The sequence below is a fragment of the Chelon labrosus genome, assembly GCF_963514085.1.
Source record: "Chelon labrosus genome assembly, chromosome: 5".
Lineage (NCBI taxonomy): Eukaryota > Metazoa > Chordata > Actinopteri > Mugiliformes > Mugilidae > Chelon > Chelon labrosus.
The window spans coordinates 747,264-1,311,098 of NC_140341.1; the positions used below are offsets into that span (position 1 = coordinate 747,264).

The following is a 563,835-nucleotide window of genomic DNA, read 5'->3' on the forward strand; positions in this document are numbered from 1 at the left end:
TGAAGATGTTCTGAGTCGTAAAAATCAAATCCTTCCACTGGAACATTTTTCTTGCTCCTAACGTCAGCTCTGAGGATGAGATGATGAATCTGTCCACTGACAGGAGACAATCAGTGGTCATAATGTTATGGCTGAATGGCCTGGAGGTTATCTTGTTTAAAGATCCAGCTTCAGTCTATCGTTTGACAAACTTGATAAAACTTTTAGAAGCAGCAACAACAACAGCTGACAGTGATGATGTAATCTGGTCATAATGAGCGTCATTAGCTTAGCATTAGACCTCCCCGCTGAGACCAGGCCTGAGGGACCAGAGCTCTGCAGCCAAACCTCAGATCATTACTGACCGGCCCCAGAGCCTCGACCTCCTGGGACGAACCTCAAAACAAATCACCTCAGGACGTTTATCCTGAAGATCCAACATGAGTTCATTAGAGGCGAAACGGTCCACACCGTCATTGTCTCTTGAGACCAATTAAACCGTCCCTCTAAGGACAATGTGTCAGAGAGACACAGTTACCTTCTTTGTGCTTTCTTAAGGTTTCCTGATTTGGCACCAAGAGGGTTAAGGTCAGGAGGTCACAGTAAGTTTCTGTTGAGATCTGAAAATCCATCGACGTCGACTTCATGTCACAAAACAACGACAACAACTAGAGTGAAAAGCTGAGCCAACATGGACGCTCCTAAAGCTGCAGGTCCTCTAACGTCCACTAGAGGCTCCACCAGTGCTGATATACACTCACTGGCCAAAACATTAGGTACACTAGAGAATGCATTCTAACAGAACAGGAGTGATGACTCATCTGGATGATCATGGTGGAGGACAGCCCACTGACTACAGTGTCAAAATATTAGGAACACGAGTCACTGCAATAGAACATAAATGAAAACACAGTTGAATCAACATTTAGTGCAGGACTGTTCTATTAGAAAGTATTCTCTAGTGTACCTAATGAAGTGGCCATGTAGTGTACATCATAATGTTTATGGGCCAGGGCTCAGTGGAGAGGTGGTCATCACTGCAGCCAGAAGGTTCTGGGTTCTAATCCAGGCCGACTAGTTCCTTTCTGTGTGTAGTCTGCATGTTCTCCCTGTGTCTGCGTGGGTTCTCTCCAGGTTCTCCAGCTTCCTCCCACCGTCCAAAGACATGCTGGTTAGGTTCATTGGTGATTCTAAATTGGCCGTAGGTGTGAGTGTCTCTCTGTGTTAGCCCTGTGATAGACTGGAGACCTGTCCAGGGTGGACCCCCCCTCTAGACCAATGACAGCTGGGATAGACTGGAGACCTGTCCAGGGTGGACCCCCCCTCTAGACCAATGACATGGGATAGACTGGAGACCTGTCCAGGGTGGACCCCCCCTCTAGACCAATGACATGGGATAGACTGGAGACCTGTCCAGGGTGGACCCCTCCTCTAGACCAATGACAGCTGGGATAGACTGGAGACCTGTCCAGGGTGGACCCCCCCTCTAGACCAATGACAGCTGTGATAGACTGGAGACCTGTCCAGGGTGGACCCCCCCTCTAGACCAATGACAGCTGGGATAGGCTGGAGACCTGTCCAGGGTGGACCCCCCCTCTAGACCAATGACAGCTGGGATAGGCTCCAGCCCCCCATGACCCTTCCCAGGACAAGAGGTTACAGAAGATGAATGAATGAATGAATGAATGTTGCTAGATAACAGAGGAGAACGTTTCTGGTTCCTTTCTTTTGTTCCTGCAGCCACGGCAACAGAAACACAGCACAGCTTAGCAACGAGGCCTGAGTCCACACAGAGCAGAGGTACGTCCAGGTTCTGTCTTTTAATTCATAGTTTTACTATAAAACTAACAAATGGAGCAGATGTAACCAGGAGCTGAACATACAGACACAAGGTTTAGTTTTCATTTCAGGTCAGTGTGAAGGTGAACGTCTCTGTTTACAGCCAGAGCTTCAGCAACGACGACTGAAATAAACAAAGGAACTTAGGAACACGAGAGGGAAGAATATTTCAGAGCTGGAGGAAAATTAATCTCACTCAAGAAGAAATGATCAATTAATGGTTAAATGAATTGAAAGCTGTCATGTTTGAACAGAAATAAACATCATCTAAATAAAACAATAAATTAAAAACTGTTCAAACTACAGTGAAACTAAAAACTGTAAAGTTATTAAATGTTTACGGAGCAGATGTCCAGTACTTCATCGTCCTGATGCTCCTGGACCTTTTAATAAAGCTCTGCTAGCCTCCTAGCCTCGATGCTAACAGTAACTATTCCTAGCCTCCTAGCCTCGATGCTAATAGTAGCTCTGCCTAGCTTAGGGTGGCCATTTCCACAACACCAACAAGGAGGATACTTTGCGGCATTTAGTGAGGAAAGAAAAATCGCAACATACAACTCTCGGGTACTCCCCACGACAATACAATTTTGTATGATGACGATGGTATCATGATACAGTGATTCTGAGATACTCTGTTCATCACAAGACAATTTATCTATGATATGTGTAACAGAAGAGGAAAAAATATTCCTGAGAAGGCGGAAAGTACTTGTTCACGGTAGCCTATTTGTATTTATTCAATACATCTGTCTTGCTAAGTGCAGTGTCACAAAGCAGAACATTTATGGCCTTAAATGTGCAAATAAAATTTACATAAAAATAAATAAATAAATGCAAAAAGTATACATTCCAGTTCTTAACAAGCATATAGAACTTTATTTTATGTAAACAAGAAAAGACAGTAAGAAGAAAAAACACCATGTAACGGGAATATTGAACTGAAAAGTCCACAGTGTATTCCACAGTGATTCAGTCCTTTGGGGACATGTCTGCAGTGTATTAGTGTGTATGTGTGTGTGTGTGCAGCTGCAGTCCACCTGTATTTTAACTGATTTGAGATGGTTTGACCACTCGGCATTAAATGAGGTTTGTGTTTTCGGCATGTTAACATTCAGTAAACGAGATGAGTGACACAGCTAGCACATGGGAACAGGGGGCGGCTTGTTTACATTTTCAACCAATGAGAAATCAGACAATTGAGTGACACCGCTTTTTTTTTTTAACCACAAGTCTTAATCCATTGTACGATATGCAGCGTTGCGATCAGGTGCAACTCCAAAAAGGAGGACAAATAAGCGTCCGGCTTGAGGCTGCGCCGGACGCCGGACAAGGCATTTAAATTCAGGACTGTCCGGCCTAAATCCGGACGTATGGCCACCCTAGCCTAGCCCCCATGCTTTAGTATCGCTGCATAGCCTCCCAGCTAATAGTATCTGCCTGTTCCTAGCTTCCTAGCCTCCCAGATAATAGTAGCTGTTCTTAGCCTCCATGCTAACAGTAGTGCTTCCTAGCCGCCTAGCCTCCTAGCTAATAGTAGCTCTGCCTAGTTTTCTTGCCTCCCAGCTAATAATAGCTGTTCTTAGCCTCAATGCTAATAGTAGCTCTTCCTAGCTTCCTAGCCTCTCAGCTAATAGTAGCTCTTCCTAGCTTCCTAGCCTCTAAGCTAATAGTAGCTCTGTCTGGCCCACATGCTATAGTATCGTTGCATAGCCTCCTAGCTAATAGTAGCCCCTCCTAGCCTCCCTGCTAATAGTAGTTCTTCCTAGCCTCCCAGCTAATAGTAGCTCTCACTAGCTTCTTAGCTAACAGTAGCTAGGCCTAGCCTCCTAGCTAATAGTAGTCTTTGTGGTGCATTCAAGTGCAGCTTTTTGGTTGTCACAGGTCTTTGCCAGTAGTTCTCTGGTGTGTCCGGGCTTTTTAACTCTACATGAAGCTAAAGCTAGTCAAGACAGATTTGTGGTGACACCATGAAGGAATTCTCTCTGTCCCTGCTGAGTCGGGGATGCTGTCGATTGGTGACATCCGACGGCAACACTGGACAAAATGGACGACTGGATGTCTGCTACACGCCACAGGTAGGCCGACACTGTTTACTCCTCATCTTACCATCAACCATCCTGACATTTATTGATCAATCATTTCCTCCATCCACAGGATTACTACATGTGGAAGTCCAGGGAGTCTCTGTTGCGTCTGTCCAGCAACGGTCAACTGGTGGTGGAAGCAGTGTCAACGCTTCCAAAGACATACAGCACTCGTAGAGGACCGTTGCTGCTCTACTCCCAGGTATCTCTGGGTCCAGTTAGCGTTCCAGCTAACAGTAGCTCCTCCTAGCTTCCTAGCCTCCCAGCTAACACTATGTCTACAGCCTACCAGCTAACAGTAGCTCCTCCTAGCTTCTTGGCCTGTTGGTGGAAGCAGTGTCAACCCTTCCACTCTTAATTTTTGACATCCAGCGTTGTCGTCTTCTCTCTCCAGGACTTGGTTACGTTGGACAGCACCTGTCAGTCAAAGGTCAGACACAGGAAGCAGCAGGTGTTTCGACGGTATGCCCAACAGGTAGAACAGCAGCTGAGGACCATGAAGGAACTGACGGCGGCCATTTTGAACTACAGTAACAGTCAGGTAGTATAAACCTGTACAAAGCTTCTAGCCTCAGTTATTGCAGCTTTATTTCTACCTTTAAATCTGGTTTTCTTTCCCTCCAGTTTATCTCCTCCAGGTTTCCACCTCTCCTCCCTCCTCTTCACTTCCCTCCACCTCAGCCCCCCCTTCACACCTCACAACAGCTGCCTCGTCCAGAGTTTCTGAGGCTTCGTGCAAAGAGAAACACCCAGCAGGTGGAGGGTCGACCACAAGTCCAAAATAGAGACTCTGGCGAAACCAACAAAACCAAAGGTGATGCCAGCAGGGCTCGACAGTGCGAGCACCTCGTCGCAAATGCTAGTAAAAATAGTTCAGTGCGAATTGTGAAATGCAATTACTAGCACGTGTGCGACTACCGAATTTTACCGTTCAATAAATGTTTTATGATGTGTTGCTGACGTTTGGAGGTTGTGGCCGGTTGTGCACTTGAATGCAGCCTCAGCTGAAAAAAATAAAAAAACGTGATTTACACGTGTGAGCGTGCTTGCCGACGTGCTGCGGAAGGCGGTTAAAGGCAGAGGGAGTAACATTCTCTGGAGTATCTATGGCAGGGTGCTCATTACGTCGATCGCGATCGACCGGTAGATCTCGAAGGTAGTGCGGGTAGATCACGGCCATTGAAATTTTAGTCTAAAACATTCATCCGTTGCACCTTCAAAACAAACAGCAAGACAAACGTTCATCTTTATATATTTTTACTTTATATTTGCTACATACCCTCAATTCAGCAGCATAAATCCACAGCCACAAACAACTTCAACAATCAACAATCAAGACTACCGTCTTTCTTAAAGAGACAGCGCTCTTTTTCTAAAGGTGCAGTGCACCAATTTTTCTTGATAAAAATAAAAGCAAAGATGGATAGAGCTTTTAACACTGTAGCAACAATTAATATGACAATCAATGTGAAAGTACAGGTTTAATGCTGACTGGCAGAAAACATTCCTGTGGCTCCTTTACGAAAACGAATGAATGTACTGTAAGTACTGCAAAGCGCAGAAGCAAGCAGCTGGAAAGTCCGTTTATGTCACAGGCAACGCAAACTTCAAACGAGATAATTTAGTGAAACACAGTAAATCTCATAGGCATTGTGAACCCTGCCTGTTGTATGAATGTTCTATGTGATAACACAGGCCAGATAAGCTTAAGTTTGTTGTCAGTACTTGTTACAGTATTATTCTCTGCACTTTTTGGAGAATTTTACTTGCTGTTTTGATACTGTCTCAGTTGCACTGTGCACATTTGCACCTATAAATAACTGACAATACATGAGTTGTTACAGTATTCTCTCTGCACTCTTTAGAGAATATAACTAAAACTTAAAAAGCTATGAATTTAATTGTTTTGCTTATAAATGCCTCCTTGTTGACCTCATGTCACTTTATTAAAGAAAAACACATTATTTGGTAACTTTTCATCGTGCCCCTAAAATTATTTGTGTGCTACTAGATTTTTCAACTTAGTAGCACACGTGCTACTTGGGACAATGCTAAGCTCAAGCCCTGGATGCCAGTGGTTTTCACATTCCAGATCTCCCAGGATCCATCTTTGAAGTGTAGATGTGAACAATTGTTCTTTGTGAACCTAAAATGAATCTTTTCTGCAGATAAAGAGGAGCCGAGCAGCACTAGGAGAGTCCGACTGGATCTGTTCTTCCAGATACCCAGGACCTCCAGGAGTCCAACCCCGCAGATGGAGCCTCGGCCCTGGGTGCACTGTGCAGCAGTGACCTCTGAAGATGCAGAGCGACCAGAGGTAACACGACTGAAGAGCTTTGTAGTCTTTGGAAACCCATGTAAATTTAATGATCGATCTTTCCTGTCCACTGCAGACGTACTCCGACATGAACCTGAAGCATACCGATATAAAACAGCAGAGTAAGGAGGACGATCATCAACAGTCGCGTGTCCTACGAGACCTAGCAGTCAATCAATCGAGTGAAACGACTGGGAATAAAAACAGCAATGAAAGATCTACAAGTGAGAACAGACAGAGGAGCATTCAGATAAATAAAACAAGCTCAGGTACCGCCCACTGTGGAAGATCTAGAGATAAAAACCAAACCTCTACATCACATGATGGATATGATCTCCTCCACAGGTTGGTTCCTTCCTCCTCTGAAGGTGGGAAATCCAGTCTGTCATGAGAAAAGGGTAGGACGTGAAGAAGAGTCGGGTCAAATGATAAGATCCTGCAGATCCTGAATTAGGAACATACGCTGACCGAGCACTTTATTAGGAACGGCAGATGTCAAAAGCTTCCTTCATTTAGATTCAGATCAGCTGACTGGGCAGGAACTGGTCTCTTGGTTGGTAGGAAGGAAGGAACTGTCCTAGTCTGGTAACCTTCCATCCAACACCAAGCTACTGGACAGTCCTCCGACCAATCAGAGTGTGTGACGGCAGCGATTGCTGCTGCAAACAAATCAAACTCTTCTGTCCATCAGTTCCAGAATAACTGAATCAAATCGGTCGAGTCTAATGTTTTTGTGCTTGATGATGAGAGATGCCACAACTTTCCACCACAAAATAATTGGTGGATGAGGAGGTTTGTTTGGTTTCCAGGTTGATCCTGTTCTGTCTGAATCTTCAACACAAACGTTTCCAACACGTTGATGACCAACGGTCATGGTAGCTCCAAGAAACCAAGCTGAGAACCACTGGACGAGCTGGGTTTCACCTGTGCCCTGTAATTACCAGGTCCAGGTGTCAGGTCATTGTCATGTTCCTGGTAAAAACCTAAACTCTCTACCAGACATTTAGAGCTGAACACTTGGAGAAAACATCTTCTAGTCCAGATGAGTTTGTTTTGTTGGGTGTGGGATGAATTCAAGGATTATAATCCGTCTGCTGATGCTTGAGCTTTAACTGAGGCAGCAGGTGTTCCTAATAAAGTGCTCAGAGAGTATGTCCTTGTCTTAGACTCTGTCATTGATTTCTGTTGATGCTGAACATCATGTGACTTTAAAGCTGACACGTCTCTGCTGAACGTTGCAGTTGAGACCGGCGGCTTCTCAACATCAGATTCTACCTCCGATAGCAGAGACCAGGACCAGGACGTCGTCCCAGACCCATCAGGTCCACCAGCTCCAGGCGGAAAGAGCTCAGCTTCAGTCCCAAGAAAACCAGACCAGACCACACCATCAGCCTCTGCTACTTCCTGGAGACCACGGTAACAGAGACACAATTAACCCTGTCCCATCCTCTAGAGGGGACTGGGAGGTCCCACACAGAAAAGCAGCTCTTTCTATAAAGACCAGTCTGATCTGGGACAGTCTTCCTCTCTCCATAAAGGAGTGTCCCACATTACAAACCTTCAAAACTCACTTAAAGCAGTGGTTGAAGACAAACCAGTCTTGTAACCACTGACTGTTATCTTCTTAGTAATGTACTATCTAGTGATGTCCTCTTATTGTGATCTATTGTCCTGTCCTATGTCTTATCATGTCTTTGTGTTACCTGCCTAGAGACTGTGGATGCAAATTAGCATTGTTGCTATAATCTGGCATATTTACGTCTATTGCTGTCTGAATAGATGTTCATTAATGTGAACTGTCCCTATCAAATAAATAAATAAAAATCCTGTCCCATCTTGTCTCGTCTCATCTTGTCTTGGGATGTTTGACTTTGAGACTTTATCTTTAACGCTCTAAACAGAAAGAAGGTGAATCACTGGGATGTTCCTGAATTCAAAATTATATCTTTTGTCTTTCAGAGGAGATGAGAAGCAGCAAACAAAGAGAAGGACGAGAGAAAGCAGAAAGAAAGAACTTTAAAAACGGAGGAGGAGGAGGAGGAGGAGGAGGAGGAAGGTCACCCTCTGATAAAGTGTCTCTGATTCAGCTGCAGCCAGTAGAAGGTAAAGTGATGTGTTCAGTCCTGTCTGATGGACCAGTGTGAGCTGCGTTTGGTTGATCCTCTGGTTGGTCTCCTGCAGAACCTCGGCCTCCTCCCTCAGGTTGTGTTGCAGGACGAAGAGGTCCGGGGAAGCAGAGCTCTCTGGCCTTCTTCCAGAACCGGTTCCTGGACCTCCAGGACCCCAGCGACACTGACAGAGAAGTGATCAGAGGAGTTCTACCGCTGCAGCTCAGAGGTATCAGCTGAACATGACTTTAAATCTAATGTGTCAACGACCACAGAGACAGAGACAGAGGTAGATCCATCCAGTTTAAAGGAAGTAGAGTCATCCCCAGACTGATCTGATCATTTAATGACTTCCACTGGTCAACTGCAATTTAAATATATATTTGGACCTTCCCAAAGCTGCATTTCCTCCTTGTTTGTTCTTTTCAAAGATCACCTGGGACTCATGTACGAAGGCTGCGTGCCACAAAAACGTTCCGTACGTACTCGTTCACAGAAAAGTTCAGATGTATCAGAGGTAAATGTCCGTGAACTTGTCCGTTCCTTCACCAACGTCATGTCTGGCGTACGCTGGCTTCTACAGCTGTTGATCCTCTGGAGACACTTAGAGGTGATGCTGGGAAACTGTCATCAATGTGAAAACTATTAGTCCGTCCGGTCTGGACTGTGCACTCAATTAGGATGTACAAAGGAAATATGCTTCTAGATCTGAACGTACACCAGGTTTTAGAAGGAAATCAAGTCTTTGTACATGAGGCCTGATCTCTTTGTTCCATCGTCAGATTTGCAGAACGGCAGATCCGTAGGCAGCCTGATTCTGGGTCCTGACGGAGAAATCATCCATCTGTCTCTGTTCGACTTGAACCGTGATGAGCCGGAGGCCGACGGAGACTCAGAGGAACGAGGTTCATCCTCACGAGACCACGACACGTTCAGCAGACTCAACCTGAGGCCGTGTTCTAACCTCTGTCTGCTCCAGCTCTGCAGGTTCTGTCTGAGGAAGGAGACCAGTTACCCTGGGTCATCGTTCTGCAGCCGCAAGGCACAGGTGACCTCTGACCTCTGACGTCTGACCCTGAAACCAAGTCTGAACACGACCAGAAACTTTGAATTATCACTGAGATGGTGTTTAGATGGTTCTGGTTCTGGTTCTGGTTGTAGATGGAGGAGTGGACCCAGATGTTCTGGAGCATCCGTCCAGACACACGGTGAGTTTCCTTTAAACTACATCTACGTCTCCTGGTGGCTGCTTTAAATAACAATCATTAATAATTATTAAGATTATCTGCATGACTTTTAAACATCTTTAGACATTTTAAAGATGAATAATTTCAGACTGAGAAAATTAAATTGGGGAGGAGGTCCTGCCTCAAGTGGAGGAGTTCAAGTATCTCAGGTTCTTGTTCACGAGTGATGGTAGGATAGAGCGGGAGATCTGTCAGAGTAGAACCACTGCTCCTCCACGTTGAGAGGACTAGGGCATGTGGTAAGGAAGCCTCCTGGACGCCTTCATGGGAGAAGTGTTTTGGGCACGTCCCACCAGAAGGAGGCCCCGGGGCCGACCCAGGACACGATGGAGGGATTATATCTCTTGTCTGGCCTGGGAGCATCTGGGGGGTTGCTCTGGAGGAGCTGGTGGAAGTGGCTGGGGAGAGGGTGTCTGGACGTCCTGCTGAGGCTGCTGCTCCCACGACCCAGATCTGGATGAGCAGGAGATGAAGACGAGGCGATGAAATGAAAAGAAGAAACTAGGATGTTTTCTTCAGTCTCTACATTTAGAGATAAAACACTAGTCACTGATCTGTCACTGTTTCCTGTCAGCTGTCAGATGTTCACCGATCAGCTGAGACCAACGCTGCCTCAGGTAAAACTCTACTGATTGGATTAAAACTTCAGTTTGATTCATTTCATCTAAGCTTTTATTTTGTCGTTCCAGCAGCTGAGAGCCAGAAAGAGACGAAGAGAACAGAGAAGAAACCAGCAACAGATGCTGAGAGGAAGATCTGGACGTCTACAGTGATGGAACAACCAGGAGGAAACGCTGAGGAGGACGAGGAGGAGGAGGAGGAGGAGGAGGAGGAGCCGGCTGGTACTGGATCACCGGGACCAGGGTTGGTTTTCTAACATCATTAACATCTATGTTTTGGGTCTGTGTTGGATTTATTTAAAGATGAATCTCTCAGACAACAGAACAACAACTCTAATGAAACACAGACGGATGAGTCTGAGGACGGACAGAAGGAGAAGAGGAGGAGGAGGAGGAGGAGGAGGAGGGAGGAAGAGGAAGATGCAGCGACCTCAGGGTGAAGTCACAACATTTAAACTTTTATAATCTGAAGAGAATCGAGCTGAACTGACTGGAGTCCTTCATCTGTTCAGGAAACAGAGTCTGAAGACGGAGCAGAGGTCAGAACCAGACGGACAGGAGGAGGTGAGGAGGGGAGGAGGAGGAGGAGGAGGAGGAGGACTAGGACTAGGAGGAAGAGGAAGGCAGAGACAGGAGACAGGAAGTCAAAAAGAAGAGAGGAGCAACCGAGGAGGAAAGACAGAGGAGAGGGAGGAGGTAAAACTGATTGACAGTGAGGAAGCTACAAGCACCGACTCTCAGGAAAAGAAGATGAGGGACAAAGAAAGACGGAGAGGAGAGGAGAAGATGAATGAAGAGAGAGGAGGAGAAGAGAGGAAGGAGAAGGAGGAAGAGGAGGAGGAGGAGGAGGAGGAAGAGGAAGAGGTGAAGGAGGAGGAGGAGGAGGAGGAGGAAGAGGTGAAGGAGGAGTCTGCTGGGAGGAAGAGGAGGAGAGGAAGACCTACTGATAAGGAGTCAGCTGTTGGTAAGACGTCACAAAAACATGAAACAGTTTATTCTTCAGTCTTATAATAAACAAAAATAAGAATTTAAAGTTTCAGCTTCAGTAAATAGATCAAACTACAGAGACCTGACACAAGTTGAACCCTGGACATGAATACATGGTCCTCTACCTCCATCTAGTGGTCTAATGGTGGTACTACAGATAATAAACAGTCATCCAGTAGTCACAGTTAGCTTAGCATTGATATGTAGCATGCCTTGGTGACTGGTTTCCCTGGGGAGTTCCATGTGTGAACAACATGGAGGAAATCTCCATCTTCTTCTGGATTGTATAATGATCACAATGGTAGAATGTGATGATGTCCAGGAGAAATAAAATGTCCAGAGGTTGAATTGTGTGTACGTTGCCTCCTGTAGTGGAATCAGTAGGGTCATGGAGACCAGGGTCCACAGAGACCAGGGTCCACAGAGACCAGGGTCCATAGAGACCAGGATCAGGATCATGGACCTCATGGTTCTGGAGATAGTCCTGATTTATTTATTTTCAACTATCTGATCTATTTCTCCTTCTCTCAGGAAAACCTGAGGACCTCCTGCAGAAGGAGGACCAGTCTCTCCTAAAGTCCAGCAGGAGTTCCTCTGAAGCAGAAAAACACAACAAGACAAATTCAAACGAAGACGCTGAACGTCTGATCAACCAATCACTGAGCTCGCTCAAATCTTCGTCTCAGCTCCATGTGAGGAGCTCCAGGAGGTCCGGGAGGTCCAGGAGGTCCAGGAGGTCCGGGAGCTCCAGGAGGTCCAGGAGGTCGGCGGTCAGCTCCACGGCTCTGCCCTCGTCTCACAGCCGACTGTCGTCATGTTCAACTGTTGTGGTGACGGAGGAGGAGCTGATGTTGAACCCAGCTCCCAGAAGACCTGGGAGGAATCAGCAGGAGGAAGAGGAGACAAGGAGAAGGAATCAGCAGGAGGAAGAGGAGACAAGGAGGAGGAGGCAACAGGAGAACGAGGAAAGGAGGAGGAGGAGACAGCAGGAGGATGAGGAGAGGAGGAGGAGGAGGCAGCAGGAGGAAGAGGAGAGGGAGCAGACGGAGGACAGGATGAAGAAGGAGCTGGAGGAGGAGAGGAGGAAGAGAGTGGAGGAGACGAGGTAAAGACAGGATGAGGAGCAGATTTAGAGCTGAGACCTTCTCTCGTTCATCCAGATCTCCATCTGTCCACAGGAGGAAGAGGCTGGAGGAGGAGGAGGAGAGGAGGAGGTGGAAAAAAGAGGAGGAAGAGCGAGTGGGGAGGGAACAGGACCAGAGAGAGAGGGAGAGAAGGATGCAGGAGGAGAGGAGGAGGCAGATGGAGCGACTTCAGAAGATGAGAGAGGAGGAGAAGAAGAGGAGGGAAGGTAAGAGGAGGAGGAGGAAGAGGGGAGGAGAGGGAGGAGGAGAACCTTCTTTAATGTTGGGTTTCTCCTCCAGCTGAATGGGAGCGTTTGAAGCTGGAGGAGGAGCAGAGGAAGGAGGAGGAGAACCAGAAGCTGCAGGAGATGGATGAGAGCGAGAGAATCGAGTTCCTCCAGAGGAAGGAGCAAATGGAGGAGGAGAAGAGGAGGCAGGAGGAGGAGGCCCGGCTGCAGGAGGAGCGTCTGTTCAGGTATCAGGAGTCTCCTCTTAACTTCTGTTCTCCTCCATGACTGCGTTTACATGGTCTTTAGTATCCTGGTTTTGAGGCTTATCCCGGCTTTGAGCATATCCAGGATATGGTGTTTACATGGAACACAGAGAAACCCGGTTATTCATATCCCCGTATACATGATAAATACCAGTAACCCGTTTTCCGATCGCTGCATCCTATCTGCGCATGCGTGTTTTACGTCTTTTCAATGTTTTCCAACGCAACCTAACTTGTTCAACGGAGTGAGGTGGAAAACCAGCGTCACGTAGCTTTTCCGCAACAGATTTGAATACACAAGCATTTCTGTGTTATGTTGAGTTCTTTCATTACTTTAAGGGAAAATTCTGTCTCTTCGTCGCTCCAAAAGTGAGAAGTTCTCGTTGCCGCCATGTTGTTTGTATATCTAGTGCGTCACTTGGCGTCACTCACGCCTGCGCAGACAGTGGGCAGCCGTCAGAAATCGGGATAAGGTGTATACATGCTCCAGTATCCCGGCTTCTATCGGAGTACTCCAGGTAGCAAAACCGGGTTTCTTGAAATCGTGAAATGAGCATATCCCGATTTCTGAATTCGGGATATGGTGTTTACATGGACAACCACAAAAACGGGATACTAAAGACCATGTAAACATGGTCCATGCTCTCCTCCATGTTCTCCTTCCTGTTGTCCTCCCTGTTGTTGTTCCTGTTCTCCTCCATGTTCTCTTCCATGTTCTCCTCCATGTTCTCCGTTCTGTTGTCCTCCCTGTTGTCCTCCACGTTCTCCCCCACGTTCTCCTCCGTGTTCTCCTCCCTGTTGTCCTCCCTGTTCTCCTCCATGTTCACCTCCATGTTCTCCTCCACGTTCTCCTCCATGTTCTCCTCCCTGTGTCCTCCACATTCTCCTCCATGTTCTCCTCCACGTTCTCCTCCATGTTCTCCTCCATGTTCTCCTCCATGTTCACCTCCATGTTCTCCTCCATGTTCTCCTTCCTGTTGTCCTCCCTGTTGTTGTCCCTGTTCTCCTCCATGTTCTCCTCCACGTTCTCCTCAATGTTGTCCTCCATGTTCTCCTCCATGTTCACCTCCATGTTCTCCTCCACGTTCTCCTCCATGTTCTCCTCCCTGCAGACAGGAGGTGCTGTTGCAGCAGCAGGAGTCTTTCAGACGAGGCCTGGTGGTGGAGGCCGGAGGTCTGGAGAAGACTCAGGGAGTCTCTCGTCCCTGGATCTACTCCTACTTCCCTCTGTTACAGCTGCTGGGTCAGAACCAAGCAGAGGACCCGACCCATGACCTTTGACCTCCATAAATCACCTGGACTCAGGTTGACCAACACGTCGGCATCTTCTTCTGCTTTCTGACGTTTATATAAAGAAATCACTTAAGAAATGATGAAACTGAATGAACTCATTCCACTGCTGTAGTTAGTAGTTTGTTTCCAGGTGGGGGCCCCTCGGAGGGGCTGGGGGGGTGGAGGGGTCCCTGCTGGTTCTTCTACTAGTTCTATTTTCTGCAGAAAGAAAGACTATCTGAGCGTGTCCACAACACGCTAAGTGTCTGTCATTAGACGCTATATTAATCTATCTTTCAGGGAGGAACAATTAGCTCCTTGGTTACTGCCTCCAGTTCTATGCTTGGTTCACTTTTAGTTCTGACTGGTTAAACTATGTTTGACACCAAATACAGTTGTAGCAGATGTTCATCTTTGAAGCTAGCTACAGATATGAATTAATTACAGGACCCAACGCAAAGCACAATCTTATGGTGAAATTAGATCTGGTGTTTGTTAAGATGAATTACTGTTGTTTAAGCATTGCAAGCATCATAGCAAAAAGTCTAACAAATGTATAGCACCAGTTAACATTAGCCCTTCATTCATGACATGATACTGTAATCATACAGAGAGAACATAGCAGACCTTAATCTTTTCTTTTGTTCCTAAACTGGTCACCTGATGCTTTGACCTTTTTCTGTCCATCTCTGTTTATTTGACACTCGACAATCAACAGATTTCCATCCTCCAACGCTGTCACTCACGACCAGAAGTCAAGACTAAACCAGTTCATCTTGGTGACCACATCATCGTTTTGTATTACCTATTTTCATTTGGTCATTTCACACAATTCATAAAAACAGAAACGTGCAGGAATTATAGGCCTGTATTTATAATATTAGGAATGAAATGTGAGTTATATGGAAGAAAGTCAAGGTGGGACTGATTTAGCCCTTTATACAGTGTCAGTTCATGATCATAGTCTGTTTTATTAGACTATTGTGGTTTGATTGGTTGTTTAGGACAGTGGTGTCAAACTCAATCAGAGGAGCTAACCACGTTAGCATGCTAATGCTAATACCTGTTAAAGACGTAGTAACACTGCTAACTGGTACAGAGCTACTACGTCTTTGTGTCAGAGTCTCCGTTAACATATTTTAGTATTTAGTGCTCTAATACTTGTGTCCTGAGCTTTTATTGGTCAAACATATGAACTGTGTGTGTGTGTGTGTGTGTGTGTGTGGGGGGGGGGGGGGGTTTAGATTCATATTTTCTGACACACAAAATATTATTCAACAAATTATTTTTAATACAAATTAAGAAAATTAACAGAATAAACTAAATCTCTTTCTTAAACAGAAACATGTCCTGTTTAACTTCAAACTGTATAAATGAATATTAAACAACAGAAAGCAGAACATTCCTCTTGTAATAGTGCAATAAGAAACGTGACAACAGAAAGTGTGAGGAGAAGTTGTAGCTTTGTTGTCTTTTATCTTCTCCTCAAGCAACAGTACCTCGACCAATGAGATGAGAGGGACTCCTGCTGTCAGCTGATTGGTCACAGAGCAGGAGACGGGAATAGGTTTACTGTAAATGTTCATATAAAGCGTCCTGTTAGTCATTAAATCCATTTACATTTACACTATTTCTGATTCTCACATTAATACGGGACAAAGTGCGTCCTGTTTCAGCTCAATACGGGACGATTCTGTTTTTCAAGGGAACCCTAGTCGTAAGCCTTCTCCAAATCCACAAAGCACACGTGGACTGGTTGGGTAAACTCCCATTTCCCCTGTAGCACCCTAGTGAGGGTAAAGAGCTGGTCCATGGTTCCACATCTGGGACGAAAACCGCTTTGTTCCTCCTCAATCTGAGGTTCAACCATCGACCATCAGTGGCCACGAGAACAAAGCACGTAGCCTATGCTATTAAACGTCCCACAACGCTGTACAGACAAAGTCCATTCAGAGACAAACAGGAAACTAAAAACCTCCACAACATTCATGGAACCAAGGTAAATACCAGCTAAAGGCTCTGCATGTTCAGACTGTCATAAACCAAACCAGTAAACCTGACATTAGACCATGTTCCAGTAGCAGTTGTAGCAGATGACCAGTGGATTGTAGACGTCAGTGCAGTTTAGGATAGACACAGGTGTAAAGTGTAAAACACTGACTCTGAACTGTCATCAGTTATTGATGCTCAGGTGAACTGAAGCGCTCCAACAAGGTGCTGTGCTCCTGTTCAGACCTGGAGGAAGTGACGTGCTGTAACTTCTCCTTCCTGCTTAGATATTAGAGCTCTGTTGTTATTTAGTTCTATCAAGGAGAAGAGAAATGAAAACCAATGAGAGTTTTTTTTGATCCAGTTGTAAAATAAAAGTCAAATGTTTCAACATTATTCATGTATTGTTTATTAGTCAGAATAAAACGAGAGTTACGTATGTAACTGCGGTTCTATGAATCCTGGTTGACCGCCAGAGGCGGTGCTTCAGCACTGAATGTCTCCATCTCGCGCATGCGCAGGTCGAGTGTTTATACCAACAGAGTCACCTGTGACCCCCGATGACACCGGCTAACCTATATCTTCCGGTGACATCAGAGGATCTGTTCCTGCAGAATCTTCTCGCGAAACCACAATGATTCTGAGTGACAGAAAGCTCTGGCGGTCATCCAGGATTCATAGAACCGAAGTTACATACGTAACTCTCGTTCTATTTCATCCTTACTGACCGCCAGAGGCGGTGCTTCAGCACTGGATGACCCATAACGACAAAGTCACGAGGAATGCCAATACATACCTCAATGAGAGGAAGCAGTAGAGGTGGGCAACAGGGCCACACCCAGCAGATGGGGAGTGGCCACATTCACCCGATAGAATCTGGAGAAGGTAGTTGGTGATGCCCACGATGCTGCATCACAGATGTCCTGCAGGGGCACGCCTCGCAGAGCCGCCCATGATGTAGAGACAGCCCTAGTAGAGTGGCACCTCACCCCAGATGGCGGGGGGCGACCACTGTGTCTATATGCCTGGGTAATGACATCCACAACCCAGTGCGACAGTCACTGTTTGGAGAGAGCGCAGCCTTTCTTAGGACCACCATGACAAAGGAACAGTTGTTCTGACCATCTCATGCTTGCGGTCAAAGTTATATAGACTCTCAGAGCCCGCACAGGGCACAACAGTCCTAACCTTTCCTCCTCTGCAGGGGGAATAAACTGTGCAAGGTGGATAGGTCGGTTAAGGTTCGACGATGACAGAACCTTGGGAAGAAAAGCCGTATTCGGCCACAGAGTGACCCCTGAGCCATCTGAGTTCCATCTCAGACATGAGTCACTCACAGAGAGAGCATGTAGCTCCCCAACACGCTTCGCTGAAGTGATGGCGAGGAGAAAAGCAGTCTTAGCAGACACCCACTTCAGCTCCGCCTGCGCCAGGGGCTCAAAAGGAGGCAGACACAAAGCGTCCAGCACCAGGGGCAGATCCCATGCTGGAGCTCTCTGTGCCTGTGGGGGTCGTAACCTCAAGGCTCCCTTTAGAAAAAGGGACACGAGTCTGTGGCCCCCCACGGTGTTGCCATCAACCCGGGCATGTCGAGAGGAAATGGCCGCCACGTATACCCTCAGAGTAGCCGGGGACCGTCCGCCATCCAAAAGTGACTGTAAGAACTCCAGAATTTTCGGAATTGTACAGTGCACGGGGTCCTCACCCCTGCTCGAACACCATACAGAAAACAGCCGCCACCTGTTCTCATACTGCAACCGGGTAGAAGGCGCCCTAGCATTCAGTATGGTATGTTGGACAGTGTCCGAACACCCTGTCAGCAGCGGGTCGGGCCCTGCAGTGGCCAAACCCAAAGCTGCAGGCGCTGAGGGTCGGGATGCCAAATCCGGCCCCCTAACTGAGACAGGAGATCCATCCTGTCGGGGAGACGCCAGGGTGAGCTGCGGCAGAGCCTGTGCAGCAGAGGAAACCATGTCCTCCCCGGCCAGAAGGGGGCTACCAACAGCAGCTTGTGGCCCTGCTGGAGGACCCTCTGCAGTACTTGAGGAATCAGAGGGATTGGTGGAAAGGCATAGAGAAGACTCTCCGGCCAATCGTGGGCGAGAGCATCCTGGCCCAGAGGGCTGGTCTCCTCTGTCAAGGAGAACCAGAGGGGGCAATGGGTCGACTCCTCTGTGGCAAAGAGGTCCACCTCTGCCCTGCTAAAGACGTCCCAGATGTTGAGCACCACCTCTGGATGAAGCCGCCACTCCCCCGGTGGAGGCTTGCCACGGGATAGGAAGTCTGCGGCCCGGTTCCGTTCTCCCGGCAAGTACATCGCCCTCATGCTGGCTAGGCGGGGAGCCGCCCACAACAGGAGGTCCCGGGTCACCTGCAACAGCCGCGCTGACCTGGTTCCCCCCTGATGGTTTATGTGAGAGACGGCTGAGACATTTTCCGTCCGTACTAGCACATGCCTCGCTCTCAGGAACGGAAGAAAAGACTGCAGTGCCATGTGCACTGCCCGAAGCTCCAGCACGTTGATGTGCTCCGAGCGGTCCTGTGCAGGCCACAGCCCGCAAGCTGTCCGGTTCTGCCACACAGCACCCCACCCTGAGAGGGAGGCGTCCGTTGTGACAGTCCCCTGAGGGGATGCAATAGAGCCCATGGGCATGCCCCGAAGGAGAAATGAGAAATTTCCTGTGCCGGTGCCACTTGGCGTCCAAGTGGAAGCTGTTCAGCCACCTCTGAAGGGGACGCAGCGACAGCAACCCTAAGGGGACCACAGTGGCAGCAGCCGTCAGCTTGCCTGAGGTGCAAATACAGGACATAGCGCAAACAGCGGCCCTCCCGAAAGAGGAGAAGGAGGCGGAGGATGTCGTCCATGCGCCGGGGAGATGGACAGGCCTTCATGGCAACGGCATCCAGAGTCATCCCCAGAAAGAGTGTACTCTGTGAGGGGACCAGGCAGCTCTTTAGAAAATTCACTCTGAGACCGAGCTGGGTCACATGTGAGAGGAGAATCGCCGTGTCCCGGGTCACTTGAGACCGGGATGGCGGGCAAATCAGCCAGTCGTCCAGATACGGCAGAATCTTCATGCCCCGCGACTGCAGGGGTGAGAGGGCTGCCGCCACACACCTGGTGAACACCCGTGGAGAAAGGGAGAGGCCGAACGGGAGCACCCTGAACTGGAAATGGCGGCCCTGGAAGGCAAACCGCAGAAAATGTCTGTGGTGTGGTGCTATGGGGACATGAAAGTACGCATCCTTCAGGTCTACCGAAGTAAACCACTCCCCTCTGGCAACGGTACGCAGGACCTCTGCAGTGCTGAGCATGTGAAATCGCAAGACCTTGAGGAACCTGTTGAGTCCCCTCAAGTCGAGGACAGGGCGGAGTCCGCCGTCTTTCTTTTCGACAAGAAAGTAAGTCGAATAGAACCCTCCGGGTGATGACAGGGGGTCTACCGGCTCGATGGCACCCTTGTCCAGGAGGGCGGACAACTCCTGGTTGAGGGCATGGGCTTTTGCCGGGTCGTGTATGATGGTCATCTTGACCCGGCCGAAGGCTGGGGGCCGGCGTCGCAACTGAAGTTTGTACCCGTGGGTTAAGGTGGAAATCACCCACGGGTCCGTGGTGGAAGCAGCCCAGTAGCTGAGCTGCTGCTGGGAAAAACAGCCGAGGACCGGCCCCAGGCTCTCAGCGCCTGGTCCCCCGGCCTCTAGAGGCCCTGGGGGGACGACGGGCTGCATTGAAAGCCTGAGGTCGTCTAGAGGGCAGTCGTTCAGGGGCTCGAAAGCCCTGAGCCCCTCGTTGAACAGGCTGTTGAGCCGGTCGCTGAGACTTAAGGTGGCCACTGGGGAAAGTCTGTGGCTGAGAGCGTCGCTGGGGGGCAGCTGAAGAACCCCCCGGCCTGCCGGGAGGAGGCATACTCCTGTGAAGCCCAGAGAGCTGCTGTCGAGTCTGTCTGGCCTGGACTGTGCGCTCAAGCGCCTCTACAGCAGCCGACCCGAAAATCTCACCAGGTTCCACTGGGACACTGCGGAGGGTTCTCCGGCACGTCTCAGTGAGAGGCGACTGCGCCAGCCACACCTGGCGGCGAGCCTGGACGAGAGTGGACATCAAGCGCCCCAGTTCTCTGGACATCAGAGCAAAAGCCTGCAGAGACGCGTCACTGAAACTGTGGACAGACGCGTCCAGCGTAGCATCCTGCAGGGATGCAGAAAGAGCCAGCATCAGATGCGACAGGGAATTGCCGATGCGTCCCATGCGTGCCGCTGCGTCATAAGCTTTAGAGAGCAGATCATCTGTAACCCGACACTGGGGGCGAGGACACCTGGCATATATCCAGACGTGCGCCTTGATCGGGAATCGTGTGCTATGACTTTTCTAAGCGATTCTTCCAACGGGGCGAGAATAATCGGGCAAAAAGCGGGCGTTTTTTCCCATTGAAATGAATGGAGAAGCCCGAAAAAATCGCCAACATTCCAAAATGTCCTCCTTCGCTTTGTCGAGCGATTACTCGGCCGTGCTTCGGAGTAGAAAATTGCTTGAAAGTTTGTACGAGGCACGGGAAGTGTAGCTTTTTAGTCCTGAAAACGGCGTTTCGATATCTTTTACGGTTTGGTCAGGGTCGCAGTTTACGTTTTGGTGAAATTTTGGAAAAAAATTAAAAAATCATCGTTTATAATGGATCCCTATGGACACACTCTGGCGCTCACTCTAACTTCAGAGTTTCGTCGAAATTCTGAAAAAAAAAAGGTTCAATCTTACGGGGTGGCCACAGTTTTTGAGGTAGAGAGATAAAAAATATATAAAAACGTAGGGATTTTTGTTGGCTTTCAGATGGTGTTGGTTTGATTTGTGTGGGACGTACGGTTTGGGCTGCAGGCTCCTCCGAGCGAGGAGTGCGCCGATCAGTTTTCGAATTTTTCCCCATGTGTGTGTATGTGGAAAGCGAGAGGGATTTTTCGACGATTTTTCGTGTCGCATGCTTTTTTTCTAAAACAACTACGGCCACAATTTTGGCAGTACGCGCGTGGCAACAACACTAAATTGTAGAAAACCCTCGGCTGACGCTCACAATGTGTTCGTTTTCTCGATAGGACTTGTAGTTTTTGATTTATGAGCATTTGTTCGGAGGACAAATCCTAGGGTCCAGTTTTTTTGGACCTCCTTCTCACTCAGGCAGAGGTGAGAGGCAGAAGGAGACTTCAGCAGCAGGTGGCCCTGGTAGCCATGACAACTGGACCCTAACGAGCTGACACACGCAGCAGAAGAGGAGCACATTCACACAGACACAGAGTGCCAAAACATTATGACCAATCCTGACGAGCAGACTCAGCACAGGTGCACACAGAAAGTGGAGGGAAAAGAGTTCTGAGTGGATAACAGGATCTGCCAAAACATTAAAACCCCTCAAACCATTACTGCAGTGCTGTAGGGGGCCAGAACCTGACACTATGACCCCCCCACTCCAACCCCCCCACCCCCCTCCCACTATAGCATTACAGACACAGACTGCCAAAACATTATGACCCCTCAACCCATTACTGGACTATAGTAGGGAGCCAGAACCTGACACTATGACCCCCCCCCCCCCACTCCAACCCCCCCCACCTCCCCTCCCACTATAGCATTACAGACACAGACTGACAAAACATTAGGGACTCTCAGACTGTTACAATGGGGAGACAGAACACTCCATGACCCCCCCCCCCCTTCCCTCCCTCTCTTCCTCCTTCCCTCTCTCCCTCCTTCCCTCTCTTCCTCCTTTCCTCTCTCTTCCCTCCCTCTCTTCCTCCTTCCCTCTCTCCCTCCTTCCCTCTCTCCCTCCTTCCCTCTCTCCCTCCTTTCCTCTCTTCCTCCTTTCCTCTCTCTTCCCTTCCCTCTCTTCCTCCTTCCCTCTCTCCCTCCTTCCCTCTCTCCCTCCTTTCCTCTCTCCCTCCTTCCCTCTCTCCCTCCTTCCCTCTCTTCCTCCTTTCCTCCCTCTTCCCTTCCCTCTCTTCCTCCTTTCATCTCTCCCTCCTTCCCTCTCTTCCCCTCCCTCTCTTCCTCCTTCCCTCTCTCCCTCCTTCCCTCTCTTCCTCCTTTCCTCTCTCCCTCCTTCCCTCTCTCTCTCCCTCCCTCTCTCTCTCCCTCTCTCCCTCCTTCCCTCTCTCTCTCTCCCTCCCTCTCTCTCTCTCCCTCTCTCCCTCCTTCCCTCTCTCTATCACTCCCTCCTTCACTCTCTCCCTTCCTCTCTCCCTGCTTCCCTCCCTCTCTCCTTTCCTCTCTCCCTCCTTCCCTCTCTTCCCCTCCCTCTCTCCCTCCTTTCCTCTCTCCCTCCTTCCCTCTCTTCCTCCTTTCCTCTCTCCCTCCTTCCCTCTCTCTCTCTCTCCCTCCCTCTCTCCCTCCCTCCTTCCCTCTCTCTCTCCCTCTCTCCTTCCCTCTCTCCATCCTTCACTCTCTCCCTCCCTCTCTCCCTCCCTCCTTCCCTCTCTCTCTCTCCCTCTCTCTCCCTCCCTCTCTCCTTCCCTCTCTCCATCCTTCACTCTCTCCCTTCCTCTCTCCCTGCTTCCCTCCCTCTCTCCCTCCTTCCCTCTACCTCTCCCTCTCTCCCTCTCCCTCCCTCCCTCTGTTGGTGCTAACACACAGCTGCTAGGCCTGCTAGCCATAGCTCCTCTCATTGAGTGAATGACAACTTGTCAGCCATTTTTCAGATTTCCTCCATTTTAAATACAAATTATATCTTTGCTGTAACTCCTGACAGAACATCTCTGACATATTTCCTTCACTTTATTAGGTCATTGAATTTCTAGAATTATTTATATGTTAAGTGTTTATGCCCAACATAGCTGAACAGGTAATAGAAGTTAACTATTAGCCGACCAATGAATTAGCCTTAGGCTAGCCTTCCAGCATAGCTCATAGCTATATGTTAGCGAGCTAGCGGGCCTAGCCGCGGCGGCTAACCGTGAGCTAACCCGCAGCTATTTCGACGGACTAAACCACGAAGCTAACCCACGGATCTAGCTGCAGAGCCAGGGTTTTTAGAAGGGCATAAAGGACGGCCCTTCTCAGTGTCTCTCTCTCTCAGCCAGGCCTACTGCATCCTCATCATCCTGTTTGGTTTGTTGTACCTAGGGTTGCCAACCGTCCCTTGAAAAACGGAATCGTCCCGTATTTAGAAATAAAAGCACCCGTCCCGTATTGAGCTGAAAAGGGACGCACTTTGTCCCGTATTACTGTGAGAGTCAAAAAATAGTCGGTAAAATGCCAATGGAAAATGAATAACAGGACACTTTATATGAAAATTTACGGTAAACTTGTTCCCAGGCCCTGTCCTTCTCTGTGACCAATGAGCTGACAGCACATTCACACACGAGTATGACGATACAGAATACGCTCCTCCCATTGGTTGAGGTACTGTCGCTCGCGGAGAAGATAGCGGAAGACAACAAAGCAGCATGGGTGACAGTGACACAGACGCCGACACTGATTTAAGGGGCAGTACACCAAGTTCAAGCAACAATGCGATTTGTACTCCAAGAAAAAAGCAGAAAAGAATGCAGAAATACAGAGAGGATTGGGAAAAAGATAACACCAGGGTGGAAAAAGTTCGCGATAACCTCTATAAAGCGCACTGCACAGTGTGCCGGCGCACTTTTTCCATAGCCCACGTGGACTGACTGATCTAAAGCAACATGCTTCCAGTGGTGGGCACATGCGAAGCATAAGGGACAACAAGACTAGGGGAACCCTAGACCAATTTGTTGCATACAGTTATAGCCTTTGAGGCACAAATATGTTTACGATGTTTATAAGTTTTCTACAGACTCTGTTTGCACTTTCGTTATTGCACTAAAAATTAGCACTATTACTGGATGAATGTTCTGCTTTATATCTATTGTTTTATTATTAACTTATTTTAAGTTAAGCAGGACAGGTTTCTGTTTAAAAGAGATACTTATTTTATTCAGTGAATTTTGTTATTTTGTATTAAAGGGAATTGCTGGATAATAATTAGTTTTCCATGTGTTCATGTCACTCAAAAATATGCATCTAATTCAATTCAGGTTTGAGTCAAATAGTTAAAAAATGCCCTGATGAAGGCCAATATGGCCGCAACGCATAGGCTCATGTGCTTTTAATCAGTCCTTGCCATGTTAAATTAAAGGCTTTTTTTGATACTTTTTCAACTTCAGAGTGCCTCTGTATTTTCTTTTTTTGAGTTAAAAAAAATTGTTTGACTCACAGGGGCTAAAAAGATTCACCACGCCAGGAAGGGTGAAGGCAATCGGGTCGGCCGGACCTGAGGTGTCCCTTATTTTTTTTCAGGAAGTTGGCAACCCTAGTTGTACCCTGCATGACATCAAACTCACACCCATCCAGTCACTTTGAGCCTAGCAGCCAGGCCTTTAGACCACGCACACTTGAAACTGGACGTCAGCATCATCGGCACAGTCAAAATTTCCGCAGGAATTTTCTAGTTATCTGTGCCAATGCACTAGCTCCCATTGCAGGCAATGGGAGCTAGTGCATGCACAGGCAGGCGCAGCCTGAGAGTTCTGAAAAAAAATAAACAATTTGTATATCCAGACGTGCGCCTTAATCGGGACAAGTGTGCTATGACTTTTCTAAGCGATTCGTCCAACGGGGCGAGAATAATCGGGCAAAAAGCGGGCGTTTTTTCCCATTGAAATGAATGGAGAAGCCCGAAAAAAGCGGCAACATTCCGAAATCTCCTGCTTCGCTTTGCCGAGTGATTACTCAGCCGTGCTTCGGAGTAGGAAAATGCTTGGAAGTTTGTACGAGGCACGGGAAGTGTAGCTTTTTAGTCCTGAAAACGGCGTTTCGATACCTTTTACGGTTTGGTCAGGGTCGCAGTTTACGTTTTGGAGAAATTTTGGAAAAAACGTCAGAAATCGTCGTTTATAATGGATCTCTATGGCCACACTCTAACCGTCACTCTAACTTCAGATTTTCTTCGAAATTCTAAAAAAAAAAGTTTCTCTCTGATCCTGTGGCCACAGTTTTTGAGGTACAGAGATAAAAAATATATAAAAACGTAGGGATTTTTGTTGGCTTTCAGATGGTGTGGGTTTTATTTGTGTGGGACGTACGGTTTGGGCTGCAGGCTCCTCCGAGCGAGGAGTGCGCCGTTCAGTTTTCTAATTTTTCTCCATGTGTGTGTATGTGGAAATCGAGAGCGATTTTTCGATGATTTTTCTCGTCGCATCCTTTTTTTCTAAAACGACTACGGCCACAATTTTGGCAGTACGCGCGTGGGAACAACACTAAATTGTAGAAAACCCTCGGCTGACGCTCACAATGTGTTCGTTTTCTCGATAGGACTTGTAGTTTTTGATTTATGAGCATTTGTTCGGAGGGCAAATCCTAGGGTACAGGAGGAGTATATGTGCGGCGTGTAGTCGTGGCAACGGCCCCTGACGAGCAGGCTCAGCACAGGTGCACACAGAAAGTGGAGGGAAAAGGGTTCTCAGTGGATAACAGGATCTGCCACAACATTAAAACCCCTCAAACCATTACTGCAGTACTGTAGGGGGCCAGAACCTGACACTATGACCCCCCCACTCCGACCCCCCCATCCCCCCCTCCCACTATAGCATTACAGACACAGACTGACAAAACATTATGACCCCTTAACCCATTACAGGACTATAGTTGGGCTACAGAATCTGACACTATAACCCCCCCCCCCACACACACACACACACACACTCCACTTAAGCATTACAGATACAGACTGCCAAAACATTATGACCACTTAACCCATTACAGGACTATAGTAGGGAGCCAGAACCTGACACTATGACCCCCCCACTCCAACCCCCCCACCTCCCCTCCCACTATAGCATTACAGACACAGACTGACAAAACATTAGGGACTCTCAGACTGTTACAATGGGGAGGCAGAACACTCCATGCCCCCCCCCCCCCTCTCCCTCCCTCTCTCCCTCCTTCCCTCTCTCTCTCTCTCCCTCCTCTGTTGGTGCTATCACTTTATTAGGTAAGTGAATTTCTAGAATTATTTATATGTTAAGTGTTTGTGCCCAACATAGCTGAACTGTTAATAGAAGTTAACTACTAGCCGCCCAATGTTTTAGCCTTAGGCTAGCCTTCCAACATAGCTCATGTATGTTAGCGAGCTAGCGGAGCTAGCCGCTAGCTAACCGCGGCGGACTCAACCGCGGAGTTAGCCTCCAGCTAACCGCGAGCTAACCGGGACTTAACCGCGAGCTAACCGGGATTTAACCGCGGACCCGCGGGACTTAACCGCGAGTTAGCCGCGGGAGTTAGCCGCGAGCTAACGCGGAGGCTAGTGGGGTTAGCCACTAAAACTGTGTCAAACTGAAATATATATTATTCCACCACATAAAGTAGGAAACGTTTATGGCTTGTAACAACATTAATGACAGTATATATAAATAATTGGAGTAATTTAATATAATATGATGTTTTTAATTAAATAAATAATGAGCTGTTGAACACTCATAAGAGTTATATTCAGTATGTTACATAACATTATTTGACAGGTCTATTTGTCCGCGTATAGTTTTCCTCCAGCTGATCCAGACAGACTGCAGTGACGTCCAACATGAGACAAAGAGCTGGACTCGCAGGACAATTTGAAGGTCTTCACTTCATCGCTGATTCCTTGTTACAGCCTGGATGTGTTAAGTTTAATATTATTGTTTTTCTAACTGTAAGACTGTGCCGTAAACTGTTAAACTATTGCTCAGGTAGGAGTAATGAGTTTTATTGTTAAAATTATTATGATTAACGATCAATTATTAAGGTTTTCTTGTTCTTTGTCTGGGGATCCTAGTGAGGACAGCCCTCTTAAAGGTGGGGGTGTGACGATCCCTCCCACTCTCTTCCTTATTTGATGCTGGCTTTCAGGTGGAGCTGGGAGGGCTCTGCTGCCTGTACCTGCCCTTCAGTTTGTAGAAGGGCATAAAGGACGACCCTTCTCAGTGTCTCTCTCTCTCAGCCAGGCCTACTGCATCCTCCTCATCCTGTTTGGTTTGTTGTACCCTGCATGACATCAAACTCACACCCATCCAGTCACTTTGTTGCCGGGTTGCCGAATTTAATAATGTTATATAGTATGATGTTTTTCCTTATAAAATGATTTACCACGCACACTTGAAACTGGACGTCAGCATCATCGGCACAGTCAAAATTTCCGCAGGAATTTTCTAGTTATTCTTCCGACTTCTTCTGGTACTTTTTTCGGTTCGCTTCTCCTCCCAGAGTTCTGAAAAAAAATAAACAAATTGCATATCCAGACGTGCGCCTTAATCGGGACAGGTGTGCTATGACTTTTCGAAGCGATTCTTCCAACGGGGCGAGAATAATCGGGCAAAAAGCGGGCGTTTCGTCCCATTGAAATGAATGGAGAAGCCCGAAAAAATCGCCAACATTCCGAAATGGACACCTTCACTTTGTCCAGCGATTACTCGGCCGTGCTTCGGAGTAGAAAATTGCTTGGAAGTTTGTACGAGGCACGGGAAGTGTAGCTTTTTAGTCCTGAAAACGGCGTTTCGATACCTTTTACGGTTTGGTCAGGGTCGCAGTTTACGTTTTGGGGAAATTTTGGAAAAAAATTAAAAAATCATCGTTTATAATGGATCTCTATGAGCGCACTCTAAATCTCACTCTAGCTTCAGCGTTTCGTAGAAATTCTGAAAAAAAGAAGTTTAAATCTCACGTGGTGGCCACAGGTTTTGAGGTAGAGAGATAAAAATTACATAAAAACGTAGGGATTTTTGTTGGCTTTCAGATGGTGTGGGTTTTATTTGTGTGGGACGTACGGTTTGGGCTGCAGCCTCCTCTGAGCGAGGAGTGGCCGATCAGTTTTCGAATTTTTCTCCATGTGTGTGTATGTGAAAAGCGAGAGCGATTTTTCGACGATTTTTTCTCGTCGCATGCTTTTTTTCTAAAACGACTACGGACACAGTTTTCGCAGTACGCGTGTGGGAACAACACTAAATTGTAGAAAACCCTCGGCTGACGCTCACAATGTGTTCGTTTTCCCGATAGGACTTGTAGTTTTTGATTTATGAGCATTTGTTCGGAGGGCAAATCCTAGGGTGCAGGAGAGAAGGGAGTATAACATATAGAATATCATGTGCGGCGTGTAGTCGTGGCAACGGCCCTGACGAGCAGACCCAGCACAGGTGCACACAGAAAGTGGAGGGAAAAGAGTTCTCAGTGGATAACAGGATCTGCCACAACATTAAAACCACCCCTTCCACTACTGTAGGGGCCAGAACCTGACACTATGACCCCCCCACACTCCAACCCCCCCACCTCCCCTCCCACTATAGCATTACAGACACAGACTGACAAAACATTAGGGACTCTCAGACCATTACAATGGGGAGGCAGAACACTCCATGACCCCCCCCCCCCCCCCTCTCTCTCTCCCTCCCTCTCTCCCTCTCCCTCCTTCCCTCTCTCCCTCCCCCCCCCCCCCCCCCTCCTTCCCTCTCTCCCTTCCTCCCTCCTCTGTTGGTGCTATCACTTTATTAGGTAAGTGAGTTTCTAGAATTATTTATATGTTAAGTGTTTGTGCCCAACATAGCTGAACTGTTAATAGAAGTTAACTACTAGCCGCCCAATGTTTTAGCCTTAGGCTAGCCTTCCAGCATAGCTCATGTATGTTAGCGAGCTAGCGGAGCTAGCCGCTAGCTAACCGCCGCGGACTCAACCGCGGAGTTAGCCTCGAGCTAACCGCGAGCTAGCCTCGAGTTAACCGCGAGCTAGGCTCGAGTTAACCGCGAGCTAACCGGGATTTAACCGCGGACCCGCGGGACTTAACCGCGAGTTAGCCGCGGGAGTTAGCCGTGAGCTAACGCGGAGGCTAGTGGGGCTAGCCTCCGGCTAATTCGCCGCGTTGCTCGCGGGAGCTTATCACAGTCATCAAACCGGCACTGAAGTTAAAACATGATGTTGAAGTTTTACAATTTAAAGGGAAGATATTTTTAAATAAAACTGAAAAATATTATTCCACCACATGAAGTACGAAACGTTTATGGCTTGTAACAACATTAATGACATTTTATATATAATTGAAGTAATTTAATATTATATGATGTTTTTAATTAAATAAATAATGAGCTGTTGAACACTCATAAGAGTTATATTAAGTATGTTATATAACATTTTGTGGGTATTGTGAAGCTATCTAGTAGTTGTACTGTGTTGTTTGAAGTCTGGGGATCCTAGTGAGGACACCCCTCTTAAAGGTGGGGGTGTGACGATCCCTCCCACTCTCTTCCTTATTTGATGCTGGCTTTCAGGTGGAGCTGGGAGGGGTCTGCTGCCTGTACCTGCCCTTGTGGACTCGGTTTGTAGAAGGGCATAAAGGACGACCCTTCTCAGTGTCTCTCTCTCTCAGCCAGGCCTACTGCATCCTCATCATCCTGTTTGATTTGTTGTACCCTGCATGACATCAAACTCACACCCATCCAGTCACTTTGAGCCTAGCAGCCAGGCCTTTAGACCACGCACACTTGAAACTGGACGTCAGCATCATCGGCACAGTCAAAATTTCCGCAGGAATTTTCTAGTTATCTGTGCCAATGCACTAGCTCCCATTGCAGGCAATGGGAGCTAGTGCATGCACAGGCAGGCGCAGCCTGAGAGTTCTGAAAAAAAATAGACAAATTGTATATCCAGACGTGCGCCTTAATCGGGACAAGTGTGCTATGACTTTTCTAAGCGATTCTTCCAACGGGGCGAGAATAATCGGGCAAAAAACGGGCGTTTTTTCCCATTGAAATGAATGGAGAAGCCCGAAAAAAGCGGCAACATTCCAAAATGTCCTGCTTCGCTTTGCTGAGCGATTACTCAGCCGTGCTTCACAGTAGAAAAATGCTTGAAAGTTTGTACGAGGCACGGGAAGTGTAGCTGTTTAGTCCTGAAAACGGCGTTTCGATAGCTTTTACGGTTTGGTCAGGGTCGCAGTTTACGTTTTGGAGAAATTTTGGAAAAAACGTCAGAAATCATCGTTTATAATGGATCTCTATGGCCACACTCTGGCGCTCACTCTAGCTTCAGAGTTTCGTCGAAATTCATAAAAAAAAAAGGTTCAATCTTACGGGGTGGCCACAGTTTTTGAGGTAGAGAGATAAAAACTACGTAAAAACGTAGGGATTTTTGTTGGCTTTCAGATGGTGTGGCTTTTATTTGTGTGGGACGTACGGTTTGGGCTGCAGGCTCCTCCGAGCGAGGAGTGCGCCGACCAGTTTTCAAATTTTTCCCCATGTGTGTGTATGTGGAAAGCGAGAGCGAGTTTTCGACAATTTTCCGAGTCGCATATTTTATTTCTAAAACGACTACGGACACAATTTTCGCAGTAGGTGCGTGGGAACAACACTAAATTGTAGAAAACCCTCGGCTGACGCTCACAATGTGTTCGTTTTCCCGATAGGACTTGTAGTTTTTGATTTATGAGCATTTGTTCGGAGGGCAAATCCTAGGGTCCAGTTTTTTTGGACCTCCTTCTCACTCAGTCAGAGGTGAGAGGCAGAAGGAGACTCCAGCAGCAGGTGGCCCTGGTAGCCATGACAACCGGACCCTAACGAGCTTACACACGCAGCAGAAGAGGAGCACATTCACACAGACACAGAGTGCCAAAACATTATGACCAATCCTGACGAGCAGACTCAGCACAGGTGCACACAGAAAGTGGAGGGAAAAGAGTTCTGAGTGGATAACAGGATCTGCCAAAACATTAAAACCCCTCAAACCATTACTGCAGTGCTGTAGGGGGCCAGAACCTGACACTATGACCCCCCCACTCCAACCCCCCCCCCCCCCCTCCCACTATAGCATTACAGACACAGACTGCCAAAACATTATGACCCCTCAAGCCATTACAGGACTATAGTTGGGTGGCAGAATCTGACACTATGACCCCCCCCCCTCCCCCCCGACTCCATTTTAGCATTACAGTAATAGACTGCCAAAACATTATGACCCCCTAAACCCATTACAGGACTATAGTAGGGAGCCAGAACCTGACACTATGACCCCCCCACTCCAACCCCCCCACCTCCCCTCCCACTATAGCATTACAGACACAGACTGACAAAACATTAGGGACTCTCACACTGTTACAATGGGGAGACAGAACACTCCATGACCCCCCCCCCCCTCTCTCTCCCTCCCTCTCTCCCTCTTTCCCTCTCTCTCTCCCTCTCCCTCCTTCCCTCTCTCTCTCCCTCCTCTGTTGGTGCTATCACTTTATTAGGTAAGTGAGTTTCTAGAATTTTTTATATGTTAAGTGTTTGTGCCCAACATAGCTGAACTGTTAATAGAAGTTAACTACTAGCCGCCCAATGTTTTAGCCTTAGGCTAGCCTTCCAGCATAGCTCATGTATGTTAGCGAGCTAGCGGAGCTAGCCGCTAGCTAACCGCCGCGGACGAAACCGCGGAGTTAGCCTCGAGCTAACCGCGAGCTAGCCTCGAGCTAACCGCAAGCTAACCGGGATTTAACCGCGAGCTAACCGGGATTTAACCGCGGACCCGCGGGACTTAACCGCGAGTTAGCCGCGGGAGTTAGCCGCGAGCTAACCGCGAGCTAGCCTCCAGCTAACCGCGAGCTAACCGGGACTTAACCGCGAGCTAACCGGGATTTAACCGCGGACCCGCGGGACTTAACCGCGAGTTAGCCGCGGGAGTTAGCCGCGAGCTAACGCGGAGGCTAGTGGGGTTAGCCACTAAAACTGTGTCAAACTGAAATATATATTATTCCACCACATAAAGTAGGAAACGTTTATGGCTTGTAACAACATTAATGACAGTATATATATATAATTGGAGTAATTTAATATAATATGATATTTTTAATTAAATAAATAAGCTGTTGAACACTCATAAGAGTTATATTAAGTATGTTACATAACATTATTTGACATGTCTATTTGTCTGCCTATAGTTTTCCTCCAGCTGATCCAGACAGACTGCAGTGACGTCCAACATGAGACAAAATGCTGGACTAACAGGACAGTTTGAAGGTCATCACTTCATCGCTGATTCCTTGTTACAGCCTGGATGTGTTAAGTAGAATACTGATGTTTTTCTAACTGTAAGACTGTGCCGTAAACTGTTAAACTATTGCTCAGGTAGGAGTAATGAGTTTTATTATTAAAATGATTATGATTAATGATCAGTTATTACGATTTGCTCATTCTTTGTCTGGGGATCCTAGTGAGGACAGCCCTCTTAAAGGTGGGGGTGTGACGATCCCTCCCACTCTCTTCCTTATTTGATGCTGGCTTTCAGGTGGAGCTGGGAGGGGTCTGCTGCCTGTACCTGCCCTTCAGTTTGTAGAAGGGCGTAAAGGACGACCCTTCTCAGTGTCTCTCTCAGCCAGGCCTACTGCATCCTCCTCATCCTGTTTGGTTTGTTGTACCCTGCATGACATCAAACTCACACCCATCCAGTCACTTTGAGCCTAGCAGCCAGGCCTTTAGACCACGCACACTTGAAACTGGACGTCAGCATCATCGGCACAGTCAAAATTTCCGCAGGAATTTTCTAGTTATTCTTATTTATCTTCCGTAATTTTTCGGTTCGCTTCTCCTCCCAGAGTTCTTAAGAAAAATGGACAATTTGTATATCCAGACGTGCGCCTTGATCGGGACAAGTGTGCTATGACTTTTCTAAGCGATTCTTCCAACGGGGCGAGAATAATCGGGCAAAAAGCGGGCGTTTTTTCCCATTGAAATGAATGGAGAAACCCGAAAAAAGCGCCAACATTCCGAAATGTCAAGCTTTGCTTTGCCGAGCGATTACTCGGCCGTGCTTCGGAGTAGAAAAATACTTGGAAGTTTGTACGAGGCACGGGAAGTGGGGCTTTCTTTCCCCGAAAACGGCGTTTCGATACCTTTTACGGTTTGGTCAGGGTCGCAGTTTACGTTTTGGAGAAATTTTGGAAAAAACGTCAGAAATCATCGTTTATAATGGATCTCTATGGACACACTCTGGCGCTCACTCTAGCTTCAGAGTTTCGTCGAAATTCTGAAAAAAAAAGGTTCAGTCCTACGGGGTGGCCACAGTTTTTGAGGTAGAGAGATAAAAAATACATAAAAACGTAGGGATTTTTGTTGGCTTTCAGATGGTGTGGGTGTCATTGGTGTGGGACTTACGGTTTGGACTCGAGGCTCCTCCGAGCGAGGAGTGCGCCGACCAGTTTTCGAATTTTTCCCCATGTGTGTGTATGTGGAAAGCGAGAGGGATTTTTCGACGATTTTTCGTGTCGCATGCTTTTTTTCTAAAACAACTACGGCCACAATTTTGGCAGTACGCGCGTGGCAACAACACTAAATTGTAGAAAACCCTCGGCTGACGCTCACAATGTGTTCGTTTTCTCGATAGGACTTGTAGTTTTTGATTTATGAGCATTTGTTCGGAGGACAAATCCTAGGGTCCAGTTTTTTTGGACCTCCCTCTCACTCAGTCAGAGGTGAGAGGCAGAAGGAGACTCCAGCAGCAGGTGGCCCTGGTAGCCATGACAACCAGACCCTAACGAGCTGACACACGCAGCAGAAGAGGAGCACATTCACACAGACACAGAGTGCCAAAACATTATGACCAATCCTGACGAGCAGACTCAGCACAGGTGCACACAGAAAGTGGAGGGAAAAGAGTTCTGAGTGGATAACAGGATCTGCCAAAACATTAAAACCCCTCAAACCATTACTGCAGTGCTGTAGGGGGCCAGAACCTGACACTATGACCCCCCCACTCCAACCCCCCCCCCCCCCTCCCACTATAGCATTACAGACACAGACTGCCAAAACATTATGACCCCTCAACCCATTACAGGACTATAGTAGGGAGCCAGAACCTGACACTATGACCCCCCCACTCCAACCCCCCCACCTCCCCTCCCACTATAGCATTACAGACACAGACTGACAAAACATTAGGGACTCTCAGACTGTTACAGTAGGGAGACAGAGCACCCCATGACCCCTCTCTCCCTTTCCCTCTCCCTCCATCTCTCTCTCCCTCCTTCCCTCTCTCCTTCCTTCCCCCTCTCTCCCTCTCCCTCCATCTCTCTCTCCGTCCCTCTCTCTCTCCTTCCCTCTCTCCCTCTCCCTCCATCTCTCTCTCCCTCCCTCTCTCTCTCCTTCCTCCTCTCCCTCAACCACTCTCCCCCTCTCTCCCTCACCCCCTCTCCCTCTGTCCCTCACCCCCTCTCCCTCTCGCTCCCTCACCCCCTCTCCCTCCCTCTCTCTCTCCGTCCCTCTCTCCCTCCTTCCCCCTCACCCCCTCTCCCTCTCTCCCTCTCTCTCCCTCCCCCTCTCTCTCCCTCACCTCCTCTCCCTCCCTCTCTCTCCCTTTCTCTCTGTCTCCCTCCCTCCTCTGTTGGTGCTATCACACAGCTGCTAGGCCTGGTAGCCATTACATTACATTCACTACAGCAGGGAGGCAGAACACCCCTTGACCCCCCCCCTCTCCCCCCTCCCCTCCCCTCTCTCCCTTCCTCCCTCCTCTGTTGGTGCTATCACTTTATTAGGTAAGTCAATTTCTAGAATTATTTATATGTTAAGTGTTTGTGCCCAACATAGCTGAACAGGTAATAGAAGTTAACTACTAGCCGCCCAATGTTTTAGCCTTAGGCTAGCCTTCCAGCATAGCTCATGTATATTAGCGAGCTAGCCGCTAGCTAACCGTGGCGGACTCAACCGCGGAGTTAGCCTCGAGCTAACCGCGAGCTAGCCTCGAGCTAACCGCGAGCTAGCCTCGAGTTAACCGCGAGCTAACCGGGTATTAACCGCGAGCTAACCGGGATTTAACCGCGAGCTAACCGGGATTTAACTGCGGACCCGCGGCAGTTAGCCATGAGCTAACGCGGAGGCTAGTGGGGTTAGCCGGCGGCTAATTCGCAGCGTTGCTAGCGGGAGCTTATCACAGTCATCAAACCGGCACTGACTTTAAAACATAATGTTGAAGTTTTACAATTTAAAGGGAAGATATTTTTAAATATAACTGTGAAACTGAAAAATATTATTCCACCACATAAAGTAGGAAACGTTTATGGCTTGTAACAACATTAATTACAGTTTATATATAATTAGAGTAATTTAATATATGGGGGTGTGACGATCCCTCCCACTCTCTTCCTTATTTGATTTTAATTAATTAAATAAATAATGAGCTGTTGAACACTCATAAGAGTTATATTAAGTATGTTACCTAACATTTTGTGGGTATTGTGAAGCTATCTAGTAGTTGTACTGTGTTGTTTGAAGTCTGGGGATCCTAGTGAGGACAGCCCTCTTAAAGGTGGGGGTGTGACGATCCCTCCCACTCTCTTCCTTATTTGATGCTGGCTTTCAGGTGGAGCTGGGAGGGGTCTGCTGCCTGTACCTGCCCTTGTGGACTCGGTTTGTAGAAGGGCATAAAGGACGACCCTTCTCAGTGTCTCTGTCTCTCAGCCAGGCCTACTGCATCCTCATCATCCTGTTTGGTTTGTTGTACCCTGCATGACATCAAACTCACACCCATCCAGTCATTTTGAGCCTAGCAGCCAGGCCTTTACACCACGCACACTTGAAACTGGACGTCAGCATCATCGGCACAGTCAAAATTTCCGCAGGAATTTTCTAGTTTCTTTTGCTCTTGGTATCATGGTTTAGTAGTGTTAGAGAATATCTGTACTGAATGCAACAGTGTCAAACCAAATCTCTCTTGACTCATTATTTGCTTCGAAGACTCATCTCATCTCTCCCGAAGAGCCGAGACAACCAAACCAGTGACAGGGTTTCTGAATGAAGCAGTGAAATGGTTCATACGTCACAAAACACGTGATTTGTCCCAACCAAAACTATACACGCACTTCTGACTATATATCTATATCTTATCTGTATCTCTCGCTCTCTATCTTATCTATAATGATATTTTGAACTATCTAACTATGTCTATCTATAAATCTAGTGTTGTCTAACTGTAACTATTTTATCTATTTCTCTCTGAATCTTACGATCTATCTCTACAAAATACGCAACTAACTCCAACTACAGCAACAAACCAACCTACTATGCAAAGAAACATTCAAATGAGTACCACTAAATAGGGATAGGATATCCGAGATATCCCTGAACACACTCGATCCCACCAGGTGATTCACATGACAAACCGAAGCCCTCAGGTGATTCGTTTGCCGCTGAAGCGTTCGAAGCACTTGAACTGCTTCGAACGTCACTGAAGTGCTTCAAACGTCACTAGTCACGTGACCGAACCACGCCTCGGCACAGTGGTTCGATACAATTGCTTCATGAGCTACGGCGCATGTGTCGGAGCCTCGGGTGTCAGAGGGCCATCACTACTGACATATCCAAAGATATATATTTTGCCTACAAAAGTATTCTTGTGTGTGACTTAATAGAAGTCACAGGAACAAAGAAGAACCTAACAGCCGCGAGTGCATAATAGAGCCAAGTTGCGTCAAAAACACTTCTCTGTGAGTTATGCACTAGAAGGTATCCTAACGCCACGGCTCTGCAAAGCAAAGGAACGGAAAGGAACGCGATGGATCCGAAGACGCCGCAGCAGTGGAACACGGAAACGTCGCAGCAGGTGGGCAGCGGAGACGCAGCAAGTGGTCGGGAAGGAAGGAAGCCGCAGCGGAGACGGCGGGACGGCAGCTGGTGCACCGCGGGCGCAGTGGGCACAGCCAACGGGAGCTGCGGACAGACGGACGGCGGAGGTCGGATCGGGGCCGGAGCAGTGGACAGAGAGCGTGGAGAGGGATTGGGCTGCTGGACGTGGAGCAAACGGAGAGTGGAGACTCTGGTGGAGCGACGCGGTCAAGAAAAGTTTCATTCCATCAAGCCACAAAGGAACAGAGGTAAATTGTATCGACACCATAAACAATACATGTGCACACAGAAAATAAACCTAGCTGAAATAATCCCAAAGCTTTGGTGTTCTACATCAAAATAGACTATTTGTTGAAAAACTGCTGGTGATTTTTTTAGTTTTTATGGAAAATGTTTTGAGGTTTTGTGTGTGATTTAAAACGATGGTAAAATGGATGAGAAAAAGGGTGATGAGGTTGAGTTGGGTAAAACAGCTGCACATGATGGTACAAAGGAGGGTGAGCCTACTGATGGAACTGATGGAGGTAAAAAACCAACAGTACAGCTGACAGCAAAGGTGCTGCTCGCTAAAATAAGAGACTTAGAAATACTAAGAACATTTAAACTAAAAAAGGCTGCTAACTTAAAGACTACAATACAACAGCTGATGGTGAATCTGGTTATGAAAATGAAATGGACAAAACTTTCAATGTGTATCAGGTGTTTAATGATGCAAAGGATGTTGCTTGATTTGTTGTCTGTGGGAGAAAAAGAAAATCACAAGGTTTGGTTCAAAGCTAAACGCTTTTGAGTGTGAATGAATGAGAGTGTTGCAAAATATCAAACATGTGTTACTGACAAAATGGTTGACAATCCAGATGACGCAGAAATAAAACCCACGGATAGTGTGTCAGATGTTGGATCACATTCCTCAACTAACAGCCGCAGCAGTTCACGATCAAGCAAATCATCCAAATCATCTATTATGACTCTGAAAGCTGAAGCCAAGAGAGCCGCCCTTCTGGAGCATCAGCAATGGAAATGAAACATGCAATGGAAATGGAGATTATAGCTTCTGATGCTGAACTAGCAGTGTTGAGAGCATTTTCAGAACAAGATGGAATGGAATCTTATTTTGAAAGGGCAGAGGAAAAAACAACTTGCTGGTGTAAGGCAAGCGTCTATCATACCTGTGGAACCTGAACACTTACCTGCTGTAAGGAGGAACATTTCAGATGCACAACCTAATGGCACCAACACACCAGCACAACGTGAAACTGTTGTACATGCAATTAATGATAATTCCACTTTTCAGATTCTGCAAAAACAAAATGAAATATCTGAACTGTTAATACAACAACAAAGAGCATGTCAACTTCCACCGAGAGAAATACCAGTGTTTGATGGTGACCCTTTGAAATTCAGTCTTTTCATGCATGCATTCAAACACTGTGTGGAGGATAAAAGTGCATCTAAAGGAGATTGCATATATTATCTGGAAAGATACACCAGGGGTCGTCCAAGAGAGCTTGTGCAAAGTTGCTTACATACAACTGCAGAAAGAGGATTTGAAACGGCTAAAGCTCGTCTAAAGGAACACTTTGGAGATGAAACAAAGATCACTGGAGCCTATATGGACAAGGTACATAACTGGCCTGTTGTCAAAGCAGAAAATGTTTCTTGACTTCAGGACTATGCCTTGATCCTCTGTGGATGCAACAACGCCATGGCTGATCTGCAGGGGGGTCATTGCATATGACATCAGTGAGATTCAAAATCACAGACCATATTTCGATGTTGTTGTTCGTTTTGTGGAATATCAGGTCAAACTCTTGTCTGATCCAGTTTTTGGAGATATTCAAACATCAGAAAGAGGGATTTATGTCAAAAGGGATGTGTCTGCAGTGAAACCTACGGTGAGGAGAGAGACCTTTGCCACAAACGTCTCTGCTGTTAACAAACAACAACAACGTAAAGAAACAAAGGAAATCAATAAAAGCAACATCAGTTGTTTATTCTGTTCACTATGTCACTCTGAATGACTGTCCAAAGTTAACAAAAATCAAACACTGTGGGGAAAAAAATCAGCTTCTTAAAGGAACAGAGAGCTTGTTTTAGCTGCTGTCTTAACACTGGGCATTGGAGCAAACATTGTGATAGGCACATAACCTGTGAATAATGCAACCAAAGTCATCCAACAGGCTTACACATTCATGTTAAGAAGGTGGACAAGTCAGTGAGCACCAGGGACACCTGTGGCAATGAACCTGAGTCGGCTGTAAATAACACACTTGTATCAGCTGAAACCTTTGGAAGCCAAACAGGTCGGGAGCAATGGAATGCTGTTGATCCTACCTGTTCAGGTAAAAACAAAAAGAGGCAATAAAGTCATTCAAACCTGTGTTTTTGGTCAATGGATCAACATCTACATTTTGCTCTGAAGGTCTAATGCAAAAGCTGAACCTAAATGGAGAAAGATCAAACATATGCTTTGCTAACAATGAGTCCTAGAACAGCTGTGTCAGCATACATTGTAAGTGGCCTGGAAGTATCCAACCTGAATGGATAAAGGTATTACAGTCTTCCTGATGCTTATACCCAAAAAGCAATGCCAGTGAGTGCTTCAAATATAATCAACACTGGATTCATCAGAAAATGGTCGTACCTTGATGACATTCACATCCCAGAAATCTCTGCTGAAGTGGAGTTGTTAATTGGAACCAATGCTTCTCAGTTGCTGGAACCATGGGAGGTTGCTAATAGTCAAGGAGATGGACCCTTTGCCATTAAAACCCTGTTGGGGTGGGTTGTCTGTGTCTCATGTTAAGACTGGAAAAATAATGATGTTTCTGTGAACCGAGTGTCTGTGGAGTCATAAGAGCTGCTACTGGAGAAGCAGTAGAAGCATGACTTTAGTGCACACATACTTGGCCAATAAAGCTGATTCTGATTCTGATTTAAGGTTCCCGCTAACAGCCGCGAGTGCATAACAGAGCACTTTCACTTCTTGACACCACATGGTGTCAAGAAGTGAAACTTGAGAAAAGAGGAAGAAAATGAAGCAGATGAAACCCCGACCTCACTAAGTCTGGAAGGAAGTCTAGCGGTAAATTGGAGGGTCTGGATCCAGAGATTTGAACTTTTCCTTGTTGCCAGCGGAACTGACGAAAAGTTCGACACAGTGAAGAGAGCCATGTTCCTGCCTTTGGCCAGGGACAAAGCAGTTAAGGTATTTCACATGTGTGACTTGGATGAAGACGTTGATGACTACGATGTGATGAAAGAGATGTTATGCCGCCATTGTGAGCCAAGGAAAAATGTGACATACTTGAGACACCTATTCTTCACACGAGTGCAAGGAAAATCTGAAACTGTTGATTCGTATGTGACTGATCTAAAGAATAAAGCAAGAGACTGGGAGTTTGAGCATCTTACCGACTCACTGATCTGGGATAGAATCATGTGTGGAATCATGGATGATCAAGTCAGAGGACGACTACTGAGAGAACCTGACCTCACGCTAAACAAAGCAATAGACATTTGTAGAGCCAGTGAGTTAAGTCAGAGTCAGCTCAACAGTTTACATGAGGTTGAAATTCCTGTTCATAAAGTCACCAAGCAAAAACAACATGACAAAAAGAAAGATAATGGTGCCACATCACAAAGTATAAAGATGAGAAATCAAGGAAACTGCCCCAGATGTGGCTACATGCATTAGCCAAGGAAGTGCCCTGACTACAGACAAGTGTGTAAAGCCTCCCACAGAAAAAATCATTATGCTAAAATGTGCAATTCACAAAGACACAGATAGCCATGAAGTGCAACAGATAAACAAGGCAGAGGTGGATGAACAAGAACTCTTTATTGGCCCAATTCAAGCAGAAAAACATGACCACCCAGTCTCACAGATTAATACTGTGGATGCAAAGAAAGAAAAGTGGCATGAAAACCTGACTGTCAACAAGAAAGTTTTGAAAGTCAGGCTCGATACGGGAGCTGATTGTAACGTCATTTCCATGGCGGACCTCTGAAAGCTGAGACTGGACAAAAAGGTGAACTAATCTCACTCCAAGCTTGTTGCTTATGCAGGCCACCAAATCCAAGCTAAAGGAAAAATCACGTTGACATGTTAGTACAAAGATAAAAAGTATGATGTGGAATGTGAAGTCATAAAGAACAAGGTCATACCGGGAGTGTACCACATTAAGACAGATCCAGATGTCACTCCAGTTGTTCATGCACCCAGGAAAGTGCCTGTCGCCCTAAAAGACAAAATTGAAACAGAGCTGAAAAGAATGGAAAGCTTAGGTGTGATAACAAAACAGACAGAACCTAAGGATTGAGTTAATGGTATGGAGACTGTAACAAAGCCTAACAAAGTTCAGATCTGCATTGACCCACAGGACCTGAATAACGCCATTAAGAGAGAACATCATCCACTGTAGAAGAAGTCGTAGCTGAAATGCCAAATGCTAAATTCTTTTCAGTTTTTAGATGCACACCATAGATTTTGACCAATCCAACTCGACGAAGAAAGCTCTCACCTGTGTACATTCAATACACCTTTTGGTAGATATCAATTTAAAAGACTTCCTTCTGGTATATCGTCAGCGCCGAAATGTTCCAGAGGTGCATAGCCAGACTCCTAGAAGGGCTAGAGGGTGTAGTCAATGTAATCGATGAAGTCCTAGTTCGGGGAGAGCATATAGAGCAGCATGACCATCATTTGAGACAACTTCTGGACCGCCTTAGAAGCATTAATCTGAAACTGAACAAAAGTAAGTGTATGATAAGAATGACTGAAATCAGTTATTGGTCATGTGCTCAGTGAGACGGGACTCAAGCCTGATCCTGAAAAGATCAGAGCCATACAGGACATGCCTGCACCAGAGGACAAAGCTGCTCTCAGTTACTTTTTGGGAGAAGTAACTAGTAACTAAACTAATTACTTTTTTTAAAGTAACGTGTACAACACTGGTCATAACCTAATGACATATCCAGTTAACCAAAGAACTAACATACACCTGTAATGGTAAATTACATTTTTATTTTTACTTCTCTCATAGATGCTGTCTGGATTTGTTTATGTGACCTTTTAGCCCTCATGAGTTCAGAACCAAAATAAGTTCATAACATGTTCACTATAAGTACATGATAAGTTTAACTTTAACGATATATTTTTTGTATATTTGAGAGCCAAGTTTCTATATTTTATTTTATTTTATGCGTAATGAGTGCGACAACACCAAAGCAAATTCCTTGTATGTACAAACATGCTTGGCAATAAAGTCTTTTCTGATTCTGATTTTGATTATGACATTTGCTTTATTTTAAGCGTGACACCACACTGATGCTTTTTCTAACCATCTCACCTTTTTGTGTGAAACTAAGATGTAAGTAGATGAAAGTACTTTTCCACCTGCTCCATGTGTACCAGCATGGACTATAAAACATGTCACAACACGGTCAGGGTGACATGCTCTCAGGTTTTACTCTGTGTCTCCTTCCACCGCTTAACATTTATAGGCAACAACAGTGATCACTGAGTCTAAATCATTTCTAACTTCTCAACAACCCTCACTTGTTGAATTTTTCCACGACAAACTTGTCGTCACAAACAGGATCCTCCTGAGTCTTAGAGTCTATAGTTCAAGCTGAGAGTGGTGCTCATAAACACATCATGTAGTGAGTCTGATCCTCACAGATAAACTGGAGAGGGGAGGAGCTCACCTGAGCAGGTGATCAAGTTTGATGAGAACAGGAAGAGAACTCTGAAATCAGCTCAGAGTTTATTTTGAGTGGACAGAAGAAGGTTGAACGACGAGACAGGGTGAGTGTTAACACAACATTATTATCATTTGAGTCAGTTTTCTCTTTATGGACTGTGGAGGGAAGAAGATTCACAATGAACTTCTGACGGTTCAAAGACTGAATGAAAAGTGTGTGTGGTGTTTTCTTGGTGTTTTCTGGGTGTGACTCTTGAAAAACTTGTTGGTCTTGATTCTTTTGCTCTGAGCTCAAAGTCAGTGTCACTGGTTTATCTCTCAGACTGACTTCATTAGAGGAGGACAAGAAGGACAGAGGAAAGTCTCCAGGATCCAGATGTCTGTTCATGAAGAGTCCAGACTTCATGATCCAGACTTCAGGGATGAATCTGGACCTTCAGACACAAAGTAAGAGAACTGCTACAAACGGCTGGAACAGTGTTTAGTGTTGAGGACCTGCAGCTTCCTGTTTCTTCTGTCACATCAGGTTAATAATACTGAGCTCATCCAGTTAATGTAAAATGATCTAAAACAACATTTGGACTTTTTATTTCTGACAGAGATGTGAAGATAACTGAGTGTTTGCAGGTGATGAGAAGTCAAGGACAGAGAAAAGTCTGTGTTCAAGTGCTGTACAGTAGTTCTATCACATGACCTCTCCTCTCTCTCTTTGTAAGACATGAACCAAGATCATAAACTGTTCTTAGTCGTCTTCTCTTTCTGTTTCTGACACACTACATCTATATATGCAGTTTGATTGTTTCTACACAACAGGTCAGGAGAGAGTGAGTTTGATGTTGTAGTGTTTGTCATTGTAATGAAGACGGTTTTATATTTAGAGTCCAACCAGGTCTCATCCAGTGGTGCAAGATTCTGACTTCTTTAAAGTTGTAAAAAGAAAAGAACAAAAGTAGAGACTGGTATCAAATGAATCATTGATCAGTTGTGATGATTACAGAGTGTTTATCTGCAGAGACTCTGACTCTATTTCCTTATTGTTTCTGAACTTCAACCTTTGGTCGGTGTGTGTGTCTCTGTCAATCAGTAACAGCTCAGAGAGAGAGATTTTCATTCACTCTTTAGGTCTCTCAACCACCACTGCTCTCTCTCTCTCTCAGTCGCTCCCTTCATAAAACCATAAAATCTAGTTTGTGTGGATGGAAGTAATTTCACTGAGGATATAATAAAGTGAATGAATCAAGATGAGTGACACTAAACATGAACATTGGTCCAAAGCTTTCTTGTCCTTCAGTGAACTGTAGATTCAGGGTGAGTGATGAGTGTGGTTGTGGTCAGACTGTCAAACAGCAACAAGAAGCCTCACAGCAGAGAACATGGAGGATGTCTGGTGAGGGATTTTAAAACTGATGCTACTTTGTTGCTTGGAGAGAAACTCTGTCCTTTACAGTCAGTCACTTTCATTGTTTCTTGGAGAATGTAGCTCACTATAATGTTAGCTCTTAGCTGTGGTAGCTGACATTACAACACATGTAGCCAGCTCATTAAATATTATGGATCAGACTGAGCTGCATTGACAGTGTTAGTGTTAAACTAAAATAAATCCAGAGACAGCAGCCAGGACTCCTGAACTGTCTGAATCATTGTTGTGTTTCAGTAAAATGTCTCCAATGAAAATATGTTTGAGCAGAAATCAGCTGACTGGAGAAGACTGACTGTAACTGAAGTTGATGTAAACTCACTGAGTGTTACTGGTTTACCTCTCAGACTGACTGAAGTCCAGAAGATGGAGGAAGAGGAGGACAGAGCAGAGTCTACAGTATCCAGCTGTCTGTCTATGAAGAGTGACTGGTCCAGAGATAATCCTCCAGCCTTCAGTGAAGAACCTGGACCCTCAGACACAAAGTAAGAGACTGTTTCTACTGTAAACTGACCTGATGGAAGATGATGATTTTAGGATGAAGCAGAAATGTTCTGCTGAAAGATTTCTAGTCATGATGCAGATGTTTTAGTGCAGGTAGGTAAGATCCTAGTCTGGGTTTTAGAACCAGGAAGTACTGATGGTATTTCTGTAGTAAAACACCTGAGAACCTCCATTTCAGAATGTCCACTCATCAATATTCAGATATATTTGTCCTCATGTTGAAGTCTGGGAAGATTTTCAATCTGCAAATGATTTTAATGATGAAGAAATGTGTTGACAGAGAGAGGAAGAGGAGTCCTGTTTCTGTGGAGGAGCAGCTGTCCTGCTGTGCTTTGTGTCAGGACGTCCTGAAGGATCCAGTCTCTAGCAGCTGTGGACACTGGTTCTGCAGACAGTGCATCACCTCATACTGGGACCAGTCTGCTTCATCAGGAGACTCCTCCTGTCCCCAGTGTGGACCAAGATCCAGAAGAAGACCTGGACTGCAGACAGCCAGTCAGAGCAGCACTGTACAAAGTAAGACTGTACATCTGTCTGCTGATGGACTCTTTTCTGGAAACCTGTTGATTTAATCCAGACACATTGTTGTGTTCTACAGCATGTGGATTTAAGATCATTCTAAATATCATTGTAAATGAACTCCCAGTGAAATGTCACTGCATTGTTTCTGCTCCAGAGTAATAACAGCAGGACAGAGAGGAGTGAATGCTGTGTATTACAGACAGTCACACTGACTAACAGCCAGACAGCAGCCTGAGACACAACAAGAGAGAGACTCTGAACAACAGCCCACATTAGCTTTCCTGCTAACGTCTCCTTCTTCTCTAACCTACACACATCTTGTCCTGCAGATCCACTTGTTGAACAAGAACCAAACAAACATCCACTGAGGAAAACTGCTCTGCTAACATCAGTTTGTAGCAGTAGATAGTGAAGCAGCTGATGAGTAGCAGCACTTTGAACAGCTTCAAAACTTCACATATATTGATAGAATATTTAATTAGTTTAGATTCCTCTAGTTTCATTAATTCTCTTTTGTTTTCCTGCACGTCACATATCAGCTTTATTTTACTCTTCACTGATTTCTTTCCTCATAACTGAGCTTTGTTAATTACTGCTGAAGCAAATGAAACTCCTGCTGAGACCAGCCAGTGGGAGGCTTTTATTGTGAAAGAGCCAGAGGAAATGCAGTGTATTTGTCATCTGATTATCAGTGTTTGGTTGGTGGTGCTATTAAAACCAAGAGATGAACATATTGTGCATCATTTTATTGGTAGCTCAGTCTTAAATATTACAACAAGGAAGGAACAACAACAGTGAGCTGTTAGATGAAGAGCTGCAGACAAGCTGCTGAAGCTCAACCTGCTGCCTCTGCTGTCAATCAAACACTAGCACAAGAAAAAAGAGCATTTCTAATGTTTCCTCCAAAAATATTTCATTGTGAGAAGAAAAAACTCTTTACAACACATTTAAAAGTCAGTTTTCTGTTCTTTGTGACTTCAAACAGGGATGAGTGTTTTCTTTCTGTCTCACATTTGTTCTTCTTTCCAGCAGATGTTGATCTGCAGGATGTTTTAGATGAACATAAGATCAGTCTGAGGAGGAGATATGAACATGTGACTGAAGGAAGTGATGTAACAGGAAGTGGAACCCTCCTCAACAGGATCTACACTGAGCTCTACATCACAGAGGGACAGAGTGAAGAGGTTAATACCCAACATGAGGTGAAGCAGCTTGAGACAGCTTCCAAGATGAAGGCCCTCCATGACACTCCAATCAAGTGCCACCACATCTTTAAAGCCTTACCTGACCAACAGAGACACATCAGAGTGGTTCTGACCTACGGCGTCGCTGGTGTTGGAAAAACCTTCTCAGTGCAGAAGTTCACTCTGGACTGGGCAGAGGGTTTGGAAAACCAAGATGTCAGTGTGGTGATTGTGCTTTCGTTCAGGGAGCTGAACTTGATCAAAGATGAGCAGTACAGTCTTCTCAGGCTGCTCCATGTTTTCCATCCAACATTACAGAAGGTCACAGCAGAGGAGCTGGCTGTCTGTAAACTTTTGTTCATCTTTGACGGCCTGGATGAAAGCAGACTTTCATTGGACTTCAACAACAGTGAGGTTGTGTCTGATGTCACACAGAAGGCATCAGTCAACGTGCTGCTGACAAACCTCATCAAGGGGAAACTGCTTCCCTCGGCTCTGGTCTGGATCACTTCCCGACTTGCAGCAGCCAATCAGATCCCTCCTACATGTGTTGACAGGGTAACAGAACTACGAGGCTTCACTGACGCCCAGAAGGAGGAGTACTTCAGGAGGAGGTTCAGTGATGAAGAGCTGTCCAGCAGAATCATCTCCCACATCAAGACATCCAGGAGCCTCCACATCCTGTGTGGAGTCCCAGTCTTCTGCTGGATCACTGCTACAGTTCTGGAGCACATGTTGACTACAGAGCAGAGAGGAGAGCTGCCCAAGACCCTGACTGACATGTACTCACACTTTGTGATGGTTCAGACAAAGAGGAAGACGAACAAGTACCATGAGGGACGTGAGATGAGTCCACAGAAGCTGATGAAGCCTGACAGGGAAGTTCTTCTGAAGCTGGGGAGGCTGGCGTTTGAACACCTGGAGAAAGGAAACATCATGTTCTACCAAGAAGACCTGGAGCGCTGTGGTCTTGATGTGACAGAGGCCTCAGTGTACTCAGGAGTTTGTACAGAGATCTTCAGAAGAGAGAGTGTGATCTTCCAGAAATCAGTCTACTGCTTTGTTCATCTGAGCGTTCAGGAGTTTCTGGCTGCAGTCTACATGTTCCACTGTTACACCAACAAGAAGACAGAGGTGCTGGAGGACTTCCTGGGGAAAGAGCACCGGGTGTCCACTAAGTTTCTGGATGACTTCCTGTATGGAGCCATGGAGAAATCCCTGCACAGTAAAAATGGTCACCTGGACCTGTTTGTTCGCTTCCTTCATGGCGTCTCTCTGGAGTCCAACCAGAGACTCTTAGGAGGTCTGCTGGGTCAGACAGAGAACAGTCCAGAAATCATCCAAAGAGCCATCAACAACCTGAAGGAGATGAACACTGATAAAATCTCTCCTGACAGAAGCATCAACATCTTCCACTGTCTGATGGAGATGAACGACCTCTCAGTTCATCAGGAGATCCAAGAGTTCCTGAGGTCAGAGAACAGATCAAAGGAGAAACTCTCTGAGATCCACTGCTCAGCTCTGGCCTACATGCTGCAGATGTCAGAGGAGGTTCTGGATGAGTTGGACCTGAATCAGTACAGAACAACAAAGGAGGGACGACGGAGACTGATTCCAGCTGTGAGGAACTGCAGAAAGGCTCGGTGAGTCCTGATGTGATCATTAACAGAATCAATCAGTGGAGATTAGTAGTTTAGTTCTTCACATATACACAGGATTACATTATTCTCATTATTCTTAGTTTTACCTCAAACATTATACATCAGTTGAGTTGATTTGTGAAGCTGTTTAAAATGCTGTGAGTATAAAAATGTAGATTCTTTTAGTTGGTTTTGATGTTTGTTATTATCTATTATGTATTTGTAATAATTGTTAGATTCTATATTCTTTTTAACCATTTCTTTATCTTCCTTTGTGTGATGGAGGCTTCATGTAACCCTGATAAAACTAATGAAGGAGGTTGTGCTGGAGGTTTTTGAGACACACAACATTTTATAGTTTGTTTTATTCAGTAAGTTTAGCGGTTTAAAACCAGATCAGTATCATTTTGTAAAGATTACTGAAGTCATTGTGACCATGGAGGATGCTGGGGGATGCCTCAGTGCTTTTATTGAAATGACATGGAACAAAATTTCCACACTCAAATTACAAGTGTCACTTTATTAGAGGTATATTTTTACATTATTTGTCCCAAGATGTTTTCTACATGATATTCTATGTAGGATGAACCAGTTTAGTTCTGTTTGTAATCTGTCTTCATTTTCTTTTAGATCTCCTTCAGGCTGTAAGCTCATAATACAAAAACACAAATATTAGCATTCAGTTGTAATGCATCACCTCTTAAAGAGAAACTTCATATTCACTCGAGCATCAATCAGATATCCTGGGTTCAGTTAACACACTGTGTTTGTATAAAAAGTGGATTCCTTCTTGTCAAGTGTTTAGTTTCATTTCTGAAGCATTTGGCAGCAGTCATCAGATTTTTCCTGTGTATGGACGTGAACAGTCGTAGCTGACAGTAGTAGGTAGCAAAGAGAGATCATCTCTCCAACTGGAACTGTTCACTGAGTTCAACTCATTCTAAATGTTCTGGAGTCAAAGTGAAGAAATGTTTTCATCAACCAGGGGCCTCATGTACCAAGAGTTGCGTAGATTTCCTTCTTAATCGTGACGTAAGCTCAGATTTAGAAGCATTTCGAAGCACATTTCCTTTGTACATCCCAATCGAGCGTACCCCACTCCTCCCTGTCCACGCCCTTTTTAAATATGCAAATTATATTTAAATTGACTGTGCACGTTCAAAGTTCCCGGACATTTCACTCTTGATACATCTGAACTTTTACGTGAGTGAGTACGTACATAACGTTTTTGTACGCACGCAACGTTCATACATGAGGCCCCAGATGTCTTCATTCTGACTGTGTGGATCAAATCACACTGACAGACTGTGGACAGTATGGAAGCCTAAATGTAACTCCATTTTCCCTCCTTCATCTACAAGATGAAAGCAGAACAGAGATTCATTAAAAGTCTGCAGCTAAGAGAGTCATTGTGTCATGTCAAACACAGTAAGATGAGATGAGCTGAACCACAGATGTTCATCAGATGATCATCTCACTCTGTTTCATACTCACTCAGTCTGGATCTAGAATGTAAATGATCTGATTTTATAACAGATTTGATATGTTTTCTAATCACAGACTTACTGGATGTAGACTCTCAGAGACTCACTGTGAAGTTGTGGCCTCAGCTCTGAAATCCAACCCTTCCTATCTGACAGAGCTGGACATGAATAATAATAACCTGGAGGATTCAGGAGTGAAGCATCTGTCTGCTGGACTGGAGAGTCCAAACTGTAGACTGGAGACTCTGAGGTCAGTTCACTGACTGGAGCTGTTGTAGGTTTTCTTTTTTTATTCAATTCAAATCATTGACTGATGTCTCAAATGTTCTTTAGTTGATAAATGTTCAGTATTTTCATGAGCACAAATCTGAAGAAGTTTCTTCTTTTTCTCAAATGTGTTTTTCCAAATGACTGAACAACAGTTTTTCTTTGTGGCTCCAGATAGAAGTGAAAGACTTGAGCAGGGTTCATTTAAAGGTGACAGAAGTGGAGTCATGACGGGCAGATGATGTGAGCCTCCACAGGTTCATGTTGTGCTCCATCAGTCAGTGAAGATGAAGTCAGTATTGATGAGGCTGTAGAGTGTGTGAGGATGTGAATATGGCTGTTGAAGATCTGATGATAGCAGATAAAAACAGGCTGCAGAGAGTCTGAGAGAGAGACAGGTCATAGAAAGAAGAGAAAGACCTGGATGGAAAACTTGATGAAGGTGAAGTTAGGAACTTAAAGCAGAGTCCTAAACAGCAGCCTAACACAAGCCCAAATATCCCAACAAAGCAGGATTCAGGCTCAGTGTGAGGATTTCAAACAGAAGCTGGAGAAGAGACAGGACTCTGTTGGAATGACTGCAGAAAGAAGGCAGGTGAGACCAGTCATAGTGTTTGTGATTTAGAGCCAGAACAGAGTTTGTGTTCCTGAACAAATCACACTCTGTTTCAGAATCATCAACTATTTTATCTCTCAGAGGTTAAACATGGAGTGTATGAAGAGATCTCTGATCAGTAAAGTTTGAACTGCAGCACAAACTCCCAGATCTTCTGCTTCTGCTGCTCATTTGAACCTGACAAAAGGTTGAGCTCATTTCCAGAGTCGAGGGTCTCTGACTACAAAGGCTCAGTCTCCTCTGGTTTTTAGCCTCCACCCAGGAATTAGTACCAGAGCTCTACTGGAGGAGGGTTAACATGTCAGAGATACAATCAGGGACCAACATCATACCAGACTGAAAGTCATCATTGAAACTTTAACATCTGTTCTAAAATACACAGACAAGCAGTGAAGGGATGCTACAACTGGTGTTACATGTTAGTGGATTTAGTCAGTAAGTGATGATGTCTGTAGAAGACATGATGAAGATCCACAATAACAGAAGGACAAAGTCACTCAGACATGTCTGAGTAGATTTAATCTACATATTTTATTCTTTATTCAGTTTGATTGACTGCAGTTTGTCAGAGATCAGCTGTGATTCTCTGGTCTCAGCTCTGAAGTCCAACCCCTCCCATCTGAAACATCTGAACCTGAGTAGAAACATCCTGAAGGATTCAGGAGTGAAGCAGCTGTGTGGTTTTCTGGAGAGTCCAGACTGTAGACTGGAGACTCTGAAGTGAGTTCACTGTCTGTTACTGTTGTAGATCTGATATGTTTAATCACCAACTGAATCTAATTCATGTTCATCCAGAACTTTCCTCCATTAATCTGTAAATGTCCTTTCGTTCAAGACGAGTGTTTGTATCAGAAACTGTAGAAAATGTCCACTGTTAGTTGTTAAAATCAATGACGCCTAAAGGCTGTTAGGACACAGTAATGTTGAGCTGCACATTTAAAACCTGAACACATCTGTATGACTTATTCATGATTTAATCTACATCTTTTATTCTTTATTCAGATTGGAGAGCTGCAGTTTGTCAGAGATCAGCTGTGATTCTCTGGTCTCAGCTCTGAAGTCCAACCCCTCCCATCTGGAACATCTGGACCTGAGTGACAACAATCTGAAGGATTCAGATGTGAAGCAGCTTCTTGATCTTGTGAAGAGTCCAGACTTCAAACTGGAGACTCTGGAGTGAGTACAGGGTTCCAGTCAGTCCATGCTGCTTTCATCAGTATTGTCCTAAACACAGTTAGTATCAAAGATCCAGTGTTTCCTGTAAACCTGCAGCTTCTCAGTGAAGCTGTGAGAGGAGAATGGAGACAGGCTTCAGGATTGGCCAGAAAGACAGAGAGAGAGACAACAGTCAGCCAATCAGATGAGCCAGAAGCTTGTTGTGATCATGTGTTTGAGTTGATGTGAAGACGACTGTTGTTGTTGTGTTGATGTGTCCAGGAAATAAAGCTGGATTCCAGCTGACAGCCTTCCAAGATGTATAGAGACAGTGGCGGTCATCTATCTATAAATCAAGAAGCGTCTGTGTGTCTGTCTGTCTGTCTGTCTGTGGCACGCATATCTCGCGAACCGTTGGCCCGATTGATTTGAAACTGGCCAGGTGTCTCGCTACGGGCACGAAGATGTGCATTGCTAAGTTTGACGTTGTTTGGATAAGAAATGTAAAATATATCGGTAAAATAGGTTTTCTCCGCTCTAATATTTCCACTACTCCGGTTGCCATGGCATCAAAAACAGCCACTTTCAGAAATTCACCAAAAACAGAGAGGAAGAGGCGGAGCATGCGCACAAATCTTGAGCACTGTTTACAAATCGGCTTTAGAAGAAACCAAACTCAAGGAGAAATTATATTTTGCCCTGTTAACCCTAATAGGCTCAATATCTTCTCCGGCAGGAAAACTAGCATGTAGTCCGCCATCTATCTATAAATCAAGAAGCGTCTGTGTGTGTGTGTGTGTGTGTGTGTGTGTGTGTGTGTGTGTGTGTGTGTGTGTGTGTGTGTCTGTCTGTCTGTGGCACGCATATCTCGCGAACCGTTGGCCTGATTGATTTGAAACTGGGCAGGTGTTTCGCTACGGGCACGAAGATGTGCATTGCTAAGTTTGACGTTGTTTGGATAAGAAATGTAAAATAGGTTTTCTCCGCTCTAATATTTCCACTAATCCTCATACACAGCACCTGTAGGCTCCCACTATAGGAACACATACTTCCGACGGGCACTGCACTAGTTCATCAAATCTGATGAACAACTGATCACAGCTCTGAGATCAGTCTGACTGAAGCCTGCACATCACAGAACCAGCATTACATTTAGTAACCATGTGCGCTTTCTACAGAGCAGAACCTCTGCTGAGGTCCAGTCATCACATTTGTATATATTTGCTCCAGTGCTGCTCTGAACAGGACTGAAGTCCCTGCTGCTCTTTATACTGGATGAGCTGCATCACTGACTGACAGCTGATGAAGGGAGACTCTGGGAACACTCATTTATCTGCTCTCTTCTTTCTTCTTCTCTCGACAGGTGGTGGTCATGATCTTTGTGAAGAGGACAGTGTGTGAGCTGAGAGAGGATGAGCTGTGTCCTGATGATCCAGAGAGGTTGAAGCAGCAGCAGCAGCAGCAGCTTGTGTGTAGAGAGACTCTGACTGCAGATAAATGCTGCAGAATAAACCACATGTTCAGCAGAAACATGAGCTAAAACACACACATTCTACTCACAGTGATGCAGCCAGTGTTCAGTTTCACTCACTCAGCATATAGATGTGTTTCTGTTTTCTGCTCTTTGCTTTATGGACTCCACTGAGTCAACATTGGAATCTAAAACTTTTCTGACTTTTCTCTGATATTTCCTGACACTGTTGGAGCTTCTGTTCAGTTCCAGTGGATGTGTGTATATGCTGGATGCTGGAATAGAATCATGAGAACATCTGAGCTAACTCTGGATCTCATCCTGTTTTAAAAAGTGAAGGCTGATAGTTTTTGTGTGGGTGTTCTTGAACATTTATATCAATAACAATTAACAATTGTCTCAAGACTCTGTAGAGAACCCTGAGCATGAAACCTCCAGAGCAGCACGAAGGCAACGGTGGAAAGATGAACTAATTTTTAACAGGAATTCTGCTTTTATTACTTACAGTGAACTAACTATTGATGGATCTTTGTTCTTTTTAAATTCTCTGTCATCAACACTGAATGAGCTGGACTGATTGTCATGGTTCTGGATTGAGTTTCCTCTTTTATTTTGTTAACTTCTTCCTTGGTTTCCTGGTTAGTGTTCCTCCCTGTGTTTTCCCCTTTTTTGGTTCTTTCATTGGTTTCTCCTTGTGGCTCCGCCCTGATTAGTCTCACCTGTGTCTGGTCACCCCTCTGCCCACTTGTGTGTATGTATAGCCCTGCCTTTCCCTTTGTTCTCCGTCCACCCTCCTGTCTTCATGTCTCCTAGTGGTTTTGTCTGGTCACGTTTGGATTACCTGCCATCTCTGCAGCGCCTTCTGTTTTCTCTTGTTTTCATTAAATCCATTTTGTGCCAACTCCTGACTCAGCCTGCTCTGTCCTGCACTTGGGTCCTACCCCACTACCTGCAAACCTTTGACACTGATAAATGCTCAACAATCATCAGAGCACTCTGCTCAGCAAGAGGCACGTTTACTTCAGATATCTCCACCGTGTTTGTTCTTCTGTATTTTAGATCATTTCTAGGAATCAATCTGACATCTTAGAGGAGAACATGCAAATATCAGCTTTATTTCTGCCTTAGATGTTGATGCTTTATGGAGCGCTGTTTCCACATTTGTGTGTAGATGACACTAAAAGGTCAAAGGTGTGTTAACAGGTCCAGTTTGGTGCTGGTTTTACTTTTTCTTCATGTGTCCAATGTGGCGCGACACTATATTAGGCAGTAGCGTCGGAAAAAAGATTCGGGATCCGGCTCATTGAACCAGCCACCAAAGAAGACTCAAGAATCACGAATCGAGACGTCTATTGAACCGGCTCAGTTGAGTTCTACCACATTTGATTGATATATAATCAATAAACGGCTCCATTCAAACATCTTACATCTCACTCGGCAGAGAAACAAAATGGACTACCTGACTTGGCCACTAGCAAACTACGGCACTCAGCCACTGGAGTGGAGTGGCGCTACTGAGTCCCTTCCCCACTCATGAATCCCGGCGGATTCGCTACTCACTCGGCAGAGAAACGAAACTTAACCGACTCATGGATCCACGTACATTTTAGACCATAAGAAAATAACATATTCTTTTGTAATGGTGACCCTGTACTCATTCATTTATTTATTTATTTATTTATTTTTTGAACAGTGTAATTTTAAGCTTTAATTCAATTCAATTCAATTTTATTTATATAGCGTCAATAACAATACAAATTGTCTCAAGACGCTTTACAAAAACCCGGCCTGAAACCCCCAGAGCAAGCCTGAAGGCAACGGTGGCAGGAAAAACTCCCTTTTAACAGGAAGAAACCTCGAGCAGAACCCAGCTCATATGGAGGAACCATCTGCCTAAGGCCAGCCGGGTACAGACAGAAGAAAGAGAGAAGAGAACAGCAAAGAGAGAAGAGAAGAGAACAGCAAGATAAACATACATCTGTCATAGATACACATATCTGACTAAAGCGTACAGGTGGAATCTTATGATACAAACTGATGATGTTACATGACAGTTTGAAAATGTAAGAGGAATCATAGGCAGGTTGGAGAATTGTTCATTCAGGTAGGAGTGGAGAACTGCAGGATTCCATGAAGACTGGGCAGGCTGATGAGACCACGACAACAGATGTAGTATAGAGCTCCACAGGAAACACACCACTCCAGGCCAGAGATACTCACAAGAAGAGGGGGGAAGGGGGGGGAAGGGGGGGAAGGGGGGTGGGACACACACAGCAGTAAACATTCTACATAGTAATAGCACAGAATTGCATGACTAGTAGTAGATAGGAAATTAGAGGGCAAGAGCTCTGTGCCAGAGAAAAGAAAGTGGAGGATGAGAGAGAGGAGAGAGAAGAAAGAAGGAGGACATGTGTTTGGTGCATCGTCCCCCAGCAGCCTAGGCCTATAGCAGCATAACTAAGGGATGGTTTAGTCCAGCCCTAACTATAAGCCTGATCAAAAAGGAAAGTCTTAAGCCTGACCTTAAAAATAGAGAGAGTGTCTGCCTCCCGAACCCAAACTGGGAGCTGGTTCCATAGGAGAGGAGCCTGATAGCTGAAAGCTCTACCTCCCATTCTACTTTTTGAAATTCTAGGAACCACAAGTAGGCCTGCACTTTCAGACCGAAGTGATCTGTTGGGATGATATGGTACAATGAGGTCTTTAAGATACGATGGAGCTAGGCCTTTAAGGGCCTTGTATGTAAGGAGGAGGATTTTAAATTCTATTCTAGACTTTAAAGGGAGCCAGTGAAGAGAAGCTAAAACTGGAGTAATATGATCTCTCTTGCTAATTCCTGTCAATGCTCTTGCTGTGGCATTTTGAATCAACTGGAGGCTTTTTAAAGAGCTATTTGGAGCCAGACAGTAATGAATTACAGTAATCCAGTCTGGACGACACAAATGCATGAACTAGTTTTTCAGCATCACTCTGAGACAGGATGTTCCTAATTTTGACGATATTACGCAGGTGAAAGAAGGCAGTCCTGGTCACTTGCTTTATGTGACATTTAAAGGACATATCCTCATCAAATATAACACCAAGGTTTATAACAGTAGTACTGGAGGCCAAGGTAATGCCATCCAAAGACACCACGTGATTAGATAATGAATCTCTGAGATGCTTAGGACCGAATACAATAACTTCTGTTTTGTCTGAGTTTAAGAGTAGGAAATTACAGGTCATCCAAGCCTTTATGTCTTTAAGGCATGCTTGGAGTTTAACCAACTGATTAGTTTCATCTGGTTTCATAGATAAATATAGCTGGGTGTCGTCTGCATAGCAATGAAAGTTTATGCCATGTTTTCTAATAATCTTGCCTAATGGCAACATGTATAACGTGAAGAGTATTGGTCCTAGCACAGAACCCTGAGGAACTCCGTAACTTACTTTTGTATAAGTAGAGGAATCATTATTGACATGAACAAACTGGAATCTGTCAGATAGATAGGATTCAAACCAGTCTAATGCAGTTCCTTTAATCTTGACCTCGCTTTCAAGTCTCTGTAGTAAAATATTATGATCAATAGTGTCAAATGCAGCACTAAGATCTAGCAGAACAAGTATAGAGACAAGTCCACTGTCTGAAGCCATGAGGAGATCATTGGTAACTTTAACCAAAGCTTTTTCTGTACTATGATGAACTCTAAAACCTGACTGAAACTCTTCAAACAGACCATTCTTGTTTAAGTGGTCACACAACTGATTAGCAACAACTTTTTCTAGAATTTTGGAAATAAAAGGAAGGTTGGAGATTGGTCTATAGTTGGCTAAAACATCTGGATCTAGAGTGGCTTTCTTGAGTAAGGGCTTAATTACAGCAATCTTAAAAGACTGAGGCACATATCCTGTTAATAAAGATAAATTTATCTGGTTCAATATGGAGGTGTTAATTAATGGAAAAACTTCTTTGAGCAATTTAGTTGGGATTGGATCTAGAAGACAGGTTGATGGTTTAGATGCTGTAATTGTTGAAGAGAGCTCAAGAAGATCTACTGGGGAGAAGGATTCCAGATATTGATAAGGTCTTACAAAAGTTTCTAATGTCGCTGTACTTACATCTTTAACAGCTGTTGGAAGGATGCCTTGAATATTTTCTCTAATGCCAACAATTTTATTAGTAAAAAAGCTCATGAAGTCATTACTACTGAGGGATAAAGGAATAGATGGCTCAACAGAGCTGTGGCTCTTTGTCAGCCTGGCTACAGTGCTGAAAAGAAATCTGGGGTTGTTCTTGTTTTCTTCTATTAATGATGAATAATATGCTGTTCTAATACTACTGAGAGCTTCTTTATAAGTTGTTAAACTATCTTTCCAGGCTATGCGAGCTTCTTCAGAATTAGTGGAATGCCAAATTCTTTCTCGCTTTCGGACTGCCTGTTTTGAACAGCGCAACTGTGAATTATACCATGGAGCTAGCCTCCTCCTATTCATGACCTTCTTTTTCAGAGGAGCAACTAAGTTTAAAGTTGAACTTAGCGATGCTGCAGTGCCATCGACAAAATAATCTATTAGTGCAGGGGTTAAATTGTGGTTGCTGTCGTCCACATCATTGGCACATGGCACTGGGGTAAATAAAGAAGGAATTAATTCTTTATATCTAGTTACAGCATTGTCAGATAAACATCTACTGGAATGAAATGTCTTTTCAGTTCCTGTGTAATCCATTATTGTAAATTCAAAAGTTATGAGGAAATTATCAGACAAAAGAGGGTTATGAGTAAATACTGTTAAACCTTCACTTTCTATGCCATATGTTAGGACAAGATCTAAGGTGTGATTAAAACTGTGAGTTGATCCATTTACATTCTGAGAAAAGCCAATTGAATCTAATAATGATGTAAATGAGGAGCTAAGGCTGTCACTGACAACATCAACATGGATGTTAAAGTCACCTACTATAATGACTTTATCTGTTCTAAGAACTAAATCACATAAAAACTCAGAGAATTCAGCTAAAAACTCAGAATAAGGAGCAGGTGGGCGATACACCACAACACAAAGAATTGGTTTTTGTATTTTCTGGTCTGGATGGGGAAGACTAAGAGTAAGACTTTCAAATGAATTAAAGCTCTCCTTAGGTCTAGGATTAATAGATAAATCAGAGTGGAAGATTGCTGCCACTCCTCCTCCTCTACCTGTGCTTCTAGGAATATGATAATTACTATGACTGGGTGGAGTAGACTCATTTAAACTAACATATTCATCATCCTGTAGCCATGTTTCAGTCAAACTAAAAAGATCAATCTGATGATCAGTTATCAGATCATTCACTAAAAGAGATTTAGATGAGAGAGATCTGACATTTAAAAGACCACATTTAATTTTCCTATTCTTCTGTTCTACCAATGAACTTGTTCTGATTTGAATAAGGTTCCTATGAGAAACTCCTCTTCTATTATTTTTTGGTTTAAATAATCTGGGAGCAGACAGAACATGAATCCTTTAGGCTTATGTAAGCTACTTGATATGATTTAGTTGAGATGATTTTCAGTGGCCGCCTTGACATGATTGATAAATGGCAATAACATGAATGTAGCTTGAGTTATGTACTATAAATAATATAATATAATATAATATAATATAATTATGTAATAGTAATAATAATAACAATAACTAGAAAATTCCCGCGGAAATTTTTGAAGTGCCGAGTGGGCTGTTGCCGGGGTTCTGTATTGAAAAAGCACACCTCAAATAGCCACAAATGTTAGCAATTAGCATGTCTTTACATGCAGTCAAGCATTAGCCGCTAATGTTAGCAATTAGCATGTCTTTACTACCATGAGCAGCTGGCACGCTGGATGCTCTTGGTAGTAAAGCATTAGCCACTAATGTTAGCAATTAGCATGTCTTTACTAAGTAGCATGTCTTTACTACCATGAGCAGCAGCTATAACAAAAAGCACAACTCAAATAGTCATTTAAGGCCTGGTTCCTACTGACAGGAGGGGTGTGAGTTTGATGTCATGCAGGGTACAACAAACCAAACAGGATGAGGAGGATGCAGTAGGCCTGGCTGAGAGAGAGAGACACTGAGAAGGGTCGTCCTTTATGCTTCGCCTTCTACAAACTGAAGGGCAGGTACAGGCAGCAGACCCCTCCCAGCTCCACCTGAAAGCCAGCATCAAATAAGGAAGAGAGCGAGACGGATCGTCACACCCCCACCTTTAAGAGGGGTGTCCTCACTAGGATCCCCAGACAAAGAACAGCAAATCGTGATAATTGATCGTTAATCATAATAATTTTAACAATAAAACTCATTACTCCTGCCTGAGCAATAGTTTAACAGTTCACGGCACAGTCTTACAGTTAGAAAAACATCAATATTAAACTTAACACATCCAGGCTGTAACAAGGAATCAGCGATGAAGTGAAGACCTTCAAATTGTCCTGTGAGTCCAGCTCTTCGTCTCACGTTGGACGTCACTGCAGTCTGTCTGGATCAGCTGGAGGAAAACTATACGCAGACAAATAGACATGTCAAATAATGTTATGTAACATACTTAATATAACTCTTATGAGTGTTCAACAGCTCATTATTTATTTAATTAAAAACATCATATATTAAATTACTCCAATTATATATATATACTGTCATTAATGTTGTTGCAAGCCATAAATGTTTCCTACTTTATGTGGTGGAATAATATATTTTTCAGTTTGACACAGTTTAATTTAAAAATATCTTCCCTTTAAATTGTAAAACGTCAACATTATTACTGTGATAAGCTCCCGCGAGCAACGCGGCGAATTAGCCGGCGGCTAACCCCACTAGCCTCCGCATTAGCTCACGGCTAACCACCGCGGCTAATTCGTGTTTAACTCCCGCGGGTCTGCGGTTAAATCCCGGTTAGCTAGCGGTTAGCTAGCGGTTAGCTCGAGGCTAACTCCGCGGTTGAGTCCGCGGCGTTAAGGTAGCGGCTAGCTAGCTCCGTTAGCTCCGCTAGCTCGCTAACATACATGAGCTATGGTGGACGGCTAGTCGTTAGCGTCTGTTAGCAGTTTAGCTATTCACTGACCTAATAAGATGAAGGAAACGGGTCAGGGATGTTGTGTCAGGAGTTTCAGCAAAGCAGCCAGATATAATTTGTGTTTAAAATAAAGAAAAAAGGTCAAACATGACTGAGAAGTTGTCATTCAGTCAATGAGAAGAGCTATAGCTAAGAGGCCCAGCAGCTGTGTGAAAGCACCAAGGGAGACAGGGATGGTTTGGGGGGTTTTAATGTTTTGGCAGATCCTGTTTTCCACTGGGAGCTTAAATAGTGGCTAGCGCTGACGCGCTAGCTGCTCTGCTTTCTCTGTCTGTCATTTTACACACACAGATTCAAATTAAGTGCTAAGAACTACTAAAATGGCTGCCTAATGTTAGCATTAGGTTAATGCATGTCTTTAATTTTTAGTGGCAAGAAATTAGTGGCTAGCTATTCGCTAACATGCTAATGGTGCCACTAATGCTACCACCAATTTCTACCACTAAAAATTAGCATTAGCCGCTAATGGTAACAATTAACATGACGCGCTAGCCACTAATTTTAACATTGGTTTAGTGTTAGCATGTCTTTTAAGCCACTAAAAATTAAATACATGCTAATTGCTAACATGCTAATTGCTAATATGCTATTCGCTAACATGCTAATGCTGCCACTAATGCTACCACCAATTTCTTGCCACTAAAAAGTAGCATTAGCCGCTAATGGTAACAATTAACATGACGCGCTAGCCACTAATTTTAACATTGGTTTAGTGTTAGCATGTCTTTTAAGCCACTAAAAATTAAATACATGCTAATTGCTAACATGCTAATTGCTAATATGCTATTCGCTAACATGCTAATGCTGCCACTAATGCTACCACCAATTTCTTGCCACTAAAAAGTAGCATTAGCCGCTAATGTTAGCAATTAACATGACGCGCTAGCCAATGACAGACAGACACCTGTCATTGTTCAACTTAGGTGCCAAAAGCCAAAATGGCTGCCCCACATACCAGTTACTTATGTCAGTTGGAAGTTTCCCGCCTCTTTCTGTGGAGACCCTCCTCTTCTGCTGCGTGTGAGCGTGTGTATGCCCGTTGGGGCCTTGTTGTCACGGTTACCAGTTTGAATTTCAGTTAGAAGATGGCTAGAGGGAGAGAAAATGCTGAAACAAACCTCCTCGAACAGGAAGGCCTTGTGGCCAAACCGTGTTTCCAATCATTGAACCGACTTCACTTTGGGCATCTTGAGTCTTTCCTGAACGTCTAGATATGCAGTTTGTGGGTAAAATGAAGAAATGTGAGCTATAAAGAGCGATTCAAAGAAAGGATTGCTTCTGCTTTGCTCCAGAAATTTAACATGGCAGTCTATGAAGCTGTGGATGGGTGTTGCTGGCGCATCTTTGCGTCTCACGCCAAAACTATAAGACTTTACAGCTTTAGCAGACGAATTTGAGCGAGAAGACAAATTTTCCTACGTTTCTATGTATAAATTATGTCTGAGGTGTGAAATTTGTGGCCACGGGAGCAGTTTCTGTTTTATTTTTTGCCTATTTTCTTCTCTCCTCCTCACTCTACCTGCCACTCTAGCACCAACATTCCGCGCAATACACACCCATTATAAACCCTGAAATTTGAGTAAAAACCTACACAACTCTGAGGCTTCATAGTTTAAAAACGGTAAAAGTTGTCGATAAGTGAAGTGAATCGCTGAAGAGAAGGCAAGAGTACCTACGTTTTAAAATTTAAATGGAGTCTCTCGGTGAAAGTATGCCAGAGCAGTTCATTGTTGAAAATGTCTGTTGATTTTTTATTTTTTTTTCGGGCTTCTCCATTCATTTCAATGGGAAATTTGTCGCGGTTTTTCGCGAATAAATTCGCGAAAAACTCGTCAATCCCTTATAAAAGTAATAGCACGGGATTCGGGATCAAAACACACGTTTTGATATATCATGTGTTGGGGTCCTCTCGCCGGTTCGGGCCGCATTAATCGGCGAAAAAGGGCGGAAAATGAATAATAAGTAAAAAAAAAAATAAAACTGCAAAGAAACACGCAGAAGATTATTAGTGGCCTCGTGCCTATGGCACGAGGCCACTAATAATACATACATAATGTCCAATATTAAGGGGCCTACTGTAGAAATAGTAGCAAAACACTGTCAGAACAACTCATTCCTCGCACAGCTGACAGGTCACAGCACAGGTCTATAAAAACATGTGCACTGTGATGAAGACCAGACTTTGCATCATCGCCACCTCAGTGCCCTCAGAGCGGGTTTTCTCTAAAACAGGACAAATTGTGTCAGACAGGAGGGGCCACCTCACCACTGACAAGGTGTGTCAATTTACATTTTTAAATGCCAACCTCAAAAAGTCCAGTAAGTAGTCTCACTGTCCATTTCCCCACTAGCTTTTTATTTCCATTGTCTTTATTCTTGTATTATTTTCTTCATATTTTTCTTGGCATTTTGGATATTGTAGTTTATTCTTAGTTAACTCCCAGACATTGCCATGGCCATTTTAGGTCAAGTGACTCAAGTGACTCAAGTGACTCGCAAAACCCGGATCATATCAGTGAGTGATTCAGACTGATCCGAATCCCTCAAAAGATCTGGGTTTTACACTACTATTAGGCAGGTGGTCATAATTTTATGGCTGATCAATGGGTGCATATACATTTCTATGCAATGAAAAGATGAGGTAAGGTAAAATGTGTAAAGATGATGTAGAGTATCTAAGTCTAGATGTAGACTAGTATCAAAGCTAGAATGGTGATGAGATATATTGTGTGTATGTGTAGATCTATGGTTTGGATGTTGTCTTATTATCAGGTCATTATGATAACTGGCTAAACAGTTTGTGGACTGGTTGATTGAAGCAGCTTCTTCTGTTGACCTACTGTAATATGAATGAGCAGAGAGGAGGGAATCTTCTGGTCAGTCTCTGGCCTGAACGTAGAACATGAAGCTACATGCACGTGTGCCTGCACATCAGCGAGCGCTGCAGTGTCCAGACCTGTCCATCAGGAGGAGCTCTGGCTCCAGCGCTCCACACCGGACCTCTCTGAGCCCTGACACAGTAAGGGCTGCTTCTGGTGCTTAGTGGGAGGATTTCATCCAGCTCACATTCCTTCTTTTGGGAGACACACATGGGCAGAATGTCCCTGAATATGAGACATTTGTCCTCCTGACTGATTCCATTCATGCACATTAAAACTCCTCCTCCTCCTCCTCTCTCATGCATCCCTTCAGCCTCCTCCTGCCTCCTTCTCTGCCACCTCCTTTTTGTGCAGGATTGTACTGTGTGTCCCATCAGCTGGTCTCCCTGGTCCCCTCCCCTCAGAGTCTCCTCCTCTTTCCTCTCTCCTGCTGCAGCTCAGTTAAAGTGACTGAGGGAGCAGAGGGGCTGTTGGTGGCGCTGGTAGAATTGTAGCAGTAGTCTGAGGTTAATGTCACACAGTGCAGGGAGCTTGATGACAGCGGCTGGACTAATGAACAGCAGGACATGTTCCCAGAGTGGATGAGGAAACAACCTTTAGAGGAACTGCAGCAACCTCATCAACATCTCTATCAGAGTCCATTCAGAGAATCAGTGGGAAGCTTCCAGGAAATAGACGGATCCACTGAGTAGCAGGACACTCCAGTCTCTGTGGTTAGTTCACTGTCTCTAAAAAAGGTGGGACGTTCCATTGTTAACTGTTAGTTCACTGTTTATTTAAGGTGCCCACTAATTGATTCAGGTGTGACGCACAGGAAGTCTTTTGTTTTTGACCGTAGGCTGGCGGGAGTTTCTGAGTTCTTTGTTAGACCTTTGTATGCTTTTGTTTTGCTGCAAATTATTAAATGGATTGACATATCCAAAGATATATATTTTTGCCTACAAGAGTATTCTTGCGTGTGACTTAATGGAAGTCACAGGAACAAAGAAGAACCTAACAGCCGCGAGTGCATAACAGAGCAAAGTTGCGTCAAAAACCCTTCTCTGTGAGTTATGCACTAGAAGGTATCCTAACGCCACGGCTCTGCAAAGCAAAGGAACGGAAAGGAACGCGATGGATCCCAAGACGCCGCAGCAGTGGAACACGGAAACGTCGCAGCAGGTGGGCAGCGGAGACGCAGCAAGTGGTCGGGAAGGAAGGAAGCCGCAGCGGAGACGGCGGGACGGCAGCTGGTGCACCGCGGGCGCAGTGGGCACAGCCAACGGGAGCTGCGGACGGACGGACGGCGGAGGTCGGATCGGGGCCGGAGCAGTGGACAGAGAGCGTGGAGAGGGATTGGGCTGCTGGACGTGGAGCAAACGGAGAGTGGAGACTCTGGTGGAGCGACGCGGTCAAGAAAAGTTTCATTCCATCAAGCCACAAAGGAACAGAGGTAAATTGTATCGACACCATAAAAAAAATACATGTGCACACAGAAAATAAACCTAGCTGAAATAATCCCAAAGCTTTGGTGTTCCACATCAAAATAGACTATTTGTTGAAAAACTGCTGGTGATTTTTTTTAGTTTTTTTGTAAAATGTTTTGAGGTTTTGTGTGTGATTTAAAACGATGGTAAAATGGATGAGAAAAAGGGTGATGAGGTTGAGTTGGGTAAAACAGCTGCACATGATGGTACAAAGGAGGGTGAGCCTACTGATGGAACTGATGGAGGTAAAAAACCAACAGTACAGCTGACAGCAAAGGTGCTGCTCGCTAAAATAAGAGACTTAGAAATACTAAGAACATTTAAACTAAAAAAGGCTGCTAACTTAAAGACTACAATACAACAGCTGATGGTGAATCTGGTTATGAAAATGAAATGGACAAAACTTTCAATGTGTATCAGGTGTTTAATGATGCAAAGGATGTTCATAACCAACTGCTTGAGTTGTTATATGTGGGAGAAAAAGAAAATCATGAGGTTTGTTTCAAAGCTAAACTTTTGAGTGTGAATGAGTTTTCAGAGTGTTGCAAAATATGTGTTACTGACAAAATGGTTGACAATCCAGATGACGCAGAAATAAAACCCACGGATAGTGTGTCAACTTGTCTGATCCAGTTGGAGATATTTAAAGATCAGAAAGAGGTACTTATGTCAAAATGGATGTGTCTGCAGTGAAACCTAAGGTGAGGAGAGAGAACTTTGCCACAAATGTCTCTGCTGTTAACAAACAACAACAACAACGTAAAGAAACAAAGGAAATCAATAAAAGCAACATCAGTTGTTTATTCTGTTCACTATGTCACTCTGTGAATGACTGTCCAAAGTTCACAAAAATCAAACACTGTGGGAAAAAAATCAACTTATTAAAAACGAGAGCTTGTTTTAGCAGCTGTCTTAACACTGGTGTGACGGCCCCAGGGCCTTTGCTGGTTTGGTGTGGTGTTTGTGTCTCTTTTTTGTCTTTCAGTGTCCTGGTAGCTGGTTGGACATTATGGTATTGGAGGCAGCTGGCCACTCTCTCTAGACCCATAAAACCCTGCCCTCTTGTGAACTCGATCTCTCTCTCTCTGTCCGGGGCACCAAGCTGTGTTGATTTGAGTTCTTCCAATTTCTTGTATGGTTTAGTCTGCATTTTCCTAGGTTGATCTAGGTTGGTTGTTTCCTTTTGGAATTCACTTTTGTTAAAATAAATATGTTCTTTTGATGTAACTCCCCGTGTGTTTCCCTTATTTGCTATGGTCTCAGAGCCAGGCCACAATAAATTGGGGGCTCGTCTAAAGTGAGAATTAGTTTAAGTATTAAATCATGTGTTTGGTTGCGGTGTTGATATGACATGTTGTTTAGCTCTTTGTTAAGGTTCGTGCCTTTCGTATGTGCCGGCAAGGAAAGTGACGTAGTGATAGTGGGTTCCCCAGGAGGTGACGTCATTCCCTTTTTGTGCTCGGTTTGGGAAATTCACACAGGGATTGCAGATATTTTCATTGGATTTTTCATGTGTAAGTGGTGCTGTGGGAATTAAGTAAATGTTTCTGCAAATTGTGTCTTTTTGTAACAGTCGTGGGACAAGTGAAGGTAATTGCGGTGATTCCCCTGTAGGCTTATCGCGTTTCCCCTTTGGGATTCGTGGGCTGTAATTGTAGTGTGGAGTGAAAGTGGTCAGAGCGGTTTTCTCGGGAGCACATCCGTAGTGCTGGCGGGGTTGCCAGCTGTCTGGTCGCCTTGACCGCATATGGTTTTTAGTGCGCAAGCAGCCGCTGAAGACAAGGGTTGTGTTATGTAGATCGGGATAGGCAGTTGAAGGGGACACTCAACTTCACAAGGTCAGTAGGCCTTGGTTGCGCACTAGAGGTCAGTGCATTACAGTTCGTTTGTTAGCAAAAGACTGATCTGATGTGATTAAAATTTGGCATCAGTGGAAGATTTCTTTAACGCTCCGTCGGAGATGTTGTTAGATCAATGTAACAGAGACCAACTGTTAAAGATAGCCGAACATTATAAAATATGTATAGTTGACAAAAGATTAAAAGAAAATGTTAGGGCTATTAAGGCAAATTTGTATGAGTTGAATGTTTTTTTTTATTTTATTTATTTATTAGTTTATTTGTCAGGGACAATGCAGCGCACATTATTACATACATAGCTATCACAGTCAATGCCATAACAATGTCTGTAGATGTGTTACATAAAAGGTTTCTAGCCAGTTGGCTAATTTGCAACCCCAGTCCCTGGTCAGACCTTTCTGTAAACATGTTGTATTCTAAAAGTGTAGTATATGTGTACAAACACCTCTCTATGCACATAGAAACCAACAAAACATCAAGGGTAATTTTAGTGTTCATACCCTAACCATACACAACAGAATAACCACAACATACATAAGAACATCCCAACCAGTAAGTCACGTAACCCCAGACACCCAGCTGCCCGCAAACTCTCACTTATACGGACAGCCAGTCACAACATACGCCAATACAATAACATAGAAAGCAAATCACATACGATACAACCCCCAGATACCTAGCTACCCGCAAACTCTCACCTATGGGAGCAGCCAGTCACACACACAACAACACAGACAGCAAAACATCACATCACGTAAGACCCAGTCCCCAGATACCCAACCGCTCGCAAACTCTCACCTATGCGAACAGCCAGGCATCAGCACAGACAATACAGTAAAACACAGACAATAGAGTGCGTGTGTGCGTGTGTGTGTGTGTTCGCACGTGTCTTAATGGTCACAGCCCTGATTTACTTTCAGCCAGTGTTTTACCTTACTGTTAAATGTTTTCAGTTCTGTTTGTGTTTTTACTTCTATCGGTAAGTCGTTCCAAAAACGGATTCCTATTACTGAAAAACATGACTGGCCGAAAGAAGTTTTGCGCCCCTCTACTGTGCAATTGCCACCCACTGTTCCCCTTGTGGCCACGCTCCTTGCCTTTGTTTTCATGACAAATGGACAGAGTACAGAGGGCGCCAGATTATTTGCGCATTTAAAAATTATTTTAAGAAAAGAAAACTTAATAAAATTGTCAAAACTTAATAACTTATATTTTTGCAAAATTAAACAGTGGTGTGATGTTACTGGTTTGTGGTCCATTATTTTCAGTGCCTGTTTGTATAATGATTTGACTGGATTGACGGTTGTCTGGGAGGCTTGTCCCCATACAGTAATACAGTATGATAAGTTTGGGTTCGGGAGGCAGACACTCTCTCTATTTTTAAGGTCAGGCTTAAGACTTTCCTTTTTGATCAGGCTTATAGTTAGGGCTGGACTAAACCATCCCTTAGTTATGCTGCTATAGGCCTAGGCTGCTGGGGGACGATGCACCAAACACATGTCCTCCTTCTTTCTTCTCTCTCCCCTCTCGCATCCTCCACTTTCTTTTCTCTGGCACAGAGCTCTTGCCCTCTAATTTCCTATCTACTACTAGTCATACAATTCTGTGCTATTACTATGTAGAATGTTTACTGCTGTGTGTGTCCCCCCCCCCCCCCCCCCCCTCTTCTTGTGAGTATCTCTGGCCTGGAGTGGTGTGTTTCCTGTGGAGCTCTATACTACATCTGTTGTCGTAGTCTCATCAGCCTGCCCAGTCTTCATGGAATCCTGCAGTTATCCACTCCTACCTGAATGAACAATTCTCCAACCTGCCTATGATTCCTCTTACATTTTCAAACTGTCATGTAACATCATCAGTTTGTATCATAAGATTCCACATGTACACTTTAGTCAGATATGCGTATCTATGACAGATGTATGTTTATCTTGCTGTTCTCTTCTCTTCTCTCTTTGCTGTTCTCTTCTCTCTTTCTTCTGTCTGTACCCGGGTGGCCTTAGGCAGATGGGTCCCTCCATATGAGCTGGGTTCTGCTCGAGGTTTCTTCCTGTTAAAAGGGAGTTTTTCCTTGCCACCGTTGCCTTCAGGCTTGCTCTGGGGGTTTCAGGCCGGGTTTTTGTAAAGCGTCTTGAGACGATTTGTATTGTTATTGACGCTATATAAATAAAATTGAATTGAATTGAATAAGTGAGAGAGTAACATCGCATGAAAGAACAATAAAGCTGCCTTGACCGGGATGTGATGTCTTATCAGTCTGAAGAAGTTCAGGTTTGTCCGAACTGTCTTGCAGAGTTTCTTAACGTGTTTTTTGAAATTAAGTTGTGAGTCTAAAATAATACCTAGAAATTAAATTCATCCACTTCCTCTATAGCCTCTTGGCCTAATTTAATGGTGCATTTGGCTTTACCTCTTATAGAGAAGCACATTGAGACAATCTTTTTGATGTTAAGCGTCAAGTGGTTATCTTTGAGCCATTGGGATACTCCCTCCATTTCCTTGGTCAGGACCTCTGCTGCTGCACCTGGTGTTCTAGCTGATGCGTATATGACTGTATCGTCAGCATACATTTGACAGTTTGCTGACTGACAGCATGTTGGTAAGTCGTTGATATACAGACTAAACAGCAGAGGCCCCAGGATGGATCCCTGTGGGACACCCATTGTTGATTGAAGTGGCATTGAGAGTTCTGTGTTTATTTTAACACGTTGCTCTCGATTGGCCAGGTATGAGGCAAACCAACCGATAGCATGTTCAGAGAAGTTGAAGTTGGTAAGTTTGTTCAAGAGTATGCTGTGGTTCACTGTGTCGAAGGCCTTTTTGAGGTCTATAAACACAGCTCCCACAACATTACCCTTGTCCAACTTACTCTTAATGTTCTCGGTTAGGTAGCAATTAGCCATTTCTGTTGAATACCCTTGTCTGAAACCAACTTGTTTGGGGTTAATGAGACAGTTGTTTTCAAGATGACTAACTAGTTGTTCTGTTATGATTTTTTTTCTAAAATTTTTGAGAGGGCGGGTAATATTGAGATTGGCCTATAGTTGCCTGCTTGGTCCTTTGCACCAGCCTTAAAAATTGGAATAATAATGGCTTGCTTCCAGCTTTGTGGGAATTTGCCCACTCTGATGGAAAGGTTTACCAGGTGAGTTATAGGTTTAACCAGGGCCAAGCAGTGAGTTCTAATAAAAGCAGTGTCCAACCCAGACACGTCCTTTGCTTTAGACTTATTTAACATGTTAATAATTTTATGTACTTTTTCCTCACTGACCTCCTCAATTTGGAACAACTTTGATGGCATAGACTTTGAGCTCTGCAGAGTTGCTGGTTCAAAAGTCTCAGCAAGCTCCTCCACTGACTGAATAAAGAAGTTGTTAAATTCATCTGCAATAGCTAGATTGTTAGTGCTAATAACTCCATTCACTTTCAATTCGGTTATTGTTTTTTGTTGGCTTGGCTTAATTTTAGTAAGACTGTTGAGGTGCTTCCAGAGGGATGCACTGTTTCCCTCAGATTCCCCAATCAGTTGCATATAATAAGCTGTTTTTGCTTTACGCAATTCTCTGACTACTGCATTTCTCAATCCTTTGAAAATAAGAAGATCCGTATTGATTTTAGTGAGTAATGATTTTTTCAATGCGTAGTCTCTTTTTTTTCATTAGCTGGCGAGTGTCATTACTCAACCATGGTAAGGATGCTTTTCGCTGTGTGCCCTTGAACGTTTTCATGTATTTCCCAATTAGGTTCGTGAGATTCTGTGTTAAGGAGATACAACAACTTTCTTTTTTTTTTTTTTGTAATATCTTTTTATTTCTCAAAAGAAAGTCATTCAAATAACATACAGAAATACTGCTCCTCGGTCATACAGTTTACAATTTTCCTTTGAGCATTATTCCCACCCCCCACCCTTAGAGGGATAACCCAACAAAACACACAAACGTAAAAGTACAAATATTACTGGAAATAAGAACGGAAGAAGGATAAAAAGAAAAAAAATAATCATAATAATAATAATAATAATAAAAATAAAAAAAATAAATATATATATATATAAATAAAAGAAAAAGAAAAAGCAAACGAAAAATAAAAAATTAAAAATATTTGGGGCAGCAGTAATGTCAGCATATCGATATGGTAGCCAAAGTAACAATAAAAGAGCAGCATGTACACAGCCCTTCATATACCAGTTCATGCTTTTGCCATACCCAATAGTATAGGGCACCAAAATTCTTGAAAAAGATGTCCACGATTGTATTTCTCCAGAGTCAGTTTTTCCAAAGGCAAAAATGAAGACAGTTGTTCAAGGAAGATCTTGAAAGAAGGAGGGGTATCATTCTTCCAGAATAAAAGTATGCATTTCTTTGCAAAATAAGTGATCAAAAAGAGTATCCTGCATTTTTTTTGATCTAACTGTAAGTTATTTGTGTCGTTTAATAAAAATAAACTGCTGCTCAGATCAAGTTGTATTTCCATGACAGACCGAGTAAAAGAGTGGATTGAGCTCCAATAACTTATTAAAAGACTGCAATCCCAAAACATATGCATGAATGTCCCCTCCGCCTTATTACATCTCTGACAAGCTGCTGATATATCATTTGATATTTTATGCATTTTTAATGGAGTTAGGTAAGTTTTGTGGATGAACTTGAAATTAGCTTCCTTAATTTTATTGCTTGTAAATGGGAAATGAATTCTATTACAGATATTCAACCATACACTATCTTCAAAAGTTCTCCCCAGGTCCTTCTCCCATATTTTCTTTAACAATTGGAAAGAGGATTGACCTTCTCTTATCAGAATATTGTAAAATACACTAATCTTTCCTTTTATTGTGTCTGAGGATAACAAAGTGTCTTCCATTTCAGATAGCTCAAGCCGAATTTTTTTTTCCTTAATAAGAGTGGTTGTAACACTTCGGATCTGTAAATATTTAAAAAAATGTTTATTGGAAATGTCATATTGTGAACATAAATCCATGAATGGTTTTAACTGCAAATTCTGATTTAACAAATCTTTAAAATGTATTATGCCAGAATTTATCCATTGACCTGTATTGACCAAAGTAATTTGGGTATTAAGGTCTGGATTTTGAAATATCGGAGAATGTATGGAGGTACACAAGATAATGCCCATTTTCTTTCTACAGTCTTTCCAGGTTTGTAGAGTATTGGTTACGGAGAAACATTTATTCATATTTTTTATCTTTTCAAAGTGGTTTATAAATAGGAGGGAGATGAGAGGCAGCGGTTCGAATGGTTTTGATTCCATCTGAACCCACATGGATTCATGTCTCTCCATTGACCATGAGATCAGGTTCCTTATTTGGGCTGCCCAAAAATAATATTGGAGGTTGGGTAAGCTCAGACCTCCCAAAATTTCAGGTTTCATTAAAGTCAATAGACTAATCCGAGGTTTTTTATTCCTCCAGATAAATCTCGAGAGGCAGCTATTAATTGAATTAAAGAACTCTGTAGATAAAAAGCATGGAAGCATCTGGAAAAGAAAAATAAATCTTGGGAGAACATTCATTTTAATTACATTTATTCTGCCCAAGAGTGATAATGGCAGAGAGGCCCACTTTGATAACTCTAGCTTAACCTTAAGTGAAAGGGGAGTGTAATTTTCTTTAATTAAGTTATCCAAATCTGGAGTAATGAATATACCCAAGTACTTAAAGCCTTTTGGTGTAGCATTAAACCCACTAGAATATAGCAATTCTTCAGTTGGTATCGTGTGTAGGAAAAGGGCATTGGACTTGTTAAAATTTATCTTATATCCTGAATAGTTACCAAATTCTTTAATTGTATTTAGGAGGTGAGAAATAGAATTGTCCAGATCAGTGATATATAAGAGAATGTCGTCAGCATATAAGGACATTTTATGTTCATTAGCGTCAAACTTGAAACCTTGGATATTGGTGTTGTCTCTAACAAATACAGCCAGTGGTTCAATCACCATGGCAAAAAGTAAAGGTGACAAAGGGCACCCCTGCCTGGTCCCTCTAGTTAAAGCAAAGAAGTTTGAGCAATAGCCGTTTGTTATGATTGCAGCTTTAGGGCTGTTATAAATACTCCTAATCCAATCAATAAAGTTACCACCCATTTTAAATTTCTCCAGAATAGAAAAGAGAAAGCTCCACTCAACCCTGTCAAAAGCTTTCTCTGCATCTAAAGATAACAGAAGAGAGGGCTTCTGCTGATTGTTAATACAGTTTATTATATTCAGGGTTCTCCTAATGTTGTCAGTTGCATATCTCCCCTTTATAAAGCCTGACTGGTCTGGGTTAATTAGTTTAGGTAGGATTGACTCCAGCCTTCTAGCTAAAAGTTTGGTGATAATTTTGTAGTCGTGGTCCAGGAGGCTTATAGGCCTGTATGATGAGCATTGCAGGGGATCTTTGCCACCTTTAAGTAAAACACTAATATAAGCCAAGTTCATTGTCTGCGGGAGTATTTTTTCCTTACAGAAGTTGTTCACCATTGCCATAAATATAGGATGGATCTCAGGCCAAAACTCTTTATAAAAATCTACTGAGAAACCATCTGGTCCTGGACTTTTATTTAACGACATTGAATTAATTGTAGCCAGTATTTCAGCTTCTGTAAATGGTAAATTTAAGGAGTGTTGGTCTGAAGCTGAGACTTCAGGTAGCTTGATTTTGCTGAGGTAATCCTCCAATTTTTGTTGAGAGTAACCCCTTTGTGATTTGTAAAGATTATTATAGAAATTAAAAAAGGTTTGGTTGATCTCTCCAGGGTGATAGGTTGTTTTATTATCACTAAAGTGTATAGCTTTTATAGTCTTTTCAGCTTGCTCCTTCTTTATTTGATGGGCTAATAATTTACCTGGTTTATTTCCCATTTCATAATCTTTTTGTTTAATAAAATTCATTTTTTGTATGATCTCCTCTGATATCATAGTGTTTAATTTTGCTTTAGCAATAACTAATTGTTTCCAGTTGTTCTCAGTAGGTGCTTTTTTATGAAGGTTTTCCATTTGTATTACTTCTCTTTCCATTTCTTTTCTTTTACCAAGTTTTTCATGATTTTTAAATGAGACATATGAGATAAGAAGTCCTCTTAATGTAGCTTTTGCTGCCTCCCAAATAATATTAGGCTCTAAGGAGGGATCGTTGTTTTCTTTAATATAATTTGATATCCACACACGTATGATTGATTTAAGTTCATTATCTTTAAAAAGAGAAGGGTTAAATCTCCATCGCCTAGAGATAAACCTTTTCTTAATGCATTGGATCTGTAGGTGGATTCTAGAATGGTCTGAGAGGACTATTGGATTTATACTACACTTGGATATCATGTACATATAGTTAGAGGGGACAAAAAAGTAATCTAATCGCGAATAAGAATTATGAACATTTGAAAAAAAAGTATAATCTCTGACACCGAGGTTTAATTCCCGCCAAACATCAGTTAGACCACAATCAGCACTCAGTTCGAGAAGGACCTTAGCAGATTTAGGGTTGGAGGCCTTGGCTTGATTGGATTTATCTCTTGAACACAAAGTTACATTAAAGTCTCCTCCCATGACACCCAACCCTTTACAATTCTCATTAAACAATAGGACCTGGTCAGAAATAAAGGACGGCTCATCTGAGTTCGGGGCATAAATGTTTAAGAAGGTCATTGGAGTGCCGTTAAGGGTGCCTGAAATCAAAACAAACCTGCCATTTGGATCTGTTACTAATTTACCCAAAATAAAATGTACATCTCGATTCATTAAGATGCATGTTCCTCTACTGTGAGATTTGTATGATGAAAAATAAACTTGACCTACCCAGTCTGTTTTAAGTTTGGTGTGTTCAAAGTCAGATAAATAAGTTTCTTGTAAAAAGACAACATCTGCTTTATCGTCCTTCAGAACTGATAGTATTTTCATCCTTTTAGAAAGGTTACCAAAACCTTTAACATTCCAAGAGATGATATTCAAGTCATTCATATTAGCTGCCGTTCGACATGGATATCACTGTTAATACATACTGCTGAGAACAAATAACTGTATTACTGTTTTTATTACTATTAGTTGTTGCCCCAAAAAGATAAACAAATATGATGTGAAAAACAAAGACAACAGGAAAATCCCTAACCCCCACCCCAAAAGAATAAACCAAAAGTACAATATAAGGAACAAAAACATTTATGGGAAAATCCCTAACCCACCCCAGAAATTTTCTATTAGGCCAAAGGAAGTAAAGAACACATAACATAACTGAAAAAAGTTGATTGAAAAAGAAAAGAGACATTATAGGCATCATAGGCATCTCTTCCTAAATCTCTGGCAACTTGGAGCACCCTTCCTCAGTGCTATTCAATGAACAGGGGATCTGTCCATCAATAATTAAGGAATATCACAGGTAGACAATAACCTGAAAGAGGGGAATATATTAAATATGTAATTAAGTAAAAAAGAAAATAAATAACCCCTCATACACTTAAGCCCTTGTATACCTGGTAAATTCCATTTATTTTGATTTTCACCCATTTAGGCATTTGTATGAATACAATAGCCTAGAGCAGAGGGCAGATCGAGAGACAATAATGATCCCCAGAAGACTGAGGCTTTTTTCTGTTTGACGTGACAGTTCGTGATCGGTCTCGTGAGTGGGTAACAAAAAAAGGAATTGTAGGGAGAATCAGATTCTCCCTTAATCAGTCTCTCATGGAACCTTCTCCCACCCCACCAATGGACTAGTCCGCTGTGACATCATGCTTTGTTTCCGGAAGTAACCCGGTGCAGGCGTGAATATCAGTATTTTAACGCATCGGGGTTCGCTACTGTTTATAGTCCAAAAATAGTCCAAAAATAGACTGTCCATCATTTGTTAGCCTACGCCAGTCTTTAATTGGGGAAAATAGCTTGTCTTACCTCCGCTCGATTGATGATCTTTTAATTATCAGACGGGGAGTCTGTTTCAACATGTCGCTTATTCAACTTGTCGATATGTGCCTTGGCATCTAAAGGGGTATCAAAGAGTTCAATAGTGCCTTTATGTAGAATTCGAAGCCGGTGTGGATAGGCAAAACCTCTAAACATGTCCTTCTCACGGAGATATTCAATCACTCCAGCGAATTCATTACGTTTGCGGCGAACTTCTGCTGACAAATCCTGGCGAAAGATGAGCTCAGCCTTGCCCTCGCGTATCGGAGTTGTCTTCTTTTTCGCTGCCTGGAATACCATATGACTACCTCTAAACCGCAAGAATCGGATCATAATTGGTCTCGATGGATTCTCTGGTTTGCCCGGTTCTGGACGAGGTTGTAGTTGGCCTAAGCGATGTGTGCGTTCGATCTCAAATAGGCCCGCTTGATCCATAGGTAAATGCAGCCATTCCGGTATCTTCTGTTGGATGAATTCGAGTAGGTGTTTGTTTTCAGATTGTTCGGGGAGTCCCAACAACACTAAATTCTTCCTCCTTCCTCTGTTTTCTAAATCATCCGTCTTGGCTTCAAGAGTTGTAACCAACTTTTGGGCTCGATGTAAGTCTCTATTGGTTGTTTGCAAAATGTCCTCAAGATCTGAGATCCTTTGTTCAGCTGCGTCTAAGCGCTGATGTTGTTTATTGAGTGCCTCGTTTGTCTGAGATAACGCGCCCTTCATTGTTGTCACCTCCATAATAACATTTTCCAGACGACTTTCGATACCTTCCAGGCGGCTAACAATATCCCGACGCTGGGTTTTTAATTCCGCCATAATGTCAGCCAAGTCATACTCGCCCTCGGCGTCTTGGTCTTCATCTTGTTTGTTCTTTGCTTTGGTTTTCTTTGCTTCTCTTTTATTTCTCCCTTCGTCTGGCATGATCCTTACAGTTTAAAGTAGCAAGATTGCGAGAATTAGCTGTAATAAACTGCTGGGTGAAAGTAATACAACAACTTTCTAACTCGTTTGATTGTAGAATATTATCCCAGTCTAAATTGTTTAGGTAATTTTCAATTTGTGCCCGCTTGTTTTTGGGAATACCCTGGTTACCGGATTTACTTTCATTCGCAAATTTTGATAACCGCTGTTTAGTGAGTTTTCGGACAACCATGGTCATGTTATGATCTGATAGCCCTGTGAGTAGGTTATAAGTTCTCATGATTCGCTGGGGTCTGTTTGTAATAATTGGATCTATCAAAGTTTTAGTTGTTCTTGTGATCCTCGTTGGGCCTTTCACCATCTGCTGAAGACTGTGTTTTGACAGCAGTGCCTTTAATTTCGTTCTGCGATTTTTCTCTAGCCAATTAATATTAAAATCACCCAGTAGAATCGATTCTGTGCGAGTATTTATATGTTTGAGAAGTTTATCTAGGTCATCATAAAATGAAACATTGTGCGATGGTGGGTTATACAGTGCTACAATATTAAAATTCATCTTCGGCGATAAAGCAACATTCAACGCCAGACATTCTAATGGTGTATTCAGTTCGATTTCGTTACATTTCAGGGTGTCTCTAACATAGAATAATACTCCCCCCCAGCCCTTGTCTGAGGTTCTATCTTGTCTGTAGCATGTATAGCCAGGGACGTCAATCATGCTGGTCGGGATGTTACTATGCAGCCAAGTTTCACTCAGTGCTAAAAAGTCTAAGTTAGAGTCCGTTAGAAGATGTTCAATCTGGTCACGTTTTGGCAATATACTCCGAATGTTCAAGTGTCCGCCCAATATACCCTTTGGTTTAGACGTAGGCTCCCATATTACTCTTGCATGATTTACAGTCTGAAAGAATCCAAATTCACGTTGTTTTCTTGCTGAATGAATCATACCGTTGACCCCGTGTGGACTAACTGTTGCCTCGACGAAATGTCCCTCCCTCCGGGGCTCAGTTGCCACTCATGCAGTCCGTTTGTCGTTGCATTTGCCGGGGGAAGGTGACTGCCGGAGTCACTTACTACTTCTGATCTGGCTGGGGCTGTTTCCTCTCAGGACTCGCACTTGGAGCCGGGCCCCGAGTTGGCTTTGAATTTTGAGCAACAGAAACAATTGTTGAGATTGCAGATGCAATTGGAGAAAGAGAAGGAACTTGAATTGGAAAAATTGCGACACCAAGCGGAGTTTGACAAAGTGGTAACAATAGAGCAAATGCGGCAGCAAACGAGAAAGGCTAAAAACATGAGTTAGAAACTGTAAAACTGAATTTATTTAAAGAAGGAAGGTTATCGGATACTTCAATGATTGAATCAGCGCGGACTAGTGAGCACTCACGGGACATTCTAAATAGTTTACGGTTGGTGCCGAAGTTTAATGAAAAAGATGTTGACACTTTTCGAAGATGCGAGGGGCTGGGATGATGCATATTAACGGGACGCGCGCAGGAGGCTTTTTTTTCTCTGTCCACAAAGGATAGTGGTGAATATGTGAAGGTTAAAGCAGCGGTACTGAAATCATATGAGCTGGTCTCCGAGGCCTATCGTCATCGATTTAGGAGCTGGAAAAAGGGAACAAGTCATATTTGGAGTTTGTCCGTGATTTGGTAATCCATTTTAATCGTTGGTGTTCAGCATCGGATGTAAAAAAACTTCGACAGTTTGTGTAATTTTATGGTGCTTGAACAATTCAAAAAGAGCGTATTGCAATGTATGTAAGTGAACAGAAAGTGAAGACGGCGGCAGAGGCTGCTGCGTTGGCGGATGACTATTTGTTGACCCACAGAGGCGGTGGTGGAGATCCTCGCACGTTTGGTGCTGACCGAGAAAATTATCCTGCAGGTGAGTTGTACTCCCTTGGGCGTCCCGGTGGAAAATTTAGTGTCTGTGAGTCGGAAGATGTCTGTCATTTCTGTAATAAAAAAGGTCATTGGAAAAAAGGCTACGCGTAAGTTGTGGAACAAGCATTATGAGGCGCAGGCTAAGCCGGCTGCGTTAGCTGCACCTTCTCGTGTACTGGTTGCTGACCAACAGGGTGAGGGGTTGACATCTGTCATTATGTCTAAACCGGATTCGAGTTCATATTTGCCTTTCATCTCATATGGACATGTTTCTCTCATTGGGAGTGATGAGAGAGTGCCAGTGGTCATACTGCGTGATACAGGAGCATTTGATTTGTTTGTTCTGCAATCAACTCTGCCCTTTTCTGGAGAAATGGATATGGGAGCCTTCATACCTTTGTTAGTCCAAACGAGTTGGTTTTTGGTCATACGGTGCGGGGGCCTTTAGCTGCTCTGCAAAATGACTGGAGGGAGGCTGAGCCACCTAAAAATGTGCTTGAGTATATAAATGGTTTTAGACATCGGCTGTACGCTGCTACAGAGCTGGCAAAAATAAAGCTGACTTCAGCACAAGCTAAGATGAAATGTCTGTACGATCGTCGAGCTGAGCAGCATGTTTTCAATCCAGGTGACCAAGTTTTGGTGTTATTGGTTATTGTTAGTTCATCGGTCCAAGCTAAATTAATGGGTCCATATACTGTAGTGAAACAGCTATCTGATCAGAACTACCTCATAGCCACTCCCGAGCATCGTAAACATCTTTGTCACAACTTTGTAACATAAATCTGTTAAAAGCATATCATTCCCGTGTGTCTCAGAAGCAGGGAGTGTGCTGGCTGATGTTGTTCATCCAATGTGTGTTGGTAACACAATTCTGAAATTTAGTGAAGTATCTTGTGAGGATGGTTTGCCAAATCATGACTTGGCATTGCTGAAAGGTAGGCTTAAGAACCCGGAGGTACTGGCAGACTTGAATAACATTCTAGGTCACTTACCAGAGCTGCAGAGCGCTGAGTTGATGGAGTTGATTGGCAAGTATCCGAGTTTGTTTGGGGATGTTCCTTCTCGCACTCACTTGTTGGTGCACGACATTGATGTCGGTGATGCGAAGCCAATAAAGCAACGATTTTCCAGAGTCAGTCCAGAGAAACGCAAATTTTTGGATTCTGAGATTGAGTATATGTTGAAAAATGGTATAGCTGAACAATCGTCATCAAGCTGGGCGTGGCCTTGTTTGCTTGCTCCAAAATCAGACAATACTCCTCGGTCATACCCACTACCACGCATGGATGATTGTATCAACCAGGTTGTTGCTGCTAAATTCATCAGCAAGTCTGATCCCCTGAAAGGTTATTGGCAGGTCCCTTTGTCGCAGAGGGCTCGGGAAATTGTCACGTTTATCACTCCAACTGTGCTGTACAGTAGTCCCTTGCTATAACGCGGTTCACTTTTCGCGGCCTCGCTGTTTCGCAGATTTTTTTTAGTGCAATTTTGCATGTTTTTTTGTGTTTTTTTTGTACAGCGCATTGTTTTCTGCGTCCTGATTGGCTAAGGGAGAGCCCGCATGTCATATTCTGCATCCTGATTGACAATGGTCTACAGTCCCTTAGCCAATCAATGGTACGGTGTTTCTTGTACAGTACAGAATGCGTTCAGCTTGCCAAATTTACATGCTATACTGTACAGTATATTTGATCGCTGGCAGTGTGACTTTAGCTTTGTGGATCAGTGACTCCAGGAAAAAGAACATTACACTGGATACCAACATCATCCGCACAAAAGCAAAACAGCTTTATGAAACTTTTGCTGACAGCGATGACATCCATGACAGCGAGGAGCGGAGCCCAGGCCGTCGACAAGTACTTTTCACGCAGAACCAAGCCCATTTAATGCCAGCAAGGGCTGGTTTGAGAAATTTCAGAAACGCTTTGGACTTAAAAGTGTTTCTCTGCACGGAGAGGCTGTGTCTGTGGATACCGCTGGAGCAGAGGCATACGTGAACAACAAATTCAAAGTGATCATCGAGGAAGGGGGATATAAGCCTGAACAAGTTTTTAATATGGATGAGACTGGCTTATTTTGGAAACGAATGCCCTCTTGCACCTTTATAATGCAGGACGAAGCCAAAGCCCCAGGATTTAAGGCCCAAAAAGATCACGTGACTCTGGTTATGTGTGGAAATGCTGCGGGCTTTATGATAAAACCAGGTCTTATTTATAGGTCCAAAAATCCTAGAGCCCTAAAAAACAAAAATAAGAATGCGTTGCCCGTTTACTGGATACACAACGCAAAGGCTTGGATGACAAAAGCGCTCAATCTGGATTGGTTCAAACAGTGTTTCATCCCAGAGGTCAAGCGTTATTTGAGAGGAAAAGGACTGGACTTTAAAGTGCTTCTTCTCATAGACAACGCCGGAGGCCACGCTGATGATTTGTCATATGATGGTGTGCAAATCGAATTTCTGCCGCCAAACACTACATCGCTGATTCAGCCCATGGATCAAGGCATTATCCGCGCTTTCAAGGCTCTCTATACGCACAACACCCTGCAACATCTTGTTGCGGCTATGGACTCGGATCAAGATTTCTCACTACAGGCCTATTGGCGTGAATACAACATTGCATCATGTCTCCAAAATATTCAGAGGGCCATTCAGGAGATGAAAACTGAAACTTCAAATGCCTGCTGGAAACAACTGTGGCCAGAGGCGGTGCACAACCCTACCGGATGCTCTCTTGATGAGATCCATCACTCTGCGGTAGATGCAGCTGTGGTTGATGCCCACTCACAACCGCTGACTGATGACGACCTGGCAGAGATGACAAAGCCACCAAGCGAGTATGAGGGAGAAGAGGAAGAAGAGAACGCAAGTGTTGGTAAAGACGAGGAGGATGGACTAACACTTGATCGCTTGGCAACCATGGTGAGAATGGCCAATGAACTTCAGCGAGCTGCACAAGAATGGGACCCTTTGATGTTTTGTTCATTACAGTTCTCAAATATAATCGAAGGTGGTATGTCTGTTTATAAGAATCTTCTCGCCCAGAAGAAAAAGGGCGCCAACAACTACCCATAACTATGTTCTTCACTTGAAAAAAGACACCTGCACCGACGCCTTCGGTGGAAAAAGACGCTACAGTGGAGCGGCGCCAGGATGAAGAGTAACGGTCAGAGGAACTGTGAAATACGTGTGACTACTGTATTGATAATTTCTAATATGTTCAACCTCGTACGTTGCTTGTTAACATTAAATTTGTTATTTCTAAAAGCCATCAATATTATTTATAGGAAAACGTTTATATTTTTATTTCTCAAACAAATATTTGGGCCTGAAAACAGGTTCTGGTCTTTGGTTCTGTAATACTGTACTTATTTTTCTAAGAAGGTTTGAACTTTGAGAGTGTTTAAACAAGAGAGAAATGTGAGAAAATGTTAATGCCTGTCTGAGAAAACGTGTATAAAGTGTGTAGTGAGGGGTTTTGCAACCTTAAATCATTTATAATCATTGTAAAAAATAAAGCTGACTACTTCGCGGATTTCGACTATTGCGGGTTATTTTTAGAACGTAACTCCCGCGATAAACGAGGGACCACTGTATTCGTGCTCTGTCATGCCTTTTGGATTGTGCAATGCGCTGGCAACCTTCCAACGTTTAATGAACAAAGTAGTTGGTAATTTGGAAGGCTGTTCAGTATACTTGGATGACGTCGCTGTCTTCTCTGATACTTGGTCTTGCCACATGGAGCATGTAAAAGCTTTGTTTGACCGCTTGGCTGAGGCGTGTCTTACTGTTAACTTGGCGAAGTGTGAGTTCGCTCTGGCAACAGTGAAGTACCTCGGTCACCAGGTTGGGCAGGGTAAAGTCTGTCCCCTGTGGGCAAAAGTGCAGGCAATTGAGCAGTATCTTCCGCCCGCAACTAAGAAAGAGTTAATGAGATTCTTGGGTTCTTAGTTGGGTACTATAGGGGTTTCTGCAGAAACTTTTCAGCTGTTGTTGCGCCACTGACAGACTTGTTAAAAGCAAAGGTAAAGTTTATCTGGTCTCCTGTTTGTCAGAAGGCTTTTGAGAATGTGAAGGCGATCCTCTGTGAGGCTCCGGTCCTGGCTGCCCCATGCATGGATAAAGCTTTTAAGCTCCAGGTTGATGCTAGTCACATGGGTGCAGAGGGGGTACTGTTCCAAAAGGATGAGTTTGGAATTAACAGACCTGTGAGTTTTTTCTCTTGAACATTTAAAAGGCATCAGTTGAGCTATTCTGTTTTAGAAAAGGAGGCTTTAGCTTTGATTTTGTCTTTGCAACAGTTTGAAGTGTATGTGGGTTCAGGGTCTGTGGTAATTTATACAGACCACAACCCTTTGAGATTTCTGAACTCCCTACGCTGTCCGAATCGGAGGCTTATTAGGTGGTCCTTGTTTCTTCAATCTTACTCTTTAGATATACGTCATATTAGAGGAAAAGACAACATAATTGCAGATGCTTTGTCCAGATCCCCATGCCAGTGATTGTTGTTCCATACTTAATTTTGGATGTTGCTTGTGTGTCTCTTAATTTGCCTCAAGGTATCAGTGGCTGAGGTGGGATGTGGAACTACAACTTGAAGGACATGAACAATTGTCAGGGTGATCTTGTATTTTCAGAGGATTGCAAATTTTCAGATTGTACTATTAATTAATGTAATTGGTGTGATGCGGCCATATTAAAACAATTAATTAGATCTTTGGTTAACTTGTAGTTCGTAGTGGTCCAGGGTTGGGACCCTGTCTTTATTGGGGTGCGGGTGTGACGGCCCCAGGGCCTTTGCTGGTTTAGTGTTGGTGTTTGTGTCCCTTTTTTGTCTTTCAGGGTCCTGGTAGCTGGTTGGCCATTATGGGATTGGAGGCAGCTGGCCACTGTCTCCAGACCCATAACTCCCGCCCTCCTGCAAACTCATTCTCTCTCTCTCTCTCTCTGTCCCGGGCACCATGCTGTGTTGATTTGAGTTCTTCTAATTTCTTGTATGATTTAGTTTGCATTTTCCTAGGTTGATTTGGTTTGTTTCCACTGGTTCCACGTGTACAAGCACAGAACCAACATGAGCGTGGACTATAAAACTTGCTGTCAAATTCAGGGCGACATAATCTCATGGTTTTACTCTGTGTATTTGTCTCCTTCTGTCGCTGAATATTTGTAAACAATCCAACCAGAGGCGGTCCTGGCTAGATTTACGCCCTGGGCGAACCATGCCTTGGCGCCCTAAATAGCCTATAGCCAACTGTCACTCACGTCACTCATAGAAATCTGCATACCTTTATCTTTTGCCCGTTTCTCCTTTTCTTCTTTTTCTGAACTGGGCACCTGATGCTTCTTTGGTCTTTTACTATGATCCATGCTAAGATGAAGACTCGACATAATTAACTTTTGCATTACTTTTTGCCAACACCGTCCTTTCGCCCGTCAATCAACCGGAGTTACGTGAGTCACGTAGATGACTGCACATATTATTATTATTATTATTATTATTATTATTATTTTGTCATTTTTCACATAACCCAATTAATTACATGTAGGTATGGGTCTATGTTAATTTTAGGAATGAAATACAATTTATTTGGAAGCAGTTTGTGTTGTGTGGCCTGGGATCAGTCTATCCTTCGCCCCCCTCCTCCTTGCCAACCTCGGCAGTCGCAAGTTGATCCCCCGCCCCCCTCCCCCTGCCTCTTCTGACACACACACACAACCCGTATGACTCTCAGCAGCAAGTTGACGTGACAATGAGGGCTCCACTAACTTGACATGGAAATGAGCGGTAGTCTAGAAAACTGACGAGTTTTGTTTCCAGTTTTTTTTTTTTTTTTTTTTTAGGGCGCTCGTGCGCCCTCACATGGATTGCGCCCTGGGCGGTCGCCCACATTGCCCATAGCAAAAAACGGCCCTGAATCCAACAAAAGTGATCTGAGTCTGAATCATTACCAACTTCTCAACAACCCTCACTTGATTCATTGTTTGACGGAAATGCTGGACCTCAGCACCGTGACACTGTGATGTGTTCACTGACATCACATGATGTCAGTGAACACATCACAGTGGTCTGCAGGATGGAGGCTTCCTGCTGTCTCTTAAAATACTACATTTATAAAACATTTCTACTTGTATATGAAGTCAGACTTGTTACTAAAGGTTTGATCGGTTTTTCTGTCTCATTGGTCCAAACAGTGCAGTGTGAGCGCCCCCTGCAGCAGGGATCACAATCAGCTCTAACTCAAACACAACCTATAAATACATAAATTCAACAATAAAATAAATCTCGGGACAGATTCTTTGAAAGTTTGACCCTAAAATAAAGAACAGATATTTTATGTGTCGATCAAACACCAAACATTCTGTCTTTTAAACATTTTATTGAATGTGAAGATAAAGTGACAACATCTTTATTAAAAGCCATTTAGTTCAAGCTGAGAGTGGTGCTCATAAACACATCATGTAGTGAGTCCGATCCTCACAGAGAAACTCACCTGATTTCCTGTAAATGGAGAGGGGAGGAGCTCACCTGAGCAGGTGATCAAGTTTCATGAAAACAGGAAGAGAACTTTGAAATGAGCTCAGAGTTTATTTTGAGGGAACAGAAGAAGGTTGAACAATGAGACAGGGTGAGTGTTAACACAACATTATTATCATTGGAGTCAGTTTTCTCTTTATGGACTGTGGAGGGAAGAAGATTCACAACGAACGTCTGACCATAAAGAAGTTGGGAGAGCAGAGCAGAGTCTCCAGGATCCAGATGTCTGTCCATGAAGAGTCCAGACTTCATGGTCCAGACTTCAGTGATGAATCTGGACTTTCAGACACAAAATAAGAGAGCTGCTACAAACGGCTGGAACAGTGTTTAGTGTTGAGGACCTGCAGCTTCCTGTTTCTTCTGTCACATCAGGTTAATAATACTGAGCTCATCTGTTTAATGTGAAATGATCTAAAACAACATTTGGACTTTTTATTTCTGACAGAGATGTGAAGATAACTGAGTGTTTGCAGGTGATGAGAAGTCAAGGACAGAGAAAAGTCTGTGTTCAAGTGCTGTACAGTAGTTCTATCACATGACCTCTCCTCTCTCTCTTTGTAAGACATGAACCAAGATCATAAACTGTTCTTAGTCGTCTTCTCTTTCTGTTACTGACACACTACATCTGTATATGCAGTTTGATTGTTTCTACACAACAGGTCAGGAGAGAGTGAGTTTGATGTTGCAGTGTTTGTCATTGTAATGAAGACGGTTTCATATTTAGTGTCCAACCAGGTCTCATTCAGTGGTGCAAGATTCTGACTTCTTTAAAGTTGTAAAAAGAAAAGAACAAAAGTAGAGACTGGTATCAAATGAATCATTGATCAGTTGTGATGATTACAGAGTGTTTATCTGCAGAGACTCTGACTCTATTTCCTTATTGTCTCTGAACTTCAACCTTTGGTCGGTGTGTGTGTCTCTGTCAATCAGTAACAGCTCAGAGAGAGAGATTTTCATTCACTCTTTAGGTCTCTCAACCACCACTGCTCTCTCTCTCTCTCAGTCGCTCCCTTCATAAAACCATAAAATCTAGTTTGTGTGGATGGAAGTCATTTCACTGAGGATATAATAAAGTGAATGAATCAAGATGAGTGACACTAAACATGAACATTGGTCCAAAGCTTTCTTGTCCTTCAGTGAACTGTAGATTCAGGCTGAGTGATGAGTGTGGTTGTGGTCAGACTGTCAAACAGCAACAAGAAGCAACACAGCAGAGAACATGGAGGATGTCTGGTGAGGGATTTTAAAGCTGATGCTACTTTGTTGCTTGGAGAGAAACTCTGTCCTTTACTGTCAGTCACTTTCATTGTTTCTTGGAGAATGTAGCTCAGTTAGCTCTTAGCTGTGGTAGCTGACATTACAACACATGTAGCCAGCTCATTAAATATTATGGATCAGACTGAGCTGCATTGACAGTGTTAGTGTTGAACTAAAATAAATCCAGAGACAGCAGCCAGGACTCCTGAACTGTCTGAATCATTGTTGTGTTTCAGCAAAATGTCTCCAATGAAAATATGTTTGAGCAGAAATCAGCTGACTGGAGAAGACTGACTGTAACTGAAGTTGATGTAAACTCACTGAGTGTTACTGGTTTACCTCTCAGACTGACTGAAGTCCAGAAGATGGAGGAAAAGGAGGACAGAGCAGAGTCTACAGTATCCAGCTGTCTGTCTATGAAGAGTGATGGGTCCAAACCTAAACCTCCAAACTTCAGTGAAGAACCTGGACCCTCAGACACAAAGTAAGAGACTGTTTCTACTGTAAACTGACCTGATGGAAGATGATGATTTTAGGATGAAGCAGAAATGTTCTGCTGAAAGATTTCTAGTCATGATGCAGATGTTTTAGTGCAGGTAGGTAAGATCCTAGTCTGGGTTTTAGAACCAGGAAGTACTGATGGTATTTCTGTAGTAAAACACCTGAGAACCTCCATTTCAGAATGTCCACTCATCAATATTCAGATATATTTGTCCTCATGTTGAAGTCTGTGAAGATTTTCAATCTGCAAATGATTTTAGTGATGAAGAAATGTGTTGACAGAAAGAGGAAGAGGAGTCCTGTTTCTGTGGAGGAGCAGCTGTCCTGCTGTGCTTTGTGTCAGGACGTCCTGAAGGATCCAGTCTCTAGCAGCTGTGGACACTGGTTCTGCAGACAGTGCATCACCTCATACTGGGACCAGTCTGCTTCATCAGGAGACTCCTCCTGTCCCCAGTGTGGACCAAGATCCAGAAGAAGACCTGGACTGCAGACAGCCAGTCAGAGCAGCACTGTACAAAGTAAGACTGTACATCTGTCTGCTGATGGACTCTTTTCTGGAAACCTGTTGATTTAATCCAGACACATTGTTGTGTTCTACAGCATGGGGATTTAAGATCATTCTAAATATCATTGTAAATGAACTCCCAGTGAAATGTCACTGCATTGTTTCTGCTCCAGAGTAATAACAGCAGGACAGAGAGGAGTGAATGCTGTGTATTACAGACAGTCACACTGACTAACAGCCAGACAGCAGCCTGAGACACAACAAGAGACACAGACTCTGAACAACAGCCCACATTAGCTTTCCTGCTAACGTCTCCTTCTTCTCTAACCTACACACATCTTGTCCTGCAGATCCACTTGTTGAACAAGAACCAAACAAACATCCACTGAGGAAAACTGCTCTGCTAACATCAGTTTGTAGCAGTAGATAGTGAAGCAGCTGATGAGTAGCAGCACTTTGAACAGCTTCAAAACTTCACATATATTGATAGAATATTTAATTAGTTTAGATTTATCTAGTTTCATTTATTCTCTTTTGTTTTCCTGCACTTCACATATCAGCTTTATTTTATTCTTCACTGATTTCTTTCCTCATAACTGAGCTTTGTTAATTACTGCTGAAGCAAATGAAACTCCTGCTGAGACCAGCCAGTAGGAGGCTTTTATTGTGAAACAGCCAGAGGAAATGCAGTGAATTTGTCATCTGATTATCAGTGTTTGGTTGGTGGTGCTATTAAAACCAAGAGATGAACATATTGTGCATCATTTTATTGGTAGCTCAGTCTTAAATATTACAACAAGGAAGGAACAACAACAGTGAGCTGTTAGATGAAGAGCTGCAGACAAGCTGCTGAAGCTCAACCTGCTGCCTCTGCTGTCAATCAAACACTAGCACAAGAAAAAAGAGCATTTCTAATGTTTCCTCCAAAAATGTTTCATTGTGAGAAGAAAAAACTCTTTACAACACATTTAAAAGTCAGTTTTCTGTTCTTTGTGACTTCAAACAGGGATCAGTGTTTTCTTTCTGTCTCATGTTTGTTCTTCTTTCCAGCAGATGTTGGTCTGCAGGAGGTTTTAGATGAACATAAGATCAGTCTGAGGAGGAGATGTGAACGTGTGACTGAAGGAAGTGATGTAACAGGAAGTGGAACCCTCCTCAACAGGATCTACACTGAGCTCTACATCACAGAGGGACAGAGTGAAGAGGTTAATACCCAACATGAGGTGAAGCAGCTTGAGACAGCTTCCAAGATGAAGGCCCTCCATGACACTCCAATCAAGTGCCACCACATCTTTAAAACCTTACCTGACCAACAGAGACATATCAGAGTGGTTCTGACCTACGGCGTCGCTGGTGTTGGAAAAACCTTCTCAGTGCAGAAGTTCACTCTGGACTGGGCAGAGGGTTTGGAAAACCAAGATGTCAGTGTGGTGATTGTGCTTTCATTCAGGGAACTGAACTTGATCAAAGATGAGCAGTACAGTCTTCTCAGGCTGCTCCATGTTTTCCATCCAACATTACAGAAGGTCACAGCAGAGGAGCTGGCTGTCTGTAAACTTTTGTTCATCTTTGACGGCCTGGATGAAAGCAGACTTTCATTGGACTTCAACAACAGTGAGGTTGTGTCTGATGTCACACAGAAGGCATCAGTCAACGTGCTGCTGACAAACCTCATCAAGGGGAAACTGCTTCCCTCGGCTCTGGTCTGGATCACTTCCCGACCTGCAGCAGCCAATCAGATCCCTCCTCTATGTGTTGACAGGCTAACAGAAGTACGAGGCTTCACTGACGCCCAGAAGGAGGAGTACTTCAGGAGGAGGTTCAGTGATGAAGAGTTGTCCAGCAGAATCATCTCCCACATCAAGACAACCAGGAGCCTCCACATCCTGTGTGGAGTCCCAGTCTTCTGCTGGATCACTGCTACAGTTCTGGATCAAATGTTGACTACAGAGCAGAGAGGAGAGCTGCCCAAGACCCTGACTGACATGTACTCACACTTTGTGATGGTTCAGACAAAGAGGAAGACGAACAAGTACCATGAGGGACATGAGATGAGTCCACAGAAGCTAATGAAGCCTGACAGGGAAGTTCTTCTGAAGCTGGGGAGCCTGGCGTTTGAACATCTGGAGAAAGGAAACATCGTGTTCTACCAAGAAGACCTGGAGCTCTGTGGTCTTGATGTGACAGAGGCCTCAGTGTACTCAGGAGTTTGTACAGAGATCTTCAAAAGAGAGAGTGTGATCTTCCAGAAATCAGTCTACTGCTTTGTTCATCTGAGCGTTCAGGAGTTTCTGGCTGCAGTCTACATGATCCACTGTTACACCAACAAGAAGACAGAGGTGCTGGAGGACTTCCTGGGGAAAGAGCACCGGGTGTCCACTAAGTTTCTGGATGACTTCCTGTATGGAGCCATGAAGAAATCCCTGCACAGTAAAAATGGTCACCTGGACCTGTTTGTTCGCTTCCTTCATGGCCTGTCTCTGGAGTCCAACCAGAGACTCTTAGGAGGTCTGCTGGGTCAGACAGAGAACAGTCCAGAAATCATCCAGAGAACCATCAACAAACTGAAGGAGATGAACATTGATAAAATCTCTCCTGACAGAAGCATCAACATCTTCCACTGCCTGATGGAGATGAACGACCTCTCAGTTCATCAGAAGATCCAAGAGTTCATGAAGTCAGAGAACAGATCAAAGGAGAAACTCTCTGAGATCCACTGCTCAGCTCTGGCCGACATGCTGCAGATGTCAGAGGAGGTTCTGGATAAGTTCGACCTGAATCAGTACAGAACAACAAAGGAGGGACGACGGAGACTGATCCCAGCTGTGAGGAACTGCAGAAAGGCTCGGTGAGTCCTGATGTGATCATTAACAGAATCAATCAGTGGAGATTAGTAGTTTAGTTATTCAGATATACACAGGATTACGTTATTGTCATTATTCTCTACCTCAAACATTATATATCAGTTGAGTTGATTTGTGAAGCTGTTTAAAATGCTGTGAGTATAAAAATGTAGATTCTTTTAGTTCGTTGTGATGTTTGTTATCTATTATATATTTGTAATAATTGTTAGATTCTATATTCTTTTTAACCATTTCTTTATCTTCCTTTGTGTGATGGAGGCTTCACGTAACCCTGATAAAACTAATGAAGGAGGTTGTGCTGGAGGTTTTTGAGACACACAACATTTTATAGTTTGTTTTATTCAGTAAGTTTAGTGGTTTAAAACCAGATCTGTATCACTTTCTAAAGATTACTGAAGCTATTGTGACCATGGAGGATGCTGGGGGATGCCTCAGTGCTTTTATTGAAATGACATGGAACAAAATGACCACACTCAAATTACAAGTGTCAGTTTATTAGAGGTATATTTTTACATTATTTGTCCCAAGATGTTTTCTACATGACATTCTATGTAGGATGAACCAGTTTAGTTCTGTTTGTAATCTGTCTTCATTTTCTTTTAGATCTCCTTCAGGCTGTAAGCTCATCATACAAAAACACAAATATTAGCATTCAGTTGTAATGCATCACCTCTTAAAGAGAAACTTCATATTCACTCAAGCATCAATCAGATATCCTGGGTTCAGTTAACACATTGTGTTTGTATAAAAAGTGGATTCCTTCTTGTCAAGTGTTTAGTTTAATTTCTGCAGCGTTTGGCAGCAGGCATCAGATTTTTCCTGCGTATGGACGTGAACAGTCGTAGCTGACAGTAGTAGGTAGCAAAGAGAGATCATCTCTCCAACTGGAACTGTTCACTGAGTTCAACTCATTCTAAATGTTCTGGAGTCAAAGTGAATAAATGTTTTCATCAACCAGATGTCTTCATTCTGACTGTGTGGATCAAATCACACTGACAGACTGTGGACAGTATGGAAGCCTAAATGTAACTCCATTTTCCCTCCTTCATCTGCAAGATGAAAGCAGAACAGAGATTGTCATTAAAAGTCTGCAGCTATGAGAGAGACTGAAGAGAGTCATTGTGTCATGTCAAACACAGTAAGATGAGATGAGCTGAACCACAGATGTTCATCAGATGATCACCTCACTCTGTTTCATACTCATTCAGTCTGGATCTAGAATGGAAATTATCTGATTTTACAACAGATTTTATTTGTTTTCTAATCACAGACTTACTGGATGTGGACTCTCAGAGACTCACTGTGAAGTTGTGGCCTCAGCTCTGAAGTCCAACCCTTCCTATCTGACAGAGCTGGACCTGAATGATAATAACCTGGAGGATTCAGGAGTGAAGCATCTGTCTGCTGGACTGGAGAGTCCAAACTGTAGACTGGAGACTCTGAGGTCAGTTCACTGACTGGAGCTGTTGTAGGTTTTCTTTATTTATTCAATTCAAATCATTGACTGATATGTCAAATGTTCTTTAGTTTATACATGTTCAGTATTTCCATGAGCACAAATCTGAAGAAGTTTCTTCTTTTTCTCAAATGTTGTGTTTTTCCAAATGGCTGAACAGTAGTTTTTCCTTGTGGCTCCAAATAGAAGTGAAAGACTTGAGCAGGGTTCATTTAAAGGTGACAGAAGTGAAGTCATGACGGGGAGATGATGTGAGCCTCCACAGATTCATGTTGTGCTCCATCAGTCAGTGAAGATGAAGTCAGTACTGATGAGGCTGTAGAGTGTGTGAGGATGTGAATGAGGCTGTTGAAGATCTGATGATAGCAGATAAAAACAGGCTGCAGAGAGTCTGAGGGAGAGACAGGTCAGAGAAAGAAGAGAAAGACATGAATGGAAAACTTGATGAAGGTGAAGTTAGGAACTGTGACGATGTTGATGGGATCAGAAGCTGACATGGCTTCTACAGAGACAAGCCACACAGCTGCTGTGGTGAGGTGTGTGTTAAAGCAGAGTCCTAAACAGCAGCCTAACACAGGCCCAAACATCCCAACAAAGCAGGATTCAGGCTCAGTGTGAGGATCTCAAACAGAAGCTGGAGAAGAGACAGGACTCTGTTGGAATGACTGCAGAAAGAAGGCAGGTGAGACCAGGCATAGTGTTTGTGATTTAGAGCCAGAACAGAATTTGTGTTCCTGAACAAATCACACTCTGTTTCAGAATCATCAACTATTTTATCTCTCAGAGGTTAAACATGGGGTGTATGAAGAGATCTCTGATCAGTAAAGTTTGAACTGCAGCACAAACTCCCAGATCTTCTGCTTCTGCTGCTCATTTGAACCTGACAAAGGGTTGAGCTCATTTCCAGAGTCGAGGGTCTCTGACTACAAAGGCTCAGTCTCCTCTGGTTTTTAGCCTCCACCCTGGAATTAGTAACAGAGCTCTACTGGAGGAGGGTTAACATGTCAGAGATACAATCAGGGACCAACATCATACCAGACTGAAAGTCATCATTGAAACTTTAACATCTGTTCTAAATACACAGAGAAGCAGTGAAGGGATGCTACAACTGGTGTTACATGTTAGTGGATTTCGTCAGTAAGTGATGATGTCTGCAGAAGACATGATGAAGATCCACAGTAACAGAAGGACAAAGTCAGTCAAACATGTCTGAGTAGATTTAATCTACATCTTTTATTCTTTATTCAGATTGATTGGCTGCAGTTTGTCAGAGATCAGCTGTGATTCTCTGGTCTCAGCTCTGAAGTCCAACCCCTCCCATCTGAAACATCTGAACCTGAGTAAAAACATCCTGAAGGATTCAGGAGTGAAGCAGCTGTGTGGTTTTCTGGAGAGCCCAGACTGTAGACTGGAGACTCTGAAGTGAGTTCACTGTCTGTTACTGTTGTAGATCTGATATGTTTAATCACCAACTGAATCTAATTCATGTTCATCCAGAACTTTCCTCCATAAATCTGTAAATGTCCTTTAGTTAAAGACGAGTGTTTGTAGCAGAAACTGTAGAAAATGTCCACTGTTAGTTGTTAAAGTCAATGAATCTTAAAGGCTGTTAGGACACAGTAAGGTTGAGCTGCACATTTAAAACCTGAACACATCTGATTTTATTCTTCATTTAGATTGGAGAGATGCAGTTTGTCAGAGATCAGCTGTGATTATCTGGTCTCAGCTCTGAAGTCCAACCCCTCCCATCTGGAACATCTGGACCTGAGTGACAACAATCTGAAGGATTCAGATGTGAAGCAGCTTCTTGATCTTACGAAGAGTCCAGACTATAAACTGGAGACTCTGGAGTGAGTAGAGGGTTCCAGTCAGTCCATGCTGCTTTCATCAGTATTAAAGTCCTAAACACAGTTAGTATCAAAGATCCAGTGTTTCCTGTAAACCTGCAGCTTCTCAGTGAAGCTGTGAGAGGAGAATGGAGACAGGCTTCAGGATTGGACAGAAAGACAGAGAGAGACAACAGTCAGCCAATCAGATGAGCCAGAAGCTTGTTGTGATCATGTGTTTGAGTTGATGTGAAGACGACTGTTGTTGTTGTGTTGATGTGTCCAGGAAATAAAGCTGGATTCCAGCTGACAGCCTTCCAAGATGTATAGAGACAGTGGTGGTCATTCCTCAAATCTGATGAACAACTGATCACAGCTCTGAGATCAGTCTGACTGAAGCCTGCACATCACAGAACCAGCATTACATTTAGTAACCATGTGCTCTTTCTACAGAGCAGAACCTCTGCTGAGGTCCAGTCATCACATTTGTATATATTTGCTCCAGTGCTGCTCTGAACAGGACTGAAGTCCCTGCTGCTCTTTATACTGGATGAGCTGCATCACTGACTGACAGCTGATGAAGGGAGACTCTGGAAACACTCATTTATCTCCTCTCTTCTTTCTTCTTCTCTCTACAGATGGAGGTGATGATCTTTGTGAAGAGGACGGTGTGTGAGCTGAGAGAGGATGAGCTGTGTCCTGATGATCCAGAGAGGTTGAAGCAGCAGCAGCAGCAGCAGCTTGTGTGTAGAGAGACTCTGACTGCAGATAAATGCTGCAGAATAAACCACATGTTCAGCAGAAACATGAGCTAAAACACACACATTCTACTCACAGTGATGCAGCCAGTGTTCAGTTTCACTCACTCAGCATATAGATGTGTTTCTGTTTCTGCTCTTTGCTTTATGGACTCCACTGAGTCAACATTGGAATCTAAAACTTTTTGGACTTTTCTCTGATATTTCCTGACACTGTTGGAGCTTCTGTGCAGTTCCAGTGGATGTGTGTATATGCTGGATGCTGGAATAGAATCATGAGAACATCTGAGCTAACTCTGGATCTCATCCTGTTTTAAAAAGTGAAGGCTGATAGTTTTTATGTGTGTTCTTGTACATTTATATCAATAACAATTAACAATTGTCTCGAGACTCTGTGGAGAACCCTGAGCATGAAACCTCCAGAGCAGCACGAAGGCAACGGTGGAAAGATGAACTCTTTTTTATCATGAATTCTGCTTTTATTACGTACAGTGAACTAACTATTGATGGTGGAACTTCTGCACATATTATAGATACTGAACTGACCTCTGACACTGGACTCTCCTACTCTTATCACTGACAGTGAACTAACCACAGACTGGTAACATCAAACAGCTGCTGATATTTCAAGCTCTCCAAGCAGACAGTTGGCCAGGATGTGTGTATTTGCTGGAAATATTTAGAGGTCCCTGAAGCAGCCATTAAATAATAACTCCTGAACTTGTGGATCTATGATAGAGAGATGTTGATGAGGTCAGCTGCAGTTCCTCTAGAGGCCACCAGACGGTGCTGTTTATCATCCACTCTGGGAATCTCTTCATCTCCTCTTTCCACAAATAAAGTCAGTTCAGTTTGAACAAGATGATCAGTTCCATTCTCCTAATATCAGCCTATCTGACATCTGCATGACTTTAATAGGACGTTAACATGAGAAGCTGTTAACTGAATACTTTAAAGAGACAACAATGAAAATGTATCTCAGTAAAAACTAAAGTGAAACTAGGATGACAGGAATGTGAAGAGAAACTGGGTCATGCAGCAAGACAACGAGCCCAAGAACACAAGTGGTTCTACAAAAGAACGGTTAAAGAAGAACAAGATGAATGTTTAGGAACGGCCAAGTCAAAGTCCTGACCTTAATCCAATAGAAATGTTGTGGAAGGACCTGAAGCAAGCAGTTGATGTGAGGAAACCCACCAACATCTCAGAACTGAAGTGGTTCTGTTCTGAGGAATGGGCTAAAATTCCTCCAAGCTGCTGTAGACCACTGATCAGCTGTTACCAGAAACATTTAGTTACAAGGAGGTCACAGCAGATACTGGAGACAAGGAGGACATGCTATGTAATATTGGCTCATTTTAAGTGTGACTGGGTTCTCTTTGTCTACTTTCAGGACTTGTGTGAAGTTTTAAATCATTTTTATGCAGAATTGTAGAAAGTTCTGAGGGGTGCACATTAATCCTGTGACTTCAGTGAGGAACTCTTTTATGAAGTCACCATCTGAGAAAGATTTCCATGTGGGCCAATGAGTTAAGGACCTCAGAACTGGCTGTTCCTGTTCATTTCCCTGTGTTTTGTTAGCATGGATAAAAGCAGTTGTGGAGCTTCAGACCAGCTGCCGTTTGCTGAACTTCCTCCTCTGGTTGGGCTCCAGTGTAGCTCTGACGTTTGGTTTCATGGTGTCGTCGTATATTCTACTCTTTCATCACATCAATCAGACACACTTCCCCTCGTTCTCTGGGAACAAACGTGTCTGAAATCTAGTTGTACTATTTTTAAAAGTCTTCTTTGATCAATCTTGTTTTTTGCGGAGAAGAAGCTGCAGCGTTCAAGACTCTAGCGCCACCTACTGTTAAACTAATTAGTACAATACAGTCAAGTGCAGGTTCCATGTGTGGACCATGTTCCATTCTATGTTTAGAATTAGCTGGGGGCTGATTAAAAATGTTTGGACCCCCCTGGTTTAAATAATCCTCTTCTTCAGATGGCCAGAGAAAGGCTCCACATTAAAAAGCTGATATCAAACATGTTTTAGATCCTCAGTTTTTTGTTCTGCTCAAAGATTAAATCCTCATCAATATTCTGCACGGTGACTGTACAGTAAATGAATTCTTCTTGTAAAAATCAGGTTAGATCAAGTTGACCTTCATCAACCTCTGCTCCAGTTGTTTGTGGCCACGTGGGAAAGTCCACAGAGCAAAATGTGAGAAGATCCGACTTTGGGACAAACTTGTGAATAAACCTGAACAGTGGCTCAGATCTTTAACCGTGTGTGGACGGTCGTGGATCAGTCAAGTAAAATCCTTATTCTGCACAAAGAGAGATGGGCTGTTCATGTCTGCTGTAAACCTAAATGAAAAGAATAAAGTGTGATGAAAGCAGCTGCAGAGTGAGGTCTGTTTGAACAGGAAGATTCAGGTACATCAGGCTGTTTCCATGAAAGCAAAGTTTATTAGGATTCATGGAAGACATGAGGTGAAAAAGGAGGGAAGCTGGTAGATGAACTCAGAAAGAGAACGACTGCATATCCAGATATATACACAGAGAATGAACTGGGAAACACAGGTGGAACTAATGAGGGTGGAGAAAAGAGTCACAAGGCAGGAAAAGAAAGGTAGCAAAACTTTGAAAGGTTAACAGGAAGTAGAGCCAAAGAAAAGCCAAAGTGGAGACTTAAAGCCAGCGTCATGCCTGGCCTTTCTGGATCTTTGTTCTTTTTAAATTCTCTGTCATCAACACTGAATGAGCTGGACTGATTGTCATGGTTCTGGATTGAGTTTCCTCTTTTATTTTGTTAACTTCTTCCTTGGTTTCCTGGTTAGTGGTCCTCACTGTGTTTTTGGTTCTTTCATTGGTTTCTCCTTGTGGCTCCGCCCTGATTAGTCTCACCTGTGTCTGGTCACCCCTCTGCCCACTTGTGTGTATATATAGCCCTGCCTTTCCTTTCGTTCTCTGTCCACCCTCCTGTCTTCATGTCTCCTAGTGGTTTTGTCTGGTCACGTTTGGATTACCTGCCATCTCTGCAGCGCCTTCTGTTTTCTCTTGTTTTCATTAAATCCATTTTGTGCCAACTCCTGCCTCAGCCCGCTCTGTCCTTCACTTGGGTCCTACCCCACTACCTGCAAACCTTTGACACTGATAAATGCTCAACAATCATCAGAGCACTCTGCTCAGTAAGAGGCACGTTTACTTCAGATATCTCCACCGTGTTTGTTCTTCTGTATTTTAGATCATTTCTAGGAATCAATCTGACATCTTAGAGGAGAACATGCAAATATCAGCTTTATTTCTGCCTTAGATGTTGATGCTTTATGGAGCGCTGTTTCCACATTTGTGTGTAGATGACACTAAAAGGTCAAAGGTGTGTTAACAGGTCCAGTTTGGTGCTGGTTTTACTTTTTCTTCATGTGGCCAATGAGGCGCTACACTACACTATATTACCAAAAGTATTCGCTCACCTGCCTTTACTCATTCTATGAACTGAAGTGCCATCCCATTCCTAACTCATAGAATTCAATATGATGTCGGTCCACCTTTTGCAGCTATTACAGCTTCAACTCTTCTGGGAAGACTGTCCACAAGGTTGAGGAGAGTGTTTATAGGAATTTTTGACCATTCTTCCAAAAGCGCATTGGTGAGGTCACACACTGATGTTGGTCGAGAAGGCCTGGCTCTCAGTCTCCGCTCTAATTCATCCCAAAGGTGTTCTATCGGGTTCAGGTCAGGACTCTGTGCAGGCCAGTCAAGTTCATCCACACCAGACTCTGTCATCCACGTCTTTATGGACCTTGCTTTGTGCACTGGTGCACAGTCATGTTGGAAGAGGAAGGGGCCCGCTCCAAACTGTTCCCACAAGGTTGGGAGCATGGAATTGTCCAAAATGTTTTGGTATCCTGAAGCATTCAATGTTCCTTTCACTGGAACTAAGGGGCCAAGCCCAGCTCCTGAAAAACAACCCCATACCATAATTCCTCCTCCACCAAATTTCACAGTTGGCACAATGCAATCTGAAATGTACCGTTCTCCTGGCAACCTCCAAACCCAGACTCGTCCATCAGATTGCCAGATGGAAAAGCGTGATTCATCACTCCAGAGAACGCGTCTCCACTGCTCTAGAGGCCAGTGGCGGCGTGCTTTACACCATTGCATCCGACGCCTTGCATTGCACTTGGTGATGTGTGGCTTGGCTGCAGCTGCTCGGCCATGGAAACCCATTCCATGAAGCTCTCTGCGTACTGTACTTGGGCTAATCTGAAGGTCACATGAAGTTTGTAGCTCTGTAGCAATTGACTGTGCAGAAAGTCGGCGACCTCTTTGCACTATGCGCTTCAGCATCCGCTGACCCCTCTCCGTCACTTTACGTGGCCTACCACTTCGTGGCTGAGTTGCTGTTTTTCCCAAACGCTTCCATTTTGTTATAATAGAGCTGACAGTTGACTGTGGAATATTTAGGAGCGAGGAAATTTCACGACTGGATTTGTTGCACAAGTGGCATCCTATGACAGTTCCACGCTGGAATTCACTGAGCTCCTGAGAGCGGCCCATTCTTTCACAAATGTCTTGTTTCACAGTCTGCATGCCTGAGTGCTTGAATTTATACACCTGGGGCCAGGCCAAGTGATTAGAACACCTGATTCTGATCATTTGAATGGGTGAGCGAATACTTTTGGTAATATAGTGTATATTAGGCAGTTGGTCATAATGTTATGGCTGATGGATGGGTGTATATACATTTCTATGCAATGAAAAGATGAGGTAAGGTAAAATGTGTAAAGATGATGTAGAGTATCTCTAGATGTAGACTAGTATCAAAGCTAGAATGGTGATGAGATATATTGTGTGTATGTGTAGATCTATGGTTTGGATGTTGTCTTATTATCAGGTCATTATGATAACTGGCTAAACAGTTTGTGGACTGGTTGATTGAAGCAGCTTCTTCTGTTGACCTACTGTAATATGAATGAGCAGAGAGGAGGGAATCTTCTGGTCAGTCTCTGGCCTGAACGTAGAACATGAAGCTACATGCACGTGTGCCTGCACATCAGCGAGCGCTGCAGTGTCCAGACCTGTCCATCAGGAGGAGCTCTGGCTCCAGCGCTCCACACCGGACCTCTCTGAGCCCTGACACAGTAAGGGCTGCTTCTGGTGCTTAGTGGGAGGATTTCATCCAGCTCACATTCCTTCTTTTGGGAGACACACATGGGCAGAATGTCCTTGAATATGAGACATTTGTCCTCCTGACTGATTCCATTCATGCACATTAAAACTCCTCCTCCTCCTCCTCTCTCATGCATCCCTTCAGCCTCCTCCTGCCTCCTTCTCTGCCACCTCCTTTTTGTGCAGGATTGTACTGTGTGTCCCATCAGCTGGTCTCCCTCGTCCCGTCCCCTCAGAGTCTCCTCCTCTTTCCTCTCTCCTGCTGCAGCTCAGTTAAAGTGACTGAGGGAGCAGAGGGGCTGTTGGTGGTGCTGGTAGAATTGTAGCAGTAGTCTGAGGTTAATGTCACACAGTGCAGGGAGCTTGATGACAGCGGCTGGACTAGTTAACAGCAGGACATGTTCCCAGAGTGGATGAGGAAACAGCAGCATCTGGTGGCTTTTAGAAGAACTGCAGCTGACCTCATCAACATCTCTATCAGAGTCCATTCAGAGAATCAGTGGGAAGCTTCCAGGAAATAGACGGATCCACTGAGTAGCAGGACACTCCAGTCTCTGTGGTTAGTTCACTTTCTCTAAAAAAGGTGGGACGTTCCATTGTTAACTGTTAGTTCACTGTTTATTTAAGGTGCCCACTAATTGATTCAGGTGTGACGCACAGGAAGTCTTTTGTTTTTGACCGTTGGCTGGCGGGAGTTCTGAGTTCTTTGTTAGACCTTTGTATGATTTTGTTTTGCTGCAGATTATTTAATAGACTGACATATCCAAAGATATATTTTTTGCCTACAAGAGTACCCTGCAAACATTTTGACGTCTAATAAACGTTGAAACGACGTCCAAACGTACACGTCGCCAGGAGGTCTAAAAGTAATGCTGAAATGCAGTAATAACGCACGGTCGGTCAATGCCACTTTTTAAAACACAGAAAGTTGCAATATGAACCTACAGTCTATGATATGAACACATATAAACCGTCTCTAATGTTTTATGTCAACGAACTTACCGAAAAAACTGTTCGGTACGTGCCGTTCTTGCTTCTCTGCAGTCGTGTTCCGCTGCCAGGTTTGAAGTAGAAGGTCCCGCCCTTTTCAACTCTGATTGGCTAGAAGGGCTCTCACCCGATTGGTTGTATAATTTAATGTTTTCTTCTAGTTGGTTTGTGGTCGAGGCGCAACCTAGACCTATTTTAAACTCGTTTCACGCTAGAGGTCGCCCCTTAGACCTACCGTCGACCCCCAGGTTGATGAAATGTTTGCAGGGCCCTGCAAACATTTCGACGTCTAATAAACGTTGAAACGACGTCTAAACGTACACGTCGCCAGGAGGTCTAAAAGTAATGCTGAAATGCAAATTGAAACGACGTCGCGTCGCAACCTCGACGTCTTTTTAACGGCCGTAAACAACGTCTCCACAACGTCACGTTGTAACACAGATGTCTTCTAAACGCGCATTATTCACCTTCTAAAAACGATCCAGTGTAAATATTCTGATATATATATTTTTACAGCTGTATGTGTCGAGTTTTAGATGTTGTTTCTGCAGTGAAGTGGCGTTAAAAAGAGGTTGACAAATGCAGATAGAGAAGATTGACGTTGCGATCTGACGTCTTTTCAACCTGCATTTCAGCATTACTTTTAAAGCCCCTGGCTGCGTCTAGGTCTCGACGTCGTTTTAACGTTTGTTCAACGTCGAAATGTTATCTGTTCAAATTGACTGATTAACTGTAAAAACAATTAGTGTTTACATATAGATAATACATTTAATGAATAATAAATGATATTATAAATATTTTTTGCTATAAATTAACACATTTATATAAATACAATGTATTAACAGAACCTACCTTTGGGGGGAAATTATAAGTTTGACAACACAAAAGTGCAATTTCTTTAAAGTTTTATTACACAAACAATCAGAACACTTTTGAAAAAGTAAAAAACTGATGAGACCAACATGATTCTTACACATACAGCTCTGGAAAAAGTTAAGAGACCACTTCAAAATGATCAGTTCCTCTGGTTTTACTATTCATAGCTATGTGTTTGAGTAAAATGAACACTTTTGTTTCATTCTATAACCTACTGACAAAATTTCTCCCAAATTGGAAATAAAAATATTGTCATTTAGAACATGTATTTGCAGAAAATGCAGGTTTGCAACAGGTCAAAATGACAAAACAATTCTGGTGTTTTCAGACGTTGTATAATGCAAAGAAAACAGGTTCATATTCATTTTAGAACACAACACTACTTTTCAAACTTAGGAGGAGTTTAGAAATCAACATTGGTGGAATAATCCCAATTTAATCGCAGCAGTGGTCTCTTTATTTTTAGCTGTATGTGCAATAAACATAAAAACACCAACACAGTTGAAAAACACTTTGCAGGCGATCACGATCTCCTCTGGCCCCCTCTCCCTCCTATCAATGGCTTCTTCACCTGGAGTGGAGATCCTCACTCTGTCATGTGAAGCTGGAAAAACATTTGAAGTATATTACTTAACAATTCTTAAACACATCTTGGGAAATTGTACACCGTTTTACCGTCTAATTCACCTACGTACATACTACATACATCACATGAATGTTAAGTCATGAAACAGGCATATATTGCTTTTTGGTTATATTTACATAGGCCAAAAAGTCCTAGATAATGATAAAATAAAAACATTACCTGATTTTAAATAGAACAAACATTGTTGATTAACAAAGCAGACAATTAGGCATTGCATTGGGAGTCAAATTTTTATGTTCACAATCCACTGAATATTAACATTTTAACAGCTAATCAATAGATTAGGCTACTATTGTTTTTTTTTGTTTGTTTGTTTTTTTAATGAAGATAAATTAACATTTTCAAATTATCTTGGGGAAAAAAATGCATTTTCTGGACACCTCCATGTCAGCTCGTCTGTATAAGTGCTTTAAGTGCTTCACTGATTTATGTCTGGATTTCTAAACTCCAATAGTTCAAAAATATCAGAATATTAGCCAGAAAGCACACTGCAGAGCCCTGTTCATGTGAGCCGAGTGAGCAGCTAGCTTGAAATCCACTCGACAGTTAAACACATAACGCACGGTCGGTTAATGCCACTTTTTAAAACACAGAAAGTTGCATATGAACCTACAGTCTATGATATGAACAAATATAAACCGTCTCTAATGTTTTATGTCAATGAACTTACCGAAAAAACTGTTCGGTACGTGCCGTGCTTGCTTCTCTGCAGTCGTGTTCCGCTGCCAGGTTTGAAGTAGAAGGTCCCGCCCTTTTCGCCTCTGATTGGCTAGAAGGGCTCTCACCCGATTGGTTGTATAATTTAATGTTTTCTTCGAGTTGGTTTGTGGTCGAGGTGCAACCTAGACCTACATTTATTTTTTTCATCAAGTTGGTTTGTGGTCGAAGCGCGACCTAGACCTATTTTAAACTCGTTTCACGCTAGAGGTCGCCCCTTAGACCTACCGGCAACCCCCAGGTTGATGAAATGTTTGCAGGGATCTCGCTAATGGTTCTAATTAGCATATGAATGCAGCGAAACCGTGCCTGGCCAGGTCTGGCTTGAGTATCCTTAGTCAGTATTGGATTAAACCACTACTTTCAAACAAGTAAAATCACTGATTGGCAGCGAATCCTCGCCTGGTCAGGCCGGCTTGAATGTCCTTACACAGTATTGGATGAAACCACAACTTTCAAACGAGTAAAGTCACTCGTGATTGGTTGGCACACCGGCTCATAATAAATGTAAACCTCAATAATAATTTATATATTATATATATTTATTTATTAATTAATTTATTTATTTATATGATATGTTATTATGCTGTATATTCATGTCATTGTTATCCTAGGCTACTACACTATTATTACCATCAAGGACATGAATAAATTTATTGAGGAAAAGAACATTTGCCAAGAACATGTTTAAGCAAAGAAAGAGCTTTATTAAAAGAAGAGCTTTATCAAAACAAACACACAACTATGTACAAAGTGAGGTGCCCACACAACATATGGGTAGCTCAGAGCAGCCCAAAAGTTACAGCTATGTTAACTGGCTGTTTGCTGGCGACGTTCTCTCTGGGGGACGCCCGTTTTGCAGACGCCTATGGTGCGTGACTCTGTACTTCGGAGTCGCCTCTAAACGGGACTGCAGCGTGGCACAGAGTTCAGAGAGCTCCGGGCTGCGAAAGGACGGAGCTCTTACAATCCATCCAGACACCCAGCCAACAACGCCGTCTTCCTCATCAGACATCAGGTCTACGGTGGCGGACTTCCAGAGTTCAACCTCGTCCTCTGCTAGCACACTCTGTCTCGCTTCCAACAGCTGTAAAAAACAACCAATGAAAACAATCAGTACTGTGCGATGTACTGCATATGAACACAACACATCTATCAATGCACCTGAAAAATAGTCACCAAAAAAAGTCTTACCCTCTTTCTTCTCGACCGACCCCGAGCTGAACTCTTCGCAGCCTCCGCCTGCGATGCAAATTCATGCTGGTTATATCTGAAGTTCCTGCGTAGGCCCTACTGTCTCGTAGTAGGTCTTACAGGCGGCTGGAAAACAATTAAATGAGAGTGGTATGAATAAAAATCAAACGTAAGCCACAGTAACATTAAACAAGGAAGGGGAAACAGTAAATAAGTTAATAAGCATATTATTTAAGCTTAAATCTTACCCTTGCTCCGGTTCGTAGCGCATGCGATTGGTCTCTGAGTTGTGAAGACGGCGTAGCCTACTGCTTCCTGTAAATTACAAGACAGAAAAATACACTTTAATAAAGCAACTTTCACTGGTTTTGCTCACTTGTTCTTTTGCAAGGCTACTAGGCTACTCTTAGCTTTGGTTTTAGGCTAGGATACTTTTAGCTTAGCTAGCAGTCATCGAACATATTCTTACCGCAGTCTTGGGATTGTGCACCCGTCTTCTCTTCCTAGAGTTAGTCTCTCCCGCACAGTTTTTCGACTCCAGAGCAGCCAACTTATCCTCTATGGACAGCAACCTGGAGTTTACCGTATCGCTGAGTTGAGTTAACTGCTCATTCATCTCGGCAGCAACTCGATTAAGTTGACGAGATAATCCACTGATAGCTAGAGGTGGGCGGATCGATCCAAATATCGATAATATCGATACCAACGTTGGTATCGAGATTGATCGATACCAATGTAATGAGATCGATACTTAAGTTTCAGTTTCTCTCGTTTCATTAAAGAAGCGACCTGACTCTGTTTGTCTAGATGCCGCTGCGGCAGGTGACCGAACACCGCCCACCGCTACCAGCCAGGCTCGGCCAGCAGCAACGAGAGAAAGAATAGGGCTGTTTGGTTATATTTTCGGGCCGAAAATGAAACGATAGCAAGTTGTGCTATTTGTAAAAAGTGGTAAGATACAGTGGTAACACAACAAACTTGTAAAAGCATATAGAAATTTTTAAAATCCCCGCCCACTTGGCCCCTACAGATGCTGATAAGAAGAAAAAAAGTGCACTAAAGGGGAGAAATGTTCTTATTTTTGTATTGTATTGTACTTCCTAAATACGTCCTTACATTATTTATAATATTTGTTGTGGAGTGATAATTTTCTACACTTTGTTTATTTAAGAAAAAAAAATCCAGAAAGAAGTTCAATGAAGGGAGAGATTAGGTTTTTATTGTAGTTTCTGAACATGCCTGAAAAAAAATTTGTTTTTATTTGTCCTCAAGTGATCATTTTGTGTTGTTTCTGAACAAAAACTTTTATTGTGATAAAGTATTTTCTATTTACTTATAAACCAAATTCTGTACTGAACTTTAATTGATTAATAATCCAAAAGGCAAATCACGGAAACACTTAAAATGTCATGAGAATTAATTCAGATTTAGACTGATTCAGATTGATGGTGCATCCACCTTAAAGGGGAACTCCGGCGCAAAATGAACCTGGGGTTAATAACACATGTGTACCGAGTTCTAACGTTCTCTGGTATTTGTTTTCATGTATTTGTTTTGTTAGTCAAATGTGACCAGTTTTCTTGCAAACCGCTATTTAGCGTATAACGCTAGCCTTCGGGGCACACCGACACATAAAAAGAATCGCTATTTCTATACCACTAACAAGGCTCACAATATCACCACACTTACACGGTAGCATAACTAGGGTCTCTACATGTAAACCGAAGCATTGAGAACTTTGCAAGTATACAGGCAGTTTATTAAAAAAGGAATACAGTACCGTTCGCATCCAGCTCGCTTATCCAGGCGGGCGCCATCTTGGGGAAACTGAACTGTCTGTTGCCGGAAGAAAGCACTGAGAGCACTGAACGAAGAGAATTCAGTTTCCCCAAGATGGCGCCTGCCTGGATAAGCGAGCCGGACGCGAACGGTACTGTATTCCTTTTTTAATAAACTGCCTGTATACTTGCAAAGTTCTCAATGCTTCGGTTTACATGTAGAGACCCTAGTTATGCTACCGTGTAAGTGTGGTGATATTGTGAGCCTTGTTAGTGGTATAGAAATAGCGATTTCTTTTTATGTGTCGGTGTGCCCCGAAGGCTAGCGTTATACGCTAAATAGCGGTTTGCAAGAAAACTGGTCACATTTGACTAACAAAACAAATACATGAAAACAAATACCAGAGAACGTTAGAACTCGGTACACATGTGTTATTAACCCCAGGTTCATTTTGCGCCGGAGTTCCCCTTTAATTTTTAAAAAGTATCGATATCGGTATCGGTATCGGCGATACTGGCCCAGTATTTACTTGGTATCGGATCGATACCAAATATAGCGGTATCGCACACCTCTACTGATAGCAACCAGCAGTTTCTTCTCGTCAGTCTGCGGACTGCCTGGAAGTTGTTGATCGCGTCCAAGAGGAGTTGAAGGCGAGTTGAACGCGAGACGCCGTCCAGCCACTGGTCAGGAAGCGACAGCCTTTATTCACCAACAACTATGACATAAACTGTACATTTATTGCTAAATTCCCTAATAGCTGTGCTAACCAGTCTCGCTGTTACTTCCATTCACCGGCGCACTCGCTCTACTCTCGCTCTACCACCCACACACACGTTACGGTCGCACATGCGCACTGTACTACCCCCTTAAAGGACCCACGTTACTCTTATAACAATATAATGAAACAAAGTTACGCACAAGCTTCCACTTTTAAGAGCAAAGAGAATGAGGACAGGCTCAGAGGCAGAAAGCAGATCAGTTGGGGGAAATATGGATAATATTTTCAGCCGAATTGAACAAAAATTGCAGCAACTGTAAATGACCGTGGAGCTAACACAACGACGTCATCATAACACAGCGGTTTTGGAAATAAAATTAGAACGCCAGTAATTTTAACTAAATTGTAATAAAGTTACACAAGACCCACAACATAAATAACAAAGAGCATAGGCTCAGGAACAGGTATAAAAAATGAGGATCCATCTGACGATTTTCAAGTGCAGCGCAGCTGGCTCTGTTAGTTGCGCATATACGGTGCGTAGAAGAAGATAACTTCTTCTCCGCCATTGCATTTTTCATCTCGCGCACCCCCTAAGTAAGACCAAAGAAAAGGTCACTGTAGTCATGCCACTATGCACAGTGGTTGGGATCTACAGTAGGAGACTGATCTCTGCAGACCTCATTCTGATTCTAATGTTGTTTGCATGAAATGCACATTTTACCTTTGTGGCAAAGGCTGATTGAAACTAATTGTTCAAATAAATTCTGTTGTGTATCATTTTCTTTTTTCTGTTGTGTAACATTTGCCATTGCTAATGACATATACAGTAATCTAGCATACTTTCATTAAATAAATCAATTTAAGCTAAAATTTAAGAGACTATAATTAGGCTATACTGAGCCTGATCTATTTGTACCAGAGATTTTCTTACCTTTTAGAAAAATGTCACCTGGGGTAAAACTCCCCCTGCAACCCTGATTTGCATTTGAATTGGCCTCCCCTAGAATTAGGAGGAGGGGGGTCATGGGGGATGACTGCCAAGCAAGGCCCACGTCAATTTCCGACCATTCATGGCAGTTTTTGGCATTGCCTGCAAATTGCCGTGAACTGCCATTAACCTGAACTTTCACGACAATCTACAGTGCAACATACTGACGAAAATCACATTTTTCATGCAGTGTGGAGTAAACGGAGAGTGGAGACTCTGGTGGAGCGACGCGGTCAAGACAAGTTTCATTCCATCAAGCCACAAAGGAACAGAGGTAAATTGTATCGACACCATAAACAATACATGTGCACAAAGAAAATAAACTGAGCTGAAATAATCCCAAAGCTTTGGTGTTCTACATCAAAATAGACTATTTGTTGAAAAACTGCTGGAGATTTTTTTTTGTGTTTTGGAAAATGTTTTGAGATTTTGTGTGTGATTTAAAACGATGGTAAAATGGATGAGAAAAAGGGTGATGAGGTTGAGTTGGGTAAAACAGCTGCACATGATGGTACAAAGGAGGGTGAGCCTACTGATGGAACTGATGGAGTTAAAAAACCAACAGTACAGCTGACAGCAAAGGTGCTGCTCGCTAAAATAAGAGACTTAAAAATACTAAGAACATTTAAACTAAAAAAGGCTGCCAACTTAAAGACTACAATACAACAGCTGATGGTGAATCTGGTTATGAAAATGAAATGGACAAAACTTTCAATGTGTATCAGGTGTTTAATGATGCAAAGGATGTTCATAACCAACTGCTTGAGTTGTTGCCTGTGGGAGAAAAGGAAAATCACGAGGTTTGGTTCAAAGCTAAATTGCTGAGTATGAATGAAATGTATCCATCCAAGCTTAGGAAGTGGGCCAGTAAAATCTCCACAGACCCCTCACACCCTGGTCACAACCTGTTTAGACTCCTCCCCTCAGGCCGGCGTTACAGAGCACTGTACGCCAAAACCACCCGTCGCAAGGACAGTTTCTTCCCCCGGGCTGTCGCTCTGATGAACTCTGAGCAGTCACAGAGTGTGAGACCATCCACATGAACAATAAACTATAACTCTGCACTGTTGTATATAGTCACTGTACAAAACCCTGGATCATTGTATATATCTGCCCGTATCCTTTATTTTATGTGTACAGATTGAGATTTATTTTCTTTCACTTATTTAAGTTCCGTGTGTTTCTGTACAAGAGAGCAAAGTTACAGGAGTCAGATTCCCTGTATGTGCACACATAAGTGACCAATAAAGCTGATTCTGATTTAAGGTTCCCACTAATTGATTCAGGTGTGGCGACTTAATGGAAGTCACAGGAACAAACAATAACCTAACAGCCACTAGTGCATAACGGAGCAAAGTTGCGTCACCACATGGTGTCAGAAGTGAAACTTGAGAAAAGAGGAAGAAAATGGAGCAGATGAAACCCCGACCTCACTAAGCCTGGAAGGAAATCTAGCAGAAAATTGGAGGGTTTGGATCCAGAGATTTGAACTTTTCCTTGTTGCCAGTGGAACTGACGAAAAGTCTGATGCAGTGAAGAGAGCCATGTTCCTGCATGTGGCCTGGGACGAAGCAGTTAAGGTATTTAACACGTTTGACTTGGACGAAGATGTTGATGACTACGATGTGATAAAAGAGATGTTCCGCCACCATTGTGAGCCAAGGAGAAATGTGACATACTTGAGACACCTGTTCTTCACAGGAGTGCAAGAAAAATCAGAAACTGTTGATTCGTATGTGACTGAACTAAAGAATAAAGCAAGAGACTGTGAGTTTGAGCATCTTACCGACACTGATCTGGGATAGAATCGTGTGGAATCATGGATGATCAAGTCAGAGGACGACTACTGAGAGAACCTGACCTCACGCTAAACAAAGCAGTAGACATTTGTAGAGCCAGTGAGTTAAGTCAGAGTCAGCTCAACAGTTTACATGAGGAGGTTGAAATTCCTGTTCATAAAATCACCAAGTAAAAACAACATGACAAAAAGAAAGATAATGGTGCCACGTCACAAAGTATAAAGATGAGAAATCAAGGAAACTGCCCCAGATGTGGCTACAGGCATGAGCCAAGGAAGTGCCCTGACTACAGACAAGTGTGTAAAGCCTCCCACAGAAAAAATCATTATGCTAAAATGTGCAATTCACAAAGAGACACAGATAACCATGAAGTGAACAGATAAACAAGGCAGAGGTGGATGAACAAGAACTCTTTATTGGCTCAGTTCAAGCAGGAAAACATGACCACCCAGTCTCACAGATTAATACTGTGGATGCAAAGAAAGAAAAGTGGCATGAAAACCTGACTGTCAAGAAAGTTTTGAAAGACTGGATACGGGAGCGGATTGTAACGTCATTTCCATGGCTGACCTCTGAAAGCTGAGATTGGACAAAAAGGTGAGCTAATCTCACTCCAAGCTTGTTGCTTATGCAGGCCACCAAATCCAAGCTAAAGGAAAAATCACATTGACATGTCAGTACAAAGATAAAAAGTATGATGTGGAATTTGAAGTCATAAAGAACAAGGCACCTACAATTCTGGGAGGAGAGTCATGTGAAGAAATGGGTCTTGTCAAAAGACTGCATGTGCTTAAAACAGAGAGTGACATTTTTAGTGAATATGAGGATTTATTCACTGGATTAGGCTGCATACCGGGAGTGTACCACATTAAGACAGATCCAGATGTCACTCCAGTTGTTCATGCACCCAGGAAAGTGTCTGTTGCCCTAAAAGACAAAACTGAAACGGAGCTGAAAAGAATGGAAAGCTTAGGTGTGATAACAAAACAGACAGAACCTAAGGATTGGGTTAATGGTATGGAGACTGTAACAAAGCCTAACAAAGTTCGGATCTGCATTGACCCACAGGACCTGAATAAGGCCGTTAAGAGAGAACATCATCCACTGCACACAATAGAAGAAGTAGCTGAAATGCTAAATGCTAAATTCTTTTCAGTTTTAGATGCACACCATGGATTTTGGCAAATCCAACTCAACGAAGAAAGCTCTCACCTGTGTACATTCAATACACCATTAGGTAGATGTCGATTTAAAAGACTTCCATCAGGTCATGTGCTCAGTGAGAAGGGACTCGAGCCTGATCCTGAAAAGATCAGAGCCATACAGGACATGCCTGCACCAGAGGACAAAGCTGCTCTCCAGAGGTTCACTGGGTTACAGCATCTCTCTAAATTCATCCCTAACCTCTCAGACCTTAGTGCCCCTCTGAGGAAGTTGGAAGGAAACATGGAATGGCATTGGGGGTCAGAGCAACAACAGAGTTTTGATAAGCTAAAAGCTCTCGTCAGCCAAGCACCAGTACTCAAGTACTATGATGTCGGCAAGCCAGTTACTTTATCTGTTGATGCAAGCTCTGAGGGCTTAGGAGCGGTGCTACTTCAAGAGGGACAGCCAGTAGCATATGGCTCCAGGGCATTAACTGACTGTCAAAAACATTATGCCCAAATCAAAAAAGAATTCCTTGCTATAGTATTTGGCTGTGAGAAGTTCCACCAATATCTATATGGAAGACATGTCCATGTAGAAAGTGATCATAAACCACTGGAAGTGATATTCAAAAAATCACTCCTCAGTGCCCCAGCCAGACTACAAAGAATGCTCATGAGGCTACAAAAATACAGTCTTGAGGTCAAGTACAAACCAGGCAAGGAGATGCATATCACTGATGCTCTAAACAGAGTATTTCTGAAAGAGAACCTCTTTGATGAAGAACTGGAAGTCAACTTTGTCAACCACCAACTCTCAGTATCGGAGGAAAGTTTGCAGGAGTTTAGAGCAACGGAAGAGAATGCGGAGTTGGGACTGGTCGCAAATGTAATTCAGAAAGGTTGGCCAGATAAACAAAGACAGCTTCCAGACAAAATCAAACAGTACTGGACATTTAGAGAAGAACTGGCACATGTGGATGGACGCATATTCAAGAACTCAAGGTTAGTAGTACCACACTCACTGAGAAGTGACATGTTCAGAAACATCCACCAGTCACACATGGGTATAGTTAAGTGTAAGGAGAGAGCCTGTGATGTACTGTACTGGCCAGGCATGGCCAAACAGATAGAAGAAGTTGTGGCTCAGTGTGCTGTATGTAACACACACAAGAACAATAATCCCAAAGAGCCACTTATGTCACATCCAGTGCCTGAGAGAGCATGGCTGAAGATAGGTGTGGATTTGTTTGACTTCAATGATGCAGAGTTTTTACTGTGTGTGGATTATTTTTCAAAGTTTCCAGAACTTATCAAACTGAGTGGGACCTCAAGCAAACATATCATTGGCCTCAAGTCTATATTTGAAGGCATGGTGTGCCAGATGAGTTATTCTCAGACAATGGAAGACAGCTGGTGAGCCAGGAGATGGTGGACTTCAGCACTGAGTGGGGTTTCAAACACACCACCTCCAGTCCCACTTTTCCACAGTCAAATGGGCAAGTTGAGAGGGCCGTCCAGACTGTAAAAAACCTGCTGAGAAAAGCACATACCAGAATACTCCACTGAGCGGGGTTGGCCTCTCACCTGCTCAAATGCTCATGGGGAGAAGGTTCAAATCAAAATTACCAGTGACAAAGACGTTGTTGCAGCCAGCTCTCTATAAAAATGCCAGTAGCAACCTTGTGAATAGACAACAAAGACAGAAACAATACTTTGACCGAGGAACCAGGACACTGTCTGATCTCCAAGATGGTGAAAATGTGAGGATTAGATAAGGCAGCAAGTGGGAACCAGCCACTGTGATAAAGAAACACAACCTGCCGAGATCCTACAGAGGTAAAAGCCAGAGTGGACAAGTGTCCAGGAGGAATCACAGACACCTGCTCAAAACTAGAGAGACTTCTTTCCCAGGGTCACATCTACAAGAGTAGATCTGGTGTTTGTTAAGATGAATTACTGTTGTATAAGCATTGCAAGCATCATAGCAAAAAGGCTAACAAACGTACAGCACCAGTTAACATTAGCCCTTCATTCATGACATGATACTGTAATCATACAGAGAGAACATAGCAGACCTTTATCTTTTCTTTTGTTCCTAAACTGGTCACCTGATGCTTTGACCTTTTTCTGTCCATCTCTGCGTTTATTTGACACTCGACAATCAACAGATTTCCATCCTCCAACGCTGTCACTCACGACCAGAAGTCAAGACTAAACCAATTCACCTTGGTGACCACATCATCGTTTTGTATTACCTAGTTTTATTTGGCCATTTCACACAATTCATAAAAACAAAACGTGCAGAACTTATAGGCCTGTATTTATAATATTAGGAATGAAATGTGCGTTACATGGAAGAAAGTCAAGGTGTGACTGACTTTAGCCCTTTTATACAGTGGACCCCCCCGTCCGTTTAATTTGGGAGAGACCCAGAGGTGAGCCGCCCCCCGCACCCCCCCTCCCCTTTCTCTTTCTCACACACACCTTCTCAGCAGCAGGGGCGCCTGCAGCTGCAGGGGGCAACAATTTACCAATTCCCCACACAGATATGACAGATAATAGAAAACCATGTTGCGGCGCATAGATTTATTGTTTTATTTTTTTCCAAGTGCTTGTGCCGCCCCCCTTGTGTCATGAAAAAATGCCGCCTCCAGGCGGCTGCCCGGTTCGCCCGTGCCTAAAACCACTACTGTCTGTTTGTCTAGCATTTGCACCTCTGGATCCACTGAATTGGAATTATTTTAGAAAACATACACAGAATTACAAGGCTTTAGAGAACAGTGCGCTATTGTAGGCTTAACATGTAAAGTTATAATTACATTATTTTAATATAATAGGTCGTGATCTAAAGTGGGCCAGTCTGAGGCATGAAACTCCAGGGCTGAAAATGAGTCCCACTCCGGCCCTGGTTTGCATGTTCTCCCTGTGTCTGCGTGGGTTCTCTCCAGGTTCTCCAGCTTCCTCCCACCGTCCAAAGACATGCTGGTTAGGTTCATTGGTGATTCTAAATTGGCCGTAGGTGCACTTGTCAACCAGCGTAACAGTGGACTTCGGCGTCGTTACACATTCACAAACAGGGGACTTACAGTTGAACAGTGGACATTTTTTAAGTCCCCTGTTAGTCATGCCTTAAATCAAGCTAAAATCATGTCTAAGACGCTCTCGTGAAATTTTTTAATATTAAGCAAAGTGGGGACTTGCAGGTATGTGAGTGTTAAACCCCATACTCAGCGGTGCCCCTGCTGATTGGAGCAGGGATTTTCACACGTCATTCACACACGTCGTTTCTTAACACTCCTCCATTGTCTGAATGGCTTGCAGCCCCAGCCAGTCTTTCAGATAGTAGTAGGGCTATTCATCAAACTACTTAGTGAAGAAACCACTCTATTGAAACACAATTCATCATGCATTCGAAACAAAATATAAAGGTTCAGCTTTAGTAGATATCAAGTAGATAAGTTTCGAGCTTGACACTATTAAAATAAAGGACTGCCCAGAAAGCAGGAGAGTAAGTAAATTGGAAATAAAATGGTCAGACGAATTAACCTCTTTTCGGTTTTAAGTAAGCACTAATACCTTATTTAGATGTGTGTGTCTCTGTGTTTTTACGGGGGTGGGAGGGTTGGGTTTTGCCATTGCTGTTTTTAGTATTACTTTGTATTGCTTTTAAAAGGTATGAAAAGTGCCATGTAAATAAAATTTGATTTGATTTGATTTGAATTAAACATGACAATTCATTCATTCATTCATCTTCTATACCCGTTTAGTCCTGTTAAGGGTCGCGGGGGTCTACTGGAGCCTATCCCAGCTGTCATCGGGCGAGAGGCAGGGGTACACCCTGGACAGGTCTCCAGTCTATCACAGGGCTAACACAGAGAGACAGACAACCATTCACACTCACATGCACACACACACACACACACACACACACAGGCTCACAGTCACTGTAAAAGCTGGAGAGAGACATGGCCAGGCACCTTTGCTATGTTTCAGTTGTCTACGTGTAGTGATGGTTATGATGGTGTGGATGTTCTGAGGTTCTGGTGGCAGAGAGAGGCCTAACGATGGAGAGGTGTACAGTAGTCCCTCGCTATAACGCGGTTCACCTTTCACGGCCTCGCAGTTTCGCAGATTTTTTTAGTACAATTTTGCATGCTTTTTTTTTTTTTCTTTTTAACAGCGCATTGTTTTCTGCATCATGATTGGCTAAGGGAGAGCCCGCGTGTCGTCTTTTGCGTCCTGATTGGCTAAGGGACTGTAGACCATTGTCAATCTCCTCGTACAGTGTCTCTTGTACAGCTTGCCAAATTTACATATACAGTATCTTTGATCGCTGGCAGTGTGACTGAAGTGCCGTATGTTTGCAAGTTATTGAGAAAAGTGTATAAAGTGTGTAGTGAGGGGTTTTGCAACCTTAAAACATTTATAATGTTTTAAGGTTGCAAAAAAGGGGGCGGCTGTGGCTCAGTAGGTAGAGCGGGTTGTCCACGAACCAGAGGGTTAATGGTTCGATCCCCGGAATGTGCCACATGCCGAAGTGTCCTTGAGCAAGACACTGAACCCCCAGTTGCTCCCAGTGCGTGGCACTGGTGTGTGAATGTGTGTGTGCTTGTGTGAACGAATGGGTAGATGTGTCTATGACTGTAAAGCGCTTTGAGTACCAATAGGTAGAAAAGCTCTATATAAAAGCAAGTCCATTTACCATTTACCATAATCATTGTAAAAAATAAAGCTGACTACTTCGCGGAGTTCGCCTATCGCGGGTTATTTTTAGAACGTAACTCCCGCGATTAACGAGGGACCACTGTACATGGTGGGGGTGTAACGCGTAGTGGGGGAGGGTGGGGGTGAGTGAGGGGGAGAGGGTCTGTGTGCACATGATCTAACGGTAAGTCAGGAGGTGGCTGAGGTGCAGGACCAGACAGTCAGGTTGATGTTTACCGATAAAAGCCGTGAACCCTCCTGATTTGGGTGGAGGCCATCTTGTTTAAAAAGGTGAGGCCTGTTTAAAAAAGCTGCAAAACTGTCAACAAACAGGATCCCTTTGGTCAGGCAGTACCCTTCAGCCACAGGTGAAGCTGACGAAGGCGGCTGGTGGTGACGTCACCATACCGAGGTGAGGGAAGCGGGCCGGCGACAATGAGCCGCTTCCCCGTGTCCAGCAGGCGATCCACCAGGGAGACGAGATCCTGTTTGAGGATCTCTGACTGGCGGTTTTTGAGGTCGTTGATGCCGGCCTCCAGGACCAGCGTGGAGGCCAAGTTGTGCTGTGTACTCAGCTGGAGGGCAGAGGACCTAGCTGACGCTGGCTCCAGGGAGGCAGAAGGTCTGGCCACCGTGCACCGCCACGTGCCTGACCATGGAGGTCCCGATAACCAGCACAGAGGGGGTGTGCTGCTGGCTGCCTGGAGTTGCGGCGGAGGCGGGACGGAGCCTGACGATCAGGTTGGTGGCGTTGGGCCGCGGTTGCTCGCGGCCGCGATTGGGGGGAGGTGTCCGGCTGGACGAGTGGGCCCCGGATCCTGGCCGCGGTTGTTCCTGACCGAGATGGAGGGGAGGGGTCCAGCTGGACGAGTGGGCCCCCGATCCTGGACTGGTGAGAGCCACGACCAACTGGATGGACAGGTTCCGGGGGTAAGCTGGACAAAACCCCCACGGGGGGGAAATCCTGCAGGCTTAGGATGTCAAACCTGTTGTCCAGTGTCAGATCCGGAGGCGGAGGAGGAGTGGATGGACGAGCCCCGGCGCCCCTGTGCACCACTGACCAGGGTTCCCTCACCTTGAGTGGAGTCGAGCTCACCATTCCAGTCTCCCGGATGAAGCCCTGCCACTCCACGGGGCGTAGGCAGGAGGTGGAGGGTGCCGATGTCTTGGGCTTGGCTCCCTGGCGGTGCCAGCGGGACTCGGCTAGTGCTGGTGACGGAGTTCCGGCGGTGATAGAGCCGGTCCACGGCAGGGTGGTGTTGTCCGTGACCGTCATGCTCCGGTCACCAGCACCGGATGTTCTCAGGTAGCTGATCAGCTTCACCTGGGTCGTGGCAACGATGGAGAAATCCATAAGGACTTTGTCCCTGTCCTTGAGGTCAGCCCTCAGACCAGAGACACTCTCCCTCAGTTTTGAGAGGGTGGGGAGGCAGGACTCGCACACCGCCAGCATACCTGCAGCCAGCGAGGATACTAGGTGTCCAGTGAGCAGGGCAGGTGAGGTTAGCTTCAAGTGTTAAAAACGCTCCCAGCTAGCCAAACAGCCGGGGAGCAGGCCGGTCAAATCCGGAGGAAAATTAAAACGATCGGTCTGTCCAATAGTTAAAAAATAAATAAATAAAAGTTTTAAACAGACTCTGTCTTATTTCTGAGTTCAGTCTGAACTGATTGGTCCGTAAAAAACAAGATAATTCCCACCATCAAATGTTTAAGCACAGCGTGCCGTGCGATCCATCTGCTCGCGCGGAAGGATCTCCAAAAATCTGATATGGAAGAAATGTGCAGTCTTAGTGAATCTGCTCAGTAATATCAGCTGGCATGTTGGTTGGTGAATTAAGTCTAGTCAGGACTGTAGTATGTTTTACAGTGCTTTTGTTAGACCTGGTTTAATGCAGTTTATCACTTGTTTTCATAACTGTCGTGTCAATATTCTACATAGAAAGTGCTGAAGGAAAAACTAAATCTTGAGAAAGGAAGATGTAGTGTGTTGGAATGTCAGAAGTGCATTACTCAGAAGGTTCCCTAGGTGGCACTCTAGTGGTATTGTGGTGTTACTGAGTTGGTGTTGGAACCACAGAATAAAATAAAAGACAGCGGTAGACTGACAAGACATGGCTTCGTCTACTTTATATATTACAAACATTATTCATGTATTGTTTATTAGTCTGAAAAAATAAAATGACTGACATGATTTTAATGTGAAGATAAAGTGACAACACATGAACCAAAGAGAAACTGGTCCTGTTCAAGTCAACAGAGATAAAGACATCAGGCTGTGAGCAACACACACACATGATTTACCGTAAATAGAGAGGGGAGGAGCAGTGAAAGTCAAAGTGTTCAGTCAGTTTGTTCAGACTCCATTTGAGACGACAGAGCAGAGGGAGGAAAACTGAAGGCTGAAGCAGAGTGAGTGTTAATATTCTTCTTCTTCTTCTTCTTCTTCTTCTTCTTCATGTGGACTGTAGAGGGAAGAAGAGTCAGAACTCAACACTTTGATTCAACTATTCACACATTTATTTTAATTATTAATTAAAAGTCAGGTGGTGATTCTGACCTTGTTAGATCTAATAAAGAAGTTTGGTGATATATCAGGATATAAAATAAACAAAACCAAATCTTCAATATTAATGCTAAATGTGACTGAGAGAAAATATCCAGCTATGTTGTAGAACAGTTTAAATATTTAGGAATTCAAATTTTGTCTAGGCTAGAATTTGTCACTAATGCCAATTATGAATCTTTAATGACAGATGTCTGACATATTAATTTTCAACAACTGATGAAGTGAACACATCTTGACCAAATACCTGATAAATCATTGTGTTCAAGTCACGAGTTAAACATATGATGCTGTGAAGATTTTCTGTGACCACCGCAGACAGACACATGATTTCCCTCATATGGAGAGGGAAGTTAAATAGGGAAGAAGAGTCAGAACTCAACACTTTGGTTCAACCATTCACACAAACTTGTGATTGATCACTTGGAGTTCTGCTGCTTTTATTAAACTGTGTAGTGTGTGTTTCACTTCCTGTTCTCAGTCAGAGTCTCTCTGAATAATATTAATATATTAGGTCAGAGGTCACAGGTAAATACCTTCCATCAAAGAAATACATTAGACTTTTAGATTCATTTTAATTATTAATTAAAAGTCAGGTGGTGATTCAGACCTTGTTAGATCTAATAAAGAAGTTTGGTGATATATCAGAATATAAAATAAACAAAACCAAATCTTCAATATTAATGCTAAATGTGACTGAGAGAAAATATCCAGCTATGTTGTAGAACAGTTTAAATATTTAGGAATTCAAATTCTGTCTAGGCTAGAATTTGTCACTAATGCCAATTATGAATCTTTAATAACAGATGTTAGTGAGTCACTTCAAAGATGGAAGTCACTACCAATGCCGATGATTGGGAGAATTAATATACTTAAGTGTAATGTCTTACCAAAATGACTTTACTTATTCCAAAATATCCCTCTACAATCAACTTCAGATTTATTCTCAAGAATTAAAAAAATGTTTGTGGAATTTATTTGGAACAACATGAGGGCTAGACTACGTTTGTCTTTACTGTACTTACCATCTGATAGTGGCGGTCTGAAATGTCCAAACTTAATGTTGTATTATTGGTCTGAACAAATGATTACTCTGACATATTCATTTTCAACAACTGACCCTCCTCATTGGACAGAAATAGAATTGCACAATTTCCCGTTACCTCTTCCCCTATTTATATATTCAGACTCGGCTAAAAAAAATTACAGATACAAATAAAAATCCAACTGTAAAACATATGATCAAGATAAATGATAATGAAATTCTAAAAAGTATTTAAAACAATCACAAGCACTGTCACAGTTTAGCCAGGTATGGGGCAATTACAACTTTACACCAGGCAGAGCAGATGTAGCATTTAAATTATGGAATCTAAAAGGAATTCAAAATATCCAAGATTTGTTTCTGTCGCATTTAAATAACATAATGTCTTTTGAGGAGTTGAGGATTAAATTTAATCTTAACAGAACACAATTTATTAAATATATTGAGCTTAGAAATTTTATGAGATCAAACCAAAATAATGCTCTCACGACACCTGCTTATTTATCTTTGGAAAACAGAAGGCTGGTGCAAGAGTTAAAACCAAATCAGCAAATGTACGTTTTAAACTGATACATAATAAATGGTTAATGAGGATGTATGTTACCCCATTGGAACTAATACAAGTAAAACAAAAACATACCAGATATTTGCACAATATGTATGGAAAGTGAAGGAACCCTGTTTCATTGTTTATGGAAATGTAGAAAATTTTTGAGAACAGGTGGGAGTAATAATTGAAGAAATAATCTTAAAATGAACCACATTGAACCGTAAACTATTTTTGCTGGGTCTGTATCCAGAAAAAAACTAACTTTCAACAAAAGTGAAAGAATACTCATAGATCTCAGTTTGCTCAATGCCAATAAATGCATCGCACTAGTATGGAAAACGACTCATAGACCAGAAGTGACACAGTGGTTGAGACAGATGTTAACAAACCTTCCTCTTGAATGAAGAAATCAGCTGACTGGAGAAGACTGACTGTAACTGAAGTTGATGTAAACTCACTGAGTGTTACTGGTTTACCTCTCAGACTGACTGAAGTCCAGAAGATGGAGGAAGAGGAGGACGGAGCAGAGTCTACAGTATCCAGCTGTCTGTCTATGAAGAGTGACTGGTCCAAAGAAATTCCTCCAAACTTCAGAGGAGAACCTGGACCCTCAGACACAAAGTAAGAGACTGTTTCTACTGTAAACTGACCTGATGGAAGATGATGATTTTAGGATGAAGCAGAAATGTTCTGCTGAAAGATTTCTAGTCATGATGCAGATGTTTTAGTGCAGGTAGGTAAGATCCTAGTCTGGGTTTTAGAACCAGGAAGTACTGATGGTATTTCTGTAGTAAAACACCTGAGAACCTCCATTTCAGAATGTCCACTCATCAATATTCAGATATATTTGTCCTAATGTTGAAGTCTGTGAAGATTTTCAATCTGCAAATGATTTTAGTGATGAAGAAATGTGTTGACAGAAAGAGGAAGAGGAGTCCTGTTTCTGTGGAGGAGCAGCTGTCCTGCTGTGCTTTGTGTCAGGACGTCCTGAAGGATCCAGTCTCTAGCAGCTGTGGACACTGGTTTTGCAGACAGTGCATCACCTCATACTGGGACCAGTCTGCTTCATCAGGAGACTCCTCCTGTCCCCAGTGTGGACCAAGATCCAGAAGAAGACCTGGACTGCAGACAGCCAGTCAGAGCGGCACTGTACAAAGTAAGACTGTACATCTGTCTGCTGATGGACTCTTTTCTGGAAACCTGTTGATTTAATCCAGACACATTGTTGTGTTCTACAGCATGGGGATTTAAGATCATTCTAAATATCATTGTAAATGAACTCCCAGTGAAATGTCACTGCATTGTTTCTGCTCCAGAGTAATAACAGCAGGACAGAGAGGAGTGAATGCTGTGTATTACAGACAGTCACACTGACTAACAGCCAGACAGCAGCCTGAGACACAACAAGAGACACAGACTCTGAACAACAGCCCACATTAGCTTTCCTGCTAACGTCTCCTTCTTCTCTAACCTACTCACATCTTGTCCTGCAGATCCACTTGTTGAACAAGAACCAAACAAACATCCACTGAGGAAAACTGCTCTGCTCACATCAGTTTGTAGCAGTAGATAGTGAAGCAGCTGATGAGTAGCAGCACTTTGAACAGCTTCAAAACTTCACATATATTGATAGAATATTAAATTAGTTTAGATTCCTCTAGTTTCATTTATTCTCTTTTGTTTTCCTGCACTTCACATATCAGCTTTATTTTACTCTTCACTGATTTCTTTCCTCATAACTGAGCTTTGTTAATTACTGCTGAAGCAAATGAAACTCCTGCTGAGACCAGCCAGTGGGAGGCTTTTATTGTGAAAGAGCCAGAGGAAATGCAGTGTATTTGTCATCTGCTTATCAGTGTTTGGTTGGTGGTGCTATTAAAACCAAGAGATGAACATATTGTGCATCATTTTATTGGTAGCTCAGTCTTAAATATTACAACAAGGAAGGAACAACAACAGTGAGCTGTTAGATGAAGAGCTGCAGACAAGCTGCTGAAGCTCAACCTGCTGCCTCTGCTGTCAATCAAACACTACCACAAGAAAAAAGAGCATTTCTAATGTTTCCTCCAAAAATGTTTCATTGTGAGAAGAAAAAACTCTTTACACCACATTTAAAAGTCAGTTTTCTGTTCTTTGTGACTTCAAACAGGGATGAGTGTTTTCTTTCTGTCTCACGTTTGTTCTTCTTTCCAGCAGATGATGGTCTGCAGGAGGTTTTAGATGAACATAAGATCAGTCTGAGGTGGAGATGTGAACGTGTGACTGAAGGAAGTGATGTAACAGGAAGTGGAACCCTCCTCAACAGGATCTACACTGAGCTCTACATCACAGAGGGACAGAGTGAAGAGGTTAATACCCAACATGAGGTGAAGCAGCTTGAGACAGCTTCCAAGATGAAGGTCCTCCATGACACTCCAATCAAGTGCCACCACATCTTTAAAGCCTTACCTGACCAACAGAGACACATCAGAGTGGTTCTGACCAACGGCGTCGCTGGTGTTGGAAAAACCTTCTCAGTGCAGAAGTTCACTCTGGACTGGGCCGAGGGTTTGGAAAACCAAGATGTCAGTGTGGTGATTGTGCTTTCGTTCAGGGAGCTGAACTTGATCAAAGATGAGCAGTACAGTCTTCTCAGGCTGCTCCATGTTTTCCATCCATCATTACAGAAGGTCACAGCAGAGGAGCTGGCTGTCTGTAAACTTTTGTTCATCTTTGACGGCCTGGATGAAAGCAGACTTTCACTGGACTTCAACAACAGTGAGGTTGTGTCTGATGTCACACAGAAGGCATCAGTCAACGTGCTGCTGACAAACCTCATCAAGGGGAAACTGCTTCCCTCGGCTCTGGTCTGGATCACTTCCCGACCTGCAGCAGCCAATCAGATCCCTCCTACATGTGTTGACAGGGTAACAGAAGTACGAGGCTTCACTGACGCCCAGAAGGAGGAGTACTTCAGGAGGAGGTTCAGTGATGAAGAGCTGTCCAGCAGAATCATCTCCCACATCAAGACATCCAGGAGCCTCCACATCCTGTGTGGAGTCCCAGTCTTCTGCTGGATCACTGCTACAGTTCTGGAGCACATGTTGACTACAGAGCAGAGAGGAGAGCTGCCCAAGACCCTGACTGACATGTACTCACACTTTGTGATGGTTCAGACAAAGAGGAAGAACAACAAGTACCATGAGGGACATGAGACGAGTCCACAGGAGCTGATGGAGGCTGACAGGGAAGTTCTTCTGAAGCTGGGGAGGCTGGCGTTTGAACATCTGGAGAAAGGAAACATCATGTTCTATCAAGAAGACCTGGAGCTCTGCGGTCTTGATGTGACAGAGGCCTCAGTGTACTCAGGAGTTTGTACAGAGATCTTCAAAAGAGAGAGTGTGATCTTCCAGAAATCAGTCTACTGCTTTGTTCATCTGAGTGTTCAGGAGTTTCTGGCTGCAGTCTACATGTTCCACTGTTACACCAACAAGAAGACAGAGGTGCTGGAGGACTTCCTGGGGAAAGACCACCAGGTCTCCACTAAGTCTCTGGATGTTTTCCTGTATGGAGCCATGGAGAAATCCCTGCTCAGTAAAAATGGTCACCTGGACCTGTTTGTTCGCTTCCTTCATGGCCTCTCTCTGGAGTCCAACCAGAGACTCTTAGGAGGTCTGCTGGGTCAGACAGAGAACAGTCCAGAAATCATCCAGAGAATCATCAACAACCTGAAGAAGATGAACACTGATGAAATCTCTCCTGACAGAAGCATCAACATGTTCCACTGTCTGATGGAGATGAACGATCTCTCAGTTCATCAGGAGATCCAAGAGTTCCTGAAGTCAAAGAACAGATCGAAGGAGAAACTCTCTGAGATCCACTGCTCAGCTCTGGCCTACATGCTGCAGATGTCAGAGGAGGTTCTGGATGAGTTGAACCTGGATCAGTACAGAACATCAAAGGAGGGACGACGGAGACTGATTCCAGCTGTGAGGAACTGCAGAAAGGCTCGGTGAGTCCTGATGTGATCATTAACAGAATCAGTCAGTGGAGATTAGTAGTTTAGTTCTTCACATATACACAGGATTACATTATTGTCATTATTCTTAGTTTTACCTCAAACATTATACATCAGTTGAGTTGATTTCCGAAGCTGTTTAAAATGCTGTGAGTATAAAAGTGTAGATTCTTTTAGTTGGTTGTGATGTTTGTTATTATTTATTATGTATTTGTAATAATTGTTAGATTCTATATTCTTTTTAACCATTTCTTTATCTTCCTTTGTGTGATGGATGCTTCATGTAACCCTGATAAAACTAATGAAGGGGGTTGTGCTGGAGGTTTTTGAGACACACAACATTTTATAGTTTGTTTTATTCAGTAAGTTTAGTGGTTTAAAACCAGATCTGTATCATTTTCTAAAGATTACTGAAGTCATTGTGACCATGGAGGATGCTGGGGGATGCCTCAGTGCTTTTATTGAAATGACATGGAACAAAATGACCACACTCAAATTACAAGTGTCACTTTATTAGAGGTATATTTTTACATTATTTGTCCCAAGATGTTTTCTACATGATATTCTATGTAGGATGAACCAGTTTAGTTCTGTTTGTAATCTGTCTTCATTTTCCTTTAGATCTCCTTCAGGCTGTAAGCTCATCATACAAAAACACAAATATTAGCATTCAGTTGTAATGCATCACCTCTTAAAGAGAAACTTCATATTCACTCAAGCATCAGTCAGATATCCTGGGTTCAGTTAACACACTGTGTTTGTATAAAAAGTGGATTCCTTCTTGTCAAGTGTTTAGTTTCATTTCTGCAGCGTTTGGCAGCAGTCATCAGATTTTTCCTGCATATGGACGTGAACAGTCGTAGCTGACAGTAGTAGGTAACAAAGAGAGATCATCTCTCCAACTGGAACTGTTCACTGAGTTCAACTCGTTCTAAATGTTCTGGAGTCAAAGTGAAGAAATGTTTTCATCAACCAGATGTCTTCATTCTGACTGTTTCGATCAAATCACACTGATAGACTGTGGACAGTATGGAAGCCTAAATGTAACTCCATTTTCCCTCCGTCATCTACAAGATGAAAGCAGAACAGAGATTGTCATTAAAAGTCTGCAGCTATGAGAGAGACTGAAGAGAGTCATTGTGTCATGTCAAACACAGTAAGATGAGATGAGCTGAACCACAGATGTTCATCAGATGATCACCTCACTGTTTCATACTCATTCAGTCTGGATCTAGAATGTGAATGATCTGATTTTATAACAGATTTTATATGTTTTCTAATCACAGATTTACTGGATGTGGACTCTCAGAGACTCATTGTGAAGTTGTGGCCTCAGCTCTGAAGTTCAACCCTTCCTATCTGACAGAGCTGGACATGAATCATAATAACCTGAAGGATTCAGGAGTGAAGCATCTGTCTGCTGGACTGGAGAGTCCAAACTGTAGACTGGAGACTCTGAGGTCAGTTCACTGACTGGAGCTGTTGTAGGTTTTCTTTATTTATTCAATTAAAATCATTGATGTGTGAAATGTTCTTTAGTTGATAAATGTTCAGTATTTCCATGAGCACAAATCTGAAGAAGTTTCTTGTTTTTCTCAAATGTTGTGTTTTTACAAATGGCTGAACAATAGTTTTTCCTTGCGGCTCCAAATAGAAGTGAAAGACTTGAGCAGGCTTCATTTAAAGGTGACAGAAGTGGACTCATGACGGGGAGATGATGTGAGCCTCCACAGGTTCATGTTGTGCTCCATCAGTCAGTGAAGATGAAGTCAGTACTGATGAGGCTGTAGAGTGTGTGAGGATGTGAATGAGGCTGTTGAAGATCTGATGATAGCAGATAAAAACAGGCTGCAGAGAGTCTGAGAGAGAGACAGGTCAGAGAAAGAAGAGAAAGACATGAATGGAAAACTTGATGAAGGTGAAGTTAGGAACTGTGATGATGTTGATGGGTTCAGAAGCTGACATGGCTGCTACAGAGACAAGCCACACAGCTGCTGTGGTGAGGTGTGTGTTAAAGCAGAGTCCTAAACAGCAGCCTAACACTGGCCCAAACATCCCAACAAAGCAGGATTCAGGCTCAGTGTGAGGATTTCAAACAGAACCTGGAGGAGAGACAGGACTCTGTTGGAATGACTGCAGAAAGAAGGCAGGTGAGACCAGTCATAGTGTTTGTGATTTAGAGCCAGAACAGAGTTTGTGTTCCTGAACAAGTCACACTCTGTTTCAGAATCAACAACTATTTTATCTCTCAGAGGTTAAACATGGAGTGTATGAAGAGATCTCTGATCAGTAAAGTTTGAACTGAAGCACAAACTCCCAGATCTTCTGCTTCTGCTGCTCATTTGAACCTGACAAAAGGTTGAGCTCATTTCCAGAGTCGAGGGTCTCTGACTACAAAGGCTCAGTCTCCTCTGGTTTTTAGCCTCCACCCAGGAATTAGTAACAGAGCTCTACTGGAGGAGGGTTAACATGTCAGAGATACAATCAGGGACCAACATCATACCAGACTGAAAGTCATCATTGAAACTTCAACATCTGTTCTAAAATACACAGAGAAGCAGTGAAGGGATGCTACAACTGGTGTTACATGTTAGTGGATTTAGTCAGTAAGTGATGATGTCTGTAGAAGGCATGATGAAGATCCACAATAAAATAAGGACAAAGTCAGTCAAACATGTCTGAGTAGATTTAATCTACATCTTTTATTCTTTATTCAGATTGATTAACTGCAGGTTGTCAGAGATCAGCTGTGATTCTCTGGTCTCAGCTCTGAAGTCCAACCCCTCCCATCTGAAACATCTGGACCTGAATATCAACGACCTGAAAGATTCAGGAGTGAAGCAGCTGTGTGGTTTTCTGGAGAGTCCAGACTGTAGACTGGAGACTCTGGGGTCTGTTCACTGTCTGTTACTGTTGTAGATCTGATATGTTTAATCACCAACTGAATCTAATTCATGTTCATCCAGAACTTTCCTCCATAAATCTGTAAATGTCCTTTAGTTCAAGACGAGTGTTTGTATCAGAAACTGTAGAAAATGTCCACTGTTAGTTGTTAAAGTCAATGAAGCTTAAAGGATGTTAGGACACAGTAATGTTGAGCTGCATATTTAAAACCTGAACACATCTGATTGAATTATTCATCATTTAATCTACATCTTTTATTCTTTATTCAGACTTAGTGACTGCAGTTTGTCAGAGATCAGCTGTGATTCTCTGGTCTCAGCTCTGAAGTCCAACCCCTCCCATCTGGAACATCTGGACCTGAGTGACAACAGTCTGAAGGATTCAGATGTGAAGCAGCTTCTTGATCTTGTGAAGAGTCCAGACTATAAACTGGAGATGTTGGAGTGAGTAGAGGGTTCCAGTCAGTCCATGCTGCTTTCATCAGTATTGTCCTAAACACAGTTAGTATCAAAGATCCAGTGTTTCCTGTAAACCTGCAGCTTCTCAGTGAAGCTGTGAGAGGAGAATGGAGACAGGCTTCAGGATTGGACAGAAAGACAGAGAGAGAGACAACAGTCAGCCAATCAGATGAGCCAGAAGCTTGTTGTGATCATGTGTTTGAGTTGATGTGAAGACGACTGTTGTTGTTGTGTTGATGTGTCCAGGAAATAAAGCTGGATTCCAGCTGACAGCCTTCCAAGATGTATAGAGACAGTGGTGGTCATTCATCAGATCTGATCAACAACTGATCACAGCTCTGAGATCAGTCTGACTGGAGAAGACTGACTGTAACTGAAGTTGATGTAAACTCACTGAGTGTTACTGGTTTACCTCTCAGACTGACTGAATTCCAGAAGATGGAGGAAGAGGAGGACAGAGCAGAGTCTACAGTATCCAGCTGTCTGTCTATGAAGAGTGACAGGTCCAGAGAACATCCTCCATTCTTCAGAGAAGAACCTGGACCCTCAGACACAAAGTAAGAGACTGTTTCTACTGTAAACTGACCTGATGGAAGATGATGATTTTAGGATGAAGCAGAAATGTTCTGCTGAAAGATTTCTAGTCATGATGCAGATGTTTTAGTGCAGGTAGGTAAGATCCTAGTCTGGGTTTTAGAACCAGGAAGTACTGATGGTATTTCTGTAGTAAAACACCTGAGAACCTCCATTTCAGAATGTCCACTCATCAATATTCAGATATATTTGTCCTAATGTTGAAGTCTGTGAAGATTTTCAATCTGCAAATGATTTTAGTGATGAAGAAATGTGTTGACAGAGAGAGGAAGAGGAGTCCTGTTTCTGTGGAGGAGCAGCTGTCCTGCTGTGCTTTGTGTCAGGACGTCCTGAAGGATCCAGTCTCTAGCAGCTGTGGACACTGGTTCTGCAGACAGTGCATCACCTCATACTGGGACCAGTCTGCTTCATCAGGAGACTCCTCCTGTCCCCAGTGTGGACCAAGATCCAGAAGAAGACCTGGACTGCAGACAGCCAGTCAGAGCAGCACTGTACAAAGTAAGACTGTACATCTGTCTGCTGATGGACTCTTTTCTGGAAACCTGTTGATTTAATCCAGACACATTGTTGTGTTCTACAGCATGGGGATTTAAGATCATTCTAAATATCATTGTAAATGAACTCCCAGTGAAATGTCACTGCATTGTTTCTGCTCCAGAGTAATAGCAGCAGGACAGAGAGGAGTGAATGCTGTGTATTACAGACAGTCACACTGACTAACAGCCAGACAGCAGCCTGAGACACAACAAGAGACACAGACTCTGAACAACAGCCCACATTAGCTTTCCTGCTAACGTCTCCTTCTTCTCTAACCTACACACATCTTGTCCTGCAGATCCACTTGTTGAACAAGAACCAAACAAATATCCACTGAGGAAAACTGCTCTGCTAACATCAGTTTGTAGCAGTAAATAGTGAAGCAGCTGATGAGTAGCAGCACTTTGAACAGCTTCAAAACTTCACATATATTGATAGAATATTTTATTAGTTTAGATTCCTCTAGTTTCATTTATTCTCTTTTATTTTCCTGCACTTCACATATCAGCTTTATTTTACTCTTCACTGATTTCTTTCCTCATAACTGAGCTTTGTTAATTACTGCTGAAGCAAATGAAATTCCTGCTGAGACCAGCCAGTGGGAGGCTTTTATTGTGAAAGAGCCAGAGGAAATGCAGTGTATTTGTCATCTGATTATCAGTGTTTGGTTGGTGGTGCTATTAAAACCAAGAGATGAACATATTGTGCATCATTTTAGTGGTAGCTCAGTCTTAAATATTCCAACAAGGAAGGAACAACAACAGTGAGCTGTTAGATGAAGAGCTGCAGACAAGCTGCTGAAGCTCAACCTGCTGCCTCTGCTGTCAATCAAACACTACCACAAGAAAAAAGAGCATTTCTAATGTTTCCTCCAAAAATGTTTCATTGTGAGAAGAAAAAACTCTTTACAACACATTTAAAAGTCAGTTTTCTGTTCTTTGTGACTTCAAACAGGGATGAGTGTTTTCTTTCTGTCTCACGTTTGTTCTTCTTTCCAGCAGATGTTGGTCTGCAGGAGGTTTTATATGAACATAAGATCAGTCTGAGGAGGAGATGTGAACGTGTGATTGAAGGAAGTGATGTAACAGGAAGTGGAACCCTCCTCAACAGGATCTACACTGAGCTCTACATCACAGAGGGACAGAGTGAAGAGGTTAATACCCAACATGAGGTGAAGCAGCTTGAGACAGCTTCCAAGATGAAGGTCCTCCATGACACTCCAATCAAGTGCCACGACATCTTTAAAGCCTTACCTGACCAACAGAGACACATCAGAGTGGTTCTGACCAACGGCGTCGCTGGTGTTGGAAAAACCTTCTCAGTGCAGAAGTTCACTCTGGACTGGGCAGAGGGTTTGGAAAACCAAGATGTCAGTGTGGTGATTGTGCTTTCGTTCAGGGAGCTGAACTTGATCAAAGATGAGCAGTACAGTCTTCTCAGGCTGCTCCATGTTTTCCATCCAACATTACAGAAGGTCACAGCAGAGGAGCTGGCTGTCTGTAAACTTTTGTTCATCTTTGACGGCCTGGATGAAAGCAGACTTTCATTGGACTTCAACAACAGTGAGGTTGTGTCTGATGTCACACAGGAGGCATCAGTCAACGTGCTGCTGACAAACCTCATCAAGGGGAAACTGCTTCCCTCGGCTCTGGTCTGGATCACTTCCCGACCTGCAGCAGCCAATCAGATCCCTCCTACATGTGTTGACAGGCTAACAGAAGTACGAGGCTTCACTGACGCCCAGAAGGAGGAGTACTTCAGGAGGAGGTTCAGTGATGAAGAGCTGTCCAGCAGAATCATCTCCCACATCAAGACATCCAGGAGCCTCCACATCCTGTGTGGAGTCCCAGTCTTCTGCTGGATCACTGCTACAGTTCTGGAGCACATGTTGACTACAGAGCAGAGAGGAGAGCTGCCCAAGACCCTGACTGACATGTACTCACACTTTGTGATGGTTCAGACAAAGAGGAAGAAGAACAAGTACCATGAGGGACATGAGACCAGTCCACAGGAGCTGATGGAGGCTGACAGGGAAGTTCTTCTGAAGCTGGGGAGGCTGGCGTTTGAACATCTGGAGAAAGGAAACATCATGTTCTACCAAGAAGACCTGGAGCTCTGTGGTCTTGATGTGACAGAGGCCTCAGTGTACTCAGGCGTTTGTACGGAGATCTTCAAAAAAGAGAGTGTGATCTTCCAGAAATCAGTCTACTGCTTTGTTCATCTGAGCGTTCAGGAGTTTCTGGCTGCAGTCTATATGTTCCACTGTTACACCAACAAGAAGACAGAGGTGCTGAAGAACTTCCTGGGGAAAGACTGGTGGTATACCGTCTATGTGGATGTCTTGCTGTATGGAGCCATGGAGAAATCCCTGCTCAGTAAAAATGGTCACCTGGACCTGTTTGTTCGCTTCCTTCATGGCCTCTCTCTGAAGTCCAACCAGAGACTCTTAGGAGGTCTGCTGGGTCAGACAGAGAACAGTCCAGAAATCATCCAGAGAATCATCAACAACCTGAAGAAGATGAACACTGATGAAATCTCTCCTGACAGAAGCATCAACATCTTCCACTGTCTGATGGAGATGAACGACCTCTCAGTTCATCAGGAGATCCAAGAGTTCCTGAAGTCAGAGAACAGATCAGTGAGGAGACTCTCTGAGATCCACTGCTCAGCTCTGGCCTACATGCTGCAGATGTCAGAGGAGGTTCTGGATCAGTTGAACCTGGATCAGTACAACACATCAAAGGAGGGACGACGGAGACTGATCCCAGCTGTGAGGAACTGCAGAAAGGCTCGGTGAGTCCTGATGTGATCATTAACAGAATCAATCAGTGGAGATTAGTAGTTTAGTTCTTCACATATACACAGGATTACATTATGGTCATTATTCTTAGTTTTACCTCAAACATTATACATCAGTTGAGTTGATTTCTGAAGCTGTTTAAAATGCTGTGAGTATAAAAATGTAGATTATTTTAGTTGGTTGTGATGTTTGTTATTATCTATTATGTATTTGTAATAATTGTTAGATTCTATATTCTTTTTAACCATTTCTTTATCTTCCTTTGTGTGATGGAGGCTTCATGTAACCCTGATAAAACTAATGAAGGAGGTTGTGCTGGAGGTTTTTGAGACACACAACATTTTATAGTTTGTTTTATTCAGTAAGTTTAGTGGTTTAAAACCAGATCTGTATCATTTTCTAAAGAGTACTGAAGTCATTGTGACCATGGAGGATGCTGGGGGATGCCTCAGTGCTTTTATTGAAATGACATGGAACAAAATGACCACACTCAAATTACAAGTGTCACTTTATTAGAGGTATATTTTTACATTATTTGTCCCAAGATGTTTTCTACATGACATTCTATGTAGGGTGAACCAGTTTAGTTCTGTTTGTAATCTGTCTTCATTTTCTTTTAGATCTCCTTCAGGCTGTAAGCTCATCATACAAAAACACAATATTAGCATTCAGTTGTAATGCATCACCTGTTAAAGAGAAACTTCATATTCACTCAAGCATCAGTCAGATATCCCGGGTTCAGTTAACACACTGTGTTTGTATAAAAAGTGGATTCCTTCTTGTCAAGTGTTTAGTTTCATTTCTGCAGCGTTTGGCAGCAGTCATCAGATTTTTCCTGCGTATGGACGCGAATAGTCGTAGCTGACAGTAGTAGGTAGCACAGAGAGAACATCTCTCCAACTGGAACTGTTGTTCAGGATTGGACAATGAGTTCAACTCATTCTAAATGTTCTGGAGTCAAAGTGAAGAAATGTTTTCATTAACCAGATGTCTTCATTCTGACTGTGTGGATCAAATCACAGTGACAGACTGTGGACAGTATGGAAGCCTAAATGTAACTCCATTTTCCCTCCTTCATCTACAAGATGAAAGCAGAACAGAGATTGTCATTAAAAGTCTGCAGCTATGAGAGAGACTGAAGAGAGTCATTGTGTCATGTCAAACACAGTAAGATGAGATGAGCTGACCCACAGATGTTCATCAGATGATCACCTCACTCTGTTTCATACTCATTCAGTCTGGATCTAGAATGTAAATGATCTGATTTTATAACTGATTTATATGTTTTCTAATCACAGACTTACTGGATGTGGACTCTCAGAGACTCACTGTGAAGTTGTGGTCTCAGCTCTGAAGTCCAACCCTTCCTATCTGACAGAGCTGGACCTGAATGATAATGACCTGAAGGATTCAGGAGTGAAGCATCTGTCTGCTGGACTGGAGAGTCCAAACTGTAGACTGGAGACTCTGAGGTCAGTTCACTGACTGGAGCTGTTGTAGGTTTTCTTTATTTATTCAATTCAAATCATTGACTGATGTGTCAGATGTTCTTTAGTTGATAAATGTTCAGTATTTCCATGAGCACAAATCTGAAGAAGTTTCTTGTTTTTCTCAAATGTTGTGGCTGTTGAAGATCTGATGATAGCAGATAAAAACAGGCTGCAGAGAGTCTGAGAGAGAGAGACAGGTCAGAGAAAGAAGAGAAAGACATGAATGGAAAACTTGATGAAGGTGAAGTTAGGAACTGTGATGATGTTGATGGGATCAATTCAATTCAATTCAATTCAATTTTATTTATATAGCATCAATAACAATACAAATCGTCTCAAGACGCTTTACAAAAACCCGGCCTGAAACCCCCAGAGCAGCCTGAAGGCAACGGTGGCAAGGAAAAACTCCCTTTTAACAGGAAGAAACCTCGAGCAGAACCCAGCTCATATGGAGGGACCCATCTGCCTAAGGCCAGCCGGGTACAGACAGAAGAAAGAGAGAAGAGAACAGCAAAGAGAGAAGAGAAGAGAACAGCAAGATAAACATACATCTGTCATAGATACACATATCTGACTAAAGTGTACATGTGGAATCTTATGATACAAACTGATGATGTTACATGACAGTTTGAAAATGTAAGAGGAATCATAGGCAGGTTGGAGAATTGTTCATTCAGGTAGGAGTGGATAACTGCAGGATTCCATGAAGACTGGGCAGGCTGATGAGACCACGACAACAAATCAGAAGCTGACATGGCTGCTACAGAGACAAGCCACACAGCTGCTGTAGTGAGGTGTGTGTTAAAGCAGAGTCCTAAACAGCAGCCTAACACAGGCCCAAACATTCCAACAAAGCAGGATTCAGGCTCAGTGTGAGGATTTCAAACAGAACCTGGAGGAGAGACATGACTCTGTTGGAATGACTGCAGAAAGAAGGCAGGTGAGACCAGTCATAGTGTTTGATTTAGAGCCAGAACAGAGTTTGTGTTCCTGAACAAATCACACTCTGTTTCAGAATCATCAACTATTTTATCTCTCAGAGGTTAAACATGGAGTGTATGAAGAGATCTCTGATCAGTAAAGTTTGAACTGCAGCACAAACTCCCAGATCTTCTGCTTCTGCTGCTCATTTGAACCTGACAAAAGGTTGAGCTCATTTCCAGAGTCGAGGGTCTCTGACTACAAAGGCTCAGTCTCCTCTGGTTTTTAGCCTCCACCCAGGAATTAGTAACAGAGCTCTACTGGAGGAGGGTTAACATGTCAGAGATACAATCAGGGACCAACATCATACCAGACTGAAAGTCATCATTGAAACTTCAACATCTGTTCTAAAATACACAGAGAAGCAGTGAAGGGATGCTACAACTGGTGTTACATGTTAGTGGATTTAGTCAGTAAGTGATGATGTCTGTAGAAGGCATGATGAAGATCCACAATAAAATAAGGACAAAGTCAGTCAAACATGTCTGAGTAGATTTAATCTACATCTTTTATTCTTTATTCAGATTGATTAACTGCAGGTTGTCAGAGATCAGCTGTGATTCTCTGGTCTCAGCTCTGAAGTCCAACCCCTCCCATCTGAAACATCTGAACCTGAGTTATAACAATCTGAAGGATTCAGGAGTGAAGCAGCTGTGTGGTTTTCTGAGTCCAGGCTGGAGACTGGAGACTCTGAAGTGAGTTCACTGTCTGTTACTGTTGTAGATCTGATATGTTTCATCACCAACTGAATCTAATTCATGTTCATCCAGAACTTTCCTCCATAAATCTGTAAATGTCCTTTAGTTCAAGACGAGTGTTTGTATCAGAAACTGTAGAAAATGTCCACTGTTAGTTGTTAAAGTCAATGAAGCTTAAAGGCTGTTAGGACACAGTAATGTTGAGCTGCAGATTTAAAACCTGAACACATCTGATTGAATTATTCATGATTTAATCTACATCTTTTATTCTTTATTCAGACTTAGTGACTGCAGTTTGTCAGAGATCAGCTGTGATTCTCTGGTCTCAGCTCTGAAGTCCAACACCTCCCATCTGGAACATCTGGACCTGAGTTACAACAACCTGAAGGATTCAGATGTGAAGCAGCTTCTTGATCTTGTGGAGAGTCCAGACTATAAACTGGAGATGTTGGAGTGAGTAGAGGATTCCAGTCAGTCCATGCTGCTTTCATCAGTATTGTCCTAAACACAGTTAGTATCAAAGATCCAGTGTTTCCTGTAAACCTGCAGCTTCTCAGTGAAGCTGTGAGAGGAGAATGGAGACAGGCTTCAGGATTGGACACAAAGACAGAGAGAGAGACAACAGTCAGCCAATCAGATGAGCCAGAAGCTTGTTATGATCATGTGTTTGAGTTGATGTGAAGACGACTGTTGTTGTTGTGTTGATGTGTCCAGGAAATAAAGCTGGATTCCAGCTGACAGCCTTCCAAGATGTATAGAGACAGTGGTGGTCATTCATCAAATCTGATCAACAACTGATCACAGCTCTGAGATCAGTCTGACTGAAGCCTGCACATCACAGAACCAGCATTACATTTAGTAACCATGTGCTCTTTCTACAGAGCAGAACCTCTGCTGAGGTCCAGTCATCACATTTGTATATATTTGCTCCAGTGCTGCTCTGAACAGGACTGAAGTCCCTGCTGCTCTTTATACTGGATGAGCTGCATCACTGACTGACAGCTGATGAAGGGAGACTCTGGAAACACTCATTTATCTCTTTCTTCTTCTCTACAGATGGAGAGGACGATCTTTGAGAATATAATAGTGTGTGAGCTGAGAGAGGATGAGCTGTGTCCTGATGATCCAGAGAGGTTGAAGCAGCAACAGCAGCAGCTTGTGTGTAGAGAGACTCTGACTGCAGATAAATGCTGCAGAATAAACAACATGTTCAGCAGAAACATGAGCTAAAACACACACATTCTACTCACAGTGATGCAGCCAGTGTTCAGTTTCACTCACTCAGCATATAGATGTGTTTCTGTTTCTGCTCTTTGCTTTATGGACTCCACTGAGTCAACATTGGAATCTAAAACTTTTTGGACTTTTCTCTGATATTTCCTGACACTGTTGGAGCTTCTGTTCAGTTCCAGTGGATGTGTGTATATGCTGGATGCTGGAATAGAATCATGAGAACATCTGAGCTAACTCTGGATCTCATCCTGTTTTAAAAAGTGAAGGCTGATAGTTTTTATGTGTGTGTTCTTGTACATTTATATCAATAACAATTAACAATTGTCTCAAGACTCTGTAGAGAACCCTGAGCATGAAACCTCCAGAGCAGCACGAAGGCAACGGTGGAAAGATGAACTCTTTTTCAACAGGAATTCTGCTTTTATTACGTACAGTGAACTAACTATTGATGGTGGAACTTCTACTCATATTATAGATATTGAACTGACCTCTGACACTGGACTCTCCTACTCTTATCACTGACAGTGAACTAACCACAGACTGGTAACACCTTTCCCTTTGTTCTCTGTCCACCCTCCTGTCTTCATGTCTCCTAGTGGTTTTGTCTGGTCACGTTTGGATTACCTGCCATCTCTGCAGCGCCTTCTGTTTTCTCTTGTTTTCATTAAATCCATTTTGTGCCAACTCCTGCCTCAGCCCGCTCTGTCCTGCACTTGGGTCCTACCCCACTACCTGCAAACCTTTGACACTGATAAATGCTCATCAATCATCAGAGCACTCTGCTCAGTAAGAGGCACGTTTACTTCAGATATCTCCACCGTGTTTGTTCTTCTGTATTTTAGATCATTTCTAGGAATCAATCTGACATCTTAGAGGAGAACATGCAAATATCAGCTTTATTTCTGCCTTAGATGTTGATGCTTTATGGAGCGCTGTTTCCACATTTGTGTGTAGATGATAAATATTGTGGACAGTGGCGGTTCTACTTTGAATTAGACCATTGATTCTCAACCGGGGGTCCGCGGACCCCTAGTGGTCCGTGGTGTAATTGCAAGGGGTCCGTGAAAATAAAATATCTTTTAAAAAAGATCCTATGGACTTCCGGTTGGCACGCAAGTAAGATGGCAGGCTGACTGAACGCTCTCCCCTGTACGCAGATTATTTCCCCAGATTCAAGTGCCTTAAATTGGTTATATAGCTGTTACATGATGGAAGGGGACAAAACCAGCAAAGCTAAAAGCAAAATGAACACAAGGTCTGGAAAATACGACAAAGTAACCGCGGAGAGTGAGGACGACGCTTATAGCGATGCGCTCCGACGTAAAGAGTGAGTTGCACTCGTTCCGGTCAATGTTGAGAGAGGACGTGAGGAAGGAGCTGGCTACCCCCAGCGAGCTCGATCTGAAAATACAGCGCTGCCACAGAGCTTTAGCACCGCGACCGCCACGGGAAGTTCCACCGAGATCCATAATAATTAACTTTCAGGAGTATAAAACTAAAGAGTTGATCCTGTCGTCTGCTTGGAAGAAGAAGGAGGTCTTTTATAAAGATACGAGAGTTTATTTTGACCATGACTACCCGACGGAGATAGTAAAGAAAAGAAGAGAGTATGCAGGAATAAGGAGAGTGCTTAAGGAGAAAGGCGTGAGGTTCCAGACCCCCCCGCCCGCCAAGCTTAAAGTGTTTTTGGACGGTGGTCCCAGGATTTACAATAACGCAAGAGAAGCTGCGGAAGACCTGCGGAAAAGGGGATTCCCCATCGACCAAAATGATCCCGACCCAGCTCCAGGACCTCGCATCACAGCGTGGGAGAGGGTCGGAGACAAGCGCCGTCAACGAGCATCACTTCCGGAGCAGGTACGAGAGAAGCTGCGCGCTTTTCGCCGCAATCCAGGAGCCCCGATCCCAACGCCAGGGTCTGAATGTATCTGACCCTCCCAGCTCCGTCAGGTGAACTGCTAACTAGCAGAACACACGTAACAACTGTTATCCCCTCCCTTCTCTCATTTTACTCTGATTTAAACGCTGACTTTTAGCTTGACAAAAACAGGTTTGTTAATACTGGGAGAGTGGACCGGTGGAAAGACTGCCATGGTAGAGTACAATGTCAATTGAAGTAACTTTTGCAACTTCAAAGAGGGGCCCTCTTGCTAAACCAGGCTTTCCCCTCAGTTTTAAAGAGCATGTAAGTTCTTTAGTTGTGGAAGTCAGTTTGTTGTATGCTTATTGTGTTTTGTATTGTTCATTTGTACATAGTTTTTTACACCCAAGTTCAGGGGTAAGGTGTTACAGGTTGCAGCAGGCCATCATTGACACAAAGAAACAGAGCAAATGGACTACCAGGAATATAAGATAATAACACTTAACGTGAATGGGTTACACAATCCAGTGAAAAGGAGCAAAGTTATTGCTAAAATTAAAAGGGAAAATATTCAAGTGGCTTTTTGGCAAGAGACGCATCTCTCCAACTCAGAACATGAAAAATTAAAAAAAATGGGGTTTAAGAACACATTTTATTCCTCACACAAATCTGGACGTAAGAGGGGAGTGGCAATTCTACTCTCAAACAAGTTACAGTTCCAATTAACTGATCAAATTAAAGATAAGGAGGGTCGCTATATCTTAGTCAAAGGCAAGATCGACCATAAAGAGGTTACCTTGTTAAATGTATATATGCCACCAGAGCATGACCGATTATTTATTAAAAAAATATTTGATTTATTAGCCCTTGAGTCATCAGGAACTTTAATCTGTGGGGGTGACTGGAATATCCAATTACAACCTAGACTTGACTCAACAAATCCACACAAGAGGAGAAATCAAAATTCAATATTAATGCGAAAAATGCTAAAAGAATTTGGTATGATAGATCTATGGAGGGAGCTACACCCTACAAACAAGCAATTTACTTACTATTCCCCTTGCCACAGAGAATATTCCAGACTGGATTATTTCTTTATCTCGGCTGCTGATATACACAGAGTAAGTGAATGCAAGATAGGTGTTAGAGATGTCTCAGACCACTCAGGAGTATACTTCTCACTGCATCTAGATAATAAAAGAAAGAATACTCTATGGAGGCTCAATACTAGCTTACTGAACGGTAGAGCTTGTAAGGAATATATAAAAGAAGTGCTAAAAGAATATTTGCTAAATAATGATAATGGAACAGTATCACCAAATGTCCTGTGGGACGCCTGGAAAGCGGTACTTAGGGGCAAACTCATAGCCTTTGCAGCTCATAGGAAAAAGGAGAAACATAAACACCTAGCAGAACTACAGTTAAAACTGAAGAACCTGGAAACCCAACATTCGACTCAAAGAGACCCACAAATATGGGCCCAACTAAAATGTATAAAACAAAAATTAGATCAGATCTATGATGAAGACAATGAGAAAAAAATGAGGTTTACTAAACAAAAATATTATGAAACTGGCCCAAAGGCTATGAAGCTTCTGTCTTGGAGACTACGTAAGCAACAAGCAGACAGAACTGTTCACAAAATAAGAAACCCCAAAAACAACAAAGTCTGCCATAAGCTAGAAGACATTCAGCAAGCATTTGAAGTCTACTATAAGGATTTATATACCCAACCCGACAAAGCTGATGACTCTGTGATTGCTGAGTTCTTAAAACGGCTGGATCTTCCCTCAATAGGAGAACAACAGAATAACGTACTGACTGCTGAAATAACAGCCGCTGAACTGGGTAGCGCTGTTTCTCGACTAAAGACCAACAAGACACCCGGATCAGATGGATTTGTTAGTGAATGGTATAAAACATTTAAGCCAGAGTTGATGCCACTTCTTCTCAGATGTTTTAATCACACCCTTGGGGCAGGCCAGATGCCCCAATCTTGGAGCGAGGCAGTTATATGAATAATTCCTAAGGAAGGTAAGGACAAGGGAGAATGTAGTTCATATAGGCCAATATCTATTTTGAATACAGACTATAAATTATTTGCCTCAATTATGGCCAAAAGGATAGAACACGTTGTCTCGGAAATGACAGACCTAGACCAAACAGGATTTGTCCGAGAAAGACACAGGACAACATAAGACGTACACTCCATGTAGTAGACTATGTGATCAAGGAAAATGTTAGTGCAACGCTGATCAGTTTAGATGCGGAGAAAGCGTTTGATTCGGTCGGATGGAGCTATCTTTACCAAGTACTGCAACGTTTTGGTTTTAACGAAAAATCAGTTCAATTTATTAGATCACTTTATTCAAACCCTACTGCTAGAATAAGAATCAATGGTCACCTAACACAGTCCATCAGGCTAGAGAGAGGATGCCGCCAGGGCTGCCCGCTGAGCCCCGCCCTCTTTGCGCTCTTTATAGAACCCTTAGCTCAGGCAATAAGGGAGGACCCAGAGATTAAGGGAATTTTAATTGGAGATAATGAATACAAGATTAGTCTGTTTGCCGATGACATATTGCTCACTTTGACGTACAGAGAAGTGCACCTAAACTGATGTCTCTTCTGAGACAGTTTGGTTCATATTCTGGGTATAAATTGAATACACATAAGACCCAGATACTCTCTTATAACTTTACGCCTAATGCTGACTTGAAAGGCAGATTTTACTTTAATTGGGACACCCCTGCCATCAAATATTTGGGAATTTGGATCCCTAAAGACATCTCCAAAATATATAAGACGAATTATGATCCAGTTATGAAGACGATCAAAGCAGATCTAGATAGATGGACAGCACTGCCCCTAGACATGTCTAATAGAATTGAAACTATAAAAATGAACGTCCTTACCCGGCTTCTGTACTTATTCCAGTCACTTCCTGTAGAGGTTCCACCAAAGGATTTTAGGGAATGGAACAGATTGATATCGAGATTTGTCTGGAACAGTAAGAGGCCCCGAATTAAATATAAGACCCTGCAACTACACAGGGATGAAGGCGGACTCTCTCTACCATGTGTGGAGGACTATTATATTGCTGCCCAACTAAGACCCCTAGTCTGCTGGTGTAACCCAAGTTACCTCGCCAAATGGAAAGATTTGGAGTTAATGCAATCTGAAGCACCATTACAGTCTTTATTAGGTAAATGCCAACAACATGATCCTCATATGGATAAAATAAACCGCTGGACCAGGGTTTCACTTGTGGTGTGGTCTAGCACCTGTAAAAAATTTAAACTCGAGAAACATGCAAAAATATTGAAATGGATGGCATATGACTCTGAGTTTGTCCCATCAGTTTTAGATAAGCGATTCAGGCAATGGACACACAATGGTATAACAGCCTACTGCACCATATCGGACAATGACGGCCTACAACCTTTTACCCAAATCTCTAAATCATACAGACTGGGAAGAGAGGATATGTTCAGGTACTTTCAGGTGAGAGACTACTTCAACAAGGAAATCAAACAAACAGACAATAGGGATTCCAACCTGATTAGTATATTTACCGATGCATATAAGGCTAAAGATAGTAAGCATTTAATATCACAAATTTATAAAAGACTACAAAATTCCAAGAACCATTTGACTTTACAGGTTAAACAAAAATGGGAGCAGGAGTCCGGCCTGGAGATATCTGAGGATGACTGGAGAACTATTTGGGCAGGTCAGGTTAAGACCACTAATTCCAGAGCCTGGCGTGAATTCTGCTGGAAGAATATAATAAGATTTTTTGTGACTCCTAAATTGAAATTCAAACAGCAGGGTTTCCAGGGACAAGATAAATGCTGGAGACACTGTGGTCAGGCAATGGCAGACCACTTTCATATATTCTGGGCCTGCCCTCTAATTCAGCCATATTGGCAGGAACTTGCTGGAGAAATCCAGACGATCTTTGGCCTAAACATTGATTTTTCCTTTGTTACACTGTATTTGGGTAAAATCCCAGTTGGACTTATGGACCAGGACAATTATCTTTATAAAATACTTTTGGCAGCGAGCAAGAAAGCCATCACACGGAAATGGCTGCAGACAAACCTGCCTTCAAAGATGGACTGGATCACCATTGTAAATGAAATACAATGCATGGAAAAACTGACCTACTCTCTAAGATTACGGGCGGAACAGTATACAAAATACTGGGAAAAGTGGACTTCATATTTGTTGATGTGTAACTCGCTGCCTATGTGATTGATCACACCAATTTATGCAAACAAATGGCCTTTGTCAACTTTGTCAACCTGTCTGTTCCCTTATATTCTGTTTATTTTTTGTCCTTTGTATGTTCTTTACTGTTGGAAAAAGAACTGATAACTCAATAAAAAGAAAGTTAAAAAAAAAAAAAAAGATCCTATGACATTTCTACAAAAAGTATTATTTTATTCAAATGTGACTGAGACCTTTATCTACCTAAACTACAGAGGGTAACATGACTTTTTTCTCTAATTCCATCTATTTCACAAGTGTAATTCATTGTATTTTAATAAGAGATCTCGCACCTGTTTACATTGTTAAAGTTACTGCATGACACTGTTAATACAAACTTAACAGGATCTGCCTTCTTTTCAAATTATGAGCCCCCTAGTGTTTCAGTGGGGATACGCCATTAATTTCTCAATAATGCTTTTATTGTGAAATAGTTGCAGGAAGCTGATGTGGTAAAACTCATCAGGTGCAAGGTTCAGGTTAGCGCTTGAAATTATGCTAATGTTACAAACAAACGAAGAAGATGATAAGCACAGTTGAAAGAAATGAAGGATTGTTGTATGCAGATGATGCAGTCATATGGAAAAGGGGACGCACCATAGCATACATAACCACAGCTATTCAAAAGGACATACAAATGTTAGAACAATGGGGTATTGATTGGGGATTTAAATTCTCCATTCCTAAAAGAAAGGTTATGTTTTTTACCAGAAAGAAGATCCCAGTTCTATTATACAATCAACCAATTGAAAGAGAAAAGAAATTTAAATATTTGGGGATGTGGTTAGATGAAAGGCTTACATGGAAGCATCATATAGAGCATGTTGAAACAAAATGTAAAAAGGTTCTAAATCTAATGAGGATGATCACTGGACAATGTTGGGGAGCAGATAAAAAGTCGTTGATGTACATTTATACAGCTTTAATAATAATAATAATAATAATAATACATTTTATTTATAGGCGCCTTTCACGACACTCAAGGTCACCGTACAAATTGTTTAAAATAAAACACAATTCAATACACGAAATAGTTAAAATAAAACACAATTAAAGTACACACAAGCATAATATAGAACACAGAATGACAGATAGAATGGGAGATAGAAGTGAGACTATGCAATGGAGCAGGCCTGTCTGAATAAATAAGTTTTGAGCTGTGATTTGAAGGTGGTGACTGAGTCTGAATTTTGTAAGTGTTCCGGGAGGGTGTTCCACAGGCAGGGGGCTGAATGGGAGAAAGCTCTGGACCCCATGGTGGTCAAGCGAGCAGGTGGGATGGTGAGTTGTTGTGATGAGGATGACCTAAGAGTGCGGGCAGGAATGTTTATTTGGAGCAGGTTAGTGAGGTAGTGAGGGGCGAGGTTGTTTAATGCCTTGAAGGTGAGAAGTAGGACTTTGTAGATGATACGGAATTTGACAGGAAGCCAGTGGAGTTGCTGCAGGACCGGTGTTATGTGACTTATGGAGGGGGTTCTAGTGATGATACGTGCGGCGTAGTTTTGAACCAGTTGAAGCTTATGGATGGATTTGTCAGGTAAACCAAATAAAAGGGAGTTGCAATAGTCCAGACGGGACGTGACCAGGCTATGGACAAGAGTGGCAGTATTTTCAGGTGAGAGGGATGGGCGGAGACGGGAGATATTGTGTAGGTGAAAATAGGCTGAACGGGTAATGTTGTTAATATGAGAATGGAAAGAAAGAGTGGTGTCAAGGATGACACCCAGACTCTTAACCTGGGGAGAGGGGGAGACTGGGGAATTGTCAATTTGAATAGAGAAGTTGTTTATATTAGATAGGGTGGTTTTGGTGCCAATGAGAAGAATTTCAGTTTTACTACTGTTGAGTTTGAGGAAGTTGGTGGAGAACCAGGTTCTAATTTCCTGAATACAGTCCGAGAGGTAAGTGGGTGGAAAGGTGGAGCTGGGTTTGGTGGACAAGTAGAGCTGGGTGTCATCCGCATAACAGTGGAAATTAATATTATACCTATGAAATATCTGGCCAAGGGGAATGAGGTAGATGATGAATAAAAGAGGACCAAGAACAGAGCCTTGGGGAACACCAGAGAAAAGGGGGGTTGGGCGGGATGTAAATGTTTTTAACTGAATGAACTGAGTGCGGCCAGAGAGATATGAGATGAACCAATTGAGAGGTGTTTCAGAGATACCAATGGAGGCTAGTCTATGGATGAGAATGGAGTGGGAGATTGTGTCAAATGCTGCGGTTAGATCAAGGAGAATGAGGATTGAAAGGAGTCCTGAATCAGCAGCCATAAGGAGGTCATTGGTGATTTTTAACAGAGCTGTTTCTGTGCTGTGTAAAGGGCGAAATAAAATGATATTTAATAAGATCTTCCATAGACTATGGATGTGTAGTTTATAGTTCAGCATGTAAAACGTCTTTAAGAAAACTTGAGAGGGTTCAATTCAAAGCTATAAGAATTGCTTTAGGAGCTATTAAAACAACCCCCACAAGTGCGTTATTAATAGAATCTGAAGAATCTCCACTTAGTCTAAGATATATTAAGTTGTCTCTAACATACTGGGCTAGGCTGATGGGAAGTATTAATAATCCAGCAATTTCAGTTCTGAAAGATTGCTGGGAATATCAAACTGAATCAAATTTGCAGCATATTGCCAGGAGTATTTAAAAACAACATTTTATGGATATGTTCAAAAATATACTGATGGATCAAAAGATCCACAAAATGGGCATGGTGGTGTTGGAATATATATTCCCGAGTTTAACAAAAGAGAGGGGTATAGACTAAATAATATGTTATCTATATATTCTATTGAACTGACTGGGATAACAACAGCCCTTAGGTGGATCGAAGAGGTTAAGACATTGCGAAATGTAATCTGTACAGATTCCATGGCAGCTTTACATAGTCTAGATACAGGTCACTCTTCAAGGGAAGATTTGATTATTGAAATTAAATATCTATTACTGCAGCTCAGGAACCTTGGAATCATTATTCAGTTGTGTTGGGTTCCAGCTCACATAGGCATTAAAGGTAATGAAGAGGCAGATACAATTGCAAAAAATATGTTGGAAAACAAATATATAGGAATTAATGTTCCAATGGGAAAGGGAGAAGTCAAATCCATTATTAAATTAAATAAAATTATACAAAAATGGCAAAGGGAATGGGATGCAAAGTTTAATGCAAGACACTACCATACATATCAGAGGAATGTGACAGGGAAAAGGGTTAATTCACTGAGTCTAAGCAGAAGAGAAGAAGTGGTCTATACTAGACTTAGAGTAGGGCATACAGGACTAAACTCTACCTTACATATAGTAGGAAAGGGTAAAGGTTTATGCATAGTGTGCCAAGTTAGAGAAGATGTTGATCATGTACTTTTTAAGTGTGAGAAGTATAATGATAATAGATTAATCTGGCAAGAAATGGAAGGGGAGAATTCAGTTAATGAAATTCTGGAAGAAAAGGGCATGACAAGTGAGAGACTGAAAGCTTTATTTATTTATCTTCATAATACTGGTTTAATGAAAAGAATATAATTTATTTACTTTTTTTTTTTTTTTTTTGGTTTGTTTTGATTTAATATAAGCCTAGACTCCATTACGTTCATGGTATTAAACACTCCTGTACAGTTGGTGGCGGTATACTACAAAATAGTCATCTGCCAAGAAACAGAAGAAGAAGAAGAAGAAGAAGAAGAAGATAAGTATGGGGCCATTTTTGTAGCAAAAGTATTTGCAAATGTGTAAAAAAAATCTTTGTGTGTGTAACTAGATTTGCAAATGTATATAAAAAATCTGCAAATGCGTACATTGATCTGTATGCATAGACAGATCTGTAAATATGTGATCTGGCCTCTCCATTGGATTGGTGTTCTTACACGTGACTTTTGCTACACTTCTGCCGTGGCAGATCCGCAAATGCTCTGGAGGTTTGTCTGTGTGCCTCCGTAGCTATACAGCTACATACCACCAGAGGGCGCTACGCTAGCACCCAATGATATTAGCTACCAGCTACCTGGGCTGGCTGGTACCACAGACTGGATGGCTGGGATGAACACTGGTCCCGATCCAGATGCAATGGAGGCTGGATGGCGTGCTGTAACTACATAACAGGGCTCTCGAATGAGACACACACATTTCAATAAGTTCACGCGCCACACTTCTCACGCTGAGAAGTGATAAAATTCGCCGCACATTATTAACATAGACTATTTAAAATTAGTAATCTACGAATGGATGAGGCGAAAGCAGACTCCTCTGCTTGAATCAGCGACCTGTCAGCAAATCTATACCCGTTAGTCCTGTTAAGGGTCACGGGGGTCTGCTGGAGCCTATCCCAGCTGTCATCGGGTGAGAGGCAGGGGTACACCTGGACAGGTCACCAGTCAATCGCAGGACTCTATCAGCAAATCGACGGGACAAAATAGTATTTCTAGTCACCAGGTGAAATAGTAGCGATGTAAATGCGTGCACACGTCAAAGAAGAGCTGGAAGTGGAAGCCCAGGAGGATGAACTTATTTTAATGCTGTATTTATAATATTATGAATGAAATGTGTGTTATATGGAAGAAAGTCAAGGTGTGACTGACTTTAGCCTTTCATACAGTGGACCCCCCCCCCCCCCGCCGTACGTTCAATTTGGGAGAGACCCAGAGGTGAACTGTCCCCCGCGTCCCCCTCCTCTTTCTCTTTCTCACACACAGCTTCTGTTCACGGCACCTTCTCAGCAGCAGGCGGCGACAATATCCCCACACAGAAATGACAGATAATAGAAAACCATGGAGCGGCGCAGATTAGTTTATTTATTTATTTCCAAGTGCTCGTGCCGCCCCCCTTGTGTCATGAAAAAATGCCGCCCCGGGCGACTGCCGTGCCTAAAACCGCTACTGATTGTGCAGCCAATTAAACGTTTACTCCTCATACTCCTCCTGCTGCGTTGGTCGGTGATGCGCCCTCACGAGGAATCCTCGCGTTTGTTCTCATAGACGATCTTTGTCTCCTGTGTTACCTTTGACCCCGGAAGTACTTGAACAAACTGCTTGTTTCGAAAAGTTCGAAATGTTTTGAGGAAATTATAATTTTTCTGGAGCTGACTCTTCCAGTTTAACACATTTTTAATGATTTTTTTTTTTAACAGGTAAAGAAGTTAATTACCGTTCGGTTTATTTTATTATCTAACTACGACGTCCCTGTTCCTGGACTATGTCGGAGGATACGAGCAGCTAAGCTAACAGTTAGCTCACCAGCTAATAACAACAAACGGTAAATTGAACTAATAAAGAACCCGTAGCTAGCTCTAGCTCCTGCACAGTTTACACTCATGAGCCACTTTATTAGGTACACTAGAGAATACATTCTATCAGTCCTGCACTAAATGTTTATTCAACTATGACTCATGTAGTATTTCTATTAAAATGCTGCTGTTCCTAATATGTTGACATTGTAGTCAGTGGGCTAGCTAGGCTACATGACAGCACAAACTCCATCCTCCAGTTTATATTAAACCTGTCAGACTCTTTGTCAGCTCTTATATTATAACACATTCACTATTGGACCTAATGTTTTGACCAGTTAGAAACTTTACATCAGTGAAGTTACACAAACATTTATTATGTTGGTTTATTTTCCTCCAAACGTAGAAGTTCACACAGTAAATGTTGATAAATGATCAGACTTAGTCCTTTATATTTCTGGGTCACTGTGTCTCTTCTGTTTGGACAAAGACTCTGAATCTGGCTCCAAAATAAATCCTCCTGATTCCACTACAGGAGGCAACGTACACACAATTTATTTAGCCTGGACATCATCACATTCTACCATTGTGATCATTATACAATCCAGAAGAAGATGGAGATTTCCTCCATGTTGTTCACACATGGAACTCCCCAGGGAAACCAGTCACCAAGGCATGCTACATAGCAATGCTAAGCTAACTGTCACTACTAGATGGCTGTATTGTGTTTATTATCTGTAGTACCACCATTAGACCACTAGAGAGAGGTATAGGACCATGTATGGTTCAGATTCTATCAGTCCAGTCACCATGTGGTTGATAGTTGATGTAGAATAATGTGATAGACTCTAAAGGACAGAAGATAATAAAACTATCAGTTATATTAGTTGATGAAATATTGAGACAGAAGAAGAAACTCTGACATGATGACTCTCTGTTAGCTGAGGCTAGCTGGTTAGCTGAGGCTAGCTGGTTAGCTGAGGCTAGCTGGTTAGCTGAGGCTAGCTGGTTAGCTGAGGCTAGCTTCTGTAGTAGTGGTGGACTATGAACGTATTGATTTAGGGTGGAGAGTTGTTTTCTAGGTTTAAAGTCTGATCTTTTAGAGACATGATCTAAAGCAGGGGTGTCAAACTGATCCGTGAAAGGGCCGCTGTGGCTGCAGGTTTTCATTCCAACCATGCAGCACCCATGCAGTGGGTGTGGCTGGCAAGTTTTTGTTCCAATCAAGCAAGAGGACACCTGAAGCGACTGTGTGAAGGCAGTTCAGTTGATTGATTGAGCCAAGTCAGGTGTGCTGCTGCATGGTTGGAATGAAAACCTGCAGCCACAGCGGCCCTTTCACGGATCAGTTTGACACCTGTGATCTAAAGTCACCACACCCCCTACTGGCCGTTAATAACAGAACCTTCTGCTGAATGTTCGTTGTCCAGTCAGGACGTTCTCCAGCAGAACCCAGTGTGTGTTCTCATGGATGTGAGCATTGCCGTGTCGCTGATTCGTGGCCAGATGGGCGCCGTGGTGGAGCGGGCGGTGAACGGCGCCGTGGAGACGGTCCTGGCCGAGATGCTGAAAGTGGTCGGAGTGAAGTTCGAGGAGCTGAAAGCTCAAGTGCTGCTGATGAAGAGGGAGGTGGCGGCGCTGCAGAGGGAGAAGGCGCTGAAGGAGAAGGAGAACGACAACATCCGAGCCAAGCTGCGCTACACCGAGCTGAAGCTGAAGTACTACCGTCAGGGGGTGGAGGAGGAGCTGCAGCAGAGGGCCTCCACTCTGGTCTACATCCACCCACACAACTACCCCCGCACGCAGAGAGGGGGCGCCGGCGCCGCCTCGTCCACGGAGACGACGTCTTCCTGCTCAACTCAGAACAGAACCACAGGAGAAACTCTGACGAGGACCAGTCCAGGTAAAGACCAGCTGGACCACACATAGACATATATACATAGACGCCTCATTGAGCGCTGCCGTCTACTAGAGGGGCGTGCCTACAGGGCGGCCATCTTGGAACAGGGCCACTCGCTCCTACAGTGCATTACATCTATGGAGGAATGGGGTTTCTACACAATAAATGTGATCATAAATCACTCAGTTGAAGTCCGGCATCTTTTCTTTACAATCCTGTCAGAAGCTAGTCTGCTGATAACATTAAGTAAAAATTGTATTTGGGTAGTAAAACCATATTTTTATCATAGCTACATGTGTGACGTTTTTAACAGATCAATATGTTTTGAAATCGGTCCAAAATTCAGCGAATAATTCTACTTTGAGATTGAGGAGTACCTCTTTCCTTTGTAGGTTCATGCACCGCTGCCTCTGTGAGCCCTGCACCAAGATGGCGGCGCTTTAGGGACGTCCCTCCACAGTCAATGACGCGTCTATCTATATATGTCTATGGACCACAGACCTCTACCTCCCCCTCCCTGACTCTGACTACTTCCTGTGTTTACACTCCCAGAATGCACCTCTTCTCAGCTGACCAGCAGGCGAGCAGGCGGAGCTCTCTGTCCTTCAGGTGTTGGCCACGCCTACTCGTCTGTGAACACACCTGGAGACTCTGTGGACAGCAGCTCAGGTAGAGACGAGTCATGAGTGGATGGTTGAAGGTTTGAGTTGGTCAACGCAGCAACTGGTACAGAAATATTCATCTTTCCTTCCTCCCTTCCTTCCTTCCTTCCATCCTTCCTTCCTTCCTTCCTTCCATCCTTCCATCCTTCCATCTTTCCTTCCTTCCTTCCTCCCTTCCTTCCTTCCTTCCTTCCTTCCTTCCATCCTTCCATCTTTCCTTCCTTCCTTCCTCCCTTCCTCCCTTCCTTCCTTCCTCCCTTCCTCCCTTCCTTCCTTTCTTCCTTCCTTCCTTCCTTCCTTTGTTCCTTCCTTCCTTCATGTGAGACACATTTAATATCAGGTTATGATCAGTTTAGCTCAGATGAGTCTATCACATGAAACAGACGTCATTATTTTCATATTAGTATTCTATTAATATTTCATTAATATTTTATTTACACTCTAATAATAAACTCGTCCATCTTCCCGTTGACTGACTGATGTTTTTCTGAGCAGCGCTGCAGGACGACTGGAGCTTCAGTGTTCAGCCTCATACAGAAGGAGTTGAGACGTTGGATGATCAGGCTGATAGCTCCATGCTGCCCCCGTCTGGCCCGGAGGTGACATTACACTCATATAATAATAATAATAATAATAATACATTTTATTTAAAAGCGCTTTTCAAGATACTCAAAGACACTTTACATAAAGAGGACATCAAATTAGCAAAACAATGTGAAATAGAACACTAAAAACACAATAGACTGAGCTAAACATTAAAATCAATTTTAAAAAGGTGTGTTTTTGTCAGAGAGTTGAAGGTAGGAAGGTCGGTACAGTCGCGGATGTGTTTGGGGAGAGAGTTCCAGAGGGAGGGGGCAGCTGCAGAGAAGGCTCTGTCGCCCCAGGTTCGATGCTTGGTCTTGAGTGGTGGAGTAAGGAGGTTTGCGTCACATGAACAGAGGCTGTGGGATGGATTGTGGCGACGGAGCAGGTCAGTGAGATAGGAAGGGGCCTGGTTATGGAGGGCTTTGTGTGTGAGGAGGAGGATTTTGAACTGAATACGCTGTGGAACTGGGAGCCAGTGGAGTTTCTGGAGGACAGGAGTGATGTGATCACGGGAGCGGGTGTGGGTGAGCAGACGTGCAGCAGAATTTTGGATGTACTGAAGTTTATTTAAAGTTTTGGATGGTGTGCCATAGAGGATGCTGTAGTAGTCAATTCTGGAAGTGATGAAGGCGTGAATGAGGGTTTCAGCAGCAGAGAAGGAGAGTGATGGACGGAGTCGGGCAATGTTCTTGAGGTGGAAGAAGGCAGTTCTGGTGATTTGATTGATGTGATGATCAAAGGAGAGGTTACTGTCAAAGATGACTCCGAGGTTGCGGCTGTTGGGGGATGGAGACAGGGTGGAGTTGTCGATGGTGAGGCGGAAACTGTCTGTGGTGTTGTTGAGGGATTTGGGGCCGATAATGATTAGGTCTGATTTGTCACAATTTAGTTTGAGGAAGTTGATCTGCATCCAGGATTTGATGTCAGCGAGGTAATTGGAGAGAGTGGAAAGAGTGGCGGGAGTGATGGAGTTGGTGGAGATATAAAGCTGGACGTCATCAGCATAACAGTGGAAATGGAGACCGTGGTGGCGAATGATGTTGCTAAGGGGGAGCAGGTAAAGTATGAAGAGGAGAGGACCAAGCACCGAACCCTGGGGGACACCTTGGGACAGAGGAACAGTGGAGGAGGTGCAGCTGTTGATGTGAAACTCTAAACATGTACTGGAGAGTTAATGGAGTGTGTTGTTCAGTCTTATCTTAACACCTGATCATCTCCTGTTGACCTGCAGGTGAAGCAGGAGGAGGTGGAGGAGGAGGTGATCTGTATCAAGGAGGAGGAAGAGGAGGAGGAGGAGGAGGAGGCAGCTACACTGCAGCCGGCTCATCGTCCAGAGACAGAGGTAAAGTCAGGTCGTCCTCCAACCAATCAGAGACATTTAATCAGATGATGTGTACGACGACTGTTACTCTTCTGTCCATCACCACGTTAAGCCCCGCCCACATGATGTGATTGGTCCAGTGGATCAACTTTAATACACAAAATAAATAAAAACATGTAGGTGGAAAAAGTTTCTGCTGGTCAAAGACAGAAGTCTTTACCAACTAATGTTGAGACTTCAGCAAAGATCTGAGTATAAGTGTCTCTGATTGGTCGGTTTGTTTCTGTCTCAGAGACATTTGACCTCAAACTAAAGACTAAATACATTAGAAGACTGAAAGCTTTAACCCGTCCCTCCAGGCTCAGAGGTCGGTGACCGACTGGTCCAGACTCCCAGTGAACCAGACTAATCCTGACACCTCCGTCTCAGCCGGGCTGACGTCCTGTGAGTAGATCCACAGTTGACCACATCTACCAGATAACCACGTGAGTCAGACGTGAACTTCTTCTTCTCTTGCTCTCAGATCCTCTCTCAGCCGCCTCTCTTCCCTCCGTGGCATCGTCTCCAGCCGGTGTCCCTCCTCGGCCGGCGGTGCGTCCCTGGACTAAAGACCTCAGCCTTTATGAGGAGTACAAACTGCGCAGGAACGAACTGAGACGGAGGAACCTGAACCGCCGCCGAGAGCTGGAGAAGACGCTGCCTCAGCCGCTGCTGGCCGACCTGGTCAGTGAGCTCCTGTTGTCTCAGCCCGACACGGTCACGTCATTAAATGAGTTTAATCAACGTTAAATGTCGTGTTGAAGCTGCAGGAGCGCAGAGAGAAGACCAGACTGAGGGTGGCCAGGTGGAGGGCCAAGAGGAAGCTCCAGGCCTGTCTGAACCAGGCTCAGGTAACACCTCTGAGTTCACCTGGGCCAAGTTTGGTTTTACAGTCAAAGAGTCAGTTACATTTAGTTTAACTTCTAGTTTCACATCTTACTTTTGTTCAGTAAAACATGTGACCTGATTAATCTGACCTCACCTGTCCATCTTTAAGTTCCTGTCTTCACACCTGGTATTAAAATGTGTCTCAGACCTGCAGCTCCAAGACCAGAATCTTTTAAAAGGCTCATTACTAATGAACAGACATCACTGATTCAGATCACCTGGACCTGTTTAACCTGGACTCTAGAGACCGGATCAGTGTTCACACCTGGACCTGTTTAACCTGGACTCTAGAGACCGGATCAGTGTTCACACCTGGACCTGTTTAACCTGGACTCTAGAGACCAGATCAGTGTTCACACCTGGACCTGTTTAACCTGGACTCTAGAGACCGGATCAGTGTTCACACCTGGACCTGTTTAACCTGGACTCTGGAGACCGGATCAGTGTTCACACCTGGACCTGTTTAACCTGGACTCTAGAGACCAGATCAGTGTTCACACCTGGACCTGTTTAACCTGGACTCTAGAGACCAGATCAGCGTTCACACCTGGACCTGTTTAACCTGGACTCTAGAGACCAGATCAGCGTTCACACCTGGACCTGTTTAACCTGGACTCTAGAGACCAGATCAGCGTTCACACCTGGACCTGTTTAACCTATAATCTCTGTCTTTCTGTCTCAGCCTCATGGTGGCGCTGCAGGTCTCTCTCAGCTCGTCTTTCAGCATCAGCAGCTCAGAGGTGAGATCAACTTTCTCTGGTTACAGACAAACTAAAGATTATAAATATGCAAATAGTCAGAGGTTTGTTTTCATTATAGTCAGTTGATAAATCTGGTTCATTAAACTCCGTCTCAACGTCATTAATTAACTATAATTAGCCTTCGTTTCACCCACTGACAACTAATTCAAGACGTGTTATTAATTAATCATCTGATTCTATCATGTGTTTAAGACACGTCATCAAACTGACCTTTACTTATAAATCCAGTCACATGGTTCAGACCTCGTGTTTAAATTAGACTCAGATTCATTTTAAACTCTTTGGATGAAAACAATCAAAATGAATCAGACGTTAACTTTGAGTCTGGGACGTTGAGACGGCGTCTTATGAACCAGATTCATTTAAACAGGACGTCTGAACCATGTGACAGGACGTCCTGGATGTAAGAGGCCTGTCAGCCATGATGGTGTTAGATTATTAACTGCTAACACGTCTTCTGTGTGACTAAACGTAGGTCAGTGTATAATAAGACCTCACTGGTGTACCTAATGAACTGGCCACTATTCTTTGTCCTGTTGTTTCAGCGTCCAATCAGAGCTCAGCGTTGTCTCCGTCCAGCAGCTTCCTCAGAAACATGTCCACCAACAGCATCTCTGCCGTTCTCCCCATCCTACCCTCCTCCTCCTCCTCCTCTTCGTCCCACCAGGTCAGCCTATCACAGCAGAGTATGTCCCTGACAGACACTGACCTTTAGAGACAGAGATGACTCCAGTCCGTTTCATGTGTTCATGTTTATTGTTGTTAAAGTTTAACTCTGTATTTATGATAGTAAACAATAATCAGCTGACATGATAAATGTGGAACCGTCCTGTTCTAATAAACACTGATTAAAGTACGCAGCGTCTGGGTCTATCCATCGATTATCTTCTGAGAGATGGCTCCAGGCAGAGTGTAGAAGAGCAGGGCGAGGAAGAGCATGGTGATGAGGAGGAGGAGGGCGATGATGATGTACTTCTTGTAGCTTTTCCAGATCAGGTGGAAGAAACACTTGAAAGGGTTCACGAACCACGAGAAGGAGGTGTCGGGACGACTGGGGAGGAGACGGATGGACACATTAACCCTCAGGATGTGGTAGTGTACACATAACAGAGTCTGTTTATAGTCTGGAGAGTTTAAATGTCTATAAACTGAACTGGTTATTATTCTGGATAAATCTCTTTAACAACTTCACTTTACACAACTACCAAACATTCAGTCACTTTGAGGATTTTAACTCTTTAAATGTCAGTTTGAGAACTTAAAGGAGAACTAGTGTTGTTACAACCTGGACCTTATTTCTGCCATAAATACCATCATTAACTCACCAATATAACTGGTGTGATATTTAGTTATTGGGGAGATAATTAGATCAGCGTATATCCATATAGTGGGAGTGAATGGGGCACCGAGACACAGACTCTAAATGACACATTATCTGCCATGAAACCAGCGACGGTCGCCTTGTTTACCTGTAATGTGCTACTGCTATGATTCGTCCACAATCTCAGGATGTTGCAAAAATCTAGCAGCAGCACATTACAGGTAAACAAGGCAACCGTCGCTGGTTTCACAGCAGATAATGTGTCATTTAGAGTCTGTGTCTCGGTGCCCCATTCACTCCCACTATATGGATATACACTGATCTAAATATCTCCCCAATAACTAAATATCACACCAGTTATATTGGTGAGTAAATGATGGTATTTATGGCAGAAACAAGGTCCAGGTTGTAACAACACTAGTTCTCCTTTAAAGTCTCTGTTGTTGGTTTTTCTTCCATAAACTAATGTTGGGAGGATGGAGCATTGTTATTTATTTATTTATTTTCAAATCAGTCTTGGGTATGACAATGATTATCTAAAGTGTTAATGGATGGATGATTAGTTTTTGTGTAGCATCAGATTTAAAATGTCCCATTGACTCCCATTATAACCACATGACCATTAATCTCTCCATGATCATTCATTCATTCATTCTGCTGTACCAGCAGTACTTTTGGGAAAAACAGTCAGATTTGTTGTTTTCAGTGTTCATCACTAAATCAGTCGTTGCCCCATTATAGGTCCCAATGTTCATTGTTTCATTAGTTTCTGTTCTTCTTCAAGAAGCGTAGCAGCCTGTTGTAAGGTGTGAACACAGCTGTAACTGAACTATTTCAGGAAGATAAAAACACGACCACTTCTCTTACTGCACTTAAGAAATAAAATGTGAATATACAGCCAATAAAACACAGACACTCAATAACACAAGCACATGACAGAGATTAAAACCTGGTTAGAATGAGTCAATGGGACATTTTAATTCTGATGCTACTACAAAAGATAACTTATTATTTGATCTAATCTCGGTCACATCCAAGACTGATCTGGAAAAAAAAAAAAAGTCCAGCCTCATTTTTGTGTTTTCATAAAAACAACAGTGACTTTAAATAATGAAACTTTTTGGTAGTTTTGTAAAGTGCTGAAGTTGTTTCAGAGATTTATGCAGAAAAATAGAAAAATTTGTCCTTAACGTCTGAAGGGCAGTAAATTAAACTGATGCCTGAGGGTTCATTGATCACACCGTCACACCGTCACACTGTGACACTCAGAGCTGTCGTTCTCTCTCTTACTTTGGTTTGGGTAGCGGCTCCGGCTCCTTTCGTGCTCGGCCAACAGGATTTTTCTCTGACTCCTCATTTGTCACCAGGTGGAACTCTGCCTCCACTTTCCCCTGGAGGACGACCAGTTATCTGATCAGGATCAGTTCTCATATCGGTCTGTACTCTCTGAGGCTGTCAACGTACCGTCAGCTCTCCAGACTTGATGAACGGCCACCAGCCTCGGGCTCTCTTCTGCTGGAAGATGGAGATCCTCTCCAACGTGTCCGTCATCATGTCCATCTTACAAACCTTCGATGTCTTTGCTCCCCGAGGGAATCCGTGGAGGTCTAACTCGAGCGTACCTGCAAACACTCGGCCGGTCAGACCAACAGAAACCAACAGTGACACATGTGGAGAATCAGTCAAAGACACAAACCCAGGAAGTCGTCAGAGGACAACGTCTCAAAGTCCCAGACCTGCAGGATGAGGACCGCTGGAAGCTTCTGTTCGGTTTTATCCAGAGAGAAAATACTCTCTCTCTTCTTTACCACCACCACCTGAGACCAGAGTTTAGTTTAGATCCAGCAGCTCGACATCAGCCTGACATCAGCTGATTGGTTAACAAGGTTCTCACCTTCTCTGCAGGAAGGTAACTGAAGGGGAACACGAAGCGCCAGTTGAAGTTTCCTTCTCCAGTCAGAGAGTTGTAGTGAACGTCGGTCTCCTGTCGGTCGTCCTCGAAGCCTTTCAACCAGCTGCAGAGAAAAACATTCTCCACATGAAACTAATTAACACGTCTGTAATCACACCGGACTGTGACCAAGAAATGAAACAAACCAATAAAATGTGGACAGTCTTTAAAACACGAGTTTATTCAGTTTATAACGACACAGAACTAAAAGTAGGATCATAGTAAATACTGTCTTTACCCCTTGACGTAGATGTCACTGGACTGTTGCCCGGTCAGGAAGTTGCTGTCCTCTAGAATCACGTCTTCTGTGTTCCAGATGATGATTCGCAGCTCGTACCTGAAAACACAACAGAGTGTTATCAGAATGTTGACTGTTGCTCTTCAGGAAGTCAAAGACCGATGAAACTCACCCCTTTGGTTTGCGAGGAGAAATGTCCACCGAAGGTCCTGGATGTGGTAAGTCCATGGGGAACATGTCTACCCACATCTGGACCGCACCCTGCACACAAACAGGACAAGAATCAGTAAAGACAAGAAGTCTGTAGGGTTCTACAAGGTTAAACTGGTCTAAGAAGAACTATCTAAACCAGAACTATCTCCAGAACCATCAGGTCCATGTTCCTGACCCTGGTCTCTGGTCAGACTTCAGAGAATGGTAACCCAGAACTGGACCAAGAGTTTAGAGAAATACCACAAAGGTTCTAGTAACAATAGAACCAGGCCCACTCTCCATCTGGACATGTGGAGAACCAAAGAACCCAAAGTGTTCCACGTTGGGTTCTTACCTCTTGAAAGTGAATCTGGCTCCGAAATCCTCCTGATTCCACTGCAGGAGGCAACGTACACACAATTCAACCTTTGGACATTTTATTTCTCCTGGACATCATCACATTCTACCATTGTGATCATTATACAATCCAGAAGAAGATTGATGTAACTCCCCAGGGGAACCAGTGACCAAGACATGCTACATATCAATGCTAAGCTAACTGTCACTACTAGATGACTGAGATGATGTTAAATACCTGGTCCATTCCAGGCCGGGCCTTGCTGAACAGTGTTCTGGTCTCGATGTGTTCTGGGACCAGTTTGCAGCCCACAGCTGGGATCTCAGCCCAGCGGTGCAGGATCTTCAGGGACAAGTGTTCGTAGGACTCCACCGGTTCATCTGAGACACAAACACATGTGACCAAAAAGGACCAGGATGAACCTCCTGCATGTGTCTGATGATCTGAATGAAGGCTTTAATGTCCTCCACCTTCGTGCATGAAGAGCGTCTTTCCGGTGAAGACTCTGTCGGCTACAGTGATGCGTCCCGGGCTGAAGTGAGGACCGTCCAATCCGTTCTCTCTGCACATCTTTGACAACAGCTCTGACGGCTTCAGACAGTCTCTCCAGGCGTTGTAACCGTCGCTGACAGACAGAAGGAGAACACTCTGATTGTTGAGGTGACAGTGACGACAGAAGGATTCAGTTTGAGGTGAAGGGGGTCAGAGCCCTGGACCTACATGCTGTACTCAGTGGGCAGCCCACAGGTGGCTCTGTGTCGGCTGTAGAATCGGTTCTCCAGGTCAATGCGGGTCTCTCCGATCAGGTCGTCCCCTCCCACCAGGTCGTAGTCGTAGATCAGCACCGACAGCAGAGACTCATGAGGAAACTTGGCGTGCATCTCAAAGGACCTGAGAGAAGGACAAGAGGAAGCAGCTTGGGTTCAGTCAGGTTCAGCTTCCTGTAGACACGTAGTTGAGCAGCAGCTTACCTCCCAAAAACAGGGTTCAGCTGTTTAGGAATATAGTTGTCTCTGTCTTTGATTTCATTTTTGCCCAGTCGAAGAACAATGTAAGGGTCCGCCTTCCCATCGGGGTCAGCTGGGTGCAGGTTAGACGCCTGCAGAGAGAACACATGTTTGTGGACAAAGGAGCTTTCTGAGGAGCTCAGAGAAAGAGTTGTTGTTGCTCATCAGGCTGGAAAAGGTTCCAGAACCATCTCTAAAGAGTTTGGAACCCACAAATAATCCACAGTCAGACAGATTGAAGACGACTGTTCCCCTCCACAGGAGTGGTCCACCAACAAAGATCACTCCATAATAGTCTGAGAGGTCCCAGAGGAACCCAGGGGAACTTCTAAGCAGCTAAAGGCCTCTCTCTCATTGGCTGATGTTAATGAACTTATGTTCACCAGCAGGACTCACAGAGACGATGTAGACCCGTATGAGGACCTGGACCGGGACGTTGGGAGGGATACCTCTGTTGACTCTTAAGTGTCCCGTGTCGACGGGGTTGTCTTCTTCGTCCTCGTCTTCATTCATCTTATAGAGGCAGAACTTCCCCTGAGGAGCAGCACATGGAGACAGAAGTAAAGTTCTGTCTAAGACGCACAGACGACATTCAGCCTTTCAGTTTGGTTTTCTCACCTTGAATTTTCCAACGAACCTCTCCTCGGTCGCTCCCTCCTCCTCGTTGGCTTTCCCTCTGAACAGTTCGTATGTTTTCACCCAGTCGTCAAACGGCCCGAACTCAGCCTCCAGCTCCTTGTCGTACAGCTGCAGACACATGATCACAATCAGATGGTTTCCTTATACAGTGAATCACATCTGGCTGATTTCATGACAGAAACTGTTTAACTTTTACATCTTAACTTGTGATTCTGGCCTTTTCTCATCATTTAAAACATTTATTCTCAACATTCATTCAGTTGGATTTTCTGAGTCATTTTACATTTATTTTTTTTCCCTAAAGCTCAGTTTCATTCTTTATTGTAAATGTCCTTCATGTTGAAGCGGCTGTAGCACGTACCCCATCCCGTCCTATCCCGTCCCGTCCCTGTGCAGGTGTTTTACTACCTGTGGGACGTGTCCTGTCTCATTGTGAACTTGTAAACTGTTGGGACCGTTTGTGGGTGAAATACCTTGAGTGTGGCTAACTTAGTCAGACAAATGCTGGTCTCCAGGGTTCCTCTTCCTTTCTGTTTCTTCTTCTTGCCTCCGTCGGGGGGGCTGCTGACTGATGGAACAAACACAACAGGTTTTCAGTGAAAGTAAAAATGAACTCGTCATGAATCTTTCTAACACCATGTAGATCATGAAATGACAGGACCAGGAGCAGGACCAGGGTAACATCATAAACCAGTCTGAGGACGTCTGTCTGCAGGGTTGTATCACCGAAACCAGTGAGAAGCCTTCAGTTCCCAGAATGAGTCACCAAGCAGACGGTTTCCTCCCAGGAAGTAAAAATGAAAACCTGCTCCAGGTCTTAGTTCTTACCCAGAGAGTCTATTCCATCGCTGAGCAAGCTGTGGTACGGCAATGCTGCAACGCACAAAGCTTCCAGTTTACTCAGAGCTACGTTCTTCATCTGACACAGGATCAACTAAAGATTCTATTGACTGCTGAGATCATAGCTGTCAGCAACAGCAGGGAATATTACGTCTAATGAAGGTTCTGATCATCAAGGTCATGGTATAAATTCTACGTTCTCGACTTGATGAAACGTCTTCATCTATCGTGAGCAATGTGATCCCAAGTGTCCATCCTGAAGTCCAAGTGTGGACATTAAAACAGTCTAACGATAAAACTGCAGCCTACAGCGAAGAGAAGACTAAGGCAGACCTGTATTCATCCGTCCTGATGACGGAAATCTGAAAAACAAGTGTTCTACTGACCACATGATGGCGCTGCTGATTGACAGACACACAAACTGAGATCAGATCTCAAGTGCTGGCTGGGGACGCATGTGGAGACACATTTATATTAAGACCAGGTGAGACACAGGGACTTAGAGATGGACAGGTGAGACCAGACTGACCAGGATGTTGATGTTTTGTTGAACCGACACTGACGACAACAAACGTGTCTTAAAGTTCACAGTAAGAGTGGAGCTGTGTAACTGACCCACTGGTGTCATGGAGCATTTAGAGGACACATGTTCTCAGTGGTCTCTTGTCTCTGAGGTGTAATCTTTACCTTTCTCAAAGACCTGGGGGAACGGAGCGCCATCCTTCTGTTTGGTCTGAAACAAACCAACATATGTTCACATTGTGTCTCAACACCTGTTCAACTCTGAATCAAAGCTCAGCCATGGAGTTTACCTGCTTCTCTACTGATGCGTAGTATTTGGACCACCAGTCGATGACGCTCTCGGCCGATTCATCAGCGATGGTCCTCCTCCTCCGCTTGGTGGACCGGCTGCGGGTGCTCTTTGTCTGACTCTCCTGGATTTATAAAACACACATAAATGTAAAGGAGGCGTAGAAGCTGGTGCCTGGGCTCCAGAACATGTTGGGTTCACACAAACTTTCACCAGTTTCTTCCTGGGTTTTAGCGTCGGCGTGGGAGGAGCTGGAGGCGGCAGCTCGTGCTCTACAGTGATCAGGACGTCCTGGCTGATCACTGCTGCAGTCGAGCTGGTCTCTGCATCGTCCTGGGACAGTCCTGCTGGACCAGAAACACCACGGTCCATCATACGAGTCAACCAGATCAGAAAACCAATCAAATCCCACTGAGATAGGAACATTACCCTCAGCACCGTGAAGCTCTGGCATCGCTGCAGCTTCAGGAGTGGATTCAACCAGTGGAGGTTTGTGTAGAGGAGGCGGCAGGGCCGGAGGGGGGCAGTATTTAAAGGTCTTGAGGTTGTTGATGATGTGGTTTCCAACCAGCGTGCTGCGACCGAACGCCCGCCAGTCAACGACGGTGATACTGAGAGGAGGATGGAGGTGCTCGTTCTCTGGTAGCTCCTGCAGGACAACACACCCCAACCAGCTTCAGTCCAACTTACATGGTATGAGGACATGTCCTCTGCAGGGACACTGTGTCTGCTTCATGTTAAGTTGTCTCACCAGCTCTATGACGTCGACCAGCGTGGTGAAGTTTGGGTTGGATTTGTATTTCTGGATGACGGAGGAGCGCAGAGTTTTACCTGCACACTCTATGAAGACCTGAAGACAAAGAGAGACAGAGACTCATATACTTAGATTATTCAAAATGTCCAAACAGCAAAGCTGAGACAAAGACGTTTCCTCCAGGTCTTCAGCCGTCTGGTGTCTGGTTGTCTTTGTTCCAGCTTTGGTTTTGGTTTTTTAACTCAGAATGTGTTTGCACCTGAGGCCGGTCAACAGACAGCAGCTGGACTTTCTTCAGCTCCCTCAGACCCCAGAATAAAACCTGGTGGAAAGAACACACAGGTGTCTATGTGCAGGTAAATAAAGAGCACTGACAGCTTGGCTGGTCTCTAGTCACACACCTCCAGTCTGTAGGTGCTGAGGATCGGCCGGATGTTGGCAGGAACTCGGTACAAGCCTCCTTCTTCTTCCTCTAGCTCAGGGAGCTGGGGGTGTCCAGACTCTGGGATCTACGGTGGTAACGTCAGCGCTGTGAGCTCTTCATTAATCTGAAATCTGCCGTCTGGTTCTGAAACGACTGACTGACCTGCAGCAGCTCGAACGCAGCCAGCAGGTCTCCTCCTGATTGGCTGCCACAGTGCAGGGGGCTGTACTGCAGGGTCGGAGGCGTGTAGGGGTCCGACATCAAGCGCACCTCGGGCACCGCCACCGTGGCCCCCAGGTACTCAGCCTTGCCCTGCACACAGAGGGAGGAGGGTGAGGTCTCAGACCAATGATCAAACCGTTAACGATGGATCGATGATGAGTTTATCACCAGAGCGTCGTCGTCGTAGACCTCAACCAGGACACGAGGCGGCTCCTCCTGGATCAGCTGCAGATCTCCATCCAGACGAACACGACTCATCAACAAACACTGATTCCACGTTGGACTGAGAGTCTGACTGATGATCTGGACAGGAGAACAGACAGCAGCTACAAACCTGCACCCAATGATCTGAGAGCTCAGCATCAGCAAAGATAATTATTAACAGACGTTAAGCTTTTTGCTTCTGCATTTCTGAATAAAAATGACTCAAAACATCAACAGATTATATTTCAAGGTCCAATCAGAGTCCATCAATGTGATGAGACTCAGGTGTGGTTCAGTTCCTGGTTTAGTTTAAATCAATCAGGGATTTGTCTCAGTCTGATCTTCACAACACAAGGACCTGAAGCAGCAGCTGATGTGAGGAAACCCACCAACATCTCAGAACTGAAGTGGTTCTGTTCTGAGGAATGGGCTAAAATTCCTCCAAGCTGCTGTAGACCACTGATCAGCAGTTACCAGAAACATTTAGTTATAAGGAGGTCACAGCAGATACTGGAGACAGAGTGTTTTATTGTGCAGACGTAGGTCAGAGTGACGTTAACTCACGGCGGTGGTCTGGCTGTGCGTCAGGAAGGTGACTCGGGCGAACGGATCCGACAGACCAGAGTTATCAGCAGCGATCAGACCTCGAGCCTGATACATGTGACACCGGAGCTGGAAGTGATGCTGCTCTGCAGACACAAACACAGGAGGAGAGGGCTGAGGTTTCTAACAACCGCCTATCAGCCATAACATTATGACCCCTGACTCCTCTAGACTCTGAAGGTGCTCTGTGACGTCAGCATCAGATCCTTAAGTTGAGAGGTGGAGCCTCCATGGATCAGACTAGTTGGTTCAGGACGTCCCACAGATGCTGGACTGGACTTGAACTTTTTTTTTGCTGCTGAGGATGAAACGATGACTCCATCCTCTGACAGGAGACGATCAGTGGTCATAATGTTATGGCTGATTGTCTCATATATGGTGCTATAGTTAGAAGACGGTCTGCTTCGTCCTCACCTGCGCTGTGCAGGTATGTGGGAGGGCAGTAGGCGTCGGCGCCCCTGGTGGCCGGGCGGAATCCTGCAGGCAGGTCGTCCAACATGTGACCTGAGTCTGAACACGTCCCAAACCACAGGAACACGTCCAGCTTCGCTTGGACCGAGAGGCCGGAGACACGCTTCCCTGGAGGCTGCAGCAACACGTCAGACGTTCATCAGCTCCTACGCTTACAGACCTGACCTCAAACACCTGGTCTGACCTGGTCCTGGTCCAGACTGCATGAAGTCTGAAGGTTCTCAGTCATCCAGGTCAGGGTTTATCAAAAAGTGTTTAAAGAAGCAAAGAGCAGCTTCTTCAGTTCTGAGGGACTGGTGGCAAGTTGGAGGTTTAAGTAGGAAACTCTGTGGGTGACCCCAGAAACCAGACTCAGGAGTCCCACCAGTCCCTAGAACTGAAGAAGATACTTGATGAACGTCTTCTTAAAAGCTTCTAGTCTACACTGGAAAAACTTCTTCAAAACATCTAAACAAGAATAAACTGGTTTAAAGTATTATTTCTAATAATCTCAAAGATCTGCCAGTAGAACAGGAAGTAAATCTACTGGATCCTCCAAGAAGTAGAGTTCTATTGACTGAGTAGAACCAGTTGAGTCAGTATCAGTAGCTGAGTCTGTCCAGTCAGAGCTGACACTGATCTCATGTAGAACCTTTAGAGCTGTTCTAGTTCTCATCTCAATCATTAAGGTCCTACAGTAACAGAGTCTAGACCCTGACCAGAGACCACATGAAGACAGAGTCCAGACCCTGACCAGAGACCACATAAAGACAGAGTCTAGACCCTGACCGGAGACCACATAAAGACAGAGTCTAGACCCTGACCAGAGAGCACATAAAGACAGAGTCTAGACCCTGACCGGAGACCACATAAAGACAGAGTCCTGGTTTCAGGTGTTGTCATTTAGTTTTTACAGTGAGGGTGCGTTTGGTTTGTTCACCTTGAGGAACAGAGTCAGTACCCGGCCACAGTGGACCCCTCGGGCCTCCCTGTTCTCGGAGAACAGCAGGTCACGGGTTCGAACCCGGGCGTAGGCGATGCGCTTGTTGTTGCTCAGCAACCAAATGAACATGTCAGGCACCGTGTGCTGAGGCTGGAGAGAGAGAGAGAGGACAGGTCAGAGCGAGCGAGGAGAAGGTGAATAAAACAAACGCCTCCTCCTACCTCCTCCACCAGGAAACGCAGCCTGTGGGTGAGCTTGGTTGCGTCCTGCAGCGACTCTTTAACTCCTCCAGCTGTAGGCCTCCTGCTCCTCAGGGCCTGGGCCTCACTGATCATACTCTCCTGAAACACATCATCACCACCATCATCATCATCCTCCTCCTCCTCCTCCTCCTCCTCCTCCTCCTCCTGTCAACATTAAACTAGAGCAGTGAGCTCACAGGTGATACGTCTGTAATGACCAGTGTTAATACTCCTCCTCACCAGCTCCTGTTTACACAGCGTCAGACGCTTCTTGTCCAGCTGAGTCAGGTAGGTGGACTTAAGCTCCGCCTTCAGCTTGGCCTCAGCAGCCGTGATGAAGCTCCTGCAGGACAACAGACGTCCAGGTGGTTACGTCCTCACAACTTAACCCTCATGATCACTGTGGCTGTGTCTCTACACGACGTCTGAAACTCATTCATATTTTTTTTCTGCATAAATCTCTTAAACCACATTTTGTCCTTAACGAGTGAAGAGGTTATTAAATTAAACTGATGTCTGAGGGTTCATAGAAACTTAAAACCAGTCGTCTTAAATCAAGATGGCAGCCAACATACTCATGATATTTTGACTTCAGTTTGCGTAGCTGCATCTTTACAGAGGTTTATTATTTAACTGTATATTAATACTTGTTGTTCATGGAGTAGCTTTTGTCTTTAGGAAATGAAACCTCATCAGCTTGTTTCATGTCAGGCTGCTGTTAGAGACGTTACATGTTTGTTGAGGTCACCTGGCGTCCAGACAGAACTCTCTGAGCACGCTCCTCAGCGTGGGCTCGGCCAATGGGTCGGACTTCCTGTGGAGCTCGGCAACGCTGGCCACGCCCTCCTCCTGTAAGACAGGAAGAGATTGGTCGGGACATTAGCAAACGTCACAGAGTCAGATTATAAAACCAGCCCATCCATTTATTTGTTCTTTCCATGTGGTGATCTGAAGAGAACCCAACCAAACACTAGACAGAGATATTACACTGGTGTTTACTCAGGAAAGTGAGGCAATATTATATAGCAGTGAACTTTTTGAGGGTTTAAAGCATAGTCTGTATATAAATATGGACACTACGTCTCCTCTTCCTCTCATTGGTCAAACTGACTCTATGTTCCCGGGGATACGGGCGGCGCCATCTTGTGAGTTTGGATCCAGAGTCTGATCAGTACGGTCTGAGGGCGGAGCCACGTGGAGCCGTGATATTGATGCCCCGCCCACACTCACAGCCCCACTGGACTGCTTTAGGGAGCGGTTGGCATGGCGACTTGTTGTGATCATTACATCACATCCTGTTTCTATAGCGTCAAATAACTAAAACTAAACTTATCCAAAAAACTGACTCTTAAAATGACAGAAACTATTCGTGACAAAAAATAATTTGACGTGTATTTTAGTGTTTTAGTTTGGCCCAAGCCCCGCCCACTAACATGGAGGGGGTGGAGCTTATGACCTATACTGCAGCCAGACACCAGGGGGAGCTCTACTTCACTTTAGAGGAGCCTCCATCTTTACACAGTCTCTGGTTAGACCCTGTTCAGACCTGGTTCTGGTGGTTTAAGGGATGCGTGGTACTCACAAAGAGAACAGCGATGTTCTCCAGCATGTTAGAGTTGTACAGTCGGTACAGTCTGTCCTCCCAGTGACTCAGAACATTAACACACGGCTTCTGCTTCTCCAGCGGCAAATACATGTAGAACCTGAAGAGAAAACAGAGTCGGACTTCAGCTGGTAAACTGGTCTATACGTCATCACAGGGACCACAATGCTTCTACTGGTGATGAATAGTAATGAATCCAACCAGTAGAGGACATGTCCTCAGGTGGACATGTCCTCCTGCAGCTCATGTCCTGATTATTATTTCTAACAGAGACCCTCATAGTGTCGTGTTTATTAATGAGCTCATTCGTTTGGACACAGTTCATTAAGAGAATGACAGACATGACAGAGCGCTGACAAAGTGACCCGACCTGTTCCCTTCAACGATGAGGGGTTTCTCTGGAGGCGTGGTCGACTTGGAGCCTGGGGGCGTGTCCTGAGCTTCTCTGGGCAGGAGGGGGGAGGACGGGGAGGTGGGGGAGGTGCTGAACAATTCACTACCGTCTGGGATGTCCAGTGCACGCCGCCTCCGGCTGAGGCCGGGACTGGTGACGCTGATGAGGGGCTGGGCCACTACAGACTCCAGGACGTTGCCATAGTTACCTGGAAGAGGAGAGTGATGTGATTTCTGCACTGGTTGAAATGTGAGGTGGAGGGGGAGACAACGAGTGACGCAGAGACTCACCCAGAGAGAACTCAAAGCTGATGGGCTTGTCTCCGATCCTCCTGTCAATCATTGTGGCTTCAAGCAAGGAACCGAACAGCAGGAAGTTCTCCATACGGTCAGAGTCCAGCTGCAGAGACACAACACTCAGAGGCATCTCTACAACAGAACCACCCCCAGAACCAGCAGGGCCACATTACTGACCCTGGTCTCTATGGACCCTGGTCTCTGTGGACCCTGGTCTAGTAGAAAACACCCTGATAGCAATGATCTCATTCTGAACTCATTCAGCAACCCCTTGACTAGAACTGGACCAAGAGTTTAGAGAAATACCACAAAGGTTCTAGTAACAATAGAACCAGGCCCACTCTCCATCTGGACATGTGGAGAACCAAAGAACCCAAAGTGTTCCACCTTGGGTTTTTACCTCTTGAAAGTGAATCTGGCTACAAAATCCTCCTGATTCCACTACAGGAGGCAACGTACACACAATTCAACCTTTGGACATTTTATTTCTCCTGGACATCATCACATTCTACCATTGTGATCATTATACAATCCAGAAGAAGATGGAGATTTCCTCCATGTTGTTCACACATGGAACTCCCCAGGGAAACCAGTCACCAAGGCATGCTACATATCAATGCTAAGCTAACTGTTACTACTAGATGACTGTTTATTACCTGTAGTAGCACCATTAGCTCAGATTCTATCAGTCAAGTCACCATGTGGTTCATAGTTGATGTAGAATCATGCAGATAGACTCATAAAAACATTAGCATTAGCATTTAGCATTAGCACAAAGCGCCACTCTCTACTCCTTTATGAACCAGTTCCATGTTAGTGGTTTTATTTCCAACTCATGTTTCAGTTACTACACCACCTCTCAGTGTTGGGACCACATGAAGGTCTTTCTTCTTACCACAGGAGGAGACTCCACAGGGAGGACCTCTGCTGCTGCAGCTTTTCCTTTGTCGTCATCAGCAGCTCCTCCTGCTCCTGCTCCTCCTCCTCCAGCTCCTCCTGCAGGAGTCTTCCCATCCTTCCCTCCAGCCTTTCCTGCTTTAGCTTCTTTAACAGGTTTCACTGCTCTGCTGAGTTTGAACTCTGAGCCCGTCCCTCCTGACAGGACCTCCACCGCCAGCTCCATGAAGACCCGCCCTCTGACCACACAGCTCATCAGTTAATTATCAGTCAGTGCATTTATCTCTTCAGTGATCTTTATCTGTTATCACAGACCTGTAGGACACGCCTTCTCCAATGCCCTCATTCAGTTCCACGGTGTCGTCCCCCAGAGAGAAGTTTCGGGCAGAGCCGTAGAGGTTGATCCAAGCGGGACCAAAGGTCGGTAGGAACCCTGAGACAAGTTAAACAAACCACAGTCACCACAAAGACAGGTTCCCTTGCTTCCTCCAGGTGCTTCCTCTGCAGGTCCACCTTACCTTTGTCACCGTCCTGTTCATTAGAGATACGCCTCAAGTCAAAGTAATGGGTTCCTATGGCAACATCACTCATGCTCCCTTCATCCCAGACCTACGAGGAGACGAGAAGTTTGATCCTTTTATTTCTGCTCAAGTGTAAACTACGATCAGATACCTGCACAGAGAGTCGCCATGGAAACGTTCAGACCTGGATCTTCAGTCTCTGACAGAGAGGAGGAAACATCTCAGTGAAGACGATCTGTTCGTTCCACACCGGGTCGGCCGTGGACTTCTGAGTGGACGTACGACCCTGAGAGGGACGGAGGCGTGAGACGGTGATAAGTTAACGTGAAGAATGAAACCACAAATAAAATGAAACCTGGTCAATAAATGGCAGACGTGACATTTTTCTTAATCCAATCAACACTTGAATATAACATCAGGCCTCATCATCTGCTCATAACTGGTCTTCCACCCACCACTTGTTTGAAGAAGCTGACCACGACGTACGGGTCTATGAGGGCCGTGTTGTCCCCTATGAAGGCCTTGGTCACGTTGGCCATGATGCTGGAGTTGTTCCGGGGAAGACCTTCGGCTTGATACACCTTCACACAGAAACGAGCCCACGGTCGCTCAGATGGAAAACCCTCTGGAATCAACAGGTTCCTGAAGGCAACGCAGAAATATGAACTCACAGAGCAGACGAAGTTTAAAGGTCAAGACGTTTGTGTGTCTGTCAATCAGCAGCGCCATCATGTGGTCAGTAGAATAGTGTAGCAGCGGGGGAAGGAAGGAAGGAAGGAAGGAAGGAAGGGAAGAGAAAGAAGGAAGGAAGGAGGGGAGCAAGCAAAGAGAAGGAAGGAAGGAAGGGAGCAAGCAAAGAGAAGGAAGGGAAGGAAGGAAGTAAGGAAGGAAGGAATCGAAGGAAGGAAGGAATCGAAGGAAGGAAGGAAGCAAGGAAGGAAGCAATCGAAGGAAGGAAGGAAGCAAGCAAAGAGAAGGAAGGAAGGAAGCAAAGAAGGAAGGAAGGAAGCAAAGAAGGAAGGAAGGAAGGAAGGAAGGAAGGAAGGGAAGGGAAGAGAAGGAAGGAAGGAAGGAAGGGAGCAAGCAAAGAGTAGGAAGGAAGGAAGTAAGGAAGGAATCGAAGGAAGGAAGGAAGGAAGCAAGCAAAGAGAAGGAAGGAAGGAAGGAAGGAAGGTTCCATCCTGAGAGGAACCAGGTGCTGAGAATCATCACATGATGAACGTCATCCAGAGGTCTGAGCTGATTGTAGTTCTTCATCATCATCATCATCATCATCATACTTGTCTATCTGCTCATCAGCATCACTGGCTTTGGGTCCCGGCTGCATGGCGTCTCCTTTCGCTGACACACTGATGTCACACTTGATGTAACCTTTGACCCCAGTGCTAATGTCACCTGGATTGGTTAGCATCGCCCACTTATTGACGAACTGGTGACCTGGGGGGAGGAGGAGGGAGGGGGGAGGAGATCAGAGGACGGTCTGGTGAATTACCAGAGGTATAGTTCTAATTTGTGTTTGTTTGCTCCTCTCTGCTATGTAATATTGGCTCATTTTAGTCTAATGTTTGTGTCTCTTGTGTCTCTACGTTCGTCAGTTGATGAAGATGATGAGACTTGTGGGATACCTGGCTGCTTGTGGACCGTCCACACGTCCAACTTAAAGGATCCAACACAGAAACTCCTCAGCATCTTGGAGTGAATCACCTGGACAGAGAAGATCAAACCAACTTTAGAAACACGACCATGACTGAAGAACAAACTGTAACACAGACGTGATGAGCAGCTGATACCCACCGACAGCTTGATGACTTTGTCAAAGAAGATCTCTTTGTGGGCGAAGAAGTCAAACACAAAATACTGATGGAAAGACAAGAAATGAAGGGACAATGAAGCTCAGGGTCAGAGGAGAACCTGGTGGACGGGTGTCTCTGACGTCTCTGACGGTCGTTGTAACGTATTCTTACCTCGTTGTAAAAGGGAGCATTGGTTCCTTCTTTGACTGACGTCTGTTTCTTCTCGTCACCGATCTCTATCACCACACTGGGGTCAATGTTTTCACCCACCAGCTGTCTGGCCTCTGTGATGTTGATGGCGATCTACGAGACGATGGGACACGTGACGTCTGACAAGTTGGTCCCAGATACAGAAGAAGTTTATAGAAAATGTTAAATGTTGTTACCTGGAAGCTCTGTGGTTTCCCTTCAATGTCCTGGATACGAGTTTGGAGTTTGGACCTGGGACACATCAAAGAAGACAAACACAACACAGTCATCTAGTAGTAACAGTTAGCTTAGCATTGATATGTAGCATGCCTTGGTGACTGGTTTATCTGGGGAGTTCCATGTGTGAACAGCATGGAGGAAATCTCCATCTTCTTCTGGATTGTATAATGATCACAATGGTAGAATGTGATGATGTCCAGGATAAATAAAATGTCCAAAGGTTGAATTGTGTGTCGAGACAGTTTAATGTTAAATAGTAGAACTTCAGAAGGTACAAGATTACAAGATTTAAACATTAAAACATCCGTCCATCCATTTTCATCAGCTTCTAATCAGGATCATCATGGTATAATCTTCCTATCAACACATTCCAGTTTTTCCTGACGGATGCTGAGGTGTTCTCAGATCAGATGAGAACAGAATAAAGAATTTTCTACATTTATGCATAAAAATGACTCAAAACGTCAGATTTAAAGAAGATGAATGTTTAGGAACGGCCAAGTCAAAGTCCTGACCTTAATCCAATAGAAATGTTGTGGAAGGACCTGAAGCAAGCAGTTGATGTGAGGAAACCCACCAACATCTCAGAACTGAAGTGGTTCTGTTCTGAGGAATGGGCTAAAATTCCTCCAAGCTGCTGTAGACCACTGATCAGCAGTTACCAGAAACATTTAGTTACAAGGAGGTCACAGCAGATACTGGACACAAGGAGGAACTGACTTTAATAACTCACTGACATGTAATGAAGCTGATTAGATTTAAAGTCGTCCTCAGCAGATTACTGGGCAGGAGGAGCTGTCTATGTAAAACTAAAGGGACCGAGGACAGAGCCCTGAGGAACCCCATTACTGATGAGGCTTCTCTGTAAAGTATGAACTCTGATTCAGGCTGATTGCTACAGAACAACCACAGGAACACACTCCAGTGACACTTTATGACACAAAGGTTTTGTTTAAGAGCTAAATTATAAAACATTTCCGACCTCTTGTTGTTGGGGATTATCCTGGTTCTAACGTCAGACGTTCCCGGCTGATCCTCCATGTTCTCCTCCTCCAGCAGAGGAGAGGCTTCAGAAGGAACCTCCGGCTCATTGTCTGCAAGTAAAAACACAAAGATCGTCTGATTCTGCACGACTTCACTCAGCCGAGAGAAATAAAGTCAATGAGCTTCACATCAGAGGTAAATGTTGTTGAGTTTGTGTCACATGACTGAATCATGGTTCAGTTAAACAGGAACCTCCCCCGCTCTGAGGCCAGGAGACTGTTTGATTTCAGGGTTCGTCTCATCCTCAGTGACACCAATCATTCGTCTACCACGCACTGTCAACACAGCCGGGACTCTGAGGGCGTGTTTGTTTTCCTTACCCACGGCTCCCTTGTTTGCCAGGACCAGGTCGGTGTTGACTTTCTTCTTCTTCTTCACTTTCAGGCCGAACAGGATCTTGGCCTTTCTGCTCACAGAGGAGGAAACGTTTCACTCACTCACGACTTCTTCAGAAACAATTAAGTTTAACGAGGTTAACGGTCGGGTTTAAATTTTAACCTGCTCTCAAATGAAGCAGGATCATTAGGTGCAGATGTGCACTCCCTGGCCACTTCATTAGGTACACTAGAGAAAACGGTCCTGCTCTAAATCTAGTCTCCATGAAGGTTCTGGTTCAGCTTTAGTTTCTAATAAATGAGAGAGAAGCTGATTCTACTGTGTTTTCATTTTGTAGAACGACTGAACTTACACCTGTTCCTAATATTTTGACATTGTTAGTCAGTGGACTAGACTAAATAACAGAAACACTTTATTCAGTTTAACTCCATCCTCAACTCAACTTTATTTATTCACTAGTGTACCTAATGAATTGGCCAGAGAGGGTCTATTTATACCGATTTATTCACTTTTTTTCTGTAAACAGCCCTCTGACTACATAGGGTTGCCAAAATAATAGGAACATGTATCAGTAAAGTACAACAGTACCACCACAGCTTTATTAAATAAAATGAAAACACAGCTGAATCAACATCTGTCAGTTATTAAACTAAAGCTGATCACCACAACCTTGTTTTCACTAGTGTACCTAATGAAGTGGCCAGTAATAATAAACGAGCCTTAGTTTTAAACATACTTCACTTCCCTTGGAAAGGATTCATTTCTGAACTCATTTAATTTGAGATTAAGTTTTATCCTTACTACTACATTTAACACTTATTAAAAATCAAATACTATCATGTTTGACATGTGTCTTAATCAAACAGTCCTCCTCAACAAAAGTCTTGACTGAACAACCAACTGTTATTTCTCTGACTTCAATTCTAAATCCAAAATGTACAACGTCGTGTCAACATCCTCGTCACATGGTTTAGACCTTGTGTTTTAGTCTGGTTCAAGTTTTTCCTGCAAAATTTTCTCAATATTCCTACGTTAACAGAGGATCAGACTAAGACTAGTCTAGGATCTGGTCTAGAGGACCCACGGCTCCACGGAGGACACCGTTCAGAGGCTGAAGTCCTTCAGAGTGGATCTGCTCACCGGTTTCTAGATGCAGGACTCTCTGATGGATCCATCGTGCTCCAGTCGACTAACAACCTCCACCACAGCAACACATCTGGGAGCTGAACTAAAGCGTCCTGGTCCAAAGTGAACGCTGCAGCATCTCATCAGTCCTGACGCATCCTGACTCCACAGCAAATAAAGACGAAACCAAACAACCAGTGACCGTGAACTGTTGAACTGTCCTCTGATGGTTCAGTCCTCGGCTCTAAAGAAAATATTTCTCTTTCTGTTTAAGCAGCTGTGGTTGTTCTGTAAAGAGACCTGCCCTTCACCTACACGTCTTAACGCCGCCTTCACTGTCAGCGAGCCAACAACACCAAGCACGCCAGACGAGCACAAGGCATTATGGGTAGAAGATGATGACTGAAGATGAACATGTCTGGTGTTATTAGGACAAACCATCTGATGTCTGTGAAGGTTATCAGTCATCAAGGTGAAGAGTTTACTCAAAGAAACAACAACGTTAAAACATCTGGACTTTTCTAGAAGACGTTTCCAAGACTTTGACTGAGTGGAAGGTTTTTATCAGGAAACTGGACTCAGAGGAATCTGGTCTGATCCATGTTCTAGATTTTTAGTTTGTTGTTTCTGTCAGTCACAGCTTCTTTATGAAGACTGACACCTTGTTACAGATTAATAGTTTATACTTTTACTGTGTCTGAGTCATTTAGTCAAAAATGACGAGGCTGCAGATTGAAAAAAGAAAGAAGCTGTACAAACATTTATTTTAGAATATATATAAAGTTCTGTAAAATTCTGGAGTCTCTCCGTTGGGAACTGATTCTGTCAGCTGATTAGTTTAAATGTCTCTGATTGGTTGGAGGACTGTCCATGTGATGCAACACCTACATTTCCTCATGAGACATCAATGGATTCATATCTTAGCGTATTTAATTTAACTGTATCTGATCTCATCAGATCTTATTTAACTGTATTTTACATTCATTCATCTTCTGTAACCTCTTGTCCTGTGAAGGGTCATGGGGGGTCTGCTGGAGCCTATCCCAGCTGTCATTGGTCTAGAGGGGGGGGTCCACCCTGGACAGGTCTCCAGTCTATCCCAGCTGTCATTGGTCTAGAGGGGGGGTCCACCCTGGACAGGTCTCCAGTCTATCCCAGCTGTCATTGGTCTAGAGGGGGGTCCACCCTGGACAGGTCTCCAGTCTATCCCAGCTGTCATTGGTCTAGAGGGGGGTCCACCCTGGACAGGTCTCCAGTCCATCCCAGCTGTCATTGGTCTAGAGGGGGGTCCACCCTGGACAGGTCTCCAGTCCATCCCAGCTGTCATTGGTCTAGAGGGGGGGTCCACCCTGGACAGGTCTCCAGTCTATCCCAGCTGTCATTGGTCTAGAGGGGGGGTCCACCCTGGACAGGTCTCCAGTCTATCCCAGCTGTCATTGGTCTAGAGGGGGGGTCCACCCTGGACAGGTCTCCAGTCTATCCCAGCTGTCATTGGTCTAGAGGGGGGGTCCACCCTGGACAGGTCTCCAGTCTATCCCAGCTGTCATTGGTCTAGAGGGGGGTCCACCCTGGACAGGTCTCCAGTCTATCCCAGCTGTCATTGGTCTAGAGGGGGGTCCACCCTGGACAGGTCTCCAGTCCATCCCAGCTGTCATTGGTCTAGAGGGGGGTCCACCCTGGACAGGTCTCCAGTCCATCCCAGCTGTCATTGGTCTAGAGGGGGGGTCCACCCTGGACAGGTCTCCAGTCTATCCCAGCTGTCATTGGTCTAGAGGGGGGGTCCACCCTGGACAGGTCTCCAGTCTATCCCAGCTGTCATTGGTCTAGAGGGGGGGTCCACCCTGGACAGGTCTCCAGTCTATCACAGCTGTCATTGGTCTAGAGGGGGGGTCCACCCTGGACAGGTCTCCAGTCTATCCCAGCTGTCATTGGTCTAGAGGGGGGGTCCACCCTGGACAGGTCTCCAGTCTATCACAGCTGTCATTGGTCTAGAGGGGGGGTCCACCCTGGACAGGTCTCCAGTCTATCACAGGGCTAACACAGAGAGACACTCACACCTACGGCCAGTTTAGAATCACCAATGAACCTAACCAGCATGTCTTTGGATGGTGGGAGGAAGCTGGAGAACCTGGAGAGAACCCACGCAGACACAGGGAGAACATGCAGACTGCACACAGAAAGGAACCAGAACCCAGAACCTTCTGGCTGTGAGGCATCAGTGCTGACCACCCTGAACACGTTCGTCTCAACGTTGACGTTAAAGAGGACGAGCAGAAAGAACTAAAGGTCCTACCTGTCTTTAGGCTCCATGGATGTCAGCGTCTCTCAGCCTCATCCCATCTGTTTGTTTCCTCAGAGCTGCAGAGACGTTCAGGTACAGTACAGGTACAGGTAGAGCTGCCGTCTGATTGGTCGAGGGTGAGGCTGTAAAACTGAGGAGCATGTGGCTGATGGATGGGTTGACCCACCTCTAGTTACTGAGCTTTGTGTCTTTTTAATAAAACATCTGGACGTTTTATCTTCTCTGTTTATTAGCAGAGCTGGAGGGAGGCCTCTGATTGGCTGAGACGTGACCTCAGGAATCTCCTCTCTGTAACAACACGAGTGATTCATTAAAGGATGAGGGAGGATCAGGTGAGCGTGCAGGCAGGTGGTCATGTGACCAGGATGTAAGAAACTGGCAGCGTTAACAGACCCTCCTCTGGTAAACACAGTCTGACAGACGCTCAGCTGACTTCCTGTTAGATGATCGACAACATGAAGCCCAGCAGAGAGGACGGTGGAGGTTTAAACTGAAGCAGCTCAGCTGGACGTTTAGAGAAACGTTAATGAACCTGTGGTTAATCAGATATCTGCACATAGACACAGGATTTAAAGCTGCTGTGTTACAGGTAGAGGCTCCGTACTGTCACAGCTTTAACTACTAACATCATAAACCTTTACATTTCGACATGACGGATCAATAAAGAACAAATAAAACATCATATGGCAAATAAAATGTAGTTAACATGAGCAACAAAACAATTTCCTTGAAGGATTAATAAAGTATTCTGATTCTGATTCTGATTAATTGTTGGTTGAAACTAGTTTATAAGACTCTTCTTCTCTGGTGTAGGTGTTTATGTCGTATTATTTAGAACACGTTTAACTGGTGACTCTAACCGGTCAGCATACGAGTCCTGTGATTGGCTGGCCCCCGTCTGGTTAGTTAGTTCATTAGTTTGTTAGTTTTCAGCTGAAATAAAGACAGAGATCTGTTTTAATGTCTTTAACCTGGAATCAACTTTTATTCTTCAGTGACTAAAGGAGCAGTTCATAAACATCCAGGATTTAATATTTAATAAATCTGGAATCACCCTGAGATCATCATGGACGACGGCGACGTTTCTCAGAATGCATCTGTTATTTAATTTGTTTTAAATCAAAGTCTCTGAATGTGACACCTGTGGTAGAAGAAGCTTCACCCGCCCTGACGTGTCTCCGTCTTCTCTACGGCTTCAGTCTTCAAACGACGGCCGCCGGTAAATATCTGGAGGAAACAGTGAGACACATTCTAGATCAGAGAGGATTCAGACCCTTCACTGAGATGGACATTTAACTTTCATCTTAATGATGAAAGTTAAAGGAGGCTTTATAAAGTGGACATGAATTCATATCAGATTAGTCCTTCAAGGAAACTGAAGGTCTTTATCACAGAGACACTTCCTGTTTTAGTGTTTGTCCTGTTAAATGTTGAGATAGTTAACATCCAATCAGACTCTACTTTACAAACAGGAAGACTGAGAACTGCTGCAGTTCCTCTGACGTCCACCAGAGTGAGTCAGTTAAATTATATTAAAGTGATTTAATGATGTGGGTTAATCTCAGGGACAGATAACTGATCACATTTAGTTAGTTTTCTGGAGATCAACAGCTGACTCCAGGTTAAACTGATCATTAATGTTTCCAGCCTCTCTGAGAGGATCCGTATCTGAACTCATCTGGTTTGATCTCAGCTCCTCTCGTCAACGTCGTCATGTTTCACAGTGAAGCTTCAGCTCATTCAACGTTGTACGTATGAATCTAGAATACATTTAATGTTTATTACGGTGTCATGTCAGAGCATCACAGTTCCTCTAACGTCCACTAGAGGCTCCAACATGCTACCCACAATCCTCTCTGTTCCTCTCTGCCATGCTGGGTGTCATGTCAAACTGGAGGAGCTTCTCTTTCTGCTGATACCAAGCATCACATAGCAGGAGCTAACCAGCTAGCCTCAGCTACCAGCTAGCCTCAGCTAACAGAGAATCATCAGGTCAGAGTTTCTTCTTCTGTCTCAATATTTCATCAACTAATGTAACTGATCTAGTTTTATTATCTTCTGTCCTTTAGAGTCTATCACATGATTCTACATCAACTATGAACCACATGGTGACTAGACTGATAGAATCTGAACCATACATGGTTCTTTACCTCCCTCTAGAGGTCTAATGGTGGTACTACAGATAATAAACACAATACAGTCATCTAGTAGTCACAGTTAGCTTAGCATTGCTATGTAGCATGTCTTGGTGACTGGTTTCCCTGGGGAGTTCCATGTGTGAACAACATGGAGGAAATCTCCATCTTCTTCTGGATTGTATAATGTTTTAACCTCCCAGCATCCTGGAGGCTTTTAGAGGTTGATCTACTGACATGCTCACTGCAAAGCCTGACACATTAATGGAGACACGCTCCGTTAACGGAGAGCGACTCGTTGTTATCATCAGATTCTTCATCCAGACGTGGGAATAAAGAAATGATTTTAGATTCACTGACTCAACCTGGAGGAACGAGACCCAACGAGGAGGAAGCAGTGAAAGGTTTGGACACATTTAAGGTGCAGAACCAGAATCTCAAAGCTTTTATTTTGAAGGAAGCCTTTGTTGCATCATTTCCTTCCTCCTGCTGATTTGAATCTGTTTCTCATTTTGTTTGCCAGAGCAGATAAATGTGTCCAAACGTTTGACTGAAGACTGAGCGAAGATGCAAAGCTGAGGCAGGCGGCCGCTCACTGGTCGCTTCCGCCGGGCTTCCTACCTGAGAGGTGAGGCTAACAGGTGGAGACGACGGCTGAACGAAGGACAGACGAAGGAGGACGAGGACGTTTGTTGGCTGTTTGCAGGACGTCAGGACGTCAGGAGAAGAAGAGTAACTGAGAGCACTGAGGCTACGGGCGATGGGTTTTAGTGGAGAAGGAGAAGATTTGATGCTAAAGGACGACTCTGATCTCTGGTGAGACATGGTCAGAGGAGGTGGATCTTGGAGGAGGAGGAGGAGGAGGAAGATGGACGGAGAGCGAGCTAGGGGTGGATGGAGGGGTTGGTGTTAGGAGAGAGCATCAATACCTGCAGGACTGAGAACCAGAGCTTGAAGGAGGTCAGACAGAGAGACGATCCCTCTGACCACGTCATCCCTGTCGACCAACACCAGACGATGAACCTGAAACAACAGCTGATACTTAGAGTCTGATCACTACACCTTCATCATCATCAACACACCTGAATCACTAGAGTCATTTATACTGATGAAGAGGTTCACATCTGTTGGAGATGGAAGAAGAAAGAGGAAGAGGAGGAGGAGAAGAAGAAGAAGAAGAAGAATAGGAAGAAGAAGGACAAAGAGGAGGAAAGAAGAAAAATATGGAGGACAATGAGAGGAAGTAGAACAAGGACAAGAAGGAGAGAAGAAAAAGTGAAGAAGGGGAGAAAGAAGAGAAGAAGAAAAAGGAGGAGGTGAAAAGAGAAGAAAATGAAGAAGAGAAGAAGAAGAAAAGGCGAAGAAGAAGGAGAAGAAGAAAAGAAGAAGAAGATGATGGAGGAGGTCCCTAGTCCAGACTTGGAGTAGAAGAAGAAGATGTTTCCTGTTACCTCAGCCTCTGCGATGCGGTCGATGATGGTCTCCAGGGTTTCGTGGGGGTAACATTTGAGGACCCCCTCCATGCAGCAGGCTCTGGACGCCAGCGCCTCCCTCATCGTCATGTTCAGGTTGTTGTAGTTCTTCTGGGCTGCCAGGTTCTTCACCACAGAAACCAGGAATCAGAAACAGAGTCTGACTCTAGTAGGCTTTAGTTTAAGTAACGAGGAAGACTTACTATGACATCAAACCTGGAGTACAGCGCCACCACCTTATCTGGAGAGGAACCACACAGATGATCATCTGGAGCAACTAGAGGAGGCAACATACACCATTCAACCTCTGGTAAATGTCTGACTACCTTCCTTGTTGACCACCGGCAGAGCAGACACTCTCCTCTCCACAAAAATGGACAGAGCGTCGTAGACGGAGGCCGATTCCTGCACCGTAGCAATCTGTTTGAAGGTACCGATGGGAACCTCACTGATCCTCTTCTGAAGAAACCTGGGTTTAGGAATCGTAGAACCCTGGAGGAGGAGGAGGAGGAGGAGGAGGAGGCAGAACACAGGAAGAGGTCATTAAACCCAAAATGAATCAGGACTACCTCAAGAAACATCAGGTCCATGTCCCTGACCCTGGTCTCCATGGACCCTGGTCTCTATGACCCTGGTCTCTATGACTCTGGTCTCTATGACCCTGGTCTCTATGGACCCTGGTCTCTATGGACCCTGGTCGCTATGGAGCCTGGTCGCTATGGAGCCTGGTCTCTGTGGACCCTGGTCTCTATGACCCTGGTCTCTGTGACCCTGGTCGCTATGGAGCCTGGTCGCTATGGAGCCTGGTCTCTGTGGACCCTGGTCTCTATGACCCTGGTCTAGTAGAAAACACCCTGACAGCAATGATATCATTCTGAACTCATTCAGCAACCCCTTGACTAGAACTGGACCAAGAGTTTAGAGAAATACCACAAAGGTTCTAGTAACAATAGAACCAGGCCCACTCTCCATCTGGACATGTGGAGAACCAAAGAACCCAAAGTGTTCCACGTTGGGTTCTTACCTCTTGAAAGTGAATCTGGCTCCGAAATCCTCCTGATTCCACTACAGGAGGCAACGTACACACAATTCAACCTTTGGACATTTTATTTCTCCTGGACATCATCACATTCTACCATTGAGATCATTATACAATCCAGAAGAAGATGGAGATTTCCTCCATGTTGTTCACACATGGAACTCCCCAGGGAAACCAGTCACCAAGGCATGCTACATATCAATGCTAAGCTAACTTTCTCTACTAGATGACTGTATTGTGTTTATTATCTGTAGTACCACTATTAGACCACTAGATGGAGCCACATCCTGATGTATGACCACAGTAATAACAGTTTTCTTCATAATCCAGGTTCATCAAGTGGGAGGGATTAAACGCTGACGTCACACAACTTACAAAAATGTGGAGGAACTTGAGGATGCGTTTGTGAGTGAGGATGTGGAGGACGTTTCCTGACGCTGGGTCGATGACCGGCAGCCGGTGGATCTTATTCTTTAACAGGGAGTAGATGGCATCAAACAGACTGAAGAGATGAACACAGTTTGTGATTATGAGGGTAAGAATGAAACCTGAGGACTGCAGCATGGAAACACAAGACAACACACGTCTACTTTCAAACAGCCATTCTTCTTTATTATATCTTTCAGAAAATGTGAAATGTGAAAAATGTTCTCACTAAACATCATAAAGTCTGAATGAAATGATCTGAAGTCTGACCTGGAGTCAGGGGTGATGCTGATCAGTCTGTTGATGGAGTACTGCAGGTAGATTTCTGTAAACAGACAGACACAAGTTAAAGTCCTCTAACAGAGACTATGGTCTGAAGACATTAACAAACAGACCACAGACCTCTCCACGTCTCTATCTTATGTTCCTCCAGCTCGTAGATCTGAACCTGCAGAGACAACAAACCTGAGTTTAGATCAGCTGTGACCACTGTTGTACAAGTTCACACTAAACAAGAACTAGTTCAAAGTTTAGTTGGCACAGATTAACGTGAACTAGTTTAAGTTCACATTTTTTAAATTTGAACTAAGTTCATAGACTCCAAAATGAACAGTTCAAGTCCATTAGTGAACCATAAATATTGATATTAGTTAGCCGTCAGTCCATTAGCTTTGACTTTAGTTAGTTCATCAGTTCATTTAGTTGAATCTAATCGTCTGCATGTTTAATTCCAGTCAGACTCTCACCAGAGGAGACTTGTAGTAGCGGTGGAGGATGTTGATGAAGTCAGTGATGGTCAGCATACCTGCACACACACACAGGAAGTATCAGTAACAACCATCCATTATAAATGACTGCTGACATGTGTTTAAAGCTACGGTCGTTTTAATCACAGGTGTCAGGATGAGAAACACGAGAGCTGAAACCACAACTGATGTAGGTCACTGACTCCGCTGAGGTAAAGGTCTCATGTGTAGTCCTGAACCAGAACCAGACTGATGGATGAGGTGTAGAGGTGTGATGGTTAAATAATTATCTACCAACAAATCTTCCTATTCCCTCTTCTTCCTCCTTTCTCTTCTTTTGTTCTGTTTCTAGTAGATGTGAAGCTCTTCATCACTGATCCTCTCTAGTGACTGATGTTTAGATGTAAACTCATCAGAGCAGTGATCAGGATAAACATGTAAGTTGTAGTCTGATCAGACTGATTGATCAGGGTGGATATCTCAGTGTAGCTCACCTACAAAGCACTGAAGCTTGTTGTCCCACAGAGGTGCTGCCCTCACCCCGTTAGCTACCAGAGCAAAGAAAGCCTTCTTCACCTGAAACAGACAGACATTCATCAGACAAACCTTTATTTATTATTACAGCTCTGTCCATTAGCTTTGACTCTAGTTAGCCATTAGTCCAATAGCTTAGACTCTAGTTAGCCGTTAGTCCATTAGCTTAGACTCTAGTTAGCCGTTAGTCCATTAGCTTTGACTCTAGTTAGCCGTTAGTCCATTAGCTTTGACTCTAGTTAGCCGTTAGTCCATTAGCTTAGACTCTAGTTAGCCGTTAGTCCATTAGCTTTGACTTTCAATAGCTGTTAGTCCATTAGCTTAGACTTTCATTAGCCGTTAGTCCATTAGCTTTGACTTTCATTAGCCGTTAGTCCATTAGCTTTGACTTTCAATAGCTGTTAGTCCATTAGCTTTGACTTTCATTAGCTGTTAGTCCATTTGCTTTGACTTTCATTAGCTGTTAGTCCATTAGCTTTGACTCTAGTTAGCCGTTAGTCCATTAGCTTTGACTTTCATTAGCTGTTAGTCCATTAGCATTGACTCTAGTTAGCCGTTAGTCCATTAGCTTTGACTTTCATTAGCTGTTAGTCCATTAGCATTGACTCTAGTTAGCCGTTAGTCCATTAGCTTTGACTCTTGACCCCATCAGAGTCTTTTTAATGTCAGAAACCTGCAGTGTGGTGTCAAAGATGACCAGTTTAGAGCTGGTAGGAATGGCGTCGTAGCAGCAGTGTCTCTTCATGAAGTTCATGTAAATGAAGGTGTCTGGGTCTGAGCCTGGAGGGGGCGCTACAGCATGGGACGCATATGGACAGCCACCTGGAAGAAAATTAAAAAATATACATGTCACAACCACATTTTCACCAATAATCAGGAAAAAGTTTGTTTGGTGACTGTGATCCGTATGCGTTGAGCTTAGTTGGCTATTAGTCTGTTACTTAAACTTAGACAGACTTGTCATTTTGATTTTCATCAAAAAGAAATTTCGGTACAATGGCTCTTTCGTTTCACCACTCATCTGACGAGTGGTGAAACGTCTTCTCAAAAAACTCTACAAGTCCAGTTGCCTTTTTTGAACTTTTGTTGGATATACCATGACCTGGATGACTGAGAACCTTCACAGACTTGACTTTAGCTAGTTATTAGTCTGCTAGCTTTGTTTTTAGCTGTTAGTCCATTCTATTTGTTATTAGCTATACTACAGACCAATAGCTAACTAAGGCATCTCTTTGGGATGTTAGCATAGCTGCTGTTGGTAGAATCAGTTGCTAGCTTGTTAGCTGCGTCTTAACCCTGAACAACCAGACCATAATAATACAGGTGTCTACCTGCTGAGGAGCCACCACATGAACCAAGTCTGACTGCTCCACCTGAGGATTTATGGGTAAACATGCAGACAGATCTACCTGTGCTCTTCATCGAGAGGACATCTTCATCTTCATCCTCGTCCATCTCAAACAAGGGGATCTGTGAGAGGAAGAATACACCGTACATGTTATACCTCTACACCTGTCTGACGGCTTCAGGTTGATTATATTAAAATAAAACGTGATGAATAAAACCCAACAAATCACACGTCATCCATCTCATCATCCTTCATGGTCAACGGATCAGAGACATCCTAACATCTGTCCACATTTATAACACATTCATTCATCATTCATCATTCTGGATGAAACGACACAGAAATAAATAAATAATAAAAACACGTCCTCATATCCCAGAGATGCTGATTCTCTCTGGATCAGTTTTATCTCAGGAGAAACGTGGTTGATTATTTATACTTTATAAATTACAGACACGGACCGTTCACACGACCTCTGACCTTATTACATGTCACCAGAGCTAAGACACAGGAGACGTCAACTAAAGCCCTCAGAGTTATTCACCAAAGACTCTGAACACTTCATCATCCCTGACTGGATCTAAACTCATCTTCTGAGCTTTAACTGAACTGATTTCTCCAGTCGGTTGGTTAGAATGAGAAACTCGCACATTAAGAATTTCATTGCATGCAGTAAACTTGTTACCGTGTTGCAGCAGCTCCTACGTTTCCCCTCTGGGTTAAAACAAGTCTTAATCATTATTGAGTAACTTTATTATTTATGTCTGTATCAAGTTCACGGCTGCAGTGAACGGTGTTGGTGTCTCTATTTATAATAACCAGATTTATAAAGCACCTCAGAGTCTCTAACTGGTCCTGTCCTGAGTTTATTCAGGTTCAGGTTCAGTTTCAGACGGAGGGAAGACTCTGAACCGGGCCACATTAGAGCAGTCCTACAGCGTCTCAGTTACAAAGTCACGTCCAAACACATACCAGCTCTCTGACAACAGGTCCGCAGAGTCTTACCTCTGCCAGGGGCTCCATGGCTGGGCAACGTGAGCCGGAGGTCTGCCTCGGTGGAACCCCAGCGACCGGCGAGGCCCTGGGCTTCAAAACACTCTCTGTCCACCCGAAGGAACCGAGGCGCTCGGCCACCATGTCAGGGGAAGGAGGGATGAGGAAGGAGGGCAGGCATAGCGAGGGAGGGAGGGGAAGGGACAAAGGAAGGAGGCGAGAGGCCGGCTTCAGACAGCTGGGTGTAAATGTGTGGGAAAGACTGAGGTCTAAATCTGGACTGAGAGGCCGGAGGTATTCACAGACAGAGAGGGAGTGGGTGGAGATAGCATGGGGGGGCCGAGGGGGCGGCCGGGGGGGTGGACACGCTAGACATAAAAACTGGTAGATTAATACTGAACCAGGACGTTTTAGACTTTAGATTCTTTGGAGACCGGTTTGGGTTTCTGTTAATCAGCTTCATGGTTCCCCTCAGTCCAGGAGTTCCTGGAGGTCCAGCTGATCCAGAACCATCTCAGTGGTGTCGACCAACGTGAAATTTAAACGTTGATGAACGACGTTCAAACTCTGTTGGTTCAAACTAAAACGTCCCGTTAGTTCTCTCTTAGCTTGTTGAAAAAAAACCTGCTGCAGCAACATGGCTGCCTCTTAACGGACCATTTATCAGACGTTCGATTGGTCTGCTGACGGCCAATCAGAGCCCTCCATTAAGCTCTGACTTCCTGTGTTAGTGTTGCTAGTTTTGACCTTTAGCCATAAAAACAAATGAAAAAAAACATTTGATCTGGAATAATTAAAGTCTAAAAGGTAACGTACAGGTGAGACGGCTAGCATTAGCAACCAAGCTAACACTTGTAGTCTTTTCACCAGTTCTCACTTCCTGTGTTTATGTCCTTGTACCCTCATTTGTCGACTGTTGTCACAGTTTAATGCTAAGTCGTTTTTCTGCAGTAGAGGCCATTTGTTCGTCTAAGCTAGCAACAGTAACACAGGAAGTTAGGACGAAGGGGAGGAGCTATCTGATTGGTGGTCAGACGACCAACCAGAGCGGAGGGCCAACAAAGGGTCATCTGATTAAACAGTTTTACTTTGTGACCACTGGGGGCAGCATAAGGAGTCACTGTGGTCGAGGAGCTACGTTAGCATTCGTTAGCATCTCTGAAATTAATTTGTGGCAGCGAGACCAAAACAAAGCTGCAGAGAGAAGAGATTAAAGTCACTAATATAAAGATTTAAAAGTTCAGATTAAACATCAGAGAAACCAGAGACGGCCAATCAGACGAAGCTCCACTCGTCATGTGACACCGTTTCTGTTTAGCAGGAACCTGCCTCGTCTTCATGTAAAGTTTCTAACCAGGTGTCGTTAGTTAATATTCTGCTTTAGTGGATTAACCGACATGTAAATGAATAATAAATGGAGCGGTGCAGCTTTAAGCTCCGTGGACGTCCTCAGTGAGACGTTCAGGTTTCACTGGTCCTTTAACTATTTATAGACACTGAACACTTTACAGCTTCTGCTTCACTCAGCAACCTTTAAAGTTTAGCAGCTTCATTCAGTCGTCCACAGAGAACGTGTCCCTGGTAGAATCAGTAGACGTTCACCAGTGATGGACGTGTGACGGTGAATCATTAACTGATCCAGAACCAGTTCCTCATCGCACCAGTTATAAAAGCAGGGTCGTTAACGGACCGATGGAGACCAGATATTAATAGTTTACAACTATTTACAGTCTGGAGACTTTCAGAAGATCACGGACGAGTCTCCAGAAGAAAGATCTAGTCACAGGGAGGAAGGAAGGAAGGAAGGAAGGAAGGAAGGAAGGAAGGGAGGAAGGAAGGAAGGAAGGAAGGAAGGAAGGAAGGGAAGGAAGGGAAGGAAGGAAGGAGGAGGTGGTGGAGAAGAAGTTTAGGAAATAAAGTCCAGATAAACACCCGACATGTGTCAAAAAACTTTTATTTTGAAAGTGTCATCCTCAGCCCTTGAACACAGGAAGCTGTTGATCTCTGTACCTTTAGCAGACCAGTCTGTCCCTGAGGTGGTTCTAAGCTTCCCTTCCAGAGACCAGGATCCTCCTAAAGTCTCGGCCTCTCTCCCGGCGCCGCTGATCTCGGTTCTGGATCAGCTTCAGGAGGCGGTCCTGGCGCTTGCTGAAGCTTTCTTCACTTGCAATAAATCGTAGTTCATCTGATAACTCTTCATAACATTCTAGAGTACAGTAAAGTACACGCAGGTTACCATCATAGAGACTGAGGCAGCAGAATAATGAATACACCACGTCTGTAAATACACAGAGCTGCTATAGAGTCCTACAGAGGTTTCTAGATTCCTTCATGAAAGTAGACAAAGAACCCAACCACACATGAAAAAGGAATATTAGAGACTGGTGGACTTGTTTATTCAATATAATTAGACAATATTACATATCAGAGCGGGACAGTAAGTGCACCTCTAGGATTACCAGTGAACTCTAACAGAAAATGTCAGGACATCTGTCCATGAGCTGAATGTGAAGAGAAACTGGGTCATGCAGCAAGACAACGAGAACCAAGAACACAAGTGGTTCTATAAAAGAACGGTTAAAGAAGAACAAGATGAATGTTTAGGAACGGCCAAGTCAAAGTCCTGACCTTAATCCAATAGAAATGTTGTGGAAGGACCTGAAGCAAGCAGTTGATGTGAGGAAACCCACCAACATCTCAGAACTGAAGTGGTTCTGTTCTGAGGAATGGGCTAAAATTCCTCCAAGCTGCTGTAGACCACTGATCAGCAGTTACCAGAAACATTTAGTGACAAGGAGGTCACAGCAGAGACTGGACACAAGGAGGACATGATATGTAATATTGGCTCATTTTAACTGTGGTGGGTTCTCTTTGTCTGTGGTTGGGTTCTCTTTGTCTGTGGTTGGGTTCTCTTTGTCTACTTTTGTGTGAAAATGTAAAACCTTTAAGCAGCTCTGTAGACGTTCATGTATAAGATGATTTATTTATTACTAATGTCGTTGCAGCAGCAGTTTGTCATCTGTTCATAAACTACATAATAAAACTAGTCCACCTCAGATATTAGTTAAAACGGCTTGAAGAGAAAGTGCCCAAACATTTCAAGTTTTTTAACAAAGTACAGCAGATTTATTTTAGAAACAAGTTTCCTGAGGACACAATAAATTACTCTTTAACTTCTGCTTTATTTCAGCTGCTGTCGTTCGTCCACCCAGGACACCAGCGCCTCCTCGTTCTCCTCTGGACGGAGACGCGCTAATTAAAACGCAGCAGCTGAAAACGAGCAGAACGACTCTTTAAATTCTTTTCTCGCAGAGTTTTCAAGAAATTCTTGCATCGTCACAGAAAAGTGAAAGCCCTTTTTAAAAAAATGTTTGAGTTAAAACTAACGGACCTGTAAGTCATGAACTAAACACAGCAGAAACAGCAACGCCTCAAACCACCAACACTCCTCCTCCTTGTTTACATGATGCACACGCTAGCTCCTAACAGCTCAACTAAAGTGACTACAAGTGTTCATGTCCGACAGTTCTTAAGGCTGAGAATGTGACTACAACAGTCCTACTGACACCAAACCCACCTGACTTCACAGTCTGAGTTGCGATCAAAGCCCCTGGAGGAACTGGATTCAGATCAAAAATGGCACACGGTTCAAAAACTAAACTAAAATAATCAGAAAGTACCTCCAGTTTGAATAAATCCATAAGAACGACGGTCGTAGTGTAAACCAGCTCGTACTCTCAGCTGTGTTGGCGCCCTCGCGTTAGCTTATTTAGCTCTACAAATGTCCTCATGCAATTCTGAAATCGGTTAAATATGGCTAGGCTAACATGCTAATGTGCTAATGTTACAACGCTGGCAAACCGACGTCTGCTCCGTCCACGAACGACCGAAGGCTGAACGTAGCGCTTAAACGCACCGCGATGACGACAGCCCTCAGAAATAACTCTTCCTATCAGCAGATGGCAGGAAACAAGGAGGGCTACTGTTAGCAGGGAGGCTAGGAAGAGCTACTGTTAGCAGGGAGGCTAGGAAGATGTACTGTTAGCAGGGAGGCTAGGAAGATCTACTGTTAGCAGGGAGGCTAGGAAGAGCTACTGTTAGCAGGGAGGCTAGGAAGATGTACTGTTAGCAGGGAGGCTAGGGAGAGCTACTGTTAGCAGGGAGGCTAGGGAGAGCTACTGTTAGCAGGGAGGCTAGGAAGATGTACTGTTAGCAGGGAGGCTAGGAAGCAAGGAAGAGCTAGTATTAGCTAGGATGCTAGGAAGCTTGGAATCAGCTGGTCTTCATTCCTTCTAGAACATGTTGCTGAGGAGATAAATCATTAAATCAGACGCTGGTCTAGCCGACTAGCGTCAACGGAGCAGAAACTACTCACTGATGTTCCAACACCACCTAACGGCCTAACGGACTAACTAACCGTCGTCTTGTTGCATCGCGGCGGTCAAGTAAAGAAAAACCTGCATCACCAGGAAATGATGTGAACTCATAGTAAGAGATGAAGCTCAACGTCGTAACTTCTTCAAGATGTTAATAATGAACGGAAGCTCAGAACAAATTCAGCTCTCTCAGAGTGATTGGCAGATTTTAGTGGAACATAAAAACACTGGTCTGGTTCTGTCGCTACCACCATCTGGCGGCCATTTTGATTTCAGGACTACGTTCAGAGATGTTAGCATATACTATAGCAGCTTCTCATTTGTGGTCCAGAGAGATTCAGAGCTTTCAGACGTTAAGAGTCAGTAGGAAGGTGTTTGTGAGGAGGATCCTGAGCTTTGTGTCTGTTCAGGTACCGGACGATCAGAGCGAGGCCGGGTCCTGGGGGGCGCTGGGCTGGGGGCTGGTACAGGAACTGCTGCTGACACTCGACCCGGGACTCGGTGAAACAGACGGACTGTCTGAACTGTCCTCATCATTGCCCTGGTGAAGGCTGACCATCACCCTGAGGAGCAACACAGGAGACTCTCAGTGACATTAACTTAATTAACAGAGGCTTGATCCAACATGTTCTGTGGTGAATGAGTCATTATGTGAAGAAACAAAGCGCTCTAGATGTTTTCATGCCGTGTTTGTACCTGGATCTGGATCCGGATCTGGATGGGCTAACCAGGTCTTGTCTTTGGACTTCAAACCTGGAGACGTAGCTACACTTGGACCACTAGACAGAAACACAGATCAAACCACATGTACTTCACTCTCCTCCATGTGTCTTAAAATGTTCTTTACTACGTGGAGACGGCTCCTCACCATGTGAGCTGGATCACTGGTTCCCAGATGGACCCCTTTCTGGCAGAGCGTCGTCAGCAGACTGATCCCTGGACATAAAACAAGACGTTGGACATTTACCTCATTCTCTAACAACAGAGGACAACGAAGAAATGTTACGGGACACTTTGTTGACAGCCAGTCGCTTGTTGTAAATAACTGAGGGCAGGAATACGACCAGTAACTCACACCTGAGTTTAGTCTGATTGTTGGTTGGTGCTCAGTCTGGGAGGAGTCGTCACTGAGAACTCAACAAACAATTCAGAGCAGATGCTAATGGTGATGCTAATGGTAATAGCAATGAAGAAGGTAATGGTGATGCTGATGGTAAAGCTAACGTTGACGCTAACAATTAGCATGTCAGCCCTGCTTTCCCTCGTTGTGTTTCAGCTCATATAGAGTCTAAAACTAAACATGGCAGATTTCCATCAACGTTTCCAGAACTTTGTGATTAGCCTGGAAGCTAACCCAAACCCAACGTTGTCCTGGAGTCTCTCTGTTAGGAGCTGATCCAGCAAAGATCTGCCAATGGGCCAATCAGATCATGTGATCATGTTTAATAACAGAAGTTGTCCTGAAATAAAGACCTTTGGTCCGGTTGTTCCAGTACTTCTGCTCCCACTGATCCATCAGGATGTTCAGGTATCTCGGACACTCGAAGAGGCGAAGGTAGCGAGACGACGACGGCGACGGGAAAATGCGTTCGAACTCTCCTCGACGATTCATCTCGTCTTCGCTCTCTGCCAGAACCCGGACGTCGTCAGGAGTCAGGACGTCCAACACCGAGGACAGGAAGTCCTGACGGAGACCAAGGACAAAGACAGACGTCAGATTACTGCAAATATTAAATCCACAGCTGTGTCTTGATGACAGACAGCAGCGTTATAGTGACCTACATGTACCACCTGTCTGGTTGGTTACCTGGTCAGTGCAGCGCTGTGTGAGGTAAAACGCCCGTTTGACCTTCTCGTCGGCGGACAGATCCGACCTCGACCTCTCCCTGTTCCCGCCACACAAACTACGAAACAAACACAAAGCTGTAGTTTCATCTCAGCTGCAGGATCTGAACGTCACCAGGCTGCAGTTCCTCCTCCCTACCTGCTGGTGGAGCTGGAGGCGCTGCTGCAGGAGCCGAACACGTCGTCTCTGGTAGGAATACGGAAGCCGGCGAGGTTGAGCAGATCTCTGATCATCTGACCTTTAATGGAGACGTCCAGCGCCGTGTTGGAATGGAGACTGGACCAGAACCACAAACAGGTCCAGGTTAAAATCCTATTCACATTCAGACTTTCCTTCCTGAACCAGTACCACAGTTTACCGTCTGCGTTACCTGGGTGATATGTTGACTTCCAGGATCCAGGGTTTCAGGTTCTCGTCCAACATGATGTCGAAGCCGAAGAGCTCGTGGCAGCTGTACGGCGTCCGGACGTTCATCTTCAGCAGACTGTTAACGTACGGCTCCGACCTGACGACCGACACATGACGACGGACAAGTTCAAAAAGATTTATCATCAAGTCATAACGGAGCCTGTAGTCATCTGACTCCAGACTTTAAAAGAATCCTCGAGTTGGTTAGAAACCTGAAACACTACAGGATATTATTAGAGGATCATATCAGATCACAGAGCAGTGCACCACCTCTTTTAAATGTAGCATGCTAGCTAACGTTAGCCTAGCATGTCCTTGTAGAATTGTTTCTCTTATTGTTTATTGTGAGACAAGTGGACATGTTGGATATTAATCTGGTTTAAGACCGATCTGTAAACACCTCACATTACCAGATAATCTGTGATGAACATCGGTACAGATTTGGTCCTGCAGTCCAGGATTAAATTATGATTCATAAATAATAAAGTAGAATAAAAACACTCACGCGATGACAGTTTTGATGACGATGTCTTTGATCTTGTCCCATATCAGGGTGGTGTTGACTCCCTTTGAACCCAGATACTGCCACAAGGCTTTCAGAGCCCTGCAGACACAAACATGGACGTCTGAAGTCATTTGAACAAGTCAAACAGGAGTTTAATTTTAGTAAATATCTACATTTGAGACTTTATTTTTGAGCACATAAAGAACAGAGGAACATATGTAGAGAACCGACAAACATACACCGACGCACAAAGACTGAAAAAATGTGGATTTGCATTCAGCAGCAACAATGGCGACGCTAATGACGCTAATGGCGACGCTAATGGCGACGCTAATGACGACGCTAATGGCGACGCTAATGGTGACGCTAATGGCTAGCAAGGCAAACAAACATGGAGCCAAACAAAAAGAGAGGACTGGGCTCTGATTGGCCCACAGCCTTTCCTTGTCTCCGTTACCATTTGTGTCCCTGGCAGGCCTTGTCGTCGCTGTTGGTCTGGTACTCAGAGTTCTTCTTGTTGACGCTGTAGTTGGTCAGGTGCATGAACTTGTTGCCCAGAGTCTTCATGGAAGACGAATACCTGTTAAGAGACATGTGATATAGTCACCTGTGTGGACGGATCGGTTATCGCTCTGGTGGACCAGGTTAAAACTCACTTGCAGCTGGCGAATCGAACCAGACCGTCAGAGAAGATGTAGACTCTGAGCGGCTCGTAGGACGTCACGTAGACGTAGATCCTCAGGTCGAACTTGTTCCCGCCGATGAGGTAGGGCTTGTGGAGGTACCTGCAGTAAAAACATCCCCAAACAGAAGAGTCAGCTCGGTAGAAAACATAGAAATCAACCTCTGAGCTGCTTCCATCCAAACCAGCAGAGATGAGCGTCTTACTTCTGGACGAGCAGCGGCCTCTTACGGGGCATCTGGCTCCACTTGTGGATGACCTGGATCCCGGTTCCTCTGGCGGACGCAGGCTATGAAAGAAGAATATTAAAACAGAAGACACAAATTCAAACCAAGAATATCTACAAAACTATCAGGTCCATATTCATGAGATTAGGATTGCCTCCTGATTCCACTACAGGAGGGAATGTACACACAAATCAACCTCCTTTATTTAGTCTTCTACCTTTGTGCACATTATACAATCCAGAAGAAGATTGTTCTGGAGCTGAGGCTAGCTGGTTAGCTGAGGCTAGCTGGTTAGCTGAGGCTAGCTGGTTAGCTCCAGCTACGTGATGCTTGGTGTGCTCTGGTTCTGGGTCTGTCAGGTGGAAGGGACTAAACCGATATCAAGGCTACAGGTACGTACAGGTTTGATGATCCATTTCTGCCGGGAGCCGCTGTCCTCCCAGGCCTTACGCAGCGGCTTGATGTCCTGAGGAAGGATGAAGGTCCGGGGGAAGAAGCTGAACTCCTGTTTGCCAAAGCGAGCTCGCATCTTAGAGAGATTCCTCCAGAGCCGGTCCTTCCTGCCGATCTGAAACGTTCCTGGGAAGTGGTTCAGCTGGAACAAGAGAAGACGGCGCTGAGTGGTCGATCTGGACTTTCAGAGAGAAGTCTTTATCTGCAGCGTCTCACCTTCTGGTGTTCGCCCAGCGCCTTGAAGCCTGGAGACTTCATGTGGTGTCCCCAGCAGCCCAACCAGTCGTGGCTTTCTGTGTGAACAACAAACAGAAGTTATGATCCAGACACAACATGATTAAAATCAGCTGCAGACCTTAAATCATCAGACGACTCACTCTTGGTGGCTTTGAAGTGGGACCTGGCGACGGTGTGCTTCACCACGTTAGGAGTGACGGCGCTCATCTTCCATTTTAAATGTCGTCTCTGTTCTGCAGGAAGCAGCTCCACTGAACACACACAAAGATTTATTTACATGTATGACATTTAGAATTAATGTTGAACGTATTAAAATATAGAACTCAGAGGAGAAGAAGAAAAATATAGACGGAGGAGGCAGCGTTGAAGGAGAAGGGGAATGAGGAGAAACGGGAAGATAAGATGGAGGAAGAAGAAGAAGACGAAGAAGAAGAAGAAGGAGGTAGAGGAGGAGACGTCCTCTCATTGAGGAGCTGAACCAGGTCGATGAGTCCTGACCTTTCTCGTGGGCTGTGCTGAAGTAGAGCGTCGGAGGAATGAGAGGAAACAAACTGGGAACCAGCGCTGGACGTTCTTCTCCAGGATCTTCAGGCTCCAGAGACATCGGCTCCTCCACACTGAGAACCAAACACAGATTATCAATAATCCATCAACACCTCATCCACACTGAGAACCAAACACAGATTATCAATAATCCATCAACACCTCATCCACACTGAGAACTGAAGTCAAGACCATTGATGGAAACAACAACTTCTTCTTCTTCTACAAAAACTGTTTCTATATAAATCTAATAACCTCTGGTTTCTCCTTCAGTTTTTTTTCTGGTTTCATACATTAAAGGACCAAAGGTGACCATTGTTGCGTTTTAAAATAAAAATCAGACCAGATGGACCAGAGAGACCTGGACCAGAGAGACCTGGACCAGAGGTCACCATGGAGACTACTTCCTGGACCAGAGAGACCTGGACCAGTGGTCACCATGGAGACTACTTCCTGGAACAGAGAGAGACCTGGACCAGTGGTCACCATGGAGAAACAACATCAAGACGCAGATTAACTTCACACACAATGACATAAAACGTTCTAGTTTTGAATTTAAAAATAAAAATAAAAATCAAACAGTTGTTTTTTTCACTTTTCTGGTTTTTAAATCAAAGTTGAAAACCCAAACTATAATGATATTATTTTAGTGACCGTACTAAAAACAGGATTTGACAGATGACTGACTAGTAGCAGCTCTGACAACTGAGTCACATCAGATCAGCTGACTGGTAACTAACAGAGGGAGGTCAGGTTATTTTAATCCACCATCATCATCATCATCATCACTCACATGACCGTCATAAATGAAGCAGAGATGAACCAACAGCAGGGACTTCCTGACTCCCACCTCCTCCTCTGACAGGTGAACACTGACTAACCTCACTAACCTGGGGGCTGCAGCTGTCAGGGAGGGGGGGGGGGTGTGTGTGTGTGTGTGTGTGTGGGGGGGGGGTCCAGTGTTTAAATCCCTATCCAGGCTGTTTTAGTCTCTGGAGGGAGTTCTACGCTGCTGAACAATGTGAGGCTGAAAGCTGCAGAGCTTTCCACCACGATCTGAAGCTTTCAGCCTCTTTGACAAAGACACAGAATGAACCAATGAGCCAATGAGAGAATGAACCAATGAACCAATGAACCAATGAGAGAATGAACCAATGAGAGAATGAACCAATGAACCAATGAACCAATGAACCAATGAGAGAATGAGAGAATGAACCAATGAGAGAATGAACCAATGAGAGAATGAACCAATGAGAGAATGAACCAATGAGAGAATGAACCAATGAACCAATGAGAGAATGAGAGAATGAGAGAATGAACCAATGAGAGAATGAGAGAATGAGAGAATGAACCAATGAGAGAATGAGAGAATGAACCAATGAACCAATGAGAGAATGAACCAATGAACCAATGAGAGAATGAACCAATGAACCAATGAACCAATGAGAGAATGAACCAATGAACCAATGAGAGAATGAACCAATGAACCAATGAGAGAATGAACCAATGAGAGAATGAACCAATGAGAGAATGAGAGAATGAACCGATGAGAGAATGAGAGAATGAACCGATGAGAGAATGAGAGAATGAACCGATGAGAGAATGAGAGAATGAACCAATGAACCAATGAGAGAATGAACCAATGAGAGAATGAACCAATGAACCAATGAGAGAATGAACCAATGAGAGAATGAACCAATGAACCAATGAGAGAATGAACCAATGAGAGAATGAACCAATGAACCAATGAGAGAATGAACCAATGAACCAATGAGAGAATGAACCAATGAACCAATGAGAGAATGAACCAATGAACCAATGAGAGAATGAACCAATGAACCAATGAGAGAATGAACCAATGAACCAATGAGAGAATGAACCAATGAACCAATGAACCAATGAGAGAATGAACCAATGAACCAATGAACCAATGAGAGAATGAACCAATGAGAGAATGAGAGAATGAACCAATGAACCAATGAACCAATGAGAGAATGAGAGAATGAGAGAATGAACCGATGAGAGAATGAGAGAATGAACCAATGAACCAATGAGAGAATGAACCAATGAACCAATGAGAGAATGAACCAATGAACCAATGAACCAATGAGAGAATGAACCAATGAACCAATGAACCAATGAGAGAATGAACCAATGAACCAATGAGAGAATGAACCAATGAACCAATGAGAGAATGAACCAATGAGAGAATGAACCAATGAGAGAATGAACCAATGAGAGAATGAACCAATGAGAGAATGAGAGAATGAGAGAATGAACCAATGAGAGAATGAGAGAATGAGAGAATGAACCAATGAGAGAATGAACCAATGAACCAATGAGAGAATGAACCAATGAACCAATGAACCAATGAACCAATGAGAATGAACCAATGAGAGAATGAACCAATGAACCAATGAGAGAATGAACCAATGAACCAATGAACCAATGAGAGAATGAACCAATGAGAGAATGAACCAATGAACCAATGAGAGAATGAACCAATGAACCAATGAGAGAATGAACCAATGAGAGAATGAACCAATGAACCAATGAGAGAATGAGAGAATGAGAGAATGAACCAATGAACCAATGAACCAATGAGAGAATGAACCAATGAGAGAATGAACCAATGAACCAATGAGAGAATGAACCAATGAGAGAATGAACCAATGAGAGAATGAACCAATGAACCAATGAGAGAATGAACCAATGAACCAATGAGAGAATGAACCAATGAACCAATGAGAGAATGAACCAATGAACCAATGAGAGAATGAACCAATGAACCAATGAGAGAATGAGAGAATGAACCAATGAACCAATGAGAGAATGAGAGAATGAACCAATGAACCAATGAGAGAATGAGAGAATGAACCAATGAACCAATGAGAGAATGAGAGAATGAGAGAATGAACCAATGAGAGAATGAGAGAATGAACCAATGAACCAATGAGAGAATGAACCAATGAACCAATGAACCAATGAGAGAATGAACCAATGAACCAATGAACCGATGAGAGAATGAGAGAATGAACCAATGAACCAATGAGAGAATGAACCGATGAGAGAATGAGAGAATGAACCAATGAGAGAATGAGAGAATGAACCAATGAGAGAATGAGAGAATGAACCAATGAACCAATGAGAGAATGAACCAATGGACCAATGAGAGAATGAACCAATGAGAGAATGAACCAATGAGAGAATGAACCAATGAACCAATGAACCAATGAGAGAATGAGAGAATGAGAGAATGAACCAATGAGAGAATGAACCAATGAACCAATGAGAGAATGAACCAATGAACCAATGAGAGAATGAACCAATGAACCAATGAACCAATGAACCAATGAGAGAATGAACCAATGAACCAATGAACCAATGAGAGAATGAGAGAATGAACCGATGAGAGAATGAGAGAATGAGAGAATGAACCAATGAACCAATGAGAGAATGAACCAATGAACCAATGAGAGAATGAACCAATGAGAGAATGAACCAATGAACCAATGAGAGAATGAACCAATGAACCAATGAGAGAATGAACCAATGAACCAATGAGAGAATGAGAGAATGAACCGATGAGAGAATGAGAGAATGAGAGAATGAACCAATGAACCAATGAGAGAATGAACCAATGAACCAATGAGAGAATGAACCAATGAACCAATGAGAGAATGAACCAATGAGAGAATGAACCAATGAGAGAATGAACCAATGAGAGAATGAGAGAATGAACCAATGAGAGAATGAGAGAATGAACCAATGAACCAATGAGAGAATGAACCAATGAGAGAATGAACCAATGAACCAATGAGAATGAACCAATGAGAGAATGAACCAATGAACCAATGAGAGAATGAACCAATGAGAGAATGAGAGAATGACCAATGAGAGAATGAACCAATGAACCAATGAGAGAATGAACCAATGAACCAATGAGAGAATGAGAGAATGAACCAATGAGAGAATGAACCAATGAGAGAATGAACCAATGAACCAATGAGAGAATGAGAGAATGAACCAATGAACCAATGAGAGAATGAACCAATGAACCAATGAGAGAATGAACCAATGAGAGAATGAACCAATGAACCAATGAGAGAATGAACCAATGAACCAATGAGAGAATGAACCAATGAGAGAATGAACCAATGAGAGAATGAACCAATGAACCAATTAACCAATGAGAGAATGAGAGAATGAGAGAATGAACCAATGAACCAATGAGAGAATGAACCAATGAGAGAATGAACCAATGAACCAATGAGAGAATGAACCAATGAACCAATGAGAGAATGAGAGAATGAACCAATGAACCAATGAGAGAATGAACCAATGAACCAATGAGAGAATGAACCAATGAGAGAATGAACCAATGAGAGAATGAGTGAATGAACCAATGAGAGAATGAGTGAATGAACCAATGAACCAATGAGAGAATGAACCAATGAGAGAATGAACCAATGAGAGAATGAACCAATGAGAGAATGAACCAATGAACCAATGAGAGAATGAGCCAATGAGAGAATGAGAGAATGAACCGATGAGACAATGAGAGAATGAACCGATGAACCAATGAGAGAATGAACCAATGAACCAATGAACCAATGAGAGAATGAACCAATGAACCAATGAGAGAATGAACCGATGAACCAATGAGAGAATGAACCGATGAACCAATGAACCAATGAGAGAATGAACCAATGAACCAATGAGAGAATGAACCAATGAACCAATGAGAGAATGAGAGAATGAGAGAATGAACCAATGAACCAATGAGAGAATGAACCAATGAACCAATGAGAGAATGAACCAATGAACCAATGAGAGAATGAACCAATGAACCAATGAACCAATGAGAGAATGAACCAATGAACCAATGAACCAATGAGAGAATGAACCAATGAACCAATGAGAGAATGAACCAATGAACCAATGAGAGAATGAACCAATGAACCAATGAGAGAATGAACCAATGAACCAATGAACCAATGAGAGAATGAACCAATGAACCAATGAGAGAATGAACCAATGAACCAATGAGAGAATGAGAGAATGAGAGAATGAGAGAATGAACCAATGAGAGAATGAACCAATGAGAGAATGAACCAATGAACCAATGAGAGAATGAACCGATGAACCAATGAGAGAATGAACCGATGAACCAATGAACCAATGAGAGAATGAACCAATGAACCAATGAGAGAATGAACCAATGAGAGAATGAACCAATGAGAGAATGAACCAATGAACCAATGAGAGAATGAGAGAATGAGAGAATGAGAGAATGAGAGAATGAACCAATGAACCAATGAGAGAATGAACCAATGAGAGAATGAACCAATGAACCAATGAACCAATGAGAGAATGAACCAATGAACCAATGAACCAATGAGAGAATGAACCAATGAACCAATGAACCAATGAGAGAATGAACCAATGAACCAATGAGAGAATGAACCAATGAACCAATGAGAGAATGAACCAATGAACCAATGAGAGAATGAACCAATGAACCAATGAGAGAATGAACCAATGAGAGAATGAACCAATGAACCAATTAACCAATGAGAGAATGAGAGAATGAGAGAATGAACCAATGAACCAATGAGAGAATGAACCAATGAACCAATGAGAGAATGAACCAATGAGAGAATGAACCAATGAACCAATGAGAGAATGAGAGAATGAACCAATGAACCAATGAGAGAATGAGAGAATGAACCAATGAACCAATGAGAGAATGAACCAATGAACCAATGAGAGAATGAACCAATGAGAGAATGAACCAATGAGAGAATGAACCAATGAACCAATGAGAGAATGAACCAATGAACCAATGAGAGAATGAGTGAATGAACCAATGAACCAATGAGAGAATGAACCAATGAGAGAATGAACCAATGAGAGAATGAACCAATGAACCAATGAGAGAATGAGCCAATGAGAGAATGAGAGAATGAACCGATGAGACAATGAGAGAATGAACCGATGAGACAATGAGAGAATGAACCAATGAACCGATGAACCAATGAGAGAATGAACCAATGAACCAATGAACCAATGAGAGAATGAACCGATGAACCAATGAACCAATGAGAGAATGAACCAATGAACCAATGAGAGAATGAACCAATGAACCAATGAGAGAATGAGAGAATGAACCAATGAGAGAATGAGAGAATGAACCAATGAACCAATGAGAGAATGAACCAATGAACCAATGAGAGAATGAACCAATGAACCAATGAGAGAATGAACCAATGAACCAATGAACCAATGAGAGAATGAACCAATGAACCAATGAACCAATGAGAGAATGAACCAATGAACCAATGAGAGAATGAACCAATGAACCAATGAGAGAATGAACCAATGAACCAATGAGAGAATGAACCAATGAACCAATGAACCAATGAGAGAATGAACCAATGAGAGAATGAACCAATGAGAGAATGAACCAATGAACCAATGAGAGAATGAACCAATGAACCAATGAACCAATGAGAGAATGAACCAATGAACCAATGAGAGAATGAACCAATGAACCAATGAGAGAATGAGAGAATGAGAGAATGAGAGAATGAGAGAATGAACCAATGAGAGAATGAACCAATGAGAGAATGAACCAATGAACCAATGAGAGAATGAGTGAATGAACCAATGAACCAATGAGAGAATGAACCAATGAGAGAATGAACCAATGAGAGAATGAACCAATGAACCAATGAGAGAATGAGCCAATGAGAGAATGAGAGAATGAACCGATGAGACAATGAGAGAATGAACCGATGAACCAATGAGAGAATGAACCAATGAACCAATGAACCAATGAACCAATGAGAGAATGAACCGATGAACCAATGAGAGAATGAACCGATGAACCAATGAACCAATGAGAGAATGAACCAATGAACCAATGAGAGAATGAACCAATGAACCAATGAGAGAATGAGAGAATGAACCAATGAGAGAATGAGAGAATGAACCAATGAGAGAATGAGAGAATGAACCAATGAACCAATGAGAGAATGAACCAATGAACCAATGAGAGAATGAACCAATGAACCAATGAGAGAATGAACCAATGAACCAATGAACCAATGAGAGAATGAACCAATGAACCAATGAGAGAATGAACCAATGAGAGAATGAACCAATGAACCAATGAGAGAATGAACCAATGAACCAATGAGAGAATGAACCAATGAACCAATGAGAGAATGAACCAATGAACCAATGAACCAATGAGAGAATGAACCAATGAGAGAATGAACCAATGAACCAATGAGAGAATGAACCAATGAACCAATGAGAGAATGAACCAATGAACCAATGAACCAATGAGAGAATGAACCAATGAACCAATGAGAGAATGAGAGAATGAGAGAATGAACCAATGAGAGAATGAACCAATGAGAGAATGAACCAATGAGAGAATGAACCAATGAACCAATGAGAGAATGAACCGATGAACCAATGAGAGAATGAACCGATGAACCAATGAACCAATGAGAGAATGAACCAATGAACCAATGAGAGAATGAACCAATGAGAGAATGAGAGAATGAACCAATGAACCAATGAGAGAATGAACCAATGAACCAATGAGAGAATGAACCAATGAACCAATGAACCAATGAGAGAATGAACCAATGAACCAATGAGAGAATGAACCAATGAACCAATGAGAGAATGAACCAATGAGAGAATGAACCAATGAACCAATGAGAATGAACCAATGAGAGAATGAACCAATGAACCAATGAACCAATGAGAGAATGAACCAATGAACCAATGAGAGAATGAACCAATGAACCAATGAACCAATGAGAGAATGAACCAATGAACCAATGAACCAATGAGAGAATGAGAGAATGAGAATATGGGCTGGGTAGAAAGATTTAATCAACACGACGACTAGAAAAAGTTTTTTTCTCATTTCATTCAGAAAAGAGAAAAAACTCAACATGAACAAAACTTTAGTGGAAAATGAATGAAACTGAAACTTTAAAGAGGAGAAAGGAGGAGGAGGAGGAGGAGGAGGAGGAGGTCCCAGAGCAGATATCTGAGGCTGGAGGTTTTCTAAAGGTCACAGGTCAAATATCAGCTGATGATCAGAGTCTCACCTGGACAGGAGAGCGATGGAGACAGAGGACGAGGTCCCAACGATGGAGGAGCAGTCTGAAGCATCTGAGGAGGAGAACAGAGATGAGGAGGCCACAAGGAGCAGGAGGTCGATCTGAAGGTTTGATGATTTACCGTCGTCGCTGCAGGACGCCTCCAGCTCATCAGGAAGCTCCTCCTCCACCACATCCACCCGAATGACGCCCTCCAGGACGGACGCCTGGACGCCGGACACCTCCTCCATCAGCAAGGAGGAGGAGGAGGAAGGGGAGGAGGAGGAGGAAGGGGAGGAGGAGGAGGTGGTGGTCGGCTGCTCCTGTCTGGTGAGGTGGAAGGAGGAGATCTGGGACGTGACGGAGCCCAAGGAGCCCACGGAGCCCACGGAGCCCACGTCTGAGGGACGACATTAAACACTTCCTGTTGGCTCTTCAAAATAAAAGCATCATTCAAACACATCAGGAAATTATTTATAAAGGTCCAGACCTGTTAGAGGAGGAGGAGAGGAGTAGAGGAGGAAGAGGGACTAGGAGGAAGAGGAGGAGGAGAGGATTAAAATAATAGAGATTAGAAGAAAAAGGAAGGAAGAGGGTTAGAGAAAAAAAGAAGAGGAGTAGAAAGAGGAGCAGAAGAAGAAGAAGAACGTTCTCCTCCATGTTAGTGTCCAGTCCTGAAGACCAAGACGTGTCCATGTCTCTTTTACCTGTGGAGGCCTCCGTCTCCTGACTGGCACTGAGCTCCGTTGGCACGAGGCTGCTGGGAAATGTAGTCCTTCCTGTGGACGTCCCCAGAGCATCCTGGTCGGTTTGAGTCTGGGTCGATGGAGGAACACCTCTGACCACCAGCTGACCGTCGACAGGTGGAGAGGCTGGGCGGCCATTTTGGATCCTCTGGGGGGAGGCGTCTTTCCCCAACGCTGCCTCCTGGTGGTGGTGGAGACTAAGGCACAGGTGAGGAGCAGAGGAGGAGGAGGAGGAGGAGGAGGAGGAGGAGGAGGAGTCTGCTGCTTCAGGCTACGAACAAAACACAGGAAGAGAATTAACCTCCGTGATCACATGACCTGGTCACATGACCTGGTCACGTCATGTGACCAGGTCACGTGACCAGGTCATGTGACCAGGTCATGTGACGAGGTTCAACTGGATAAAACAGAGGAAGAGAAGAAGAATCTGACTACAGATTACACCACAGGTAGTAATCTGTAGTCAGATTACTACCTGTGGTGTAATCTGATTACCTGTGGTGTAATCTGACTACCTGCTGGTGTAATCTGACTACCTGGTGGTGTAATCTGATTACCACCTGGTGTAATCTGATTACCTGCTGGTGTAATCTGATTACCTGTGGTGTAATCTGATTACCAGGTGGTGTAATCTGATTACCATCTGGTGTAATCTGATTACCATCTGGTGTAATCTGATTACCATCTGGTGTAATCTGATTACCAGGTGTAATCTGACTACCAGGTGGTGTAATCTGATTACCATCTGGTGTAATCTGATTACCTGCTGGTGTAATCTGACTACCTGCTGGTGTAATCTGATTACCAGGTGTAATCTGACTACCTGGTGTAATCTGACTACCAGGTGGTGTAATCTGACTACCAGGTGGTGTAATCTGATTACCTGCTGGTGTAATCTGATTACCTGCTGGTGTAATCTGACTACCTGGTGTAATCTGACTACCAGGTGTAATCTCACCGTGGTCTTGTTGAGCTGCAGACTCGTTCTTCCTCTGATGAACAGATCTTGACACGTTGATGACACATCGTAGCCCCGCCCTCTCCTCGCCGTCAGGCTTTGTCCAGGCCCCGCCCCCTTCCCATTAGGCTGCTGTGGGGGGGTCTCTGGCACGGGGGGGAGTTGGCTCCAGGTTTTCTTGGCGTCTCCTCTCTCCCACCCCGAGGAGGAGGAGGAGGAGGAGGAGGAGGAGGAGGATGAAGGTTTGGCTTGGTCCCGTCTGGACCGGTCCAGGCTAAAAGGCACTTTAGTCACCACGGCGCTCTTGGCTTGGGGGGCGGCGGTGGCGGTGGTGGGGGGGCTATCTGCATCTGAGCACCCCCGGGGCTTCGGCCCCCCCCAGGGGGAGGACTGGTTGGTGGGCATGACTCAGGGTGAGGAAGAGGAGGTCTGAGATTCAGGGTCTCATCACAGAGACAGATCAATCTGTCAATGAGAGGAGAGATTCAGAGGAAGAGGAGGAAGAGGAGGGAGGAAGAGGAGGGAGGAGGAAGAGGAGGAAGAGGAGGGAGGAGGTGTCATGTCTTCATCTGTCTCTTCTGAGGAGAAATGAATCTTCAGACCTGAAACTAGAGAAAGAGACAAACATGAGAAAATGATTTATTTATTCTGAACAATTAACAACGATGAAGATGATGAGAGGAGGAGGAGGAGGAGGAGGAGGATGAGAAAGGGAACAGAGAAAGAGGAGAGGAGGAAAATAAAGAGGAAGAAGAAGTAGAGGGAGAGAAGAAGAAAAAGGAAGAGAGAGATGAAACAGAGAAGATGATGATGAATGAGAGGAAGAGGAGGAGGAGAGGAAGAGGAGGAAGAGAGGAGAATAAATAACTAAATAAATCTCTGATGTGTTTTTTCTTCATCAGTTCATCATGAAAACTGAACCTGGAGAGTTGACAGCTACACGTTTATAAACCAGAGAAGAACAACTACTACAGCCCTGTCCTCTGGAATGGAAATATAAATATGAATTAAATATAATGAAACATAAATATAATATGAATATAAACATATTATAACATAAATGATGTAAATGGAGCTAAATGTTCACGTAATAAATCAGTTTATTTATGGTTCTAGGATCATCTCCTCAAGACACAACAACCAGTTAATATGAAGCTAATGCTAACAGAGGAAGCTAACTACACACCTCTACCAGGTAAAGCTAAGCTAAGCTAAGCTAAGCTAGCTAGCTGAATGAGGACATTTAGTTTTTAGATCTTTCCCAGAGAGCCGCGGACCTTCACGTGTTCATAGATAAACACATGGTTAGCTGATGTGTAGCTAACGTTAGCTTAGCTACAGGTGTGTTTAAGCAGAGCTAAATGCTAATGTAGTCTCAGACCAGACTGACACCTCCTCTCAGCTCCTCCTCTGGCTTCATTAAACCACCTGACACCTTAACTACAGCTGCTGCTGCTGCTGCTTACCTGCCTCATGCTAGCTAGCTAGCACGCTAGCTGAACTACTTCTGTTCACCGCAGCAGCGTTAGCTTAGCAACCAGGACCAAACTAACTGTTGTTGGGGCTTTGAGCGGAACAAAGCAGAGGTGTCAACTATAACAACTTTTAGTTTTAGTTTATAAAACGCGTCAACACTCACTTCTCCTCCTGTAACGTCCATAACGATCTGATCCGAGCCGCTACCGAGTCTGTACGTTAGAGAAACACGATGCAGAGTCCGAGTGACACATCACGACCAAAGATCGTCTGTTCAAACGGGCGGGATGGGATGGGCGGGGCTTCTGCTTCTTCTTCTTCTTCTTCTTCTTCTTCTTCTTCTTCTTCTTCTTCTTCTTCTGTGTATTTCTATGCTTCCTCTGGAGGTTTCTTAGCTGCGCATCGCTGCCCCCTGGCGCTACGGAGTGGAGACAGGGATTATAATTATAATATAAATTTAATTTATTTAATTTACATTTAATATAAAATTATTAAAATAAAATATTACGTAATTTTTCTAAGAGAATGAAGCAGAAACAGGAAACAGAATTGTTTTGATAAATATTTCTTACACTCTTTAAATTTAAGTTTATTTGTCACAGAGTATATCAGACGATACTATAAAGTATAATGAATATTTAAATATTAGAGTAAACGTGTTTTGCACCAAACTATTCTAACTTATTTATGGGTTTTTGGGAAGAGACTTTTGTCTACTCTAGCTTGAATGTATATGCTGAAAAAATTGTATGGTGGGGCAGGTATATAGACGACATAATTTGCATATGGTCTGGTTCAGAACCTGAACTTTTGTTGTTCCATTCTTATCTTAATAATATAAATTCCAACTTGAAGCTAAGTCTTGAATTTTCCTTAACCCATATTAATTTTCTTGACCTTAACATCTCTAAAGATGAAAATGGAGATTTACATACATCTATTTTCAGGAAACCTACAGACCGTAACACAATACTTAAGGCAGATAGCTTTCATCCACCATGGTTAATTGATAATATTCCATTTGGACAATTTCAAAGGCTTAGGCGAATCTGCGACTCCAGTGAAGATTTTGAAATGAAAGCAGAAGATATGGCCTGTAGGTTCAAAAAAAGAGGTTATACGTGTAAAACAATAGATTTGGCTTACAATAGAGCTAAACATCTCACAAGAGAACAACTACTAGTTAAGAATCAGAACAGAACAAGAGACTCTAATCAGGTGTACTTTGTGACCCAATATAGCAGCGAGGGACACAAAATCAAACAAATAATTAAAAAGAACTGGGATATACTGACTAGTGATGTCTCTCTCAGGGAAGCATTTCCTGACGCTCCTACGATCAGCTTTAGACGAGCTTCTACTCTGAGTGACAAATTGGTTAAGAGCCATCTCCCTCCGATACAGACAAAAACATGGCTAGATACTAGAAGAGGTAACCACCAATGTGGAAATTGTAACCATTGTGGCAATATGATAAAGACAAACTCTTTTCTAGACATTACAACAGGTCAAGAGTATAAGATACATTCATTTATTAACTGTAATACTACTTATGTTGTTTATAGGCTTGAATGCCCATGTGGCTGCTTCTATATAGGAAGAACAAAACGAAAACTCAAGACAAGGTTGGCTGAACATAAATACGCCATAAGAACATCTAATCCCAGGTACCCTATGGCTTTGCACTACAAACAGGCAGGCCATGGCAGTAGTGACACACTAAAAATATTAGGAATAGAACATATTGCAAAATCAATTAGAGAGGGGGATATTCTAAAAAAAAAAAAACTTTTACAAAGAGAATCGTTTTGGATCTATACTTTAAAAGCAACAACATACCCAGGACTGAATCTTGAACTTGATTTCTCTCCTTTTCTCTAGGTTATTTCAACATCCCAGGTTATGCCCACATTAAATGTGATGGAGATTAGTCTTTCTGTTGTCTAGCTCTAAATTATATGATAAAAAATGACAAAGTGCTTCTGTATTTTGATAAATACTGTAGTGTTGCTTTATGAAATGTTTTGTATTGATACCAATTGTACTTCTTGTTTTCTATTTTCTTCTTTTTTAACATGGATTGTCATGTGATTTATCAAGCAGGTGATCTCTGTTAGTCATGTGACCTGCTTGATTGATCAGCTTAGAAAGAGTGGCAAACACACAGCCATTTTAGAACTGCTCTGATGAAGGCCAGCTAGGCTGAAACGCGTAAGCATGTTTAAGTAGTCTAATAAAAGTTTTTATATGCATCTTTTTTGAGTGCCTCGGATCTCTCTTCTTTTTCTATTAGAGTAAACGAGTCAGACTGAATGAATCTTCACCTCTGGTGCTTTTTCCTGCTGCTATAAATAAAATGTATTAATATTATAATCATCCTGTGCTTCTCGTTGTCTCTGTTAATAACCAGATTCTCCTTTATATATAATATAATATTTTACTAATTAAACTATATTCTAATGTTTTTACCTCTCCTGTTTATTCTTGTACCTCCTGGATGTCGCCACTAGAGGTCACACTAGTCCTCTTTTTATTACTCCTTCACTTTTCCTGTTCTCCTCCATGTTTCTCCCTCCATCCCTTCTTCCTCTCTTTTGTTCCTCTCCTCTTCATTGCTCCCCCTCCTCCTAGTCTTCCTCTTCTCCTCTTTTACTCCACTCTTTCTGTCCTTCACTCTTTTCTTCCCATTCTTTTATACTTTTCTTTCCATTCTAATTATCCATCTTCCTTCCCTCGTTCCTTTGCTTCCTCTCTTCTTTTCTTTTTCTCTCATTTCTTCTTTCCATGCCCCTGTCTTCTCTTTCATCTTTCATCCAGCTTCCTGTCATCTCTCTATTCTATCTATCCTCTGTTTTTCTTTTTTTCCACATCACTATTCATCCTCTCTGTCTTTGCCTGCCTCATTTTTTTTCTGGCATGTCAGAGCTTGTAGAGCGAGAGAGACAGAGAGAGAGAGAGAGAGAGAGAGAGAGAGAGAGAGAGAGAGACAGAGAGAGAGAGAGAGAGAGAGAGAGAGAGAGAGAGAGAGAGAGAGAGAGAGAGTCTTAGATAAAGAGAGGAGTGGAGAACAGCAGCAGCCGTTTCTCTGGACGTCCAAAGAGGAGCAGAAGAAGAAGAGACTGGACCAGGACCTGAAGCTTCTGAAAATCAAGAATACAGCAGAAGAAGAAGAGGAGGAAGAGGAGGAGGAAGAGGAGGAGAAGTCAGGAAACAAAACAAGAAAGTTTCATTTGCTGCCTTTGAGGATATTTTTCTGAAACCTAAAAGAAACAGAGAGGAAGAACGGAGGAAGGTTTCCTGAGAGGAGAGAAGACGATGCTGCTGGAGGAGAGAGAGAGAGAGAGAGAGAGGAGTTGATCTGGAGGTTTGAATAAATGATCCTGAAGAATCTGCAGACAGAAGAGCAGGAGGCGTTCAAGGACCAGCTGACGAATAAGTAAAGACAGAAATGAAGGAATAAAAAGAAAGACAGAAAGGATGAACCAGGAGAAACAGGAAGAGTAGAAGAGAGAGAACGAGACACGCTGAGAGAAGAGAGGAGGAAATAAACCTGAAGTAGTCTGAGTAAGAGGAGACACCAGTCAGACCATGGAGCTCCCTGCAGCTCTCCTCTCCATCCTCCTCCTCCTCGTGGCCCCGGGGGGCGGCGTGGCCCCGGGGCGGCTGGAGCGCTGGGTCCGCTCTGGCCTCCAGTCTCTGCAGTGGGACCAGCTGGACCGCTGCCTCCGGACGTCCTCGCTGTCCGAGGCCGAGTGCAGACGCCTGGCTCAGCTGCCGCTGTCGGCCGTGGCCGTTTACCTGGGAGAACCTCCACCTGCTGCAGGTGAGACGAGAGACAAGAGACAAGAGACGAGAGACGAGAGACAAGAGACGAGAGACGAGAGACAAGAGACGAGAGACAACCAGATACTATCAGTAAAGATTCAGGATCAGACTCATCAGGAAATATTTAAAGTTCAATGTCGATTAGTAATAAAAGGAAATGTGCATGGAGTCATTTAAACCACTATAGGCCTGATAGATAAACTACTACTACTACTAGTACTACTACTAGTAGTAGTAGTACTACTACTAGTACTACTACTAACAGTAATACTAATGCAGTGTATTTCTTGGGTTGTGGAGCATTGATGTGATGATCTCTCCAGGTGCCTCAGATAAAGTCGTGGCCATCCTACCAGACTCCTCAGGTGCGATGGTGAGTTCGAAGCCGCGTGGAGGTTTCAGCGTCAGCCAGGTGCTGAACGGAGGAGGCGGGGGTCCCGGTTCGGGGGCCCACGATGCCGTGCTGGTTCTGGATCCCAGTCCTGGGGAGAACTTTGGACACCCGGTGGTCCTCTTCTATGTGGACGTGAATGTGACCAAGAGGAGGTGCTCCCACCTGGACGGCATCTACCTGGGTGAGTCAACGGTCAGGGTTTACCTGGGCAAAGACAGGAGGCTGGAAGAGAGAGAGAAAGAAAGAAAGAAAGAAAGGAAGAAGTCCAACTAGTCCTGTAGTCTAATAATAAATACCTGTAGCGTTATGCAGACGACAGCGTTTTCTAATCAAACTAGGACGAGCTACTGTTGAGAGGTGTCTACTCAGGTATGTGTTCTTGTGAAATGATGCCGACCCACCAGAGGTCAGGTGTGGATGCTAAGGGCGCTGGCGTTTAGCTTTAAGCTGCAGTGAAGCTCTGATTGGTTGCCTCTGTGTCTCCAGGTGAGGAGTGTTTGACTCTGGCTCTGAAGGGTCGATGTCAGAACCAGCTGAAGCGCCGTCAAACCGGGCCAGAGAGGCTCATGGGTAACGGTCGTATGCGCGGCGGCACCATGACCCCGAGCGGTGGAAGCGCCATCGGAGGCCTCTGCGAGGTCCACTTCCTCCCTCTAGTCGTCGGAGTCGGAGACGGAAACCGCACTCAGAGACTCCGATGTGTTGGTACGTCCAAAACGCTTGTCATCGTTGGAGGCTAGCAGTTTCCACCTACTTCCAGTCTTTGTGCTAAGCTAGGCTAATGGTTTGAAATATCTCACCAGCTTGTGTGGTTGACATGAAATTCAAGGTCTCCAGAAGATGAATCCTGGTGACTTCCCAGTTGAGACTGAGCAGTTTAGACCAGGGGTCTTCAACGTTTTCCAGGCCAAGGACCCCCAATCTGATGGAGAGATGGAGCGGGGACCCCCTACTTATATATATATATTGTATAAAATTGTGTTTTATATTAAACCGGTCCTATAGTGCCTTGTAGAAATGTACCTTGTTGTTCTGCATTCAATACTAAGATATTAAAATAACAAACAGGTTAATATATTCATGTTTTTATTTTGAACATGCAAGGTACAGTGGTATGGGTGGCCGTGCCACTGCCATTTATAAACATACCTCAAACTGAGGTGAATATAAAAAAATGTCTAATCAATCAAAACATTTTCGCGACCCCCCTGCAGTACCTCCGCGGACCCCCTAGGGGTCGCGGACCCCCTGTTGAAGACCTCTGGTTTAGACCATACAATGAAATTCTTACTGACAACACAAAATATTTAAAATCACCTCAAGTAAACGTGCTGATTATGTTACGTCCTGGACCTCGTGAGTTAACCTGCAGGGAGAACGTTATCCATAGAAACTGAAGCTGGAATCTCAGACCATGCTGTGATCATTTAGAGATGATGCCTTTCTTCTTTCTCCCAGACCACGCAGAGTTCGCCAGGTGTCCTCAGCCGCTGCCCGTCACGTCTCCGAGTCTTCCCGTCTCCAGCTGTGAGCTGAATAAAAACACCAGACGCTGCCACCAGCAGCCGCTCGCCACTCACCTGTCCTGCCGTCTCTACCAGACCTGCGACCACGCCGTGCTCATCTCAGGTTCGACAGGTTACTCATTCCATTGGTACCAAGCATCACATAGCTGGAGCTAACCAGCTAGCCTCAGCTAACCAGTTAGCCTCAGCTAACCAGCTAGCCTCAGCTAACAGAGAATCATCATGACAGAATTTCTTCTTCTGTCTCAATATTTCATCAAATCTAAAAACAACTGACAACAAATGTAACTGATCTAGTTTTATTATCTTCTTTAGAGTCTATCACATGATTCTACATCAACTATCAACCACATGGTGACTTGACTGATACAAGCTGAATCATACATGGTCCTTTACCTCCATCTAGTGGTCTAATGGTGGTACTACAGATAATAAATACAACACAGTCATCTAGTAGTGACAGTTAGCTTAGCATTGCTATGTAGCATGCCTTGGTGACTGGTTTCCCTGGGGAGTTCCATGTGTGAACAACATGGAGGAAATCTCCATCTTCTTCTGGATTGTATAATGATCACAATGGTAGAATGTGATGATGTCCAGGAGAAATAAAATGTCCAGAGGTTGAATTGTGTGTACGTTGCCTCCTGTAGTGGAATCAGTAGGATTTTGTAGCCAGATTCACTTTCAAGAGGTAAGAACCCAACGTGGGTTCTTTGGTTCTCCACATGTCCAAATGGAGAGTGGGCCTGGTTCTATTGTTACTAGAACCTTTGTGGTATTTCTCTAAACTCTTGGTCCAGTTCTAGTCAAGGGGTTGCTGAATGAGTTCAGAATGATATCATTGCTATCAGGGTGTTTTTCTCGACGACATTTTAGTTTCTCCTGGGAAGCCGTTGTAGTAGAATGCGTTCACCAGTGTACCTAATGAAGTGGCCAATGTGGGCATTAATATGTTTTTTTATTGTGTGCAGGCGGTTGGCGGCAGCAGATTACGTTTCAGCGTCACGTCCAGAATCTCCAGAGGTTTTATAAAATGCTTCGAACCAACGGCTTCCACAAAGATCACATCAAGACCTTCTTCGCCAGCAGCGGACAACTTCCTGGTAGGAAAGCGTCGACGTTAGCGCCACATTTAGTGGCTGCAAAACTAAACTACTGGTTTGGCAGCTGTTCCACATGTTGACCACCTCTCTAACATGACCCCCCCCCCCGCCCCGCCCCGCCCCAAACAGATGACATGGAGGGTGTTTACTCGGCGACGGAGAAGGCGGTGATCCGTAACCACGTGTCGTACGTCTGCAGGAAGCAGCACTGCGCCGACTCATTGGTTCTGTTCCTGAACTCGCCGACTCGCAGTGACGGCACCATGCTGCTGTGGGACGCCAACCTGAACGGAATCGTAAGAGACGCACACACGATGGTCTCTCATGACAGTCGCCCTCAATAAATGTTTGTTACCTTAAATGTGTTAGCACGGCACCGCAGAGAAACCATCTTTTACATTTAGGATCGTTGATCGTAGGCTAGGACCGCCCACCTAATTAACTCTACGACTACTGTTCCAGCCATCACATCATTAAGCCCCGCCCACATGATCTGATTGGTGGAGTAGAATCAGTTCTCAAGTTTACGTCCTCTCATTGACCTCCAGGCCGACCTGAAGGAGCGATACTCTGTCAACGAGCTGCTGGCCGACCTGGCCGGCTGCAGGGCGACTCGTGTCCTGCTGTTCGTGGACCAGAGCTACAGCGGCGTCCTGTCCAAGAGGCTGCGAGGGTCCCAGAAACACCTCAACGTGGTTCTGATCCAGAGCCCGGCCTGGCAGAGCTACGCCCACCAGACCCAGAGGCTGAGCCCCGGCTGGGAGGAGGGAGGCTGGTCGGTCATCGGGCCTGCGACCTGCCTCCTGGACCACCTGGGGAAGGTAACGGTTTTATCATCCAGGTGTTTTAAGTCCTGCGTCTCCTGAGTCTGCATCTAACCTCCTCTTCTTCTTCAGGCCGCCGGGACGGCTCGCTTCCTTTTAAACGTGACGCTGGCGGGTGCTCCCTGCAACGCCACGCCGCCGCTGACGGATGGCGAGATGCGGCGGGAGTACCAGGGATGCCAGAACCTGCCGACGGCGCTGTGGCACCTGAAACACCGCAGGACGGACTGAGAGACGGGATGAATTATGGACATGCATTACAAACCTGCTGGTGTGTGTTTGTTTGTGTTTGTGTGGTTTATGTCCTAACTATGAACTTGTAACCATGGCGATGACAGCTCATCCCAGCGGGGTGTTTGTGGGTTCAGGAAGAGGACAGAGCTAGTTGACGCTGAGGTCAGTGTGTGTTTGTCTCTATTCTCGTCTTTACCTCTCCTTCTCTCGTCTCGTTTATCTGGCTCCTCCCATCGTTCACTCCATCAGCTCCATCTCTGATCTCGTTCAGACCATCAACATCCAATCACATCTGTCCAGATTCAAGTCCAGGTGTGAACACAGACCTGATCCCAGACCACATGTGGAGGGCGACCGGCCGACCTTCTCTAAAATAACTACCATCATAAATAAATCAGATCTTAACATGTGAGAGTCTTTCCATCTTGTTCCAACATCTGGATCATGTCTCCAAGTCAACCAGCAGCTGTTGATGGTTCTGATCCAGCGGTAGGTAGAGATCCATTAGAGACAGCAGCTGCTACAATATTCTACTGACCACATGATGGCGCTGCTGATTTACAGACACACAAACTGAGATCAGATCTCAAGTGCTGGCTGGGGACGCATGTGGAGACACATTTAGATTAAGACCAGGTGGATGGACAGGTGAGACCAGGTGAGACCAGGTTGACCAGGACGGACGTTAATGGTCTGAACGAGGCTCTGAAAAGTTTAAATGATTTTGCTAAAAGACGTCAGGATCCTAATAGTTTTCAGTTTTATGAACTGTGTATTAGTTGGAGAGCGAAAACTAAACATGAAAACATTAAACGACATGAGTTCACTGTAAAACGATTTATATAATCAAGCACTGGTCTTAGATTATCGTGTCGTGTTGTGTTGCATTTAGTCTTTTACTGTATGGAATCAAGTTGGGTCTCATCACTAGTGTACCTAATGAACTGGCAAATGGCCAAGACTAATGTTAGTTAAGACCAATATTAGCTGGCTCAAGCTAACGTTGGCTAGTTTAGGTTAACATTAGCCACTTTAAGCTAAAGTTGTTGAGACTACGTCAGCCAGTGTTTGGCTAATGTTTGTCGGTTCAGGCTAAGGTTAGCCAGTTTAGTAACTAATATTAGGTGGTTTAGGCTAACCATTTAGGTTGACATCAGCTGGTTTAGGTTCATACACACAACACTGGAAGTCTGACTTGTGTCCTGTGGAGACAAACCAAGTTTATTTTTGTTTAATTTTAAACATTTTATAACAGCATTGATTTAACGACTGAATTACATCCAGGTGTTGGACGTGGGTTCAGAGAGATGTGTGAAGAGCTTTTAGAGGTGGACGTTCCATGTGAAGGACGACAGAGATCGGTTCATGATTTAGATATGAAGCACTGAGACGTCCCTGCTACACTCACAAGGACACATTAAACATGCGATGTACAGCACTAACCCCTGTCCTCACCTCTTCATCCTACTCTGTGACTTCTGTCAGTGTTTGTACAGGTTTGTGTTGTTGACCTGAACTCATTTAGACAACAGAGTTGACATGTTCACCGTTTGTGTTAGGATCTGTACAGAGATGTAAACTAGCTGCATGCTACAGATCACAACATGTAGTCAATAAAGCGCTTTTAGAAACCAGTGATGTGATGTTTGTCTGACCTGAAGAACTTTCTGCATCTGTAAGATCAACCAGCACATGTTCCTGTATGAAGACGAGACTTTTAGTTTCTAGAAGACGTCTCACCAGAGTCTTCACTTCTAAAATACAACTGTCAGCTACAAACACACAGACGACCACAGAATTGGTTTATACGAGGAAAGGAGTTTATGCAACATTAGCTAGTCTAACATTATTTAGGCCAATGATTGCTAGTTAGCTGGTTTAGAAACCAGGTGGAGTGGGTTCATCCAATGTTGAAAGTATTTTCTTATAGAAGAAGAGCTAGCTCAGATACACCTCAAAGGAGAACTACTTCAAGACCAAAGAAGACCAAGGACCTCATCACTGATTTTTATGATTTGGTTCAAAACAAAAGTCCAGGACATCAGTATAACAACTGTAGAAGACTCTAAATTAAATCATAAATCACAAAAACTAAATATCCGTTCCACTTCCATAATGAGGTTCATGGTCTGAAAGACACATTCAGGTTCTGCACCATGAACAGTTGTTGTTTTAGAGGATTTCCTTTCTAACAAGACGCCTGAAACATCATCTCCATCTGTCTCTCTGGCCTCAGGCTGCTCGTATAGTTTTACTCCAAACAACAGCCCTTGACACCGGCACCTTCAGCCCATCCAGGATGTTTTTACCAAAACAACCTGAGTAACACAATCGTCTCAGCTTTTAAGGACTGCTCAGGAAGCCTCTTCTGGAGGAGAGAGGAGCTTTAGCTTTAGCTTTAGCTTAATCCGTTCTCACACCTGAACTCCAAATAATGTCCAGAGAATCAGGTCCAGAATAAGTTCAATACCAAATCCAGATGTTTTCCAGAACACAGAAACCTCCTAAGATGATGGTGGCAAAATAGCTCCCTTTAACAAGAAGGCAACCATCAACAATGTTGATGTTCAAGATGTACTTATCCATCAATATGCCTTTACATTTCCTACATTAAGTTACACAGTCATTAGCGTGCTAACTGCTAGCCTCAGTGACTTCTAGTATGCTAAATATTAGCAACGGCTTATGGTTGATGTTACCACTTGAATGCCAAGCACAGTGACTAATATTAGCTTGCTCAGGCTAACATAGTGACTAACAACACCTTGGTTAGCTTAGTTAACAAACATCTGTGACTGTGACTGAGATTAGCTTGCTTAAACTAACGCTAACTTTTATTAAGAACATTGACATCATTGATAAATAATAATGTATTTATTCAGAATGTGTCTGTGACCTTGTATTCAACTTAAATTAGTTGGTGAACCTGGTGAATCTTGACGCAGCGTTGAGCTTCAAAACATTTAGCTTCCAGCTGATTCAGTAAAACCTCCTGCAGAACAAAATGCTTCAGAAAGTGTCCAGACTGAGTCCAGCATCAGGCGTCTGGACTGACGGCGTCCGTCTGTGTTTCTGTTGGTGAGTCGAGACTCTTCTGCTGTTTGGTCCACATGGCTGCGTAGAGGCCTCCACGAGCCAGAAGCTCCTCATGACTGAACACAAGAAGAAGAAGAGATTAATTCATTCATTGATCCCTTAAATACGTAAATATAAAATGAACTGATAATTAAATAACAAACATCTAAAGTTAGAGAAAATGAACTGTTAGGATGTTGGAGGGTCACTGGTGACGAACTGCTTTAAGAACAAAGTTGAGCTGTCTGAAATCCTCCTGCAGACTTGAACCAACTTTACTATGAATTAATAAAACCACTAGTCTGTTAGTGTCTGAGCCGCCAGACAGAGAGAGAGGTGGGGGGGGGGGGGGGGAGGAAGAACACCAAAACGATCACAGTGATGCTGAGACGTCTCTAAATAAAGAGCAAACACACGACGTCTGTCTGTACTTCACATGGATGCTGGTAGATAATTCATCCCATGGTGATACCAAATAGAAACTATTTTACTGACTAAATATATAAAAATGGATTCATGTGAAACCTCCTGTAGAACAATAGCAAGCTCATGTTTAACAATATGTTAGCTTTAGCATGCTAATGTTAGTCACCATGTTAGACTAATCACGATAATGTTTGACTCTGTGTTAGCCTTAGCACTGAGCCTTCTCATCACCATCCCCATAGACCAGAAGAACACCTGTAGCCATGGCAACCGTGCACAAAGACGACGGCGGCTGCAAAATGATTCAAAATACAAGCGTCGACGAAAACTAGCAAAAGTGTGTCAGAAGATAAAGCCACAGTTAAAGCTAAGTCTGGGCCGGTGGAAGGAATCGGCCTGAGGACGGGATGAGGCCTCTTCCTGTCTCGGTCTCACGATACACTCCAACACTTTGTGGCACATCTGACACCGGAGGTTAAAGTGGCGTGGCCCGTGTTTACATCACAGTGTCAATCAAGAGACGAATGGTTTCCTCTGCACACGCCTGCAGGGCAGAGAGACGGCCGGCATGTGTTGACTCTGTCAGCCATGGACTCGTCCGTCAGGGTCTTCTTATCGAAGCCCTGGTGTCGTCCTCTGTGTGAGAAAGGAAGTCTTCGTGGGCAGCTCCAATATCAAAGGACGGGACGCATCAGTAGCTCAGTGTGTGTGTGCTTGTCTTTGTGTAGTTGTGTGGACCGATCCTTGACACAACACCAGCGTTTGTGGGTTAAGACTTGGTTTTAGGGTAAAGGTCAGGGTGGTACCAGGAGGTTTAAGGGTCAAACACACTGAGGTTTTGATCTACAGATAACAAATTTGCAAGCACTTAGGACGCAATCAATCAGTCAGTCAATCAATCAGGTGTAACACACACACACACACAGAGATGTCTTCAGAGATGGACATGTCCTCACCGTCCTCTCTCTGCGATCTGTCCCCTGTCAACCACCAGGATCTGGTCTGCTCCAACGATGGTGGACAACCTGCAGCATCAACATTATTCTGCTTTAATTATCATATTCTGCTTTATGTAGGAGACACAAAATAAAAGACAACGGCTGATAATCATATTATATCACGACATGGAAGACACACAAATGCTTTAGAGACGTGAAGATGGTTGAGTTATGAGTCCTGGATCAATCTGGGATCAATCTAGACAACCAGAGAATGGGTTTATGCTAACAGTAGCTGGTTTATAGTTAAATTAGCTGGTTTAGGCTAACATTAACTGATTTTAGGCTAACAATGGCTAACTTGGGTTAACAATAGCTGGTTTATGTTAAAGTTAGCTGGTTTAAGCTAATGTTAGCTGGTTTAGCACCAAATCCACCATGCTGATAGCGGCTTGGAGTGGGTGTGTCTTTCAAATTGAAGGAGAGCTAGCTCTGTTCACATTAGCAATATTTTTATGTTCTGTTTAACCACAAACCCATGAATCATTGTTGTCTTTTGTCCCCACTTTCACCAGCTGTCCTCAGTTAACTGGTCTCGAGCCTGATAGTGGTCTAAGTCAAACCCACCCCCACATAGCTGAGTGTTTCGCTGCAGGGTCGGAGAACTCTGCATGAACCTGTCTGTAAATTATTAAAGTTAATATTTATGACTGCTCTGATAGCGTTGTTTAGGCCAATGTTAGCTTGTGTCAGCTCAATATTATAGCTGGTTTAGGCTAACATTGGGTAGTTGAGGCTAATGATAGCTGGTTTAGGCTAACATTGGGTAGTTGAGGCTAATGATAGCTGGTTTAGGCTAACATTGGGTAGCTGAGGCTAATGATAGCTGGTTTAGGCTAACATTGTCTACTTTAGGTTAACATTAGCTGGTTTATGTGTAGGTAATCTGGTTTGGGCTAATGCTACAAATCAACATTTTCTTTTGTCCCAGTTTCCTCCAGCCATCCCCACTTAACTGGTCTTGCGTCCCTGACAGTAGTCTAAGTCAAACCCACCCCCACAGCCGAGTGTTTTGCTCCAGGGTCGGAGAACTCTGCATGAACCTGTCTGTAAATTATTAAAGTTAATATTTATGACCACAGTCTGATTAAAGCCATGCTAAGTGATCTAAATGGCTCTCAGCTCAGGACCTGAGATGAGACTATAAGAGGAATGAAACATTTCAAGGTGCACAGATTTGACATTTTTCTTTCACTTTCACAGTTTTTCTTCCAGACGTGAGGAGGACGCGTCGCCAGCGCTCGTAAAACTGAATGCAGAAGAGAAAGAGAGGACAGAGCTCTGCTCACGTCTCTCCAGACTGCTGAGTTTCTCTTTAAGCTGGAAGCAGATCCTCCACTCTGGCTATCTTTGGACGGCCACCTTCAATATTTGATAGAAACCCTCGGTCACAGGTAGAAATATCTTTCCCCAGAGACTGCAGACGTCATTGAGGCTTCTCAGCGACAAGAACACATCCAGAGTGTTTACATGCAGACGGGACACTCATGATTCACGTCCTGGTTTTAAACTGGAAACACAGCAAAGTATAAAGCTAAATATTCATGACACATCTGGATAAAAGCATCTGAAAGTCTGACTGGACCCAGTGTAACCAGATTCTTTTCAGTTTTATTTATGGGTAAAAACAGAGCTGTGAACAAAGTTTGTGCTGGCGTAGGATCATCAAACATCTAATATTTTTGCTGTTTTCCTTTTTTCTACATCTTTTTTTTTCTGTATCTGGCAACACAAGGTGGACCCATAGTCTGTAGAACCAGAGGACGCCATGGCAGCTCCTCTAAAGTAAAGTCAAAGCATGTAGCATCCCTGGTGTCTGGCTGCAGTATAGGTCATAAGCCCCGCCCTCCCCCATGTTAGTGGGCGGGACTAAAGTACACCTTACATACATTTTAGGTATTAAGAAGGTAGGAACTTGATATAATGCTGATGTATGTTCTAGTTACTTGACGTTATAAAAACAGGAAGTGACAGTCATGGACAGTTGCCATGACAACAACAAAATAAAACTACTAAATAAGTAGTTGTCCTAACCGACCTTCAGTTGAACTTTAGTCAGTGAATGAATTTCATTAGCTAGCTAGCTACATTAGCTCTGTGTTAGCATTTACACATTATTTTTTTCAAGCTATCTAGCTAACCCAGTGATTTCCTAGCTCACCCTGTAACTTTAGTTAGCATAGCAAAATTGCTAATCTCCCAAAATCTTAAGTTATCGTAAAATTGTTTTTAAAACTTGGAGTCAAGTGATTGATTAATGATTTTAATCTATAAACTTATTCTGAACATGTTTTTTACGGCAATGTAACGTAAATAGAAAAATAAAATGACCGACAGAAAAATGATATTTAATGCTCCTCTTATATTTCCATCTCTCTCCTGGTGAATACAAATTTAATTTCCAGGATTAAGTCTTTGTTGAAATCTGAGATTAATTAAACTTAATCAATACATAAATGACAAGGTGACCATGGTTTGGTTTCACCACCAGGATCAAACACTCTCCATCCAATCAGTAAATGTGATGAAAGGTGGATCTGAGCTCGACCCTTAAAGTCTGAACGGTGACCTGTTGTCTGTTTTAATTTGACTTAAGGAAAGAATGACTGAGTCAATGAACAGACCTGATCCCAGACTCCATCTGCTGTTGTTCAAAGATTAGTGGAAGAGGCTGAAAAATGAGCAGCATTAATACATTCAACCGTCACCAGATGACTTGTCTGGAGAAATTCAGACTCAGAGTAAATATAGATGGAGCTTGGTTACAGCTTGATAGACCTGCTGCTAGCTGCTTTGACGTCCAGGGTAAATCATTTATAGTATATAGATTATTCTGATCTCAAGAGTCTCAGGTGAGTTCTAGAAACTATGGTCATGAACAGAGGAACTATCTCCAGAGACCAGAAACACGTTGGTGTAACATGGAGACTGACAGGTGGAACCTCTAGTGGACGATAGAGGAACTGCAGCTTTAGGAGCTTTGTGGTTCATTCAGAGGTTTTATGAACTTGTTTATTTCTTTTTAACGTGGAGGTCCATGGAGCCTCTACAGGACGTTGGCGCTTGATGGAAATGTTTAATTTCATTCACCATCTCAGTTTAATATTTACTACTAAAGACAGAGTGCACCTGAAGCTGATGAGAATAGAATTAACTTTACTGGTATTTACTGTTGACTGATGATCTCTGATGAAATGATCACGAGAGAAAAGAAAAGGAGAGAGACGGTGAAAGGAAAACAGGATTAGAGCAGAGAGACGTAGAGATTAGATGAAAAGCTGAGTGGAGGACGACAGGTCCACAGATGTTATTGATGATATTAAGAAGATTAATGAATCGTCTTTACATCAGCTGATCAGATGTGGTTTCTTCTTCATGGAGGAAAGAAGATTATGTTCAATGACGTGACTCTGTCTGCTCTGATAAAAGTTGTTTAGTCACGGAAGAAATGAAGACGAGAAAGAAAGAGACAAAGAAGGAAAGAATGACTGACCTGTGGGCGACCACCACCGTGGTCCTGGTGCTGCAGACCTGGTCCAGAGACGCCTGGATGCTCCTCTCGGTCTGAGTGTCCAGAGAAGAAGTGGCCTGAAGAAGAGTTAGAAAGAAACAACATGGAGGATGTTCTAGAGAGAAACCACCACCACCTGGAGATCCTGGTACCAGGATGGAGGATGTCCTGATTCTTGCCCTTCCTTTCTTATTTGTTGTCATACTCTTTTCTTTCTGTCTGCTTCAGTTAGATCTTTAAACACAGACAGGAAGTGTCCCCTCGTCCCCCTCGTCCTCCTCGTCCTCGTGTCCTCACCTCGTCCATCAGGAGGATCCTAGGATCTTTCAGGATGCTTCGAGCTATCGCCACCCTCTGCTTCTCCCCACCGCTCAGCTTCAGACCTCGCTCCCCCACCTCTGTGTCGTAACCTGACCAGACACCTTCATCATCATCATCATCATCCGTTACCCTCATCATCATCACCATCTTCATCATCCTGACCCTGTGGCAGCTCCAGGATCCTCTGGTGGATCTCTGCAGCGATGGCGGCTCTCTCCACCTGGCGGCGGTCGGCCGTGACTCGTCCGTAGCGGATGTTGTTGGCGACGGTGTCGTTGAAGAGGACGGCGTCCTGCGGCACCACGCCGATGAACGACCTCAGAGACGACTGACTCACCTGAAGAACCAGAACATCACTTTACTCAACACATGACAAACATGGCCGACTGATGATGAACCAGGTTAACTCTCTCCTCACGGAGCACATGTCCACATGAATGACACATGGTTTAATTCACCCTATACTTTATAAAATTACATTTAATACTTTGGAACAAGCTGGAAACTCTCTCACACGTTAAGGTTTAACAGTCTCAGTATGAGGCTGTTCAGGACAACTACCAGGTGATGGGAGGCAGACTTGGGCACCTTTGGACAGAACCTGGCTCTATAATCAGCTGTTACTGAGGCTGATGTCTGACAACTCCTTCCTGACAAACAGGAAGATGCATCAGAGCGACTAAGTGAACTGTTGTTTCTGTGCTGATGAATCATAAAACAGCTTCAACACATGTGGCTGCCACATGGAAGGACAAACATCACCACAGATCAGAAAGTGGACAAACCTTTACAGCTTATTTGGAACGGTTTTACGTTCTCACAAAAAAATGAAGAAGAAGAAGAAGTTACACACTTCTTAAAACTAAAACTGAGCTGCTGAGTATCTGGACTATTCCTGGTTTGTGGTTGGTGGTCAGAGCCTGGGAGTCACTGTGTCGCTAACGGGGAAGCTAATGGCAATGTCAATGATAATGCTAACGGTAACATTAATTATGATGCAAAGTGTGATGTTCATGGTGATACTATTTGTGATGGTAATTGTGATGCTAATGGTGATGCTATTTGTGATGCTAATGGTGATGCTAATGACGACAACAGTGCAGATGCTAATGGTGATGCTAATAGTGATGCTAATGGTGACGCTAATGACGACAACAGTGCAGATGCTAATGGTGATGCTAATGCTGATGCTAATTACGTTGCCAATAGTGATGCTAATGGTGATGCTAATGGTAACTCCTCAGACATAGTGGATTAATCGGTTGTAAAACCAGAGCCGGTAACGTCAGCTAAAAGAGAATCAGTTTAAATGTGAACGAGACTAAAGTCTTGATCCTCTGAGATCCTCTGGGACGTCGGCCATCTTGAACCAAAGCTCCGTCATTCAGCCATTTGTTAACACGTTAGACGTTAGTGACACATTAAAAAAGTATTTACAGAGTCCAACATTTAACGAAGCGACGGCAGCAACATGTGGAACAGATGAGGAGACCAGCTGGTCCACACGGGACCACGTCCTGTCATTAAAGAGACGAGCACATGTGTGAGGTGATTAAAGCCAATGAGGAACCAGCGTCATGTAATCATCTTCATCTGGACACGGGACAGGTCTTCTCTCAGAGCAGGTGAGAGTGAAGAAGGAGGAGGAGGAGGAGGAGGAACAAGTTTTAACCGTCAGAAAGTTTTGGAAAAAGAAATGTCCCCAGAACTGAATAAAAACAGGAGCCCACAGACACATGTGGTGTCTGGACTCTGAATTATTCAGGAAACTTTTACTATGATTAATTCACAGAGAGAGAGAGAGAGAATAAAAAGAGAAGAAGAAGAAGAAGAGGAGTGAGAGTGAGAGCAGCTCTGAATCTTTTAGATCATGTCTTGGTTCAGACATTAGAATAAATGACATAGACATAATCCAGCTATGCTAAGCTAACTGTAGCTAACTCTGACTGCACTCATAGACGGATCATAAACTGTTAATAACTGGTTAATAATTAAAATGTTATAACGTGTTAATGACCGTAAGTTTGTAACTGAACGATAAACACACGGAAACTAGGAGGAGATGAACAGAACAGAGAATAATATAGACTGTAGGGGGCATTGATAGGACCTGTAGGGCAGAAAATGAAGAAGAAGATGGTGAAGAAGATGAGGATGAGTAGACGCGGTAATTAATTAATTAATGGTGATAATTTGAATCTTTTACCAACTAAGAGGTGGACGTCTACGGAGGCTGAGAGAAGACAAAACACTGAACAGACAGAAATGTTTCCAGGAAGTGACGAATAAATGTTTAAACATTCTGAACAGATTAAGACTGAGGAGATGATGAACAGATGAAGGCTTCATCCTCTGGAAACATCTGCAGCTCAAACTGATCAAGACGTTTTGTTGACGTCTTCTTAAACACGTCCAGTCTGGAGGACGAGGACGTGATGGACGTGATGGACGTGATGGACATTCACCTTGGACACGTCCTGGCCGTCGATGCGGATGCAGCCGCTCTGAGGGTCGTAGAATCTGAACAGCAGACGGAGGATGGAGGTCTTTCCTGATCCAGACGGTCCCACCTGCACCAGAAAACGTCCACTGAGTCTTGACATGGAAGAAGACAGACCGGTCTGAAAGTGGAGCTAAATATCTGGGACATTAAACGTTACACTGATTTAACCAGCCTGAAACCTCTGAACCAGAGACTGGAGAACCAAGATGGCCGCCATGTCTCCTCCTCCTCCTCCTCCCGTTGTTCTAGAACTGGATCCAGGTTCTAGATGATCCGTCCATCCATGCTCTCTGCTCTACCTCCACTAGTTACTAACAACATTTAGATCCAAGGATTTAATTTGTAAATGTTAACTCTACACAGAGCTGATGTCACTTCTAGAGTTTTTTTTAAATGATGCTGACTAATCGATGACATCACAGTAGAAAGTAATGAAATCTATGTTCTATGTTCTTGACCTGAACACGTATCGTAGCGTCTCACACTACAGAAGCTACGGAGGCTTTTCTGGAAGTTTGCTGAAGCTTGAACACGAGCCTATACTGCAGCCAGCCACCAGGGGGAGCTCCTCATGCTTTGAGGAGATGTCATGGTGTCCACTGGTTCTACAGACTATGTCTCTGGGTCAGATGTCTTAAAGCCAACACCACCAGGAAGTCTTTTAGAAAGAAGGAGGACCAACCAGAGCCACTGTCTGTCCTGGCTCCACTCTGAACGTCACGTCTCTGAGAACCTCGGTGCTGCAGAAAAACACAAAGACAACAATGTCCTCAGTTCTGTCCATATTCTGTTTTCAGAACCACAGTGGAGCGGCAGGTGAAGAGAACGTCTTCATCAGTTTAACAACACATGAGCTGCAAAAATGTTTCCAGGAGACCGGAATAAGTCATGAACATCACATGATGATTCCTCTGGTTCTTATTATCTTCTCAGTTTAAATAATCGTATTGGTTTCCATGTCTCTGAGGTTGTGTTTGCAGATCATGTGTTGGTTTCTTGACCTCTCTGGGCCACCGTACCCGAGGCCTCTTCAGTGGAATCAGATCAAATGACAGAACATCTACAAACCCTGAGACGTAGCTGAAAGAAACTCTGTCAAAGTCCACCTGACCTGAAGTCAGCTCCAAGTCCTGACAGCCGTCAACATCCTGGACCTGGAGGAGGAGGAGGAGGAGGAGGAGGAGGAGGAGGAGACCAGGAAATCAGAGACAAGGAAAACAGGAGGATTTTATTTTTGTCTTTTCATCAAAACCAGCTGAACATTTTATCACCGTCTTCGTCTAGACTTGTAGACCCTCTCTCCCACTTCCTCTCTCCTCTCTCCTCTCTCCTCCTCCTCCTCCTTCCAGCCAGAGAAGGAGGTGCTGTGTTGTTCTTTGTGTTTATTCATGTGTTTAACATATCAATGAATGTAGGAGCTTTAGAGAGAGAGGAGACCACTGATCCCACAAACACACAGACTAAAACAACACACATTTACTACATACAGACTTTAAACTACAACAACCTACATAAGACAAATCATCCATCCATCATCCATCATCCATCCATCATTCAGTATAACTCCTGAACTCTGATCTGTTTATTCTGATCTGTTGGTGATGAGAGGATGAGTCCAGGAGAAAGAGGAGACTCTGGGTTGGTTCGTTAGGCCTGTCCTCATTAATTAACAGTAATGAATCAGTGAATCAGTGAATCAGTCACCTCTCTCTGCTCTGACAGCAGCTCCAGCATCTTCTCCATGTCCACAAAGGAACTCTGGATCAGTCTGAACACAAAGTGAACTGGGAACCATCAGAACCATCAACGTGATACAGACAGACAGTTTTAACTCATTCATTCATCCGGACTCTGACCTGTAGTAGGTTCCAAACCAGTTGAGAGGAGTGTACAGCTGGAGGACATATGTCCCAAACAGGACGTAGTCTCCAACCTGAGGGACAGAGGAGACATTCATCTGCTGGTGGACATGATGGTGGACATTAAATGTCCTCTAAACCTGGAACTGTCCCTCAGTTAGATGTCCTCCATACCTGGAAGTGTCCCTCAGAGACGAGATGAGCGCAGAGCAGCGATCCAGCCAGTAGTCCTAATCCAATAATGATGTTCTGGGTCTGGTTCAGCAGAGCCAGAGACGCTGAGCTCTTCCACTCACACTGCTGCAGGACGGGATTAAATGATGTGGATGTGTTGGATTAAATTATCTGGATTTATTAAATAATCTTACCTGATATTTCAGAATGTTCTCCTGGAAGCAGCCGACCTCATAATCCTCAGCGTTGAAACATTTGACCTGAGTGGGGAGAAAACTAGAAACTAGAGACAACATGGACGCCTCCACCAGGATCCATCTAAACATGTGGACACATGATGGACAGGGTACAGACTGAATCAGCTGATAAACAGATTGTTGTCAAACCGTCTCAAAGTTGAGCAGAGAGTCCACAGCTCTGGATTTGGTCTTGTTGTCCTGCTCATTCATGTCTCGTCTGTATTTGGTCCTCCACTCTGTGATGAGGACGGTGCAGGCTGCAGACAGGAAGTAGGAGCTTCATCAGTCCATCCACCCAGAGGGACGAGTATTTAGTAAAGGCCTTCTGAGCTACGGTTAGCTGGGAGGCTAGAATGCTCACTGAGGTAGAGGACCATGCAGGTGAAGACAATGAGTCCAAACCAGACGTTGAAGTAGGAGACAAAGTAGACGATGGCGATGATGATGTCACAGATGGTGGGGAGGATGCTGAACAGGAAGTAGCTGCAGACAAACACAACCACAGGTCTGATTTAGAACCAGGTCCCTGGATGGTTGGAGGCTCCGTGTCTCCTCCCGTCTCCTCCCGTCTCCTCCTGTCTCACCTCAGCAGGTTGTTGATGGAGGACGTCCCGCGGTCCATGCTCCTCAGGACGTCTCCAGTGCGTCTGTCCAGGTGCCAACGAAGAGACAAACTGTGCAGGTGAGAAAACAAACGCACCTGGAGAGAGAGGAGGGAGAGAGATCAATCATCCTGATCAGAGATGAACTGTTAGCAGAGACAGACGTCACATGACCTGATCAGATACAAGTTTATACTGATGAAGACGTTCACATCTACTGGAAATAGAACAGAAGAAGAAGAAGAAGAGGAGGAGGAGGAGGAGGAGGAGGAGGAGGAGGAGGAGGAGGAAACCGCGGACAGGAAGAATGGATTTAGGATTCTGGATTCCTCATCTCCTCATAGATGGAGTTCTTCTCCTCCTCATGGTTGGAGTTCTCCTCCTCCTCGTGGGTGGTGTTCTTCTTCTAATTATAGATGGAGTTCTTCTTCTTCTCCTCATAGATGGAGTTCTTCTTCTCCTCATAGGTGGAGTTCTTCTTCTTCTTCTCCTCATAGGTGGAGTCCTTCTCCTCCTCGTGGGTGGTGTAGTGACGAGATGAGCTGAATCATTTAAAGTGACGTTACCTGAACTCCTCTGATGGTGAACTGCTGAACCTTGATCCACAGAAACTGACGGAGGTTGCTGATGAAACCAGACGTACCTGCAAAGAGGAAGAGGAGGTGACGAGAGGAAGAGGAGAGAGAAGAGAAAGGAAGCTGAGGACATGATTCCAACCTGCGCCTCCTCCTTGTAGGAACTTGAGCAGAGAGTAGATGGAGACGACGGAAGCCAGAGACGTCCACGAGTCTCCTGAGGACAACTGGTTCACTGAGGACACAGAAAGACACTGATGTCTCTGGACTGATTCAATGCATCACTAAATATGAACTGACTATGACCATAATGGTAACCAGACCAGACCAGACCAGACCAGTCCAGACTAGACTAGACTAGACTAGACTAGACTAGACTAGACGAGACGAGACGAGACGAGACGAGACTAGACTAGACTAGACTAGACTAGACCAGACCAGACCAGACCAGTCCAGACTAGACTAGACTAGTCTCTAAATCCAGTTTTATAGTGAACTCATGTCTTTAAATCATGATGATAAAGTAACTGTAACTTTCTGTTGTGGCAGATTCTCTCTGCTTTAACCTAAAACCAGGTCTGAACAGGTTGTAACCTTTATAATGTTGGGGGCCCAGGAGAAGAGTCCCCCCCCAGAAGGACAACATGGCCCCAGACCCTCTGATGTTTGGATTCATGAGCAGAATTATGATGAAAGTTGACTCCAGGACGTTTTGTGACCCCCCCCCCCCCCCTCTCTGTCCCCAGACACAATCTCATTCACATTCATTACCATCCAATAGCAGCACTGGGAATCAGGAAGGAGACACTAAAGAGGGAGGGATGGAGGGATGGAGGGATGAAGGAGGAGGAGGAGGAGGAGGAGGAGGAGGAGGAGATCCCAACACCCAACAGAGAGAGAGATAGGAAATAACTAGATAAAAAGAAGAGGAGAAACGATGTGTGTAGTTAAACTTTCTTGTGGGTGTTTTCAGTGTGTGTGTGTGTGGGTGTGTGGGTGTGTGGGTGTGTGTGGGGGGGGTTCAGTTCTTTGGCATGGGGTCCTGCAGCCTGGGGGGGGGGGGTTCGGCCCCAGAAACAAAAGCAGTGAGTTAACTCCACGGAGGAGGCCTCTAATGCCGGCTAAGCATGACTGGCAGGGGGGGTGACCTCCAACAACAGCCCCCCCACCCCCCCCAGCTGACAAAGCAGCGCTCGGCCTCGTTCTCACTGCCTCCGCTTTAATGTCGCTCCAGAAGCCAAACGGCCGCTTTGGTGAAAAGGAAAAGAAGCTGAAGACAAACTGGACGCTGACTTCCTCTGAAGTGGAGACTTCTGGGTCTGCCTACAAAACAGGAGGGAGACCTCGGGGGGGGGGGGGGGGGGGGGGTTCTCATCTACATTATGTCCAATTCATTAGGTACACCAGTGAGTTGACATAATGTTAAGTTGATGTTGAAACAGCGTCAGAAAGGAGGTCACAATAATTAAAATCATTTCTGTTTTTTAGCCTAGCTCACTGACTACAACGTCAAAATAATAGGAACACGTATCAGTTCAATAGTTCTACAGAATGAAAACAGAAAAAGAAACGTGTGTGAGGAGATTCTAAGAATAAATATAGAATGAACTAGAGCAGGACATTTATAAATAAGATAAAACAGAAAACTGTCTCTTTCTCTAAGATACTGATGTAAATTAATCAGACGTTAACTTGAACCAAATGATTAAAGTAAAAGGTCACTGGTAAGTCCATTAGGTACACTAGGTATAAGAAACTAATGCAGGACTGTTTTCACCAGCGTTCCTAATAAAGTGGCCAGTGTTTATTTATTCATTATTCATTCTCTGGTTCATTCAGGCTGTTTCTTTTTATTATTATTGTTTTGCTGTGACTGGACCTCAGGACCTGCTTTTCATTAAACCTCATGTTTTAATTAAATATATGTATGGAAATAAAAAGCAGATGAGAACTAAGATGGGAGCACACTGCCACCTAGAGGTTAGAGTCAGTAGAACCTCCAGACCTGTTTAATGCTGGTTGATAAAGACAAGTTAATGTTTCATTAAAAGGACTGATTATTATTATTTATCATTATTTATCATTATTTATCATTATTTATTATTTCAGTGTCTGATTTAGTTTCTAAGGATCTCACCGATGTTCTTGGAGTAAACTGGAACCAGCACGTTGACCACCCGCTCTGCAGCCAGGAGGCCGACACACAGCAGCACCAGTCCCTGCAGCGCCACGCTGCCTTTGGGCCAGACGTACGGCAACAAGAGCCTCAGCTTCCTCCTAAAGCCTCGCCAGGATGAAGAGGAGGAGGAGGAGGAGGAGGAGGAGGAGTGCTGGATCTGAGGAAGAGTTAACACACAAACACACAACGTTACGATTCTGTTGGACTTCACACTTCACTTCAAACTGATCATTTAATCTGAGTAAACTCTGATCTGATGAGCTGGATATCTTGTCTCCTTTATTTTCTACTGAACATGAAACGATTCACAGCCTCACACATGAAAACTAATGTTTAAATTTTCTCGTGTAAAATGTTTTATTGGAAAGTGACTGTGCAGGAAACACAGACAGGAAGTAAAACGAGACACGGACACACAGACAGGAAGTAAACGAGACACGGACACACAGACAGGAAGTAAACGAGAGATGAAAACACCAGGGGAGAAACTTTCACAGTAAAATCAGGAAACCAACCAGGATTACAGAAACAGACGTGGTGGGACAGGAACTCATCCAGATATTTTAGTTGTTCAAACAACAACACACTTTAATAAACGCCCTGACTCTCATTATGTGTCAAAACCTGGCGCCTGCATTACCCATAATGCAACACCAGGGCTGACAGTTCAGTTGGTGATTGAGGTGTGTTGTGCTAGCAGATGCTAACGTAGCCTCGGGCAGAGATGGAGGGTTTAACTCTGACAGTGTTGGTGTTACAGCAGAATGAATGAGTGACTCACCTCAACGTTGACTCCTCCTCCTCCTCCTCCTCGTCCTCCTCCCTGGTTTCCTCTGGTTTTCTTCTTCATCTTCTCCTCGTCCATGTGATCAGCCTCCAGTTGACTCCTGGTTGTGGTTGATCAGCTGGAGCTCAGTGATGGTTTACTGCTGAACACAGAGCTCTGAGGATAAAGTAGCTGTGGACAGCGTTTCTCTTTGTCCTGAGAGCAGGAGCTTTGTTTGTCAGTGACTGACTCACCAGTTTGTTAAGGTCAGTTATACTAATGTCTTTATAAGTGGAAAAACTGGAAAGCATCAACCAATCAGAGCTAGTTATGTGACGTATGCTTCTCTTCTGTTAACTCTTCCTTCTATTAAAGTTATTTTCTGTCGTATCCTTAACAACAGACACTAAACATCTCACATCTCAGACGACAGCCAGTTTGTTGTAAACTCATTAAACTCCACGGCGCTCAGCTCTTAGTAACTTCTTTAATATTTTCTAGAAAGTGGTCGAAATATCTGAAGTCTTTAAAACATTTGCTGATATTAGCATGTAGCAGCAGTTATATGGACAACAGCTTTGTTTGAAAGGAGGCTAGTTACAGCTACTGTTAGCTGGGAGGCTAGGAAGAGCTACTGTTAGCTGGGAGGCTAGGAAGCTAGGAATAGCTATGATTAGCTGGGGGACTAGAAAATTAGGAAGAGCTACTGTTAGCTAGGAGGCTGGGAAGAGCTACGGTTAGCTAGGAGGCTAGGAAGAGCTACTGTTAGCTGGGAGGCTAGGAAGAGCTACTGTTAGCTGGGAGGCTAGGAAGCTAGAAAGAGCTACTGTTAGCTGGGAGGCTAGGAAGAGCTACTGTTAGCTGGGAGGCTAGGAAGAGCTACTGTTAGCTGGGAGGCTAGGAAGAGTTAGCTGGGAGGCTAGGAAGCTAGAAAGAGCTACTGTTAGCTGGGAGGCTAACTGTTGTCGTCTTGGACCTCGATGGTAGAACTTTGTCTCAGGTTTAAACAAAGCTCAGAGATGAAGATGAAGATGAAGATGAGGATGAAGAGGTGGATCAGTGTGTTTCAGAGAGGAAGTCGTCATCAGACCAATAGAAACAAGCTTCGTTTATTAGTAAAGAGTAACAAACCAGCAGGACCAGCATTCAACTAGATGGAGCCACCATGGTGCTACGTGGCTCCACAAGCCATCACAGATGCATTGTGGGATACCTGACTCTCTTTGACTCTCTGGGTGAAGACCGAAATGACGCCTGAATGAGTCCTCGTCTGGAGGAGGAGGAGGAGGAGAAGAAGTAGTAGTTTCTCCTCCTCCATGTCCTCCTCCATGTCCTGAATGTGTAGAGTCTTAGAAGACGACCAAGATGTCTCCATGTCTCCATCGTCTCTGTCCACATTGATTCCATCTTGGTTCATCTTGTTGTTCTACCTCCATGTTTCTGTCCCTCCTGGAAACTCCTCCCCTGATGTTGATTAGTAAAGGTTACCATGGTTACCACCACCACAACCTCTACTCCTGATTGGTTCTGGTTCTGGTTCTGGTTCTTCAGAGAGTTCAGGTCAAAGCCGAAGCAGAATGAACTAACATTGAACATGTCTACTGCATCGTCACATGGTTTCATTAACAGTTCACGTCCAGATACAAACAAGAAACATCTGCAGAAATAAAATTATTATTATTATTATTATTATTATTATTATTATTATTATTATTTTTATTATTATTATTATTATTTTTAAGGCTGTGTAATAAATTAAAGACCCTGAGTCCTAAAACTCTACATGTTGACGGGTCGAGTGCTTGAGAAGGAGACGAGTGATTCAGGACTGAATCTGTGTCGGAGACAAACACAGTGAACTAGAAGCAGTTCAGGGCTCATAGAGTTCCTGTGGCGGCCATCTTGGCTCCAGAGCGGCTGGAGGCAAGGGAGGAAACACAACATGAATAAATCTAATCACTTCTTAGTTTTATTTCATTCCAGTTTTTCTTTTGTTTTTTACCTGATTGTACCTGAACACAACACAGACTCATCTGAGTTTAAAGACTAGAGACGGAGAAGAAGAAGAAGAAGGAGAAGGAGAAGAAGGAGAGGAAGAAGAAGAAGGAGAGGAAGAAGAAGAGGAAGGCGGAGGAGAAGAGGAAGAAGGAGGAGGAGGAGAAGAAGAAGGTGTTGATCTAATCACGTTCCTCCATGTTCCTCTGCCGCCCGTTAACATTTAATCTCGTCAGGATCTTTTCATAGAACTCGTGTTTCTGAACATCTCAGTCACAAAGATTATCTCCACATCTAAGGTGGAAGCTGCTCCTCCATCTCCTCCATCTCCTCCATCTCCCTCCTCCTCCATGCTAAATGCTAAATGCTAACAGAGAGGAGCACATTCTACAGAAGTACATTCATGAGTAGAAAGAAGAGGAGCTGGATGAATGAAGGTTCTACTGGTCTGTAAACGGTCCTCCTCAGCTCGGAGGGTTTGGGAGGCGAAGCGTCCAGCTGAGAAATAAATAAACATTCAACAAGTTAAAGAATGATTCCAGTTTATCAGGATGTTCTTTCTTCTTCAGATTCAGTCTGATTCCCGTCAGACGAGGCGACCAGACTCCTCTGATCTGGTCCTCCAGTCAAACCCTGCAGGGTTCCTCTGAGCAGAACCAGACGTGTCCTGATGGTTCCATGTGTCCTCCTGGCTGGGCCTCTTCTTTGGGTTATTCTGTGTTCATGTGACTTGTCGTGGTCACAGCGTGTTTCCCACGCCGCCAGCGCCGCCGCCGCTGACCAGACCCTTGATGTTGGTGACGGGCCGGACGTCGTGCAGCTGCCTCCTCCTGTCGATGAAGGTGGCGAGCCTCGTCGTGTCCAGGGGCATCTTGGAGTACTCCCCGCCATGCACGCCGCCACGGCCCACCCACGGGTGCTGCAGGCAGGACGTGGCGCTCGGCCTCTTCCTGGGATCCTGCTGCAGCGTCGACGTCACAAAGTCCCTCGCCGCCTGGCTCACGCCCTGGAAGTACTCGTCCGGGAAGCAGAAGTCCAGACGGCAGATGTTGACACAGGTTTCCTCCGGTGACTCGTCCAGGAACGGAGAGACGCCGCTGAGCGCCACGTACGCCAGCACGCCCACGCTCCACACGTCCGTCGCCACCGACACCGGCGTCCCTCGGATCAGCTCGGGGGCGGCGAACTCCGGGTTTCCCAGCAGCAGGTGGACGTAGCGGCGGTGGGCCGACAGCTGGACGGCGTCTCCCAGGTCGATCAGCTTGATGCTCGGGGTCGGAGAGCGGAGGTCGACCAGGATGTTCTCAGGCTGCAGCAAGAACGAGAAGAAACAAACAAACCAGACTGACTTTAATCAGAGAGGAGGAGGAGGAGGAGGAGGAGGAGGAGATGGAAGAGGAAGGAGAAGAAGAAGGAGGAGGAAGAGGAGAAGGAGGAAGATGAAGGAGAAGAAGGAAGAAGAAGATGGAAAAAGTGGAGGAGGAGGAAGATGAAGGAGAAGGAGGAAGAGAAGGAAGAAGAAGATGGATAACGAGGAGGAGGACGAAGAAGAGGTAGGAAGAGGAGGATGAGGAAGATGGAGAAAAAGGAGGAGTGTACAAGGAGGAGGAGAAGGCTGAGAAGTAGACCAGGTATCAATGTGCTCCACCTTCAGGTCCAGGTGAGCTACTCTACAGGTGTGAAGGTGCTGCAGAGCCTCCAGAGTCTCTCTGATGAAGAACGACACCTTCTCCTCCATCAGGTTGTCGTGGGCGACCAGGTAGTCGAGCAGCCGGCCGTCCTCCAGCCTGACAAACACATCACAAGTTAACATGGCGCGGTCCAGACCAGACCCTCTGGGGGCCGGTTTTAGTCCCTGGGCCGTGTGTTTGACAGCCCTGCTTCAGTCTCATGTTACTCACAGCTCCAGGACGAGCATCAGAGACGTGGCCGACTCGTACGTGTCCAGCAGCGCCACCAGCTGGTGGTTCTGGACGTGCTGCAGGATGTCGGCCTCGTGAGCCACCTGCTCCTTCTTCTGCATCTTCTTACTCACAAACTTGACGGCGACCTGGAGGAGAGAGGACGAGGCGTCAGTGAACCCGTCACGTCTGAGACGACTTTAACTCATGGACAGTGATTTGACTCCTACCTCTTTCTTTGTGGACTTGTTGAGACATTTCCTCACCACTGAGAATCTTCCTCTGGAGGAAGAAAGACAGACGCTGAGTTAAAAAGCAGAGACGAGTTTCTACCAGAAATGAAACGAGTCATTCATTTATTAGTTTACCTTCCAATCTCACAGATCTCAGTGAAGGTCGAGTCAAAGTTTTCTTTCCACTGGATTCCTGTCCCGTCACATCCAGAGTCTGGCAGAGACAAGATCAGAAACACTGTAGGAGGCCAACCATAAACCAGGACTAGATACAGAACCACCAGGGCCATGTTCCCCTGGTCCCCTGTTCCCAATAAAACTGTTTTAACCCTGGTCTCTATGACCCTGGTCTCTATGGACCCTGTTCTCTATGACCCCGACCTCTACGGACACTGGTCTCTATGACCCTGGTCTCTTTGGCTCCTGGTCACTATTGATCCTGGTTTCTATGGCATGCTACATATCAATGCTAAGCTAACTTTCACTACTAGATGACTGTGTTGTGTTTATTATCTGTAGTACCCCCATTAGACCACTAGATGGAGGTATAGTACCATGATTAAAGCACACGACTCAGATTCTGTCAGTCCAGTCACCGTGTGGTAAAAGAACGACAGAAGATAATAAAAACTACATCAGTTATATTTGTTGTCAGTTCTTCTTGGAATCTGATGAAATATTGAGACAGAAGAAGAAATTCTGACATGATGACTGAGAAATTCTAAGTCTGTCTGCATGTTCTCTCCGTTAGCTGAGGCTAGCTGGTTAGCTGAGGCTAGCTAGTTAGCACCATGTATGTGAAAGGGGAGCTGCTGCCTCCAAAGCTTTGAGGCGTCTCTTTTATGTCTGGAGGTCTGGACTCTTACTGCTGCTGGCCAGCGTGACCATGTTGGAGGGCTCGGATGGGGGGCCGATCCCCCAGCGGTTGGAGGCTCGGACTCTGAACTGATAGTGACCTCCGGGGATGAGGGCGTCAACCTGGACACACTCCTCTCTGCTGCTGGCCAGCTGCTGCCATAGCAACGAGTCTGAGGGCGAGAGAAGAGGAAACGCTGAGTCTGCAGCTTCAGCTCTGGTCATCGGTCTGAATCAGATCTGAACCCTCTCACCTTCCTGTCTGTACTCCACCGTGTAGCTGCTCACGGCGCAGTGAGCCGATGAAGCTGGAGGCGGCCAGTGGATCACCACCGCCGTGCCACCGGCCTCCTGGGCCACCGGCCTCCCTGGGGCCGCCGGGATACCTGCCAACACAACCGGCCAATGAAGCGGCTATCGCAGGATGGTGACATGTTAACCTTCAAGTGCACAAATGTTACCTTGAACTTTGATAGAGGCCGAGGAGGAGGCGGAGCCATGGTCGTTGACGGCAACGCAGGTGTAGATGCCTGTGTCCTGAGGCAGCAGGTTACAGATCTTCAACAGGATGTCGCCGGTATCCCTGCAGAGAAGAAGAAGGAGAAGGATTAGAGCTGGAGGGAGGAGGAGGAGGAGGAGGAAGAGGAGGAGGAGGAGGAGGAGGAGAGTCTCTGTTGAGGTGTTGTACCTGATGTCGATGGTGAAGCGGCTGTTGCTGGTCACCGGGTTCTGGTCGGGGCCCTTCAGGGTCACCGAGGGTTTGGGTCGACCACAGACTTTACAGCAGAGGACCACGGTCTCCCCGAAGGCACACACCACGTCAGACAGAGGGACCAGGAACTCAGGGGCCACTGGAGACACAACACAGAGACCAGCAGCTTTAACTTTACATGTTGGTTTAGGTTCAGAGCCCCCTCCCCTCCTATGGTTTTGTTTTAGTCATTATCAACATGTAAAGATTAAAAGTCACCGTGTGTTAAACTGATCTTTTATTCTTCCACATACTCTACCACATGTTGTTTTTATTATCTGTCTTACCACCATTAGACCACTAGATGGAGGCAAAGGACCATGTTTGACATGTTGAGGAACATTGCTCAGATTCTGTCAGTCAAGTCACCATGTGGCGCATAGTTACACATACGGCCCGGGGGCCAAAACCAGCCCACCAGAGGGTCCAATCTGGCCCCGTGGGATTAATTTGTAATATGTGAAAAATTAAGAGATCAGCTGTGACATTTCAATAAAACTGTTTTAATAAAAGTTGTTGACATGACGCGACACTGACCCAGAACTAAACGGCAGACGCAGCAATTCCCTGAAATTACACTTTTTTTTCAGGTTGTTCAAAATGTTTTGTAAAAGGATAGTTCTTATATTTCTATAATCTACTTGTTCTTCTTTGCATAAGAAATTTGGAGTTGTAGTTATTTGTAGGATATTATGTTTTCATGTCACTGGTCCGGCCCCCTGATGTGACCTCCGAATGACAAAAAGATGTCAACGCTATATGATGGACGACAGAAGAATCAGAAGAATATGTTGTAGAGTCACTTAAATGACTCTAAACTTTTGTTTATTCAGGATAATGAGCCAATATTACATATCAGTGAGGTGCACCTCTAGAAATTAGTCCATCTGTTCAGAGGTGTGTTTGATCGAGTTCTTTGTCGTCTTTCAGGACGTAAAAAGAGGCCATTTTATTTTACTTTTGGATGTATAGGAAAGATTAAATATCAATACTCAAATGATGTCAATTAGCCGTTAGCCGTTAGCTCTAGTGTGGTCTGCAGGTGGAAAGCATCATTCTGCAGCCTCTGTGCAAACATCAAAGCCTGGTTTAAAGCACATCTCACCTTCCTGGATGAAGTTTGGGTTCAGAAGCTGGAAAACAGGTGGAAGAGAAAGATGCTCAGTTTATTCTAAACAGGAAGTAGCTTTTAATCCTGGAGTCTTAAAGAGGTCGTACCTCCATCCCCGTCTTTGGGTCGAGGTCATCGTCACAGTCTGACTCGTCTGACGTGTGGACGTCCTGGAGGAGGAGGAGGAGGAGGAGGAGGAAGAGGAGGAGGAGGAGGAAGAAGAAGAGGAGGAGGAGACAGGAGGTGTGAAGACAGAACAGGTGGAGGTAATGAAGGAGAAGACCAAGAAGAAGAGCAAACACTAAAACACTTCCTGGTTGTTTCCACTCACCTGAGACGGTAGAAACTCACCTGAAACTGAAACCTAACGAGAAGCTTCTAAAGTTTCAACCCATCAGTGAAGTCCAGCTCAGCTTCACACCAGACAATCGTTCATAAAAACTAAAGAGCTGACGGTTCCTTCATCCTCTGAACCGTCAACCAGAGAATATTAAATATTATCCTCTCATAGACACGACTCACAGCTGGTGTCTGATTAAACTCCTCTACGTGGTATCTAACTTCTCTTCTCTCGTCTTTTCTCTTTGTTCACTTTAATAAACTCAGGTTTTTATCCTGGAGCTGAACATGAACATTAAATAAGAGTCAGAGATAATAAATAATGAAGCTGCTGTGGCTGGTTCTGACCAGTGGAGGGCGACATGAAGACATCTGACCAACAGCTCATCTTATTCAGTCTCAGTGAAAAATGAATTTAGCTTTAAAACATTACTCTCAAAGTTTAAATCCAGGAACAGATTCATGCTGAAGCTTCTGTTTATAATCGATTCATGTGCATTAATGTTATTAATGATGATTTAAAGACGTCGGTGCTGAGTCCTGGTTAGAAACAGCAGACACATAAATGTCGTCATGCACCAGGAGGGAGAAAGAAATCACCACAAAAACACACAAAACAAACTTTATTTCCCGGTCGCAGCATTTCAGGGTTAGAGGGGATAAAATTAAATTAAATTAAATTAAATAAATGAATTCAAACGTAAAGTCAGGCTCTTCTTTAGTGGCTCAGGCATCACACTGTAAAACGTCTGTCACTGTCGGCTTCAGTTCTCACCCAGATCAGCTGCTGCCACCGTCTCAGGAAAGATTGATTTAGAATAAGAACAAGTTCATGATTCAGTTTTATTAGAAATTTAAACGTTAAGATGAATAACAACTAATCAGAGGAGGAGCTGTTAGAACTGGATGTTCAATAAAATAAAAACACATCTGCAGAAATAAAAATAACTTCAATAACTTGGTTCTTTTTATTTTTTTATGAGTATCCCACAATGCATTGCTGCAGGGGTCAGGGTGATGTTAGTCTGGAGCCGACAGTGAAGGGGGGTGTTTGTGGGTCGGAGCAAACACATTCAGGTTAGGAAGTAAATTAAAACAGAGTGGTGGGGGGGGGGGGGGGGGTCTGGCACACACATATGACATCATCAGTGTGCGCCGTCAGCCTGCTTTACTCACTTTGCCCTTCGCCCCTGGGGCGGGCGAGGCGAGGGGGGGAGGGGGTGTGGTTTCTTTGGGCTTACGGAGGAGGAGGCCGTTCTCTTGACCTCTGACCCCCACAGAGGACGCGTCCTTGGCTTCGGCGCGCTTCCTGGCACGCAGCGTGTTCCACGACAGCGACTTCCTGTACAGTACAGGAACAACAAACATCAAGCAGCCAATCAGAGAGAAGCCCCGCGGAGTCCAGGTCGGTCTGGCTGCAGAGGAGGAGACGCTCTGAGAAGGAACGTCCTGCTTCACAGACCAGAACGTCCTGTAGCTGACTGGTTAACTCAAGGACACTCTACTGTGGTCCATCAGAGTCTATCACATGGTTCTACATCAACTATCAACCACATGGTGACTGGACTGATAGAATCTGATCCATACATGGTCCTATACCTCCATCTAGTGGTCTAATGGTGGTACTACAGATAATAAACACAATACATCCATCTAGTAGTAACAGTTAGCTTAGCATTGATATGTAGCATGCCTTGGTGACTGGTTTCCCTGGGGAGTTCCATGTGTGAACAACATGGAGGAAATCTCCATCTTCTTCTGGATTGTATAATGATCACAATGGTAGAATGTGATGATGTCCAGGATAAATAAAATGTCCAAAGGTTGAATTGTGTGTACGTTGCCTCCTGTAGTGGAATCAGGAGGATTTATTTTGGAGCCAGATTCACTTTCAAGAGGTAAGAACCCAACGTGGAACACTTTGGGTTCTTTGGTTCTCCACATGTCCAAATGGAGAGTGGGCCTGGTTCTATTGTTACTAGAACCTTTGTGGTATTTCTCTAAACTCTTGGTCCAGTTCTAGTCAAGGGGTTGCTGAATTATTGGAAATGTGAACCAGATTCTAGGTTTTTATCAGCAACACGTTCCAGTCCCGGTGGAACAGACGTCTAGAGAATAAACATCCTGGAGCAGCTCTGATAAAAACCTGACGCATGTTCAGAGTTAACGCTGCAGCCAGAGTCTCCACTTACAGACAGGAAGAGGTTTATGGAAGGAACATAACAACAGGTCCAGGTGTGAACACTGATCTGGTGTCAGTCCACATGTGGAGGTGGTCTGGGACACATGTGACCTCCTGGGTCACATGTGTCCCAGACCAGCTACTCACCAGGGCTGATCTGAGGATCAGATAATGAGCAACGCTTCTATTTACTCTTCATCATCACATGTTTGTTCCTCAGCAGAGACCTGCTTCCTCTGAGGATGGAAGCTTCCTTCCTTCCTTCCTTCCTTCCTTCCTTCCTCCTTCCTTCTTTCCTTTCCTCCCTTCCTTCCTTCCTTCCTTCCCTCCTTCCCTCCTTTCCTCCTTCCTTCCTTTCCTCCTTCCTTCCTTCCTTCCTTTCCTCCTTCCTTCCTTCCTTCCTTTCCTCCTTCCTTCCCTCCTTTCCTTCCTTTCCTCCTTTCCTCCTTCCTTCCTTCCTTCCTTTCCTCCCTTCCTTCCTTCCTTCCTTCCCTCCTTCCTTTCCTCCTTCCTTCCTTCCTCCCTTTCCTCCATTTCCTCCCTCCCTCCCTCCCTTCCCTCCTTCCTCCATTTCCTCCCTCCCTCCCTCCCTCCCTTCCTTCCTCCCTCCCTCCCTTCCTTCCTCCTCCCTTCCTCCTCCTCCTCCCTCTGAATCGTTCTGATGGTCTGTGGCGTGTTGAACCGTTGATGTTAGTAAAAACTGAAACAAATCAAACGTCACTAAAACAAACAGATGAAGGTAGAACTGAACCAATCAGGTGGAGGCTCCTGTGATAAACTACTGATGGAGTCCCAGGTCAACACAAGGAGACCAGCTGTTCACTGCCGTTGTAGTTTATTTACAAATATTAAAAACTACAAACTGTCAATCATCTCCAGCTCTATCTCATGCTCCAGTCCCAAAGGTTTTATTTTACATATTTAAAATACATTTAAGATCATTAGACTAGCGACAGCCAGTAAAGGAGACATATTGCACAGCCTGACTTCATCTCTTCTCATAAATAGTGCAAAAAGGAGTTTCTCTTGTTTTTCTTTCTTTTTACAGGAATGTTCTAAAGAGCCTCAGTCAAAAGAAAAATAATAAAAATAACAAAAAGATTTACAGTGAAGTGCTGACAAAAAAAATACAAAACAAAAACAGGAAAAATAAATCTCCAGCTTCATCCACGAATAAAATAATAATTAACAAACGACAACAAGAGGAAGGAAAGTTAGAGAGAGGTCACAGACGGGAAGAAGAAAGAGTTTAACGTCTGTCACAACCAGGAGAGAGAAAAGAAAAGAAAGGAGGAGGAGGAGGAGGAGGAGAAGAAGGACAAGAAGAAGAAGAAGGAGAAGAAGGAGAATCAGGTGTTAGAACTGAAATAAGAGTCCGGTTTTAGCTCCACATTTTCTCTCCATTAATCCTCAGAACTTCTTCCTCTCGGGGAATAAAAGTCTCTGGAGAGTCCTGCACCTTTGAGGTCCGGGGGGGTGGGGGGTTTTAAATGGAGGGAGGAGGGAGGAGTTAGGGGGTGAGGGAGGAGGGTGGGGGGGTCTGCTGTCCGGTCCAAGCAGAGGAAACGAGTGCTCTGGGAGGGGGATGGGGGTGGAGGACTTACTTGATGTTGTTGGCGTCCGCCACCGCCGCCGCCGCTGCTGCCGGGAAGCAGGAAGTAGAAGAAGAGTCTTTAATGAGCCGGGCGGGGGGGCTTAAGACGTGTCCCGGCACCCAGCCCTCGGCGGCGGGCGACTGGCTGTCGGCCGGCCGGTAAACCAGGTACATGTTCTGCTGATTGGTCGCCAGGATCTGGACCGACTCCCCCCGGCCCACGCTGATCTCGTTCTCCTTGAGCGCCGTGTAGTCCTGAGACACCAACATGGTGGAGGAGACGCCGTTACAGCCGTCAGAGTCCTGAGGAGGAGGAGGAGGGGGAGGGGGAGGAGGAGGAGGAGGAGGAGGAGGAGGAGGAGGAGGAGGATGGGGAGGAGGAGGAGGAGAGGGAATGTGGACAGGTGAGGAGCAGGTTTAGGACACGTCCTGGTCTGAGATGATGAACTTCTTCTTTACTGTGAAGGTTAAATGTCAAAATCATTATAATAACATCATCATATAATAATAATAATAATAATAATAATAATAATAATAATGATGATGAAGGAGTCAGAATGAAAAACAAAAACCGTCCACGATCCGACTCAGAGGAAAAGAGGAACGTTCTAATGTGCTGAAGGTCTGAGGACATGGAGTTCCTCTTTTAACAGATGAACGTATTCGTCTTTCTTTCCTTCACTGCAGCGCTGACCTTTAAAAACCAGCTCGAGGCCGAGGACGTAGAGACAGCGAGAAGGAGGTCAGCTCTGCTGGTTGTCAACATGTAGGACAACTCAGAGTGTCCTAGAACGTTCTAGAGAACCTGCAGAGAACCGCTGATCGTCCTCTACATCAACACCAAGACACAGGAGAAGTGATAAATGACTTCTCTAACAAGCTAAGAGGACACAGAGTTTGTCCTGCGGCGTCCTCCTGCAGTCGTGTCCCGTGGAAGTAGGTCAGAGACAGAGCAGCTGAGCAGGTAAATATATTCCTCCACCTGCAGTGGCCCACATTTTAACCTCCACGTCCTACGTCTCTGCTGCAGCCTCAGGAACTCACCCTGGAGTCGAAGCACGACGAGCCGCCGTTGGACGTGGACACCTTCATCTGGCTCCTCCCCCTCTCCGGCTCCTTGTCGCCCAGGCCGACGGTCGAGGACGGCCGGCTGTGAGAGGACGGGGCGGCGGTGGCGGGGGTGGAGGCGGAGGCGGAGGCGGAGGCGGAGGCGGAGGTGGGGCGGGACCCGGAGGACGAGCGGTTCCTGGTCAGAGAGGAGGTCTTCTCTTTCTGGTACTCGATGGGAGACTGCAGAGCTACAAACACAGAGGAGGAGGAGGAGGAGGAAGAGGAGGAGGAGGTTGAGGAGGAGGAGGAAGAAGAGGAGGAGGAGGAGGAGGAGGAGGAGGAGGAGGAGGAAGAAGGATTGTTGGTTTTCAGGACTTTGTTCTGTATCTTGAATCTTTCCAGCTACCAGATGAAGCTTCAGTGTTTTCTGAAGACCACATGAAGCTAATGCTAATGCTAAAGCTAAAGCTAAAGCTAACGTCTGAGCGCTGCAGCGTCGGTTCTCACCAGACAGGAAGTTGCTCTGCGCGTCCAGGACGTCCCTGATGTGTCGGACCCAGACCTGCTTGATGTCAACGTTGGCGGCCTGCAGCGTGAAGCGCTCCGACGAGCCGCGACACGACAGGACGAACTTACAGGGGTCGTTGTCGGCGCTGTCCTCCAGACCCAGGTACGAGACCTGTGGAGGACAAAGTAAAGACACATCGGACACAAAGACACGTCTCAACGTCTCATCGGCGCCTCACAGTCACAGACGTCCTCTCGTCACAGACGTCCTCTCCTCACCTTGATGCTCTTCTTGAACTGGTAGCCCGGCGTGGACGAGCCTTTCCTCAGCAGCTCGCTGAAGATGACGATCTGCTCGAAGAGGAAGACTCGCCGCTCTTTGGAGCGCGACAGGACGCCGGTGTCCTGCTCCGTCACGAAGAAGGTCTCCTGCTGCAGCAGCTTGCCCTGACTGGTCAGCTTCCCCTGGACAAAGACACACAGATCAGCCTCCAGACCAGAGAGGACCACTACCTGTCAGGACCGGTCCCGTTCAGACGGCTGACCCACCTCGTACCCCTGCAGACGGCCCAGGTTCATCATGTCGTTACACAGCTTAGGGACCTGAGACATCAGGTCTACAGCTTTCTGTCAGAGACACGTTCACACACAGAGGTCACTGCACAAGTCTTTAAAACCTGGATCACCACCAGGTGACAACCAAGATGGTCACCATGACGACCAGAAAGAACTTCTATGAAAGGAGACCCGTGCAGGTCTTTACCTCGATTTGTTCACAGTCTATTCCTGCCTTCAGGCTGTACTTCAGGAAGTCCTGAGGAGAAACACAACACAGAGTCAGAACCTCATCTATCAGAACCTACCAGGACCTACTAGAACCTACCAGGACCTAGCAGAACCTACCAGAACCTCATCTAGCAGAACCTTTATAACGTATGTATCGTTACCTTGAGGAGCAGCTGGTACTTGGTGATCCTCTGGATGGGTTTGATGAGGAAGTCACTGATGGTCAGTCTGGACTGGATGTCCTGCTGAATGCCCTGGAAGACAAACCACAAATATGAAATAAACAAGATAAATATAAAGATAAATATAAAGATAAATAAATAAATTAATAAATCTAAACGTAAATGTCCAGAGATGAAAACACGTCTTACATCAAAGAACGTGTCGTACTCGGCCACGATGAACTCTGACTTGGGTTTATTCTGACAGTAAACTACGTACATGTGGAGCCTCCTCTCCTGGAACAGACATCATCATCATCATCATCATCATCATAATTATCATTATCATTATCATCATAATAATAATCCTCCTCCTCCTCCTCTTCCTCCTCCTCGTCCTCAGTGACTCACGTGCTTGATGAAGAGTTCAGGGAGGTGCTCGTTGTCTTCCAGACATTTCTCCAGCTCTAAGACAAAGAAACTGAGACAGAGGATGAAGATCATTAGTCAGCCTCTACCCGGCCCCTCTGAGGGTCCAGGACCGACCTTTGGACCTCACCAGCGCTGGACTTACTCTCTGTGCCAGTCGTAGATCTGGTGGATGTTCCCGAACACGATCTTGTCTTTTCCTTTCATGTCCTCTGGGATGCCTTTCTCCTCGATGCGCTTCATGAAGCCCTGAGGAGAAATATATACGTCACATGACCCATCAACCAGTCTGCTGATGAAGAGGAACAGAACAGAAGAAGAAGAAGAAGGTGAAGGAGAAGGAGAGGATGGAGGTGTTGGAGAAACATGAAGAAGAGGAGGAGGAGGATGCTGGAGATGGAGAAGAAGAAACAGAAGAATATAACCAAGAAGAAAAAGGAGGAGGAAGAGAAGGAGTAGAAGAAGGTGAAGATGTCTCCACGTCTCCATCGTCTCTGTCCACATTGATTCCATCTTGGTTCATCTTTGTTTTTCTACCTCCATGTCTCTGAAACTCCTCCCCTGATGCTGATTAGTAAAGGTTACCATGGTTACCACCACCACCACCTCCACTCCTCATCCGTCACTCACCTCCACCACGATGCCCAGGTCTTTGACGTAGTCCTTCTCCGTCTGGATCAGCTCGTTGAGAACAAACCTGAGCAGAGAACGTGATTCAGAGAGGTCAGCTCTGCTGCTGGTGGAGAAGACGCTGATGAAGATGATGATGAAGATGATGGAGATGTTCATACTCACATCCGTCCTCTCATAGCTTTGGCTCTCTGCTCCAGTTCAGGGTTTCGTGGCTGGACAGGAGTGGTTTGTTCTGGGGGAGACAGGGAGGAGAAGCCCGGGTACGCTCCTGGTTCCAGCGTCTGCAGAAGGAGAAACCAGAATCACAGATCATTTAAAAACAGGAGAGACATGAGCAGTCTTAGCGCCGCTAACGCTGACGAGCTTAAACTAACATCTGACGATATAAAGAGACGAGACTGATAGAAAGTTCTTAGATGAGACTTCTTCTGAAGCCCCCTCCATCACAGTCACCAAGATATGAAGTTAAATTAGTCTCATCTAAGAACTTCACTAGTTACATGAAAGTATTGACCTCTGACCTTTTACTGACACATATTTAAACAGTGGACAGTAGAGTGGATGATGGATTAGCATTTAGCATTGAGCTACAACTGTCCATAGATATAGTTCCTGGAATGAATCCTTCCTGTTCTCTCTGTAACGTCTGATCCAACCTTCTAAATGATCATCAGCTGATTCAGACAGAAGCTTCTTTAAATTCAAAGACGACGTGTGAAACTAACGTTGTCAGTGTTGTAATAAATAAAAGTTGACAAAGATGCAAAGACTACATCAAAGATGGCCGCCTACATTAACAGTGGTCAGCAGGGGGCAGCAGCAGCAGCCTGAATGACCAGCTGACGTCTGCTCACCTGGACCAGAGCTAAAAATAATCTGACAGAAAGCCATCAGTCCAGTCGGCTTCAAACAAATGAGACATGAAAACAGCTTTTGTTCGGTCTGATCTGACGCCCTGAATCTGTCGGTCACTGATCTACGGTGGACGTGTTCATGTTCATGTTCATGTTCTGTCTTTAGAGACGTCCTCCTGGAGCTTTAACGTGACCAGAGGTGAGGAAGGATCTGAACTCTAAATGAGGACACGGTCAGTACCTCCAGCCTCCACGTCCACACTCACCATCTTGGTCTTAACCAGTTTTTCGATGGCACTAACGATCTCTGCAGCGCTGGGCACCTCAGAGGACGACTGCAGAGACGTTAGCAAGGACGAAGACTGAGGGAGGGAGGAAGAGGAGGGTGGGAAAAGACGAGAGCGTTAGGAAGAAAGAAAGGGAAGAAGAAAGACAGTTAAACAGCAGAAACAGACTGCAGGGAGGAAGGGGTTAATGAGCAGAGGACAGATTTAAAGAGAAGACTTCAGACCCACAGATCAAAAACTACAACTGGTCTCAGGATCAGTTCAGACTGAGAGCAGCTCAGCCTGACGGACGTCTAGTGTGAGGGTCAGCTGACTCCCTGCTCAGTTTGACTGTGGTCCAACAGGTAGGAGATTCAGACTGGGTGAAAGTCAACAGGAATTCCTACGTACTGATACAGCTTTTGTGTGTTTACGTGAAAGATTGTGTCCATGAGCAAACATTAAAGCAACTATTCCAGACATCTGAAGCCAGTCAACAGTTAGAGAGCTCCACTATAAACCAGAGATTTCTCAAAACTTCATCCAGACGTAAACTGTGATTGTGACCGAAGCGTAAAAGATATGGAAAAGTCGAACGGAGGGTTATGTTTCAGGAAGCGGTCTCTGAGGTGGAGCTGGTGTTATGTCCTGATATAAACTTTGACTAAATGATGTCACCTTGTCGTCCTGGGCCGAGGGGTCTTTGATGATCTCCATGGGCGGAGGTAGAGGAGTGTGCGCCTCCTCATCCTGCTCCTCCTCGCCGCCGCTCTGCATCCCAGAGGACGTCTTGGACAGAATGTTACCGTCTTTTCTTCGGGCTCTCTGAGACACAAAGGACACGTCAGCTGGTCAGGGACGGCTCCAGGAGTCAGGAGGTAAATGAGGTTTAGTCTCATTAGTCTCACGTCTTCACGTCTTACCTCATCGATAACCTCGTCCTGCAGCGCCAGCTCCGGTTGACCCAGGTCAATACTCTTCCTGTTGTCATCTCTTACTGCTCCTAGTCCTGTCAATCAATCAATCAATCAATCAATCCTCTAACGATGTACATTAACGTTCCTTTAGCTTCACGTTGTGTGAAGGGTGAATAAAAAACATTGTCACAGTCTTAGGGTTCAGGATTGAACCAGCAACCCAGAGTATCCAGATGTTAACAGATAAATAAATGTGAGAATATTTGTTGCAGACAGAACTCAGTTAATGTTATCTTGTTAACGCTAACATAGCAGCTAACATAGCATCTAACATAGCAGCTAACATAGCAGCTAACATAGCAGCTAACGTGAACTAGTTTAAGCTAATTAAAGGGTAACATTATCGTGTTAATGCTAACATAGCAGCTAAAGTCAGACTAGTTGGACTCTGTTCTGTTCTACTTCCTGTCATGTGGTTCCTTTTCATTCCCGGTAGAGGAACTCTTTCTGTTCTCTGGTCTTATGGTCTGATCCAGAGACTGAAGAGACGTTTGGACACTGAGTGGCCTTTAACAGGAGACACCGTCTTACCCGTCTTCTTCTGTTTGTTGTTGGGCAGCTTCTTGACCGAGCTGCCGTGGCTCAGGCGACGGACCGGACTGGTCAGCCATTTTCTCAGAGTGTTCCCGGAGCGTTTGGGACCCGGGGAGCTGGAGGACTGCAGGGAGTTGAGCGACGGTTGGGGCTGGAGGTTTGCCACCGACTCAGTCTTCCCATCTGAGCTGCCAACGGGGTAGTTTTCTGGAAGGAGTCAGGAAACAACCAGGTTACTGGACTGGGACTGTGCAGGTAAATCAGGAACTCTCTCCTCCGAGGAGACAAAGGTCAGTCTGATTTAAGACATATTAAAGTCAGATAAGATATGAACAAGAACACAATTATCAATCAGCAGCTCCAATAAAACAATTCAGACACACAAGAGGAAAATAAATCACCTTCAACTGAAACGTTTGCATGATTCAGAACTGCTTCAGACCAGATATAATCAGGACTAGATGTCTCTGATTAATTAGTCATAAACTAAAATGTCCATGTATGATAACGAGGCTCAGGGCTCAGATTCTATCAGTCAAGTCACCATGTGGTGGATAGCTGATGTAGAATCACGTGGATAGACTCTAAAGGACAGAAGATGATAAAACTATATCAGTTACATTTGTTTTCAGTTGTTTTAGGATTTAGTTTTTTAGCTGTATGTTTATCTCTGTTAGCTGAGGCTAGCTGGTTAGCTCCAGCTGTGTGATGCTTGGTATCAATGGAAAGAGCAGCTTCTCTAGTTTAGACTTAAAAGGAGACTCTGTCCAACACTGTCCAACGTGAACTCAAACTGATCGCACCAGAAGAGAGAAAGAGAGAAAGCCCAGAGAACAACGACTCATCTTCCAGAGACAATGACCTGAAGCAAACTGCAGCTTCTACACAGAGACAACGTTCTGGAGAGGACCAGAGTCAAAACCCAGACTTCAACCTTTAACTGATCCTCAGATATGCAGCATGACTCCACAGACTTATTATCATCACACTCAACACAGCACTGAGTAATATGTGCAATAAAATCTTTTTATTTGTTTCGTTTGCACCTTGAACCAAATAAAAATGCATTTCTGATACATAGGTTGGTACAGAGGGCTTGGTTCAGATGCATCTGTGGAAGAGGATTTTACTTTATTTTATAATAACCCATTCTATTTATGTACAGAGGCTTTAACCAGCTCTAAATCATCTCTTCATGCTCTGGGTTCAGTCTCATGATCTTCAGCATCACGTTTCCAACAACGACAGAAATGTGTCACAGGTTCCCTACGTTAGCGGTTAGCTGTTAGCTGTTGACATTTAGAGAAGCAACCGTCACACAGAGAGACGTTTTCATGTTTGTTTGTTTTTTTGTTGCCTGCAGAGCCTGAAACATCCGAACACATCCGACTGTGTGAGAGGCAGCAGTCATGCGTCGGCAGTGTGGTGGATCAGCTGATCACACTCAGCTGGCAGCGATGGGCCGTGGCTTTGTGGTCTGTGTTTACTTAGGAAATGAATGGAGAGGTCAGAGGTCAGCTCCTGGGGTGTTCTGAGGAGTGGTTAAAGTTTAGCGTTTACTGCGTTAGTTAGCACGTAATAAAAGTAAAAGTTGTCTTGTGTTGACCTTCTCCCCTCCAGACCTGTTTTAGTTTTACGGTGGGACTTCCTGATCTGTGTTACTAGATTGATTTAACTCAAATAATACAAACATTCCATAAAGGTCAGAGTCTCCTTTAGCTTTAACAACACTTGAGACTTTACTTCTGCACCAGCGTCTATAAATATGTAGTTTTTGTGCCATAGAGTGAAATTGTTCTGGAGTCTTTCTGTTGGGAACTGATTCTACTCCAGCTAAGATCTGAAGGACCAATCAGATCGCTGTTATAGTCACGGTACCAGAATCCAGCACTTCTCAGGTCGTGGGTTTCATCATATCCCAGAGTCTCTCAGAACGGTACAGAAACAGTTCAGAGCCACAGAGTCTCCAGCATGTCTGATTTCATTTACTGTTGTAAACTCCACATGTGCAGCCACTGGTTTCATATTTCATATTTCATGTTTCATATTTCCACTGGGCTCCACGTCTCTTCTTGTCTGATCGTCTTTTTTCTGACTGCGTCCTTGTGTTCACTGCTGAAGCAGGAACATGTGATTTCGTATTCCCAGTAATAAAACCAACCACTAGTACAGCCGGTCACATGTGCAGAAAACACCAGTGTATTTTTATTCCACACACACTCTGGTATTAAAATGTAACAGCGTGCACGTAGAGATATGTTTGTGTGAGCTGGTGTGTGTGGCGGTGTGGGTTAATGAGTGTGTATCAGCGGCGGTTGTTGTTTGAGTCGTTATCAGTCGGTGGCAGATAAAACAGGTTTATCTCTGCAGCCAAGGTCGCCTCCGCTTCAGTCCGCTTCGCTCACGAGACACAAACTCATGACACAAAGAAACCCAGAAACACAACAACCAGTTTAAACTCTCATCCTACATGAAGCAGACCAGTGGTCCGGCCTCCTGACGGTCTCGGTCTGTGAACTCAAGAGATCTAAATGTTAAAACAAACGTCCTGACGCAGGTGAAGCAGGTGAAGCAGGTGAAGCAAGTCGTGTCCTCACGGTGCTGATACCTTACATAACCCAAGGTCGGCCAAGAGTGTAAATTCTTGAGATTTGAATGTTTTCTCTTTATCTTCTATCGACTGAACAAGAGGAACAACATTTTCAATAAAAGTCAAACTAGAGGCAAACTTAGGGATAGGAGAGAAACTCGACTCAATAAGGAACAGCAGAAGAAGAAGAAGAAGATGAAGCAGACGACTGGCTAGCAGAGTCTCCAGACACTCCATCCTCCTCTAGAAGAAGAAGACTTTCCTCCACGGCCGACATCAACAAACATTCCTGACTCAGTCGTGTGTTTTTAAGAGAAGGAGTCGTGTCATAGGTCACCTCTCCACCTGCGTGTTCGTCACTGAGAGGCCTTCACAGCCGGCTGAGCTCAGCAACTCATGAAGGAGTCGACTGATAAGACGTCATGGCTTTAACGTCTCCTCCCTACGAGGAGAACCGCAGCGCTGCAACCGTCAGCTGCTTCAACAAGCTTTCATTCAGAAATAAAAGTCCCAGATGCTGCGTCGGTCGGTTTCAAATATGATAACGAACGTTGTGTCTGGGAAATGCTGATGTGGATTCAACCTGCTTCAGCATTGTGGGAAAACATGAAACTACAAGATGATTTGAGAAGTCATCAATAAACTCGTCTGTCTGCTGAGAGTTTCACTCATGAACCTGATAAAGAGCAGAGTGTAAGTCAATCAGATATCCAGTCCTCACGGAGGAATGTGTGGCAGCGTCAGATAAAACAAACTTCCTGAAACAGGTGAAACAGGTCACGTCCTCACGGCGCCCATACCAAACTAAAGCAGGCGTAGCAGTCAGTGTGGAGACTTCAGATCTGGTTTCTCTTCATCTTCTATCGACTGAAGAGCCTTTCTGGAGATCAAGGTTTCCAGGATCCTTGTAAAAGTTTCTTGCAATGTCGTAAAACTGTCTCAGGATGTCGTGAGAGTGGCAACGTTTCTAGGGATCAGGTTCTGTAAAGGTCAGTTAGGATCTTGCAGAACTTTCTCAGTCACTCTAAAGTCTTCTGGGCTCAGTTTTTGTAAAAGTTTCTTTGATCTTGTGTTTTCTTTTCCAGTAAATTACTTCAACCTTTACATCTTCAGCTCTCATTCACACTCACAACGAGCCACCGTGGTTAGAGGATGATACTCTATCAAATCTCTACAACACTATTATAGCGTCTTGTACGTTCGCTGCCTTTATTTTGTCCGTTTCTTTCGGAAGACTTTAACGTGTGATCAGATGTCTACATCAGGAAGTATGACGTTGCCATAGTTACACCATGAGCTGAACATTAAGAGGAGCCTGGTGATGCAGAGGGAGGTTCTCCAGGAGAACGGCGGTAACCTGCTGCTGCTCCTCTTCAACCAGAGCCCCAGTAACTGAACCGTGGTGTCACACTGACGACCAGAGTCAGGTGAGACCCGACAAAGAGGCCGTTGTTCTGCGGCCGACGGGAAGACAGAACGTCTACTGTTAAAACTCCCATCAGTCACTATCTTTAATCACACATGCAGCGATGTGGCGTCCAGTCTGTCGACGTTAAAGCAGCAGAACGAGAACACACTTGGTTTCATCACAGGCATTACAAACAAACCTGGTCTATGAATGCCTCCATTGTACCGACGCTCTCCTCACACCTGACTTCCTGTTTTCTCTTGTTCAGGCAGAAACAAAACTCAGTGTCTGCCGCGATCCTCTGAGCCAGGCAGGGGATCAGACCCCTGACCCGGTACCAGCGTCGGCCCCAAGGTCACAGTTCTGTTCTTTAAACGTCGGTTTCTGAATTTGTTCTCGTACAGACATAAACGTTTATCGTTCATTTACTACAAAGTTCTCATTCTGGTCCCTCGTCATCTGAACGGGAACTTTAGGGATTAAGAAACAGTCAACCCTGAAGCTAGTGGAGCGTACTTTACCCAACTATCATTCTACCTGGAACACTGAAGGTTGTAGTAGTTTCAGGTTTGGAGGGATCTCACAAAGCTGTCTTGAAATCCTGGAAAAGTTTCTAGAAGAGTTGTAAAAATCTCTCAGGATCTTACAAAGGCTTCCTGACATTCTTGGTTTCTTGGAAGGAGCTACTGTGAGTCAGGGATCTAGAGATCTCAAAGAAACTTCTGGGACCAAGTTTTAAAAACGTTTCTGAAGATCTCACAGAAATGTCTCCGACATTTCTAGAGGTCTTCTAAAGATTTCATTTTCTCTAAAACTCTCTTTGGTTTCTTAGAGATTTTGTCAAAGTTTCTAGCGACCTGGCAAGAGTTTCTAGAGATCTTGTTGGAGTTTATCGGGATATTAAAAGACGTTTTTCAGGATCTCATAATGTGTCTGAGGATCTGAGATGTCCCTGAATCTTGTAAAGGTGTTTTGGAAGAACTTTCCTGGGTTCAGATTTTGCAAAAGTTCCTCAAAATCTTGTAAATGTTTTAGGGGTCTCGTAAAAGTTTTGTCCGATCATCTAAAGTTTTTATTGAGTCTGGTAACGGTGTATTCAGATCTAAACGTTTCTAGAGATCTTGCAAAGGTTTCTCAGGAACTTGTCTGGAGGTCTTCTTTAAGTTTCTCAAGACATTTCTGTCATTTATCGTCTCTGTTCCAGATATTAACTGGACAAACACAGTCCTGTTCACACGGGACTAGTTTTACCTGAGACCTCTAGTAATGACCTCATATTACCTCTCCTATTTCTGCTAACACAGGGGTCCTGTGATTAAACTAATCCAGTGTGAACCAGCTTCTCTGCATGTGTTCATCAGTAAAGGTGGGGTCGTTTCTGAATCACATGAGGTCCCAGGTAAAACTAGTCCCAGTGAGAATAGGACTAAAACAGTATTCCTGTCATATGTCCTGGGACAGTTCTTCACATCGACTGAACACAGATTAGTTTCTCTTTGGCTTCTTTACATCACAGCCACTTAGAGGAAACATGAGCTGAGGAATTCAAACTATGCTGAGACGTGAAACACTTCACAGCCACCCCCAGTGACGAGAGTAAAACAGGTAACCCAGAGCTCAGCATCTCCTCCCGTCACGCTTCATCAGTGACAGGAGGAGACAGTAATCTGGACCGATGACATTCCTTCTCTCTCTCTCAACACGCAACGCCGCCACAGCGATTAATCAGAGGATCAGCCTGAAACCTCAGCGTCTGCAGGAGGTTGGACCTCGTAGCACAACCGAGACGTTAAGACGGTCCGGTCCCTGCGACGGCCTCCCATTAAAGCAAAGAGTTCAGATAAAAGCAGCTTTAACAGAGTCTTCAAAGCAGCAGCAGCAGCAGACTGTACCAGAACACACACAGGTTGATGTCTGATTCAGCGGTAGTAGAACCCGTCCTCCTCGTTAACGTCTAGATCCTAGTTTCCCGTTAAACAGTCGGCGCAAAACAGTCGATGCTTCTTGGGATCTCAGAGAAGTGTCTAAATATCTGGTAGAGCGCTGAAGAGATCTAAAGGTTTCTAGAGGTCTTGAATGTAGAGGTTCCTTAGAGGGGGCCATCCTGATGGTTTTTGAGAGTTTCTTGGGATCAGGTTTTGTGGGAACTTGCAGAAGCGTCTTTCCAGAGATCTCACAAAGGTTTCCTGGAATCAGGTTTTTGCAAAAGTTTCTTGGGATCTTGTAAAAGTAAAAGTGCCAGCTCTTTTCTGACTGAAGGCCTGAAAACAAACACACTAAGAACGTCTTCTAGGGAACTCGGAGATATTGATGGGAACTCGTCCAGAGCCACAAACTAAATGGAAATGAAAGTAAGTGAGTAAGTGAGAAAACACTGGAACGTCTCCAGTCTCACTTCCACATCAGAGACTGTTAAAGAGTTCTTCTAATGTCGTCCATTATGAGTCACTTCCTGTTCATCTCCAGGGTTAATGGACGACAGACGGGATGAAGGATCACTTTACTCAGACCAACAACAACAACAACAGCTTCCTACTTCCTCATGTAAGAGCCCAGTGAAGGAGCACATGCTTCATCACGGTCAATGCTTCTCATTTTCTCTTTTCTCTGTGCCGCTGTGAAACCGGTTCAGCGACGTGCCAACATGACCTCCAGACTGAAAAACATGACGACCAAAGTCCAACATCTGTCCACACACAGGTTAACCTTCAGACCTTTAGCTAACCGCGACCGATGCTAACCTGCACATGCATGCATTTCTTAAAGGTGCATTAAGACATTTCTGCACCCTTCCTGAGCACATCCGTCCGTCTGTCCAAGCACAATATATATTACAACCAGACTTTACTGCATCAAACACAGATTAATTCCTCGTATGTGTGAGCTCTGGTTCTAAAGTTACTTTAGTAGTTAAATAAAGGCTGCACACCTGTCTCAGCCTAGACACCGTAGCTCCCACTGTTCCTCCAGGAGATTAATATATTTATACATCAGCGTGTCTCACTGAGAGCATTTATTCAGCGCCCACCACTTTCCATGTCGGAGGGGACAAGGAAACAAACGCACCCTGACACAACTTCAGGTCCCTCCTCATGGCCTAGACTTTACTTCTGCTTCACATTATCATACTCAAACAATCCATCGTGGTTAAATTACACTGAGACCATGTTACTGACCTCTTTCATATTATATATTAATATTAGCGTCCTCGCTATCATTTATTTATTTATTTATTTCTTTTCTTTTCCTTCTTTGCATACGCCCACACAACACAGCTCATATAAACACCTCAGTCTTTGTCTGCTTTAAGTCAGACCAAAGGAAAGTTGATCTGGAGTCTCTCTGCTGGGAACTCACTCTGCTCCAGCAAAGATCTGCTGGACCAATCAGATCGTTTAGGGGTGGGGCTGGAGATGAATTAGTTATCTTTATAAGGTTACCGTTAGCGCCTTTAGGCTAACATAACTGCTAACATTGTCTTGTTTAGGCTAACAGTTATTTACGCTGTCTTTCACAGGCTATCGTTAACTTGTTTAGGCTAACATAGCTGCTAACATTATCTTGTTTAAGCTAACAGTTATTTATGTTATCTTTCTCAGGCTATCGTTAGCTTGTTTAGGCTAACTAAGTAACTAACATGAGCTTGTTTAGGCTAACATTGTTACTTAAGCTTGATTAACTAACGTTTGAGTGTCTGTGCTAACATAGCAGCTAACATTATCTAGTATTTTAGGCTAATACATGTTCTCCTGTTTTAGCATCAGTAGCTGCTAGTGGATGTCACACTGAGCTCTGTGGAGCTGAAAGAGTTTAAAGGTCTCTGATTGGTGGATGCAGAGTTTCTGTGTATCTTAGTTAAATCTAGATGGAGTGATACCAGACTCAGTGTGTTCTGATAAAACGTGTTTTTCTGGTGTCGCTCAGACTAAATGAGCGTCTGATCACGTGACTGCCTGAAGGAATGCGTCTGTTAATGAACTACAGCGTTTGTTCACCTTTCCAGTCATGAAGCCGTCCGTCATAAACTCCTACACAAGCCGACACAGTCACGCCCTCAACGCTGGAACGCCGAGACGCACCAAGACACATTGCTCAATGCACAACATCTGATCCTCAGTCAATGACTTCCTGTTTCACATTTCAGCTTCCATTCAAGCACAATCTCAGAAAAACATCTAAAGAGCGTGTACTTATACTCCTTAATACTTAGACTACTCATATATAAACAGGTCATGCTCTAGTGTCGACTCCACAGCTTCTTGTTACGTTTCACTTCATGGTGAATAATCCTGTATTCTGCACTACTACTAATACTACAAAGTACTTTATTTGCAGTATTACTAAAACTACAGAGTACTACTGCATTGCTGCTTTTCATTAGTTTTATATTAGTATATCATACTAGTACTCTACATGGTAAAATACCCGAGGCAGTACCATACACAGTTTAACACACAGCCAGTCTACTGTTGTATATTAACAGACTGTCCCCATGTCTCTATGTCTCTGTCTCTGTGTCCCTGTCTGTGTCTCTTCCAGGCCTCAGGTCTGTCAGAGACCCGCCCCCCCCCCGTTCCTCAGCTCAAACACAAACAGTCGGGTCTTTGTAAAGCGACCTGAGTTGACGTGAGCCCACCTGAGCCGTGGTAGCAGCAGCAGCAGCAGCGAGCGAGGATCCATCCACAGCAGCGCCGGCCTCGCTTCATCCTGATTCACAGACGCATCCTACAGTCACCTCTGTCCTCTATATATATATATATATATATATATATATAAATATATCTATACCTGTCTGTCTGTACCTGCCTGTCTGTGAGAGACACACCTGGTCTGACTGGATCTCTAACCTGTTCACCCGGCTGACGGAGAGTGAGAGTGAACGCCAGGAGCTTCAAGTCCAAACTGCTGAGATTCAACAGAGAGAGAGAGAGAATGAGGGAGGAGAGGGAGGGAGGAGAGGGAGGAGAGGGAGGAGCCTGCACACAAACATGCTCCTTTCTTTATCGGACAAAGTTGTTGAGTCTCTCTCTCTCTCAGAAAAGAAGGACAGAAGGAATAAAGGAAGGACAGAAGGAATAAAGGAAGGAAGGAAAGAAGGAGAGTTTGTCTGTGTGTAGATCAGCAGCTGTGTCAGGGAGGTTATCAGCTGCTTCTGATGAATGATTTAGTTGCAGGTCCCTGATGAGAATCCATTCACTCGTGTCCCTAATGAACTGTCCAGGGGGAGAAGGTGTGGAGCTCTGAGTCTGGGTGTGAGACGTGGAGGCGTAGTCGGGAGGAGCTGGTGAATCACTGCCGCTGTCAAGCCTCAGAGCGTCTCTTTAATCTGGTTATCAACGTGTCTTACTGAGGAATCAGTCGTCATGACGGAAACTGGAACAATGAGCTCATCGTCATGTTCCCGTCACATGGATCAGAGCCCACGACTCTGCAGCAGGTGGGACGGGGCGGGACGGGGCGGGACGGGACAGGATGGGACAGGAGGCTCGTAGCCTACATAAACTCCTCCAGCAGCGTCTCCTGCAGTGTCCCATTTTACTCTCCACGTCCTCCTGCTGCAGGAAACCAGGCAGCAAACCAGGCTGCAGCCTCTCTGACGTGTAGACTGGTTTTTATTTTGTCCTGCGTCATCTCTCCAGTCATTCCTGCTTTTTAGTTTTCAGACTTTCAGTTAACTTTAGCGCTGCAGCGTCTTTCAGAGAGAGGACGAGGAGACCTAGTTTACAGAGCAGTCACAAGACCCATCACACAGCAGAGAGGGAGGGAGGGAGGGAGAGGGGGAGGGAGGGTTTACGTCTCCTCTCTGTTTAATTACCAGTGACTGTGCAGCGTTAATTAACAGCTTTGACTCATCCAGATAATTAAACACCGTTAACTCTGCAGTTACACAACGTGTTACTGGACGAATCAGAGGAGGCTCAAGGGCTGCAGTCAGTCTGATTCAGATAAGATAGAATATATATGTTTTATATATTACATATATATTATAAAACCTGATGGTGTGATAGTAAAATGAGTTTTATTTTGGTCTGTGACCTGGAAGCAGGAAGCTTGACTGTGTCTCTGGTAAACGATGACGCTGTGTTTCTTTGATCATTTGTCCGTGTGTGTGTGTGTGTGTGTGTGTGTGTGTGTGTGTGTTGGAAACTTCCTAAATATCTTTAAGTGTGTTCATTTCCATGAGTAGCGGCTGCAGTTGTCTGATTTGCATCGCGCTACTGAAACACAAAGCTTCCTTGTCATCGACGAAAGCAGGAAACTCTGCGGCTGCAGCAGGCAAATCAGCTGATCTCACACTGTCTCTGTGTTAGAGTGAAACCTGCGACACACTAACTCCTCCATGAAACCTCTCAGACGTCAACCTGGAAAAAACTCCCACGATGCACTGAGACGAGAGCAAATGTGCAGAGACGTGTTTGTTTCCATCTACTGTCAAAGAGTTTTAAAAAACTCCTTAAAGAGCAGCTGATCTATGTTCAGTTAAACAACAGCGCCCTCTGCAGGACGGACACGGGACATGCTCCAAAGATTTAACATCCTTCAGAACGTTCTACATTTATTAATGAAATGACTTAGAACATCCTGAAAGTAGACAAAGAGAACCCAATCAGTTAAAATGAGCCAATATTACATATCATGTCCTCCTTGTGTCCAGTATCTGCTGTGACCTCCTCGTGACTAAATGTTTCTGGTAACAGCTGATCAGTGGTCTACAGCAGCTTGGAGGAATTTTAGCCCATTCCTCAGAACAGAACCACTTCAGTTCTGAGATGTTGGTGGGTTTCCTCACATCAACTGCTTGCTTCAGGTCCTTCCACAACATTTCTATTGGATTAAGGTCAGGACTTTGACTTGGCCGTTCCTAAACATTCATCTTGTTCTTCTTTAACCGTTCTTTTGTAGAACCACTTGTGTTCTTGGTTCTCGTTGTCTTGCTGCATGACCCAGTTTCTCTTCACATTCAGCTCATGGACAGATGTCCTGACATTTTCTTTTAGAGTTCACTGGTAGAATTCACAATTCATTGGTCCATCAATGAGGACAAGCCGTCCTGGTCCAGATGCAGCAGAACAGGCCCAAACCAGGACATTAGCACCCCCATGTTTGATGGAAGGATGAGGTTCTGATGCTGGAATGATGCAGTGTTGTTTCATCTCATTTAAACCAAACTATTCTACTTTGGTCTCATCTGTCCACTAAACATTGTCCCAATAGTCTTCTGTCTTGTCCACATGATGTTTAGAAATGTTCTTCTTGGAGAGCAGTGTCTTTGTCCATCACACCATGGTTGTTCAGTGGATTCATCAACATTAACATCAGCCAATGAGAGAGAGGCCTTTAGCTGCTTAGAAGTTCCCCTGGGTTCCTCTGGGACCTCTCAGACTATTATGGAGTGATCTTTGTTGGTGGACCACTCCTGTGGAGGGGAACAGTCGTCTTCAGTCTGTCTGACTGTGGATTATTTGTGGGTTCCAAACTCTTTAGAGATGGTTCTGGAACCTTTTCCAGCCTGATGAGCAACAACAACTCTTTCTCTGAGCTCCTCAGAAAGCTCCTTTGTCCACAAACATGTGTTGTGAAGATCAGACTGAGACAAATCCCTGATTTATTGAAACTAAACCAGGAACTGAACCACACCTGAGTCTCATTACATTGATGGAAACACTTCTGAACACATGGACTCTGATTGGATCCTAGAGGAGCTCCTCTCTGATATGTAATATTGGCTCATTTAGTCTCATATTTGAGGATGTTTTGAGTCGTTTTTATGAAGAAATGTAAAACAAACGTGGTTAAGGATCCACAGCGTGATCGTACCCTCATGTTGTGGTGCAGTGCATTGTGGGAGTTAATGGATTGACTCATCCTCAGTATATATTCATGTGTCTGATCTTCAGTGTAACGTCCACATCTCACCACTAGAGGTCAGTATCCATCAGTTCTCTGCAGAACCATTTCGGCTCTAACTAAAGTTCTCCAGGCGTCTTTCTCTCTACGTTTTTCTGTTTTTAAAGTCAGTAGAAACCTCCTCCTACCTTTCCCTGAGCTGAAGAAGCAGTCCATCTCCACGCTGGAGCGAGAGTGGGACACACAGAGCGTCGAGCTGGGGACCAGACCCTCCTGGGGCGGGCTGCGGTCGGTGGTCCGGACCAAACACCAGCCGGGCCGCTCGCTGGGCCGCTCCAGCAGCTCCACGGTCTGACCTGGAGGGAACATGGTCACACATGAGGGGACACGCTGGAGGTGAAGAGGAGGTGGATGTGAGGGTCTGGGTGGAGGGACTGACCTGTGCTGACCGACATCTCCGTGCTGCATCCCGCTGTGAAGTCCTGAAGGACGACGGTCAGCTCACATCCTCCAGAGAGCTGCAAACGGCAGAGAGACGTTCAGCCTCAAACTAAATCACATCCTGATCTGATCTGATCTGATCTGATCTGATCTGATCTGTCGGCAAAACAAACGGTTTGTGACGGAGGAGGAACAGACGTGTTTCCACCACAAACACTGGATCAGCTAGACCTGGACCTGGACCTGGTTCACAGGGGTGGGGGAGGGAGGACTTTACCTTTCAGATCTGAAACAGGACACGTCTTATTTTCAGTTTTATTATTTACTGGACTAGAATCATGTTTTATTTTCCTCCACTTCCTGTTGCCACAGACGTTTCAGAATAAAGCGTCACAGGGACACGTCGTCATCGTCAGGTTATCAGAGTTAAACATCGACAGGCTGATTAGGAGAGGGAGCGACGGCTTCATGGACCCGAGGTCGAGGTTTGGCCTCGTCAGACCCAGAGCTGCAACACGCCTGAACGCAACTGAGCATGTGCACGGCAGAAAGACGGCCGTCAGCTGTTTACACCTGGACAGGTAGCACCTGGACGTGACTCACAGCGTTTAGAGGCGTCTGTCACAAGAAACAAAAGAGGTCGGAGCCTCGTCCTGAAAATGTCAGAGTGTGTGTTGATGTGTGTGTTGATGTGTGTGTTGATGTGAGCAGGTCACTGCTGCTGGGCTACAGGTCTCCTAGCAACAAGGATCCTCCAGGTGATTTTCTAGCTGACAGATGGCCGACACACACACACACACACACACACACACACACACACACACACACACACAGACAGACACACACACACACACACAGACAGACACACACACAGACACACACACGGCCTCTCAGGTGTTTTGAGTCTGCGTGGATGGCTGGAGCTGCTCTGGGCTGAAGGAGGAACTACGCTCGACCTCCAGGAACCGGTCTGTTTGTCACCAGGAGCAACGGTGGTGCAGGTGATGGAGGACGAAGGTGGAGCTCTGGGGTTGGACGAACGTAAAACAGCTGATCCAGCATCAGCGTCAGCGTGAGGGGAGGAAACCACAGCAAACACACTGAGAGGATCAACTCTACTACCTTATTAAGAACCAGAGAAGAAGAGCGACTTTCAGAAGCTCCTCTGTGGCTACTCTGGTCATGTGACCCTGGACCAGTCTAAACCTGGTCCACACCAAAGAACTGAACCAGTCTAAACCTGGTCCACACCAAAGACCTGAACCAGTCTAATCAGATTTCTAAGCCCAGTTAAAACCAGTCCAGGGGACCAAACTGAAACCTGATGAACCAGTATGGACTCGTGGTCCTGATGAGTTCAGGAGCTTCTGGAAAGATGTGAACTGTGAAGATGAGTCCGGTGACGGTGGAAAGAGTTGTGACTGTTGAGACCACGACTCTGAGGAACGAGCCTCATGTGAAACTAATTCATGTCATCACGTTATCACATTAACGCTTCAGAGACGTCTAAGAAAATATTAACAACATGAACGTACAGTTCTTATTTATTTATTTATCAGGTCTTTAAACAACATGAAAACTATAACATTTAGTTTGTTTTTTCTCCTCTGACTGTTACCTACAGTGAGTTTAGTAATTAATTGATGTATTATTACTATTATTATTATTTCTCATGTGAAAACGTTTTTATCTTTCCTAGTTTACTGAGGCAGACTGAACTAATGAATGACTGTGATCATTATTATTTATGCTCTAGACGTTGTGATGTTTTAAAGCCCGTCCTGTAAATCTTTCTGTTTGTCTTCAATAAAACAATTAACCCGTCTCCAGTCGTGGATTATTTTCCAGAAGCAACGGAAAGTGTTTCAGACACCAGACTGAGCAGAGCTGAGTGTTTTCCATTTCTTTTCTCTTCAGCTTTCAGGGCCTCGTTCAGACGTTGGAGGCCGACTCCTTCCTGGAGAGGAAACCATGGAAAACTCAAATCCACCTCTATTTCAGGGAAACTCCTCCCAGAGTGGGTCGCTGCCCACGGCTCAAGAACCAAACCAGAAAACCAGAGTGAGCTGTTCTGGTTTCAGCTGCTGCCTCAGAGATAATCTGGACTACAAGGAAGCTCCGGTCTGAGCAGGTCCAACACCTTAAACCTGGTCCACAACGAAGACCTGGACGAGTCTAAACCTGGTCCACAACAATGACCTGAACCAGTCTAAACCTGGCTCACAACAAAGGCCTGGACCAGTCTAAACCTGGTCCACAGCAAAGACCTAAGCCACTCTAAACCCAGTCCACAACAAAGGCCTGGGGCAGTCTAAAACCTGGTCCACAACAAAGATCCGAACCAGTCCACAACAAAGGCCTGAACCAGTCTAAACCTGGTCCACAACAAAGACCTGAACCAGTCCACAACAAAGGCCTGAACCAGTCTAAACCTGGTCCACAACAAAGACCTGAACTAGTCCAAACCCAGTTAAAACCACTCTGTAAACCGGTCTAAACCCATTCAGTATTAGTCCAGTGTGTGTTCTGGAGGTCTCCATGCGTCTCTACAACCTTAGTTCCTGAAGCAGAGACAGTAGCTCCTGGTCGTCAGTTTCTAACAGATCTCATCTGATTTCATGTTTCAGCCTCAGACGCAGAAAGAACGGTGAGACTTTGATTTCTTTCCTCCCTGAGTCTGAACCGAGTCCAGCTTCATTGATGCCGTCTCTCTGCTCACTAATGGCCTGTTTCCTGTCCGTCTGTCTGTCCGTCCCCCTCCCTCCCAGTTTAACCATTCATCTCCCCCATCCCTCCACATCGCTGCAGTCCAGCTCCAACAGCTGAGTCCTCTGAGTCAGAACCCAAACCAACAACTACACCTCAAAGAAAGAAGCTTGTTGAACTTTGACCTCTGGACTCCTGCTGCATATTACTTTCGTTTTTTTTTTAAGCTGCGTTATCCACCAACATCACTAGACCACAACAAGAATGAACTGGTTTAAAATATTATTTCTAATAATCTCAAAGATCTGCCAGTAGAACAGGAAGTAAATCTACTGGATCCTCCAAGAAGTAGAGTTCTATTGACTGAGTAGAACCAGTTGAGTCAGTATCAGTAGCTGAGTCTGTCCAGTCAGAGCTGACACTGATCTGATGTAGAACCTTTAGAGCTGTTCTAGTTCTCATCTCAATCATTAAGGTCCTACAGTAACAGAGTCTAGACCCTGACTACAGGGTCCAGGTCTTTCCTCAGACCAGCTGGTCCTGGTCCAGATGTCTCTACTCACTCTGCTGCTCTCCTTGAACAGTTTGAAGCTCATCCACTTTGGCATCGTCCGATCTCTTCGTCCGTCTCCCTCTCTCTCTCTCTCCGTCTATGACAACTCCCTCGGCTGTGTCTTTGCCACAAACACGCCCTCACCCTTTCACCCTCCCTCCCTCCCTCCCTCCCTCCTTCCCTCCCTCCCTCCCTCACCCGTTCACTCTCACTCTCTCTCCCTCCCTGAACAAACAGCCACAGCTTTGTGTGTGAAGGCGGCTCAGCTCAGTGTGTAGGTCAGTGTGTTCACATTTCTCCCTGGAAGCAGCCGACGCTCCACAACACCTCCTACCACCACTGTGTGTTCTTGGCTGTGTGTGTGTGTGTGTGTGTGTGTGGGTGTGGGTGGGTGTGTTGTGTATGTGTGTGTGTGTATGGGTGTGTGTGTCATGTGACCAGCAGATGGCTACTGTACAGCTTCAGTCTGAATGATTTGATTCATGAGGAAACACACATGTTCACAATCGGCTGCAGTGACGGAGTTAAGAGACCTGGACCAGTCTAAACCCGGTCCACAACAAAGACCTGGACCAGTCTAAACCTGGTCCACAACAAAGACCTGGACCAGTCTAAACCTGGTCCACAACAAACGCCTAATAAACCTGATCCACAACAAAGACCTAAACCAGTCTAAACCTGGTCCACAACAAAGACCTGAACCAGTCTAAACCTGTTCCACAACAAAGGCCTAATCCAGTCTAAACCTGGTCCACAACAAAGACCTGAACCAGTCTAAACCTGTTCCACAACAAAGGCCTAAACCAGTCTAAACCTGGTCCACAACAAAGACCTGAACCAGTCTAAACCTGTTCCACAACAAAGGCCTAATCCAGTCTAAACCTGGTCCACAACAAAGACCTGAACCAGTCTAAACCTGTTCCACAACAAAGGCCTAAACCAGTCTAAACCTGGTCCACAACAAAGACCTGAACTAGTCTAAACCCGGTCCACAACAAACGCCTAAAACTGGTCCATAGCAAAGACCTGGACCAGTCTAAACCCAATTAAAACGCTGTAAACCGGTCTAAACCCGGTCCATATGAGGATCAGGTTTCTCTTTACTTTTTATTTTCAGTATTTGTCCAGTGTTTGTCTGAAGCTTCTGGTTCTGGAGGTTTCCTTGGTTTACCTCTGTCTCCACCTCCTCTATTTATTCCTCCACCTCCTCTGTTACTCATGTTTACCCTCCGTTAATCTAGTAAATGTCACAACGAGGGAGGACATGAAAGGAAGAATGAAAGGGGGACGAAGGAGGAGAAAGGACGAGAAGAAGAGGGAAAGAAGAAAGAAAAAAGGAAGAGGAATAAAAGAAGGTGATGGAAAGAAAAAGAATGAGGAAGAATAAATGATGTGTTGTACAGAGGTTTAGACAAAGACTTCATTTAGGTGACGTAGACAAAATCTGAGCTTCTGGTCTGATAAAGTCCTCCCTGTGTCCCTGTCTCTGTGTCATCGTCTGTCTCTGTGTCTCTCTCTCTCTCTGTCTCTATGTCTATGTCTCTGTCTCTGTGTCTCTCTCTCTCTCTGTCTCTATGTCTCTCTGTGTCTCTCTCTGTCTCATAGTCTCTGTGTCTCTCTCTGTCTCATAGTCTCTGTGTCTCTGTCTCTGTCTCTGTGTCATTAAATTTAGATTTATAGCTTGGTTCCAGTGGCTGGTGTTTTGAAGCCTCCACCCTCCTCGGTTCCTCGGTCGGAGTCAACCAGTAACTTTCTTGTCCTTTTTTATCACTCAGAGTCAGACCGGTCCTCACAGCTCAGTAAAACCCAGACGTACCAGTGGAGACACAAACACTCATGTCGATGCTAACCATTAGCATAAATGATTAGCATCCGTAGGACAGAGTACAGAGTTCTGAGTTGGACTTGTGCTACAGCGCCACCATCAGGTTGTCTTTGGTGTTTTTGGCTCACATGTTCTGGTAAAGCTAAATGCTAATTAACATGTTGTCAGTCTAAGTGCTAGCATTAGCATTTGGCTCACAGCCACTAGCTTAACTCACATACGTACAGTCTGGTTTAATCATTGATCTGCTAAAGGCTGTTTAGGACGTTCTGTCTTTAGTTTTAAAGGTCTGTACGTGCTGGAAAACATTGCTGACATGCTAGCTGTTAGCATCACTGTTAGCATCTGTTCTAGAGAGTCTCTGTTGTCCTGTTGAGATGCTTGGGCACAGCAGTTGCGCTGCGGTTGCAATTTAACAAAACAACTGTTTTATTAGATGATTTATCTCATGTCTCACCTCTGATGATCAGCTCAGGTTGATTCTTTTAAATAAAGTCAGTAAGTACAGCTGCAGATGTTTGGAAAGACAAACAAGTTTAAAACCAAGTTTAAAACCAGCCTTAGACCAGCCCTGGATCTGGACGTAAAGACTAATTAAAACCAGAACTAACGGAGCAGCTCTCAGTTAAAGCTGCTGCGTCAGCGTCTGAAACATGACGCTCAGCTGACATGGTTCTTCTCCTCAATGTTTTTAGGAAACCAGCGGAGGAGGATCCAGAAATAGAGAGGCGGACTTTTCTAAATCCTAGAAACAATAAACTAAAGCAACAACAACAACACGGCCAGCAGAGTCAGAGCTGGAAACACTCAGCCAGGATATATTTACGTGTAGAACATACGTATGAGGATATGTTAGTGACGTTTAGAGGCAGAGCAGAGGCGTCACGGTCAACCATGACAATAAAACAATGTGGAACACTACAGACCGCCAGGAGGAGGAGGAGGAGGAGGAGGAGAGGAAGAAGAAGAAAAGGAGGAAAAAGAAGAAAGAGGAGGAGGAAGAAGAAGAGGAAGAAAAGGAGGACTGGAAGAATGAGGAGAAAAATAAAGAAGTGACGAAGGAAGAGGAAGAGGAGGAAGAGGTGTAAAGAATAAAAGTCTGGACCATCAGAATAAAAATCCACAAATAAAAGCCTGGACTATTAGAATAAAAGTCTAAAGAAAAAAGTCTGGACCATCAGAATAAAAGTCTGGACCATCAGAATAAAAGTCCACAGATAAAAGTCTGGACTATTAGAATAAAAGCCTGGACTATCAGAATAAAAGTCTAAAGAAAAAAGTCTGGACCATCAGAATAAAAGTATAAAGATAAAGGTCTGGACTATCAGAATAAAAGTCTGGACCATCAGAATAAAAGTCTAAAGATAAAGGTCTGGATTATCAGAATAAAAGTCTAAAGATAACAGTCTGGGCTATCATAATAAAAGCCTGTACTATCAGAATAAAAGTCTGGACCATCAGAATAAAAGTCTAAAGATAAAGGTCTGGACTATCAGAATAAAAGTCTGGACCATCAGAATAAAAGTCTAAAGATAAAAGCCTGTACTATCATAATAAAAGCCTGGACCATCAGAATAAAAGCCTGGCCCATCAGAATAAAAGCCTGTAGGGTCTTACTTGGACGTGAGAGGCTGGTTGGTAGGAGGCCTCAGCACAGACGCCTGAACACAACCTGAACAGCGTCTTCATGTCCGACTGCTCCTCACAAACTCCTCCACACCTCCACCTGCTCACACACCTGGCTCACACTCAGCCCCTGCTCCTGTCCACTGTAGCTGCCCGGGAGACCCTGTAGCGCTGGGCCAGCTGAGGCTGATCAGCTCATCACTGACACAGAGGAGGCTCCTACCTTATCACTGTCCATCGTGTTCTGGGACGTCCTGGAGGCGATGGACACGGTGTCTGGCTGGCTGCTGCCGTCACCCTGGCTGTCTCCGTCCTCACCTCCGTCCCTGGAGACACACAAGGAACATTTATAAAGACATGAGTCAATATGTCTCTGATCAGTGACTGAAGAGGTTCACATCTACAGGAAATACAACAGAAGAAGAAGAAGAAGGAGGAGGAGAGAGGAGGAGAGAGGAGGAGGACATGGACCCTGGTCCAGTATGTGGTCTAGATGCCCCCCCCCCCCCCATTAACCTCCTAGTGTTGTTCCTGGGTTTGCTCAGTGCTGGAGTTTTAGGAAGATGAAGAGGCTCCTTCAGCGCCCCCTTCAGGTGAGTCATCCTCTCCTGGATCACCTCCCTGATGTTCTTGATCCACTCCTGCTTGGCCTCCACGCTGGACGCCTGCACCAGACACATTAACGCCATCATCATCATCATCATCATCACCATCATCATCATCATAATAATAATAATAATAATAATCATTTAAATCCTCTGACCTTCAGCACAGTCTTATTATCAGACGACGGCGTTCTTCCTGCCCACAGAGCAAACTTACAGGGGTCGCCCTCGATGTGCTCCGTCACCCCCAGCTCTGACGTCTGCAGGAGGAAGGAGAGGAGGAGGAGGAGGAGGAGGAGCTGAAGTCACATGACCCCCACTCACAATAGGCGTGTTCAACTTCATGCAGATCTGTGCAGATCTGACTTGACGTGATGCATGCTGGGTTGTTCATGCTCATAGACCTCGAATATGATTGGTTAAAATGAACTTGTTCAACCCAGCATGCATCACGTCAAGTCAGATCTGCACAGATCTGCACGAAGTCGAACGCGCCTATTAATCCATTAATGAGGCCACACCCACTCACCAGGAGCCGGTTCTTGAACTGGTACTTGGTCCTGCCGGCCGAGTCCTTCATCTCTTTGCTGAAGACCAGAGAGAACTCGAACAGGAAGAGGTGTCGGTCGCGTCCCTTCCTGATCAGCGAGCGTGGATCCCACACCTGGAAGCTGTCCTGCAGGATGAGCTCGCCCTGCACCTCCAGGTTCTCCTCAAAGCCTGAGGAGGAGGAGGAGGAGGAGGAGGAGGAGGAGGAGGAGTCAGATACACAACCCTGCTTCAGCTGAGCCCTGTGTGCATGAGTGTTAGCTCCATCAGCTAACTATGAAGTTATAGAAGTGTCATCTAAGAACTTTAAATGAAGTTATTGACCTCTGACCTTTGACTGACACATATTTAAACAGTGGACAGTAGAGTGGATGATGGATTAGCATTTAGCATTTAGCTAACTCTCCATGGATGTAGTTCTGGAATGAATCCAGAGTACTACAGTAAACCATGACATGTATTGTTTAGGATATGAAAATGTTATTTTGCTCCTAATCACAACGATCCAGTAGTTTTAAAATCGTGACTAGATCAAAAATGGCTGCCGACGTGAAGTCAGGTGTGCGTGGGCGGAGTCCTACCCTCCAGCATGGCCAGGTGCATGGCGTCGTTGGCTCTTTTAGGAACACTCAGCATCACCTCCAGACCGTCCTTGATCTCCCCTTTACCCTCCTCACAGCAGGACAGCAGCTCCTGGAGGACGACAGGTTAACGTTAATCTACCTCAGAGAGAACATTTAGAGGCCGCGTAGTGTTGTTGTTGTTGTTGTTGGACCTTGAGCAGCAGCTGGTACTTGGTGATCCTCTGGACCGGTTTGATGAGGTAGGAGGAGATGGAGTTGGCCAGTCCTCGTCTCTGCTGAATGTCCTGGTCACAGTCACAGGAAACGTTTAAACTCACACCCAGGAAATCTGAGCCAACACCACCACCTGCTGACGAGACAGGTGAAGTGCACCTGCTCCAGGTGAACAGTTATACTCACGTCAAAGAAGCTGCCGGCGTGTTCCAGGATGAGCTGACTGGAGTCTGGTTTGTTCTTACAGTAATCCACGTATATGTGGAACTTATCAGCCTGGACAAACACAGAGAGGACACTTTAGAGTTTACATTTCAGATCAGGCTCGACCAGACGGACCTAGACATGGACCCAGACACGGAGACACAGACCCTGACATGGACCCAGACATGGACCCTGACATGGAGGACTCACCCAGGTGACGAAGCAGTGACCCACGTCCTCTGGAAGCTGCTCGTAGTTCACCAGCTCCTTCAGGAAAATACTGTCCAGACAAACACAGACGTTTCAAGTTTGCTTTTAAAATCAGAAACAAAAACTCTAAACAAACTTTTCTTTTATTCTTTAGTCTAAAACAAAAAGTTAATGTATGAAAAAAGAAGTAAGTGTAGTTCTCTCTCTGGTTCCTTTCTCCAAAGATTAAACGATAAAATGTAAACTTATTTGTTTTTGCTTTTTTAAATTGAAAATCACATCTTTTATTGATTTATTTTTTATTTTAGAGATTTTAAAACAGAGCCATAAACACCAGGACGTAGACGGAGCCTGGATGAACCAGATGTGTGAGCAGAAGTAAACATCTCGTCGCTCACTTGCTGTGGAAGTCGTAGATCTCCTGCATGTTTCCAAAGATGACGTTCTCCTTGTTGGCGATTCCTGGAGGAACCTCCTCCACGCCGCTGCTCATCTCCCACAGGTACGTCTGACAGACACACAGAAACATTTACCTTCATTATCTGCTCACTCGCTTCCTGTTTCCATTCTCTCTGCTCTGACTTTACACAGAAGTTGACCTCTCCTCACCTCCAGACACTCCTGCAGATCTCTGACGTACGTCTTCTCCGTCTGCAGCAGCTCGGCCATGATGAACCTGACAGCCAATCAGAAACAAGGAACATGAGGACGACAGAAAGACAGACAGACATGAAGAAGTTTTTGTGTCTCTTGTTCAGACTCACTCTTTCTTCCTGGCAGACTTCCTCTTCTCCTCGTTGATCTCGTGGTTGGGGTCACGTAGTTTGACCTCGGGGTCGTCGGTGAGGCTGGCGGGGATGATGTCCAGCTCCAGGTCTTTGTTGTCCTGCACAGGAACCAGAGGAACTGTTAGAACCATCAGAACCCGTGAGAACCCACTGACCTGCGTGCTGACTGTGCCTTCACCTCCGAGCTGACCCCCAGCCTCTTCTCCAGACTCTCCTGGTACTTGGACATGCGCAGGGAGAAGTCCCGGTACCTTCGGTCCACCGTGCTCACCCATCTCTTCAGCTCAGACACGTGGGCGTGGCCTTTCTCCACCAGGTTGTCGGCCAGCTGGATCAGCAGCTTCACCTTCTCCTTTGTTTGCTGTCAGAGAAAGAAACGACTGAACCAGGGACGGATCAGAGCTGCTAAACTCATCAGACTGACTCACTGATTAGACATGTTCTTCATTTATTAGACACACAGCAGACAAACCTGGTTCTAAATGAGGGACATATAGTGACGCCTCCAGAGTTCTATACATTTATTCATAAAAATGTCTCAAAACATCAGCGGACAAAGAGAACCCAACCAAACACATGGAACAGAAATATTATACTGGTGGACGTATCAGTGAGGGGTTGAAGGAAGTGACTGGTCAACTCAACGTCCTAATAGAAGAAAACCTGAAGCATTCACATGAGATGAAACAACACTGCATCATTCCAGCATCAGAACCTCATCCCTCCATCAAACATGGGGGTGCTAATGTCCTGGTTTGGGCCTGTTCTGCTGCATCTGGACCAGGACGGCTTGTCCTCATTGATGGACCAATGAATTCTGAATTCTACCAGTGAACTCTAAAAGAAAATGTCAGGACATCTGTCCATGAGCTGAATGTGAAGAGAAACTGGGTCATGCAGCAAGACAACGAGAACCAAGAACACAAGTGGTTCTACAAAAGAACGGTTAAAGAAGAACAAGATGAATGTTTAGGAACGGCCAAGTCAAAGTCCTGACCTTAATCCAATAGAAATGTTGTGGAAGGACCTGAAGCAAGCAGTTGATGTGAGGAAACCCACCAACATCTCAGAACTGAAGTGGTTCTGTTCTGAGGAATGGGCTAAAATTCCTCCAAGCTGCTGTAGACCACTGATCAGCTGTTACAAGAAACATTTAGTTACAAGGAGGTCACAGCAGATACTGGAGACAAGGAGGACATGATATGTAATATTGGCTCACTTTAGTCTAATAGTTCTGTTCCATGTGTTTATTGGGTTCTATCTTTGTCTACTTTCAGGATGTTTAGAGCAAAGTGTATAAAGAAATGTAGAAAACTCTACAAGATGTAAAAACCTTTCTTCATAACCTTCACCTGTACTTCTTAAAATAAAAAGGATCCACAGATAGAACGGGAACATCTGAAACCAATGACTGAATCTGTCCTAAAAGAACCTCTGGAGAGCCTGACAGAGAGAGACGGTCAGTGGGTTAGAGCCCACAACCTTCTCCTAACTTTAGGTGATGGTACCTTGGCGGAGAGTCTGAAGTGATGGTAGTCGTTGAGGAGCTGCTGTGTCTCCTCGCTGCTCTCTCCAGGTGACGTGTGCGTGGCCAGGTAGACCTCACCTGTCTCCTGGATCCAGTCCAACGCCTGCACACACAAACAGAGCTGATCTTTAGCCTCTGGGGTGTCTGAACCAAACTGGACGTCCCGTTACACTCTGACGACCTCTGACCTGCTTGGCGCTGCGTTCAAACACCAGGTACTGCTGACACTGGTCCAGCCGTCGTTTCTTCAGCGTCCAGAAGTGAAGCACCCGGTTCTCTCTCTGCAGCAGCTCGTTCAGGATGGCTGCACACGGAAACATTAAACATGGCTATCTGAAGCTAACCGGCCCACCTGGGGGTCCAGTCTGGCCCCTGCTGCTACTCCTAATTTGTCCACTAGGGGTCACAATGTTTTAGCAAGATGTGCTAAGAAAAAGCATCGTTCATTTGCACTCTAACAAAAGGAAACATCTGGAGTTGATGTTATTTATAGGTTATTATTCTGTTACTGGCCCCTGAGATCAAACTGGGCTGAATGTGGCCCCTGAACTAAAATGACTTCAACACCTTTGACCTAAACAGCTGAGCTCTGTGATGAAGTATGAATGTGATGATGGACTGAACGTCTCTGACCTTTGACCTGCTGCTCAGGTCCTCGGGTGTGACCGGCGGCTCCGGGCATGCTCACATTGTTCCTGTGGATGTACTTCAGAAACACCTCAGCGTTCCTCCGAGCCAGAGTACACGCCTGCAACATGGAGGGGAGATACCGAGGTGGTGACAGACTCTCCAGACTTTGGTTTGTTTGTTAGCGTGAAGCTAAAGGTCATCGCTGGGGTTAAACTACCAGACTGAACTTCACCATAAGTTTATCTCTCTGCTGGGAAATGAATCTGCTCCAGCAAAGATCTGCAGGGCCACATTTAGGCTAATATTATCTTTCTCAGGCTACTGCTAACATAGCAGCTAACATTATCTTATTATGGCTAACATAAGATAAGATCCTTTAATTTATCCCACAGTGGGATAACATTATGTTGTTTAAGTTAACATAGCTGCTAACATTATCTAGTTTAGGCTAATATAGCAGCTAATGTTACCGTGTTTAAGCTAATATAGTTATTTAAGTTGTCTTTTTCAGATTACCATTAGCTTGTTTAGCGTAGCACAGCAGTGAACGTGGCTAATATTATCTTGTTAATGCCGACATTTCTTGTTTCTAGCTAGTTGCATTGTCTGTACCCGGCTGGCCTTAGGCAGATGGGTCCCTCCATATGAGCTGGGTTCTGCTCGAGGTTTCTTCCTGTTAAAAGGGAGTTTTTCCTTGCCACCGTTGCCTTCAGGCTTGCTCTGGGGGTTTCAGGCTGGGTTTTTGTAAAGCGTCTTGAGACGATTTGTATTGTTATTGACGCTATATAAATAAAATTGAATTGAATTGAATTGTTTAAATTATTTTGTTTATGCTAGTTAAGTAGCTAACATTATCTTGTTTAGGCTAACTAAGTAGCTAACATCGTTTCCACTCCCTGAGCTCATCAGGTCAAGATGGCGGCGCCCGTTGCAGAGACGTTGAGGCTCCTCCTCCTCCTCCTCTGAGGAGCTGCAGCAGTAGGAGGTGAATCACCTTGAGGAAGGCCTCTTTCTGCTCCAGGTGTTTGCTGATCAGAGGTAGAAGGTGGTCGCTGTCGGCCGAAGTGCCCAGTTTATCGTGACTGCCGCACCAGTCCTCGTCCCGCCGGTACTCCTGCTCCAGACTCTCCAACACGCTGCACACCTGGGCGCTCACAGAGAACATGTCCCAGGTTTAGATAAGAAGAAACCCTGAGCGGTGGGAGGACGTGAGGGGGGAGTGTCTGAGGAGCACCTGCTCAGACGTCTTGTAGAAGGCCACAGAGGCGTTGACCAGCTTCAGACGGTCCTCCATCTTCAGCATCAGCTGCTGCCAGTGACCGGCCACTTTCTCAGCACAGCCTCGGATCGCCTCTGGATCATAGTGACCCGCCTGCAGCATCATCTGGAGACAGAGGACGGACACTCAGCATCAGCTGGACACGGAGACATATAAGAGAGGAGGACAGGACGTGATGGGGGGGGGTTACCTCGGCCTTTTGCTGGACCTGTAGAGCGCTCTGATGGGTCTTCTGGAGAGAGTTGGCGTGGAAGAGAGACTGCAGGAGGAGAGGACACCTGGTTACTGTCAGGTAGACCAACATCAGTTATCAAGGACCCAGCTCCAGGTGTGGAGGTGGTCTGGGACACATGTGACCTCCTTCCTTTGGTAGTGTGAACACACAATGAGTCCTGGGTCACATTAAAGACCACCTACTCAACAGGGTCCCTATTTCCTTCTCTGTCTCACCAGTGACATCACTCTGAGGATGGAAGCTTCCTCCCTTCCTTCCTTCCTTCCTTCCTTCCTTCCTTCCTCTTTCCTTCCTTCCTTCCCTCTCTCCAGGTGAGATCAGACTGACCAGGTCAGTTCCTCTTTTAAAGAACTTTAACAACAGAATCAAACTTATCATAAAAGAAGGTACAGTTTTCTGTAAGAATCAGTTGTGGGGCCATGTTAATAATAATAATAATAATAATAATTTGTATTTATGTAGTGACGTGTTGGCGCCGCCAGGGGGCGGTGCTCCCCTCACCTGTCTACCAGAGCTTGAAGCGGCTCTTCAGAATGGCTCTTAAACTACATTACCCAGGAGGCACTATGTCAACTATTAGTCAAAGCAAGTAAAACAAATATAGAAATCATAGAAACACAGACAAAAACAAAGATGATGAAGAGGTTAAAATATAAATAACTTAAAAATATCAGATTAAAACTAAATAACAAGAGCAGCTCTCACACTGAACCAAACGCCAAAGAATAAAAATTAGTTTTTAGAAGTGATTTATAAACAGGCAGAGTGTGGGACGACCTAAAATGCTGCTCCTGTACAGTATCACCCACATGTACTCATATACTTACTTCTATAAATACTGTATAAAAAGACAAAGCTTCATCTTTTAGTCTATTTCTAAAACATTCGTCTGCAGCCTCCCGTCTGTGTAACAGCATCATCATCTGGTGTTCTCTATTCATCCATCAGATCTACACTTTTATTTTAGTGAGTTCTCCTCAAGAATGTAATGACTGCATGAACAGAATAAAACAAACTGTGTCGTAAAATAAAGGCTAATTTAAAAAGTGAGAGCAGGTGTGAAAGGAGAAAGCAGCTCTAAGGTAAAGGTTCTACCCAGTAGAGATGAATGCATCATGTCCTCACACACATAGGAACCTGAGTTTATGTGTGTTTGAGTTCTTCAAAATAAGAGCACAATGAAATAATTAGTGAGCCGGGTTCACACAAAGATTACAAAGAGAGAGAGAGAGAGTGTGCACCCATCTGCTCCTCTTCAAGCCGATCCACGCTGGAATAATTAGTGCTCAACTACAGTAAACCTGGTTCTAGCTGCAGTAATTAGGACGTGTACCTCTATGGCCATCTGGAACTGTTCATGCTCCCTCTGCAGCTGCTCGGCCTCAGACAGAGAGCTGGCGTTCACCATGCTGGCGTTCAACATGGACTCACCGTTACGGATCCAACCCAGAACCTGGACACAGAGAGACAGGGACAGGTTAGAGGGGGGAGGAGTCATTGGTCCATCAATGATGACAAGCCGTCCTGGTCCAGATGCAGCAGAACAGGCCCAAACCAGGACATTAGCACCCCCATGTTTGATGGAGGGATGAGGTTCTGATGCTGGAATGATGCAGTGTTGTTTCATCTCATTTAAACCAAACTATTCTACTTTGGTCTCATCTGTCCACTAAACATTGTCCCAGTAGTCTTCTGTCTTGTCCACGTGATGTTTAGAAATGTTCTTCTTGGAGAGCAGTGTCTTTGTCCATCACACCATGGTTGTTCAGTGGATTCATCAACATTAACATCAGCCAATGAGAGAGAGGCCTTTAGCTGCTTAGAAGTTCCCCTGGGTTCCTCTGGGACCTCTCAGACTATTATGGAGTGATCTTTGTTGGTGGACCACTCCTGTGGAGGGGAACAGTCGTCTTCAATCTGTCTGGCTGTGGATTATTTGTGGGTTCCAAACTCTTTAGAGATGGTTCTGGAACCTTTTCCAGCCTGAAGAGCAACAACAACTCTTTCTCTGAGCTCCTCAGAAAGCTCCTTTGTCCACAAACATGTGTTGTGAAGATCAGACTGAGACAAATCCCTGATTTATTGAAACTAAACCAGGAACTGAACCACACCTGAGTCTCCTTACATTGATGGAAACACTTCTGAACACATGGACTCTGATTGGATCCTAGAGGAGCTCCTCTCTGATATGTAATATTGACTCATTTAGTCTAAAAACTCATTTAATATCTCTGGTTCCTGTGTGTGGTTGGGTTCTTTGTCGACTTTCAGGATGTTTTGAGTCGTTTTCATGAAGAAAATTCTGAAGAACATTTAAGCAGCTCTGTAGGTCAGTGTCTTTGGTTTAGAAAGAGTCAGGTCACAGTAATTAGTTTGGAGTTTGGATCTGTGATTCCTGACTGGAACTAGCTGTGCAGACAGACAGACAGGCGGAGGGGGGGTAGCTGTGTTTGTGTCATTAGCACGTTGCCATGAAGCTGATAAATTATTCAGCAGCCTCCATCTGCAGCAGCGTCCTGTGGAAACACTCAGCATGTTCACATCTGCAGGAGGAGCAGCGTGATCTCCTCCTCTCTAATAATAAAGAGGAGCTGCATTGTTTCCTTGTGTGGACTCAGGGTTCTCCTCCTCTCTGGCTGAGGAGCTTTAGGAGTCAGTGGCAGTGAACGCTGTGTTTACCTGTTTGACCTCGGCCTGTAGGTGGCGTAGCTGCAGACTCTGCTCCAGGCGGGTGTGAGTGTGCTGAGCGTTCAGCTCCACCTCCTGTTGCTTCTCGTGGAGGAACTCCAGCAGCTCCTGGACCTGAGAGGCCAGGTCCATGTCCTTCTCCCCCGTCAGCTCAATCCCTGAGACAGAACCACAGACAGACCACATTAGATTTAATAAACCCTCCATTTATTAACCTGCTGCTTTAACAGAAACAACTGAACCAAAGGAGACTTGATTAGAGCTCAAATTTATTAATAAAATCATAATCACTCGTGTGATCTGACTCTTGGCGTGAGCCGTAGTTTGGCAGCAGAGGAAGCGATACGGCAGAAACAAATCTTTTAAACGATGAGTCCAGCTTCAAAGCCCCGACCGACCGAGGCTTCACTGGACAAGAAGGAATTTATCTGCCTCTAGCTACCGCTGGAGGACGTCCAGTCTCACCAAAGACAAACCAGCAGGTGATTCATGGAGCTTCCAGAACCTTTGAGATTATCCTGCAGTAAAACCTCCAACCTCCACTGACAAGATTAAAAACCAGAGAAATATCCCTTTAAAGATCATTTAGAACATAAAAGTAACTGGAAATCAACCTGTTAATCACTGAATCACAAAACATCAATGATTGTTCACTGATGAGTTATTCAGGATTAAAAAAGAGGACTGTAAGAAATAAGATCAGATCAGATCAGATCACATAAGATTAAATAAGATCAGATAAGATCAGATAAGATCAGATAAGATCACATAAGATCAGATCACATCACATAAGATCAGATCAGGTCAGATCAGATCTCTCTCTCTGCTCCATCTTCCAGTTACTGTTGAAGCCTCAGAGGAGAAACCAAAGCTAAAACAAGCTCATGTTGATGACGTGCCGCTGCTCCCACATGTTGTTGATTGATAAAGTAAAGATCTACTCCTCATATCTGTTACCTGAAGCCTGGACCTCCATGATATACTGGTGCAGGTCTTGGCCCTGCTGCATCACTTCATAGGTCATGTTGTTCATGGCTGCCTTCCTCTCTGCATGGCGCTTCAGACGCTGCTCCGCCAGACCGATGTCCTCCGAGCTGCCGGAGGAGGAGCCACCTCCTCCTGTTCCTCCTCCGCTGCCGCTACCGCCGCCGTCGCTCAGCTGACGAGACAGGTCCTCGTTCCAGGCGTCCAACTCCGCCGTCACCTGTGTTAAGATGGAGCTGTGACTGGCTGGACTGAATTCTCAGTTTAAGTTCTGCAAGACTTGAAAATAAAGGTGTTTTTAATTTCTAAGACTGGAGGCGTGTTCCGTCCTCTGACCTCGATCGTGTACTGCTCAAAGATGCGCAGCTGGAGAAAAATGTCCAGCTTGATTTTGCGTTCATGGAACAGCTCCTCCATCTGGCCCTGAGCCTCGTCCAGCTGCTGCAGCACCCCCTGGATGTGGGCGATGGAACTGCAGTGAGGCGTCTTGTTGGTGGACATGGCCGCATCTCTGCAGAGACGGGAGACGATAAGAGGAGGAGGAGGAAGAGGAGGGGTAGGAGGAAGAGTGGGAGAAGTAGATGGGGAAGGAAGGAAGGTAGGCGGGACGCTAGGAAGAGCTCCTGTTAGCTGGGAGGAGCTCCTGTTAGCCTGGACGCTAGGAGGAGCTCCTGTTAGCCTGGAGGAGCTCCTGTTAGCTTGGACGCTAGGAGGAGCTCCTGTTAGCTTGGAGGAGCTCCTGTTAGCTGGGACGCTAGGAGGAGCTCCTGTTAGCTTGGAGGAGCTCCTATTAGCTTGGATGCTAGGAGGAGCTCCTGTTAGCTTGGAGGAGCTCCTGTTAGCTGCGACGCTAGGTGGAGCTCCTGTTAGCCTGGACGCTAGGAGGAGCTCCTGTTAGCTGGGAGGAGCTCCTGTTAGCTTGGAGGAGCTCCTGTTGGCTGGGAGGTTACGAAACCGATGACCCTTTCATGTTCTAGTAAATGTTTGTCCAGGGGACAGGTTTGGGACGGGGTGTGATAGTTACCTGAGCTGCTGCATTAGTTCCTCCCCCTCTTTGATCACGTTGAGCGTGGCCTCCAGCGTGGCCGTCTGCTGCTGCTGGAACTGCTGGATCAGAGTCTGGACCGAGTCCACCGAGTCGCAGGACACGTCGTCCAGCAGCTGCTTCTGCAGCTCCTCCATCCACGACCACAGCTGCACGCAAACAGACTCCATCATCAGACTGTCATGACCTGTCATGTGATGAATGAATTAATCAGATCAGAGTCTCCCACCTCCTTGGTGTGGGTGTGGAAGGAGACGGACATGTCCAGCAGCAGCTTCCTGTGTTCCACGCGACGCACAAAGTCCTGGATCCGGACTTCCAGGTGTCGGGCGGCCTTGTAGATTTCCTCTGGGTCGCATTCTCCCGTCTGAGCCAGCTGCTCGGCCGCCTCCAGCAGCTTGTCTGCATTCGTATATGTGTTCTGAGGAAGAGGAGGAAGAAACCTTCATCATCATCAGTATTAAAATACAGGTGACGCTGACATTATTTAGTCAGGTAGAACCCTAGGAAGAGATACTGTTAGCTGGGAGGCTAGGAAGCTAGGAAGAGCTACTATTAGCTGGGAGGCTAGGAAGAGATACTATTAGCTGGGAGGCTAGTAAGAGAGGAAAAGCTACTATTAGCTGGGAGGCTAGGAAGCTAGGAAGAGATACTGTTAGCTGGGAGGCTAGGAAGAGATACTATTAGCTGGGAGGCTAGTAAGAGAGGAAAAGCTACTATTAGCTGGGAGGCTAGGAAGCTAGGAAGAGATACTGTTAGCTTGGAGGCTAGGAAGAGCTACTATTAGCTGGGAGGCTAGGAAGCTAGGAAGAGATACTGTTAGCTGGGAGGCTAGGAAGAGATACTATTAGCTGGGAGGCTAGTAAGAGAGGAAGAGCTACTATTAGCTGGGAGGCTAGGAAGCTAGGAAGAGATACTTTTAGCTAGAAGACTAGGAAGAGATACTGTTAGCTGGGAGGCTAGGAAGCTAGGAAGAGATACTGTTAGCTGGGAGGCTAGGAAGAGATACTATTAGCTGGGAGGCTAGTAAGAGAGGAAAAGCTACTATTAGCTGGGAGGCTAGGAAGCTAGGAAGAGATACTGTTAGCTTGGAGGCTAGGAAGAGCTACTATTAGCTGGGAGGCTAGGAAGCTAGGAAGAGATACTGTTAGCTGGGAGGCTAGGAAGAGATACTATTAGCTGGGAGGCTAGTAAGAGAGGAAGAGCTACTATTAGCTGGGAGGCTAGGAAGCTAGGAAGAGATACTTTTAGCTAGAAGACTAGGAAGAGATACTGTTAGCTGGGAGGCTAGGAAGCTAGGAAGAGATACTGTTAGCTGGGAGGCTAGGAAGAGATACTATTAGCTGGGAGGCTAGTAAGAGAGGAAGAGCTACTATTAGCTGGGAGGCTAGGAAGCTAGGAAGAGATACTGTTAGCTAGAAGGCTAGGAAGAGATACTGTTAGCTAGAAGGCTAGGAAGAGATACTGTTAGCTAGAAGGCTAGGAAGAGATACTGTTAGCTAGGAGGCTAGGAAGCTAGGAAGAGATACTGTTAGCTAGGAGGCTAGGGAGCTAGGAAGAGCTACTGTTAGCTGGGAGGCTAGGAAGAGATACTGTTAGCCTGGAGGCTAGGAAGAGATACTGTTAGCTAGGAAGCTAGGAAGAGATACTGTTAGCTAGGAGGCTAGGAAGCTAGGGAGAGATACTGTTAGCTAGGAGGCTAGGTAGCTAGGAAGAGTTACTGTTAGCTGGGAGGCTAGGAAGAGCTACTATTAGCTGGGAGGCTAGGAAGCTAGGAAGAGATACTGTTAGCTAGGAGGCTAGGAAGAGATACTGTTAGCTAGGAGGCTAGGAAGCTAGGAAGAGCTAATGTTAGCTGGAAGGCTAGGAAGCACTACTATTAGCTAGGAAGCTAGGACGAGCTACAAAGTGTCATACAGAGCTGTCCTTCCCTGAATCAGCTGATCAACTGGTCTACACTTTGACCATGTTGTTGTTGAGTCTGTGTTTACTTTCATTATTTCCCGTTTCTTATCGGGACAAACAGCCAATCAGAGATGCAGGTGGGTCTGTCAGTGGACGTTTAAACTTCCAGACGTGGCTGCGTTTGAGTCGACACACACTAAAAGCAGCAGCGTAACATTTGCTGTCTCTTCCAGGACTGAATCCTGTCTGAGCATTAAAGCGTTGATCAGGACAGAATGGATTAACGTCGCTCTGGTCTGGTCTGGTCTGGTCTGGTCTGCTGAGCAGCACAGATTATCTGGACTGTTTCATTTCAGGAAATATTTTGGCTGGGGGTTGGTGTGTGATATAAGAAGAGTGAAAGCTTCCAGTGAGGATGTTTCACATGTTGGAGGGATAAAGAAATAATTTACAAGAGACTGTGTCTGAGGATCAGGAGGATTAGAGCAGAGATCAACACTGTCACCTGAGCTCAGACCTGATGGATGGATGAAATTAACGGGAAATAAAAAAACATGGATTAATAAAGAATTTACTTCTGACTTACTGCATCACATTTACAACTGAGCACGACAGCTATTAACTTGATTAATGCACCTGGACCCAGAGAATGGAGGAATGGATCAGACACTTAAAAACAAGGAAAGAAAATCAATCTGCAACAACCTTTGATTTTTTAATAAACTACGTTAGAAACGTTTGCTTCAGTGAACGAGGTGAAGTCACACAACGACAGCACAGACCACAGACATTCCTCCTTAACAAACATGCAGCTGTCAACCTTTGAGGATGTCGTTAATCTCTCCTTTCTGTTCTGGCTCCTGATCATCAGTCAGTCACGTCACAGCTGTACAACATCTGCACCGCTCTCCAAGAACAGAGGAAAACACAATGGACCACACTCTTCCTTGGCTTTGACCTGCACATGTCAAGTGACCACCTAGTAGCCAGCAACTGTCTGTTCTACCAGCCCGCAAATCATGCTCGTTTCACCGGGATATGTACAAGAGGGTTACCGTGGCAACCAGAGCCTAGGACGTCCACTAGAGACCAGAGAATGTGGACGGGAGTTTATGCAACATTAGCTATGGTTAGCTGATGTAGGCTAATGTTGATTTGTCTAATGTTAGCTGGTTTAGGCTAACACTAGCTGGTACAGACTCATGTTTGCTGGTTTATTCTAAAGTTAGCTGGTTATGGTTAACGCTATCACCAGATCCTCCATGCTGATAGCGGAGTGTCATGGAAACCCAGATGGAGCGCCGTTGACGGGGATGTATAGAAGAGGATTACCTAGGCAACCAGAGTCTGGGACGTCCAATAGAGACAGCCACAAAGACATGGACAACCAGAGAATTTGGACAGGAGTTAGCTGCTTGTGAAGACCAACGTTAGCTGATGTAGGCTAATGTTGATTTGTCTAGTGTTAGCTGGTTTAGGCTAATTTTAATTGGTTTAGGCTAATATTAGCTGGTACAGGCTCATGTTAGGTGGCTTAGGCTAACAGTTATTAGGCTAATGTTAGCAGGTTTAAGCTAGTATTAGCTGGTTGAGGTTAACGCTATCACCAGATCCACCATGCTGATAGCGGAGTGTCATGGACACCCAGATAGAGCAGCGTTGACGGTGTTGACAGTACTTTTTAAGAAGAGCTAGCTCCATACACAATACATATGTTTATGTTGTGTTTGTGTCACTGGGACGTATAGAAGAGGGTTACCTAGGCAACCAGAATTTAGGATGTCCAGTGGAGACCAACTGTCAGCTACAAAGAGATGGACGACGAGCAAAATCCCTTAATAACATGACGTTGGTTTAAGTTTTATGGCCCAACATGTTTTCTGTGTCTTGAAACACAAAACTCCACAAAAACATAAACACAAAGACAGAGAGAGCGTCTGATTCCAATGAGAGTAATCCACGGAAGGTTCTGCAGGTTAATCCTAATCCAGAGAGTAAACACCAGATTACACAACTACTCTTTACGGGATTAACTCACCCTGTTACAGGATTAAACGCCGCCGGCCGGCGTGGTGAATGATTAGAGGCTCGAGCAGTGGACGTGTTTACAAGAAGAAGAGACTAATGGAATAAATCCTCCATGAGAATGTAGAGCGTGACGTTGGCGTGTGTGGTTGAGGCTAGTATTAGCTGGTTGAGGCTAGAATTAGCTGGTTGAGGCTAATATTAGCTGGTTCAGGCTAGTGTTAGCTGGTTGAGGCTAATATTAGCTGGTTGAGGCTAATGTTAGCTGGTTGAGGCTAGTGTTAGCTGGTTGAGGCTAATATTAGCTGGTTGAGGCTAGTGTTAGCTGGTTGAGGCTAGTATTAGCTGGTTGAGGCTAGTATTAGCTGGTTGAGGCTAATGTTAGCTGGTTGAGGCTAATATTAGCTGGTTTAGGCTAGTATTAGCTGGTTGAGGCTAGTATTAGCTGGTTGAGGCTAATGTTAGCTGGTTGAGGCTAGTATTAGCTGGTTGAGGCTAATGTTAGCTGGTTGAGGCTAATATTAGCTGGTTTAGGCTAGTATTAGCTGGTTGAGGCTAGTATTAGCTGGTTGAGGCTAATGTTAGCTGGTTGAGGCTAATGTTAGCTGGTTGAGGCTAATATTAGCTGGTTGAGGCTAATGTTAGCTGGTTGAGGCTAATATTAGCTGGTTTAGGCTAGTATTAGCTGGTTGAGGCTAGTATTAGCTGGTTGAGGCTAATGTTAGCTGGTTGAGGCTAATGTTAGCTGGTTGAGGCTAGTATTAGCTGGTTGAGGCTAATGTTAGCTGGTTGAGGCTAATGTTAGTTGGTCGAGGCTAATATTAGCTGGTTTAGGCTAGTATTAGCTGGTTGAGGCTAGTATTAGCTGGTTGAGGCTAATGTTAGCTGGTTGAGGCTAATGTTAGCTGGTTGAGGCTAATATTAGCTGGTTGAGGCTAATGTTAGCTGGTTGAGGCTAATATTAGCTGGTTTAGGCTAGTATTAGCTGGTTGAGGCTAGTATTAGCTGGTTGAGGCTAATGTTAGCTGGTTGAGGCTAATGTTAGCTGGTTGAGGCTAGTATTAGCTGGTTGAGGCTAATGTTAGCTGGTTGAGGCTAATGTTAGCTGGTTGAGGCTAATATTAGCTGGTTTAGGCTAGTATTAGCTGGTTGAGGCTAGTATTAGCTGGTTGAGGCTAATGTTAGCTGGTTGAGGCTAATATTAGCTGGTTGAGGCTAGTATTAGCTGGTTGAGGCTAATGTTAGCTGGTTGAGGCTAATGTTAGCTGGTTTAGGCTAGTATTAGCTGGTTGAGGCTAGTATTAGCTGGTTGAGGCTAATGTTAGCTGGTTGAGGCTAATATTAGCTGGTTGAGGCTAGTATTAGCTGGTTGAGGCTAGTATTAGCTGGTTGAGGCTAATATTAGCTGGTTGAGGCTACCTCTCCGAGGACTTTATCCGCCTATAGCACCAGTTAAACCAGACGACTGACTCCTTTCATACAGAAGACAGAGACATATTTCCATCGACCCACTGATGCTTCCTGAAGGTTTGAAGCTCTGCTGAACACCAGGTTTCTGTGTCTTGTTTTTCCAACACTATGAGCAGTGAAATCCAGGAATGGATTAAATCTCAGAGGAAAACCTCGTGACCATACATGGTGAGGCAGAGGCTTCGCCGTCATGCTTCCTGCTGCCAGGCACGGTGGTTTAGAAAATTTGGGATTAATCAGGTCCAGATTACTAACAGATGTCTGCAGAGGAGGAGAATAAACTTCTGATAGAACGTGGAGATTTTCATGTTAGCGGCGCCCTGACTCTCAGCGGCACACATCAACTCCTGGACAGAGGTTTAGACACAGACGGAGGGAAACAGACTCACCTGAGCTACGTCTTCAAAGTCGTCGTGTCTCTTCTGCAGGGCTCGGGCTCTGTGGAGGGATTTCCCGACTCCGGTGTGTTTGCTGAGGAAAGCCTCGCCGTGGTTTTCTATCCAGTCCATCACCTGGAGGACACAGAGGACAGACAGCGTCACTACACCGTCTCCTAACAGACACCCAGGAGTAACAGTCACCTGCCTCAGCCTCACGTCCAGATCATACTCATGAAACGATGGTCTCTGTCTGACTGATCCAGTCCAGCAGGCAGCATGATGTGATCAGTATCATCTTAAACTTAAAACAGCAGAGAGGATAGTTTGTTGAACCTTCTGTCAGCTTACAAGTCTGTCGTTTTTACAGAAAAAGTCCTGCATGAAAAATATTACCAGAGTGTAACTGGGATAGATGTTTTAGTGTAACAGTAAAGTTCTCCTGTAGAGGGTCAACTCAGTAGAGGAGAGCAGCTTAGAACCCACAGCCTTCATGCTCTGATGCTAACCACAGCTAAAGGATGCTAACACCCTCTTAGACCAGGACGTTGACACTGGTTTAGCTTTAGAGGTTGATATGAGCCGATACAACCTGATGGGAAGCAGCGCTTACATGCTAGCTGTTAGCATCATCATTAGCATCGCCATTAATGTTGCCTTCAGCGTCACTATTAGCGTTCCCTTTAGCATCACCATTTACATTAACTTTAGTGTTGCCATTAGCATCGTGCTTGGCAACGTGATTTAAGTTACCATTGGTATAGCTATTGGTTTACTACCATTAGCATCTCCACTAGTGCAACCACTGGCATCACCATTAGCATCGCCATTGACATCAGTATTAGTGTTGCCATTAGCATCACCCTTACCATTCCTGTTAGCATCAACACTAATGTATCCAGTGTCATCACTATCGTTGTTAGCGTTAGCATCTTCTCTGGAGTCTTTGTTGAGTTGATTTGTCAAAAACAACTGATGAGGACGCGACCAGGACGACACCAACCAACAATCAGACTGGTCGTAGGATAAAACTACCAACAACACGTGTCTGAAGGGTCTGTTTAATCAATTTCTCATCTTTGATGTTGGGGTTTGGTCTTTTATGTATTTGCAAAGCGTCAACATATTCTGTGCAAACTGATTTCTTTCCGTAGCTGTTGCAGTCCTGCTACAGACTCACTGCTGCTTCGTTAGGAAACAAAGTCTCCTGGTTGAAATCCTCGTCGTCCTGACTTCCCTGGCTGATCTGCACTGAAGCACGAGTGTCTCCAGGTTATTTCCACATGTCACCAGAGTGTCCTCATAGCGTCAGAGTAACGTCACCAGCTGGACGACACACTTCCCATGTTCTCCTTCCCTCCTTCATCCCGTCTTCCTCTCTGGGGTCACATATCTCCTGCAGTTACAGCTCAGACTGGATCGGGTCCGTTTCCAGTGATTTACACACTGAGGGTTCCAGGTTCCTCTCTCACCGGCGTCTCCTCTCACTCTCTCTGGATGTCTCTCGTCCTCGGCGTGCCTCCCTCCTCTCTCTGGGGTCTCGTAGCCGGCCGTGCATGACTAGTACGACGGGCAGAGCTCTGTTTGCAGTGAATTTATACCGAGCTGATGTGATCTCTTCTTCAGTCTCCGCTCTCTCTTTGTCTTCTTGCTTCTCTTAAACACTCTCTCACTGTCTCTCCTGGGTCTCATTTAAATCTTTGCCAGGTCTTTAAATTTGTCTCCGCGAGGCCTTTACATACAAACATTTAATGCACCATGACGGCAGGAACAATGCTCCTATTCTGAATCAAGTCAACGTGCTGACGTGTCTCCAGAAAAATCCTGGACAGAAACAAGAGATGGAGACAGACGAGCTGCTTCAGGCGTCCCGGCTCCAAGACCTAACATGTCCCATTCAGGTTCTTCTCCCATTCAGACCAGCAGGGACCTGTCTTTGATAGATCTGGGTTCAGGCTGGATTACAAGATGAGACAGTTAGCTGGAGACAGACGATGGGAGGTGTATGGTCAGGAACCCTGGACGGAGATCTCTGACGTTTCCTTTCAGTCAGAGACAACAAACATTTAACATGATCCACAACACGAGCACATGCAGAACAAGTCTCTGCACCAAAGTCCTCAGCGTCATCTAAGAAACCGTTAAAGATGCAGGAGTTCAGTTTGTGTACTTCCTGTTTGGAGTCTGCTGCTGTTTCTGTGTTTGCCTCCAGCTGCAGGACGTACCCCTGGTCTTAATGCTGTATTAACACCTGTTACACCACCTAAAGCCTGTCAGTGGACACAAGCAGCAGGTAGAAAGCTGAAAGTCTTGACCAGATGCAGACTGAAGCTACCTGACATGGTGCACCATCATGTTTAATCTGTTTCAGCTCTGCTATCAGCCGTGGCCTCTTCAGCGTCTAGTCGTAGCTTTAGTTGGTGCAACTGTTGTAAATATTTACCACGAGGCGGGACGTAGCTGAGCCAGGCGCTGGGCCCGACGGCCGACGACCTTCAGCTCTGCATTTTGACTCTGCTTCCTGCTGCTTTGCATCGTTTTAACGTCACAACTATGTTCAAATAAAAAGCTCTTTAGAGAGATGCCAGACGCTTCATGACAAATATGTGTGTGATATTAGAGTCTCTGGAAAACCTCTCCAAACTCACACCAGTGTGTTATCTCAGGAATGTTCACGTCCCACACACACACACACACACACACACACACACACACACACACCGCGGAGATGAATGAACACTCTCATGTGTTCTGCTTACACACACACATCTAAACATCTGTTCACATGATTACATACTTCTAAACACTGCATGCTCCACGGTTTAACACAAACCCTGCAGTGACAAGTTAGCATGTTTAGCTAGCTAGCTGGCTAACGCGCCTCCTACCTGCTGGACGTCCTGCTGGAACACACACAGCTGCAGCCTCTGGTGCAGTCGGACCTTTCGGTGCTGCCAGATGTTCTCCAGGCGCCGCTGATGGTGAAGAACCTCGTGAACCACGTCCAGGATGCAGTGAACCTGTAAGAGCAGCAACGGGATGTTCGTCTTTACATCCCTCAGAGTTTTCTACATGTCTGCATAAAATGACTTAAAACATCCAAACATATTATACTTGTGTTTGTTTATTCAGAAAAACGAGCCAATATTACATATCAGAGAGGTGGAATCAATCTAATCCAGAACAGTAGAAATACTTCTAAACGTTTCTGTATAAATACTGAAAGCTTGACGCAGCGACTGACCGCTTTGGAGTAGTTGGCGGTGGCCGTCAAAGACTCTGAGTTGCCGGGACTCAGAGGCCTCTGGAGGACGTCCAGCAGGGCTTTACCGTCCTGACTCACCTGGAAACAGGAAGAGAGGTGAGTCAAAGGTTACACAGGTCAAAGGTTACACAGGAAGTTTGTCCTTCTGAGACAGTGATGAAACAAAAGTAACGAGACCATGAGCAGCGTCTTCATTTCATTTATCATCAGAGATGTTTGTTCCTCAGCAGGGACATCACTCTGAGGATGGAAGCTTCCTTCCTTCCTTCCTTCCTTCCTTCCCTTTGTCTTTTATGTCTTAATGAACGAGGCTGTGGACACACTGGAGCATGCTGGGAAGTAGAGTATTTTATGACCTGATGTACCTCAGTGTAGGCCTGGGTGACCTGCTCGTACAGGCTCTGGTGGCGGTGGATGGCGATCTCCAGCTCCTGCATCTCGGTGGGTAACCCCCCCTCACTGCAGACTTTACACCAGGCCTCCACCTCCGACAGGAACTGAGCAGAACCAACAGGAGAACATGAACCTTCAGAATAGTTTACAACCAAACAATCACCACTATCCAGTATGTGCTTCCTTCCTTCCTTCCTTCCTTCCTTCCTTCCTTCCTCCCTCCTTTCCTCCCTACACATTTTAGTTGTTTCTGTCTCTCCTCAGGTGTCCTCTCAGTCTCCCTCCATCCCTCCCCTCTCACTCTTTCATCTCCAGCTTCTTCTCAAATGAACACTTGTCGCTAATGTCAAGAGCCCAGCAGGACTCAAACACATCCCATCTGTTGCCATGTCAACGCTGCAGGACTCAGCAGGAGAGTAGTTTGATCTATTAAACATTCTGGACACGTGTCCTCTGCAGAGACTCTGATTACAGTCTGGATCCTCACCTGTTCAGCCTTCTGGTGAAAGACGGACGACATGGCGAGGATGGTGGAGCGTTCGTCCAGAGCGGCGGCGAAACTTTTCCAGTCCTGATCCAGCTGACCTGAGATCTGTTTGATCTGCGTGGAGGCGTAGTGGCCGGCCTCCGCCAGGCGGCTCGCCACCGACATGATCCGGTTGATGTTCACATAGGCGTTCTGGGACGAAAGAAAGAACAACACAATAAGAATCATTTAAAATAAAAAAGAAACGAAGAACGAGGCCTTGGAGACTTTCTGTACCATGGAGTTCATGGCGAAGTGGTTGTGTTGAGTCTGCAGCTCCACGGCATGCTGGTACCCTCGGCCGATCTCAGTGTGGCTCTGCAGGAACACCTCCTTGTTGTGGCTGATCCAGTCAAACATCTGCACACAGGACACAACATGGAGACTATCTGATTGAAGAATCAGGATGGAAACCTCAACATACATACCCCTGGCGGAGGCTAGGAAGCTAGGAGGAGTTACTATTAGCTGGGAGACTATTAAGAGCTACTATTAGCTAGGAAGCTAGGGAGATGGGAAAAGCTACTGTTAGCTGGGAGGCTAGCAAGTGCTACCACTAGCTTGGAAGCTAGGAAGTCAGGAGGCTAGGAAGAGCTACCATTAGCTGGGAGGTTAGTGTGGTACAGAGCTGTCCTCTCCTGAATCAGCTGATCATCTTTCTAGATCATCATGTTGTTGTAGAAATATTTTAGGATTTGAACGTTCAGATGAAGATAAAGATAAGAAGAGTCTTCTGTGTTTACTTCATCACTTCCTGGTTGTCTGAGCTGATCAGCCAATCAGAGGCCTCTCAGATGCTGGCCATGCTGCAGAGCCTCAGACCGTACAGGCTGCATGTCTGAATCAGTGTCTTTGCCATCTGAAGTTGTTTTCAGGCAGATGGGCCCAGTTTACGTAGCTGTGTGGTTGTCATGGTTACCACGAGACAGCTCTGACGGGACGGACCGGTCCAGGCGCCCCCCCAGCGCCTCGCCGTGACGACACTGATGTGGACGGGACTGTTTGGTTCCCAGTAAATATTTACTGCTGCTGCATGTGGATGTGTAGAGGCAGCTACAGTCAGCTGACGCCCGTCTGTCTCCAACCAAACAACACAGAGACAGGTTGACGACATGTACTCTGGCCTCACAGCTAAACGCTAGGTCACCAGTTTACAGTAAACACTGATCATATTCTCATTTTTCTTTACGCTTCAGCATTTATGAAATACACTATATTACCAAAAGTATTCGCTCACCCATTCAAATGATCAGAATCAGGTGTTCTAATCACTTGGCCTGGCCCCAGGTGTATAAATTCAAGCACTCAGGCATGCAGACTGTGAAACAAGACATTTGTGAAAGAATGGGCCGCTCTCAGGAGCTCAGTGAATTCCAGCGTGGAACTGTCATAGGATGCCACTTGTGCAACAAATCCAGTCGTGAAATTTCCTCGCTCCTAAATATTCCACAGTCAACTGTCAGCTCTATTATAACAAAATGGAAGCGTTTGGGAAAAACAGCAACTCAGCCACGAAGTGGTAGGCCACGTAAAGTGACGGAGAGGGGTCAGCGGATGCTGAAGCGCATAGTGCAAAGAGGTCGCCGACTTTCTGCACAGTCAATTGCTACAGAGCTACAAACTTCATGTGACCTTCAGATTAGCCCAAGTACAGTACGCAGAGAGCTTCATGGAATGGGTTTCCATGGCCGAGCAGCTGCAGCCAAGCCACACATCACCAAGTGCAATGCAAGGCGTCGGATGCAATGGTGTAAAGCACGCCGCCACTGGCCTCTAGAGCAGTGGAGACGCGTTCTCTGGAGTGATGAATCACGCTTTTCCATCTGGCAATCTGATGGACGAGTCTGGGTTTGGAGGTTGCCAGGAGAACGGTACATTTCAGATTGCATTGTGCCAACTGTGAAATTTGGTGGAGGAGGAATTATGGTATGGGGTTGTTTTTCAGGAGCTGGGCTTGGCCCCTTAGTTCCAGTGAAAGGAACATTGAATGCTTCAGGATACCAAAACATTTTGGACAATTCCATGCTCCCAACCTTGTGGGAACAGTTTGGAGCGGGCCCCTTCCTCTTCCAACATGACTGTGCACCAGTGCACAAAGCAAGGTCCATAAAGACGTGGATGACAGAGTCTGGTGTGGATGAACTTGACTGGCCTGCACAGAGTCCTGACCTGAACCCGATAGAACACCTTTGGGATGAATTAGAGCGGAGACTGAGAGCCAGGCCTTCTCGACCAACATCAGTGTGTGACCTCACCAATGCGCTTTTGGAAGAATGGTCAAAAATTCCTATAAACACTCTCCTCAACCTTGTGGACAGTCTTCCCAGAAGAGTTGAAGCTGTAATAGCTGCAAAAGGTGGACCGACATCATATTGAATTCTATGAGTTAGGAATGGGATGGCACTTCAGTTCATAGAATGAGTAAAGGCAGGTGAGCGAATACTTTTGGTAATATAGTGTATCTAACTGAAAGTCCAAGACCATGACTGGGGTTTCAGACTCAAAAACTATTAGCTGAGAGGCTAGGAAGTGCTACTGTTAGCTGAGAAGCTAGGAGGGTGAACGAGCTACTATTAGCTGAGAGGGTAGGAAGAGCTACTATTAGCTGAGATGCTAGGAAGAGCTGCTATTAGCTGAGATGCTAGGAAGAGCTACTGTTAGCCTGGAAGCTAGGAAGAGCTACTATTAGCTGAGAGGCTAGGAAGAGCTGCTATTAGCTGAGATGCTAGGAAGAGCTACTGTTAGCCTGGAAGCTAGGAAGAGCTACTATTAGCTGAGAGGCTAGGAAGAGCTGCTATTAGCTGAGATGCTAGCAAGAGCTACTATTAGCTGAGATGCTAGGAAGCTAGAAAGAGCTACTATTAGCTGAGATGCTAGGAAGAGCTACGTTTAGCTGAGATGCTAGGAAGAGCTACTATTAGCTGAGATGCTAGGAAGCTAGAAAAAGCTACTATTAGCTGAGAGGCTAGGAAAAGCTACTATTAGCTGAGATGCTAGGAAGAGCTACTATTAGCTGAGATGCTAGGAAGCTAGAAAAAGCTACTATTAGCTGAGAGGCTAGGAAGAGCTACTATTAGCTGAGAAGCTAGGGAGCGCTAGTATAAGCTGGGAGGCCAGGAAGAGCTACTTTTAGCTGAGAAGCTAGGAAGAGCTACGATTAGCTGAGAAGCTAGGAAGAGCTACGATTAGCTGAGAGGCTAGCAAGAGCTACTATTAGCTGGGACAGATAGTTTTAATAGAAACTTTTAATCATCCACATCTATAAAACATCTGTCTGAGAGTCCGACACCATGATTTGTGTTCTGAGACTAAAACGTCCACATGTGTCGTCCCAGCGCTCTGAGGATCCTCGTCTTCTCCTCAGCAGCTTTAATCAGTCGTAGCAGACAGCAGCCTTTGTTCTGGTTAAACACTTTAGTTATTTGGACAGAACCAGAAATAGTTTAACATGTTGATGTAAACAGTCTGTTAATGAGGAATGAGATTCATCTAATCAGTCAGAGGCTGGAGGGAGTTCCTCTGGAGAACCGCTCTGTTTGGACAAGGAGGGGAAATGACTTCATCTTCATCTACATGATACTGAAGACGTGAAGGATGGGACCGACCTTCTCTGCGTCCTGTTCAAAGAGCCGGAGCTGGAAGCACTGGTCCAGCTTCAGCTTCCTGACGTGCCACATCTGATGGAGGTGCTGCCTGGTGGAGTGGAGCTTATCCAGGAGACTGGCCACCTGTCAGGACGCATCAACACGAGCTTCATTAAACTACAGAAACTTATTTAGATTTTTATTTCGAAATCCAAAAAAAAACAAAACATAAATTTACTCGTTTAGCATTTTTTAGTTTGTGCATTTTTGTTTTTTTAAATTGAAAATCGTGTCTGGCTGCAGTATAGGTCATAAGCTCCACCCCCTCCATGTTAGTGGGCGGGACTTGGGCCAAACTAAAACACTAAAATACATGTCATATAAATGTTTTCAAGGATGGTTTCTGTTATTTTAGGTCATTAATATAATGTTGATGAATGTTTAAGTTTCAATTTTTTGTTATTTGACGCTATAGAAACAGGATGTGACATAATGGTGACTACTAGTTGCCATGCCAACCGCTCCATAAAGTAGTTCCATTGGAATGAATAAAAAAATAAGTCCGGTGTATAATCCATCATCTCCCTGTACCAGGTGGAGGTAGAGCAGAGCGTAGTATTAATGAAACTAAAACATGAGTGAGTCTGGAGGAAGTGTGGGCGGGGCATCAATATCACGGCTCCACGTGGCTCCGCCCTCAGACCGTACTGATCAGACTCTGGATCCAAACTCACAAGATGGCGCCGCCCGTATCCCCGGGAACATAGAGTCAGTTTGACCAATGAGAGGAAGAGGAGACGTGGTGTCCATGTTTATATACAGACTATGCTCTGAATGTAAGAAACAGGTTTTTAACGTCTTTTAAACTCAGAGATGTTTCTGTGTTTACACTAAAACATATTTAATTCTTTCTTTCTGTGTCGTAGGTGATGAACAGAAATATAAACCTTGGGCACCAGGCTCTGGAAGTCAGCAGAACCTGAGATGCAGTTCCTCCCTGAGAAGCCGTCACTAGATCGGATACACTGAAGCAGCCGCTGGCCTTCCCGGTCCAGCTCCTCCACCGGAGCCTTCAGCACCTACAGGAGAGGAAGAGGAGGAAGAGGAGGATGTGAAGATGCTAGCTCCTCCTCAGACTGGACCTCTCTGCTCCTCCCCTCACCTTCTTCTTCAGCTGGGTGTGCTCCTCTATCAGACGCCGAGATCCCTCCACGTCTGCAGGGAACTCCTTCTTAGACAGAAGCTCCTGAAAGTCACAGAAACACAACGGTTCCTTTAATCCAGAGCTGTGAAACATGAGGCCCCCGGCCCAAAACCGGGACCCCCACAGGGTCCAGTCAGGCCCAACAGGATGAATTTACAAAAGAAGAGGAGAAGAAGAAGGAGGAGGAGAAGAGAAAAGAGGAGGAGGATGATGGTGGACGGGGAAGGAGGTGGAAAATAAATAATAGGGAAGAAGAATAGAAGGAGGAGGAGAAGGAAGTGGAGGAGGAGTAGATGGGGAAGGAGGAGACGCAGGAGGAAGAAGAGAAGGAGAAGGGGGAGGAAAAGAAGGACGGAAGAAGATTGAAAAGAGAATGAGGAGAAGGAGACGCAGATGGGAAAGAGGAGTGGAAGGAGGAGACCCCCCCCAGGTCATTGGACCCCCCAGGACACTGCCCCCCAGGTCACCTGCAGGTCCTCCAGTCTGGACAGCAGGTGAACGGCGCTGGACATGAACTCCTCCAGAGACACTCGGAGCTCCATCCACTCCTCGTGGTTGTAGTCCAGGGAGCCTTCAAAGTCGTCCGTCAGCTGGGACGGATCCACCAGTTTGGCCAGACCCTCCACGGACACCATGCTGGTCTGCAGGAGGGCACACGTCCCGTTAGCTGAGACCGTCGTCCAGGTGAGAAGATGTTTCAAACACCCAAAACAGAACCCACCTCGAAGGAGAACTTGGCGCTGCCGAAGTTGGTCTTTTGTTTCTGCCAGAAGTTGTCGGGTTTGATGATGAGCGCCACGCAGATCTCAGCGGGGAAGAACTCCTGCAGCGTCTTCAGCAGAGGTTTGATGAGCTCCCACTTAGAGCCGCGCATGTCGATGATGACGGTGAAGCCACGTTTACAGACGTCCTCGCTAGAGACGAGGACCAAGAGACGGAGCGTTAACGGGAAGTCCTCTCTGAGACACATTTCAGTTCCATTTTATTTTTACAGCGTCAATAACAATACAAATAACAATACAAAGCCTCTAGACGCTTCACAAGATCTGGGTTTTCAAGTTCTTGACTAATCGGGGAAACTAATTAAAAGAGGCGGCAGGATGAAGATGATTTACTTGGAGCTAGTGGAGGAAATTATTATTATTAATAGTATTTCACTGTGTTCCAGAGAGAGACTTTTAATCTGAACTACTCCTTCAACACCTTGTGGAGATCCTGATCATTTGTCACCTCGTAGAATCAGTTCAATAAGACCCAGGTCTCCATTAATATGAATGAAACATCATCACATCCACTACAATCTGCCTCCAGGAGACGCAAACTCCACTCGTCTCCATGGAAACAGCAGCTCCATTAGCAGGAGGAAGCAGAGCGAGGCTCGTAGGGATGGAGGGATGGAGGGATGGAGGGATGGAGGGATGACACAGATTTTCATTCTTTTTTTTACGGTGGTGTGGGGTGGTTCTGTCTCTGAAGGACGTCCACATTTACGTCCCGTGGTTTATTTATATTTATATTTATATTTATCAGTTCTGGACTTGTGTTCGAACGAACCGAGGATCTTGAACGCGTTCAACCTTGATGTGACATTTGAAGCGAGGAGATCAGGCTCCTCCTCCAGATGTTGATTCAGTTTAAAGGTATAGTCTGCAACAATCTACCCCCCCTCCAAAAAAAACTAATCAGTAGAGCTGTGGATGAATAAACGAGGCCGTCCATTTATCTGCCTGTCTTTATTAGAGACATGTCTGTGCTGCAGCCTCTGCTGGTGGGTGTGTTTCCTGCAGCCAATAGCATCCTGCAGGGGGGTGAGGGTGGGACATGGTGGGCCGTCTCTCTGCTCTCTGCAGGGTGGGACATGGTGGGCTGTCTCTCTGCTCTCTGCAGGGTGGGACATGGTGGGCCGTCTCTCTGCAGGGTGGGGCTGACGGGGGAGGACTGTGTGATGTGTCTGGGTCGTGTTTCTGAATATAACGACTGATTTCTTCTCACAGCGCCGCTCCCTCTCTTCATTCACTCTCTACCATGACTCTGACTGAGGACGGAGTTTAGGATTAATGATGATGGATAAAGGACATCACTGTCATCATCATCTTCATCATCATCATCTTCATTAAAGGCTAAAACATCTGTGAATGTTCAGATCTTCTAATGATGATGTATTCTCTACTGAAGTGAACTTTTATGCAAAACTTATATTCATGACTTCTGTCTACACTTGGCTAGCATGCTAGGAAGAGCTACTGTTAGCTGGGAGGCTAGGATGCTAGGAAGAGCTACTGTTAGCAGGGAGGCTAGGATGCTAGGAAGAGCTACTGTTAGCTGTGAGGCTAGGATGCTAGGAAGAGCTACTGTTAGCTGGGAGGCTATGATGCTAGGAAGAGCTACTGTTAGCAGGGAGGCTAGGATGCTATGAGGAGCTACTGTTAGCAGGGAGGCTATGAAGCTAGGAAGAGCTACTGTTAGCTGGGAGGCTACGATGCTAGGAAGAGCTACTGTTAGCAGGGAAGCTAGGAAGAGCTACTGTTAGCTGGGAGGCTAGGATGCTAGGAAGAGCTACTGTTAGCTGGGAGGCTATGATGCTAGGAAGAGCTACTGTTAGCTGGGAGGCTAGGAAGAGCTACCGTTAGCAGGGAAGCTAGGAAGAGCTATTGTTAGCTGGGAGGCTAGGAAGATGTACAGAATTGTCCTCTCCTCTGAATCAGCTGATCAGTTGAGTCTTCTGTGTTTATAATCATCACTTCCTGGTTCTCTGAGCTGATCAGCCAATCAGAGGGCTCTAATTTGACAAAACAGGCCTGGTGTTGAGTTTGTGTTTCATGCTAACTCAGTGTCAGTGTTCCTGGTGTGTTTGTTGGGGCTGTTTATTGATCAGACTCCTCTGAGCATGCTCAGACCGGACGGCCGCTGTCTGCTGCAAACACTGCAGCTTTCACACGGATGCAAATCAAAACGCCGCTCTCCGTCTGCTGCTGCGACGGGGAAGAAAGGAGCGTTTGATTCCACAGCGAGGACGGCACTGAAGCACTCAACAAGCACTCCACCCTCCACTCCTTCAGCGTCTTTGTCCCCGAGGACAGCTCTGAGTAGAGAGGTTCATAAGAGGCTAATGTATGAGGGAGTGACGGCACCGAGCACTGGTTTGTTATGTTTGATTTGAAAACCAGAAAAAACGGAACTAACTACTTCATTTTTATTTTTCAATCAAATAGAAAGTTTTCTGTTATTGTGTCGTCTAAAAGTCTGAATGTTCTTCTACTGACGTGATCTATTGTCTCTGAATGAAACAGGAAGTAGTCTCTTCTTCTTCTTCTTCTTCTTCTTCTTCTACAAAACATCTGCTTCTATATGAATCTAATAACCACTGGTTTCTCCTTCAGTTCTCTTTCTGGTTTCACAGATTAAAGGACGGAAGAAAGAAATAATTCTGTTTTCTTTCTACATGTATTAAAAAATAAAAGCTAAATTTACTTGATTTCTACTTTTTAAATAATAAGTAAATCAACTCTTTCTGTCTTTTAGAGTCTAGAACCAAGCTTGAAACACCAGAACGTAGACGGGCAGCTGGGTTCTGTTGGGTTCTGCTGGGTTCAGTTGGGTTATGTTGGGTTCTGCTAGGTTCTGTTGGGTTCTGCTGGGTTCTGTTGGGTTCTGCTGGTCTGAGCGTGTGTACCAGATTGTGTTTCCTCCCTTATTACTGTTTTATTTCAGACTGATCTAATGATAAAGGTAGCTCTACCTGGGGACGGTGGACAGGTACGTCACCAGCCTCCTCAGCTCCTCCTGTTTTATTCGGTCGTGGTTGCTCCGGGCTGGAAACGTCAGGATGGGTCCTCCTCGTTTGTCTCGGCCTCCTGCAAGAACAAACAACCCTGTGGACATTCAGCCTCTGTTGGACAGATAATCTGGACATTGTCTCTCTGCCTGTTATCAGCTCTAGTATCTGGAACATTACTCCCATCACGGCTACGTCAGCCGCCAAACACTCTCCCTCCCTCCGGCTCCGTCCGGCTGATGAACGACGTGTGCAGAGATCAACGTTAGAAACATGAAGCTGCAGCTCAGACGTGGAGGACGGGAGGACGGGAGGGAGGACGGGAGGGAGGGAGGACGGGAGGGAGGGAGGGAGGGAGGGAGGGAGGACGGTGGTGGGATGTGAGGAGGCTCACTCAGCTCCTCACATACCTTCAGAAGGTTTATTTATCAGAGCAGACGAGGAGCTACGACAGCAGCTAAAGATTATTTTCATTAAAACGTCAGAATCAGATGAGTCACGTCTGGTGACCTGACTCACTGAGTCCTTCACAGTGGAAGATGTTTATGTTGGTTTGTTAACATTTAAACAACTTACTGTCCTCTGGTCTGGACTAATACCTGGACTGTTCCCTGACAACTGTGTCTCCACCAAAACTAAAACTAATGACCAGAAACTGAACCAGAATCAGAACCAGATCTAATGGATGAGGAGTAGAGGTGGTGGTGGTGGTGGTGGTAACCATGGTAACCTTCACTAATCATCATCAGGTGAGGGACAGAAACATGGAGGTAGAGAAACAAGATGAACCAAGATGGAATCAATGTGGACAGAGACGATGGAGATGTGGAGACATCTTGGTCGTCTTCTAAGACTCTAGACATTCAGGACATGGAGGAGGACATGGAGGAGGAGGACATGGAGGAGGAGGACATGGAGGAGGAGAATATACTTCTTCTTCTTCTTTTCATAGTCCTCCTCCTCCTCCTCTTCATCTTCATCTTCATCTTCTCTATCAATCCAGGGTTGGGGATAAACATGTGGAGACAATACTTCTTCCTTTCCTCCCTCTCCTTCTCCTCCTTCTCCTCCTTCTTTCTCTTCTGCTCCTTCTTTTCATCCTTCACCTCTACCTCCTCTTCTTCCTCCTCATTTTATTGCTCCTCCTCATCCTCTCTTCCTTTTTTTCTTCTTTTTCTTCTTCTTCTCTTCTCCTCCTTCTTCTGCTCCTCATCCCCTTCCTCCTCTTCTTCAGTATAAACAGTGACTGATGTTTTGATGTGACCTCATGGATCTGGTCAGGTCATGTGATTCCGTCTCCATGGAAACCGCTGCTCTCTCTAAACGTACCCAGTGAGGGTTGCTGCTCATGTTTTTATTCAGTCTTTGTCTCTTTCATATTGAGTGCTCTGTCAAAATAAGAGGCCTCTGGGGCGTAGATTTCAAAATAAAAGCGGGGGTCACATGACGTTCCACTGTGTGTTTTAAGCAGCGGCGGTGTGTTGGTGAGTGTGACGCCCGCAGAGAGGAGACTGTTTGCTTGTCTTGGCTCAGGCTGGACTCCTTCCAGTCCATGCTCAGGGTGTGAAGAGCCCGTTTCTCCAGGTCCTGATCTCTTCTGCAGCTTCATGAAGACCACTAGACCACATTCAGTCTGAGAAGTAATGTTATGTATGTATACACAACCTTACGTGTAATATAAAAATGATTTATGGATTTATGAAGTTGTGTCGTTACTTTGTGAAACGTCAGCGGAGTGGAGAACATCTGGAGCATGAGTTCAGTCTGAATCTGATCTGTGTTTATAACTTTGAAGAGTCACAGGTATCTGCAGCACGTATGTAACTCTGATTAAAATAATTAATTCATGAGAACAATATAAGAACTATGCCCTTAAAGTTACAGCGTCACTTGAAAGTATTTGTGTCCTTCAGAACTTTCTTCATGACAGAAACATTAGACTAAAATGAGCCAATATTACATATCAGAGAGGAGCTCCTCTAGGATCCAATCAGAGTCCATGTGTTCAGAAGTGTTTCCATCAGTGTAATGAGACTCAGGTGTGGTTCAGTTCCTGGTTTAGTTTCAATAAATCAGGGATTTGTCTCAGTCTGATCTTCACAACACATGTTTGTGGACAAAGGAGCTTTCTGAGGAGCTCAGAGAAAGAGTTGTTGTTGCTCATCAGGCTGGAAAAGGTTCCAGAACCATCTCTAAAGAGTTTGGAACCCACAAATAATCCACAGTCAGACAGATTGAAGACGACTGTTCCCCTCCACAGGAGTGGTCCACCAACAAAGATCACTCCATAATAGTCTGAGAGGTCCCAAAGGAACCCAGGGGAACTTCTAAGCAGCTAAAGGCCTCTCTCTCATTGGCTGATGTTAATGTTGATGAATCCACTGAACAACCATGGTGTGATGGACAAAGACACTGCTCTCCAAGAAGAACATTTCTATTCAATATATTATATATTTCTATTTCTATATTATCCATTTGAGCCCAGCACTGGTCCAGCAGAGAGTCTCTACTGTGGCCGTCATGTTTCAGATGGGACATGGACTTCCTGTCCCGGGTCATGCAGGTTCAGACCGACACTCACCTGAGACGAAGGCGACTTTCTCCTTTAAGACAGGAAGGACATCAGACGCCTTAATGCCTTCAGTCCTGAACGAGCCTGAGGAGAGAGGAGAGGGAAACGTTCAGCGTTTGATCCCATTATCAGATCAACATTCCTACAAAAGAGAGAGAGAGAGAGAGAGAGGACGCACACATCATGGTCACATGGTCTGTCTGCAGAGGACAGAAGAAGAAGAAGAAGCTAACATCTCTTTCTTCCCCTCTCAGTTCATCTGTTCATCCGTCTGTCATGTTATGAAATCTCTCTCTCTCTCTCTCTCTCTCCCCCTCCCTCACCTCTCTCTCCCCCTCTCGGTAGAAAACAAGCCCAAATGTCCACGTCCCGCTGTGACTGTGTGAGTCCTGGCTGCTACACATTCCACAGCGAGACGTCCAGGTCAGCAAAATCTATCTGAGGACACGAAGGAGAGAGAGAGAGAGAAGGGTAGAGAGACACCGACCATGACTGGGTCCATCCCTCCATTTTAAAGTGGGCTCCATGTCTGAGGACCTGTTTTATATTCATGAGACGCTGAAGGCAACGCTTCAACATTTAAACCTCAGTCACAGACACAACTACTAACGATGGAACTGAATTAATTTAAACCTTCAGCTTTATGATCAGTTAGTTTAACATGTCTTGGTGTCCCAGGCTGATCTCTGTGACAACGTCTGCTATGGTTTGGTTTTCTTAGCAGAGTTCAGATCTTTCCAGACCTGCTAGCGTGTGACATGCTTTTATCAGACGATAACAGTAGAGACGCCACAAACCAGGTCCTGAATGATCTCCTCTGTCTGCTCTGACGGAGCCGTTCACTTTCAAACTACACCACAACGTCACGTATTAATAAATGTACACAGACGTTACCCTCCTTCAGTAGATTAGATCCTCAGCAGTAACATGTTTCCCCCCGTGTCCCATCCTTTTTACTAAATATTCCTGCCCTTTATTATTATTGGTTTCCAGAAATAAAACCAAAAGTTCTCTCACAATAATTAACAAAATGAACATACTAAATGAGAAAAATAAAGATGAAGGAAATAAATCTACTGAGCATAAAAACAATAAACTAAATAAACATAATTCTTATATAACGTATTAAATGACTGACTGACACATAATCCAGAGCTGAGCGGTTGAACAATGAGGACAGAAAAGACGAGTCTCTCTGTGTTTGTAATAAAACAAAAGATTTGCATAGAAACAGTTTGTGCTCCAGGAAATAAGAGAGAAGAGAGTCTGAGAAACAGCTTCATCATGTAGCTATGCTAACGCCTGGTTGAAACCAGTGGTTGAAACAGGAGCTAATAAGCTAATAAGCTAATACATTAATAATAATAATAATAAACTGTATGTGTGGATGGAGTTCTGTTTTACAATAACAAGTTAAACGTTCATGGCCTGACAGGTTTAAGTCAGTTTTAGCTTCTTTATGCTAATTTAGAAGCTAATATCTTTTGGCTAACTTGTTTAGCCTTATTGATTTGGATGATTTAGCTTCGTTTATCACAGAAAATGTCAGTCACTCTGTTTAAGCTAATGTAGCAGCTAATGTTATCTTGTTTAGGCTAATGTAGCAGCTAATGTTAGCTTATCTAAGCTTACGGAGTGTCTGACATCATCTTATTTATGTTGATGTTAGCTTGTCTGGGCTAATGTAGCGGCTAATTATCTCACTGGCAGGTTGTATTAATCGCGTCCCGTATTAAACCAACACAGGACGCGATTTGTTCCGTATGTCCATAAATGTCCAATACACATGTCTTTCAAACACATCAACACTAAATCTAACAGTAATGACCTAAAGTCTCCCCAGAGTCCGCTCTTCTGTGTCTCTACCTGTCTCTACCTGGCTGCCTGCACGTGGCGCTGTCACTGTTGCCTAGAGACAGACACCACACGGCGCGTGCTGCTCACAAAACCCGCGCCTTTTAAAAATGTCCACTACTACACCCCTGATACTGGACCACGTCCTCAAAAAACCAAAGAGACACATCCTTGGCTGGACAGCGTCAGTGGAGACGAGGACAAGACCAACTGTAAAATGTTTCAGTGGAACATGGAAGAACACGGAAGAACATGGAAGAACACAGAAGAACATGGAAGAACACAGAAGAACACAGAAGAACATGGAAGAACACAGAAGAACATGTGTGGTTTATGAATGATCATTTATTTAATATACAGTAGAATTAGACAATATAAATATTATATATGGTCATTTAAAGACACTAATCATACTAATAGATTAACAGTTAATAAATAAATAAACTTGTTTATATTTTAAAAGTTCATTGGTACAGATTTCATTTCAGATTTAATTAACTGCACTTTATAAGAGAATGTGTTCATTGTTAATAAACTAATGTCTTTCTTGATCACCCCTTTACTAAAAACACCAGCACTAAATATAACATACCACTGCTGCCCTCAGGTGAAACCCACAATAATAAAGTCAATGAATTAAAGTCTAAACATTAATTCATGTGTTCATGGTCATATACAGCAGCTAGCCAGTTAGCATCTGGGTAACATGGTTTAGGAGATATGTACTGATATAAAACAACTGTCTGTCCCTTTAAATCAACAAGATATTAAATAATAAAGTTTATGAAGAAGAACAGTCAATAAACAGTGTTATCTCTTCATGGCTCATATACTTTAATTAATTATTCTCTTGTGCTGTTTTTCACCAGGAAACCAGGAGAGAGCAGATAAAGAGGAATATGCAAATTATTTCAACTGTCGATGTGCAAACACACCTGCACAACACAACAAACCTGCACAACAAAACACACCTGCTCTGGGTTTTACTGCCTAGCAGCAGGATGCAACTTCAGTGTTTGTTCTCATCCTGAACCAAAAAAATGACAATATATAGACATTTAATTTAATTTAATTTTATTTTATTTTAAATACATATAGATGTACAGATAGTGTATATAAGGAAATTAAAAATTAAAAATAAAATTAAATAAAATTAAATTAAATAAACAAGGATGTATTTAGGGCTGTCTATAAAGCATATGTAGAAAAAATAGAAATATATATATTATCAGAGTTATATAGCAGTTAGACAGCAGCTCATCTCAACATAGACTCTTAGGAGACTGAGACAATCAAGAATCCAACTGAAGCAAAGACACCATGAAGAAGAAGAAGAAGAAGAAGACGAAGAAGAAATCACAGCATCCTGCAGAGACACAACCATCAGTTGTCCAGCAGGACGCTGAGGTCCTCCAGACCTTTCCACTGTCTGACCCCTCATCCATCAGTATCATCTCATTTATTTTGTTTTGGTTTATGAACATTAACCTATGATGCTGTTTGACCAACCAGGTCTCTCAACCCTGAGTTAACAAATAAACCTGAATCTGATCTGAATCTATGGATCACAAATAAGGACATGTAGCTCCAGACTAACTTCCTGTTTACTTCCTGTATGCACCTGTCTACTTCATGTCTCATAGCGTCTCTGCCTTTGTACCAACATCTGGAACGGTCTGACAACACTTTATCAACAACATGAAATGAAAGACATGTCATGCAGTTTCTTCCTCCTTCTCCTCATTGTCCTGTCACTCTTCCTCCTCACTTCTTCACCTCCTCCTTTTTCCTCTCCTCATCCTTCTGGAAAACCATCCCAGGAGGCCACACTGAACCTGCTGGTGGGCCGGTTTTTGGCCCACGGGCCACATGTTTGACACCCCTGACTTTGACCAACGCATAACAAACCACATCAAATCAGATTCAGCATCTGATTAAGCAGAGACCTGCAGGACACAAACGCTCCAGTCTGCAGCTCTGGAGGATTCACTCCAATGAATCCTGCTCTTAGAGGAAAGACGTAGAAAGACGGAGCACCATCAGAGACGCTTGGTGTTGCCTTGGCAGACAGAGGAGACCTCATGCAGTAGCTTGTTAGCTAGTTAGCATGTTAGCATGCTCTGAATAAACGGAGCTTCTCTCTGTGTCTTTGGCCTCATCTGAACACTGGATGAAAGTCATGAAGGCCACAGAGAGGCTGTTAAATGACACAGATGATGAACACCTAAACATTCACTATTCATTTAGCTCAGAGTAGTATCTAACGTGTAGAACTCTGATCTTCAAATGTTTGAACTGAAATATCTGCAAATGGATTCAGCCAAGTCTGATCTGGATCAACTTTAGCGCTAACATAAAACAAAACCAAAAACTCTTCTGCTTTAGTGACACTACGCTGTCAAAAAACAAAGAAGAAGAAGGAAAAGGAAAAGGAGGAGGAGGAGGAGGAGAAGAGAAAAGTTTCCTGGAGACAGCGTCAAGGAGAAACATCTTCCAGAGAGGGTTAGGGAGTTTATGGCAGCGTTGGATGACCAGAACATTTCTGGAGTAGAGAACACAAGGTACCAGCTACCCTCTCCACACTACATTAACTTTGACTGAAAGATTTATTGGACTGAATCCAGTCCACTCTAGGAGAAGACAAGGAAGACAAGGACAGACTTTAGGAAGCTACAGGAGACCAACTCTAGGAGAAGACAAGGAAGACAAGGACAGACTTTAGGAAGCTACAGGAGACCAACTCTAGGAGAAGACAAGGAAGACAAGGACAGACTTTAGGAAGACACAGGAGACCAACTCTAGGAGAAGACAAGGAAGACAAGGACAGACTTTAGGAAGCTACAGGAGACCAACTCTAGGAGAAGACAAGGAAGACAAGGACAGACTTTAGGAAGCTACAGGAGACCAACTCTAGGAGAAGACAAGGAAGACAAGGACAGACTTTAGGAAGACACAGGAGACCAACTCTAGGAGAAGACAAGGAAGACAAGGACAGACTTTAGGAAGCTACAGGAGACCAACTCTAGGAGAAGACAAGGACAGACTTTAGGAAGCTACAGGAGACCAACTCTAGGAGAAGACAAGGAAGACAAGGACAGACTTTAGGAAGCTACAGGAGACCAACTCTAGGAGAAGACAAGGAAGACAAGGACAGACTTTAGGAAGCTACAGGAGACCAACTCTAAGGACATTTAGTTATCAGAGAGGGACGTCTCTAGTTACAGTTCAGGACAGAAACAAGGACACATATGAACATTAAAGCATCGTCCTCCACTAAAACACCACCAGAGGGCGCTGTTCATATTATATATCATATATTTCAGGTTCACTTTGCTGTTCCACCTCACTGATATGTAATATTGGTTCACTTTCCTAAATAAATTAAATTAAACAAACACACAACTATAATATTTGTCTCTTTCAGGACTGGCGTGAAAATCTGTCTGTGTTTGTTCACACGAGGAGGTGACCAGAGATTTGAACCTGAACTCAACTGATGTGTTTTATTTTCACTTTATTTATTCTAGTGTGTCTGTTCTCGTGACCGACTACAGGGGTATGGTCACACTATCGCTCAGCTGCACACGCACACAGAGAGAGGTCAAAGGTCAACATGCAGCCGTGCAGGGAGCAGAGAGGAGGAGAGAGAGGAGGAGCAGAGAGAGGAGGAGAGGAGAGAGGAGGAGAGAGAGGAGGAGCAGAGGAGGAGAGAGGAGGAGAGAGAGGAGGAGAGAGAGAGGAGGAGAGAGGAGGAGGTGAGAGAGAGGAGGAGAGAGGAGGAGAGAGGAGGAGGTGAGAGAGGAGGAGGTGAGAGAGAGGAGTAGAGAGGAGGAGAGAGGAGGAGGTGAGAGAGGAGGAGGTGAGAGAGAGGAGTAGAGAGGAGGAGAGAGGAGGAGGTGAGAGAGGAGGAGGTGAGAGAGAGGAGTAGAGAGGAGGAGAGAGGAGGAGAGAGAGGAGGAGAGAGAGAGGAGGAGAGAGGAGGAGGTGAGAGAGAGGAGGAGAGAGGAGGAGAGAGGAGGAGGTGAGAGAGGAGGAGGTGAGAGAGAGGAGTAGAGAGGAGGAGAGAGGAGGAGGTGAGAGAGGAGGAGGTGAGAGAGAGGAGTAGAGAGGAGGAGAGAGGAGGAGGTGAGAGAGGAGGAGGTGAGAGAGAGGAGTAGAGAGGAGGAGAGAGGAGGAGGTGAGAGAGGAGGAGGTGAGAGAGAGGAGTAGAGAGGAGGAGAGAGGGGAGGTGAGAGAGGAGGAGGTGAGAGAGAGGAGGAGAGAGGAGGAGAGAAGAGGAGGTGAGAGAGGAGGAGGTGAGAGAGAGGAGGAGAGAGGAGGAGAGAGAGGAGGTGAGAGAAGAGGAGGTGAGAGAGGAGGAGGTGAGAGAGGAGGAGGTGAGAGAGGAGGAGGTGAGAGAGAGGAGGAGAGAGGAGGAGAGAGGGGAGGTGAGAGAGGAGGAGGTGAGAGAGAGGAGGAGAGAGGAGGAGAGAGGAGGAGGAGAGAGAGGAGGAGGAGAGAGGAGGAGCAGAGAGGAGGAGCAGAGAGAGGAGGAGAGAGGAGGAGAGAGAGGAGGTGAGAGAGGAGGAGGTGAGAGAGAGGAGGAGAGAGGAGGAGAGAGGAGGAGGAGAGAGAGGAGGAGGAGAGAGGAGGAGGAGAGAGAGGAGGAGGTGAGAGAGGAGGAGAGAGAGGAGGAGCAGAGAGAGGAGGAGAGAGAGGAGGAGGTGAGAGAGGAGGAGAGAGAGGAGGAGGAGAGAGGAGGAGGAGAGAGAGGAGGAGGTGAGAGAGGAGGAGAGAGGAGGAGGAGAGAGAGGAGGAGGAGAGAGAGAGGAGGAGAGAGAGGAGGAGGAGAGAGAGGAGGAGAGAGAGGAGGAGCAGCCAGACGCTTCCAGCTTTAAGTTCTGTTCACGTTTCAGCAGAAGATCAGACTGAACACAGACTGAAGGTGGCGCAGAGGACGTTAATCAGCAGCGCCAGGCTCCGCCCACACCAGGCTCCTCCCACGCCAGGCTCCGCCCACGCCAAACGACCTCCGTCTAATTGTTTTGAATAACAGCTTCATGCAAATGAAAGAAACTGCCGTGCCGCGGCATGTGTCACAGTCAGCCCGGCTCATGTGAGCAGTTAGAGGGCAACAGGTGAGGCTGTCTGCGCCACGGCAACAGCTGCCTCGACAACCGGCCGGCTGCCGGATCCCGTGTGTTGCCACGGAGACGAGAGTTTAATGTTAGAAACCTCACGAGGCAGAAGTATTCGGTGGCGGGGCTGGAGTCCCCGAGGTTTATTATCCAATCAGTGATCAATGATGTCAGCATGTCAACGATCAGCTGACTGAGTCCAGTCAGAACATCATCCAGAGAAGAAGAAACGTCCTCAACGGGACTCGTCTCTCTGGAGGCTAGGTTATCAACACAACATGGAGGTCACAGGTCAAACACAGGAGACGTCCTGCAACCAGAGACACGTCCTAGTGACGACGTCAGTGCATCAGTCACACGTCACTTCTGTCAAACCAGGACGTTAAAGCTTCAGCTCAACCTGAACAGATACAGCTGATCATCAGACTTCACATCCATGTGCTCATACAACATATATTCATTCATTCATTCATCTTCTATACCCGTTTTGTTCTGTTAAGGGTCACGGGGGTCTGCTGGAGCCTATCGCAGCTGTCATCGGGCGAGAGGCGGGGGTACACCCTGGACAGGTCGCCAGTCCGTCGCAGGGCTAACATAGAGACAGACAACCATTCACACTCACACTCACACCTACGGCCAATCTAGAATCACCAATGAACCTAACCAGCATGTCTTTGGACGGTGGGAAGAAGCTGGAGAACCTGGAGAGAACCCACGCAGACACAGGGAGAACATGCAGACTACACACAGAAAGGACAGCCGGCCCATGGATTCGAGCCGGTGACCTTCTTGCTGTGGGGCATCAGTGCTAACCACCTCGCCACTGTGCCGCCCCACAACATATACACTATATTACCAAAAGTATTCGCTCACCCATTCAAATGATCAGAATCAGGTGTTCTAATCACTTGGCCTGGCCCCAGGTGTATAAATTCAAGCACTCAGGCATGCAGACTGTGAAACAAGACATTTGTGAAAGAATGGGCCGCTCTCAGGAGCTCAGTGAATTCCAGCGTGGAACTGTCATAGGATGCCACTTGTGCAACAAATCCAGTCGTGAAATTTCCTCGCTCCTAAATATTCCACAGTCAACTGTCAGCTCTATTATAACAAAATGGAAGCGTTTGGGAAAAACAGCAACTCAGCCACGAAGTGGTAGGCCACGTAAAGTGACGGAGAGGGGTCAGCGGATGCTGAAGCGCATAGTGCAAAGAGGTCGCCGACTTTCTGCACAGTCAATTGCTACAGAGCTACAAACTTCATGTGACCTTCAGATTAGCCCAAGTACAGTACGCAGAGAGCTTCATGGAATGGGTTTCCATGGCCGAGCAGCTGCAGCCAAGCCACACATCACCAAGTGCAATGCAAGGCGTCGGATGCAATGGTGTAAAGCACGCCGCCACTGGCCTCTAGAGCAGTGGAGACGCGTTCTCTGGAGTGATGAATCACGCTTTACCATCTGGCAATCTGATGGACGAGTCTGGGTTTGGAGGTTGCCAGGAGAACGGTACATTTCAGATTGCATTGTGCCAACTGTGAAATTTGGTGGAGGAGGAATTATGGTATGGGGTTGTTTTTCAGGAGCTGGGCTTGGCCCCTTAGTTCCAGTGAAAGGAACATTGAATGCTTCAGGATACCAAAACATTTTGGACAATTCCATGCTCCCAACCTTGTGGGAACAGTTTGGAGCGGGCCCCTTCCTCTTCCAACATGACTGTGCACCAGTGCACAAAGCAAGGTCCATAAAGACGTGGATGACAGAGTCTGGTGTGGATGAACTTGACTGGCCTGCACAGAGTCCTGACCTGAACCCGATAGAACACCTTTGGGATGAATTAGAGCGGAGACTGAGAGCCAGGCCTTCTCGACCAACATCAGTGTGTGACCTCACCAATGCGCTTTTGGAAGAATGGTCAAAAATTCCTATAAACACTCTCCTCAACCTTGTGGACAGTCTTCCCAGAAGAGTTGAAGCTGTAATAGCTGCAAAAGGTGGACCGACATCATATTGAATTCTATGAGTTAGGAATGGGATGGCACTTCAGTTCATAGAATGAGTAAAGGCAGGTGAGCGAATACTTTTGGTAATATAGTGTATATATACTGTATACATATATATACTGTATATATATAGACTGTGTATATATACACTATATATATATATATATATATATATATGTATATATATATATAGTGTATATATATATAATCCATGCTGTCACTGTTTTATTGTGAAAATGGATCTTTTACTTTGAAACTACAAATATTTGGTGACACCAGGAAATCCTGTTTGGTTCCTCCTCCATGAACATGTGACACGGTACGGGTCATGATCTGGGATATTTATTAGTAAAGTATAAATATGTGTTTGCTGCCATGGCAACGTCAGAGCTGCTTACATTTCTTCATAAAAATGACTCAAAACATCCTGAAAGTCGACAAAGACAACACAACCACACTAAAATGAGCCAATATTACATATCAGAGACAATCCTCTAGGATTCCAAGTCAAAGTCCTGACCTTAGTCCAATAGAAATGTTGTGGAAGGACCTGATGGACTCTGAGACAATCAGCTGATTCATACTTAGTCGTTTCATACAAAGTTGATACTGACATAAATAAAATTATATTAAGTATAAACATTGGACCTGACATGTTGATAAGTAAGAGTTGGATTTGTAGGAGGAAGGAGGAAGGAAGGAGGAAGGAAGGAAGGAAAAAGGAAGGAAGGAAGGAAAAAGGAAGGAAGGAAGGAAGGAAAAAGGAAGGAAGGAAGGAAGGAAGGAAGGAGGAAGGAAGGAAGGAAAAAGGAAGGAAGGAAGGAAAAAGGAAGGAAAAAGGAAGGAAGGAAGGAAGGAAGGAAGGAAGGAAGGAAGGAAGATAGGAAGGAAGAAAGGAAGGAAGGAAGGAAAAAGGAAGGAAGGAAGGAAAAAGGAAGGAAAGAAGGAAGGAAAAAGGAAGGAAGGAAGGAAGGAAGGAAAAAGGAAGGAAGGAAGGAAAAAGGAAAGAAGAAAGGAAGGAAGGAAGGAAAAAGGAGGAAGGAAGGAAGGAAGGAAGGAAGAAAGGAAGGAAAAAGTAAGGAAGGAAGGACGGAAAAAGGAAGGAAGGAATGAAGGAAGGAAGGAAAAAGGAAGGAAGGAAGTAAGGAAGGAAAAAGGAAGGAAGGAAGGAAGGAAGGAAGGAAGGAAAAAGGAAGGGAGGGAGGAAGGAAGGAAGAAAGGAAGGAAAGGAGGAAGGAAGGAAGGAGGGAAGGAAGGAAGGAAGGAAGGAAGGAAAAAGGAAGGAAAGGAGGAAGGAAGGAAGGAAGGAAAAAGGAAGGAGGGGAAAAGGAAGGAAGGAAGGAAGGAAAGGAGGAAGGAAGCATTTTAATAATAATTCACCTGAACATATTCTCTAACACTGCAGCAGGATCAATGTGTTTCCTGTCGGACACACACACACACACACACACACACTCACACACACACACTCACACACACACACACACACACACACAGTTTAATGGATCCAGTTTTCCCTTCAGAGTAAAACCACATCCATCACTGCTCCATCACAAACCACACCTCTCTCTCTCTCTCTCTCTCTCTCACATTCAGATGAAGTAGAAAAATAAAACTCAGCTACCAGAGACTCTACTCTCAGCTCTACTGCCGTTTCCACGGTGATAACCATGAGCCCTTCCTCCTATTCTGAGGCTGAAGGCCGTGGCAGCAGGGATACTCTGGAGGAAGACCTTGAATATTTATACGACCTAAACGTGTGAGTCCTTCCTGGAGCTGCAGTACAATTACTTCATGTGTCACATCCAAACACAAGACCACTTCCTGGAGGACTTGTATCTGGCTGAGTGTTTATGTGTTCTCTCTCTTCTCCCTCCGTCTCGGTCCACAACCGTCTGACTCATCCAGGACGAGCCAATCAGAAGGAAGCGTCTGTCGGAGGGTGACGGCATCGAGGCTGCCTTCCAGCCTCATGGAGAGAAGCCATCTGGAGGCTGCTGACTCAGCACAACACAGAGAGGCAGAGCAGCAGAGAGCCTGGACCGGTCCTGGACATGGACAGACCGACTGGATCAGGGCCTGGATCAGGGTCTGGACCGGTCCTGGACATGGACAGACTGACTGGAGCAGGGCCTGGATCAGAGTCTGGATCAGGGTCTGGATCAGGGTCTAGATCAGGGTCTGGATCAGGGACTGGGTCAGGGCCTGGACCGGTCCTGGACATGGACAGACTGACTGGAGCAGGGCCTGGATCAGGTTCTGGATCAGAGTCTGGATCAGGGTCTGGATCAGGGTCTAGATCAGGGTCTAGATCAGAGTCTGGATCAGGGTCTGGATCAGGGACTGGATCAGGGTCTAGATCAGGGTCTAGGATCTACATCAGGGTCTACATCAGAGTCTGGATCAGGGTCTGGATCAGGGTCTGGATGAGGGACTGGATCAGGGTTTGGATCAGGGTCTGGATCAGGGTCTAGATCAGGGTCTAGATCAGAGTCTGGATCAGGGTCTGGATCAGGGACTGGATCAGGGTCTAGATCAGGGTCTAGGATCTACATCAGGGTCTACATCAGAGTCTGGATCAGGGTCTGGATCAGGGTCTGGATCAGGGTCTGGATGAGGGACTGGATCAGGGTTTGGATCAGAGCCTACATCAGGGTCTAGATCAGAGTCTAGATCAGGGTCTGGATCAGGGTCTGGATGAGGGACTGGATCAGGGTTTGGATCAAGGCCTAGATCAGGATCTACATCAGGGTCTACATCAGAGTCTGGATCAGGGTTTGGATCAGGGCCTACATCAGGGTCTAGATCAGGGTCTAGATAAGGGTCTGGATCAGGGACTGGGTCAGGGCCTGGACCGGTCCTGGACATGGACAGACTGACTGGAGCAGGGCCTGGATCAGGTTCTGGATCAGAGTCTGGATCAGGGTCTGGATCAGGGTCTAGATCAGGGTCTAGATCAGAGTCTGGATCAGGGTCTGGATCAGGGACTGGATCAGGGTCTAGATCAGGGTCTAGGATCTACATCAGGGTCTACATCAGAGTCTGGATCAGGGTCTGGATCAGGGTCTGGATGAGGGACTGGATCAGGGTTTGGATCAGAGCCTACATCAGGGTCTAGATCAGAGTCTAGATCAGGGTCTGGATCAGGGTCTGGATGAGGGACTGGATCAGGGTTTGGATCAAGGCCTAGATCAGGATCTACATCAGGGTCTACATCAGAGTCTGGATCAGGGTTTGGATCAGGGCCTACATCAGGGTCTAGATCAGGGTCTAGATCAGGGTCTGGATCAGGGTCTGGATCAGGGTCTGGATGAGGGACTGGATCAGTGTTTGGATCAAGACCTAGATCAGGGTCTACATCAGAGTCTAGATCAGGGTCTGGATCAGGGTCTGGATGAGGGACTGGATCAGGGTTTGGATCAGAGCCTACATCAGGGTCTAGATCAGAGTCTAGATCAGGGTCTGGATCAGGGTCTGGATGAGGGACTGGATCAGGGTTTGGATCAAGGCCTAGATCAGGATCTACATCAGGGTCTACATCAGAGTCTGGATCAGGGTTTGGATCAGGGCCTACATCAGGGTCTAGATCAGGGTCTAGATCAGGGTCTGGATCAGGGTCTGGATCAGGGACTGGATCAGGGTTTGGATCAAGGCCTAGATCAGGGTCTACATCAGGGTCTACATCGGGGTCAGGTCTAGACCTCATTCAGAGGCATCAATCAACAACCTCTGTCAGAACAGCGTCGCATTAAGAGAGGCTCCACCCCCTCTGCTCTCCAGAACATTTCATTGGCTGCTGTCAGACATGTACTGATACGATCAGGAGATCAGAGGAGTCAGTGATTTTACGTCTGACATGAACTAAACGTCCCTGTAGCCTCTAAACTTCTTCTTCTTCTGTTTTAGCGGCAGATTAGAAAAACAATTTGACATTTGACTCACCAAGATATTTTAAAACTAGTAAATATATGTATCCTCAAAGAAGGCCCAGAGTATCCTGACTAGAAACTAGTAGATTTATATTAATAGAATATATACAATTCTGTCAGACTAGTTGTGTTCATGTAAAACCTCATTTAAATCATAAACCTCCTGCAATAACAAGTTAATTAAGAGACTTTAGGAAGCAAACATCCACCAGACTATAGAGGGACAGTGGAGCTCATCCTCCATCAGACTGATCCAGATCCACTCAGGACGTCATTCATCCTCTACTCTGTCCAGCTGGACAACAACAACACAACTCTAATGGATAGAATCTACACCTACTGTTCTTAGAATTTATTTTATTTTTGTTTTATTTTACTTATATTTTACTTTTACTTTATTTTACTAGATTTCTACTTAATAAAATAAAATAAAAATTATTTCTGTGTTTTTTTTTTTTGCGACTGAGCTGCTGTGACCAATAAATTCCCCTTGTGAATAATTAAGGTCTAAACGTTTAAAGACTGAAACGCTTGAACACTAAAAACCCAAACCAACGTATTTTTCCTAGATTTCAGTTCTTGCAGGTTTCTCTGTGTTAACTCACTGGATGTGGTTGGAGCTGTAGCTGTTAGACTTATGTCCATTATGTAAAGTATCTCAGTGGAACAAAGCCTCGTCTCCATCTATTTACAGATGTTCCTTCATGTTCCATCACATATATATGGACCTGGGTTCATACAGTTTAATTTCCAGTTATTGTAAATGAATGATGAACAGGGTGAAGATGTGGAGGAGAACCAGCTGGACGCTCCTGAAACATCTCAGCTCAGGAACTCACACACATGAACGTGATTAACCAGAGGTCAGAGGTCAACAGGAAGCCAGAGGCGCGTTCCTCGAGGAACGTCAGCGGCCGAGACGAGAAGGAACCAAATGTTAAAACATGGAACACGTGTTTGAGCTATCAGATGAAACTCACTCTGTCTCTGGATCAGCTTTCAGTCTCCAGACAGCAGCTGTCTGAGCGCAGGGAAAACTTAGACTGAGCGGTCAGAGCTGGAATGTGAGCGTGTGGTAACAGTCAGAGGCGCCGCCGCCGCCGCCGCCACCACCACCACGTTCACTGGATCAACAAGCATCGGATTATACGAATGATTATTAGTTGTGATTATATATAATAATAATAGTTTGCTATGACGATCAATACGTGATTGGACCCATCGGAGGATGGAGGCAGCGTGAACCACCAGTGGATCAATGAGACAGAAAATACAAGACGTCACAAAAGCTGTTCTTAACATTAAACGGCTAATGTTAGCTTATTTAGGCTCGACAGGCTAACATTATGTTGTTCAAGCAACTACCAGACCAGATTATCTTGAGTTAATCTAGTCACTAGCATTATCTTGCTAACATACAACAGACTGATGTTGTACGTTATTGTTTAGGTGAACTAGCAGCTAACATTATCTTACTAATGCTAATGTTGCGGCTAATGTTGTCTTTATTTAAGCTAGTAATGCTAATATCATAGTGTTTTGACTGACCAGCAGCTACCATTATCTTATTTATGCTAATATTGCTGCTAGCTTTATCATCTATAGGCCAACCCAGGCACTAATATTGTATTGTTACAGGCTATTTAGGAGCTAACCTAGCTTATTTAAGGTACTGATGCAGCTAACATTATTTCCTGTAGGTTTGCATAGCAATTAATGTTACACTATGAGCTAACTATCAGCTAACATTATCTTGCTTATGCTAATGCTGCAGCAAACATTATCTTCATTAGACTAAACATAGCAGTTAGCGTTACAGTTTTCAGGCTAGCTAACCATATCTGATTTATGCTTACATAGCAACTAATGTTACATGTTTGGGCTAATTAGCAGCTAACAGTTTTTCCTTTAGACTGACATACGGTAGCTACTAAAGTTAAAATGTTTTAACTAATTTCTAACACAATGTAATTTACACTAATGCTGCAGTTGACCTTATCTCCTTTAGGCTAACATACCAAAAAACATTAGTGTTTATTGTTTTGACTAACACCTTATTTATGCTAATGCAGCAGCTAGCCCTGTTTACTTTAACGTACCAGCTGAGGTTTTCTGATTTGCTCCAATGTTGCTGCAGCAAGATCTTATTTAGGCTAAAGTAGTAGCTTATGCTGTATTGTTCAGGCTAACTTATGCTAACATAGCAGCTAATCTTATTTCAGGTTAATAGAGTGATAGCGATAAGGGCACGCTTGTTTTGTGTTTTTATCACTTTTTTTAATAAAATACTTGAAATGAAAGTAAACCATCACTGAAGCTCATGAGTCCCACGCTACTTAAAGAATTCACAAAACCACAAGGACGAAGAAAATATGACATGTGACACAACGCAGCAGATGCAAGAGCAGAGTTAACACACTACACATTCATTCATCAGTATATTATACAATCAGTGCTCTACACTTGGTTTGTAAAAGAATAATAAGAATGCAACAGTGCATGGCAACACGAGCCTGGAGATGTTAGCAGCAGCCAACTAAAACTCAGTTGATCCTCATGTCGTGCCTTCAGGCCACTGCTACCCTGGACACAGTAGACTCAAAGCTTCAGCTGCAGCCTGTTAAAGAGATGACAAGGCTGACTTTGGTTTGCGTCCAGCCCTGCCTGTCAGCAGGCAGCATGATCACACGCTGCCCCTCTTCTCTGCTGTCTCAGTAATAATGTTTTAGTCCCTAATGAATTCTGGATGAGCATCAAAAGCATAAAAACAGCGAGACTACGTTCTCAGATGGGCGCTGTAAAGCCGCAAAGATCAGATGATATCGAGGATTAATGTTTCCACTCTCATTCTCTCTGTTCTATAAATACGCTACAGTAAGCCAGGTTCTGTTCGCTCAATTACAGCCTGACACAAGTGTTCCTGTACGGCTCTGAGTGTGTGCCGCCTCCTCTGAGGATGAATGAGCTTTAATTGGAGCTCGGTTCAGAGACAACCAGAAGGTAGAAGCACTAGCAAACAGCAAAGGCAGCATAGAAACGAAGGAGATTACCACAGAGGAAGAGAGAAAGGATGAAAGGAGGAGAGCTGTGAATCAGCCCCAGCTGCTCCACTCGTTCAGTCTGCATGGAAACTATGAACTGAACTTTGAGAATGAATGAAATTCAGGATTTCAATGCACATCAACGCACAACTGCAGCAAGAGTCTCCTGCAAAGAAACCACTGTGGTCGAGTGGAGTGACACACACTGATTCACACTGCTGAGCCAAACCACGGGATGCTAAATCTTCTCTCTGAGACGTTCAAAGTTTTAATGTCAGCTGAAGTTAAACTGAGGACAGTCAGTAAACCAGAAAACTGGCGAGTCACATAAATAAATCATTTGGAGAATACACTCTCGTAAGGCCTGTACATCAAAGAACACACGTCTCCTGTGTCTGGACCAAAAAGCTGCACTTGAACGCACCACAACCAGTCAATGACCAGCTGGTACATACATTCTGCACCTGAGAGGAAATAACTCTTCATACCAGCAGGTGGCAGCAGTCTGGGTTTATCATTCATAAAGGAAAACAGGAGGAGCTGCTATTAGCTGGGAGGCTAGGAAGAGCTGCTGTTAGCTGGGAGGCTAGTAAGAGCTACTGTTAGCTTTGGGGCTAGGAAGAGTTAATATTAGCTGAGAGGATGGAAAGCTAGGGAGAGCTACTATTAGTTGGGAGGCTAGGAAGAGCTACTATTAGCTGGGAGGATGGAAAGCTAGGGAGAGCTACTGTTAGCTGGGAGGCTAGGAAGAGCTACTATTAGTTGGGAGGCTAGGAAGAGTTACTATTAGTTGGGAGGCTAGGAAGCTAGGAAGAGCTACTATTAGCTGGGAGGCTAGGAAGAGCTACTATTAGTTCGGAGGCTAGGAAGAGCTACTATTAGCTGGGAGGCTAGGAAGAGCTACTATTAGCTGGGAGGCTAGGAAGAGCTACTATTAGTTCGGAGGCTAGGAAGAGCTACTATTAGCTGGGAAGTAAGGGAGAGCTACTATTAGCTGGGAGGCTAGGAAGCTAGGAAGAGCTACTGTTAGCTTTGGGGCTAGGAAGAGCTACTATTAGCTGGGAGGATATGAAGCTAGGAAGAGCTACTGTTAGCTAGCTGACCTCTCTTCTAGCTCTGATAAGCTAACGAGCTGCTTGGGCTCAAACATGCAGTTAAATAAAGCAATTTGCTCAAAATTACAAATGTGAGGCAACCAATCAGAGAGCAGCTTCAGGTCTAGTGTGTTCACACAGAAACGAACCAAAGTTAATGTGAAACGTATTATTAACGTATTAGTATCCTCCAGTCTCCAGTATTTATCTTTAGCTTAAGTCGCCATCAACCAGCTGCAGGTTTTAAAAGCGTTTCGTTCTGTCAGACTCTTTCTGATCCTCATCTTCGTCTCCAGAACCACAAACAAGAACAAGAGGCGTTTCCTGAAGTTGTCATCTCGCTGACGTACGTCCTGCTTCATAAAAACAGCATTAGCATCAGGTGGAAACAGACATCGCAGGATTTCCCTGTAAGTCTCCTGGATTTGTCAGACATGCAAGAGGAGGTTCAGTGTTGAGTTCAAGGAGGCTGTGTTGTGGAGGAGAATTAACTTGTTTGTTGTCTAACAGCATTATTCTTGTTTGTGCAGAGGAGGCGCAGCAGCAGCTTCTCTCCTCACACGATGCGTTCAGGAACAGTGTGTTGTGGCGTGTACTGTATGTCACCCACGTATTGGCAGAGTTTGATGAGAAAGTGAAGAATAAAACCAAGTTCTTATGTCGTAAAAAAAAAGTTTCCCTCAACTATTTTTACTGCAACAACTTTTTCTTCTGTTTGCCAAAATCCAGAAATAACTCCACGCGAGCAGTCAGACAAGAAATCCCTTCATATTTTTGTTCGTCGTCATCGCACTTTACGAAGAACACATGGTTTTCCTAGATCTCGTTTGCTTGACACTCATTCCCAGGCACACACTAAAACACACAGTAGTTTCCTTGTTTACTAAGAGCAGCCAATAAAGTGTTTTACTGCTGTGTAGTACAGGATAAGAGGCTAATTACCGACTGCAGTGAACTAATGAACGACTAATGTTGGGACGTGGAGGAAGCCCAGAATCTAAACCATCGTACCAGGACCAGATCTAGGCACACCTTCACACCTAAAACTAGAACTAACAGTATCAGTCTGATTAAACCACAATAAACTAATTCATCTACAAATACAAAAAACATGTCCTCATTCACTTTTCTCTGTCATAATAAAGTCACTGATCTAATCATCAGCTGCATGTTCCAGTAACAAAACAACCAAACTGAATGTCAACCGTTCACCAACGAGTTTAACGGAGGAAACTTTAATCTCAAATATCTGAACATGAAGGACAAATGTCTACAACTAAAAACTGAATCACAAACACCTCATACTCAATCAGATAATCAGTGAAATGAAAAGTCCAGGTGTGAACACTGATCTGGTCTCTAGAGTCCAGGTTAAACAGGTCCAGGTGTGAACACTGATCTGGTCTCTAGAGTCCAGGTTAAACAGGTCCAGGTGTGAAAACTGATCTGGTCTCTAGAGTCCAGGTTAAACAGGTCCAGGTGTGAACACTGATCTGGTCTCTAGAGTCCAGGTTAAACAGGTCCAGGTGTGAACACTGATCTGGTCTCTAGAGTCCAGGTTAAACAGGTCCAGGTGTGAACACTGATCTGGTGTCAGTCCACATGTGGAGGTGGTCTGGGACACATGTGACCTCCTTCCTTTGGTAGTGTGAACACACAATGAGTCCTGGGTCACATTAAAGACCACCTACTCAACAGGGCTGATCTGAGGAAGAGGAGTTTAACTCATTCATTCAACCACTAGTAGAAATGATCACATGAATCAGTGATGTCTGTTCATTAGTAATGAGAGCCTTTTAGAAGATTCTGGTCTTGGAGCTGAGAACCAAACTAAACAACAAGCAGCTGTTGATGGTTCTGATCCAGCGGTAGGTAGAGATCCATTAGAGACAGCAGCTGGTACAATATTCTACTGACCACATGATGGCGCTGCTGATTTACAGACACACAAACTGAGATCAGAGCTCAAGTGCTGGCTGGGGACGCATGTGGAGACACATTTATATGAAGACCAGGTGGAGACACAGGGACGTAGAGATGGACAGGTGAGATCAGACTGACCAGGATGAGGTCTGAATGGAGCTGTAGAGTACCTCCTCAGGGTCAAACGTTGGTGAAGGAGCTTCTATGAAAGACTGTGAGGATGCAACAAGGACGACTGAGTGTGAATCCTGCAGCTTCTCACTCTCTATCCCTGACCAGAGTCCTGCACAAGTCCAGTTCAATCAGGAGAGACATTCAGATGATAGATGAATGCAGCCAAACAGACGAAACAGCTGAAGAACAAATCCCAGCCAGTATATGGACCATTAATGTGAGTCAGAACCTGGCAGGCTAACCGTCTGGAGCTCAGTCCAGCTGCAGGTCCAGAGGTGAAGCTACCGGGACCAAACCGGCAACGTCACTACGGTCGATGTTTAGGATCTTCTGAAACTCTTCACGGCTGCTGTCTTTATGAGATGTCAGTGTGGTTGTTGTGGTCCGGGACAATATCTGAGTTCAGACATTTTGGAGCTCGCTTGTGGCGGGACAGAAAGAAGGGTGAAGCTCCTGCAGGTTCTGGAGAAACTGGACAACAGCAACGGATCAGAGACAAGATCATCAAGAAGATCCTCAAAGACAGATACTCAGGGTGGGACCGTTTCAGCTGTTAGCTTTAAGCTAGGCTAACATAGCAGAAGATGCACCCGTTGCCTTTTTGTTATATTAAAACCTTCCATGTAGGCCTGACGTCTGTTGTTGAAAATATGCTTTGCATTCTGGGATGTTAGGCAGTGCTGTTAACAGCTGGTTGGATGCTGGATCGAGGTGTGCAGCCTGCAGCCAACGATCAAGATATTTGATTACACGTGTGCTTTATGGAGACTTACATCAGTGCAAAGTCAAACAAAACAGAGATGTGATGCAGATACCTGAAGGTGAGGTAACTAAGCATCCACCTGGAAGCCTTGTACACGTCTTAACTCTTCTCTCTGCAGCAGGAGCTACTGAACAGAAGGCCACACTTCATCCAGTAGATCATATGTTCTCAACATTTCCTTTCTGAAGGAGAAACAGACTGACCCTGTGTGGCTTTTAACAGCCATGTGCTGCTCCGTCAATCAGGATAAAAGCTTCCTGTGCCCCCCCCCCAGACGAAGGCAAACACCTGCCCATGGCCATTAATAACATGTAGGTCTATCAGCTGGTAACACTCCTCACACACGTGTCTTTAAAAGGTCTCTGTGATCGATTAGAGTCAAAACTGAGCCTCATTACATTTACACACTGGCCACATGGCTGCAGCTGTCTGAGGACGGCTTTAAAGGAGGGAGGAGACAAAGGGAGGAGGAGGAGGAGGAGGAGGAGGAGGAAATGCTTTCTTTGGATTTATCTATCTAACACTCTCTCTCTCTCTTTCTGGTTTTGTAACTCTCTCTCTCTCTCTCTCTCTCGCTCTCTGTGTCGTTTGCCCCCCGGTGGGTAATAAGAGCTAATCCACTTAAGCTGCCTCTCTCTGTTCCTGTCTGTCACCCCAACATCACAAACACACACACATACACACATAAACACAAACACACGGAAACACACACTTCATTCTTCACACCCATCTGCCACTGGGGTGTGTGAGTGGGAGACAAAGAGGGAGACGGAGGGAGGGAGGGAGGGAGGAGGGAATCCCTGCCTCCCTCCTCAGCAGCATCTTATTGTTCCTGATGACAGCAGGGGTGAGACCCTCCTCCCTCACCCTCCTCCCCCCTCCCTCACCCACAAACACACACTCGTCAATAATAGATGTGTAGCTCCTCCTCCCAAGTTTCCTCATCGTGACTCAGGACTGAGGCCTGGCTTAAAGGAACAGGACGTCCCACTGCTTCCTGATCAATGTCAATAAGAAAAGCTCAACACATGTCAACATGTCAGTTACATGTCTCTCAGCTGCAGTGTAGCTTAGCATTAGAGCTTTTATCATATTTCATCATCATGTTGCTGGGTCTTCACAATTAAACCTGAAACACATTGTAATGACGCTGTTCCTTTAACCAATCACATTTCTAGTTGGTATTCTTAGTCCTTCTCTACGGTAGCGTCAGCGTTTTACCGTCCTCTGATTGGACGATCAGAGAGCCGCTCCGTTTTAAGCTAAGCTAGCGGTTCATGTTCATCTGTTGCTACCTGCACAACGCTAACGTTTTGATAGCTACTTGTTGAAGCCACCATGGAGGAAGGAGGAGAGGCTATCCATCTGGTTGCAGATCTTCTTAGAAAGACATTTTCACGGCGGACTTTGAAGGAAAAGCTGGATATTGTGAGGAAAGGCCGCCCAACCCTGGAGCTAGCTAGCCTGACCCAGCCGGGGAAACTTTCAGGTCAGCAACTATGAGCGCTACCCTTGGTTGACAGGCTCTGAGGAGAACTCTGATCTGTATGATGTTGATGGTTTCTATAGCAGTGGATCATAACCATCGTATTAAGACGTGTTTTAATGAGGTTGGAGGTCACTGAAGGTCTAGGTGGAAAGTACACGGCCCCCCACTCATACGTTCATTGAACAGACTGGACAAAGCTGCAGACACATCATACCAGCAGGAGATTATCTCTGCACCTAAGCTCCTTTAAGAAATTAAGTTTTAATAACGTGATATTCCCAGATGGTCCTGCTAATGGTCCTGCAATGACCTGCATGTAGTAAATAACGACGCTAGCTACTTCACAGGAAGTTAAAAGCTCAGCGTGGCGTCTCTGTCCATCTCCATCTCAACATTGGTCAAAGAGGTGGAGCGTGAGTGGAGCTGAGGCTAAAGGCAGCTAGCAACCTGAGAGGACATCTGCCTGTCAATCAAAGAGGCCACGCCCCCTTAATTCTGCTGAATTTTGATCCTTGATTTGATTTACACAGGTGAGTTCTACAAGAAACAGGTCTAGAGACCAAACATGTTTTAGTACCAGGATGTAAACATGGAGGTGGAGCCTCTAGTGGACGGGAGAGGAACTGCAGCTTTTAGCTTCATATTTCAGCTTGGTTTGTGTTTCAGTGGAAACTTCTTGAATTCACATTTAAAATTTAAAACAGATTGACTTCCCACCCCCCAGAGCTCTAAGTCCCTGTGTCTCCACTTGGTCTTAATATAAATGTGTCTCCACATGCGTCCCCAGCCAGCACTTGAGATCTGATCTCAGTTTGTGTGTCTGTAAATCAGCAGCGCCATCATGTGGTCAGTAGAATATTGTAGCAGCTGCTGTCTCTAATGGATCTCTACCTACCGCTGGATCAGAACCATCAACAGCTGCTGGTTGACTTGGAGACATGATCCAGATGTTGGAACAAGATGGAAAGACTCATGTTAAGGAAGAAAGGAAGGAAGGAAAGAAAATAAGGAAGGAAGGAAGGATGGATGGATTAGTTTCTAGTTTAGTTTGGTTCTCAGCTCCAAGGCCAGAAAAGGACACAGATCAGCCCTGTTGAGTAGGTGGTCTTTAATGTGACCCAGGACTCATTGTGTGTTCACACTACCAAAGGAAGGAGGTCACATGTGTCCCAGACCACCTCCACATGTGGACTGAGACCAGATCAGTGTTCACACCTGGACCTGTTTAACCTGGACTCTAGAAACCAGATCAGTGTTCACACCTGGACCTGTTTAACCTGGACTCTAGAAACCAGATCAGTGTTCACACCTGGACCTGTTTAACCTGGACTCTAGAGACCAGATCAGTGTTCACACCTGGACCTGTTTAACCTGGACTCTAGAGACCAGATCCATGTTCACACCTGGACTCCTGTTTAACCTGGACTCTAGAGACCAGATCAGTGTTCACACCTGGACCTGTTTAACCTGGACTCTAGAGACCAGATACATGTTCACACCTGGACTCCTGTTTAACCTGGACACCAGAGACCAGCTCGTCCATCACTGATGTTAAAGGTCTCATTTATGATCACTTTCATTAAACTGACTCTGATCCATTTAACACTTCTGCTGAAGTTCAGCTGCATGAATGGATGAATGTTCAGTGATAGCGGTGAAGCCTGCTAATATGTAACCATGACAACATAGATTCAAAGCCTCGATGTTCCAGGACTAGCTTGAGTCCAGGTAGCGTTGGTGATCTCATTAGGCTCCGTTCAAACAGCAGCTTCTCGTCATTAGCTGTAATCCTCCTGCATCAAACACCTCCAACCAAAGAGACGCTGTCCTCTCTGTGTCTGACTGCAGGTTAATCTGCCTCTAAGCCTGGAGGACGAGCTCTGGATGACTGGATTACAGCTCATCCGTCCACACCCTGTCCACTGTCCATTGATCCTGACTGTAACTGATCCACTTCATTCATCACCATCACAGTCCACAAACTTTCTAAATGTACTTCTTCATGTGTTCAGGTGGACCAGTCAGTGCCTCCATTTACATGGTCAACATTTCTACCAGGGATGTCTCCATAGGGACCGGGAACATCCAGGAATTTTTAAAATGATCAGCATCTCGTTTCAGCCGAGTTTGAGCTTTAGTAGTTATTTATTTTAGGTCTGACATAAACGAAAACCATGTCACTGTAGAAGCAAAACTTCTGCTTCTTCCCTGTTTTAGTGACGGTTGGCTGATGTCAAAACTGCCAAAAACAAAAGAAGAAGAAGAAGAAGAAGAGGAAGGAGGAGGAGGAGGAGAAAGAGAAGTTGGAGAAGTAGAAGAAAGAGGAGAATAGGAAGCATTATTTTGTTTAGGTGGTGGTTGGCTGTAGATAAAGCTTCCAAGAAAAGGCAGAAGAAGAAGAAGAAGAAGACTTTTAGTGTCAGTTGACGAGCATCAAAGCTGAAGAAGAACCAGAACCCAGATAGATTAACTTTGACAGAAAGATTTACATCAAAAACATCAGTCACTGTAGAACTTGATTGATAAAGAGGTTTCTGTTGCTGTGCAGAAACAAATCTGCTGAAAATAGAAGAGAAGAAGAAGAAAGAAAGGAAATAAGAAAAAATGTGAAGAAGGATGAGGATGAGGAGGAGACTCCTCGCCTGACCTTTATTTATCAGTAGATGATTAGTAAATGTTACCATGGTTACCACCAGAACCTCCACCCCTGAATCAGTCTGGTTCTGGTTCTGATTATTGATTCAGAACTAGAGTCCATGGAGACACAGCAGCTGTTGCCTAGCTACAGATTTACTGCCTTTAACAGATTAACCAAGCTCATTCATTTCATTCATTCATGTTTCTGCCATTCTGAATACAACCTCCACAGAGAATCCATCCATCCAAGATGTCTAGTGTACGGACGCAACGTTTAATTAGACGGTGACAATCACATCCTGGTCACATCCTGACCCGTCTGACTCCATCGTCTTCCAGGAGCCGCAAACTTCACCGAGAGCAGCTTTTCTCTCCGTCCCTACAAAAACGTTTCCATGGCTACAGACGTTACTCGTGGCTTTCGGCAGATTAGCTGAGAAAATGAACTCTAATTACGTTGGCCGAGCATGCGACGGGCTGCAGCTTTTAAAGCCTCACACACAGGAACAGGCCGAAGCCGTGATGCTCAAGGTCGATTTAATCTCCCTGCATTCCTGTGAGGAGCTGCTGCCCTTCACCTGTCTCCAGCGTCAGACCGACTTCACCTTCTCACCGTTAATAAAATAAGAATTTACAACCCTCCTGGTCGCCTAGCAACAGCAGCAGCTCCTGACAGACAGCTGGCGTCAGCTGTCTGATAAAGACTCAGACAGACGCTCTGATTGCATGTGTGTGTAGGTATGAATGTGTGTGTGCTACTTCCTGTTTCCGTCTGATAAGTCAGGATCCTATTTATAACCGGCTGATTAGCATAACACCGAGCCGCCGTCATCTTCCTGTGAGAGGCGGCGTGTTCTGCACTGATTCTGGATGTTTTTCATTCCTCTGGGTAAAAGTTACAGCGGTCCGTTTGTTTTACGTTTAAAATCCAAAGCTGTGAAACTTTCTAATGACACGTCCAAACAGAGTTTCAGCCTCATGTAGTGAGACGTAGAAATGAAATGAAACCTCGACATGGTGAGGTCTGAATCCGACGTCGCATCAAGTTTCTCTTTTTACCAAATGTGTTCAGATATGTTCAAATGACTCATGTTAAGGAGCTCAAGCTGCTCTAGCGTCACTAATAGAGACTCAATAGATGAGTGGGTGAATGAAATAAAGCAGAATGATCAGGAGGATCACAACATGACAATCCAGACTCATGGTTCTGGGTCAGATCGGTCTCTGTGACCTACGACCTGACGTCCTGACGCCTCCTCCTACAACATCTACTCACAGTTCATCAGACGAGCATAAACCGAGCTGACAGCAGATACTGTGGAAGACGTGATCAATCAACGGGACATTTAAAGGACATTATAGGAGGAAGAAACTGATGAGGAGGAGGAGGAGTCAAAGAGGCGTTCAAGAAAAAGAAGAAAATGATGATGAAGAAGAAGTTTTGGATGAACAAGAACACAATGAAGAGGAAAAGAAGAAGAAGACAAACAAGAAAAAGATTGTGATGATGAAGAAGACGATGAAGGAGAAGTAGACAATGAAGAAGAAGAAAAAGAAGAAGAGGAAGAAGAAGAAGAAGCAGAAGAAGACAATCAATAAGAAGACAAAAAAGATGGAAAAAGAAAGTAAAAGACGACAAAGTAGAAGAAGAAGATGATGAAGAAGAAGACAATGAAGACGGAGAAGATGATGATCAGGATGAAGAAGAAGATGAAGACAAGGAATAAGAAGACAAAAAAGTAAAAGACGACAAAGTACAGGAAGAAGACAATGAAGGAGAAGTAGTAGAAGAAGAAGAAGAAGACAATGATGAAGAAATTGAAGAAACTCAACCAGAGTTTTAACAGAGATCCATCAGACGAGCATAAACCGAGCTGACAGCAGATACTGTGGAGGACGTGATCCATGAACTGGACATTTAAAGGACATTATAGTAGGAAGAGACTGATGAGGAGGAGGAGGAGTCAAAGAGGCGTTCATGTGCCCTCAGACACAGAGGAGCATTTTAATGAGAGCTGGTAGATGTAGTTGAAGTTCTTTGTGCATCATCGTCTCAGACGAATGAGTCATCTTCCTCAAACATCAGCGAACAAAAGACTCCAAGACTAAAATAAATCACTCTTTGTTCTCTTAGTTATGGTACAGATGTCCTGACAGCTTCATCAAGCTCTGCTGCTGCTCTGCAACAAGAACAAAATGATTCTCATAGAGGAACTCCACACCTTCATCACGCCACAAGTTGTTTTTACATAAATGTTAACTGAGTTTAGCCGTGAACCAACGAGTCGTAAGCTACGACGTTAGAGACGCTTTTATCAACTCTAGGAGAAGACAAGGAAGACAAGGACAGACTTTAGGAAGCTACAGGAGACCAACTCTAGGAGAAGACAAGGAAGACAAGGACAGACTTTAGGAAGACACAGGAGACCAACTCTAGGAGAAGACAAGGAAGACAAGGACAGACTTTAGGAAGCTACAGGAGACCAACTCTAGGAGAAGACAAGGAAGACAAGGACAGACTTTAGGAAGACACAGGAGACCAACTCTAGGAGAAGACAAGGAAGACAAGGACAGACTTTAGGAAGCTACAGGAGACCAACTCTAGGAGAAGACAAGGAAGACAAGGACAGACTTTAGGAAGACACAGGAGACCAACTCTAGGAGAAGACAAGGAAGACAAGGACAGACTTTAGGAAGCTACAGGAGACCAACTCTAGGACATTTAGGATCAGATCCGGGTTAAAACTTGATCAGGACTGTTTCCTTCCTGTCTCGGGGTCATGGAGGTCTTCAGGTCCTGGAGGGACAGCAGACTGCAGCCAATCACCTTCTCAGCTGCAGTCCATCTTTGCGTTTGGCAGCAGCAGCAGAGCACCAGATGGTGACGGAGGAGGAGGAGGATGAAGAAGATGACCATCAGTGTCTTCTTCATCCTCAGCTTTAGCTGTCAGAGACGTTCAGCTCCACACTGTCCTGTCCACTAATGAATCTACAAGCTTCTTCACTATTTTAAAACAACACGTAGTCATACTCTGCTTCACTTCCTCATCACTGATCTGTAGCAGGAAGCACAGAACACGATTCATTTAAGTTTTTAGGGTTTCATTTAACAGACTCCTCCTTTTAAATATTTTGGTCTTTGTAGGTTTTATATTTCTTTTATTTATTCAGGGTTATTGGAAAGATTTTTCTTCTGTTCACATCACACTAAACATCTTGAATCTTGATCGATTGTTTAAATAAAAACCATTTCCTGCATCTTCTGGTTAGAAATCTTAGTGGACGTGTGATGGAGAACCAGAACACGACAGAAGCTCCAACTCTGATCGGATTTAAAAAGACACATGAAAGATGAGAAACTAGACTGAAACGTCTCTAAATGAATCGATGCATCCTAGAACCAGAGCCATCCTCCACCACCTCCACAGCTCATGGGACGGCTGGAGGTCGCTGCTGATCTCCTCCACCCATTCCATCCTGATTCATTCTGAGATATTTTAGTGGAAACAAATAGTTTTTCTTTTCTGTCGTCTTTTTAAATCCGATCAGCGTTCGGCCCCGACGGCGCTCTCAGACCTGGAGCTTCTGTTCCTCCCTCAGGTTTCTAACCAGAGGAGGCAGGAGGTGAATATGAAGATCCAGTGTTTCTCTGAGCTGGACTAGAGGAGGAGGAGACCAGTGATGGAGGTGAAGACCAACACCTGAACATCTAAACATTTAAAGCCGTCCTGGTTAAATCCTTTTGACAGACAGAAGACTAAACTTCACTGTAACTGCTGGATAACTACAGGAATTCTCTCAGCCTCTGTAAACACTACACTACCCATGATCCTCGGGACGGAAGCTCATTTCAAACCACACAGGACATGTTTTAATTATCTTAGACATTCTAGACAGTATTAATATATCTAGTGTAGTTTATATACTCGTATACTGTCTTTAAACAGATATTTATACATTTTATAGTACCACCATGTACTGCTTCATACTATCTATCCATCTATCTGTCAGACTCCAGAGTTTCTGCAGCGTTTCTGGACGTCGCTGCTCCACCTCTGTCCAGATTTTCTCCGGATATGATGGAGACCTGAAGCCTGGATCTCCCCCCTCAAACCTGGATCTCCCCCCTCAAACCTGGATCTCCCCCTCCGTCCCACTCGGGGTCTCCCAGAGAAAGGGTGCGTTTGATTTACTGAAGTGTCTCTGCAGGATTGACGGAGTCAGGGTGTGTCTACTGGCGTAAACATGTGTCCCAGACTGATCCACAGCTGCTCCAGGTTTGTACCGTCGGTTATCTTCAGAGAAGACACCGTACGGTCTGTGACTGGTCCACGAGAACCGTTCAACCTCAGAACAATCCAGCACATCATCAGACACCAGGTCCAGTTAGTGCTCCATCACTGAAATCTACCAAAAACCTGAGGTTCTCCTCTCAGCTCAAGAAGAACAAACATCAGTTTGGACGAGAGATGGAATATTAACGAGCTGACTCTGACCGATTAATGAATTAATTAATGGATTGACTGATTGATTGAAGACACCAAACCTCCACCATCACATCTGAACACCAGGACCAACCAGACATGTTGTGTTTTGTCTTTTTGTACCTGAATGCATCAGTACAACACACACACACACACACTCTCATTAACACACTCTCTCTGCCTCTCTCTGTCCTCCATGTCTCTCTCTGTCCTCCATGTCTCTCTCTGTCCTCCATGTCTCCTCCTCCTCCAGCGTGCAGGACAGATTTCCAGCTGCTGGTTTGATTTGATTCCTTTTGTGGAGACGATGAGCATCAACACACACACACTAATGCACGCACACACACACACACACACACACACACACACACACACACACACACACAGCCTTTGTGGCTCTTCCTACCGGGCTTGTAGAAGGCATCAGTGTCGGGGTCGCTCGGCGCCTCCTCGGCCGCCTCTGCGGGGTTCATACCGGAATCCGGTTCAATAAAATCCAGCGACAGACAAAGACCGACAGAGAAGCCTCGGTGCTTTTATTCCTCACATGTCTCCCGCTTCCCTCGCTCTGCCTCCATCACCCTCACCCCTCTCTCTCTCTCTCTCTCTCGTTCTTTCTTTCTTTCTTCCTTCTTTCTGTCGTCCGTCTCTTTGCTGTTTCAGGGCTGGCTTCGTTTCTCTCTATTGTTCCCGGTCCAACCTCCTCTCTGCTGTCCGCCAGGGTCTCTCTACCTCCCTCCCTCTCCCGTACCTCCCCTCCCTCCCTTTCCCCTCCCTCTCTCTCTCTCTCTCTCTCTCTCTCTCTCTCTACCAATTCATTTCATTGACCTTTATCAGCTTCTTCTTGTTCTGAAGCTAAAATCAAACAAAGACTCATTTAACACATCAACGTTCATTTATCTAGTTTTTACTTTATTTATTTATTATTATTGTTTTATTTATAATTATTTATATTTATCATTATATTCAGTTAATTCTGTATTCTTTATTTATTGTTTAGTTTATTAATTATCTTTTTAATGATAAATTTCGTTTTATTCATTATGTATTATTTTATTTATTTATTTCTCGTTGTATTTCTGTATCATTTATAGTTTCTCTCTCCAGCTGACTGAAGCAGGACATCAGAGCATAAAGCTCCTGATCAGGTCTCACCAGGTTTCCTCCAGGAGTCACTGAGCTGAACGCTGAGGAAGAAAGTCTGAAACAGAGAGAAGAAGAAGAAGAACGAGGAGACAGTGAAGCTGTGAGACATGAAGAAGAGGAACGGCTCCAAAGTCCAGGTTTGATCTTCATCCGCATGAAGCAGGAAGAAGCTGCTCCTCATCCTCTCTGTGTCTGTCTGTGTGCTGCTGCCACCTAGTGGATGGAGCTGCTCATAACATCATGTCCTTAGTTTCTCTCAGCTTGTCTCTGAGCTGCTGATGCCTTGTTTTATTCGTGTGCAGATGTGACTGCCTCCAGGTAATTTAGTTTTATTTCTATAGCATCAATAACAACACAAACTGTCTCAAGACTCTTTACGACATCTGGTCTGAAACCTCCAGAGCAGCATGAAGGCGACGGTGGCAAGGCCGGTCTGGTACAGACAGATGTGGAGACCAGAGATCTGAACATCTGCAGCCGTTTCTATAGCAACATGTGGTTCATGCTGCAGAAAACCAGAGCAGTACCCAACATGACCAACAGAGGGAGACTCACCTGTGTTTCCAGGTGTTCAGCGCTATGATGTGATTATAATGAAGAATCACCACAAACAGGTTTGAACATAAACCAGAAACTATTTAGAGTCAGGGATGATTTCAGCTGAATGATGTTGTTCAACTACTGCAGTGATTCATGTGACAGCAGGAAGAGAAACCACATGATGACTTCAAGAAAACGAAGGTCAGAACATTTCCAGAAAGCCCCAGGAAAGGAAAGTAGATTAGAAACCAACGAGATCAGAGCCCAGAATTGATCTCAACATGAACTGTTGGAGGACACTGAAGGAATCAAACATCTGGAGGAAGGGACACTAGACCAGAGGAACCACAGGAGCTCAGTGGGTCCATCATCAGTGCTTCAGCTCCACCTCCAGGTTTCTCCTCGTCATAGAAACAGGAAGTGATCCAGTCAGACGTCAAACTGGTTCCCTGGTCTCAGTGAGGATTTGAGCTTCCAGCTTCAGCTGACAGAAACAGTCTGAGTGTGTGATCATCCTGTTAGAGTTTGTTGAAGTCAGTGTGAAGCTGTGCTCAAACACACCTGCATTAAAGTGGTTTAGGTGAGAAACCAGACTGCAGTTCTCTCCATCACCACCAGAGGTCTCCAAACAGCAGCAACCAGCAGACACACACACACACACACTGAGTGTTGTCTCATGAAGTGAAAGTGGACACATCACAGTCTGCAGAGTGGAACTGATCATCTTGTTCAAACTGAACTGACTTTATTTGTGAAAAGAGGAGATTAAGAGATTCCCAGAGTGGATGATAAACAGCACCGTCTGGTGGCCTCTAGAGGAACTGCAGGAGTAGACAGTTTATTATTTTAAAGGCAATAAAGTTCACTGTCTTTGAAAAAGGTGGGACGTTCCACTGTCGGTGGTTAATTCACTGTCTCTACAAACAGTGCAGGACAGTCCAGTCTCTGTGGTTAGTTCGCGTTCTGTAAAAGCAGTGGGACTTTCCAGTGGACAGTTCACTGACTGTGGAGACAGCAGGACAGTCCAGTGTGTGGTTAGTTCACTGTCTGCGTAGACAGAGTGTGTGGTTAGTTCAATTCAATTTTATTTATATAGCGTCAATCACAATACAAATCGTCTCAAGACGCTTTACAAAAACCCGGCCTGAAACCCCCAGAGCAGCCTGAAGGCAACGGTGGCAGGAAAAACTCCCTTTTAACAGGAAGAAACCTTGAGCAGAACCAGAACCAGAACCAGAACCCAGCTCATATGGAGGAATCATCTGCCTAAGGCCAGCCGGGTAGAGACAGAAGAAAGAGAGAAGAGAACAGCAAAGAGAGAAGAGAAGAGAACAGCAAGATAAACATACATCTGTCATAGATACACATATCTGACTAAAGTGTACATGTGGAATCTTATGATACAAACTGATGATGTTACATGACAGTTTGAAAATGTAAGAGGAATCATAGGCAGGTTGGAGAATTGTTCATTCAGGTAGGAGTGGATAACTGCAGGATTCCATGAAGACTGGGCAGGCTGATGAGACCACGACAACAGATGTAGTATGGAGCTCTACAGGAAACGCACAACTCCAGGCCAGAGATACTCACATGAAGAGGGAGGAGGGGGGGGGGACACACAGCAGTAAACATTCTACATAGTAATAGCACAGAATTGCATGACTAGTAGTAGATAGGAAATTAGAGGGCAAGAGCTCTGTGCCAGAGAAAAGAAAGTGGAGGATGCGAGAGAGGAGAGAGAAGAAAGAAGGAGGACATGTGTTTGGTGCATCGTCCCCCAGCAGCCTAGGCCTATAGCAGCATAACTAAGGGATGGTTTAGTCCAGCCCTAACTATAAGCCTGATCAAAAAGGAAAGTCTTAAGCCTGACCTTAAAAATAGAGAGAGTGTCTGCCTCCCGAACCCAAACTGGGAGCTGGTTCCACAGGAGAGGAGCCTGATAGCTGAAAGCTCTACCTCCCATTCTACTTTTTGAAATTCTAGGAACCACAAGTAGGCCTGCACTTTCAGACCAAGTGATCTGTTGGGATGATATGGTACAATAAGGTCTTTAAGATACAATGGAGCTTGGCCTTTAAGGGCCTTGTATGTAAGGAGGAGGATTTTAAATTCTATTCTAGACTTTAAAGGGAGCCAGTGAAGAGAAGCTAAAACTGGAGTAATATGATCTCTCTGGTTAATTCCTGTCAATGCTCTTGCTGCGGCATTTTGAATCAACTGGAGGCTTTTTAAAGAGCTATTTGGACAGCCAGACAGTAATGAATTACAGTAATCCAGTCTGGACGACACAAATGCATGAACTAGTTTTTCAGCATCACTCTGAGACAGGATGTTCCTAATTTTGACGATATTACGCAGGTGAAAGAAGGCAGTCCTGGTCACTTGCTTTATGTGACATTTAAAGGACATATCCTCATCAAATATAACACCAAGGTTTTTTACAGTAGTACTGGAGGCCAAGGTAATGCCATCCAAAGACACCACGTGATTAGATAATGAATCTCTGAGATGCTTAGGACCGAATACAATAACTTCTGTTTTGTCTGAGTTTAAGAGTAGGAAATTACAGGTCATCCAAGCCTTTATGTCTTTAAGGCATGCTTGGAGTTTAACCAACTGATTAGTTTCATCTGGTTTCATAGATAAATATAGCTGGGTGTCGTCTGCATATCAATGAAAGTTTATTCCATGTTTTCTAATAATCTTGCCTAATGGCAACATGTATAACGTGAAGAGTATTGGTCCTAGCACAGAACCCTGAGGAACTCCATAACTTACTTTTGTATAAGTAGAGGAATCATTGTTGACATGAACAAACTGGAATCTGTCAGATAGATAGGATTCAAACCAGCCTAATGCAGTTCCTTTAATCTTGACCTCACTTTCAAGTCTCTGTAGTAAAATATTATGATCAATAGTGTCAAATGCAGCACTAAGATCTAGCAGAACAAGTATAGAGACAAGTCCACTGTCTGAAGCCATGAGGAGATCATTGGTAACTTTAACCAGAGCTGTTTCTGTACTATGATGAACTCTAAAACCTGACTGAAACTCTTCAAACAGACCATTCCTGTTTAAGTGGTCACACAACTGATTAGCAACAACTTTTTCTAGAATTTTGGAAATAAAAGGAAGGTTGGAGATTGGTCTATAGTTGGCTAAAAAAATCTTCTTTGAGCAATTTAGTGGGGATTGGATCTAGAAGACAGGTTGATGGTTTAGATGCTGTAATTGTTGAAGAGAGCTCAAGAAGATCTACTGGGGAGAAGGATTCCAGATATTGATAAGGTCTTACAAAAGTTTCTAATGTCGCTGTACTTACATATTTGACAGCTGTTAGTTCACTGTGGTAAAGAGATTCCCAGAGTGGATGAGGAAACGGCACTGTCTTGGTTGTCAGTTCACTGTCTCGAAACAAAGGTTGGACATCCCAGTCTCTGTGGAAAATTCACTGTTTCTAATAAATGTGGGATGTCCCAGTCTCTGTGATTAGTTCACTGTCTCTAAAATCGGTGGGAAATTCCAGTGTCTGTGGTTAGTTCACTGTCTGTAACAGAGATTCCCAGAGTGGATGATAAACAGCACCATCTGGTGGCCTCTAGAGGAACTGCAGCTGACCTCATCAACATCTCTATGAGAGTCCATTCAGAGAATCAGTGGGAAGCTTCCAGTAAATAGACGGATCCAATGACTCTAAAATAAGGTGGCATGTTCCAGTGTAGGTGGTTAGTTCATGGTCTGTAAAAGCAGTGGGACATTCCAGTGTGTTTTGTTCTTCATTTTTAAAAGAGGAATTGATTCAGAGTTATCTCAGTTGTTCTCATGAATATATTCCAGCATCCAGCATATACACTGTAGTGTTCTTCTTCAGCCTCAGACTTGGAGGTGCTGATCCTCATCCCAGCCGCTTCACACTCGGCTGCGAATCGCCCCAGCAAGAGCTGGAGGTTGTTGTTCGATGAAGCTAAGAGGACCACGTCTTCTGCAAAAAGCAGAGACGAGATCCTCCAATCACCAAACTCGATACCATCCCAACCCGGCTGCGCCTAGAAATTCTGTCCATAAAGATTATGAACAGAACCGGTGACAAAGGGAAGCCCTGGCGGAGTCCAACCCTCACTGGGAACAGGTCTGACTTACTACCGGCCACATGGATCAAACACGCACTCCTTTGGTGCAGGGACTGAATGTTGCAATGTTGTACAGACGTGTCAGCCAGGACAGCCCTACAACATCCAGAGCCTTGAGATACCCAGGGTGGATCTCATCCGCTCCCGGAGCTCCGCCGCCGCGGAATTGTTTCACTACCTCGGCGACTTCTGCCCCAGAGATTGGATGGAACCGCCTGGCCATCTGGTACCGGTCAAGTGCTACAGGAGACCCACATACCAGCCATGCCCTGTAGGCCTCCTTCTTCAGCCTGACGGCTCCACTCACCTCTGGTGTCCACCAGCGGGTTCGGGGGTTACCGCCGCGACCAGGATCAGCGACCTTGTGGCCGCAACTTGATACAGCCGCCTCCACAATGGCGGAGCAGAACATGGCCCATTTGGACTCAGTGTCCCCCACCACCCTCAGGATGCGGCTGAGGCTCTGCCAAAGTGGGAGTTGAAGACCATCTTGACAGGTTCTTCCACCAGGCGTTCCCAGCAGACCCTCACTACTTGTTTGGGCCTACCAGGTCTGTGTGGCATCTTCCCCTGCCATTTGATCCAACTCACCACCAGGTGATGATCAGTTGACAGCTCTGCTCCTCTCTTTACCCGGGTGTCCAGAACATACGGTCGCAGGTCAGATGATATGACTACAAAGTCAATCATCGACCTACGACCTAGGCCGTCATGATGCCAAGAGCACAGATGAACAAACTTATGTTCGAACATGGTGTTAGTTATGGACAAACTGTGACTCGCACAGAAGTCCAATAACTGAACACCGCTCGGGTTCAGATCAGGCATGCCGTTCCTCCCAATCACGCCCCTCCAGGTCACGCTGTCGTTGCCTACATAAGTGTTGAAGTCTCCCAGCAGGACAATGGAGTCCCCAGTCAGGGTGCCATCCAGAGTCCGTCCTTGGGCCTCCAAAAAGGGCGGGTACTCTGAACTGCTGTTCGCCACATATGCGCAGACAACAGTCAGGACCCGTTCCCCGACCCGAAGGCGCAGGGAAGCAACCCTTTCATCCACCCGGGAGAACCCCAACGTACAGGCAGATAGTCCAGGGGCAAGCAAAAAGCCCACCCCGGCCCTCCGCCTCTCATCTGGAACAACTCCAGCAAAGAAGACAGTCCAACCCCTCTCAAGGACTTGGGTTCCAGTCCCGACGTTATGTGTTGAGGTGAGGCCGACTATATCGAGTCGATAGCGCTCAACCTCTTCCACAAGCTCCGGCTCCTTCACCGCCAGAGAGGTGACATTCCATGTCCCAAAAGCCAGCTTCCATAACCGAGGATCAGACCGGCAAGGCCCCCGCCTTGGTCTGCTGCCCATTCCACAAAGCACCGGATCCTTCATGCTCCTCCTGCGGGTGGTGGGCCTACAGGGAGGTGAGCCCATGTCTCCCGTTCGGGATGGGCCCGCCCAGACCCCATGGGCAAAGGTCCGGCTACCAGGCACTCGCCGTCGGGCCCCAGCCCCAGGCCTGGCTTCAGGGTGGGGCCCCGGTAACCGTCCGGGCCGGATACACAGACTCTTGTTCTTTTTCCTCATCAAAGGTCTTCTGAACCGTTCTTGGTCTGGCGAGTCTGCCTTGGGAGGCCCTACCACGGGCAAATTGCCCCGGACAGCATAGCTCCTAGGGTCATTAGGACACTCAAACTCCTCCACCACGATAAGGTGACGGTTCAAGGAGGAGGTGGTGGGTCCAAAATGCCAGGGCTGAATTTTTTGTCCCAGTCCACTCCTGAATAAAAGTCAAATGTTTCAACATTACTCATGTATTGTTTATTAGTCTGAACAAATAAAATGATTGACATGATTTTAATGTGAAGATAAAGTGACAACACATGAACCAAAGAGAAACTGGTCCTGTTCAAGCCAACAGAGATAAAGACATCAGGCTGTGAGCAACACACACGAATTCCTCTAAATGGAGAGGGGAGGAGCAGTGAAAGTGAAAGTGAGTTTGTTCAGACTCCATTTGAGACGACAGAGCAGAGGGAGGAAAACTGAAGCTGAAGCAGAGTGAGTGTTAACATTCTTCTTCTTCTTCTTCTTCTTCTTCTTCTTCTTCTTCATGTGGACTGTAGAGGGAAGAAGAGTCAGAACTCAACACTTTGATTCAACCATTCACACAAACTTGTGATTGATCACTTAGAGTTCTGCTGCTTTTATTAAAGAGCGTAGTGTGTGTTTCACTTCCTGTTCTCAGTCAGAGTCTCTGAACAGACTGGTCCAGTGTTTCCTACTGTCTAAATAAAAGCCTCTAATGATGATGCTGTTCCAACTATTAAAACTATTTCTACAGTAGATGAAATGTCTGCACATAAAATCAGACGTGTTGCGTCTTTAAATGATGGTAATAACGTAGATATTGGCTTCAGTGACAAACAGCAGCAGCCTGTGCAGCACGTTACGTCTGGAGTCGTTTCCTCCAGGTTTTCACCAACTCTCTTTAAATAATTGTAAATCTCCATGGTCTAAAAAATCAAGAGCACAAACATCAGCTTTTAAAAAGTGGAGGTAACTTTTATTTTTATTAGTGAACAACTCAAATAGCTTCACATGCTACGTGAATGTTTCTGAGCCGTTTTCTCCGTCAGGTTAAATTCAGTTGGTTATGAGACCATGGTGGAGTAAATTAGACCCTGACGGGCCACCATAGTATTAACATTGTATGGGAAACCCTGTGTCTGTTCTAGGCCCATCATCCACTTCCATTGTTGTAATATTTAGATGCATTAGGTCAGAGGTCACAGGTAAATACCTTCCATCAAAGGAATACATTAGACTCAGATTTCATTTAGATTGATTTCAATTATCTTCATGCTTTCAGACATTTCTTAAATGTGAGGTCTTACATTTCATCAGGATGGTTTAAAAAAGGTTTTAAAAGTCAGCAGGTCAAATCAGGTTTATCTGAGTCCACCTTGTATTCTGGTAACCAGGTTTCTGGTTGAATGAAGAAATCAGCTGACTGGAGAAGACTGACTGTAACTGAAGTTGTTGTAAAGTCACTGAGTGTTACTGGTTTACCTCTCAGACTGAGTGAAGTCCAGAAGATGAAGAAAAGAGAGTCTACAGTATCCAGCTGTCTGTCTATGAAGAGTGATGACTCCAAACGTGAACCTCTAAACTTCAGTGAAGAACCTGGACCCTCAGACACAAAGTAAGAGACTGTTTCTACTGTAAACTGACCTGATGGAAGATGATGATTTTAGAAGGAAGCAGAAATGTTCTGCTGAAAGATTTCTAGTCATGATGCAGATGTTTTAGTGCAGGTAGGTAAGATCCTAGTCTGGGTTTTAGAACCAGGAAGTACTGATGGTATTTCTGTAGTAAAACACCTGAGAACCTCCATTTCAGAATGTCCACTCATCAATATTCAGATATATTTGTCCTCATGTTGAAGTCTGTGAAGATTTTCAATCTGCAAATGATTGTCGTGATGAAGAAATGTGTTGACAGAGAGAGGAAGAGGAGTCCTGTTTCTGTGGAGGAGCAGCTGTCCTGCTGTGCTTTGTGTCAGGACATCCTGAAGGATCCAGTCTCTAGCAGCTGTGGACACTGGTTCTGCAGACAGTGCATCACCTCATACTGGGACCAGTCTGCTTCATCAGGAGACTCCTCCTGTCCCCAGTGTGGACCAAGATCCAGAAGAAGACCTGGACTGCAGACAGCCAGTCAGAGCAGCACTGTACAAAGTAAGACTGTACATCTGTCTGCTGATGGACTCTTTTCTGGAAACCTGTTAATTTAATCCAGACACATTGTTGTGTTCTACAGCATGGGGATTTAAGATCATTCTAAATATCATTGTAAATGAACTCCCAGTGAAATGTCACTGCATTGTTTCTGCTCCAGAGTAATAACAGCAGGACAGAGAGGAGTGAATGCTGTGTATTACAGACAGTCACACTGACTACCTGTTTATCAGTGTTTGGTTGGTGGTGCTATTGAAACCAAGAGATGAACATATTGTACATCATTTTATTGGTAGCTCAGTCATAAATATTACAACAAGGAAGGAACAACAACAGTGAGCTGTTAGATGAAGAGCTGCAGACAAGCTGCTGAAGCTCAACCTGCTGCCTCTGCTGTCAATCAAACACTAAAACAAGAAAAAAGAGCATTTCCAATGTTTCCTCCAAAAATGTTTCATTGTGAGAAGAAAAAACTCTTTACAACACATTTAAAAGTCAGTTTTCTGTTCTTTGTGACTTCAAACAGGGATGAGTGTTTTCTTTCTGTCTCACGTTTGTTCTTCTTTCCAGCAGATGTTGGTCTGCAGGAGGTTTTAGATGAACATAAGATCAGTCTGAGGAGGAGATGTGAACGTGTGACTGAAGGAAGTGATGTAACAGGAAGTGGAACCCTCCTCAACAGGATCTACACTGAGCTCTACATCACAGAGGGACAGAGTGAAGAGGTTAATACCCAACATGAGGTGAAGCAGCTTGAGACAGCTTCCAAGATGAAGGCCCTCCATGACACTCCAATCAAGTGCCACCACATCTTTAAAGCCTTACCTGACCAACAGAGACGCATCAGAGTGGTTCTGACCTACGGCGTCGCTGGTGTTGGAAAAACCTTCTCAGTGCAGAAGTTCACTCTGGACTGGGCAGAGGGTTTGGAAAACCAAGATGTCAGTGTGGTGATTGAGCTTTCGTTCAGGGAGCTGAACTTGATCAAAGATGAGCAGTACAGTCTTCTCAGGCTGCTCCATGTTTTCCATCCAACATTACAGAAGGTCACAGCAGAGGAGCTGGCTGTCTGTAAACTTTTGTTCATCTTTGACGGCCTGGATGAAAGCAGACTTTCATTGGACTTCACCAACAGTGAGGTTGTGTCTGATGTCACACAGAAGGCATCAGTCAACGTGCTGCTGACAAACCTCATCAAGGGGAAACTGCTTCCCTCGGCTCTGGTCTGGATCACTTCCCGACCTTCAGCAGCCAATCAGATCCCTCCTACATGTGTTGACAGGGTAACAGAAGTACGAGGCTTCACTGACGCCCAGAAGGAGGAGTACTTCAGGAGGAGGTTCAGTGATGAAGAGCTGTCCAGCAGAATCATCTCCCACATCAAGACATCCAGGAGCCTCCACATCCTGTGTGGAGTCCCAGTCTTCTGCTGGATCACTGCTACAGTTCTGGAGCACATGTTGACTACAGAGCAGAGAGGAGAGCTGCCCAAGACCCTGACTGACATGTACTCACACTTTGTTTTTTTTTTTTTATATTTAAATTTTATTGCTTTTCCACACAATGACAATACAAGACAATGGCAAAGACAAATTACAAAACAAAGACAAGGGGAGGGAAGGTTAGCTGCAGTTAAATACACATTAAGTGTACATTAAGGTTCTCATATAGTCCAAGGGGCCTTGCAGAGCACTAGGCCTCTCTAGTGGATTGAGAGTCAAGGCAGCCTGTTCCATAGCAAGGATGTCCATAAAGTCATTTCGCCAGAGATCTATACTGAAGCAGTTGTTTTTGCGTTCCTTCCAGTTAAGAAGGATAGTCCTTTTTGCCACCAAGAAAGCAAGTGCAAAAATATTTTGTATATTTCTGGACTGTATACCGTCAATATCGACTCCAAGTAGACACACAATTGGACAGAGTGTAATCTCAGTATTGAGTACAGATGTTATATCATTGACAATATCTTGCCAGAATTGTTTAACAGCAGGACAATTCCATAGCATATGCATTAGTGTTCCCACCGAACCACAACCATGCCAGCACATATTTGACACCAAAGGATCAATTTTACTCATTGTTTCAGGGGTCATGTAAGCCCTATGAATGATTTTAAACTGGATCGTCTTATATCTGACACATTTTGAAATGATTGTACTATTTCTAAGTGCTGCATTCCATTGTGATTCGGAGATAGGCAAACCCATGCCACGTTCCCATTGACATTTAGTTTGTAAGTTTGTACATGGGTTCATTACAGACAGTAATTTATACATAGTAGACACAGTACCTTTTCTTTTTATGGCTGCTATTAGTTTGTTCTCCAAGTCTCTACTCGTCCCCAACTGTATACCCTTGGACAACAATGATTTCATAATAGAGTAGATTCGATTGTATGTTAACAAATTTAAATCGGTCAAACCAAACTGTGTTTTTAAGTGATTAAAGGTTATCATTTTCCCATTGTCTACAATTTGTCCCACGTGACTTAAGTTTTTTTGCTGCCACAATCTGTCTCTAAGAATTTCACCACCAGCTACAAACAAGGGGTTATGCCACAGTGGACATGAAGGTAGTGAGTATCCATTAAAGGACAGGCGCTTTTGTAGGATGGTCACTATTTCACATGAAAACTTCAACACTGGGTTCTTCATTCTAATTTTAGAGGGGTTGTACCATAGACTTGTTGCTGTCAATTCATTGTTATATTTTGATATTAACTGTTCCTCCAGCCAGTCCCAGCTTCCCATCTGTCTCTCTCTATTATATGCCCACTGTAAAGGATATTGTGAGTTAAATGCAATATAATACTGGTAGATGTCTGGTAGCCCCATTCCACCGCTAGACCGTGGTTTGGTTAGTTTTTTCTGACTAATCCTAGGTTTTTTATAATTCCAAAGGAATCCAAAAAGTATTTTGTTAACTTCCTTAAACCAGCTAGAGGGGAACTTTAGTGGGATAGAAGACATTAGAAAAGTCAGCCTAGGTAAAAGGTTCATCTTGATTATTTCCGATCTGCCCCAGAGGGATAAAGGCAGCACGGTCCATCTCTTAGTGTCCTCCCTCATAGTCTTTAATAAATCTGGAGCATTTAACTCAACCATTTTGTCGATAGGGGCCTGGATCTTGATTCCCAGATATTTCATTCCTTTTAATTTCCAGCTAAAGGGGGCGGTACCTAGATGAGATTGAAAAGTTGAGTTGTTAAGGGGGATGGCTTCACTTTTATTATAATTCACTCTATAACCAGAAAATTTACCAAAATAGTCAATGATCTTTAACACCTGTGGAATTGATTGGCATGGTTTTGATAATGTCAATAAAATATCATCCGCAAAAAGATTGGCTTTGTATTCATAATCACCGACTCTAATACCATTTATTTCCTTTTGTGCTCGCATTGCGCACGCCAGAGGTTCAAGTGCTAGAATGAAAATTAGAGGGCTCACAGTACAGCCTTGGCGAGTAGAGCGATGAAGTTCAAAAGGGTTGGACTTGATGCCATTCGTTTTGACAGTGGCAGTTGGCTTAAAGTATAGTGCCTTGATCCAATTCATGATGAAGGGGCCAAAGCCATACTTCGGTAGAGCGTAAAACAGGTATTTCCATTCTACTCGGTCGAAGGCCTTTTCGGCATCCAGCGACACCGCTATCGCTGGGTGCCGAGAGGTCTCCGCCACGTACATGATCTGAAGCAGCCTTCTCATATTGTTGGACGCGTAGCGGCCTTTTATAAACCCAGTTTGGTCAACGTGGATCAGAGAAGGGATTACCTTTTCAATTCTCATAGCGAGAACCTTGGCGAATATTTTGTAATCCGTGTTTAGGATGCTCAATGGTCTATAATTACCCATTTGGAGATGGTCTTTGCCTGGCTTTGGTATCAGGGATATCGATGCCTGCCGCATGGTCAATGGCATGGATTGGTTTGAAATAATGTCATTAAATAACATTTTCATGATGGGTGTTAGAGCGCCATGGAAGCACTTAAAGAATTCGCTACTATAACCATCATCTCCACAACACTTTCCAGTAGACAATGATTTAATAGCTAGTTGGATTTCGTTTTCCGAAGTTGGAATATCAAGTGAATCTCTTTCGTGCACAGAGATAGTTGGGAGTTTAATATCTTTGAAAAAGCGTTCCATTTCCTCTTCACTCCCACAACATTCTGTTTGATATAATGTACTATAAAAGTCAGTGAAAGCTGCATTAATGTTAAGCTGATCATTAACTAAAGCTCCATTATTATTGTAAATACTTGAAATTGCTTGGCGGTTTTCTTGTTGTTTTAATCTAAGTGCAAGCATTTTACCTGCCTTATCACCAGATTCATAATTTTTACGACGCAGCTGGAATAATGCAAATGCATTTTCTTCATGTAAAATAGCTTTAAGTTCTGTTTTAGCATCATCAACAGCTATTTTTAACTGGGTGTTAGTGGAGTCCATCATGTGTTTAGATTCTAGTTCTTTGAGTTTGTTAGTTAGACATTGTTTCTTTGCCATTTTCTCCTTTTTCTTAGCCGAAGCATAGCTTATGATCCAGCCCCTACACGTAGCCTTATAGGCCTCCCAAACAGTCTGAATAGAAACAACTGATGTAAGGTTAATGCTGAAAAACTCTTGCGTTCTTTCCTCAATCATAGATACAAAGTCTTGTTCCCTTAGTAGCAAGTTGTTAAATCTCCATTGTTTGGTTTTACTATTAGTTACATTTGGAACAAAAAGAGCAGACAGGGGAGCATGATCAGATAAAATAATGGGATGGATCTTACAGTCAATGACATTGCAAACCAAATGTTGTGAAAATAAAATATAATCAATCCTTGAGTAAGAGAGATGTGCCGATGAGTAAAAGGAGTATTCACGATTGTCAGGGTTAACTGTGCGCCATACATCAATTAATGCAAATGATTCTTGCAGTTCTTTCAGTGCACCAGACAAGGTTCCGTCTACAGGGAGGGGGCGTCCAGACCTATCCACAGCAGCATTACTAACTAAATTGAAGTCACCAGCCATAAGGATGGGATAGTCTGCAAATTCAGCCAGCAAAATATTCATTTTAGACAAGAATGTATTTTGTCCCGTGTTCGGGGCATAGATGTTTACCAAAACACATTTTTCGTTTTGCAACAGACAGAATAGAATTAAGTATCTACCTTCCTTATCAGATATTTGCTTTATTAATTGAAATGAAATTCTTTTAGAGATTAAAGTCGATACTCCTCTGGAGGCGCCATTGCCTGGTGCCGAATAAACCTGGCCCACCCATCCTTGTCTCAACTTGGCTGATTCTAATGCATTCGTGTGAGTCTCTTGTATCATCGCCAAGTCACATGACAAGGATTTCAAATGGGACAGGATTCCAAATCTTTTTGTTTTATTGGAAATGCCATTTACGTTCCAGCTAATCAGTTGGACACCATTAGAACCCATTGTACATGTGCAACTCATCTAAATCGTCCCTGCAGCTACATATAGGGGTAAGGGGAGAAAACATAAACACAAAGAATACAAAATACGTACAAACATCACCGATGCCATAAAACAAAAAACAAAAAAGAAAAAAGGCAATGGATACAGAGTCCATCACCAGACCGTGAGCATAACAAGAGGGCATAGCTGTTCCAACCCACTCCGCTCAATCCTCAAATTATTGACCTGCGGAGAGTCCGCTTGAGCACCAGCGTTAATGAAGTTCTGTGTTCAATGTAAGGTTTAAATGAGTAGGCAAGCCTACAAAAAGTCACACAGTTCAACGTTATCAATGCACTCAACCCCTCACATATTCCCATCCCTTTTTAAATAGGGAGTTTAGGACAGATAAGGCTACAATAAAGAGAGGTGGGCTTACTAGCGCTGGTGCAATTGAAAAGGCCTCGTCGGTCATTTCGTGGTAGGCTTAGGACCAGTCCTTGAAGGTTTCAGGAAGTTTCATTTTCAAGTCTTCAGCAGCCTCCACTGCATTCTTGTATATACTCGTCACACCCTCGATAGTGACAATGAAGCGCGCAGGATGCAGGATGCCGTAACGCACAGACTTATCCTTTTGTAGCGTCTTTTTGATGTTGTCATATTCCGCTCGTTTTTTCCTGAGCTCCATCGGTAAGTCTTGTTGTATCCAGAATGCTTTCTCTTCCCAGGCAAGTTTCTTTTTATTGGCCGCTGATTGTAGAATCCTCTGTCTGTCGTTCCATCTCAGAATGCGCACGATATAAGGACGGGGAGGTTCATCGGAGCCCGGCAGTGGTCGCCGGGCACGCCGCTGGCTCTCCACCTCAGGTGCCGGTTCCTCGCCACTGAGATCCAGGATGTATCTCAAAATATCATCCAGCACACCAGGAGTTGATTCTAGACCTTCGGGTAGACCCATGAACATCAGATTTCTCTTCCGAAATTCAGCTTCCATATTATCCATTTTTGTTTGTAGAACGCCCATATTCTTGGTCAGGGCTTTCACCTTTTCGCTGTCGGAATTGATATCAGACTCAAGAGTTCCGATCCTAGTTTCCACGTTCGAGATTCTATTGTTCATGGCGCGTGTGTCTTTCTTCAGATCTTTAATTGAGTTGGTTACTTCAGTCATTTTAGTATCAAACAAAGATCTGAGGTTTGTAAACTCAGTCAGAAGGTGCTGCGCCCATGCAGGTGTCTCTTCTTTGTCCATGATTTGGTTGATTGCAGCACGCCGCTGATTAGTTTTCACTATAGATCTTGTTTCACGGGAAGGCCCAGCTTTAGACATACAGCCAAATCTTGTGATTATGCTTTATCATCACGAATCTCGAACTTTTGTTAGTTAAATGACCTTTAAACTGCGAAATCAAACATTTTGAGGAGAGCGGTGTGTAGGAGCGCACAGCACGCCATCCTCTCAGTCACGTGACCGCGAGCAACCTATAGTACTCACACTTTGTGATGGTTCAGACAAAGAGGAAGAAGAACAAGTACCATGAGGGACATGAGACGAGTCCACAGGAGCTGATGGAGGCTGACAGGGAAGTTCTTCTGAAGCTGGGGAGGCTGGCGTTTGAACATCTGGAGAAAGGAAACATCACGTTCTACCAAGAAGACCTGGAGCTCTGTGGTCTTGATGTGACAGAGGCCTCAGTGTACTCAGGAGTTTGTACAGAGATCTTCAAAAGAGAGAGTGTGATCTTCCAGAAATCAGTCTACTGCTTTATTCATCTGAGCGTTCAGGAGTTTCTGGCTGCAGTCTACATGTTCCACTGTTACACCAACAAGAAGACAGAGGTGCTGGAGGACTTCCTGGGGAAGAAATACCAAGAGAAGAAATCAAACTTGTCTTTTCTCAAGAAAAATTTTAAACACCTTAAAAAGGATCCCAGTTGTGTCTCATCTCTGGATGACTTCCTGTATGGAGCCATGGAGAAATCCCTGCTCAGTAAAAATGGTCACCTGGACCTGTTTGTTCGCTTCCTTCATGGCCTCTCTCTGGAGTCCAACCACAGACTCTTAGGAGGTCTGCTGGGTCAGAAAGAGAACAGTCCAGAAATCATCCAGAGAGCCATCAACAACCTGAAGGAGATGAACACTGATAAAATCAGAAGCATCAACATCTTCCACTGTCTGATGGAGATGAACGACCTCTCAGTTCATCAGGAGATCCAAGAGTTCCTGAAGTCAGAGAACAGATCAGAGAAACTCTCTGAGATCCACTGCTCAGCTCTGGCCTACATGCTGCAGATGTCAGAGGAGGTTCTGGATGAGTTGGACCTGAAGACGTACAAAACATCAGAGGAGGGACGACGGAGACTGATCCCAGCTGTGAGGAACTGCAGAAAGGCTCGGTGAGTCCTGATGTGATCATTAACAGAATCAGTCAGTGGAGATTAGTAGTTTAGTTCTTCACATATACACAGGATTACATTATTGTCATTATTCTTAGTTTTACCACAAACATTATACATCAGTTGAGTTGATTTCTGAAGCTGTTTAAAATGCTGTGAGTATAAAAATGTAGATTCTTTTAGTTGGTTGTGATGTTTGTTATTATCTATTATGTATTTGTAATAATTGTTAGATTCTATATTCTTTTTAACCATTTCTTTATCTTCCTTTGTGTGATGGAGGCTTCATGTAACCCTGATAAAACTAATGAAGGAGGTTGTGCTGGAGGTTTTTGAGACACACAACATTTTATAGTTTGTTTTATTCAGTAAGTTTAGTGGTTTAAAACCAGATCTGTATCATTTTCTAAAGATTACTGAAGTCATTGTGACCATGGAGGATGCTGGGGGATGCCTCAGTGCTTTTATTTAAATGACATGGAACAAAATGACCACACTCAAATTACAAGTGTCATTTTATTAGAGGTATATTTTTACATTATTTGTCCCAAGATGTTTTCTACATGACATTCTATGTAGGATGAACCAGTTTAGTTCTGTTTGTAATCTGTCTTCATTTTCTTTTAGATCGCCTTCAGGCTGTAAGATCATCATACAAAAACACAAATATTAGCATTCAGTTGTAATGCATCACCTCTTAAAGAGAAACTTCATATTCACTCAAGCATCAATCAGATATCCTGGGTTCAGTTAACACACTGTGTTTGTATAAAAAGTGGATTCCTTCTTGTCAAGTGTTTAGTTTCATTTCTGCAGCGTTTGGCAGCAGTCATCAGATTTTTCCTGCGTATGGACGTGAACAGTCGTAGCTGACAGTAGTAGGTAGTCTGGATCTAGAATATAAATGATCTGATTTCATAACAGATTTTATATGTTTTCTAATCACAGACTTACTGGATGTGGACTCTCTGAGACTCACTGTGAAGTTGTGGCCTCAGCTCTGAAGTCCAACCCTTCCTATCTGACAGAGCTGGACCTGAGTGATAATGACCTGAAGGATTCAGGAGTGAAGCATCTGTCTGCTGGACTGGAGAGTCCAAACTGTAGACTGGAGACTCTGAGGTCAGTTCACTGACTGGAGCTGTTGTAGGTTTTCTTTATTTATTCAATTCAAATCATTGACTGATGTGTCAAATGTTCTTTAGTTGACAAATCTGACAAAGTTTCTCATTTTTCTCAAATGTTGTGTTTTTCCAAATGGCTGAACAATCGTTTTTCCTTGTGCCTCCAAATAGAAGTGAAAGACTTGAGCAGGGTTCATTTAAAGGTGACAGAAGTGGAGTCATGACGGGGAGATGATGTGAGCCTCCACAGGTTCATGTTGTGCTCCATCAGTCAGTGAAGATGAAGTCAGTACTGATGAGGCTGTAGAGTGTGTGAGGATGTGAATGAGGCTGTTGAAAATCTGATGATAGCAGATAAAAACAGGCTGCAGAGAGTCTGAGAGAGAGACAGGTCAGAGAACATACATAAAAACGTAGGGATTTTTGTTGGCTTTCAGATGGTGTAGGTCTGATTTGTGTAGGTCCTATGGTGTGGACTGTAGGTTCCTCTGAGCGAGGAGTGTGCTGACCACTTTTCGAATTTTTCCCCATGTGTGTGTATGTGGAATTGTCAAAAATCAATTTCCCACCTCGCCTTTCTCAATCGACTGAGGCCACAATTTTCACAGTACGTGCGTGGAAAAACACAAAATCGTAGAGGACAAGCGGGTGACGCTCACAATGTGTTCGTTTTCCCGATAGGACTTGTAGTTCTTTATTTATGAGCATTTGTTCGGACCCCTAATCCTAGGGTCCAGTTTTTTTGGACCTCCCTCTCACTCAGTCAGAGGTGAGAGGCAGAAGGAGACTCCAAACAGCATCTGGCCCTGGTAGCCATGACAACCGGACCCTAACGAGCTGACACACGCAGCAGAAGAGGAGCACATTCACACAGACACAGAGTGCCAAAACATTATGACCCCTCAACCCATTACACCACTATGGTAGGGTGGCAGAACCGATCACCACTAGTGATGGGAACGGCAGTTCTTTTGACTGTACTGAATCACTAGAATCAGTTCATTAAAATGATTCGTTCAAAAGATTCGTTCACCGAATCATTCAGTGCTCAGCAGGAGCCCTGACTGCATAATGCACACATGTGAAACTCAAGGCCCACGGGCCACATCCGGCGGTTGCCAAGGCAACCACTCAGCATATCTGTATATCGGTCGATATAGTTTACAAATAAAAACTCAAGTCACAGGCATTAGAGTATTAAATACTAAAATATGTTAATTAATATGTTAATGGAGATTCTTATACAAAGACATAGTAACGTTGTACCAGTTAGCAGACAACTGACTGAATCAGTTAGCCTACTGTTCCACGGTAGCACATACAGCAAACAGAAAACTTACTAAAATATAAATGACAACATCACTGCAGCTAAACACCACTCTGTTAACATACATGCTGTCTGTATGTTAACATACAGACACCCGAATTAGCCCTGACATGTTTCCTTCACTTTATTAGGGTAAGTGAATTTGCAGAATTATTTGTATGTAAAGTGTTTGTGCCCAACATAGCTGAACTAGCAGTAGAAGTTAACTACTAGCCGACCAATTAATTAGCCTTAGGCTAGCCTTCCCCCGGGGGGTTGGCTGTGTTGGCCCAACATGGAGGCTAGCCGGGAGCTAACCCATGGTGCTAGCCACCAGCTGACTGCGGCGCGCTAACCCACGGGGCAGCCCGCTAACACGTGGGGCTTCCCGCGGCCCAACACAGAGCCTAGGCGGGGGCTAACCCGGAAGCTTATTGGCACAGTCAAAATTTCTGCAGGAATTTTCTTGTCATTCTTCTGCCTTCTTCCGGCCAAAATTCTACCGCAAAACTCGTCTCAGAGTTTTGAAAAAAAATAGACAAATTGTATATCCACACATGCGCCATGACTTTTCTAAGCGATTCTTCCAACGGTTTGGGAATAATTGGCAAAAATACGGGCAGTGTTTCCGATTGAAATGAATGGAGAAGGCCGAAAAATCGCCAACATTCAAAAATGACCACCTTTGCTTTGCCGAGCGATAACTCAGCAGTGCTTTGTAGTAGAAAAATGCTTCGAAGTTTGTACGAGGCACGGGAAGTGTAGCTTTATTTTTCCTGAAAACAACATTTAGGGTTAGGTCAGGGTCACACCAGGGGGCCACAATTTTTCATCGACACTACCAGAGGGCCACATAAGACCGCACACTTAACCAGATATGATAAAACTACCATTTTAAATGTGTGTGTTTATTGAAGCAAACAAAAAATAACCACTTACTGTGATTTTTTTTTTTTTTATTATTATTATTAATTTGTGCATTTTTACACTAAGAAAGAGTTCATCATTTCCCCTATATACCCACTCTACCTCACCACTATCAGGAGTGGCCACTGGTAAAAAGTCGCTGTTGTTTGCATACTTTTGATTTGAGTTCCGCTACGATAGCAGCCCTTGCAGCTTCAGTATACTTCTCGTATTTATCTTTGTGCAATGTGTTATAGCGGCAACTTAAATTGAAATGGCAGATAACGTCTCTAAGCAGACTAAGCACATAGGTTTGCCTTTACATTCTGTGAACAGATAACCTTCTTTCACCTGAAAGACACGATTTTCTGGATCAAGTTTTCTCTCTCCTCCGCTCTTAGCCATGGCTCAACGTCTCTTCTTCACTGGTAAAGAAGACCCGGTGGAAGCGTGTACGAGGTGGCGTCTGCATTAGAGGCGCCATCTGGTGGCCAACTGTGTCATTACAACTGATGCCATTACATCAGTGCTGCAGAGGATACATTTATAATTTTCAAAAATTAATCTAAGGCATGTAGTCATGGCAACGGCCCCTGACGAGCAGACACAGCACAGGTGAACACAGAAGGTGGTAGAAGGTTCTCAGTGGATCACAAAGACTGCCAAAACATTAGGACCCTTCAGACCATTATAGCATTACAGACACAGACTGTCAAAACGTTAGGGACCCTCACACCATTACAGCAATACAGACTCAGACTGACAAAACATTAGGAACTCTCAGCAATTACAGAATTACAGTAGGGAGGCAGAACCCACCATGATCCACCCGGGGGATTGGCCGCGGCAGGCTAACCCGTGGCAGGCTAACCCGTGACAGGCTAACCCGCTGCGGCCCAACACAGAGCCTAGCCAGGGGCTAACCCGGAAGTTTATGTCGTCACCAGCAGCATTGGCGCAGTCAAAATTTCCGCAGGAATTTTCTAATTAGATTTAATCTTTAAATTTTTATTCTTTATTCAGATTGATTAACTGCAGGTTGTCAGAGATCAGCTGTGATTATCTGGTCTCAGCTCTGAAGTCCAACCCCTCCCATCTGAAACATCTGGACCTGGGTAACAACAGTCTGGAGGATTCAGGAGTGAAGCAGCTGTGTGGTTTTCTGGAGAGTCCAGACTGTAGACTGGAGATTCTGAGGTCAGTTCACTCTCTGTTACTGTTGTAGATCTGATATGTTTAATCACCAATTGAATCTAATTCATGTTCATCCAGAACTTTCCTCCATAAATCTGTAAATGTCCTTTAGTTCAAGACGAGTGTTTGTAGCAGAAACTGTAGAAAATGTCCACTGTTAGTTGTTAAAGTCAATGGAGCTTAAAGGCTGTTAGGACACAGTTATGTTGAGCTTCACATTTGAAACCTGAACACATCTGGTTGAAGTATTAATGATTTAATCTACATCTTTTATTCTTTATTCAGATTGAAGAGCTGCAGTTTGTCAGAGATCAGCTGTAATTCTCTGGTCTCAGCTCTGAAGTCCAACCCCTCCTATCTGAAACATCTGAACCTGAGTTACAACAACCTGAAGGATTCAGGAGTGAAGCAGCTGTGTGGTTTTCTGGAGAGTCCAGACTGTAGACTGGATACTCTGAGGTCAGTTCACTGTCTGTTACTGTTGTCGATCTGATATGTTTAAACACCAACTGAATCTAATTAATTTTTATATAAATCTTTATTGTTCCTCAAACTGAAGGCAAACACAAACACATTTCTATAACTGTATAATGCTGATAGCTGCATTCCTGGTCAGCACACACAGATGAGATCATGTGTTCAGATGCAGGTGTTTGAGGTCGGTTAGTGTCTGATCTTCCTGCTGTTTCATCATCATTCAGTCACATTTCATTTGGAGTGAAACCTGCTGTGATCCATTTATCAGTCCATTCTCTCTGAACCACAGCTGCTGGAAGGAGATCACACACCTCACACTGTCACATATTACTGTCTGTAGAAGACATGATGAAGATCCACAATAACACAAGGACAAAGTCAGTCAAACATGTCTGAGTAGATTTAATATACATCTTTTATTCTTTATTCAGATTGACCAGCTGCAGGTTGTCAGAGATCAGCTGTGATTATCTGGTGTCAGCTCTGAAGTCCAACCCCTCCCATCTGAAACATCTGGACCTGAGTGACAACAGTCTGAAGGATTCAGGAGTGAAGCAGCTGTGTGGTTTTCTGGAGAGTCCAGACTGTAGACTGGAGACTCTGAGGTCAGTTCACTGACTGTTACTGTGGTAGACCTGATATGTTTAATCACCAACTGAATCTAATTCATGTTCATCCAGAACTTTCCTCCATGAATCTGTAAATGTCCTTTAGTTCAAGACGAGTGTTTGTAGCAGAAACTGTAGAAAATGTCCACTGTTAGATGTTAAAGTCAATGAAGCTTAAAGGCTGTTAGGACACAGTAATGTTGAGCTTCACATTTAAACCCTGAACACATCTGATTGAATTATTCATGATTTAATCTACATCTTTTATTCTTTATTCAGATTGTGGAGCTGCAGTTTGTCAGAGATCAGCTGTAATTCTCTGGTATCAGCTCTGAAGTCCAACCCCTCCCATCTGAAACTTCTGGACTCGAGAGAACACAATCTGAACGATTCAGGAGTGAAGCAGCTTCTTGACCTTGTGAAGAGTCCAGACTATAAACTGGAGACTCTGAGGTGAGTAGAGGGTTCCAGTCAGTCCATGCTGCTTCCATCAGTATTGTCCTAAACACAGTTAGTATCAAAGATCGAGTGTTTCCTGTAAACCTGCAGCTTCTCAGTGAAGCTGTGAGAGGATAATGGAGACATGCTTCAGGATTGGACAGAAAGACAGAGAGAGAGACAACAGTCAGCCAATCAGATGAGCCAGAAGCTTGTTGTGATCATGTGTTTGAGTTGATGTGAAGACGACTGTTGTTGTTGTGTTGATGTGTCCAGGAAATAAAGCTGGATTCCAGCTGACAGCCTTCCAAGATGTATAGAGACAGTGGTGGTCATTCATCAAATCTGATGAACAACTGATCACAGCTCTGAGATCAGTCTGACTGAAGCCTGCACATCACAGAACCAGCATTACATTTAGTAACCATGTGCTCTTTCTACAGAGCAGAACCTCTGCTGAGGTCCAGTCATCACATTTGTATATATTTGCTCCAGTGCTGCTCTGAACAGAACTGAAGTCCCTGCTGCTCTTTATACTGGATGAGCTGCATCACTGACTGACAGCTGATGAAGGGAGACTCTGGAAACACTCATTTATCTCCTCTCTTCTTTCTTCTTCTCTCTACAGATGGTGGTCATGGTCTTCGTAAAGAGGATGATGTGTGAGCTGAGAGAGGATGAGCTGTGTCCTGATGATCCAGAGAGTTTGAAGCAGCAGCAGCAGCAGCTTGTGTGTAGAGAGACTCTGACTGCAGATAAATGCTGCAGAATAAACCACATGTTCAGCAGAAACATGAGCTAAAACACACACATTCTACTCACAGTGATGATATAAGTAAAGTGACTAAAGTGCAAATGTAAACAGTAAACAGTAGTTACAGGGAATATGTATTTACAAGTTATAGCCGACGTAGAATGGGTAAAAGGCGTAAGATAAAAACAACCAAGAGTCTCTGGTATGTGAGTATGGGGGTGTGGGGGAGAGGGAGGTTGACTGTACTATGGTTGTGTGTGAGCTGGAGAAGAGTCACAGAGAGAGAGAGAGAGAGAGAGAGAGAGAGTGTGTGGGGAGGAGTTGAGGAGGAGGATGGCTTTTCTCCTCTGAGTTCTGCAGGGGTCTTTGGTTTTTGAAGTTTTACTGCCAAGTTGAGTGTCTGTTGGTCATGGATATGTTCTTACAGGCAGGCCAATTATCTTAGAGCAGACCGAAACAGTGCTCTGCAGTCGGTTTCTGTTGTGGAGGCTGATGGAGTGGAACCCGCAGGTTATTGAGAAGGTGATGATGCTCTCAATAAAACTGTAATAAAAAGTCTGTAGAATGTCTTTGCTGACTCCAAAAGAGCTGAGTTTCCTCAGGAGGTTGTCAAAGATGGTGCCCAGATATCTGAACTCCTCGACCAGCTCCACTGGCTTCCCATGGATGATGGTGGTAGCTGCTGTCGTCAGGTCCCTCTGCTTCTTGGAATAAGTCACCACCATCTCCTTGGTTTTACTGACGTTCAGTTCCAGGCGTGAGCTGTCGCACCACTCTATGAACTCCTGAAGAGCTGGTCCGTGGTGATGTGAGGGTCCCGACAGCAGAGACAGGAGAACTGAGTCATCAATGTACTTGACCAGGTGACAGTTGGGCTGTGTGGATCTGCAGTCATCGGTTTACTGGATGAAGAGCAGGGGTGATAGCATGCAGCCCTGGGGGGAGCCAGCCGAGGTGAAACGGAGGTCTGAGAAGGTGTTGTTGACCAGTACTCTCTGGGACCTGTTGGTGAGAAAGTTCAGGATCCACAGAATTAACTGGTCATCTAGGTGGAAGCGGGAGGAAAGTTTTGTGGCCAGGATGTGGGGCTGCAGGGTGTTGAATGTTGAGGAGAAATCAGCAAACAGTAGTCCGACTGAAGAGTCGGGGTGCTCCAGGTGTTTGTGGATACTGTCCATGATGACTGTCTTTGTATCATCAACGCCTTTGCCTGCGCGATATGCAAACTGGAATGGGTCAATCAGGGAGTCCGTTGTTCTGATGATGTGGTGTTTTATGATCCTCTCCATGGCTTTCATCACTAGGGAGGTGAGAGCTACGGGTCAAAGGTCATTCAGGGCTTCTGATTTAATTTTTTGGGGGGATAGGGATGACAGTGGAGTGTTTCCAAAGACGAGGGACAGTGCTGCGGTCCATGGAGCTCTGGAACACGTCCCCTAACTGCTGATGCTGGAATAGAATCATGAGAACATCTGAGCTAACTCTGGATCTCATCCTGTTTTAAAAGGTGAAGGCTGATCATTTTTATGTGTATGTTCTTGTACATTTATATCGATAACAATTAACAATTGTCTCAAGACTCTGTAGAGAACTCTGAGCATGAAACCTCCAGAGCAGCACGAAGGCAACGGTGGAAAGATAAACTCTTTTTTAACAGGAATTCATACATACATCTGATTAAAGCAGACATGTAACATCTAAACATGAAACACACAAGAGTACAAGATACAGCTGATGATGTTACATGAGAGATTGATCATCAATAAAAAGATTGATAGAGCTAGTGTTCAAAATATTAATTGTAGAAACTGTGAGGGAAATTCTCAGATGAGAATTGATGTTGATGCTTTATGGAGTGCTGTTTCCACATTTGTGTGTAGATGACACTAAAAGGTCAAAGGTGTGTTAACAGGTCCAGTTTGGTGCTGGTTTTACTTTTTCTTCATGTGGCCAATGAGGCGCTACACTATATTAGGCAGGTGGCCATAATGTTATGGCTGATGGATGGGTGTATATACATTTCTCTGCAATGAAAAGATGAGGTAAGGTAAAATGTGTAAAGATGATGTAGAGTATCTAAGTCTAGATGTAGACTAGTATCAAAGCTAGAATGGTGATGAGATATATTGTGTGTATGTGTAGATCTATGGTTTGGATGTTGTCTTATTATCAGGTCATTATGATAACTGGCTAAACAGTTTGTGGACTGGTTGATTGAAGCAGCTTCTTCTGTTGACCTACTGTAATATGAATGAGCAGAGAGGAGGGAATCTTCTGGTCAGTCTCTGGCCTGAACGTAGAACATGAAGCTACATGCACGTGTGCCTGCACATCAGCGAGCGCTGCAGTGTCCAGACCTGTCCATCAGAATCAGAATCAGCTTTAATGGCCAAGTATTTACACATACAAGGAATTTGGCTCCAGCAACTTTTCTGTCTAGCACAGAAGCAACTTAAATAAGTGAAATAAAAATAAAATAAAATAAAATAAAAATAAATCTCAATTTGTACACATAAAAAATAGGATATGAGCAGATATATACACTAAAAACCAGAGTTTTGTACAGTGACTATATACAACAGTGCAGAGTTATGGTTTATTGTTCATGTGGATGGTTTCACACTCTGTGTCTGCTCAGAGTTCATCAGAGCGACAGCCCGGGGGATGAAACTGTCCTTGTGGCGGGTGGTTTTGGCGTACAGTGCTCTGTAACGCCGGCCTGAGGGGAGGAGTCTAAACAGGTTGTGACCAGGGGTCTGTGGAGATTTTCATGGCCCGCTTCCTGACCCGGGACTGGTACAGGTCCTGGATGGAGGGAAGATCGGCACCAATGATCCTCTCTGCAGACCTGACTGTTCTCTGCAGTCTGTCCCTGTCATGCCTGGTGGAGGATCCAAACCAGACAGTGATGGACGTCGTCAGGACAGACTGGACTATTGCAGTGTAGAAGATGATCAGCAGCTCCTGAGGCAGGTTGAACTTCCTGAGCTGACGCAGAAAGTACAGCCTCTGCTGGGCCTTCTCCCTTACAGAGTCTATGTGGGAGGTCCACTTCAGGTCATGTTAGACTGTGGACCCTAGGAACCTGAATGACTCCATCAGGAGGAGCTCTGGCTCCAGCGGTCCACACCGGACCTCTCTTTGTATATGCTGGATGCTGGAATAGAATCATGTGCAGAACATTATTGTTATTATTGTCAACCTGCTTCTTCAACAATTCCTAGAGGACATAGTATCATGTATATGTGTGTGTTATATTAAGTGTATCCAACAAAGGTTCAAAAAAGGCAACTGGATTTGTGGAGTTTTTTTTTTTTTTTTTGAGAAGACGTTTCACCACTCATCTGAGTAGCTTCTTCAGTTCTAGGGGACTGGTGGGAAGTCTGAGGTTTAAATAGGAACTCCTCCTGAAAAAACTTGCTTGTTATGCTAATAACCAGAAACTGGTGCAGCTAATTTCCATTAACAACCCGATACTTACCTGTTGTTGAGGGGGGACTGTTTGTCCCTGTCCTCTTCTCTATGAATGGTTCTGTAATGACTCTTGTCCATCTGAGGCTCCAGTGTCAAGGTGTAAATGAGATTGAAACCTTGACACTGGAGCCTCAGACGGACAAGAGTCCACTTCTGAACTAGGTCTAGGTAAGAAGACGTCCTCTACAATATGAAGATAAGGTGACAACATCTGACCAAATACCTGATAAATCACTGTGTTCAAGATTTGACCACCACAGACAGACACATGATTTCCCTCATATGGAAACGGAAGTTCAAGAGGAAGTGAAAGTGCACTTAAATGCACTTTAAGTTCTGTTCAGTTCAGTCAGTTTGTTTGTTCAGTTTGTTCAGACTCCATTTGAGACGACAGAACAGAGGGAGGAAAACTGAAGGCTGAAGCAGAGTGAGTATTAACATTGTTCTTCTTCTTCTTCTTCTTCTTCTTCATGTGGACTGTAGAGGGAAGAAGAAGAGGACACTTTGATTCAACCATTCACAGATTTATTTAAATGATTAATTAAAAGTCAGGTGGTGATTCTGACCTTGTTAGATCTAATAAAGAAGTTTGGTGATATATCAGGATATAAAATAAACAAAACCAAATCTTCAATATTAATGCTAAATGTGACTCAGAGGAAATATCCAGCTATGTTGTAGAACAGTTTAAATGTTTAGGAATTCAAATTTTGCCTAGGCTAGAATGTGTCACTAATGCCAATTGTGAATCTTTAATGACAGATGTCTGACATATTAATTTTCAACAACTGATGAAGTGACCACATCTTGATAAATCATTGTGTTCAAGTCAAGAGTTAAACATATAATGCTGTGAAGATTTTCTGTGACCACCACAGACAGACACATGATTTCTCTCACATGTAGAGGGAAGTTAAATAGGGAAGAAGAGTCAGAACTCAACACTTTGGTTCAACCATTCATACAAACTTGTGATTGATCACTTGGAGTTCTGCTGCTTTTATTAAACTGCATAGTGTGTGTTTCACATCCTGTTCTCAGTCAGAGTCTCTCTGAATAATATTAATATATTAGGTCAGAGGTCACAGGTAAATACCTCCCATCAAAGGAATACATTCGACTCAGATTTCATCTGAAATGTCCAAACTTAATGTTTATTATTGGTCTGCACAAATGATTACTCTGACATATTCATTTTCAACACCTGACCGTCCTCATTGGACTCAAATAGAATTGCACAATTTGCCTTTACCTCTTCCCTTATTTATGTATTCAGACTCAGCTAAAAAAATTACAGAAACAAATTAAAAATCCAATTGTAAAACACATGATCAAGATAAATGACAATGAAATGCTAAAAAGTATTTAAAACAATCACAAGCACTGTCACAGTTTAGCCAGGTATGGGAGAAGATGCAGCATTTAAATGATGGAATCTAAAAGGAATTCAAAAGATTAAAGATGTATGTCTGTCGCATACAAGTAACATAATGTCTTTTGAGGAGCTGAGGATTAAATTTCATCTTAATAGAACACAATTTATTAAATACCTTGAGAAACATTTTGATAAAGGACAGCGTTGGACCTGTTTACTAAGGCACTAAATATTGGGTTTGGCTATCATAAATAATTCCTAATTATCAAAAATAATTATTTATTATTAAATAATTGGATTTAAATTACTAGATCACCTCGGGGCACCACCCTTCTGGGAAGGGAAAAGATAGCCAATTCATAAAATCAGTCTCATAATATTTACTAAAGTGTCACTTTGGAACTCTGATTAATAATTAACTGAATAACTATAACAGAAATTACCACATTAACATCTAGTTAAAGTTGAAGGAATTTGGAGGTATGTTTAAAGATATTTATTAACAAATAATAAAAGTAAAACATACAAACTATCTGCAGTGTACTTTATACAGTGGTGTGTGTGTGTGTGTGTGTGTGTGTATGAAAATGGCTGCTGCCTTGAGGCCCAAAGAAAACAAGATAGCTGACCAAGTAGGTACACTCAGACCATGTGCTGGCTGAGTGTTTGTGTGGAATGTGATAAGTTCGTTTTATGAGGTTAGAGGAAGGATGGTTAGCTTAGCATGCAAGAGACCCTGAGTCTATGTGTTGCATAACCTAAACTAACATCAACTTATTAATGTGGCAGAGCCAACTATACTATAACCTTACGATCACAACAACTCAAACAAATATCACATCAAATCAAAGTTTCTAGTTCTATGCTTAGCTTAGCTTGACTAGGCCCAGGCCATACTACCAGTTTTGGTGGAAAAGTCGATTTCTGGCGTGTTGCTCCTTTAGCTGGTGGTTCCTGATGGAAGAGCCAAGCTGGGAAAAGTTGGAAGTCGTTGCTGTGTGGTCCTGACGGCAGACTTTGGATCCTTTGAAGTAGCTTATTAGGAGATTATTCCCTTTTTTGTCAAGACAATTTTTTATCTCAGAAATGTGGTACTTTAATGTAAATAACGTATTTCTTTTAAAAAATATTACCAAGTCTAAACAGAGGAGCATTGTTAAAGGTTTTATTTTTGCTTGGTATAATTGTTTGTATCTCCTCTGAAAACTTTTCAATAAAAATATTATGGAAAAAAAGTCAGCAGGTGAAATCAGGATTCTCTGATTCCTCCTTGTATTCTGGAACCAGGTTTCTGGTTGGATGAAGTGACAACATCTTGACCAAATACCTGATAAATCATAATGTTCAAGCCAAGAGTTAAACATATAATGCTGTGAAGATTTTCTGTGACCACCACAGACAGACACATGATTTCCCTCATAGAGGGAAGTTAAATAGGAAGTGAAAGTGTCCAGTCAGTTTGTTCAGACTCCATTTGAGACAACAGAGCAGAGGGAGGAAAACTGAAGGCTGAAGCAGAGTGAGTGTTAACATTCTTCTTATTCTTCATGTGGACTGTAGAGGGAAGAAGAGTCAGAACTCAACACTTTGATTCAACCATTCACACAAACTTGTGATTGATCACTTGGAGTTCTGCTGCTTTTATTAAACTGCGTAGTGTGTTAGATCAAACCAAAATAATGCCCTCACTAGACCTGCTTATTCATCTTTGGAAAACATTTTGATAAAGGAAAGTCTGAGAAAGGGCATCATTTCAGAGTTTTATCATTTTTTGACACTTTCCTCACCTGAAAACTCACAGAAGAGACTAAATGCCTGGAAAGAAGGCTGGTACACGAGTTCAAACCAGATCAGTAAATAGTGCTATAAGATCAAGGCCTTGTCACAGGGCCGACAAGGAAGCTGGACAACCTGGGAGGGACTTGTCAACCGGAACACCAGTTGGTTTGACCTGTGGAAGATCCCACAGGCAAGGCTTAGCTTCCTCATTCACTCAGCCTACGACACACTTCCCTGTCCTCGCAACCTCCACCAGCGGTACGGGAACGAGGACGTTTGCTCACTCTGTAATGCTGCAAGCTGAGGAAGGCTATAAAAGAACTTTCGGAGGAGGCCGAAAAAGGCAGCTTCTGGCTCTGGCTGAGGAGGAAGGACAGGAACTATCCCCAACAACAGCTACAGGGAGTAGCAGCTCACAGCTGCAGGGGGTGACAGGGAAACGAAGACTCATAGACCAGATGACACGCCAGGTTAAGGAGGAGGACTCAGACGCAGCGGTAGCGAAAAGCAAAGGATAATTTATTCTTAACGAACACAAGCTATCAAAAAACAAAACAAAGTATCAAACAAAAAAATCACTCCAAGGAGGCAAAACGAGACTATGAATAATCAAGGACAAAAAACTTAGCTATGACTTGATGTACGTAGGCTGGTATGCACAAAGAATCGACGACACGATACATGACACACTGGCACAAGACAGGGGAAAACGCAGACCATATATACACAGGAGGGTAATGGGGAACAGGTGGAAACAATCGGGAAGACAATCAGACCGGTGACACAAGAGGAAGGGCAAGTGACCTGAAACGAGAGGAGAGTTAGACTTTTCAAAATAAAACAGGAAACCACGAGACAATACGAAAACAATTCACCGCTGTGTGACAGAACCCCCCCGTCTAGGGCCGACTCCTGACGGCCCAGGCTGATCCCTATGAAAATCCCTTATCAACTGTGGACTCATAACAAAACGTGACGGCACCCATTGTCTCTCTTCGGGACCATACCCTTCCCAGTCCACTAAATACTGCTTCCCTCTGCCCCGGTTGTGTACTGCCAACAGCCGTTTCACCTTGTATACCAGACCCCCGTCTACCAGTTCAGGCGGTGGCGGAGGCGCGACAGTCGGGACCAGGGGACTCTCTTTGGCTGGTTTTACCTGGCTAACGTGAAAGGTAGGATGGACTCGAAGGGATCGGGGCAGGCGAAGGCGAACCGCTGAAGGGCCGATGATCTTAGTGATCGGAAAAGGACCCACGAACCGTGGAGCCAGCTTCTTGGATGGAACTTTGAGGCGGAGATCCTTGGCTGAAAGCCATACCTTCTGGCCAGGCTGGTAGACGGGCGCGGGTCGTCTCCTGCGGTCCGCAGCCTTCTTAACGCGGTCTCCTTGGCGAATTAACACCTGTCTGGCGGCTGCCCAGATACGGCGGCAGCGGCGGATCATGGCATAGGCTGAGGGGACGGAAACTTCTGGCTCATTTTCTGCGAAGACAGGTGGTTGGTATCCAAAAACACATTTAAACGGTGAATACCCTGTGGCAGAAGTGGGAAGGGAGTTGTGTGCGTATTCCACCCAGACCAGGTGTTTGCTCCATGTCGAGGGATTCTGGGACACTAGACACCGGAGGCCGGTTTCCAGTTGTTGGTTTAGGCGTTCGGTCTGGCCGTTGGCCTCTGGGTGGTATCCTGACGTCAGGCTGGCCTTGGCTCCAATGAGGTGACAGAACTCCTTCCAGAACCGGGACACGAACTGGGGCCCCCGATCGGAAACGATGTCCTTGGGAAATCCATGAACTCTGAAGATATGGTTAATCATGATATCTGCTGTTTCTTTGGCTGACGGCAGTTTTGGCAGAGCAATGAATCTTGCCATCTTAGAGAACCTGTCCACTACTGTGAGTACTGTGGTGTTACCTTGAGAGATCGGGAGCCCTGTGACGAAGTCCATGGAGATGTCGGCCCACGGTCTGGAAGGAATAGGAAGCGGTTGCAGCAGTCCCATGCGTGCACCGGTGGACGTCTTGTTCCTGGCACAGACCGAACAAGCCTCTACGTACTCCCGGACCTCCGGTTCCATGGACGGCCACCAGAATCTCCGGGAAATGGCGAACATGGTTCTCCGAACTCCCGGATGGCAGGAAAGCAGCGAGGTATGGGCCCAATGAATCACCTGTGGGCGTAACTCCACGGGAACGAACAATCGATTCTCGGGACACCCACTAGGTGGCGGAGTCTCACCATTAGCCTGCTTTACCTTCTTTTCTATCGGCCAAGTCACCACTCCAACCACACAGGTCAGTGGAAGGATAGGTTCTGGTTCCTTGGCCATCGGCTCGGGGTCGTAAAGACGTGACAGGGCGTCTGGCTTGGCATTCCGAGACCCCGGCCTGTAAGAAAGAACAAAAGAGAATCTGTTAAAAAACAGCGCCCACCTGGCCTGGCGTGAGTTCAGTCTTTTTGCCTTTCTGATGTACTCCAAGTTCTTGTGATCTGTCCAAACTATAAACGGGTGTTGAGCTCCCTCCAGCCAGTGCCGCCATTCCTCCAGTGCCACCTTGACCGCCAACAGCTCACGGTTGCCGACGTCATAATTCCGTTCAGCCTTGGACAGCCGCCGAGACAAGAAGGCACAGGGGTGCATCTTACCATCCCGCTCTGAACGTTGAGACAGGACCGCCCCGATCCCCTCGTTGGATGCATCGACTTCTACCACAAACTGCCGCTGGGGGTCTGGTAAGGTGAGGATGGGAGCCGAGGTGAAACGGCGCTTGAGGGTCTGGAAAGCCGTCTCTGCCTCTGGCGACCAGTGAAACCGGACCTGGGGAGAGGTAAGAGCATGGAGGGGTGCTGCTATAGCGCTAAAACCTCTGATAAACCGTCTGTAAAAGTTAGCAAACCCAAGGAACTGCTGAACCTTTCTACGGTTATCAGGAGTGGGCCACTCAGTTACAGCGCATATTTTAGCTGGATCCATCTGCACCCTTCCAGGGGCTACGATGAAGCCCAGGAAGGAGACGGTGTCAGCATGAAAAACACTCTTCTCGACTTTGACATACAGTCCATTTTCCAGCAGTCTCTTCAGGACTTGGGAAACGTGCTTGATGTGCGAGTCAAGGTCATGAGAATAGATGAGTATATCATCTAGATACACATACACAAATTGATCTAAGAAGTCTCTCAAAACGTCGTTGATCATAGCCTGAAACACTGCTGGGGCATTAGTGAGTCCGAATGGCATTACTAAATACTCATAATGACCACTTGGTGTATTGAAGCCGGTCTTCCATTCGTCCCCTTCCCGGATTCTGATCAGGTGGTAGGCGTTGCGGAGATCTAGTTTGGTGAAGATTTTGGCCTGCTGCAGCTGGTCGAACACCGAGGTCATAAGGGGAAGAGGGTAGCGATTTTTTATGGTGATGTCATTGAGGGGGCTGTAGTCAATACATGGTCTAAGAGAACCGTCTTTTTTATCTACAAAGAAAAACCCAGCACCCGCTGGAGACGATGAGGGACGGATGAGCCCTGCTCTGAGAGAGGTCTCAATATATTCTTTCATGGCTTCTTTTTCAGGACCAGAAACAGAATACAGGCGTGACTTTGGTATTGTGGAGCCGGGAATCAGGTCTATGGCACAGTCATAAGGTCGATGTGGGGGGAGTGAAGTAGCCTTGGTCTTGTTGAAAACTTCCCGGAGGTGGTGATAACAGGAGGGAACAGCGCTCAGGTCCGGGTAATCCGATTCTGTAGCAGGCAAGACAGAAACATAATGAATCCTGGTGACTGGCTCCCCCTGAGGTGGGGTAGTGAGACAGCAAACCAGACAGTCTTTTCCCCACCCCAAGATCTTTCCCGTTAACCAGTCGATATGGGGGTTGTGTTGAAGCAGCCATGGGTGTCCCAGAATGAGTGTATGCGTCGGTGACTTGAACAGAAAAAAAACTCATTTCCTCATGATGACCGTGAATATGTAGATTGAGGGGTTCAGTGGTGTGTGTAATGGTGAACAATTCACTGCCATCCAAAGCGCTGGCCTTGATAGGTTTAGTCAGCTGTTTAACTGTGAGCCCCAACCTCTCTGCTAGACCCCAGTCCATCAAACTCTCATCTGCCCCCGAGTCTATGAGTGCTTTTAGTTCGGTAGAAACAGTGTTGTGTGTTACCTTAACCGAGGTGAGGTTACGAGGTGCTGAGTCCGATGCCGTGAACTGGCTCACCACTGTCGATTTCTTGGCAGGACAGGAAACGATGAGATGACCGGTCCCTCCGCAGTAAAAGCACCGACCTTCCAGCTGTCGTCGCCGCTGCTCCTCCTGTGTCAAACGGGTCCTACCCACCTGCATGGGCTCCTCCTCGCCCTCCTTAGAGCAAACGCGGCTGGGGACTGACGAGTCTGGTGAAGGTTCTGCCGGGAGTTTACTGCTGTGTAATTTGAGTACGCGGATTCTATTATCTGTACGAATGGCAAGAGCAATGAGGGAGTCCAGATCGGGAGGTAGATTAAGGGGTATTAACGAATGTTGGATGGGTGCAGCTAGCCCTTGGAGGAAGACATCGTAGAGGGACGTTGAATTCCACCCACTCTCCGCGGCCAAGGTGCGGAAACGGATGGCATAGTTGCAGACTGAATCGTGGCCCTGCTTTATCCCATTGAGCTCTCTTGCCTTCTCACGGTCGGTGGAGACTGGGTCAAAAATCTGCTGTAGTGTGTCTGTGAATATTGAGAGAGAGCTGCATAGTGGTGAGTTACGTGACCATTCGGCTGTGGCCCAGGCCCGAGCTCTACCAGACAGGTGGGATATTATGAAGGCAATCTTAGACCGATCGGTGGGGAAGGCGTGGGGTGAGTGTTCAAAATGGATGGAGCAATCTATCAAAAAAGGCTTACAGTGTCCTACCTCTCCCGAGTAACGCTCCGGAGGGGCTAATCTAATACCCCCACCGACAACAGGCACAGTCTGGGCTGAAACAGCAGCGGGGGCCAGAGATTCCGGTGCTGTAGGTGGTTCAGATGCTGAGGGAGTTACGGTCTCTCTGGAAAAACGGTCGAGCAGAGCTTGGACTCTCGACGAGAGAAGGCCTAGTTGAGTCGCCATGGCAGTCTGAAATTCCTCTTGTCGAGAAATGCGGTCTTCTTGTGCCCAAAGAGCCGCCGTCATGGAGTCTGCCTCTGCTGGGTCCATACTGGCCAGTGTGTACTGACACGCCAGGTTAAGGAGGAGGACTCAGACGCAGAGGTAGCGAAAAGCAAAGGATAATTTATTCTTAACGAACACAAGCTATCAAAAAACAAAACAAAGTATCAAACAAAAAAATCACTCCAAGGAGGCAAAACGAGACTATGAATAATCAAGGACAAAAAACTTAGCTATGACTTGATGTACGTAGGCTGGTATGCACAAAGAATCGACGACACGATACATGACACACTGGCACAAGACAGGGGAAAACGCAGACCATATATACACAGGAGGGTAATGGGGAACAGGTGGAAACAATCAGGAATCGGGAAGACAATCAGACCGGTGACACAAGAGGAAGGGCAAGTGACCTGAAACGAGAGGAGAGTTAGACTTTTCAAAATAAAACAGGAAACCACGAGACAATACGAAAACAATTCACCGCTGTGTGACACCAGAAGTGACAGTGGTTGAGACAGATGTTAACAAACTTTCCTCTTGGAAAAATAACATATACTGTATACTGAAATCAAACAAAAATGTGTTTGAGACGGAATGCCGACCTTTCATTGACTATGTTAAGAATTTAAACATTATGTCTGAAGGAGAAGGTGAATGATGGGTGCAGACCATGTAGTTTCTATGCTTGATTTCCTTTTTTTGTCAAGATCATTCTTTTATCTCAAAAATGTGATACTTTAATGTAAATAACGTATTCATTTTTAACAGATTACCTAGTCTAAACAGAGGAGCATTGTTAAATGTTTTATTTTTGCTTGTTATAATTGTTTGAATCTCATCTGAAAACTTTTCAATAAAAATATTATTGAAATCAGGTGAAATCAGGTTTCTCTGAGTCCTCCTTGTATTCTGGTAACCAGGTTTCTGGTTGAATGAAGAAATCAGCTGACTGGAGAAGACTGACTGTAACTGAGGTTGATGTAAACTCACTGAGTGTTACTGGTTTACCTCTCAGACTGACTGAAGTCCAGAAGATGGAGGAAGAGGAGGACAGAGCAGAGTCTACAGTATCCAGCTGTCTGTCTATGAAGAGTGACTGGTCCAAAGGATTACCTCTAAACCTCAGAGAAGAACCTGGACCCTCAGACACAAAGTAAGAGAACTACTACTAACTCATTTATGACTCATTTTAAATCACTTCTGTCAGTTCCAGCAGATTTTCTGTCCCTGATGGTTGATTAATTTTTACTAAAATATATTTGCTGATATACAGTATATGAATTGGTTTTTGTGACTCAAATAGACGGGACGCCTTCCTTGACAACGTCTCGAGTGGCTCCCTCTCTGCTCCCTTCTCTTCCTTTCCCTTTCCCCTCTGGGGGGTTGTGTGTCAGGCTGGGGGCTCCTTCCCCGGTCGAGCTCTGAATGCGACAGTGGCGGCACAGTGGCAAGGTGGTTAGCACTGATGCCTCACTGCAAGAAGGTCCCGGGTTTGAATCCATGGGCCGACTGGTCCCTTTCTGTGTGGAGTTTGCATGTTCTCCCTGTGTCTGCGTGGGTTCTCTCCAGGTACTCCAGCTTCCTCCCACATCCGAAGACATGCTCATTAGATATCCAAAAAAGGCAACTGGACTGTAGAGTTCTTTTGCAGCTAATTTCCATTAATTTCCATTCCACTGGAAATTAGCTGCACCGGTTACTGGTTGTTAACATAACAAGCAAGTTTCAGGAGGAGTTCCTATTTTAACCTCAGACTTCCCACCAGTCCCCCAGAACTGAAGAAGCTACTCGGATGAGTGGTGAAACGGCTTCTCAAATAAACTCTACAGTCCAGTTGCCTTTTTTGAATCCTTTTTGGATATATCATGACCTGGATGACTGAGAACCTTCACAGACACATGCTCGTTAGGTTAATTGAAGATTCTAAATTGGCCGTAGGTGTGAATGTGAGTGTGAATGGTTGTCTGTCTCTCTGTGTTGGGCCTGCGATAGACTGGCAACCTGTCCAGGGTCCAAACATGAAACCATCTCATTATCTACAGTAGCTGTAGTTTGTGTGTTTACTGCTACTGAAATGACTTTTATCTCAGAGTTTATCAGTGATTGATGAGAATAAAACATATTGGATTTTGTAGAGGTCAGTACCACAGACAGAGAGCAGAGTCTACAGTATCCAGCTGTCTGTCTATGAAGAGTGACTGGTCCAAAGGATTACCTCTAAACCTCAGTGAAGAACCTGGACCCTCAGACACAAAGTAAGAGACTGTTTCTACTGTAAAATGACCTGATGGAAGATGATGATTTTTAGGATGAAGCAGAAATGTTCTGCTGAAAGATTTCTAGTCATGATGCAGATGTTTTAGTGCAGGTAGGTAAGATCCTAGTCTGGGTTTTAGAACCAGGAAGTACTGATGGTATTTCTGTAGTAAAACACCTGAGAACCTCCATTTCAGAATGTCCACTCATCAATATTCAGATATATTTGTCCTAATGTTGAAGTCTGTGAAGATTTCCAGTCTGCAAATGATTTTAGTGATGAAGAAATGTGTTGACAGAGAGAGGAAGAGGAGTCCTGTTTCTGTGGAGGAGCAGCTGTCCTGCTGTGCTTTGTGTCAGGACGTCCTGAAGGATCCAGTCTCTAGCAGCTGTGGACACTGGTTCTGCAGACAGTGCATCACCTCATACTGGGACCAGTCTGCTTCATCAGGAGACTCCTCCTGTCCCCAGTGTGGACCAAGATCCAGAAGAAGACCTGGACTGCAGACAGCCAGTCAGAGCAGCACTGTACAAAGTAAGACTGTACATCTGTCTGCTGATGGACTCTTTTCTGGAAACCTGTTGATTTAATCCAGACACATTGTTGTGTTATACAGCATGGGGATTTCAGATCATTATGATTAAAACCAAGGGATGAACATATTGTGCATCATTTTATTGGTAGCTCAGTCTTAAATATTACAACAAGGAAGGAACAACAACAGTGAGCTGTTACATGAAGAGCTGCAGACAAGCTGCTGAAGCTCAACCTGCTGCCTCTGCTGTCAATCAAAGACTAGTACAAGAAAAAAGAGCATTTCTAATGTTTCCTCCAAACATGTTTCATTGTGATAAGAAAAAACTCTTTACAACACATTTAAAAGTCAGTTTTCTGTTCTTTGTGACTTCAAAGAGGGATGAGTGTTTTCTTTCTGTCTCACGTTTGTTCTTCTTTCCAGCAGATGTTGGTCTGCAGGAGGTTTTAGATGAACATAAGATCAGTCTGAGGAGGAGATGTGAACATGTGACTGAAGGAAGTGATGTAACAGGAAGTGGAACCCTCCTCAACAGGATCTACACTGAGCTCTACATCACAGAGGGACAGAGTGAAGAGGTTAATACCCAACATGAGGTGAAGCAGCTTAAGACAGCTTCCAAGATGAAGGCCTTCCATGACACTCCAATCAAGTGCCACCACATCTTTAAAGCCTTACCTGACCAACAGAGACACATCAGAGTGGTTCTGACCTACGGCGTCGCTGGTGTTGGAAAAACCTTCTCAGTGCAGAAGTTCACTCTGGACTGGGCAGAGGGTTTGGAAAACCAAGATGTCAGTGTGGTGATTGAGCTTTCGTTCAGGGAGCTGAACTTGATCAAAGATGAGCAGTACAGTCTTCTCAGGCTACTCCATGTTTTCCATCCAACATTACAGAAGGTCACAGCAGAGGAGCTGGCTGTCTGTAAACTTTTGTTCATCTTTGACGGCCTGGATGAAAGCAGACTTTCATTGGACTTCACCAACAGTGAGGTTGTGTCTGATGTCACACAGAAGGCATCAGTCAACGTGCTGCTGACAAACCTCATCAAGGGGAAACTGCTTCCCTCAGCTCTGGTCTGGATCACTTCCCGACCTGCAGCAGCCAATCAGATCCCTCCTACATGTGTTGACAGGCTAACAGAACTACGAGGCTTCACTGACGCCCAGAAGGAGGAGTACTTCAGGAGGAGGTTCAGTGATGAAGAGCTGTCCAGCAGAATCATCTCCCACATCAAGACATCCAGGAGCCTCCACATCCTGTGTGGAGTCCCAGTCTTCTGCTGGATCACTGCTACAGTTCTGGAGCACATGTTGACTACAGAGCAGAGAGGAGAGCTGCCCAAGACCCTGACTGACATGTACTCACACTTTGTGATGGTTCAGACAAAGAGGAAGAAGAACAAGTACCATGAGGGACATGAGACGAGTCTACAGGAGCTGATGGAGGCTGACAGGGAAGTTCTTCTGAAGCTGGGGAGGCTGGCGTTTGAACATCTGGAGAAAGGAAACATCATGTTCTACCAAGAAGACCTGGAGCTCTGTGGTCTTGATGTGACAGAGGCCTCAGTGTACTCAGGAGTTTGTACAGAGATCTTCAAAAGAGAGAGAGTGATCTTCCAGAAATCAGTCTACTGTTTTGTTCATCTGAGCGTTCAGGAGTTTCTGGCTGCAGTCTACATGTTCCACTGTTACACCAACAAGAAGACAGAGGTGCTGGAGGACTTCCTGAGGAAGAAATATCAAGAGAAGGAATCAAACTTGTCTTTGCGTCAGAAAATTTCAAAACATTTTGGAAAGGAGCCCAGCTGTGTCTCATCTCTGGATCACTTCCTGTATAGAGCCATGGAGAAATCCCTGCTCAGTAAAAATGGTCATCTGGACCTGTTAGTTCGCTTCCTTCATGGCCTCTCTCTGGAGTCCAACCAGAGACTCTTAGGAGGTCTGCTGGGTCAGACAGAGTACAGTCCAGAAATCATCCAGAGAGCCATCAACAACCTGAAGAAGATGAACACTGATGGAATCTCTCCTGACAGAAGCATCAACATCTTCCACTGTCTGATGGAGATGAATGACCTCTCAGTTCATCATGAGATCCAAGAGTTCCTGAAGTCAGAGAACAGATCAAAGAAGGAACTCTCTGAGATCCACTGCTCAGCTCTGGCCTACATGCTGCAGATGTCAGAGGAGGTTCTGGATGAGCTGGACCTGGATCAGTACAACACATCAGAGGAGGGACGACGGAGACTGATCCCAACAGTGAGGAACTGCAGAAAGGCTCGGTGAGTCCTGATGTGATCATTAACAGAATCAGTGGAGATTAATAGTTTAGTTCTTCAGATATACACAGGATTACATTATTGTCATTATTCTTAGTTTTACCACAAACATTATACATCAGTTGAGTTGATTTCTGAAGCTGTTTAAAATGCTGTGGGTATAAAAATGTAGATTCTTTTAGTTGGTTGTGATGTTTGTTATTATCTATTATGTATTTGTAATAATCGTTAGATTCTATATTCTTTTTAACCATTTCTTTATCTTCCTTTGTGTGATGGAGGCTTCATGTAACCCTGATAAAACTAATGAAGGAGGTTGTGCTGGAGGTTTTTGAGACACACAACATTTTATAGTTTGTTGTATTCAGTAAGTTTAGTGGTTTAGTGGTTTGTATCATTTTCTAAAGATTACTGAAGTCATTGTGACCATGGAGGATGCTGGGGGATGCCTCAGTGCTTTTATTGAAATGACATGGAACAAAATGACCACACTCAAATTACAAGTGTCACTTTATTAGAGGTATATTTTGACATTATTTGTCCCAAGATGTTTTCTACATGACATTCTATGTAGGATGAACCAGTTTAGTTCTGTTTGTAATCTGTCTTCATTTTTTTTTTTAGATCTCCTTCAGGCTGTAAGCTCATCATACAAAAACACAAATATTAGCATTCAGTTGTAAAGCATCACCTCTTAAAGAGAAACTTCATATTCACTCAAGCATCAAACAGATATCCTAGGTTTAGTTAACACACTGGAACTGTTCCCTGAGTTCAACTCATTCTAAATGTTCTGGAGTCAAAGTGAAAAAGCATTTTCATCAACCAGATGTCTTCTTTCTGACTTTGTGGATCAAATCACACTGACAGACTGTTGACAGTATGGAAGCCTAGATGTAACTCCATTTTCCCTCCTTCATCTACAAGATGAAAGCAGAACAGAGATTGTCATTAAAAGTCTGCAGCTATGAGCGAGACTGAAGAGAGTCATTGTGTCATGTCAAACACAGTAAGATGAGATGAACTGAACCACAGATGTTCATCAGATGATCACCTCACTCTGTTTCATCCTCATTCAGTCTGGATCTAGAATGTAAATGATCTGATTTTATAACAGATTTTCTATGTTTTCTAATCACAGACTTACTGGATGTGGACTCTCAGAGATCCACTGTGAAGTTGTGGCCTCAGCTCTGAAGTCCAACCATTCCTATCTGACGGAGCTGAACCTGAGTTATAATGACCTGAAGGATTCAGGAGTGAAGCATCTGTCTGCTGGACTGGAGAGTCCAAACTGTAGACTGGAGACTCTGAGGTCAGTTCACTGACTGGAGCTGTTGGAGGTTTTCTTTATTTATTCAATTCAAATCATTGACTGATGTGTCAAATGTTCTTTAGTTGACAAATCTGACAAAGTTTCTCGTTTTTCTCAAATGTTGTGTTTTTCCAAATGGCTGAACAATAGTTTTTCCTTGTGGCTCCAAATAGAAGTGAAAGACTTGAGCAGGGTTCATTTAAAGGTGACAGAAGTGGAGTCATGACGGGGAGATGATGTGAGCCTCCACAGGTTCATGTTGTGCTCCATCAGTCGGTGAAGATGAAGTCAGTACTGATGAGGCTGTAGAGTGTGTGAGGATGTGAATGAGGCTGTTGAAGATCTGATGATAGCAGATAAAAACAGGCTGCAGAGAGTCTGAGAGAGAGACAGGTCAGAGAAAGAAGAGAAAGACATGAATGGAAAACTTGATGAAGGTGAAGTTAGGAACTGTGATGATGTTGATGGGATCAGAATCTGACATGGCTGCTACAGAGACAAGCCACACAGCTGCTGTGGTGAGGTGTGTGTTAAAGCAGAGTCCTAAACAGCAGCCCAACACAGGCCCAAACATCTCAATAAAGCAGGATTCAGGCTCAGTGTGAGGATTTCAAACAGAAGCTGGAGAAGAGACAGGACTGTTGGAATGACTGCAGAAAGAAGGCAGGTGAGACCAGACATAGTGTTTATGATTTAGAGCCAGAGCAGAGTTTGTGTTCCTGAACAAATCACACTCTGTTTCAGAATCATCAACTATTTTATCTCTCAGAGGTTAAACATGGAGTGTATGAAGATATCTCTGATCAGTAAAGTTTGAAGTTCAGCACAAACTCCCAGATCTTATGCTTCTGCTGCTCATTTGAACCTGATAAAAGGTTGAGCTCATTTCCAGAGTCGAGGGTCTCTGACTACAAAGGCTCAGTCTCCTCTGGTTTTTAGCCTCCACCCAGGAATTAGTACCAGAGCTCTACTGGAGGAGGGTTAACATGTCAGAGATACAATCAGGGACCAACATCATGCCAGACTGAAAGTCATCATTGAAACTTTAACATCTGTTCTAAAATAGACAGAGAAGCAGTGAAGGGATGCTACAACTGGTGTTACATGTTAGTGGACTTAGTCAGTAAGTGATGATGTCTGTACAAGACATGATGAAGATCCACAATAACACAAGGACAAAGTCAGTCAAACATGTCTGAGTAGATTTAATCTACATCTTTTATTCTTTATTCAGATTGAGTTACTGCAGTTTGTCAGAGATCAGCTGTGATTCTCTGGTCTCAGCTCTGAAGTCCAACCCCTCCCATTTGAAACATCTGGACCTAAGTCACAACAGTCTGGAGGATTCAGGAGTGAAGCAGCTGTGTGGTTTTCTGGAGAGTCCAGACTGTAGACTGGAGACTCTGAGGTCAGTTCACTCAATCAATCAATCAATCAAAATGTATTTGTATAGCACCTTCCAGCACCCAATGGTGCACAAGGTGCTTTCCAGGGTAAAAACAAGAACAAAAGCAATATTACTAAAACATAATTAAGACACAGCTGCACCGCAAAAAGGTGCACAAAGTGCATTCAAAATGTAAAAACAAGAATAATCACTGTCTGTTACTGTTGTAGATCTGATATGTTTAATCACCAACTGAATCTAATTCATGTTCATCCAGAACTTTCCTCCATAAATCTGTAAATGTCCTTTAGTTCAAGACGAGTGTTTGTATCAGAAACTGTAGAAAATGTCCACTGTTAGTTGTTAAAGTCAATGAAGCTTAAAGGCTGTTAGGACACAGTGATGTTGAGCTGCACATTTAAAACCTGAACACATCTGATTGAATTATTAATGATTTAATCTACATCTTTTATTCCTTATTCAGATTGGAGAGATACAGTTTGTCAGAGATCAGCTGTGATTCTCTGGTCTCAGCTCTGAAGTCCAACCCCTCTCATCTGAAACATCTGGACCTGAGTTACAACAAACTAATGGATTCAGGAGTGAAGCAGCTGTGTGGTTTTCTGGAGAGTCCAGACTGTAGACTGGAGAGTCTGAGGTCAGTTCACTGTCTGTTACTGTTGTAGATCTGATATGTTTAATCACCAACTGAATCTAATTTATTTTAATATAAAACTTTATTGTTCCTCAATCTGAAGACAAACACAAACACATTTCAATAACTGTATAATGTTGATAGCTACATTCCTGGTCAACACACACAGATGAGATCATGTGTTCAGATGCAGGTGTTTGAGGTGTGTTTGGTGTCTGAGCTTCCTGCTGTTTCATCATCATTCAGTCTCATTTCATTTGGAGTGAAACCTGCTGTGATCCATGTATAAGTCCATTCTCTCTGAACCACAGCTGCTGGAAGGAGATCACACACCTCACACTGTCATATATTACTGTCTGGAGAGGACATGATGAAGATCCACAATAACAGAAGGACAAAGTCAGTCAAACATGTATCAGTGATGGTGAGAGGCTGAGTACAGAACTGTGGTGGGAAACTTTGTCACATGGTGCGAGGACAACTTCCTTCAGTTAAATGTGATGAAGACAAAGTAACTGGTTGTTGACTTGAGAAGAAAAAACGCTCCGGTGACCTCTGTTACCATCCAGGGGGCCCAGGTGGACATTGTGGAGGACTACAAGTGTCTGGGTGTGTACATCAACAATAAACTGGACTGGTCAAAGAACACTGAGGCACTCTACAAGAAAGGCCAGAGTCGACTCTACTTTTTGAGGAGACTGAGGTCCTTCAACATCTGTCGGACAATGTTGAGGATGTCCTATGAGTCTGTGGTGGCCAGTGCACTCCTGTACGCTGTTGCATGCTGGGGCAGCAGGCTGCGAGTGGCAGACGCTAATAGATTCAAGAAACTGATCTGCAAGGCCAATGATCAATGTTCCCTCTAGTTTTTCATGAGTCTGGGCATACACAAAAACTCCCTGAGTACACTGTGGACCACTATGAGTAACGTCAGACACTGTGGCCACACACCAGTATCACACCTGTCCAAAACCTGGGATCATAGCAAGTTACATGGTTTTGTTAAAAGAATCAATACAGCAGTAATTTCCATTAGTTTACTATTAATATAAGTGATTTGGCCCACTTAACATGAAAAAGACAAAAATCGTGTTGTTCATGAGCTGTGTAAGTATGTTATATGTCAGTGTGAGGATCTTGCTGTTGTCTGGGTGAGGGAGAGTCCAGCTCTGGAAGAATTGAGACATGTACATCTTTCAGAGATAAAATTTTGTTCACATTAAAACATTGACAAAAACATTGACATTTTGCACAATGTCTGTAAAATATAAAATTACAGTTTTTTATTGCGTTTCTACTACCCATAAATTATCTAGTAGTAACAGCATTTTTTGCAGAGCAGACCTTTCTCACTCGAAAAAGAAAAATTGTCACCCAGTTTCACCGCTTGTTCTTCTATTTGCACACACTCCGACAGCCATTCCATCTTAAAAGAACCACATTTATTTTTTTACTTTGGCTTAGTGCCACTGCCCGTTCATTTCGCCATAATAAGAGGTTAGTATCATTTGTGTCTCTTAACTCCGCCGCACTGTTACATAGCTAACCTGCAAAACACCGGCGCCGCGGTGGGTATGGGCAGGGCACGTACACATAAAGCGCTGTCAATGACATCGATTGGCTGTGTAAGTGAACCGCATCATATCATTGGCTGGACACCTGTCACTCAGTGAGTTACACTGCAAAATGGTACAGAATAAAAGGTTATTTGTTGTGGTATAGTGGTGAGCATAGCTGCCTTCCAAGCAGTTGACCCGGGTTCGATTCCCGGCCAATGCAGACATTGTTCTTTAAAACTCCTCGGTGGTCTAGTGGTTGTGATACCGCGCTCTCACTTCCGCGGCCCAGGTTCGATTCCCGCTGAGGGAGCTAACTTTGGGGGTAGCCGTGGCCTACTGGTTAGCGCCTTGGGCTTGTGACCGGAGGGTTGCCGGTTCGAACCCCCGACCGGTAGAAAGCGGCTGAAGTGCCCTTGAGCAAGGCTCCTAACCCCTCACTGCTCCCCGAGTGCCGCTGTAGCATGGCAGCTCACTGCTCCGGGTTAGTGTGCTTCACCTCACTGTGTGCTTTGTGTGTTCACTAATTCACAGATGGGATAAATGCAGAGACCAAATTCCTTGTATACACAAGTATACTTGGCCGACAGACCTTAATCTTAATCTTTAATTTATTAACAGTTCATGCTGGATTTTATTTTATGCGCTGCAAAGATTTTCTTGTGCACGGAGAACGTGCAAGCAGTGCGCAATTGCGCAAGCGCGCAGCTTAGAGGGAGCATTGCCAGTGATGCTGTAGGAGTGGAGCTGGACTCTTTGAACACAGTGTAAGAGAGGAGGATGGTGGCAAGAGTGGAGACCATCCGGGACAACTCATGTCACCCACTCCACAACCCACTGGCCAGTCTAAGGAGAACCTTTAATAATAGACTCATTCTACCCAAATGCACCACAGAACGCCACAGGAGCTTATTCCTGCCTGCGACCATCAAACCTTATAACTCCTCCCGCTGAGTGTTGGTCACTCTTAACACTCTCAACCCTTCAGACACTGTTAATTTATGTTCAATCTCTTACCTCTGTATATTGTGAATACTTGTGCAATATTGTTTCCTTTACTTGCATCTTACTTTAATTTTTATATATTTTTGTATTACTTTTATTCGACTGTATTTGCTCTGTCAGCTAGCAACTGCCACTTTAGGGGAGCAAAATGAACAAAACAATTTCCTTGAAGGATTAATAAAGTATTCTGATTCTGATTCGGATGTCTGAGTAAATTTAATCTACATCTTTTATTCTTTATTCAGATTGTGTTGGTGCAGTTTGTCAGAGATCAGCTGTGATTCTCTGGTCTCAGCTCTGAAGTCCAACCCCTCCCATCTGAAACATCTGGACCTGAGTTACAACAACCTGAAGGACTCAGGAGTGAAGCAGCTGTGTGGTTTTCTGGAGAGTCCAGACTGGAGACTGGAGACTCTGAGGTCAGTTCACTGTCTGTTACTGTTGTAGATCTGATATGTTTAATCACCAACTGAATCTAATTCATGTTCATCCAGAACTTTCCTCCATAAATCTGTAAATGTCCTTTAGTTCAAGACGAGTGTTTGTAGCAGAAACTGTAGAAAATGTCCACTGTTAGTTGTTAAAGTCAATGAAGGTTAAAGTCTGTTAGGACACAGTAATGTTGAGCTGCACATTTAAAACCTGAACACATCTGATTGACTTATTAATGATTTAATCTACATCTTTTGTTCTTTGTTCAGATTGGAGAGATGCAGTTTGTCAGAAATCAGCTGTGATTCTCTGGTCTCAGTTCTGAAGTCCAACCCCTCTCATCTGAAACATCTGGACCTGAGTAGAAACATCCTGAAGGATTCAGGAGTGAAGCAGCTGTGTGGTTTTCTGGAGAGTCCAGACTGTAGACTGGAGACTCTGAGGTCAGTTCACTGACTGTTACCGTTGTAGATCTGATATGTTTAATCACCAGCTGAATCTAATTTATTTTCATATAAAACTTTATTGTTCCTCAAACTGAAAACAAACACAATAACTGTCTATGTTGATAGCTGCATTCCTGGTCAACACACACAGATGAGATCATGTGTTCAGATGCAGGTGTTTGAGGTGTGTTTAGTGTCTGAGCTTCCTGCTGTTTCATCATCATTCAGTCACATTTCATTTGGAGTGAAACCTGCTGTGATCCATGTATCAGTCCATTCTCTCTGAACCACAGCTGCTGGAAGGAGATCACACACCTCACACTGTCACATATTACTGTCTGTAGAAGAAATGATGAAGATCCACAATAACAGAAGGACAAAGTCAGTCAAACATGTCTGAGTAGATTTAATCTACATCTTTTATTCTTTATTCAGATTGGACAGCTGCAGTTTGTCAGAGATCAGCTGTGATTCTCTGGTCTCAGCTCTGAAGTCCAACCCCTCCCATCTGAAACATCTGAACCTGAGTAGAAACAGTCTGAAGGATTCAGGAGTGAAGCAGCTGTGTGGTTTTCTGGAGAGTCCAGACTGTAGACTGGAGTCTCTGAGGTCAGTTCACTGTCTGTTACTGTTGTAGATCTGATATGTTTAATCACCAACTGAATCTAATTCATGTTCATCCAGAACTTTCCTCCATAAATCTGTAAATGTCCTTTAGTTCAAGACGAGTGTTTGTGTCATAAACTGTAGAAAATGTCCACTGTTAGTTGTTAAAGTCAATGAAGCTTAAAGGCTGTTAGGACACAGTAATGTTGAGCTGCACATTTAAAACCTGAACACATCTGATTGAATTATTCATGATTTAATCCACATGTTTTATTCTTTATTCAGATTGTGCAATTGCAATTTGTCAAAGATCAGCTGTGATTCTCTGGGACCAGCTCTGAAGTCCAACCCTTCCCATCTGAAACATCTGGACCTGAGTAATAACAGTCTGATGGATTCAGGAGTGAAACAGCTGTGTGGTTTTCTTGAGAGTCCAGACTGTAGACTGGAAACTCTGAGGTCAGTTCACTGTCTGTTACTGTTGTAGATCTGATATGTTAAATGAATCGAATCCATTCTAATTCAACTGAAACTAATTTATGTCCATCCAGAACTTTTCTCCATAAATCTGTAAATGTGCGTGTTTGTATCAGAAACTGTAGAAAATGTCCACTGTTAGTTGTTAAAGTAAATGAACCTTAAAGGCTGTGTTGGGCCTGTGTACTAAGGCCACCAAATATTGGGGTTTGGTTCTCAGAAATAATCAACAATAATTATTTATTATTAAATAATTGGATCTAAATTACTAGATCACCTCGTGGCACCACCCAGGGAAAAGTTAGCCAATTAATCAAAATTGCTGCTGAGGCCTTGAACAAAGAAAACAAAAGCAAGATGGCTGACCAAGTAGGGACACTCACACCATATGGCTGTGGAGTGCATGTGTGGAATGTTATAAGAGTGTTTTATGAGGTGCTAGGTTAGAGGAAGGATGGTTAGCATAGCATGCAAGAAACCAGTCTTTGTGTTGCATAACCTAAACTAACATCAATTTAACAATGTGGAAGAGCCAACTATACTATAACCTTACGATCACAACAACTCAATAAAAACAAATATCACATTAAATCAAATCTTTAGAGTTCTATGCTTAGCTTAGCTTAGCTTAGCTTGACTAGGCCCAGGTCATATTACCATATGGCCGCTCCTTGGCCGAAGTAGCCTGTTAGCAGCTCGGTGCTAACTAGCTGTGTGGCTCCTGTTGTTTGAGGGTTTAGCCTGCAAACCTTCTGTTTGAAGAACTGCAGATTCCTCAGCAGGCTCTCGCATTGCTGCTGAGGAGAGGCCTGGAGTCGCTGCCCTAGTTAGCAGGCTACCTGGCAGCCAGCTGCAGCTGAGCACCTGGGGGTCTCCAGCGTGGAGATGTGGGGTGAGAAGAGAGTCGAGGAGAAGAGAGGCAACAAAGACCAAAACAAGTCTTTATATGACCTGATGACCTCAGTCGGCCAGTGATAACTAATGGATTGGTTTTCACACCTGGAGGACTGTGGTGAGATAGATTTGTGGTGCTTTCCTTTGTATCCAAGACAAAGAAAGCCATGCGTTCACAACTTGGTCATGCATGCTTCCATCACTCACCACCAGGTTCAGGTCCTAACAGCTGTTAGGACACAGTAATGTTGAGCGGAACATTTAAAACCTGAACACATCTGATTGAATTATTCTTGATTTAATCTATTATTTTTTATTCAGATTGATGAGCTGCAGTTTGTCAAAGATCAGCCGTGATTCTCTGGCCTCAGAGCTGAAGTCCAAACCCTCCAATCTGAAACATCTGGACCTGAGTGACAACAGCCTGAAGGATTCAGATGTGAAGCAGCTTCTTGACCTTGTGGAGAATCGAGTCTATAAACTGGAGACTCTGTTGTGAGTAGAGGGTTCCAGTCAGTCCATGCTGCTTTCATCAGTATTGTCCTAAACACAGTTAGTATCAAAGATCCAGTGTTTCCTGTAAACCTGCAGCTTCTCAGTGAAGCTGTGAGAGGAGAATGGAGACAGGCTTCAGGATTGGACAGAAAGACAGAGAGACAGAGTCAGCCAATCAGATGAGCCAGAAGCTTGTTGTGATCATGTGTTTGAGCTGATGTGAAGACGACTGTTGTTGTTGTGTTGATGTGTCCAGGAAATAAAGCTGGATTCCAGCTGACAGCCTTCCAAGATGTATAGAGACAGTGGTGGTCATTCATCAGATCTGATCAACAACTGATCACAGCTCTGAGATCAGTCTGACTGAAGCCTGCACATCACAGAACCAGCATTACATTTAGTAACCATGTGCTCTTTCTACAGAGCAGAACCTCTGCTGAGGTCCAGTCATCACATTTGTATATATTTGCTCCAGTGCTGCTCTGAACAGGACTGAAGTCCCTGCTGCTCTTTATACTGGATGAACTGCATCACTGACTGACAGCTGATGAAGGGAGACTCTGGGAACACTCATTTATCTCCTCTCTTCTTTCTTCTTCTCTCTACAGATGGTGGTACTGATCTTTGTGAAGAGGACGGAATGTGAGCTGAGAGAGGATGAGCTGTGTCCTGATGATCCAGAGAGGTTGAAGCAGCAGCAGCAGCAGCAGCTTGTGTGTAGAGAGACTCTGACTGCAGATAAATGCTGCAGAATAAACCACATGTTCAGCAGAAACATGAGCTAAAACACACACATTCTACTCACAGTGATGCAGCCAGTGTTCAGTTTCACTCACTCAGCATATAGATGTGTTTCTGTTTCTGCTCTTTGCTTTATGGACTCCACTGAGTCAACATTGGAATCTAAAACTTTTTGGACTTTTCTCTGATATTTCCTGACACTGTTGGAGCTTCTGTTTAATTCCAGTGGATGTGTGTATATGCTGGATGCTGGAATAGAATCATGAGAACATCTGAGCTAACTCTGGATCCATCCTGTTTTAAAAAGTGAAGGCTGATAGTTTTTATGTGTGTGTTCTTGTACATTTATATGTGATATGACTGGTGTATTCATGGTAATGAACTGAGTTTTCTCATCTTAACATCGTGTAGTTCAGATGAACCTGGGTGGTATATTCTTTTCCTGATCAGTGTTTCTCTAATGACACATTAATGACCACAAACCTGAAACCCTTGTTCAGAATCTGCTCTACAGGTAATGTTTAATTAGGGGTATATGCAAACGAAGTTGCAGGATCCCTATTGATTTTGTTGCGATTTTTTACGATTAATATTTTTCTGCGTAGCTAAAGTGTCTGCTCAGGACAAACTGCAAGGACGAAAGGCATTAAACCTGGTAACTTGGTAGAAGTCCTAGCATGTCATTTGCCAAGGTGTCAATACACATGCCTGCAGCTAGGTGGCGCTATAATAAGCCAATTTATGTTTTGCCTCATATCTCAAGAACCGTGTGCCTTAGATACAAAATTCTTTCCCCCTCTGATTTCTTATATAGCCCTAGTTTTAATGGACTAGGTCAACTAGGTCAAATCAACTCCTCCTAGCTCGTTCATCCAATTCTCACCAAACTTGGCATGTATCATTTATGGACAAAGATAATGAAAAATTCTCAAAAGAACTTTGGCAAGATTATTGATTACAAAGTTAATAGATACTTGATTTTTACAGTGTTGCACAGTATGACTTTCATAGCTAATATTTTGTGAAGTATATACCCAACCTTAATCAAACTTCATATCACTGATAATAATATGATTCTGTACAAGCACCCCAACTTTGTGATCCTTGGTCGCTGGGGGGCGCTACAAAAGCAACATTTCAATATCTCAAAAACTGCAATAGCTAACTTCATGAAATTTGGCATACACAATCTGTAACACATTGTGTAGACGCCCATCAAGTTGTGTGACATTACATCTACAGAGGGCGCTACAGGTGACACAGAACCATTTCATATGACTTTAAGGCCAATAACTTTTGAAGTATTCACCCAATCCTTACGAAACTTAGCAGCCGTCATTATAATATGCTTGCGTACAATCATGCCTGTAGGGGGCGCTACAACGACTACATGTTTACATCTCTCAAACCACAAGTCAGCCAAAGGATTTCTCCGCAGACACTTTGCCTTCTTTCAGGCCGTGTCCGACCCACTTATGTCTCTGCGTCCCGCTCGGGGACGACTTCGCCACGGCATGGACCCCTCTAGTTAATAGTTTGTTCTGAAATTACTCTTTACTTCTTCAAGTCTACCTCCCTTATTAACAAATATAAAGATAAATTAATCAACTATTAGAGGTTTTCATTAAGTTTAATTATTCTGTTATCTAACTTGGATGGTGAACTTCTGAAACAATGAATTAAACATCCTGATGATTTCCAGTCTTTGAGTTTTAGTTTTCATTTCTGTTTGCTAGTGAGAAAATAAAACATATTGATTCAGATCTTACTCTGCAGGAAACACAGGAAGGAAACAGCAGTTAGAGATAAGACAGTAAAGGACAGGGAGTAAATATCAGAATATGAGTCTAATATATCACACAGATTACAGATCAATATGTGACAATAACATTTGTTCATAAAAAAAAATTTGAAGCTTCCAGGATGAATCGTTATCAGGAAACCAGTTGGAAACTAGAAAGTGAACTCACCACACACTCTGAACCTTGACCTGTCCCAATGAGGTAGTCATGAACCACCTAGAAACACTAGTGCTCCTTGGCTGAGGAACTCAACCATTTCTACGGCCGCTTTGAAACAACAGTGACAGATAATGGAACGATGAAGTGCACAGACTGGTAACTTGGTGTCCAGAAAACAACCTGACTGTGCTGCCCCTTTAAGAAGGGTCTACTGTTCGTCCATGTGAGTTGCTGTACAGGTGTGACTACATAGAGGAAGCCAGGTGTACGCTGCTGTTATTTGTCCATATGTTCCTTCTTTCTTCAGCTCAATGATAAGGCACATGTGTCTGGGAGTAACTTAGCATTGATGCTAATTGTTAATATTAGTAGTGAGTATCTAGCATGAGTTGATGTATTTGTGTTGTGCTTTATTCTTTAATATCTCAGTATTTGTGTATGAAAAGTTGAATGTGTAATTGTCTTTTCTTCGTATTTTCTTTGTATTGTAGCTTCACAGAGCTCCATCTGACAAGACGTCTCCTGGATGTTTATTGAAGGACATGTTCAGCTATCTGCCGAGCTACTAATTTCACTAATGGCATTTCTGGTGAGGGCAGAATACTGACCCTGAATGTCAAGAAAACAAAGGATATCATAGTTGACTTGAGGAAGCACAAGGAAAAGCCCTCCTCTCTAACCATCAATGGAGAGGAGGTAAAGATACTCTTCCACTGTTTTTACAGACTTAGAGCTGTCTGCTCTCATCTGATTCCAGTTTGCTTTTCAGCTCTTTGGATTTGAAGGTTTCTGACCATGCTGACATAGTGTGGTTGTGTCCTTGAGTCAATATGAACTCATCTTTGGAACATGAAGAACAAACATCCAGAGTCAGAGTTTCTCCAAACCTTCTATGCTCCAAACAACATCTGTGTCTTTGCTTGGACTTTCAGCACCAATATCATCAGCTCTAAGAACAGGAGGAGACAAGGAGGTTGGAAACATGTGAGAGAAATATGAATTGAACTGGAAGTAAACAGTCTGTAAAATATCTTCATGAATTCCAACCTGAAAGTCAGTGAGTCAACTTTACTTCACATCACTCAGAATGAAGCTGGACTCTTCTTCTCAGTTTGTCTCCAGTGAAGTTGTTTCATGTGTGATCCCAGCTCGACGCTGCCTCATCATAGCTGTGGGAATTAATCCTGGTTTTAATGTGGCCATCAGAGACGTGTTCAGACTCTAACTCATCAGTGTTCTCACTCAACTAGGGCTGCAACCATCAGTTCATCTGCTGATTCTTTTCACAGTTAACTCATCAAACATCAGAAAACCTCGAAGATCACATCACCTAATGTCTGATTTGATCCAAACAACATCCAGACTCTAAGGCTGCGTTCAGACTGCAGACGGATCTGATTCAAATCTGATTCCTTCTCATATCCGTTTTTTAGGGCTGACTGTTCACACTGCCTTTAGCAAGTGTCCAAATTGGATATGGTTCTGTTCAGACTGGGCCACATTCTTCACAGGTCTGATAGGTTGCTGTAGCAACGAGCGGAAGCGTCATTCAGCACGTGTATTTGTCAGACGTCATATAATTGCGACAGCGACAAGCAAAACAACAACAAACAACACGATGGATGTACGTCACGTCAGTGTAAAGATTTATAAGGCATGCAGTTTCTTCCTCTGTCCAAGGCGAATTGTTTTCAAAGTCCTCCTCCATTGTGATAGCTGTAATATCACTGTCCGTGGCCGTAACGTGGCTCCTCCACAACGGAAATAGGCACGCGGTCTGGCGCATCGGTTCTGGCCTGGCGTCGCGTAAGTGACGTCACGGACAGTCAAAACCCATCTGAGTGTTGGGAGCTGTTCAGACTGAGACGCATCTGTCCATATCCGATACGAATGCGATATGAAACTACCTCTGGATGTGGTTTGCAACCGTTTGGCAAAAATCGGATTTCATGTGATCTGTCACTGTTCAGACTTCAAAATCGAGATCCGATTCAAATCTGAATGGGCTAAAAATCGGATTTTGGCTGGCAGTCTGAACGCAGCCTAAAACCTTCCATTTCCAGTCATGTGAGTCTTTACAAACCACTGTGATTGATTCTCTGATGATGGCTGCAGCTCTACATTGAACTGTTTGACTTTACCTCAGGTGAAGCTGATCTACAGTAATCAGAAGGATCTGATAAATAGGGGGAGGAACCTAGGCTCTCTCCCTCTTACACCTTCTTCTCTCAGCCAATGCAGCAGAAGTCATTGTTTATGTAAGTTTTGTTTTACTGATTTATTGTGTTGGATGGGTTCAGTAGACTTTCTTTTTCAGTCTTATTCCTGGTTAGGGTTCAGTTTGGCATATGTAGGGTTAGAGGGGAGACATCAGGTCATATGGCCCTTTGTGAGAATGAGTGGCTTCTTCTTAGTTTAGTTATTTAGACCGGCCCATGTTTATGTTTATTGTTTAATTTAGCTGGATCTATTGATTTACTGTGTGAAACAGCTACTCAGTGGATCCGTCTATTTCCTGGAAGCTTCCCACTGATTCTCTGAATGGACTCTGATAGAGATGTTGATGAGCTGCAGTTCCTCTAAAGGCCACCAGATGGTGCTGTTTCCTCATCCATTCTGGGAATCTCTATTACAGACAGTGAACTAACCACACACTGTACTGGACCTCAGCAGGAAAGTTTGTTTAGTTCACCGTCTATACAAACAGTAGGAGAGTCCATTGTCTGGTTAGTTCACATTCTGTTAAAACAATGGGTTTTTCTAGTGTCTGAATAGTTTGTGTTTAGTTCACTCAGTTTCAGTAAAAACAGACAGTCCAGTCAGAGGGTAGTTAACTGTCTTCATAAGCAGGAACTGGATTGTTCTAAATAGTTGAGTTTGTTGAAGTCAGTGTGAAGCTGTGCTCAAACACACCTGCATTAGAGTGGTTCAGGTGAGAAACCAGGCTGCAGTTCTCTCCATCACCACCAGAGGTCTCCAAACAGCAGCAACCAGCAGACACACACACACTGAGTGTTGTGTTCAAAGACACACACCAAAGAGATGCGTTCAGAGGACTGTCGGACATATCTGAGCTGGAAATGTTTGAACAAAGTGTAAACATAATTCAAATCTGTCAGGCTCAGATATGAAGATTTATTTTAAAGATCCAAAATGTGATGAAATTGATTATATTTATTATGATTATTTAAACTTATATTAAGAAATAAATCAGTGGACGTATGTGAGCAGATAGCTGTAAAGACATCAGCTTTGAGAAGAAACTAATCTCTATCTCTAGAGGAATAATCATGAGGAAACTAAATCAAACCTGTTTAAATTTTTAACAGCTTTTTGAATTCGTTTAATTTGAATATATTTCAGTAGCAGATAATAAAGACACATTTACTGTAAAGACACTTTCTACCAGAGAAGAGTTTGATCAGTGAGTTCAGTTTGAAACAGACTGAATTCAGGTTTGATTATTGATCAGTTCAAATATCAGAAACAGGTTTTAATGTTGGTAATAAACTGGTTTCATGATAACAATCAATCCTGGAAGCTTAAAGTGTTTCTATGAACAGATTTTAATGTCACATATTAAACCATCTGTGAGCTGTGTGATATATTACATATATAAACCAGAAATAACAAACTAAAGAGAAAGATCATCAAAATGTTTGATTCATTGTTTCATTGAAACACTGGATCTCCGCACCGTCACAGACTCCACATGATGTGAACACATCACAGTCGTCTGCAGGGTGGGGGCTTCCTGCTGTCTCTTAAAATACTACATTTATAAAACATTTCTGCTTGGATATGAAGTCAGACTTGTTACTAAAGGTTTGATATGTTTTTCTGTCTCATTGGTCCAAACAGTGCAGTGTGAGCGCCCCCTGCAGGAGGGATCACAATCAGCTCTAACTCAACCACAACCTATAAAAACATGAATTCAACAATGAAATAAATCTCTGGACAGATTCTTTGAAAGTTTGACACTAAAATAAAGAACAGATATTTTATGTGTTGATCAAACACCAAATGTTCTGTCTTTACAGAGGCAGCCTGCGGTTTTCTGACCTTATTCTAAGATAAACTAGTATTTATTACTGGACAGGAAACTCTGAGCTCCTTCTTAATTTAGTAAAGATGAAAGTCCTTCTATTACAGTAAATAATAATTCACAGATTTCCTGGACATGGACAGAAACTACCTGTTCAAACCATGTTGCTTTAAGTGCAGCGGTATATTCTAGAATATTTTAGTGTCTCAGTTTTTGCCTCTTAGGATTTACCATTAAAATCTGCTGGTGAACTTTGAATGTTTTTCCACATCTAAGTTTCTATGAAGACATATGTCTTCACTCTTTGATTTAAAACACAAGAAAATCCTTCTTCATTCAGTAAAGAAGAAATAAAACATTGGGACAATCACTGCTAATACGTCTTTGAATTATATTTCATGTTAAACAGATTGTAACCTGTAATGTGGTTCCCATGTGACATCTTTGGAACATGAAGAGAATAGAAATGTTTAAAATTGTTCTTTTTTTTTTTTTTATGGTTCATCAACAGACTAATCATCATTTTTCATCCAGATGTTCAGGAGAGTCTTTAAGGATTCTGGAAATACTTTCTCTCCAGCTACAAATGTTATTAAATGATGGTGTTAAGTGTGTGAAGACGTAGAAATGAATGTGTGATGGTTGACCTGAGATATGGATGGGGGTTGTAGTGTTGGCTGGGGCTCTGTGTCTGATGGCTTCTGGACGTCCTGAGCAGGAGGTTGTTGTGGTGGCACTAAGTGACTGCTTGGGCTACCTGCTGCCACTGACTGTGCTGCTTGGTACTGGATATGAGATCTATGATGGTGTCATGAGTGGATTTAAGGATGGTGAGTGAACTGTGATGGGATGTGAAAGTGTTGGTGTCAGGGTGACAGGACTCGGTCCTGGAGGGCTCCTGTGCTGAGGGTCAGAGGCTGAGATGAAAGCTTGTTGACCTGAACCCACTGTCACCTGTCCCACACAAACATCCAGATCCAGTCAAACATGCAGGAGCTTCTTGGTTTTTATTTAGTCTGGAAAAGAACATTTTATTGACATGATCTGAATGTGAAGACAAAGTGACAACATCTTTATTAAAAGCCATTTAGTTCAAGATGAGAGTGGTGCTCATAAACACATCATGTAGTGAGTCTGATCCTCACAGATAAACTCACCTGATTTCCTGTAAATGGAGAGGGGAGGAGCTCACCTGAGCAGGTGATCAAGTTTGATGAGAACAGGAAGAGAACTCTGAAATCAGCTCAGAGTTTATTTTGAGTGGACAGAAGAAGGTTGAACAGTGAGACAGGGTGAGTGTTAACACAACATTATTATCACTGGAGTCAGTTTTCTCTTTATGGACTGTGGAGGGAAGAAGATTCACAATGAACTTCTGACCATGAAGAAGATGGGAGAGCAGAGCAGAGTCTCCAGGATCCAGATGTCTGTCCATGAAGAGTCCATGGGCCTCATGTACTAAGAGTTGCGTAGATTTCCTTCTAAATCGTGACGTAAATTCAGATTTAGAAGCACATTTCCTTTGTACATCCCGATTGAACGTACCCGACTCCTCCCTGTCGACGCCCCTTTTAAATATGCAACTCCCCATCCACGCCCATTTTAAATATGCAAATTATATTTAAATTGACCCTGCACCTGAGATTCCCCTCTCTGGAGACGTTACTCACTGGAGTGGAGATGCGCAAAAATGTCCTCTTTGTCTCGCTGCCACAATGTTGGTTACTTGCATTTGCGCATCACGTATGATCTGTACACTGATCGAATGAAAATGTTTCCTGTTGACATTTACAAATTCATGCGATGGCGCTTTTATAGCAATGTGTGTGCAGTTGATAGCTCTGATTACATTCAGAAAACCGTCTCTCGCTGCAGATTGATCTTTAATGTTGACCTGTTCAGATGCATTGTGGGAATCTGATATACCTGGCTGACATGACGATAACTCCGTCCCACACTGCTGGCATGGCTCTGCTCAGGGTCGATAATAGTTTTCACATTGATGACAGTTTCCCGGCATCACCTTTAAGTGTCGCCAAAGGATCGACATCTGTAGAATCCTACTTACGCCAGCCACGTCGTTGGCGTAGGGACGTACAAAATTCCCGGACATTTCACTCTTGATACATCTGAACTTTTACGTGAGCGAGTACTTACGTAACGTTTTTGTACTTAAGCAACGTTCGTACATGAGGCCCCAGACTTCATGGTCCAGACTTCAGTGATGAATCTGGACCTTCAGACACAAAGTAAGAGAACTGCTACAAACGGCTGGGACAGTGTTTAGTGTTGAGGACCTGCAGCTTCCTGTTTCTTCTGTCACATCAGATTAATAATACTGAGCTCATCTGTTTAATATGAAATTATCTAAAACAACATTTGGACTTTTTATTTCTGACAGAGATGTGAAGATAACTGAGTGTTTGCAGAGTCGTCTTCTCTTTCTGTTACTGACACACTACATCTGTATATGCAGTTTGATTGTTTCTACACAACAGGTCAGGAGAGAGTGAGTTTGATGTTGTAGTGTTTGTCATTGTAATGAAGACGGTTTTATATTTAGAGTCCAACCAGGTCTCATTCAGTGGTGCAAGATTCTGACTTCTTTAAAGTTTAAAACTGATGCTACTTTGTTGCTTGGAGAGAAACTCTGTCCTTTACTGTCAGTCACTTTCATTGTTTCTTGGAGAATGTAGTTCACTATAATGTTAGCTCTTAGCTGTGGTAGCTGACATTACAACACATGTAGCCAGCTCATTAAATATTATGGATCAGACTGAGCTGCATTGACAGTGTTAGTGTTAAACTAAAATAAATCCAGAGACAGCAGCCAGGACTCCTGAACTGTCTGAATCATTGTTGTGTTTCAGTAAAATGTCTCCAATGAAAATATGTTTGAGCAGAAATCAGCTGACTGGAGAAGACTGACTGTAACTGAAGTTGATGTAAACTCACTGAGTGTTACTGGTTTACCTCTCAGACTGACTGAAGTCCAGAAGATGAAGAAAAGAGAGTCTACAGTATCCAGCTGTCTGTCTATGAAGAGTGACTGGTCCAAAGATAATCCTCTACTCTTCAGTAAAGAACCTGGACCCTCAGACACAAAGTAAGAGACTGTTTCTACTGTAAACTGACCTGATGGAAGATGATGATTTTAGGATGAAGCAGAAATGTTCTGCTGAAAGATTTCTAGTCATGATGCAGATGTTTTAGTGCAGGTAGGTAAGATCCTAGTGTGCCGACACACGTTCGAGTGGGAGGGGTACTGGGTAGATGTAAATATCAAAACAAGCCAGACAACACCACCTTGGGAGTTTCGCCCAAGGAAATAGCTTATAGTGTTTATACCAATTAAAGAAAAGGCATTCAGGTTTGTTTCTCTTAAGGAGCAAGAGATGTGGTTCCAGTTAAAATACACTTTATTACAAATTTTACTAAAACAATATCTATTTTAAAACACAGACTTGAGAGAAGGGTGTGCAACGACAGAGCTAGAGTTTACCAGTGGGGAGGCTAGGGTAACGAGGAGTGAAGGATCCCAGGAAAAGACAAAATGAAAACCCAAGGGTCACACAGCACACAGTAAGGGGACACCGGGGCCACCACCTTAAACTACCAGCACCTGCAAGGAGAGGGGAAAATGTTAAAAAGGGGTAAACTCAATTCAAAAGAATGAACCAATAAACAAAATAAATCATAAACAACTTAGGAGTGGCAGCAATCAAATTCACAAACCTAAACTTAGCTGCCAATAACGAAAAAAAAGATAATTCAAAAAGGAAACAAATAGACAATACTATCAGTTGAAAATTATAGAAACCAGCTGCAGTAAATTTACGTACCCGCAGGCAGCAGGACAAACAAACCCTAAACTATTTCCAACTAAAGAAAAAAACAAACTTCAACTTGGTAAATCAAAATTAACAAAACTGAAACAAAATCAAGTCAAATAAACAAAACTTAAGGAGTTAACCCAACGCCGAAGCAAGCAATTCGGCAGGAATCACAGCGGAGTAACAAGAAGCTGAGCGGTGCGAAGCCGCGCAACTGAGGCCAGTTCCCGCACAGCTAAGTAACAAACCCGAAATAAAGCAGCAGCAAAGCAGCAGTGGTTGTAGCAGCATCCCACTGCTCACCAGTCAGTCTCTCCTATAAAAATAAAATGCACTAAATTAATATAAAAAAAAACACTTAATGCAGAGGCTGAGAGAAAGATTAACAAATCTTACATACGTCAGATCACACACGGGAGAGAAGCGGAAGGCCTCATGCTCTGTTAGCCGTATTAAGAACCTGCAGCCGACCACGGGCCATGCGCATTTGATCGGTTTTCCGTGAGCCAGTCACGTATACGGACTGTGTCAGACGTCTACACGCAGAGAAGCAGTAATTGGGGTGACATGCACAAATCTAAAATTACATGCAAAGACACTAAGCGAGGCAGCTACCGCCACATTACCTGCACAGGTCAGGTGACGGTGAGTCGGAGGAAGTGAGGCAAACCAGAGGTGGGTGGACCTAAGAGCCAAAGAACACTGCCCCCCCCCCCCCCCCCCCCCCCATATAGGTTAACCCCATGCGCTAATTGGTTAATGGAGAGAGAGGAGCCAAGCAGCACATTTGCCTACATGAGGAGAGTTTTCAACTGGTTCGTCTCTTACCTCACAGATCGCCACTTTTTTGTGAGTATGGATACATGTTCCTCAGGAACCCATGAGATCAAGTGTGGGGTTCCCCAGGGGTCAATTTTAGGTCCAGTTCTTTTTAATCTATACATGATTCCCCTTGGGGATGTCATCAGGAGGCACGGCATCAGCTTCCATAGTTATGCTGACGATACACAACTGTACATGGCCGTGTCTCCTGATGACACAGGGCCTATTGATGCCCTTTTTAATTGCATTTTAGATATCAAGTCATGGATGGCAGCGAATTTCCTGCAGCTCAACCAGGACAAAACAGAGGTTTTAGTCATTGGTCCTAAAGGCCAGAGAGAGAAACTTTTAACAAAATTACAAGATTTTAAACCATCGCAAATTGTAAAAAACCTGGGCTTGATTTTTGACTCTGAGCTTAGTTTTATTCCACATATCAAAAACATAACAAAGATTGGTTTTTACCATCTTAAGAATATAGCCAGAGTCCGCCCATTTCTCTCTCAGGCCAGCACGGAGGTGCTGATGCATGCTTTTATCTCTTGTCGTTTAGATTATTGTAATGCCCTGCTCTCTGGTCTTCCCAAAAAAAGTATCTCTAATCTTCAGCTACTTCAGAATTCAGCCGCACGAGTGCTGACGAGGACCAGAGGGCGGGAGCACATTACACCGGTTTTAAAATCGCTGCATTGGCTTCCCGTGCGCTTCAGGATCGATTTCAAGGTTCTTTTACTTGTTTTTAAGTGTCTTAACAGTCTTGGGCCTTCTTATTTATCTGACTTACTTTTACCATATCAACCCTCGCGGAACCCTGAGGTCTTCCGGCACTGGCCTTTTAACCATACCTAAAGTTAAATCAAAAACACACGGGGAGGCGGCTTTTAGTTATTATGGTCCCCGATTATGGAACAGCCTGCCGGAGAACCTCAGGGCCTCAGAGACTGTTGATGTTTTTAAAAAGAGGCTCAAGACCCACCTTTTCAACCAAGCTTTTAATTGATTCTCTTAATTATCTTCCTCCTTTTAATCAGACTTTTTTTATCATTTTAACTATACGCTTTAACTACATGTTTTTATGGTACGTTAGAAAGCATTTTATCTATATTGTTCCTTTCTTTCCCATTTTACAGTTTTAGTCCCTCAGTTTTTAGCAATTTTTAGTTTTTAGTAGTTTTTATCAGACTTTTTATCATTTCCTTTTCTATTTTTATTTTAATTATATGTTATAACTACATGTTTTAATTTTATGAGCTGAAAAGCATTTTATCCATATTGGTCGTTTTAGTCCTCTGTTTTTAGCCCCAGTGTTTCCTCATGGGGGCCGACCACACTGGGAGTTGCGGCTGGTCTACTGATGGGGGTGCTGTCCTGTGGGCGGCTCTGGCCCTGGTGGCTAGAGGGCTCTGCACCTTGGTGTGGGGCCTCCTGTCTGCCCGGGTCGGGGCTGTCTCTATGGCGGTGCTCCCTACAGTCGTGGGCTGGAGGCCCTCTCGGTGGGGTCGGCTCCCAAAGGTGGCTTTCTCCTTGCGCCAGGTCGTGGTGCCCGGCCATGTCTCTTGTGGGTGTGTGGGTGGGGTGTGTGTGTGTGTGTGTGTTGGGGGGGGGGGGGGATGTTTGTGTCTCGTGTCTCTGTGTTTTTATGGGGGTGGGAGGGTTGGATTTTTTGTTCTGTTTTTGCTGTTTTTAGCCTCTTTGAGGCACTTTGTGTTGCTTTTAAAAGGCATGAAAAGTGCCATATAAATAAATTTGATTTGATGAGAGCCAGGATGGGGCATCTCATCCTGCTACATGAGTCTGGATTTTAAAGCCAGGAAGTACTGATGGTATTTCTGTAGTAAAACACCTGAGAACCTCCATTTCAGAATGTCCACTCATCAATATTCAGATATATTTGTCCTCATGTTGAAGTCCGTGAAGATTTTCAATCTGCAAATGATTTTAGTGATGAAGAAATGTGTTGACAGAGAGAGGAAGAGGAGTCCTGTTTCTGTGGAGGAGCAGCTGTCCTGCTGTGCTTTGTGTCAGGACGTCCTGAAGGATCCAGTCTCTAGCAGCTGTGGACACTGGTTCTGCAGACAGTGCATCACCTCATACTGGGACCAGTCTGCTTCATCAGGAGACTCCTCCTGTCCCCAGTGTGGACCAAGATCCAGAAGAAGACCTGGACTGCAGACAGCCAGTCAGAGCAGCACTGTACAAAGTAAGACTGTACATCTGTCTGCTGATGGACTCTTTTCTGGAAACCTGTTGATTTAATCCAGACACATTGTTGTGTTCTACAGCATGTGGATTTAAGATCATTAGTGATGCAGTGCTACGCAATGCAAACTATTGACCCTCATAGCAAAGCTATGGGAGTCAATAGTTTGCAGTGCGAAGCACTGCAAACTATTGTTCTTCACTACGTTTTTTCTTCTTATTATTAAACTTTTTCCACACCCGATTTTTCGAAACTTTTCAACTCAAATACCGTTCGTCGCACACAGACACAAAATACATCAAAACGTGCGTCTCGATCGGACTCGGTGTGCTTCTATACAGTTCTTCCAAACAAGATTTTTTCGCGACGTAGTCGCGAAAAAAACGCGATAAATTTCCCATTGAAATGAATGGAGAAGCCCGAAAAAAGCGGCAACATTCCAAAATTTACAGCTTGGCTTTGTCGAGTGATTACTCGGCCATGCTTTGTAGTAGAAACTTGCTTGGAAGTTTGTACGAGGCACGGGAAGTGTAGCTTTCTCTTCCTGAAAACGGCGTTTCGATACCTTTTACGGTTTGGTCAGGGTCGCAGTTTACGTTTTGGTGAAATTTGGGGAAAAATATTAAAAATCAGCGTTTATAATGGGGCTCTATGGGCCCACTCTGACCGACACTCTAACTTCAGAGTTTCGGTGATATTCTGAAAAAAAAAGGTTCAATCTCACGTGGTGGCCACAGATTTTGAGGTACAGAGATAAAAAATACGTAAAAACGTAGGGATTTTTGTTGGCTTTCAGATGGTGTGGGTTTTATTTGTGTGAGACGTACGGTTTGGGCTGCAGACTCCTCCGAGCGAGGAGTGCGCCGACCAGTTTTCGAATTTTTCCCCATGTGTGTGTATGTGGAAAGCGAGAGCGATTTTTCGACGATTTTTCACGTCGCATACTTTTTTTCTAAAACGACTACGGCCACAATTTTCGCAGTAGGCGCGTGGGAACAACACTAAATTGTAGAAAACCCTCGGCTGACGCTCACGATGTGTTCGTTTTCCCGATAGGACTTGTAGTTTTTGATTTATGAGCATTTGTTCGGAGGGCAAATCCTAGTTTGCACTTTCCCTCTGACTCAGGCAGAGGTGAGAGAGAGAAGGAGACTTCAGCGTCAGTTGACCCTGGTAGCCATGACAACCAGACCCCAACCAGCTTACACACGCAGCAGGAGGGGACGAGAGGCGGGAAAAGAGCTCTCAGTGGAAAACATGATCTGCCAAAACATTAAAACCCCCCAAACCACCCCTGTCTCCCTTGGTGCTTTCACACAGCTGCTGGGCCTCTTAGCTATAGCTCTTCTCATTGACTGACTGACAATTTCTCAGTCATGTTTGACCTTTTTCTTTATTTTAAACACAAATTATATCTGGCTGCTTTGCTGAAACTCCTGACACAACATCCCTGACCCGTTTCCTTCATCTTATTAGGTCAGTGAATAGCTTAACTGCTAACAGACGCTAACGACTAGCCGCCCAGTGATTTAGCCGACGACTAGCCTTCCAGCATAGCGCATGTATGTTAGCAAGCTAGCGGAGCTAACGGAGCTAGCTAGCCGCTACCTTAACGCCGCGGACTCAACCGCGGAGTTAGCCTCGAGCTAACCGCTAGCTAACCGCTAGCTAACCGGGATTTAACCGCGGACCCGCGGGAGTTAAACACGAATTAGCCGCGGCAGTTAGCCGTGAGCTAACGCGGAGGCTAGTGGGGTTAGCCGCCGGCTAATTCGCCGCCTTGCTAGCGGGTGCTTATCACAGTAATAATGTTGAAGTTTTACAATTTAAAGGGAAGATATTTTTAAATTAAACTGTGTCAAACTGAAAAATATATTATTCCACCACATAAAGTAGGAAACATTTATGGCTTGCAACAACATTAATGACAGTATATATATAATTGGAGTAATTTAATATAATATGATGTTTTTAATTAAATAAATAATGAGCTGTTGAACACTCATAAGAGTTATATTAAGTATGTTACATAACATTATTTGACATGTCTATTTGTCTGCCTATAGTTTTCCTCCAGCTGATCCAGACAGACTGCAGTGACGTCCAACATGAGACGAAGAGCTGGACTAACAGGACAATTTGAAGGTCTTCACTTCATCGCTGATTCCTTGTTACAGCCTGGATGTGTTAAGTTTAATATTATTGTTTTTCTAACTGTAAGACTGTGCCGTAAACTGTTAAACTATTGCTCAGGTAGGAGTAATGAGTTTTATTGTTAAAATTATTATCAATTGTCACGATTTGCTCGTTCTTTGTCTGGGGATCCTAGTGAGATCCGTCCCACTCTCTTCCTTATTTGATGCTGGCTTTCAGGTGGAGCTGGGAGGGGTCTGCTGCCTGTACCTGCCCTTCAGTTTGTAGAAGGGCATAAAGGACGACCCTTCTCAGTGTCTCTCTCTCTCAGCCAGGCCTACTGCATCCTCCTCATCCTGTTTGGTTTGTTGTACCCTGCATGACATCAAACTCACACCCATCCAGTCAGAAGGAACCAGGCCTTAAATGACTATTTGAGTTGTGCTTTTTGTTATAGCTGCTGCTCATGGTAGTAAAGACATGCTACTTAGTAAAGACATTCGCGACGTAAGTCGCGAATACTTTCATACCTGTCTTGACCTGACCATTACTTTTTGTAGTCAAACATGAAATTATTTGCAACGTAAGTCGCAAATATTTTCACCAGGATTATATTATGACTATATGAACAGGTGATCATTAAAGCATCATAGCATCTTAGTATAATTGCATTGTAACATCTTAGCATCGTAGCAACATAGTATCTTAGCTTTGTAGCATCTTAGTATCATAGCATCTTAGTATCTTAGCATCATAGCATTGTAGCATCTTGGCATAGTACCATCATCATAGCATCGTAGCATCGTACTATCACAGCAATATAGCATGGTATCGCAGACTGCTGCGGCCACTGCATCACTCTCGCGATTTCCCGCAGGGGAATTGTCTAGTTATTAGTGATGCAGTGCTACGCAATGCAAACTATTGACCCTCATAGCAAAGCTATGGGAGTCAATAGTTTGCAGTGCGAAGCACTGCAAACTATTGTTCTTCACTACGTTTTTCTTCTTATTATTATTAGTGATGCAGTGCTACGCAATGCAAACTATTGACCCTCATAGCAAAGCTATGGGAGTCAATAGTTTGCAGTGCGAAGCACTGCAAACTATTGTTCTTCACTACGTTTTTTCTTCTTATTATTATTATTAAACTTTTTCCTACGCATTTTCGAAACCTTTCAACTCAAATACGGTTCGTCGCACACAGACACAAAATACATCAAAACGTGCGTCTCGATCGGACTCGGTGTGCTTCTATACAGTTCTTTCAAACAAGATTTTTTTGCGACGTAGTCGCGAAAAAACTGCGACAAATTTCCCAATTGAAATGAATGGAGAAGCCCGAAAAAAAAAATATTTCAACAGACATTTTCAACAATGAACTGCTCTGGCATACTTTAACCGAGAGACTTCATTTAAAATTTAAAACGTAGGTACTCTTGCCTTCTCTTCAGAGATTCACTTCACTTGTCGACAACTTTTACCGTTTTTAAACTATGAAGCCTCAGAGTTGTGTAGGTTTTTACTCAAATTTCAGGGTTTATAATGGGTGTGTATTGCGCGGAATGTTTGTGCTAGAGTGGATGACATCATCAGCTAGAGTGAGGAGGGGAGAAGAAAGTTAGTCAAAAAACTGCACAGAAACTGCTCCCGTGGCCACAAATTTCACACGACAGACATAATTTATACATAGAAACGTAGGAAAATGTGTCTTCTCACTCAAATTCGTCTGCTAAAGCTGTAAGTCTTATAGTTTTGGCGTCAGACACAAAGATGCGCCAGCAACACCCACCCACAGCTCCATAGACTGCCATGTTAAAAAGGCAGGGAAATTTCTGGAGGAAAGCAGACGTAACCTTTCTTTGAATCGCTTAGAATAGGTCACATTTCGTCATTTTACCCACAAACTGCATATGTAGACGTTCAGGAAAGCCTCAAGATGCCCAAAGTTAAGTCGGTTCAATGATTGGAAATACGGTTTGGCCACAAGTCCTTCCTGTTCGAGGCGATTTTTCAGCATTTTCTCTCTCTCTCCCCGTCTTCCAACTGACATTCTAACAGGAGCAGTTGACCCTGGTAGCCATGACAACCAGACCCCAACCAGCTTACACACGTTCACACACGCAGCTGCTGGGGACGAGAGGCGGGAAAAGATCTCTCAGTGGAAAACATGATCTGCCAAAACATTAAAACCCCCCAAACCATTACTGCAGTACTGTAGGGGGCCAGAACCTGACATTATGACCTTTTCCTTTATTTTAAACACAAATTATATCTGGCTGCTTTGCTGAAACTCCTGACACAACATCCCTGACCCGTTTCCTTCATCTTATTAGGTCAGTGAATAGCTAAACTGCTAACAGACGCTAACGACTAGCCGCCCAGTGATTTAGCCGACGACTAGCCTTCCAGCATAGCTCATGTATGTTAGCAAGCTAGCGGAGCTAACGGAGCTAGCTAGCCGCTACCTTAACGCCGCGGACTCAACCGCGGAGTTAGCCTCGAGCTAACCGCTAACTAACCGCTAGCTAACCGGGATTTAACCGCGGACCCGCGGGAGTTAAACACGAATTAGCCGCGGCAGTTCGCCGTGAGCTAACGCGGAGGCTAGTGGGGTTAGCCGCCGGCTAATTCGCCGCCTTGCTAGCGGGTGCTTATCACAGTAATAATGTTGAAGTTTTACAATTTAAAGGGAAGATATTTTTAAATTAAACTGTGTCAAACTGAAAAATATATTATTCCACCACATAAAGTAGGAAACATTTATGGCTTGCAACAACATTAATGACAGTATATATATATATATATAATTGGAGTAATTTAATATAATATGATGTTTTTAATTAAATAAATAATGAGCTGTTGAACACTCATAAGAGTTATATTAAGTATGTTACATAACATTATTTGACATGTCTATTTGTCTGCCTATAGTTTTCCTCCAGCTGATCCAGACAGACTGCAGTGACGTCCAACATGAGACGAAGAGCTGGACTCGCAGGACAATTTGAAGGTCTTCACTTCATCGCTGATTCCTTGTTACAGCCTGGATGTGTTAAGTTTAATATTATTGTTTTTCTAACTGTAAGACTGTGCCGTAAACTGTTAAACTATTGCTCAGGTAGGAGTAATGAGTTTTATTGTTAAAATTATTATGATTAACGATCAATTGTTACGATTTGCTCGTTCTTTGTCTGGGGATCCTAGTGAGATCCCTCCCACTCTCTTCCTTATTTGATGCTGGCTTTCAGGTGGAGCTGGGAGGGGTCTGCTGCCTGTACCTGCCCTGCAGTTTGTAGAAGGCGAAGCATAAAGGACGACCCTTCTCAGTGTCTCTCTCTCTCTCAGCCAGGCCTACTGCATCCTCCTCATCCTGTTTGGTTTGTTGTACCCTGCATGACATCAAACTCACACCCATCCAGTCAGAAGGAACCAGGCCTTAAATGACTATTTGAGTTGTGCTTTTTGTTATAGCTGCTGCTCATGGTAGTAAAGACATGCTACTTAGTAAAGACATTCGCGACGTAAGTCGCGAATACTTTCATACCTGTCTTGACCTGACCATTACTTTTTGTAGTCAAACATGAAATTATTTGCAACGTAAGTCGCAAATATTTTCACCAGGATTATATTATGACTATATGAACAGGTGATCATTAAAGCATCATAGCATCTTAGTATAATTGCATTGTAGCATCTTAGCATCGTAGCAACATAGTATCTTAGCTTTGTAGCATCTTAGTATCATAGCATCATAGCATTGTAGTAGCATCTTGGCATAGTAGCATCATCATAGCATCGTAGCATCGTACTATCACAGCAATATAGCATGGTATCGCAGACTGCTGCGGCCACTGCATCACTCTCGCGATTTCCCGCAGGGGAATTGTCTAGTTATTATTATTAGTGATGCAGTGCTACGCAATGCAAACTATTGACCCCCCTCATAGCAAAGCTATGGGGGTCAATAGTTTGCAGTGCGAAGCACTGCAAACTATTGTTCTTCACTACGTTTTTCTTCTTATTAGTGATGCAGTGCTACGCAATGCAAACTATTGACCCTCATAGCAAAGCTATGGGAGTCAATAGTTTGCAGTGCGAAGCACTGCAAACTATTGTTCTTCACTACGTTTTTTCTTCTTATTATTATTAAACTTTTTCCTACGGATTTTCGAAACTTTTCAACTCAAATACCGTTCGTCGCACACAGACACAAAATACATCAAAACGTGCGTCTCGATCGGACTCGGTGTGCTTCTATACAGTTCTTCCAAACAAGATTTTTTCGCGACGTAGTCGCGAAAAAACTGCGATAAATTTCCCATTGAAATGAATGGAGAAGCCCGAAAAAAGCGGCAACATTCCAAAATTTACAGCTTGGCTTTGTCGAGTGATTACTCGGCCATGCTTTGTAGTAGAAACTTGCTTGGAAGTTTGTACGAGGCACGGGAAGTGTAGCTTTCTCTTCCTGAAAACGGGGTTTCGATACCTTTTACGGTTTGGTCAGGGTCGCTGTTTACGTTTTGGTGAAATTTGGGGAAAAAAATTAAAAATCAGCGTTTATAATGGGGCTCTATGGGCCCACTCTGACCGACACTCTAACTTCAGAGTTTCGGTGATATTCTGAAAAAAAAAGGTTCAATATCACGTGGTGGCCACAGATTTTGAGGTACAGAGATAAAAAATACGTAAAAACGTAGGGATTTTTGTTGGCTTTCAGATGGTGTGGGTTTTATTTGTGTGGGACGTACGGTTTGGGCTGCAGGCTCCTCCGAGCGAGGAGTGCGCCGACCAGTTTTCGAATTTTTCCCCATGTGTGTGTATGTGGAAAGCGAGAGCGATTTTTCGACGATTTTTCACGTCGCATACTTTTTTTCTAAAACGACTACGGCCACAATTTTCGCAGTAGGCGCGTGGGAACAACACTAAATTGTAGAAAACCCTTGGCTGACGCTCACGATGTGTTTGTTTTCCCGATAGGACTTGTAGTTTTTGATTTATGAGCATTTGTTCGGAGGGCAAATCCTAGTTTGCACTTTCCCTCTGACTCAGGCAGAGGTGAGAGAGAGAAGGAGACTTCAGCGTCAGTTGACCCTGGTAGCCATGACAACCAGACCCCAACCAGCTTACACACGCAGCAGGAGGGGACGAGAGGCGGGAAAAGAGCTCTCAGTGGAAAACATGATCTGCCAAAACATTAAAACCCCCCAAACCATTACTGCAGTACTGTAGGGGGCCACTGCTAACAGACGCTAACGACTAGCCGCCCAGTGATTTAGCCGACGACTAGCCTTCCAGCATAGCTCATGTATGTTAGCAAGCTAGCGGAGCTAACGGAGCTAGCTAGCCGCTACCTTAACGCCGCGGACTCAACCGCGGAGTTAGCCTCGAGCTAACCGCTAACTAACCGCTAGCTAACCGGGATTAAACCGCGGACCCGCGGGAGTTAAACACGAATTAGCCGCGGCAGTTCGCCGTGAGCTAACGCGGAGGCTAGTGGGGTTAGCCGCCGGCTAATTCGCCGCCTTGCTAGCGGGTGCTTATCACAGTAATAATGTTGAAGTTTTACAATTTAAAGGGAATTTTAAATTAAACTGTGTCAAACTGAAAAATATATTATTCCACCACATAAAGTAGGAAACATTTATGGCTTGCAACAACATTAATGACAGTATATATATATATAATTGGAGTAATTTAATATAATATGATGTTTTTAATTAAATAAATAATGAGCTGTTGAACACTCATAAGAGTTATATTAAGTATGTTACATAACATTATTTGACATGTCTGTTTGTCTGCCTATAGTTTTCCTCCAGCTGATCCAGACAGACTGCAGTGACGTCCAACATGAGACAAAGAGCTGGACTCGCAGGACAATTTGAAGGTCTTCACTTCATCGCTGATTCCTTGTTACAGCCTGGATGTGTTAAGTTTAATATTATTGTTTATCTAACTGTAAGACTGTGCCGTAAACTGTTAAACTATTGCTCAGGTAGGAGTAATGAGTTTTATTGTTAAAATTATTATGATTAACGACCAAATTGTAATAATTGATCGTTAATCATAATAATTCACCTGTGCATATAGTCATAATATAATCCTGGTGGGGGTGTGACGATCCCTCCCACTCTCTTCCTTATTTGATGCTAGCTTTCAGGTGGAGCTGGGAGGGGTCTGCTGCCTGTACCTGCCCTTCAGTTTGTAGAAGGGCGTAAAGGACGACCCTTCTCAGTGTCTCTCTCTCTCAGCCAGGCCTACTGCATCCTCCTCATCCTGTTTGGTTTGTTGTACCCTGCATGACATCAAACTCACACCCATCCAGTCAGAAGGAACCAGGCCTTAAATGACTATTTGAGTTGTGCTTTTTGTTATAGCTGCTGCTCATGGTAGTAAAGACATGCTACTTAGTAAAGACATTCGCGACGTAAGTCGCGAATACTTTCATACCTGTCTTGACCTGACCATTACTTTTTGTAGTCAAACATGGATTATATTATGACTATATGAACAGGTGATCATTAAAGCATCATAGCATGGTAGCATCATGGTAGCATCATTAAAGCATCTTAGCATCATAGCATTGTAGCATCATTAAAGCATCTTAGCATTGTAGTATCTTAGCATCTAGCATCTTAGTATAAGGAAAACACACACTTTATGACAACTACAGATGTTTAACATGTGTCTGCTTTGTTATTAGCTTGTTGCTTACATTTACTTATAACATTTGAAAGACATTTCAATTTTTTTGCATTGTCTTTGATAGGATTAAAGGGTTCCTGTGCTTTGACAGCTGAGAGTGATCATCGTTGATTCATCGCCCTCAACCATCGCAGAGCAGTATCGCCACCTCATCCACACACATACATTCACCACACCTTCATCTACACAGATTTAATTTAAGTATAACATATTACATTAATTTGTCTTAGATTAGATTATTTTACATTAGGTAGTTAGAGTTTAGGTAAAGGTTAGGGTTTAGGTTAGTTTGATAGGTTTGATAGCCTGTTAAGCTTTGAAAAGTATTTTGTCTTGTTTTTTTTTTCTGTCTATTTTTTGTCAGCAGGATGCCTAGGAAGTCCAGACGTTCCATGGCGGTGAAGCAGCGCTGGAGGAGGCTCGACCTGGAGGAGCTGAGGTCCACCCCTTCCCCCCTGGAGGTATTTACACAGTAGATAAGCTTCTGTGCCACAATGACATCTGTCTGCGTGAAAATGGCTCTAGAAATGTTACATCTATTGTTTTCTCCTTAACTGCTGAGTTCTGTATGTGTTTGGTCTTAATGTTTCATCAGACGTCCCCCCCGGCCGGAGAGGAGCCTTCCCACCGACCCTGCTCTCAAGCTCGTCCCCCCGTTCGTGCTCGTGAGTATCTCTCAATGGTCAATAAATTAATTCATTCATTCAGCATTGTAGCATCTTGGCATAGTAGCATCATCGTAGCATCGTAGCATCGTACTATCACAGCAATATAGCATGGTATCGCAGACTGCTGCGGCCACTGCATCACTCTCGCGATTTCCCGCAGGGGAATTGTCTAGTTATTATTATTATTATTATTATTATTAAACTTTTTCCTACGCATTTTCGAAACCTTTCAACTCAAATACCGTTCGCCGCACACAGACACAAAATACATCAAAACGTGCGTCTCGATCGGACTCGGTGTGCTTCTATACAGTTCTTTCAAACAAGATTTTTTCGCGACGTAGTCGCGAAAAAACTGCGACAAATTTCCCTATTGAAATGAATGGAGAAGCCCGAAAAAAAAAAAAATTCAACAGACATTTTCAACAATGAACTGCTCTGGCATACTTTAACCGAGAGACTTCATTTAAACTTTAAAACGTAGGTACTCTTGCCTTCTCTTCAGAGATTCACTTCACTTAGCGACAACTTTTACCGTTTTTAAACTATGAAGCCTCAGAGTTGTGTAGGTTTTTACTCAAATTTCAGGGTTTATAATGGGTGTGTATTGCGCGGAATGTTTGTGCTAGAGTGGATGACATCATCAGCTAGAGTGAGGAGGGGAGAAGAAAGTTAGTCAAAAAACTGCACAGAAACTGCTCCCGTGGCCACAAATTTCACACGACAGACATAATTTATACATAGAAACGTAGGAAAATGTGTCTTCTCACTCAAATTCGTCTGCTAAAGCTGTAAGTCTTATAGTTTTGGCGTCAGACACAAAGATGCGCCAGCAACACCCACCCACAGCTCCATAGACTGCCATGTTAAAAAGGCAGGGAAATTTCTGGAGGAAAGCAGACGTAACCTTTCTTTGAATCGCTTTGAATAGGTCACATTTCTTCATTTTACCTACAAATTACACATCTAGACGTTCAGGAAAGCCTCAAGATGCCCAAAGTTAAGTCGGTTCAATGATTGGAAATACGGTTTGGCCACAAGTCCTTCCTGTTCGAGGCGATTTTTCAGCATTTTCTCTCTCTTTCCCCGTCTTCCAACTGACATTCTAACAGGAGCAGTGGACCCTGGTAGCCATGACAACCAGACCCCCACCAGCTTACACACGTTCACACACGCAGCTGCTGGGGACGAGAGGCGGGAAAAGAGCTCTCAGTGGAAAACATGATCTGCCAAAACATTAAAACCCCCCAAACCATTACTGCAGTACTGTAGGGGGCCAGAACCTGACATTATGACCTTTTTCTTTATTTTAAACACAAATTATATCTGGCTGCTTTGCTGAAACTCCTGACACAACATCCCTGACCCGTTTCCTTCATCTTATTAGGTCAGTGAATAGCTAAACTGCTAACAGACGCTAACGACTAGCCGCCCAGTGATTTAGCCGACGACTGGCCTTCCAGCATAGCTCATGTATGTTAGCAAGCTAGCGGAGCTAACGGAGCTAGCTAGCCGCTAGCTTAACGCCGCGGACTCAACCGCGGAGTTAGCCTCGAGCTAACCGCTAACTAACCGCTAGCTAACCGGGATTTAACCGCGGACCCGCGGGAGTTAAACACGAATTAGCCGCGGCAGTTCGCCGTGAGCTAACGCGGAGGCTAGTGGGGTTAGCCGCCGGCTAATTCGCCGCCTTGCTAGCGGGTGCTTATCACAGTAATAATGTTGAAGTTTTACAATTTAAAGGGAAGATATTTTTAAATTAAACTGTGTCAAACTGAAAAATATATTATTCCACCACATAAAGTAGGAAACATTTATGGCTTGCAACAACATTAATGACAGTATATATATATAATTGGAGTAATTTAATATAATATGATGTTTTTAATTAAATAAATAATGAGCTGTTGAACACTCATAAGAGTTATATTAAGTATGTTACATAACATTATTTGACATGTCTATTTGTCTGCCTATAGTTTTCCTCCAGCTGATCCAGACAGACTGCAGTGACGTCCAACATGAGACAAAGAGCTGGACTCGCAGGACAATTTGAAGGTCTTCACTTCATCGCTGATTCCTTGTTACAGCCTGGATGTGTTAAGTTTAATATTATTGTTTTTCTAACTGTAAGACTGTGCCGTAAACTGTTAAACTATTGCTCAGGTAGGAGTAATGAGTTTTATTGTTAAAATTATTATGATTAACGATCAATTGTTACGATTTGCTCGTTCTTTGTCTGGGGATCCTAGTGAGATCCCTCCCACTCTCTTCCTTATTTGATGCTGGCTTTCAGGTGGAGCTGGGAGGGCTCTGCTGCCTGTACCTGCCCTTCAGTTTGTAGAAGGCGAAGCATAAAGGACGACCCTTCTCAGTGTCTCTCTCTCTCAGCCAGGCCTACTGCATCCTCCTCATCCTGTTTGGTTTGTTGTACCCTGCATGACATCAAACTCACACCCATCCAGTCAGTAGGAACCAGGCCTTAAATGACTATTTGAATGCTATGATGCTAAGATGCTACAATGCTATGATGCTAAGATGCTTTATTGATGCTACCATGCTATGATGCTTTAATGATGCTACAATGCTATGATGCATTGTAGTATCTTAGCATCATAGCATCTTAGTATAATTGCATTGTAGCATCTTAGCATCGTAGCAACATAGTATCTTAGCTTTGTAGCATCTTACTATCATAGCATCTTAGTATCTTAGCATCATAGCATTGTAGCATCTTGGCATAGTAGCATCATCATAGCATCGTACTATCACAGCAATATAGCATGGTATCGCAGACTGCTGCGGCCACTGCATCACTCTCGCGATTTCCCGCAGGGGAATTGTCTAGTTAGTGATGCAGTGCTACGCAATGCAAACTATTGACCCCCCTCATAGCAAAGCTATGGGGGTCAATAGTTTGCAGTGCGAAGCACTGCAAACTATTGTTCTTCACTACGTTTTTCTTCTTATTATTATTATTATTATTATTATTATTAAACTTTTTCCTACGCATTTTCGAAACCTTTCAACTCAAATACCGTTCGTCGCACACAGACACAAAATACATCAAAACGTGCGTCTCGATCGGACTCGGTGTGCTTCTATACAGTTCTTTCAAACAAGATTTTTTCGCGACGTAGTCGCGAAAAAACTGCGACAAATTTCCCTATTGAAATGAATGGAGAAGCCCGAAAAAAAAAAAAATTCAACAGACATTTTCAACAATGAACTGCTCTGGCATACTTTAACCGAGAGACTTCATTTAAACTTTAAAACGTAGGTACTCTTGCCTTCTCTTCAGAGATTCACTTCACTTAGCGACAACTTTTACCGTTTTTAAACTATGAAGCCTCAGAGTTGTGTAGGTTTTTACTCAAATTTCAGGGTTTATAATGGGTGTGTATTGCGCGGAATGTTTGTGCTAGAGTGGATGACATCATCAGCTAGAGTGAGGAGGGGAGAAGAAAGTTAGTCAAAAAACTGCACAGAAACTGCTCCCGTGGCCACAAATTTCACACGACAGACATAATTTATACATAGAAACGTAGGAAAATGTGTCTTCTCACTCAAATTCGTCTGCTAAAGCTGTAAGTCTTATAGTTTTGGCGTCAGACACAAAGATGCGCCAGCAACACCCACCCACAGCTCCATAGACTGCCATGTTAAAAAGGCAGGGAAATTTCTGGAGGAAAGCAGACGTAACCTTTCTTTGAATCGCTTTGAATAGGTCACATTTCTTCATTTTACCTACAAATTACACATCTAGACGTTCAGGAAAGCCTCAAGATGCCCAAAGTTAAGTCGGTTCAATGATTGGAAATACGGTTTGGCCACAAGTCCTTCCTGTTCGAGGCGATTTTTCAGCATTTTCTCTCTCTTTCCCCGTCTTCCAACTGACATTCTAACAGGAGCAGTTGACCCTGGTAGCCATGACAACCAGACCCCAACCAGCTTACACACGTTCACACACGCAGCTGCTGGGGACGAGAGGCGGGAAAAGAGCTCTCAGTGGAAAACATGATCTGCCAAAACATTAAAACCCCCCAAACCATTACTGCAGTACTGTAGGGGGCCAGAACCTGACATTATGACCTTTTCCTTTATTTTAAACACAAATTATATCTGGCTGCTTTGCTGAAACTCCTGACACAACATCCCTGACCCGTTTCCTTCATCTTATTAGGTCAGTGAATAGCTAAACTGCTAACAGACGCTAACGACTAGCCGCCCAGTGATTTAGCCGACGACTAGCCTTCCAGCATAGCTCATGTATGTTAGCAAGCTAGCGGAGCTAACGGAGCTAGCTAGCCGCTAGCTTAACGCCGCGGACTCAACCGCGGAGTTAGCCTCGAGCTAACCGCTAACTAACCGCTAGCTAACCGGGATTTAACCGCGGACCCGCGGGAGTTAAACACGAATTAGCCGCGGCAGTTCGCCGTGAGCTAACGCGGAGGCTAGTGGGGTTAGCCGCCGGCTAATTCGCCGCCTTGCTAGCGGGTGCTTATCACAGTAATAATGTTGAAGTTTTACAATTTAAAGGGAAGATATTTTTAAATTAAACTGTGTCAAACTGAAAAATATATTATTCCACCACATAAAGTAGGAAACATTTATGGCTTGCAACAACATTAATGACAGTATATATATATAATTGGAGTAATTTAATATAATATGATGTTTTTAATTAAATAAATAATGAGCTGTTGAACACTCATAAGAGTTATATTAAGTATGTTACATAACATTATTTGACATGTCTATTTGTCTGCCTATAGTTTTCCTCCAGCTGATCCAGACAGACTGCAGTGACGTCCAACATGAGACAAAGAGCTGGACTCGCAGGACAATTTGAAGGTCTTCACTTCATCGCTGATTCCTTGTTACAGCCTGGATGTGTTAAGTTTAATATTATTGTTTATCTAACTGTAAGACTGTGCCGTAAACTGTTAAACTATTGCTCAGGTAGGAGTAATGAGTTTTATTGTTAAAATTATTATGATTAACGATCAATTGTTACGATTTGCTCGTTCTTTGTCTGGGGATCCTAGTGAGATCCCTCCCACTCTCTTCCTTATTTGATGCTAGCTTTCAGGTGGAGCTGGGAGGGCTCTGCTGCCTGTACCTGCCCTTCAGTTTGTAGAAGGCGAAGCATAAAGGACGACCCTTCTCAGTGTCTCTCTCTCTCAGCCAGGCCTACTGCATCCTCCTCATCCTGTTTGGTTTGTTGTACCCTGCATGACATCAAACTCACACCCATCCAGTCAGAAGGAACCAGGCCTTAAATGACTATTTGAGTTGTGCTTTTTGTTATAGCTGCTGCTCATGGTAGTAAAGACATGCTACTTAGTAAAGACATTCGCGACGTAAGTCGCGAATACTTTCATACCTGTCTTGACCTGACCATTACTTTTTGGAGTCAAACATGAAATTATTTGCAACGTTAGTCGCAAATATTTTCACCAGGATTATATTATGACTATATGAACAGGTGATCATTAAAGCATCATAGCATCTTAGTATAATTGCATTGTAGCATCTTAGCATCGTAGCAACATAGTATCTTAGCTTTGTAGCATCTTAGTATCATAGCATCTTAGTATCTTAGCATCATAGCATTGTAGCATCTTGGCATAGTAGCATCATCATAGCATCGTAGCATCGTACTGTCGCAGCAATATAGCATGGTATCGCAGACTGCTGCGGCCACTGCATCACTCTCGCGATTTCCCGCAGGGGAATTGTCTAGTTAGTGATGCAGTGCTACGCAATGCAAACTATTGACCCTCATAGCAAAGCTATGGGAGTCAATAGTTTGCAGTGCGAAGCACTGCAAACTATTGTTCTTCACTACGTTTTTCTTCTTATTATTATTAAACTTTTTCCTACGGCCGATTTTCGAAACCTTTCAACTCAAATACCGTTCGTCGCACACAGACACAAAATACATCAAAACGTGCGTCTCGATCGGACTCGGTGTGCTTCTATACAGTTCTTTCAAACAAGATTTTTTCGCGACGTAGTCGCGAAAAAACCGCGATCAATTTCCCATTGAAATGAATGGAGAAGCCCGAAAAAAGCGGCAACATTCCAAAATGTCCAGCTTGGCTTTGTCCAGCGATTACTCGGCCATGCTTTGTAGTAGAAACTTGCTTGGAAGTTTGTACGAGGCACGGGAAGTGTAGCTTTCTCTTCCTGAAAACGGCGTTTCGATACCTTTTACGGTTTGGTCAGGGTCGCAGTTTACGTTTGGTGAAATCTGGGGAAAAAAATTAAAAATCCCTCCCTCTGACGCTCACTCTAACTTCAGAGTTTCGGTGATATTCTGAAAAAAAAAGGTTCAATCTCATGTGGTGGCCACAGTTTTTGAGGTAGAGAGATAAAAAATACATAAAAACGTAGGGATTTTTGTTGGCTTTAAGATGGTGTTGGTTTGATTTGTGTGGGACGTACGGTTTGGACTGGAGGCTCCTCTGAGCGAGGAGTGCGGCGACAGCTTTTCGAATTTTTCCCCATGTGTGTGTATGTGGAAATCGAGAGGGATTTCTCGACGATTTTCGTGTCGCATACTTTCTTTCCAAAACGACTACGGCCACAATTTTGGCAGTACGCACGTGGCAACAACACTAAATTGTAGAAAACCCTTGGCTGACGCTCACGATGTGTTTGTTTTCTCGGTAGCACTTGTAGTTTTTGAGATACAAGCATTTGTTCGGAGGGCAAATCCTAGTTTGCACTTTCCCTCTGACTCAGGCAGAGGTGAGAGGGAGACTTCAGCAGCAGTTGACCCTGGTAGCCATGACAACCAGACCCCAACCAGCTTACACACGCAGCAGAAGGGGACCAGAGGCGGGAAAAGAGCTCTCAGTGGAAAACAGTATCTGCCAAAACATTAAAACCCCCCCAAACCATTACTGCAGTACTGTAGGGGGCCAGAACCTGACATTATGACCCCCCCACTCCAACCCCCCCACCCCCCCTCCCACTATAGCATTACAGACACAGACTGCCAAAACATTATGACCCCTCAACCCATTACAGGACTATAGTAGGGTGGCAGAATCTGACACTGTGACCCCCCCCCCCCACTCCATTTAACCATTACAGTAAGAGAGTGCCCAAACATTATGACCACTTAACCCATTACAGGACTATAGTAGGGCTGCAGAATCTGACACTATGACCCCCCCCCCCACCCCCCCCACTCCATTTAACCATTATAGTAAGAGACTGCCAAAACATTATGACCACTTAACCCATTACAGGACTATAGTTGGGAGCCAGAATCTGACACTATGACCCCCCTCCACTCCATTTAAGCATTACAGTAATAGACTGCCAAAACATTATGACCCCCTAAACCCATTACAGGACTATAGTAGGGAGCCAGAACCTGACACTATGACCCCCCCACTCCAACCTCCCACCTCCCCTCCCACTATAGCATTACAGACACAGACCGACAAAACATTAGGGACTCTCACAGCATTACATTCATTACAGTAGGGAGGCAGAACACCCCATGAACCCCCCTCTCTCCCTCTCTCCCTCCCTCCTCAGTTGGTGCTTCCACACAGCTGCTGGGCCTCCTAGCTATAGCTCCTCTCATTGACTGAATGACAACTTCTCAGTCATGTTTGACTGACGAGGATTTGCTCGTTCCTTGTCTGGGGATCCTAGTGAGGACAGCCCTCTTAAAGGTGGGGGTGTGACGATCCCTCCCACTCTCTTCCTTATTTGATGCTGGCTTTCAGGTGGAGCTGGGAGGGGTCTGCCGCCTGTACCTGCCCTTCAGTTTGTAGAAGGGCGTAAAGGACGACCCTTCTCAGTGTCTCTCTCTCTCAGCCAGGCCTACTGCATCCTCCTCATCCTGTTTGGTTTGTTGTACCCTGCATGACATCAAACTCACACCCATCCAGTCAGTAGGAACCAGGCCTTAAATGACTATTTGAGTTGTGCTTTTTGTTATAGCTGCTGCTCATGGTAGTAAAGACATGCTACTTAGTAAAGACATTCGCGACGTAAGTCGCGAATACTTTCATACCTGTCTTGACCTGACCATTACTTTTTGTAGTCAAACATGAAATTATTTGCAACGTAAGTCGCAAATATTTTCACCAGGATTATATTATGACTATATGAACAGGTGATCATTAAAGCATCATAGCATCTTGGTATAATTGCATTGTAGCATCTTAGCATCGTAGCAACATAGTATCTTAGCTTTGTAGCATCTTAGTAACATAGCATCTTAGTATCTTAGCATCATAGCATTGTAGTAGCATCTTGGCATAGTAGCATCATAGCATCGTACTATCACAGCAATATAGCATGGTATCGCAGACTGCTGCGGCCACTGCATCACTCTCGCGATTTCCCGCAGGGGAATTGTCTAGTTATTAGTGATGCAGTGCTACGCAATGCAAACTATTGACCCTCATAGCAAAGCTATGGGAGTCAATAGTTTGCAGTGCGAAGCACTGCAAACTATTGTTCTTCACTACGTTTTTCTTCTTATTATTATTATTATTAAACTTTTTCCTACGCATTTTCGAAACCTTTCAACTCAAATACCGTTCGTCGCACACAGACACAAAATACATCAAAACGTGCGTCTCGATCGGACTCGGTGTGCTTCTATACAGTTCTTTCAAACAAGATTTTTTCGCGACGTAGTCGCGAAAAAACTGCGACAAATTTCCCTATTGAAATGAATGGAGAAGCCCGAAAAAAAAAAAAATTCAACAGACATTTTCAACAATGAACTGCTCTGGCATACTTTAACCGAGAGACTTCATTTAAACTTTAAAACGTAGGTACTCTTGCCTTCTCTTCAGAGATTCACTTCACTTAGCGACAACTTTTACCGTTTTTAAACTATGAAGCCTCAGAGTTGTGTAGGTTTTTACTCAAATTTCAGGGTTTATAATGGGTGTGTATTGCGCGGAATGTTTGTGCTAGAGTGGATGACATCATCAGCTAGAGTGAGGAGGGGAGAAGAAAGTTAGTCAAAAAACTGCACAGAAACTGCTCCCGTGGCCACAAATTTCACACGACAGACATAATTTATACATAGAAACGTAGGAAAATGTGTCTTCTCACTCAAATTCGTCTGCTAAAGCTGTAAGTCTTATAGTTTTGGCGTCAGACACAAAGATGCGCCAGCAACACCCACCCACAGCTCCATAGACTGCCATGTTAAAAAGGCAGGGAAATTTCTGGAGGAAAGCAGACGTAACCTTTCTTTGAATCGCTTTGAATAGGTCACATTTCTTCATTTTACCTACAAATTACACATCTAGACGTTCAGGAAAGCCTCAAGATGCCCAAAGTTAAGTCGGTTCAATGATTGGAAATACGGTTTGGCCACAAGTCCTTCCTGTTCGAGGCGATTTTTCAGCATTTTCTCTCTCTTTCCCCGTCTTCCAACTGACATTCTAACAGGAGCAGTTGACCCTGGTAGCCATGACAACCAGACCCCAACCAGCTTACACACGTTCACACACGCAGCTGCTGGGGACGAGAGGCGGGAAAAGAGCTCTCAGTGGAAAACATGATCTGCCAAAACATTAAAACCCCCCAAACCATTACTGCAGTACTGTAGGGGGCCAGAACCTGACATTATGACCTTTTCCTTTATTTTAAACACAAATTATATCTGGCTGCTTTGCTGAAACTCCTGACACAACATCCCTGACCCGTTTCCTTCATCTTATTAGGTCAGTGAATAGCTAAACTGGTAACAGACGCTAACGACTAGCCGCCCAGTGATTTAGCCGACGACTAGCCTTCCAGCATAGCTCATGTATGTTAGCAAGCTAGCGGAGCTAACGGAGCTAGCTAGCCGCTAGCTTAACGCCGCGGACTCAACCGCGGAGTTAGCCTCGAGCTAACCGCTAACTAACCGCTAGCTAACCGGGATTTAACCGCGGACCCGCGGGAGTTAAACACGAATTAGCCGCGGCAGTTCGCCGTGAGCTAACGCGGAGGCTAGTGGGGTTAGCCGCCGGCTAATTCGCCGCCTTGCTAGCGGGTGCTTATCACAGTAATAATGTTGAAGTTTTACAATTTAAAGGGAAGATATTTTTAAATTAAACTGTGTCAAACTGAAAAATATATTATTCCACCACATAAAGTAGGAAACATTTATGGCTTGCAACAACATTAATGACAGTATATATATATAATTGGAGTAATTTAATATAATATGATGTTTTTAATTAAATAAATAATGAGCTGTTGAACACTCATAAGAGTTATATTAAGTATGTTACATAACATTATTTGACATGTCTATTTGTCTGCCTATAGTTTTCCTCCAGCTGATCCAGACAGACTGCAGTGACGTCCAACATGAGACAAAGAGCTGGACTCGCAGGACAATTTGAAGGTCTTCACTTCATCGCTGATTCCTTGTTACAGCCTGGATGTGTTAAGTTTAATATTATTGTTTATCTAACTGTAAGACTGTGCCGTAAACTGTTAAACTATTGCTCAGGTAGGAGTAATGAGTTTTATTGTTAAAATGATTATGATTAACGATCAATTGTTACGATTTGCTCGTTCTTTGTCTGGGGATCCTAGTGAGGACGCCCCTCTTAAAGGTGGGGGTGTGACGATCCCTCCCACTCTCTTCCTTATGTGATGCTGGCTTTCAGGTGGAGCTGGGAGGGGTCTGCTGCCTGTACCTGCCCTTCAGTTTGTAGAAGGGCATAAAGGACGACCCTTCTCAGTGTCTCTCTCTCTCAGCCAGGCCTACTGCATCCTCCTCATCCTGTTTGGTTTGTTGTACCCTGCATGACATCAAACTCACACCCATCCAGTCAGTAGGAACCAGGCCTTAAATGACTATTTGAATGCTATGATGCTAAGATGCTTTAATGATGCTACCATGCTATGATGCTTTAATGATGCTTCAATGCTATGATGCATTGTAGTATCTTAGCATCATAGCATCTTAGCATCGTAGCAACATAGTATCTTAGCTTTGTAGCATCTTAGTATCATAGCATCTTAGTATCTTAGCATCATAGCATTGTAGTAGCATCTTGGCATAGTAGCATCATCATAGCATCGTAGCATCGTACTGTCGCAGCAATATAGCATGGTATCACAGACTGCTGCGGCCACTGCATCACTCTCGCGATTTCCCGCAGGGGAATTGTCTAGTTATTATTAAACTTTTTCCTACGCATTTTCGAAACCTTTCAACTCAAATACCGTTCGTCGCACACAGACACAAAATACATCAAAACGTGCGTCTCGATCGGACTCGGTGTGCTTCTATACAGTTCTTTCAAACAAGATTTTTTCGCGACGTAGTCGCGAAAAAACTGCGACAAATTTCCCAATTGAAATGAATGGAGAAGCCCGAAAAAAAAAAAAATTCAACAGACATTTTCAACAATGAACTGCTCTGGCATACTTTAACCGAGAGACTTCATTTAAACTTTAAAACGTAGGTACTCTTGCCTTCTCTTCAGAGATTCACTTCACTTATCGACAACTTTTACCGTTTTTAAACTATGAAGCCTCAGAGTTGTGTAGGTTTTTACTCAAATTTCAGGGTTTATAATGGGTGTGTATTGCGCGGAATGTTTGTGCTAGAGTGGATGACATCATCAGCTAGAGTGAGGAGGGGAGAAGAAAGTTAGTCAAAAAACTGCACAGAAACTGCTCCCGTGGCCACAAATTTCACACGACAGACATAATTTATACATAGAAACGTAGGAAAATGTGTCTTCTCACTCAAATTCGTCTGCTAAAGCTGTAAGTCTTATAGTTTTGGCGTCAGACACAAAGATGCGCCAGCAACACCCACCCACAGCTCCATAGACTGCCATGTTAAAAAGGCAGGGAAATTTCTGGAGGAAAGCAGACGTAACCTTTCTTTGAATCGCTTAGAATAGGTCACATTTCTTCATTTTACCCACAAATTACACATCTAGACGTTCAGGAAAGCCTCAAGATGCCCAAAGTTAAGTCGGTTCAATGATTGGAAATACGGTTTGGCCACAAGTCCTTCCTGTTCGAGGCGATTTTTCAGCATTTTCTCTCTCTTTCCCCGTCTTCCAACTGACATTCTAACAGGAGCAGCTGACCCTGGTAGCCATGACAACCAGACCCCAACCAGCTTACACACGTTCACACACGCAGCTGCTGGGGACGAGAGGCGGGAAAAGAGCTCTCAGTGGAAAACATGATCTGCCAAAACATTAAAAACCCCCAAACCATTACTGCAGTACTGTAGGGGGCCAGAACCTGACATTGTGACCTTTTCCTTTATTTTAAACACAAATTATATCTGGCTGCTTTGCTGAAACTCCTGACACAACATCCCTGACCCGTTTCCTTCATCTTATTAGGTCAGTGAATAGCTAAACTGCTAACACACGCTAACGACTAGCCGCCCAGTGATTTAGCCGACGACTAGCCTTCCAGCATAGCTCATGTATGTTAGCAAGCTAGCGGAGCTAACGGAGCTAGCTAGCCGCTACCTTAACGCCGCGGACTCAACCGCGGAGTTAGCCTCGAGCTAACCGCTAACTAACCGCTAGCTAACCGGGATTTAACCGCGGACCCGCGGGAGTTAAACACGAATTAGCCGCGGCAGTTAGCCGTGAGCTAACGCGGAGGCTAGTGGGGTTAGCCGCCGGCTAATTCGCCGCCTTGCTAGCGGGTGCTTATCACAGTAATAATGTTGAAGTTTAACAATTTAAAGGGAAGATATTTTTAAATGAAACTGTCAAACTGAAAAATATATTATTCCACCACATAAAGTAGGAAACATTTATGGCTTGCAACAACGTTAATGACAGTATATATATAATTGGAGTAATTTAATATAATATGATGTTTTTAATTAAATAAATAATGAGCTGTTGAACACTCATAAGAGTTATATTTAGTATGTTACATAACATTATTTGACATGTCTATTTGTCTGCCTATGGTTTTCCTCCAGCTGATCCAGACAGACTGCAGTGACGTCCAACATGAGACAAAGAGCTGGACTCGCAGGACAATTTGAAGGTCTTCACTTCATCGCTGATTCCTTGTTACAGCCTGGATGTGTTAAGTTTAATATTATTGTTTTTCTAACTGTAAGACTGTGCCGTAAACTGTTAAACTATTGCTCAGGTAGGAGTAATGAGTTTTATTGTTAAAATTATTATGATTAACGATCAATTGTTACGATTTGCTCGTTCTTTGTCTGGGGATCCTAGTGAGATCCCTCCCACTCTCTTCCTTATTTGATGCTGGCTTTCAGGTGGAGCTGGGAGGGCTCTGCTGCCTGTACCTGCCCTTCAGTTTGTAGAAGGCGAAGCATAAAGGACGACCCTTCTCAGTGTCTCTCTCTCTCAGCCAGGCCTACTGCATCCTCCTCATCCTGTTTGGTTTGTTGTACCCTGCATGACATCAAACTCACACCCATCCAGTCAGAAGGAACCAGGCCTTAAATGACTATTTGAGTTGTGCTTTTTGTTATAGCTGCTGCTCATGGTAGTAAAGACATGCTACTTAGTAAAGACATTCGCGACGTAAGTCGCGAATACTTTCATACCTGTCTTGACGTGACCATTACTTTTTGTAGTCAAACATGAAATTATTTGCAACGTAAGTCGCAAATATTTTCACCAGGATTATATTATGACTATATGAACAGGTGATCATTAAAGCATCATAGCATCTTAGTATAATTGCATTGTAGCATCTAAGCATCGTAGCAACATAGTATCTTAGCTTTGTAGCATCTTAGTATCATAGCATCTTAGTATCTTAGCATCATAGCATTGTAGTAGCATCTTGGCATAGTAGCATCATCGTAGCATCGTAGCATCGTACTATCACAGCAATATAGCATGGTATCGCAGACTGCTGCGGCCACTGCATCACTCTCGCGATTTCCCGCAGGGGAATTGTCTAGTTATTATTAAACTTTTTCCTACGCATTTTCGAAACCTTTCAACTCAAATACCGTTCGTCGCACACAGGTCAAAATACATCAAAACGTGCGTCTCGATCGGACTCGGTGTGCTTCTATACAGTTCTTTCAAACAAGATTTTTTCGCGACGTAGTCGCGAAAAAACTGCGACAAATTTCCCAATTGAAATGAATGGAGAAGCCCGAAAAAAAAAATATTTCAACAGACATTTTCAACAATGAACTGCTCTGGCATACTTTAACCGAGAGACTTCATTTAAACTTTAAAACGTAGGTACTCTTGCCTTCTCTTCAGAGATTCACTTCACTTGTCGACAACTTTTACCGTTTTTAAACTATGAAGCCTCAGAGTTGTGTAGGTTTTTACTCAAATTTCAGGGTTTATAATGGGTGTGTATTGCGCGGAATGTTTGTGCTAGAGTGGATGACATCATCAGCTAGAGTGAGGAGGGGAGAAGAAAGTTAGTCAAAAAACTGCACAGAAACTGCTCCCGTGGCCACAAATTTCACACGACAGACATAATTTATACATAGAAACGTAGGAAAATGTGTCTTCTCACTCAAATTCGTCTGCTAAAGCTGTAAGTCTTATAGTTTTGGCGTCAGACACAAAGATGCGCCAGCAACACCCACCCACAGCTCCATAGACTGCCATGTTAAAAAGGCAGGGAAATTTCTGGAGGAAAGCAGACGTAACCTTTCTTTGAATCGCTTTAATAGGTCACATTTCTTCATTTTACCCACAAACTGCATATGTAGACGTTCAGGAAAGCCTCAAGATGCCCAAAGTTAAGTCGGTTCAATGATTGGAAATACGGTTTGGCCACAAGTCCTTCCTGTTCGAGGCGATTTTTCAGCATTTTCTCTCTCTCTCCCCGTCTTCCAACTGACATTCGAACAGGAGCAGTTGACCCTGGTAGCCATGACAACCAGACCCCAACCAGCTTACACACGTTCACACACGCAGCTGCTGGGGACGAGAGGCGGGAAAAGAGCTCTCAGTGGAAAACATGATCTGCCAAAACATTAAAACCCCCCAAACCATTACTGCAGTACTGTAGGGGGCCAGAACCTGACATTATGACCTTTTCCTTTATTTTAAACACAAATTATATCTGGCTGCTTTGCTGAAACTCCTGACACAACATCCCTGACCCGTTTCCTTCATCTTATTAGGTCAGTGAATAGCTAAACTGCTAACAGACGCTAACGACTAGCCGCCCAGTGATTTAGCCGACGACTAGCCTTCCAGCATAGCTCATGTATGTTAGCAAGCTAGCGGAGCTAACGGAGCTAGCTAGCCGCTACCTTAACGCCGCGGACTCAACCGCGGAGTTAGCCTCGAGCTAACCGCTAACTAACCGCTAGCTAACCGGGATTTAACCGCGGACCCGCGGGAGTTAAACACGAATTAGCCGCGGCAGTTCGCCGTGAGCTAACGCGGAGGCTAGTGGGGTTAGCCGCCGGCTAATTCGCCGCCTTGCTAGCGGGTGCTTATCACAGTAATAATGTTGAAGTTTTACAATTTAAAGGGAAGATATTTTTAAATTAAACTGTGTCAAACTGAAAAATATATTATTCCACCACATAAAGTAGGAAACATTTATGGCTTGCAACAACATTAATGACAGTATATATATAATTGGAGTAATTTAATATAATATGATGTTTTTAATGAAATAAATAATGAGCTGTTGAACACTCATAAGAGTTATATTAAGTATGTTACATAACATTATTTGACATGTCTGTTTGTCTGCCTATAGTTTTCCTCCAGCTGATCCAGACAGACTGCAGTGACGTCCAACATGAGACAAAGAGCTGGACTCGCAGGACAATTTGAAGGTCTTCACTTCATCGCTGATTCCTTGTTACAGCCTGGATGTGTTAAGTTTAATATTATTGTTTATCTAACTGTAAGACTGTGCCGTAAACTGTTAAACTATTGCTCAGGTAGGAGTAATGAGTTTTATTGTTAAAATTATTATGATTAACGACCAAATTGTAATAATTGATCGTTAATCATAATAATTCACCTGTTCATATAGTCATAATATAATCCTGGTGGGGGTGTGACGATCCCTCCCACTCTCTTCCTTATTTGATGCTAGCTTTCAGGTGGAGCTGGGAGGGGTCTGCTGCCTGTACCTGCCCTTCAGTTTGTAGAAGGGCGTAAAGGACGACCCTTCTCAGTGTCTCTCTCTCTCAGCCAGGCCTACTGCATCCTCCTCATCCTGTTTGGTTTGTTGTACCCTGCATGACATCAAACTCACACCCATCCAGTCAGAAGGAACCAGGCCTTAAATGACTATTTGAGTTGTGCTTTTTGTTATAGCTGCTGCTCATGGTAGTAAAGACATGCTACTTAGTAAAGACATACTTTCATACCTGTCTTGACCTGACCATTACTTTTTGTAGTCAAACATGAAATTATTTGCAACGTAAGTCGCAAATATTTTCACCAGGATTATATTATGACTATATGAACAGGTGATCATTAAAGCATCATAGCATCTTAGTATAATTGCATTGTAACATCTTAGCATCGTAGCAACATAGTAGCATCTTAGTATCATAGCATCTTAGTATCTTAGCATCATAGCATTGTAGCATCTTGGCATAGTACCATCATCATAGCATCGTAGCATCGTACTATCACAGCAATATAGCATGGTATCGCAGACTGCTGCGGCCACTGCATCACTCTCGCGATTTCCCGCAGGGGAATTGTCTAGTTAGTGATGCAGTGCTACGCAATGCAAACTATTGACCCTCATAGCAAAGCTATGGGAGTCAATAGTTTGCAGTGCGAAGCACTGCAAACTATTGTTCTTCACTACGTTTTTCTTCTTATTATTATTAGTGATGCAGTGCGAAGCACTGCAAACTATTGTTCTTCACTACGTTTTTTCTTCTTATTATTAAACTTTTTCCACACCCGATTTTTCGAAACTTTTCAACTCAAATACCGTTCGTCGCACACAGACACAAAATACATCAAAACGTGCGTCTCGATCGGACTCGGTGTGCTTCTATACAGTTTTTTCAAACAAGATTTTTTCGCGAATTTATTCGCGAAAAACCGCGATAAATTTCCCATTGAAATGAATGGAGAAGCCCGAAAAAAGCGGCAACATTCCAAAATTTACAGCTTGGCTTTGTCGAGTGATTACTCGGCCATGCTTTGTTGTAGAAACTTGCTTGGAAGTTTTTACGAGGCACGGGAAGTGTAGCTTTCTCTTCCTGAAAACGGCGTTTCGATACCTTTTACGGTTTGGTCAGGGTCGCAGTTTACGTTTTGGTGAAATTTGGGGAAAAAAATTAAAAATCAGCGTTTATAATGGGGCTCTATGGGCCCACTCTGACCGACACTCTAACTTCAGAGTTTCGGTGATATTCTGAAAAAAGAATGTTCAATCTCACGTGGTGGCCACAGTTTTTGAGGTACAGAGATAAAAAATACGTAAAAACGTAGGGATTTTTGTTGGCTTTCAGATGGTGTGGGTTTTATTTGTGTGGGACGTACGGTTTGGGCTGCAGGCTCCTCCGAGCGAGGAGTGCGCCGACCAGTTTTCGAATTTTTCCCCATGTGTGTGTATGTGGAAAGCGAGAGCGATTTTTCGACGATTTTTCACGTCGCATACTTTTTTCCTAAAACGACTACGGCCACAATTTTCGCAGTAGGCGCGTGGGAACAACACTAAATTGTAGAAAACCCTCAGCTGACGCTCACGATGTGTTCGTTTTCCCGATAGGACTTGTAGTTTTTGATTTATGAGCATTTGTTCGGAGGGCAAATCCTAGTTTGCACTTTCCCTCTGACTCAGGCAGAGGTGAGAGGGAGAAGGAGAAGGAGCAGCAGTTGACCCTGGTAGCCATGACAACCAGACCAGAGGCGGGAAAAGAGTTCTCAGTGGATAACAGTATCTGCCAAAACATTAAAACCCCCCAAACCATTACTGCAGTACTGTAGGGGGCCAGAACCTGACATTATGACCCCCCCACTCCAACCCCCCCACCCCCCTCCCACTATAGCATTACAGACACAGACTGCCAAAACATAATGACCCCTCAACCCATTACAGGACTATAGTAGGGAGCCAGAACCTGACACTATGACCCCCCCACTCCAACCCCCCCACCTCCCCTCCCACTATAGCATTACAGACACAGACTGACAAAACACTAGGGACTCTCAGACTGTTACAATGGGGAGACAGAACACTCCATGACCCCCCCCCCCCCCCTCCCTCCTTCCCTCTCTCTCTCCCTCCCTCCTCTGTTGGTGCTATCACTTTGTTAGGTAAGTGAATTTCTAGAATTATTTATATGTTAAGTGTTTGTGCCCAACATAGCTGAACTGTTAATAGAAGTTAACTACTCGCCGCCCAATGTTTTAGCCTTAGGCTAGCCTTCCAGCATAGCTCATGTATGTTAGCGAGCTAGCGGAGCTAGCAGCTAGCTAACCGCCGCGGACTAAACCGCGGAGTTAGCCTCGAGCTAACCGCGAGCTAGCCTCGAGCTAACCGCGAGCTAGCCTCGAGCTAACAGCAAGCTAACCGGGATTTAACCACGAGCTAACCGGGACTTAACCGCGAGCTAACCGGGATTTAACTGCGGACCCGCGGGACTTAACCGCGAGTTAGCCGCGGGAGTTAGCCGCGAGCTAACGCGGAGGCTAGTGGGGTTAGCCACTAAAACTGTGTCAAACTGAAAAATATATTATTCCATCACATAAAGTAGGAAACGTTTATGGCTTGTAACAACATTAATGACAGTATATATATATATAATTGGAGTAATTTAATATAATATGATGTTTTTAAATAAATAAATAATGAGCTGTTGAACACTCATAAGAGTTATATTCAGTATGTTACATAACATTATTTGACATGTCTATTTGTCTGCGTATAGTTTTCCTCCAGCTGATCCAGACAGACTGAAGTGACGTCCAACATGAGACAAAGAGCTGGACTAACAGGACATTTTGAAGGTCTTCACTTCATCGCTGATTCCTTGTTACAGCCTGGATGTGTTAAGTTTAATATTGATGTTTTTCTAACTGTAAGACTGTGCCGTAAACTGTTCAAATATTGCTCAGGTAGGAGTAATGAGTTTTATTGTTAAAATTATTATGATTAACGATCAATTATTACGATTTGCTCGTTCTTTGTCTGGGGATCCTAGTGAGGACAGCCCTCTTAAAGGTGGGGGTGTGACGATCCCTCCCACTCTCTTCCTTATTTGATGCTGGCTTTCAGGTGGAGCTGGGAGGGGTCTGCTGCCTGTACCTGCCCTTCAGTTTGTAGAAGGGCATAAAGGACGTCCCTTCTCATGGTAGTAAAGACATGCTAATTGCTAACATTTGTGGCTAATGCTAGAATTAGTGGCTCATGTGTGTAAATATACATGTTAAAAATTACTATTTGAGGGTATTGTGAAGCTATACCACACTAAGCCAATGCTAAAATTAGTGGCTAGCGCATCATGCTAATTGCTAACATTTGTGATTAATGCTTTACTGCCATGAGTAGCTAGCGTGCTAGCCGCTCGTGGTAGTAAAGACATGCTAATTGCTAACATTAGCGGCTAATGCTTGACTGCATGTAAAGACATGCTAATTGCTAACATTTGTGGCTAATGCTAGAATTAGTGGCTCATGTGTGTAAATATACATGTTAAAAATTACTATTTGAGGGTATTGTGAAGCTATACCACACTAAGCCAATGCTAAAATTAGTTGTTAGCGCATCATGCTAATTGCTAACATTAGCGGATAATGCTTGACTGCATGTAAAGACATGCTAATTGCTAACATTTGTGGCTAATGCTAGAATTAGAGGCTCATGTGTGTAAATATACATGTTAAAAATTACTATTTGAGGGTATTGTGAAGCTATACCACACTAAGCCAATGCTAAAATTAGTGGCTAGCGCATCATGCTAATTGCTAACATTTGTGGTTAATGCTTTACTGCCATGAGTAGCTAGCGTGCTCGCCGCTCGTGGTAGTAAAGACATGCTAATTGCTAACATTAGTGGCTAATGCTTTACTACCAAGAGCAGCCAGCGTGCTAGCTGCTCATGGTAGTAAAGACATGCTAATTGCTAACATTTGTGGTTAATGCTTTACTGCCATGAGTAGCTAGCGTGCCAGCCGCTCGTGGTAGTAAAGACATGCTAATTTGATAACATTAGCGGCTAATGCTTGACTGCATGTAAAGACATGCTAATTGTTAACATTTGTGGCTAATGCTAGAATTAGTGGCTCATGTGTGTAAATATACATGTTAAAAATTACTATTTGAGGGTATTGTGAAGCTATACCACACTAAGCCAATGCTAAAATTAGTGGCTAGCGCATCATGCTAATTGCTAACATTTGTGGTTAATGCTTTACTGCCATGAGTAGCTAGCGTGCTAGCCGCTCGTGGTAGTAAAGACATGCTAATTGCTAACATTAGTGGCTAATGCTTTACTACCAAGAGCAGCCAGCGTGCTAGCTGCTCATGGTAGTAAAGACATGCTAATTGCTAACATTAGCGGCTAATGCTTGACTGCATGTAAAGACATGCTAATTGCTAACATTTGTGGCTAATGCTAGAATTAGTGGCTCATGTGTGTAAATATACATGTTAAAAATTACTATTTGAGGTGTGCTTTTTCAATGCAGAACCCCGGCAACAGCCCACTCGGCACTCTCAAAATTTCCTGCGGGAATTTTCTAGTTAGTGATGCAGTGCTACGCAATGCAAACTATTGACCCCCTCATAGCAAAGCTATTGTTCTTCACTACGTTTTTTCTTCTTATTAGTGATGCAGTGCTACGCAATGCAAACTATTGACCCTCATAGCAAAGCTATGGGAGTCAATAGTTTGCAGTGCGAAGCACTGCAAACTATTGTTCTTCACTACGTTTTTTCTTCTTATTATTAAACTTTTTCCACACCCGATTTTTCGAAACTTTTCAACTCAAATACCGTTCGTCGCACACAGACACAAAATACATCAAAACGTGCGTCTCGATCGGACTCGGTGTGCTTCTATACAGTTTTTTCAAACAAGATTTTTTCGCGAATTTATTCGCGAAAAACCGCGATAAATTTCCCATTGAAATGAATGGAGAAGCCCGAAAAAAGCGGCAACATTCCAAAATTTACAGCTTGGCTTTGTCGAGTGATTACTCGGCCATGCTTTGTTGTAGAAACTTGCTTGGAAGTTTGTACGAGGCACGGGAAGTGTAGCTTTCTCTTCCTGAAAACGGCGTTTCGATACCTTTTACGGTTTGGTCAGGGTCGCAGTTTACGTTTTGGTGAAATTTGGGGAAAAAAATTAAAAATCAGCGTTTATAATGGGGCTCTATGGGCCCACTCTGACCGACACTCTAACTTCAGAGTTTCGGTGATATTCTGAAAAAAGAATGTTCAATCTCACGTGGTGGCCACAGTTTTTGAGGTACAGAGATAAAAAATATGTAAAAACGTAGGGATTTTTGTTGGCTTTCAGATGGTGTGGGTTTTATTTGTGTGGGACGTACGGTTTGGGCTGCAGGCTCCTCCGAGCGAGGAGTGCGCCGACCAGTTTTCGAATTTTTCCCCATGTGTGTGTATGTGGAAAGCGAGAGCGATTTTTCGACGATTTTTCACGTCGCATACTTTTTTCCTAAAACGAGTACGGCCACAATTTTCGCAGTAGGCGCGTGGGAACAACACTAAATTGTAGAAAACCCTCGGCTGACGCTCACGATGTGTTCGTTTTCCCGATAGGACTTGTAGTTTTTGATTTATGAGCATTTGTTCGGAGGGCAAATCCTAGTTTGCACTTTCCCTCTGACTCAGGCAGAGGTGAGAGGGAGAAGGAGAAGGAGCAGCAGTTGACCCTGGTAGCCATGACAACCAGACCCGAGGCGGGAAAACAGTTCTCAGTGGATAACAGTATCTGCCAAAACATTAAAACCCCCCAAACCATTACTGCAGTACTGTAGGGGGCCAGAACCTGACATTATGACCCCCCCACTCCAACCCCCCCACCCCCCTCCCACTATAGCATTACAGACACAGACACATCAAAACGTGCGTCTCGATCGGACTCGGTGTGCTTCTATACAGTTCTTTCAAACAAGATTTTTTCGCGACGTAGTCGCGAAAAAACTGCGACAAATTTCCCTATTGAAATGAATGGAGAAGCCCGAAAAAAAAAAAAATTCAACAGACATTTTCAACAATGAACTGCTCTGGCATACTTTAACCGAGAGACTTCATTTAAACTTTAAAACGTAGGTACTCTTGCCTTCTCTTCAGAGATTCACTTCACTTGTCGACAACTTTTACCGTTTTTAAACTATGAAGCCTCAGAGTTGTGTAGGTTTTTACTCAAATTTCAGGGTTTATAATGGGTGTGTATTGCGCGGAATGTTTGTGCTAGAGTGGATGACATCATCAGCTAGAGTGAGGAGGGGAGAAGAAAGTTAGTCAAAAAACTGCACAGAAACTGCTCCCGTGGCCACAAATTTCACACGACAGACATAATTTATACATAGAAACGTAGGAAAATGTGTCTTCTCACTCAAATTCGTCTGCTAAAGCTGTAAGTCTTATAGTTTTGGCGTCAGACACAAAGATGCGCCAGCAACACCCACCCACAGCTCCATAGACTGCCATGTTAAAAAGGCAGGGAAATTTCTGGAGGAAAGCAGACGTAACCTTTCTTTGAATCGCTTTGAATAGGTCACATTTCTTCATTTTACCTACAAATTACACATCTAGACGTTCAGGAAAGCCTCAAGATGCCCAAAGTTAAGTCGGTTCAATGATTGGAAATACGGTTTGGCCACAAGTCCTTCCTGTTCGAGGCGATTTTTCAGCATTTTCTCTCTCTTTCCCCGTCTTCCAACTGACATTCTAACAGGAGCAGTTGACCCTGGTAGCCATGACAACCAGACCCCAACCAGCTTACACACGTTCACACACGCAGCTGCTGGGGACGAGAGGCGGGAAAAGAGCTCTCAGTGGAAAACATGATCTGCCAAAACATTAAAACCCCCCAAACCATTACTGCAGTACTGTAGGGGACCAGAACCTGACATTATGACCGTTTCCTTTATTTTAAACACAAATTATATCTGGCTGCTTTGCTGAAACTCCTGACACAACATCCCTGACCCGTTTCCTTCATCTTATTAGGTCAGTGAATAGCTAAACTGCTAACAGACGCTAACGACTAGCCGCCCAGTGATTTAGCCGACGACTAGCCTTCCAGCATAGCTCATGTATGTTAGCAAGCTAGCGGAGCTAACGGAGCTAGCTAGCCGCTAGCTTAACGCCGCGGACTCAACCGCGGAGTTAGCCTCGAGCTAACCGCTAACTAACCGCTAGCTAACCGGGATTTAACCGCGGACCCGCGGGAGTTAAACACGAATTAGCCGCGGCAGTTCGCCGTGAGCTAACGCGGAGGCTAGTGGGGTTAGCCGCCGGCTAATTCGCCGCCTTGCTAGCGGGTGCTTATCACAGTAATAATGTTGAAGTTTTACAATTTAAAGGGAAGATATTTTTAAATTAAACTGTGTCAAACTGAAAAATATATTATTCCACCACATAAAGTAGGAAACATTTATGGCTTGCAACAACATTAATGACAGTATATATATAATTGGAGTAATTTAATATAATATGATGTTTTTAATTAAATAAATAATGAGCTGTTGAACACTCATAAGAGTTATATTAAGTATGTTACATAACATTATTTGACATGTCTATTTGTCTGCCTATAGTTTTCCTCCAGCTGATCCAGACAGACTGCAGTGACGTCCAACATGAGACAAAGAGCTGGACTCGCAGGACAATTTGAAGGTCTTCACTTCATCGCTGATTCCTTGTTACAGCCTGGATGTGTTAAGTTTAATATTATTGTTTTTCTAACTGTAAGACTGTGCCGTAAACTGTTAAACTATTGCTCAGGTAGGAGTAATGAGTTTTATTGTTAAAATTATTATGATTAACGAGCAAATTGTAATAATTGATCGTTAATCATAATAATTCACCTGTTCATATAGTCATAATATAATCCTGGTGGGGGTGTGACGATCCGTCCCACTCTCTTCCTTATTTGATGCTGGCTTTCAGGTGGAGCTGGGAGGGGTCTGCTGCCTGTACCTGCCCTTCAGTTTGTAGAAGGCGAAGCATAAAGGACGACCCTTCTCAGTGTCTCTCTCTCTCAGCCAGGCCTACTGCATCCTCCTCATCCTGTTTGGTTTGTTGTACCCTGCATGACATCAAACTCACACCCATCCAGTCAGTAGGAACCAGGCCTTAAATGACTATTTGAGTTGTGCTTTTTGTTATAGCTGCTGCTCATGGTAGTAAAGACATGCTACTTAGTAAAGACATTCGCGACGTAAGTCGCGAATACTTTCATACCTGTCTTGACGTGACCATTACTTTTTGTAGTCAAACATAAAATTATTTGCGACGTAAATCGCAAATAATTTCACCAGGATTATATTATGACTATATGAACAGGTGATCATTAAAGCATCATAGCATGGTAGCATCATTAAAGCATCTTAGCATCATAGCATTGTAGCATCATTAAAGCATCTTAGCATTGTAGTATCTTAGCATCATAGCATCTTAGTATAAGGAAAACACACACTTTATGACAACTACAGATGTTTAACATGTGTCTGCTTTGTTATTAGCTTGTTGCTTACATTTACTTATAACATTTGAAAGACATTTCAATTTTTTTGCATTGTCTTTGATAGGATTAAAGGGTTCCTGTGCTTCGACAGCTGAGAGTGATCATCGTTGATTCATCGCCCTCAACCATCACAGAGCAGTATCGCCACCTCACCCACACACATACATTCACCACACCTTCATCTACACAGATTTAATTTAAGTATAACATATTACATTAATTTGTCTTAGATTAGATTATTTTACATTAGGTAGTTAGAGTTTAGGTAAAGGTTAGGGTTTAGGTTAGTTTGATAGGTTTGATAGCCTGTTAAGCTTTGAAAAGTATTTTGTCTTGTTTTTTTTTTCTGTCTATTTTTTGTCAGCAGGATGCCTAGGAAGTCCAGACGTTCCATGGCGGTGAAGCAGCGCTGGAGGAGGCTCGACCTGGAGGAGCTGAGGTCCACCCCTTCCCCCCTGGAGGTATTTACACAGTAGATAAGCTTCTGTGCCACAATGACATCTGTCTGCGTGAAAATGGCTCTAGAAATGTTACATCTATTGTTTTCTCCTTAACTGCTGAGTTCTGTATGTGTTTGGTCTTAATGTTTCATCAGACGTCCCCCCCGGCCGGAGAGGAGCCTTCCCACCGACCCTGCTCTCAAGCTCGTCCCCCCGTTCGTGCTCGTGAGTATCTCTCAATGATAAATAAATTCATTCATTCATTCAGCATTGTAGCATCTTGGCATAGTAGCATCATCGTAGCATCGTAGCATCGTACTATCACAGCAATATAGCATGGTATCGCAGACTGCTGCGGCCACTGCATCACTCTCGCGATTTCCCGCAGGGGAATTGTCTAGTTAGTGATGCAGTGCTACGCAATGCAAACTATTGACCCTCATAGCAAAGCTATGGGAGTCAATAGTTTGCAGTGCGAAGCACTGCAAACTATTGTTCTTCACTACGTTTTTCTTCTTATTATTATTATTATTAAACTTTTTCCTACGCATTTTCGAAACCTTTCAACTCAAATACCGTTCGTCGCACACAGACACAAAATACATCAAAACGTGCGTCTCGATCGGACTCGGTGTGCTTCTATACAGTTCTTTCAAACAAGATTTTTTCGCGACATAGTCGCGAAAAAACTGCGACAAATTTCCCAATTGAAATGAATGGAGAAGCCCGAAAAAAAAAATATTTCAACAGACATTTTCAACAATGAACTGCTCTGGCATACTTTAACCGAGAGACTTCATTTCAACTTTAAAACGTAGGTACTCTTGCCTTCTCTTCAGAGATTCACTTCACTTGTCGACAACTTTTACCGTTTTTAAACTATGAAGCCTCAGAGTTGTGTAGGTTTTTACTCAAATTTCAGGGTTTATAATGGGTGTGTATTGCGCGGAATGTTTGTGCTAGAGTGGATGACATCATCAGCTAGAGTGAGGAGGGGAGAAGAAAGTTAGTCAAAAAACTGCACAGAAACTGCTCCCGTGGCCACAAATTTCACACGACAGACATAATTTATACATAGAAACGTAGGAAAATGTGTCTTCTCACTCAAATTCGTCTGCTAAAGCTGTAAGTCTTATAGTTTTGGCGTCAGACACAAAGATGCGCCAGCAACACCCACCCACAGCTCCATAGACTGCCATGTTAAAAAGGCAGGGAAATTTCTGGAGGAAAGCAGACGTAACCTTTATTTGAATCGCTTTAATAGGTCACATTTCTTCATTTTACCCACAAACTGCATATGTAGACGTTCAGGAAAGCCTCAAGATGCCCAAAGTTAAGTCGGTTCAATGATTGGAAATACGGTTTGGCCACAAGTCCTTCCTGTTCGAGGCGATTTTTCAGCATTTTCTCTCTCTCTCCCCGTCTTCCAACTGACATTCGAACAGGAGCAGTTGACCCTGGTAGCCATGACAACCAGACCCCAACCAGCTTACACACGTTCACACACGCAGCTGCTGGGGACGAGAGGCGGGAAAAGAGCTCTCAGTGGAAAACATGATCTGCCAAAACATTAAAACCCCCCAAACCATTACTGCAGTACTGTAGGGGGCCAGAACCTGACATTATGACCTTTTCCTTTATTTTAAACACAAATTATATCTGGCTGCTTTGCTGAAACTCCTGACACAACATCCCTGACCCGTTTCCTTCATCTTATTAGGTCAGTGAATAGCTAAACTGCTAACAGACGCTAACGACTAGCCGCCCAGTGATTTAGCCGACGACTAGCCTTCCAGCATAGCTCATGTATGTTAGCAAGCTAGCGGAGCTAACGGAGCTAGCTAGCCGCTACCTTAACGCCGCGGACTCAACCGCGGAGTTAGCCTCGAGCTAACCGCTAACTAACCGCTAGCTAACCGGGATTTAACCGCGGACCCGCGGGAGTTAAACACGAATTAGCCGCGGCAGTTCGCCGTGAGCTAACGCGGAGGCTAGTGGGGTTAGCCGCCGGCTAATTCGCCGCCTTGCTAGCGGGTGCTTATCACAGTAATAATGTTGAAGTTTTACAATTTAAAGGGAAGATATTTTTAAATTAAACTGTGTCAAACTGAAAAATATATTATTCCACCACATAAAGTAGGAAACATTTATGGCTTGCAACAACATTAATGACAGTATAATAATTGGAGTAATTTAATATAATATGATGTTTTTAATTAAATAAATAATGAGCTGTTGAACACTCATAAGAGTTATATTAAGTATGTTACATAACATTATTTGACATGTCTGTTTGTCTGCCTATAGTTTTCCTCCAGCTGATCCAGACAGACTGCAGTGACGTCCAACATGAGACAAAGAGCTGGACTCGCAGGACAATTTGAAGGTCTTCACTTCATCGCTGATTCCTTGTTACAGTCTGGATGTGTTAAGTTTAATATTATTGTTTATCTAACTGTAAGACTGTGCCGTAAACTGTTAAACTATTGCTCAGGTAGGAGTAATGAGTTTTATTGTTAAAATTATTATGATTAACGATCAATTGTTACGATTTGCTCGTTCTTTGTCTGGGGATCCTAGTGAGATCCCTCCCACTCTCTTCCTTATTTGATGCTGGCTTTCAGGTGGAGCTGGGAGGGCTCTGCTGCCTGTACCTGCCCTTCAGTTTGTAGAAGGCGAAGCATAAAGGACGACCCTTCTCAGTGTCTCTCTCTCTCAGCCAGGCCTACTGCATCCTCCTCATCCTGTTTGGTTTGTTGTACCCTGCATGACATCAAACTCACACCCATCCAGTCAGAAGGAACCAGGCCTTAAATGACTATTTGAGTTGTGCTTTTTGTTATAGCTGCTGCTCATGGTAGTAAAGACATGCTACTTAGTAAAGACATTCGCGACGTAAGTCGCGAATACTTTCATACCTGTCTTGACCTGACCATTACTTTTTGTAGTCAAACATGAAATTATTTGCAACGTAAGTCGCAAATATTTTCACCAGGATTATATTATGACTATATGAACAGGTGATCATTAAAGCATCATAGCATCTTAGTATAATTGCATTGTAGCATCTTAGCATCGTAGCAACATAGTATCTTAGCTTTGTAGCATCTTAGTATCATAGCATCTTAGTATCTTAGCATCATAGCATTGTAGTAGCATCTTGGCATAGTAGCATCATCATAGCATCGTAGCATCGTACTGTCGCAGCAATATAGCATGGTATCGCAGACTGCTGCGGCCACTGCATCACTCTCGCGATTTCCCGCAGGGGAATTGTCTAGTTAGTGATGCAGTGCTACGCAATGCAAACTATTGACCCCCCTCATAGCAAAGCTATGGGGGTCAATAGTTTGCAGTGCGAAGCACTGCAAACTATTGTTCTTCACTACGTTTTTCTTCTTATTATTATTATTATTATTATTATTATTAAACTTTTTCCTACGCATTTTCGAAACCTTTCAACTCAAATACCGTTCGTCGCACACAGACACAAAATACATCAAAACGTGCGTCTCGATCGGACTCGGTGTGCTTCTATACAGTTCTTTCAAACAAGATTTTTTCGCGACGTAGTCGCGAAAAAACTGCGACAAATTTCCCTATTGAAATGAATGGAGAAGCCCGAAAAAAAAAAAAATTCAACAGACATTTTCAACAATGAACTGCTCTGGCATACTTTAACCGAGAGACTTCATTTAAACTTTAAAACGTAGGTACTCTTGCCTTCTCTTCAGAGATTCACTTCACTTAGCGACAACTTTTACCGTTTTTAAACTATGAAGCCTCAGAGTTGTGTAGGTTTTTACTCAAATTTCAGGGTTTATAATGGGTGTGTATTGCGCGGAATGTTTGTGCTAGAGTGGATGACATCATCAGCTAGAGTGAGGAGGGGAGAAGAAAGTTAGTCAAAAAACTGCACAGAAACTGCTCCCGTGGCCACAAATTTCACACGACAGACATAATTTATACATAGAAACGTAGGAAAATGTGTCTTCTCACTCAAATTCGTCTGCTAAAGCTGTAAGTCTTATAGTTTTGGCGTCAGACACAAAGATGCGCCAGCAACACCCACCCACAGCTCCATAGACTGCCATGTTAAAAAGGCAGGGAAATTTCTGGAGGAAAGCAGACGTAACCTTTCTTTGAATCGCTTTGAATAGGTCACATTTCTTCATTTTACCTACAAATTACACATCTAGACGTTCAGGAAAGCCTCAAGATGCCCAAAGTTAAGTCGGTTCAATGATTGGAAATACGGTTTGGCCACAAGTCCTTCCTGTTCGAGGCGATTTTTCAGCATTTTCTCTCTCTTTCCCCGTCTTCCAACTGACATTCTAACAGGAGCAGTTGACCCTGGTAGCCATGACAACCAGACCCCAACCAGCTTACACACGTTCACACACGCAGCTGCTGGGGACGAGAGGCGGGAAAAGAGCTCTCAGTGGAAAACATGATCTGCCAAAACATTAAAACCCCCCAAACCATTACTGCAGTACTGTAGGGGGCCAGAACCTGACATTATGACCTTTTCCTTTATTTTAAACACAAATTATATCTGGCTGCTTTGCTGAAACTCCTGACACAACATCCCTGACCCGTTTCCTTCATCTTATTAGGTCAGTGAATAGCTAAACTGCTAACAGACGCTAACGACTAGCCGCCCAGTGATTTAGCCGACGACTAGCCTTCCAGCATAGCTCATGTATGTTAGCAAGCTAGCGGAGCTAACGGAGCTAGCTAGCCGCTACCTTAACGCCGCGGACTCAACCGCGGAGTTAGCCTCGAGCTAACCGCTAACTAACCGCTAGCTAACCGGGATTTAACCGCGGACCCGCGGGAGTTAAACACGAATTAGCCGCGGCAGTTCGCCGTGAGCTAACGCGGAGGCTAGTGGGGTTAGCCGCCGGCTAATTCGCCGCCTTGCTAGCGGGTGCTTATCACAGTAATAATGTTGAAGTTTTACAATTTAAAGGGAAGATATTTTTAAATTAAACTGTGTCAAACTGAAAAATATATTATTCCACCACATAAAGTAGGAAACATTTATGGCTTGCAACAACATTAATGACAGTATATATATATAATTGGAGTAATTTAATATAATATGATGTTTTTAATTAAATAAATAATGAGCTGTTGAACACTCATAAGAGTTATATTAAGTATGTTACATAACATTATTTGACATGTCTATTTGTCTGCCTATAGTTTTCCTCCAGCTGATCCAGACAGACTGCAGTGACGTCCAACATGAGACAAAGAGCTGGACTCGCAGGACAATTTGAAGGTCTTCACTTCATCGCTGATTCCTTGTTACAGCCTGGATGTGTTAAGTTTAATATTATTGTTTATCTAACTGTAAGACTGTGCCGTAAACTGTTAAACTATTGCTCAGGTAGGAGTAATGAGTTTTATTGTTAAAATTATTATGATTAACGATCAATTGTTACGATTTGCTCGTTCTTTGTCTGGGGATCCTAGTGAGATCCCTCCCACTCTCTTCCTTATTTGATGCTGGCTTTCAGGTGGAGCTGGGAGGGCTCTGCTGCCTGTACCTGCCCTTCAGTTTGTAGAAGGCGAAGCATAAAGGACGACCCTTCTCAGTGTCTCTCTCTCTCAGCCAGGCCTACTGCATCCTCCTCATCCTGTTTGGTTTGTTGTACCCTGCATGACATCAAACTCACACCCATCCAGTCAGAAGGAACCAGGCCTTAAATGACTATTTGAGTTGTGCTTTTTGTTATAGCTGCTGCTCATGGTAGTAAAGACATGCTACTTAGTAAAGACATTCGCGACGTAAGTCGCGAATACTTTCATACCTGTCTTGACCTGACCATTACTTTTTGTAGTCAAACATGAAATTATTTGCAACGTTAGTCGCAAATATTTTCACCAGGATTATATTATGACTATATGAACAGGTGATCATTAAAGCATCATAGCATCTTAGTATAATTGCATTGTAGCATCTTAGCATCGTAGCAACATAGTATCTTAGCTTTGTAGCATCTTAGTATCATAGCATCTTAGTATCTTAGCATCATAGCATTGTAGTAGCATCTCGGCATAGTAGCATCATCATAGCATCGTAGCATCGTACTGTCGCAGCAATATAGCATGGTATCGCAGACTGCTGCGGCCACTGCATCACTCTCGCGATTTCCCGCAGGGGAATTGTCTAGTTATTATTATTAAACTTTTTCCTACGCATTTTCGAAACCTTTCAACTCAAATACCGTTCGTCGCACACAGACACAAAATACATCAAAACGTGCGTCTCGATCGGACTCGGTGTGCTTCTATACAGTTCTTTCAAACAAGATTTTTTCGCGACGTAGTCGCGAAAAAACTGCGACAAATTTCCCTATTGAAATGAATGGAGAAGCCCGAAAAAAAAAATAATTCAACAGACATTTTCAACAATGAACTGCTCTGGCATACTTTAACCGAGAGACTTCATTTAAACTTTAAAACGTAGGTACTCTTGCCTTCTCTTCAGAGATTCACTTCACTTAGCGACAACTTTTACCGTTTTTAAACTATGAAGCCTCAGAGTTGTGTAGGTTTTTACTCAAATTTCAGGGTTTATAATGGGTGTGTATTGCGCGGAATGTTTGTGCTAGAGTGGATGACATCATCAGCTAGAGTGAGGAGGGGAGAAGAAAGTTAGTCAAAAAACTGCACAGAAACTGCTCCCGTGGCCACAAATTTCACACGACAGACATAATTTATACATAGAAATGTAGGAAAATGTGTCTTCTCACTCAAATTCGTCTGCTAAAGCTGTAAGTCTTATAGTTTTGGCGTCAGACACAAAGATGCGCCAGCAACACCCACCCACAGCTCCATAGACTGCCATGTTAAAAAGGCAGGGAAATTTCTGGAGGAAAGCAGACGTAACCTTTCTTTGAATCGCTTTGAATAGGTCACATTTCTTCATTTTACCTACAAATTACACATCTAGACGTTCAGGAAAGCCTCAAGATGCCCAAAGTTAAGTCGGTTCAATGATTGGAAATACGGTTTGGCCACAAGTCCTTCCTGTTCGAGGCGATTTTTCAGCATTTTCTCTCTCTTTCCCCGTCTTCCAACTGACATTCTAACAGGAGCAGTTGACCCTGGTAGCCATGACAACCAGACCCCAACCAGCTTACACACGTTCACACACGCAGCTGCTGGGGACGAGAGGCGGGAAAAGAGCTCTCAGTGGAAAACATGATCTGCCAAAACATTAAAACCCCCCAAACCATTACTGCAGTACTGTAGGGGGCCAGAACCTGACATTATGACCTTTTCCTTTATTTTAAACACAAATTATATCTGGCTGCTTTGCTGAAACTCCTGACACAACATCCCTGACCCGTTTCCTTCATCTTATTAGGTCAGTGAATAGCTAAACTGGTAACAGACGCTAACGACTAGCCGCCCAGTGATTTAGCCGACGACTAGCCTTCCAGCATAGCGCATGTATGTTAGCATGCTAGCGGAGCTAACGGAGCTAGCTAGCCGCTAACTTAACGCCGCGGACTCAACCGCGGAGTTAGCCTCGAGCTAACCGCGGGCTAGCCTCAAGCTAACCGCGAGCTAACCGGGATTTAACCGCTAGCTAACCGGGATTTAACCGCGGACCCGCGGGAGTTAAACACGAATTAGCCGCGGCAGTTCGCCGTGAGCTAACGCGGAGGCTAGTGGGGTTAGCCGCCGGCTAAGTCGCCGCCTTGCTAGCGGGTGCTTATCACAGTAATAATGTTGAAGTTTTATAATTTAAAGGGAAGATATTTTTAAATTAAACTGTGTCAAACTGAAAAATATATTATTCCACCACATAAAGTAGGAAACATTTATGGCTTGCAACAACATTAATGACAGTATATATATAATTGGAGTAATTTAATATAATATGATGTTTTTAATTAAATAAATAATGAGCTGTTGAACACTCATAAGAGTTATATTAAGTATGTTACATAACATTATTTGACATGTCTATTTGTCTGCCTATAGTTTTCCTCCAGCTGATCCAGACAGACTGCAGTGACGTCCAACATGAGACAAAGAGCTGGACTCGCAGGACAATTTGAAGGTCTTCACTTCATCGCTGATTCCTTGTTACAGCCTGGATGTGTTAAGTTTAATATTATTGTTTTTCTAACTGTAAGACTGTGCCGTAAACTGTTCAACTATTGCTCAGGTAGGAGTAATGAGTTTTATTGTTAAAATTATTATGATTAACGATCAATTGTTACGATTTGCTCGTTCTTTGTCTGGGGATCCTAGTGAGATCCCTCCCACTCTCTTCCTTATTTGATGCTGGCTTTCAGGTGGAGCTGGGAGGGGTCTGCTGCCTGTACCTGCCCTTCAGTTTGTAGAAGGGCGTAAAGGACGACCCTTCTCAGTGTCTCTCTCTCTCAGCCAGGCCTACTGCATCCTCCTCATCCTGTTTGGTTTGTTGTACCCTGCATGACATCAAACTCACACCCATCCAGTCAGAAGGAACCAGGCCTTAAATGACTATTTGAGTTGTGCTTTTTGTTATAGCTGCTGCTCATGGTAGTAAAGACATGCTACTTAGTAAAGACATTCGCGACGTAAGTCGCGAATACTTTCATACCTGTCTTGACCTGACCATTACTTTTTGTAGTCAAACATGAAATTATTTGCGACGTAAGTCGCAAATAATTTCACCAGGATTATATTATGACTATATGAATAGGTGATCATTAAAGCATCATAGCATGGTAGCATCATTAAAGCATCTTAGCATCATAGCATTGTAGCATCATTAAAGCATCTTAGCATTGTAGTATCTTAGCATCATAGCATCTTAGTATAAGGAAAACACACACTTTATGACAACTACAGATGTTTAACATGTGTCTGCTTTGTTATTAGCTTGTTGCTTACATTTACTTATAACATTTGAAAGACATTTCAATTTTTTTGCATTGTCTTTGATAGGATTAAAGGGTTCCTGTGCTTCGACAGCTGAGAGTGATCATCGTTGATTCATCGCCCTCATCCATCGCAGAGCAGTATCGCCACCTCACCCACACACATACATTCACCACACCTTCATCTACACAGATTTAATTTAAGTATAACATATTACATTAATTTGTCTTAGATTAGATTATTTTACATTAGGTAGTTAGAGTTTAGGTAAAGGTTAGGGTTTAGGTTAGTTTGATAGGTTTGATAGCCTGTTAAGCTTTGAAAAGTATTTTGTCTTGTTTTTTTTTCTGTCTATTTTTTGTCAGCAGGATGCCTAGGAAGTCCAGACGTTCCATGGCGGTGAAGCAGCGCTGGAGGAGGCTCGACCTGGAGGAGCTGAGGTCCACCCCTTCCCCCCTGGAGGTATTTACACAGTAGATAAGCTTCTGTGCCACAATGACATCTGTCTGCGTGAAAATGGCTCTAGAAATGTTACATCTATTGTTTTCTCCTTAACTGCTGAGTTCTGTATGTGTTTGGTCTTAATGTTTCATCAGACGTCCCCCCCGGCCGGAGAGGAGCCTTCCCACCGACCCTGCTCTCAAGCTCGTCCCCCCGTTCGTGCTCGTGAGTATCTCTCAATGATCAATAAATTCATTCATTCATTCAGCATTGTAGCATCTTGGCATAGTAGCATCATCGTAGCATCTTAGTATCATAGCATCTTAGTATCTTAGCATCATAGCATTGTAGTAGCATCTTGGCATAGTAGCATCATCGTAGCATCGTAGCATCGTACTATCACAGCAATATAGCATGGTATCGCAGACTGCTGCGGCCACTGCATCACTCTTGCGATTTCCCGCAGGGGAATTGTCTAGTTATTATTAAACTTTTTCCTACGCATTTTCGAAACCTTTCAACTCAAATACCGTTCGTCGCACACAGGTCAAAATACATCAAAACGTGCGTCTCGATCGGACTCGGTGTGCTTCTATACAGTTCTTTCAAACAAGATTTTTTTGCGACGTAGTCGCGAAAAAACTGCGACAAATTTCCCAATTGAAATGAATGGAGAAGCCCGAAAAAAATAAAAATTCAACAGACATTTTCAACAATGAACTGCTCTGGCATACTTTAACCGAGAGACTTCATTTAAACTTTAAAACGTAGGTACTCTTTCCTTCTCTTCAGAGATTCACTTCACTTGTCGACAACTTTTACCGTTTTTAAACTATGAAGCCTCAGAGTTGTGTAGGTTTTTACTCAAATTTCAGGGTTTATAATGGGTGTGTATTGCGCGGAATGTTTGTGCTAGAGTGGATGACATCATCAGCTAGAGTGAGGAGGGGAGAAGAAAGTTAGTCAAAAAACTGCACAGAAACTGCTCCCGTGGCCACAAATTTCACACGACAGACATAATTTATACATAGAAACGTAGGAAAATTTGTCTTCTCACTCAAATTCGTCTGCTAAAGCTGTAAGTCTTATAGTTTTGGCGTCAGACACAAAGATGCGCCAGCAACACCCACCCACAGCTCCATAGACTGCCATGTTAAAAAGGCAGGGAAATTTCTGGAGGAAAGCAGACGTAACCTTTCTTTGAATCGCTTTAATAGGTCACATTTCTTCATTTTACCCACAAACTGCATATGTAGACGTTCAGGAAAGCCTCAAGATGCCCAAAGTTAAGTCGGTTCAATGATTGGAAATACGGTTTGGCCACAAGTCCTTCCTGTTCGAGGCGATTTTTCAGCATTTTCTCTCTCTCTCCCCGTCTTCCAACTGACATTCGAACAGGAGCAGTTGACCCTGGTAGCCATGACAACCAGACCCCAACCAGCTTACACACGTTCACACACGCAGCTGCTGGGGACGAGAGGCGGGAAAAGAGCTCTCAGTGGAAAACATGATCTGCCAAAACATTAAAACCCCCCAAACCATTACTGCAGTACTGTAGGGGGCCAGAACCTGACATTATGACCTTTTCCTTTATTTTAAACACAAATTATATCTGGCTGCTTTGCTGAAACTCCTGACACAACATCCCTGACCCGTTTCCTTCATCTTATTAGGTCAGTGAATAGCTAAACTGCTAACAGACGCTAACGACTAGCCGCCCAGTGATTTAGCCGACGACTAGCCTTCCAGCATAGCTCATGTATGTTAGCAAGCTAGCGGAGCTAACGGAGCTAGCTAGCCGCTACCTTAACGCCGCGGACTCAACCGCGGAGTTAGCCTCGAGCTAACCGCTAACTAACCGCTAGCTAACCGGGATTTAACCGCGGACCCGCGGGAGTTAAACACGAATTAGCCGCGGCAGTTCGCCGTGAGCTAACGCGGAGGCTAGTGGGGTTAGCCGCCGGCTAATTCGCCGCCTTGCTAGCGGGTGCTTATCACAGTAATAATGTTGAAGTTTTACAATTTAAAGGGAAGATATTTTTAAACTGTGTCAAACTGAAAAATATATTATTCCACCACATAAAGTAGGAAACATTTATGGCTTGCAACAACATTAATGACAGTATATATATAATTGGAGTAATTTAATATAATATGATGTTTTTAATTAAATAAATAATGAGCTGTTGAACACTCATAAGAGTTATATTAAGTATGTTACATAACATTATTTGCCATGTCTATTTGTCTGCCTATAGTTTTCCTCCAGCTGATCCAGACAGACTGCAGTGACGTCCAACATGAGACAAAGAGCTGGACTCGCAGGACAATTTGAAGGTCTTCACTTCATCGCTGATTCCTTGTTACAGCCTGGATGTGTTAACTTTAATATTATTGTTTTTCTAACTGTAAGACTGTGCCGTAAACTGTTAAACTATTGCTCAGGTAGGAGTGATGAGTTTTATTGTTAAAATTATTATGATTAACGATCAATTGTTACGATTTGCTCGTTCTTTGTCTGGGGATCCTAGTGAGATCCCTCCCACTCTCTTCCTTATTTGATGCTGGCTTTCAGGTGGAGCTGGGAGGGGTCTGCTGCCTGTACCTGCCTGTAACTTTTTCCTACGGCCGATTTTCGAAACCTTTCAACTCAAATACCGTTCGTCGCACACAGACACAAAATACGTCAAAACGTGCGTCTCGATCGGACTCGGTGTGCTTCTATACAGTTCTTTCAAACAAGATTGCTCAGGCCTTAAATGACTATTTGAGTTGTGCTTTTTGTTATAGCTGCTGCTCATGGTAGTAAAGACATGCTACTTAGTAAAGACATTCGCGACGTAAGTCGCGAATACTTTCATACCTGTCTTGACCTGACCATTACTTTTTGTAGTCAAACATGAAATTATTTGCAACGTTAGTCGCAAATATTTTCACCAGGATTATATTATGACTATATGAACAGGTGATCATTAAAGCATCATAGCATCTTAGTATAATTGCATTGTAGCATCTTAGCATCGTAGCAACATAGTATCTTAGCTTTGTAGCATCTTAGTATCATAGCATCTTAGTATCTTAGCATCATAGCATTGTAGTAGCATCTCGGCATAGTAGCATCATCATAGCATCGTAGCATCGTACTGTCGCAGCAATATAGCATGGTATCGCAGACTGCTGCGGCCACTGCATCACTCTCGCGATTTCCCGCAGGGGAATTGTCTAGTTCTAAATATCATTGTAAATGAACTCCCAGTGAAATGTCACTGCATTGTTTCTGCTCCAGAGTAATAACAGCAGGACAGAGAGGAGTGAATGCTGTGTATTACAGACAGTCACACTGACTAACAGCCAGAGAGCAGCCTGAGACACAACAAGAGACACAGACTCTGAACAACAGCCCACATTAGCTTTCCTGCTAACGTCTCCTTCTTCTCTAACCTACACACATCTTGTCCTGCAGATCCACTTGTTGAACAAGAACCAAACAAACATCCACTGAGGAAAACTGCTCTGCTAACATCAGTTTGTAGCAGTAGATAGTGAAGCAGCTGATGAGTAGCAGCACTTTGAACAGCTTCAAAACTTCACATATATTGACAGAATATTTAATTAGTTTAGATTCCTCTAGTTTCATTTATTCTCTTTTGTTTTCCTGCACTTCACATATCAGCTTTATTTTGCTCTTCGCTGATTTCTTTCCTCATAACTGAGCTTTGTTAATTACTGCTGAAGCAAATGAAACTCCTGCTGAGACCAGCCAGTGGGAGGCTTTTATTGTGAAAGAGCCAGAGGAAATGCAGTGTATTTGTCATCTGATTATCAGTGTTTGGCTGGTGGTGCTATTAAAACCAAGAGATGAACATACTGTGCATCATTTTATTGGTAGCTCAGTCTTAAATATTACAACAAGGAAGGAACAACAACAGTGAGCTGTTAGATGAAGAGCTGCAGACAAGCTGCTGAAGCTCAACCTGCTGCCTCTGCTGTCAATCAAACACTAGCACAAGAAAAAAGAGCATTTCTAATGTTTCCTCCAAAAATGTTTCATTGTGAGAAGAAAAAACTCTTTACAACACATTTAAAAGTCAGTTTTCTGTTCTTTGTGACTTCAAACAGGGATGAGTCTTTTCTTTCTGTCTCACGTTTGTTCTTCTTTCCATCAGATGTTGGTCTGCAGGAGGTTTTAGATGAACATAAGATCAGTCTGAGGAGGAGATGTGAACGTGTGACTGAAGGAAGTGATGTAACAGGAAGTGGAACCCTCCTCAACAGGATCTACACTGAGCTCTACATCACAGAGGGACAGAGTGAAGAGGTTAATACCCAACATGAGGTGAAGCAGCTTGAGACAGCTTCCAAGATGAAGGCCCTCCATGACACTCCAATCAAGTGCCACGACATCTTTAAAGCCTTACCTGACCAACAGAGACACATCAGAGTGGTTCTGACCTACGGCGTCGCTGGTGTTGGAAAAACCTTCTCAGTGCAGAAGTTCACTCTGGACTGGGCAGAGGGTTTGGAAAACCAGGATGTCAGTGTGGTGATTGTGCTTTCGTTCAGGGAGCTGAACTTGATCAAAGATGAGCAGTACAGTCTTCTCAGGCTGCTCCATGTTTTCCATCCAACATTACAGAAGGTCACAGCAGAGGAGCTGGCTGTCTGTAAACTTTTGTTCATCTTTGACGGCCTGGATGAAAGCAGACTTTCATTGGACTTCAACAACAGTGAGGTTGTGTCTGATGTCACACAGAAGGCATCAGTCAACGTGCTGCTGACAAACCTCATCAAGGGGAAACTGCTTCCCTCGGCTCTGGTCTGGATCACTTCCCGACCTGCAGCAGCCAATCAGATCCCTCCTACATGTGTTGACAGGGTAACAGAAGTACGAGGCTTCACTGACGCCCAGAAGGAGGAGTACTTCAGGAGGAGGTTCAGTGATGAAGAGCTGTCCAGCAGAATCATCTCCCACATCAAGACATCCAGGAGCCTCCACATCCTGTGTGGAGTCCCAGTCTTCTGCTGGATCACTGCTACAGTTCTGGAGCACATGTTGACTACAGAACAGAGAGGAGAGCTGCCCAAGACCCTGACTGACATGTACTCACACTTTGTGATGGTTCAGACAAAGAGGAAGAAGAACAAGTACCATGAGGGACATGAGACGAGTCCACAGGAGCTGATAGAGGCTGACAGGGAAGTTCTTCTGAAGCTGGGGAGGCTGGCGTTTGAACATCTGGAGAAAGGAAACATCATGTTCTACCAAGAAGACCTGGAGCTCTGTGGTCTTGATGTGACAGAGGCCTCAGTGTACTCAGGAGTTTGTACAGAGATCTTCAAAAGAGAGAGTGTGATCTTCCAGAAATCAGTCTACTGCTTTGTTCATCTGAGCGTTCAGGAGTTTCTGGCTGCAGTCTACATGATCCACCTTCACACCAACAAGGAGACAGAGGTGATGGAGGACTTCCTGGGGACAGACTGGTGGTTTATCGCTAACTCTCTGGATGGCTTCCTGTATGGAGCCATGGAGAAATCCCTGCTCAGTAAAAATGGTCACCTGGACCTGTTTGTTCGCTTCCTTCATGCTCTCTCTCTGGAGTCCAACCAGAGACTCTTAGGAGGTCTGCTGGGTCAGACAGAGAACAGTCCAAAAATCATCCAGAGAGCCATCAACAAGCTGAAGAAAATGAACACTGATGAAATCTCTCCTGACAGAAGCATCAACATCTTCCACTGTCTGATGGAGATGAACGACCTCTCAGTTCATCAGGAGATCCAAGAGTTCCTGAAGTCAGAGAACAGATCAGAGTATCTCTCTGAGATCCACTGCTCAGCTCTGGCCTACATGCTGCAGATGTCAGAGGAGGTTCTGGATGAGTTGAACCTGGATCAGTACAACACATCATGGGAGGGACGATGGAGACTGATCCCAGCTGTGAGGAACTGCAGAAAGGCTCGGTGAGTCCTGATGTGATCATTAACAGAATCAATCAGTGGAGATTAGTAGTTTAGTTCTTCACATATACACAGGATTACATTATTGCCATTATTCTTCGTTTTACCTCAAACATTATACATCAGTTGAGTTGATTTCTGAAGCTGTTTAAAATGCTGTGAGTATAAAACTGTAGATTATTTTAGTTGGTTGTGATGTTTGTTATTATCTATGATGTATTTGTAATAATTGTTAGATTCTATATTCTTTTTAACCATTTCTTTATCTTACTTTGTGTGATGGAGGCTTCATGTAACCCTGATAAAACTAATGAAGGAGGTTGTCTTGGAGGTTTTTGAGACACACAACATTTTATAGTTTGTTTTATTCAGTAAGTTTAGTGGTTTAAAACCAGATCTGTATCATTTTCTAAAGATTACTGAAGTCATTGTGACCATGGAGGATGCTGGGGGATGCCTCAGTGCTTTTATTAAAATGACATGGAACAAAATGACCACACTCAAATTACAAGTGTCACTTTATTAGAGGTATATTTTTACATTATTGGTCCCAAGATGTTTTCTACATGACATTCTATGTAGGATGAACCAGTTTAGTTCTGTTTGTAATCTGTCTTCATTTTCTTTTAGATCTCCTTCAGGCTGTAAGCTCATCATACAAAAACACAAATATTAGCATTCAGTTGTAATGCATCACCTCTTAAAGAGAAACTTCATATTCACTCAAGCATCAGTCAGATATCCTGGGTTCAGTTAACACACTGTGTTTGTATAAAAAGTGGATTCCTTCTTGTCAAGTGTTTAGTTTCATTTCTGCAGCGTTTGGCAGCAGTCATCAGATTTTTCCTGCGTATGGACGTGAACAGTCGTAGCTGACAGTAGTAGGTAGCAAAGAGAGATCATCTCTCCAACTGGAACTGTTCACTGAGTTCAACTCATTCTAAATGTTCTGGAGTCAAAGTGAATAAATGTTTTCATCAACCAGATGTCTTCATTCTGACTGTGTGGATCAAATCACACTGACAGACTGTGGACAGTATGGAAGCCTAAATGTAACTCCATTTTTCCTCAAGAAAAGATGAAAGCAGAACAGAGATTGTCATTAAAAGTCTGCAGCTATGAGAGAGACTGAAGAGAGTCATTGTGTCATGTCAAACACAGTAAGATGAGATGAGATGAACCACAGATGTTCATCAGATGATCACCTCACTCTGTTTCATACTCATTCAGTCTGGATCTAGAATGTAAATGATCTGATTTTATAACAGATTTTATATGTTTTCTAATCACAGACTTACTGGATGTGGACTCTCAGAGACTCACTGTGAAGTTGTGGCCTCAGCTCTGAAGTCCAACCCTTCCTATCTGACAGACCTGGACATGAGTTATAATCACCTGGAGGATTCAGGAGTGAAGCATCTGTCTGCTGGGCTGGAGAGTCCAAACTGTAGACTGGAGACTCTGAGGTCAGTTCACTGACTGGAGCTGTTGTAGGTTTTCTTTATTTATTCAATTCAAATCATTGACTGATGTGTCAAATGTTCTTTAGTTGATAAATGTTCAGTATTTCCATGAGCACAAATCTGAAGAAGTTTCTTTCTTTTTCTCAAATGTTGTGTTTTTCCAAATGGCTGAACAATAGTTTTTCCTTGTGGCTCCAAATAGAATTGAAAGACTTGAGCAGGGTTCATTTAAAGGTGACAGAAGTGGAGTCATGACGGGGAGATGATGTGAGCCTCCACAGGTTCATGTTGTGCTCCATCAGTCAGTGAAGATGAAGTCAGTACTGATGAGACTGTTGAAGATCTGATGACAGCAGATAAAAACAGGCTGCAGAGAGTCTGAGAGAGAGACAGGTCAGAGAACATATATAAAAACGTAGCGATTTTTGTTGGCTTTCAGATGGTGTAGGTCTGATTTGTGTAGGTCCTATGGTGTGGACTGTAGGTTCCTCTGAGCGAGGAGTGTGCTGACCACTTTTCGAATTTTTCCCCATGTGTGTGTATGTGGAATTGTCAAAAATCAATTTCCCACCTCGCCTTTCTCAATCGACTGAGGCCACAATTTTCACAGTACGTGCGTGGAAAAAATCGTAGAGGACAAACGGCTGACGCTCTCGATGTGTTCGTTTTCCCGATAGCACTTGTAGTTTTTGATTTATCAGCATTAGTTCGGACCCCTAATCCTAGGGTCCAGTTTTTTTGGACCTCCTTCTCACTCAGTCAGAGGTGAGAGGCAGAAGGAGACTCCAGCAGCAGGTGGCCCTGGTAGCCATGACAACCGGACCCTAACAAGCTGACACACGCTGACACACGCAGCAGAAGAGGAGCACATTCACACAGACACAGAGTGCCAAAACATTATGACCCCTCAACCCATTACACCACTATGGTGGGGAGGCAGGACCGATCACCATGACCCCCCCATTACAGCATTAGCCAGACACAGACTAATGTAACCCAAGTGTAAAACCATGGTCACTAGTTAGAAAGAATTAATAAGAAATCCCTCAGTTTGTTTTTACATTTAGAAAATTATTTGAAAGTGACAGTTAAATAAAGATAAATATGTATTTCATGCTCTGAATACATTACGCAAATAAGTTAAAACGTTAAAAAGAGACTATTTGTTTATTTTGTTTAAGTGTCTAAATGACCTGACTGCACCTGAAGGCAGCATATTAAATTCATGTCAGAGCCATACAGAGAGAGAGTTGCGACACTCTTTGATGTCGCCGCTATGGCTGTCACGTGGTTCATGTAAACCCAATTAGTTCCTAAACATGCGCTGGCTGTCATGTTCTTCTATGGGACAGACAGCAGCGATTGCATTATTGAACGGTAAATATAAAATAAAACACACACCCAAGTACTTTTTCAGCTGTTATTACATTATTGCATTTTTGTTAATGTCAGTTTTGCATTTGGAGAGGCAGGGTGACAACGAAAAACTTATATTACTTAGATATGTTTTAGGCTACAAGGAGGGAAAAGCTTAGTGTTCATGTTCGCATGGGTAGTAGCACTGGCTTCAGAGGCTCTAACTTAACTTTTCCATATCATTCATCTGATGGTAGACGTCTCGTGATATTCATTTGAGCATAACTGGGCTGTATTAGGCTATTGATTCCCGTGATTTTGCTTATAAATTCCGATTCAGCTATTAGCCTGCCTTCGTGATAACGCAAAGAGGTCTGCCATGGCGGTCCGTTCAGAATTCGCCTAGAAGCTAGCTCACTTCTTCTGATGAGTGGACACCCCCAGGATCACAACGCCAAACTCGCCAGTCATAAAATTCCCGTCATTCCTAATTAAATAACCCTCGCTCAAATCACGAGTCACGACAATGCCTTGACATACGGGATAGCAATCCAGGGCCGTTTCTAGGAATTCTGGGCCCCCTGAAAGAATATCGGAGTGGGCCCCTCTACCCCGTTCATTGCCACTTTTTTTACAACTGTGTATTATGATGTTTTTCTTTGTTTTTCTGTTGATGCCTGGTGTATAATCACTCAACAATGAGTTAGAGTATTATTATGTAAATTATTCCCATTTCTCTGATTTGCAACACGTTATTACACCTCTGATTGCATATATCTTCAATTAACCACTTAACAGATATTGGGTATGTTATTGTATTTATTAACGAACAAGCACTGATATCCAAAAATAATAATAATTAAAAAAAACTCAAAGTGTCCTGGCTCAAGATAGTCCACAAGGTGGAGCTCAAGGTAGAAATGTAGCATTTAACTTAAATGTGCAGGTAACACCAACAGCACATGAAATACTTTGTTATAAAATAAATATCAAAAACAACAAAAAATCAAACCTCATCTAATCTCAGTTTAGGTTTGAACTGGCTTGTTTGTTCACAGCTTAACTAGTTTGCATGGTGCAATATCTCTGTCAGTCTGATCAGAAAGCCCAACGCCGAGCCTTGTTGTTGGCAAATTCGCTGATGAGGTCTTTGAAGTCCAACTGTCGGCTTAGCTGACTTTCAATTGAAAGTCTAGCAAGGCTATTTAGCCTGTCTTGGGTTGTTGTGGATCTGAGATAGTTTTTAACTAGTTTCAGTTTGCTCAATGCCCTTTCTCCACCTGCAACAGTCACAGGTAAAGTGCAGAAGATTCGGATGGCAACACATACTTCACCAAAAATGCTCTGGAGCTGAAGTTTATAGATGGAATTCAGCAGTTCAAGGGGAGAATGGCAGTCTGAAAATGTGGCACTATAGACAGACCTCAAATGCTGCACTTCACTTTCAAAACTAGCACTAAGATCCTGTTTGTATTTGCTTGTTAATGGATGGCAAACTGAGGGAATCTGATAATCTTTTAAATCCTTGATTTTCAATATTGCAGCAAATTCTTCACAGATATTTGCAACGGCTTGAAAGCGGCTGTCTAAGGCAGAGATGATGTTATCTAAAGCTACATAGAAAACACCGTTTCGAAACAGATTTGATTCTGTCTCCTGTTGGTTTCCCTCTTCTTCTGACCTCTGACTCATCTGCAAAACGCTTTCTCTTTCGCTTGTGGCTGACTGGAAATCCAGTGGGAACATCCATAGCTTCTGCGATGAGGGAAGCCTCTGTAAGGAAGTCATCCCATGAGTTGCGAAAGACCTGCATTTCTTCCTTCAATTCCTTTATATTTGCTGCTTCCACATCTAGCGTAATTTTTCCTGACTGTAGAATTATGTTTCTGTCTTCGATGGACTGCAGTATTTTTTTCCAGACAGTCAGAAGAACGATGGCTTTGAACGATGTAAAATAACTCCTCAGACCAGTGACCTCTGATCTGACTTCATTAGTCAGGCTGCATCTAGCAAGGATGCTATCCAGGGCCTCTATGAGCGATGGCAAGTGATTTGCAACTGGTTTAACAGCCGCTACACGGGCACTCCAACGGGTATCAGACATGCGGTGAAGGGAGCAGCCAGTCTTTTCTTTGAGAATGGCCCATCTCTCCGGGCTGGCACTGAAGATATTGTACAAGCAACCGAAAAATGTTGAAACATCAGTACATGACTCTGCAGCATGTACACCAACAATATTTAGAGTATGTGAGGCACATGGTGAATATGTAGCAAGTGGATTCATTTTCCGTATTTCAGCCTGGACCCCTTTAACTTTTCCTGACATGTTTGAGCCATTATCAAAGCCCTGGCCTCTGCAATCTGCAATGTCAGTGTGGTGCCCCTCTAATGTCTTCAGTATCATCTCTGATATTTCATGGCCAGTCTTGCCACTGAATTCTTCAAACTGCAAGAAACGTTCAATTACCTCCCACTGATCATTCTCCTGCTGAACAACATATCTCAACAGAATTACATTCTGTTCCTTGTGGGAGACATCTGGAGTAGCATCACATATTAATGAGTAATAAATGGCACACTCCCTTCAGTATTTCTTTCAATACTTTATCTCCACAGAGTTCAATGAACTCATTTTGAGACTCTGGGCTAAGGTAATGGGTCACTCTGGTGCTTGGTCTTTTCTCAGATGATCACTCAACAGAGGATCGTATTTGGCTAAAAGTTCTATGGTGCCAAGGAAGTTACCATTCCGTACATCCCCAAGCGTATCTGTGCTCCCTCTGAATGGCAAATTTCTTGAGGCCAGGAAAAGGGTGACATCTAATATTCTCTCAAGAATAGCTTTGTTTCTGTCAACTTCAAGTTGGACTTCTTGTTGCAGATGGCTGAAGCCCTTTGCTTCCATTAAAGAATATCTGAGGTTTTTCCACTTGAGGCAGCAGGTTTTGTGCGCCCTGCAAACCTCATGGTCAGGGAATTTGTTGTACATTCTCCGCCACTTGAGTTCTGATATTTTGTACCCTTCTTTGGTTATAAGTGCACTGGCTGATTTTTTTAGGCCATCACAGGAAAATAACATGCATGGCACACAGTATAATGCCTTTGCGCTTTCACTGTACATTAACCAGTCCCTCTTCTGTTTTTCCCGTCCATTTGTTCATTCATTCATTCATTCATCTTCTATACCCGTTTAGTCCTGTTAAGGGTCACGGGGGTCTGCTGGAGGCTATCCCAGCTGTCATCGGGCGAGAGGCAGGGGTACACCCTGGACAGGTCGCCAGTCCATCGCAGGGCTAACACAGAGACAGACAACCATTCAAACTCACACTCACACCTACGGCCAATTTAGAATCACCAATTAACCTAACGAGCATGTCTCTGGATGGTGGGAGGAAGCTGGAGAACCTGGAGAGAACCCACACAGACACAGGGAGAACATGCAGACTACACACAGAAAGGCCAGCCGGCCCATGGATTCGAACCGGTGACCTTCTTGCTGTGAGGCATCAGTGCTAACCACCTTGCCACTGTGCCGCCCCGTCCATTTGTTGACTTTGTGAAATTTCCTTCCTTCCGAATCCTTTGGCATTATCAAGGCCAGGTCTGTCTGAGTGGCTGTGGCCAGCTTTTTGACAATAATCTCACGATCGTGGTCTGTGAGCTTCTCTGGCCATAATCCTGGGTCGCATGTTAAATATTCTTCCTCCTTGTTCTCTCTTTCCTGTCTTTCTGTACCTCCTGTGCTCTGACTGTCTTCAGCAGTTTCATGACTGCAACAGCTTTGCTCTTCTTCACAACTCCCTTCACTATCTGAAGTAGCCTCACTTTGGGGACATGGGCCTGGCTCTGTCAACAGCAACAGTGACTTAAATTGAGTTAAAAAACATTTTTGCCTTTATTTTGCTATTGATTATATAATTAAAATAGCCAAAGGGTTGATTAATGTCTTAGTAATTGCCAGCAGTGGTACAGCAGTTCACTAATAAACCAAAACAGCCAATCAGTGTCTACATCACTCACTCACCATCAAATGCATGTTACGTTTCATGGGAAAACTGATGAAGAATACACAGAATCTACAAGACCACACTTGAACACATCATGATAACGTTAGTGACCTTCGCCTAATGCTCATAATTACTGAGTAGAACTTGAATGCGTCATAATACAGTTCAGTGTAGCCTGGTAAGTGAGCGGGTGCTTGGTGCTGACTGGAGCACTGTCCGACAGTAATATGTGTGAAACACACAGTCCGCTGTAGATAGCCTCCACATTAGTAACGTTCAGTTATCTACACTAGGAATCGCTGCTCTACAATGAACTGGCCACTTCCCGCCTCTCACCCGATGATTGACAGCTAACGTAAGCTACAGCCCCGCCCCGTCAGCTACGCGTTACAGACAATGAATGAATGAATGAATGAATGAACAAGAGGCACCCTCGGTAGTTTTACTCTCACCATTCTTATAAAATGTTGATGTCCTGGGCCCCTGCTCTGTTGCTCCTAGCCCTGGCCTCCCTCTCTAGTCTTTTCTAGTCTCCAGATTTGTGTTTTTTGTTCCATCATCTTCATCTCCCTCACTCGCTGCTGAAGTTCGCTCGCGCTCAATTCGAACCGCGGTGTGGACCAAACCATTTTTTAAGAAGGGGCCAAGAGGGTTATTGAAATTATTAAAAATAAAATATTGCGTGACTTTGTGGCTTTATTTTAGTTCGGATTCATTACTATGAATATATATTAGTTAAGCCTATGAATATAATTTAGTCGTAGATGCTACTGGGGGCTGTGTGGGCTCTGATGGGCTGTGGGCCCTTAGAATTGTCATCACCTTTCCCCCCTATACGACGGCGCTGTAGCAATCTATCAGCATCTCATCAAGCATCAGCAAGTAGCGCTGGGCAAATTGTACACTAGCCAAGTGAACATGGAACAGGAACAGTACAACAAATTAAGTACAGCCAACACGTCACATAATTAAAAGTTAGTATATCCCAAAATTCAATTAAATAAAAGTTGCTATAAAGGTCGTGGCGATTCATTACTGAACTACCTTCACAGCAGGGGAAGTCGCGCTGGCTAATTAGCAGGCTAGCAGGCAATGCTAGAAAATTGGTTGAAACAACCAAGATAAAATATAAATAATTACGCTGTGCATATACAAATGAAGACCAGTATAAGCATCGCAAAGGGCCTCTGATACAGTATAGACAGTTGACAATTCAAAAGAGGTCGATATTTCAGCAGCTTAGCTCTGGAACAACCCGATGCGCAGCAATGTTATGTGTTTTTTTTTTTCTGATGTGAGCTTTGGTTTTGCCTCAGTGAGCCCAAATGCGAGGACTGTCAGAGGGCAAAAAATCTAAATTTCTTCCTTCTCCTCCCCTGTGTCTGTGAGTAGTCATGGCAACCAGCAGAGTCACCATGGCAGCCTCAGGCCAGGGCCACAGCTGCAGCCATTTTTGTAGTCCTTGGCAGTTAATTTCAGTTTATTTAAGTAAATAACAAAGAAAGAGACAGAGAGAGGGTAAAAGACAGACAGGCAGTAACAGAGAGGTAAAGCAAGACATTTTTTGAGGTGACTGTCACTCTGCTTGCTCTTTGTGTACATCTGAGCTGAATGTTTTCTATTGTGTGTGTGCGTGACTGTGCTAATCTCTAGCCTTAGCCTAGTTTAGTGCGTCAGCGCCGCACGTTAGCGTGGCAAATGGTAATGCCAACATTAGTAATGGTAATGCTAACATCTTTTTCCTTTTCTTTTTTTAATTATGTGTTTACGAGAGGTCGGAGAAAAGATGGACGCCTCCAGGAAAGTCGCTGTTGCGCTAGCTCTGAAAGAGTACAGCTACAATCAAAGTTTGTGGTTCATCAATGTGGTTCAATGTGCTTCTTTGCACTAGGCAGTTTGGACGGTTCGTAACATTTATAGTGTTTATCTCGTTTACAGTGCAACCACGGCGGATTTCACATGTTCACTACATGGTGTCTCTAGCCAATTTAAACTGCACAAGCTACAAAATAACTTATTAAGCAGTATTTAGCTGTAGCGACATGCCTATTAGGTAACCGTATACACTGCTATGTGTACGACTTCTACATTTGGTTACAACAAAGACAAAAGCGCTTAAAATAGTAGAAAACCACAATGTTTACTACGTGTGATGCTCGTGGTAGCCATCTTGGAAACTGAACTCGGGGTCCTCTGAGCCTCGACGAGTTGACGACCTGTATATACGACCTCGGGGGCGTTCTATTTGCAACTTCCGGTTCGTAACTCGGGAAAACGACTCGGAAAACGAGTTCGGTGGACAAATAGAACGCCCCATAATCCGACTTTCAAATCCGGAAGTAGGCGGTTAAAAGCGCCGCCATTTTTTACAACGGAGGTCTATGGGAGTGTCGCAACTCTCTCTCTCTATGGCACTGATTCATGTATCTCGAGCACGTCGTGAGTCAGCAGCCAATTAGAAGTCACGTTCAGTTTAGGAAGAAAGTCTGCGCGCAATTCCTCCTTCTTTTTCATCCCGAGCTGAGCAGCGAGAAGCTACGCCAGCAAGGAGAGGAGACATTAACGCTAGGAATTATATAAATAGTTTACACCAGACCAGCTACACTTTATAGTTACTGTGCTGAGTCAACTCAAGAGGAGCCCGACGCTGTTACGAGCCCGAACCGACCGTTACCGTGTTGGTAAGAGCGATCTTTTTAGCGCGAGCTTTGTGCTAAAGTGATTAGATGCTAAATGCTAATGCTAACGTTTACAGCTGTTTACAGGCCCAGCGTGACGTCACTCGGTGTTGGAGCTGATGTGAATCTGTGAGATGACTTTAGCTGCTCATGTTGATTGTGACTGTTAAAATTATAACGATGTGGGAAGTGTTAATGAATCATTGCCTTCAGGGTCAGTCAGGTGTATTTAAGGTGTGAATGAATTAATTATTTTGAATTATATGAGTGAATGAATTTCATTTTATTTGGTTTATGTGATTTAATTAAGAATTTGACCAAGCTGAAATAATTTCATGATTTACTTGTTGCTTTTATATTGAACGTACTGTTACCTTAGTCTGATGAGGATGACGTAATCCCTCATTATTTTATATTGAGATGCAGTGTTTTACAGAAACAACAGAGAAATATAATAGAAAATAGAAACAGAAAGATAGAAGTCATGAAAATCATGAACCTGTTTTGTGGATACCGGTGAGGTCTTTTTTATTTGAAGTTGGAGGAAATCTTGAAACCTAGAGGAATCCAGTAGATGGCGAGCCGCCCCAGTGGAACCAGGTCTACATGAGAACCACTGAGCTGCAGACGACATATCTGCTGTGGTAGGATTATACCAGTCACACTGTGCTGGTACTACTGGGAACACACATGAACAACTCGAGTAACTTTATGAACTCTGAACATTGAACTGGACACAACACACAGTACCAGTATTCAACAAACTCTTTAATTCTTTGAAGGCGCCATTTTATTTTGTTTGTTATTTTCCATACCAGCTGATTTCATTACTGTTGTACATTTTCTACTGCAACAAGTTCATTCTGCAGCTTACCGTGTGGGTCTGTGTCTTTCATCGTGGCTACTTCAGTGGTGTGAGCTCTATTCAGACCGAGCATATTTAATACGTGTCCTACTCCAGGGTTGGGTTACACTAACAAAAGGACCACAGGATTTCTGTGAGACGTACGGTTTGGACTGTAGGCTCCTCTGAACGAGGAATGTGCCGACCACTTTTCAAATTTTTCATTACAAATCCATTTCGCATGCCCTTCTTTCTCAATCGACCCAGGCCGCAATTTTCACAGTACGTGCGTGGGAGCAACACTAAATGGTAGAGGACAGACGGCTGACACTCACAATGTGTTGGTTTTCCTGATAGGACTTGTAGTTTTTGAGTTGTGTTCATTTGTTCACAGGGCAAATCCTAGGGTAGAAAAGATAATGCTTTAGAACATCTAGAATATCATGTGCAGCGTGTAGTCATGGCAACGGGCCCTGACCAGCAGACACAGCACAGGTGAACACAGAAGGTGCAAGAAGATCACACAGACTGCCAAAACATTAGGACCCCTCAGACCATTACAGCATTATAGACTCAGACTGACAAAACATTAGGAACTCTGAGTATTACAGCATTATAGTAGGGAGGCAGAACACCCCATGACCCAGCCGGGGGGTTGGCCGCAGCAGGCTAACCCGCAAGCCGTGAGCGAAGCACGGCGCGCTAAAGTAAGGGGCTAGCTGCGTTGCGCTAACTCGCGGCCCAACACAGAGCCCAGCCGGGGGCTAACCCGGAAGCTTATGTCCACCAGCAGCACAGTCAAAATTTCCGCAGGAATTTTCTAGTTAGATTTATTCTACATCTTTTATTCTTTATTCAGGTTGGAGAGCTGCAGTTTGTCAGAGATCAGCTGTGATTCTCTGGTCTCAGCTCTGAAGTCCAACCCCTCCCATCTGAAACATCTGGACCTGAGTTACAACAACCTGAAGGATTCAGGAGTGAAGCAGCTGTGTGGTTTTCTGGAGAGTCCAGACTGTAGACTGGAGACTCTGAGGTCAGTTCACTGTCTGTTACTGTTGTAGATCTGATATGTTTAATCACCAACTGAATCTAACTCATGTTCATCCAGAGCTTTCCTCCATAAATCTGTAAATGTCCTTTAGTTCAAGACCAGTGTTTGTATCAGAAACTGTAGAAAATGTCCACTGTTAGTTGTTAAAGTCAATGAAGCTTAAAGGTTGTTAGGACACAGTAATGTTGAGCTGCACATTTAAAACCTGAACACATCTGATTGAATTATTCATGATTTAATCTACATCTTTTATTCTTTATTCAGATTGTGGGGCTGCAGTTTGTCAGAGATCAGCTGTGATTCTCTGGTCTCAGCTCTGAAGTCCAACCCCTCCCATCTGGAACATCTGGACCTGAGTAGAAACAGCCTGAAGGATTCAGATGTGAAGCAGCTTCTTGATCTTGTGAAGAGTCCAGACTATAAACTGGAGACTCTGAGGTGAGTAGAGGGTTCCAGTCAGTCCATGCTGCTTTCATCAGTATTGTCCTAAACACAGTTAGTATCAAAGATCCAGTGTTTCCTGTAAACCTGCAGCTTCTCAGTGAAGCTGTGAGAGGAGAATGGAGACAGGCTTCAGGATTGGACAGAAAGACAGAGAGAGAGACAACAGTCAGCCAATCAGATGAGCCAGAAGCTTGTTGTGATCATGTGTTTGAGTTGATGTGAAGACGACTGTTGTTGTTGTGTTGATGTGTCCAGGAAATAAAGCTGGATTCCAGCTGACAGCCTTCCAAGATGTATAGAGACAGTGGTGGTCATTCATCAGATCTGATGAACAACTGATCACAGCTCTGAGATCAGTCTGACTGAAGCCTGCACATCACAGAACCAGCATTACATTTAGTAACCATGTGCTCTTTCTACAGAGCAGAACCTCTGCTGAGGTCCAGTCATCACATTTGTATATATTTGCTCCAGTGCTGCTCTGAACAGGACTGAAGTCCCTGCTGCTCTTTATACTGGATGAGCTGCATCACTGACTGACAGCTGATGAAGGGAGACTCTGGAAACACTCATTTATCTCCTCTCTTCTTTCTTCTTCTCTCTACAGGTGGTGGTCAATTTGAAAAAGGGCAGTGTGTGAGCTGAGAGAGGATGAGCTGTGTCCTGATGATCCAGAGAGGTTGAAGCAGCAGCAGCAGCAGCAGCAGCAGCAGCAGCTTGTGTGTAGAGAGACTCTGACTGCAGATAAATGCTACAGAATAAACCACATGTTCAGCAGAAACATGAGCTAAAACACACACATTCTACTCACAGTGATGCAGCCAGTGTTCAGTTTCACTCACTCAGCATATAGATGTGTTTCTGCTCTTTGCTTTATGGACTCCACTGAGTCAACACTGGAATCTAAAACTGTTTGGACTTTTCTCTGATATTTCCTGACACTGTTGGAGCTTCTGTTCAGTTCCAGTGGATGTGTGTATATGCTGGATGCTGGAATAGAATCATGAGAACATCTGAGCTAACTCTGGATCTCATCCTGTTTTAAAAAGTGAAGGCTGATAGTTTTCATGTGTGTGTTCTTGTACATTTATATCAATAACAAATAGATAGATAGATAGATACTTTATTGATCCCGAAGGAAATTCAAGCATCCAGTAGCAGTAACATACATTGAACATACAATATAAAAGCTATATAAAAAAAATAGAAAGTAACTAGAAATAAAATGTTTTATACAACTATAAACTATGTTAAAAATATATAGTGACCTGTAGAAGTTTTTTTTTGTTTTTGTTTTTTGTTTTTTTAATAAATATGAGAGCTACAAATGGGGAGGACTGTGTGCAATTAAATTAAACTAGTGCAGTGCCCGTCGGAAGTATGTATTCCTATAGTGCAGGGGGGGGGGCAATTATTTTTCCCAAGGGGCCACATGAGAAACCGTAAATATCTTGGAGGGCCGTGCCAATAGGCTGAACTCAATTCTGTGCCCGCAGCGTTGGTATGTTTTATTTAGTGCTGGTGTTTTTAGTAAAGAGATGATCAAGAAATCAATTAGTCATACCTAAAGCTTGAAATGCTTCATTAACAATGAACACATTCTCTTATTCTCTTAAGTGCAGTTAATTAAATCTTAAATCTGTACCAATGAACTTTTAAAATATAAACAAAATGTATTTATTAACTGTTAATCTATTAGTATGATTTGTTTTTTTAAATGACCATAATATTTATTTTGGCTAATACTACTGTATATTAAATAAATGATCATTCATTCGACTCAACATCATAAACCATAAGATAATATTTTCTATGTATGAGAACTGACCCGCAGATATTTTGCGTGAGTCAAGCAGGTACGTCAATTAGCTCCTCCTCCCAACTTTATTGACAAACTCGTCAGAGTCTCATGGTTGCCTTGGCAACCGCTCAGCGTCTCGGTACAGCAGCGCGGCGCTCTGAAGTTCATACGGTTGACCAATAATACTAAAATATGTTAACGGAGATTATGACACAAAGACCTAGTAACTATGTACCAGTTAGCAGCGTTACTACGTCTTTGTAACCAGTTACCAGACCAGTTATCAGACAACGAGCTAAAGCTGTTAGCCTACTGTTCCACGGTAGCACACACGGCTAACAGAAAGCTACTATAAATGACACCACCACTGCAGCTAAACACCAGTCAGTTAACATACATGCTAACACACAGCATACCTGTCAAGTATCCCGTTTTGGCCGGGAAAGTCCCGTATTTTACCCTTCTTTCCCGCCGTCCTCCCGTATTAGTATTTTCCCGTAAATCTCCCGTATTTTAACATGCGTTATTAAAAAATAATAATATCCCGGGCCGAGTAAAAAAAATAAAATAAAAATATTCCCAATCTGAGCTCTGTCACTAGCCTCGCGATAACTGCCACCTGCAGTAGCATACTACAGGTACTGTAGATCGCGATGGTAGTGCGGGTAGATCGCGTGCCATTGAATTTTTTTTTATTTTTTTATTTTTTGATGTTAGTCTAAAACATGTATCCATTGCAACTCCAAAACAAACAGCAAGACAAAGCTTCATCTTTATTTTTACTTTATAGTTGCAACATGCCCTCAGTTCAGAGGCACACATCCACAGCCACGCAACAACTCCAGACTACCGTCTTTCTTAAAGAGACAGCGCTATTTTTGTAAAGGTGCAGTGCACCAATTTTTCTTGATAAAAATAAAAACAAAGATGGATAGAGCTTTTAACACTGTAACAACTATTAATATGACAATTAAAAAAAATGTATATATATATATATATATATATACGGGTAGATCACTTTGACTTGGTCATTGTAAAAGTAGCTCGCAAGCCAGAAAAATGTGGGCACCCCTGATATAAGGGATACTGGAGCTTGGTTGGGGTGGTGGGACTGCTTGCGGCGGGCGCCGGAAAATTTCCCTTATTTTTAAATCCAAAACTTGACAGGTATGACACACAGACACACTGAAAGTGGCCGTTAGCCAAATAACAGCAGCATGTTTAACACGGTATTAGCATGCTAATTTAGGACGCCACGCAAAAAAAAAAAAAAAAAAAAAAGTTCTGTCCGGATGATCTGTGGAGAACAAATGACAAGCTTTACGCGGGCCGGTCAGAGTCAGCAAAAGGGCCGTATACGGCCCGCGGGCCGTGTCATACAGGTGCTGTGTATGAGGATTAGTGGAAATATTAGAGCGGAGAAAACCTATTTTACCGATATATTTTACATTTCTTATCCAAACAACGTCAAACTTAGCAGTGCACATCTTCGTGCCCGTAGCGAGACACCTGCCCAGTTTCAAATAAATCGGGCCAACGGTTCGCGAGATATGCGTGCCACAGACACACACACACACACACACACACACACACACACACACACACACACACACACACAGACGCTTCTTGATTTATAGATAGATGGCGGACTACATGCTAGTTTTCCTGCTGGAGAAGATATTGAGCCTATTAGGGTTACCAGGGCAAAATATAATTTCTCCTTGAGTTTGGTTTCTTCTAAAGCCGATTTGTAAACAGTGCTCAAGATTTGTGCGCATGCTCCGCCTCTTTCTCTCATAACATAATGTCCCATACCGTATCAGTCTCAGAAGATGATTGGGGATGAAGAACGTTTTTTGAGGAGTATCGGGATGTAGAGGACATTTTTAAAAGGCGCGGGTTATGTGAGCAGCGCTGTGTGTGGTGTCTGTCTCTAGGCCACAGTGACAGGGGGCGTGGTGTCTGTCTCTAGGCAACAGTGACAGGGGGAGTGGTGTCTGTCTCTAGGCAACAGTGACAGGGGGAGTGGCTACAGTCAGACGGAGCAGAAGAACGGTAAATGAGTAAATGCTTGTTTTAACGATATCTTTAGTGTTTATGGTCCAAAAACCACGAAACTTAGCACTGCACTCCAGCGAACCATTGGGAAGATACATAGCAAATTTGAGGTGGATCGGATAAGTGGTTCGAGAGTTATGCGTGAAACAGACAAACAGAGTGACACACAGACAGACGCTCCTTGCATTATTAGATAGATTAGTTTGTTAACAGATGTGTGAAATGAAAAAAAATAAATGAAAGTCACAGTCACCAGATGTAGCAGAGGTAGACAGACATGGTAATGACAGAGTGTCCAGTAAGTAGTGCAAAAAGATTTGTCCATTGTCTATTGTGTCTCCTGCCATCACTGAGAGCTGTTGTACAGTCTGATGGCCAGGGGGACGAAAGAGTTCTTCAGTCTGTTGGTGGAGCAGGATTGAGACAGCAGCCTGCCACTGAACACACTCCTCTGCCTGATGAAGGTGTTGTGCAGAGGGTGCAGGGCGTTGTCCAGTATGGACAGCAGTTTGTCCAGGGTCCTTCTCTCTGCCACTGTCACCAGAGAGTCCAGCTCTGTGCCCACCACTGAGCCAGCCCTCCTCACCAGTCTGTCCAGTCGAGCAGCGTCCCTCTTCTTGCTGCGTCCTCCCCAGCAAACCACAGCATAGAAGAGGACGCTGGCCACCACAGACTGGTAAAACATCTGCAGCAGTTTCTTGCAGACGTTGAAGGACCCCAGCCTTCTCAGGAAGTACAGACGGCTCTGTCCTTTCCTGTGGAGTGTGGCCATGTTTGTAGTCCAGTCCAGCCTGTCGTCCAGCTGCAGCCCCAGATATTTGTAAGTCCTGACCACCTCCACATCGACCCCGTTGATGGACACAGGTTGGAGATGTGATTTCTTCCTTCTGAAGTCCACCACCATCTCCTTGGTCTTGGAGGTGTTCAGCTGCAGATGGTTGGACCTGCACCACCTCATGAAGTCCGCGACCAGGCTCCTGTACTCCTCCTCCCGTCCATCCTTGATACAGCCAACTATCACAGTGTCATCTGAGTATTTCTGCATGTGGCAGAGCTCAGAGTTGTACTGGAAGTCAGATGTGTACAAGGTGAAAAGGACGGGAGGGAGCACGGTCAATTAACAATTTTCTCAAGACTCTGTAGAGAACCCTGAGCATGAAACCTCCAGAGCAGCACGAAGGCAACGGTGGAAAGATGAACTCTTTTTTAACAGGAATTCTGCTTTTATTACGTACAGTGAACTAACTATTGATGGTGGAACTTCTGCACATATTATAGATATTGAACTGACCTCTGACACTGGACTCTCCTACTCTTATCACTGACAGTGAACTAACCACAGACTGGTAACATCAAACAGCTGCTGATATTTCAAGCTCTCCAAGCAGACAGTTGGCCAGGATGTGTGTATTTGCTGGAAATATTTAGAGGTCCCTGAAGTATCCATTAAATAATAACTCCTGAACTTGTGGATCTATGATAGAGAGATGTTGATGAGGTCAGCTGCAGTTCCTCTAGAGGCCACCAGACGGTGCTGTTTATCATCCACTCTGGGAATCTCTTCATCTCCTCTTTCCACAAATAAAGTCAGTTCAGTTTGAACAAGATGATCAGTTCCACTCTCCTAATATCAGCCTATCTGACATCTGCATGACTTTAATAGGATATTAACATGAGAAGCTGTTGAATACTTTAAAGAGACAACAATGAAAATGTGTCTCAGTAAAAACTAAAGTGAAACTAGGATGACAGGAATGTGAAGAGAAACTGGGTCATGCAGCAAGACAACGAGAACCAAGAACACAAGTGGTTCTACAAAAGAACGGTTAAAGAAGAACAAGATGAATGTTTAGGAACGGCCAAGTCAAAGTCCTGACCTTAATCCAATAGAAATGTTGTGGAAGGACCTGAAGCAAGCAGTTGATGTGAGGAAACCCACCAACATCTGGTGCTCACGGCTAACGGTCACTTTCAGTGTGTCTGTATGTTAGCATGTATGCTAACAGACTGGTGTTTAGCTGCAGTGTTGTCATTTATAGTCAGTTTTCTGTTAGCCGTGTGTGCTAACGTGGAACAGTAGGCTAACAGATGAAGTTAGCAGCGTTACTATGTCTTCGTGTAGTAACGCTGCTAACTGGTACAGAGCTACTACGTCTCTGTGTCAGAGTCTCCGTTAACATATTTTAGTATTTAGTGCTATAATACTTGTGTCTTGAGCTTTTATTGGTCAACCGTATGAACTTCAGAGCGCCGCAAAACACCTGCGGGTCAGTTCTGATAGATATAAATATTATCTACCCTGATACAGTTATGAGCCTTGAGTTTGACATGTGTGGTTTATGAATGATCATTTATTTAATATACAGTAGTATTAGTCAATATAAATATTATATATGACCATTTAAAAAAATCATACTAATAGATTAACAGTTAATAAATAAATACATTTTGTTTATATTTTAAAAGTTCATTGGTACAGATTTCATTTCAGATTGAATTAACTGCACTTTATAAGAGAATGTCGTCGTCGTCGTCGTCGTCGTCGTCTTCCGCTTATCCAGGTCCGGGTCGCGGGGGCAACAGCTTCAGCAGGGAAGCCCAGACAGCCCTCTCCCCAGCCACTTCCGCCAGCTCCTCCGGAGGAACCCCCAGGCGTTCCCAGGCCAGACGAGAGATATAATCCCTCCATCGTGTCCTGGGTCGGCCTCGAGGTCTCCTACCGGTGGGACATGCCCGAAACACCTCTCCCGGGAGGCGTCCGGGAGGCATCCTTACCAGATGCCCTAGCCACCTCAACTGACTCCTCTCGACGTGGAGGAGCAGCGGTTCTACTCTGAGCTCCTCCCGTATGTCCGAGCTCCTAACCCTATCTCTAAGGCTGAGCCCGGCCACCCTACGAAGGAAACTCATTTCGGCCGCTTGTATTCGTGATCTTGTTCTTTCGGTCATTACCCAAAGTTCATGACCATAGGTGAGGATTGGAACGTAGATCGACCGGTAAATTGAGAGCTTCGCCTTTCGGCTTAGCTCTCTCTTCACCACGACCGACCGGTTAAGCATCCGCATCACTGCAGATGCCGCTCCGATCCGCCTGTCGATCTCTCGCTCCCTTTTACCCTCACTCGTGAACAAGACCCCGAGATACTTGAACTCCTCCACTTGAAGCAGGACCTCCTCCCCGACCCGGAGTGGGCAATCCACCCTTTTCCGACTGAGGACCATGGCCTCAGACTTGGAGGTGCTGATCTTCATCCCAGCCGCTTCACACTCGGCTGCGAACCGCCCCAGCAGGAGCTGAAGGTCGCTGTTCGATGAAGCTAAGAGGACCACGTCATCCGCAAAAAGCAGGGACGGGATCCTCTGATCACCGAACCCGACACTCTCCCCCACCCGGCTGCGCCTAGAAATTCTGTCCATAAAAGTTATGAACAGAACCGGTGACAATGGGCAGCCCTGGCGGAGTCCAACCCTCACTGGGAACAGGTCCGACTTACTACCGGCTACACGGACCAAACTCGCACTCCTTTGGTACAGGGACTGAATGGCCCTTAGTAAGGAGCCATCCACCCCATACTCCCGGAGCACCCCCCACAGGATGCTCCTGGGGACACAGTCGTAAGCCTTCTCCAGATCCACAAAACACATGTGGACTGGTTGGGCAAACTCCCATTTCCCCTCCAGCACCCTAGTGAGGGTAAAGAGCTGGTCCATGGTTCCACGTCCGGGACGAAAACCGCATTGTTCCTCCTCGATCTGAGGTTCAACCATCGACCGGACCCTCTTTTCCAGCACCCTGGCATAGACCTTGCCAGGGAGGCTGAGGAGTGTGATCCCCCTATAGTTGGAACACACCCTCTGGTCCCCCTTTTTAAAAATGGGGACCACCACCCCGGTCTGCCACTCCAGAGGTACTGCCCCCGATGTCCACGCAATGTTGCAGAGGCGTGTCAACCAAGACAGCCCTACAACATCCAGAGCCTTGAGATACCCAGGGCGGATCTCATCCGCTCCCGGAGCTCCACCGCCGCGGAGTTGTTTTACTACCTCGGCGACTTCTGCCCCAGAGATTGGATGGTCCAACCCCAGGCCCTCCGGCTCCGTTTCCTCTATGGAATACGTGTTGGTGGGATTGAGGAGCTCCTCAAAGTATTCCTTCCACCGCCCGACTATATCCTCAGTTGATGTCAGCAGCTCACCACCCCCACTGAGAACAGTGTGAGCGTGTTGCCGCCTACCACCCCTGAGGCGCCGGACGGTTTGCCAGAATCTCTTCGGAGCCGATCGATAGTCTTCTTCCATAGCCTCACCGAACTCCTCCCACGCCCGAGTTTTTGCCTCAGCGACTGCCCTCGCCGCAGACCGCCTGGCCATCCGGTACCGGTCAGCTGCTTCAGGAGACCCACAGACAAGCCATGCCCTGTAGGCCTCCTTCTTCAGCCTGACGGCTCTCCTCACCTCCGGTGTCCACCAGCAGGTTCGGGGGTTACCGCCGCGACCAGCACCAGCGACCTTGCAGCCGCAACTTGCAACAGCCGCCTCCACAATGGCGGAGCGGAACATGGCCCATTCGGACTCAATGTCCCCCACCACCCCCGGGACGCGGTTGAAGCTCTGCCGGAGGTGGGAGTTGAAGACCAAGTTGACAGGTTCCTCCACCAGGCGTTCCCAGCAGACCCTCACTACTCGTTTGGGCCTACCAGGTCTGCGAGGCGTCTTCCCCTGCCATCTGATCCAACTCACCACCAGGTGGTGATCAGTTGACAGCTCTGCTCCTCTCTTTACCCGAGTGTCCAGAACATACGGTCGCAGGTCAGATGATACGACTACAAAGTCAATCATCAACCTACGACCTAGGCCGTCATGGTGCCAAGAGCACCGATGAACAACCTTATGTTCAAACATGGTGTTAGTTATGGACAAACTGCGACTCGCAAAGAAGTCCAATAACTGAACACCACTCGGGTTCAGATCAGGCAGGCCGTTCCTCCCAATCACGCCCCTCCAGGTCACGCTGTCATTGCCCACATGAGCGTTGAAGTCTCCCAGCACGACAATGGAGTCCCCAGTCGGGGCGCCATCCAGCGTCCGTCCTAGGGACTCCAAAAAGGGCGGGTACTCTGAACTGCTGTTTGGCGCATATGCGCAGACAACAGTCAGGACCCGTTCCCCGACCCGAAGGCGCAGGGAAGCAACCCTTTCGTCCACCCGGGAGAACCCCAACGTACAGGCCGATAGTCCAGGGGCAAGCAAAAAGCCCACCCCGGCCTTCCGCCTCTCACCCGGAGCAACTCCAGCAAAGAAGAGGGTCCAACCCCTCTCGAGGACTTGGGTTCCAGAGCCGACGCTATGTGTCGAGGTGAGGCCGACTATATCTAGTCGATAGCGCTCAACCTCTTCCACAAGCTCCGGTTCCTTCCCCGCCAGAGAGGTGACGTTCCATGCTCCGAAAGCCAGCTTCCATAACCGAGGATCAGACCGCCAAGGCCCCCGCCTTGGTCTGCTGCCCGATCCCCATTGCACCGGACCTTTCATATTCCTCCTGCGGGTGGTGGGCCTACAGGGAGGTGAGCCCATGTCTCCCGTTAGGGCTGGGCCCGGCCGGACCCCATGGGCGAAAGCCCGGACACCAGGCGCTCGCCCACGAGCCCCAGCCCCAGGCCTGGCTCCAGGGTGGGGCCCCGGTAACCCTCCGGGCCGGGTACACGTTCTCCTCTTGGTCTTCTTCATGAAAGGTCATCTGAACCGTTCTTTGTCTGGCCCTTCGCCTAAGACCAGTCTGCCTTGGGAGACCCTACCAGGGGCAAATTGCCCCGGACAGCATAGCTCCTAGGGTCATTAGGACACTCAAACTCCTCCACCACGATAAGGTGACGGTTCAAGGAGGAGTATAAGAGAATGTGTTCATAGTTAATAAAACATTTCAAGCTTTAAGTATGACTAACTGCTTTCTTGATCATCCCTTTACTAAAAACACCAGCACAAAATATAACATACCATGCTGTGGCCCCCTGTCCTACAGGAGTCAGGTCTGTGGTGGTCATGGCCCCGAGGAGCTGTGGTGGACGTCCCTTATTTTTATTTCTGAAAGGTGGCAACCCTAGTGATACTGTGTGTAACAATTTGAGAGAGAGATAAAAATCACACATGGACTATTGACAAGGACAGTTATTGATTTTTTTTTTGTGCAGGCTGGTTTTTTGTTTAGCTGATCTACAGACTGGATTGAGTTGCACAAGGAACCTTCTAGTTCCATCTCATCATTCTCCTTCATCATTCCTCAGTGGATCATCACCATCGTCTTCACCATCATCAGTTTCATCTCTAACTCATACCACTGTTTCTTCATCTGTCGACCAGGATGGACAGTCGTTCTCATAAAGGGTTGAAGGAAACTTGAGTGCACTCAAACAGAAACTTTCACAAATCTGGGTTGAGGAACCAAAGACTGATTTATACTCACCTTGTTGAGTCCACACAGAGTGAATATTTAGTTTTTATTGAGATCTCATTTTTATTTTTAATGATGTTTTTATATTTTGTTGGGTCCCAATTTTCATTTGTGTAATTGAGTATACTATCCTTGTACATCATTTAATTAGTTACATTCATTCATTGTAAAAATGGTTGGAAAATTCAGTTAACCAATTCAAAAGAAATAATACAGTGAATTCAAACTATTCCGCTGTTGGTGTGAATTATTACGGGAAGGATTTAAAGTGTTCATGTACTTTACTGCACTATTTTATGCCAGTCTCCTCTTAGAGCCTATATATTAGATATACCTGCAGGTTTGGTGAAACACACACCAGGTGGGTTCCATCTGCAAAGATGAGGTAAGGTAAAATGTGTAAAGATGATGTAGAGTATCTAAGTATAGATGTAGACTAGTATCAAAGCTAGAATGGTGATGAGATATATTGTGTGTATGTGTAGATCTATGGTTTGGATGTTGTCTTATTATCAGGTCATTATGATAACTGGCTAAACAGTTTGTGGACTGGTTGATTGAAGCAGCTTCTTCTGTTGACCTACTGTAATATGAATGAGCAGAGAGGAGGGAATCTTCTGGTCAGTCTCTGGCCTGAACGTAGAACATGAAGCTACATGCACGTGTGCCTGCACATCAGCGAGCGCTGCAGTGTCCAGACCTGTCCATCAGGAGGAGCTCTGGCTCCAGCGCTCCACACCGGACCTCTCTGAGCCCTGACACAGTAAGGCCTGCTTCTGGTGCTTAGTGGGAGGATTTCATCCAGCTCACATTCCTTCTTTTGGGAGACACACATGGACAGAATGTCCCTGAATATGAGACATTTGTCCTCCTGACTGATTCCATTCATGCACATTAAAACTCCTCCTCCTCCTCCTCTCTCATGCATCCCTTCAGCCTCCTCCTGCCTCCTTCTCTGCCACCTCCTTTTTGTGCAGGATTGTACTGTGTGTCCCATCAGCTGGTCTCCCTCGTCCCTCCCCCTCAGAGTCTCCTCCTCTTTCCTCTCTCCTGCTGCAGCTCAGTTAAAGTGACTGAGGGAGCAGAGGGGCTGTTGGTGGTGCTGGTAGAATTGTAGCAGTAGTCTGAGGTTAATGTCACACAGTGCAGGGAGCTTGATGACAGCGGCTGGACTAATTAACAGCAGGACATGTTCCCAGAGTGGATGAGGAAACAGCACCATCTGGTGGCCTTTAGAGGAACTGCAGCTGACCTCATCAACATCTCTATCAGAGTCCATTCAGAGAATCAGTGGGAAGCTTCCAGGAAATAGACGGATCCACTGAGTAGCAGGACACTCCAGTCTCTGTGGTTAGTTCACTGTCTGTAAAAACAGTAGGACGTAACATTGTTGACTGTCTCTTGTCAGTGAAGGACATAATCAGCTCTGTTTGAGAGATTTTTAAGTTGAGAGTTTATTCATGTATTGTTTAGAATAATCAGAAAAAGAAAAACCTTTATTTGTCCCACAGTGGGGGGATTGCAGTTTCCAACAGCATACAGAAAGGACAGAATCAAAAATAACAAGAGTAAAAAGAGTAGCATATAAAAGGTAAATGGTGAAATAGAATAGGATAAAACAAATTCCACAGGTTGAACTGTAAATATTACACAGACTGGTTTAAGTGGGTTTGAAGTTTTGACACCTTGTGGTGTAATACTAATATTTCACATATATTAGGAGTGCTCGTTGTGGAGCCTAACAGCAGCAGGAAGGAAAGACCTTCTGTATCTTCACACATGGAGGGTGAAGCAGTCTGTCACTGAAGCTGCTCCTCAGTCCTGTCAGGTCTCCATGCAGGGGGTGGGTCTCATTGTCCAGGACTCTCCTGTCACCCACCTCAGGTAGAGCCTGCTCAGTCCCTTCCTGTAGAGTGGCTCAGTGTGGTGAGTCCAGTCCAGTTTGGTGTTGAGGTGAACACCCAGGTACTTATAAGAGTCCACTTGCTCAGTGTCCATTCCCTGGATGTTCACTGGTGAGGGGAGGGCAGAACGACATCTGTGAAAATCCACCACCATCTCCTTGGTCTTCCCCGCGTTGATCAAGGTTCAAGGTTCTTTATTCGGCCATTTGTGCATAAACCAACAGTCCAGGCACATTGGAAGTCTTGTACAGGGCTCTCACAGAGTCAACAGTTTAGTTAAAAATAAGAAGTATAAATATAGAAATCACTATACAACAAAAGATATAAATACAAAATATGCAACTGTAATATTACAATATAAGAAGTATGAAAGTGAGAGGGCAATGTTGGTGACAGAGTAATAAATAATAATAGATAGATAAACTGGTTAGACTGGTTCTAGGAATGTGAGGTGGGGGTGAGGGGGGAGAGAGAGAGTATTGGGAATATTGCACTGATGGACTATTGCACATTTATCAGGGAACTACAGAACAGATTGGACATTGTACAGAGATAATAATATTAAGTCAGCTATTGCACATGTAATTAAAGTGAGGTAGTGTTCAGTAGTTATTGTTTTGCCATCAGTCTGACTGTGGCAGGGAAGAAGCTGTACTCTGCGTCGTCATCGTCTCTGATGAGGCCAACAATCACAGAGTCATCAGAGAACTTCAGCAGTACACAGCTGTCTGTGTTGTGTCTGAAGTCTGCTGTGTAGAGGGTGAAAAGAAAGGGGGCCAGGACAGTCCCCTGGGGAACACCCATGCTGCTGGTGAGCAGGTCAGACACACAGTTCCTGTTTCTCACAAACTGTGGTCGGTCTGTGAGGTAGTCCAGGATCCATGTAGACAGCTGGTGGTCCACACCCATCCTCTCCAGTTTGTCCCTCAGAATCAGCGGCTGGATGGTGTTGAACGCACTGGAGAAATCAAAGAAGGTGATTCTCTCAGTGCTGCCGGGCTCTTCCAGGTGAGAGAGAGCTCGGTGTAGCAGGAAGATAACGGCGTCCTCCACTCCAACGTTAGGACGGTAGGCAAACTGTAGTGGGTCCATGGAGGGGTCCACCTCAGAGCTGAAGAAATAAAATGATTGACATGATTTTAATGTGAAGATAAAATGACAACACATGAACCAGTGTTAACATTCTTCTTCTTCTTCTTCTTCTTCTTCATGTGGACTGTAGAGGGAAGAAGAGTCAGAACTCAACACTTTGATTCAACCATTCACACAAACTTGTGATTGATCACTTGGAGTTCTGCTGCTTTTATTAAACTGCGTAGTGTGTGTTTCACTTCCTGTTCTCAGTCAGAGTCTCTGAACAGACTGGTCCAGTGTTTCCTTCCAGATTTCCTGAGGCCCTGGTGTTGTTTGTTCTCATAAGGGGTTTTTATGATTTTTGTATGACAGGACCTTTAAAGGGGTGGACGACAGGGGGATTTGTTGGGTATTCAGGGGTTATGTGAGGTCCTGAACTTATTATGTGACACTGTGAAAAACAGGAAGAAGCACACTTTTTCTATCTGATCATAAATGGGGTAGTTTAACGCTTTGCTGCAGCTGCTTACAAGATAGGATGCACCACACTCTAATGTTTCACCTTGTAGAAACCAGTTAGAGTCTGTCTGGCTACACATGGAAAACTACTGACACACTAAAGACCGCGCTCCTCCTATTGTCTTCGGGTGGAGCCGAGTTAGAATAAAACTTCTGTCCGTGCTCTGTTCCGGCCTTCCTCTACCAGACCGGCCCTAAGGAGGTTGGTGAGATCTGTACCAGTTCTCTGCGTGAGGACTAAGGATCAAACCATTATGTGAAAGCAGAGAGGGGGACAGACGCTGTGTCTGACAGAGTGAGACAGAAGACAGAAGTAGTTATGAGTGTTATTGTTTTCAGTAACGAATAATCTAACTACTTACTATTTCCTCCGTTACAACGCCGTTACCGTTACCGGCAGTTAAATGTGGTGCGTTACTTGCGCTGTCAGCCACAAGAGCTGGAAAGGTGTTTTTTTTTTGTTTGTTTTTTTTCTGGGTGGGGGCAGAAGCTGCATAAGTGATGATGATTGGCTAAGGTAGGATTTCATGGTAAGCCAATCAGCGGCAGGGCAGTGTTCAGCTGGTCGGGTGTTGTTTACACAGAGACGCACGCAGCAGCATCACACAGTGATCAGAGACAGACTGCAGTGATGGAGAGATCAGAGCATCCAGAGGTAAAGATGAAGTATAGGCACTACTTTAACCTCATTGAGGGAAAAGACAAGAACGTACACGTGAAGTACATTAGCTCAGAAAAAAATCTAATTCTAAGATGTATTTAAAACGACATATTTTTTTGTTTGTTTGTTTTTAAGTAAGGCAATAGTTACTTTCTCTGGTAATTAGTTACTTTTATTGTGGAGTAATTCAGTTACTAACTCAGTTACTTTTGGGGAGATGTAACTAATAACTATAACTAATTACTTTTTTAAAAGTAACGTGCCCAACACTGGTTATGAGTGACACCTGGCTGAAATTTAAAGACTCTGTTAATAATATATATCCACTACTTCTGACAGAGGAGAATGTCTTCACTGCAGAATGAAAATATATTAAGAGCAGGTTCCTCCACAAACCTGCACAAGGACATTTATACCGTTTGTTTACTGAGGTTGGTTCGTTTTGGCTTGTGAGGATTTGATTAGTGTTTTGTTCATTCCTCAGAGAATCCAATAATTCTGGATGTTTTGTTGAGCTAGGTTGAGATAGCATCCCCAGAAGAGGAGAGTGTTAGTGAGAGAGAGCAGAGAGAGGAGGACATAGATTACTTTGGCCGTCCTGATCCTTCTATGTTACAGATCTTTTTAGATCAACACCCACAACAAGATGCTAAAAATCCAGTAGAACAAAGTATTGACCAGTAAAAACAGATGAATGCTGCTTTAAGATTCAGTACTGTGATGGAGTGGTGGAGTATACATTTATGTAGTGTTAAAGCTTAAATATTAGAACAGCATATTATTCATCATTAATAGAAGAAAACAAGAACAAGCTCAGATTTCTTTTCAGCTCTGTAGCCAGGCTGACAAAGAGCCACAGCTCTGTTGAGCCATCTGTTCCTTTAGCCCTCAGTAGTAATGACTTCATCAGCTTCTTTACTAATAAAATTGTCGGCATTAGAGAAAACATTCAAGGCATCCTTCCTCCAGCTGTCAATGATGTAAGTACAGTGACATTAGAAACTTCTGTAAGACCTTTTCCATTAATTAACACCTCCATATTGAACCAGATAAATTTATCTTTATTAACAGGATATGTGCCTCAGTCTTTTAAGATTGCTCTAATTAAGCCCTTATTCAAGAAAGCCACTCAAGATCCAGATGTTTTAGCCAACTATAGACCAATCTCCTACCTTCTTTTTATTTCTAAAATTCAAGAAAAAGTTGTTGCTAATCAGTTGTGTGACCATTTAAACAAGAATGGTCTGTTTGAAGAGTTTCAGTCAGGTTTTAGAGTTCATCATAGAACAGAAACAGCTCTGGTTAAAGTTACCAATGATCTCCTCATGGCTTCAGACAGTGGACTTGTCTCTATACTTGTTCTGCTAGATCTTAGTGCTGCATTTGACACTATTGATCATAATATTTTACTGCAAAGACTTGAAAGTGAGATCAAGATTAAAGGAACTGCATTAGACTGGTTTGAATCCTATCTATCTGACAGATTCCAGTTTGTTCATGTCAACAATGATTCTTCTACTTATACAAAAGTAAGTTACGGAGTTCCTCAGGGTTCTGTGCTAGGACCAATACTCTGGCAGACGGCTTCGATCCATCGAGTGTAGAACCACTCGCATGGCGAACAGTTTTTTCCCATCTGCAGTCCGTCTGCTGAACAATGCCAAGCCCCCCACATGAACACATCAAACCCACTACCATCCCACAGTTCTGGTGGAATATACACTCCTGATCAAAATTTTAAGACGAGTTGAAAAATTGCAAGAATTTACATTTTGCACTGTTGGATCTTAAGAAGGTTCTAAGTAGTGCTTCAAAATGCAAAAAGAAGAAATGGGAGTGAGACAAGAAAAAAATTTGAGTAAGCAATTTATTGCAAACAACCACTAAACTGAAATAGGCTGTTCATCAGCTGACCAAAAGTTTAAGACTACAGCCTTTAAAAGCCCAAATCTTCGCAAAAATGTGGATTCATTGTCATTTTCTGTCAGGTACCCACACTGTCATGACCTCCTGATGCCAAAGGCAAAAAAGTTTTCTCTCTTTGAACGCGGTCGGATTGTTGAGCTGCATCAGCAAGGCCTCTCGCAGCGTGCCATTGCTGCTGAGGTTGGACGCAGTAAGACAGTCATTTTAAACTTAAAAGATCCTGAGGGTTATTGGAAAAAAGTCAAGTGGTAGACCCAAAAAAATTTCACCGGCCCTGAGCCCGAGGATCCAATTGGCTGTCTGTCAAGACACGGGACGATCCTCGGCCCAGATTAAGCTTGTCACTGGTGCCAACTGCAGTCCCATAGCCATTAGACGGCATCTGTGAGAGAAGGGTTTTAAGAACAAAAAACGTCTTCAAAGACCTCGCCTCCTTCAACGGCACAAATTGCCTGTTTGGAGTTTGCACGAGAGCACCAAATAATGGTAATGACTGGGGATTTCAACAGGACAACGCTGCAGTTCACAATGCCCGCCTGACAAAGGACTTCTTCCAGAGAAATAACGTCACTCTTTTGAACCATCCTGCGTGTTCCCCTGATCTAAACCAATTGAGAACATTTGGGGTTGGATGGCAAGAGAAGTTTACAAAAATGGACACCAGTTCCAGACAGTGGATGCCCTCCGTGAAGCCATCTTCACCACTTGGAGCAACATTCCCACTAGCTTCCTGGAAACACTAGTATCAAGCATGCCGAAACGAATTTTTAAAGGGGGATTAACACGAATACTCATTACTGAGTCCTTTTTTGAAAATTTTATTTCTGTTTTAGGGTTTTTTGGGGTTTTTTTGAGATGTGGTCTTAAACTTTTGATCAGCTGATGAACAGCCTATTTCAGTTTAATGGTTGTTTGCAATAAATTGCTTACTCAAATTTTTTTTCTTGTCTCACTCCCATTTCTTCTTCTTGCATTTTGAAGCACTACTTAGAACCTTCTTAAGATCCAACGGTGCAAAATGTAAATTCTTTCAATTTTTCAACTGGTCTTAAAATTTTGATCAGGAGTGTACTGTGTATATATTTTTGTATTTTTTGTATTTTATATATAGTTTCTATATTCATTTTATTTTATTTCATTTTATTTTATGCGTACCAACACCAAGGCAAATTCCTTGTATGTGCAAACATGCTTGGCAATAAAGTCTTTTCTGATTCTGATTCTGATTCATGTTATACATGTTGCCATTAGGCAAGATTATTAGAAAACATGGCATAAACTTCCATTGCTATGCAGATGATACCCAGCTATATTTATCCATAAAACCAGATGAAACTAATCAGTTGGTTAAACTCCAAGTATGTCTTAAAGACATAAAGGCTTGGATGACCTGTAATTTCCTACTCTTAAACTCAGACAAAACAGAAGTCATTGTATTTGGTCCTAAGCATCTCAGAGATTCATTATCTAATCACGTGGTGTCTTTGGATGGCATAACCTTGGCCTCCAGTACTACTGTAAAAAACCTTGGTGTTATATTTGACGAGGATATGTCCTTTAAATGTCACATAAAGCAAGTGACCAGGACTGCCTTCTTTCACCTGCGCAATATCGTCAACATTAGGAACATCCTGTCTCAGAGTGATGCCGAAAAACTAGTTCATGCATTTGTGTCGTCCAGACTGGATTACTGTAATTAGTGATGCAGAGCTACGCAATGCAAACTATTGTTCTTCACTACGTTTTTCTTCTTATTATTAAACTTTTTCCTACGCGATTTTCGAAACTTTTCAACTCAAATACCGTTCGTCGCACACAGGTCAAAATACATCAAAACGTGCGTCTCGATCGGACTCGGTGTGCTTCTATACAGTTCTTTCAAATTGCGACAAATTTCCCAATTGAAATGAATGGAGAAGCCCGAAAAAAAAAAAATTTCAACAGACATTTTCAACAATGAACTGCTCTGGCATACTTTAACCAAGAGACTTCATTTAAACTTTAAAACGTAGGTACTCTTGCCTTCTCTTCAGAGATTCACTTCACTTATCGACAACTTTTACCGTTTTTAAACTATGAAGCCTCAGAGTTGTGTAGGTTTTTACTCAAATTTCAGGGTTTATAATGGGTGTGTATTGCGCGGAATGTTTGTGCTAGAGTGGATGACATCATCAGCTAGAGTGAGGAGGGGAGAAGAAAGTTAGTCAAAAAACTGCACAGAAACTGCTCCCGTGGCCACAAATTTCACACGACAGACATAATTTATACATAGAAACGTAGGAAAATTTGTCTTCTCACTCAAATTCGTCTGCTAAAGCTGTAAGTCTTATAGTTTTGGCGTCAGACACAAAGATGCGCCAGCAACACCCACCCACAGCTCCATAGACTGCCATGTTAAAAAGGCAGGGAAATTTCTGGAGGAAAGCAGAAGTAACCTTTCTTTGAATCGCTTTGAATAGGTCACATTTCTTCATTTTACCCACAAATTACATATGTAGACGTTCAGGAAAGCCTCAAGATGCCCAAAGTTAAGTCGGTTCAATGATTGGAAATACGGTTTGGCCACAAGTCCTTCCTGTTCGAGGCGATATTTCAGCATTTTCTCTCTCTCTCCCCGTCTTCCAACTGACATTCTAACAGGAGCAGTTGACCCTGGTAGCCATGACAACCAGACCCCAACCAGCTTACACACGTTCACACACGCAGCTGCTGGGGACGAGAGGCGGGAAAAGAGCTCTCAGTGGAAAACATGATCTGCCAAAACATTAAAACGACTAGCCGCCCAGTGATTTAGCCGACGACTAGCCTTCCAGCATAGCGCATGTATGTTAGCAAGCTGGCGGAGCTAACGGAGCTAGCTAGCCGCTACCTTAACGCCGCGGACTCAACCGCGGAGTTAGCCTCGAGCTAACCGCTAGCTAACCGCTAGCTAACCGGGATTTAACCGCGGACCCGCGGGAGTTAAACACGAATTAGCCGCGGCAGTTAGCCGTGAGCTAACGCGGAGGCTAGTGGGGTTAGCCGCCGGCTAATTCGCCGCCTTGCTAGCGGGTGCTTATCACAGTAATAATGTTGAAGTTTTACAATTTAAAGGGAAGATATTTTTAAATTAAACTGTGTCAAACTGAAAAATATATTATTCCACCACATAAAGTAGGAAACATTTATGGCTTGCAACAACATTAATGACAGTATATATATATAATTGGAGTAATTTAATATAATATGATGTTTTTAATTAAATAAATAATGAGCTGTTGAACACTCATAAGAGTTATATTAAGTATGTTACATAACATTATTTGACATGTCTATTTGTCTGCCTATAGTTTTCCTCCAGCTGATCCAGACAGACTGCAGTGACGTCCAACATGAGACAAAGAGCTGGACTCACAGGACAATTTGAAGGTCTTCACTTCATCGCTGATTCCTTGTTACAGCCTGGATGTGTTAAGTTTAATATTGATGTTTTTCTAACTGTAAGACTGTGCCGTAAACTGTTAAACTATTGCTCAGGTAGGAGTAATGAGTTTTATTGTTAAAATTATTATGATTAACGAGCAAATTGTAATAATTGATCGTTAATCATAATAATTCACCTGTTCATATAGTCATAATATAATCCTGGTGGGGGTGTGACGATCCCTCCCACTCTCTTCCTTATTTGATGCTGGCTTTCAGGTGGAGCTGGGAGGGCTCTGCTGCCTGTACCTGCCCTTCAGTTTGTAGAAGGCGAAGCATAAAGGACGACCCTTCTCAGTGTCTCTCTCTCTCAGCCAGGCCTACTGCATCCTCCTCATCCTGTTTGGTTTGTTGTACCCTGCATGACATCAAACTCACACCCATCCAGTCAGAAGGAACCAGGCCTTAAATGACTATTTGAGTTGTGCTTTTTGTTATAGCTGCTGCTCATGGTAGTAAAGACATGCTACTTAGTAAAGACATTCGCGACGTAAGTCGCGAATACTTTCATACCTGTCTTGACCTGACCATTACTTTTTGTAGTCAAACATGAAATTATTTGCAACTTAAGTCGCAAATATTTTCACCAGGATTATATTATGACTATATGAACAGGTGATCATTAAAGCATCATAGCATCTTAGTATAATTGCATTGTAGCATCTTAGCATCGTAGCAACATAGTATCTTAGCTTTGTAGCATCTTAGTATCATAGCATCTTAGTATCTTAGCATCATAGCATTGTAGCATCTTGGCATAGTAGCATCATCATAGCATCGTAGCATCGTACTGTCACAGCAATATAGCATGGTATCGCAGACTGCTGCGGCCACTGCATCACTCTCGCGATTTCCCGCAGGGGAATTGTCTAATTCATTACTGTCTGGCTCCAAATAGCTCTTTAAAAAGCCTTCAATTGATTCAAAATGCCGCAGCAAGAGCATTTACAGGAATTAGCAAGAGAGATCATATTACTCCAGTTTTAGCTTCTCTTCACTGGCTCCCTTTAAAGTCTAGAATAGAATTTAAAATCCTCCTCCTTACATACAAGGCCCTTAAAGGCCTAGCTCCATCGTATCTTAAAGACCTTATTGTACCATATCATCCCAGCAGATCACTTCGGTCTGAAAGTGCAGGCCTACTTGTGGTTCCTAGAATTTCAAAAAGTAGAATGGGAGGTAGAGCTTTCAGCTATCAGGCTCCTCTCCTGTGGAACCAGCTCCCAGTTTGGGTTCGGGAGGCAGACACTCTCTCTATTTTTAAGGTCAGGCTTAAGACTTTCCTTTTTGATCAGGCTTATAGTTAGGGCTGGACTAAACCATCCCTTAGTTATGCTGCTATAGGCCTAGGCTGCTGGGGGACGATGCACCAAACACATGTCCTCCTTCTTTCTTCTCTCTCCTCTCTCGCATCCTCCTTCTTTCTTTTCTCTGGCACAGAGCTCTTGTCCTCTAATTTCCTATCTACTACTAGTCTTGTAATTCTGTGCTATTACTGTATAGCATGTTAACTGCTGTGTGTCCCTCCTCCTCTTCCTCCTCCTCCCCTTCAATGAATTGAACTGAATTAATAAATGACACTTTTTGGAAGAATTTAATGTGTCTACTCTCATTGATGCATGGCTTAAGGTACGTGGTTTTAAAGAGTTGCACAGTTGGTTTACACATTCAAGAAGAGCCCAAAGGAGTGTGTTATCAAATTTGGTGGGACGGTCTCGTCCAAAATACCAGGACTGATATTTTGTCCCAGTCCACTCCTGAATAAAAGTCAAATGTTTCAACATTATTCATGTATTGTTTATTAGTCTGAAAAAATAAAATGATTGACATGATTTTAATGTGAAGATGAAGTGACAACACATGAACCAAAGAGAAACTGGTCCTGTTCAAGCCAACAGAGATAAAGACATCAGGCTGTGAGCAACACACACATGATTTCCTGTAAATGGAGAGGGGAGGAGGAGTGAAAGTTAAAGTGTTCAGTCAGTTTGTTCAGACTCCATTTGAGACGACAGAGCAGAGGGAGGAAAACTGAAGCTGAAGCAGAGTGAGTGTTAACATTCTTCTTCTTCTTCTTCTTCGTGTGGACTGTAGAGGGAAGAAGAGTCAGAACTCAACACTTTGATTCAACCATTCACACAAACTTGTGATTGATCACTTGGAGTTCTGCTGCTTTTATTAAACTGCGTAGTGTGTGTTTCACTTCCTGTTCTCAGTCAGAGTCTCTGAACAGACTGGTCCAGTGTTTCCTTCCAGATTTCATGAGGTCCTGGTGTTGTTTGTTCTCATAAGGGGTTTTTATGATTTTTGTATGACAAGACCTTTAAAGGGGTGGACGACAGGGGGATTTGTTGGGTATTAAGGGGTTAGGTCCTGAACCTGTTATGTGACACTGAAAAACAGGAAGAAGCGCACTTCTTCTATCTTATCATAAATGGGGTTGTTTAATGCTTTGAACAGACTGGTCCAGTGTTCCCTACTGTCTAAATAAAAGCCTCTAATTATGATGCTGTCCCAACTATTAAAACTTTTTCTACAGTAGATGAAATGTCTGCACATAAAATCAGACGTGTTGCGTCTTTAAATGATGGTAATAACGTGGATATTGGCTTTAGTGACAAACAGCAGCAGCCTGTGCAGCACGTTACGTCTGGAGTCGTTTCCTCCAGGTTTTCACCAACTCTCTTTAAATAATTGTAAATCTCCATGGTCTAAAAAATCAAGAGCACAAACATCAGCTTTTAAAAAGTGGAGGTAACTTTTATTTTTATTAGTGAACAACACAAATAGCTTCACATGCTACGTGAATATTTCTGAGCCGTTTTCTCCGTCAGGTTAAATTCAGTTGGTTATGAGACCATGGTGGAGTAAATTAGACCCTGACGGGCCACCATAGTATTAACATTGTATGGGAAACCCTGTGTCTGTTCTAGGCCCATCATCCACTTCCATTGTTGTAATATTTAGATGCATTAGGTCAGAGGTCACAGGTAAATACCTTCCATCAAAGGAATACATTAGACTCAGATTTCATTTAGATTGATTTGAATTATCTTCATGCTTTTAGACATTTCTTAAATGTGAGGTCTTACATTTCATCAGGATGGTTTATAAAAGGTTTTAAAAGTCAGCAGGTGAAATCAGGTTTCTCTGAGTCCTCCTTGTATTCTGGTAACCAGGTTTCTGGTTGAATGAAGAAATCAGCTGACTAGAGAAGACTGACTGTAACTGAAGTTGATGTAAACTCACTGAGTGTTACTGGTTTACCTCTCAGACTGAGTGAAGTCCAGAAGATGGAGGAAGAGGAGGACGGAGCAGAGTCTACAGTATCCAGCTGTCCATCTATGAAGAGTGACTGGTCCAAACGATTAAATCCTCCAGACCTCAGAGAAGAACCTGGACCCTCAGACACAAAGTAAGAGACTGTTTCTACTGTAAACTGACCTGATGGAAGATGATGATGTTAGGATGAAGCAGAAATGTTCTGCTGAAAGATTTATAGTCATGATGCAGATGTTTTAGTGCAGGTAGGTAAGATCCTAGTCTGGGTTTTAGAACCAGGAAGTACTGATGGTATTTCTGTAGTAAAACACCTGAGAACCTCCATTTCAGAATGTCCACTCATCAATATTCAGATATATTTGTCCTAATGTTGAAGTCTGTGAAGATTTTCAATCTGCAAATGATTTTAGTGATGAAGAAATGTGTTGACAGAGAGAGGAAGAGGAGTCCTGTTTCTGTGGAGGAGCAGCTGTCCTGCTGTGCTTTGTGTCAGGACGTCCTGAAGGATCCAGTCTCTAGCAGCTGTGGACACTGGTTCTGCAGACAGTGCATCACCTCATACTGGGACCAGTCTGCTTCATCAGGAGACTCCTCCTGTCCCCAGTGTGGACCAAGATCCAGAAGAAGACCTGGACTGCAGACAGCCAGTCAGAGCAGCACTGTACAAAGTAAGACTGTACATCTGTCTGCTGATGGACTCTTTTCTGGAAACCTGTTGATTTAATCCAGACACATTGTTGTGTTCTACAGCATGGGGATTTAAGATCATTCTAAATATCATTGTAAATGAACTCCCAGTGAAATGTCACTGCATTGTTTCTGCTCCAGAGTAATAACAGCAGGACAGAGAGGAGTGAATGCTGTGTATTACAGACAGTCACACTGACTAACAGCCAGACAGCAGCCTGAGACACAACAAGAGAGAGACTCTGAACAACAGACCACATTAGCTTTCCTGCTAACGTCTCCTTCTTCTCTAACCTACACACATCTTGTCCTGCAGATCCACTTGTTGAACAAGAACCAAACAAACATCCACTGAGGAAAACTGCTCTGCTAACATCAGTTTGTAGCAGTAGATAGTGTGGCGACACACATTCGAGTGGGAGGGGTACTGTGGGTAGATGTAAATATCAACACAAGCCAGACAACGCCACCTTGGGAATTTCGCCCAAGGAAATAGTTCTTAGTGTTTGTACCAATCAAAAAGGCACTCAGGTTCGTTTCTCTTAACGAGCAGGAGACGTGGTTCCAGTTAAAATACACTTTATTACAAATTTTACTAAAACAATATCTATTTTAAAACACAGACTTAAGATTCAAGATTCAAGAGTTTTATTGTCATTGTATTTCTACAACGAAATTTTGGTGGCACTTAAAAAACAGAAGACAAAACAAAACAAAACGAGACAAAACAGCTTGGACACAGTATAATACAGTATAATAACAAGTAATTAAGTAAGTTAAACTAAGTTAAAATAAAGTACAAGTATAAAATAGAATATAAAATATAATTAAAAGTGTTGTAGAAATGTAAAAAGTGTCACAGTGGAAGGTGCATAGGTCGTAATTAAATAGTAACCAGAATTAAATAATGAAATAATGGAGGTAGCAGTTGTATCCAGTGTGTAAACAGTGTTATTGCACATTTGCACATTTTGGGGGTGGGGGGTTGATGAAGGCTACAGCTCTGGGAAAAAAGCTGTTTCTCAGCCTATTTGTCCTTGCTTTAAAAATCCTGTACCTCTTCCCCGATGGCAGTGGTACAAACAGTGAGTGTCCAGGGTGGCTGCTGTCCATGCAGATGGCTCGAGCTCTTCTCTGCATACGCTCAGCGTACACAGAGTCTAAGTCTGGGAGCTCAGCTCCCACAATCCTATGCGCCGCCTTCACCACCTGAGACAGATTCCTCTTCTCCTCTGCTGAGCAGCTGCTGTACCACACTGTGCAGCCCTGGCAGAGGATGCTCTCCACAGTGCTATTGTAGAAGTGTCTGAGCAGTCGAGGAGCCAGACCCGCCTTCTTCAGATTCCTCAGGAAGAACATCCTCTGCTGGGCCTTTTTCACAAGTTTGGAGGTATTCAGTGCCCATGTCAGATCCTTGGAGATGTGCGTGCCAAGGAATCTGACAGAGTCCGCCTGTTCCGCCTCCTCACCTCTGATGTGGAGTGGGGGTTGTGGCGCTCTCCTGGTCCTCCTGAAGTCTATGATGACCTCTTTTGTCTTGGTGGTGTTAAGGACCAGGTCGTTGTCTGAGCACCACTCCTCCAGGTGTTGGACCTCCTGCCTGTAACGAGTCTCATTGTTGTCAGCAATGAGGCCTACCACCGTAGTGTCGTCTGCAAATTTCACTATGGTGAGTCTCCGTAAACACCATCACACACCTACAGGTCTTGTCGGAGAATATCCTCAGCCTTATTTCGTCAATCTTGTTGACGAGTGACCAGCAGTTGGACAGGAGGAGACTCGGTAGCGCTGGTCGATGCGGGTTAGCTCTTAGCCTAGCCTGCAGGCCGCCTCTCTTGCCCCGCTTCTGACGCCATTGTCTGCGCCGCCTGCGGCGTCTCAGAGGTGGGATGAGGAAGGTTCCTCCGGGGTTCTCCGAGTGCTGGCGTCTGATCTCCGGTGTAATGTCAAGCGAGTCTGGTGTTTCAGAAGTGTATGACCAGTGCTGTTTCCCTAAGCAGAGTAGTTCAGCTCGACTATACTGTATGTGAGAGTGTGCAACGGCAGGGCTGGAGTTTACCAGTGGGGAGGCTAGGGGTACGAGGAGTGAAGGATCCCAGGAAAAGACAAAATGAAAACCCAAGGGTCACACAGCACACAGTAAGGGGACACCACCACCAGGACACCGGGGCCACCACCGTAAACTACCAGCACCTGCAAGGAGAGGGGAAAATGTTAAAAAGGGGTACACTCAAATCAACCAAAAATCCCAAAAGAATAAACCAATAAACAAAATAATCAATAATCATAAACAACTTAGGGGTGGCAGCAATCAAATTCAAACCCGCAGGCAGCTTAACAAACAAAACCTAAACTATTTCCAACTAAAGAAAAAAACAAACTTCAACTTGGTAAATCAAAATTAACAAAACTGAAACAAAATCAAGTCAAATAAACAAAAATTAAGGAGTTAACCCAACGCCGAAGCGAGCAATTTGGCAGGACGGCCAGAGGCCGAATCACAGCGGAGTAACAAAAAGATGAGCGGTGCGAAGCCGCGCAACTGAGGGTTGTTCCCGCACAGCCAAGTAAAACAACCCCGAAATAAAGCAGCAGCAAAGCAGCAGTGGTTGTAGCAGTATCCCACTGCTCACCAGTCAGTTTCTCCGATCAGGCAGCGTCAGATCACACACAGGAGAGAAGCGGAAGGCTTCATGCTCTGTATAGGGTAACCCCATGCGCTAATTGGTTAGTGGAGAGAGAGAGCCAAGCAGCACATTCACATTCACCTGCATGAGAGCCAGGGTGGGGCATCTCATCCTGCTACAATCGTGAAGCAGCTGATGAGTAGCAGCACTTTGAACAGCTTCAAAACTTCACATATATTGATAGAATATTTAATTAGTTTAGATTCCTCTAGTTTCATTTATTCTCTTTTGTTTTCCTACACTTCACATATCAGCTTTATTTTACTCTTCACTGATTTCTCTCCTCATAACTGAGCTTTGTTAATTACTGCTGAAGCAAATGAAACTCCTGCTGAGACCAACCAGTGGGAGGCTTTTATTGTGAAAGAGCCAGAGTATTTTTCATCTGATTATCAGTGTTTGGTTGGTGGTGGTATTAAAACCAAGAGATGAACATATTGTGCATCATTTTATTGGTAGCTCAGTCTTAAATATTACAACAAGGAAGGAACAACAACAGTGAGCTGTTAGATGAAGAGCTGCAGACAAGCTGCTGAAGCTCAACCTGCTGCCTCTGCTGTCAATCAAACACTAGCACAAGAAAAAAGAGCATTTCTAATGTTTCCTCCAAAAATGTTTCATTGTGAGAAGAAAAAACTCTTTACAACACATTTAAAGTCAGTTTTCTGTTCTTTGTGACTTCAAACAGGGATGAGTGTTTTCTTTCTGTCTCATGTTTGTTCTTCTTTCCAGCTGATGTTGGTCTGCAGGAGGTTTTAGATGAACATAAGATCAGTCTGAGGAGGAGATGTGAACGTGTGACTGAAGGAAGTGATGTAACAGGAAGTGGAACCTTCCTCAACAGGATCTACACTGAGCTCTACATCACAGAGGGACAGAGTGAAGAGGTTAATACCCAACATGAGGTGAAGCAGCTTGAGACAGCTTCCAAGATGAAGGCCCTCCATGACACTCCAATCAAGTGCCACGACATCTTTAAAGCCTCACCTGACCAACAGAGACACATCAGAGTGGTTCTGACCTACGGCGTCGCTGGTGTTGGAAAAACCTTCTCAGTGAAGAAGTTCACTCTGGACTGGGCAGAGGGTTTGGAAAACCAAGATGTCAGTGTGGTGATTGTGCTTTCGTTCAGGGAGCTGAACTTGATCAAAGATGAGCAGTACAGTCTTCTCAGGCTGCTCCATGTTTTCCATCCAACATTACAGAAGGTCACAGCAGAGGAGCTGGCTGTCTGTAAACTTTTGTTCATCTTTGACGGCCTGGATGAAAGCAGACTTTCATTGGACTTCAACAACAGTGAGGTTGTGTCTGATGTCACACAGAAGGCATCAGTCAACGTGCTGCTGACAAACCTCATCAAGGGGAAACTGCTTCCCTCGGCTCTGGTCTGGATCACTTCCCGACCTGCAGCAGCCAATCAGATCCCTCCTACATGTGTTGACAGGGTAACAGAAGTACGAGGCTTCACTGACGCCCAGAAGGAGGAGTACTTCAGGAGGAGGTTCAGTGATGAAGAGCTGTCCAGCAGAATCATCTCCCATATCAAGACATCCAGGAGCCTCCACATCCTGTGTGGAGTCCCAGTCTTCTGCTGGATCACTGCTACAGTTCTGGAGCACATGTTGACTACAGAGCAGAGAGGAGAGCTGCCCAAGACCCTGACTGACATGTACTCACACTTTGTGATGGTTCAGACAAAGAGGAAGAAGAACAAATACCATGAGGAACATGAAACGAGTCCACAGGATCTGATGGAGGCTGACAGGGAACTTCTTCTGAAGCTGGGGAGGCTGGCGTTTGAACATCTGGAGAAAGGAAACATCATGTTCTACCAAGAAGATCTGGAGCTCTGTGGTCTTGATGTGACAGAGGCCTTAGTGTACGCAGGAGTTTGTACAGAGATCTTCAAAAGAGAGAGTGTGATCTTCCAGAAATCAGTCTACTGCTTTGTCCATCTGAGCGTTCAGGAGTTTCTGGCTGCAGTCTACATGTTCCACTGTTACAACAAGAAGACAAAGGTGCTGGAGGACTTCCTGAAGAAAGAATACCAAGAGAAGAAATCTAACTTGTCTTTTCTCCAGAAAATTTCTAAACCCCTTAAAAAGGATCCCATCTGTGTCTCATCTCTGGATGACTTCCTGTATGGAGCCATGGAGAAATCCCTGCTCAGTAAAAATGGTCACCTGGACCTGTTTGTTCGCTTCCTTCATGGCCTCTCTCTGGAGTCCAACCAAAGACTCTTAGGAGGTCTCCTGGGTCAAACGGTGAACAGTAAAGAAATCATCCAGAGAGCCATCAACAAGCTGAAGGAGATGAACACTGATGAAATCTCTCCTGACAGAAGCATCAACATCTTCCACTGTCTGATGGAGATGAACGACCTCTCAGTTCATCAGGAGATCAAAGAGTTCCTGAAGTCAAAGAACAGATCAAAGGAGAAACTCTCTGAGATCCACTGCTCAGCTCTGGCCTACATGCTGCAGATGTCAGAGGAGGTTCTGGATGAGTTGAACGTGAATCAGTACAACACATCAGAGGAGGGACGACGGAGACTGATCCCAGCTGTGAGGAACTGCAGGAAGGCTCGGTGAGTCCTGATGTGATCATTAACAGAATCAATCAGTGGAGATTCGTAGTTTAGTTCTTCACATATACACAGGATTACATTATTGTCATTATTCTTAGTTTTACCTCAAACGTTATACATCAGTTGAGTTGATTTCTGAAGCTGTTTAAAACACTGTGAGTATAAAAATGTAGATTATTTTAGTTGGTTGTGATGTTTGTTATTATCTATTATGTATTTGTAATAATTGTTAGATTCTATATTCTTTTTAACCATTTCTTTATCTTCCTTTGTGTGATGGAGGCTTCATGTAACCCTGATAAAACTAATGAAGGAGGTTGTGCTGGAGGTTTTTGAGACACACAACATTTTATAGTTTGTTTTATTCAGTAAGTTTAGTGGTTTAAAACCAGATCTGCATCATTTTCTAAAGATTACTGAAGTCATTGTGACCATGGAGGATGCTGGGGGATCCCTCAGTGCTTTTATTGAAATGACATGGAACAAAATGACCACACTCAAATTACAAGTGTCACTTTATTAGAGGTATATTTTTACATTATTTGTCCCAAGATGTTTTCTACATGACATTCTATGTAGGATGAACCAGTTTAGTTCTGTTTGTAATCGGTCTTCATTTTCTTTTAGATCTCCTTCAGGCTGTAAGCTCATCATACAAAAACACAAATATTAGCATTCAGTTGTAATGCATCACCTCTTAAAGAGAAACTTCATATTCACTCAAGCATCAGTCAGATATCCTGGGTTCAGTTAACACACTGTGTTTGTATAAAAAGTGGATTGTCAATTGTTTAGTTTCATTTCTGCAGTGTTTGGCAGCAGTCATCAGATTTTTCCTGCGTATGGACGTGAACAGTCGTAGCTGACAGTAGTAGGTAGCAAAGAGAGATCATCTCTCCAACTGGAACTGTTCACTGAGTTCAACTCATTCTAAATGTTCAAAGTGAAGAAATGTTTTCATCAACCAGATGTCTTCATTCTGACTGTGTGGATCAAATCACACTGACAGACTGTGGACAGTATGGAAGCCTAAATGTAACTCCATTTTCCCTCCATCTACAAGATGAAAGCAGAACAGAGATTGTCATTAAAAGTCTGCAGCTATGAGAGAGACTGAAGAGAGTCATTGTGTCATGTCAAACACAGTAAGATGAGATGAGCTGAACCACAGATGTTCATCAGATGATCACCTCACTCTGTTTCATACTCATTCAGTCTGGATCTAGAATGTAAATGATCTGATTTTATAACAGATTTTATATGTTTTCTAATCACAGACTTACTGAATGTGGACTCTCAGAGACTCACTGTGAAGTTGTGGCCTCAGCTCTGAAGTCCAACCCTTCCTATCTGAAACATCTGCACCTGAGTTATAATAACCTGAAGGATTCAGCAGTGAAGCATCTGTCTGCTGGACTGGAGAGTCCAAACTGTAGACTGGAGACTCTGAGGTCAGTTCACTGACTGGAGCTGTTGTAGGTTTTCTTTATTTATTCAATTCAAATCATTGACTGATGTGTCAAATGTTCTTTAGTTGATAAATGTTCAGTATTTCCATGAGCACAAATGCTCCATCAGTCAGTGAAGATGAAGTCAGTACTGATGAGGCTGTAGAGTGTGTGAGGATGTGAATGAGGCTGTTGAAGATCTGATGATAGCAGATAAAAACAGGCTGCAGAGAGTCTGAGAGAGAGACAGGTCAGAGAAAATATATAAAAACATAGGAATTTTTGTTGGCTTTCAGATGGTGTGGGTCTGATTTGTGAGGGACGTACGGTTTGGACTGTAGGCTCGTCCGAGCGAGGAGTGCTTTTTGAATTTTTTCCCCATGTGTGTGTATGTGGAATTTGAGACCCATTTTTTGTCAAAAATCAATTTGCCTCCTCGCCTTTCTCAATCGACCGACTTTAATAAGCCATGGGCTACACCCTAACTTGCTACAAGTACGATTAACGATAAAATACCCCTCAGCGAGAGCAGGGGCGGAAGATGACTCAGTTTGGACTGACACGGCTTTTGACCCAGGAATGAATTTGACACCGAGTAGGCAAGGCACGTTACTGGAAGCTACTAGTTCAGATGGAGATGGAAAGAAGCAGCAGGTTTGTGTATGTGGCTGGCAAAAGATAACAACAGTAAAGGGCCTCAGAATCCACCAAGGGAGGAAAAAGTGTTTGGCAGAGGGAACACAGGGACCCCGCATTGATAGCTACTTCTTAAGAAGTGCGTTAAGTCAGTCGGTTGAAGTCCAGTGACAGGAGTTAACCCACAGTTCGCAGGACATCAGCACCCCTAATGTTGAGGCAGGTGCAAGCACTGAGGCAGACAGAGAGGCCAGCCAGCCAAAAAGGGAGAAAATTAGCGGTCAGAAAGCAAGGATCAAATGGCCAGGTGCATCAGATATTAGGCAGTGGGAGGACATCAATAGCGATTTGGTTAGTGTACTAGGTAGACTTAAAGGGACGGCGGAGAGTAAGTTGGAGAAAATGGGAGATCTTATTTATGGTTATGGTAAGGACAGATTTGGTGTGGCTGAGAAACAGAAGAAACAAGAGGGACAGGTGGTTAGATCGAGGCGTCAGCAAGAGATCGATAGGCTCGTACAGGAGAGGAGACTCCTAAAGAAGCAGTGGAGGAAAGCTACAGTTGAAGAGAAGGAAGGTATTGATTGTTTACAGGCAGATGTTAGGAAGCGATTGGCAGCATTAAGAAGGGCGGAGAACATTAGGAAAAATAGGAAAAGGAAAGAGCGAGCTAGATTAGCATTTTATAAGGACCCATTTAGGTTTGTGAAGTCACTATTTAGTAAGGAAAAGAATGGTAGCCTCACGGTACCAAAAGAGAAGCTTGAGGAGTACTTGGAGGAGGTGCATAAAGATACGGACAGGTTTAGAAAGTTGGCACTACCCTCTGATATTCCACCTATTGGTGAAATAGTTAGCCAGTGTGATGATAGCCCACTAAGGTGGAAAGAGGTTCAAGAAGTGGTAAGACGTGCAAGAGCCTCTTCAGCCCCGGGACCTAATGGGGTCCCCTACCGGCTGTATAAGAGTGCACCAGATGTGTTGAGGTTCCTGTGGAAATTGATGAAAGTAGTATGGAAGAAACAGGTTATTCCCAAGGCATGGCGCAGGGCAGGGGGGATTTTTATTCCCAAAGAGAGGGACTCATTGGAAATAAGCCAGTTTAGACCAATTAGTCTACTTAATGTTGAGGGGAAGATTTTCTTCAGTGTTGTGGCACAGAGGTTGTCCAGTTACTTGGTGAAAAACAGACTAGTTGATACGTCGGTGCAAAAGGCTGGGATCCCCGGCTTCTCTGGATGCTTAGAGCACACCAGTATGATTTGGCACCAAATTCAGTTAGCAAAGCAAGAGAAGAGAGACCTGCATGTTGTATTCTTAGACCTGGCTAATGCTTTTGGGTCAGTGCCGCATAGTTTGTTATGGGAAGCATTTGACTTCTTTAGAGTTCCAGGTAGTATAAAAAACTTAGTCAAAGCCTACTTTTTAGACATTCAACTCTGCTTTACCACAGCAGAGTACTCTACAGCATGGCAGCAGCTGGAGGTAGGCATTATGGCAGGGTGTACAATCTCTCCACTAGCCTTTACAATGGCAATGGAGGTCATTATTAGGGCTTCCAAATGGGTGGTAGGTGGAGAAAGGCTGCAAGGAGGGCTTCGCCTCCCCCCAATCAGGGCCTACATGGACGACATGACGACAGCAACGTCAACCGCTCCATGTACCAGAAGATTGCTGGATAAGCTAAATAGCAACCTGCAGTGGGCTAGGATGAAAGTGAAGCCTAGTAAATCTAGGAGTATTTCTATTGTTAAAGGAAAGGTAGTAGATAAGAAGTTTGTTATAAATGATGAGGTGGTTCCCACAGTGCTAGAGAAGCCAGTGAAGAGCTTGGGAAGATGGTATGATGCAAGTCTTAGTGATAAGGCGCAGTTTGAAGGGTTGAGGCAGGAAATGATTCAAGGCATTTCAAGCATAGACCGGTCGGGGCTAACAGGGAAGTTAAAATTGTGGTGCTGGCAATTTGGTTTACTGCCTCGGCTAATGTGGCCGCTGACGGTGTATGAGGTTGCCCTTTCAAAGGTAGAAAAGTTAGAAAGAATTATTAATTCATTTATCAGAAAGTGGCTTGGTGTCCCACGCTGCTTAAGTGACACAGCCTTGTATGGGAAAGGTATTCTGGAGCTCCCAGTTACCAGCTTAACAGAGGAGTTTAAGTGTGCTAAAGTTAGACTGGAAATGACTCTTACTCAGTCAAAGGATCCAGTGGTTAGGAGTGTAGCGCCTACTGTTAAGACAGGGAGGAAGTGGAAGGCAAAAGAGGCAGTGCAGCAAGCACAGGCAGCTCTTAAACATAGGGATATCATAGGTCATGTACAGCAAGGGCGTGGAGGCCTAGGGCTGTGTGCAGGGAAACCTCTGTGGAGCAAGGCATCAGCAGTGGAAAGGAGAAAGATGGTAGTGGAAGAAGTACAGAAGCAAGAGGAAGCAGTTAGATGCTCTAAGGCAGTGTCGCAGGCTAAGCAGGGTCAGTGGGTGAACTGGGAGAATGTGGAGAAAAGGAAGTTGAAGTGGAGAGAGCTTTGGAGCATGGAGGCTAGCAGGATTAGATTTATGTTAGGGGCTACTTATGATGTGCTGCCAACTCCCCAGAACCTAAACCAATGGGTAGGTGAGGATAATGCCTGTCCACTGTGCACTTGTGTCTGCACGCTTAGACATATTCTGACAGGTTGTAAGGTTAGTCTTTCCCAAGGACGTTACACCTGGCGTCACAACCAGGTACTGAAATGTTTAGCAGCTGCAATTGAGGAAAAACAGGTGAATTTAAATTCCATGGCCGTTAACAGAGAGAATAGATGTATTAAGTTTGTACGGGAGGGAGAAAAGGCTAGACCAGCAGGCATCAGGCATAACACGGGACAGCTAAGAGTAGGAGGAGCCTGGCAGATGAGAGCGGATTTAAATGGACAACTGGTTATTCCAGCTGAGATAGTTAGCACTCGACTACGGCCAGATCTGCTGTTGTGGTCTGAGCCAGAGAAAGTAGTGTATTTCATAGAGCTGACTGTCCCGTGGGAAGATAGAGTCGAGGAGTCTAATGAGCGAAAAAGAGCTAAGTATGCAGAGTTAGCAGCAGATGCAGAGCAGAATGGATGGAAGGCTTATGTCCGCCCGGTAGAAGTGGGTTGCCGTGGATTTGTGGCAAAGTCGTGATTGCTCTGCTGAGTGAGCTGGGCATACGGGGAAGGAGCCAGAGGACTGCGGTTAGCAAAATGTCCCGGGCAGCAGAGAGAGCGAGCGACTGGTTATGGGTGCGCAGGAAGCATGCTAGCTGGGGAACTAGCTAAGGTAAGGAAGGCCGCATGTAGGCCTCGATTTGTTTGTTACGCGATTTGTTTGTTACGCGATTTGTTTGTTACGTGTTTTCGGCCCGCAGCAACGGGGCGAATCGCGGTAGATTTGTTTGTTTGGCTCGTGGTTCAGTCCGCATCAACGGGGCGAATCATGGTAGATTTGTTTGTTTGTTACGTGGTTATTAGTTACTATATTAGCTGTTGATAGACATTGAATGGTGAGGGAAACAGGGTTGTGCAGTGGCGGTGTGGAGGGGGGTGACTCCAGGACGCTGGAAATCACTGTTAAGCCTTCTCGAGGTGTCGTGGGCCTAACTTAACGAAACATCGGTGAAGGGAGGTGCCCACTTGAAAACCCCAATGACATGCTGCATACTGCTGTTGTCTTCTTGTTACATGGTAGCTATGGTTAGCTGCTGAGCGGGCCATACAAGCCAGCAGCTTTTACTTAGTTTATGTTTTACAGTGTCTGAACTATGCTGCTCAATGGGCTTACAAGCCAGCAGCTTTTACTTAGTTTATGTAGATTATAGGTTAATTGTCATATTATATGACCATAGGTTTGGTAGGGTCTCTTAGCTGAACAGGGCCTCTAAATGTGTTTTGCCTGGGATTTTGGCACAAGGGATTATAACATCTTATCCTGTGTATTACTGAATCGACCGAGGCCGCAATTTTCACAGTGTGTGCGTGAAAAAAACACAAAATCGTAGAGGACAAGCGGCTGACGCTCTCAATGTGTTCGTTTTCCCGATAGGACTTGTAGTTTTTGATTTATGAGCATTGGTTGGGACCCCTAATCCTAGGGTCCAGTTTTTTTGGACCTCCCTCTCACTCAGTCAGAGGTGAGAGGCAGAAGGAGACTCCAAACAGCAGCTGGCCCTGGTGGCCATGACAACCGGACCCTAACGAGCTTACACACGCAGCAGGGTTATGGGACCTATCTTTCGAAAAAATATGAACAGCAGTCTATGGCGAAAGATAAATTATTTTCTGGTCCCGATCGACTTGTGCCTTGGATTATACATATGTTGTTTTTCAGAATAAAAAATGATTTTACATGTCAAGAATGTCACAGTTTGTCGCAAGATAGTTCAGTAAAACGCTATGGAAAATACGTAATTAAAAGAACTACAAGTTCCGCATGCTGGCGCGTACAGAACCGACCAAAACTCCCTTCGTGTAACTACAGCTCTCGACATGACCCGATTTATAATGATTTTCACCTCGTTTGATGCTTCTGCCTTCGTCCTGGAAGAAGACGGTAAAGCTCAAAGGAGACAGCCATAGTTCTCTAGTTACGTACATTGTTCGAGACGAGAGATGTAGTTCACTAAGCGATCTCATACAAAACCTAATGTTGTTCAGCTTATTTACGTCAAATAATTTATCTCTTGACGTGAAAAATTATCTTTTAAATTCACACACATCATATGTGAAATTCATGCCACAATTCGATCGGGACCAAAAAATAATTATGATCTCTCCATAGACTGCCGTTCATATTTTTTCGAAAGATAGGGAGGCTGAAACTGAACCTGACCCCAATGCCCCCCCCCCCCCCCCCCCCCTCCCCCCCTTAGGCTAGCCTTCCTATATAGCTCCGGAATGTTAGCGACCCCGGGGGGTTGGCCGTGGCGGCCCAACACGGACGCTAGCCGTGGGCTATCCCGCGGTGCTAGCTGCAAGCTAACACGCTGAATTTAATTTATTTTTATATAAAACTTTATTGTTCCTCAAACTGAAGACAACATCTGTATAATGTTGATAGCTTCATTCCTAGTCAACACACACAGATGAGGTCATGTGTTCAGATGCAGGTGTTTGAGGTGTGTTTAGTGTCTGAGCTTCCTGCTGTTTCATCATCATTCAGTCACATTTCATTTGGAGTGAAACCTGCTGTGATCCATGTATCAGTCCATTCTCTTGACATGATGAAGATCCACAATAACACAAGGACAAAGTCAGTCAAACATGTCTGAGTAGATTTAATCCATATTTTTTATTCTTTATTCAGATTGTGTTAGTGCAGTTTGTCAGAGATCAGCTGTGATTCTCTGGGACCAGCTCTGAAGTCCAACCCCTCCCATATGAAATATCTGGAACTGAGTGGAAACAGTCTGAGGGATTCAGGAGTGAAGCAGCTGTGTGGTTTTCTGGAGAGTCCAGACTGTAGACTGGAGACTCTGGGGTCAGTTCACTGTCTGTTACTGTTGTAGATCTGATATGTTTAATCACAAACTAAATCTAATCCATGTTCATCCAGAACTTTCCTCCATGTCCTTTAGTTTAAGATGAGTGTTTGTATCAGAAACTGTAGAAAATGTCCACTATTAGTTGTTAAAGTCAATGAAGCTTCAAGGCTGTTAGGACACAGTAATGTTGAGCTGCACATTTAAAACCTGAACACATCTGATTGAATTATTAATGATTTAATCTACATCTTTTATTCTTTATTCAGATTGTGGGGCTGCAGTTTATCAGAGATCAGCTGTGATTCTCTGGTCTCAGCCCTGAAGTCCAACCCCTCCCATCTGAAACATCTGGACCTAAGTAACAACAACCTGAAGGATTCAGATGTGAAGCAGCTTCTTGATCTTAAGGAGAGTCCAGACTATAAACTGGAGACTCTGGGGTGAGTAGAGGGTTCCAGTCAGTCCATGCTGCTTTCATCAGTATTGTCCTAAACACAGTTAGTATCAAAGATCCAGTGTTTCCTGTAAACCTGCAGCTTCTCAGTGAAGCTGTGAGAGGAGAATGGAGACAGGCTTCAGGATTGGACAGAAAGACAGAGAGAGAGACAACAGTCAGCCAATCAGATGAGCCAGAAGCTTGTTGTGATCATGTGTTTGAGTTGATGTGAAGACGACTGTTGTTGTTGTTGTGTTGATGTGTCCAGGAACTAAAGCTGGATTCCAGCTGACAGCCTTCCAAGATGTATAGAGACAGTGGTGGTCATTCATCAAATCTGATCAACAACTGATCACAGCTCTGAGATCAGTCTGACCGAAGCCTGCACATCACAGAACCAGCATTACATTTAGTAACCATGTGCTCTTTCTACAGAGCAGAACCTCTGCTGAGGTCCAGTCATCACATTTGTATATATTTGCTCCAGTGCTGCTCTGAACAGGACTGAAGTCCCTGCTGCTCTTTATACTGGATGAGCTGCATCACTGACTGACAGCTGATGAAGGGAGACTCTGGAAACACTCATTTATCTCCTCTCTTCTTTCTTCTTCTCTCTACAGATGGTGATGATCTTTGTGAAGAGGACAGTGTGTGAGCTGAGAGAGGATGAGCTGTGTCCTGATGATCCAGAGAGGTTGAAGCAGCAGCAGCTTGTGTGTAGAGAGACTCTGACTGCAGATAAATGCTGCAGAATAAACCACATGTTCAGCAGAAACATGAGCTAAAACACACACATTCTACTCACAGTGATGCAGCCAGTGTTCAGTTTCACTCACTCAGCATATAGATGTGTTTCTGTTTCTTCTCTTTGCTTTATGGACTCCACTGAGTCAACATTGGTATCTAAAACTTTTTGGACTTTTCTCTGATATTTCCTGACACTGTTGGAGCTTCTGTTCAGTTCCAGTGGGTGTGTGTATATGCTGGATGCTGGAATAGAATCATGAGAACATCTGAGCTAACTCTGGATCTCATCCTGTTTTAAAAAGTGAAGGCCACCAGACGGTGCTGTTTATCATCCACTCTGGGAATCTCTTCATCTCCTCTTTCCACAAATAAAGTCAGTTCAGTTTGAACAAGATGATCAGTTCCACTCTCCTAATATCAGCCTATCTGACATCTGCATGACTTTAATAGGATATTAACATGAGATGCTATTAACTGAATATTATGCACAATTGTAGAAAGTTCTGAGGGGTGCACATTAATCCTGTGACTTCAGTGAGGAACTCTTTTATGAAGTCACCATCTGAGAAAGATTTCCATGTGGGCCAATGAGTTAAGGACCTCAGAACTGGCTGTTCCTGTTCATTTCCCTGTGTTTTGTTAGCATGGATAAAAGCAGTTGTAGAGCTTCAGACCGGCTGCCGTTTGCTGAACTTCCTCCTCTGGTTGGGCTCCAGTGTAGCTCTGACGTTTGGTTTCATGGTGTCGTCGTATATTCTACTCTTTCATCACATCAATCAGACACACTTCCCCTCGTTCTCTGGGAACAAACGCGTCTGAAATCTAGTTGTACTATTTTTAAAAGTCTTCTTTGATCCATCTTGTTTTGTGGAGAAGAAGCTGCAGCGTTCAAGACTCTAGCGCCACCTACTGTTAAACTAATTAGTACAATACAGTCAAGTGCAGGTTCCATGTGTGGGCCATGTTCCATTCTATGTTTAGAATTAGCTGGGGGCTGATTAAAAATGTTTGGACCCCCCTGGTTTAAATAATCCTCTTCTTCAGATGGCCAGAGAAAGGCTCCACATTAAAAAGCTGATATCAAACATGTTTTAGATCCTCAGCTTTTTGTTCTGTTCAAAGATTAAATCCTCATCAATATTCTGCGTGGTGACTGTACAGTAAATGAATTCTTCTTGTAAAAATCAGGTTAGATCAAGTTGACCTTCATCAACCTCTGCTCCAGTTGTTTGTGGCCACGTGGGAAAGTCCACAGAGCAAAACGTGAGAAGATCCGACTGTGGGACAAACTTGTGAATAAACCTGAACAGTGGCACAGATCTTTAACTGTGTGTGGACGGTCGTGGATCAGTCAAGTAAAATCCTTATTCTGCACAAAGAGAGATGGGCTGTTCATGTCTGCTGTAAACCTAAATGAAAAGAATAAAGTGTGATGAAAGCAGCTGCAGAGTGAGGTCTGTTTGAACAGGAAGATTCAGGCACATCAGGCTGTTTCCATGAAAGCAAAGTTTATTAGGATTCATGGAAGACATGAGGTGAAAAAGGAGGGAAGCTGGTAGATGAACTCAGAAAGAGAACGACTGCATATCCAGATATATACACAGAGAATGAACTGGGAAACACAGGTGGAACTAATGAGGGTGGAGAAAAGAGTCACAAGGCAGGAAAAGAAAGGTAGCAACACTTTGAAAGGTTAACAGGAAGTAGAGCCAAAGAAAAGCCAAAGTGGAGTCTTAAAGCCAGCGTCATGGTTCTTTCATTGGTTTCTCCTTGTGGCTCCGCCCTGATTAGTCTCACCTGTGTCTGGTCACCCCTCTGCCCACTTATGTGTACAGTCCCTGACAAAAGTCTTGTCACTTATCCATTTTGTAGAAACAACAGTTTATAACCTGACTTTTAATTAATCCATTGGTTTTAGAAATGGCTCATATGAAAGCTAAAACCCTCCCAAATTATGTTTGATATACTAAAATAAATTTGCTTCACTGAAGAAAGATTGATCATTTAATGAACACAGAAAGGTCAGATTTTGGCAAGACAAAAGTTTTGTCGCCTACAGAAAGTAATGTGAAAATTGAACAAATCATTTACTTCAAATACAAAAATATGATGCATAACATCAGTGAATGAAGTACTGGTGCTGTGAGATCCATATTTAATATCTTGTATGACTTCCATGAGCTTGAAGGACTGCATCCATGCGGTTCGACAATGATTCATACAATTTATTGATGAAGTCATCAGGAATAGCAAAGAAAGCAGTCTTACATGCCTCCCAGAGTTCATCAAGATGCTTTGGTTTCGTCTTCCATGCTTCCTCTTTCATTCTTCCCCAGACATGCTCAATGATGTTCATGTCTGGTGACTGGGCTGGCCAGTCCTGGAGCACCTTGATCTTCTTCACCTTGAGGAACTTTGATTTAGAGATGGAAGTATGCGATGGAGCACCATCCTGCTGCAAAATTTGACCCCTTTTATGGTTGGGAATGTAAGAGGTAGCTAATATTTCTTGATATTTTACGCTATTGATATTGCCTTCCACCCTGCAAATCTCTCGCACACCCCCATACTGGATGTAACCCCAGACCATGATTTTTCCGCCACCAAATTTAACTGTTTTCTGGGTGAATCTCGGATCCATGCGAGCTCCAGTAGGTCTCCTGCAATATTTGCGGCGGCTGTGATGTAATTCAACCGAAGATTCATCTGAGAAATCCACCTTCTGCCACTTTTCCAGCGTCCATCCTTTTAGCAGGCTGTGGGCCTTGGCAAATGCCACACGTTTTTTTAATTGCCTTTTGTTTAGTGCTGGTTTCTGGGCACTGATTCTACCATGGAGGCCATTTCGAGACAGGATTCTACAAACTGTTCTGGTTGACACGGGGACTTGAGGTGACAAGGCCTGGTGGAGCTCTGCTGCAGTGGAAAAGGGGCTGGCCTTGGATTTTCGAGCCAACAAACGGGCCTCCCGAGCAGTTGTCTTGCGGGGTCTGCCGGACCTGGGCTTGTCAAAAACATCTCCAGTCTCTTCAAATCTTTTTCTTATTCTTTGAGGCTGTAATCTAGGATTGGGTGCATCATATGACAATCGACAAGACTTTTGTCTTTGCAAAAACTGACTCAGTGGGCTTTACCAAGCTGTGAACGTTAGAATGCTTTTCAGCAGTTTTGTTTGGCACCAAAACATTATTTCAAAAGCTGTTGGGATTGTAAGTAGCCATTGCTTGTAAAACAAATTGATAATACATATATTTGAGGGGCACTTAGGGTCAACTTGTACCCAAGCGACAAGACTTTTGTCTTGCCAAAATCTGACCTTTCTGTGTTCATTAAATGATCAATCTTTCTTCAGTGAAGCAAATTTATTTTAGCATATCAAACAAAATTTGGGAGGGTTTTAGCTTTCATATGAGCCATTTCTAAAACCAATGGATTAATTAAAAGTCAGGTTATAAACTGTTGTTTCTACAAAATGGATAAGTGACAAGACTTTTGTCAGGGACTGTATATATAGCCCTGCCTTTCCCTTTGTTCTCTGTCCACCCTCCTGTCTTCATGTCTCCTAGTGGTTTTGTCTGGTCACGTTTGGATTACCTGCCATCTCTGCAGCGCCTTCTGTTTTCTCTTGTTTTCATTAAATCCATTTTGTGCCAACTCCTGCCTCAGCCCGCTCTGTCCTGCACTTGGGTCCTACCCCACTACCTGCAAACCTTTGACACTGATAAATGCTCAACAATCATCAGAGCACTCTGCTCAGTAAGAGGCACGTTTACTTCAGATATCTCCACCGTGTTTGTTCTTCTGTATTTTAGATCATTTCTAGGAATCAATCTGACATCTTAGAGGAGAACATGCAAATATCAGCTTTATTTCTGCCTTAGATGTTGATGCTTTATGGAGCGCTGTTTCCACATTTGTGTGTAGATGACACTAAAAGGTCAAAGGTGTGTTAACAGGTCCAGTTTGGTGCTGGTTTTACTTTTTCTTCATGTGGCCAATGAGGCGCTACACTATATTAGGCAGGTGGTCATAATGTTATGGCTGATGGATGGGTGTATATACATTTCTACGCAATGAAAAGATGAGGTAAAATGTGTAAAGATGATGTAGAGTATCTAAGTATAGATGTAGACTAGTATCAAAGCTAGAATGGTGATGAGATATATTGTGTGTATGTGTAGATCTATGGTTTGGATGTTGTCTTATTATCAGGTCATTATGATAACTGGCTAAACAGTTTGTGGACTGGTTGATTGAAGCAGCTTCTTCTGTTGACCTACTGTAATATGAATGAGCAGAGAGGAGGGAATCTTCTGGTCAGTCTCTGGCCTGAACGTAGAACATGAAGCTACATGCACGTGTGCCTGCACATCAGCGAGCGCTGCAGTGTCCAGACCTGTCCATCAGGAGGAGCTCTGGCTCCAGCGCTCCACACCGGACCTCTCTGAGCCCTGACACAGTAAGGGCTGCTTCTGGTGCTTAGTGGGAGGATTTCATCCAGCTCACATTCCTTCTTTTGGGAGACACACATGGGCAGAATGTCCCTGAATATGAGACATTTGTCCTCCTGACTGATTCCATTCATGCACATTAAAACTCCTCCTCCTCCTCCTCTCTCATGCATCCCTTCAGCCTCCTCCTGCCTCCTTCTCTGCCACCTCCTTTTTGTGCAGGATTGTACTGTGTGTCCCATCAGCTGGTCTCCCTGGTCCCTTGTTCAAGTGGGTTTGAAGTTTTTACACCTTGTGGTGTAATACTAATATTTCACATATATTAGGAGTGCTCGTTGTGGAGCCTAACAGCAGCAGGAAGGAAAGACCTTCTGTATCTTCACACATGGAGGGTGAAGCAGTCTGTCTCTGAAGCTGCTCCTCAGTCCTGTCAGGTCTCCATGCGGGGGGTGGGACTCATTGTCCAGCATGGAGGACACTTTAGCCAGGACTGTCCTGTCACCCACCTCAGGTAGAGCCTGCTCAGTCCCTTCCTGTAGAGTGGCTCAGTGTGGTGAGTCCAGTCCAGTTTGGTGTTGAGGTGAACACCCAGGTACTTATAAGAGTCCACTTGCTCAGTGTCCATTCCCTGGATGTTCACTGGTGAGGGGAGGGCAGAACGGCGTCTGTGAAAATCCACCACCATCTCCTTGGTCTTCCCCGCGTTGTTCAAGGTTCAAGGTTCTTTATTTGGCCATTTGTGCATAAACCAACAGTCCAGGCACATTGGAAGTCTTGTACAGGGCTCTCACAGAGTCAACAGTTTAGTTAAAAATAAGAAGTATAAATATAGAAATCACTATACAACAAAAGATATAAATACAAAATATGCAACTGTAATATTACAATATAAGAAGTATGAAGGTGAGAGGGCAATGTTGGTGACAGAGTAATAAATAATAATAGATAGATAAACTGGTTAGACTGGTTCTAGGAATGTGAGGTGGGGGTGACGGGGAGAGAGGGAGAGAGAGAGAGAGACTATTGGGAATATTGCACTGATGGACTATTGCACATTTATCAGGGAACTACAGAACAGATTTCACATTGTACAGAGATAATAATATTAAGTCAGCTATTGCACATGTAATTAAAGTGAGGTAGTGTTCAGTAGTTATTGTTTTGCCATCAGTCTGACTGTGGCAGGGAAGAAGCTGTACTCTGCGTCGTCATCATCTCTGATGAGGCCAACAATCAGAGTCATCAGAGAACTTCAGCAGTACACAGCTGTCTGTGTTGTGTCTGAAGTCTGCTGTGTAGAGGGTGAAAAGAAAGGGGCCAGGACAGTCCCCTGGGGGACACCCGTGCTGCTGGTGAGCAGGTCAGACACACAGTTCCTGTTTCTCACAAACTGTGGTCGGTCTGTGAGGTAGTCCAGGATCCATGTAGACAGCTGGTGGTCCACACCCATCCTCTCCAGTTTGTCCCTCAGAATCAGCGGCTGGATGGTGTTGAACGCTCTGGAGAAATCAAAGAAGGTGATTCTCTCAGTGCTGCCGGGCTCTTCCAAGTGAGAGAGAGCTCGGTGTAGCAGGAAGATAACGGCGTCCTCCACTCCAACATTAGGACGGTAGGCAAACTGTAGTGGGTCCATGGAGGGGCCCACCTCAGAGCTGAAGAAATAAAATGACTGACATGATTTTAATGTGAAGAGAAAATGACAACACATGAACCAGTGTTAACCTTCTTCTTCTTCTTCTTCTTCTTCTTCTTCATGTGGACTGTAGAGGGAAGAAGAGTCAGAACTCAACACTTTGATTCAACCATTCACACAAACTTGTGATTGATCACTTGGAGTTCTGCTGCTTTTATTAAACTGTGTAGTGTGTGTTTCACTTCCTGTTCTCAGTCAGAGTCTCTGAACAGACTGGTCCAGTGTTTCCTTCCAGATTTCCTGAGGTCCTGGTGTTGTTTGTTCTCATAAGGGGTTTTTATAATTTTTGTATGACAGGACCTTTAAAGGGGTGGACGACAGGGGGATCTGTTGGGTATTAAGGGGTTATGTGAGGTCCTGAACCTGTTATGTGACACTGTGAAAAACAGGAAGAAGCACACTTTTTCTATCTGATCATAAATGGGGTAGTTTAACACTTTGCTGCAGCTGCTAGGTAGGATGATAGGATGCACCACACACTAATGTTTCACCTTGTAGAAACCAGTTAGAGTCTGTCTGGCTACACATGGAAAACTGCTGATACACTAAAGACCGCGCTCCTCCTATTGTCCTCGGGTGGAGCCGAGTTAGAATAAAACTTCTGTCCGTGCTCTGTTCCGGCCTTCCTCTACCAGACCGGCCCTAAGGATGTTGGTGAGATCTGTACCAGTTCTCTGCGTGAGGACTAAGGATCATACCATTATGTGAAAGCAGAGAAGGGGAACAGACGCTGTGTCTGACAGAGTGAGACAGAAGACAGAAGTAGTTATGAGCGTTATTGTTTTCAGTCACGAATAATCTAACTACTTACTATTTCCTCCGTTACAACACCGTTACCGTTACCGGCAGTTAAATGTGGTGCGTTAGTTGCGCTGTCAGCCAGAGACAAGAGCTGGGAAGGTGTTTTTTTTTTGTTTGTTTTTTTTCTGGGTGGGGGCAGAAGCTGCATAAGTGATGATGATTGGCCAAGGTAGGGTAGGATTTCATGGTAAGCCAATCAGCGGCAGGGCAGTGTTCAGTTGGTCGGGTGTTGTTTACACACAAACACACATAGCAGCATCACACAGTGATCAGAGACAGACTGCAGTGATGGAGAGGGCAGAGCATTCAGAGGTAAAGATGAAGTATAGGCACTACTTTAACCTCATTGAGGGAAAAGACAAGAACGTACACGTGAAGTACATGAGCTCAGAAACAAATCTAATTCTTAGATGTGTAGCACTACCCTCAATAGACCTTATGCTAAGGGCAGGCTTCTGGGTTCCTATATTGTATTTAACAAATTGTACTTTAACCCCAGTCTCTAAGATTTTTACCCAAGTCAATTTGGATTTCAGTTTACATGCACATTCAGCTGTTAAACCTAAATTAACTCACCTTATGACTCTAATATCAAGAGGTATCACAAGGCACTTTTTTTAGAAAATAAACAAATCAATCATTTACTTCAGGCTTTAAATGAAATAACACAAATACCAGCACACTTAAATTTGAAAAAATATATTTAAATTAAATGCTTTGTCTTCTCTGTAAATGACACTTAAATCATGAAATTGTCTGGTTCACTACCATTTATGGATTAACCAAAATTAATACTCAACCAGAGAGTACCTCTGTAAGCGACCACCAGGAGGGGTTCTCGTATCTGGTTTGATCCTATGCTGTTTACCTGGCGCTCCGGAAACGGTATAGGGGTTATTAGTGTCGTCACACGCTTCATTCTTTGTTACGCGCACACGCCAAGTTTATCTGAGTTGCTGCCGGGTTTGGGGAAATCAAACGGATAATGGACATGGTATGTAACTTAAATGCGTTTGATGTAATATCGTTTTGATGCGATCGTGTATGTGTGTGTGTAAATGCAACTTTGATTGTGGTGTTTGTTTAGCCACTGCCAGAAGAGATGTGTGTGGAGCTGATACGTGTTGAATCAGAGAGTTTACGCCCTTGGTAGGCGAAGTGAGGTAAATGTTTGTTTGTTTGTATGGGTTGATGGTTATGATGAATTGTTTTATGAATGAAATGTTGTTAAACTATGAATATGGATGAGGATCGGAAGTGTGTAGCGAGTTTATTGTGTAGTATGTTTTAATATTGACAATTATGTAATTGAATCTTTTCGTGCTTTTTAGTTTCACGGTGCCAAAGATAAAATAAAAGGTCGTGCACCAGTCGAGCTCCAGCCTATGTGTCATGAATGCCGAGGGACCGTAACAGCCTCTATTCAGTTCAAATAAACACTTGATAATAAACACAAATAAATGTGCACTGTTATATTTCAATAACACTATTCTTTAAGATTCAAAATACCCTTGAAGTTTTATAGACATTCAAACTACTTTAACACAGATTTTACTCTCAGTATTAAATTTTAACTCAACTCAGTGGGCCCACACTCACACACACACATACATACACACAGCCGGCAAAACAAAATAACCCCGTCGCAGGCCTGATATGGTGACTTTTGAGTGCGAGGAAATCCAGTTTTATCCCAGAGATCCAGAAACAACAACAGAAAGATGTTACCTCCAACTTCCGAAACGCCCGTTTACCCGGTCCAACTCTGGAACACAACACAGCAGGAAGACTGGAAGCAACAGATGAATGAGTGATGTCCGGCGATGAAGTCCACCGACGACGTCCAGCGATGACCAACGACGACGAGTCACACACACCGGCAGCAGCGCAGCCGAGTCCTCATACTCCCGCGTCGAGACCACAAGGCAAAGCCGTTATCCAAAGCTGATTTAGCTCCTCGCGGCTAACACGTTCACTTTGATAGCGAATGCCGACAGTTAAAGGAACAGTATGTAAGATTCTGGCCAAAACTGGTACTGCAATCACTTTCAAAATACTGTAGAACGGCGTATCCCCCCCTGACTCGAGGTTGCCAGCTACGCTGCAGGATCCAGAAATTACGTTTCACATTGCCATAATCGACGTGCTAATGTTGTTTTCCTCTGCGTTTCAGCATAATGACAGAGAAACGGGCTCATAATGCATTGCTAATGTTAGCAATGACGACTCGCCGTTTTTATTTCCCAAATAATTCCTTACCTTTTCAATTCGATGACCCACCTCCTCTGTATGCGCTAACGTAACGTTACTTTGCACGAACATGCATAACTTTGTTCGACTGTCGTGAATATTTTAAATGTCCATTTACATTATGTACAAGTAAGTTAGCCAGGAGAAAATTAGCAACGTTGGCGTCTGTCTTCAAATTCTTCTCCGTTTTCAGACGTCTCCATCTTTCAAAGGCATCTCCTACAAATCCTTGTTTTATTTCGGAATTTGTCAAGACGTAGTTCGGATTCATAACGAGGTCTTTTAGGTTTAGTAACGTTATACATGTTTTATCCGACACGTTCGTAGCTGCAGCTGCGGTAACTAGAGCAGAGCTGGCAACCCGGAAGACGAAACTCTACTGACTTCGTGATTGGTAGATAGGTGGAGGGTGGCGCCTCAGACCAAAACACAACATGACAACAATAACATCAGTTGAGGGCTGCAACTCTCACTTTTAAATGACTATATCCTGGCCGGACCACTGTTGTCAGTGATATAAGTATTTGAAATGAACATGATTTCTTCATGTCTAGTGACATATCAGGGCCATTTTATGATTAATTGAAATACATTTCTTACATACTGTACCTTTAACTGACGTTAGCTCAGTAGCTTGGCTAAGCTAAAACAGTCCAGCTCCTCTAAAGTTTCGAGCTGAAACTTCTAAAGCTATGCGCGAACAAAAAGTAGGTCCAATATCCAGGTTCCGAGCGTCGAGCAGACAGTCTCTCAGATACTGAAACACTACACATTTAATTATTTTCGCTGCAGAGTTACCCACTCGCGGCCATGTGTCTTCTCCGTGCCTCGTCACATCATCGTTCCCCCAAAAAACACTCACTCACTCACTCCCTGTCAAACCTGTCAATCACACCTGAACCAATCAATGATCAGGATCACACTTTTTCCCTCAAACAGTACTTCCTCATCCCCATGAATTTCTTCAAAATAAAATGCAATATTCAACCATGTACATTTGTATCTTTTTAATGATAAATGCCTCCTCTTCTATCAAAATATTTTAACCATTATGAGCTATTCTTTTAACATTTACCCAAACATGAACCCAAACATGAACTTCTTCTTTTCTTCTACAGTAGATTATATCTTATTGCTTTAATCAAATGGCACAACGGACACAGAGTCAAACTGGAGCAGAGCCTGGCTCTGCCCAGAAAGCAGCACACTCAGCTCCACGTGAGTTGCAAAATGGCAATAAATATATTCATTCAGTGCATTTGTATTGGGCATTAACCTCATGTTTACCTATGTATTGTTGAAATCAAAAATTGTAAGTAAACGTTTCAGGTTGCGGTTCTGCACATGAGCTAAAACATGAGCCTGCACATAGCCGGTGCATTTACATTGCTGGTGTTTGGAATTGTTCCTGTCTATATCTGAACAGTCCAGAAAGTGCACTCTTCAATGGAATCATTTTTCTCCATACCTTTGGTTATGAACACTCCTTCCGGTAATGTGAGAGCTCCTGTTCTCCCCTTGTGTTTGGACCATGAAATGAGCAACCATAACATTCTCACCCCCCTTGTCAGATCTGTAAAAAGAAATTACATTTCTGAAGATGACTATCCAGCATAACTATCTCTGTGTTACAACTGCTCTAAAAATGGAATCAAAAAAGCTTCATTGTGCACTCATTATAACACATGTGTAAGACAATACGTACCTTACGCGCGATGGTGCGCCATATTGGCCAACTGCAGACATGAAGGCTTCAAGAACAGTTGTAGCTCTGTTATTGGTGGCACTATTTAAGTATACAATGAGCCTGGAGAATCCATCTGTCCCACCATGGACAACAATCCTCCATCTGTGTAAAATATAATGGGATTAATATTTGACTGGGGTCTGATGTCCAAATCACAGCTGAAAGAGGCACATCTTGTTCATTAAGCTAAGTCAGGGCTAGAGTACGGTTGTGGCTGTTTGTGTGATAATTAAGACCTCAAATAGTGTCAGATGGTTTCATCAAAATGTGGTCCAGGAGACAGCTAATATAGGGAGGACTACCACTGAAGCGATTTTCAGTGATTTGGCAGGTGTTTACGGATGTCTGGTTTTTGTCAGTGTGATCTCTATCATGCCAGATGTAGTCATGAAAACTTTACAGGTGTCTTGCTGAGATCAAAATGAAGGCAGAGTTGGAAGAAAGATGTGGTCTGACCAATGAGTACTGAGTGCTCATGTGCAAAAGTTTTCATAGGTCGCAATGTCAACATGTTGAGAAGCATTGCAGCTGCTGTGATATACAAATATGCCGCCATGCAAAATCTAACATTGCTTATCTTATCCTTATTGTGCAGTCATAATCATAAAGTTAGTATTCATTCAATTGCATAACAATCCATAGGCAAATTCAGTGGATTTACTGTAGTCTATATTGTTATTGTGTCACAATTACAACCAGGCAAAGGGCTTTGTCAGCCAAATGAAAAATGTATATTTAATTAACCTTTTTCCAACATCTAATTAATCAAGGTGCTAAGAAGTTGGTTTCCTGTAGATTTATCTATGTAAGCATACTGGCCTTCTAGACTACAATAGACAATATAAAAACCAGAGGGAAAAACGTTACCAGATCAGCTTGTGATTACCGTCTATGTGCCATAGACTATTTGGTGCTGGAACATTGTACTGACGACGCCTTGCAGTCTGGATGGTTAACCTTCGCATCAAGATTGCTTCTGGATCAACCCGTCGCATTGATGCCCTTAATCGATGCCCTGATTGAAAAAGGACATACACATACATTAAGAAATAATAACCAAAGAAAACTTAATTCATTGAATGGAGTATGTTTTTTTGACTAGTTTAGGTGTAAAGACTAGGAAGCATGTGACTCCTTACATTTTTAAGCAAGCAGACAGTAGCACAATTTAGACAAACTTCCCCAATCAAATTGCCTACTGGTTAAACACATCATTTGAAATTGGTCTTCTTGAAGAAAAAACAAACAAAAAAACAGTCAATTCTTACTTTGAATGCGTATGCCTCTGGATCGTACATGTCCCTGCATCATTCTGTAGCCAGCATTTGGATGGGAGTGCTGAATCTCCATCACCAAAGCATCCAAATCGTCATTGTTAATAGTTGAGTACAGATCTGATATTCTATATTAGAAAACAATGAAAATATGTTAGCTAACTTGCAGGGGGAAAAATAACGCAACATCTTACTGTATATTAACACAAAGTTGAAGCGACTGAACTCAGATGCACACACAGTGCTGGTGGGATAAATCATATCATATATATAATTTAAACAATGCATAGCTAGCTGCCGCTAACTGTCTCATTGATTTTTCATTTGTTTATGTAACTTACCTTACGCCGTCTTCGGCCAATCTTCTCTGAATTGTGCTGGATGATACACCAAATACATCTGCGATCTCTCGGGTTGAAAGACCGGACAGCACCAGAGGCGATTGCTCTAAGACTACAGGGGAAGCTCAGCCTCCCCTAAAATATCACTGGCAATTTCGTCAAATACTACGAATTTACGTTACTACTCAAACTAAAATGTGCTAGAACATGATCGACTTCATGGCTACTTCTTATAATAACACAATCGTTAATAAGTTTTAGCCGTTCGTCTATCGTGATTTTTTTTCTCATATCACGGTCCGTTTAAAAACCCATTGAGGCTCGGCTTCAATGGACTTTCAATGGGGCTTCAGAATGGGCCGATCTCAGGGCAAAAAAGCTCGATATTTATTGGACAAACGCTCCAAAATCGTCACTTCCAGGGAAGCCGGGCGTCTCTGGGAGTGAATAGAGAGGCGAAGTCCCGCCCCCCTACTTCCGGGTTATGGGACCTATCTTTCGAAAAAATATGAACGGCAGTCTATGGAGAGATAATAATTATTTTTTGGTCCCGATCGAATTGTGGCATGAATTTCACATGTGTGTGAATTTAAAAGATAATTTTTCACGTCAAGAGATAAATTATTTGACGTAAATAAGCTGAACAACATTAGGTTTTGTATGAGATCGCTTAGTGAACTACATCTCTCTAGAGATCCCTAGAGAACTATGGCTGTCTCCTTGTTGAGCTTTACCGTCTTCTTCCAGGACGAAGGCAGAAGCATCAAACGAGGTGACAATCATTATAAATCGGGTCATGTCGAGAGCTGTAGTTACACCAAGGGAGTTTTGGTCAGTTCTGTACGCGCCAGCATGCGGGACTTGTAGTTCGTTTAATTACGTATTTTCCATAGCGTTTTACTTAACTATCTTGCGACAAACTGTGACATTCTTGACATATAAAATCATTTTTTATTCTGAAAAACAACATATGTATAATCCAAGGCACAAGTCGATCGGGACCAGAAAATAATTTATCTTTCGCCATAGACTGCCGTTCATATTTTTTCGAAAGATAGGTCCCATAACCCGGAAGTAGAGGGGGCGGGACTTCGGCTCTCTATGGGCAGTGGGATGTACCAGGACGCCGAGCTTCTGTATGATGATTGGATGAACTGTTAACGTGGCTGGAACTCGTCGTGATTGACAGCGCTTTAAGCCTATACTTCTGCATCGAAGGATTTTAGGTCAGTCCCGTGCGGATATTTGGCGAGTGAAGTTACAGTAATACCATAGGGTATACTAAGCTACTGCTAATTATTTGTTGCGATATATCGCACTATTTCCATCTGTCAAAATAAAATCGTGAATATATAGCGTTATTGAGTTTGCTACTTGTTTTCATTTTAGTTTTAAAAAGTTCGTTTATTTGCAATTGTAGGGGGTAAACTAGCCAGCCAGCTAGCTAGCTGCACCCACTGTAGTTTAAAAGTTGATAGCTTAAAAGTTGAATGAAGTTTCTACGTTAAACGATTCAAGCTGAATTAATTAAATTAATTTTGGTTAGAAGAATGATAATAATAATACGAAGAACACTTCTGATAACAGTAGAGTGCATTTTCATGCACTGTAATTAACTAATAATAACTATAAACATAGGCCTATACAATATAAGGAGAATTAATTAGTAACCCTGTTAAATTTAATGATGTAATATTTGGCCAATTTTACAAAACTGGGCTTCCCCTATTTGAAAGACCAGCAGCCGCCACTGGACAGCACATATGTTGAGAGTATGTCCATTGGAATATCCAGAGGCGGGCGTCCCACATATGTCCTCGAGCTTGTTTGTTCTTCAACATGAACGCGGTGCTCAATGAGTCTCAAACAACTCAAAATTTCCTCGTCTGTGTCGATGTCTTCTAAAGTACTTATCCGCCCGAGAATTTCTGTGAATTCATCTACACGTGCCAAGATTGTGTCTGCCGGTAAGCCATGCTGGTCAATCTGGTCTGCGAGGGATAGCATGGCATCACGGAGACCGCTCAAGTCCTCCATGCTGTTAGCACGACCTGGTACTGTAGCTGTTTACCTTGAGAAGCAGCTAGCGTTCGTAATCGACAGGTTAGCCTCTGTTGCTTCGGTCTGGCTCTATGGTTAGCCACGCCCCCTCATTTACATACAAGGATTGGAAATAAAAAGAGCCTGGAAATAAATGTGGCCTTCGGAAATAAATGTGGCGATCGGAAATAAATGTGGCCTTCGGAAATAAATGTGGCCTTTGGAAATAAATGTGGCGATCGGAAATAAATGTGGCCTTCGGAAATAAATGTGGCGATCGGAAATAAATGTGGCGTTTCAAATTAAAAGTCTCCGGAAATAAATAAATGTGGCCTAACAAAATAAAGGTCTCTGGAAATAAATAAATGTGGCGCTTGGAAATAAAAGTGCCCTGAAATAAACAAAAGTGTCTTTAAAAAAAATAAAAGTGTCATTAAAAAATAATTTTATTTATTTATTTCAGGGGTATATTTATTTATTTCAGAGGTATATTTATTTATTTCAGTTTTTATTTATTTATTTCCGTTTTTATTTATTTATTTCATTTTGACTGAGATGGTTCTCCATACAAAAGATGTGTGTTATCAAATGTGGTGGGACGGTCTGGTCCAAAATGATTTTTTGTCCCAGTCCACTCCTGAATAGTCAAATGTTTCAACATTATTCATGTATTGTTTATTAGTCTGAAAAAATAAAATGATTGACATGATTTTAATGTGAAGATAAAGTGACAACACATGAACCAAAGAGAAACTGGTCCTGTTCAAGTCAACAGAGATAAAGACATCAGGCTGTGAACAACACACACATGATGTTCTGTAAATAGAGAGGGGAGGAGCAGTGAAAGTGAAAGTGTTCAGTTTGTTCAGACTCCATTTGAGACGACAGAGCAGAGGGAGGAAAACTGAAGCTGAAGCAGAGTGAGTGTTAACATTCTTCTTCTTCTTCTACTTCTTCTTCTTCATGTGGACTGTAGAGGGAAGAAGAGTCAGAACTCAACACTTTGATTCAACCATTCACACAAACTTGTGATTGATCACTTGGAGTTCTGCTGCTTTTATTAAACTGCGTAGTGTGTGTTTCACTTCCTGTTCTCAGAGTCTCTGAACAGACTGGTCCAGTGTTCCCTACTGTCTAAATAAAAGCCTCTAATTATGATGCTGTCCCAACTATTAAAACTATTTCTACAGTAGATGAAATGTCTGCACATAAAATCAGACGTGTTGCGTCTTTAAATGATGGTAATAACGTGGATATTGGCTTTAGTGACAAACAGCAGCAGCCTGTGCAGCACGTTACGTCTGGAGTCGTTTCCTCCAGGTTTTGACCAACTCTCTTTAAATAATTGTAAATCTCCATGGTCTAAAAAATCAAGAGCACAAACATCAGCTTTTAAAAAGTGGAGGTAACTTTTATTTTTATTAGTGAACAACACAAATAGCTTCACATGCTACGTGAATGTTTCTGAGCCGTTTTCTCCGTCAGGTTAAATTCAGTTGGTTATGAGACCATGGTGGAGTAAATTAGACCCTGACGGGCCACCATAGTATTAACATTGTATGGGAAACCCTGTGTCTGTTCTAGGACCATCATCCACTTCCATTGTTGTAATATTTAGATGCATTAGGTCAGAGGTCACAGGTAAATACCTTCCATCAAAGGAATACATTAGACTCAGATTTCATTTAGATTGATTTGAATTATCTTCGTGCTTTTAGACATTTCTTAGATGTGAGGTCTTACATTTCATCAGGATGGTTTATAAAAGGTTTTAAAAGTCAGCAGGTCAAATCAGGTTTCTCTGAGTCCTCCTTGTATTCTGGTAACCAGGTTTCTGGTTGAATGAAGAAATCAGCTGACTGGAGAAGACTGACTGTAACTGAAGTTGATGTAAACTCACTGAATGTTACTGGTTTACCTCTCAGACTGACTGAAGTCCAAAAGATGAAGAAAAGAAAGTCTACAGTATCCAGCTGTCTGTCTATGAAGAGTGACTGGTCCAGAGATAAACCTCCATTCTTCAGAGAAGAACCTGGACCCTCAGACACAAAGTAAGAGACTGGTTCTACTGTAAACTGACCTGATGGAAGATGATGATGTTAGGATGAAGCAGAAATGTTCTGCTGAAAGATTTATAGTCATGATGCAGATGTTTTAGTGCAGGTAGGTAAGATCCTAGTCTGGGTTTTAGAACCAGGAAGTACTGATGGTATTTCTGTAGTAAAACACCTGAGAACCTCCATTTCAGAATGTCCACTCATCAATATTCAGATATATTTGTCCTAATGTTGAAGTGTGTAAAGATGTTCAGCTGGGCTACTAGTGGATGGATTGAACTGCAGTTTTCTCCTCCTCCCATAGTCAGTGTGTAGCAACTAGCCAGTATAGTTAGAATGTGATCTTTATCTGATCAATACTCCCTATCAGTCCAGTTCACTATCAGTAACACTTCTTAGACTCTTCTAAGCTCAGTTCAGACTGAACTAACTCAAGATAAAACTGTGAAGAACATAATCAGCTTTTTTTTAAGTTCCAGTTGTAAAATAAAAGCAGGGACGGTCTGGTCATCTTTCATACTGGGCATTTTCCCGTTGTGGCCGATGTGCTATTTGGGCTGACAGTCCCGACCCTTCTTTTAATTTCCATATTGGTCTGACCGGCCCATAATACCAGCAGATCAGCATCCCCATTGACACTGGTCTGGTCCAATCACATTGTTAAACACTAAGCCCTTTCTCTTTGGTCCTGCCAGCGTAATACATTCACCAAATAAAGTCAGTTCAGGAGTTTGTTTCCTAACCACCGGCTCTTGACCCACGCTGGTCTGCAGCCCATTGGTTATTTTCTTGACTGACAGGGGGCTGGACCAATCATATCATGAAACACCTCCTCCTTTGGCTCTTTGGTGTGGAGAACAATGTAGGATGAACGTAACGTTATCAGTTAGGATCTTCTAAGATGGAGAGAAACTGAGAGAGAAAAGAAACTTGCTCTTTAATCAAACGCTGCTAAATGTGACAAAACTACAGACATGTTTACCACGGCAGGTCCTTCATCAGCTCCTGTGGCTGATGACAGTGGTGGTGGTTGTGGTTCTGGTACTCACAGTGAACAGGAACATGTAGTAGAACCTGTGGTAAGCTGGACTGCTTTCAGAACACTTAGGCTGTGTAATGAGGAGGCTAAAGCAACACAAGCCCTTGGTAAATCTGATAAAATGATAAAACGTCAATAAAATCATTTTGACTAATGTTCTATGGTCAAGTTAGTTTGTATTGTAAACACAGGTGACATTAGCTAACGTCCTCACCACTAGCAGCTATTTATTAGACGTTGTGTTCACCGACTGGATGAGACAATAATCCCAGGTTAGTACTGTTATGTCTTCCATCCTGAACTAAATAGTCTAGAATGTGAGAACACTTTTTAAAACCAGCATTCACCAACAATAACAGTCAGTCAGAGAGCAGCTTTCTGATTTCATTATTAGACTATTATTGTTTGTGGGGTGAGTAGTAGGCTAGCCCAATGCTAAGCTACTTTTTGACCGTTGGACAGTTTTTATGTAGGTGGTTAGAGGCAATGAACAGAAATGAAAGAACATCACACTTTTTAAAATGACATCATTGTGTTCATTGCCAGTGTTATGTCAATGCAGCTGTGTGTCTGTTCATCAGAGAATCCAATAATTCTGGATGTTTTGTTGAGCTAGGTTGAGATAGCATCCCCAGAAGAGGAGAGTGTTACAGGCAAGCACTTTTAAAAACGAATTAAATTTAGCCATTTAACGTTATTGCCTCGTCAAGCGTTGTAAGCTTTGTTTTTTGTTATACTGCACTACTACGCTACTATGACTGCAGGAAGTGCGCCAGCGCACCGTTGTATTATTTGTGCACTGCACGAATGCTGTTTGTAATGTCAAAGATGTGAAAGTTTGATCGATTGATTGATTGAAAGATTTATTGTGTTTGTCAAATGTAAATAAATGGGACGCTTTGCGTTTCCAAACAGTCATTTCTGTCCCGACAATCCCCTCTGTGGTAGAAGAAACCCTTACGGTAATTAAACATTACAACACCAGCGGCTTAGTCGGGTGCGGCTTATATTCAGGTGCGCCTTATAGTCCGGAAATTACGGTAGTCTGAAAAAATAAAATGATTGACATGATTTTAACGTGAAGATAAAGTGACACAGTAAATCTCTGCAATATCCAGATGTCCGTCTATGAAGAGTGACTGGTCCAAACATGATCCTCCAGACTTCAGTGAAGAACCTGGACCCTCAGACACAAAGTAAGAGACTGTTTCTACTGTAAAGTGACCTGATGGAAGATGATGATTTTAGGATGAAGCAGAAATGTTCTGCTGAAAGATTTCTAGTCATGATGCAGATGTTTTAGTGCAGGCAGGTAAGATCCTAGTCTGGGTTTTAGAACCAGGAAGTACTGATGGTATTTCTGTAGTAAAACACCTGAGAACCTCCATTTCAGAATGTCCGCTCATCAACATTCACATATATTTGTCCTAATGTTGAAGTCTGTGAAGATTTTCAATCTGCAAATGATTTTAGTGATGAAGAAATGTGTTGACAGAGAGAGGAAGAGGAGTCCTGTTTCTGTGGAGGAGCAGCTGTCCTGCTGTGCTTTGTGTCAGGACGTCCTGAAGGATCCAGTCTCTAGCAGCTGTGGACACTGGTTCGGCAGACAGTGCATCACCTCATACTGGGACCAGTCTGCTTCATCAGGAGACTCCTCCTGTCCCCAGTGTGGACCAAGATCCAGAAGAAGACCTGGACTGCAGACAGCCAGTCAGAGCAGCACTGTACAAAGTAAGACTGTACATCTGTCTGCTGATGGACTCTTTTCTGGAAACCTGTTGATTTAATCCAGACACATTGTTGTGTTCTACAGCATGGGGATTTAAGATCATTCTAAATATCATTGTAAATGAACTCCCAGTGAAATGTCACTGCATTGTTTCTGCTCCAGAGTAATAACAGCAGGACAGAGAGGAGTGAATGCTGTGTATTGCAGACAGTCACACTGACTAACAGCCAGATAGCAGCCTGAGACACAACAAGAGACACAGACTCTGAACAACAGCCCACATTAGCTTTCCTGCTAACGTCTCCTTCTTCTCTAACCTACACACATCTTGTCCTGCAGATCCACCTGTTGAACAAGAACCAAACAAACATCCACTGAGGAAAACTGCTCTGCTAACATCAGTTTGTAGCAGTAGATAGTAAAGCAGCTGATGAGTAGCAGCACTTTGAACAGCTTCAAAACTTCACATATATTGATAGAATATTTAATTAGTTTAGATTCCTTTAGTTTCATTTATTCTCTTTTGTTTTCCTACACTTCACGTCAGCTTTATTTTCCTCTTCACTGATTTCTCTCCTCATAACTGAGTTTTGTTAATTACTGCTGAAGCAAATGAAACTCCTGCTGAGACCAGCCAGTGGGAGGCTTTTATTGTGAAAGAGCCAGAGGAAATACAGTGTATTTGTCATCTGATTATCAGTGTTTGGTTGGTGGTGCTATTAAAACCAAGAGATGAACATATTGTGCATCATTTTATTGGTAGCTCAGTCTTAAATATTACAACAAGGAAGGAACAACAACAGTGAGCTGTTAGATGAAGAGCTGCAGACAAGCTGCTGAAGCTCAACCTGCTGCCTCTGCTGTCAATCAAACACTAGCACAAGAAAAAAGAGCATTTCTAATGTTTCCTCCAAAAATGTTTCATTGTGAGAAGAAAAAACTCTTTACAACACATTTAAAAGTCAATTTTCTGTTCTTTGTGACTTCAAACAGGGATGAGTGTTTTCTTTCTGTCTCACGTTTGTTCTTCTTTCCAGCAGATGTTGGTCTGCAGGAGGTTTTAGATGAACATAAGATCAGTCTGAGGAGGAGATGTGAACGTGTGACTGAAGGAAGTGATGTAACAGGAAGTGGAACCCTCCTCAACAGGATCTACACTGAGCTCTACATCACAGAGGGACAGAGTGAAGAGGTTAATACCCAACATGAGGTGAAGCAGCTTGAGACAGCTTCCAAGATGAAGGCCCTCCATGACACTCCAATCAAGTGCCACGACATCTTTAAAGCCTTACCTGACCAGCAGAGACACATCAGAGTGGTTCTGACCAACGGCGTCGCTGGTGTTGGAAAAACCTTCTCAGTGCAGAAGTTCACTCTGGACTGGGCAGAGGGTTTGGAAAACCAAGATGTCAGTGTGGTGATTGTGCTTTCGTTCAGGGAGCTGAACTTGATCAAAGATGAGCAGTACAGTCTTCTCAGGCTGCTCCATGTTTTCCATCCAACATTACAGAAGGTCACAGCAGAGGAGCTGGCTGTCTGTAAACTTTTGTTCATCTTTGACGGCCTGGATGAAAGCAGACTTTCATTGGACTTCAACAACAGTGAGGTTGTGTCTGATGTCACACAGAAGGCATCAGTCAACGTGCTGCTGACAAACCTCATCAAGGGGAACTGCTTCCCTCGGCTCTGGTCTGGATCACTTCCCGACCTGCAGCAGCCAATCAGATCCCTCCTACATGTGTTGACAGGGTAACAGAAGTACGAGGCTTCACTGACGCCCAGAAGGAGGAGTACTTCAGGAGGAGGTTCAGTGATGAAGAGCTGTCCAGCAGAATCATCTCCCACATCAAGACATCCAGGAGCCTCCACATCCTGTGTGGAGTCCCAGTCTTCTGCTGGATCACTGCTACAGTTCTGGAGCACATGTTGACTACAGAGCAGAGAGGAGAGCTGCCCAAGACCCTGACTGACATGTACTCACACTTTGTGATGGTTCAGACAAAGAGGAAGAAGAACAAGTACCATGAGGGACATGAGACGAGTCCACAGAAGCTGATGAAGGCTGACAGGGAAGTTCTTCTGAAGCTGGGGAGGCTGGCGTTTGAACATCTGGAGAAAGGAAACATCATGTTCTACCAAGAAGACATGGAGCTCTGTGGTCTTGATGTGACAGAGGCCTCAGTGTACTCAGGAGTTTGTACAGAGATCTTCAAAAGAGAGAGTGTGATCTTCCAGAAATCAGTCTACTGCTTTGTTCATCTGAGTGTTCAGGAGTTTCTGGCTGCAGTCTACATGTTCCACTGTTACACCAACAAGAAGACAGTGGTGCTGAAGAACTTCCTGGGGAAAGAGGACCGGGAGTCCACTAACTCTCTGGATGACTTCCTGTATGGAGCCATGAAGAAATCCCTGCTCAGTGAAAATGGTCACCTGGACCTGTTTGTTCGCTTCCTTCATGGTCTCTCTCTGGAGTCCAACCAGAGACTCTTAGGAGGTCTGCTGGGTCAGACAGAGAACAGTTCACAAATCATCCAGAATGCCTTCATCAACCTGAAGGAGATGAACACTGATAAAATCTCTCCTGACAGAAGCATCAACATCTTCCACTGTCTGATGGAGATGAACAACCTTTCAGTACATCAGGAGATCCAAGAGTTCTTGAAGTCAGAGAACAGATCAGAGAAACTCTCTGATATCCACTGCTCAGCTCTGGCCTACATACTGCAGATGTCAGAGGAGGTTCTGGATGAGTTGGACTTGGATCAGTACAACACATCAGAGGAGGGACGACGGAGACTGATCCCAGCTGTGAGGAACTGCAGAAAGGCTAAGTGAGTCCTGATGTGATCATTAACAGAATCAATCAGTGGAGATTAGTAGTTTAGTTCTTCACATATACACAGGATTACATTATTGTCATTATTCTTAGTTTTACCTCAAACATTATACATCAGTTGAGTTGATTTCTGAAGCTGTTTAAAATGCTGTGAGTATAAAAATGTAGATTCTTTTAGTTGGTTGTGATGTTTGTTATTATCTATTATGTATTTGTAATAATTGTTAGGTTCTATATTCTTTTTAACCATTTCTTTATCTTCCCTTTTGTGATGGAGGCTTCATGTAACCCTGATAAAACTAATGAAGGAGGTTGTGCTGGAGGTTTTTGAGACACACAACATTTTATAGTTTGTTTTATTCAGTAAGTTTAGTGGTTTAAAACCAGATCTGTATCATTTTCTAAAGATTACTGAAGTCATTGTGACCATGGAGGATGCTGGGGGATGCCTCAGTGTTTTTATTGAAATTTCATTGAACAAAATTACCACACTCAAATTACAAGTATCACTTTATTAAAGGGAATATTTTTACATGATTTGTCCCAAGATGTTTTCTCGATGACATTCTATGTAGGATGAACCAGTTTAGTTCTGTTTGTAATCTGTCTTCATTTTCTTTTAGATCTCCTTCAGGCTGTAAGCTCATCATACAAAAACACAAATATTAGCATTCAGTTGTAATGCATCACCTCTTAAAGAGTAACTTCATATTCACTCAAGCATCAGTCAGATATCCTGGGTTCAGTTAACACACTGTGTTTGTATAAAAAGTGGATTCCTTCTTGTCAAGTGTTTAGTTTCATTTCTGCAGCGTTTGGCAGCAGTCATCAGATTTTTCCTGCGTATGGACGTGAACAGTCGTAGCTGACAGTAGTAGGTAGCAAAGAGAGATCATCTCTCCAACTGGAACTGTTCACTGAGTTCAACTCATTCTAAATGTTCTGGTGTCAAAGTGAAGAAATGTTTTCATCAACCAGGTTTCTTCATTCTGACTGTGTGGATCAAATCACACTGACAGACTGTGGACAGTATGGAAGCCTAAATGTAACTCCATTTTCCCTCCTTCATCTACAAGATGAAAGCAGAACAGAGATTGTCATTAAAAGTCTGAAGCTATGAGAGAGACTGAAGAGAGTCATTGTGTCATGTCAAACACAATAAGATGAGATGAGCTGAACCACAGATGTTCATCAGATGATCACCTCACTCTGTTTCATACTCATTCAGTCTGGATCTAGAATGTAAATGATCTGATTTTATAACAGATTTTATATGTTTTCTAATCACAGACTTACTGGATGTCGACTCTCAGAGACTGACTGTGAAGTTGTGGCCTCAGCTCTGAAGTCCAACCCTTCCTATCTGACAGAGCTGGACCTGAGTAAAAATAACCTGGAGGATTCAGGAGTGAAGCATCTGTCTGCTGGACTGGAGAGTCCAAACTGTAGACTGGAGACTCTGAGGTCAGTTCACTGACTGGAGCTGTTGTAGGTTTTCTTTATTTATTCAATTCAAATCATTGACTGATGTGTCAAATGTTCTTTAGTTGATAAATGTTCAGTATTTCCATGAGCACAAATCTGAAGACGTTTCTTCTTTTTCTCAAATGTTGTTTTTTTCCAAATGACTGAACAACCTTCACAGACACATTCTCAGTGGATCACAAAGACTGCCAAAACATTAGGACCCCTCAGACCATTATAGCATTACAGACACAGACTGCCAGGAGCTGTGTGACTTCTAGCAGCAGCTGGCCCTGGTAGTCATGACAACCGGACCCTAACGACTTTACACACGCTCACACATTATGAACATAATACATTATGAGCGCTCAGATTAGGGCTGGGCGATGAAACGATAACGATATCTATCGCGATAGACACGTCATCGATATCAATAGAAAATACGTTCCATACAATGTTCGATAATTTCACTTGAACTCAGAGAAAAATAGAAAATAGGAAAACCCCGAGCCAGAACTGCAAGTCATTCTGGGGGATGTAGGCAGATGAAGGGCTTTAGTCTCTCTACCTATCACGGCCCAGCTAAGCCTGGTTGGTGGTTCCACAAGAATTTTCTAGTTTGATTTAATCTACATCTTTTATTCTTTATTCATTTTGATGACCTGCAGTTTGTCAGAGACCAGCTGGGATTCTCTGGTCTCAGCTCTGAAGTCCAACCTCTCCCATCGGAAATATCTGAACCTGAGTGACAACAGTCTAAAGGATTCAGGAGTGAAGCAGCTGTGTGGTTTTCTGAAGAGTCCAGACTGTAGACTGAAGACTCTGAGGTCAGTTCACTGTCTGTTACTGTTGTAGATTTGATATGTTTAATCATGTCACAACCTGGCTCAAACAGCAGTGACAAAAAAGGGAAGCCACACAGAGTCTACTAGTAATCTGAATTTAATGAAGTACAATAAGTAAATAGTGGTGTGTCTCTCTGCATATCAGTGTGCATGCCATGTTGGAGCGTGTGAGTGAATGGAGCAGTGTATGAGAATACAACACCAAATACAAACAAAAGAGCAGTCAGGTGGTCAGCCAGGTGAGAGAGCGAGAGAAGTGAGCCAAGGCCTGCTTTATGGCCTCCCACTGCAGCCTCCTCAGGTGTGCTGCATCTATGACGAGACTGTAGCTCCACCTCCCAGGCTCCTACAACACAGAGAAGAACAATCTCCCAACCCACAACCTAAAGCCAGCCCTGGAGGCCGTCACACTCCCCCCCCAGAAGACAGGGCTCCTACCCTGGACTGTAAACAAAAACATACATACTGAAGAACCGGACCAAGTTCCAATATTGCCAATAGTAGATAACATAGACAACCTCCTACCAACACACCCTTCCCTAACTCGACTCTCGTCCCATCTCCAGACACACCATTCCCAACCTCAGCAACCTTGGTACCTATGAGCAATTTAAGAAGAAGAGAAACAGATGCTGCAGAGGACAGTGCAGAGAACAAGGAAGACGACATAGTAGTTAGATTGCCAAATCTACAGAGGTGCACGGGAGAAAGCGTCTGCCATGACATTGTCTTTGCCCTTGATGTGCTGGATGTCCAGGTTGTAAGGCTGCAGAAACAAAGCCCACCGCATGAGCCTCTGATTTGGGTTCTGCAGAGAGTTCAAAAAGGTTAGAGGGTTATGGTCAGTCCATACTACAATCGGCATTCCAGAGTCAAGATAAACATGAAACTGCTGTAAGGCCAGGATTAATGCCAGTGCTTCTTTCTCTATCACTGAATAATTCAGCTGATAAGAATTGAACTTTTTGGAAAAGAAGCTAACAGGATGTTCAACACCTTGTTGGTCAGCTTGAAGGACTACAGCTCCTGCTCCGATGTGACTTGCATCCACATGTAGCTTGAACGGCTTATCCAAGCGGGGAGCTAACAAGACAGGAGCAGAGCATAACAAAGCCTTAACATTGCAAAAAGCTTGCTGACATGAAACTGACCAAATGAACTTTGCCTTCAACAAGTCTGTTAGAGGAGCCACTATAGTTGAAAAATTACGGCAAAAACAACGATAATAACCAACCAAACCCAGGAACCACATAAGTTCCTTTTTGGTAGTGGGAACAGGAAACTCATCAATAGCCAATACCTTGGCAAGAACAGGCCGCACATGACCCTGACCCACAACCTTACCAAGATAGGTCACAGTGGCTTTTGCAAATTCACATTTTGCCAAATTTACAGTCAAGTTACCGTCTGCTAGTCGCTCAAACAAAGCACCAATACGACTCAGATGATCTTCCCAGGTATTACTGTATATCACCACATCATCTAAATATACAGCGCAACCTTCAAGTCCATTAACCACCATGTTCATTAGCCGTTGAAATGTAGCTGGAGCATTACGCAAGCCAAAGCCCATGACTGTATATGAAAACAGACCAGATGGTGTTATGAAAGCAGATATTTCTTGAGCTCTTTGGGTTAACGGCACCTGCCAGTACCCTTTTAATAGATCGAACTTGCTCACATACTTTGCAGCACCAACTTGGTCAATACAGTCTTCCACACGAGGCAATGGATAGGAATCTGGCTTTGTCACAGCATTTACTTTCCGAAAATCTGTGCAACACCGTGGCGACTTGTCAGACTTTTCAACGAGCAAACATGGAGAAGCCCAGCTGGAAGAAGAGTGTACAGCAATGTGGTTATCCAGCATGTATTTAACTTCCCCATCAATGATCTTTCTCTTTTCTTCAGACACTCTATAGAACCTCTGGCGAATTGGTTTTGCATCGCCCACATCAATATCGTGTTCAATTAAAGTAGTTCTGGAAGGCGTGTCCCCAAATAAAGATGGATAGCTCTTAATTAATTTTGCCAACTCAGTACACTGTTCAGCTGTCAAATGAGCCAACACAACACAACAAAACTCTAAATTGCTTCAGAGTTTTTCCAAACGGCCACGTAACAACGCATCATCAGGCACTGCCACATCCCCCCCCCCCCCCCCCCATTAAATGCTGACTGCACCACCGTACAAGCAGCCAAACCTGAATGGGCTTCTGAGGAAAAGTAACCTGCACAGTCAGACTTCACTTTAGATGAATCACGCACATAATATGGTTTTAACAAATTTATGTGGAAAAGCTGGTTTCTTTTCCTGCGGTCTGGAGTCGCAATTAGATAATTCTGTTCAGAGAGTTGACACACACAACAGTATATGGACCAACAAACTTTGCCTGAAACGGTGACCCCACAATCGGCAACAAGGCAAGTACTTGATCCCCCTCACTAAATTGACGTGCTTCAGAGCGCCGGTCATACCACTCCTTCATCCTAGCTTGAGACTTCCCCAGTTTTTCCTTCTCCAACTGGCCAGCCATATAAAGCCTGTGTCGAAACCCATTCACATAATCTATCAAGTTTGATGGAGGTTACTCTGCAGTCCACTCATCTCGCAGCACTGCCAAAGGTCCACGTACCTTGTGTCCAAAAACCAGATCATGACCACCCCTGATCTGACTGAATGATTCTTGGTATCCCAAATATAGCAATAAACTGTTAATGCTTTAACTACAGACCTGGCTGTGATAGTACGTAAGGGATAAGCAGCTGGATAACGTGTGACCTGACACATCACAGTCAACAAAAACTCCGACCCAGACTTTGACTTGGGCAAGGGCCCCACACAATCAATGATTAAATGTTCAAATGACTTGTCCACTGCAGGTATTGGATAGAGTGGGGCAGGCTTAATGGCCTGGTTAGGCTTACCTGTCATCTGACATGTATGGCAAGTCTTAACATAAGCTGTCACATCACGCTTGAGACGAGGCCAAAAAAAATAACGCAGAATGTGACGGTATGTTTTCCCAACTCCCAAATGCCCTGTCTGGTCATGAGAACATTTCAATACGTCATTTCGGTACTTCGTGGGTACCACAACTTGAACAACTGGTTCACCCACGCAATCATAACCCTGGGGAACCCACTTACGGACCAATACCTCATTCTTCAAGAAATAACCCAAGCTTGCACTTTTAGCTTCATGGCTAGGCCGCACCTGATCGAACAGTCCACTTAATGCAGCATCCTCCCGCTGTTCACTGGCAAGCTCCTCTGGAGAGACTGAAAAAGAATTAAGTACATGAAAATCAGTTTTCAAAGTACAATCTTCCATCTGAACTGAAGCATCTGCCCCAGCTCTAGTCACTGCCCTGGTCACAGCACAAGCTGTAAACACTTCTGGGAACTGATGTTTACAATCCTCCGTTTCTTCTAGCACTGGTGTAGGCTTAATAGGCGGAGAACCATCAGCCCAAACACGATTGCCAGCCAAATCATTCCCCAAAATCACATCTATCCCATCTATAGGAAAGGCAGGACGCACCCCAATGTGGACATCACCATCCACAAGGCCACAGGACAGATTGGCTTTGTGCAGAGGAACACAGATAGTGGTTAAACCCATTCCCCGTACCAGTACACAGCCCCCAGTATCTGTGTCTGGGGAAATGTCCAGCACTGAGTCTACCACAAATGAATTCTTTGCTCCTGTATCTCGCAAAATTTTCACCGGCACCTTATTGTCACAACCAGGAAGAGACATACACCCATCTGAAACAAAAGCTTCAAAGCCATCATAATCCCTAGTTTCATGCTTAATTGACTCCACCACCTCCTCAGAAACCACTGGAGCTTTCTTAACTGTAGCACTTAGTGCAGCTGGTTTTACATGTCTTCCTCCTGTGCGATTTCCCCTGTTTCTCAGAACAGGACACTCTGCTTTCCAATGTCCCCTTTCATGACAATAGTTACAATATTCACCAAAACCAACTGAACGTGAACCACGATTCGTTTTTGCAGACTCAGACCAAGATAACTTAGCAGGCTGACCAACTTTAGCAGAAGCATTATCGAATCCACAGCTTTTCCCAAATTTGCTTTTGTGTGCCAGCACATATTCATCTGCCAGACTAGCCGCTTCAGAAGCAGTTCTTACTCCACGCTCAGCAATACGAGTTGCAATCTCAGGTGGGATACAATCTTTAAATTGTTCAAGCACCATTAGGTCACCCAGATTTCTAAAAGTAGTAACCTCCATTGCAGAACACCACCTGTTGAAATGTTTAGTCAAGTCCCTTGCAAACTCAACATGTGATTGTTTTTCAGACTTCCTCCAGGACCTGAAACGTTGCTGATAGGCTTCCGGTACCAACTCATAAGCTTTTAACACTGCCTCTTTCACAGTAGCATATTTAATGCTGTCACTTGCACTAAGGGCTGAATACGCTTCTTGAGCTTTTCCTGTCAATACAGCCTGCAACATTACCACTCTGTCAGCTTCAGGCCACCCTCTCACATCAGCCACACGTTCAAAAAGTGAGAAAAAGGTGTCTGGGTCTTTGTCATCAAATTTCTGGACTAGGCGCAGGTTACTTGCCACATCAAAAGTTTTCCAATTTTGTGAACCGGATGCTACAAACTCCTCTGAGAATTCAACATCACCTGACAACTTACCTGCCTTGATGAGATCTAGACGTTGCTGCTGAAACTGCAACTTTTCTTTTTCAAAAGACTGCCTTAGCCGTTCCTTTTCCATGCCTAGTTTATCCTTTTCCATTTGCAACAACAACAGTTCTTTTTGTTGTTCAAAGGTCAACGTTGCTGTGGGAGACACCACAGACTCTGCACCACTGGTACTTGGACCCTCCATTTTAGTTAACAAAACACCAGACTTTATTAAAGCATCCCTCAATGACTCTTTAATTTCCTTTTTTAACTGTTTTTGCCCAACATCCACCTTAAAATGCTCCACAAGCTTCAAAAGTTCTTCCTTTGTGTAGCTATTCAACCGTTCGTCGGATGGAGACTGAAGAAAACTAGTCACGGTAGCCATGAGAGGACAGTAGTGATCTGAGGTGCAGAGTAACCTAGAGCCCTTCCACTAACTACCTATCCAGAAACTTACTAAGCTCCACCCTAGTCTTCATGCAGTTACTTACAGTGGGTATTTATGCACTGCAAACCACTGGAACAAGAAAGGCAACTGTGCAAACAGCGACCCCCTCGAATCCATGGATGTGCCCCCGAGACCACTGCTCTAGCCGCTTTCACTGCAACACTACACAGATTTACGAACGGATCCTAAAGGAGAAACGTTCCTTCATCCTATCAGGGAAAGCTCCAAGACTACAAATGCACCCCAAACAAACCACTTTGAATCCACAATGGCCTCTACTTTCTAAACTGTCTCCAGCCCCACGCAAGACAGCACTAAAGCTCTCTCCTTAACATTTACACCACTGACCAAAACAAAAAGAACTCCAGCACAGAAACTCAACCAACCAAACTCAGTCACCACCACGAGCTAAATGGTAGACTATGAGGCCTCCCAAAACTAGTACTTCCAGATTACAAACTCAAGACATATAATCCTAATCCAAAACTCACTCTTTTACTTCTTCTACAGGAAACTACTAGTGTAGATTAGTAAAAGAAAACAAATAGTACTAGTTCCTAACTTAATGTACATAAATCATTCAAACATGATTTACCAAACACAAAACAAAAGAATCGGACGAGCCCCCATTTTGTCACAACCTGGCTCAAACAGCAGTGACAAAAAAGGGAAGCCACACAGAGTCTACTAGTAATCTGAATTTAATGAAGTACAATAAGTAAATAGTGGTGTGTCTGTCTGCATATCAGTGTGCATGCCATGTTGGAGCGTGTGAGTGAATGGAGCAGTGTATGAGAATACAACACCCAAGTGGTCAGCCAAGTGAGAGAGCGAGAGAAGTGAGCCAAGACCTGCTTTATGGCCTCCCACTGCAGCTTCCTCAGGTGTGCTGCATCTATGACTAGACTGTAGCTCCACCTCCCAGGCTCCTACAACACAGAGAAGAACAATCTCCCAACCCACAATCTAAAGCCAGCCCTGGAGGCCATCACAATCACTAACTGAATCTAAGGCTGCGTTCAGACTGCCAGCCAAAATCCGATTTTTAGCCCATTCAGATTTGAATCGGATCTCGATTTTGAAGTCTGAACAGTGACAGATCACATGAAATCCGATTTTTGCCAAACGGTTGCAAACCACATCCAGAGGTAGTTTCATATCGCATTCGTATCGGATATGGACAGATGCGTCTCAGTCTGAACAGCTCCCAACACTCAGATGGGTTTTGACTGTCCGTGACGTCACTTACGCGACGCCAGGCCAGAACCAATGCGCCAGACCGGGTGCCTATTTCCGTTGTGGAGGAGCCACGTTACGGCCACGGACAGTGATATTACAGCTATCACAATGGAGGAGGACTTTGAAAACAATTCGCCTTGGACAGAGGAAGAAGCTGCATGCCTTATAAATCTTTACACTGACGTGACGTACATCCATGTGTTGTTTGTTGTTGTTTTGCTTGTCGCTGTCGCAATTATATAACGTCTGACAAATACACGTGCTGAATGATGCTTCCGCTCGTTGCTACAGCAACCTATCAGACCGGTGAAGAATGTGGCCCAGTCTGAACAGAACCATATCCGATTTGGACACTTGCTAAAGGCAGTGTGAACAGTCAGCCCTAAAAATCGGATATGAGAAGGAATCAGATTTGAATCAGATCCGTCTGCAGTCTGAACGCAGCCTAAGTCATGTTCATCCAGAACTTTCTTCCATAAATCTGTAAATGTCCTTTAGTTCAAGGCGAGTGTTTGTATCAGAAACTGTAGAAAATGTCCACTGTTAGTTGTGAAAGTCAATGAAGTTTAAAGGCTGTTAGGACACAGTAATGTTGAGCTGCACATTTAAAACCTGAACACATCTGATTGAATTATTCATGATTTAACCTACATCTTTTAATCTTTATTCAGATTGGAGAGATGCAGTTTGTCAGAGACCAGCTGGGATTCTCTGGTCTCAGCTCTGAAGTCCAACCCCTCCCATCTGAAACATCTGATCCTGAGTGACAACAGTCTGAAGGATTCAGGAGTGAAGCAGCTGTGTGGTTTTCTGGAGAGTCCAGACTGTAGACTGAAGACTCTGAGGTCAGTTCACTGTCTGTTACTGTTGTAGATCTGATATGTTTAATCACCAACTGAATTTAATTCATGTTCATCCAGAACTTTCCTCCATAAATCTGTAAATGTCCTTTAGTTCAAGACGAGTGTTTGTATCAGAAACTGTAGAAAATGTCCACTGTTAGTTGTTAAAGTCAATGAAGCTTAAAGGCAGTTAGGACACAGTAATGTTGAGATGCACTTTTAAAACCTGAACACATCTGATTGAATTATTCATGATTTAATCAAAATCTTTTATTCTTTATTTAGATTGTGGAGCTGCAGTTTATCAGAGATCAGCTGTGATTCTCTGGTCTCAGCTCTGAAGTCCAACCCCTCCCATCTGAAACATCTGAACCTGAGAATCAACAGTCTGAAGGATTCAGGAGTGAAGCAGCTGTGTGGTTTTCTGGAGAGTCCAGACTGTAGACTGGAGACTCTGAGGTCAGTTCACTGTCTGTTACTGTTGTAGATCTGATGTTTAATCACCAACTGAATCTAATTTATTTTCATATAAAACTTTATTTTTTTCCTCAAACTGAAGACAAACACAAACACATTTCAATAACTGTATAATGTTGATAGCTGCATTCCTGGTCAACACACACAGATGAGATCATGTGTTCAGATGCAGGTGTGTTTAGTGTCTGAGCTTCCTGCTGTTTTGTGCTCATTCAGTCACATTTCATTTGCAGTGAAACCTGCTGTGATCCATGTATCAGTCCATTCTCTCTGAACCACAGCTGTTGGAAGGAGATCACACACCTCACACTGTCACATACTACTGTCTGTAGAAGACATGATGAAGATCCACAATAACACAAGGACAAAGTCAGTCAAACATGTCTGAGTAGATTTAATCTACATCTTTTATTCTTTATTCAGATTGACCAACTGCGGGTTGTCAGAGATCAGCTGTGATTATCTGGTCTCAACTCTGGAGTCCAACCCCTCCCATCTGAAACATCTGGACTTGAGTAACAGCATCCTGAAGGATTCAGGAGTGAAGCAGCTGTGTGGTTTTCTGGAGAGTCCAGACTGTAGACTGGAGACTCTGAGGTCAGTTCACTCTCTGTTACTGTTGTAGATCTGATATGTTTAATCACCAACTGAATCTAATTCATGTTCATCCAGAACTTTCCTCCATAAATCTGTAAATGTCCTTTAGTTCAAGACGAGTGTTTGTATCAGGAACTGTAGAAAATGTCCACTGTTGGTTGTTAAAGTCAATAAATCTTAAAGGCTGTTAGGACACAGTAATGTTGAGCTGCACATTTAAAACCTGAACACATCTGATTGAATTATTCAGGATTTAATCTGCATCTTTTATTCTTTAGATTGATTGACTGCAGTTTATCAGAGATCAGCTGTGATTCTCTGGTCTCAGCTCTGAAGTCCAACCCCTCCCATCTGAAACATCTGGACCTGAGAGAAAACTACCTGAAATATTCAGTAGTGAAGCAGCTTCTTGATCTTGTGGAGAGTCCAGACTATAAACTGGAGACTGTGCAGTGAGTAGAGGGTTCCAGTCAGTCCATGCTACTTTCATCAGTATTGTCCTAAACACAGTTAGTATCGAAGATCCAGTGTTTCATGTAAACCTGCAGCTTCTCAGTGAAGCTGCGAAAGGAGAATGGAGACAGGCTTCAGGATTGAAAAGAAAGACAGAGAGAGAGACAACAGTCAGCCAACCAGATGAGCCAGAAGCTTGTTGTGATCATGTGTTTGAGTTGATGTGAAGACGACTGTTGTTGTTGTGTTGATGTGTCCAGGAAATAAAGCTGGATTCCAGCTGACAGCCTTCCAAGATGTATAGAGACAGTGGTGGTCATTCATCAAATCTGATGAACAACTGATCACAGCTCTGAGATCAGTCTGACTGAAGCCTGCACATCACAGAACCAGCATTACATTTAGTAACCATGTGCTCTTTCTACAGAGCAGAACCTCTCCTGAGGTCCAGTCATCACATTTGTATATATTTGCTCCAGTGCTGCTCTGAACAGGACTGAAGTCCCTGCTGCTCTTTATACTGGATGAGCTGCATCACTGACTGACAGCTGATGAAGGGAGACTCTGGAAACACTCATTTATCTCCTCTCTTCTTTCTTCTTATCTCTACAGATTGTGGCCACGATCTTTGTGAAGAGGACTGTGTGTGAGCTGAGAGAGGATGAGCTGTGTCCTGATGATCCAGAGAGGTTGAAGCAGCAGCAGCAGCAGCAGCAGCAGCAGCAGCAGCTTGTGTGTAGAGAGACTCTGACTGCAGATAAATGCTGCAGAATAAACCACATGTTCAGCAGAAACATGAGCTAAAACACACACATTCTACTCACAGTGATGCAGCCAGTGTTCAGTTTCACTCACTCAGCATATAGATGTGTTTGTGTTTCTGCTCTTTGCTTTATGGACTCCACTGAGTCAACATTGGAATCTTAAGCTTTTTGGACTTTTCTCTGATATTTCCTGACACTGTTGGAGCTTCTGTTCAGTTCCCAGTGGATGTGTGTATATGCTGGATGCTGGAATAGAATCATGAGAACATCTGAGCTAACTCTGGATCTCATCCTGTTTTAAAAAGTGAAGGCTGATAGTTTTTATGTGTGTGTTCTTGTACATTTATATCGATAACAATTAACAATTGTCTCTAGACTCTGTAGAGAACCCTGAGCATGAAACCTCCAGAGCAGCACGAAGGCAACGGTGGAAAGATGAACTCTTCTTTAACAGGAATTCATACAAACATCTGATTAAAGCAGACATGTAACATCTAAACATGAAACACACAAGCTGATGATGTTACATGAGAGACTGATCATCAATAAAAAGATTTATTAATTGTAGAAACTGTGAGGGAAATTCTCAAATGTCCCTCATTATTTTAATATCATATATGAAACCTAATATTTGTGGATGCAACATTAGATTGTATGTAGAATGGATATGTTGTTGTATGCTCCATTGTATAATATGTTGTGATATCCAAAAAAGGTTTAAAAAGGCAACTGGACTTGTAGAGTTTGTTCAGAAGACGTTTCACCACTCATCCGAGTAGCTTCTTCAGTTCTGGTGGACTGGTGGGAAATCTGAGGTTTAAATAGGAACTCCTCCTGAAAAAACTTGGTTGTTATGCTAATAACCAGAAACTGGTGCAGCTAATTTCCATTAACGACTGGGTACTTACCTGTAGTGGAGGGGGGGACTGTGTTGTCCCTGTCCTCTTTCCTATGAATGGTTCTCTAACGACTCTTGTCCGTCAGAGGCTCCAGTGTCAAGGTGTGAATGAGACTGAAACGTCTTGGGGACAGAAGTTAAAACTGTATTGTAAATAGATGGCAGATTAAATCTCAGTCCACCTCCTCTGTTTAGTGAAGGTTTTTCCAGTCTGACATAGATGGCTTCCTTTACTCCTCTTTCAAACCATCGGTCTTCTCTGGCTAAGATTTGGACGTTGTTATTTTCAAAGGAGTGTCCTTTGTCCTTCAGGTGTAGGTGGACCGCTGAATCGTTTCCTGATGAGCTGGCTCTCCTGTGCTGGTACATGCGTTTATGGATGGGTTGTTTGGTTTCCCCAATGTATAAATCTGTACACTCCTCACTGCACTGAACAGCGTACACCACATTACTCTGTTTTTGCCTGGGTGTTTTGTCTTTTGGGTGGACCAGTCTTTGCCTAAGTGTGTTTCCTGGTTTGAAATAAACTGGAATACGGTGATACGGTGAAATCCCTGGAATTTTCAATGTGGTGGGGGAGTGTTGCCCACCAACGGAGACAGGCTGGATGCCAGGTGTTTAGCGATGTTGTATGTAACCGAGTTTATGCTGCTGACGATGTTTATGCTGCAAACTCACCTACACAGAAGCAGAACAACTGAGACTGAAGGTAACAGCAGCCCTTGCCAGTGCTAAAACGCCACCTTCCAACATCACCACCCAGGAAAGGAAGGCGCTGGTGTCACTACAAAGAGACCAGGACATCACCATCTTGCCAGCCGACAAGGGAAGGTGCACCGTGGTGTTGAATACAACGGATTACCACACAAAGATTAACAGCCTCCTCAGCGACAAGGACACATACGAGACACTGAGGCGAGACCCAACCAACACCTACAAAACCAAAACAATAAACTACTTACAACAGCTGGAGAAGGAGAAGGCAATCGATAGACGCCTTTACTATCGTTTGTATCCCGGGGATGCCATCCCGTGTATTTATGGACTTCCGAAAATACACAAGGAAGGAGCACCTCTCAGACCCATCGTCAGCAGCATAAACTCGGTTACATACAACATCGCTAAACACCTGGCATCCAGCCTGTCTCCGTTGGTGGGCAACACTCCCCACCACATTGAAAATTCCAGGGATTTCGTCCACAAAGTTAGTAGCATCACACTGGGTCCAGAGGAAACCATCGTATCCTATGATGTAACCTCCCTCTTTACGTGTATCCCTACCGGAGAAGCCATTAGAGTAGTAAGGGAAAGACTACTAAAGGATGACTCCTTGGCTGATAGGACCACCCTCACCCCAGACCAACTATGTTTGCTACTCGATCTGTGCCTGACGACCACCTGTTTCCAATTTAATGGAGGATTCTACAGGCAAAAACACATGTGCAATGGGGTCACCGGTGTCACCTATTGTGGCCAATCTCTACATGGAGGAGGTCGAGACCAGAGCCCTGAACTCTTTCACAGGTAACACCCCCACACACTGGTTCAGGTACGTGGACGACACTTGGGTTAAAATCAAGACGCAGGAAGTGGAATCTTTCACACAGCACATCAATGCAGTGGACAGCAACATTAAGTTCACTCGGGAGGACATCAGCGGAGGTAGTCTGGCTTTCCTGGACTGTCTGGTGCATGTGGAAGAAGACCGAAGCCTCAACATTGAAGTGTATAGAAAACCCACCCACACTGACCAGCACTTATTATTTGATTCCCACCACCCTCTGGAGCACAAACTAGGGGTCATCAGAACGCTCCAGCACAGAGCACAGACTGTACCCACAAGACTGGATGGCAAGGAGAAGGAGCAAAAGCACATTAAATGGGCACTTAAGACATGTGGATATCCCAACTGGGCCTTTCTAAAAGGCTCAAAAAGATACCCCAAAAGGGACAGAGAGGAGGAGAGCAACAAAAGAAAAAACATAGTCATCCCATACGTGTCTGGAGTGTCCGAAAAACTCAGGAGAATTTTCAGAAATCACCGTATTCCAGTTTATTTCAAACCAGGAAACACACTTAGGCAAAGACTGGTCCACCCAAAAGACAAAACACCCAGGCAAAAACAGAGTAATGTGGTGTACGCTGTTCAGTGCAGTGAGGAGTGTACAGATTTATACATTGGGGAAACCAAACAACCCATCCATAAACGCATGTACCAGCACAGGAGAGCCAGCTCATCAGGAAACGATTCAGCGGTCCACCTACACCTGAAGGACAAAGGACACTCCTTTGAAAATAACAACGTCCAAATCTTAGCCAGAGAAGACCGATGGTTTGAAAGAGGAGTAAAGGAAGCCATCTATGTCAGACTGGAAAAACCTTCACTAAACAGAGGAGGTGGACTGAGATTTAATCTGCCATCTATTTACAATACAGTTTTAACTTCTGTCCCCAAGAAGTTTCAGTCTCATTCACACCTTGACACTGGAGCCTCTGACGGACAAGAGTCGTTAGAGAACCATTCATAGGAAAGAGGACAGGGACAACACAGTCCCCCCCTCCACTACAGGTAAGTACCCAGTCGTTAATGGAAATTAGCTGCACCAGTTTCTGGTTATTAGCATAACAACCAAGTTTTTTCAGGAGGAGTTCCTATTTAAACCTCAGATTTCCCACCAGTCCACCAGAACTGAAGAAGCTACTCGGATGAGTGGTGAAACGTCTTCTGAACAAACTCTACAAGTCCAGTTGCCTTTTTAAACCTTTTTTGGATATACCATGACCTGGATGACTGAGAACCTTCACAGACAATATGTTGTGATAATTAACATAAGGAACTCACTTCAAGGAATAAGAAATAGGTCACTGAATATCACACAATAATGGTCAACGTGTATGTCATGAGATGTATGTTAAGATGTTAGTACAATGAGTTGCATATGTAATATTTTGATGTGACTACAGATATGAACATTGTTTAGTATAAAAGCTGAGGAGAGTCTGTCTCTCTTCAGTCATCATCTGTTCCTGATGAGTGGCTCATGCTTGCAAGCAATAAAGTTTATCTAGAAAATAAATAATGTGTCATAACTTGGTATTTTAACCAACTTTCATCTGCACTAGACAAGTGACTGATTTTCAGTTGCCACGACAAAACGTTTAGTGTGTTTACAGAGAGCTGATAAAGTTACTGTTATAGGGATCAACAAGAGCACAGGGGCATCAAACTGTCAGTGACAATAGTCGTTCTATTCCAGGTGAGTTAGCTGCTATAATGGATGAATAGAAGAGGAATCATAAGCAGGTTGGAGAATTATACATTCAGGTAGGAATGGAGAACTATAAGACATGAACACTGGAGAGGTTGATGAGGACAGGACCTCAGATTAGTTCACTGTCTGTGGAGACAGCAGGACAGTCCAGTGTGTGGTTAGTTCACTGTCTGTGGAGACAGCAGGACAGTCCAGAGTGTGGTTAATTCAGTTGAATTTAAACCACAGACTCTGAACTGTCCTAATGTTTCACAGACAAAAACAGACTCAAACTAATCCCAGACTGTCCTGCTTTTATTACGTACAGTGAACTAACTATTGATGGTGGAACTTCTGCACATATTATAGATATTGAACTGACCTCTGACACTGGACTCTCCTACTCTTATCACTGACAGTGAACTAACCACAGACTGGTAACATCAAACAGCTGCTGATATTTCAAGCTCTCCAAGCAGACAGTTGGCCAGGATGTGTGTATTTGCTGGAAATATTTAGAGGTCCCTGAAGTATCCATTAAATAATAACTCCTGAACTTGTGGATCTATGATAGAGAGATGTTGATGAGGTCAGCTGCAGTTTATCATCCACTCTGGGAATCTCTTCATCTCCTCTTTCCACAAATAAAGTCAGTTCAGTTTGAACAAGATGATCAGTTCCACTCTCCTAATATCAGCCTATCTGACATCTGCATGACTTTAATAGGATATTAACATGAGATGCTATTAACTGAATACTTTAAAGAGACAACAATAAAAATGTGTCTCAGTAAAAACTAAAGTGAAACTAGGATGACAGGAATGTGAAGAGAAACTGGGTCATGCAGCAAGACAACGAGCCCAAGAACACAAGTGGTTCTATAAAAGAACGGTTAAAGAAGAACAAGATGAATGTTTAGGAACGGCCAAGTCAAAGTCCTGACCTTAATCCAATAGAAATGTTGTGGAAGGACCTGAAGCAAGCAGTTGATGTGAGGAAACCCACCAACATCTCAGAACTGAAGTGGTTCTGTTCTGAGGAATGGGCTAAAATTCCTCCAAGCTGCTGTAGACCACTGATCAGCTGTTACCAGAAACATTTAGTTGCCAGGAGGTCACAGCAGATACTGGACACAAGAAGGACATGATATGTAATATTGGCTCATTTTAAGTGTGACTGGCTTCTCTTTGTCTACTTTTAGGACTTGTGTGAAGTTTTAAATAATTTTTATGCAGAATTGTTGAAAGTTCTGAGGGGTGCACATTAATCCTGTGACTTCAGTGAGGAACTCTTTTATGAAGTCACCATCTGAGAAAGATTTCCATGTGGGCCAATGAGTTAAGGACCTCAGAACTGGCTGTTCCTGTTCATTTCCCTGTGTTTTGTTAGCATGGATAAAAGCAGTTGTAGAGCTTCAGACCGGCTGCCGTTTGCTGAACTTCCTCCTCTGGTTGGGCTCCAGTGTAGCTCTGACGTTTGGTTTCATGGTGTCGTCGTATATTCTACTCTTTCATCACATCAATCAGACACACTTCCCCTCGTTCTCTGCAAACAAACGTGTCTGAAATCTAGTTGTACTATTTTTAAAAGTCTTCTTTGATCAATCTTGTTTTGTGGAGAAGAAGCTGCAGCGTTCAAGACTCTAGCGCCACCTACTGTTAAACTAATTAGTACAATACAGTCAAGTGCAGGTTCCATGTGTGGGCCATGTTCCATTCTATGTTTAGAATTAGCTGGGGGCTGATTAAAAATGTTTGGACCCCCCTGGTTTAAATAATCCTCTTCTTCAGATGGCCAGAGAAAGGCTCCACATTAAAAAGCTGATATCAAACATGTTTTAGATCCTCAGTTTTTTGTTCTGTTCAAAGATTAAATCCTCATCAATATTCTGCGTGGTGACTGTACAGTAAATGAATTCTTCTTGTAAAAATCAGGTTAGATCAAGTTGACCTTCATCAACCTCTGCTCCAGTTGTTTGTGGCCACGTGGGAAAGTCCACAGAGCAAAACGTGAGAAGATCCGACTGTGGGACAAACTTGTGAATAAACCTGAACAGTGGCTCAGATCTTTAACTGTGTGTGGACGGTCGTGGATCAGTCAAGTAAAATCCTTATTCTGCACAAAGAGAGATGGGCTGTTCATGTCTGCTGTAAACCTAAATGAAAAGAATAAAGTGTGATGAAAGCAGCTGCAGAGTGAGGTCTGTTTGAACAGGAAGATTCAGGCACATCAGGCTGTTTCCATGAAAGCACAGTTTATTAGGATTCATGGAAGACATGAGGTGAAAAAGGAGAGAAGCTGGTAGATGAACTGGTAGAGAACGACTGCATATCCAGATATATACACAGAGAATGAACTGGGAAACACAGGTGGAACTAATGAGGGTGCAGAAAAGAGTCACAAGGCAGGAAAAGAAAGGTAGCAAAACTTTGAAAGGTTAACAGGAAGTAGAGCCAAAGAAAAGCCAAAGTGGAGTCTTAAAGCCAGCGTCATGCCTGGCCTTTCTGGATCTTTGTTCTTTTTAAATTCTCTGTCATCAACACTGAATGAGCTGGACTGATTGTTATGGTTCTGGATTGAGTTTCCTCTTTTATTTTGTTAACTTCTTCCTTGGTTTCCTGGTTAGTGTTCCTCCCTGTGTTTTCCCCTTTTTTGGTTCTTTCATTGGTTTCTCCTTGTGGCTCCGCCCTGATTAGTCTCACCTGTGTCTGGTCACCCCTTTGCCCACTTGTGTGTATATATAGCCCTGCCTTTCCCTTTGTTCTCTGTCCACCCTCCTGTCTTCATGTCTCCTCGTGGTTTTGTCTTGTCACGTTTGGATTACCTGCCATCTCTGCAGCGCCTTCTGTTTTCTCTTGTTTTCATTAAATCCATTTTGTGCCAACTCCTGCCTCAGCCCGCTCTGTCCTGCACTTGGGTCCTACCCCACTACCTGCAAACCTTTGACACTGATAAATGCTCAACAATCATCAGAGCACTCTGCTCAGTAAGAGGCACGTTTACTTCAGATATCTCCACCGTGTTTGTTCTTCTGTATTTTAGATCATTTCTAGGAATCAATCTGACATCTTAGAGGAGAACATGCAAATATCAGCTTTATTTCTGCCTTAGATGTTGATGCTTTATGGAGCGCTGTTTCCACATTTGTGTGTAGATGACACTAAAAGGTCAAAGGTGTGTTAACAGGTCCAGTTTGGTGCTGGTTTTACTTTTTCTTCATTTGTCCAATGAGGCGCTACACTATATTAGGCAAGTGGTCATAATGTTATGGCTGATCGATGGGTGTATATACATTTGTATGCAATGAAAAGATGAGGTAAGGTAAAATGTGTAAAGATGATGTAGAGTATCTAAGTATAGATGTAGACTAGTATCAAAGCTAGAATGGTGATGAGATATATTGTGTGTACGTGTAGATCTATGGTTTGGATGTTGTCTTATTATCAGGTCATTATGATAACTGGCTAAACAGTTTGTGGACTGGTTGATTGAAGCAGCTTCTTCTGTTGACCTACTGTAATATGAATGAGCAGAGAGGAGGGAATCTTCTGGTCAGTCTCTGGCCTGAACGTAGAACATGAAGCTACATGCACGTGTGCCTGCACATCAGCGAGCGCTGCAGTGTCCAGACCTGTCCATCAGGAGGAGCTCTGGCTCCAGCGCTCCACACCGGACCTGTCTTTGTATATACTGGATACTGGAATAGAATCATGTGCAGAATATTATTGTCAACACTATCCACAGAAATTTGACTGTCCTACTTAATTTGAAGACAGTGAACTAACCAAAGACACTGGACTCTGTTGCTTTTATCACAGACAGTGATTAACCACATTTATTACACTGTCCTATTGTTGGGAAATCAGTGAACTAACCAAAGACTGTTAACATCAGACAGCTACTGATATTTCTAGTTCTGCTCTTCAGGCCGTTGACCAGGATGTGTGTATATGAAATGAATAGTATACAAATGAATTTTAAACACATGTACTGATTCATGTTTTATTGAGTTAAATACACATCTTTAAAGTATATATGTTACATTAAATGTACAATGGGGATTGAGGAAGCACCAGGTATTTTCTTTGTTTGATTAAATCTATTTTCTTTTGAGTTTTAAAACATCACATGTTCTCCTGATTCAACGTCAGTACTCACTGCAGTAGTTGAATAACTTCAACACGTCATTCAGCTGAAATCATCCCTGACTCTAAATAGTTTCTGACTGGTTTATGTTCAGACTTGTTTGTGGTGATTCTACTTCATTATAATTACATCATAGAATTGTACTGAACACCTGGAAACACAGGTGAGAGTCTCCCTCTGTTGGTCATGTTGGGTACTGCTCTGGTTTTCTGCAGCATGAACCACATGTTGCTATAGAGACAGATGTTCAGAGATGTTCACTGATACTGACTGATTAGACCTCTGATCACCTCCACATCTGGATTACCTGGAGGCCATCACATCTGCATAGTGATAGAACAATGACACAGAAAATGAATCTGTTGAACTGGAACTCCACAGAGAGACTTCATCTCACTTCTTTTTCTTGTGGTTTGTGGTTCTCCTCCTGCAGCTTCCAGCTCACTCAAACAGAACAGAGTGTTCTTAAATGACAAACAGCAGACTGACATTTAATCACTGCTTCATCAGCAGCTCAGCAATGAAGAGCCAGGTGTGAGGGTTCTCTCACAGTAAAGTGTGTTTAGACTTCATTATTAGTGCTGATCTCCACATTAAAAGGAGGATCAGTGGAAGAATGTTCCTTCCTCCTCTCCATATGTTATGTTCATTCAGATACAGCTGAGTAGGATAACAAGTCAGTTTTTTGTTTTTGTTTTTCTCACTGCTGCTATTGTTGGAGCCATATTGAATCTTTACAAAATTGTAGACTTGTTTTGAGTAAATTATGGTATTTCTATTTATAAAAGAAATTATTATTAAGGCAATCATCTAGATCTGGAGCCATCTGAGTTTAAAATGTATAAAGGTCCTTAAAGACGCTTATTATATTTCAATTTGATGGTGACATATGTAATGCGCCTCCCACGGACAGGTGGCTATTTAATTTTGTTGAATGAGCATTTCGAAGCTGTTAGGTGGCAGAGCGTTAAAGTTTTCTGACCACACACTCACACAAATGTTTCGGACCTTGCGTATTAAGTTACTCGTTTAATTTTGTTTTATAATTATGGAAAGTCATCCGGAGATTTATGTTCAATAAACATCAAACTTGGATGAGCGTCTTCTCTGCGCGTGCTTATTAAAAAGTGTGTCGGTAACTCTCCACCATCAGCTGGCTAAAAGGAGATACACAACGGATTAGCCACTTCAGCTATCAAGTTTTTTATCGAGTATTTAGGATAACATATTTGTTTTTGTTTTGTTTTTCTCACTGCTGCTATCAAATTAGGACGATTGTATTTAGTTTGTGTCTCCACCCTAAGGACACATAGCACCAATCTGAAAAGATAAGCCCTCTCTCTGTACACACATTGGACAACAAGCTGTCTTCACTTTGTGGAAAGTTAGATGTATTAAAGCACCATGAGGACTGGTGAGATCTATCATGTCATCTAAATTCTCCTCCATCCAGCTGTTCAATAAATGGTTCTGCATGAGACTTCTGAACTAGGTCTAGGTAACAAGACATCCTCTACAACATGAAGATAAGGTGACAACATCTTGACTAAATACCTGATAAATCATTGTGTTCAAGTCAAGAGTTAAACATATAATGCTGGGAAGATTTTCTGTGACCACCGCAGACAGACACATGATTTCCCTCATATGGAGAGGGAAGTTCAATAGGAAGTGAAAGTGCACTTAAATGCACTTTAAGTTCTGTTCAGTTCAGTCAGTTTGTTTGTTCAGACTCCATTTGAGACGACAGAACGGAGGGAGGAAAACTGAAGCTGAAGCAGAGTGAGTGTTAACATTCTTCTTCTTCTTCTTCTTCTTCTTCTTCTTCATGTGGACTGTAGAGGGAAGAAGAGTCAGAACTCAACACTTTGATTCAACCATTCACACATTTATTTTAATTTTTAATTAAAAATCACGTGGTCATTCTGACCTTGTTAGATCTAATAAATAAGTTTGGTGATATATCAGGATATAAAATGAACAAAACCAAATCTTCAATATTAATGCTAAATGTGACTCAGAGAAAATATCCAGCTATGTTAAACCAGTGGGTAGGTACCCACATAGCAGAGACATGTGGGCCAGATCTGGCTTGAAGCCGGCACAGGTGGCGTTCGCTCGGCACTGGCATACGGCATGTGAGCCGGACATGGCCCAGATGCGGCAAAGGCGGCACTGTCTTGACTCCGGCAGACAGATGTGGGCCACTTGTGGAGTGCCGAATCCGGCCCACATATCAGATTAGACCTCTGGGCCACATATGTGAGGCCGGACTCATGCCACCCTTACAGTTATTTTTCGATATTTTTGAGTGAGTTGTTGTTTAACATCACAGATTTAATTAAAATAAATAAGTAAATTAAATATTATTATGATATATTGTCGATGTCAATCAATGTCAACTATCACAATATCGTTCTTGTAGAAACAGGACAGATGTCTCAGTTGATCTGAAAATTTAAAGTTAAACTTTGCAACAGCGGCCTTTCAACGGTCAGCCAGCTATCCACTTTTTAAATTCATCAGCCAATCAACGGAAGTAACGTAACCGTCCAGGTGACTGACGCGACCGACGTCACTGTGGACGGAGCTGATGGCTGCTCGTGCACTCCGGTGAGACGGACAACAAAGACGTGGTGAGTGAAATACATCAGTTTTATGTTTACGATAACATTTGTTTTTGAGACAATGCGCTAGCCGTTGGTATACAAAGACAATGTCTGTCTAGAGTCTAGCCTGAATGTTAACAAGGGGCGCTAACGGTTAGCTATGTGGCTAACGGTTAGCTATGTGGCTAACGGTTAGCTATGTGGCTAACGCGTGGTTAGCGTTAGCTAACGATTACCGTTAGCCTAAAATGCGGCTCAGGAAAGGATGGACTGCACTGTTTTGCTGTTATCATATTCGTTTAGAATAAATTATATAGACGAACTTAACACAGCGGATGTTTTGCCGAAGGGGTCGTTTTCTTTTTTCACGTTTTTTCCGGCTAGTTAAACATTAGTGCTACTACCATACCTTCTGCTAGCTGACCGTTGGCGTGTTTTTTCCGCTGGCAATTGCAGATACATCATGCTTCAATACAAAAACAGCGTTTAAAAAGTCAACTGTGGACTTGTAGAGTTTTATTTATGTATGTGTTATGTGTTTTTATTTTATTTTTTTGAGAAGACGCTTCACAACTCATCCGAGTAGCTTCTTCAGTTCCAGGGGACTGGTGGGAAGTCTGAGGTTTAGGAACTTATACTGAAACTATTGTTTGTAAACAACCATAAAACGGGTCGGTTTGAATGTTGTGTTTACAAACCTACAGACTCTATTTTCAAGAATCTTTTTATTGATTACATACTGATACTGACTACTCACAGTTTGTGTAAACTGTAAGTCCTTGTTTTGTACATAAATTAAACCAAGCAGATGTAGGGAGAACATTTATCTGAATATTGTCATCACTATCAGTTTTAATATAATTACTGTAGCCATATTATCTAATGATACATAAATGTTAATTTCCAATCATTTGTGCTTTGTGTGTATGTTTCAGCTGCTGTTGGTGTAACTGACTAACATCTGGGGCCACAGACCAGGAAATAGACTGGACCATCAAAAGATGTTTACATCTCTCTCCAGGTAGAGATGGTGGCAGACTGAAGAGGATGAAGAGAAAGCAGGGAATGGACAGCACCATGTCTAAAACTCGTACTGAGAGTGGGGAGAATCCAGTTTTCTCTCTACTGCCATCAGGTCGGTGTTTCCGATGCCTGAGGACAAAGACTGAAAGGCTGAAGAACAGTTTCTATCCACATGCCATCCGCCTGCTCAACTCTGAACCGTAACCACTTATACCACTGCACTTTACTCACATAGCTGCTCAATACCGTAAATGTGTGTGTATATATACAAACTACCCCCCCTCTAAGTTTACACTTGAGTTTTACCGTCTATATTTTATTCTGTATTACAGTCTATATTTTATTCTATTTTTATCGGTGTACATTTACACTTGTATTGTTTACCTTGTGTGTTAAGGAATTTAGTACTTTTTTTTTTTTTTTTTACTACTGGCTGCAGGTACAAGAATACATTTCACTGTGCATTGTACTATATATAACTGTGTATGTGACAAATACAATCTTAAACCTTTATGGACATGTCTAGAATCATAAATGTACAGTTTTTAAATTTGTTAAATGTTTGTTAAATGTACTGTGTTGACATGACTAAAAAAAATAAACATTTGCTTATAATACTGTACTTGTTTTTATATATATATATATATGTATATATATATATATATATATATATATATATGAATAAATATGGCACATAAATATAGTGGCTCAGTTAAGGCTGACATCAGGAACCACTTCTGAAAATGGTTTGGCCCACCTTAGGGCCACATTAGGGCCAGCTCTGGCTGCAGTGTGGCTGAGATGTGGGCCTTATCTGGCACACATGTTGGATGCCGGATGTGGCCCACATAAGGGCCGGAATTCTTTCAGGCATGTGGGCCGAGTGCAAGTGGGAGGTGTGGCCCAGAGGTGGGCCACACCAGTTTTGCTATGTGGGTAAGGATAATGCCTGTCCACTGTGCACTTGTGTCTGCACGCTTAGACATATTCTGACAGGTTGTAAGGTTAGTCTTTCCCAAGGACGTTATACCTGGCGTCACAACCAGGTACTGAAATGTTTAGCAGCTGCAATTGAGGAAAAACGGGTGAATTTAAATTCCATGGCCGTTAACAGAGAGAATAGATGTATTAAGTTTGTACGGGAGGGAGAAAAGGCTAGACCAGCAGGCATCAGGCATAACACGGGACAGCTAAGAGTAGGAGGAGCCTGGCAGATGAGAGCGGATTTAAATGGACAACTGGTTATTCCAGCTGAGATAGTTAGCACTCGACTACGGCCAGATCTGCTGTTGTGGTCTGAGCCAGAGAAAGTAGTGTATTTCATAGAGCTGACTGTCCCGTGGGAAGATAGAGTTGAGGAGGCTAATGAGCGAAAAGGAGCTAAGTATGCAGAGTTAGCAGCAGATGCAGAGCAGAATGGATGGAAGGCTTATGTCCGCCCGGTAGAAGTGGGTTGCCGTGGATTTGTGGCAAAGTCGGTGATTGCTCTGCTGAGCGAGCTGGGCATACGGGGAAGGAGCCAGAGGACTGCGGTTAGCAACATGTCCCGGGCAGCAGAGAGAGCGAGCGACTGGTTATGGGTGCGCAGAAAGCATGCTAGCTGGGGAACTAGCTAAGGTAAGGAAGGCCGCATGTAGGCCTCGATTTGTTTGTTACGCGATTTGTTTGTTACGTGTTTTCGGCCCGCATCAACGGGGCGAATCACGGTAGATTTGTTTGTTTGTTACGTGGTTCAGTCCGCATCAACGGGGCGAATCACGGTAGATTTGTTTGTTTGGCTCGTGGTTCAGTCCGCATCAACGGGGCGAATCACGGTAGATTTGTTTGTTTGTTACGTGTTTCAGTCCGCATCAACGGGGCGAATCATGGTAGATTTGTTTGTTTGGCTCGTGGTTCAGTCCGCATCAATTCAATTCAATTCAATTCAGTTTTATTTATATAGCGTCAATAACAATACAAATCGTCTCAAGACGCTTTACAAAAACCCGGCCTGAAACCCCCAGAGCAGCCTGAAGGCAACGGTGGCAAGGAAAAACTCCCTTTTAACAGGAAGAAACCTCGAGCAGAACCCAGCTCATATGGAGGAACCATCTGCCTAAGGCCAGCCGGGTACAGACAGAAGAAAGAGAGAAGAGAACAGCAAAGAGAGAAGAGAAGAGAACAGCAAGATAAACATACATCTGTCATAGATACACATATCTGACTAAAGCATACATGTGGAATCTTATGATACAAACTGATGATGTTACATGACAGTCAACGGGGCGAATCATGGTAGATTTGTTTGTTACGTGTTTTCGGCCCGCATCAACGGGGCGAATCATGGTAGATTTGTTTTTGTTACGTGGTTATTAGTTACTATATTAGCTGTTGATAGACATTGAATGGTGAGGGAAACAGGGTTGTGCAGTGGCGGTGTGGAGGGGGGTGACTCCAGGACGCTGGAAATCACTGTTAAGCCTTCTCGAGGTGTCGTGGGCCTAACTTAACGAAACATCGGTGAAGGGAGGTGCCCACTTGAAAACCCCAATGACATGCTGCATACTGCTGTTGTCTTCTTGTTACGTGGTAGCTATGGTTAGCTGCTGAGCGGGCCATACAAGCCAGCAGCGTTAGGTTAGTTTATGTTTTACAATGTCTGAACTATGCTGCTCAATGGGCTTACAAGCCAGCAGCTTTTACTTAGTTTATGTAGATTATAGGTTAATTGTCATATTATATGACCATAGGTTAGGTAGGGTCTCTTAGCTGAACAGGGCCTCTAAATGTGTTTTGCCTGGGATTTTGGCACAAGGGATTATAACATCTTATCCTGTGTATTACTGAATGCTATATCTAGCCTAGGCTAGTGACTGTTGCGAATAGTGCAGCTGACAACTAGGGAAAGACCTAGTGACAGCATGGAAAGACAGCTGACAGGAGGGAACAGTCCCCGCTGGGGCTACAGTGGGTTAGCAGCTCATTGTGGCAGTAGCCCAGGCTTTAATAAGCCATGGGCTACACCCTAATTTGCTACACAGACGACTAATGATAAAATACCCCTAGAGTCAGCGAGAGCAGGGGTGGAAGATGACTCAGTTTGGACTGACACGGCTTTTGACCCAGGAATGAATTTGACACCGAGTAGGCAAGGCACGTTACTGGAAGCTACTAGTTCAGATGGAGATGGAAAGAAGCAGCAGGTTTGTGTGTGTGTGGCTGGCAAAAGATAACAACAGTAAAGGGCGTCAGAATCCACCAAGGGAGGAAAAAGTGCTTGGCAGAGGGAACACAGGGACCCCGCATTGATAGCTACTTCTTAAGAAGTGCATTAAGTCAGTCGGTTGAAGTCCAGCGACAGGAGTTAACCCACAGTTCGCAGGACATCAGCACCCCTAATGTTGAGGCAGGTACAAGCACTGAGGCAGACAGAGAGGCCAGCCAGCCAAAAAGGGAGAAAATTAGCGGTCAGAAAGCAAGGATCAAATGGCCAGGTGCATCAGATATTAGGCAGTGGGAGGACATCAATAGTGATTTGGTTAGTGTACTAGGTAGACTTAAAGGGACGGCGGAGAGTAAGTTGGAGAAAATGGGAGATCTTATTTATGGTTATGGTAAGGAAAGATTTGGTGTGGTTGAGAAACAGAAGAAACAAGAGGGACAGGTGGTTAGATCGAGGCGTCAGCAAGAGATCGATAGGCTCGTACAGGAGAGGAGACTCCTTAAGAAGCAGTGGAGGAAAGCTACAGCTGAAGAGAAGGAAGGTATTGATTGTTTACAGGCAGATGTTAGGAAGCGATTGGCAGCGTTAAGAAGGGCGGAGAACATTAGGAAAAATAGGAAAAGGAAAGAGCGAGCTAGATTAGCATTTTATAAGGACCCATTTAGGTTTGTGAAGTCACTATTTAGTAAGGAAAAGAATGGTAGCCTCACGGTACCAAAAGAGAGGCTTGAGGAGTACTTGGAGGAGGTGCATAAAGATACGGACAGGTTTAGAAAGTTGGCACTACCCTCTGATATTCCACCTATTGGTGAAATAGTTAGCCAGTGTGATGACAGCCCACTAAGGTGGAAAGAGGTTCAAGAAGTGGTAAGACGTGCAAGAGCCTCTTCAGCCCCGGGACCTAATGGGGTCCCCTACCGGCTGTATAAGAGTGCACCAGATGTGCTGAGGTTCCTGTGAAAATTGATGAAAGTAGTATGGAAGAAACAGGTTATTCCCAAGGCATGGCGCAGGGCAGGGGGGATTTTTATTCCCAAAGAGAGGGACTCATTGGAAATAAGCCAGTTTAGACCAATTAGTCTGCTTAATATTGAGGGGAAGATTTTCTTCAGTGTTGTGGCACAGAGGTTGTCCAGTTACTTGGTTAAAAACAGACTAGTTGATACGTCGGTGCAAAAGGCTGGGATCCCCGGCTTCTCTGGATGCTTAGAGCACACCAGTATGATTTGGCACCAAATTCAGTTAGCAAAGCAAGAGAAGAGAGACCTGCATGTTGTATTCTTAGACCTGGCTAATGCTTTTGGGTCAGTGCCGCATAGTTGGTTATGGGAAGCATTTGACTTCTTTAGAGTTCCAGGTAGTATAAAAAACTTAGTCAAAGCCTACTTTTTAGACATTCAACTCTGCTTTACCACAGCAGAATACACTACAGCATGGCAGCAGCTGGAGGTAGGCATCATGGCAGGGTGTACAATCTCTCCACTAGCCTTTACAATGGCAATGGAGGTTATTATTAGGGCTTCCAAATGGGTGGTAGGTGGAGAAAGGCTGCAAGGAGGGCTTCGCCTCCCCCCAATCAGGGCCTACATGGACGACATGACGACAGCAACGTCAACCGCTCCTTGTACCAGAAGATTGCTGGATAAGCTAAATAGCAACCTGCAGTGGGCTAGGATGAAAGTGAAGCCTATTAAATCTAGGAGTATTTCTATTGTTAAAGGAAAGGTAGTAGATAAGAAGTTTGTTATAAATGATGAGGTGGTTCCCACAGTGCTGGAGAAGCCAGTGAAGAGTTTAGAAGATGGTATGATGCAAGTCTTAGTGATAAGGCGCAGTTTGAAGGGTTGAGGCAGGAAATGATTCAAGGCATTTCAAGCATAGACCGGTCAGGGCTACCAGGGAAGTTAAAACTGTGGTGCTGGCAATTTGGTTTACTGCCTCGGCTAATGTGGCCGCTGACGGTGTATGAGGTTGCCCTTTCAAAGGTAGAAAAGTTAGAAAGAATGATTAATTCATTTATCAGAAAGTGGCTTGGTGTCCCACGCTGCTTAAGTGACACAGCCTTGTATGGGAAAGGCATTCTGGAGCTCCCGGTTACCAGCTTAACAGAGGAGTTTAAGTGTGCTAAAGTTAGACTGGAAAGACTCTTACTCAGTCAAAGGATCCAGTGGTTAGGAGTGTAGCGCCTACTATTAAGACAGGGAGGAAGTGGAAGGCAAAAGAGGCAGTACAGCAAGCACAGGCAGCTCTTAAACATAGGGATATCATAGGTCATGTACAGCAAGGGCGTGGAGGCCTAGGGCTGTGTGCAGGGAAACCTCTGTGGAGCAAGGCATCAGCAGTGGAAAGGAGAAAGATGGTAGTGGAAGAAGTACAGAAGCAGGAGGAAGCAGTTAGATGCTCGAAGGCAGTGTCGCAGGCTAAGCAGGGTCAGTGGGTGAACTGGGAGAGTGTGGAGAAAAGGAAGTTGAAGTGGAGAGAGCTTTGGAGCATGGAGGCTAGCAGGATTAGATTTATGTTAGGGGCTACATACAATGTGCTGCCAACTCCCCAGAACCTAAACCAGTGGGTAGGTGAGGATAATGCCTGTCCACTGTGCACTTGTGTCTGCACGCTTAGACATATTCTGACAGGTTGTAAGGTCAGTCTTTCCCAAGGACGTTATACCTGGCGTCACAACCAGGTACTGAAATGTTTAGCAGCTGCAATTGAGGAAAAACGGGTGAATTTAAATTCCATGGCCATTAACAGAGAGAATAGACGCATTAAGTTTGTACGGGAGGGAGAAAAGGCTAGACTATCAGGCATCAGGCATAACACGGGACAGCTAAGAGTAGGAGGAGCCTGGCAGATGAGAGCGGATTTAAATGGACAACTGGTTATTCCAGCTGAGATAGTTAGCACTCGACTACGGCCAGATCTGCTGTTGTGGTCTGAGCCAGAGAAAGTAGTTTATTTCATAGAGCTGACTGTCCCGTGGGAAGATAGAGTTGAGGAGGCTAATGAGCGAAAAAGAGCTAAGTATGCAGAGTTAGCAGCAGATGCAGAGCAGAATGGATGGAAGGCTTATTTCCACCCGGTAGAAGTGGGTTGCCGTGGATTTGTGGCAAAGTCGGTGATTGCTCTGCTGAGCGAGCTGGGCATACGGGGAAGGAGCCAGAGGACTGCGGTTAGCAACATGTCCCGGGCAGCAGAGAGAGCGAGCGACTGGTTATGGGTGCGCAGAAAGCATGCTAGCTGGGGAACTAGCTAAGGTAAGGAAGGCCGCATGTAGGCTTCGATTTGTTTGTTACGCGATTTGTTTGTTACGTGTTTTCGGCCCGCATCAACGGGGCGAATCACGGTAGATTTGCTTGTTTGTTACGTGGTTCAGTCCGCATCAACGGGGCGAATCACGGTAGATTTGTTTGTTTGGCTCGTGGTTCAGTCCGCATCAACAGGGCGAATCATGGTAGATTTGTTTGTTTGTTACGTGGTTCAGTCCGCATCAACGGGGCGAATCATGGTAGATTGTTTGTTACGTGGTTCAGTCTGCATCAACGGGGCGAATCATGGTAGATTTGTTTGTTTTACATGGTTATTAGTTGCTATATTAGCTGTTGATAGACATCGAATGGTGAGGGGAAACAGGGTTGTGCAGTGGCGGTGTGGAGGGGGGTGACTCCAGGACGCTGGAAATCACTGTTAAGCCTTCTCGAGGTGTCGTGGGCCTAACTTAACGAAACATCGGTGAAGGGAGGTGCCCACTTGAAAACCCCAATGACATGCTGCATACTGCTGTTGTCTTCTTGTTACGTGGTAGCTATGGTTAGCTGCTGAGCGGGCCATACAAGCCAGCAGCGTTTAGTTAATGTTTTACAATGTCTGAACTATGCTGCTCAATGGGCTTACAAGCCAGCAGCTTTTACTTAGTTTATGTAGATTATAGGTTAATTGTCATATTATATGACCATAGGTTTGGTAGGGTCTCTTAGCTGAACAGGGCCTCTAAATGTGTTTTGCCTGGGATTTTGGCACAAGGGATTATAACATCTTATCCTGTGTATTACTGAATAAATATTTAGGAATTAAAATTTTGTCTAAGCTAGAATTTGTCACTAATGCCAGTTATGAATCTTTAATAACAGATGTTAGTGAGTCACTTCAAAGATGGAAGTCACTTCAGTCTACATGTTCCACTGTTACACCAACATGAAGACAGAGGTGCTGAAGAACTTCCTGGGGAAAGACTGGTGGTATACCGTCTATGTGGATGTCTTGCTGTATGGAATTTATTTGGAACAACAGGAGGGCTAGACTACGTTTGTCTTTACTGTTCTTACCATCTGATCATGGCGGTCTGAAATGTCCAAACTTACCACAGTCAGCCAGTGATAACTGCTGGATCAGGTTTCACACCTGGAGGATTGTGGGACTTTTAGGGTTTCTGGTGCTTTCCTTTGTCTCCAAGACAAAGAAAGCCATGTGGTCACAACTTGGTTATGCATGGTGAGCTTCCATCGCTCACCACCAGGTTCAGGTCCCAACAACAGTCTGAGAAAGGGCATCATTTCAGAGTTTTATCATTTTTTGAAACTTTCCTCACCTGAAAGTCGCAGAAGAGACTAAATACCTGGAAAAAAGAAAAAGCTGAGAAATTTGATACTTTAATTTAAATAATGTATTCCTTTTTAACAGATTACCTAGTCTAAACAGATGAGCACTGTTAAAGGTTTTATTTTTGCATTGTTTGAATCTCATCTGAAAACTTTTCAATAAAAATATTATGAAAAAAAAATCAGCAGGTGAAATCAGAGTTCTCTGAGTCCTCCTTGTATTCTGGTAACCAGGTTCATGGTTGAATGAAGAAATCAGATGACTGGAGAAGACTGACTGTAACTGAAGTTGATGTAAACTCACTGACTGTTACTGGTTTACCTCTCAGACTGACTGAAGTCCAGAAGATGGACGAAGAGGAGGATGGAGCAGAGTCTACAGTATCCAGCTGTCTGTCTATGAAGAGTGACAGGTCCAAAGGTGCTCCTCCATACTTCAGTGAAGAACCAGGACCCTCAGACACAAAGTAAGAGAACTGCTACTAAGTAATTTATGACTCATTTTGAATCACTTTTGTCAGTTCCAGTAGATTTTCTGTCCCTGATGGTTGATTATTTTTTTCTAAAATATATTTGCTGATGTATTTGAATCTCAGCAGTTACAAACATGAAACCATCCCATAATCTGCAGTAGATGTAGTTTGTGTGTTTACTGCTACTGAAATGACTTTATCTCAGAGTTTATCAGTGATTGATGAGAATAAAACATACTTGATTTTGTAGAGGTCAGTACCACACACAGAGAGCAGAGTCTACAGTATCCAGCTGTCTGTCTATGAAGAGTGACTGGTCCAAAGAAACTCCTCCATTCTTCAGTGAAGAACCTGGACCCTCAGACACAAAGTAAGAGACTGTTTCTACTGTAAACTGACCTGATGGAAGATGATGATTTTAGGATGAAGCAGAAATGTTCTGCTGAAAGATTTCTAGTCATGAAACAGATGTTTTAGTGCAGGTAGGTAAGATCCTAGTCTGGGTTTTAGAACCAGGAAGTACTGATGGTATTTCTGTAGTAAAACACCCGAGAATCTCCATTTCAGAATGTCCACTCATCAATATTCAGATATATTTTTCCTAATGTTGAAGTCTGTGAAGATTTTCAATCTGCAAATGATTTTAGTGATGAAGAAATGTGTTGACAGAAAGAGGAAGAGGAGTCCTGTTTCTGTGGAGGAGCAGCTGTCCTGCTCTGCTTTGTGTCAGGACGTCCTGAAGGATCCAGTCTCTAGCAGCTGTGGACACTGGTTCTGCAGACAGTGCATCACCTCATACTGGGACCAGTCTGCTTCATCAGGAGACACCTCCTGTCCCCAGTGTGGACCAAGATCCAGAAGAAGACCTGGACTGCAGACAGCCAGTCAGAGCAGCACTGTACAAAGTAAGACTGTACATTTGTCTGCTGATGGACTCTTTTCTGGAAACTTGTAAGAGATGAACATATTGTGGATAATTTTATTGGTAGCTCAGTCTTAGATATTACAACAAGGAGGAACAAGATTGTGAGAAGAAAAAACTCTTTACAAAACATTTAAAAGTCAGTTTTCTGTTCTTTGTGAATTCAAACAGGGATGAGTGTTTTCTTTCTGTCTCACATTTGTTCTTCTTTCTAGCAGATGTTGGCCTGCAGGAGGTTTTAGATGAACATAAAATCAGTCTGAGGAGGAGATGTGAACGTGTGACTGAAGGAAGTGATGTAACAGGAAGTGGAACCCTCCTCAACAGGATCTACACTGAGCTCTACATCACAGAAGGACAGAGTGAAGAGGTTAATACCCAACATGAGGTGAAGCAGCTTGAGACAGCTTCCAAGATGAAGGTCCTCCATGACACTCCAATCAAGTGCCACGACATCTTTAAAGCCTTACCTGACCAACAGAGACACATCAGAGTGGTTCTGACCTACGGCGTCGCTGGTGTTGGAAAAACCTTCTCAGTGCAGAAGTTCACTCTGGACTGGGCAGAGGGTTTGGAAAACCAAGATGTCAGTGTGGTGATTGTGCTTTCGTTCAGGGAGCTGAACTTGATCAAAGATGAGCAGTACAGTCTTCTCAGGCTGCTCCATGTTTTCCATCCAACATTACAGAAGGTCACAGCAGAGGAGCTGGCTGTCTGTAAACTTTTGTTCATCTTTGACGGCCTGGATGAAAGCAGACTTTCATTGGACTTCAACAACAGTGAGGTTGTGTCTGATGTCACACAGAAGGCATCAGTCAACGTGCTGCTGACAAACCTCATCAAGGGGAAACTGCTTCCCTTGGCTCTGGTCTGGATCACTTCCAGACCTGCAGCAGCCAATCAGATCCCTCCTACATGTGTTGACAGGCTAACAGAAGTACCAGGCTTCACTGACGCCCAGAAGGAGGAGTACTTCAGGAGGAGGTTCAGTGATGAAGAGCTGTCCAGCAGAATCATCTCCCACATCAAGACATCCAGGAGCCTCCACATCCTGTGTGGAGTCCCAGTCTTCTGCTGGATCACTGCTACAGTTCTGGAGCACATGTTGACTACAGAGCAGAGAGGAGAGCTGCCCAAGACCCTGACTGACATGTACTCACACTTTGTGATGGTTCAGACAAAGAGGAAGAAGAACAAGTACCATGAGGGACATGAGACGAGTCCACAGGAGCTGATGGAGGCTGACAGGAAAGTTCTTCTGAAGCTGGGGAGGCTGGCGTTTGAAAATCTGGAGAAAGGAAACATCATGTTCTACCAAGAAGACCTGGAGTTCTGTGGTCTTGATGTGACAGAGGCCTCAGTGTACTCAGGAGTTTGTACAGAGATCTTCAAAAGAGAGAGTGTGATCTTCCAGAAATCAGTCTACTGCTTTGTTCATCTGAGCGTTCAGGAGTTTCTGGCTGCAGTCTACATGATCCACTGTTACACCAACAAGAAGACAGAGGTGCTGAAGAACTTCCTGGGGAAAGACTGGTGGTATACCGTCTATGTGGATGTCTTGCTGTATGGAGCCATGAAGAAATCCCTGCTCAGTAAAAATGGTCACCTGGACCTGTTTGTTCGCTTCCTTCATGGCCTCTCTCTGGAGTCCAACCAGAGACTCTTAGGAGGTCTGCTGGGTCAGACAAAGAACAGTCCAGAAATGATCCAGACAGCCATCAAAAAGCTGAAGAAGATGAACACTGATAAAATCTCTCCTGACAGAAGTATCAACATCTTCCACTGTCTGATGGAGATGAACGACCTCTCAGTTCATCAGGAGATCCAAGAGTTCCTGAAGTCAGAGAACAGATCGAAGGAGAAACTCTCTGCGATCCACTGCTCAGCTCTGGCCTACATGCTGCAGATGTCAGAGGAGGTTCTGGATGAGTTGGACCTAAATAAGTACAACACCTCAGAGGAGGGACGACTGAGACTGATCCCATCTGTGAGGAACTGCAGAAAGGCTCGGTGAGTCCTGATGTGATCATTAACAGAATCAGTCAGTGGAGATTAGTAGTTTAGTTCTTCACATATACACAGGATTACATTATTGTCATTATTCTTGATTTTACCTCAAACATTATACATCAGTTGAGTTGATTTCTGAAGCTGTTTAAAATGCTGTGAGTATAAAAATGTAGATTCTTTTAGTTGGTTGTGATGTTTGTTATTATCTATTATGTATTTGTAATAATTGTTAGATTCTATATTCTTTTTAACCATTTCTTTATCTTCCTTTGTGTGATGGAGGCTTCAAGTAACCCTGATAAAACTAATGAAGGAGGTTGTGCTGGAGGTTTTTGACACACAGAACATTTTATAGTTTGTTTTATTCAGTAAGTTTAGTGGTTTAAAACCAGATCTGTATCGTTTTCTAAAGATTACTGAAGTCATTGTGACCATGGAGGATGCTGGGGGATGCCTCAGTGCTTTTATTGAAATTACATGGAACAAAATGACCACACTCAAATCACAAGTGTCACTTTATTAGAGGTATATTTTTACATTATTTGTCCCAAGATGTTTTCTCCATGACATTCTATGTAGGATGAACCAGTTTAGTTCTGTTTGTAATCTGTCTTCATTTTCTTTTAGATCTCCTTCAGGCTGTAAGCTCATCATACAAAAACACAAATATTAGCATTCACTTGTAATGCATCACCTCTTAAAGAGTAACTTCATATTCACTCAAGCATCAATCAGATATCCTGGGTTCAGTTAACACACTGTGTTTGTATAAAAAGTGGATTCCTTCTTGTCAAGTGTTTAGTTTCATTTCTGCAGCGTTTGGCAGCAGTCATCAGATTTTTCCTGCGTATGGACGTGAACAGTCGTAGCTGACAGTAGTAGGTAGCAAAGAGAGATCATCTCTCCAACTGGAACTGTACACTGAGTTCAACTCATTCTAAATGTTCTGGAGTCAAAGTGAAGAAATGTTTTCATCAACCAGATGTCTTCATTCTGACTTTGTGGATCAAATCACACTGACAGACTGTGGACAGTATGGAAGCCTAAATGTAACTCCATTTTCCCTCCTCCATCTACAAGATGAAAGCAGAACAGAGATTGTCATTAAAAGTCTGCAGCTATGAGAGAGACTGAAGAGAGTCATTGTGTCATGTCAAACACAGTAAGATGAGATGAGCTGAACCACAGATATTCATCAGATGATCACCTCACTCTGTTTCATACTCACTCAGTCTGGATCTAGAATGTAAATGATCTGATTTTATAACTGATTTATATGTTTTCTAATCACAGATTTACTGGATGTGGACTCTCAGAGACTCACTGTGAAGTTGTGGCCTCAGCTCTGAAGTCCAACCCTTCCTATCTGACAGAACTGGACCTGAGTGATAATGACCTGAAGGATTCAGGAGTGAAGCATCTGTCTGCTGGACTGGAGAGTCCAAACTGTAGACTGGAGACTCTGAGGTCAGTTCACTGACTGGAGCTGTTGGAGGTTTTCATTATGTATTCAGTTCATTGACTGATGTGTCAAATGTTCTTTAGTTGATAAATGTTCAGTATTTCCATGAGCACAAATCTGAAGAAGTTTCTTGTTTTTCTAAAATGTTGTGTTTTTCCAAATGGCTTAACAATAGTTTTTCCTTGTGGCTCCAAATAGAAGTGAAATACTTGAGCAGGGTTCATTTAAAGGTGACAGAAGTGGAGTCATGACGGGGAGATGATGTGAGCCTCCACAGGTTCATGTTGTGCTCCATCAATCAGTGAAGATGAAGTCAGTACTGATGAGGCTGTAGAGTGTGTGAGGATGTGAATGAGGCTGTTGAAGATGATAGCAGATAAAAACAGGCTGCAGAGACTCTGAGAGAGAGACAGGTCAGAGAAAATATATAACAAAGTAGGGATTTTTGTTGGCTTTCAGGTGGTGTGGGTCTCATTTGTGTAGGTCCTACGGTGTGGACTGTAGGCTCGTCCGAGCGAGGACTGCTTTTCGAATTTTTCCCCATGTGTGTGTATGTGGAATTTGAGACCCATTTCTCGTCAAAAATCAATTTGCCTCCTCGCATTTCTCAATCGACTGAGGCCACAATTTTGACAGTACGTGCATGGAAATACACAAAATCGTAGAGGACAAGCGGCTGACGCTCTCAATATGTTGGTTTTCCCGATAGGACTTGTAGTTTTTGATTTCTGAGCATTTGTTCGGACCCCTAATCCTAGGGTCCAGTTTTTTTGGACCTCCTTCTCACTCAGGCAGAGGTGAGAGGCAGAAGGAGACTTCAGCAGCAGGTGGCCCTGGTAGCCATGACAACCGGACCCTAACGAGCTGACACACGCTCACACACGCAGCAGAAGAGGAGCACATTCACACAGACACAGAGTGCCAAAACATTATGACCCCTCAACCCATTACAGGACTATAGTAGGGAGGCAGAACCGATCACCACTAGTGATGGGAATGGCAGTTCTTTTGACTGTACTGAATCACTAGAATCAGTTCATTAAAATGATTCATTCAACAGATTTGTTCACCGAATCATTCAGTGCTCAGCATGAGCCCTGACTGCATAGTGCACATGTGAAACTCAAGGCCCACGGGCCACATCCGGCGGTTGCCAAGGCAACCACTTAGCATATCTGTACGGCAGCCCGGCGCTCTGAAGTTACATCGGTCCATATAGTTTACGAATAAAAACTCAAGTCACAAGCATTAGAGTATTAAATACAGTGGTCCCTCGTTTATCGCAGGAGTTACGTTCTAAAAATAAATCCGTCAGCTTTATTTTTTACAATGATTATAAATGTTTTAAGGTTGCAAAACCCCTCACTACACACTTTATACACTTTTCTATAATAATTTGCAAACATACCACACTACTGTATATGTAAATTTGGCAAGCTGAACGCATTCTGTACTGTACAAGAGACACCGTATGGAGGAGACTGATTGACAATGGTCTACAGCCCCTTAGCCAATCAGGACGCAGAAGACGACACGCGGGCTCTCCCTTAGTCAATCAGGACGCAGAAAACAATGTGCTGTCAAAAAAAAAAAAAGCATGGAAAATTGCACTAAAAAATCTGCGAAACTGCGAGGCCGCGAAAGGTGAACCGCGTTATAGCGAGGGACAACTGTACTAAAATATGTTAATGGAGATTCTTATACAAAGACATAGTCACGTTGTACCAGTTACCCACTGCGCAAAGACAAAGAACGTCTTTTCAACGTCGCTTTTGCTCGTCGAAGTTTGGTCCTCTGAAGGTGCAGACTGTTACACCAGATGACGTCTTTTTCCGACGTCGAGTGAACGTCCGTTACTGACGTCCACAGTACCTCCGTATAGTAGCCAGTTGTAGTCCAAATGTGGTCTTCTAGACGTCGTTTCTACGTCAAATTTAAACTCATTTTAGATTACAGTCAGGTCTACAATAAATCACAATCTAATCCCGACAGTTTTTTCTCCAATCTTTATTGCAAACGTCAGTCTTAGGCAGCATAAAATGCAGTACAATTTGTGAAAAAGTGGTAAAATACAATAAATAAAATTACCTTCGGTCTGTGAATAAAAATGTAACAATACAAATAGAACAATAACATATAATAATAAAAATAAAAGTGCCCTTATGAAGTCTTCAGTTGCCCGATTATCAAACAGGATGACTCCATCTGCACAAGTAGAAAAAGACAAATGATTAGCGATCGAAACGGCAGTTAACACCGCCAGCTTTTTTAGAATGCGTCTGTATTGCCGGAAAAAAACAAGAACAGTTATCCCAAGAATGGCGGGCAGCCAAAGTCTCGCACAGAAATAACTACTATTGCTCTGATAATGATAGCGACCGAACAACTGTTGTTTGCAATGTTGTTCACGTTAAAGCTTCTGTAAACGTTAGCACGGTGGTTGTGTTCAAAAGCTAACGAGCTGATGGGAAAAGATGCAATGCTAACTGTAGCAACAACAACTGTTTAGATTAATACGACAAAGCTAAAACTGCAAACACTATAAATGAACATAAAGTTAACTAGGCAGTATGGGTTGACCGAACTTACCTGCAATTTAGTGAACGATGATTTAGAACAGCTGTAGTAGAGGTCGTAGCCTACGGTGCAGACTCGGCCATTGCTTCCACAGAAGAGGAACACCTGGGCCAATCAGAGTGGCTCTTACGGTGTATGTGATGACACAATGCCTCAGCCAGTTAGAGTGGTGTGGTTCAAATCATAATGACCAGGTTCCGCACAGCCTACACTCCACAAATTCACACATATTTCGCCCGATATGACTGAGGCGCAGAACTCGGTTAAACTTAGCCAGACCGGATTGGTTGCACAAACTACGGTCCAGAGACCCTTAAATAAACCAGTAGGAAAAACACAAAAATATAAAATAACAAAATATGTACAATGAATAAATAATAAATATTTTTTAATCTCAAATCAACAAACAATGGATATGAATATAAATTATTAATCATTCACATTGATTAATCACGTTGATAACAACAAATTTGATATTTATCTTAAATAAAAAAAAAATACATTTGTCAATTTCCTGCACCTGTCTTAGACGTCCATATTACCTCCAGAAAAGTTATCTAGTCTGACGATCAAATGTTGAACGGCATATTGACGTCTAAGGGGGGTCATAGACGTCGAAATAGCGGACTTAGTTTGCACGTCGTGTAGACGTCCAGAATTGGTCATGGACCGACGGACGCAATATAGACCTGATCTGCACGTCAATCAGACGTCTAATGTTTAGTGGGTAGCAGACGACGGACTTAATCGGTTAGCCTACTGTTCCACGGTAGCACATACAGCAAACAGAAAACTTACTAAAATATGAATGACAACACCACTGCAGCTAAACACCAGTCTGTTAACATACATGCTGTCTGTATGTTAACATACAGACAGCATACAGACACATTGAAAGTGTCCGTTAGCCAAATAACAAATCGTGTGTTGTACGTGTTTTACGGACTTAAACATAGACTACAGCCGTATGAACTTGCTGGACATCGGCCGTATGAACTTGCTGGACATCGGCCGTATGAACTTGCTGGATATCGGCTTTCAACAGAAGCTGACCATCCGCAGCGACTTCCAACACACTCACAACATTCCGGACGAGATAGAGAGACCAGTGGGATCTCCGTGGATTGTTATCGGGTCTGGCCGGCGACGTAGACGGAGTCGCGAGAGGAAGCAGAAACGGGGCTGTAGGGCTGGCCTCCTGGCCAGCCCTACAGCCCCGTTTCCCCGTTCCTCCTAATCTCCCTCGAGGACGACCGAAACACCGGCCGAGGAAAAGAGGTAGGCGAGGTGGAGCACTCGCTTGGCTGAGACGGCGTGGTCACAGACTAGCCCTGCCGAGCCTCATTCTATCCAACGTTCGCTCGTTAGCAAACAAGAAGGACGAACTCACCTCCCTCATCCTCTCTCAACGGGATTTCAGGGATTGTGCTGCCATTTGCCTGACAGAAACTTGGCTGAATGCAAACATCCCAGACGCGGCGTTACAACAGGAGGGCTTCACGTTCCACCGGGCGGACCGCACCAGTGATTCGCGGAAGCAGCGCGGCGGCGGTGTCGGTATCTACATCAACCAGAATTGGTGTACAAACACCAAAACTCTATCGTCCGGCTGCTCGCCTGATTTGGAGCATCTTGCTGTGAAGTGTATCCCCTTCTACTCGCCAAGGGAGATCTCCTCCATCATCCTGTGTGCAGTCTACATCCCTCCAAGCGCGGCAGCAGCCTCAGCCTCACAACAACTAGCTGACCACGTTCACTCCGTGGAAAACTCCAACCCGGACTCGGTCGTTCTGGTGCTTGGTGACTTCAACCACGTCTACATGCAGAAAGCTCTCCCCAGTTACAAGCCTCAGATCCACATCCCCACCAGGCTGGACAAAACACTGGACCAGTGCTACTCCTCCATACCGGAGGCGTATCAGGCTTTAGTCAGAGCCCCAATTGGTGAGTCTGACCACAACACCATATTTCTTGTTCCTAAGTACAGACAAAGACTTAAAAAATTCAAACCAAAGACCAAGAGGGTCAGGAGCAGCTCTCCTGGGGCTATAAACATGCTACAAGACTGTTTTGATATCACTGACTGGATGGTGTTTACAGCTGAGTTGGATAATATTGACTCTTTCACTGACTGCATAATGTCGAACATCTGTTTCTGTGAGTCTGTGTGTATCCCCACTAAGTCTGTTACCATATACAGTAACAACAAGCCTTGGTTCAACAAGGAAGTTAAGTGCCTGTGTAAGGAGAAAAATGACGCTTTTAAAAGTGGGGACAAAGAGCAATACAAACTTCTCAAATACAAACTCCAGAAGGGAATCGACACAGCTAAAGCCAACTACAGAGTCAAACTTGAATGCAAACTTCAAGATCACAACATCAAGGGAGTCTGGCAGGGCCTACAGGCGATCACTGACTACAAGACAAAACAACATATTCATGACTGACCCCTCCCTGCCTGAGCGGCTTAATGACTTTTTTTGCCGGTTTGAGAACAGCAGTGCTCAGGCGAGTGCTCTCTCTCACCTGCTGGGGGTGGGGCACTCTCCCCCTTCCATCACGGAGCATGATGTCCGCAGACTGCTGCGGAAACAGAACACCAACAAAGCTGCCGGGCCTGATGGTGTGACACCAGCTACACTAAAGAACTGTGCGGACGAGCTTGCTCCTATTCTCACCTACATCTTCAACTGGTCCCTTAACAGTACAATGGTATCTGCATGCTTTAAATCAGCTCTGATCATCCCAGTACCCAAGAAAACTAACATTACCTGTCTCAATGATTATAGGCCTGTTGCACTCACTTCTGTGGTCATGAAAATTTTTGAACGTCTAGTCTGTAGATACCTGTCACATATCACGCTAGACCCTCACCAATTTGCATACAGGGTAAATAGGGGAGTGGACGATGCAGTCTCATTCTGCACACATTTCATTCTACAACATCTTGATTCTAAGTCCACCTACGCCCGTGTACTGTTCATTGACTTTAGTTCAGCTTTCAACACCATACTGCCGGTCAAACTGTACAATTCTCTCCTGTCCATGGGAGCTAATCCCTCACTCTGTCAGTGGTTACTGAACTTTCTGTCTTGCCGGACACAGTGTGTTAAAATCCAGAACAATGTGTCATCACCCAGGGTTCTGAACACTGGCGCCCCACAAGGGTGTGTCTTATCACCACTGTTATTCTCTCTTTACACAAACAATTGTATATCAAATTCTGCATCTGTCAAACTGCTTAAGTTTGCAGACGACACCACTGTTATTGGCCTCATACGCGATGGGGATGAATCTTCCTATCGGGGTGAGGTTGAACAACTTGTGCAGTGGTGTGCAGACAATAATCTAATCCTCAATATAACCAAAACCAAAGAACTCATAGTTGACTTCAGGAAAAAGGCAGACCAGCACCTTCCCATCTCCATCAATGGCCAGATAGTGGAGTGGGTCCCCTCCTTCCGTTTCTTAGGCACCACTATCCATCAGTCCCTATCATGGAACCTGAACATTAGTCTCATTATTTCCAAAGCCCACCAGAGGTTACACTTTCTCCGTCAGCTGAGGAAATTTGGGGTCAGTAAAGCAGGCATGATCCACTTCTATCGGGCTACCATTGAAAGTGTACTCACCTTCTCCATCTTGGTCTGGTATGGTAGTGCCACCAGCCAGGACAAACAACGGCTTGAGAGGGTAGTGCGCAGAGCCTCAAAAATCATTGGCTGTAATCTGCCTACCATAGCCTCACATTTCATCACCAGAATTTCAAGGAAAGCCAAAAACATCATTTCTGACATCTCCCATCCAGCACACCATCTATTCACACCGTTACCATCAGGGAGAAGGTTCAGGAGCATAACATGTAAAACATCATGTTTTAGGGATAGTACCTATCCACAAGCTATTCGCCACCTGAACATGCACTAAGCACTAAGCACTTTATGAGTTAACTCCATAACCTGGTTTACCTCCAACCTTACTGCTGCTTCTGTACACCATGCACTTTTTCTATGTGTGTTAAGTGTTGTTACCTCTGCTATTTATGTGCCTATTCTTTTTTGGCTTTAGTACTGTGATGCTGTGTTGTCATTATGTGTGTTACATGTGAGAATACCAAAACACATTCCTATCAACTGTATTGTTATATTGTTGAAATGGCTATAATAAACTTGAACTTGAAGTACTGCATTGGAACAGTCACTGTGGAAAAGAGCATCCTGTTGTTTCCAAACCAAAAACCATGGATGACCAGCCAGGTCCGCACGCTCCTCCGGGCCCGTGACGTAGCCTTCAGATCGGACAGAGCACTATACAGCGCTGCTCGCGCCAACCTGAGGAGAGGCATCAAGGCCGCCAAAGCAGAGCACAAGAGGAGGATAGGGGAGCAGCTCAACAACCCCCGGCAGGTGTGGCAGAGTATACAGTCCATCACCAACTACAGAGGCTGTGCTGCGACACCCGGGGACCCAGATGTGGCACTGGCAGAGGAGCTGAACAGCTTCTTTGCCCGCTTTGAGTCCCAGGCACAGCACTCAGCCCCACCACCCCAACCCCTTCTACAACCCACACCAACCTCCGGCACCTCACCACTCCCTCTTGAGGCTGAGGACATGAGACGGGTGCTCTGTGCTATTAACCCCAGGAAGGCTACAGGCCCGGATGGAGTACCAGGAAAAGTGCTCAAGGCATGTGCCGACCAGCTAGCACAGGTCTTCACTGACATTTTCAACCTGTCACTGAAACAACCCATCATCCCAGCCTGTTTAAAATCTGCCACCATCATCCCGGTCCCTAAAAAGTCACCTACAACTAGCCTCAGTGACTTCCGTCCCATAGCACTTACCCCAGTCATCACAAAGTGCTTTGAGAAACTGGTCCTAAAACACATCAAAACCTGTCTCCCCTCTACCCTAGATCCACATCAGTTTGCATACCGGTCAAACAGATCCACTGAAGACGCAATAGCCATCACTCTCCACTCTGCGCTGAGCCATCTGGAGAAACAGGGGAGCTACGTCAGGATGCTCTTCATCGACTACAGCTCAACTTTCAACACAATAATACTGGACATTCTGATCCCCAAGTTAGCCAACCTGGGGCTGCCACGATCCACCTGCTCATGGATTAAGGACTTTCTAGTCAACCGACCACAGCAGGTGAAACTGGGCCACCACCTCTCATCCGCCCGCACTCTCAGCACCGGCTCCCCCCAGGGCTGTGTGCTAAGCCCACTTCTCTACTCGCTCTACACATATGACTGCAGTCCTGCCCACCCAGAGAACATCATTGTCAAATTCGCTGATGACACAACGTTGGTGGGGCTGATAACGGGGGAACGAGGCGGCCTATAGAGATGAGGTCCTGAAACTTAGTGAGTGGTGTGCATCTAACAACCTGGCACTGAATATCACCAAGACTAAGGAACTCATCCTGGACTTCCGGCGGAACAGAGCCGCCCCTGCCCCCCTGTAGATCAACGGCGAACGTGTGGAGCGAGTGGAGTCCTTCAAATTCCTCGGGGTCCACATCTGTGCAGACCTCTCCTGGTCAGTCAACACCTCAGCTCTGGTCAAAAAGGCCCAGCAACGACTACACTTCCTGAGGGTGCTCGGGAAACAACAACTACACACAAGCCTGCTGGTGACCTTCTATCGTACCACCATCGAGAGCCTGCTGACCTACGCTGTGTCAGTGTGGCACTCCAGCTGCACAGAGGCTGACAGGAAGAGGCTGCAGAGGGTGAGCAACACAGCACAAAAAACCTTTGCCTTCCATAACCTCCATCTACAACTCACGCTGTCTCAGCAGGGCCAGGAACATTCTAAAGGACAATACTCACCCCGGTTTCCATCTCTTCCACCTGTTATCTTCTGGCAGGCATAACAGGTCCATATCTGCCAGAACAAATAGACTCAGGGACAGTTTCTTCCCCAAAGCTGTCACCATACTGAACTCAAACTTGCACTGAAAACTGACATAATTATTTGCACTGTAATTGCCTCTGTACTATTTTTATTTGTCTGTCTGTGTACTGTAGTAGGTGTTTGATAGTTATACGTATTTATATTGCGCTGGGTGCACTTTTAATGAGCTGCTTAAATCTCATTGTACTGTGTATAATGACAATAAAGGCTTTCTATTCTATTCTTCTATTCTATTTCTAACAGCATGTTTAACACGGTATTAGCATGCTAGCTTAGCCCCGTAGTTAGCTGCACTCTCCACCGTATAATAACCACCACATTAGTCCCACTAGTCTCGTTTTATTCTGGCGTCAATTCAGAGTGTCGATAGCAGCGAATTCACACAACATAGAGAGAGAACGTTAAGAAAACAAACTGTGGACTATTAATCTCACAGTGTCTTATGAAAAATAGTGTAGTATAGGGTTGGGCGGTATGACGGTATTATACCGTGTGACGGTATAAAAGTGTCTACCGGTAGAGATTTTGCAATACCGTTTATACCGGAGAAAGAGCAGATGTCCGCGGCATCTCTCTGAGTCACTGTAATTACACCGCCTCGACACACGGGACACTGCAGGCATTGCAGCAGACTGCTTGGCGTGGTTGCATGAGCACGACGAAGAAGAAACAGCTTTACCTGAGTGATAACAATCATGGCGGAGGCGGAGAGTGAACGTCACGAGGAAACGGAGGCAGCCCGACCCACCCATGATGGCTCCAGGGTGAATCTGCCTTCAGCCGTCGACTTCCAGGCTGCTCAGCCTGGCAGGCTGCACAAGCGCCACCCTCAACAACAACCAATCAGATCGCGAGCTACAGCACAAGCAATCAGCTCATGCGGCATCCTCCGAAAAGGGGCACTACGTCTGTTGTGTGGAACTTTTTCTGATTTAGAAAATCCGACAACGAACAGAAAGTGATACTCTGCAAAGAGTGTTGCACAACTGTTGCTGATGGAGGTGGAAACACCGGTAACCTCTTCCAACACTTAAAGTTAAAACATGCGAAGCAGTACTATATTATTATACTTTCTTTAAAATAATGTTATGCTGCTGTGAGCAAATAAAAATAAAAGAGGAAAATTATCAAATGCGACAGTATGGGTATTTTAAGCCATTAATTGAATTTACAGGGGGAAAAAAAACATACCGCGATATATATACCGTTACCGTGATATGAAATTACTCATAACGTGATATAAGATTTTGCTCATACCGCCCAACCCTAGTGTCGTATTGACCCCAGTTGTTAAAACAAAAAAGTTAGATCGATATCCATATCCATATGGAGTCATCTGCCCTGAGTGGCAGTTCCTTCTGTGTGTGCAGTACACGAGTGAGTGACACAGCATGACTATCAGCACAGTATGTGAACGTGCTCATAGTAGATTCATGAACTGTGATTCGCTGCAAGATTCGCTAGGTTCACTAGAATCACGCTTTGTGAATCTTGTAAATCTTTCAGAAGGTTCGTGAATCATGAATGGCAGTGCGAACGTGAATCGCCAGACAGACTCATCTCTCTGTGTGTAGCGAGTGACACAACACTGCAACAGCAGCACGTTTACTAAACGTGAACACGAGTCGTCCTTTTTTCATATTGTGGAGTTGACCAAATATTGGAAACTAGGAAAGGTGGGGAGATTTAAAAATAATCTCTGCAGCAGAGATTCTGTTACTTTTAAAAAATATTTAATTCTGTTTTGCAGTCAGAGTTTATAGGCGTGTATTAATGTAAGGGTATTACACTACTCACAATAAGTTAGGGATATTGTGAGAGACTCAGTGGATGTCATACATACGGTGTTTGTTTCACTTCAGAGATTTTTGGGATAGGTAGGCAGTTGTATTGGGGTGATAGACACACCTCATTTTGTGTTTTCCACGTAATGATTTCACTGTGTACAGTGTCCCTTACATATTGGGGTCAATACCAAAAATTACTAAAAGACAACCCTTTTCAATGTGGCATCAACTTCAACATTCTGTGGGTATAAAAAGCTGGTATTGTCAGTAAGTCATTCCAAGTTCATCATTCAAACAGCCATGAACACACGACGTCACTTAACGGACGAGCAGCGCCACCTGGCCATAGCGCGCATTCGGGTCAGTGGCAGGCAGTCAGATGTTGCTCGTGAACTTGGTGTATCTCGAAGTGTCATCAGCAGACTTGCATCAAGACACAGAACTACTGGCAGAGTTTGTGACAGACCCAGGAGTGGAGACCCATGAGTGACAGACCGCAACGATGACCAGTACCTAAGGACCTATGCACTCAGACATCCTTATGCAACTGCCACACAGCTGCAGGCCCGTTTACGAGATGTGAGGGGTTCTAGGGTTCAAATGGTGGAAACACCCGCTACTGACATTGTCAATTTTTGTTATTTGAGACCATCCTTGTTATTGTCTAAATTTTGGGGGTAATAAATATTAAACTAATGAAAATGGTGTTTCTTCTCATTCATTATTAGTAATATCAAAGGGAACTTTTACTTATTTCATTAAAATTCAGACCAAATAGGAAAAGCACTCTTGTAAATAACAATATCCCTAACTTATTGTGAGTAGTGTATATGCACTGTTTTATATTATGTATTCCCTTGTAGGTCTAATGTAAAGATGATGCTCTGTCTGGTGCAATAGGCTTAAGGCCGAATGTGTGAGCATTATTCCAGGCTGTCAAATAAACAAATAAAGTGTATGTGACTAAATGTCTGGTTGTTACATATGTTTTATTGCACTGAAATGAAAACAAGTGAGGTATATTTCAAAAGAAACATTCTGTGAAGTTAACCATTCATAAGATGTGGACCAAGGCAATGGATAAAGCAGTCAGTGTTTATGGTAGGGTTAGGAAATAGACGGTCCAACAGATTAAGAACAGAAGAAGAAGCAAAGATAAGGAACGGTTGAAGGACAAGTAGTTAAAGGTTAGGTGTGGAAACGGCAAATGTATAGGTTAATGTTTGGAGACAGGAACTTTGGAGTTAGAAAATTAACTATTAAGCTGAGTTTAAAGGTATTTTGTCCTTGAGTAAGGAATTCTGTATGTTTTCCATATGGTGGAGCGATGACCTTTGTATCTTATGTTATGCATTTAGATAAACATGTTGGGTATAAAAGGAGACGACCGGAGGAGATCGGGAGAGTCTCAATTTGGCAGAAGGGCTCTCCGAGCAGTTGCAAATGCTTGTATCAGACGCTGTAATCTTTTGTAATAAACCTTTCTTATATGCAATGGAGACAGTGTCAGCGGAGATCTTTTCCTTCATCATCTTCACATCATCACCGACAAATAAACAACACAAGAAATAATAAAAGTGGGAAATAATAAATCAAAAGCATGATGTGGCGACAATCACGAGTTTCTCAAGCGTCAACAGTCCCTCCCCCCGCCCGCACGCTGGTTGCGTCGTTTGCCGAAGATTCACGAGTGAGTCACAAAACGCGGCATTCAGTAGGTTCACTCAAAAGATTCGTTCTTTTGAACGAATCATTCGCAAACGACACAACACCACCATCACCTTGAAAATAATATTATATTATATATAATAATTGTATATGCAAACATGTGCCATGACTTTTCTAAGCGATTCTTCCAACGGTTTGGGAATAATTGGCAAAAATATGGAAAAAATTTCCCCCCCAAAAAATCACAAACTTTCCAAAATGATCACCTTCGCTTTGTCGAGCGATTACTCGGCCGTGCTTTGCAGTAGAAAAATGCTTGGAAGTTTGTACGAGTCACGGGAAGTGTGCCTTTTTTTTTTCCTGAAAACAGCGTTTCGATACCTTTTACGGTTTGGTCAGTCTACGTTTTGATGAAATTTTGTAAAAATCTGAAAAAATTGTTTATAATGGGTCCCTATGGCCGCACTCTAACTTCAGAGTTTCTTCAAAATTCTAATAAAAAAAATGGTTCAATCGCACCAGGGGGCCACAGTTTTTGAGGTACAGAGATAGAATATATAGAATATATAAAAACATAGGGATTTTTGTTGGCTTTCAGATGATGTGGGTCTTATTTCTGTAGGACCAATGGTTCGGACTGTAGGCTCCACCGAGCGAGGAGTGCGCCGACCAGTTTTCGAATTTTTCTCCGTGTGTGTGTATGTGAAAAATGAGAGCGATTTTTCGTTGAAAATCCGCTTCGCATGACCTTCTTTCTCAATCGACCCAGGCCACAATTTTTGTAGTACGTACGTGGGAGCAACACTAAATTGTAGAGGACAGACGGCTGACGCTCACAATGTGTTTCATTTTCCCGATAGGACTTTCTGAGGTATAAGCATTTGTTCGGAGGGCAAATCCTAGGTTATAAAATATAATGCTTTATAACATATAGAATATAATTTGCAGCATGTAGTCATGGCAACGGGCCCTGACGAGCAGTAACAGCACAGGTGAACACAGAAGGAGGAGGGAGAAAGGTTCTCAGTGGATCACAAAGTATGCCAAAACGTTAGGACCCCTCAGACCATTATAGCATTACAGACACAGACTGCCAGGAGCTGCGTGACTTCACACAGCAGCTGGCCCTGGTAGTCATGACAACCAGACCCTAACAACCTTACACACGCAGCAGGCCGCCAAAACATTAAGAGCCCTCAAAGCATTATAGAATTACAGACACAGACTGTCAGAACATTAGGAAACCTCAGACCATTACAGCATTGCACTAGGGAGGCAGAACCCACCATGACGCACCCGGGGTGCAAGCCGAGAGCTAATCGCATCGTGCTAACCTAAGGGGCTAGCTGCATTGCGCTAACCCGTGGCGCGCTATCTTGCGGGGCTAGCTGCTGCGGCCCAACACAGAACCTAGCTGGGGGCTAACCTGGAAGCTTATGTTGGCACCAGCAGCATTGGCACAGTCAAAATTTCCACAGGAATTTTCTAGTTAGATTAACTCTTTATTCTTATATTCTTTATTCAGTTTAAAGAGCTGCAGTTTGTCAGAGATCAGCTGGGATTCTCTGGTCTCAGCTCTGAAGTCCAACCCCTTCCATCTGAAATATCTGGACCTGACTAAAAACAGCCTGAAGGATTCAGGAGTGAAGCAGCTGTGTGGTTTTCTGGAGAGTCCAGACTGCAGACTGGAGACTCTGAGGTCAGTTCACTGATGGTTACTGTTGTAGATCTCATATGTTTAATCGCCAACTGAATCTAATTCATGTTCATCCAGAACTTTCCTACATAAATCTGTAAATTTCTACTGTTCGTTGTTAAAGTCAATGAAGCTTAAAGGCTGTTAGGACACAGTAATGTTGAGCTGCACATTTAAAACCTGAACACATCTGATTGAATTATTCATGATTTAATCTACATCTTTTATTCTTTATTCAGACTGTGGAGATGCAGTTTGTCAGAGATCAGCTGTGATTCTCTGGTCTCAGCTCTGAAGTCCAACCCCTCCCATCTGAAACATCTGGACCTGACTAAAAACAGCCTGATGGATTCAGGAGTGAAGCAGCTGTGTGGTTTTCTGGAGAGTCCAGACTGTAGACTGGAGACTCTGAGGTCAGTTCACTGTCTCTTACTGTTGTAGATCTCATATGTTTAATCACCAACTGAATGTAATTAGTTTTCATATAAAACTTTATTGTTCCTCAAACTGAAGACAAACACAAACACATTTCAATAACTGTATAATGTTGATAGCTGCTTTCCTGGTCAACACACACAGATGAGATCATGTGTTCAGATGCAGGTGTTTGAGGTGTGTTTAGTGTCTGAGCTTCCTGCTGTTTCATCATCATTCAGTCACATTTCATTTGGAGTGAAACCTGCTGTGATCCATGTATCAGTCCATTCTCTCTGAACCACAGCTGCTGGAAGGAGATCACACACCTCACACTGTAACATATTAGTGTCTGTAGAAGACATGATGAAGATCCACAATAACAGAAGGACAAAGTCAGTCAAACATGTCTGAGTAGATTTAACCTACATCTTGTATTCTTTATTCAGATTGAAGAGATGCAGTTTGTCAGAGATCAGCTGTGATTCTCTGGTCTCAGCTCTGAAGTCCAACCCCTCCCATTTGAAACATCTGGACCTGAGCGAAAACTATCTGAATGATTCAGGAGTGAAGCAGCTGTGTGGTTTTCTGGAGATTCCAGACTGTAGACTGGAGACTCTGAGGTCAGTTCACTCTCTGTTACTGTTGTAGATCTGATATGTTTAATTACCAACTGAATCTAAATCATGTTCATCCAGAACGTTCCTCCATAAATCTGTTAATGTCCTTTAGTTCAAGACGAGTGTTGAATCCTGAATCTTAAAGGCATTCATGATTTAATCTACATCTTTTATTCTTTATTCAGATTGATTGACTGTAGTTTGTCAGAGATCAGCTGTGATTCTCTGGTCTCAGCTCTGAAGTCCAACCCCTCCCATCTGGAACATCTGGACCTGAGTTACAACAACCTGAAGGATTCAGATGTGAAGCAGCTTCTTGATCTTAAGAAGAGTCCAGACTATAAACTGGAGACTCTGGAGTGAGTAGAGGGTTCCAGTCAGTCCATGCTGCTTTCATCAGTATTGTCCTAAACACAGTTAGTATCAAAGATCCAGTGTTTCCTGTAAACCTGCAGCTTCTCAGTGAAGCTGTGAGAGGAGAATGGAGACAGGCTTCAGGATTGGACAGAAAGACAGAGACAGAGAGAGACAACAGTCAGCCAATCAGATGAGCCAGAAGCTTGTTGTCGTCTGAAGACTACTGTTGTTGTTGTGTTGATGTGTCCAGGAAATAAAGCTGGATTCCAGCTGACAGCCTTCCAAGATGTATAGAGACAGTGGTGGTCATTCATCAAATCTGATGAACAACTGATCACAGCTCTGAGATCAGTCTGACTGAAGCCTGCACATCACAGAACCAGCATTACATTTAGTAACCATGTGCTCTTTCTACAGAGCAGAACCTCTGCTGAGGTTCAGTCATCACATTTGTATATATTTGCTCCAGTGCTGCTCTGAACAGGACTGAAGTCCCTGCTGCTCTTTATACTGGATGAGCTGACAGTTGACAGTTGACAGTTGTGAGTGAGCTGACAGTTGATGAAGGGAGACTCTGGAAACACTCATTTATCTCCTCTCTTCTTTCTTCTTCTCTCTACAGATTGTGATGATCTTTGTGAAGGGGACGGTGTGTGAGCTGAGAGAGGATGAGCTGTGTCCTGATGATCCAGAGAAACCACATGTTCAGCAGAAACATGAGCTAAAACACACACATTCTACTCACAGTGATGCAGCCAGTGTTCAGTTTCACTCACTCAGCATATAGATGTGTTTCTGTTTCTGCTCTTTGCTTTATGGACTCCACTGAGTCAACATTGGAATCTAAAACTTTTTGGACTTTTCTCTGATATTTCCTGACACTGTTGGAGCTTCTGTTCAGTTCCAGTGGATGTGTGTATATGCTGGATGCTGGAATAGAATCATGAGAACATCTGAGCTAACTCTGGATCTCACCCTGTTTTAAAAAGTAAAGGCTGATAGTTTTTATGTGTGTGTTCTTGTACATTTATATCAATAACAATTAACAATTGTCTCAAGACTCTTTAGAGAACCCTGAGCATGAAACTTAAGGAGTCCATCCTGGTGGGGTATTTGAAGTACCTCTTCTGAGTATATGTGTTTTCGAAATAGGTCACTGTATATCACACAATAATGGTCAAAGTGTATGTGTCATGAGATGTATGCTAAGATGTTAGTACAATGAGTTAAGTCATATGTAATATTATGATGTGACTACAGATATGAACATTGTTTATTCCAGTACAAAAGCTGAGGAGAGACTGTCTCTCTTCACTCATCATCTGTTGCTGATGAGTGGCTCTTGCTTACAATCAATAAAGGTGTTCTAGAAAATAAATATTGTGTCATAGCTTGGTATTTTAACCAACTCTCATCTGCACTAGACAAGTGACTTATTTTCAGTTGCCACAACAAAACATTTAGTGTGTTTACAGAGAGCTGATAAAGTTACTGTTGTAGGGACCAACAAGAGCACAGGGGCATCAAACTGTTAGTGACAATAGTCGCTCTATTCCAGGTGAGTTAGCTGCTATAATGGATGAATAGAGGAGGAATCATAAGCAGGTTGGAGAATTATACATTCAGGTAGGAATGGAGAACTATGAGACATGAACACTGGA

At 43.9% G+C, this 563,835-nt stretch overlaps 14 protein-coding genes and 2 pseudogenes across 21 annotated transcripts; 9 read left to right on the top strand and 7 right to left on the bottom strand.

Moving 5' to 3' along the window:
* Nucleotides 1-43,602: 43,602 nt before the first annotated feature.
* LOC311488731 (uncharacterized protein) lies at nt 43,603-375,308 on the top strand (the record flags this gene model as incomplete). The annotated part of the gene is made up of 15 exons (XM_084545582.1): nt 43,603-44,270; nt 85,776-85,874; nt 119,101-119,315; nt 120,374-122,171; nt 123,464-123,637; nt 124,895-125,083; nt 125,366-125,483; nt 127,461-129,463; nt 130,769-130,942; nt 132,466-132,636; nt 372,200-372,373; nt 372,656-372,829; nt 373,268-373,441; nt 373,724-373,897; nt 375,131-375,308. Exons 1-15 carry the CDS (start codon nt 44,044-44,046, stop codon nt 375,306-375,308), a joined length of 6,042 nt encoding a protein of 2,013 aa, XP_084401708.1. The 5' UTR covers nt 43,603-44,043.
* Nucleotides 44,284-53,523, top strand: LOC311488466 (protein NLRC3-like). The gene is made up of 6 exons (XM_084545191.1): nt 44,284-44,805; nt 45,841-47,638; nt 49,196-49,369; nt 50,549-50,722; nt 51,005-51,178; nt 52,521-53,523. Exons 1-6 carry the CDS (start codon nt 44,469-44,471, stop codon nt 52,531-52,533), a joined length of 2,670 nt encoding a protein of 889 aa, XP_084401317.1. The 5' UTR covers nt 44,284-44,468; the 3' UTR covers nt 52,534-53,523.
* LOC311488467 (protein NLRC3-like) lies at nt 85,899-95,074 on the top strand. Its single transcript, XM_084545192.1, has 6 exons — nt 85,899-86,409; nt 87,447-89,244; nt 90,531-90,704; nt 91,965-92,138; nt 92,393-92,566; nt 93,181-95,074. The coding sequence occupies exons 1-6, from the start codon at nt 86,073-86,075 to the stop codon at nt 93,188-93,190; spliced, it is 2,667 nt and encodes an 888-aa protein (XP_084401318.1). The 5' UTR covers nt 85,899-86,072; the 3' UTR covers nt 93,191-95,074.
* Nucleotides 145,013-168,092, top strand: LOC311488473 (uncharacterized protein). 3 transcript variants are annotated; one of them, XM_084545201.1, is made up of 11 exons: nt 145,013-145,252; nt 146,654-147,126; nt 147,676-147,792; nt 148,281-148,384; nt 149,605-149,715; nt 150,054-150,138; nt 150,218-150,417; nt 150,498-150,584; nt 151,304-151,361; nt 151,928-152,049; nt 167,888-168,092. In XM_084545201.1, the coding sequence occupies exons 2-11, from the start codon at nt 146,691-146,693 to the stop codon at nt 167,951-167,953; spliced, it is 1,386 nt and encodes a 461-aa protein (XP_084401327.1). In that variant the 5' UTR covers nt 145,013-145,252; nt 146,654-146,690; the 3' UTR covers nt 167,954-168,092. The 3 variants fall into 3 exon arrangements, with proteins under 3 accessions (XP_084401327.1, XP_084401325.1, XP_084401326.1); XM_084545199.1 differs by having other exon boundaries at nt 145,013-145,127; XM_084545200.1 differs by having other exon boundaries at nt 145,013-145,127; nt 150,504-150,584.
* On the bottom strand, nt 152,097-170,573 carry fer1l6 (fer-1 like family member 6). 2 transcript variants are annotated; one of them, XM_084545181.1, is made up of 45 exons: nt 169,879-170,573; nt 169,497-169,608; nt 168,472-168,526; nt 168,257-168,388; nt 168,087-168,149; nt 167,918-167,996; nt 167,573-167,729; nt 166,748-166,934; nt 166,477-166,578; nt 166,290-166,380; nt 166,087-166,204; nt 165,770-166,010; nt 164,869-164,977; nt 164,555-164,786; nt 164,164-164,284; nt 163,330-163,430; nt 162,822-162,924; nt 162,561-162,680; nt 162,337-162,489; nt 161,361-161,532; nt 160,908-161,032; nt 160,308-160,442; nt 160,080-160,229; nt 159,895-160,002; nt 159,753-159,815; nt 159,491-159,589; nt 159,169-159,388; nt 158,953-159,083; nt 158,741-158,863; nt 158,616-158,661; nt 157,917-157,961; nt 157,562-157,656; nt 157,068-157,196; nt 156,846-156,983; nt 156,414-156,541; nt 156,163-156,333; nt 155,913-156,067; nt 155,680-155,822; nt 155,065-155,153; nt 154,893-154,991; nt 154,598-154,718; nt 154,400-154,520; nt 154,168-154,325; nt 153,994-154,094; nt 152,097-152,433 (listed from the first exon to the last, which is right to left on the bottom strand). In XM_084545181.1, exons 2-45 carry the CDS (start codon nt 169,553-169,555, stop codon nt 152,253-152,255), a joined length of 5,469 nt encoding a protein of 1,822 aa, XP_084401307.1. In that variant the 5' UTR covers nt 169,556-169,608; nt 169,879-170,573; the 3' UTR covers nt 152,097-152,252. The 2 variants fall into 2 exon arrangements, with proteins under 2 accessions (XP_084401307.1, XP_084401306.1); XM_084545180.1 differs by having other exon boundaries at nt 167,918-168,149.
* On the bottom strand, nt 174,205-182,998 carry prkag3b (protein kinase, AMP-activated, gamma 3b non-catalytic subunit). Its single transcript, XM_084545206.1, has 12 exons — nt 182,027-182,998; nt 181,083-181,143; nt 180,347-180,495; nt 179,634-179,715; nt 179,140-179,198; nt 178,796-178,841; nt 178,664-178,718; nt 178,343-178,469; nt 177,255-177,420; nt 177,132-177,169; nt 176,908-177,054; nt 174,205-176,479 (listed from the first exon to the last, which is right to left on the bottom strand). Exons 1-12 carry the CDS (start codon nt 182,156-182,158, stop codon nt 176,366-176,368), a joined length of 1,176 nt encoding a protein of 391 aa, XP_084401332.1. The 5' UTR covers nt 182,159-182,998; the 3' UTR covers nt 174,205-176,365.
* On the bottom strand, nt 183,953-202,864 carry ttll4 (tubulin tyrosine ligase-like family, member 4). Its single transcript, XM_084545190.1, has 20 exons — nt 202,761-202,864; nt 201,122-201,729; nt 200,125-200,434; nt 199,560-199,817; nt 199,427-199,490; nt 191,247-191,365; nt 190,889-190,999; nt 190,728-190,804; nt 190,459-190,653; nt 190,038-190,120; nt 189,806-189,934; nt 189,607-189,729; nt 189,150-189,248; nt 188,607-188,741; nt 188,375-188,512; nt 188,198-188,294; nt 187,864-188,074; nt 187,259-187,326; nt 187,087-187,169; nt 183,953-186,953 (listed from the first exon to the last, which is right to left on the bottom strand). Exons 2-20 carry the CDS (start codon nt 201,524-201,526, stop codon nt 186,812-186,814), a joined length of 2,847 nt encoding a protein of 948 aa, XP_084401316.1. The 5' UTR covers nt 201,527-201,729; nt 202,761-202,864; the 3' UTR covers nt 183,953-186,811.
* abcb6b (ATP binding cassette subfamily B member 6 (LAN blood group) b) lies at nt 211,707-227,830 on the bottom strand (the record flags this gene model as incomplete). Its single annotated transcript, XM_084545555.1, has 19 exons — nt 211,707-213,655; nt 214,961-215,029; nt 218,496-218,590; nt 218,811-218,923; nt 218,997-219,171; nt 221,300-221,404; nt 222,020-222,077; nt 222,406-222,491; nt 223,042-223,105; nt 223,194-223,270; nt 223,371-223,496; nt 223,565-223,630; nt 223,757-223,866; nt 223,971-224,092; nt 224,194-224,309; nt 224,778-224,854; nt 224,929-225,021; nt 226,924-227,122; nt 227,747-227,830. The coding sequence occupies 19 exons, from the start codon at nt 227,828-227,830 to the stop codon at nt 213,541-213,543; spliced, it is 1,950 nt and encodes a 649-aa protein (XP_084401681.1). The 3' UTR covers nt 211,707-213,540.
* On the bottom strand, nt 230,466-232,150 carry LOC311488701 (kalirin-like; annotated as a pseudogene). The gene is made up of 4 exons: nt 231,996-232,150; nt 231,628-231,909; nt 231,375-231,513; nt 230,466-231,035 (listed from the first exon to the last, which is right to left on the bottom strand). The product of its transcript is annotated as a kalirin-like (transcript).
* Nucleotides 232,701-234,690, bottom strand: LOC311488702 (kalirin-like; the record flags this gene model as incomplete). Its single annotated transcript, XM_084545556.1, has 6 exons — nt 232,701-232,888; nt 232,970-233,101; nt 233,177-233,298; nt 233,404-233,593; nt 234,572-234,599; nt 234,685-234,690. 6 exons carry the CDS (start codon nt 234,688-234,690, stop codon nt 232,701-232,703), a joined length of 666 nt encoding a protein of 221 aa, XP_084401682.1.
* Nucleotides 237,985-325,524, bottom strand: LOC311488458 (kalirin-like). 2 transcript variants are annotated; one of them, XM_084545178.1, is made up of 57 exons: nt 325,437-325,524; nt 296,534-296,608; nt 293,917-294,031; nt 290,899-291,091; nt 290,645-290,818; nt 290,136-290,219; nt 289,921-290,052; nt 288,995-289,117; nt 285,618-285,749; nt 285,351-285,542; nt 284,836-284,967; nt 284,450-284,548; nt 284,094-284,225; nt 281,218-281,340; nt 275,658-275,849; nt 275,408-275,577; nt 274,720-274,894; nt 274,357-274,603; nt 273,391-273,557; nt 272,045-272,164; nt 270,667-270,735; nt 270,432-270,581; nt 270,192-270,341; nt 269,201-269,315; nt 268,756-268,871; nt 268,548-268,670; nt 267,218-267,400; nt 267,016-267,137; nt 266,861-266,927; nt 266,650-266,759; nt 266,252-266,321; nt 266,024-266,113; nt 265,816-265,908; nt 265,622-265,733; nt 265,021-265,211; nt 264,650-264,751; nt 264,403-264,551; nt 264,110-264,212; nt 257,175-257,253; nt 256,924-257,091; nt 244,887-245,096; nt 244,302-244,387; nt 244,057-244,203; nt 243,379-243,474; nt 242,421-242,539; nt 242,256-242,322; nt 241,771-241,874; nt 241,608-241,677; nt 241,407-241,493; nt 241,197-241,289; nt 241,013-241,063; nt 240,799-240,876; nt 240,529-240,714; nt 240,250-240,421; nt 239,737-239,990; nt 238,703-238,995; nt 237,985-238,354 (listed from the first exon to the last, which is right to left on the bottom strand). In XM_084545178.1, the coding sequence occupies exons 1-57, from the start codon at nt 325,501-325,503 to the stop codon at nt 238,348-238,350; spliced, it is 7,326 nt and encodes a 2,441-aa protein (XP_084401304.1). In that variant the 5' UTR covers nt 325,504-325,524; the 3' UTR covers nt 237,985-238,347. The 2 variants fall into 2 exon arrangements, with proteins under 2 accessions (XP_084401304.1, XP_084401305.1); XM_084545179.1 differs by lacking the exon at nt 243,379-243,474 and having other exon boundaries at nt 237,985-238,995; nt 285,627-285,749.
* LOC311488463 (protein NLRC3-like) lies at nt 332,666-348,462 on the top strand (the record flags this gene model as incomplete). The annotated part of the gene is made up of 10 exons (XM_084545188.1): nt 332,666-332,901; nt 333,920-334,045; nt 334,345-334,580; nt 335,151-336,088; nt 341,483-342,390; nt 343,339-343,512; nt 346,750-346,923; nt 347,206-347,394; nt 347,844-348,002; nt 348,285-348,462. Exons 1-10 carry the CDS (start codon nt 332,807-332,809, stop codon nt 348,460-348,462), a joined length of 3,177 nt encoding a protein of 1,058 aa, XP_084401314.1. The 5' UTR covers nt 332,666-332,806.
* Nucleotides 375,309-436,161: 60,853 nt separating the features above from the next.
* On the top strand, nt 436,162-438,865 carry LOC311488470 (NLR family CARD domain-containing protein 3-like). Its single transcript, XM_084545196.1, has one exon. It carries the CDS (start codon nt 436,774-436,776, stop codon nt 438,793-438,795), a length of 2,022 nt encoding a protein of 673 aa, XP_084401322.1. The 5' UTR covers nt 436,162-436,773; the 3' UTR covers nt 438,796-438,865.
* Nucleotides 438,866-472,246: 33,381 nt separating this feature from the next.
* Nucleotides 472,247-493,162, top strand: LOC311488469 (NLR family CARD domain-containing protein 3-like). Of its 2 annotated transcripts, XM_084545195.1 has the most exons (8): nt 472,247-472,531; nt 473,759-473,899; nt 474,199-474,434; nt 477,873-479,727; nt 481,005-481,159; nt 487,277-487,298; nt 487,569-487,742; nt 488,359-493,162. In XM_084545195.1, exons 2-8 carry the CDS (start codon nt 473,778-473,780, stop codon nt 488,363-488,365), a joined length of 2,571 nt encoding a protein of 856 aa, XP_084401321.1. In that variant the 5' UTR covers nt 472,247-472,531; nt 473,759-473,777; the 3' UTR covers nt 488,366-493,162. The 2 variants fall into 2 exon arrangements, with proteins under 2 accessions (XP_084401321.1, XP_084401320.1); XM_084545194.1 differs by lacking the exons at nt 487,277-487,298; nt 487,569-487,742; nt 488,359-493,162 and adding an exon at nt 487,125-487,254 and having other exon boundaries at nt 481,005-481,178.
* Nucleotides 493,163-503,958: 10,796 nt separating this feature from the next.
* Nucleotides 503,959-523,253, top strand: LOC311488462 (NACHT, LRR and PYD domains-containing protein 3-like; annotated as a pseudogene). Its single transcript, XR_014699930.1, has 12 exons — nt 503,959-504,002; nt 505,008-505,133; nt 507,297-507,374; nt 507,674-507,909; nt 508,945-510,738; nt 512,034-512,207; nt 512,876-513,034; nt 520,079-520,252; nt 520,535-520,708; nt 521,150-521,323; nt 521,602-521,775; nt 522,389-523,253. The product of XR_014699930.1 is annotated as an NACHT, LRR and PYD domains-containing protein 3-like (transcript).
* An 18,565-nt stretch (nt 523,254-541,818) lies between these two features.
* Nucleotides 541,819-562,180, top strand: LOC311488732 (NACHT, LRR and PYD domains-containing protein 3-like; the record flags this gene model as incomplete). Its single annotated transcript, XM_084545583.1, has 10 exons — nt 541,819-541,931; nt 542,594-542,731; nt 542,988-543,107; nt 543,407-543,642; nt 543,875-545,669; nt 546,963-547,136; nt 560,613-560,786; nt 561,023-561,196; nt 561,647-561,820; nt 562,003-562,180. 10 exons carry the CDS (start codon nt 541,819-541,821, stop codon nt 562,178-562,180), a joined length of 3,276 nt encoding a protein of 1,091 aa, XP_084401709.1.
* Nucleotides 562,181-563,835: the final 1,655 nt, after the last annotated feature.

What these genes read in the sequence shown, in the direction of transcription:
- LOC311488467 (XM_084545192.1), top strand. Translation starts at nt 86,073, where the DNA reads ATGTCCACTCATCAATATTCAGATATATTTGTCCTCATGTTGAAGTCT. An exon ending in TCAGAGCAGCACTGTACAAA is followed by an intron (nt 86,410 to 87,446) that starts GTAAGACTGTAC and finishes TCTTCTTTCCAG; the next exon opens with CAGATGTTGGTCTGCAGGAG. An exon ending in TGTAGACTGGAGACTCTGAA is followed by an intron (nt 92,139 to 92,392) that starts GTGAGTTCACTG and finishes TTCTTCATTTAG; the next exon opens with ATTGGAGAGATGCAGTTTGT.
- fer1l6 (XM_084545180.1), bottom strand. Translation starts at nt 169,555, where the DNA reads ATGGAGGATCAGCCGGGAACGTCTGACGTTAGAACCAGGATAATCCCC. An exon ending in CTGTGGAGTCTCCTCCTGTG is followed by an intron (nt 164,978 to 165,769) that starts GTAAGAAGAAAG and finishes GTGTCTCTGCAG; the next exon opens with CTGGACTCTGACCGTATGGA. An exon ending in CGCTGTGTAAACAGGAGCTG is followed by an intron (nt 162,681 to 162,821) that starts GTGAGGAGGAGT and finishes GATGTGTTTCAG; the next exon opens with GAGAGTATGATCAGTGAGGC.
- ttll4 (XM_084545190.1), bottom strand. Translation starts at nt 201,526, where the DNA reads ATGCCCACCAACCAGTCCTCCCCCTGGGGGGGGCCGAAGCCCCGGGGG. An exon ending in CCACTTCAAAGCCACCAAGA is followed by an intron (nt 190,805 to 190,888) that starts GTGAGTCGTCTG and finishes TTGTTCACACAG; the next exon opens with AAAGCCACGACTGGTTGGGC. An exon ending in CCAGTGATCCAGCTCACATG is followed by an intron (nt 187,170 to 187,258) that starts GTGAGGAGCCGT and finishes GTTTCTGTCTAG; the next exon opens with TGGTCCAAGTGTAGCTACGT.
- LOC311488458 (XM_084545178.1), bottom strand. Translation starts at nt 325,503, where the DNA reads ATGAACCCCGCAGAGGCGGCCGAGGAGGCGCCGAGCGACCCCGACACT. An exon ending in ACACGATGGACAGTGATAAG is followed by an intron (nt 257,254 to 264,109) that starts GTAGGAGCCTCC and finishes TGCCGTTTGCAG; the next exon opens with CTCTCTGGAGGATGTGAGCT. An exon ending in AAAGCTATGAGAGGACGGAT is followed by an intron (nt 242,323 to 242,420) that starts GTGAGTATGAAC and finishes TTCTCTGCTCAG; the next exon opens with GTTTGTTCTCAACGAGCTGA.
- LOC311488469 (XM_084545195.1), top strand. Translation starts at nt 473,778, where the DNA reads ATGGAGGAAGAGGAGGACGGAGCAGAGTCTACAGTATCCAGCTGTCCA. An exon ending in CCTGGACCCTCAGACACAAA is followed by an intron (nt 473,900 to 474,198) that starts GTAAGAGACTGT and finishes ATGTGTTGACAG; the next exon opens with AGAGAGGAAGAGGAGTCCTG. An exon ending in TGTAGACTGGAGACTCTGGG is followed by an intron (nt 487,299 to 487,568) that starts GTCAGTTCACTG and finishes TTCTTTATTCAG; the next exon opens with ATTGTGGGGCTGCAGTTTAT.
- prkag3b (XM_084545206.1), bottom strand. Translation starts at nt 182,158, where the DNA reads ATGGTGGCCGAGCGCCTCGGTTCCTTCGGGTGGACAGAGAGTGTTTTG. An exon ending in TAAGATAGAGACGTGGAGAG is followed by an intron (nt 178,719 to 178,795) that starts GTCTGTGGTCTG and finishes GTCTGTTTACAG; the next exon opens with AAATCTACCTGCAGTACTCC. An exon ending in ACTCCAGGTTTGATGTCATA is followed by an intron (nt 177,055 to 177,131) that starts GTAAGTCTTCCT and finishes TCTGTGGTGAAG; the next exon opens with AACCTGGCAGCCCAGAAGAA.
- LOC311488466 (XM_084545191.1), top strand. Translation starts at nt 44,469, where the DNA reads ATGTCCACTCATCAATATTCAGATATATTTGTCCTCATGTTGAAGTCT. An exon ending in TCAGAGCAGCACTGTACAAA is followed by an intron (nt 44,806 to 45,840) that starts GTAAGACTGTAC and finishes TCTTCTTTCCAG; the next exon opens with CAGATGTTGATCTGCAGGAT. An exon ending in AGGAACTGCAGAAAGGCTCG is followed by an intron (nt 47,639 to 49,195) that starts GTGAGTCCTGAT and finishes TTCTAATCACAG; the next exon opens with ACTTACTGGATGTAGACTCT.
- LOC311488470 (XM_084545196.1), top strand. Translation starts at nt 436,774, where the DNA reads ATGAAGAGCTGCAGACAAGCTGCTGAAGCTCAACCTGCTGCCTCTGCT.
- LOC311488473 (XM_084545199.1), top strand. Translation starts at nt 145,108, where the DNA reads ATGATTTTTTTTTTTAACAG. An exon ending in TCTGACGAGGACCAGTCCAG is followed by an intron (nt 147,127 to 147,675) that starts GTAAAGACCAGC and finishes TTACACTCCCAG; the next exon opens with AATGCACCTCTTCTCAGCTG. An exon ending in CCTCCTCTTCGTCCCACCAG is followed by an intron (nt 152,050 to 167,887) that starts GTCAGCCTATCA and finishes TACGTTCGTCAG; the next exon opens with TTGATGAAGATGATGAGACT.